Below are 576,716 nucleotides of genomic sequence, written 5' to 3' on the forward strand. Positions count from 1 at the left end.
TATACTTGCTAACCAGTGAGAACCTATCATTTATTTTTTACTCTCTGAGCTTCAGACACTTTAACGCGAGGTTGCGTATGCACAAAATAACTATCATTGTCCCAATCTCTACACACAAAGAGGAAAGGCAAAAGCAGGAGACCTCACCATGCTCACCATGCTATGTCACCCTTCTTTAGAGAGCACCTGTTCACATGTTCCAGATTATGTACCATTTTATGACCTGTAATGAGCATAAGTTTTTTTTTTTTTTTTTTTTTTTTTTTGGTTTTTCGAGACAGGGTTTCTCTGTGGTTTTGGAGCCTGTCCTGGAAGTAGCTCTTGTAGACCAGGCTGGTCTCGAACTCACAGAGATGCCCCCATAAGTTTTTTATTTTTATTTTTAATGTCTGCATGGTCACCAAGAATAAGTTGTGAATCTCTTAAAACTAAGCCCCCCCCCCCCCATTGCTTCTTGCATCTGGATCTAAGAAGGAGAACATGTATCAGTGAAAGAGAGTGGAATCTGCTTCAACATTTTATATGGTTACTCTAAAGTGATTACAAATATAAATATTTATTAAAATATTAGCTCTATAAACACAAATGCACACATAGTGCAACGAGTGGAGTATGCAATGATTGCAGTTAATGCAGAGATAAAGAATGAAATGAATTAGAGCATCCTCAATCAATAAGGTTTGTTAAGACACTACTTCAGCATAGACACTTAAATGTTTATTTTGGAAAATAATAAGCTATCTCACAATTTAGGAAATTTTGACATCGGAAAAGAAGTCGCGGAAAGGGCAGTTTGGATGTAGTAATTGGCTGCTAAAGTGAGGTTAACAAAGCCCTTATGCTTTCTATACAGAATGTTTTGAGTTTCCAATTCCTGTTCTTAATTATAAGATTGTCACTTTCATTTATGTAAAAGGAAAGATGAATTCAGTTGGAAATTTTTATCTTGTCTAGAAAAGAAGAAAGAAAGGAATGTTTTATTGCATCCACTGTTTCTCAAGTTTCTTTTAACTCAAAGTCATTACGCCGGAGTGGCATATTTGAGGGTGGCGAGTTCTGACACACTCATTAAGAGTTTCAGTAGAGGAGCAAACATGGTTTTCGCACGAAAGTCAGTTGATGTTTTCTTTATATTAACAAGCAAGATAAAAATGAAATAGCAAAACCATATGTTAAGATTTTACTTCTCATTGAATGTATGTGACTTTTTTGTTGAAACAGATTATGGTTTTCAAATACTGGAAAGATCTCATCTTCCATCTTGTGATATTTAAGATGTAATAGTTCCAGGCAGACACAGTGTTGATTTTAATTTGTGTTACTAACACATTTTTTAGACCTGATTTCAGCATTTTCCAATTTCAATCTGCTAAATGAATGCTAGTAGCAGTAATACAGGAAAATTTGTAGAGCCCAGTTCTCTAGTACTGGCTCAGGTGATGTCACAGAAGGAAAAAGAGCAAAAACTTTCCAGAAAAGAAAATTAATGACAGTAAACCAGATTGCCCAATGGTGCTTCACACTCTTGCCAAGGAATACCTGCTGCCTATAAGAAATAAAAATGGTTTTTGACCAGTTCTGTGGCTGGTCTAAAATAAATATTGTATAGATATCTATCACAGTATTTAGCATATAGTTGCATTCATTATATCCTATAAGGAAACAAGTTAAATGCACAGTTAACCAAAGAATCTGAGCTTGGGGTAGGATACAGTAAGGAAATGAGGACCTGTACTGTTTTTGTTGAGATGAGATGATATAGTTTTTATGGATGTCTATGTGTGCAGGTAAATCTTTCTTCTATTTTGTTTCATAATTAAAATAGGCTAAAATTTTACAGTGCTCATGTTTCTCTGAGCACTGTTATATATTCAGCAAGGTGACTAAATTCATTTAAAAGGGAGGAGAGGTAAATTCTAGGAAGTGGATTCTCTTCCATATGTTCTCAGTATTGGAGAAAGAGCCCAGCCTTTTGCTATTTGATTAGTTCTAAGAAGCAGGTCATTATGGCCTATGTGGATGGACATACCTTCTTAAAGTTGGTTCACATTTCAACTGAGGAGCAGTAAGGAAAGATGCCTATAGCACAAGCATCCAGAAGTTTGAAGTCAGAGCGCCTGAGGGCATCTGGTCAATAAACACTATCTTCAGTCTCTCATCTGCACACAGGGTTAGCATTGCACTGATATTATCTATGGAAAATCAGCAAAGCTTGTCAGGGTAAGCTTAGAGAACAGAGAAGAGACTCCGTTTTAAAAGTTTTTTTTTTTTTTTTTTTTTTGGTTTTTCGAGACAGGGTTTCTCTGTGGTTTTGGAGCCTGTCCTGGAACTAGCTCTTGTAGACCAGGCTGGTCTCGAACTCACAGAGATCCGCCTGCCTCTGCCTCCCGAGTGCTGGGATTAAAGGCGTGCGCCACCACCGCCCGGCCGTTTTAAAAGTTTTATTCCAACTCATTCTCTTATATGTGTCCCTGAAGTCACTTTTATCTCTGCCATAGCAACTCAATTTCCTCACATATATCAATTCAAAAACATTCTTTATTATCCACAGAGATTTTTCAAGGTTTTGCATGCTACCCAAGTTCCTGGAATTCACTTATATTTTCAGTTTTGACTCATGTTTTTCCTTTGTACTAATATTTAGGGAAGGAGCCAGCAGCCTATATAAATCTCGCATCATCTCCAGTGGAAGCAAATCTAGAAATCAGTATATTTTATCTTTCTCTGAAAGATAAAGTTGTGGAGGGGGAGAATTACTTAGTTTAAAATGATAAGAGATTCTCATATGTACATCTAAACTGAATTTATTTCAATTCTCAACTCATGAGAAATATCACACTTGATCTAATTTGTACAATTGCCTAATTATTAATTTGCTCACTTATACCTAATTCCTACAAATCTCTCTGCACCTACAAATATTATAATCATTTATGCCAAATTTAATATTAGTAAGATATATTTGAGGCATAAAGACAGAGAAGAATGAGGATGAGGAAATAGTTAATTTTGTTATGTGGTTGATGTTTATGATGAAGACTGGTATTCTCTTCTCTGAACCCTTGTAAAAGACAATCGAGATGATGCCCTTTGGCGCCTCTTGTGCCTAGGAGATAAAGACAGGAGAATCTCTCCATTTTTTGGCCAGCCACTCTAGCCTAATAGGGAATATTCACATCCCACTGAGAAATCCTCTCTCAAAGAACTCCAAAATGTGGGTGGATATTTGAAGAACATCCAAGTTATTGGCCTACAGCTTGAAAACATTTACACACACACAGCACATGTGCATTCACAGAAATATGCACATATACCAATTATGATTTTTTAAAAAAAAAAAAAACATAGAAGAGTGGATGGAAGGATTGCTGAGTGTTTCACAGTGCTTGATACCCATGCAGAAGACCTGTATCTTTTCTCAACATCCACATGGAAGCCCACAATCAACTCTGAATACAGTTCATGGCAATTAAAAAACATGGTTAATATAACATATGCAGGAAAAACACTCCTGCACATAAAGTGAAAGAAATAAAATAAACTTTATTAAAAAGAAAAAAAAAGATTAAAGTGCTATTTGTTTAATTATTCCTGCTACATTTTCTTATTAAGATAAAAAAGTATTTGTGTCATAAAGACTATATATTTCCTGGTTGTCTAAAATGTTACTGCCAGCTCAAGATTCTTTAGCTTGTTATTACACAATAATAAATTTATTTTTAACTTTCTATTAAATATAAGTAAATCTTGGAGTCCATTGTTCAAATATATTAATTTCAAATGATTTTCCAGTAGTTTGTGGTTCCAAAAATTATTTATTATTCTATTTTTCCCATTTTAAAAGTCCATAGGTATTTTATTCCTTATAACATATTTTAGAGTCTTTATCTATGTACCGAAAGCAAATATCTATCTATATTATTAATAATAAAATCATTGTATGTGTCTAAGTATTTCTATTGCCTTTGGAATTATTGTGCTTTACAACTAAGTAGGTAGTTATCTTAATATATAAGAAAACTAGTTTTCCGAATACAAGTCTATGATGGAGATAGAAAACCCAATCACCTTGTGAATGGATTTGAAATTTGGCAATCTTTCTATTCGGTTGAGATCAGGAGTTTATTTTTATGTTTAAATATTATAGGGTCAAGATGTTTTATAAGATGTCCCTGAACTCATGTAGATGCTTGAAACAATTTATCATTTCCCTTTCCATTTGAAAAAAAAACTTGCTAAGTGAAAGCTAATTTAATGTAGCAAATATTATTTGGTAGGGCCTGAACTTTTGCCCATGAGTTAGTTAATAATATAGTTTTATTCATGTAGCTTTCAGTTCCACATTCATTGCTCAATTGCATTAAAATGAATAATTAAGTAAGTAAACTACTTGACTGCCTGAATTACAAGGGAAAAAAGCTTTAGAATACCTGTTTATATTCATAATCATTCTGGCAGTCATTTACTGTACAAGGTGAGAAATTCCTGAATAAATAAGTTGTATGAATTAATGAGTGTAGTTCAGTCTGAATAAAGAATCAGGAAATATCCTTTTGATTTTATGGTATTATAAATTATGGTTAAGACGTGTGAATGCATTTGCTGATATGCAACAAGCCCTAGCAGTTGCCGGATTGATTATTGAACCAGAAAAGATTCAACCCATGCCCCCGTATTCTTATCTAGGATATATTTTGCAAAAATGAGAAATTAAACCACGGAAGTTGAAGTTTGATTGTGCTCATCTTAAAACCTTACATGATTGGCAATGTTTTTTGGGTGACGTGCAATAGATACATCTTTCACTATCTGTTAAATCTGGAGATCTGAAACTATTATATGACATGTTACCTGGGAATGCTGACCCTTCACCCCCCCCCCCAATACTTGCTCTGGAAGCCAAAAGAGCTCTAAAGATGCTTATGCAGAATATAGAACAGGTGTATTTACAAAGGGTAAATTATGATAAGCCTATACAATTATTAGTGTTAACATCTCATTTTGCACCAATTGGAGTTTTTTGGCAATCTGAACATATTATGTGGGTACATATGCCTATTTCTCTGTCTCGTGTTGTTACACCATATTATGAGTTAGTTCTGCAATTATTTTGGAAAGCTAGGAAATGAGTATACAAACCTTTGGCAAATTTCCAGACAAAATTGTACTTCCCTAAGATAAAGGTCAATTGTTACATTTATAGCAATATAATGATGGCTGGACTCTATATTTATTATCAACTGATGCAATAACTGATAGCCATTATCCCCAATACTCATTGTTAAGTTTCTTTAAAAATCATCCTGCTATTTTCCACGAATAGTAAAGCCTAGGCCTCTAGTGGGAGCTCGAAAAGTTTTTCCAGACGGTTCTCAAAAAGGAAATACTGTGGTAGTTTCTCAGGGTTTAGTATCCCAAACACCTGTTGGCAATGTCTCTGCTCAAGCAGCTATAGGCACTCAGATCAGGAAATTACAAGAAATTTAGGATCTGGGGTCTCACTGCTCCCAACAAGTGTTTCAGTCTGATCTATAAATGGGTATATACAATATACTTGATGCAGGGGAAAGCAGAATGAAGAGTGGTTGCTGGAGCTGTAGGTACCTGGTCTAGTCTATAAGAGTTCAATTACAAAGCAGTATGCTTCTCCTGTAATCAGATGTGGACAAGTGTCAGATGGCGTTACGTTTGCATTTGGTCAGAATGGGCTTTAGAAATTAAAAGACCAACGTTTTAAAGATATTTCTATAAAATTTAGAAAGAAGCTTGCAGATTTGCCTCTTCACCATGTTAATTTTAGAGACAGAACTCCAGGTCTCCGGTTTGGCAGCCTTCTCTTGCTAAGAAATCTTACTGTCCCTAAAATGGCACCTTTTCAACATGGGACATTTAAAAAGCCATTTTTATGCCAATCGGTAAATACTTAATGTTTTGTTTATTCCTTATGGATCTTTACATGATCAGCAAAATATTAGTAAATGTTTTAATTAGTTAGAATAAATGCAATAAGAAAATATGACATTATTTATAGACCATTCCATGGGTTGCATGAATGCCTGAAATCACTGTTACCTTTTCGCAGGCATTATTGCATGCCTTTCCTCCTCTTTTCCGATTCAACTGCCAATTATTTACAGAGTTCTGATTCTTAACCGTGTAATACCTTCATTTTTTACACTGCCTTTTATCCTTACTTTAGCTGCCAATGCTTTTAATTAGATCACCAACTCCTGCCAGATCCATTCTTCCAGGGTTATGTGAGAAGTGTCTAATCTATGCCAAGACTCTCAAACCAAATTCATATCTTCAACACCATCTACCTAGCCAATACTTCATTTTCATACACTCCTTTCACTTACAATGTCATACTATTCAGTAGGAAAATGAGATAAAAACACCATCTGTGTCCCTAAATACACTCAGCTCGCTAGACAGAACATCTATTTATTTTAGCATGAATCAGAGGACGATGTAACCTGATACGCTTGATATGTCTTGCCATGCCTTTTTGATTTCAGGAGACCACGCCACTTTCATAATAGATTCTTGAAGTTTTGGTAGGAACAAAATCTTCAGTGTTTAAAACAAACAAACCAAACTTAACCTAATCTCTAAGAAACTACCACCAAATTTTCAATTGAACTTTAGGAGATGATACCATAATTTGCAATCGATATATTAATTCTTCTTGGTCTTATTGCTGTTCCTTTCTTTCCTCCACCTTATTCTATTCTTCTATAATGCCTTCCTTTACTTCTTTTTGTTTCATTTAAGATGTTCACTCATGCTGCCCTCAAACTCTAGATCATTTTGTGTTTCCTTTCTTTATACTGTTTGATGATACTATTGGAATTTATTTAATGCTTTATCGCTGTGGATCCCAGGAAATAATTTAAAAAAGTAAATTTTGAAAATATATTTGTCTATGATGTGCATGCATCTATGCTTGCTTGCATTAATATGGCCACATGTATGATGGCAGATGCATATGTTCATCTGAGCACTTATGTGTGTGTGTAGGCCTGAGGATGATGTAAGTAGTCTTCCTGAATTTCTCCCTACATTACTAATCAAGTTAGTATCTCACAGTTGAATGTAGAGCTCACTCAAATGGCTGTTTTGGTTAGCCAATTTGACACGGGTAAGCAATATCTCTGCCTTATGAATGCTGGTTTTATAAAGGGCCACCATGCCCACTCAAGGATTACACCAGTGCTAGGAATTTGAATCAATGTCTTCAAACTGTATGTGCTTTATCCAATGAACCATCTCCTTGGCTTCACAATCAATTTTGTTAACCATCTAATTGCCATAGATCTCAGCCTGTGTAGATTATAGTAATTCCTAGCTAAATAAGAAAGATTTAAAAATATTCTAAATTGATAATTAACAATCATAAATATATTGTTATCATATTATACTCAAATAGAAACTGGCACCACACTAATGATTTGTGACTTACTGTGAAATACTAAAGTTCACTTGGTTATGAACCCTGTAATTCTAAACAAATCTTTAATCTTTTTGTTAGAAATACTAACCAAGAAAGGCCTGTAAATTTTCTTCAGATGAATAAATATACATATATGAGACTTTCTGTGATTGGGTATCAGGGTAATTGTAACCTCATACAAAGAGTTTGGCAATGTTCCTTCTGTTTCCATTGTGTGGAGTAATTTGAGGTGTATTGGTATTAGCTTTTCTTTGAAAGTCTTGTAGAATCCTGAGGTGAAATCATCTGGTCCTGGACTTTTTGGTTGTGACACTTTTGATGGCTGTTTCTATTCCTTCAGCAGTTATAGGTCTGTTTAGTTTGCTTACCTGATCATGATTTAATTTTGGTAAGTGATATTTATCCAGAAAGTTTCCATTTCCTTTATGTTTTTCAATTTTGTGGAGTACAGGTTTTCAAAATATGACCTGATGAGTCTCTGTATTTCCTCCGTGTCTGTTGTTATGTTCCCCTTTTCATTTCTGGTTTTGTTAATTTGGATATTCTCTCTCTGCCTTTTGGTTAGTTTGGATAAAGGTTTGTCTATTTTGTTGATTTTCTCAAAGAACCAATTCTTTGTCTCATTGATCCTTTGTATTGTTTTCTTTGTTTCTATTTTGTTGATTTCAGCTCTCAATTTGATTAATTCCTGCTTTATAGTTCTCTTAGGTGAGTTTGCTACTTTTTGTTCTAAAATTTTCAAATGTTTTGTTAATTCACTAGACTGGGATTTTTTTTTTTTTTTAGCTTCTTTATGTAGGCATTTACTGCTATGAACTTTCCTCTTAACACTGCTTTCATTGTGTCCCATAAATTTGGGTACAATGTGTGGTCATTTTCATAGAATTTTAGGAAGTCTTTAATATATCCCTTTATTTCTTTCTTAACCATTGATAATTCAGGTGAGCATTTTTTTAATTTCCATGTGTTTGGGGACTTTCTGGAATTAGTATTGCTGTTGACTTATAGTTTTAAACCATGGTGATCTGATAAGGTTTTTGGATTATTCCAATTTATTTTGTATTTGTTGAGGTTTGTTTTCTTACTGAGTATGTGGTCAATTTTTGAGAAGGTACCATGAGTTTCTGTTTGGATGGAATATTCTATAGATGTCTGTTAAGGTTATTTGAGTCATAACATCTGTTAGTTCCCTTGTTTCTCTGTACATTTTTTGTCTGACAGACATGTTCAGTGGTGAGAGGGGAGTGTTGATGTCTCCCACTATTGGTGAGTGGGGTTTAATGTATGATTTAGCTTTAGAAGTGTCTCTTTTACATATGAGGGTGCCCTTGTATTGGGGGCATAGATGTACAGTATTGAGATTTCCTCTTGATGGATTTTTCCTGTGGCTAATATGAAATGACCTTCTTTGTCTCTTTTGATTGGTTTTAGCTTGAAGTCTATTTTGTTAGATATTAGAATAGCTACACCAGCTTGATTGGAATATTTTTTCCCAGACCTTTACTCTCAGATAATGTCTGTCTTTGAGGTTAAGATGTGTTTTTTGTATGCAGAAGAAGGATGGATTCTGTTTTCATATCCAATGTTAGCCTGTGCCTTTTTATAGTTGAGTTGAGTCCATTTATATTAAGGGATATTAATTACCAGTGATTGCTATCTCCTGTTAATTTTTTTCATTGTTGGTGATGTTAATTTGTGCATTTTTCCCTTCTTTGGGATTTGCTGCTATAAGACCATCAATTGTCTGATTTTTGTTGGTGTAGCCAATTTCCTTTGGTTGGAGTTTTCCTTCTTGTATTTTGTGTATGGCAGGGTTTATGGCTAAGTATTGGTGAAATCTAGTTTTGCCATGGAATATTGTTTTTCCTTCTATGGTGATTGAAAGTTTTTTGGGGTATAGTAGTCCGGGTTGGCATCCATGGTCTCTTACATCTGCATAACACTTGACCACGACCTTCTGGCTTTCATTTTCTTCAATGAGAAGTCAGATGTAATTCTGATAGGTCTACCTTTATATGTTTCTTGGCCTTTTCCCTTGGCTGCTCTTAATATTTTTTCTTTACTCTGTATGTTTAGTGTTTTGATTATTATGTGGCTAGGGGACTTTATTTTGGATTCAGTCTAATCGGTATTCTGTGTAAGCTTCTTGTATTTTCATAGTCATATCTTTCTTTAAGTTGGGAAAGTTTTCTTCTATGATTTTGTTAAATATATTTTCTGTGCTTTTGAATTTAACATCTTCTCTTTCTTCTATACCTATTATTCTTAGGTTTGGTCTTTTCATGGTGTCCTATATTTCATGAATATTTTGGGCTAAGCTTTTGTTAGATTTAATGTTTTCTCTAACTGATGAGACCTTTTCTTCTATTGTGTCTTCAGCACTTGGGATTCTCTCTTCCATGTCTTGTATTCTGCTGTTCATGCTTGCGTTTGTGGTTCCTGATCATTTTCTCAGATTTCTGTTTCTATAATTCCCTCAACTCGTGTTTTCTTTATTGTCTCTATTTCAGTTTTCAAGACTTGAATAGTTTCTTTCATATGTTTGATTGCTTTTTCTTGGTTTTCTTTATGGGATTTGCTGATTCTTGTGATTTTTTGTTTCTGTTTTCCTCCATTTCTTTGAGGGAATTTTTCATTTCCTTTTAAAGAATTTCAAGCATTCTCCTGAAATAATTTATTTAGGTCATTTTCTTCTGCTTCATCTATATTTGGTTGTTCTAGGGTCTTTAGTTTTTACTGGTGTTATGTTGTTCTTTGTGGTGTTGTGTGTGTTCTTACCTTTTATACTCATCTTTTCCTCTAATATGTGTGGCTGGGGCTGTCTGAGATTCTGTTGATTAATCTTCTAGGTGCCACTGAATCCAAAGCTCAGAAGGTTTTTCCTTGTGGTACAGCCAGTGCCACTGTTCTAGTTACTTCATTGGTTACTCCATGTTCCTGGAGATAGCTCAGCATTCTTGGGCTTTGCTAGGCTCCCTTGGAGTTTGCTGTCTAAGGTCTACTGTGTCCTAGGCTACTGGCTTTGACCTGTTTCTGTAAATCCTGGTCTGGATCTATTCCTGCAGAAGTCCCTGGCTTGGCGTTGGTCCTGCAAAGGTCTCAGGCTCCTGTCTACTGCCTCAGAGTTCCCAGGCTTGGGCACACCTAGACCCTCAGAGAACCTGGCTCTGGCTTACTCCCTCAGAGGTTCCAGACTTATGTTTTAGGTTCCTGCCTTTTCCATTTGACGTCCCAGAACAATGCCTGGACTCACAGAGGTCCTGGCTCAGGCTTAATCTCTCTGAGGTCCCAGAATTATGTCTGGCTGTGCAGAGATCTCTGGTTCCTGCCTACTCCCTTGGTGGTCCCAGATTCATGCCTAGACTGGCATTGGTTTTGGCTCAGGCCCAGCTCCTCAGAGGTCCAAGACACATGCCCAGACCCACAGGGTTCCTGGTTTAGATATACTCCCTTGAAGGTCCCAGATTTGCCTGGGGATCCTCAGCGATCTCTGACTCTGGCTCACTTGCTCAGAGTTTACTCCCCAACCTGTTCCTGTGGTGTGTGCTGTCTCTGTTCTCCTCTGGACCAGGCCACTGGCTCAATCCTGGTCTGCCAGTGTTCCAGAAATGGATTGATTCCCAGCTCCCGAATCAAAGGAGCTTGCTTTCTCAGCCCCACTCTGGCCTAGGTATCTGGTTCAGTCCCACTCCTGTGGAATTTGTTACCTCAATCCTGCTTAGGCCCAATGTGGAGTTCATTGCCTCAGGCCTACTTTGGCCTAAATTACTGGCTTTGACCTGTTTCTGTAAAAGCCTAGTCTGGATCCCCTCCTGTAGAAGTCTCTGGCTTGGAGTTGGTTCAACAAAGGTCTCTGGCTCCCGTCTACTGCCTCTGAGTTCCCATGCTCGGGTGTGCCCAGAACCACAGAGGGCCTGGCTCAGGATTACTCTCTTAGAGGTCCTAGACTCCATATAGTTTAATATTCGTTCTTTCTAACTATGTTATTAAAATGGCACAGGATGCTCTAGGATAGAACAAATTGTCATTGATTATTTCAACAGTCCAATATAGCCAACTCCTTCCACATAGTTGTGTTGGGAGGACATCAAAGTGCTGGTTTGGGTGTCACAATCTCCTTGCTATAAGCCTGTTCTGTGGCTTATACAAGAGCTTATAGGATGTCCATGTGTGACAGAAAGAGAAAATAAGTAAAAGATTGGGGAAGATATATAATGAATGCAAAGCATAGGTAGAATGGCCAGAAAGTTAGATTCCATATGACACAAGTAACAATTAGATGAAACTGTTTGCTTTAAAACAAATAAAAAGTTCTATTGAACATATATATGTATTTTAAAAGGAGAGGTACTTGCTTAACTACCAAATGTTTGTTTCTTAAGAAAGTTGATTTTCACTTGCAATTTGCCCAAAATATTTACTGACATTTGTTACCTAACCAGAGAATTCACAGACATTACATGATTATATAATTGGTTCATGATGAAAGTGTGTCTACTTTCAAACCTCCTGCCACTAGCATGAAAGTTTAGTTAGCACCATTGTTCAAAGTGAACTGCTGCTGAAAATGTAGTTAAATATATTTCTGTAAAACATGTTGCTATTTATGTTGAAGATCATTTAACTGTAAGATTGCTCCTTGTAGCTGAGACAGGGAAACTGGAAAGTATACTCATGAAATCTCAGCAAGGAGGCTGCCTACCAGAACATGAACAATCAGTTGAGATAGCATTATAAGTGAGGAAAATCTTACAGGATTCTCCCTTTAGATCAATATCTCTCAGTAGCTGAAGTCTGGTGACAAAGAACAACCAGGTTTCTCCAGGGATAAGTCCCCTGGTTGGTTATCCAACCTTAAGTGCGTAATGCAATACCTACTCTATGTGCTGTGTGCTATGGTATGGTTTGTGAGTCAGGCAAGGGGCTGGAGATTGAAACACACACAGACACACAGAGAAATGGGTAACACCAAAAATTATCCCACCAAGAATATCCATTTTGTTGTGTTCCATGGCAGCTTATATAGGGTCTCCTTGACCCACACTCTAACTCTCAGCTGCAAGCGCACCAGAAACCTGTTCACTGCCACCAGGAACTCCTGAGGGTCTCATGCTCAGAGTAACTGCAAAATAAGTTGTTTTCTCAGAGCAGCTACAAACAGAGGAAACAAGTTATATGCTCTGGCTGGCAGGGCTCACAGGAAATTCATGGTCTGGTGGTCAATAGTCCCCAGCACAAGTGTTTAGCTCCAAATGGATTCAGTAAGTTGTATGTGCATATGTGTAAATACGTATGTATGTGTGTTTCTTTGTTTCTTTGTGTATATATCTGTTTAAATGAAACAATAATCATTAAAGAAAAAGTAGCCATGACTTTGAAAAGAGATGGAGAAAACAGGACATAGGAAGGGTTGAAGCGAAGAGAGGGATGTGGGTCAGATTCTAATCTTGTTGTAGTTAACACCCCTTTGAGCAACTGAGATTTATTTTGTCACAGTTGCCAAAGCTGGTAGTCCAAATTGACAAGATGTACAGGAATTTATGCCATGGAAATTTCTCTTCTCAAGGGCCTACTTACTGTGATGCCATAAGTATATTTTCCTGACAGTAGTTATGCTAAGCTCTTGTTTAACAGAAAGCTATTTTAATCTCCTCTTCAGATATTTTGTCTTCAAAGCATTGCACCTTGCAATATTGTACTTTAGAGCATTGTCGTGTGGATACTCGATGCAGTTCCTAATAAAAGAAGGAGGAATTGTACAGAGTGAGAGATTTTAATTTGTGTCTGTCAAAAAATCATAGAAGAAACAATTGTCCAGAATAATGATTGGCCTAAAGAGAAATCTCAGGTTTGCAGTTATCAACAAATATGGGACTCTAGTGCTAGGTGATACACTTCATGTCTGCTTGGAAAGGTAGACCTTATTCTTAACTTTTGAGGGGACAAATACCAAAGATGTGCTACATTCCCAAGTGTCCACTGGTCAGGCTGTCATCTATTTTTGTGGAATTCGCGTACTTTTTTTCATTTGATACAGACCAAAATGACTCATCTCCATGCTACGTGCAATTAATTTTTTTTTAAAATTCCCATTAACTTCTGCTCACACAGTATGTGGGCAATAGCTGTAAACATTTGGTATCACCAGGAGAATACATTGTTAGTTTTATAGCAGGTTGTATAACATTTTCTTCAAATAGAAAACAAGTTGATTCCAATAATAACTCAGTACTGTTGTGGAAGTCCATAAGGCAAGTCCTAGAAGCTGTTTTTTTCAGGTATTAAACACTTTTTATTACTCTAAGTCTCTCTGAAAGCTCAGATAAAAGGTAAAACTTTAAAGGGCACAGTGCTAGCTTCTGACAACACAGTTAGATAATATTAATCAAATTCAACAGTAGTATGTATTCCCACATCTTAATAATTTAATAAATCCTTTGAAAAAGTCATATACTGAAAATTAAATGCAATAGCTATTTAAGTGTAAAACACCAAGTTTTAACTACTAAATTAAGGCTACTGTTGTTAAAAAACCTATAGTTCATAAAAGGAATTACTAACCTAAAAATTTAGGGCAAGGCTAAAGTTTAATATTCAAGTAACTTTCTGTTATATTACTGTCACAATTGAACTTCCAAGGTTCAAGCATTTTACTAATTATTTGTTAATAAGCTTATGAACAATAGATGTGGTTTCTAAATATTAATGAGTCCCCAAATTTAGACTTTTTATTCAAAATCATTTGGACATTTTAGAAACAACATAGTTAATGGAAGCATTCATTCTTTGTCCTTCTTCATTTCAGAGAACTGCAATCATTGAAAATAAAGCTCCTAAAACAAGACATTAAGGTTTGTTTATATTGAAGGAAGAAAGAAACTGAATATAATAAATGACAAAATCTGCAATGAGATTCACGACTTTCTTCTGAAATTGCATGCTTATTTTAATTAGTTTCTTAACCTTTGGAAAAAAATCACTGGAAGAACCTTCCATTCGCACTAGAAACATTTACATTATGGAGTAGAATGGAATTAAATTCAGAAAGCTTATGATTGTGGAACATTTTAGTTTGGCAAATATTCAAACTATTTTAAATATAGACAAGAGTTTTAATGAGTTCTTGGTATGGGAATAAAGAGTTATATAAAATATTAGGAACTACAGGAAAAAAGCAGTACCCAGAAAAATGTTTAGTTATTATAGCTATATATTATAATAATAAAAATGAAAAAACAACTGGTAGTATTGATCAACTACAGTTAACAGAAGATCCTCTCTTACTAATATTTAAGGATGAGATTGTTTCCTCAAAGTGTTAACTTCAAATATAAAGGAATCATTTAAAGTTTTTATAATTAGTAATGAAATGTAACTTTAAGTAACATTTCAGCCAAAATGAGTTTTAAAGGGACTTTGTACAAAAATATGGTCTTTAAAAATATTAGTAATGGAGAAGACCAAGAGAACATACTACTCAGCAGTTAAAAACATTTTTTAATAGATAGTACATTTTACAATGTTCCTATATTATTAATGGAAGGACAGGCAAATTATGACCATTAAAAGTCAATGTCTATTAAAATATGAAAATAGTATTGGCATTTTTCAGACTAGATGTAGAGTTGAATTGGAAACCAATAGCAGAATAAATTGATTATGTTAAATATGTGACATTTGAACACTGCTTATCCTATTAGTGTGTGAATTTATAATTGATATTAAAAAATATTTCAGACCAAAAAGGTCATGAAAATATTGTGGATATATGATTAAAGAGTGTATTTTTTTCTCAATGTGAAATATTCAAGAGTACATGCAAATACTGAAAAATAACATGTTTATGAACAACTTGAATGGTTTATGTAGAACTGGAGCACAGAAGTAAGCCAGTATTATAAAGAAAAGATTTAATAGAAGTAATTGTGGTGATACATATGACCACAGACTAGATAATGTAGTACCAGAAGCCTTGGGACCATAAGGAATATGAAAGGACCAATGACAACACAAAGCACAGTAGGTTCAGAAAGGAAAAGAAAAAAAAAAAAAGGAATGAATGTCCTACTTCTGCAAACATCAAAATAATGAAAGATTGCCAAGATTAATATATAATGATAAAGTATAAATTTTACCAAAACTGATAGAATTAAAAAATGTGATTCTTTTCCCAAGGGGACTGAAAATGTTAATTACATACATACTATTCCACAAAAAGGACACCAGACTGTTTAAAGAATCAAAGTGTGTAAATCTTTTAGAAATAACTACCGTTTCTTCTACTTCTCCTGCTTCAGAGTCTGTAATAGCTAATATCTTTGGACTTTTTATAAAATATGCATAAACCTTTAATCAAAATATGCAAAAATCTTGTACTATTTATTTTATTAATGAAATTGAAGGATGCTGTTGACTAAGAAACTAAATTCACATAATAAAATTGAGGCAGTATATTTACAAATATCAAAATATTTCGAACATATAAGTTTGAAATGTTTCTACAAAGTCAAAGACTAAATAGCAGTAGAATATTACTTCATTCAATTCTTTCTTAGGTGAGATGTGTAAGCTAAGTTGGCAGATGGACACATCCCTGCTTCAAGTACGATATATAGAAAGCCATATCAAATGGCTCACTCATCTAACTTTGGGCAAAGATTCTTTGGCAAGAGAAATACAATATTGTGAGTAATTTTGTTTTACATGCATTGGACACAAGTCACAACAAATTACTCCTATTTTCATCCTGAGTTTTTCCAGAACACCATGAATTTCCAAAACTGTTTTAGTGAAGAACACTGTAAAATACAACAGTAACCCGGCTGGCAAAGCATGTGTGCTTGTATAACTATGGCTCAGCTATCTCGATAAGAGAACAATTATTCTCTGATGGGATTTAAGACCTTCTCCAAAGAAGGGAACCCCCGCATGGTAGGGTAAATCTATTAAAAATCCCGTGCCAAAGATGTCAGAGGGCCTCTAGCGGAACTTAGTTCTTTCATTTATCTAAATAATCATAGCATAATGCTGCCTATTATACCTGCATGTTTATATTTTTAGGCCAATACTACTCTGAGCCTTGCCATTTTTCTGATGAATGGAGGTGAATATCCATTCATGTCTGTTCATTCTGCTGATAGTGAAAAAAAAATTGACTGGGCTTAACCCTAAAAATGACACTTACCATTTCACCTCTAATGCTCAGGGAAGAATTGGGAAGAGGGAATCAAAAGAATGTAAGAACAGGAAGTAGACAGCTCCGTTGCAAAAGCCATTTTCTAGAAAAGAGACAAGGATTGCAGTTATAATCTCAAACAAACTCTGATTGTATGTGCTTTGTGCTCAAAAGAATGGTGCCTCAACAGTCCAGCATACATGATGTTTAAGCAGGATTTCAGGAAATCCTACCATAAGTCATTGGATATTGATCATGGTAGATGGGACTAATTCCCTTCAGTTGGCCACCTGAGTCAGTCCAAAGATATGGATTGAATTCATATCTAAGACTTAACCCAGGATCTTATGAACACTAGGTAAATATCAAATACTAAATTATGTCACTCCTCTTAAATTTATGTTTTCAAACTCTCATGTTAATTCTCATAGTTTGGAGAGTCAACCATATAGACAAGGTTAGAACTAATTTGTTCACTCTTTGAAAGGTTCCATATGCTCTATATTTTACCAATGTACTCATTTATCTGCCTTTTTTATGTTAAGAACATTTTAATAATATTCAGCAATGATTTGTTGGTAAAACTGTATTTGCTTTTAAACTACTGCATTCTTTGGCTATAAGAGACAAAATTAAAATGTAACTCTTTAGGTAACAGTTATTAAATTTTCTTTTAAATTTATTTATTTAATTTTGAGATTATATTATATTTGTAGCATATCCTCATTTCTTTTCTAGTCCTCTACAGTCCCATGTACTCCATCTCTGTTCTATGTCAGATTTGTGGCCTTCACCCTCTTCCTTCCCTTACTACATACTAACATGTACACATATATACATACATTTCAAAATATTACTTGCTCCTTCCATATAGCATTGCTCATGTGAATGTTTTTAGGACTGATCATTTGTTATTAGATAATCAACTTTTTATATACTGTGTTTAAAATAAAGTTTTAATATGTAACTCTGACTTATCTGGAACTTAGCGAGGTCCCTCTGCCTCTGCCACAAAAGTGCTCGAACAGCCATGTGACATGAGACTGAGTTCACAACTTCATAATTTATAACTTTAAAAACACACTGTGTAAATATGTATGTTAATATGCATAGTTTACACAGAGGTTTCAAAAACTTCTATTTTAGAGGTGCTTTTAGGTTTATTTAATTAACTACCTTTTTTTTACCAATGATATTTTAAGTCCATATATCTACTTTACCTAAAAAATTGTATTAACTTTCTTTAAGAAGGTTTTAAGGTATTAACTTTCTTTAAGAAGATACCATTTCTGTAATTTAGCTATCAAACTGAAACTTGCTTTTTGTTTCTTTTTGCTTTTACCCTTTATGAATTTTATAATTGAACTGATTAATGATTCATAAGGTTTTTTTCTTGCTTTGTTTTTTAATCTTTGATGCAAATAGTTTTATACTTGTGCTGTTTTTTGGGGGTACCTATTCACTTGAGTTTCAGGGACACCCATGGTTCTCAATTATTTGATATGATTCTTTTGCTACCCAAGTCTCAAAGCGATCAGTTTGCTTCAGCTCTCTGTCCTTAGTTCTTCAGGGCACACACATTTTTGTAGAGATTCATTTTCACCTTCTTCCTCTCAAAGTTTGCTGCAAGCAGCTCAGTGTTCAGGCGTGACTCCAACCCCTAGCTTCACTGTTTGAATTTAATAACTGTTAAATGCTCCGTGTTTCCATTTCTTGCTTCGGGAGCTTTTTCTTTCTTTTTCTTACTGTGAGCTTGTGTGCACACTGTAAAATATTTTGAGTTATTTTATCCATTATTACATTGGTTTTGAAATCAGGGATGAAACTCTGAAGCTCAGAAATAAGTTAGAAAACTAAATGATTGTTTTGTAGTAAAGGTTATAAAGAGTAATTAAATGATAGTCAGCTATCATGAAGCTGCCTTATAGTTGACACATGTTACTCATCAGACAACGAAGAAAATCCAAAAATACAAACAGTAAGTAATTTGATACATGTTCATTTTTATTATATCAGGGGAAATATTAGCAACATATTTTAAAGAAAAATGAATCTTCAGAGGAATCCATTTCTGAACTGACTTGTTAGAAAATATATTTGCAACCATGGAGACATAAGTGACAAAGAATTGGCAACACTAGCAAAAAATAGATGTCTATGAAGACAGAAATGAAGGTAAAAATAGAAATTATTCTATTTGTTAAAATCATTGATCTAATAACAGCAATACCTTAACTCATATTATCATTTGTAAAATTTGGAGTATGTGACATATATTAATGACATGAGTAAAGCTTAAGCTACCAGTTAGCATATAGAATATAGCATCATGTCTTACTCATTAAGGATTCTTGGTTACATTTGCAGTATCTTAATATTAATTTCAAAACAAATCTATCATACATATTTACTAAGATTTAAATGTTAATGGATTAGTTAGAAGACATTCCTTTTTCATTGAATAAAATTTAGCATGTTTACTTACATATTTCCTTTCCTTCTGTGCCAATATTCGGTAATTGATTGAAGATATAGATATACATACTTACAGATTTATGTATAGATCAAGATGAACATACATTTAAATCAATGTGATTATGAAAATGCATATTATTACTCATTAAAATATATTAAGATAGACACATTATTCAACCCCATGTGCATATGAAGCCACATTTGTGTTTAGACTGCTAAACGACAAGAAGCTCTGCTATTAATCACTCATTTCCTTCTTGAGTGAATCTTGGGTTAGCCTACTTCATTTTCCTCCTCTTAACAGATGGCAACGATTACTAACTTCCTCAGTCCTTTTGTCTCAGAGAAACACAAAAAACTGTGGCTATGTCATTAAGAAAATGCAAATAAGAAAAACTCTGTTGTGATAGGTAAACTGTTCTGATTAATTTTAATCAACATTTATTATGTAATGTTATAAATTTATTATGGTATGTGATTCTGGCTCAGGCTAATCTTATATAAAAGTCGTATATGTTTTTCTGGGTCTGGGTCACCTTACTCAGGATGAATTTTTTTATAGTTTCATACATCTGTCTGAAAATTTCATGATGTAACTATTTTTCACAGCTGGATAATGTTCCATTAACTATACTCTTATATGTACCACATTTTCTTTGTCCATTCTTCTGTTGAGGGGCATCCAGGTTGTTTCCATTTCATGGTTATTATTAATGCAGCAGCAAAGAACATATATGAGCAACTGTCCTTGTACAACAAAGCATCCTTGTGTATAGAACAAAATCTAGTATAGCTGGATCTTGAGATAAATTGATTCACATTTCCTATGGAATTGTCACACCAATTTATCTAATATTTTACAAGTTTGCATTCCCACCAAAAGGGATCATTGTCTCCCTTACTCAACATCCTTGCCAGCCAGAGCTTTCATTTTTTAAAAATTGATATCATTCACTTTCACATGTGTAAGTGAAATCTCAAAGTAGTTCTGATATGTATTTTTCTGATGGTAAAGATGTTGAACATTTCTTTGTGTCTACTATTTTTAGTTTCTTCTTTTTAGCGTTCTCTGTTTAGATCTGTGCCACATTTTAAATTGGGTAATATTTTTTCTTGATATTTAGTTCTTTGTGTTCTTTACATATTTTGGGTACTAGCCTTCTATTGGATGTGTAATTGGTGAAAATCTATTCCCATTCTGTAGACTGCCCCTTTGTCCTAATGAAGGTGTCTTTTGACCTTTGCAGAAGTTTCTGTTTCACGATGTCGTCTTTACTAATTTTTGCATTTAGTCTCTCTGATATGGTGATCTCATCAGAAAGTCTTGTACCATTCAGTTCAAGGCTATTTTCTGGTTTATCCTTTATTGGGTTCAGTGTATCTGATATTATGTTGAGGTGCTTCATTAATTTGGAGTTGAGTTTGGTACAGGCTTATAGTATAGATCTATTTGAATTCTCATACATACTTCCATCCAGTTATATAAGCACCATTTGTTGAAGATACTGTCTTTGATTGAGTGTGTATTTTTTGATTCTTTATAAAACATCTTGTGGCCATAGTCTACAGGTGCTTAGATTTATATCTAGGACTTCAGTTCAGATCTATTAATCAGTGTGCCTTTTTTTTTTGTCAGCAGCATCCAATTTTTATTACTATATTCTTGACCCTAAAATATGAAATCAGGAAAACCACCCCCCGGAATTGTTCTATTTCCTAGTATTGTTTTAGTTATCCTGAGTTCTTTGTGTTTCAGTATAAAGTTGGAAATTGTCCCTTCAACATCTCTGAAGCATCTTGTTAGAATTTGGTTGAGGATTGTACTCACTGAATCAGTATATTACGCCTTGTAGGATGGCATTGTGTAATGTACCACATTTTATTTATCCATTTTCTGTTGAAGGTCATCTAGGTTATTTTAGGTTCCGATCATTATGAATTAAGCTGTTAAGAACACAAATGAGCAAGTGTCCTTGTGATATATGTCCAAGAGTCTTAATGCTAGGTTTAGACGTAGATTGGTTCCAAATTTTCCGAGAAGCTGCCATACTGATTAGTGGCTGTACAAGCTTGCACTCCAACCAAAAAATGGAGTAATGTCCCCCTTACCCCATATTCTCTCAAACATAGGCAGTCATCCGTGTTTCAGATCTTACCCATTGCAACAGGTGTAAGATAGTGTCTCATAAGTCTTAGGACTGGAGGGGGAAGGGGTGAGTGGGAGACTGAGAGGAGGGGAGGGAAGTGGAAATTTTGAATGGTATTATTTATAAAACAATAAAAATAAAAAAGTATCTCAGAGTAATTTTGATTTGCATTTCCATGAAGCTGATGACTAAGGATATTGAGCAATTCCTTAAACATCTTTTATGGTGTTTAAGATTTGAGATTCTTCTATTGAGAGATCTCTGTTTAGATCTGTACCCCATTTTTAATTGGATTATTAGGTATTTTGATGCCTAGTGTCTTGAGATTTTTGTATATTTTTGAGATCAGCCCTCTGTCTCATGTGGGGTTGGTGAAGAACTTTTCCCATTTAATAGGCTTCCATTTTGTCTTACCATGTCCTTTGCGTTATAAAAGGTTTTCAGTTTCAGGAGGTCCCATTTATTGATTGCTGCTTTCAGTGTCTGCGCTATTGGTGGTGTATTTAGGAAGTGGTCTCCTATGCCAATGCTTTCAAGGCTACTTCTCATTTTGTCTTCTATCAGGTTCAGTGGACCTGGGTTGATGTTGAGGTCTTTAATCCACTTGGACTTGAGTTTTGTGCATGGAGGTAGATACAGACCCATAGGAATTCTTCTACATGTTAACACCCAATTATGCCAGCACCAGTTGTTGAAGATGCTTTCATATTTTTCCATTGTATAGTTGTTCTTCTTTGTCAAAAAAAAAAAAGATTTGTGTGTATAGATTGATTTCAGGGTCTTCAGTTCAATTCAAATGATGTATGTGTATGTTTTTATGCCAGTACTAAGTTCTTTTTGTTATTATAGCTTTATAATATTATAGCTTGAAGTAAGGGGTGGTGATTCTCCAGAAGTTCCTTTATTTTACAGGATTGTTTTAACTAGCTAGATTTTTTTTTATTGTTTGTTTGTTTTTCCACATGAATTCGACTACTGTTCTTTAGAGGTTTGTGAAGAATTGTGTGGGCATTTTGATGGGTATTGCATTGAATCTGTATGGAGTAGAATGTTCATTCCTGTTTACATATTTATTCTGTTATTTAACCTATGTCTTTTCATAGACAGATTGAGTCCATTGATATGAAGGCATACTAAGGACCAGTTATTGTTAATTCCTCGTATTTTTTTTTTTTTTTTTGGTTTTGTTGGTGGTGGGTGGTAATAAGTGTATGTTTCTCTTTGGAATATGCTGGTGTGGGAATATCTATTGCCTGTCTTTTACTGGATGCAGCTAATATTCTTGAGTTGGAGTTCTCCTTCTAGTACTTTCTGTAAGGCTGGATTTATAGATAGGCATTGTTTAATTAAGGTTTGGTCATGAAATATTATACTTTCTCTGTGGTTATTGAAAGTTTTGCTGGGTATAGTAATATGGTTGGCATCTGTGGTCTCTTAGTGTCTGCATAATGTCTGTCCAGGTCCTTTGATCTTTCAGAGTATCCATTGAGAAGTCAGGTGTAATTCTTAAAGGTCTGCCTTTGTTACTTGGCTTTTTCTTTCTTTGTAGCTCTTAATATTCCTTCTTTATTATGTATGTTTAGTGTTTTAATTATTAGGTGGTGAGGGAACTATCTTTTTCTTTTTCTTTTTTGGTTCAGTCTATAGGGTGTTTCGGAAGCTTCTTGTATCTTCATGGGCATTTCCTTCCTTATGTTGGGAAAGTTTTCTTCTATTATTTTGTTGAATATGTCTCTTGTGCATTTCTATCCCTATTATTCTTAGGTTTGGTCTTTTCTTGGTGTCTTAGACTTCTTGAACATTTGTTTTATGATTTTGTTGACTTTCATGTTTTCTTTAGCTAAAGAATTTATTTCCTTTACCATACCTTCATTACCAGAGATTCTCTCTTTCATCTCTTGCATTTTGTTGGTTATGCTTGCATTTGTAGGTCCTGCCCATTTACTCAATTTTTTATTTCCAAAATTTCTTTGGTTTGTGTTCTTTTATTGTTTACATTTCACTTTTTAAGTCTTGAAATGCAAAAAACTCGTTTTATCTACTGAATATTTGAACTTGGAGAGTTCAGATTAATATACGGAATTCATTCTCCATGCCCCAAATTGTGCTCCTCATTGTTTCCAAGGTTGGTGGAGTCCTGTCTTTAAATTGTTTCTTTCACATTATTCTTGACAATTAACAGAAGTTCACTGTTTTACTGGTTTCACAGTGGACCACATCTGCCAGATTTCATATTAGAAAAGAAGATTATAGAAAAAAAAAAAAGACCTGGAAGCAGGTAGCATCTCTTCATGTTATGGCTTTACCACCTACTGCAGAATACTGAAAAATGTATTTTTGATTACCTTAGGCAATTTAACATTCATTATTCAATAAGTAATTAATTTATTTGTAAGCCAGATCATGTTAAATTTGTAACTGGATTTTTGAAATGTTGATGGTCAGGAAGAGTGGAAATGAAAGCTTGTATTTTTACCTACTAAAATAAATATAGTTAATAGAGTATTTTAAACTTTAAAACATGACTAAGAACACATTGACAATATGTGTTTACTGACAATGTGATCACAAGAAGCAAAATGAACTATGTTCAATGGCAGGCACTGAGGGATCTTTGATACAGTATTATCATTTATTTTTACATTTCGATAATAAATTATGGATAAAGAAAAGAAATATAGTGATATAAAGAAATAATAGGCATAAATTTGATGATAGTATTCTTGGCAGATATTTTTAACAGATTTTAGAATGATCAGGAAAAAAAAGAAACAAAACAACTAAAGGGAAGTTTATTTGATTATCTCATTTCCTCCTAAATTATGTTTAGTATAGAATATGACACACTGCTGATTATCTACCCAAGGGCAGACAAATTTCACCCTGCTACTCAGACAAAAATTGGGTGACTTTCTGTGTTCCTTTCTTTGCTTACCTTAGTGTTTTGAAATTTTTTTAAAACTATATAGATGTGACTGATCTGAAAAGCTCCAGGTAGCTCAAACTGATCTTGAATACACACTATTGTGACCTCTTTCCAATTCTGAGATTGGAGGTATGTACCCCAACAACCAACATTAGTCATCTGATACTACCTAGTTTAAGCCGTAATTTTTGACAAGCCAGTATTCTCAGTATGACATAAATGCACACATTATAAATATTCATTAAAATAATTACCAAAATAAAAACACAAACAAAACAATACCTAAATGAATGGAATGTAGGTTAAATTGTATATAAATAAGAATGGAATGTACCATTACATTAGGGTAAGATAGTTTTGACAAGTTTCTTGCCTTTGAAAATGGTGTGTCAGTTATGCTAGGCCTTAGCCAAAGTTGGTTGCTTCAACGCTGCAAACGTGACCTTGGGTGATTGCCCAGGTAGCTAGTTGTCTCTGTGATTTGTTGCATGTTTTGGAAGTTGTTTTGATTGCACTTCCTAATTACTCAGGTAACATTATTTCCCTTCTCAGATCTTCGATGGGGTTGAAGACTATATAAATGTAGTTACTTTCAACTCATGACTTAGCCAAGCTATTTATTATACAAGACCTAAGCTAGTTAGAATAGGATATTTGTACTTATTGTATATAATTTCATAATAGGTTTAGAACTCTCTTACTTAAACAAAAGGGGGAGGTGTTGCGGGAGGTCCTTCCGCTCCTCCAGCCAATAGCCGCCGAGACACCAGCCCATTGGGGCGTGGTCTCTTTCCCTTTAAAAAAAGCGGCTACTTCCCTCCTCTCTCTTTTTACTTCCTGCTCCCGTTCCGGCGACTAGACTTCTTCCTAATTGCATGCGCAGAGGGCTGTTGTCTGGGACGGTGATCTGTAAGTTTATTCCCCTTTAAATAAATACCACCCTATTAATCACAAAAAAAAAAAAAAAAAAAGAAACTGGACTTCATCTTATATCCACTAGCTAAGGGGTGGGCTATTTTTATTCAGTATCAGATTCTTTGAGCTGTTTAGTATTTTGTGTCATGTTAGACGTACAATGTATAATTTATTTTTATTAAAAATATATATGCATATGCAATTTTATTTCAATTTTATTAATTTAATGTAGTTAATTCAAACTTACATCATTGTGTGGATTACAATATATTTACTGATTATAGATAGAAACAATAATCAGACTAGAAATTACTCCCTGAATTCTTTTGATATTTTCTGAGATTATTTATGCATTTGAACTTCATGAGAAAGTAGAAACAAATAAACACTGAGACTAATTGGCCATAATGTTGTATATAATGTACTTCATGATAACGTGGCAAGTTGACTAGCAGTTTCATAAAATTTAAAAACATTACCCTACAGTTTTAATCAAACATTTTTACTTAAATATTTATATGCAAATAAACATTACATGAAATATTAATTGTTATATTGAATCAGCACCAAGGCTTCAAAATTGTCTCCATCAAAGTAGATAATTAAGTTCTTATATTGTATATTATATTTTTAAGGTTTGGTTAGCAGTCAGGTTTACAGTAAGTATGTTTTGAAAAATTCTTTATTATTTTTAGTTCAATTATTTACTGAGAAATTTATTTGAAAAGCATAAAATCATTCATCATATTTTTGTTGTTGGTAATATTAAGAGAAAAATAGGTGAACATATTTGACTCTACAAATCTAAGACTTCGTATTTGAGCGTCAACATATGAAAAGATCTTAATGAGTGTGATCTGAGGGAGAAGATAAAATTGAAGAAAAAGTAGGCCTCACATTTTCTACATGTCTAGCATGTTATAACACTGAGAACCCGAAGGTAATTTGAAAGAAGCTAAAATAGAATCTCAGTGTCTTTGCTGTCACTGTAGTACTAGAAGAAATTTCACAATTGACCTGAAATTCTATCCAAACTCTTTTTTGATTTTATCCAACTTGACTGGACATTTCTAAATCAGTCATTTTACTTTTCTGTCAACAATTCTGTTTCTCTGATCCCCATTTATTGTTTCTTCTAGTACTACAGTGACAGAAGTAGTAATATCTAATGTAAACTTGGAACTTTAGCAATTAGAGGAGACATGTTTACCCAAAATCCCACTAAAGATCTGATAAAAAAAGAAAGAAAGAGAAAGAAAGAAAGAAAGAGAAATAAAGAAAACAAAAACAAAACAAAACAAAAAAACATAATAATAACTATCTTTATAGCGTTAAGTAGTTATCTGATTTAACTATGAGATAATTGTTTAGGTAGAACATATATTCTGAATCTCAGTTGATTATGCTTAAGAGAAAATGTATAATTAAAACCACAATTTTGTATTCTTCCATGATTTTTGTTTTATATTGGGCTGATTTTTTTTTTACTTATGGAAAATGGACCCTGCATTTGGTGAAAAAGACAGTACACAAGTTTACAAATAAGATTATTTATTCTTGGCTGTATTTGTATAGGGCTAGACATGGATACATTATTGAAAATCTCACTACCTTTATAGAATAATTTCGTTATCTAGTTTTTTTGAATATCAAACTAATGATAATGATGAAAAATTTTACAGAACATATGAAAGGCTTCTGTCATAAAGTAAATACATGGTTCTAATTAGATATTAATATAGTGTTTACATTTTTAACTATTCAATATATTCAGTCACCATATACTAAAAATGAGTTAATGAACAGAATATTCTTTGAAGTGTTTTTATAATTGAAATGGTATATCAATCTTATCACTTTTTATGTTTCAAATACATTATATTCATATATTCATAATTATATATTTATATATGTCTACATATATCTTAAATTTCAGGTTTGGGTCATATTACTGAGCAATGGAAGGAGACAGTGACTGTCTAGATTGTCTAGTTTGATTCCTATGTCGTTTTTGGAAGAAAAAGTGGGAGATAAATTAAGTGTTGCAGATTGTCATGAAAGTTGGTTGGGTTTTCTAGTTCGTTGAATTTCATGTCTGTTATCCACTATTGAATCATGTGAGGCGGGTAGCAGATATATTCACAAAATAGTGAGGGAGTAAAGATAGCTTGTTGTTTGGGAAGACATTAGAGACAGCTGTTTTCTAGAATATTTTTCCATAGTGCATAAGTACACTCTAAATATGTGCTTGGAGTGGAGTGTCAGGATCTTTCTAAAGCCAGGGATAAGCTTATTTATAAGGAAAGCATACATACCAAAGAGAAGACTGTTAATGTATCTTCTAGGCAAGAAAATAAAAGCAGAAGCAAAACTCTTCTATAGACCCTGATTTCAATAGACATGTTGGTATTCCCATAGGTTGAATATTAAAGAAGATATAGGACTTATGAACTATATTCATTGTAGAAGTAGCTAACTTTTAAATACATGTGTTATTTGGGGTTGGGGAAAGATAGTACAGTGGCTAAAGAAGTACACTTTTCTTGAGAACTGGAGTTGAGTTATCAGCATGCACAAGGTGACTCACACTGCCTGCTACTCCAGCTCCAGGTCATTTTATAGTCTCTTCTAGACTCTACATATATATTGCCACACAGACAAGAACACAAAGACACACAGGAATACACATAGTCCCCCACGTACAAACAACATTTTAAAAATACAATTTTAATTAATAAAAACACATGTGATGTGATTTAAACAAAAATATCTGACCACCAGAGAAGTTTATCAAGGACATAGATCAGATAATCCATCAAAAATATACCCACCATCAAGATGGTGGTTTATTTATTTAAATCACAAAACACTCCTGTGCCTAGGGAAAAAAGAATCCTTAATTACATTGTTAGACAGAGCTTTATTGTGTTGTCCTTATATTTGAATTTTTCAGAAAATACTGGCTTCACTGACTAAAGTTAAACAGACATGGTCTAAGGATACTGAAAACCCATGTGAAGCAGGGTAACATATGTCTCTTTATGATCCCTCCTGAGAGATCCTCTGATTTCCTGGAGCAACCTGCAGCTGAGAGGAAAATTAGATTGACTCCTCTGGAGTAATTCAACACTAGCTGTAAAGCAGTTCAGTTCTCTTCAATACAGAATGCCATAATGCTCATTAACCAAATTGTGGGCCTATGAGGGTCAGGCGATGGCTTTCCTTCTATTATTTTGTCATCAGTGTGTATACATATCCTGTTCAAGAGTGCATGGTTATAACTGAAAGGCTCAGGAGCAATCTCTCCATAGGACTTCCCTATGGAGTGAGGCATGATAATGGTGAGACTTAGCAAAAGGAGTGAAAAGACAGTGAGACAAAGTAGCTGGAGGCTACACATAAAATTGAATTATTTTGTATCCCAAACTATATTAAGGATCAACTCTCAAGTTAAGTTTTGATTTTTGTCATTTTTATTGTGGTAAATGATCACAGATTGTAGGAGTCATTATGCAGGAATTGTTCTAGCAACTATAATGCTCTTTTCCTACCTCTCTATAGCCAGAAAAAACATCAAAAGCATTGTGGTTCCCTAAACCAATGGGACAATAAATCTCTCTTGGTAGGCATAGGACCAGGTTTCTGGGACCTAACTTATATTCAGAGAAGGTAAAGAATCACCAGGACATGATTGTGCCGCACGCTGTACTTTAGATGGTGTCCTGTATGCAGCCGAGAAACGCTCACCTGAGCCAGAATGAGAGCCATATTTCACCTCGACTGGATACGGATCCTGGCAACCACAGGCTTAGCTGTGTCGAGATTCTCTTGCCAGAAAGAAAAGAAGTTGTTGCAATGTAATTTTTCTTCCTTCGAGAAGATTCAGAATGGTTTCTGGTCTCTGGATGCTGAAAGGAACACACGATGTACTTAGTTATAGTGCGTTGACACACTTATTAAATGCCTTGTCAAACTGCCAGTTCTGAGTCAGATGAAGAGGCAAGAGGGCCTTCCAGCTGGCTCAAGCTAGAAATTCTCAAGGACCACTTCTTGCCTTCTCCTTATTAGTCACTGAATGTGATGATTCCTAAACTGCCGCTCTAATCAGGATGATTGATGAAGACTATTGAAGGCTTAGTGGGCGACTCACAGCTCAAGCTGCTTAAGTTTGAGAGAAAAGTTTGATACTTCAGTTTGCCATAAGTAACTATTAGCTTGTTGTTGAACCAGGATAAAGATAGAACATAGGAGACCATGTAGTGAGAGCAGAAACTTCTATTCGCCCAGAAATGGTACCAACAATCGACTCAAAGAAAGCATTACACTAAACTGTAGTTTGCTAAGTCCTTTCTTGCAGCTGGTGCAGTATATAGAATTCTAATTGAAAAGACTTTCACTTCCCGTATACTTATTGTTGCCACCTCCCTGTCAGCCACCAGTTATATTGTCATTAGAATTCTTCTTTGGTAGTCATTTAAAAAAAAAAAAAAGAAAAAGAAAACTTTTGATTCAGAAATAGTGTCAACTCAACATGAATTCAGAGAGAAATGGGAAATAGCTTTACATAACAAAACAAGTTAAGACTTACCTTCAGTGATTAGAGATTACTAACGGTACAAATAGGTGGTGGTTCTTTAGAGGTAGCCAATGATTTATTTAAATGATGAGAGCAGGATCATTTAATTTCAAGGCTTATTCTAATTCTAGCAAGACGAGGGAAAGGACTATAGAAGACCTCAATGATTAGGCTCAGGAGTAAAGTCCGAATGAATAATGTGAATGTTTGTCAGACAGTCTTAATGCCAGGATAAACCTGGGACTCTGGTTAGTATCTCTCATATTACTTATGTAACACCCATCAAAACTTATTAGATACAGACATAGGATGGTCATAGTAGTCAGGTTAAAACAGACTCAACAGTTTTGATTGTATAACTATGAGACTTGTAGAATTATGCCAATGTCAAGGGCTCCATGTTTAAACTGCAAAGATGTTGCAATACAGAGCATTGTAGGACAGTATGCACTCTCCCCTCCCCATTTTTAGAATGCACTGTTTCTACTTTGAAATTTGGGGACCTGTAGTTCTTTCTGACTGCCATAAGCAATTGGTTTGATATTGCTGGTTCTTTCCTACCACTATCTCGGTGGGGACCTCCAAATGCCGCGCATTGCGCCCCCGTGTCTGCGCTCTGTGTGCTAGCACCCAGTTCGCGAGCTTCGGGCAAGGGGGCTGGAGGTTAAAATACACAGACACATACAGACAGAGAGACAGCGACACGGGTCATCATTGAATTCCCCAAGAATGCCCCCTTTATTGTGTTCAAGGGCAGATTATATAGAGATAGCCACGCCCCAGCCAAACCCACCAGAAACCACTCTCCTGCCATCAGGAACTCCTGAAGGTCTCCTGCTCAGAGCAGTTGTAGGCACTCAGATCAGGGAATTACAAGAAATTCAGGATCTGGGGTCTCACGGCTCCCAACACTTTCCTATCTAGTCTGTTGTTGTCACCATACTTTCAATAAGTTTGCTAAATTATTTGCCATTTAGTTTTCACAGACATTTATTTTGTTCAGGAGTTTTGTTTGTTTGACAAAAATTAAGAAGACTGTTACTGATACAGGATCTGGGGCATTAAAAAATATCTTATTTGTAGAAATAGAAGAACAGACTTTAGAGGAACTGATTGTCCTGAGATTCAGGGTAGAATTTGAAAGTTTTATGTTGTGTGTATTATTATTATTATTATTATTATTATTATTATTATCTGTATTCGTATTGGGAGCAACTAGAATCCTTGATTTTTTATAATGAAAATATCACTAAATGCCTCTGTATTCTATGTTGACATGAGGAAGTGCTCAGAAAGGGCAAAAGAAAAATTATATAAAATGAGTCGTTAAAAAACAGCAGTCTTGAGAATACTGAAGAAGACAAGAGTTATTTAGTTGACCAAATTTTCTTTCTTAATTTAGTAATCAGCTATCATAAATAACTAGCTAAATGTACAGGTAGAGATATTTTAACTATGTAGTTCCTTTTACTCAGTTCAAATTCATTATATTTAAACTGACTTATAAAATATGTAATTGTATAGAATTACATAGTTGCAAATAATGTTTTCATATGTGTTTATTTAAGTTATATATATGTATATGTATATATATATTTAAGAATTTTTATTTCATTTTGAAATAAAATTTCTTTGAAAATTTCTCACATGTATAAAATATATTTTGACTATGTTCAGTCCCGTTTTAGACCATCAACTCCACTTGAACTCCCTTCTACTCTTTTACAACATTATATCTTTTTTTTTTAATAGCTCAATCTACACCTGGTGCATGAGCTAGGTTTTTGGAGCCCATTTCCTATGGTGGGATGCCTTACTCAGCCTTGATGTAGTGGGGAGGAGCTTAGTCCTGCCTTAAGTTAATGTGCCAGGCTTTGTGGACTCCTCATGGGAAACCTTTTGCTTTGGGAGGAGTAGATGGGTGGGCTATGGGAAGAAAAAGGTGTTAGGTGGAAGGGCGAAGCAAGAACTGGTGTTGGAAGGCAAAATGAATAAGAAAAAAATAACTTAGAGAGAAATAAATAAAATTAAATATTATTAAAAATAAATAAAATAACATAACAACATATATGCAGTGACTTTGGAGAACTTATTTTTTGGGGGGAGCAGAAGGTGAACCACATTTTACCAGGAGAAAACACAAACAAGTGAGAAAATATTTTGCAGTAATATATGCTTTGAAATATAATTATGGAAAATAATATGCTACCTGTTTTAGATATTTAAAAATTTTGTATTGAGATATGGAATCATTCCATTAAACTGCAACTGTCTTTAGGGATGGTGAATACTTATCAGAACTGATACTATGAGATTTCGGGGTTGCATGTCACAAAGGGACAGAATGTGGATCTAGGGTGATGGCTCAGTGGGTAAAACAGTTGCTGTGCAAGGGAGAGGGCTTGAAATTGGATCTCTAAAACATGAACATATTGGGTGGCTATCACTGATCTCCTGAGATTTCAAAGGATTCGAAGTAGGCAAAAGAAATCAACCATGAATTTCATGTGACAAAAATAAAAACAACCTGCTACTTCTACGAAAACTCTACCTTTGGAAAGCATAATTTATGAAAGTAGAATATTATGAATACATATGCCTATTTCCTGTACTTCTAATGCAGTTTTAATAACACTGGTAACTGCAAGATTAAAATCAAAAGCAGTTGCCTTTTCTACTTAATAAGAATGTCATAACCTCTTTCCTTCTTTTATTACTAAGGTTTATCTTTCATAATCATGTTCAGTCCTATGGGTACAGAATAAAGGATGTGAAGCAGCCAGTACAGGGAAAGTTCATTACGGGAGGGAACAGAGCGTCAGTATTGGAAAATAATCTAATATTAGATTACCATCTTGCATTTTAATTTAAATTGACTAAGTAGACAAATAGGCCTAAGGACCTGCAAATACCTTTAATATTTGAGAAGGAAATAATTTGAAGTTAAATCATGTCATCTTTTTGTTCAAAATATAATGATAAAATTCTCTTTTATAGTACAAGTTTAGCTCTAACTAGTGAGCAGATAAATGTTACTCAATTTCTTATGAGGTTTGAATATGCTAACAATGTTTTTCTTTTGCTTCTTATGAACATTTTAAAGAAATACTAGAAAAAAGACCTTTTTTATTATTTTTAATGTACAAAATAAAAACAAATATAGGGACTATAGCTGGATTACTAAATATAAAAATAAAAAATCATTATAATTACTAAGTGCTATATATAATGGAGCAAAGACGCAACAATAATTTGAAAATGACATTGTAGGTTGCTATGAATGTTGTAAATTAATCTCCACAAATAAATTACACATACTATTGTTAATTTTTAAAAATTTTTGTATTTTATTTGGTATATCTGAGTATCTTGCCTTTATGTTCCCAATGGCTAAGGGGGCCAGAAGATAATGGCTTCAGGATGTTTTGAGCCTCAAGGTGGGCACTTGGGAATGGAATTTGTGTCATGTGCAAAAGTGACAAGCATTTTAAATGACAGAGTCAATTCTCCAGCCATATTATTAGTGTTTTAAGAATGCATGTAGCCGGGCGGTGGTGGCGCACGCCTTTAATCCCAGCACTTGGGAGGCAGAGGCAGGAGGATCTCTGGGAGTTCGAGGCCAGCCTGGTCTACAAGAGCTAGTTCCGGGACAGGCACCAAAGCTACAGAGAAACCCTGTCTCGAAAAACCAAAAAAGAATGCATGTAAGATGTATTATGAACTATGGTGCATAAAAAAATCAGGAAATTTCTGTAAGGTCATATCAGAATGTATGTATTTCAACCTAAAGGAACTTTAAGTGACATTATACTAATATTGTGTATTTATTCATGGAATCCAAACACTGCAATGAGCATGTAACTATTATTCCTCCAGTGAATGAATGGAAAATACTGTAATATTACAGAAGTTATCAAAAGTAAACATAATTTAATAAAAACTTCAATAAATCATTTTTTCCTAAATATTAAATATTATAGGCTCTTAAAATGTTTATATCTCATAAAATTGCTGATTTTGGATTGAAATATTGACACTGCTCTATGTAGAATCAGCCACTATTACCATCTACTATTAAACATATGGCAATTGAAAGAAGAAATTATAGAACATAGCAGGAATAAATAGTCTTACTAAAAATGAAAACAAAGACTCTTTTTTGCAGCGATAATAGTAGTATGAGTGATGGACAATTTTTATTTCATTAAGAAAAATATCAACAAATCCTAGAAGGTGATGGCAAAATAAATTTGTTTTAAAATAATTAAAACTAAGTTGAAAAGGAATCTAAATATATACTTCCGTATTACTTGATGTAGGTGGAAAGAATTAAGAAAGCAGGGAGAAAGAGTGAGAGAAGAGGAATCAAAGGTCTGTTGTGAAACAATGTTTACTCTAACTAGCCAATTTCACAGTAAATATTGACTATATATCATGCATTTTCGTGAAAGGCTGAAGCAGTGAAAATAAATACCCAGATATCTATATTATACATGAAATAATGAGAGGAAATTGCAGGCATTGTTTTAGTTTAATTGTTTTAATCACAAGAAAAATAGATTCCAAAATATAATAGATTTTACAAACAAAAATATAAATCTATTTAAATTTGTTATTCAATTGTCTCTGTGACTAAATGTCCCACAAGTATTTTCAGAGAGATGGAGCAGCTTTTGCAACTCAATACAACTGAACCATCTTCTGAAGACAGAAGCAAGATCGAGAAAAGGTTTAAATTCAAGTTTTGAATTTGACAGAAAAAAACAAGAAAGAAAGAAATGAGTAAAACTGCATATCATTTTTCACCTTTAAATACTCACTCTTGTTCCATAACTATTACCATGCCCCAAACTTAAGTTTAAATGGATAAAAGACCTCAACATAAAGCAAACTACACTGAACCTCATAGAAGAGAAAGTGGGAAGTACATTTGAACACATTAGCCCAGGAGATCATTTACTAAATATAACCCCAGTAGCACAGACACTGAGAGAAACAATTAATAAATGGGCCTCCTGAAAATGAGAAGCTTCTGTAAAGCAAAGGACACAGTCAACAAGAGAAAATGACAGCTTACAGAATGGGAAAATATCTTTACCAACGCCACATTAGAATGAAGACTGATTTCTAAAATATACAAAGAACTCAAGAAATTGGTCATCAAAAGAACAAATAATCTAATAAAAAATATGGCACAGATCTAAACAGAGAACTCTCAACAGAGGAATCTAAAATGACTGAAAGACATGTAAGAAAATGCTCAATATCCTTAGCCATCAGAAAAATGAAAATCAAAACAAATCTGAGATTCTATCTTACATCTCTAAGAATGGCCAAGATCAAAAACACTGATAACAACTTATGCTAAAGAGTGGGGTGAAGGGAACACTCCTGCATTGATGGTGGGAGTGTAAACTGGTACAGCCCCTTTGGATATCAGTATGGCGATTTCTCAAAAAATTAGAAAACAATCTCCCTCAAGACCCAGTCACATCACTTTTGGGTATATACCCAGAGGATGCTCAATTATACCACAAGGACATGTTCTCAACAATGTTCATAGCAGTATTGTTTGTCATAGCCAGAACATGAAAATAACCTAAATGCCCCTCAACCGAAGAATGGAAGAGGAATTGTGGTACATTTACACAATGGAGTACTACACAGCATAGTAAAAGGACATCTTGAAATCTGCCGGCAATGGATGAATCTAGAAGCAAACATATCGAATGAGGTAACCCAGACACAGAAAGACAAATATAATATATTCTCACTCATAAGGGGCTTTTAGACATAAAACAAACAAACAACCTATAATTCACAACAATTTTTGTGAGAATTGAGAGACAACAATTGTTACATAGAATCCCTACATGCTTAGTTGCAGTTCCGTTTTTCTAGGATTCATTAAGGTACGGTGAACAGAGATCCATGAGTTCATAAATTCAAAAGTGCATATCATTATTTGTAATCTAGTAGGATGTTATACCATTCTGTCTTGCACTGTTTGACATGTATATCTTTTCTCACCCAGAATATCTATTTTGTATACCTATCAGACCATTATATTGAGTGTTATGAATCATGGTATTTTTTGGTCCAGGAATATGCCTTTATTTAATCAAGTCTCTCTAATACAAGAATAATTGTTTGGGCAATTTGGACATGTTATGCAGAAGCCATGAAGTGTTATTTTTAAGTAAAGTTCTCCCTTTAATAAAGACAAAACCATATTGTAGAATGAGTTAAGAAAAAATCCTATCAATAGGAATGGGTGTTCATTGTAAACATTATGAAGATGAGGGGTTAGGAAATAGGTAGACTGATTACCTTTCCAGTATGAAGAGCTGAGTTCAATCCATAGAATCCCTGTGCACATGTATGTGATTTAAATCCAACCTAAGGTGAAAGTTACAGGAGTAGTTCTAGGGATCTCTGACTGTCTAGTCTAACCTATTTAGTAAGGTAAATTCCAGGCCAATGAAAGACTATATCTCAAAGAATAAGACCAAAGTATCCGGGATGCTCCCCAAAAATGTCATTACACATGCGTGTATATATGCACATACCTCCATACCTCCATACATATTCAAAAAAATTTGAGGATGAAACTCAGGCCACTTGGTTCTCACACTTCAAACTACAAACATCATTACAGTCTGTGATAAATGTTAATTGAGGTAAAAAAGAAGTTAATTTGTAGTGTTGGTACTGTTTGTGGTTTAGGGATCTTGGACTTGAGCTCCATTGTATAAACAGAGACTGCTGTACTGTGTATTCATAATATAACTTACTTTGAAAGACTGTGAGTGAATAAAGTATGAAAGTTTCTAAATGTTGCATATGTAAAATTGTTTATGTTAAATTGTATCAATACAAATATATCTTCAATAGCTAAAAGTTACTAAATTCCAAGATAATTATGAAAAGTTCAATGACTGAACTTAACTTGGGAAAAGTCTCTTAGATGTCACATAGTGAAATCATTTGAAAAACACACATATTTAACTCTGGAAGAATATCTGCACAGTGAAGATCTCATTCAACTTTATCTTTGTCTTCTCTGGAAAGAGTCCTCTTGTAACACTAGGAACAGGAATAAAGCTTTGAAAAGGAACCATACACAAAAAGAAGCATTACAGAAGACTAGGATTATAGGAGTGAGGCTCCATAGGTATGTCACAGTGACTTTGATCTGCCAGTTGACTTTTCAGCAATGATCATTCAAAATAAAACTGCAACTGAGATGAAATATTATAATAAAATGATTAAGGAGTTGGTAAGCTTATATATTATCTATACACTATCCAAAAGATTCTTTACTATGGGGGACAAATGAGCAGTTCATTTGTTTAACCTGCTTTTGATTTTCCACTACTTTTCAAAAACATTATGTCCTTTGTTTACTCTCTATATGTGTAATGGATAAACAAATTGAGTGGGATATTCTAAAGTGTACTACGTTTCCATGTACACATGTTCATTTTGTAGTTCAATGCTATAAAGATATAAATAACATTTTCTTTAGATTTGGAAAATATATCTTGAAACGCTAAAAAAAAGTTAGGTTTCTTATGAATTATTTGCCAACTTAAACCTCAGTAACTCCTAACTGGTGTGAAGAAATTAACTTCTAGATCGGAATCCCAAATTTTTAACTACAATGTTTAATATGTAAATATTATACTAGTCTTACTGGAGAAAGTTATTTGGTGTTAATTAAGTTTAAATTGCTAGGACACCATATTTAACCACAGATTACTAGGTGAAACAGAAAATTAGGAATTCATGGCAACCCACATACTAGAAGAATGCACAGAATCTTCAAAGCCAATTGATTTTTAAGATGGAACTGTCTTGCCTATAAAAGCAAAAATTCCAAAAAAATAGATCAATTTGAATTAGATTCACAATACAAAGTGAATTCTAGACAAAAATACATGCTATTGTATGTCATACACAAAAATTTATCTTCACTTTTTTTCCTTTCTTCCTAAGCATGTTCTTAAACAAAGGTGGTGTTTTGATCCAAGATCAAATATTCAGTTGCCTTGGTTTATTTCAGTTTTCAACACCAAGCATGAACATTGCTTTGTTGTGTAGGTTTTAAGTGCAGTTTGGAAGCTGTTGACTATCACCATGGTATTCATGCCACCATTGCATCCTTTGGATTCTCATGACGTCCTCACTATTTTTGTGGTTCATGTGTATCAAAATTCATAGAGTCCAAACCATATATATGAACTACAGACAAAGAAGGCATAATGGGAGTAGGAAGAACTTTATCAGGGAATAGCATTTTAATTGATTACTCAATAGAAGTTGTAAATTCTGAAAATGTACATACAAATCACATTGAACAGAATGACTATGCTATACTTATTTATTTAGGAATATTTTATGTTTATATTTATGCATACATGTAATTAACCAAAATTAATGGAAAAAAGGCTGTGAATTTGTAAGAGCAAAAGAGAGGTATTTGAGAGGATTTGAAGGAAAGGGGGGGAGTAATGTAATTTAATTGTAATCTCAAAAAAATAAAAAATTATGAACTATGTATTTCAAGTTTTATAACTAATGTTACAGTTACATTCATTAAAATTCCAAGTTTATAACACCATTTCCATTTACAAAATTAAATAAATAATTGCATTTCACAAACTAAATATACATTGTAAACTCGGAATGAATAAAGCAACAAAATAATAAAGGGGTTGAAAATGTCCTCTCTGTTGATTTTCTCTTCCTATTAATATTTTAATATTAAAATTAATGTCTCATAATGTCTTTAATTGAAATAAGCTAAAATTTTTGGTAAAGAAAGTAACTCTGTAGTAATATCTTAACATCTTTGTATTAGCATTGTAACAGCAGACAAAAGTATAACACATCATTTAATATAACTAAAATAATTAGAGTTACAGGAAATAGAATTATTCAATGCAAATGATCGTCTGAAGTAATGTAAAAGCATTATATATGAATGTGTGTATGTATGTATATAAGTATGTATCCATAAGCACTAGGCATATAAATTAGCAAATCACCAAGACTCTCAAAGAGTTTTCTAGACTAGTATATATTAATCAAGAATAAGCTGAAAATTTTCTTCCCTCATCATATTTAAGTGTATCTGGAGGTAGATACCTTAGATCTAGGCAGTCATTGTATCCATAAGTCCTTTATATTATTCTTGTAAAAGGAATACTTAGAAATCCATTTATCCTGTGACCTTTAATAATTATCTGTTTCTTGAATTAATTATTTATCGCATTGGAATTCAAGATTCCCTGAGAAATAAAACATTTATTTGTGAACTGAGTGGCATGCAAACATTAACCTTTAACTATATCCATCTATTCTGATCCCTCTGTTGGCACCATGACAGAATTTATTAAAGAAAGTTCAGGACCTCATGTTTAAATCTTATGAATTAAGAAGTCCTAATGGTGTGAAAGTACCTTCCAGTCTCCATGCTTTCTGGTAATAACCATGGTATTTATAGAGCCTACTGTCATACATGGTCTTCTGACCTATTAATCAAAAAAAATATATAATCATAGTGGTTTTGATTTCCATTTAAATGACAGAGCTACAGCTCTAATAATTGCAATGTTTGCTTTAAGGAAGGATTAGAAAAGTATATTTAGAAATGATTCATTTTTTTAAATTCATCTCAGGGGCTGGTGCTAAGCGAAATGTTCATGCTCCAGTTTAAAGTTGCTATGGTTTCTCCTCAAACCATGTTGAATTTTTCATAATAGACACCCACATGAATATAATCGAATTAATTTTCCAGATTACTATGTATAAAAATTTGGAAGCCACTAAAAATGATAACTGAACCTATCACAGATACATGAAAATTCTTGGTCTTCAAGACCAATGAAACTATCATTAGTTGGGTGTATGAAAAGTGAAAATGCACTTAGCATATTCAACAGGCATTATATATGAGCCTAGAAAACCTTAAACGAGCTCAGGACAATTGCACTATTCTTCAGTTGAGCGTAGTTACTCAATACCTTGTTTGGTTGATTTTTGCCACTATTATAAATATCTAAGAAATTCAGTTGTCAAAGGGAACGATTAATCTGGGATTGGGACTTTGTGAGTTTCAGTCCATGGTTTTCTGGTGTCATCACTTCTTGTTTGATGTAAAATTGGACATAGAAACTATGCCAGCATGTGGCTAAAAAGCTTATTCATTTCAGGATGGGCAAACAGCAAAGAAGGACACAAAGAGAAGGTCTAGGACCAGATACAGGTCTAGAGGTAATCCCCCAATAAACTCCTTCCCTTTCAACAAGAACCATTTTCTGAAGTTTCCAGAATTTCCTAATTAAAGCAACGCAGGCTAGGGACCAAGACATCAGGACATGAGCGTAGAGATTCTTTTATATTCATGCCATAAATAAAAACAATCTAGGTCCTAAAGAAGTATTGAATGTATCATACATACATTCAGATTGACCTTTTGTGGATATGAAATATAATCTCAAACAAACTAATTTAGAGAAACTTTTGGTAGTACAGGGTCATGTAAAGAATCAGTTGAGAAAATGGTAATAATCAATGGAAATAAGAAATATGAAAAGAAAATTAAAATACTGAATAAGAGCAAGATAAAAAGACTAGTGTATTAGATACGAAATTCTGAGTCATGTGGCCCGCATCAAAACAAGCACAGACGTTTCAGATGTTAGCAAGCAGTAAGGTAATAGACTGAGGGTCATTGTTTTCCAGTGTGTGCTACCTCACAGGAGTCTAATAACATTAATCTCACTAACATCTGCCCACTTCTCATTTAAGACATCCAATTTTTAATATTCTTTTGAATTTATTATCTTATTTGTGGCCTTTGGTACTTGACAGCTATGACTAAAATTAAATTACAGTCTTACCTTTTGAAAAGTTCAATACACATACTGGTTATTAACTGTTAACTAAACATCAGAATGCTGTTGCTGCTTGTCTAAAGCACAAACTTTAGATGCATCCAGTGTCTTGCCATGAAAAATGAAGGCTTGCAGAAGTAAGTTTCTTCACAATGATGTTTCTTTTTATCTCTCCTTGGAATTCTACCTCCTTTTGCACACACTTAATTTCAAGAGCATATTAACAAAATATAAAAATATGGAAGATATCTGATAAAGACAAACATATAAGATCAAAATTATGAATCAAGTAATGAACTTATTTGGATTATGTACTAATGGTAGACTCACAGTTTACAGGCTAGTAGTATTTGTCAGTCCATATATAGGATTGAGTTCATGATTTTTTTTGTATCCATAAAAACTGGAAAATGTCAATGACTATGACTTGTAAATATACCATTAAATTTAATAAATGAGTTAATTGAATATAATCATTATTTCAAAAAACATTTGACGAGTCTTTAGAATCAACATTTAATAGAATATAGCATGTAACAAGAATCGTGTGTGCTCTATCTATCTATCTATCTATCTATCTATCTATCTATCTATCTATCTATCTATCTATGTATCTATCTATGTATCTATCTATCTATCTATCTATCTATCTATCTATCTATCTATCTATCTATCTATATCATCTATATGTAAAAACTTGCATGTTTTAACATTTTTAATAATTATTCAATGTAGATATCTTACTAAGCTTTCAAAAACACATTCACATGCTAATCTTATATAAGTTTTCCATGTCACAGTTTGTTCTGTCTTTTAACTTTCTGATCCTAATTCCAATAATTTCATAATTCATATTTCAATTGTGTTTTATTTACAATACTTCTCTAAGTTCTCTCTTTTGGACATTTCAGCACATACACCTTTAAGCCTGCTACATGTTTATTTAACACATAGTACACTAAATTCAGAATACTAATGTATGTGTATTTCCTAACACATCATAAGCTTCATGAAAGAATGGAATATATGATGTAAACATATTTACAATTCTATGCCTGTTAATATGTACTTTTATATATCACAGATTTTAAAGTAGCTGAAAGATAAATTTTATTGATTTTATTGAACTATATATTTTTCTCTGTTTCTCATCCTTCCTCTTCCCTCCTTTTCAATCCTCCCAGAAAGACAATTATCCTATGTATTCACTCATATGTGGTTTTTAACCATAAATAAAAAAAAAAAAAACAGCCTACAAATCACAGTCCCAGAGACCATAGACAATAATGAGGACCCTAAGAGAGACATTCGTGGATCTAATCTACACGGAAAGTAGGAAAAAGCAAGATCTACTGAGGCCTGAAAGATAATTGATGGATAATATTGGTTCCTTACTGCCTAAGAAATGAGCCATGAGTCAAGATAGTATTCCAAATATACGCAAATACTGTGTTGAGAAATAAAGGGACATTGGGTTTCAACTAATTGTTTTTAACTTCACTGCCAGCATGAATAATTGCCCATGATAAAGTGACTAAAACTCAACAACATTTCCTCCATTCCAATAGCAAGAAGTTAAGTGAAGTCATATTCAGATTATGGGTCACAACTGGCTGTCCATAATCCCTTGCCACCAATGACTTACAGACTTTAAATCAGTTTTGCATAAGCTTCATCTTCTGTTAAATATTCTTTTCCTTTGAAATCTTGTTTTTTTAAATGTGTTCATATGTTAAAATAGATTTCATAACGGACACTTTCTGTAAACTTTCTCCAAAGAATGAAGGCCCTATCTGCACTGCCATGGAACCTTTTTCTCCAAAGTAAACTTTTCAGATACCCTTTAGTCTGTATCCTAAATCTGTATACCCCTAACCTTCTCAAAGGTGACATAAAATATTTCTAATAATTTTATATAACAGACAAGTCAAAAGACATGAGGTTAATTTGAAATTGTTAATAAAAGATATTACAGGACACGGTTTTCTCTATATTTTGAAGCTTGACCTCATAACGTTTTGTTCTTTTTGTAAACCCGGTTCTATCATTTTTAATATTTCATGTGTTGCTTTTGAGTTGTGTGTTTTATGGAAGCCTATTGAGCTTGAATTGAATTTGCCTCCAAAATTTTACTATATAGAAAATTACCGTCTTCCATTCTAGGCGACACAGATGATCAATTGTCTTTTATATAAAAGGACAATTGGGGATTGAACTTTCCTTCCTCAGTCCCAGAGCTCCTGCCTCCAACCAGGCCGTTACATCAAACAAAAATCTCTCATTATGATGAATGGATAAAGCCTGGCTGTCCCTGACTGGGAAGCTCTCAATGGAGTGTAAATAGCTGCGGCTTTTTTCTTTTCCAGAAGAAATATAATTTCTCCACAGGAGAGCAACGGGCCAGAGCACTGTTGGACAGCAGCAGTAGCTTTGCCCCTAATTTGTCCCAGACTGTGCTGCCTGTCACGGCAGGCCCAGGCTCAGAAAAAGCTAGACGATTTCTTATAATTTCTATGCCTTGTAGCAGGAACTCTCTTCCCCTTCTCCACCTCACAAATGAGCTTCCTCATCTGCGTAATTAATTTTTCACCAACCTTTTTGGGGGGCTGTAATCAAAGGGAGATAAGCAGAAATTATTTTAGAACACATTTTCTAGAAGCTACCATTGTACTCATTTGGAATTCCCAATATTATTGATACTATATTTTAAACTTAGTTTTCAATTAACATATCTAGCTGCTACTATAATTGACGAAGCAGCATACATGTATAAAACCATTATAAACCTTCAGCATTATCTGTTTCAAGGTATATTTTTTGTATTAAAAACTCAAACAAAATGGATTGATTTTAAACTTTTATATATTTTGATATAGTGTGAAATCTATAATAAATCAAAAAGAGCTACATGCAGAGACAGACTTATGCTAACGATGACTTAAAAAGAAGAGGAAATTTTATAGAGGTTTGAGATACTGAGCCCAATTTCCACAACCTAGTAAGTGGCAAAAAAAGGATAGATTTCAGAATGAGATTAGTCCTCTGACCTCCACAGGACAGTGTAGCACCATACACGCAATGCGCAAAAATATATGCACACATAAGCACACACACACACACACATGGCAAGGGAAACAGTAATAAGTTTTTATAACAAGCAGTAAAATTAAGAAATATGATGTTATTATTTTATTGTCAGAACCATGAACCAATTTAATTCTAAAATTATCAAGAATATAATATAAAATTAAAATAATTTGAAAAAAAGATTTTTTTCATACATGTAGTTAAATCATTAGCACCTAAAATAGTTGTATAACAGGACCTATAAAAAGTCTGGCAATTACTTGTGAGTACAAACTTTTTCAGACTCCTATAATTTGACAAATCTTTAAGATGAAATGTTAATTATCCATATGACAGCACTTTATTCTAAACAGATGTGGGAGCTGATAACTTATTTTTTTACATTAAAGCATTGTAATTCCTTCTAAATCAGACCGTTCTATTATCACATAATAACTATTCTTAGCAGTATTTCACAATGATATTTACAAAGCACAGCCTGAGCCCCAGCTCCAAATATATATCTCTGTCAGCAGTGAAAGCAAATATAACTCTTTGGATAAAGCAGGTGAGTGGGGCCCTGTTATCTTAGCAGAGTGAAGAGGCAATGACCTACTTTCCTTTTCCATTCTGCCTACCAGCGGTATTAAATCAAATGGAGCACATTAAAACCATCATGAAAGGCAGACAATAGTTTCCCTCTGATTGCCTGCCTCAGCCTGGTAGCACTGTGAAAGTTGCAAAAGTCATTTGTATCAACTCATTACCATGTCACCTCATTTCATGCCCCTGCTGGATAAGTGGCAATAAGCCCTGTGTTGGCGTATTCCACATTGTCACCATTGGAACAAATCCTAATAACACCCAGCTGTCGAAGATTACCCCCAGACAGTGACTGAGATTCGGAAGGGGCAACTTGCTACCGATTCAGGACATCTTCCTTAGACAGTTCTATCATTTCTTTTGGAATGGCGAAATCAAGCTAATTTTAAAAAGAGTTCAGCACTCATGAATTTTTCTCTTCATGTAGGACACCACACAGCTCCCACCAGAGCACACTTTTTACACGATGAAACAAGGTGAGGATGCTATGACTTCTTAAACAGGCACATACAATTAAGTTTAATGTTGCAGTCATAGTTCACCACCTGTATGAATTCTTAGAGCACTTTCTGAAAATTTAGAAATTGAAGTGAATTGATGGTTACATTATTTCTTCTTTTTAAAAATATAAAGAAAAAAAATCGCCCTCCCCCAAATCACTAGGGCACCAATGTGTCTAAGATATATATCAGTATTCTAACAGGTGAAAAAAGAAGAAAGAATTGCAGAAGTGTATTTGAGTGGTACCACCAGCCTGCGTCTAAGAACTCCTAAAGAGCAAAACAATCAGCATTCTTTGTGATCTACCTTCTGGGTAGGCAGTTTATTGCAAATAGACCCACAGGTTTACCTTATATTTTTAAATCAGAGCATTTATCTTATTGTGTTAATGAGTAAGAATCCTACAATTTATCCCATTTTCTACACAGCAGCTTTGTATCCATTTAGCAAGATGGAGAGGGAAAAATTAAAGCAAACTGTGTAAGTAATTAGGCTCGTTGTCAAGTTTACTCTAGGCTAAGTCACTAAGTAATTAATATATAAATAACAAATGCTTAATTTGTACACTATGAGGGGCAACAAAAGTACAGTGAGCCTCATACAATGTATGATTTTCATTGTGGATCTCCGTTAAAATAACAGAATATTGCATATAATTAATTTTTAATAAGTGAAAATACTAGGTGTGTGTGGTTGTCAGAGATATATAAAAGGAAAAAGTCATAAATTTAGTTGATTTCCTAAATTTCTAAAACTACCAACAAAGGCTAATATCCAATAGAAATTATTTCATGGAGAAATGTTACTTGAAATATTTGTTGGGACTTGTTGAAAGAAAGGAGTATTATTCAGTCTTTAAAAATTGAAATCAAGAATTTCAGAGGTAAATGGATGGAACTCAAAAATAAAAAAGTCATCCAGAATGAGGTTTCCAAGATCCAGAGAGATAAATATGACAGGTATTCTTCTATGTGTCAATATTAACTGTTAAATTAATGGTCACCAAGATGCAATCTATATAACCACAGAGGTTAGATATAGGGTAAGATGGAAACAGATAAAATTTCCTAAGAAAAGGAAATTGAATGGATTAATGGCATGGGCGGGAACCAGGAAGAACAAGTGGAGATGAGGAGGAAGAATAAAGGGGGATTATGGAAAGAGGCAGTTAAAAAAATAAAAGTCCTTTGAAAAGTAGTATAAATACACAATACTGTAGAACCGTTCATATATATAATTTATATTTTAAAATATATTTTATGTTTATACTTATTTGATATATAAATATATCAATATTTAATTTATATTGCATATATACATATATATGGGCAATCAAAATAAAATTGTCAAATAAAGTGGCAGACAGAGCCCCAACTAGACATCTTTTGTAACGAAATGAATTTTTTGCTACCAGAATTGGGTTATAAATTATTGAGATGTTGGCCAAAGGGGTCCCCATACATTCTCCTAACAACCAAGGTTGTTGCCAGAACTATAGGTTGCTCCCTAATAACTGACAATAAGGCCCTATTGCTGCATACAATACCCACACAATTCGTTGAATGTGGCAATTTCAAGCTGATGCCTACATAGTGCCTGAACCCTTGTGTTCTAGCATTTTTGTTACAGGAAGGTACTCTGCATTCTAACAAAAGAAAAATGTAAATCAACCAAGTCAAAAGCCTTTGACCTACACTGGTGTTTTGCCTCTGATATACATATGCTAGGGTAATGGTGGCACAAAGATTATAGGAATAACCAATATCTGATTTGACTTAAGGCCCACTCCATGAGATGGAGCCCATACCCAACACTGCTTGGGTGAACAAGAACCAGGGACCAGATAGTCCATGGGCTCAGGATAGAATCAAATAATATTGTTTTACAAAACTAACAAACAGAAGCACAGAGCAATGTAATGACTTCTAATGATATTCTGCTATATTCATGGATTAGTTCATTCCTTACCCATAATCAAAAATGCTTCCTGCTGTCACATATGGAAACACATACATAAATTCAGAACTAAACATTATGAAGAGACTCTTAAACATTAGAACAATCAAACCTAAAAGGCATGCCTTTATCAAATCCTTCCCCTCAGATCTCAGAGAACCCTGTTTAAAGAAGAGGCAGAGAAACTGTAGGAGCCAGTGGAGATGGAGCACATCAAGAAAGCAGGGCCTTCTAAATCATTATGATCAAGCTCATATGAACTCACAGAGACAGGGGCAAGAATCAGTGGGTCTGCATGGGCCTGTACCAGATCCTCTGTGTATCAATAGTGACTTGTTTAGTTTAGAGATTTATGAAATTCCTGAGTGCATGACCGTAGATCTCTGATTACTGTACCTTTTCTTGTGCTCTTTTGGTTTTGTTTGTTTTTGTTTTGTTCAATACTGATGTTTTACCTCAGTATTATTTTGTTATAATTGATTTTATTAGTATCCCTTTGAAGCCTATTTGTTGTCTAATGAGAGAAGAAAGGGAGGAGTTCTTGATGCCTGGATACAATAGGTGTGGTTGAAACTTGGAGGGGCTGATGGAAAAGAAACAAATAATAACCAGGATTTATTATATGAGAAAAATATCTACTTTCAATAGAAAGAAAAAAGAAAAGAAAAAATACTATATTCAATATCTCTGAACAGCTGATAAAACACTTCCCAATGCCATTTGTGCTTACAGATTAGCAAAGTAAAAGACAGAATTATTTACAATGTTTTCAATTGTGTAAAATATCCTATTAGTCTTATAATATTTGATTTTCAGTGAACTTGAAGTTTCAATATCCTCAGAATCGTTGATGACTTTAAATGTTTATAGGAATAATTCTTCCTACAAAATGTATAAATTAATTTACAGGTCAAATTTTCACGAAAGTCAATATAATAATTAAAGGTACAATATAATAATTAGACAAATTAGAGACCTATGAAAACTGGGATATTTGTGAAAATATATGTAGATGAGAAAATAATCTCACACTTATTTATTTGCTTGTTTAGTCATTTAAAAGCAAGCTAATTAATTGTTATATCCACACATCAAGAGATCAAACATAGATCCTAGAGTTAATGTAGTCCTTCTGCCCACCATGATTTTAACAGTAATCCTGTCACCTAAAAGTTACAGGGTAAAAATCATCATCAAAATAATTAAGACCTCCAAATAAAAAAATTCTCCTCAAAATTGATTCATTTCAAGCCATCATGTGTTCTAGAACAAACAGCAAATGCTCATTAGGATTGTAATCAGTTTTCTTCATGTAAAATCTGCCTAAAGAAATCGTTCGGTTTCCAGATAATTTGCCTTTAAAGCTCATTATCATCATACACCACTTTGCAAATGAGGGAGCTGCCCTTTATATCTGTGTCTATCAACACAGCGTCTCTCCTCCACAAACAAAGTTAAGCTTGAGTGTGATGAGCAGCCAGATTTCTTAGCCCAGAGATATTCATAATACTACAACTGAATCTGAATCTCTCATGCTTCCTAATAAAACAAACAAAAATAACTATTGAAAATGTGAAAGGATTCAGATTCTTTTTGTGTGTGAGTGTAGGACAACCTTTTCCAATTTTATACAAATATACTGTATATTGTTGAATATTTTAGAAAAACTTCCTCCATAAACTGACAGACTAAATTATATATTTTTCAGTAAATTTCAATAAGTGGATAATATAAGTTTATGACAAGAATTAATATACTATCAAGTGAAAAAAGCATATATACATTTTCACAAATATACAAGCATAAGCTTGCACAAAAATTTTCTATGTGAGTGTGTATGCTTATACTTATAAAAGTAATTATTTTCATAAGAATTTTAAAAATTGGGTAAACTTTTAAAACACATATCATTTTATATAATAAGAAATGGAAATGTAAAGGTAAAAGTCTTCAGAGGTCTAAAAATATTGCTACATCTAGTAACAAGTATTTTTTTTAAAACTTCATATCTGAAATTATGAAAGCCAAAGTCAAGATTATTTACAACGTTAGTGGACACATTGTATGAAAGCATGGGTCTAAAACAACACTATAAAAAGAGCTGCTACGTCATTTAAATTTCATCTGTACCCTGTCAAGCTTTAAGAAAGTTAAAAATTCATTCTAGGTGATCATTTGGGAGGAAATATGTACTTTCAACTTTAGTTACTCTATTTCTACAGCGACTTTTACTAAGTGTTTGTAAATTGGCTCATTTTGAACAACACATAAGAAAAAAATGCTGATCTCGTTCTCTTTCTTTTTTTATAACTAGTATAAAATTGAAATTTTGGTCATCAGTGTAAAAAAGTACACCTCTCAACCCAAATAGAATAAGAGTTTATTCTGGAGACAAGTATGTTCAACCATGGCTCAGTAACACGGATTTAGGTCACCCTAAAACATGCTCTGGTGTGGAAAGCTGCTTTATGAGGTTTTAGTAATAGAACAAAGAGTGTCCTAAAACAAAATAGTTTTAAAATACATTAGTGGGATTTTTAGGTAAGTGGCTTAAGCAACATGGGGGCACTTATGTTATAAGTGCCATTTGATGTCATTTTACAGTGCTCTTAGGTTTGGGGTTGTTCGGTAAGTTGGCGTCTGTGCATTCCAGATGATTTACCTAGTGGTCACAGACATGAGAGATTAGGAACAGAAGAGGGCAATGCATGTTAAATATGTTCCAAGATAATTGGGCTCAGTACTTGAAATTTTCTATCTCCAAGCAGTGAAATCCTAATCAGTTGATCAGCCTCACAGAAGGTTCAGTGCAATCTGCAGCTGTTTTCCAGAATTTTTGTTCTGTTCTGCACAGTCATAATCTCTTTTTTCCCACACATGATGAAAAGAGAAATATATATTAATCACAATCTGAGGAGTGTGTCAAGAACAGGCATGATGAGGTCATATGATTTAAGTAGAGCTTGGCCATCTTAACACAGATTTACTGTCACTGGATTGTCCGATAGTGTGCATGCTGTATTTATATCCTAAGGACTTCAAGACTTCAATCTATACATGGCATTAAGGAAAGGTTTTCTCATGCATGCATTCTGTCATAAATATTACAAACAAGTTTAATGAGAATTCACATAGCTGCCAAGCTTTGGAAAGGGCAATTTTCAAACTGTATTCTACAATTCATATCCTTGAGTACTTGCAGAAATGGAAGCCAAATAGCTATATGTCAACATTTATGATCTGAGAGTTTAAAAGTTATCTCTAGCCAGATATACACAGAGTTGTGTGAAAACAAAGGATACAAGGGGTTCAAAAGGATGGGGATTACGGCCAGTGCGATGGTTCAGTAGGTGAATCTGCCCACTGCAAAAACTCATGACTTGAGATTCATCCAGTGGACACATACTCTAGAAGAGTGTAGTATGCACAGGGTGTCTGCTGACCACATATATATTTATGTAACAAATGTTATCACTCTGTACACAACACACAAACTAATTAATTAAAAAAACAAAATGCAAAAAAATACTCAACTTCATATGGAAAAACAAGAAACCCAGGATAGCCAAAACAATCCTGTACAATAAAGGAACTGCCAGAGGCATTACCATCCCTGATATCAAACTCTATTACAGAGCTACATTAACAAAAACTGCTTGGTATTGGCTTAAAAACAGGGACATTTACCAATGGAATTGAATCGAAGACTTGGATATTACTTCACACACCTATGAACACCTGATTTTCTGACAAAGAAGCAAAAAAGATACAATGGAAAAAGCAAAGCATCTTCAACAAATGGTGCTGGCATAACTGGACGTCAACCTGTAGAAGATTCAAAATAGATACATATCTGTGGCCATGCACAAAACTTAAGTCCAAATGGATTAAAGACCTCAATATAAATCTGACTACACTGAACCTAATAGTGGAGAAAGTGGGAAGTAGTCTTCAATTCATGGGCACAAGAGACCACTTCCTAAATACAACCCCAGTAATACAGACAATAAGATCATCAATAAATAAATGGGACCTCCTGAAACTGAGAAGCTTCTGTAAAACAAAGTACATAGTTAATAAGAAAAAAAGGCAGCCTACTGAATAGGAAAAAATCTTCACCAACCTCACATCAGACAAAGGATTGAACTCCAAAATATATAAAGAACTCAAGAAATTAGACATTAAAATTCTACCCAATTAAAAAGTGGTATACTGAATTAAACAGAGAATTCTCATCAGAAGAAGTTCAAATGGCCAAAAGATACTTAAGGACATGTTCTTTTTCCTTAGCTATCAGAGAAATGCAAACCAAAACAACTTTGAGATACCATCTTACACGTGTCAGAATGGATAAGATCAAAAACACTAATGATAGCCTATGTTGGAGAGGATGTGAAGTAAGGGGAACACTCATCCATTGCTGATAGGAATGCAAACTTGTGCTACCACTTTGGATATCACTGTGGTGGTTTCTCAGAAAACTGGTAATCAACCTACATCAGGATCCAGCAATTCCGCTCTGGGGAATATATCCAAAAGATGCTCAATCATACTACAAGAACGTTTGTTCAACTATGTTCATAGCAGTATTATCTGTAATAGCCAGAACCTGTAAACAACCTAGATGCCCCTCAACTGAAGGATGGGTAAAGAAAGTGTGACACTTCTATACATTAGAGTACTATTCAGCAGTAAAAAATAATGACATCTTGAATTTTGCATGCAAATGGACAGGATTAGAAAACATTATGCAGAGTGAGGTAACCCAGATCCACCCCTCCAAAAAAATGAATATGCTATGCTTTCTGAAAGTATGGAGAGATTTTATTTTATTATATTAAGGGTTTCAAGGTTATTGTCACACAACATATTTTAAAGTAAATATAGGTGAAACAATTGAGAGTCTAAATATCCATGGCAAAGCTGTCAATGTTTGCAGACCAGAAAGCATGGAAAGGGCTGAAATTCAGACAAGAGATAGAGTTTCTGTGTGCTACATGAGAAAGGAAAGCGGAAGGAGAAAGGGAAAGTAGAAAGGGATACATGTATTTCATAACATAAACCCTTCAACATACTTCAAAAAGGTGATTTCAATTTATCCAAATTTCTCCAAAACAAGGAATAGACTTATAAGTTATGGAAGAGTAAAAAGGAAAGTACCTAGTTACTTTAAGATTGGGAAAACCTTTCTAAATTCTAATATAAAACTGTGAGTGAAGGGAAGGCTTATTTCAGTTAAAAAGCATGTTAAGGAATTATGTGAGTCTAGAAGACAATGGGCACATCTGTTTGACCCAAAGCACTTTACTAGTAGTAAACTGAGCATCTTGTTTCATGATGGTAAACTGGTGCGTAGGCTAGCAAGATGCTCAGCAGGTAAAAGCACTCATGCTACTGGCCTGAGTTCAGTTTCTGTGACCCACAAACAGATGAAAAGAAAGATCCGGCTACACAAATCTCACCTCCAAACACAAGTTCTCTCTCTCTCTCTCTCTCTCTCTCTCTCTCTCTCTCTCTCTCTCTCTCTCTCTCTCACACATACACACACACACACACAGAGGGGGGAGAGATCATAAATTCCCTACATTCACATACACTGAGAATAGTAAATAAATTACTGCAACATCAATATATGACTAAATTGGAGCACTCTCAATATTGTAAAACAACAATTTGTCTTCTATATATCTTCTTCCTTGAACACCTGGAATTGTGAATTCTTATCAACCATCAACAACTGTGTAGTTAGCAGAAAGCAAAAACTATTCAAAGCTATTTGTGTCATAGCTACATCTCAGAAACTGAATGAAAATTCACTCTGTGGGATTTCTATGTACTTTAATAAGAATGGATAGTTTGGCGAACAAAGGAGTTGTTACAGAAGTATCTCTGGTTGTAGCACAGCACCACGTGTTAAGGATATAATATAATATACAGTTTCACTATAACTGAGAAAGACAATCATTAAAAATGCAATTGCAGAAATTGGAGTGCCGTTTTCAGTTTGGACAGGCAATGCTGCATAACTTATCCACAGGTTAACATTCCTCATTTTTTTTTTTTTTTTTTTTTTTTTTTTTTTTTTTTTTTTTTTTTTTTTGGTTTTTTGAGACAGGGTTTCTCTGTGGTTTTGGAGCCTGTCCTGGAACTAGCTCTTGTAGACCAGGCTGGTCTCGAACTCACAGAGATCCGCCTGCCTCTGCCTCCCAAGTGCTGGGATTAAAGGCGTGCGCCACCACCGCCCGGCAACATTCCTCATTCTTGAGCCTGATGTAGACTAGAGACAACAGCAAAAGCACTTAGAGGGAACCAAGTTCTCGAAAGCATTCTCCAGTGAAATATCAGGCAAGTGGAGATATTTCTAATTTTCAGGTAGGTGCTAAGCTCTAACATGATTTCTCTTCATGAAACTATTTATTTATACCTTATTGAATAGCTTTGGCAACTAGTTAGTAAATATTTCAGATATCATATGTATACTGATATTACATAATCAAACCACAAGTATTGATTAGAGCATTTAAAATGCATTTGCCATGACTATAATGAAAAACCCTATGGCTATTTTTTGATGATTTTCTTTAGTATCTGAGTTTTAATTTAAATATATATGTGTAGATATACATATTTATATACATATATACATATACATGTATATGCATATGTGTGTGTATGTGTTGTGTATGCAAGTTTTAAGAGTTGGTTCTCTCCACCCCATAGAAACTAGGGATCAAATCTAGGTCTTCAGACTTGGAGAGAAGTACCTTGGCCTGCTGACCAATCCCATTGACCTTGTTTTGCTTTGCTTTGCTTGATTTGCTGCATAATAGAACCTAGCTATATGCCAAAGTGAGAGGGAATGTGGGAGTTAAGTGTAAGAAAAAAGTTCATATATTAGAACAGCTCAATGGTGTGAAGAAAAAGAAGGAAAGCATTTCCTCAAGCGATACAAACACCAGCATAAGGCAGGCGTGAATTCTAAATGAACAGCATGTGCATTTGCTCGTGTTATAATTAACTTATACCACATAGATAAGTATATCTTCATGAACTGGCATTTTAAACCTAGATAGCCATCATAATTGATTTTAAGGGAAATTATTACTGATAGGACATAATTTCTATTGGTAAAATTTTGCCTTGAGCAGATCTATTCATTAAACTATATTCCCATTAAACTATATTCACAGGCAAATTTAAGTTAATATTTAATTATGTATTTTCTATAGTTGTTAAACAAAGATATAATGAACATACAATTTAGAATAATATCTGCTTCATATTCTAAATTGCGTCTAAGTTGTCCTAAAAAGCCTTGAGAAATTATATTCATGATTTAACCAGTACTATTTCTTAATCAGGAAACACACAATGCACTGAAGGAAGGTCATAATTTCTGTAACATTCTTCTAAGATCCAGAATAATTACAAAATGGTCCATTGTTGAACTTGATCAGAGTCTCATGCTCTACGACTCTGGAAATTTTTCTAGAGAGTTAAGTTATGCGATCTCTATGAGCTACCATTTATAACTCAGTTCCTCTACATGCTAGCTGTGCAACTTTGGCCACATTGTTTAATGTCTACTCTTCTAAATTTCATTCTTTTCAAACAAAGAAGAACTACTAACTTGGCTTATAACTTATAGACATTTAATTGTATTTTTAGAAAATATCATTTAAAAATTGAGTAAGATACATGCAAACATTGGAGTGAGAGACTGCATACAAAATGCCTTATATTTGCCTTTGCCATTGTCTGTTAGTCATTATGCAATCTCATTGATGAGGCGTCTCCACTATCATTTTAATGGACAATGAGGACTACTGAGAACTCAAGAACAATGGCAATGGGTTTTTGATCCTACTGCACGTACTGGCTTTGTGGGAGCCTAGGCAGTTTGGATGCTCACCTTACTAGACCTGGATGGAGGTAGGTGGTCCTTGGACTTCCCACAGGGCAAGGAACCCGGATTACTCTTAGGGATGATGAGGGAGGGGAACTTGATGGGGGAGGGGGAGGGAAATGGGAGGTGGTGGCAGGGAGAAGGCAGAAATCTTTAATAAATAAATAAATAAATAATAATTAAAAAAAAAAAAGACTGTAAAGTGAACCCAAGGCTTAAAGGATAAAAATGAGAGCTGCATGCCATTCCCAACCCTCTCTAAGTTATAGGTGCTTGTTGTCTTTCTTCTGTAGCCAGTCATTCACACATGTCTTCAAAGTATCCTTCTCTTTTTTTGCTTTTTGCTTTTGTTTGTTTGTTTGTTTTGGTTTTTCGAGACAGGGTTTCTCTCTGGTATTGGAGCCTGTCCTGGAACTAGCTCTTGTAGAACAGGCTGGTCTCGAACTCAAAGAGATCCGCCTGCCTCTGCCTCCCGAGTGCTGGGATTAAAGGCGTGAGCCACCACCGCCCGGCCAAAGTATACTTCTTAATTACAATTACTTTTCTTCCCTTTTCAGGTTAAATTAAAATCCTTTTCAGTTGTGCAAAATATAGTGATTTTAAAGAAGCTACAGTCTGCAAACTGGACTGAGTCCTTAGCTCTAGACCTTTCTTTTGTAAATGAAAGTTACTGAGCTCATTATATGATGTTAAAATGTCAAAATTAACCAAACTCTGAATGGTGAGTATATAAGAATTAAGATTACATAAACTTTAAAATGTCACCTTTATCTGGAATCCAAGTATATCTACTTTTCTAGGCTAGCACTGACTTCTGGAATACGGTTGGAAAGAAGTCAATGACACATATTCTCCTCCGTAATACTGTGAAGGCAGATAAAAATAAAGCATCCGTACATTCTTTGCTACTGTTCTGCATTACTTTTAAATAGATAACTGGGTCAGTGCCATTTATAAGCTGTTACTTCTGCATTAGGCTTCAAAGACACAAAGTTTTTAATGTCTCCTGTTTCACACACATCTTGCTCAATTTCTGCTGCAAACATTTTCACCCAAGAAAGTGGCTCAAGTCTTTTGAAAGCCACTTTAGTCACCGACTAGGAAGCAATGATATTGAGTAACCATCCTAGGAAATGTTTGTATAATGTATTTCATGAATGTTCCATCACAAACAGTAATGAGTAAAGTGCATCATATGGTGTTAAACAGTATAATCTCAAAAAATCTTGGAACAGTAAACAAGGCCAAGGATTTTTATTACAAAGAATTAATACACCTTTCTTCTCCTTTCGTCATCAGAGTCAAATTCACTGCACAAATGCTTGTAAGGACAGATCAAAATGCAGGAGATCCAGGCATCCTGTTAAGATAGACATAAGTGAAGAGATTCACACAGAAGTGTCTTACACGACCAACCGCAGCATCAAGAACATTGCTGCAGCTGGCATTCTATTTGGAGAAATGCAAAGCTATTTCAAATGAAAAAAAATCACTAATAAAAAGGCTTCCAACATCCAGCAATGTTACAAATATTATTCACATATTATTTGTATTATAAAAATATTATCTGCAGCAACAGAGCTCATGCATGTTTATATGAAACTGTTATGAAGTATAACATGCTATAGAAAGAAAAACTCATTTAAAACAACCATGGAAGAAGATACTGCTTGTATCCTCTCTATCGAACATTAAGGGAACCTGGGTCTTGTTGCTGAACCTGTGGGTAGTTAAGTCAAGTCTGCAGTTATAACTGCTGCAGCCAGAATCTTGTATTTCTCCTCTAGCCACACAGCAACATTTGGAGTATCAAAGGATAAATTGATTGCAATCTCTGCTTTTCTTGTACAACTGTTTTTTTTTTTTAATGTGATCTATTCTTGAAAAAGAATCTATGTATATACCCTAACCTAGCCTCAATTTAACTCTAAAGGAAATAAGTTTACTTAGGGTGATGAAATACTATACAGAATAAGAAGTATTATTGTACTCTGTAATGAAAATTATACAAAAGAGTATTCTTTGGGTTATTTTAATAGATTTTCTTTCCAAAAAAAAAAATGATTTGCCTTTAAAACTTCTTCAGCATAGATGGGGCATAATATACTTAGTTGATTCGAACAACTCAGTGGACTGTCTTCTCTGTAACAAATGTGAAATACAGAACCAAATCCAATTAACACTCAGTCATATTCCCTTTAATTCCCTTTAACTCAATAGTAAAGTATAGAGGAAAGAAGAAGAAATTCAGCAAGAATGGTTTTCAATCTCAGCCCAATTTGTGTGGCCTCCATACACCTCATAAGCTCTGCTCCTAGCTGAGCAAATGATCTAATATTAATATCTGTCATACAGAAAGGCAATCTTGTCTTTTAACGATGCCCTTTCTAGCTCCAGAGTTCAATTCTTCCTTCACACATTAAGACAGTGTCAAAAAATTATAATGACTAATGCAAGGTTGAATTTTAGCACTCCTTGTTAAATCTGAGTTTCCAAGCATGTAGTTTCAATCTCATTTTATTGCAACACCCTTTCAGTCACAGAGGGACAAAAAAATGTATCCAGGTTTTAGTAGTTTAAAAATTAAAGTTATCTGATATTCTCCCAGGGAACACACATTCAATTATATAAAACCTTATTCTTAGTATATTACATCAGGTTCTTATTAAAAATATTCAGGCATGCCATTTAGTTTGAATGATATTTAATAAAATTAACTTTGCTATTTGACAATAAAAATGATTTCTCTCTCTCTGATGTCTGCTTGAGAAAAGAATATGAAGACATTGTCTTGAGGACTGAAGAATTGTCCCTTCCTCATGGCTAGGAGTCTTGAGAACAGTAAAGGTATACAGACTATGATTAAGAAGTTTCTTGTAAGAGCAGAATCTATCTTTTATAAAGTATAAGTTACTTTGCTGTGAGTTCTGTCATGCTCTTTTCTTCTTCTGTTAGGGAAATTAATTTTTGGAGGAATTTTCATTGAATTAGAGAGTTTTTCAGATGGCACTAATCTTAGAAATTGCCTCACCTCTCCTCAAGTCCAACCTTGTAATTTTGCAGTTGTAATTGAATTGATTAAGTAGCATTTGAAATGAGTTGGAATGAAATTTGAATTGAGTGGAATTGAAATGTTCCTTAAGAAAGGAGGACAGAGTTTAAATCCCCCGCTTATCCCTAATGCTGCCTTTTGCACATAGCATATATTGGACCCCACAAACTGTGCTCAAGTAATCTAAACTAAGGTATGTTTTAGATTTTGGAAAAAATGGAGGCTATATTTGCAACGTTGACAATCATGAGAAGAATGTATACACAAGAGTACCACGACCTCAAGATTGAAAAATATTCCAACATGAAGAAGGATGGTTGGCATGAGAACCTACTCCCTTGTTGAGGGGTCATGGGAAACAGCTGTTGTAAGATGGAAGGCCAGAATGCTTTAAGGGTGTGACCTTGAGTATCTTTGCAAAGCTCCAGGGGAAGGTCTTGTGCCCAAAGATATCTAAAAAATTTATTGATGATGTAATGTGTCCTCATGTGTATAACTTCACAACTCTTATTTTAAAAATAAACAGGAATCACGGATGTGCTATCAATCCTGAGTTACATATCTCAAATAATACTTTTTAGTTTTTGTATTAAAATGATTCATGAAATTAGAAATTTTATTTAAATTTATAATTTTAGCTGGGTGTATAATTACGCTTCTGTGTAATGCATAGCACAGCAAATGCCTGAAAGAGGCCAGGAACATTAGATGTTTGTGCAGATGAAGTTCAGGTGGTTGTGAGCTGCTCATTGTGGGTGAGAAGACCTAAAGATGGGTCTTCTAAAAAGTAGCATGCACTCTTAAATACTGAGCCATCTCTCCAGTTCTAACATTCCATTATGGTTCATCCTGATAATATGTCATCAAATATATAGGCTGTTATATATGTTATGTATAATATAGCTATTACCAATGTATGACAAAGCTGTTTAGCACACGTAGCATAATTTTACACAATGATTTTAAATAAAAAATTTCTACATTCCTGTGTATAGTCTCTATGTGATCACAAATGCTTTATTCTGCTAAGAATGTCCTCCATCATCTCTTCTGGCATGTTAAATTATTGATAACTTTCAAAATGAAAAAAAACAACAACAAAAATATCATGACTCATAAGCATGACTGACATTCTTTTAGTAATAAGTAAATCTCAATTTCTTCTTCTTTCCGGTTTAGTATTTGTAGATAAAATCAGGATACTTTACTATTGAAGCTCTGATTCAGAATTAAAGCTACAGTTGTGACATTTTTGAGGTCTTCTGTGACTGCCTACGCTACTAAGCTTTGATTCTCATTTTATTAGAAAGATCAGATCAAGGAACAAATAAGAAAACTTATCGGTGATTAACAAACTCATGAATACATCAATGTTCTGCAAGTTATCAGGTTGTTATAGCAACATCCATTCAAGAGATCTACTACTACAGGATAAAAACAGCAGGTGAGGTTAGCTTAGCTACTGAAAATCTGCAGACAACTACATTCTATTCTATTTTATGATTCTCAGGAGAAAATTTTTTGAAGAAAAAAGTACTTATTTTATAAACTTAGAAATGTGTGAATGACCTTATTAGTATGTACCTGGTAATGTTAAAATGAGAGTTTTGTTGCACTTTTAACCTTAGTAAATGTGTTAAGATACTTTATGTGCTAACATCCTCTCTGGAGAAATTGTAAGAGGTTGTTATTTCTGTTTTTAAAAATCAAACATCGATTTCCAAGAGCTTATATTTTTAAGCCCAGGATTTAAACAGCAGCCTTTTTATTCTCTGTCAATAAATCCAAAATTTACAAGAAGCCCCAATCTAATTTGATAGCCCTGACTTCTAAGAATCATAGTATTTGCTTTATGTTCAATAAAGCCACCCTTATCTGGAAAGGAATGTAGTATAATCTCTAAATAAACTGCAGATTTCTCCCTTATTCTGAGGAACAGGAGTTTCAAATTTGTATATTGATTTTCTGTTCCACTTGTCTGCTCATAAAGTACAAAGTTTTATGGAAGAGCTAAAATGTTTATTCTGACTTGCTTAAAATTTTTGTAACTGTATGCATTATGTGTATTCTTCTCAGTACACAAACATGCAGTGCACAAATAAAACTACCAATTCACAGATATCTATATGCAATCTTAGAGCAGGGGAATTTACAAAGTAAAGAATTTTCATCTGTATTCTGTATATATATGTTTTCGGTTGAAACATGCTTGTTTTAGTTTAATGACCATGACCACCATCAGCTTAACTTTCTTTGTGTACATTGATATGTGCTGGGTTTGTACCCGAAATTTGTCTTTAATATGCCAACCCGAGAATTATACTTTCTTTTTTGTTTGTTTGTTTTATTTTTTTTTAATTTTTCCATTCAATTATTTACACTTCCTACCCTCCTCCCAATCCCCTCTTACTCCCCCCCTCTTCCCTCTCCCACCATGCTTGAGAGAGAGCAGGGAATCCTGCCCTGTGGAAAGTCCAAGGCCCTCCTCCCTACATCCAGGCTTAGGGAGCTTTGCATCCATATAAACTAGGGTCCCAAAAAGCCAGAACATGCCATAAAAACAAGTCCCAGTGCCTTTATCAATGGCTTCTCAGTCAGCCTCCATTGCCAGCCACAATCAGAGAGTCCCTTTTGATCATATGCTCATTCAGACCCGGTCCAGCTGAATTTGGTGAGCTCCTATTAGAACAGGCAAACTGCCTCAGTTGGTGGACCAACCCCTCGTGGTCCTGACTTCCTTGCTCATCTTCTCCCTCCTTCTGCCTTTCAACTGGACCTTGGCAGCTCAGTCCGTTGCTCTGATGAAGGTCTCTGTCTCTATCTCCATCTGTCGCTGGACAAAGATTCTAGGGTGATATTCGAGATAATCATCAACGTGATAGTGGGGCAAGGCCAGTTCAGTCACCCTCTCCTCTACTGTCCAAAGACCTAGCTGGATCCCTTAATGTAGGTATCTTATTCCCTACTTCTATAACCATCCTTCTTCCATCTCCATCCTCCCACTCCCCCAAGCTCTTGCCAGTCCTTTCCTTCTCCTTTCCCTCTCCCCCTCTCCTCTTTCCCCCAACCTCACCCCCACCCTTGGTCCCACCCCCATGCTCACAACTTTGGCCCAGCAATCTTGTTTGCTTCCAATTTCCGGGAGGATCTATAAATGTTTTCTTTGGGTTCACCTTCTTATTTGGCTTCTCTGTGGGCTTGTGAACTATAGGCTTAATGACCTTGGTTAATGGTTAGAGTCCACAAATGAGTGAGTTCACACCATATTCATCTTTTGGGGTCTGGGTTATCTCACTCAGGATAGTGTTTTCTATTTCCATCCATTTTCATGCAAAATTCAAGATGTCATTGCAAATGGTGCTGGCATAACTGGATATCAACCTGTAGAAGAATGAAAATAGATCCATATCTACTACCATTAACAAAACTCAAGTCCAAGTGGATTAAAAACCTCAATTTAAATCCGACCACATTGAACCTGATAGAAGAGAAAGAGGGAAGTAGACTGCAACACATGGGCACAGGAGACCACTTCCTACATATAACCCCAGTAGCACAGACAATAAGGGCAACGTTGAATAAACGGGACCTCCTAAATCATAAATGAAATATGATTGTATCTGTAGGATTCTGCAATCTGCAATCTTTTCCCTTACAACACTTGTTGTTGTCCTCTGCTTCTTCCTCTTGTTCAAAACCCAATTCAGTGCTGACCATTTATGCAAGTTTCTGATATCTTGCACTTTATCATGGGAAACCTACTGTTTAGGTCCTTGTGCGCCTTCACCACCCATACTAAAATGGCAGCTGACTTGATCTTGTGCCCGTAACAGTGACCTTTAAGTACTTTTGGATTTTGACATTTAAAATGCAACACTTGCTTATAAAGTGCAAGGTATTGCCACCATCTCCTCAGCTGCAGAAATAAGGTGATTAAGGGGAACTTAAAACAATAATACAACAAATTAAATATGTATCAGCTTTTTATTAGCACAGAATCCCAGTGCTAGTTTAATGATATATTTTTCTGCTATGTTATGCTTCTCAATGATAAAGTTGTAAGATATTGCTATGGATGCCATTGTGCTTTAATAAGATCTGTGTAACCTTTAAATAAGTAGTGATTTATTCTAATAGATTTCACTGTATGTAACACTCTAAGCTTTCAGATACTGTGGTAGAACGGAAAAAAGCATAGTCATAAAGAACAGAGTTAACAATATCTGGCTTATTCACCTTTCAATTTAGTGACCACTTAGAATTTTAAATGAAAAATTAATATTTTCACTTATTTATAAAGATGATAATTTAATTTAGATATACTGTCACTTTTCCCCTTTATATTTTTACATAAGATAAATAATTTCATTACATAAACAAATTTAAAAAAGAAAAATTTATATCATCCTATTTTGGGGTGCCTTAGATTTCCAGTATAGTTCAGTATATTCCTGAGAAGAACTAATAGTGCTAATTCATTAACAATATCATGACCAGGTTGTCACATTTTAAAACAGTAATCACATTTTATGTTAGGAAAAAGTAAAAAAAAAAAAATTGAAATGTATTAAACAGAGTAAGGTAGTATTATAATATTGGAAAAACCAAAGTGATGTGTCAAAGAGCAGTAAAAACATATTTTGATTCTATAAATATATACATAGACACTGTGCCACTAACCTAATTTCAATTTACTTGTGTGATTTCCCATTTTTTAAAGAAAGGCAGTGCACATATCTTTGACTCATAATATTTACAATTTTTCAAATCTGTTGTAATTAGGATTCAATGAATATTTTAATATAGCCAAAGAGCTAAAGTCTATGATGATTTAAGTACAGTTCAACTTGACTTTGTATGGAATAGGGTATTCATCCACTGATAACTACATTGTGTTTATACAGATCTAGTAAGCACAGTATGTGTGTGCTGCAGGTATTCTGTAAGAGCTAAGGATACAGTGGTACTATAAAGTAATTTCTGTTTACAGTAGCTTTAATATAACATTTGGAAATAATTTTATGTCCATTTATATAACTGGTATGAGGTTTTTCAGAGTGTGGAGAGATGATACCATATGGGATCTATAGGCAGAAGAAGACAAACAAGCAGAAACTTCTAGATGAAGATAAATGCTGCTGTTTTCTGTTTAGAGTGGTAAGGGCCCCTCCATTTTCTAAACACACAGTTTCATGATGGGGATTGAGTCTAAAAATCATTCTGAACTAAATTCAATTTGGAATTACATTCATTAATTTCAACCCTAAATGCCAATATATCAATGGTGGATTTTATCAACAGAAACAAGGGAATTTCCTGAGTCATGCTCAAACTAATTTAAATGGGATTATGCCACTTTGAAGGGAAATAAAATATAAAACTTTTTTCCATGATGTTATGTATCTAAGGGTAAAAATGTAAGGCAGCTAAAAGATAGGGTCATCAGAAAAAATTAATCAAGCAGCACTCAATGTTAATGGCTGGGGAAAGGCAGCATATTCTACATTTTTATAACAGTGCAAAGGATAAAATAAAAAAAAAAGATCTTAGCCAACATAATTAAGGGCAGTTACATATTGAAAAAGAAAGAATCATAGAATATGTCTATGAAAACGTCATTGAGTGGAGGGATTCTCTGAGAATGCAACATTAAAACCACACCCTGAACATCAAAGAAAATAAGTGAATATCAAGAAGAAATCACACTAAATAACTTCATAATAATCTAAGGGTAGAGAAAAGGTAGCGGTAGCACAGAGTTCTCAAGCCAATATCAAGTTTAAATTTTGAAATAGTACTAGACATTCTTACCTGGCTTTACCTGGATGTTGGGGAACAGGATAATTGTAGGCAATAAAACAACATGGAAAGATGAAGGTAAGAACATTAACGTAGAGCCATATATTTTTAGTATAAAGGACATATATTGTTGTGATCTGTTATTTGTTTTAAAATAAAGATTTGAACACACACAAGCATATATTTATATACACATATAAAATATATATGCATATATATGTGTATGTATAAATATATAGAAATAGAGAGAAGTCTGGTATTGCTTATATGCATAAATGTTTAGGTATGACTACTACTTAGAATGTGATAACTAATTAAGTTTCTCATTGACGGAAAAGAAAGTTTTTATTACTCATTGATTACCTGAAGCTCTTCATTTAGGGATGGATCTTCATGAGTCTGGCAGGGGACAAATGAGTGTTGTAATGATGTAATTACAACAGTATTGTATGAAATCCTCAAAAAAATAAAAATAAAGAAGTGTAAGTACAAACATAATACAAAAATAGTTATTAAAACAAAATACATACTTGACCACTGCTTAAAAACATAACATGGACAGGTCATCTTTGAAGCAAAATTGAAGCAATCCTTTAGAATTTAATGTGTCGGTATGATAAAGATGAGGCAGATGAATAGAAGAGGTACTAGCAGAAAATTGGAAAGGTTTTTAGATGATTCATACATAGAGCATGTTCATACAACCAAAACATTTGCAGGTAAATTGTATGTTGTATGTTAAGTCATGTCTTGACCATACTTGTTAAAATTTCGGCAGTCATGACCTACTAAAGTGAATAAATTGATAGTAGAGGTTCCTTTGATGACAATAAAAAGTTCTGTATACAAAAAAATGATAGGAAATACAGAGAAAAATAACATAAAAATTAAAATTTAAATATCTAGATCACACACATAGAGAAGGAAGGACTATATGAAAGAAGCATAATGAGCTAGCTGCTGTATAAATTATAATGACTAAAAAGGATTAAAAGACTTTTGGAAAGTTTAAAGGTTATCATCAACTTTGAAAAAGCCAAGTTTAATAAAATGCTAAGAAGAAACTTTAAAATTTAAGAGGTCAGAACTGATTCAAAGATAGCTCTTCAGAAATACTAAAGTATCGTTAGAAATTATGGAACTAAGGATAACATCTTTGAGGTAAAGAAAAATGGTGTTTATTAGTTTATTTAGATTTCATATGTATTTCTTATATTTGCACTCAGTTGTTAGGAACAGGGAAATCTATTCCAATCCAGCAAACTGTTTATCAAAATACATAATAATAATGTGAAAGTCTTTATTATATTTGTTCATTTATTCATTGATAAAATTTAAAAAACGTTATGCTTATGAAATTATTTCAAATAGATTGAATAGCATACATTTGCAAACTTGATGAATATCTTGGAAACACCCAAGAAATTAAAATATTTTATTTTTAATTTTAATGTACATAGAATAAATTTAATGCTTATAATTGTGAATAATTTCAAATTAGAAGTTTTCAAGGTTTTGTACCAAAATGAGATCTTAAAAATATTGAGTTGATACACATTATTTAATATAAGTATAATATGTATTACTTGACCTAACTTATATGTAATATTACACATCTCATGATTGCATAAGTTTGTATGTTTTCTGAAGCTCTATTAAAGGGTCATATAAGCATAAATGTCAGAACAAAGCCTTGTTTATTTATTATATTGCTTTCTCCTAAAAATTTAAGAACAGAAAGATTGGAAGGATTGTATTACTGACAAATAATTAATGACATATTCGAAACACAATATTTTTCTCATTTTGCTTCAATTATTATTTAAAACTTTCAAGAAATTAATTGCTTAAGTTTTTCCTAGTGTTGCTTGTGATTTATCTGGTATATTCTCCCTTGCTACTGAAAACATTACCTTCTGTGTGCCTTCTCTCCAGGCTTCTTATTTACAAATCAATAAAAATGAATATTCTGAATATGGCAAGTATGTAGATGACCTCTACTCCTTGAGTAATATAAATGCCTATATTTTGAATGATGACAATGCTCACTGATAGTGGAGAAGATAATATGTTTGAGTTCTTCACAGTCTGTTTGCCACTCTGATGTCCCTCCCAATCAAAGCGTAGTTCATTAAGACCAAAGCCATCAACCACATTAAACTGCTGCAAATACTCATAGCATTTTCTTGAGTTAAATTTATAGAGGTAGTTATACAAATGTTATTATGTATTTTTCTAAGTTTCCATTCAGTATCAGAAAACAAATCATTTGAAACTAAAAGCTTCCATGGATAAAATTATGCTTTTTTTTCCCTGTAGAACAAAGAGATTGCAAAAATGTTTATTTCTTATCAAATATTCCTTTCCCCTTCCTAATAAGAGTGAATAATACCTTCTATCACAAACAAGCATTAAATAATCTGGAATGGATATGAAGAAATCGACATCATGAATGTACTCTGGTCTGCTATTTCTCTTTTTTTTTCTCTTTTTTTTAATTCTTTTTTATGATTATTATATTTATTTATTTATTTATTTATTTATTTAAGATTTCTGCCTTCTCCCCGCCACCACCTCCCATTTCCCTCCTCCTCCCCCATCAAGTCCCCCTCCCTCATCATCCCTAAGAGTAATCCGGGTTCCCTGCCCTGTGGGAAGTCCAAGGACCACCCAGCTCCATCTAGGTCTAGTAAGGTGAGCATCCAAACTGCCTAGGCACCCACAAAGCCAGTACGTGCAGTAGGATCAAAAACCTATTGCCATTGTTCTTGAGTTCTCAGTAGTCCTCATTGTCTATTATGTTCAGCAAGTCCGGTTTTATCCCATGCTTTTTTATTCTTTTTTAATTAAAGTTTCCACCTGCTCCCCGTTTCCCATTTTCCTCTCCCTCCTCCCTCCAAAAAAAAAAAAAAAAAAAAAAAAAAACCCAGGTCCAGACCGGTTCAATGCAGAATTCTACCAGAACTTCCAAGAAGACCTAATACCTATACTCCTTAATGTATTTCACAATATAGAAACAGAGAAGTCATTGCCAAATTCCTATTATGAAGCTGCAGTTACTCTTGTCTGGTATTTCTCAAATGTTACATTCCCTCAGTAGATTTTTTGGCTACATACTATGGAAAATGAGGTTAACATATTTGTAGACATTTAGTTTTCCTGTGGAGTCATTTGCCACTAATTTATCATTTATGTGAGTTTAAATTGATGTCATATTTGTGACAGGAAGAAAGGAAGTGGAAATTTTCAAGGATTCCTCAATAATCATTGGTAAGTAGAAATAAATGCAGAAGACTGAAACTTTACTTAGTGTTTACATATGAGAGAATATAATTTGATGTAATTTTATGAATGTTTGCAAATGCATTTGTCATATAGCCTGGTACTCATTGGTGAGGATCAGTCTTGATGTGAAGAGATGCGTGGGTTCTGATGTTTTGAAGCAAAGAAGAATTAATATTTTATTTTCATTCCTTTATGAAAAAGAAAATAATTAAACTATATTTTCTTTGCAAAATTACAATAATTCTTTATGATATGAAACTAATAAGATTGCAAAAATATTTCTACATTAACTGGCTGTCCAGGAGTCAAATAAAAGCACCCAGTATTTTATCAAAAGCAATTAATCTTTTTTTCAAACAGTGTATGACATTTCACTGTGTAATTGCACAGGAAATTAAAACTCTTTTCATAGGTTTAATAATGTATGAGAGATGGGCTTTGGAATGATTGTTTTATTAAGCTTTATCATCCTAGGGCGTGGTGTACAAGCTGTGGCTTGCCACTTTGCCTCTGTCATCTCCAAGATGAATTAGAGGAAAACACTACAGGGACTCCATTCTGGCTCTCCAGGACACACGCAGACAATGAAATTCAAACAAGTATCTATCACTTTTATTTTTTCTTTCTGCGGGCACTGTCATACTTTGATTGCGCATGTGACATTTTCACCGTAATGCTCTTTCGTATGCCCAACATTTCCATGTAGAGTAGGGTTGCTTCCTTTGTACATCTTGATGCATTTTTGACAACTTAAAGTAGCTTTAGAATTTGATTTATTTGTCTATAATGCAAAATTTTGATTATTCCACACATATTTATTGCAGTATTTATAAAACTTTCACACACTCTTACTTGTTTTGTACATAGATGCTTGCAAGACCAGAGAGTTTTGATATTTCATTGAATTTGTCTATATAAAATGATGTGATGTTAATTATTAGTTCTCAAAGGAGCTCAAAGTCTTGTTATAAGATTATTGGCTTTCTGATTTTAAATTTTAAATAGTTACATATTTTGGCTACTGGACTCAGTGCAAAATGTCAGAATCAACTATATATTAGTTACAACAAAATAATTATCATTGCTATTACAATGTGAATTTAGAAAATATTTCACTTACACCCTCTTTTTTTATGTTCCCCTTGAGTATGAATGACCATATACCTAGAGAAAAGTTGAAAAGCCTATCCTCAAAGAAAGGTCCAAACTTCAGTCAGCAGCTCTCCCTGAAGCCCTCCATGACAGCTCCATGACCCGAGTTAGTGCTCTGAAGAATAAGAAGACTTCAAATAACCGAGGAAAGGTTGTGCTACAAAAAAGGCTTTACAGACGTAAAGGGTAAAACAGCATGAGAAACGGCAGAGGTGAAGTTCACCCTGGTTGTTTGTTGACTATGGAAAAAGCATTTAATTTGTCAAGGACGAAAAGCAAACCCATGACAGTGTAAAGAGACACTAGGAGCTGGCTAAGAGAGTAGAAGGGAAGCACCACACTATCAGCCAAAAAAAAAATTAACTGAGCATGCTTTCAACTGCTCATGGTCCCATTCGGAGGGAAGGAAAGATGGAGGGTCTTGTGATTGACAGGCTTGGCACTCATCTTGCATTAAGGGAGAGCACAAAGGGACTCTGGAGTTAGAACTCGTCTAGGTTTTCCCCTGCTTCCATCTATTTAATGTAAATTTTGAGATTCACATACTTTGCAGGGAACAATGACTGAAGAAGTCAAACCAATGACAGAGCTGATTAGAAAGCATAATGAAAAAGAAGAATTTCGAGGAAAGTTAAAGAATACTGATAGTTTTCAAAAATAAATCACCTGTCAAAATTTGATTGCAAAGAAGATCAAACACAGGGCTGAAAATTTGGTTCAGTGGTAAAGAACACTGACTGTCCTTCCAGAGAATCTGCATTCAAACACCGACACTCACATGGCAACTCACAACTGTCTAACTTGTTTCTGGGGATCTGACACCCTCACACAGAAATACATGCAGGCAAAATACCAATGAACATAACATAAAAGTAAATTTTAAAAGGATGATGAAATACAAGTTGCATGTACTGAAAGCACAAAATGAGGAAAAAATGTACAAAGTATACAATGCCAATAAAGTGAGAACTTAGGTTAATTTAAAAAAAACTTGGATTATATGGTATAGTAATGAAATATGATATTGCATAGTGAAAAGAAATGCAAAATAATTTATGTAGAGTATCTTTTAAAGTAAATTCCTACTGTGTTGCCTTGACAAGATAATAGTGAAATTATAATGCCTATTTGGTCTTGAATTTTGATAGTGCTGACCACTTAATTTTTTTTTGAATGCATCTTATGGGCTATCCATGGTTATAATGGCCAGAGAGGATGATAACTTTAGGATATATATAGCGTGGTGTTGAATACCCTAAGTAGAAGAGTCTCAACTAGGAAACAAAATTAAGATAATAAATTTGAGCTTAATAATTTGTTTTAAGTTCATGTTGACAACATTGAGCAAACATTCTGCCTCAAGAGGGCATTATAATTTTAAAAAAACAAAAATAGGCAATGAGTAACATAAATTATGTCCCCATGTTCACATTAAGTCCTGGCAGGATAATAGTAAATACTTAACAAGCTGTGTTTGCCCTGATATGGATGTCTGTGTCTTCTGCAAGTGTAGGAATCTGAGGTTACAGATTTGGACTCTTCACTTCCCCTATACAAACTTAAGCCTATGTAATTTTCCTGAAATGTTCCCTGGAATAAATTTAATTAAAGTTAACCTAAAGTAAAAAATATCTGGAAAGAAGTTTTTGTTATTATGACTGTTATTTGCTTGTTGGTTTTCCCGTCCTGCTCCCTTGAGAGAAAAGTAAGAACAGCACAATGCAGAATAATAAAAGACACAAATTTCTGGTCTTGTTTTTCTTTTTATTTTCATTTGAAATACTTTGAGAGCAACTTTCTATTTAGAATTCAAGAGGTTTGATCTTCTGGTCAGTACAAGTGAGTTTCAGAGGACTACTTGTTAAACAAACATCGCTTGGCCAGTGAATTGCAGAGGTGTGAACCTTAGAGGATGTTATTTTGCTATTTTCTCTGTTCTTTGAAAAACTGTTGAGAAAAAACATATAATAAGAGTAAGTCACAAATCATCCAGTGAGGCCCTGACATGGCAATGTAACTGGCCTGGCAGAAATCAATATATGCTAAAGACACATTTGTTCTCAGACTACTAAAACCATGCATCCCAGAAACTGGAATTTCACCCCCAGAATCTCATGCTGGAGGAAGAATATTCCAGAAAAGCCATAGCAGAACCTTTTCTTGAAGAGAGAAATTTACCCCTGAAAGAGTCAATGATGACTTGAACAATACCATATCTAGACTGAACCTGCTTACATGTTTTCACTTGTGGCGCCCTTTTTTTTTTCCATATTTCAACCTCACCTTAGAATATTTACAATGTACTGATGAAGTTATTGTGTCTCATTGCCCTGCTTCACAGTGTGGTCATAAAAATACATTTCCCTTTCCTGTTTTTTGTTCTTAATTTGTCTGTTTCAATTTTCGTACTGACCATATAGGCTCTACCCTTAAGTTCATCGCCAGCATCACTGACAGGATAGTTTCTAACAGGACAGGGCAATTCTCAAGATAATGAAACTTTTCAATAGGAAAAATGTTGACACTGGATAGTAACAAACTCCTGATCGAGAGGACAGTTTCCGGCCTGGGTAGACACTTCATTACAGCTGGAACAGGTCATTTGCTTGCATAAGAAAGCATACCTAGAAAGGGGCACTTAATTTCAAGTTAAGTAAAAGAGGTAGGCAGAATATTTAGTCTTTCAATGAGGTACTGTGCACTCCCATCCCCAGTACAGTAGCTTACAACTTATCCTTCCATCTGCGCATTTTTGGGAGAGTTCAGAATTATTTAGAAACAAAGAAACGAACAAGCAAACTCCCCAAATAGCAATGAAAAATGTCTCCAAATATAATTTCTCTTATTCTTTCTCTCTTTTCTTCAAAGCTATATATCCTTAACAATTTAAAGTCTTCCTCCCTAAATTTGGGACTCTTTACTCTTTCTCTGAATCCTCCTTCCTTTCCATAATCTCACTTACCTCTATGCCACTTTAAATAAAGTTGATTTTTCCCCCTTCTAGCTTTAATCATCTCCTTCAAGGAGTTCCTGAGTTTTATAGCTTGCCTGCCAAGGAGCTTTTCTTTTGAACTTCAGTAAAACTGTCCACAAGCTTCCATTTTTCAGAATTTCTTAAAAATTTTTCTTAATGAGTTAAAGAGTCCAAAGTGGAAACCATGTTTTTCCCGGTGTGATTATTCTTGTTATACTGAGATAGGAATTATCCCGGTCTATGAGTGATTAAAACTAGGAAATAGATTTAAGAAAGTCTACAGACTTGGCTTATCATGTTCTTCACATTTGGTTTCAGCCACATCCAGTCACTCCATTTTAACTGCAATGAGAGCCCATCCTGTTTGATCTCGTGTCTGAGCTCATCATTGTGCTGCTCCCCCTTGTGATGTCTATATTCAGGAACCCTGTGATTAACAGTAGAAAAACTGATGAAAATGATTTCATTATAATCCGATGAACTTTATCAGCGACCTGGTTATAGATGGTCTGCCGTAATAAAAGAGACATGAACTTTAAAAAGGGCTGTGATTTTTCTCTCTTAGGAACCCGTCACATAATTTATCTTATTTTCTTACCAAACATCGCAATCAGTTTCATTTCTTATCAAATAATATACTATGCACAAGGTTAATCATTATGACAATATGCTCGTATTTCCTTTCATATGATGATGTTCAAACAGATGTGTCAAGAAGATTATCCTCAATTGTCTCTTTTCCCATAGCCATCCAGAACCAGTCAAGAAAAGAGTTAGTTTCATGCAGTGACAACAAAACGTGCATGTTAGTCAGAACTAACTTTAGTGTATGCTACTTCTCTTCAAACCACGGTAGACTTGAAAGAAGAGGGTGAGCAGAAGTAACTGCTGAATATACCCTTGGAAGCTTTCCCACAGTGACCTGCTTCTGCTAGTAGTCCCTACATACTAAAGCTTAATCACACCAAATATTACACACACACAAAAGCTAGGATGTGGGACTGAAAAAGCATGGGATAAAACCGGACTCTCTGAATACGGTGGACAATGAGGGCTGCTGAGAAGCCAAGGACAATGGCACTGGGTTTTGATCCTACTGCACGTACTGGCTTTGTGGGAGCCTAACCTGTTTGGATGCTCACCTTCCTGGACCTGGATGGAGGGGGGAGGACCTTGGACTGCCCACAGGGCAGGGAACCCTGACTGCTCTTTGGACTGAAGAGGGAGGGGGATGGGAGTGGGGAGTGGGGGGAGGGAGAGGGAAAAGGGAGACGGGGAGGAGGCAGAAATTTTTAATAAAAAATAAAATAAAATGAACAAAAGCACCATTTAAAAATTATATTTGTTTATACAACCTATATGTAAGTAGTTTTAAGTCAAAATGTCATCAGCAATTACCTCAGGGCAATATAAGTAGGTAAAAGAGAAAAAAAAAAGCTAGGAGACAAATCTTCAGATCTTTTCCTTGTGTGAGATATATCTCAATTCTGATTAAATCTACGATATTGAATATTGCCCCATTATGTCTCATGGTCCTCTCATACCTTAAGATGTTTAAACCAAATTCAAGCGTACTTGTAGTCAACATTTTTGTAGTATTCAAAGGCTAAATTTCAAAAACTCTTAAATGTGAAAATAGAAAGGAAAGTTATATAATCTATCCTTTCAATATACCATGAAATAGAGTAAACATCTCCATTCCAAAAGCGAGAAATGCGAGGATAGTTAAACAAGAACTGGGCAAAACATGTCCTAAATTTTGCATTTACTATGGTCTCATGCCTAGTATCAGAGTCAAGTGACAGCGTCACTAATGTCCAATGGACTTGGGAAACCCTGTATCGATGGTCCTGCTACCAGAGCACAAATGAGTATTATTCATACTAGCTCTTAGTACAACTTTATTCAGTGATGGAGGAGAGTCATTTGTCTATCTGTTGCTTTCATTGGTTAATTAATAAAGAAACTGCTTGGCAAAAAAAAAAGAAAAAAAAATAAACTGCTTGGCCTTTGATAGGACAGAAAATTAGGTAGGCGGAGTAGACAGAACAGAATTCTTGGAGAAAGAAGCTGAGTCCAAAATATTGTTTATAACTATTCTTTTACATTTAAAGGGGTATATGATATAGATATGAATAATGCACATTGGTATGGATTTTAAGGTCCATTTTGTTATATGTATATATATTTCTGATCTTGATTAAGGTATTGTGATTGTGTAGTTCATTTAAGAATGTAATGTATAATTAGGAAATATAGGTTGCTAATGGATAATCATCAATAGTCAAGCTTGTAATCATGTTAGTTAAATTTTCTAGATATATAGAGATATATTTCAGTAAGATAGGCATTCTTCATGTCTTTCAAAGACTACAGAATATGGCATTTAATGTTTTAATACCTTAGGGCTTTTCATGACAATGAGACACGTCTGCTCCTGGCAGCACCAGCTACTTCAAGAGGACAATGGGCATTGAAGGGGCTCCTTATGGAGTTTGATAGCCATTTGGGCAAGAAACTGCTCTTGCCTGGACTGATGCATAAACTGGACACAAAGAACCCGCAGAGAGAAGACTACTGAACTTGCCTAAAGGTGAGATGGTCTTTCGGGGTTCCTGATTCATGAAAGAGTCTGCGAGATATTCTGCAGGATACAGCAGATAATGACTGACTGCCTTTGAAATTTCCTGCTTCATGGAAATGTCTGCTGGATACTATGGACCTGAAGGCCGAAGATGGATGCCCCAACGGTACAGAGGAACTTTGGATGACTGTCCAGGCAGTGAGATATCTCTGTCATTTCTAGAGTTGGGAAGTTGCTTATTTCTTGTTTGCTTAGGTAATAGTATATCCTTCTGGAGTCTTTGATGGAGTTGAAGAATGGTTAGTTATAGTTTTCCTTAGTTATGATAAAAGATAAAATAAATATAAATATTGTAACTGTAATTCTTGCTTGATAACTGTTTTGTTATATGTAATTTTACTATGTCAAAGTGAACGCCTTTCTTTTTGTTTAAACAGAAAAAGGGGAAATGATGGAGGAGACTCATTTGTCTATCTGTTGCTTTCATTGGTTAATTAATAAAGAAACTGCTTGGCCTTTGATAGGACAGAAAATTAGGTAGGCAGAGTAGACAGAACCGAATTCTGGGAGAAAGAAGCTGAGTCAGGCAGTCACCATGATTCTCCCACTCCAGACAGACGCAGCTCAAGATCTTTCCTGGTAAGCCAGCTCGTGGTGCTACACTGAATATTAGAAATGGGTTAGATTAATATGTAAGAGCTAGCCAATAAGAGGTTAAAACTAATGGGCCAAGCAGTGTTTAAAAGAATACAGTTTCCGTGTAATTATTTCAGGGCATAAGCTAGCCATCTGGGAGTCGGGGCGGCTGGAATGCAGCCCTGCCATTCCTCATACTACAATTCAGCATATGTGTCAAATATCCCATTTTAATTGCATCTTTAACATACTCAGGTCTTCAACAGTGCTCATATTTCAGCCTCGAGACTTTATGTAAAACCTTGTAGGTAGTATAGTCTATGTGATCAGAAAACATATTACCTGACCCCTGATCTCTTCCCACAGTTCTCAGAGCAGCTCATAGCTGTGTCACTTCCCTTCTATGCATCTTCAAACAAGCACTATGTAACTTATTTAGTTGTGATGTAAAATCAGTTTTGAGTAAATTTATGTTCTTAAGTATTTACAATTTACACTAGAAAAGACAACTTGCTTATAAATTTAAACTTTAATAACAAATTTTTAAGAGTTTATACACCAGTGAAAAAAGCAATTATATGAATGTTTATGCTCAAATTTTTATATAAATAAATAAAAATATTATTTCACTCTGTTATCAAAGAGTTAAAGTTGTTATAAATGACACTTTCAACATCAAAAATCCAAGAACCAATTGAATTTACTTACAATTTATTATTAATTTTACCATTATGATAACTAAATATAGACAATTCATTAAAATGCTTGCCTTTTTTGATAAATTAGGTGCATATTTTTGAGACTTTAAATATTGACAACATTCTTATTTTCTTTCCTATCTCTAAAACCTCCCTCCTTGTTTTCCTTCAAATTCATGGACTCATTGAAGTAAGAGTTATTACATGCTTGCATGTATTTGCATGTATGTTTCAGGGCTAATCATTTGATATTGAACATCTGGGTCTTACCTGGGACCACCCACCTCTTCTGCTCCCACCTTCCCTCGGATACCTTCAGTTGTTTGTATAGTTGAGACCTTATAGGCCTTTCTCTATACAGTTTTCTTTTTAAAACATCTGTAAATTCCCCCAAAATTCTTTATACAATGTAATTCTTGGCTGTTTCTTGCCTCCCAAATCTCAGTCATGTGGTTTCATGGATCACTTCAATTTACAAACAGATAGTAATGTCTAGTTGCATGACTTGACTTTGGTCATATGGTAAGACTTAACCATAACAAAAAGCAGAAAAAAAAAAAAAGAAAAACTTCTGGTATTGCCATTGCTGAAATATTGAAACAATACTTCCATCACTCTAATAGGCAATTGAGAAAATGAATGAATTACTTGGTAGAGAAAGTTTATTCTCTTTTTCAGGTCTAGAGGTTTCAAGTCTGAACTAATTTTATATGATTATTTTATAAAATAGTTAATATGGTTTATAAATCTAAAATCATTCTTGTCCTTATTATTATCCTGTATTTGATTTTCCTCTTATTTACTCCCAGACTATCTTGACTAAATATTGTAACTGCCCATAATTAATTGTTTTTCTCTGTGTCTATGTGTGACAAGTGTAAATGTATATAGCCATTTGCAAAAAAGAAAAAAAATACATATTAAAATTTCAAGCTAACTCATTAGATATAAATGAGGCTGAGAGACATCATGAGAAGAACAACAGAAAAATGTAATAAAATAAGGACAATATAATATATTTTAATGGTAAAATTTTGAAATATTTACACATGAATTAAACTGCTGGTAGTGGTGTTAATTGAAACTAATAAGCAACATTTTTGTACATCTTTGAATAAGGTTTATTTGGTTTGGTTTTAGCTATTTACAACTCAATGATTAGTAAATGTGTTATTGGATGGCCAACATGGCTAAGTGTCATCAACACTTGTTGTTTTGTAAAAGCTTGTACTGCCAATAATCCCGTTTTATTCATTTCAATTTTTAGTATACTGTTTCATTTATATCCTTATAATAATTTTAAAGATAGAGCATTACTTATTAAAAATAGAGGACAAACACACACGCACATATGAACTTAATTTAGTCATGTCTCTGTAACAGAATACTATAAGCTATAAATCCTACAAAATGTATTTATCATGGTTGGAAATGCAAAGAAGCTTACTATCATGGATCCAAGTATTCTGCATGTTCAGATGCTCCATGTTCTTTGTAATTTAAACAGTATGTTTACACAATGTATTCCTGTGGTGGAAGAGACAGCAGGAGTACTTCTCTTTTAAGGATATCAATATCAATTGTGAGGGTTCTCAAATTGTCTGGCTATCAGAATTAATTAAGTTCTTCTGGTCAGAGCAAACAAGAATAGGCAGAAGACAAAACACAGACACAAAAGTGCAGGCAGAGCAATTTTAAAGGAAGCAGGGGTTCAGTTGAGTAGGAAGGGGGCAGGGGAGGGTGTTGGGGATTAGAAATGATAAAAAATGTACTTTTAAACATATACTAAATTGTTGAAGAATAAAATAAAGCAATGAATATCTAAGAAACAAAGTACAACATGGTTACGTTGTCAACAACACCCCAAACAACTTGTGTAAGTCAGTTTGCTTCACCAGTCCTTGGGATGTGATGGCATTAACATTGATCATTTAACACATTGAAGGAACTCATTAGTTAAAATCAAGTCTGAAAGGAGTTCTCCACATGCTAAATACCTATGTATCATCTACACTTTCATGTTTTCTAAGCAATGGTACCAGAAACTTATATACAGAATATGCTATCTGATGTGACCTAGTAAGAGACATAGTTCTAACATAGTCTTTCCTTAAGGAAGAATGCAAAAAGCTTCTTGCAGATGGATGGGCCTTGAGGCTAAAGTAAAATAAAGTCTCTACATTAAAGGAAGATATTAATACAGTCATGGCTAATTCATCTCTGATAAGTTTCAAGGCTGAAGGTGCTGATAAAAGTTCATAACAAAAATAATGCAACTGACAAGCAAACAGATACTTCTGTAGCATGCAAAATAAGGTAATAGCCATTCTCCCAAATTTAGACAAGCTGTCCTGAAGGACAATAATTAGCAGATTAAATTGAAACAGACTGTTCAATGCTACAACTTTCTGTAGAAGTCAACATAATATTTCATAAACAAAACTTTTTGACAGGTAAAGAATAATTTTAAACATTATTTGTATCTCTGTGTATAATATGCGTATTAAATGTGTATAATTGCAAGAATGTGCCATAGAATCAATATAAAGTCAGAAAAACTATATTAAGTTAACATTATCCCTGATAACCTTATTCAGTAACTGTATCAGTACCTTAATATCTATCTTTACATGAAAATCTTATACAAAATTTGTAGGCACACCCTAGTGTAAAGCAAGCCTCTTAGAAAATGCCACTTCACGTTTTTGAAATTGTGTAATGACAATGTATTGTACATCATCTCAAAATCAAACAACAAATCACAAAAGCTATAGACCATTAAACTGGCAAATTTCTAAGGTATATTTTAAAACAGATATATGAGTTTTGGTTGTTTCTCATATAGCTATGCTCATGTGACAGAATCCTTTTCTAATAGTCAAGTCAACAGACATAGCAGTATCATGGTGTCTTCTCTAAGCACAAGCCATGGTAAGGAAAATATTTTATATACTTGTAATGATGGGCAAAGAATAAATTACATTGTCTATGTATGTAGGAGAGAGAGAAAGACTGAAAGAAATATAACAAGAAGGGGAGAAGAAGAGAGAGAAGGAAACATAAAACATTACATAGAGAGAGAAGCAGAGAGAGACTGAGGCAGACAGAGACAGAGAACACGTGTATAACCCACACATGATGAATGGGGAAAGGACTGTCCCATTTTGAAGCTGTAAAAAATGTGCTTTCACTTATATTTTTGGAAAAAAACATCTTTGATGTAAACAAAATCTAGATGCCATCATCTTTTACAAGTAAGTTTGTCTTCAACCTACTTCTTTTTTTTTCAGTTCTATGAATTTAAGTTTTAATTTTATTGGAAACAGTTTGCAGTATCAACAGGGTAACAACAAAGAACTTATCCACTCAAGGTACACTTTTATTTTATCTAAACAAAGGTATTTAACCAAGGCAGTGAAAGATCTATTTGACAAGAAGTTTAAGTCTTTGAAGAAAGAAATTGAAGAGGATACTAGAAAATGAATGGATCTCCCTTGCTCTTGGATTGGGAGGATCAACACAGTAAAAATGGCAATTCTACCAAAAGCAATCTATAGATTCAATGCAATCCCCATCAAAATTCTTCACAGACCTTGAGAGAACAATAATCATCTTTATATGGAAAAACGAAAAACCCAGGATAGCCAAAACAATCTTATACAATAAAGGAACTTCTGGAGGCATTACCATCCCTGACTTCAAACTCTATTACAGAGCTACCTTGATGATAAACATGGGAAAAAAAAAAGAAAATATTGGCAGATATTTCACTAGAGAAATGATGCGGGATTACTAACCATGTGACAGCTCATTCATTGTCATTAAACACAATCACCTGTATAATTCACAAATAAACTGCTAAGTGATTATCTTCAAATCCTTAAGAGACTTAATAATTTAAAATATACGTTAGTAGTAGTAGTAGTATTTGGTAGCAATCACTAATAGGAACAAATTTCCTGTTTAATTTGAATTAGATGATAACGTGGATATTAATCATACAAGGCACTAATAACAACAACTGTAAATAAAAGCTATTGGCATATGCAAAACTCAGGGATTTTGCATACATACATGCCTACCCACACACACTTATGTGTGTGGGTAGGCATGTATGTATGTATGTAAATTTTTTGAAACAGTTTGTCTGAATAGCTTTGGTGCCTGTCCTGAAATTATTTCTTTTAGACTAGACTCGCCTTAAACTTAAAGAGATCCACCTTGCCTATGCCTCCCAAGTTCTGGCATTAAAGGCCTACACCACCATCACCTGACTATTTCTCTTAAGATAGTAAACAGTGCCGGGTGTGGTACCACATGTGTTTAATCCCAGGGCTGGGGGGGCCGAGGAAGACTAATCTTTATGAGTTCTAAGCCAGCCTGGTTCTAGGACAGAGTTAGTTCCAGGACAACCAGAAACCCTTGTCTTGAAAAAACAAATAGAGAATGAACAGTGATGTTTTGAATGAATAATTAAAAAGCTGAGGAGTCCATATGAGTTCAAAAATTAGTAAACTAAATTCGTGTTACTGCTATACTAAATTTACTCTCTGGGGCACAGTGAGTAAATACTAATGTATCTATGATAAATGATTAGAAACAAGAAATAAAAACCATCTAGAAAACATGAGAACATCAGGATAGCCAAAACAATCCTATACAATAAAAGAACTTCCGGAGACATTACCATCCCTGACTTCAAACTCTATTACAGAGCTACAGTATTGAAAACAGCTTGGTATTGGCATAATAACAGAGAAGTCGACCTATGGAATTGAATAGAAGACCCGGATATTAACCCACAAACCTATGAACACCTGATTTTCGACAATGGAGCTAAAAGTATACAATGGAAGAAAGAAAGCATCTTCAAAAAATGGTGCTGGCATAACTGGATGTCAACCTGTAGAAGAATAAAAATAGATCCATATCTATCACCGTGCACAAAACTCAAGTCCAAATGGATCAAAGACCTCAATATCAATCTGAACACACTGAACCTGATGGAAGAGAAAGTGGGAAGTACTCTACAACACATGGGCACAGGAGATCACTTCCTACTTATAACCCCAGCAGCACAGACATTAAGGGTAACATTGAATAAATGGGACCTCCTGAAACTGAGAAGCTTCTGTAAAGCAAAGGACACTGTCATTAGGACAAAAAGGCAACTACTTACTGGGAGAAGATCTTTGTCTGCAACAGACAAAGGTCTGATCTCCAAAATATATAAACAACTCAAGAAACTAGACTTGAAAATGCTCATTAACCCAATTAAAAACTTAACAGAGAATTCTCAACAGAAGTTCAAATGGCCAAAAGACACTTAAGGTCATGTCAACCTCCTTAGCCATCTGGGAAATGCAAATCAAAACAACTTTGAGATACCATCTTACACCTGTCAGAATGGCTAAAATAAAATACACCAATGATAGCCTTTGTTGGAGAGGATGTGGAATAAGGGGTACACTCATCCATTGCTGGTGGGAATGCAAACTTGTGCAACCACTTTGGAAAGCAGTGTGGCAGTTTCTCAGTAAATTTGGGATCATCATTCCCCAAGATCCAGCAACACCATTCTTGGGAATATACCCAAAAAATGCCCTATCATACTACAAAAGCATTTGTTCAACTATGTTCATAGCAGCATTGTTTGTAATAGTCAGAACCTGGAAACAACCTAGATGCCTTTCAATGGAAGAATGGATAAAGAAAGTGTGGAATATATACATATTAGGGTACTACTCAGCGGTAAAAAAAAAACAATGTCATCTTGAATATTGCGTGCAAATGGATGGAAATAGAAAATACTATCCTGAGTGAGGTACCCAGACCCAAAAAGATAAACATGGGATGTACTCACTCATAATTGGTTTCTAGCCATAAATAAAGGACATTGAGTCAACCTACTTCTTATGGTTGCATTTCAAGGGCAAAGGTAAGTTCAAGAGTTAGTGTTGTGGCTCCTCAGAAGCCTCAGCCTGTGAACAAGTGACTTACTTCATATTATCATCGTTGACCTAGTTGGGGAGATAATACAGGTTTAGCATTCTTACAGAGCAATTATCCAGATAAATGGCCACATGTCTGATCCCTTAGTGTATTATAAACTCAAATCCCCCCTTTTTTTTGATAAGTCAAACATTCACTGGCACAGAGTCATGTGACATTCTATGTCATAGATCACTAAGACATCTTCAGTGGCATTGAGAAATAATGGAAATTTTACATTCCCAATGTCATAAAGCAGGTAATTTGTAAAATGTTTGTAGTAGTTTTATTTTATACATTCAAATGTAACCCGTGGAAAACTGATTATTCTTTGTAACTAGCAGTATTAATCACAGTTCCAATGAATTAAAATATATGACACAAACCTAGTTATTTGTAGTGTTGGGGACTGCAGACCCTCAGACCCTGAACTTCCTATTCCGGTAAAAAACTTGTTTTCTTGTGTTTGCAGCTTCTCTGAGCACAAGACCCTCATGAGTTTCTGATGACAGGGGAATGGTTTCCGGTGGGTTTGTAACTGAAAATTCCAAGAGCTTGGATGCGGCCATTAGTTAAGGAGAACCCTATAAAAGCTGCCCTGGAACACAATAAAATTGGCATTCTTGTTTCAAGAGTGACCTGTGTCTCTGAGTGTTTTTCAATCTTTAGCCTCTTACCTGACTCACAAACTATCCCATAGTGCAGGTGCTACATGTAGTTTATTTAGTTGACAGTGCATGTTCTTCTTTCTTTCTTGGTCATTCCAAAGATAATCTTAGCTACGAATGTTAATTACATTGCTATGTCAAGGTACTAACCTTTATTTGTTAGGAAATATTGAAAATAAGGAATACTGATGAATAATTGAGATGCAGTTTTCTGTGTTTTCCAGAATTGCAGATGAAGAAAAAAATATCAAATATACACAGTCTTAAACTACAGGCAGAAAATACTATATAAAATTTCTTAATGCGGCAAAATAAAGGGCTTTTTAATTAACATCTACAAAATGCATACTATGAATAATTTTGCAGGACATACCAAATAAAGACTATTATGGATCATGAGAATAACAATAGTATTGTATCAACAAGAGTAGATGGGAACTAGAGGTACATGGAAAACAATATTTAATAGCTGGTATTCAGCTATCTTTGTCCATAACAACTATTGCATATTAAATTGCTGAAAAAAAATCAGTAGATGCTTTTAAAAAGAAAATAATCATTCAAATGAATATTTATTCTCATTTTATTGTGAATAATTTAAGGGTGAAAGCAGTGCACTGCCTTCTCAAAATATCTGGAATTCCACAATATAAGGCATAATTGGATGGCATAGTTGTCTGTACATTACTACCAAATGGGTCTCTGATTATTAAGACTACCCCTCATTCCTAAAATTCCAGGCATCCCTGTGTCTTGGTTTGAAGGTAGAATGGCAGTATAACTTATTGCCACTCTTTCAACATTGTCAGCAAAGCCTAAAGCCCACAAATAGTAGCATGAGTAGATATTTACAAAATGAAAATTATTTATTGGCTCAAATATTCATTGAGAGTAAGGTTGTTATACATAATGAAAGATAAGTTCTGTGGATAGAACACATTTTACTTTTAAGCTTCTAGATTCAAAGAACATAAATCCCCATGTGTGTATATGGAAGGCAAATCCCTTAAATCTATTTTGGCATTGATTTTTCACTATACTGCTCATTGCTGTTCTTAAAGGGAAATCATTTTCTCACAGAGCACATACAAAATGACTCTTGAAATGTCACAGTTAAAAAAAGGAGTTATGATTACTTGAAGCATTTAAAATTTCAGTAGCTAAATGTACCAGCTACTTCCAAGATGTAAGATAAAATGTAAACATTTCATCGCAAATCCTTTCTTGGTGTGTGTACACATTAACCTGATAACAAAAGTTTTTAATGTAGTTTAGTTCTGAAATTTTGGCTCATACACTAATGGGGTGATTATGTAAAATCTTCCTCGGTTTCTCATCTCATGAATTGTGAGTGAAATTAGTACTCTGTGCACACACAATGGTAGAGTTAAAGAATCCATGCATTCAAGATCTTTAGAAACATACCTGGTACATATCAGACATTAGAAATACGAATATTCCTATTATTCTGACATAAAGAGTCATGTATACAAGCAAATTTTATGCAAATGAACTATAGAAGAACTACCAAGCCTTAAGAAACAATTTTATATGCACAGCATCGAAATTTGTTCTTCAATATACATTCTCAATATATAAAGAATTATTAGGGAATAATATTCAGAACCTTGTGGGTATTAGTTATTTGGGACTAGAAGGTTATATTATTCAATATGCTCTAAAACAGGAGTCATAATAAAGAAAAAAACAGTCATTATAATGTGTTTCAGTAAGGGCATGTTTTGTTTAAGTTGAATAAAAGCTATTTAAAACTTTAAAGTGTGAAATTACCCTTGGCTTTTGAAGCGGTAGTTTAATGTAAATGTAAGAATTAAAAGGTGACTAGCCATGTATTACTTTTTCACATTTGTCAGCATAATCCAGCTGGGTGGTTTAGAAATTCTGTCACAGATGTCTGAAATTGTTAAAATTAGCATGTTTTATCTGCAGAATGCAGAATGTTCATTTACATAAAATTGGTTCATTTCTGACACAATGTAACTATAAAATATGTTTTTATAAAATACATTTAAGGTAGTTAAAACAGTTTAGGGTGGAAATTATTTAAGAGAAAGCATAGTAATATTACACATGAATTCCCATGATTATTCTCTGGCCAGAATGTCCACTTTAATAGTTATGTAAGTCCACCGAATTTTGTTTCGAAGGAAAATGTAATCATTATTATAATCATTTATTGAAATGCAGAAGCTTAATAGCAATTAAGTATTTATGTTGAGTTGATTTCATGTACTTCTATTTTGCAGATTATTCCAGCAGTACAAAGGGCTCCAAACATTAAACATGTCACCTATTTGTGCCTGTCAGATTAAAATAACCAAGTTAAAACTAACACTTCAAAGATAATAAATCTATTGATAGAAAGGTGAAAGAAAATAATGGAAAGAAATTAGGCATCGATGAAAGAAAAGAAGGTGATTCCAATCTAAAAAAATGACAACTGGAAATTCATTTTTAGCAATATACAGCGGAAGAAATAAAGTGTGTACAAATATTCATAAATGCTTGTTTTTCCTTTTTAATATTGAAAATCAGAATATACCGTCAGACAAATAGGTAATTTTTTTTTACTTTTTGCAGAATGATTGAATAAATGAATAAAAATCTATCCTCTTTGGTAAAGGTTAACAATGGGACTGTTATTTGTACCAGCTAGGAGAGGGAATTTCAGTTTGCTCCAATAGAGCGTCACCGGGATATCAACCACTACAGGGCAGGTCTTATGTTGAGGAGTAGTTAACCAGATACAAAATGGATTCCACAGTTATTTTATTTTTTTAACTTTTAATTTTATACTTTTATTTGGTTACACTTCGATTGGGGTTTTTATTTGGAGGAAGATGTGGTTTAATTTTAATTTATTGGTTTTTTGGTGTTTGCTATGGTCTTAAGTTTTTGTTTTATGTGAAAGTGTTAAAGTTGGGTGAGGAGAGATGGGGGAGGATCTGGAATTACTTGGGGGAGAAGAACATCATCAAGATACATTTATATTAAAATGATGAAACATTTAATAAAAACTAAAATCAGCACTGATTCCCATAAAAAGGAATATTCATGAAATTAAAAAAAAACACAGTGGTCTTTCACTGAAGACCAATAGCTATAATATTTTTTTTTCAGAGGTTACATATGACATAACACCTGTTGCTACCAACACTACTTATCAGGTGTTGTGCGGAGGCATGGATTTGATATTTTTGCCATAGCAGTGACATTTGAATCACATCTTAGTGACGCACACCTTTAATCCCAGCACTCTGGAGGAAGAGGCAAGCAGATCTCTTTGAGGTTGAGGCTGGCCTGGTCTATACAGTGAGTTATAGAACAGCCAGGACTATTTCACAAAGAAACCCTGTCTCAAAAAACCAAACATGCACACACACACACACACACACACACACACACACACACACACACACACCAGAGTTCTGCTAATGGAGATGTTTAGGGGCTGTGATTTTGAGACCAGTAAGTAGGTATGAAGCGCATTGGCCTAACTCCAGCTACCTTAACTTGACAGTAGCAGACATGATTTGTTGGAGTCTTTTTTTCCCTCTAGGCCTGTTGGACACCAGGTTGAGAGAGAAAGAGGCACAAGAGGTCAGAAAAAGCTTTGTATGCAGTCCATGAGTAAGGATGGAGAAAGCTCTCCAGGAGAAAAATTTCAGTGAATCAGACCGATTTTATTCAAGACTATAACGAATATATAGGATTGTAGAGCCTGGGGACAAACCCTAATTTGCTTTAAGTGTCAAAGTCCTATCACAGGGTTTAGCATGTGGCAGTAGGGTTCTATAGCATAGCTACTAACACAAGCCTTTTTATCTGTGATCTGTGCCAAAGTTCACACTAAAGATAAATAATCTGTCTGGAAAGAGCCAGTTTCCTTATAAGGTCAGTCTTCCAGGCCTTGTGACATTCTCTAGATAAGGCCAGGTAGAGGCTGGAAATTCTCCTGGAGGGGAGAACTCCAAGTTGTTGGAGTTTTCTGAGATAAACTGCAAGGCCACTGGGAGACTGCGACCTCTGACCAGTCAGCAATGTCTTCCAACAATGATTTTGTAAAGAAAATGCATAACAGCAACAGTCTTGGTAGCTGTGGCTATACAAAGACATGAGTTTAGATCTCAGTGTATTCTGAGCATTTTCTCTGAGGTGTACAGTTCATCCTCTGATTTCTTTTGTATTCTGTTTTGAGAGTTTATTTTTCACACACTCCTGTACCAATGTGTAGTGTTCCCACAGTGTCAGGAGAGTTAATTTCAGATCTCTAAGTGAAATTTATTTATTACTTGTGTCCATGTTAATGTAATGGTAAATCACCATCAGTCTCAAATTATTCTTCGTTAAGTTTTGATATTATTCACCAGTTTTCCTCAGATTTCCCTTATGATGTAGTATTACAAAAGTTTTAATTTCTTAAAAGTAGATATTTTTAACTTTTTAGCAGTTTTCTATTGTAATTGGCACAGGAAATATTATAACCACTGTTTGGACTCTAAAATAAATATCCTGATTTTATATACTAGTAAAATAGGAAGCTGAGAAAGTGGTAATCAAAATTAGATTTCTAAGGTCAACACAACATATCAGTGAGTAGGGTACTCAGAATCAAACCTGATCCCTGAGTTCAATACCTGTAACCCATATGAATGAAATAGAGATCTCTCAAAAGTTGTCCTCTTCATACATGCACATTCAGAGGTGTGTGCTTGTTCACAAACTTTTCCATGCTCATACATTATAAACACTTAATAGACAAATTGCATAAATATACAATCAAAATCATTTAATTAAAATTAAATTTATAAGTTAGAAAATTAGAAAAAAAAGAGAAGCTGAGTTCTAGTTGCTTTTATTGGTGCAGATGGAGTTGGCAAAAGCTAGAAGTGCCACTCCCCAGACCTCTTCTTGTTTGCATTTAGTGTGCCTATCCTCATTTGTATGACACACTTATGACGTATTCATGTTGAAAAATTAAGAATCTGAAGACATGATTATAAAAGTATTGATTAATCTATTCAAGTAATGCATAGTAGATCAGTACAAGTTACCTTGTTTGCAATAAACTTACAATATTCCTTTGGGAATTTAGTATATATCAAATCATAAATTTAGAGCAAAAATATTTTGGGCCGGGCGGTGGTGGCGCACGCCTTTAATCCCAGCACTCGGGAGGCAGAGGCAGGCGGATCTCTGTGAGTTCGAGACCAGCCTGGTCTACAAGAGCTAGTTCCAGGACAGGCTCCAAAACCACAGAGAAACCCTGTCTCGAAAAACCAAAAAAAAAAAAAAAATATTTTGGATATTTTGAAATTTAAAAGAAGAAAATGCATTCAAAATGTTCTGCAAGCTGGGCAGTGGTGGCGCACGCCTTTAATCCCAGCACTCGGGAGGAAGAGGCAGGCGGATCTCTGTGAGTTCGAGGCCAGCCTGGTCTACAAAGGGAGTTCCAGGACAGGCTCCAAAGCTACAGAGAAACCCTGTCTCGAAAAACCAAAAAACCAAAAAAAAAAAAAAAAAAAATGTTCTGCAGGTGCAATTAATTTGATTAAATTCACAGTAAACTTGGGAATATAACAAGAATTTTCAGATATAGTTAAAGCTCTCTAATGAAGTTGCATGCATAGCTTTGAGAGAGGACACTGCTTGGCCAGGGCTGAAGCAAGCTTCAATAGAATGATTGTGGATACATCGGATGTTCTAATCGGAGAGCTTGCATTATCTGGAGCTACATTAACTTCCTGAATTCCAACTCTCTCAACTATTTCACATTATCACAGTCTCGTGACTTAATAGACCTTGACTCTTTACCAAACATATAGGTAAGCCAGCAGCCCAATGTCATCAGAAGCCCACAGAAAAGATTGTCCGATCTTTCATGGTGCCACACCAAGGTGTTCAGGAAATACACTGATTCAAGAGAAGAGTTTTCCGTAATTCTAAAGTTTACAGAATATGGTATGGAGAAAGCTTATTTAGCATAGCTTGAATCTATTCTTGAAGCCACAACGGCTTAGGTTTCTCCCAAATTAACATTTGCTTCTGATGCTTTTTAATAGAAAGTCATTATTTTAAAACTCCATATTTCTAAACATGGTGTCAAATTTCCTTAATTTTCTCAACTTCTCAATACTGATACAAGCATTTCTATACTCAAGACATTTTATTATTAGCTCTAAGAAATCAAATTCTGACTTTCAATCTTGCCTTTAAATTAATTCAAAATTCCTTAAAGAAATATTTGAGTATTTTGTGAGTGGAGAAGATAAAAACAAGTTTCATATAAAATTTTAGGACCCTAAGCCATATGTTTTCATCTTACTGAGCCAAACTTACTTCTAAAACATCCCTCACCACAAATGGTTCAGAAAAGCAGGTTGACCACTGCTCACTTTGTACTCTTTGAAAGGGTCTTTCAGGGCAGAAGATTTCAGATTGGCTACATTTGATGCCATGCGTGGGAGCCTGTGTAAGAAAGCTGTGAACATTTTGTGAACTGAGGGTGGACCAGAGTGCAGTATGTTCTTCCCACAAGGTAGCATACTAGAACACAGCACATAAATTCTGTTTAGTGAATACACTTGAAAGCATGAAGTGGATGCCCTGGTGTGTACACATTGTCTCTCTGGGAGAACCGCAAAGGCATGTAAAAAATATTCTTAGCTCTTTCACATCAATCATAAGGCATAATACCAGGTATTTCTCCCTCTTGTTTGTATTTACTTTAGCTAAATGTATTGTCACTTCATGATTTGATTGCTTTAAAATTATAAAATTGAAGAATGCTTTATTTACACTACTCTTGAGCTCAAAAACCTAGAAACACTGGTACCCCATTCAGGTCTCGGCACTATATCTTTTGATCTGCAAAACTCAGACTAGCTGGCCATGGGGTGGGATGACATAAATATTTTAATTGTTACCAAGTAGAGACTCATTTTAAGTAATACTTTAAAAGATAGAGTTATACTTAGGTAATATTTTTAGATTTTCTTGAGAAATTAGAGGCTCTGATAAACTGCCGCGGTATTAGTTAATCCCTCTTAGTCTAAGAAAAAAATACCTTTCCTAGAGTACCCTCTCCTAACTTCACTCAAACAAGTAAAACACTTTCAGGCATTAGCCTCAGTACATGGGAATTTGGAATATCACTGACATGGACAAATCCTGCTGAGTTATATATTTCTTTTTTCCCAAATGGAATTAATTTTCATTTCAACTTTTATGTTTAAAATCTACAATTATTTTGTATAAAATTGTGCATACTGTTTGCTCTGCTCATTTTTAACATGTGAACTAGGAAATCTGTTTTCACTTAATATTTTTTTTATTTTTATTCTTTTTTAATTAAAATTTCCACCTGCTCCCCGTTTCCCATTTCCCTCCCCTCCTCCCAAATATTGCCCCCTCCCCCCACTTCCCTCCCCCTATCCCCACTCCTCTTCTCCTCCCCCCACACCATTCCCCCTCCCTCTCGATACTGAAGAGCAGTCCAAATTCTCTGCCCTGCGGGAAGACGAAGGTCTTCTATCTACTTCCAGGAAGGTGAGCGTCTAAACAGGCTAAGCTCCCACAAAGCCGGTTCATGTATTAGGATCGAAACCTAGTGCCATTGTCCTTGGCTTCTCATCAGCCTTCATTGTCCGCCATGCTCAGAGAGTCCGGAATCAACCCATGCTTATTCAGTCCCAGACCAGCTGGCCTTGGTGGGCTCCCAATAAATCAGTTCCACTGTCACAGTGGGTGGGTGCATCCCTCGTGGTCCTGATTTTTTGCTCATGTTCTCCCTCCTTCTGCTCCTCATTTGGACCTTAAGAGCTCAAACCGTTGCTCCAAATTGAGACTCTGTCTCTACCTCGATCCATCGCCAGATGAAGGTTCTAAGGTGATATGCAAGATATTCATCAGTATAGGATAGGGTCATTTCAGGTTCCCTCTCCTCAGTTGCCCAAGGTACCAGCTGGGGACATCTCCCTGGACACCTGCGAACCCCTCTAGAGTCAAGTCTCTTGCCAACCCTAAGATGGCTCCCTTAGATAGGATATATACTTCGCTGCTCCCATATCCACCTTCCTATATCCCAACCATCCCAATCCCCCGAGCTCCTCCCATCCTCCCCTTCTCATGTTTCTCATCCCATTTCCCCTTTGCCCCATGCCACCTCACCCGCAAGTTCCCAGTTTTTGCCCTGCAATCTTGTCTACTTCCCCCTCTCCATGCGGATGACTATATGATTTTCTTTGGGTTTACTTTCTTATTTAACTTCTATAGGATCACAAATTATATGCTTAATGTCTTTTATTTATGGCTAGAAACCGATTATGAGTGAGTACATCCCATGTTCCTCTTTTTGGGTCTGGGATACCTCACTCAGGATAGTGTTTTCTATTTCCATCCATTTGCACGCAAAATTCGAGAAGTCATTGTTTTTTACTGCTGAGTAGTACTCTAATATGTATATATTCCACACTTTCTTCATCCATTCCTCCATTGAAGGGCATCTAGGTTGTTTCCAGGTTTTGGCTATTACAGACAATGCTGCTATGAACATAGTTGAACAGATACTTTTGTCATTTGATGGGGCATCTCTTGGGTATATTCCCAATAGTGGTATTACTGGATCTTGGGGTAGGTTGATCCCAAATTTCCTGAGAAATCGCCACACTGATTTCCAAAGTGGTTGCACAAGTTTGCATTCCCACCAGCAATGAATGAGTGTGCCTCTTTCTCCACAACCTCGCCAGCAAAGGCTATCATTGGTGTTTTTGATTTTAGCCATTCTGACAGGTGTAAGATGGTATCTCAAAGTTGTTTTAATTTGCATTTCCCTTATCGCTAAGGAGGTTGAGCATGACCTTAAGTGTCTTTTGGCCATTTGAATTTCTTCTGTTGAGAATTCTCTGTTCAGATCAGTGCCCCATTTTTTATTGGGTTCATTAGCATTTTAAAGTTTAGTTTCTTGAGTTCTTTATATATTTTGGTGATCAGACCTTTGTCTGTTGCAGGGTTGGTGAAGATCTTCTCCCAGTCAGTGGGTTGCCTTTTTGTCTTAGTGACAGTGTCCTTTGCTTTACAGAAGCTACTCAGTTTCAGGAGGTCCCATTTATTCAATGTTGTCCTTAATGTCTGTGCTGCTGGGGATAAACGTAGGAAGTGATCTCCTGTACCCAATATCTCTCTTCATCTTTAACAGATGTGTGACATTAGTAATTCAAATTTAGTTTACGAGATATATTTATACAAATATTTTTAACACCCTAAAAAGATCAGGTCTTATTTCTTTGAATTATGACGAATTTCATAGCAGAATTTATTGTTTTCTAATTTTTAGTAAAATTCAAGACTTTAATAGCACTAGTATGAAAGGATGTCTCATAAACATTTAAAACATTGCCCTAAAGGTACATCAGGCTTCTTTGTTCTCATTATTCCTAAATCAAGTTCTTCTCATGTCAGGAGAATTATAATGAGATGCTAATGGAAGCATTGTTCTTTCTCTTACTCAACCCCACTCTCACATTAATATGCAAATATATTGAACCAATGAAAGAAAATTGCATAATTACAAAAGAAAAACTACAAAAATTTTGCTAATGTGATAAAAGATTAGCATTTTGATTTTTTTAATTAGTAAGTATATGTGGATATGTTGGTTTCAAAGAATCCAAATTTCACTGGAATATGAATTATACCCGGGACAGTAATTTCCAGTTTTTTTTAAACATGATGGATTTCTTCATTTTTAAGTCTAAAAAATCTCTACAATTCTTGAAAAGTGGTGCTCTTACTTTTAATTTATCATTATAGCTAAAAAATTTAACTCACATTTTATTGATGGCTAGTACTTTCAGATACAAGAAAATGTAAAATATATTAGATGATGCAGTCCTTTTAGTGTTCGTATATGTATATGTGTATATATATATGTGTGTATGTGTGTATGTATTTACAATATATACATAGATATTTGTATATAAATATATATTTAGATAATTAAACATTTATAATTGTCTTCTTTATATCTTTACAGATGTTATTTTCTTAATTTTCTGTTCCTGGATATCACTAAAATTAAAATTACAAAGGTAGATTTAGCATAATTATTTAAATTGTCAAATATTTTCAAGAAGAGAAGGGAAGTTCTAAAAGGACTTGGAGTGATGTTCAATCTTGCTGAAAGCGCCAGCTCTTTGTTCAGTTCCTGGAGGGTGCTTTGCTCCCACACCTGGACCAGGTCTCGAGGGTGAGATGTAGAGACCTGAGAGGTGTGAGCTGTGTGTGTGAACACAATACAAGGTGTTCGTAAGCAGAAAGATGCTAGACTAAAAACCAATGAGACATCCCCTACTTTAAAATTTGTTTTTCATTATTTACTGTCATTTGTTCTTCAATTCTTATATCTAAAGCATTTTTACTGATGTAGTTTTCTGTTGTGACATATCTACAGGTATGTCATGATATATAAAGATACCTAATAGTTATCTTATTTTCCTGTTATTTGCATCTCTCCTTTTTGCATTTGTGTATGAGAAAATTGTGAATTAAATCCTTAACTATATCTCTGAAAATTTGATAACAAAATATTAAAAATTCAAAATGTATAGATGAGCATATACGTGTTTAGGAGGAAAGACAATTAAAATAGCGTAAAATTAGAACTAAATAATTCCTTGGTCATAATGTGAAACTGCAGACTAAGAATAAATGTTACTTAGTTTTAGTGGAACTTTCAGCTATATTAGCTATAATGTTTTTATTAACAAGGCACGTAATCAAAAACCATTTTTCTAGAAATGTAATCTGAATTTTAGTGATTAATAAAAACAACTAATTGAAGTGTATTGGCTACTCTCCTATATTACAAATTAGGTCAATGCTTCACAATGTCTTACGTTAAATGTAAAAGGGGGCCAGGTGAGAAGGCTTAGTGTTTAAGATCACTTGCTTTATTTATTTGTTTATTTATTTATTTATTTATAGGACAGAGATTTGGTTCACAACCTACAAGGTGGCTCAAAATTGTCTTCAACTCCAATTCCTAGAATACATTTACCTATTTCAGTCTCTCAAGGAACAAGGAACATACATGGTATATATTTGTATATACACACAACAGCTGGACAATTAATATGAAAATAAATAAATATTAAACTAAAATAAAATTCACATGAGCATACAATATATTCCTTTTTATTTCAAAATATTTAAATTGACATATCTTTCTTGATTGGTTTTATTATTGTCAGTGTTCTTGGTCACGAAGTAACAGGCATAATGAATAAATAATGGCTCTCTCGTTGCTACTCCTTGTGTGTGTGTGTGTGTGTGTGTGTGTACGTGTGTGTATGGATTTTACTGGGTTTGAAACTAAGAACTTTGCATATGTTAATCTAGTATTCTGCTACCAAGCTATTAAGCCAGGATCAATTATGGTCTTTGTTTCTATAGACTGAATGAATTCAAAAAGAAAACATACTCTTAACAAAAGAAAATGTATATAGTAATGTCTGCTGAATTAAATATTAAGTAGAGAAACGGTAGGGTGCTCAAAATGTCAATGGGTGTAGAAGAGGTACCTGAGAATGTGACGTTTTACTTACTGCTTAAACACGCAGAAGATAAGAATCGGAGATTTGCAGAACAGCAAGTCCATAAAAAGTCTGTACATTTATCAACTTACTCAAAATACCATCCCCCCACCTCCCCTCTCCATAGGATGCACTGGCCCTCCATTTGCCTTCAAAAAAGAGCAGGTCTTCCAGTGATATCTGCTGAAATGGCAAAAGAAATGCAATAAAAGTAGACACAAACCTTTGTATCCAGGCTGGACAAGGCTACTCATGAAGAGAAAAGGGTTCCATAGAACAGGGAGGAAAAGAGACAGAGACACCCCCACCAGCACAAGAAAAAAAAAGAAAAGAAAAAAAAAGAAAAAAAAAAAGGAAAGAAAAAGAAAAACCTAAGCTACATAAACACAAAATGTATGCAGATGACCTTGGGCAGGGCCATCCATCAAATAAGCAGCACTTATATGGGCTCACAGAGACTGAAGCAGCAATCATAAGCTCCCTAATTTTTAATATGCCATAAGTCACTAGAAAAAGAATATAATACATAAATATATTTATATATAATAATATAGATTAATTACTCTGACCACTGCCTTAGATAGGTTGGTCAAACTTACAAACTCAGAGAAGTTTTCTGAGAAAGATAGCAGAAGCCATCTCTACCCTGATAGTATGATAGTGGTGAGATGTAGAAATCTCCATTCACTTGAAAGATCCAAATGGAAAGATTTATTGGCAAGTTGAGTAAATGAATTGCTGATGCAGACACACGTACTTTTAAGTTATTGGGGAAATTTACCCTGCTAAACACTAACCTCCTGGGGTCCAGGCCTGCACCATCGATTATCTTTACCAGTTAGTTTTGTTCTTTAGCATACCTGATAAGTAATTATGGACATTAAATACTTGTCAGGGTTCTGTAGGCACCAAGGGTTTAGCGTAAATAAAATTGATTTTTAACTCACCTGCTCATGTGATTTCATTATAGTAGAAAAAGAAATAAAATACAAACTTTGGACATAGCAACTATTTAAAGATGGGTAAACATAGCCTGAAACTCAGTCATGTTCTAGACTTCTGAAGAAAGTGCTTTAAAAATATGGAAAATGTCTAATTGTTTGATAAATATAAAACACTTTGAATAGTTCCTTCCCATCTAGAATACCCCACACCAAAAAGAAAGAAATTAGCTAACTTACAGCAAACTTTATCTGACTTAAAAGAAGGTCACAGAACTTAAAAAGTAAACAGATGAAAATGTTATAGAAATTTTTAGAACAAAAAAAAAATCTGATTCATTCCAGTCAAAAGTTTCACAGAGCTAAACATTTTGTGAGCTTATCTCAAGATCCTTCATCAATGGGGAAATGTTTCATTGCATGGGTTAGAAGTGAATCTAAACTTGTCAATCCTCTAAATATCAGTTTTATAATTTTTCCTCTTTCTGATGCCTCAAGTTAAGAAGGTTTTGCTTTTTTTCTTTCTTGAAAAGAAAGTTGACTGTCTGTGTGCTATGGTTTCTATGGAACCTCTCAGTGTTCATACAGATGATATTAGTTACCTTGTGGCTGTGTTCAAATATTTGACAATGAATAAGTTAAGGGAAGAGATTTAGTTGTGCTGAATTTTGATATGATATGATATTCTTGCTTAGAAGAGATGGTAGTAGTGGTCTTAGAAGTATATAGTTGTAGATTATTCCCATAGCAGCAGACAGTTAACAGGGCAAGGGAACTAGCTGGATTCCATTCTGCTATCTATTTCATTTCCCTTTCCTTCTTCACTCTGGAACCTCAACCAGTGGATAATGCCACATATATTTAGAGTATGCAGGTTCTTATCACTTAGTTAATTCCCTGTAGAGAAAATCCTCACAGGCACATGCTAAAATGTGATTCACTAAATGTCTATACATTTCTTAGTTCAACCAAGTTGAGTATAAATTTCTAGATAAGTCATCAATAAATCTAAATATTTACACTTCCAGTAATCATGAGATTATTTTCCACTGGGTATTGTTGTAATAAGGATAACAACAAGAACACCAGCCCATATTTATTGTATAAAAATCTATCATATTACATTAAATTATTCAAATCCCACACTGTGTGTACCCACAGCACCCATTGTTGCCTGCACTCTTTGAACAGTTTCTACAGCTACAAGTGGCGAATTGAGTGGTGGTAACCGGGTTATAAAGACATGCATAATTCTCCATAGACATCAAGAGCAACTTTGATAAAAAGAAGTATTTTTATGACATCAAATTTATGTTAGATGTTAGAATGATTTCAATATATTTTCAATATTCTAATTATCTAATTGTTAACAAGTGAACAACATGGGCATAGTGTAATAAAGATATTAGTGTAGTCTATGAACCAATGAAATTTGGAAAACTATTTGTAGTTTTCCTATTGTTGTTATAACAACAATCTAAAATTAGGGTGGTGTAAAGAATAGAAATTCATTGTCTCATTTCTGGAAGAAGCAGAAGCCTCAGACAGAGGTGGTTTCTTCTGAGACCATTAAGGGCATAGCTTCAGCCTGTTTAGCTTTGTTGTTTGAATTCTCTCGACGTACGTCTATACCCTTCACTCTGTCAGTTACCCATATCTATCATTGTGTTGTCTGGTTCAGTGTGTATTTCCCTGTCCAGCAAGAACTTCAGGCTTAATCAATCAGAACTCACTCTAATCACCTTACTTTACCATGGTTTTCTCCGTATGGACTTTTTTTTTTTTTTTTTTTTTTTGGTTTTTCGAGACAGGGTTTCTCTGTGGTTTTGGAGCCTGTCCTGGAACTAGCTCTTGTAGACCAGGCTGGTCTCGAACTCACAGAGATCCGCCTGCCTCTGCCTCCCAAGTGCTGGGATTAAAGGCGTGCGCCACCACCGCCCGGCTCTCCGTATGGACTTTGTCACCCAATAAACTCACATGAGGAGATAACAGGAACTAGAACTTCAACTCACCTGGAATCCTACATATATGATTTTATAACATGTATATACATTGCATATATAATGAAATATTTATTATTTTAAATGTGTGTACATATATGTATCTGTGTGTAAGTGTGTCTCTGTGAGTGTGTGTGCAGTGTAGCCAACTCTGTGTGAGCACATGTACATATATAGGTACAAATGCCTGTGTATGTGTGTATAGGGTTTGGAGAAGGATGTCGGGTGTTATGCTCTGTTACTATACACCATCCATCTTCCTCCTTTGAGAAAGATTCTCACACTGTATCTAGAGTTAGTAAACTCTTTGATCTTAACATCTCTGGGACATACATACAAGGGTGCTGCGTTCTCCATTGTATCTAGAGCTAGTAAACTCCTTGATCTTCTCATCTCTGAAGACTGCCATGGCTATGTTGTGTGAAGTCATACCAGGAATTTTACATAGGTGCTGCATGAGCTGAGAATACGAGTTCTCGTGCCAAGCTCCAAAACTGGATCTTAGTTGTATTAGACAGAGGAGGATACAATGGTTTGAAAGAGTCTCCTGCATAATTACTCTTGCTAAAGATTTTCATCTAAACATTTGTTTAAATATTTGTAAACTAAGAACTAGGAAACTTAACTTTTGGTCCTACTTCACAAATTTATAGAAATGACTGAAAAATGATTAGTCCTATCCTCAAATTTAGACATTGGTTGGAAAGAACAAATACTTATAACCAGCACTGAAGCAATTCAGCAGGTTGTATTTTATATACATATACATAATAGGAAATATAATAATTAAAGAAAAAGAGGTAATTAATATCAGAGGAAGTATGGGTGAACAAGTAAAAATGGAAGGGGACACAAAGGTGGAAATCATGCAAATTATGTGAAATATTGTTCAATTATAAACTTTAAAATTAATAAATGAAGAAAAACAAATATAAGGAATTTATAATTTATACAAGCAAATTTATTCTATTGGTATTCTTGTATTATTTTTACACCTAATTATTTTCCAGTAACATATCTTTGGTAAAATTAAATTTGTAATATTCTTATCATTAAGTAACTTGGTCACTTCAACATAAATATTTTTCCTTTAAAAATACTATTCAGATACCAAGAACTCTGTGGTTATATGTCAGACATTTTCCCCTATACTTACTGAGATACAACAGTTTAAGATACTAATGAGATGAAAGAAATAAAAATTTTGTGAGTAAAATCAATATCCTAAGATATTATTGTCAGTAATATGGTAATTATAGGCAAGAAGAATGTATCGATGAAAATATGAAAATGTGACAGCTGTATTGATTCAATAACTTTAGCTTCTTTAGCAAAGAGGAATGAGATATGTTGATTAATCTAGATTTCTTTCCAGCAGTCACTTCCTGATATTCAGTTAAGAAAATGAATAGCCTGACAGTGGTGGCATGTACCTTTAATACCAATACTCACGAGGCAAAGACAGGCAGACCTGTGTGAATTCGAGATCAGTCTAGTCTACAAAGAGAATTTCAGGACTGTCAGAGCTGTTACACAGAGTAACTCTGTCTTAATAAAACAAAAATAAAATAACCAAAAAGAAAATTAAATAAAACTGACTCAAGTTTCTTGCTTTGTGTCATTTCCTTTAACTTCTTCATGATTAGTTACAAAACAAGATTAGAACATGTATGAAAATGTGTTTTAGTTATTTTGATACATTTTTTAGAAATATATTTTATACTAGATGCACACAATTTATCTTTAGATGTAGCAATATGGAAATATGTTCTAAACATTTCAGGGATGCTTTTGATTTATGTGGACAAACTTTTGTCCTTACTTACAAGAACTTTAATTCAAATGATTCATGCAGACAGAAAAATTGCATAACAATTCTATATTTTTATGTTTTATTGAGCTAAATACAAATAATATTACATTAAATATTAAGCATAAATCTATTTTCATAACTTTCAATAAATTTGCAATAATTATTATGTAGTCTAATCTCCAAAGCTGGCATTACAGGAAATTTATGAGAAATATTTTTTCTGTACTTAATTCTTTAATATGCTGTAGGCGTTTAGTATGTGTACATAGGTACTTGATTTTCCATTTTATGAAATAAAATTTGAAAAGTGAAACATGAGCTAAAGTGCAGCCTTGTTTCCCTCTGAAATTTTTCTCAGACATTTCCGTTTTTATTTTTTTCTCTTTTAAAATGACTTGAATAATTGAGCTATATTTGTTTAGAATGTATTTTAAGATTCCATAGATATAATTGCTAAAAGTACATTTTTATAATAACAGGTTTCAATAATTTAGTTTGCTTCAGCATGGAAGTGAGAACAGGAGTATGTCCCAGACACAACAAAGGGCGCTATTTGAAAATCAAGTATTTTTGTTGTTGCTGTAGATGCATTTGTTTCTCTTTGTTTGGTAGTTTGTTTGTTTTAATTGAAACTGTTTTTTCATCAGTACATAAATGTTTCTACTTTTAAAAATATCTACTCATCAGAATGCTGTATAATAACCATAAATCAAATGAAAGTAACAATATTTTTATCCGTTTGAATAAGAGATTTTCCAATGATAAGTTATAAATCAAATTATGAGGATTTTTTTATAATAAAACAAAATCCAACTAAGATAATTACTTACTTCCATTCTTAATTATATTAAAAGATTTTAAATATATGTCTGCCTGTATGTGAGTATATACATATTAGTGTAGCTGTCCACAGAGAGTGGAAGAGGTTGACATATTCCTAAAAACTGAAAGTGAGAGAAATTGTGAGCAATGCTGTGTTGGTGCTGAGAACCAAACTCATGCTGTCTGGGAAGAAAGTATACATCCTTCACCATGGAGCATAACTCGAGTCTTTGTTCCAATTTTAATATTGTTGAAATTCTTCTAGAATTGGACACGTCAATGTTGATTAATGTTACTATTTTAAACAAATGAATTAAATGAAGAGACAATTGCTTCTAGTCACTAAATACATCTGTTTTATTTTGTCATGCTATAATGATATTAGCTATATTTTGTATTTCTTTCATGATAGATATAAAGCTGGTGACTTACTTGTAGCTATATAATGTAAGTATTCCAACTCAATTGCAAATAAGCTTGTAAGCAATTATTATATACTTTGCTAAATATTTCTTCCTAATATGCTGAACACACAGTAGCTTCTTAATATTAAGAAATCGTTTCACATATTTGAACCATGTTTTCAGGTTTAATTCATATTTTCATATTCATAAACCATCCTCTTTCTGTAATCTTGGCAAATATACTTTATAGTCATTTCTAATTTATTGCTCCAAATTAAAGGAAGGAAGGGAGTCTCCTGATTTAATCAAGATGGAATCTCATCACAGATGTACATTTTGTATAATTTGGTCCTGTTTTACTTTCCTGAAACCTGACCATCAAACCCAGCTGAGGATTGTCCGGGAGTGGAGGCGATCCATATCAAAGCTGTGCCTGAGCAGTTCCACGAGCGGACATTCTCAAGGCAGCGGATGAATCAAAGCACTTATTTTTCCCTGAATTCTAACACAAAGCAACATCAAATAACTTAGCTGTGCAGTATTGGCTCCCTTGCATGCTTTGAACTCGAGGTATAATAGTCTCACGAAGGCTTTATGTCCTGGAGTAAAAGTAGGAGTCGTTCCCCAGGATTGTGTTGAAGAGACTCATGAATAGTTGGCGAAACCTAGATGAAAGTACTTTTCTTTCATTACTTTTTTAGTGACTGGAGGCTTTTAGGTGTGGGCATATATTCAAAGCATTTCAAGTTCTCAGGTTTATGTAGGCAATATATCTTTTACTTATTCAAGCACCGACAATTTTGCGTTAAATATATTTATATGTGGTTTCGTTGGTTAGTACATTGAAATAAATATTTCAACAATAGCTAGCGTGTTGACTGAAAATATGCCCAAACATTCCAATGGAAGGGAGTTTTCATTTAAATTATATAAGATAAGACATATTTAAAGATTTTTTTCATGTAAAGCATTAAAATGATCAGTTTTCTGATTCACTGTTATACTATAAAGGCTACTGATTAACTTAATTTTACGAATAAGGGAATTAAATGCATGACTATTTAAGATGCTTATATTATTACTTATGTTATCATCCTGTCTTACATAAGACCTTGGCTCAAGAAACAAAGACAAAAAATTCAGTTTTCAAATAGAAGTGATTCTAATAATACCAAACCCAGATAATGAAACTGTTAAGGACAGGAAAACAAAACAAAGCAAGTAAATAAAGAAATATTTTTAAATGGCAGGAGAATATTCTTATTGATCATTGATGCAAAATTCTCTAAAATTTTCCATATGAATTGGCAAATTGTTTGTTTACAAAATTTTAACCCTGCATGGCTAGAATTGTTGGAAGAATCGGCACCATTTTCATAAATTTTACAGAAGTATTTTAAGCCTTTATTGCTATTTGTATATACAATGATTGTGTCTGTGAAATTAAAATATATTTTAACTTATTTGTTAAATAAAAAATTTATTTGATTATTGTTAGGAGCTTATGTGGGATTCCCCTTGGTAGGTTGTAAATACCGTTGGTTAATAAAGAAACTGCTTTGAGTCTGTAACAGAGCAGCACAGAAGAGATCAAGTTGGGGAAAACTAAACTGAATAATGGGAGAAATAAGTCAGAGTCAGGAGAAGCCATGTACCCTGCCAGATACAGAGATGTTGGAACCTTGCCGATAGGCCACGAGCTGCATGTTATAATATAAAAAAATAGAAATGGGTTAAATTAAGATGTCAGAAGAGAATGACAGATACATAATATAAACAGATTCAGATAAAAATAAAGATCTCTAAATGGGTCACAGTGTTGGATAAATGTGCATAGGCTTAGGACAGAAAAGAAAAAAAGAATATAAACAGTTATAAAAAGAAGTAAATTATTTATAAATAAATTACTTAGTGACGTGTACAACAGTAACTCATGGCAAGTAACATCTTTTAGTGATTATTGATAAGACTGGAAATGTCATTAAAGAAATAGGCATGCTGCTGTCTTTGGTGCTTCTTCTCATAATCATGTATTATCATACATTTTTACATCTCTACAGTTCAAAAATAGTTCAAATGGAAACATATACCTAGATTATCAGTATAATTTTGATACAAAATATGAATCATGATATGTGGATATATCATTAAAGAATTAAAGAAATATCTACTAATTCCTCTGTACTACTTTCACAGTCTAAATTTTTGAGATGTACCAATTCATAAAACCAGAGACAAGTGATGAAAACTCTGCTATATCCAGAAAACTTGTGGAGATTTCAATCAACCTCTTAGCGAACTTTTAAAATAACTTCAGAACTAATATATGCTAAAAATCTACATTTCTTTTATAAATATTTAATTGATTATTTTGCTGTCTCACTCAGATGAAAAGAACAGAGAAATCTTTGAAAAAAATCTGAAGTACAACCCTGACATTCTTTTAATAACAGTGCTCTAAGGAGGAATAAGTGGTGAAGAAGGAAGAAATCTGATGCAGTTTCCTGTAATTTCTCAGTCTAATTCATTTTCACTTGACCACTCAAATCTCATTTGCATTTTTATATATTTATGGGAATGCTAACCACCACCCATTCTATGCAATATTTATTTTGCAAATATTTTCACTTTTTCTCCCTTGGACACCCTTTTCTAAATTCATAACTACTTTTTATAAATGAGTTGGAAGCCAAAAAAAATCATAGCTAAAGTGGTAAGCCTGACTTGCATTCTGTTTTGTTTTGCAGATCCTAAGACATGTATATAAATTTTTGTACATTATTTCAAAGGTACAAGTGGTGAGGATAGATATGAGGTCTTGAAGAAAATGTGTTCTTGAATGACACTATACAGAAACATTTACTGAAATCACCTCTGTTCATTCTCACTGATTTGTAATACTATATTTAATCAAACTTAACAATAAATTCTATGAATATAATTAACATACTGGCTATGAAACAATTTACATGTTTATCAAAAATCAAGCATGGAATATATGTGAAATGTATTTCTATTTGCCTAGGTTTCTGTTTGATTGAAGCAATTACATATATGTTGCCAGTCCTTCATAATCTATCAACATAGGCATCTCTTGCTATAAACACTCATTTCACTGTTGTTCCATTTACACATATCAGAGTATGAAGACAGTGTCTTTTCCTGTTTCCATTGCCCTGCTACTGCCATCTAAATTGTGAACTCAGTTTTTTTTCTTATGTATGAAAAGATTAAGGTTTTCTCTCATCCCTTGATTTGCTTTTAAAAATAAACTTGAAAGTCTTCATTTGAGAGTACTCATTTGATGCTATTGGCATATCTTTATTTTGGCACGTATCTTGTGGCTTTATTGTGTTTTTATTTTTCTTACTTTTCCACTCTTTGATTTTTTTGTGCTGAGACATTAATCCAAAATTTATTCTTAGTTCATAATTTCTTATTTATAACACTGGATATTTCACATCTAAGTCATCCTCATAAAAGCAATAATCTCTGGCCCAGGTTTAGCAACACTGAAGTTAGAAAATCTTGATCTACATCTTTAGAACACTACCATCTTTAAGTGTGTTAATGTATAATAATGAATCTTGTAAAAACCTACTTAACAGAAACCACTTCCACTTCAAACATCATGGTAGATTACTAAAGTCAAGATGGCTAACATGCTGTATATAAATGCAAAATCTAGTGTTTTTATTCATGATTAATAAACAATCTTTTATGATAGACAAGAAAATAATTCAAGACTGAATAAGAGATGCATTTTAACATTAACTTTAAAATTTGCTTAAAGAGCCAAAGATTTCAGTGCAAGAGCACCTGCTTCAAGCCATTAGCATCATAATTTGCAGGCCTTAATCTTACTTGACATTTCTCAACTTCTCCCCTCTTGCAAAACGTAGGTCGTAATGAAGTTAACCTTTTATACATGCATCTACTGTGCTGCAGATTTGACTCATAGATTGTTCAACTGTTTTTAAACCCAATCACAAGACTGTCAATCCCTCATTGCTAGCTAAAAAAAATGCTGCATAAGGAACATAAAAAGAAACGTATGCAGAAAATAATTTTTAACATTTTTGCTAAGAAACTACACATATCAGCACCTGTTATTATACATGTCATCTTGTAAAAGAATGATGATTTTTACTAAATGTAGTAAAGTTTCTAAAACTGTATTTGAAGACTTCCAAACTGAAATTTTCTTTGTGAGTTGGAATTTTGGAAGAACATGTATTGGGGAGTGATAACAGAATTTGAAGGGAAGAAATGATAGGACATAGTCACAATACATTTTATATACATTTGAAGATTTAAAAAATAAATTAAAATAATAATAATCCTGAGGGAGTGTAAAGTTGTACAAAAATATTATGATTTTGCAAGCATTTTGTGCAATGTTCATCTAATCTTAAGATACCCTACCTGAGCAGCTCAGGGCTCAGGAACTCCCATGTTGATAAAGTGAACAAAGAGCAGGTGAGAATGCATGTGATACCCAGATTAAATACGATGACTTGATTACTTTGACTTGAAAACTATAGTCTTTATAAAATAGGGTATAAAACTCCGAGGGCAAGAAGACGAGTTAAAGCTGTTATTTGAAGGAAACTTTGATGCCTATTTTGCTTTTTTTCATATATATATATATATATATATATATATATATATATATATATATATATATATATAAATCTATCCACCATCTATCCGTCTGTCTGCAAATGGAGATTGTTCATTTTTTTTCCTGGCGGCCCAGACCTGAATAAACACACAGAAACTATGTTAATTATAATACTGTTTGCTCAATAGCTTAGGTGTATTCCTAGCTAGCTTTTACATCTTAAATTAACCCACTTCTATTAATCCATGTATTGCCAAGAGGCTGCGGCTTACTAGAAAAGTTTAGGTGGTGTCCTTCTTCAGTAGCTGTGAGAATCAATTTGTAGTCATATTAATAAGTTCCACAATAGCCCAGAATGGAGTATAACAAAGGTTTCTTTATTTGAAGATAAACTCATGGTAAGGGTAGTGATCCACAGTCCTGTTCATGTGCTGGAAACTGGAACTGAATCCAGCAGTAAACTGAATCCAGGCATAATTTTGTCTGCATTTATAGCATATGAGACCATGCCCAAAGTGTGTGGTATCTTAAAGGCTATTGGCTGAAGGATTTCCCTCAACATCTACCTATCTATCCCTCATATATCCCTCATCTGTCTCTACATATGAAATTAATGACATGTGTGATTATTATTATTCTTCAAAAATTAATGATTAACAAATATGTTTTCTTTTGACTTTATCAGGACAAAAGTAAACATATAATTTTGTTTCTTAATATAGTGTTTAAATGCATGCTAGATAAGACGACATACTGAGTTTACTTTAAGCAGGGAATACAGTCTGCCGTGAAGCAAATGGAATGCATATGTTACAATAATATAAGTTACAAGGTTGGAAAATACCAGCATTATGTAAAACTAGTGCACAAAGAGACAAGGCAGGAAACAAGTTGTGGGTGACGCTAACTTTTTAATAATTATTGGAGGAGAATGTCTTTGCCTTAGGAAAGATATTGGAATCATATAGAGTAAGATTGAGAACTACTTTGAAGAATTTAGAAAAATAAATTTTAAAAAAGCAAGCAATATGTGGTAGGGATGAGTTATGAAATTATAAATATTTGAAAATGCAGTTGGGTGCACTGCAAGTCAGTGTGTTGAAGAGAAACTCACTTTCATATTCACATAAGAAAATTTCTTAAGAAACACATGGGATTAAGATGATTGATTTATGTATTATTTTTCCATCTTAACAAATTCACCTAGACATATTTGGCATGTAATAATGAGGCAACCATTCTCTAGGAAATATTAACCTTGTACTATAAGAGTTTTCAGAGATAAAAGGACTGTCAGTTGCTAATTTGAACTTTAAAATATTTTTTTCTAAATAGTGCACATATATCCAATTATCTATAACCTTACTTTTCTAAGTATAAACAATTTTGAAGCTTAATTATATTTTCACATTCTCTGAAATTTTTACCTTCTGTGAATCAGTACACAGTAATGTTTCATCTGAATTCAACTATTGATGTTTACCTTTTGGCTTTCCCAGATCCACAGCCTTTCAATTTTCTTATTCTCTGTACACGCTGCTAGTCTCAATGTAGAAGTCAGACATTTTTTAATCTCTTTTGCTAATCATGAAGAGTTAAAACATATCTGACTTGAGAACCTAGCATCTTTTGCCTATAAATTTCTCAGAGTGATTGTAGAAAATTTGCTCTTCCACTAAGTGTGGAAAAGTATGCAGATGCCTGACTGATGCTAGCCAGAGATAAAATAGAATTTCTGAGGTATCAATCAGTTTGCTGCAAAGGAGAAGTGATGGATCAAAGATTATTATCATTATTAACATCAATTATTATCATTTTTATCTTTAATAATCAAAATATCCTTAAGTGTTCTTCTGTTGTTTTATTATATATTTATATAAAGCAGATATGTATTTTATATACCGACTTAAGCAATTTCATATGAAAATTTCTCAGATGTCAAGGGATCTTGATTGACAAGGTTATAGCAGTCCTCTTGAGAACACAATTTGACAGCATGTTTTAAATTTAAATAAAGTTTAAGAATTCTACATAAAAATGATGGTCTTTCCTATTATATGTGCAAGTGATTTGAAAATTTATGTCTACAAAACTCACTTCATGTTTCTAATAAAAGCTTTGTTTGCAACACTCCAAATTGGAAACAATCAAAATGTTCTTCAATAAATGAGTAGATAAACCCCCTCTGATTTATACCTATGATGGACTGTATTCTCCAATAAAATTTAATGAGCTCTGAAGAACAAGTGACATGTATCTTAAACACAATTGATAAGTGAAAGAAGACAATCTCTGCAGGCCACATACCATTTGAATCCGAATGATCAATATTTTGTAAAAGTTAACAGAATGGAGAACAGTGTTTGTTATGACATGATGGGAAAGGAAAAGGTGAATAGAGGAAATGGAGACATGATTTAGAGAATGTAGATACCCCTTTATAGTATCATGAATGATAGTCAATTACTAACAATATATACACTCGAAAATTATGAAATATCACCATCTGAACATGCAAAAAGTAAACCAAGGTCATTAAAACTGCAGCAATTATAAAGATGGAGTGCAGAAAACTTGATTGAGACAACTTCCATTTGCAAATATGGGTATCATTTACACTTGAGAAACTGGCATGACTTTATTAATATAAATTTAAGGTGGATTGTGTTCTATCTATATTTCTGCTCTTGATTAAGGTATTTTTTTTTGCAGTTCATTTAATAATATAATGTATAATTAAGAAATAAAGGTTATCGGGAGGCAGAGGCAGGCGGATCTCTGTGAGTTCGAGGCCAGCCTGGTCTAGAAGAGCTAGTTCCAGGACAGGAACCAAAAGCCACGGAGAAACCCTGTCTTGAAAAATCAAAAATAAATAAATAAAATAAATAAAAAATAAAGGTTAATAGATAGTCATCTATAGTGCAACTAGTCCAACTATTGCAAACAGGATATCAATAAAACATGAATGTGGTTAGGTAGAAAATCTGTGGAGAAAATCATTAAGGTCTTTACTTAAATACTTTATCATTAAAGTTATAGAGTCTTGGATTCTGTTATTTAGTCCTGCATAGTGACTACCATTCAAAGAGAATAGTATGGAAATTAGAAAAAAAAACAGGTTCTTAATAAAGAGATTTGAGAAATACTACCACTTTAATGAAATCAGCATTCATATTAATAATGGCAGGCTGAGATTATTTTTATTTCACTTGCCAGAATGGTATTTTATCTGTGGGATACCATCTTCAATATCAAAACATTCTAATGCAGTAACAAGAGAACTAGACCAAAAGTTATCTGTGCACATTCTACATGATACTTAAGCTATCTTCTTTTTTAAAATTTATTTATTTATTTATTATAGATTTCTGCCTCCTCCCCGCTACCGCCTCCCATTTCCCTCCCCCTCCCGCAATCAACTCCCCGTCCCTCAGCAGCCCGAAGAGCAGACAGGGTTCCCTGTCGTGTGGGACGTCTAAGGATCTCCCACCTCCTTCCAGGTCTAGTAAGGTGAGCATCCAAACGGCCTAGGCTCCCACAAAGCCAGTACGTGCAGTAGGATCAAAACCCAGTGCCATTGTTTTTGACTTCTCAGCAGCCCTCATTGTCCGCTATGTTCAGTGAGTCCCATGCTGTCTTTTTTTCTTTCTTTTTTTGAATTTTTTGAGACAGGGTTTCTCCATAGCTTTTGGTTCCTCTCCTGGAACTAGCTCTTGTAGACCAGGCTGGCCTTGAACTCACAGAGATCCGCCTGCCTCTGCCTCCCGAGTGCTGGGATTAAAGGCATGCGCCACCACCCCCAGCTCCCATGCTTTTTTTAGACCCAGTCCAGCTGGCCTTAGTGAGTTCCCGATAGACTATTCCCATTGTCTCCGTGTGTGGGAGCAATCCTGAGTTCCTTGCTTGTGCTCACTCTCTCTCCTTCTGCTCCTCATTTGGGCCTTGGGATTTCAGTCCGGTGCTCCAATGTGGGTCTGTCTCTGTCTCCTTTCATCGCCTGATGAAGGTTAATATCCAGGAGGATAACTATATGTTTTTCTTTGGGTTCACCTTCTTATTTAGCTTCTCTAGGATCACGAATTATAGGCTCAATGTCCTTTATTTATGGCTAGAAACCCATTATGAGTGAGTACATCCCATGTTCCTCTTTTTGGGTCTGGCTTACCTCACTCAGGAAAAAGGTCAAGTAACTTATAAAGGTAAAATGAAGCTATCCTCTTTAAAATATTTAAAATAGATTATCACCTACAAAGTCAGAAACTGTCATAGCTTGGGGAAACCAAGGAAAAAATAAAATTAAAAAGTTGCATATTTTTATGGATGGGATCCACATATAAGAACTTTAATATAGTATATGGTAAGATCAGCCATATACTATATTAAAGTTCTTATAATTAATGGATCAATTATATCAATGACTTACGAATATTTATAATGATTTGAAAACACTTTTAGTAATGTTATATATGGACATATACATGGATATATAAATACTTGCAACAAATAGTCTTGAAAATTAATACAGTATTTTACGTTGCATATTATAAAATAGTTTACACAAATTACCTATACTTTTGGTTACATCCATAGACACACTACCTAGCTATGTGTGTCTCCCAAGTATATGCAATACATATATAATATATGCTTAAATTTTCCTCATCATATGGTACAGTACTTGGCTGATAAGAGTTGCTATGTTAGTATTTGTTTAGAATTTTGAATGTATTTTGATCTTTATAACAGGTGGTCCTTTGAGTTTCTTTGTTGTAAAGCTTAATATTGCTTATATACTTATTGATTATCTAATGAATAAAGCTAATAATGCACTGTAACTGGTACTGGGAGGTGTATATAAAGATATTTTGGAGAGTTCTTTCTAATGAAAGATCCCAGTGTTATGTAAGTATAAAGAGTTAAGCTATATAAATTCTTTGTAGTATCTACAGAAACCTGACCTGCATCACACACACATACAGAGAAAAGTGTACATTTTATCTAAATTTTTGTTTTAGCTTGCTTTCCATTAAAAAGTTTTGCACATCAAAATCTCTTGATGCCTTGGAAGTTTAGTGAGTGTCAATTTTGTAGACAGGGTAAATTTGTTCTCTTGAATGGTTGCCAAGAAAAGTCTTGTTCAAGAGTCTATTTAGTAGGAAGTAGTTGAGATTGCTTCCCCTGTATTGGTAAGGGTTGTTATTTATAACTGGTTGCAAAGAACAAAATGGGAGAATGAATCTGTCTGCAGATCCATATTGAATTTTCTGAAGTATTTGTTGGGATGATTGACAGCATGATTATATGATCTCTTAAGTAGCCATGATTACATTGTGAATCCTCATGTTTAAATTTGCAAGTGTTTTATACTGATGATAGCCTTCAAATTAGTGAGTACTTACTCCAAAAAGCCACTAGAATAAATCTGTAAGTTTGAAAGACTCTTCAATATTTTACCAGAATGTGTCATATCATAGTTGGTTATTTTTGCTTTATTTAACTACAATAATATCCTAGAAATAACATTTCTTCATTGCATCATAGTACATTTAATGGCAAAAGGCTTAATTTATAATATATTTCAAAATTTTTGTTGTGAATAAATGTAGTATAAACTCTCCAGCAGCTAATAAAACACATTTAAAAACCAGATTATAAAGGCCCAGATTCACATCTTACATCAATATCCCAAAGTCACTAATGGATATATAATACAATGCAACAAGATGTTAACAGGACTCAGAATCAATAAATTAATCACAACAACATTCTATATTAAGCTATAAAAATTTAGTCTCTCAGAATACCTTATAACACTCTGAGTATAAGTACATATACTTATTCTTTTGTGATTATGTTGGATGATATAATACCTGCATGATTATAAGAAGTAATCAAACCTTGGGGTTATGATTGCATTACCATTAGTACTATTACAATGGCACTATTATTTGGGATTATTATTAAATGCTTGATCCAATAACATATACTATATAGATACATTGGCAAATGCTTCATGTTTTCAATATTACAGGACATGATTTCTCCACATTTTCATAATGGTACATAATTTAAAACCTCTGAATTGTTTACTAAGAGTTCTGTTTTTCTATTTTTATTTGTGTATATTGCACTAATGACAAATATAGAAAATGCATACACGTACTTGATATACTTTCATCATGTCCCACTTGATGTTCTCATATTTGTTTAACTGTAGGTAACCAAATAACAAACAACATAACTACCTTTTCATATTTTTGTTATAAATATTATTTCATTTTGATGTATTATATTGTTATTTATCTCACAATTGTGAGTTAATTTTTAACAATATATTTCAAAAATTTGTTATAAACATAATCCTGATTATTAGACTCATCTTTCTGTATGCTTGTCACATTTGAAATGTAAACATTTAACTTTAATAAAGAAACAACTGTGTGTTATGTTCACATGTGTGTGTGTGTGTGTATGTTTGTAGGTCTGTACCTAAGAGTGTGTGTTGTGTGCATTTACTTTTGTATATATATCTGTGATTACAGATTTGTAATTTGTAATTATAAATATTGCCTGTAGACATTTTCAGAACTACTAATGATTGTTGTAGTGATTCAGGAAGCAATCCTGTCTTGGAAACAAATGATTTCCTGGACTGAAGATAAACTTCACATCATCCTGGCACCACTGAAAGCTCGTAATCAGACAGCAATGACTCAGCTTCTTCCACAAAAAATGAATTATATATAATTGTGGTTAGATTATGTGATTAATCATGGATTCTTCAATTTTAGTTTCCTTGAATTTTCATAATTGTGCTTTCCTGTCAATCCTCTAACGGGTTCTTTATTCATTTTCATTATAATTTTATTTTCTCTATTATGATTGCTAGGTAGTTAATTCTATATTTTCTGTGGTTAGAATATTATAGAATTAAGGCAGTATGTAACTGCTTTTAATATTTTTATCTAATCATGCAGAATATTTTTTATCATTATATAATATTTTAAGTAGTATTTTGGTTGTTTTAGTGCAAATACAGTTCGTGTCTACTTTCTTTTTCTGTACTAAATTTATCTTCATCTAAAGGCATTCTTCTAGATTTTCGATATATTTACCAACTTTCTGTATCATCTTTGAAATATGCATCTCACATTTAACCTTCAACATTAATGTTTGTAAGATCTATTCCTTGACTTACCATCCAGACAATTTGCACAATATTGTTTTTTACTTAGCTTTATACTTTCTCCTCTTAAAATGTTCACACTTTATGACTTTTGGCTTCTTAATAGTTTCTTCCCCAGAAAACTCTAAATATTTTAAGGACAGGAGCTATTCATGTCTCCTTCAATATGTATTCTGACTGTATAGTACAGGAACTTGTGTGAGAAGTAAGATAAATATTTATAAGGAATAAATGAATTACTGATGCTGAGTTATGTCAGATTGGAAGACTTGAATTCTTTCAGCTGATCAGAAGAATAATTAAAGTACAAAAACTGAAAAAAAATAGGTTTAAGCAAATATACAGATATTTGGGCTAAGAAATTTCATAATCTAAAGGAAGAGAGCCAATACCCAAAGTCTTATGAGTTCAGAAGTGATTTGAATGTGAGTCTTTACTGCTTCCACATAGTAATGTGTATAGATATAATCTTAATACATTAAAGAATAATTACACAAGACATAAAGTTAAACAATTTGGGGAAAATCTTATGCAAGCATTCACAATGCAAGTGTTTAGTCCTTAACTGTAACATAAAGATCCACATTATAATATTGGTTTCTCATTTAAACATATTACCCTGCTTCTACAGTCTATTTCCTTTAATATAAGGTTCATTCACTGTATAGGAAACTCTTGAAGGGGAACACACATGATGAAAGGAAATACAAATAAAGTAATCCCACACTAGCTCCAAATAGGTTATAATAAGGGGTTCTTTATTTAAAAGCGAGCCTACAGATTACAACAGGAAATAGGAATGGAATCCAGTATCCAGGCGTGAGAGCGCGGAGAGAAAGAGAGAAAAGGGCGATGAGTGTACAACTTTTGGTACCCAAAGTCATGCCCAACTTGGTCCATCCTCTCAAAGGCCATCGACTGAAGGAGGTTCCCCATCATCTCCCTCTTTTGTCTAAATAAAAAAGAGTTCCAAACCCAATACAAAGCTATATACAATAAGAACAATTAATTATTAAGTATAAAAATTAGAGTTACAAACAGCATAAATAATATTAAGCAAGAAACATATGCTAAATGTTTCAATAATTATTCTATCTTAAGAAGTTTAAGTTTTGTAGTGGAAATGGCTTGGCTAAGTCATATGAAGAAAGCAATTATGACTATCTAGTTTTTAACCCCATTGAAGACCTGAGAAGGGAGATAATATTACTTGAGTAGGCCGGAAGTACATTCAAGTAGCTTCCAAAATGTACAATAGATGACATAGACTACTGACTACCTTGGCAATCACCCAAAGTCTCATGTACAGTGTTGGAGCACCGACATTGGTTAAAGCCCAGAGTAACTGACAGACCATTTTTAGAGGCAGGAAAAAAAAATTAAAACCATCGTATCTTATCTTGGCAAGGTTTGGCAGTCTTTTCTCTTGTATCTGCTTGTCCAGTCCAGACATCATGCATTTTGTCAGTGGTTGAGGCATAGACAAGAAACTGTTTTTGCCTGAACTGCTTGATGGTATCCTGTACCAACAGAACATTTAGGACCCACAGAAAAGTACCTGATGAACTTTTCAAAAGACTGGTTGGCCTTCAAGGTTCCTGCTTCACAGAAGAAACTGCCAGACATTATGCAGGACACAGAAGAAAGCAACTGGCAAATTTTGCCAGTACATTGCAGGACAATTTTTCAAATTCCTGGCTTCACTCAACTGTCTGCCAGGTATTATGGACCGATAGGCTCAAGATGAATGCCCCAAAGTTACAAAAGAAGGTCAAGTTATGGTCCAGGCAGCGAGATGTCTCTGTCATTTCTAGAAGTTGTTTACACTGCACTTTGTTTTTACTTAGTTAATATTATATCCTCTGGTGTCTTTGATGGCACTGAAGATTAGATAGTCATAATTATAATTTTCCTAAATTATGACAAAAGATAAATTAAACATAAAATTTTAGACTCATAAAGATAGGATAGATGATAGAATATTTTCCTCAATTTACCATGTGTAAATGTACTATTATAATTGTTATTCTTGCTTCATAACTGTTTTGCATATATAATTTTACTATGTTAAAGTTAAAACATTCCTTTTTAATTACACAGAAAAGGGGAGCTCGTGCAAGATGTCCTTCTGTATATGTGATGCTTTTATTAGTTAACAAATAAAGCTGTTTTGACCAATGACTTAGCAGAGTAAAATAAGGAAGGAAAATCCAAATAGAGATATATAGAGAGTAGTCAGAGTCAAGGAGACACCATGTTCTTGCTGAAGGACAAAGATACCAGAATATTACTGAAAGGCCATAGTCTCATGGTGTTACGTAGATTAATAGAAATATATTAAGATGTAAGAGCTAGCTAGGAATATGCCCGATCCAATGGAAAACTATGTTGCAATTGATATTGTTTTGTGTGATTATTTGGGTCTGGGTTGTTGGGAACTAAAAGAACAGTCTCTTTCAACACTTTTTCTATTCAAAATTTAATTTTTGTAATTTAGCCTTTTCAGCTTTTCCCTTTGCCTTATAAATCTTCATTAAAGTAACCATTAATAACCACATGGCTTAGTCTATACTAGGCTGTTTTAAGGTTTCTTCTGCCAACAAAATTGTTCCAAAACTCTTCACTTTAGCCTCAGGCAAACTCTTCAGTAAAAGGCAAAACACAGCCACTTTCTTCATCAAAATATCACAAGAATGATCTCGAGGCAACATAGTAAAATTCTTTTCCTCTGAATCCTATTGAGTGATCCCCCCAGCATTTCAAATAACTCTTAACAACTCTGTCTTCCATCTTCCTACGAGTATGGGCTGTTAAGCAGTGCTTACAGAATTCCCCTGCTTTTATAACCTAAAGTACCAAAGTCCAAATTCCTCTAAGCAAACACATGGTCAGGCCCATGATGACAATACCTCAATCCCTGGTGTCAACCTCTGTCTTAGATTTTCCATTGCTGTGAAGATAATCCATGACCATGGCAACTCTTGTAAAGAAAAATAAAACCATGTAATTGGTGTGACTCACTTATAGTTTCAGAGGTTTAACCCATTATCTTCACAATGAGGAGATGTTGGCAATGGCATCATGCAGATATGAGGCTGGTGCTGAGTGTGCTCCATCTCCCAAGCAACAGGAATTCAACAGAGACATTTAGGGATGTCCTGAGTATAGAAAAGCTCAAAGATGCCCCATAGTGTCATACTTTTTTTTCACATTTTCATAGCCATTCTAACAAAGTCATACCTCATAGCAGTGCCACTCTCCATAAGATTATGGGCCAATTACATTCAAATGACCACACAGTGCATGCATTAGTACCCATGTGATGTTTGGTTCAACCTCCAGAAATACCAAAAGCATACACAAAATGGATAAAAAGTAGTAAGCCTTAATAATTTCTTTTCACTATTATGTTTGTGTTATTGGGCAGAGTCAGATCCAGAGTCCACATTCTATATGATTTCTATATGAAGTTATTGACTACAGTTAGGACTTGTGTCACTTAGAGGATAAGTAAATGTCTTTATATTGCTACTCCGAATACATGCATATAACCTAGGGTTATTTGGACCTCAAATGTATCACAATGACAAAAACAAGTTGGCATGAAAGATGACAGATTGAAAGGTCAAACTTGGAGCTTAAGAGTGAAAAATTCTGACACATGAAATCCTGTATTCTGATTTGTATGTTAATTTACATTTCTGAAGTATAGCTGTCATCCTCACACTCAGCATCTACACCAACACTATGTCCACAATCTCTTTTCATGGAGCTTCCTGCGTGATAATTTTATCTTTCAAACCTAGTGCTAGCATACATGCCTTCCTCACAAGAGGAGAATCTCTTCAAAAGTAAACTCCATTATTTTTTAATTAAGAAGACTTTGTGAGTATTATGTTTATTTCCAAGCACTTCATTCCCATTAATTCAAAGTTTTGAAACATATATTTAGTATTGTAGATTTTATTTTTTTCCCTTGGGCCTTCAATGTGTCATCTACCATATAATAAAATAAAATGAAATAATCTTATCTATTCACAATGTCATTTGTAAAACTTAAAGCAAATCAAAGGTGATAAATTCATCATGATTGGAAAATATTGAAGAATGATAAATTGAAATAGACCCCAAATGTATGCTTAAGATAGTAGATAGACATGTAGAGTAGTCCCAGACTAGTTCAGAATTGTGTATATTAAAGGGTTCTTTATTTAGGGGTAGACTCAGAGATCACAGTCTTCTGCATGAGTGGTGAACAGAAACCAAATCTAGCAGGAGAAAGAAAGAGAGAGAGAGAGAGAGAGAGAGAGAGAGAGAGAGAGAGAGAGAGATTTCACAAGCTTTATGTCTGCATTTATAGTTCAAAAGACCATGTCCCCCCCCCAAAAAAAGACCATGCCCAAGTCAAATGAGCTGGCATCTTACTGGCTATTGGCTGAAGGAGTTACCATGGCATAAGATGACAGAGATGCTTAGGACTGAGCAATATATGAGGGAAGCAAATGCATGTAAAAATGTGAGAAAATACTATAATGTAAGTAAAGCATTCTAAGTTGGTAAGTTATATTTTCAGAAAAATTAGTTTTCAAGTCAATTTATAAAAGAAATAATCCATATTAGTATCAGTTTGATTTCTCTATGTCCTACCACTCAGCTTTTTAGTACCTTCAGCAGTGGGTCTTACATGTAAGGACGGGAAAGTAATCAAGAAGGGCAATTGCCTGGTATGTTTGGAAATTTACTTTATCAACTACTTGAGAAGAATTAACATATACCTGGAACAAGGATTTTTATTTGATAGAAAGTGCTGTCTGGAGATTGCCCCTCTGTACAAGGGAAACTTCATTTAATCCCCCTCCCTTATTTATAGTCACTTTTTTTAAAACAGGAATTCAAACTCTAAGGAGTTACCCTTGTTCCAGTAAATTTCCTCATATCTATGAAAACTGAGACTGTGCATTGATTTCCCAGCAGCCCAGGCCTGAATAATCATATAGAAACTATATTAATTATAAAATTCTTTGACCTAAGACTCAACCATATTCTTAGCTACCTCTCATATCTTAAATTAATCCATTTCTATTAATCTGTGTATTGCTGCATGGTTGTGGCACTATGTAGTGTGGAGCGGCGGGGCTGCTTCCTGCCACCCGGCTCCTGCACGGCTAGCTTATGTCCTGAAATAATTACACGAAAACGGTAATCTTTTAAACACTGCCTGGCCCATTAGTTCCAGCCTCTTATTGGCTAATTCTCACATCTTGCTTTAACCCATATTTAATAATCTGTGTAGCACCACAAGATGTGGCTTACCAGCAAAGATCTTAACCTGCATTTGTGTTGGGTTGGAGAATCATGGTGACTGCCTGACTTGGCTTCTTTCTCCCAGCATTCTGTTCTGTTTACTCGGCCTATCTAATTTTCTGTCCTATTAAAGGGCCAAGGCAGTCTCTTTATTTAACCAATGAAATTAACACAAAACAGAAGACTCTCCCCCATCAGCACTACATCATTTTCTACATGTCTTGTTTCCTCAGCAGTTGGCTAGAGTCTTTCTCCTTTGGCCGCTACATGGTATTTGCTTGACTTTCCTCTACTCTCTCTCTTTATCTCTATTTGGATTTCCCTCGTTACTTTACTCTGGTAAACAATTGGTCAAATTAGCTTTGTTCACTAATCAGTAAGAGTAACGCATATACAGAAGAACATGCCGCATCACCTATGCTCATTCAGGGACCAGGAAATGAATATAGTAGGAACTAAATTATGAGAGACAATGGGAAGAGATGGAGGACAACAGAGAGGAAGGAAGAAAAAGAGAGACTATGAGTTTAGTAGGAAAACTTGGAAGTGCGGAAGGAATTTGAGGGAAGGTAATAGGATGGATTCTTATAAACATTTATATGGATATATGCATATGAAGTAAAATATCTTGCAAAAAATAGATTCAAAGATCCCAAGACTCCTGCTTACCATAGTTCAAATGGAAATTATAATATGGACATAAAACCTAATATTAAATAAAATCTCATGTAGCCCAGAAAAACTCTGAGTTGCTGGTTCTCCCATTTTTACTTCCTTAGTGGTGGATTATAGGTTTATGGATCCATAACAGATATAAACAGTTCCAGTGACAGACACCAAGGGTTGGGGTATACTAGGGAAGCAATCTACAAACTGTGTTGTGTTCCTGGCCCAGATAGGATCTTTTAATTTTTAGCAGCTTAAATGATAGATTTTCTTATCTTGAACTTGATGTTTTTTCATTACATTTCTAGATTTTTTGTCTGTAGTCAGCAGGCTAAATGGCTGGTTGTTGTATTTCTCATTCTTTATCCTTCAAGCTCTCTGTGTTTTACAAATTTTTCCCCACATTTGATTTTCAGTACACTTAAACCATAGGCCCCACTGTTGTAGGACACTGCTTGTTTGTTTCCAGCTGCTCAGCCCCAAGATAATTACACAGAAACTGGCTTAACTAAGTCACTGCTTGGCCTACTTCTTATTGGCTAACTCTTACATCTTAAGTTAACCCATCTCCATTAATCTGTGTATCATTACTTGGCAGTGGCTTACTGGCAAAGTTTTAGCATGTCTGTCTCTGGTGGTGGCTCCATGGCTTCTCCCCAACTCCACCTTCTTTCTCCCAGGATTCAATTTAGTTTTCCCACCTAGCTCTACTCTTCCCTATCAGGCCAAGCCAATTTCTTTATTCATTAATCAATAAAAGCAACACATATACAAGAGGACTTCCCACATCTCCTTCCCTTAAAATTGCAATGTATAATTAAGAAATTAAAATTGTAATGTATAATTAAGAAATATAAGTCAATAGGTAGTCATCTATAATAGTCAAGCTTGTAGTCATGTTAGTTAGGTTTTCTAGATATATAAAGATATGTTTCAGTTAGATAGGTGTTCTTCAAACCACTCAAAGACTAGCAGAATATGGCATTTAAAATATTTTAAGAACTTAAGACTTTTCATGACAGTGAGATATATCTGCTCCTGGCAGCACCAATCTACTTCAAGAGGAAGATGGGCATCAAAGAGGCTCCTTATGAAGTTTGCTAACCATTTGTACAAGAAACTGCTCTTGCCTGTACTGCTTATTGCTATGTTATATGAACTAGATATGCAGGACCCACAGAGAGATGACTGTTAAACTTGCCTAAAGGTAAGCTGATCCCTTCAGGGTTCCTGTTTAATGAAAGAGTCTGCTAGACATTCTGCAGGACACAGAAAAGTATGACTGACAAACTGTCAATATAGGCAGAACTGTCTTTGAAATTTCCTGCTTCGTGGAAAAGTCTGATGGATATTATGGGTCTGTGGACTAAAGATTGGATGCCCCAATGATACAGAAGAACTTTGGGTGATTGTCCAGGCAGAGAGATGTCTCTGCCAATTCTCGAGTTTTCTTGAAAGTTGCTTACAATGCACATCCAGTATACTTAGGTAATATTGTATCCTTCTGGAGTCTTTGATGGAGTTGAAGAATAAATAATGTTTACTTTAGTCATGATAAAAGATAAAATTGATATTGTAATTATAATTCTTGATTGATAACTGTTTTGTTATATGTAATTTTAATATGTTAAAATTAAAACATTCACTTTTATTTAAGCAGAAAAGATGAGGTGATGTGGGATTCTTCTCTGTGCTATGAACACCATTGGTTAATGAATAAAGAAAACTGTCTAGGCCTGTGATAGGGAAAATAGTAGAGCTAGACAGGGAAAACTAAACTGAATTTTTGGAGAATAAAGGTAGAGGTTAGCCAGAAGCCATGTAGTCCTGCAAAAGACGGATGCTGGAACTTTAACCAGTAAGCCACAGCCTCATTGCAATACACACATTAATGGAGATGGATTAATTTAAGATATGAGTTAGCCAGAAATATGCTTAAACTATGGGCCAAGCAGTGACTTAATTAATACAGTATCTGTGTGGTTATTCTGGAAATCTGGATGACCAGGAAACGAACAAGCAGCCAGACAGCCACCTACAACACCCCACATCAGGTCTGCATCCCTCCTTTATTTGAAATAGCAGAATGAAGCTCACAGACACATACATTCTCTCACTGATAACTATTTTGAAACTTTCTGATATATTTCATCATGGTAATTTGTTTTTCACATTTCCTTTGGTCAATTTCAGTCATGTTGGTGTGATGTAACCCCCACTGAGTTGATACAGCTTTGTTCCTTATATGCAATTAATCTTCTTCACCTGAGGCTCAAAAAGCTGAAATGTAGAGACAATAACCAAGCCCTTGGCAAAAAAGAACCTCAGTGGATTGTCAAATGAGGAAAAATACTTTCATTCATATGGATAATCACACATTAAAAGCATGAAATTGATCTCTCAATTAAATGTGTAGAAGACTGTCAACCATCATTTTGTATTGAGAAAACATATTTTGTGGATAATAAAAAGTTGTAATTCACTTACCTCTTAATTGTATACAGTGTTCTTAGACATTGCTTCTTGCCAGATTTAAGACCCCAGAATGGTTGTCAGACTGGCTGCTCCATAGAAGTTGTGCTCAGTCTTCTTGATTTTATCATAGAACAGGCACCTAACATGTGTACGTATCCACGAGGAAGGCCAAAAGTAGCATCTTATCATAAATATTTAATCTGTGAGCTATTTGTAAAAAGCTTAGCTAATATGGATGAACATTATTAATCAATTAATATATGACTTTATAAACTTTACCTTAAAAAATTAAAATGTAGAAATAAGGCAGATTAAACAAAAATTCACAGGAGTAAAATTGAAAATCAGTAAATTGCAGGATAAATAAACACCAATATTTATTATGTCTATTTTACTTTCATGTATTTTAAAATTCTGTTTTGCTAAAAATATTTTTAAAGTAATTCTGTTTTGCTGAGGATGGAAGCTAGGTTCTGACTTACACTCAGCACCGAATGTAACACTGCCCCTTCCCAAGCTGCCAAATCACATTTTTTTGTTGTTATTTGTTAAGATGAGTATTATGGTTAAGAGAATTTTGAGTAAATAACAACAACAAAAGAAAATACTGTAAACAAAAATCATTAGATTAAAATATGAAAGGTAACATATTCAAGAAAATGAAGATTACAGCTAATAAACAAACAAATAAACAAATTCCATTTTTTCAATCATTTGAAAACTGCATTCGACAGTTTTTATAACCTCAAGTACAGTAACAGTTTTTATAACCAATTTCACACTGTTTCATACTTTCAAAACAAAGACTGAAGTGTGATCTTTTATTTTAATTTCATACAATTCAATTAGTTGTCTTAATATAAGACATAGACCTTAATTTAATGAACATTCCTCTCAAAATTGCATTTCTAACTCTAATATTTCAAAAATGATACTGACTTAGAAAGCATAGTCGTTTACCTTGAGGCTTATTGCATGTCACCCTGTAGGCCTAAAGCAAATTAGAATTCCAACTCTGAGTTAGTTAGGGACTGTGATTAGCCTGAGGGAGTCAGGCAAAAGAGGAAAAAGAAATATTTATTGAATATCAGCTACATATCAGAGAGCTTTTTAATATATGCCTTTCACAATCATTTTTTTAAATTCTCATAGCTAAATAATCCAATAACTTTTTCTTTTTCGTTTTGACAAAAATGACAGCTTCTAAGAAGATATATTTTAAATCACAGAGCAAACAATGCTGAAATGTAAACTTATCATTATAGATGGCAAAAGACATATCTCGTTGTGTTGTTTTACACCTCACCAAGTTTAGGAAAACATTTATGATTAACTCATCTACTTCATATCTTATTTAACCTTGCAAATTTTGTTCTTACAAAACAGTTTCAAGGTAATCATTGATGCATGGATAATATTTGAAAAGAGAAAATTCTGCAGAAAGGAAAGTGAGATGTGTAAACACATATTTTTAAAGTTTTGTGGAGTATTTGTCCATGTAGATTATTGCAAAAGTGAAGGCATGCGATCATGAACTAAAAAGATATCAGTTATGTGTGAGAAAACAGTAAGAAAGTCATTAAGGTAATAAAGAAAAATTTATGTAACTTTGCATAGAGTTTAATATTCAAAATGCAGAATGTAATCAAAAGAGAATTAGGAAAGATAACTCATGGTTGGAATAAGATTTCCATGCTGAGCAGACATCTGATTTAAGAAAGAGCTGCTTCTGCAGATGCCTGAGAAGCCGAGAGTTCAAGGATAAACTGCAAAGGAAATAAAAGGTCTGACTGACCAAGAGCCCACAAGATGACAGCAGGTGAGATGGTGCCTCATTAGAATCCCCAGCATGTTCAGGTGTGGACGTGCTGGACTAAGAGACTGGGTGGACAAGGCGATTCTCCATTCAGTATGTAATTATCTTCAGGGACTTCAAACAAATGTGCTTCCGGTATGAATTCGATTGTACTGCTGTGGAGTTCAAATACATATTTGCTAACGACAAGGGTATTCAAGAGTCAGGGATGGCTGGTTTTTTGCCTGGATAATTTGATTGCCTCTACTTTTTGTGAGCTGTCTCAGATTCTCATAGCAATAAAAGTCCTTTAATACTCAAAACAGAACTTTTCAGTTTGTGCTTCTCTTATAGGTGGTCATTTTTCCTACCATATTTTACAATTACTAAAATTGTTCTAAATAATCCATTACATACATGATGAGTACCTCAGACTTCTAACATCTCTTCCTCTAAACCAATGGAGTCCTCGCTGGAAAGTTCTCATAATTAGATATGGGCTTTCTTTATATTTGTACACATTTATTTATTAGCTGTGTCTCTCCCATTCTCTCTGTCTCTCTTTGTCTCTGTCTATCTCTCTTTATGTGTGTGTTTGTGTGTGCATATCATAGCACAACTTGCAGGAGTTAGTTCTTTTTACCTTGTGAGTCACAAGGATTGAACTCATGGTGTCAGACTTGGCCACAAGCATCCTTACCCATCCTTTTTTCATGCAAACCCTAGGCATAGACTTTCTTCTGCTACTTGTGGATCTTTGTAGTATGTGATTCTGAACATTTCATACTTTCAATGCCTAAAGTTTGGTTCCAAAGATAAGTTAAACTGTTATGCTTGATGACTGATAGGTAGATTCTGCCTTAGAGATCATCATGCTGTGATAAGTTATGGCTTGAAGTATCCATAAAACAGGTTTAGTTTTGGAGTGAAATTTTCACTTTCATTTAAGGTTCACAGTGCACATTGCAGAATCACTTTGTCACTGTAATGAGAACCTGCAAGCTGCTAGGTATAGGGAGAGAAAAAATATTTACCATGACAATCAGCTCTGCGTGTCACACTGCAGATTAAAGTATCAGTCAAGATAGGCACTGGCTGTTTTTATTTGTCTTTATAGTTTTAAAGATTATTTAAAATCACAATATAATTATATAATTTGTTTGTCCTAGGAGAAAAAGTACAAATAAAAAGTGTCTCTGTTCTCAAGTAAGTCCTATCCGGAGAGGGTCCATGTGCAGTGTTGGTAAAACATAAATTTATCTTCATTGAAACGAAAAAGAATGAGTAGTTCTTGGCAAGTCAGCATGGATCACTTTAGTCACAAATTGTGCCAGCCAGTAATTTGCTGCTGTTACAAAACATTAGACCGGGATTTGCCTGTTATTATCACTGCCCCCAGCATGATAATGGAATTATGATGATCGGCTGTCACTTCAATTTACCTTATGCCAGTAGATGTTTTAAGAGGAGAGGGAATTCATAGCCACCTTGATAGACAAAGGAAAAGATAACAGGATAAAATCTGTGTTAGATTACTAAAATTGGGAGGAATATGTCTTCATGGATTATTGAAATATAAAATGAATGAAATATTTAAATACAGATTATTAATAAGGTAGTAAGAGAATAGTGACATGGTTAGATATCAGGACTCAGTGGGCCCTCCAGGTTCGTCTGTTCCCAAACAGTTGAGATTCAGCAGAGGTAGAAAGTATTTATTAGAATGTACATTTGCAAAAAAAGAACTTGATAGGAGAAAAGAGAGTTGTAGCATTTTTAAGTTACATGAGGTATATTTTTGGCATATTTGTTTTTCCAAACACATTCACTCTTAGCTGTAAATTTATATACAACTTATTACATTCTATATACCATTAGTGCCTTATCACTCCACCCATGCTGTGGGTGTTAGTATTACAAGAGTCAGGGTCATCTCTCCACACCCTAGACTCCCACTGCTCCCGTGTCCACAGTCAGTTTTATTTAGTTTTGGCAGAAAGCTTCCCGTTTCCTTCTTGGACAGTTTCTTTAGATTTGTTTTTGTCTTTACCAAATACTAATTTGGTAAGGGACTGTGCAAATCCTTACCAAATTAGGATATGGTAAAACCAGTATAGTCTGCACCACATTCTCTTCTCTATTCTTTTATGTCAGTTACTGTATTGTTTTTAAAGAAATGTCAGTATAAACTCAGGCTGCCAGTAGCAGTGGGAATAAATCAGATAAAGGAGAGAGCATTGAGCTCATAATAGAGTGCTCATTCTTTGTCCTGTACCTTCCCCCAAGTAGTGTGCTTCAAAGGTATTGCCCAGTGAAAGTCTCACCCTGTTGGTCTGCATAGAACCCCAGTGCTCTCCTTCTTTCCTACAACATCAGGGTTAGGGAAGGATCAGTTTACATAGTCACACAGTAAAATCACTTTTATCATTTCCTTCACATTTTATTTTGTTACTAGTTCTGGCAATGTCTCCTGCATGATTTCTTTAAGCATTGTATGAGTCCTTCAGAGGGAATAGCACTCACTCCTAGGCACAAACTTCCTCCGAAGATACTCCTGTGCACCTTGTGTTGTAGGTCTTCACAAAAGCTGAAAGAATGTTAATTCACTAGTGAGTACAATCTTTCCCTAATTATGTTTATATCAATTGTCTGTTTGTGGCTGCTTTTCACTTCCCTTTATTCTGGTGTATTAATCCTTCCATCCTTTGTGTCTTAAACACATGGCATTTTTCTGACACTTTCTGAACAAGAGGAGTGGATGCGGGAGAGGGCAGAGGATTTGGGGGGACATAATGGGAAGAGTTGAGGGAGGAAAAAATGTGGTCAGGATGTAAAATAAATAAATAACTAAAACAAACAAACATCACAATAGCCCATCCTTAGGATTTAAGTTATTAATCAGAAAGGTAGAGATATCAGGGTTTTGATGAAGCCCATTAAGCGAAAACAACTTCCACCGATTGAAAAAACAAAACAAAACAAAACAAAAAACAAAAACCTGTAATCTGAGTATTACCTCTAACTCTATGGAGCAATGACATTCTGATTTAAAGATTAGAATATGCGTATTACCGTGTCTATTCTTAAGATTCAGTACAGCTGGGTCTGACAATCAGCTGCCCAGTATGTCATTTCTCAAGATAGCAGAATTCCTTGAAGTCACGCAAAGGGAGTGAGAGGAATAAGTACTCTCCTAATAAGATATATATTCATATCTCCTGGAGTCCCCTTCCTCATAGACCTGCTAGCAAGGGTTCTACCATGAGGTATTGCTAGTCTTGCCCATCTTTCTTAGTATTAGCTTTTCTTTATTCTCATTTGTATCTGGTTTTTCACTCCCTCCCCCAACCTCAGTGACCTTAAACTCTGGGATTTCTCATTCTTTCTCTGAAGGTCACACCTCCTTTCTTTCCGCCATCAATTTGCATGATGAAGCTGAAGATACCATCTTTCTTGGACCATAACTTATAAAGGCAGGCCTTTCTCTCCTCCTCCCCCCATCTCCTTCTTCACTAAAGCTGCTGCTAGTTTTGAGATTTTCCCAGGAAAACCCAGTTCTATAATTAGGAGCCAAATTTGAAGCAAGCTTGTTAAATACTAATCTCGATGGGCTTTAGTTAGGACCACTTCCTTGGATTTCCAGCTTAGTGGCAACAAGACACAACAGGTATTGTAGGAGCTCTTTAAAGAAACCTCATATGGCCACCATATTTTCCATGTGGCTTAGCTTTTATTTTTCAGGAACTTTAACTCTCAGCATCCTAGGAAGTTTCTTGGTCCTCAGGGAGGTGGAGGTTACAGGTTAACTATGGGTCTTACACTGCCAACATTTTAGTGGATTATCTGCTGTTTTTTTTCCTTTAAAGTTTAATAAAATTATATTTCAGCTTCCTTCTAAGAAAAAATATTAACTTTATTTTTATATTAATAATGGTGGGATAAGTCATAAAAGCATGTAATGAATTTGCTCTCCACCAATTTCAAAATGACTGCTAATAGCAATATAAATTTTAAAAATAGCATATCCAGACAAAGATGTAAACATATTGTCTTCAGTAGAAGGATTTTAAAACACTTAATGATAAAAGCTTCTAGAGAGATTTTTAACATGCTTCACAAATGATTTGAAACAGCACAGCGATTCTGCATGGAAACAATTATTATTCCTACAATGCTTTAAGAAAACAGCTTATACACATGTGTTTATGTTTCATACAGCTTCTTTATTCAAACAAAAGCTTTGGGGATTGAAACCCAATAGCATCGAAAAAAAAAAAAACTAAAACAGCCTTTTAGTTGTAAATATAATTACACTAATATTAAAGTTTTTAGCATACAGTTCATTCTATTTTCCATCTTTACCCTTTAATTTGAAGTCATATTCTCAGGTTGAAGCAATTGAAATTCACTGAAGAAATTAAATTCTTATGTCAAATGACAAGATTTCTTGGTTTGAAACATAGGAGTGCAGGAATCTTGTTCAGGGAAATATAAATGGTGTCAAATTACCATTATTATTGCCAAAGCATTTATAAAAGATATTTTTATTAAATATATTCAAATTTGACACTGCTTTGGTGGATTTGAACATGTGAAAGAACCTAATGTGGATAATGTAGCATGATTAATAAAAACCCAGAGATGGAAATTGGGGTTCAACCTGAAGGTCAGAAAAGCAATTCAGCCAGTCACTGGCTTTTACCTCTATCTCAGTTGAAAATGGTGATCCTTCCTCCAGGATTCTAAGCATGAGATTATACGAGACCTGTCTCTGCCTGTTTTATAATCTTCTGTAGTTCTGGGTTAAGGGTGTACATCACTACCACCTGGTTTCTATGGTAAACTAGGGTGGCTACTGGGATTAAAGGTGTGTGTCATCACTTTCTAGTCTGATGGCCATTGTAGCTGTTTTACTTTTTGACCTTCAGGTAAACTTTTCTTATTAAAATACAAATGAAATGCTGCTACAGATATGCATTATAATAAACAAACCTCAATTATTTAGTGACTATGTTTGCAAGAAAATCATAGTAGAGACTGAGTTGAAGTCTTAGATTCTAAGTAGAAACTGGCATGGAGCCAGTTCTTCATCCTCAGCACAGAAAGGACCCATTTTCGTGGCAGTCAAAGATTCTGAGATTTTATCTTACTCCTGTAAGCACGGACAAGATCAAAAACACTAATGAAAACTTATGCTGGAGTGTATGTGAGGTAAAGGCAACACTCCTGATTGATGGGAGTGCAAACTGTTACAGCCCCTTTAGATATCAGTATTGTAGTATGGAGTGGCGGGGCTGCGTCCCCGGCACCCGGCTGCCCGCATGGCTTTACCTGAAATAATTACACAGAAACCGTATTCTTTTGAACACTGCCTGGCCCATTAGTTCCAGGGTCTTATTGGTTAGCTCTTACATTTTGATCTAACCCATTTTCAATATTCTGTGTAGCACCATGAGCTGGCTTACCAGGAAAGATCTTAACCTGCATCTGTCTGGAGTGAGAGAATCATGGTGACTCACTGACTCGGCTTCTTTCTCCCCAGCATTCTGTTCTGTTTACTCCACCTATCTAAATTCCACCCTATCAGAGGCCAAGCAGTTTCTTTACTAATTAACCAATGAAAGCAACAGATAGAAAGATGACCCTCCTCCATCATATCAGTATAATGATTACTCAGAAAGTTAGGAAACAACTTTCTTCAAGACCCAGTAATACCACTTTGGGGTATATATCCAAAGGATGCTCAATCGTACCACAATGACATGTGCTCAACTATGCTTATAGCATCACTGTTTGTCATAGCCAGATCCTGGAAACAATCTAAATGCCCCTTGACTGAAGAATGGATAAAGAAAATGTGGTACATTTACATGGAGTATTACACAGCAGAAAATAATGATGACATCTTGAAATTTGTAGGCAAATGTATGGATCTAGAAAACATCATATTGAATGAGGTAACCAAGACCCAAAAAGAGAAATATCATATGTACTCACTCATAAATGGCTTTTAGACATAAAGTACAAAAAAAAAGCAGTTTACAATTTATAATCCTGAGAACCTAGACAACAATGAGGACCCTAAGAGAGACATACATGGATCTTGTAGAAAAAGACAAGATCTCCTGAGTAAATTGAGGGCATTGTGATCATGGGAGAGGGTTGAAGGGGAGGTAAGACGAAGGAAGGGGAGCAGAGAAAAAAATGTATAGGTCAATAAAATCAATAAAAAATACTAAAATTTTTAAAAATAATATTAAGACTAAGATTAGGTGGGAACAGTTAGCCTATACAATATTGTTTGCTATAATATTTTCATTCTGCTTTATTGTGTATGTGTGTGTGTGTGCAATGTGTGCTGTAATGACATTCTGTGCAGTGCTGGTAAAGACCAGAAACAACTTTGTGGGTTCAGTTTTCTCTTTTCACTTACATTTGTATGAATTTTAAGGATCAGACTGAGTCATCAAACTTGCCAAAAATTGACTGTACCTCTTAAGTTGTCATCCCAGTCCTAAAATTATACTATTAATTTCAATTTTAAAAAACAAATACTAAATTCAAAATTTCAAGTATGTGGTCTGTCTGTTTCTCCAGCATAATTAATTTTTGATGTACTTTATATTTTATATAAAATTTTATTTATTTTTATATAATATTATGAATATAATTTTTCTGAAAGCAAATTAGTAAACACAAGTGGAGTCACTGATATTATGCCAATATTTCAGGTGACTTCATATCATATTTTATGACATTGAATTTGTACTGTACTCATTTGGTGCGAGACCAAGGATGACAATCAGTAAAGTCACATGATATAACTCCTCTTTGAAGGCAAATTACACAATCAAAGTAGTTTCTGATTTCTTCTTATGGAAAAATTTCACTATCCCTCATTTTGGAATGTTAATTTTGTTAATGTTTCACTAATTTTTAAACAATGAATCAGATTTTTCAAATAAACTTACTTCTGAATCAAATTGCGGCATTCTTATATTTGTGTAATCTCAAAATTAAACCAGTTGCAATGAAAAATAAACATCCAAAATGACATTAAGCCTGATTTTTAAATTAAAAAGTACAAAAAAAGACACTATAAAAAGAAACTATTTAATTGGTTGTATTATTTATAGGACTATTTTATTCATGTTCTAATTCTAAAATGGAAGCACAGATTTATAAAAGGAAAGATTTGATCTGAAAATGTCTATCAAGTTATCTTTTTTTCCTAGTTAATCTTTCATTTCCTAGGCAAGCTGTTGCATGGTGAGGAAATTTTCAAACAATTTGCTTGCCCAAAAACTATTTTATTCATTTATATGAAGACTGAAAGCTGAATGTTGGCTATAATAAATATACTTACAGTTAACATATTGATGAAAAAGTTGTGTTTATATTTTAGTCAAATGTGTATACATACATGTTTGTGGAATAAAAATCACAGAATCAGAGGCCATAAATTTCAGAGAGAAAAGAGTGTGGGAAGGATTAAATTAAGGAAAGGGAATGTTGGAAGTAATATAATCACATCATCATTAAAAAAATAAAAGAAAAAAGATATTCATGTGAAAATTACCATTTACTTTTTAATTAAAAGCGTTTGAGAATTTACCTAAGTAAAAATAGTAGTGTAATTTGATATGATGTTTGTAATAGCTGATTTTCAGAAGTTTTTAAGATGACAATAAAAGATGAACTAGATTCCTTTATCTCAAATTGTACAGTTGAGTGATATCATAGTTTGTATAGAATCATTTGTACATAACATATTATTACTGTTTTCCAATGTACTTAGGCAACATAGAACTCTTTCTCCATAAAATTATTTGTCAATAATCTATACTTGTTCTATGGCAGAACAGAGTCTTAAGTCAAAATCTATGTGCTAGAATGAACCTATATTTTTTATGAAACTGATGGGTGTAATGACCTTGTTAACATCTTTTACTGAGACAAAGATTTCTTTTTTTTTCAAATACAAAAGAAACATTGTTTCCCCTGAGCATGTATGTTAAGAAGCAGCTTAAGACATATTTAGCAGCCGGGCGGTGGTGGCGCACGCCTTTAATCCCAGCACTCGGGAGGCAGAGGCAGGTGAATCTCTGTGAGTTCGAGACCAGCCTGGTCTACAAGAGCTAGTTCCAGGACAGGCTCCAAAACCACAGAGAAACCCTGTCTCGAAAAACCAAAAAAAAAAAAAAAAAAAAAAAAAAAAAAAAAAAAAAAAAAAAAAGACATATTTAGCTATAGACATATGTTTGCTTTAATTTTCAGAAAAAAGTAAATTCATCTTAGAAGAGAGACAACTTTAAGGAAAACAAGTAGTCTAAGAAGAATACCCAGGGTTCCCTAAGCATGAGCTTGGCAATGAGTTCACATCATATTTTAGAACTGCTTATAGACTGACAAGGGAAGGAGAGAATTTTCCCTTCTCAATTGGGAGTGGGACAAAATATGCTGGTCATCACATTTGTGCCTGTTAACACAAAGTTCTAAAGCTTGTCAATCATTCACACCTCATTTCCTACTGGAACGTATATCCAATGAGAATATCCACTGTCAATCACAGTATTTGCTCAGAGTCCAGTGTCCCAGTGTCAAATTAAAAGCAGGTTCAGTTGCAAGTGCTCTGCCTTTGCTCCAGGATCTCAACCTTCAGCAGAGAATCACGTTACACTAAACATCTTCTGGGTGCATGCCTAGACTCTATGCTATTATATAAATGAGGAAAACTTCTGTTTGCTGTCATTTTAAAAAATAAAACCATAGATCGTCATTTATCTACAATAATTCCTGTAATTCTAACTCCAATTTGATTCACAGAATCGGATGTAGATGTTTTCTAATGTTTTCCCTTTCTCTTAATTTTAATTAGTCTAATATTTAGATTCTTATTTATTTTATTCTTTATCTGTGTGTGTGTGCGCACGTCTGCGTGTGTGAGCGTGTGTGTGGTTGTGTGCATTAATTCCTGTGTTCACAGAATCCAGAAGGCAATACTGGATCTCCTGGAGCTCATGAATTGTGAGACACCCACAGATGCTGGGAAATAAATATCAGGCTTCTTCAAAATTAACATGTGCTTTTAATTAAGAAGCCCTCTCCAACCCGACAATATTTTTAAAACTTCAATTTTAACATATGTATGCGGGGATGCCAAAAGTCCTTCTCTCCGTAGCTTTATCTATTTTCATTGTTTCCCAGAAGTATTGGATTGTGTTAACTGAATTAAAATACAAGATACCCACTCACTCTGCGAGACATGCAAAACCACTTTCAGATGCGTTTTCCCAACCTCCATCATTCCACACTCCAAGTGAGGTAAGCTTCATCACCGTGTATGGGAGGGCAATATACCCACGTCCTCCAGATTTGCCAACAAGCAGTTCATATCAAGTGGAAGGTGGTCACTGATGGAAATGGAAATAAGACAGCCACAGCCCAGGGTGATGATTCACGAATCCAATCAGACAGGCTAGATCATCTCTTTAAAGTCCTGCATTTTCAGGTAGATAGTTGGAAATCAAGAAACACTGAGTCTGAGAGTTTCCAGCAGTAGTGACTTAATGTCTTTCTTTGTAAATTTCTTTTTCCAAGACTGTAACTATATTTATACTAGTATATGGGGCTCAAATTTAAAGCCTAGAATGATAAATTAGACATAATAATATCAAATTTGGAAAATTAAGATACAGTTAAGATACATTTTTCTAAGGATAACTTGATTTTAACAAAAATCTATTCTGTCTCTCATAGAAATTCACAAATTATCTTGTAACATCAGAAACGTCTTTGGTATGAGCATAAAGTATATTAATTATGGATAAATAGTAAAAATTACAAATATGGAGAAGAAATAGTTACATAACAACAACAAAAATATTGTTCAGGATGTGCCCAGCAATATTACTCTAATAAAATTCATGATGATGAATTTTTATGGAAAGAAAACATGTATGGAGAAATAATTAAGATTTTGATGGAATGAGTTAGATACTGACTGTGACATTTCAACAATTAGGAATAAAATTTGGAAATTTGAATTATTAATTATTATTCCAGTAGAACATAAAGATTGAATGAAAATGATGTAAGGGCTTCATCACAGAAATTGGCAATAATATTCAATTTAATTATCTTAGTTCAAGGAATGAGAGCTAAAAGAAATTATCAAGAATGTGAAACATTGAATGCTTTATTCTTCTAAAACAGGGAAAGCAAATTGTATTTGACTTCATATATTTTATCTTCTTGAGCTATCTATTTTATATTCTTAAGTTATTTATTGGTATCCATGTAATAGTAATTCAAAACACAGCATTAAATAATTTAATATTAGTTGTATCTTTTGAACCTCATTGTTGCATGGAGCAGACCTGCTTGTTTGTTCTAGCTGCCTAGCTAACTTAGCCCTAAAATAACCTCACAGAAACTGTATTAATTAAAACACTGCTTGGCCCATTAGCTCTAACTTCTTATTGGCCAACTCTTACATCTTAGGTTAGCCCATTTCTATTAATCTGTGTATAACCACAAGGCTGTGGCTTACTGGGAAAGATTTGACATGTCTGACTCTGGCGGATCCATGGTGTCTCTTCATCTGTCTGCCTTCCTTCTCTCAGCATTCAGTTCTGTTTTCCCAGCCAACCAATGTTCAGCCATATCAAAAGGCCAAGGCAATTTTTTTTTTTGAATCAAAAAGTAAATTTATTTTAACCACGAATATATTTCAAACAATATCATTAGACTTACAAAAAAAGGGCACTAGCCTATCCCTTTTGGTTTTCCTTACACTTAATTCTTTTTTTTTCTTTTTTTTTTCTTGCTGATTTTTTTTATTAATTAATTAATTTAATTATTAAAGATTTCTGCCTCTTCCCCGCCACCACCTCCCATTCCCTCCCCCTCCCCCAATCAAGTCTTCCTTCCTCCTCAGCCCAAAGAGCAAGCAGGTTTCTCTGCCCTGTGGGAGGTCCAAGGACCACCCATCTCCATCCAGGTCTATTAAGGTGAGCATCCAAACTACCTGGGCTCCCACAAAGCCATTACATGCAATAGGATCAAGAACCCATTGCCATTGTTCTTCAGTTCTCAGTAGTCCTCATTGTCCATTATGTTCAGCGAGACCGGTTTTGTCCCATGCTTTTTCAGTCCCCGGCCAGCTGGCCTTGGTGAGTTCCCGATAGATCATCCCCATTGCCTCAGTGTGTGGGTGCACCCCTCGCCGTCCTGAGTTCCTTGCTCGTGCTCACTCTCCTTCTGCTCCTCCTTTGGATCGTGAGACTTCAGTCCAGTGCTCCAATGTTGGTCTCTGTCTCTGTCTTCTTTCATTAACCAATGAAAGCAACACAAAGACAGAAAGACCTCTGACACCACCTTATGCATGTTCTTTAAAAAAAAAATGTTGTTATCTTTTACTTTGGAACATTATGTTTATTTAAATATTTTCAAAATATTATACATGTGTGTTTCACTGATTTGCTTTTTTTTTTTATCCTGGTACTTACAGTATTGCTTACTGTGCAGAAGATTAACAGGAAAAGCCTCGTGTAAAAGAACTCCCTCCTGTGAGAAAGTTGTAACTTCTCCACTTCAGATGAGATATTTACCAAATATCACTGGCAAACTCTCCTTTCCTTCCTTTTGTATGTATTCTGTGTCTTCTTGTTTCCAAGCCCACAATATCTGCACATGTTTTACTTTCACAAATACACAGAATCCTACTCATTCAAGAAACTTTATTTCCATTCCTTATGCCTAGTGCAACTGCAGGTTTGGGAAGCAGAGAGAAAACCAGATGAATGCATAACAAGGAAACAAGGGTATCTGCAGCTGTATAATATTTAAACTTTATCATTCATGAGAACAGTCCTTGGGCTCCTGCAGGATGTCTAAACACCTGGTAGATGAGAAAGAAATGCAAATCAGTTTAAATATTTTAATTCACTTTGCTCAGAGAGTCAAAATATTCAACTGTATAGTCATAAACTAAATATATGGTCTGCATAAGATATTTTCTCCTAACATCTTCTTCAGTAAATGGTCCCAAAGCAGTTTTAAATACCTAACATCCTAATTTGGAGGTACTTATGAAGATATATCTAGTGGTGTTACCCAAAGCTGCACAAGAATTGTCTAAAACGTCTTTCAATCTTGTATGAAAATGGAAATCTAAAGATATTGTGTGTTGAGAGACTGTAAAGAGCTGAAACATGCATTACAGAAGGAAAATGATTTTCAGAAGAAATTCTCAGGACCATTAAAAACCAGCATTGTGTCTAGGCAGACAGCAGTAGTAAACAAATCACCCAGTACTTCTCTTCCTCTTTCTGCATCAGATATTAAAGCAAGAATGTTGGATTAGATAAACCATCAAATATCCAAATTTTCTGTTTGCTGATTGTGTTGTTCACCTTGTTTTTTTTAATATATTTGGTTCTAAAATGTTTCTACAAAAGATCACCTTCTATGAAAATCAAACCATGAGAAAAAGCAAAAGAAAAAGTATGTTAAAAACACCTATATTAAATAAATGAAAAAAATCTGATTAATAAAAATACATTTTATTTAGAGCAACTGTGTCCCAGAATCTATGATGGAGGGCAACATATGCTAAAAGTTTAATATTTTAACAAAAATATTAAAAATAAATTATAATACCTGTTTCTACAAGTGTAGAAAAATTAGCATTTATATTGTATTAGTTAAGGATTATATTGTGTAAAGATTTACTAATATATGAATGAAATAATTTAGCTTTTTTGCTTTAATTCTGCATTGATTTGCGGAGACAAAACAAAACATAAAATGGAAAGCAAGAATAACATGCTGAATATATCCATGTTCCATGGATGATACAACATACAAATGATTTTATATTACATGCTTGCATAATGCCAATGCATAACATAAAATATGCATCACTTTATTATATATACATTACCAAATAGTCACAAAATGGACAATCCATAAATGAAAACCAACATTGTATTAAATTTTTATGCAGACTGAGTGCATTTTTGTGCATTGAACTATTTTGAGGTCACTGACCTCATGTTCCTCTGCCCAAAACTCTGAGGTCATGAGAAATTCATAATGAGTTGGTTGGAAGCAGCACAGAAAAGAGAGTACACAAATTTATTCTTTTCTTGGTGGTCTGCAGTGAGACAATTTTCCTGCCACCTTTCCAAAGATTCCCTTAAGGCATACACTATAAAAGAGACTTTATTTGTACCTTCATATGATAAAATAATTATAGATAATATTTTTCAATAATTTCATTTTGGAATATTTCATTATATTCATATAATATGAATGTATCTTGACAAATTATATATTATATTATATCCCATGTTCCCAAGACTTTCTTCCCATCACATCTGCCATCCAACTTTGTGCACTTCTTTAAAATTTATAAATATTACTGTTACTTTTTTACCCATTGAGTCCAACTGAATTTTTTAATGGTAGTATTATCTAAGTGGTTTCTAAGTATTTATGTTTGTATCCATAAATTGGCAAGGCTCCCTTCCTCGGTCAGAGAAGCATCGTTTTGTACTTTATACTGGTTAATGAAGAAGGGCATTGTTTCTCAAAGTACTGAAAACTTAGGGCACATTATTTTCATGAAGAAATGCATTTGGAAGTCCACACAAGGATTTCACACTCATGTGGGACAATATCGTCTAAATTTTTCATTTGTATGTTAAAAATAAACACAAGTATCCTGTCTCATAGATGCCATTACAATTTCAGAAACAAATAATCAAATAATATTCTTAAGTGAAAATCATCATACTACTTTATTTTTTAATTGCTAACCAAAATATTCTCACTGACCTCACAGCTTCCAAGTCTAGCTGATGGATAAGATGAATACTATTATGACCTTATAGTTATTGATATATAGAGTTAAATGAAGCATGATTAATAAAACTTGGAGAGAGAAATTGGGATTCAATCTGAAGGTCAGAAAAGCAAAACAGCCAGTCCTTTTTCAATCCAGCCTAACTTCAATCCAAAGGGCGATCCTGCCTCCAAAAATCTCAGAATGAGACTGAGAGTGTGAGCTGTCTCCTCCCGTTTTATCATAACATCCTCTCTAGTTCTGGAATTAAACACCTGCAACACTGGAATTAAAGGCATGCACTGCCCAGTTTCTTTGGCAAACTGGCGTGATTAATGGGATTAAAGGTGTGTGTCACCATTGCCTGGTCTGTGAGGCTGACCAGTGGAGTCGTTTTACTCTCTGATCTTCCGCCAAGCTTTATTAAAATTTATTTATTAAAACGCAAATGAAATGTTCTTACACTTAAATGATATAAATGTGATGTCCATTACTTTCTACCCAGTTAAACTGCAAAAGATTTTAAGACTCTCTTCTGTAATACTAATACACATTTTTGATATTTCATGAGTAATAATAACATTTTTGAGTATCTAATGAGAAAAAACACATAATTATTCTTGTCGGTACAGGGCAAAATAGAGAATAAAATCTACGTGAAGTAATGGGAGGGAGATCACTTTTCTCCTTTACGCAACCTAAGTCTGTTTTACCAAGTTTTCTCCCACTTGCAGATGGCCATTGCCTCCAGGCTGTGCATCATGAGTGCTGGGTAAGGGGCTGCAGCACTGAATTACACTTCTTGGCCCTGAACTAACAGCTCTTAGTCAAGACCATACTATTATATTAGAAGCTTAAATGCAAACCCCAACTCCCAAAATGTCTGAAAAGCAGTTGATCAAGTACTTTGATTTGGAGAAGACACAATGACCACATGGATATCAAGGAAGTGAGGGAAAAAAAACTCAAGTACATGTAACCACTTCCTTGACTTATCCTAATCGTCAAATTGGATTGGGAAAGTGATGACTTGGTTAACAGAAGAAAAAAAAATCCTGTTGCTTAAAGGCCTACATGCAATGATGAAATGTTTTAGAAAAAAAAATTGAAAAAGACAGAGTGTAAAAAATGTTTTCTTGGTATTCTGAACTGTCTGTCTCCTAAATTTGACTCAGGCAAAGGTAGCAGACTCTGTTCACATTAGCAGGCTCTTTGTACAGGCGTTAACCAACATCAATTTGGTTCTTCTGTCTAGGACAGATAAAAGTTGAAACTCAAGCCTTTCCCTAACCTCAGACCTAGAGGACAAATGCTGCTTCATCTCTGGGGAACCTGAATCCATCAATGTATGTGGTGTTAGGCACAGAATGGAACACAAAGCTATAAATACCAGAAGCAAGTGGAGGACTGGTTGCAGAGCAGTATTCTACTAGTGTACTAGTGAAAAGATATGACTGACTTCTGTAGGCTTCTGGCTTCTTCCATTTTGCTCTGCATATTTCCAATTTATTTCTGTTCTTTCTATCCTGTTGCTTTAAGTTCAGCCTTTGACTATCCTAGAAAAATCCTAGTAATAAATACTATATACTGAGCAAATATTATGTGACAAATGCAAAGCTGACTACCAGTATAAGCTCCTTTGAGGGGGATAGATTTTAAGTCATCTGAAAGATGATATGATTGAGCCCTACAATTCTAAGTAACTTTCTCAAGCATAATAGCTTAAAAATTATGATTTCAAGTTTATGCCAAGACTTCTGAATAAAGAACCAGACAAAGTTTTAAATTCTTTATGAGATGCTGGGAAGATGGTCTGGTTATTCATATGCTTGACTTGGGTATGTGGGAACCTGAATTCGATCCCCAGCATCATCTGCATAGGAAGGTGGGTATGGGAATGTATAGTAGGAATTCTCATCCTGGGCAACAGAAACAGGAGAATACCTGTTGTTCATTGGACAACCAGTCTATTAAAATCGCTGGCTTCCCTATTCAGTGAGAGAGCCTGTCTCAAAAACGAAGGGGAAGAAACAGTTGGTAACCAATTTTGACCTCTGGTTGCCGCACACACTCATATGTGTGTTAGTGCACACACATCTGGCTGGGTGAACACATACACAAACACATGCACACATACACATACTGTTTACTAATATATTAATATGCCTTTAGTGCAAGAATTTGAAACATTTAAAACAGAAAAGGAATAGCTTTTAGTTGTCAGTTTGGTGATATTCATCAAAGTCTAATTTGAACAAAAATTAAAAAATAGAGAAGGAGGAGGAAAACAGGGAGAAAACAAATAATTAACTTTAGAGACGTAAAGGCAGATCTTGGAGGACATGGGAATGGGACTGGAAATGTATATGATAAACATATTGTATGAAAATATCAAGGGATAAAACAAGATGTTTTGAAAAAAAATGCTCAAATTAGTTAAGTAATATTAAATTTATTGAACTTGAATTGTGATATCTACCAATACTAAAGTAAATTATCAATTTGTGTTTGACACATATGTCTCTCTACTTGAATTTTATGAAGTACTTTCTTATTGCAATAAAGAGAGAGTCCGTAAGTGGAACAGAAATAACATCATTGAATTATAACTTTTTCTGGTAAATAGGTGGCATTCAGAGAGACAGCACATATAAAAGTAACTGCCCATCTGATTAGGAGGAATTACAATTGTAATTAAGGATAAAACACTTCGGGTCAGTGTTAGTTGCTAATGGTTTTGTTCTGCACCGTGTCAATATCATTTGCTTTGCTTTATATTTTGAAGGATGATGAGATAATTTTTTCCGGATGGATGAAATTATAGTATGGTATGTGAGCATTAAGCTCATGTTAGATGTTTTTCACAAAGCAGCACAGAATATTTTATCCACAAGTATTCCTCTTATTGGGAGATTGGAATAAGGGACCATTAAAATGGTGAAAGCATTTTCTGAGAGCACAACAGAATCTTTTTATACACAATTTCTGCTCATTGTCTTTCAACCTGAGAGCAACCAGAGGAAAAACTCCATTATATAATGGTTATTAGAATGATGAAGACGTTGTGTGAATTGTCTTCATTTTAGAAAATATCAAAATCAGTGGTCATTTGCTTGCTTATTGTGTATTCCCAGGTTATCCAGGGAAATCATGCAAATAGAATGTGGCAAAAGAAAATCACCTTCTCAGTATGTCTAATGTGACATCAATGAGTATTTTCAGGGCAAAACTGTTTAGCAGTGGTCAACCAAGTACTGTATTCTTCCCCATGGATGAACACGTCTCTCATTCCCAGCCTTATTCTATTGTGGATCATTCTTTGTGTATGGTTGAGGACTTGTGGGCTATTCCCTGTCCAATTGGTTCCATTTTTCTTCAACTAACATGTTTTATTTATTTATTTATTTATTTATTTATTTATTTATTTATTTATTTATTATAGATTTCTGCCTCCTCCCCGCCACCGCCTCCCATTTCCCTCCCCCTCTCCCACCCCCTCCCCAAATCAAGTCCCCCTCCCTCATCAACCCAAAGAGCAGTCAGGGTTACCTGCTCTGTGGGAAGTCCAAGGACCACCCACCTCCATCCTGGTCTAGTAAGGTGAGCATCCAAACAGCCTAGGCTCCCACAAAGCCAGTACGTGCAGTGGGATCAAAACCCAGTGCCATTGTTTTTGAGTTCTCAGTAGCCCTCATTGTCCGCTATGTTCAGCGAGTCCGGTTTTATCCCATGCTTTTTCAGACCCAGGCCAGCTGGCCTTGGTGAGTTCCCAATAGAACATCCCCATTGTCTCAGTGTGTGGGTGCACCCCTCACTGTCCTGAGTTCCTTGCTCGTGCTCTCTCTTCTTCTGCTCCTCATTTGGGCCTTGGGATTTCAGCATCAGCTAACTTATGAGCAGTCATGTTGGTAAGACTTTAATGGGGGTGGATTCTGGTATTACCAAGAGATGCAACACACACATATATGTGTGTTGTATATATGTATTCATATATATTCATATGTGCATGCTGAAACTATTTTTTAAAAAGGCCATTATTTTGGAGGAAAGTGGAGAGGGTATACTAAAGCGTTTGGAGAGAGTAAAGGAAATATAGATTTGTTGAAATTAAATTCATAATCCTCTAGTAAACAAGACAACATTATAAATAAGCTGAAAACCTAAATTGCCCCTGTAATTAATTATACCCAAAATAACTAATAGACTAAACTTTCTGAAAGTATCTAGTATTATAAATTATGTACTAGTGGCTGTTCAAATCTTTTGCATCAATTTTGTTTAATGGCACAAATATTTCTACTTTACTCCTTGCAAAACCACAGAAGACTGTGTTCATCTGACAAAAAATTACTGTGATTGTATAAAATATTAGAAGGCAAAAATAACAATAGGAATTGTGACAGTAAAAATTGATGCTCTGAATCATAGTCTTTTAAGTAAAAATTAAATATTCTAAACAGTAATAGGAGAGAGTCATGAGCAAATAAATAGGTTATGTCAAAGCTCATCTCTGAATATTTGTGCATTTTCTTCATAAATATAGACAAAAAAAATCCACACATCTGTCAGTTCACATGGTAGTAAAAGTCATTCAGTAGTTAAAATTAATTTTTATTTTATTTTGTTTAAAATAAATTGAATAGCTATGTAGAATATTAGCAATGTCAGAAGTTTTGATTAATTAAGCAGGCATGTTTGTCATGTGCTAATATTCAAATATAACTTTGATTATATAAATACAATGACTCTAACTCTAACTTCTTCATATTCTATCTTTGGGAACTGCATTTCTCTCAGTGTTCTCAGTGTGACTTGAATATAATCTCTCAAGAAGCCACTCATTTCATCACACAAGTGATTTTTTTAACCAATTCACAAGATCTTCAGAGTCAATGCATTCTGGAAAAGTATATGTATTTATGTAAAAAAAGATGTTAGACACAGAATGAATATAATTAGAACAAAGGTAAGGATAAAGATGTTTCATACTAATTGTGAAGAAAACTGTCGTGTTAGAACTTTAGAAAAACAATTTTATACTTTCAAGAACATAGAAGTAATTATAAGAAGATAGTACTAAACTATAATTATTGGTTATTGTGCATTTGAAATTAGATTGTTAAAAAAACTGCTTAGATAGAGATTATACAAATTAATGATACTTCTTTGATTTGTAAATGGAAAATAATAAAATGTAAATTACTTGCTGATGGATGAATGTGATTTTTATTTCATTGAGCAATGTATACATGCATAAATTACACAAAACTTTAGTCCCTGTGCAATATTCATAAATTAACATTAAGTTATTGTTACAATTAAGTTCAATTTGTTGATAATTAATCCTCTGAAAAAGTAATCAGTACCTCATAAGTGTTTAAAATTCTGTAATTTAGCATGTATATCTGGTGTTTGCAATTATGTGACATAAGTAAAGAAATATCATAGTATTTTCTGCCTAAAATTAAGAAGTCATTAATATTTAAATTTTAAGAGAGAAAAAGTTAGTTTTAATTGTTTTTATTCACTTTTTAAAAAGATTTGTTCATATGTATACACTGTTCTTTCTGCTTGTATGCCTACATGCCAGAAGAGGGCACCATATCTCATTATAGATGGTTGCGAGCCTCCATGTGATTGTTGGGAATTGAACCCAAGGCCTCTGGAAGAGCAATAAGGGCCCTTAATCTCAGAGACATCTCTCCAACAACTTTACTTCAATTTTTAATTGTATGATAAGCTGAAACCTACTTTATTTGTATCATAAACATGTGCATTACAAATAGAAACTCAATGGCAAGTTTGAGAGCACAATAACATCCTGCTAGTTCTCAATGAAGGCTTTGCTTTTTAAATGTGTATTTAATTAATTTGAATTGGAAAATTTGAAGTTTTGAATTTTTTGATTCTCTAAGTTATTTTTTTCTTAAAAATACTATATTCATGCTTGAATACTGTGCTTAAAATTATGAAACATTTAATGCTAATGTAACATTCAAGTAACTCATTCCATGTTGAAATATAAGTCAAGCAAAAAGAAGATAATTTTTCAATATGAAAAAGTACAGCACAACTTACTATTAATTTTCTGTGTTCAGGTATACTGAGCATCCCTGGGATAAAGTAAAAATGCACAGAGGGATTGGTTGAAGCAGGATCTGCTTTCCTCACTACTTGAGTGGTATCAGTTTGCTATGATTTTAGTTACTTCACTTGTTACTAAGGAAAACAGTAGTCTCAAATATAGATTATGTTGAGAATAAAATCAGTGTGTTTAACATTTGTCAATCAGGGAGCTCTGATGGCCTCATCAGAAACATTAGGTGCCATTCATTTTTTAGTTCACATGGCTATGAAATTAATTGCATGAGAAGAGGCCACCGTCCTAAGATCCTTGAGAAACCTGAAACTTGTCTACTAGTTTAGAGATATCACCTTCTTCCTTATATGTATTTATTGTATCTTAAATGTAAGCACAAGGAAAGGATGTCGCCGGTCTATTTTGGAAAATACTTAGGAACAATTTAGAAAAAAGAATGGTATTACTCTTAATTCACTTGATTTTATATCATTATTTTTCATTTGAGTTATACATTTGTAACACACCAAGCATCTCATGAAACAGGCCATTTCATAGCACCAACTTGCATTTCATTATATGTTATAGTTATTTTTATGCTTAAGAATAATAATAATAAATGTTAACAATAGTCTAGCAATTAAAACCAAATATATAAATAGAGTAGAGGCAAAATTTATAGTAAATGCAAAATTACAAAAATAATATTTTGTGGTGATCGATATTTTCTAAATGATACACAGCATAAACAAAAAACCATTACCATCATCAATTCAGTCTAATAACTGTATTTAAACATGTACATTACCCTATGAAAATATAATGTGCTAAAGAGAATATATATTGAATATGTAGAATTTGAATAAGTTCTCTGGGAGTTTGAGGCCAGCCTGGTCTACAAGAGCTAGTTCTGGGACAGGCACCAAAGCTACAGAGAAACCCTGTCTCGAAAAACCAAAAAAAAAAAAAAAAAAAAAAGAATTTGAGTAAGTTAAGACAAATACTTTTAAGACTGATTTAGAATACAGTTTACTCCCTCCTTATAATTAATTTGTAGTGGAATCCTGCAGCATTTATTTCCTCTTAAGGTGAGAAGAATTTTGTTAAGATGTGAACAATTACAGAAACTATATATAGAGAAACAAACATTTTAATGACAATCAAATACAACTTTTCAATGAGTAAAAATGAGAGTTTAAGATGAGACTAAACTAGTTTTTTAAAGTTTTGAATTTTAAACAATTATAGCAAATAAAATGTTTCATTCACTATAAGTTATGAATAAATAAACTATCAATAAATGTAAAAATAATTATTTTAACTTCACTTTGTTTCCTAATTAAAAATGTCATCATGAATATAAATTTGCTTCACTAAAACACACATCTATCCATACATGCAAGTCACTAAAAAAATCACAGAATATCTTTTGAACCACTCAAAATATTAATTGCCTAGTTTTATATATACAAGCTTGCAACATCAAAAATTTAAAATACTTTAAATCTTAATACCTTGTAAGTAAAAATCTCCTTTGTCCTTCAGTTTTATTATCATTTACATGTATTAAACGTAGTTTTCAGGTTTAAAATATACTTAGATTTTATTTGAAAACTATTCTGTCTCATACAAATCAGAATGCAAAAACAAAGCAAAGTAAAATAATAAAATAAAATAAAGCAGCAGCATCAAAACAGTTGTAAACAACAGCAAATTCTGGTGAAGATACACGTGTGTAGGGAATTATAAACTTGTTCAGACACTATGGAGATAACTAGACAGCTTTCTCAAAAACCTGGAGCTAGAACTGCCATGTGATCCACCGGCACCATTTCCTCTTCATACCCAAAGAATCTCAGTCAGCACCTGACAGGTATCATTTATTGCTGCTCCATCACAGTAACTTTTAGATAAAATTTCACATGATGAATGACCATAAAGGAAATGACTGGATTAGTTGTAGTTCAGTACAAAAAGAAAAGTAAAATTCTCCATTTGGTAGAAATAAACTGTTTAGTAAATAATGGAAAGCACAGACAAGTATTCTTTAAAATATTTCTATGTTGTTTATATGCATATGCTGTCTTAAAGACGAAGAATAATTCTTCACCCCTAAGTATTATATATATAATATTTTAACAATTTTATAATATTTAGTATAGTGATTTATATTATATATTTAATTTTTAACTTTAATTATTATATATCTATATGCTTACTTTCTAGAATACAGTATAGAATGAGGAAAGGAAAATGTTCTTTACTATGTAAACATTTGACAAAGAAAGGCAAATACTTAGATGTTCAAGGTTGTAATTAGCAATGATCATTATGCCCATGACAAGAATGTTTGAGCTGATGTGATACGATTGTGAGAATAGCTCTATAAATTTGTGCATATGTAACTATAAATAACAACTAAATAACTATGTGCTCAGTAGTTGTATAGTTGATACAGCAAGATTCGATAGTTAGGGCCAAGCTGAGAAGCTATCAGTAAAAATTGCCACCATGCAATGACAATACAGAATCATTTAAAAAATGGCAACTATGAAAGTTATTATTCTGATGAAGGAAATCTCACGAGATACAATAAATGACCAAATTCCCCAATATAAAAAAGAATATGTAAAAATTTTATCTTCGTAATTCTTAGTCATTCATTTCAGTAGGCAGGACAATAGTGTCTCCCTGGAAACTTTGGTTGAAATTCATTGCAATCACTCATCAAAAAAAAAAAAAAAAAAACAGGAATTTCTTGCCATGAATGTTTTTAAAATCATGCATGTCTTGAACAAAGACATGTTATACAGATGAGTCAAACAGTCAATCTTAAAGACTTTCCAGGGGGAAAAATGTTCTTGTGCATTAAAAATACATTCAGTTGAGAACTTTTCACAGTTCTATATAGTTTGAGTTGTTATACCAAGAAAGCAGCATGTTTCAAATGATATTGCTCTGAAAGGCTAGATATGCTGACTAGTGTAATATGTCATAGGAATGGACTAGCCAATTTGTGACTAGATTTAAAACTTGATCTTTTATGGGAAGTGATACATATCTTACACTGCAAACTTGGTCCAACGCTATTGCACAAAAGTTGTAAATAATAAGAAGGAATCTATGATCCATGGTTTACTCTATAGACATGTTGTCAAACTGCCTTTTAAAATACTCATATAAGTACCATAGACTATAGTTGACCTCAGTCTTGGTCAGATAAATCTCTTTCTATAATGAGCAATGCTTAAAGCAGAAATGGATAACTACTTAAAATGATGATGAACAGAGAACTTTGAGTCCTCGTCTCTAAACAGGACATCGATATCACCCACTATGACTCATGAAGCACTGTACCACAAAATGTACCAAGATAACAAAAGACAGGGAATGGAAACCTATAACACGCTAGCATTTGTATTTGGCATTATCTTTACAGTGATGAATGCATAACAGTCTTAAATATATATAGAAGACCAAAAGCATACACATGCATATGTGCACACACAGAGTAAATATTATTTTTTAAAATAATGGCTTTATAAAATAAGATTATGTATCTCATTAAACTGTCTTTTTGCTGTTTTACTACATTATTAATTTGATCCAATGTAACTTTAAGATATTATACACCTTCTGTAAAATCTACACTTAACAGTAATTAGTATGTGTTAGAGTGGCCAGCCTAAGTCCGCACCTTACCAAATTGTCTCTGTGATATTGCTAAATATAGTTGGATATTGCAGAATGCAAAATACAGTTAAAAGAATTATTTAAATTTGCTTAGCTTATGAGTGTGTTTGTGTGTCTGTGTGTGTGTGCATGCACACATATCTATTAACCTTAGATTGAAGAACTAAATGTAAAGAAAAAATGAGACTACCTGAGAAACTCTCCTTTCATGGAATTTAAAATCAAATAATTCCAAGAAGTTAATCTTAATATTGTGCTTTGACTACAGTAAAGTTTTTAAATTCCTGAAAATTCTAGTCCAAAGTTTGTTACCTGTAGTTACTTCTCGACTTCCCCAGAGCAAAGATCAGCCTGACATACAGTTATGGTTGAGTAAGCATAACAATGAAATTGAGTAGAAGTAGGCTGCCCTCATGGTTATGAACAAGAATGGCGCACCTTTCCTGACATTTACTGCCTTCTGTGGCTTCACAAGTCTTTCTTCTCTGCTGGGTTTCTTTGCAGCAGACACAGAGTAAAATTTCCCAAGTGATTATTTCTTTTTTGAACTGGCACTACAAAAGAGCAGCTTTCATTTTTTTTTAACTGCTATGAGTTTCAACACGCAGTCAATGCCACAAACATAAATGTCTCTGCAGAAGTCATCTTGCCATGCCCTTTATTGATATATATCGGAATCCCAGAAAACATACAGAAAAAGAAGGGCAGTAAAGACCTAGATATTGTCAAAGTGAAAACGCACCCTGCTGGTAACTTGTTTTCAATGTTATTGAAAAATGAGACTAAGTGGAGAAAAGTCATGCAGAGATATGACTCTGTTCGAATTTAATGTGGGGCGAATTTGCACAGTATCACAGGAAGATAAAATTTCATAGACATGCTTAGAACTTGCCACTCATTTTTAAATAAGAGCTCATTATTTTCTCCAACTGTTACACTAGTAACTAAATAGAATTGTTTCTCCCCTCCCATTTGCAGAATATTACAGTATATATGAGAGCAATTAGAATTAAACATGATTAATTATAAATTGTATAGGAGATTAAAAATAATATATGTTATAGAAAACATCTTAATATTTTCATATTAATTTATTTACTTAAGTTTCATTCAAATTATGAAATAGAAAAACAAATTGGTTATCATTTAAAAAGCAACTTTTGTGAACATTATTTTAGTGTCACTGCTGAGAAATAGTAGGATTTCATGTACATGTCTTTTTCTAATTATTTAATTTTCAGTTTATCTTTAAGCAGAGTACCTTTTCATTTTAAACAAATAGATGAAGACTATTGCTGTTATTTATAGCAGTATTCATATTGTCACTTTTTCACTCTCTCTTTTGTCTCAGCTATTTTTATTACTTTTGAAGTTCAATGACATACAAATTTTCTTTTAGAGATGTATTGATTTCTTCCATTTTTTAAAAATCTTTTCCTCTGTTTCTTTAAGGATTTTTTTTTCCTCTATAAGGTTCTTTGTTACCTTCATAAAGTTATACTTAAGCTTGTTTTCTTCTGCTTTTTCTGGGTTAGGATGCTCTGGTCTTCCTGTTGTAGGACCATTAGTTTCTGGTGTTGCCGTATTATTCTTTAGGTTGTTGGATGCATTCTTACTTTGGTGCCTACTCATCTCTTCCTCTGGGTGGTGCAGGCAGTATCTTTGCCTCTTGGTCCAATCTTTGTAATCAGTGTCTGTGTCTCAGGAAGCCTCTCTTGGACTTACCCTGGCAGTTTAGGTCTGTCTCAGGGAGCCTTTAAAGTCTCTTCATGATGGGTGGATTTGAGGGGGCAGAGTGGGATTTGTAGATTACAACTTTGTAGGGTCTGATGGGGGGTATTGGAGCAACCTGCCTACAGGATGCTTTTGCATTGGTTGCTGTGGCAGCTCAGGTGAGTGGGGAAGGGGCCCATGGTTTTACCCTGGGGCCTCAGGCCTAGAGACTGGGCTTTTCAGCTGTGGGGGCTGGACCCTCATCTCTTGATCCACTCTGTGTGATTACAATACCTGGCTGAGAATGTCTTTTAAATAATTTTTAATCAATTTATAGCATTTATTTGACTTTATTTATACTAATATTCTGTGCCTTAGGAAGCCTTTACCTTATCGATGGACAATTTGTTTGCTATATTTTGCGATTCAAAAACAAATTCCTCGTTGCAGGTGTGTAACTTCAGAATAGATTACCAGATGTAGAAATTATAAATGTTTATATATAGAAAGGTGATCTTGTGATATGTCAAAATCAGCAGTGCAGGAGCTATGTGATTTCATCTCCCACAGACTCTAGAAGAACATTTATTGTCCATCTTTTAGATTTATAGCAATTTCATGAGCAAGGAATGTATTTCATAACATAGGACTGAATTTTTTAGAAGTCCAGTTGTATTCATATTTTCAGAATCAATATAGAAGGCCATGGACATAAGTCTTTATGTTTTCTTAGTACCCTTAATGCCCTAGATTTTATCTCCAGCATGAACATTTCATAAAAATATTAATTAAAAAACTTGAAAATAAACTACTAGTAATCATATTAACATGTGATGAAGTGATCTCTATTTGGTTTCCTATTCAGATGCCCAAAGCCTCCAGTTCACCACAGTTTCAAACGCAATGAAGGTACTCTGAGGCACAGATGATGGAAAACCTTGCTGGTCAAATGTCACAGTCTATCATGGTCTTGCAGTCTTTTTCAAAGTTAAATGATTTGGGGACTCCCTCTACTCCAGTGCGACTTCCTGCTCTCTACCTACCCTTAACCAGAGAATGTCCCTGGTCCCTGGACACTGACCTTATTTGAAAGCTATCTGTAAGCTTGGACGCTTTATTTATCCTTGGCACATTTTCCTGCGAGAAGCTTCCCCTTCTGGACATATGGTAACTAATATTTGTACTAGGAGCTCCGCTTTAAGAGGACCCTGCTGCCACATGTGAAGCCTTTGTTTCTCCCTATGCTCCCTAACACTGTGTATTTCCTACTGTTTCCTGTACTCTGAAATAAAGCTGAGCTGTTTCACCAGTGTTATCTCCCAGAGGGCTTTGTCAATCATACCCACAGGCATTTGAACCCTGTTCCCTGCTTCTGCTCCCTCTATCCTTGTGGACCAATACACAAAAAATCTCAAGGAAGAAGTAAAACCAAATCAACTGTTTTACAATGAGACATATTTGTTTGGCAAATATGACACTTTAATGTATAAATGATATTGCAAAGTAAATGCATTTATAACTGGTACGAGAGTGTACAAGGCCAGCTTGTATAAGTATAGTTTCTGTGGGGTGTTGAGAAGTATAAAGTATTTGAGTAATGATTTGTTCTGAAAGCCAGTTTTTAAAGGTTTTAGCATTGTAGTAAAACAACCTTCCTCAAAATTCCCATCAATACCACTTTTAGGTATATATCCAAAGAATGCTCAATCATATCACAAGGACATGTGCTCAACTATGTTCATAGCAACATTGTTTGTCATAGCCAGATCCTAAATGCCCTTTGACTGAAGAATGGATAAGGAAAATGTGGTACATTTATGCAATGGAGAAAAAAAAATACACAGCAGAAAAAAAAAAAAAACTAATGGCATATTGAATTTTGTTGGCAAATGTATGGATCTAGAAAACATCATATTGAGTGAGGTAACTCAGACCCAGAAAGGCAAATATCATATGTACTCACTCATAAGTGGCTTTTAGTCATAAAGTGAAGAAAATCAGCCTTCAATTCACAATTCCAGATAATCTAGACAACAATGAGGACCCTAAGAGAGATACACATGGATCAAATCTACATGGGAAATAGAAAAAGACAAGATCTCCTGAGTAAATTGGGAGCATGGGGACCATGGGAGAGGGTTGAAAGGTAAGGGAGAGGAAAGGAGAGGAGAAGAAAAAAAATGTAGAGCTAAATAAAATCAATAAAAGACTATGCATGAAAAAAAGAATGATTTCCTAAATGGGGTCAGTACTCACGTGAAAGAACTCCGGATTCACACATGTGCAGTTCCCTGGGAAAAATGGAATATAGAGAGATTAGGCAGGGTATGGATCCTCTTTTACTAATAGACATGGAGAACAGTGGTTTTATACATCCTAAAAGAGATAGTAATGATGTGTATATATAGGTGTGTGAGTAGATCTGATGTTAGAAAACTTAAGGCAGGGGAGGAATAAGAACTTCTCAAAGAGACATCCAATCAGTCATTGTGTGTGTGTGTGTGTGTGTGTACGTTTACTTTATCAGAGAGAGATGGAGAGATACAACAGGAGCTTAGAACTTTGGAGAAAGGATTCAAGTTTAAGTTCTTACTTGGGAAAGCAGAAGTAAAGAATATTCTGAAATCTCTGTGTTTGGAGGCAAATTCTTGTTTTTTGCACTTTGAAATGCAAAATTGCCTTTATAGTATCCATGCTATAACTGTACATGATTATAAAATTATTTGAAGAGATGTAGGTGAAAAAAGTCTCTCATATGAGGTTTATTGTAACTATATGAAGTACCAAAATATAAATATAAATACGTAACTTTAAAATTTTTATTTTAAAAGCTGGCAATGTGGATATGGAAGTTCAATATATACAAGAGCATGAAACCATATTTTCAAGCATTTACTATAAAGATATGCGTGTATCTTATGCACAATTTAGGTTTCCAGGAGTTGTGGTAAGAAATTTTTAACCACTTTAAAAACTGTCATTTTTGCTTCACATACACAAATTGCTAAAATCGTCAAGTGTCTTCCATTGTGAAGAACACTGTGTGATTCATTTTGGAAAGCTGAGCCTTTGAATATGCAGATCTAATTTGCATTAAAATGCACTTATCTACATTGCTATTTTTGAAAGTCTGACTGTCAAAAGTGCATCTTCCTGAATGGCTATTCTTTTTTAAATGACAGTTTGAGTACATCAACTTTCAAAAATGGATTGATAATTATTGTCTCAAAGTCCAACATTAGAATTCATGACACTGGTGATCAATCTAGCTGCATATAGTTGTGTGAACTTACAAGGATAGTTTTTGGAATTAATGAATTCATTGACAACTGCTATGAACTCTATGTGGAAGTTAAGGAGCACCCAAATGCAATAGAAAGATGTATATATGGATCAGTACTTAGTTCACTATAAATGAATTTTCAAAGAATATTGGCAGCTTACATGGTTTCACACGTGATAGCACAGCTTATCAGCATACAGAGATAACCTCATGATGTCACTAATACACACTTTACTAACTAAATTGCTTCCATCAAGTGAATACACTAGACTGACAGAAACAATTCCTTCATAATGAAGTCATGGACACTGAAGATACAAAAGGGAAATAGATAAATAAAATACAAAGGAAAAGGATGGAAATATAAACATGAAAAGTATGTGAAGCTCATAATAAATTATCTTAAAATATCTGTTTTGTATATCACACACACACACACACGTACATTTAGCCTGTGGGGAAATCATTTGCTCATCTTTTGAGCACCTACTGTATTCTTGTCACTGTAGGCATTTGAAGTAGTGAACAAGAGACAGATTGTCTTTTATTTTGTGGACCTTTTAATCTAGAGTGACACTCAGATAATGAAACAACAAATACATCTCCCAGATGATGACAGGTGATAGGAGAGTGGTAGCAGCCACAGTGAATAGAGTGACATAGGAACACATCAATCAAGTGCTTAACAGCATGCCAACAAACCATACAGCTCGAAACTGCGGGATGCCGTTCATGGATTCCTTTCTCGAGCTGGACTGCCTTGCCATATTAATTGAATGGCTGAGCTGTGAAGCTCAGGCTCACCATAAAAGCAAGCAATGAAAGGATACAGAAAGCCAGCTCACTGCAGTTGAAGAAACAGAATTCATATACTATTCGATTTATTATTAAAATTATTTTCTTTATGCCCCCCATGATTCCTATAACTTATTTGAAGTTTAAAATTATTAAAAAAATATAGTAACAAATGATAGACTCCTTTGGTCTTGATGAGACATGAGACATGATAAATGAATTATATTCTGAAAGTATTTACCCCATTTGGTTCAGTTTGGCCAGTCCATGGGATTAAAGTGTATCAGTCACATTCTAGTTACACATCTGTAACTTAAAACACCCTATGTCAATTATGGGAAAGGTACATATTATAATATGTGTTTAAGGAAAAATTGAAATGAAGTACATTATTTGTAAAGCTATAAAATTTGTAAGAATAACATCTCTGAATTTGATGAAGTATCAAAATTAACAAACACGAATATATACATGTATGTATACATATATGGGAGATAGATGATATAAGCATATATATATGGTAGATACATAGGTGATAGAAAAAAGATGGAGGATAGATGATAGATAGATAGATAGATAGATAGATAGATAGATAGATAGACTCATAGATAGATAGATTAAAGGAATAAATAATAGGAAAGGAGACAATGAGGAGAGTGAGAGAGGAAGAGAAACATAAATGGAGAAATGAAAAGATTAAAGAAAAAAATGAATATTTTTAATATCACAGTAATTCCGGCTCCCATTTTCTTCTAGATAAGTAAGAGAAGTAAATAATTATAAAATGTGTCTATCAGATTTTTATAAATCATAAACTTCCTAAGGGACTATTATTTAGGGAACTTTGCTTATTTCTGTAATATCTAATATAGCAATGAATTATGTACAGAAACTTGAGAAATGGGGTTATTCTGGATTATGTGACTACTCAAATGCTGAGAGTATTGTCAATGATGATAATGAACACTGGTCAAGCATTCATAGTACTGTGACCCTGAAGATGGGGTCTGGAGCCAGAAGCTAGTGATGAAGGTAGTCTCTGGATGTGTTCTTGGTTGTAACCTTAGCAACTCTTTCAGTTACTTGGGTAACTAAAGGAGTTGCGTTTGCGGTCTGCCTGGACTAAAATGAGACCTTGTTTCAAAAAAATAGAAATAAGTAACTCTCCATAAGGATAAACCAAACACACTAAGAGAAGCATCATCTATAAAACAAAAGACTGAGAAATTTGGATTCCATTTCTCTCACCGTTCCTAAACTGGTCATTAGTTCATTCTTCGTAATATGCTCAGGTAAGATATGTGTGAGGGAAATTCAATGTACAAAAAAATAAATAGCCGGGCGGTGGTGGCGCACGCCTTTAATCCTAGCACTCGGGAGGCAGAGGCAGGCGGATCTCTGTGAGTTCGAGACCAGCCTGGTCTACAAGAGCTAGTTTCAGGTCAGGCTCCAAAACCACAGAGAAACCCTGTCTTGAAAAACCAAAAAAAATGAATAAATGTATTCTCTCCCTTTCCTGAGCAGAATCCCCCGTTTTTATTTTTCTTCTCTCTTGAAGTGTGTAGCTTTATTATGCTATTTAATAATATTCTGCAGCTGGTAACAAAGAAAAAAGAAATAGAAATACATGTGATTCCAATGAGAAAAACTCAGGTATATACCAGTAAAAAGAAAAAAAAAACCCTAAGAGGAGAACAGAAAGAGAATGAAAATGCAGTAGGTAGCTGTAAGTGTTAAAGGAAATTCAATCTGGAAAAAAAAATGATGTGCTTGTAGCAATACACATGCCTGAGACATTGCTGCAAATGCTTAAGGCACATTTCTGGTTGGCTAACTTTCCTAGTACTAGGTGGTACATAAACTGCAGGAGGAGAAAGATGCTCCTACCTAACTGTGGACCTCATGAGCTATAATAATGACCTGGCTGTCAAGATATGCCTACCAATGCAACAGTAGGACTGTTACGCGGTAACTAGCTACTCTCTGATTGTATATGAGGTTTGATCTACAAGAAGGAATTCATTCCTGATAATATACACCTACTCAGGAACCTATGGTTGGAGAGGTCATAGGCCTTAGGGAAGAATCAATTACTGTTGTTATGTTAAATGAACATGGTATCAAACTAAATGCTTATGTTTATGTGCATAAATTTGCATGCATAACTACATGCTCTCAGCCTTCTATTCTTTCCTTTTTCATTAGATGGTGGTGAATGCAGAGAATCACAAAATTCCAAGGATGGAGAATAAATGACTGTTGAATATGGTGAATGGAATGACGTGTCATCCTCTCCAAGGCTCAGGGAACATCAAGAAAAGAAGGCATGGAAAGAATATAACATCCGGTTGGGGGGGTGCAACAAAGCAGTGTCTTTAGCGCACCATGACATAGTGGTTATACAGAGTAACTCAGAGCACCCATAAAATATCGAGTCAGTCAAAGCTGCAACATAAATTAGGGAGGGGCTAATAAAGTCCCACCCGTTCTGGGAGACTATGAGCAATTAGTTGATGTTGGAAGAGGGCTATTCATTTCATTTTAAAACTATAATATTTTTATTTATTCTTTGAAATTTTCATGCATTTATAGAAGGCATTTGGATCATAGTCATCTATCCCTACCTTCCCCCAACAATGCTACCTAGTTCTCTCCATCCTGTCTCCCTCCCAGCTGTCATTCCTTTTTTTTTTAATTGATAACCCTCTGCATTCAGTTAACCCTCTGTTGTCTTTATGTGTACGGGGAGGGGGCACCTACTGAGGCATGGGCAACCTCCTAGCAGTCATGTGTCCAAAAAAAGTGACCCTCCCTCCTTTAATAACCATCCACTGTCAATAGCTTCTCTACCAAGGATGGAGCCTTGGGATCTCCTGTCAAATTCGTGCTGATATTTCGATGGGCTTGATAGTATGCAGATTTTGTGTAGGTAAGCACAAGTGTTGTGAATTGATATGTGTAGCACTTGTGCCGTGACCAAAGTCCGCATTTCATAGCTCTCCTCTTCATTAGCCAGCTCTTAAGTTCTTTCTTCCCACTCTTCTGTTTGTTCCCTAAGCCTTGGTGGGGGGTGAAACAGATGTCCCATCTATGGCTGAGTACTCCAGTTTCTTAGCTCCCTATAAACAGGAATGTGGCTCTGTATTAACCACCATCCACTTCAAAAACAACTTTCTCCAATCAACGTTGGAAGCAACACAAACCTACAGATATAGGGCAGGGTGCCTTGTCCTCTCTTAAGAATGGAGGGGGGTGAGGAGAGGGTGTGTGGAGGGAGTGGGAGGGAAGTGGGAGGAGGGGAGGTAGTGGGAATTTGGATTGGTATTTTTTTAAGTAATAAAATGAAATAATAAAAAAATACATATTTTGAAAAAAAAAAAAAGAAAAACCAAAAAAAAAAAAACAAACAAAAATAAATAAATAAATAAATAAATAGCAAAGAACATTTCAATATGACTGTTTAGTTACCGAAAAAGGGCAAAGAACTGACAAATTGTTCATTTTACATCAGTAAGCAATTAGATATTCTTTTGTTAGGTAGACAAAACCATGTTAAGGAAATAAGGCAAAAAAGTGAAATGTAACCAAGAATGATAAATGAATAGACAAAATTGTTTTTTAATCAAATCTGTTAAAACCCACACAAAACAATAAAGGTCAGCTATTTTCCCAGAACAGATTGATCTGAACACAGTATGCACAAACATAATAGCATTGCAGTTAATTTTTTTTTTTTTTTTTGTAATCAAGTTCTCATGGCATGAGTACATGACAGAGGGGCATGAAAGGACTTCTTTACTCTTCAGAGTGCAAGTGTGGGCTGAAACATCCAAGCACAAAGAAAGTAAGTAATGAGCATTAAAGAAAACACACAATTGCTTCAATACCTCAGGTAACAGTGTGAATAATGTTGCTCTTGAGAATCCAAGAAATTACACTAAGTAATGAACATGTACTCAAGTACCCACAAGGCTTTCCTAAAATCAGATATAAAATTATTATGTTTTTTATTCTTTTATTTTTTATGATTTTGTTCAGACTCTAGTACCTAGTGATTAATGTATAAGATTGCTTTTCAAGTTCTGTAAGAACTGTTGGCCTTGAAGACAGTAGATGAGCTAAATTTTATTCCACACAAGAAAAGAACAAAGATTACAACTGAGAAACAACTTAATAAAATGAGTTGTCTTTATACGAGGAAAACATAAATTTGCAAGAGACTACCAGAAATATAAAAGATACATAAAATCAGAGAGAATAACATTTTCTGTAGGAGTCACAAATGAAATTTTTGGAAAGGAAAATGTTTATAAAATACGTCTGAATCCTTGAGAATAACATTTCTGTTCACAGAGCTGTGCATAGATCCAAAAATCTAAAAGATGACAAACAGGAGGTTTCATTCCTCTTCCAGGTGTAGTTTATATGGTTCTCTTGAAAAGTCTGTGCAAGCACTATATATTTTAGACTATACTGTATTGAATTTCTGAAAAATTATATTTTGTAAGTTTTATATAATATCTATATCTCATGGAAATTATAAGATTATTTATTTTGTGTCATTTTTGATTAAAATACAAACTAGATATTTTTATTCTTATGCAGAGTAAATCCCAGTGTGCCCTTTTAATCCTCCATCTCCCCACCCTCAAATCTTTGCCTGTCTTGGAACTCAAGAGTAATGTCAAAAATGAACACCAAGCTACTGACATAAATTCTTGGTATTGCTTCATGCCTTTCACATTATTAATGCATAGTGAATTCATTTTAAATTACCAATAAATGCCTCCACTATACGTTTATTCTTAAAATTAAAAGTCACAGTTCTCTTGTTTATTTCTAAGACTCATAGTTAATTGATTCATACACTTCTTCCTCCTCATTGAAAATTAACTTATCCATCCTCCCCTGCAACTGTTTGTATTAGTCTGGTAGAATGATTCTATGAAGACAAGGGTACCTCTGAATTGGCTCACTCATATTCACACTGTCTTTTACCTTTCCGATGACTGCAACAACAAAGAAAGCGCTTACAGATCTTGTGGATAGCAGATGCTTCCAGTTAATTCTGTCTCCTTTACTCTAACATTGTGGAAATAAATGTCTCTCTTGTAACAGACAATCTCTATTACAGTATAGTTATTTAACTGCTTCTCAAACAAGTCAAGATTCTTGATGCCAGCCTTTTATGTGTTAATATTTAAGCATGCTCTCACTTTGGGTGACAGAAATGTTTGGGCATACTACAAGTAGAGGATTAAGTATAAACCTTGGTAATGATCAATATGCATGAAGTTATAACTAAATATTTCAACTGCTTTAGAGTGCTGTATCATCTTCCTATCTGCCATGAATCTATTAACCAGAATATAAGTCAATCTATCAATACTTTATCCATATATTTCTTTACTAACTTACCTGCTTTTTCCTAAATAAGTGAATGTTTTTCAAATCAGGTTGAAAATAGTTATTTTGCTATTCTAAACTTTATGAAAAAAAACTGATTCAACATCTACTTGGAAGCAGACATCTTTAAGAACATTTGTAATTTTCTTATAAATAGGGATTATAATTTGATCACCTCAGTCTGAAGAGTCAAAAAGTTTGATCCAAATCGTCAGGGGATGATGCTTTCGGGACTCCATGGGATGTTGTGCCCTTCTCTAAACCTTGCTGTTACATGGAAGTGGATGTCTGCTGTCCATTTCTTTTCCTTTCCGCTTCCTGTTCCACAAATACTAGCAGAGAAAAGCACTTGACTTTACTTGAATAGACATTTTCAATATTTATACCTGATTCAAACTCTTGTTATAGAGCTTGTTATGCAGCAATGTAGTTAATTATTTAGTCCCTTGCTTTTTCTCTTAGAGGGAAGATTACTAGAATACATCATAAGTACCTATATCTACAGCACAGTGCCAGGATATTTTATCTAGTTCACTGGTATTTATATTGAGTCAATTACATTACTCTGAAAACCAATCTGTGAGAGCTTTACTTGTGTACACATTATCTGTTCACAAAACTGGGAGCTACTTACATTTGCTTTGTTCTCTTTTATTTTTTATTTATTCTTCTCTGTTATTATACAACCCAATCAGAGTCTTCCCTCTTTCTGCTATTTTGAGAAAAACCCCAATTTCTTCCACCCCCAAATTCCCTATTCCTCTCTTTTTCGTGAGAAAACAGCAGAATTTTTAGGAATATTAACTGGTGGCATCTGCTTTTTTACATAAGTAATTTTTCACTTTAAATAATTTACTTGAACATTAAGAGATGGCTTCCATTGATTCTTAACCTGTGGGTCATGTCCCCTTTGGGAGGGTGTCAAATGACCTTACATAATGGTCAACTAAGACCACAGAAAACACACATATCTACATTACTATTCATAAGAGTATCAAAATTACAGCTATGAAATATCAATGAAAATATTTTTCTGCTTGCAGATCACCACAATATGAAGAACTTCATTAAAAGTTTGCAGCATTAAGAAGGTTGGGATCCACTGGTCAGGGAGTAAAATATGTTTCTTCCAAGTTAATGCACCTGATATGGATCCACTCAATCCAAAAGATTGAAAGTGAGAAGCAAGTCCTACAAAATGCCTTATAATATCTATATACACTATGACATAGCCAACATGTTCCACCCTTCTATGATTATATAAAAAAATGAATAATTATAAATTTGAAATTATAAAAGATTACTTACATAGATTTTTCATATATATATGTACTGCTTAAACATCAACATATAAATGTTTATAATATTATGTCCATGTGCAAATTTTGTTATTATATATGAAATTATGCATATTATATATTAATATGCAGTGAAATATAAATATAATAAAGTAACAATATATCGATGAGATACTACTGAGAAAACATTAACAAAGTCTTTAAATAAAATGCAGAGGGTGGATATTGCAGTTCAAATTAAAATGTTTGAAGACATGTAGTTTGATGTATGTGAAAGCTTTCAGTTTAAATCAGCAAAGTGTCGCAGTGATGTGTGTATTTCTTCTATGTCCCGCCTTTCATCTTTGTCCTTTCTACACATACAGAAAGGTTCTAGCACTTTTCTTCTGCATATGAAAAAGAATAACAGCAGGATCCCTTTCCAGGTCCCATTACATCACAGAGATTGAAAAAAAAAAAAAAAAAAGGACATTTATTGGGTAGGATGGGCTTCTGGCAAGGGCTGTGTGGGGGGCGGGTTTCCATGCTGTCTGGGTGGATGAACTGTTGAATCCCAAAGTATCATAGTATGCAAGAGAACATCTGATTGACAGCAGGGTGTTTGCACGTGTCAGTCTCCAACTCAGCAACCTGGAATCCTTTTTACAAGGCAGGCATGTTGCAAAAGTTTAAGGACTTTATTGTAGGCATATATTGCATTCTTGCTGAATTACCTCCAAATCTGAAGAAAATAAAAATTGCTGCTCATATGAGTAATTAGGAAGGACTGGGACGTATTCTGTCATGGTATGAAATGGTTATTCCATCTGAAAAAAAAATATCTATAACCACTCTTGCCTTCTCCTCGAAGGAGGGTGCCTTAAGTACTCATAAAATAGACTTTTAATCAATTCAGTTTTGTTTACAACTAGAACTGTAAAGAAAATTTTTTATTATTACTCGATTTTTTCAAAATTAAACATAGAGAAAATTCCCCTTGTGGGTATGTTTTACATAATTCCCAGGTATATTCTACTGAAACAAGTGAGATTTCTTTTTACAGACACCAGGTAAAGCTGAAAAATATCCTTGCCCCAATCTTCTAATGAAGCAATCTTTTACAATATACTAAAAGAAAGGATTTTCCCCTCTCAAGTAAACATGCTACTTGTCAAAGGGAATCAAACTAACATGTTTTTTAATTTAAAACCATGCTCTGAATTTAAAAAATAACTTCAGGCCGGGCGGTGGTGGCGCATGCCTTTAATCCCAGCACTCGGGAGGCAGAGGCAGGCGGATCTCTGTGAGTTCGAGACCAGCCTGGTCTACAGAGCTAGTTTCAGGACAGGCTCCAAAGCCATAGAGAAACCCTGTCTCGAAAAACCAAAATAAATAAATAAATAAATAAATAACTTCATACTGATTGCAGCAAGAAACAATCTAAATTCTATAAAATTGTTAATAGTCCTATCTTGTCAACACGCCTTACATTTTGCAGTTGTTCCAGAACGTATGGTAGAGGACAAACACTGTCGTCTTTATAACATGTGCCTCACATCTCACACCTAATGTGTGTAAGTCTGTGATGAGTTTTGGAGCTCTTTCATTCCATAGTCCTTAATTAATATTCTACTTGAAAGTTTGCAAATACCGAGAAATAGAGAAAATGTGTGATATGAAGCAGTAAATATGTGCCAAATAAAGTTAAGATAGCCACAAAATATTCAGAAATAGATCTAGCAAACAACAAACAAAAATAATAATCCCCAAGGAATCATTTTAGATAAAACATCAGAAGTGTCTTAAATAATAATAATAATAAAGTTAGAATTGAAATTTATTTATTGCAAACACTGTGCATAGAAATATAATACTTAGTTAAAAGTCACATAGTGATTATTTTGGAGTTACTCGTGTGCGCTTTGCTAAGATGTTATTTATTTGGTTATGTAAAAAAACTGAATATTCTAATTTTCTTCATTGTGAAAATTTGAAGAGTTTCTAGATGAACAAACTCTTGTTAATACCAGGTTAGCAATTAAGTGCATCCTCTTTCAGGTTTCTGGGACAAACATCACATTTAAATTTGGTGAATGTTGTATGTGATCCTGTTTTATATACGAGAGTTACTAGTTGCTAATAGTTGTCGTCAAATTGCTGGAGACTTGTTTCTCCATGACAACAAAAGTATTGCTATCCTGTCTGGCCTAATATTATTCCCAGAAAATTAAGATGCTGGATATTGGAAACTTCCTCACATCTGACTACGGGTCCCATAATTCTTTAGTAGCTCCACCTGTACATATATATTCCTAGAACTATATCCTACTAATGTTTTGAAACTATATGATATTTATGTTAAATAAAGCCACTCTGTGTCCCATGCAGCAAGTCCTGGAACAACAGGAACCCAACATCTCACAGAAGTCACCTTCAGTCAATGGATATAAGCAGCCTGCCCATTAATTCCACTCAAGTACCTAATTTCTGGGTCATTTTACTTAATCTTAGGGCAAGTCTTTGATAGTAATAACAGTTTCATTGTCATTGATCTGTCTCTTTTCTCTGTGTCTGTGTCTTTCCCCACTTTTCCTGGTAATTCATGGGTATTCTGTTTAATCAACTGACATTCAAATCTTAACACATGTACTACTGAAGACTAAACGGATGCATTTTGATTCTTACCAGGGGAATTTTCTTCTTTGATGAGCTGAACATCCCGAGAAGCTGACCAGTCATTGTGAGGATTTCTACTCTTTATAGTATTTCTGTTGTTCACAGTCAGATGGAAGAACTTTTGATTAACTCCAAACTGTCAGCAATTGAACTAGCATTCCCAACACACACACACACACACACAAACACACACACAAACACACACACACAAACATGTATGTATGTATATATACATACATACATACAAACATACATACATACATATATATGTATGTATTCCATTCTAAAGTTTGTACACATGCTACATGGTTTTATTTTCAACCTCCTGGGGAGTGGACATTACAGTGCCATTGAGTGTACAAAAGAGGAAGTCTGGTGAGCCGACAATTCTCTAACACTGCCTCACTCCATTTGTGTCACAATTTACCTAAGAGAGTTTCATTCTACAGTCAAATCTCAAATATTATATTTGGTTGTCTTATTGATAAAGTTATAAGATAACTTGGGTTTTACTCCCAAATTGGATAATTTGACAATGCTATCTTTATACATTAGATAGACACATACATCCAGTTCCTGAGCATAGGTGAAGAGACTGATCTAAATGAAGTTCTTGGTGAGGTCTGAAAAGTTGTGCATAAGGTACAAAAAATCCTTACACTTCCTGGTGAATTTCTTCAGCTGATTATATTCCAAAACCGTAAAGAGTAAATGCAAAGAGTGGGATTTCCATATCAGGAATTGGGACCCTAGTCTATATGGATGCACAGCTCCCTAGGCCTGGATGTAGGGGGAGGGGGGACTTGGACTTCCCACAGGGCAGGATTCCCTGCCCTCTCTCAAGCAGGGAAGGAGATGGAGAAGAGGGTGTGGGGGAGTGGGAGGGGATTGGAGGAGGGAAGGAAGTGTAAATACTTGAATGGAAAAATAAAAAATAAAAATAAAAAGACAAAAAAACAAATGTAAACTCATTCAAATAATATTTTAAGGCATTTTCTAAAATAATCTTAAAAATCACTATCATTCTATCTTCACATCTGGTTTTGTGAACTACCACTTACTATTTACCACATTAAGAGAAAAATATCCATTTAATACATGCTTAATGATATAGTGCTCTAAATATTTTGTTGAATGTTATTAGATAGAATTTGAAATTGCTATTTTGAATGATGAATACAGATGACTCTGCACCCCATCATGTATATTTTATCAAATATAAAGATGCAATCAAGTCATGAGGATAAAATTATTATTTTCCTTTATCTTATCTAAAATTTAATCCTTAGATTTAAACTTCCTAGTACCACCTAATAAAATACTGGCTCTATTTAAATAGGTTTACATTCTTTTCTTTACATCACTTTTGAAATCAGGTTGTTAAGATCAACTAGTGGTGGTAGGTGATTGATTAAAGTGTATTTTTCTCACTCATAAATAGGTTTTAGTAAACACAGAAGAAAAGATCCATGCTTGTGGAGATAAACATTGGCAGGGACAAGAATATTAAATTATGAAGGAGAGAAAAGAATGCACAGTAGACAAAGGTATTTGAAAATTGCCGACATTTTCCTTTGCTAAGACAAAGCATTTTGTTTTGTAAAAAAGAGATACAGCCCATCCACCAGGGGAGTCATGGTGGCAGGAGCAGTTAACTAAATGCCAAGAAATGATAGAAATTTGGTATTGTTGTTGTTGTTGTTGTTTTTATAGTACATCCAATCAACTAATGGAGCTACGCAAAAATACAAGCTGCATCTTCCATCTCTAGAATCAATATTTTATTACAAGTTGCTGGTCACATAAGTACACATATTCAAGTTTATTTTTTAAGGAAACTAATTACTATGTTGTAACAAATACACCATTAACGGAGGGTGTCTTAGTCATGAAGACTTAGCAAATCAACATGACATACTTACTATTCTCTTTCCTTACGTTACAAGTGGTATTCATGATGCCTTCTCATCTTAGGAAATACAAGACTACCTTCCTCAAGACCCAGCAACAGCAGTGCCCAAAGGATGCTCAATTGTACCGCAAGAGCATGTGCTCAACTATATTTATAGCAGCATTGTTTGTCATAGCCAGAACCTGGAAACAACCCAATTGCTGCTCGACTGAAGAATGGATAAGGAAAATTTGGTACATTTACACAATAGAGTACTACACAACAGAAAAATGATAATGACATCTTGAGATTTGCAGTCAAACGGATAGATCTAGAAAACATCATATTGAGTGAAGTAACTCATACCCAGAAAAACAAATATCATATGTATTCGCTCATAAGTGGTTTTTAGACATTTTAGCCATACAGCAAAGAAATCCAGCCTACAATTCTCACAATCCCAGAGAATCTAGACAACAATGAGGACCTTAACAGAGATATACATAAATCTAATTTACATGAGAAGTAGAAAAAGACAAGATCTCCTGAGTAAATTGGGAGCATGGGGACCATGGCAGAGGGTTGAAGGGGAGGGGAGGGGAGAAGAAGGACGGGAACAGAAAAATAAAATGTAAAACTCAAAAAAAAAATCAATAAATAATAAAAAGAAAACCTGAGAGAAAAAAATAAGACTAACTTAAGAAAAACTCAAGGACTATGTTGATGAATAGAACATAGTCCACTTTAATATATTTCGATATTTGATAGAGTAACACCCTTATGTTTATTGATATAGGTCTTTATATAGAAATGTCCATGTTATATGTAAAATTCAACTGAAAAGAGCAACATCTCTGAAGACTGTCCAGACCACAGACAAAACATGTTGCTGTCCTTGAATGATCTAATCTTTCACATTTCAGAAATGTTTTCTTACAAGACACAGACTGAATTCCACAAGATAATGGACCACTAGAAGTCTAATTTTACCCTTCTTGTCTCCTATTTGTAAGAGACCCATGCTTCGAGAAGTTGAAGATTCGATTTCTGGAAGAAGCAAAGTAGCATTTAAGATAACAAGAGACAAAGAGAACCTCTTGGAGAGGCTTCTGAAAGAAACCTGGTCCTCTTCCAGCCACTTCATTGACTGAAAGCCTGTGTCATTGTGATCTTCCTGCCGTATTTGAAGTGCAGTAGAAATTATGGGGCTCCAGTGGCTTATCCAAGGCATAAACCAGCACTATATAAACTCTGAAGGTAAAAATCAGTTCAGTAGTTACTTCATGACTTATAATAAAATTAATTTATAGATCTATTTTCCAAATTAGTCAATGTAGAACAAAAATGATAACCCATGTAAATATAAAGGCCAGAAGCAAACATAACAGCGAGAAAGGAATATGGAATTAAACTACAGTAAATTTCCAGCGGAAATGCCACATTTTTTTAATGCTTGAAGTTCAAACCTGGTAAGTTAAATTTCAGAGGTAAAACCAATAACTGTATTTCATTTGACTAAGAAAAAAACAAGTACAAAACTGAATGGCAACCATCATATTTTATTTTTCTCTCTTCTTTCTCCTCTCTCTCTCTCTTTCTTTCTTTTTTCTTTCTATTGAACCAGAGAGTTTTCCTGAGGTTACTTACAGGAGGGGAAATGACGGAAAGACAGCTGCATCATCAAAATCCCACCACAGAATGGGTGACAGCTCATGAAATATTCAGCAGGAATATACTACATTAAGAAAGTCTGTCATTTACAATCTTTTTATTTTAGATATTTTTTAAAAATAATTTGAAATTTGAATATATTTTAATCTTATTCTTCCCCTCCCTGAATTTCTTCCACATATTCTCTACCTCCCTATCACAGAACATCAGTTTCTTTCTTTAAAAATAAACAAAAATATCAAAGCAACAACAAATTCAGAAAAACCAAGAAAACAAAATACAACACCCAACAAACACCAAACAGTAACCAAATGAAAGCACAAAAGAAAAAAAAACAAGAGATTCTATTATTTGTTGAACATCAGGCACGAACCACTCCCTGGAGTGGTTGATGTAGCCAGGGTCACTCCAGTGAAGAAAACTGACTTTCTGGGGCTGGAGAGATGGCTCAGTGGTTAAGAGCATTGCCTGCTCTTCCAAAGGTCCTGAGTTCATTTCCTGGCAACCACATGGTGGCTCACAACCATTTGTAATGAGGTCTTCTGGTCAGCAGACATAAACACAGACAGAATATTGTATACATAGCAAATAAATAAATAAATAAATAAATAAATAAATAAATATTTTGAAAAAAAAGAAAACTGACTTTCCTTCTCCTGTCTTGCACAGATGATGGTCCAACTGTTAACACTTACCACTACTAGCTAGACCTGTATTCACTCACTAATGCTTTCATTTTTTAAATAAAATAAAATAAAATATAATAACATAAAACAAAAGCTACCATATGCAAGTTGGATAGACAAAGACAATTGAAGGAAAGAGTCCATGAAAAGGCATAAGATTTAATGATCCCGTCTTTTGCACACATAGGAATTGTGCAAAATCCTGTTTAATCACTGAATTAGTGTTTATCCATTTTTGTCTCTGTGAGTTCAGATGAGTTTTGATCAAGTTGATATAGAGGGCTATGTTTTCTTGGTGTCGTCCATCCTCTCTGACTCTTGTAATCATCTAGGCTTCCTTTCCATGATTTTCTTAGCCTCTTAGGAGAAGTATTTTATGGAGACATCACATTTAGGGCTGTCTCAACTTATCTCACACTGTTTGATGTGAGGTTATGGGTCTGTATATTTGTTGTCATCTGCCGCAGGAAAGAGCTGCTCTGATGTTGACCTTATAAGCCATTGGGCCTATAGGATTAGCAGATACAATTAGGAATAATTTTCTCACTATGTTTTCTTTCTTTCTTTCTTTCTTTCTTTCTTTCTTTCTTTCTTTCTTTCTTTCCTTCCTTCCTTCCTTCCTTCCTTCCTTCCTTCTTTCTTTCTTTCTTTCTTTCTTTCTTTCTTTCTTTCTTTCTTTCTTTCTTTCTATCTATCAGTATTATTTGGTTTTACCCTAGCTACCTAGACTATCTCATCTCTGGTTCTGGGTCACCCAAGCAGTGTCAGGTATGGGTCTATTTTCTGTAGTGGGTCTTAAATCAGTTATTGGTTGAATACTCACACAAGCTTTCTCCCATCATATGGTATATTTGTCAGGCATGACACTATTGTAGATCGAGTTTTATGTCATGTTTATGATTATGTTTCTCATTCGATAGCATGTAAAGCACCTACCTATACTAAAGACACTAGATTGTAGGAGTTTAGGCAGCATGAAGGCACTACCTCAAAATATCCATGTTTAATGATTTGTGTGAGTGTTGTCTTCAGTTGTCAGTTTGTGGCATGCAACCTACAGTCTTGAGAACAGTTTGAATTGTCTTAGGGTATTAAAGAGTCCCCATGGCCCTGTAACCTGATTCCAATACTGGAAGCTTTGTTTGGTGACAAGAGAGAGCCAGTTGATACTCATTCTCCTTCATTATTTGGCCTTTATTTTAGATTGCCTTAATACATATGTGTATTTTAGGAAGTTGTGACAGTGTTAGACTTCCATACTATCCCTGAAATGCGTCTTAATTTTTGCTGTGTCTTTCCTTACTCCATTCCAAAATTCCCTTTCTCCCTCTGAACTTGCTTATCCTCTTTGAGCCACCCAACTCTTATCAATCCATAAATGTTATTTCTATTTTCAATTTCTAAAAAGATATATCTGTTCCCTGTATCCCCTTACTCTCTACCCTCTGTGATTCTACAGATTGTAGCTTGGTTATTATTGAGTTAAGATCTAATATTTACAGGTAAACATGTACATACCATATTTGTCTTTCTGGATCTGGGATACCTCACCTGCTTTCAATTTTTTATAGCTAAATATATTTGCCTACAAATTTTATTATGTTATTTCTTTATAATGAATGAGTAATACTTTTTTGATGAAATGTGTCACATTTTATGTATCCAGTCTTCTCTTGAGCAACATCTAGGTATGGTTAGAGTTTCTAGCTACCATGAATCCAGCAGCAATGAACATAACGGAGCAAATGTCTTTGTGAGAGGGTGAAGCATTCCTTCCCTATTTGCCCAAAAGAGATATATAGAGATTTTGAGGAAGATTAATTCCAATCTTCCTGAGGAATCATCATTGATTTCCAAAGTGAATGCATGAGTTTGCACTCCCACCAGCAATGTATAAGTTTTCCTTCTACTCCACATCCTCCCTAGTGTGAGCAGTCACTTTTATTGATCATAGCCATTTTGACAGAGGTAAGACGAACTTCAACAGAGTTTTGATTTGCATTTTCCTCTTGGCTAATCATATTGAACAGTTTTTTAATTGTTCTCAGAGATTTAGGTTTCCTCTACTGAGAATTCTTTTTATATCTTGAAAGCTAGTACAAGACAAGGATTATCTCTTCAGGAACAGCTCTGGGATAGGGAAGCACAGTATGAGAATGTATAAGACCACAGCAGAACCCTTGTCATACATGGGATGTATGATGAGCAAGGGAATAGATGGGTTAATGTTGATGGACAAAGACATATTATACTTTGAACTTTATGGATAGGCTTGCTAGATCCCAACCCCTATAGTGTCTGCTGCATAAGAAGGTACTAAAAAGTATATTTCAACAGGTGCAGAGAACTCATTAAGTATATTTGGTCACTAGATGAAATAAAGGGTTAGGAGGAGGAAGGGCCATGATAGTGATAATGAGACAGAAACTTTCTATTCATAAGATGAAACCACTTGCCTGAGGTTTACATTCCCAAGGGCAAGATTTCCTCTTCTAAGGATGCTTTATGTCTAACACCTGTTCCTGATAATAAACTTTTCTTAAATATCGCTGATGTGACTAAAAGGAGCTTTCATACTGTGCCAAGCAATGATACATGACTTTCTGATTTGTTCTTTGTTTGAATACTATATAATGAAAACATGAATTCAGTAAAATCACAGCAGATTCCAGCCACTCTCTTGTGTGTTGTGTCTGTCTGTCATTCGCCGAACTTGTGCCTTCCTGTTACCAAGACCCTGCTTCTCCCACGGTCTGAGTGGCTCCCCTGAGCCGGACCGTGGTAGGGGAGTAGAAGTGGAGAGGTGAAAAGAACTTAAATAATGGGATAATTGAGAAGGAAGAAGAACAGAAATTAGAGCAAGGAAAGAGATATCTTGATTGAGGGAACCAAATTGTAGGGTTACCAAGAAACTTGGCTCTAGAGAAATTTCCAGGAATTCACAAGGATGATCACAGCTAAGACCCTAAGCAGTAGAGGAGAGGGGACCCAAACTTGTCCTGTAGTCGGAGTCATGAGTATCTTAAATATCACCATAGAACCTTCATCCAGCAACTGATGGAAACGAAGGCAGAGCCCCACATTGGAGCACTGGACTGAGCTCCCAAAGTCCAGTTGAAGAGTAAGAGAAATGGGAATATGAGCAAAGGGATCAAGGCCGTGATGGGTTCACTGACTGAAACAGACAATCTGAGCTAGTAGGAGCTCACCAACCCCAGCTGTACTGGGAGGGAACAAGCATATGACCAAATTGGTCCCTCTGAATCTGATTGAAAGTTGCATGACTGGGACAGACTGAGGGGCCACTGGCACCAGGATTTTTCTCTACTGCATGTACTGGCTTTTTGAGAACCTTTTCTCTTTTGTTGGATATGTTGCTCAGCCTATGTATAGTAGGGAGGGTCTTGGACCTTCCACAAGGCAATGTGCCTTACCCTCTCTGAGGATTGGATGGGGGTGAAGTGGGATGATATATGGAAGAAATGGAAAGAGGGGAGGGAGTGGAAACTTGGATTAGTATGTATAATGAGAAAAGAGAGTTTGCTTTCTTTTTTAAAAAATAAATAAAAACTTTAAAAAGAAGAAAGAATTTTCTGTTATGTTTTCCCCTTTTTTTCTTCTTTTGGGTATGGGATAATTTCTTCGCTTTCTTGAATGGAATTAACATCCTTATTTTGGAATTTACGTTCTAGTTGGTGATGTAGGGGTGGATTTGTGGATATTTATTTCTTAATTTGGGTTTTCATGGAATGTCCCATTTCTTGTCTATTGTGAAAGAATGCTTTGTTTGGCATGGTAGTTTGGGCTGGTATCTGTGTTCTCTAACAGTCTGAAGCATATCCATCAAGGCCCTGTTGGATTTTAGAGTCTCTATTCAGAAATCAGGAGTAATCCTCAATAGGTCAACTTTTATATGTTAGTTTATTGTTCTTGCTGCTTTTAATATTCTTTCTTTGTTCTATATGGTTAGTATTTGAGCATTCTGTGTCAAGAGGTCTTTCTTTTCTGGTCTGATCTACTTGGTGTTTCTGTATGCTTCTTGTAACTTTATAATCATTTTCTTTATGTTAGGTAATTTTTCTTCTATGATTCTGTTGAAAATATTTTTCATGCCATTGCCCTATGTATCTTCCCTTTCTCTATTCCTAGTATTTGATTTTTTTTGCGTCCCTAATGTTCTGGATGTTTTGTATAAGGAATTTTATAGATTAAAATTTTCTTTGACTGAAAATTACATGATTTTTATCTTATCTTTAGTGTCTGAGTTTCTGTCTTCCATCTCTTGTATTTTTGTAGAAACTTGCATTTGTGATTCCTTTCAAGGTTCTAATTCCGTACAGCTTGATCTAATGGAACCATTTTCTCAATTGATGTTGCCCCTCTTCTTTCATAAAACTAACCATAGCTTACATCAGGTTGACATAAACCTAGTCAGCACAATAGAGGAATGAAAAAAAAATTAGGGGTAGAAACAAATCCAAATTTGCTATTAAAATTTCCAGTCATTTTTAAATTTGAATATAAAAAACCCCACCTATTCTAACTAAAAAGAAGAATTTTACCAGGAACTACTAAGGTAAAGACCCCAAAAAACTATGACCAACATTTTATGGTAGTAAACTAGCATTGTTCTGAGATATATTTATAAGAAATCAGAAACTATATTACATGTACATCTGTCTAAAATATAGAGGAAGGTTTCTTGCAGTTTCTATATACAGTTAGAAAACTCAAAACAATATATATTATATAGTTATGTGGATATCTGCTTACATGTAAATGCTTTGTATACTTATGTATGCACATAAATGTTTACATACCATACCAACATAAATGTTTCATGGATATGTTTAATTATGAGTATCTATGTTTATATATACCCACCTACAAGCAAGGAACATACCTTACATCTCAATGTTGGTTTCTCAATATCAGTCTTAAGTGATAAAGGAAAATTCATGTAGGGAAAATGAAGTGTCCAGCCAAAGTTAGACATAAAACAAAGCAAGAGTACACAGATGCTAAACTGAAGAGGAATCAGATATTCAGAGCTGGATCCTTTTAGTGAGACAGCAATGATAACCCTGAACTGTGAGTCTTAGGAAATTAAGCATGCTTGGTACTCTCACAACTGTAGAAGAGAAGCTCATTTGAGTATTGGTCAGAGTATGTTTATAGCTCCGTTACTTATTCGAAACTTTTCCCCTAAAATATTGACTGAAGCCTCCATCCTTGTTAAAGGTCAAGGTGCTACATTTTGATCCACTTTCCCCACTATAAGTCACAGCATTGCACAATCTTTTGCAGCAATCGTCACTCTAAATCACATTACAGCCTGCTGTAGGAGAGCAGTTCACATTGTAAATCACATTACTATATTACCTAGTGTGTTCTCACTGTAAATCACATCACTCGACAGACCATTATATTCCAAGTCTCTTTGATGAACAGGGGCACTTCTATCATCTAGGCTTCCCAGAGACTCAGAGGTAGTCTTTTGGAAAATGAAGAACAACCAGGCCTCTGCTTGGACAAATATTGAGAAATATTGAGAAAAGTACTTAGTGTATTATTAATTTAATAGTGGCTTTATAGTTCCAAATTTCATCCTATTATAGTAAGTGGGATTGTTTATTGAGGAAAATGTATAGCTTCTGGGCTACTTACTTATTCCATTGTGAACCAGTACAATAGTAATGCCTTTTTGTCTTTGTAATATTATTACCTTAATGATCATACTCTATCCAGGTTTAGAAAAATTTGGCATTCAATTTCTTTAATATATGGAATCTGAATGTGTGGTTTAATATATGCTCTTTTGGTTTTATTTTATTTTTCTAATTGATAGCTCTTGAAAATCATTAAAAGTCATATATATTCGTCCCCCATTTTTAAATGTATTTATTTTGCATATTGGCAATAATTTCTCCTCCCTCCTCTCCTCCCATTCTTACCCTGCACCTCTCTTCTGCCCCCAAATCCACTCTTCGCCTCTGTCTGTTGGGAACAATTCAGTCCTCCCACAGTTATCAAAACATGCCATATTAAGTTGCATAAAGACTTTGCAAGGTAACCAGGTATGAGGAATAGGGTCCAAAGAAACAGTAAAATGAGTTAGAGACAGCCCCTGTTCCCAACGTTAGGAGGCCACAAAAAAGACCAAGTTAAACAACTATTCCATTTATGCAGGGGGCCTAGCCCAGTCCCGTGAATGCTCCCTGGTTGTCAATCAAGGCTCTGTGAACCCCTATGAGCCCATATTTGCGGCTTCTATGGGTTTTCCTGTGATGCTGTTGATACCTCTGGCTTTGACAATCCTTCCTCCCAATCTTCAGCAGGATTCCACAAAGCACAGCTTAATGTTTGACTGTGGGTCTCTGCATCTGTTTCTATGCAGGTTTCCTCGCTGTCAGTCGAGTCAGTGATCTCCCACTAGCTTAGGTCAAGTGTTTCTGTGGGTTTCTCCATCATGGTCTTTTTCTCCATCCCTTTCTTCAAATGGACTTTGGAAGTTTGGCCTAGTGCTTAGCTTTGTATCTCTGCATCTGCTTCCATCAGTTGCTGGATGAAGGTTCTGTGATAACAATTAAGGTAGTTAATCTGATTACAGGGCAAGGCCAGTTCAGGTACCCTCTTCAGTATTGCTTAGGGTCTTAACTTGAGTCATCCTTGTGGTTTCCTAAAAATTTCCTGATGCCAGGTTTCTTGCTGGCTCTATAATGGCTCCCTTGATTAAGGTATTTCTTTCCTTGCTCTGTCTTTTCCCTCTCTTGCCCATCCCTTTCTCTAATATTCTCTTCCTTTCCACTTCTCCCTTCTTCCTCTCCTTTTGCCCTCTATTCTCTCTCCTCCCCAAACTCCCAATTTTCTCAGGAGATTTTGTCAATTTCTCCTTTTGAGACGAATCCATGCATATCTCCTTGTTACCTAGATTCTATAGGGTCATTTATTATAGGCTCTTTATCCTTTGCTTTATGTGTAATGTACACTTATGGGTGCGTGCATACTGTGTGTTTCTGCATCTGAATTACCTCATTCAGAATTTTTTCCTAGTTTTTTCCATTTGCTTGTAAAATTGAAGATGTATTTGATATTTACTGCTGAGTAGTGCTCCATTGTATGAATGTACCACATTGTCTTTATCCATTCTTCGGTTGAGGGACATGCAGATTGTTTCCAGGTTCCTAATATTTTGAATAATATTGCTATGAACACAATAGACCAAAATTTCTTGTGGTTTGAGATTTTATTCTTTGGATATATGCCCAACAGTGGTATTGCTGGGTCATGGGATAGATTGATTCCCAATTTTCTTAGAAACTGTCATTCTGGTTTCCAAAGTGGCTGTATAAGTTTGTACTCCTACTAGCAATAGAGTAGTTAGTGTTTTTCTTACTCCACATTCTTTCCATCTTTTCCTAACCTGTGCTTTTGATCTAAGTCATTCATACTGGAAACTCAGAGACATTTTGATTTGCATATCTCTGAAGGTTAAGAATGTTGAGCAGATCCATAAGTGTCTTTCCGCCATTTGAAATTCTTTCCTTGAGAACTCTCTGTTAGATCTGTACCCCATTTTTAAATTGGCCTGTTTGATGTTTTGATGTTCTTGAGTTCTTTATATAATTTGAAGATCAGTCCTCTGACCGATGTGAGTTTGGTGAAGATCTCATCCCATTCAGTTGACTGCTGTTTTGTCTTATTGACTGTGTCCTTTGCCTTAACGAAGCTTCTTTGTTTCAGGAAGTCTCATTTATTAATTGTTGCTTTCAGTGTCTGTACTACTGGTATTATATTTAGGAAATGCTCTCCTTTGTGGTCTGCACCTGTTCTTCTTATTGGTGTGCTCTGTACATGAGCAACTGAAGTCTGCTCCTCACATTGTGAGTTCTGTCACTGAGCAGTGGTACTCCTCAGTAGTTAGGGCCAAGAGGCAGAAGAGTTGCAAGTGATAAAGCAGGAGAAGTGGACCATGGGATAAATTCTGGGGATCAGAATCAAGAGAGTAGACAGCTTTGCTGGCATTCAGTTCACTCACCTGTTTTTCATACTGGTATGGACTGTGCCTGGGTCTATTTAATATGATGGATTTGCAGGGAAGGGCTAGACTTGGGGAGAATGAGGAGGTGGATGGCTAAGACAAGATAACCAGTGTTGGGGAAACAGCAGGCAGGGAGTGGGGCAGTCCAGTTAGCAAGGGGGTCAGTCATTCATTCACTTGTCAGACTGGTATCTGCTTGTATAGGCTCTTAAATTGCCTAAAAAGAAAATATAATATTTTCAAAAATGTTGGATAATGTGTTCATTTCTTTGTATTTTGTTCTGCATTTTATTTATTTTTTTTTGTTGAAAAAATTTCCGCCTTCTCCCCACCTCCCATTTCCCTCCCCCTCCTCCTACTCCTCTCCCTCTCCCTCCACTCCTCTCTATCTTTCCCTACTCCTCTCCCCCTCTCCCCACTCCATTTCCCCTCCCTCTCGAGTCTGAAGAACAGTCCGGATTCCCTGTCCTGTGGGAAGTCCAAGGTCCTCCCCCCTCCATCCAGGTCCGGGAAGGTGAGCATCCAGACAGGCTAGGCTCCCACAAAGCCAGTTCATGCAGCAGGATCGAAACCCAGTGCCAAAAATGTAACTTTGAGACATTAGAGCTTGAATCAAAAGGCCTAACTTGCCGCGCACCACGCCCCCAGTCTGGGCTCTATGCGCTAGAATCCAGTTTGCAAGCTTCGGGCAAGGGGCTGGAGGTTGAGAAAACACACGCAGAGACTGGTACCAAAAGCCCTCTTTAATAGCACCATGGAGGCTTAAATACCCTGCAGTCAATGGCCAACAGGTGAAAATCCCATCCACTGATGCTCTAGGCAAACCACAGCTTTTAGTAACTTCCATTAGAAGGCTCTAGACAGGGAAGAGCAGCTGAAGGCCAGGACTCAATTAGTCCCAACACTAACTGATTCTTTTTCTTAAAGCAACTTGTTAACATTTCACAGTAAGCAGGCAAGCAAGCAAACCAAAGGGTTTGTCAAAAATTTTAATACCCAACATGAAGAGTGACAGTTTGTTAAGCCAGAGTCTATTGATTCATTGAAAGTAAATGCTATGCACCCAAAACATCAGCTGCTTAAGAGCACTTTAGGTATGAATTTGGTTGCCAATCCCTACATCCAATGATTTCCTTTGAACTGCTATTTACTGTTGAAATGTCAACTTTTTTTAAAATGACTAATTCTCTACTATAATTATAGGTATAAATAAAAAAGTTTGCTCACATTTAGATAAAATATTACCATAGCTGGAAAAATATATAACACAGGTTTGTGTAAAACAACCTTTTAAAGGGGGCATGTTATTTGGCAAACCTGAGTAATTTAATCTGGATGAATGAAAGCCTTAAGTGCTGCTTATAGCAAAGAATCAATACATTGAAAACAGTTCTGGCAAATAAAAACCTTCTATATCAGGTGCATGACATTACAAGCAATCTGTAGCTTGAGTTTATGTAGTCATGTCTGCATTTTCTCTATTAAACTGAAGCATCAAGTAGATTTATAACTAAATGCATGGAAACTAAAGTTTGGTGTCCATCCTCTTGAAAGCATGTTTGCCTTATCTTCATTATCAGTCATTTCATAACATTTCCATCCACTTTATGAAGTGCCCTTGATATTTCAAAACCTAGTCCCTTTTCTGTTCTTGCTTACAGACAAGCACATTGGAATTGCAGCGGAATTTTCAACCTCTCCATCAGCTTAGTTCTTAAAAATTAATTTAATAGGTAAGCCTTAATTTAGCTGTATAAATTATTTTATATTTGTAGCAATAAGTTTATATAACTGCTTAGACTGTGCATTAACACTTAAGAATGTTTTATACTGATGTAGTAATTACTAAAATCACTGAGAAGCAATATAAGAAATATATTTATCCAATTTCCTATAGAATTATATTCTAATTTGTCAGTCAGAATTTAAATGTGTGTTAAATATTATACAACAAAGCATTTTTTCAGCAAATGAGAGCATGCCAATTTAAATATAAAAAGTTCTAATTATCAAACAAGTTTGAAAAAGTGTTACAAAGATAAACTTGTGTTGATCCTCCTGTCTCAACTCCTCAAGTGCCAACTCACAAGTGGACAGCATAATGTCTAGTAAACAAACTTGACTTGAATGATTTCAATTTATTTTTTGTTCTATTTTCTTGATTTATTTTTATTCATTGTAAGTCCAATTGTACTCACAGCAGTATGTTTTCCATGCTACCCTTTTAGTGGGCATAATACTGAAAAGCAGTATTCTCTCTTAAAAAAGCAAGGATGCTAAGCTCTGCTTTTGAAAAGATTTGTCCAAGTGCCCCAATAGTTATCAAAATCTGGTTTAATTGCTTCACATTATTGCTCTGTGCTAGCATTAATTATCTAAAAATTTCCTATCACTTCTCTTAAAAAATATGCACCTGAGGTATACACAGGTATGTGTTGATTCATGAACAAATAAATACTTATTCCTTTCAGCATATCTGGCAGTTTCACACATTTTCAAGAAAAATACCCAATTTTATGATGATGTAGTATTATTGGAGGCATGTAACTGAACTACTGAATACAATAGTCAAGTTACTGCAAGTGAACTAGCAAGTAAATTGAAATAAATTGGATAATGCAATCAAGTGTTGAAAAATATACTTATTAAAAATAAGAGCACTCAAGATGACGTGCAGGGAAGATCTATCGCACAAAAACAAGAAAAGTTACTTAACTAATGTATTATTCACTAAGTTATGTGCATTATGCATAGTTGCTAATGAATTTAAAAAAGTAATTGGCATAAAATATGCATATTTATGGATTAGAGTGTGATAATTCCATATTTATATGTATATGATATATTATGCTAAGATCAGTTTAATTGGCATATATGTCAGCTTAAACATTTACAGTCTCTTTGTGCTAGAAGTGTACTCTTTGCTGTAAGCTATTTTAAGATATATAATGAATTTCTCCAAGCCACTACTAATTGATTGTGCAATACCACATCACAAGTTATTCCTCCTGGCAGGAGTATCTCTATGTATACTAACCATCCTTTCATCATCCATACATCTGACAACTTGTCACCATCTAATCCATAGTATCCTATCGCCCATCTTTGCAATAGCAGAATTTTATTATTCTACATATACATCAAAATAGGTAATATTTGTTTCTCCTGGTTTGACTTTCTTCACAAAATACTGTTGAGATCCCCTCTTGTACACTCATGAGAGAATGTCAAGTTCAATGACTTAAGAATGCTCCATTTTGCATTGATGCTACATTTTCTTTACACATTCATTCATCAGATGTCATATTTGTGCCTTCAGAAAATGAGAATAATGTATGCAGAGCTAAGAGGCAATCTATAGAGTAAAAGAAAATACCTACAAATCACATATCTGGCAAAAGACTTAGTACCTAGGATATGTACACCACTCGAATAATTTAACTCTGAAAATTAAGTTATGTGGTTTAGAAAATGTGGAAGTAAACAGCACTGATACATTTTTTAAAATGACGAACATATAGACATTTAATAATCAAAAGTTCCCAGCATTACCAACGGTTTGGGGAGACCCACAGTGGACATCTCCTCTCCCAACTTAGAAAAGCGGGACCCATAGAGCAGACACAAAGTACAGGTTCAAATGCAGAACGTGGGGAAATCTTGATAAAGGTAAACGAGGAGTCAATATGGAAAACTTGAATTTTCCTCAAAACATAGGACTAGAATCTCCATCTGATCATAAATGCCATAATTCCCTGTGTGCCCCTTCCCCAAATAAAATTTGTGACCCTATAAGGTAAAGGTCTAAGGTACAGGTGAAATATAAATGTCAGGATGGTTTGTTTCTAAGGGAGGAAGTTACAGGAGAGATGAAAATGAACACAGTTAGAAGACATGAGGTGGCAATAAGCTAATGGGCATATTGTAAGTTCCTGAAAGGCCACAGTTGTTTACTTTCTATGACTCTATTATTTTGCCTTACAGTGATGTCAACACTGTCTCATGTCCAATCACAGGTTGGACTGGAACTCATTGCATTGTAAAGAGCGGCTACAAAGTGCAGTTCTACAGTCATAGCTCTCAGAGTTCTGCGGGTACGTGCACATGCCACCATATCCCATTTTTAATAAACTTACTATTTTAAAAGACAGCGGGATACAGTGGAGATTCAGGAACAGGCCTTGATTTTGATCAGTTAATGTAGTTAACAAGAGCAAGGTTTTATTTTTCTTAAGTGTTGAAACTAGCATGGAAACTAAACAGCTCCAAAAGGAAAGAGTAAAAATAATTTTAAACATATAATTTTATCCTATTTCTCTCTTTGGCATATTGAGAGATATTTGCTCATCAAACACCAGGGACTTCTTTATTAGGGAAACTAAAAGCACACAATGGCACAGACTTCATCAAACAATAATTGAGTTGCTGTATGTTTCCCATCAAATCATTATTATTTACTTTTTATATGAAGTAACTACATACAAAAGACACAGAACCTCTTTGCCAATTCCCTTTTAAGATCGGGAGTCCAAAGACTGTTTCATACTTGTTCTTCTATAAATCATGGAATGTTAAAGTCGAATGGGACTTAATATAGGGTATATTCCAAAATGTCTGAATGACATAAGGTCTAACTTCTGTGTGGATACACAAGACAAGTTCCAAGACATTTTGCTATGGTCTTAAAACTGGGACTGGGAAAGCAATGTTGAAATTGTGATATCACACTGATATTGTGACGTTTCCTGACTTATGCTGCACATTATTAGTTCATGGCAGTGCAGTTTCTCGGGAAGAACTCAGTGCTGAGAGGTCTCCTGCTCTGTTGTGTGCTACAAAGGCCTGTAGTCAAGCAACACCCTCGGAACATGATTCATAAGCAACATCCTAGGGATATGATTCATAAACACATCCATTCAGACATTAATCAAAGACAGATTTGTTCAAATTCATATAAGACAGAGACTACATCCTTGTATTGACTCATCCTACTACTATTTCAATGTTTTAATTATTTATTTGTGGGACATATTAATAATTAATGAAAATCTCTATCAATTTATTTTAGTGTTTTCAGTTTATTGTTTTTAACTTGAAATTATAAGTTGTTAGAAGTGTTTGAATTCAGGTTCTGTTTAGGCATTCATTTTGGAAAATCTTGTTCACTGATATTCCTTTTAAAATTAAGAATATTTCCATATACAGAATTTATGATTAATTTGAGTGCAAGTGAGATAAGGCTGGTGCTTCCTACATCCCTTCAATGTTGCTAGTGCTTTTTCTCTGTTTATCTTTACATTTGTTCTTTGAACTTGGAGCTTTGTTCTTCAGTGTGCACACATGCGTGTGTATATGTGTAGGTGTATGTGTGTGTGTTGTGTGTGTGTGTATTCTGTATTGTATAGATGTCTAAAAGTCACTGGTCACTGGTAATACATATGGGATGCATAATTGCTTATTACCTGACTTTTTCTGTAAGTTGTATTTTTTCAAATGTAATTTTACTGCTGTTTTGGATATCTTAGATTTCACTTTCACCAACAAATAGTGAAAAGTAGAACAAACATTCTGAAGACTTTTAGATTATAGAGGGTTCAAACTTCAAAAATCATATCTTCTGTAGAAGCAAACATTGTACTTAGAATCCCATTACTCTGCTACTGTTGGATATTTTCAATTTCCTGTAAATATGTTATTCTATTTACTGCTTATCTGACTCTCCAATTATGGGAACTTATTAATCATAAGTCAAATGCGGGCATTCATTTCATTTTCCTCTGTGTGTTTCCCTTTTCAGTTGCCAAGCCTGGAGACAGACAGACAGCAGCCTGTGGCTCTCGCCAGGTTCACTAACTGTAACCCTATCTGCTCTGACTTAGTGCTCAGCAGGGACCATGTGTTCCTACAAACTTTTTGAAATATTAATACACAAATTGTCCTGAGGTTTCTGATAGCAGAAGACTGACTCCTCTGCGGTTTTCTGATTAGGGTTCTATTGGTGATTCCGAGAAGTCGCTGGCGCCTAAATAGGTTAACTCTAATGAGCTTTCGGAAGATGATAGGGTAATTGATGACGACTTTCTGTCTTCAAACTACAGACCTGGTCAAACCCAGAAAATTGCAGTTTGCTAATGCTGTGCTAGAGACATCTTTGAATCAACCCGAACTCGATATATTAAGTGAAAAATTGAGTTGTGGTTCTTTAAAAGAAGCAGCTACTTCATTCTGGCAGATCTACCTTCTTGAGGGCAACTGTTACTTGCAGATTTTGGGGGGAATGTAGTCTTAAATATACATCTAAGGGCAGGGCAGTGGTGGCGCACGCCTTTAATCTCAACACTTGGGAGGCAGAAGCAGGTGGATCTCTGTCGTTCGAGGCCAGCCTGGTCTACAAGAGTTGCTTCCAGGAACCACTCTAAAATTAGAGAGAAACCCTGTCTCATAAAACCAAAACAAAACCAACCAACCAAACAAACAAAAATTTACATGGCAGTCCAATAGGAAAATGCCTATAGAGAGAGACAGAGGCAGAGAGGGCAGGTGGGGGAGCTGGAGATAGATATAGACAGACACATGGAAACAGAAACAGAAACAGAGAGAGAGGAGAGAAGACACACACACACACACACACACACACACAAAGAGACGGAGACAATAAAAAGACAGAGGGTCAGTTTACTCCTACAAGAGCAGCAATCCACAAATGTGATGTTTTAAATCTTCCTTGTACAATTTATTTCCCACAGGAAGTCTAAAGTCATTTTAAGCATCACTATGTAGAAACAAGCAAACAAAAAAATAACAAATATCCCATTTTCAAAAGGCTTAGCAAACAAACTAAAAAATAAAAACATGTTTAAAAGACATTAAAATGAGAAGGTTGTGATTTTTTAAAAAAGGTAATATGAAAATGTATGTTTCAAGAAGTGTATAAGCTTAAAGAACTCAGGAAAGAGGATATTTTAGCTGTGAACACTCTCATTATGCCAAATAAAAATTATATACCTTGTGAAGGAAGAAATTGCATGCGATTATCATTGAAATCATGATACTTTAGTTACACCTTAAGGTATTTATTACTATAATTCTGATCAGATTTTCAGCATATAAGAAATAGACAAAAGTGAAACTTTAGAAACTTGGTTAATTCCTCATTTCTGCGTTAATGATGACAGGTTTTCTTGAAGTGCAAAAACAAAAAGCAAAAAGTTTTTGGTTTTTCTGTTGATTTTTAAAGTGAAGTCTGCTTTGACATATAGAAGAGTTATCTCATGAGAATTTTATAACTGTGTTCTCATGAATTGGACTTGAAACAGTTATGGTTAGACCTTCTCCCATAAAGCTTAATTTTGCAATTATTATGAATAAAAGGCTTAAGGAAAATGTTGCTTTCTTATTCCAAAGCTTATAATTTAATGTATTCTACAAAATGAGTAAAGTCATATGCCATCGCAGGTTTTAGCATTATTAGTGATCTTAACTTTATATGTGTTTTATTAATTAAACAACCTTTATGAAATTCTGGTCACCGAGGATTAATATTTTGTATAAAAGAGGTAATGAAAAATGAGAGAGAATATGGTCAGTGCTTTAGAATTAAAGATAGTTTTAACAATGCATATTATTTTAAAGAGAAACATATTTTATTTAGAGACTTAATTTAATTGAAAACTAATTACTTCTACTTTTAAATTGGGATATGATGATTGCAGACAACTCTCCCAAACTTGTCATATAGAAAACACTATAAATAAAAAGAAAATAAAATTATTCTTAAGTAGCAACATCCACTATAACCTATTATGTTCATGTTTAAATAAATATATAACAGATTTGGTCTTCTGACCTTCATCATCCGTATTACTACAGATAGCTACAGTTGGAATTTCATCAAGTTCATACCTTCAAAGCGGATATTCTATTAGAACCTGCTCTTGTTTTAATTACAATGCACAAAGACCATATATTTAGAAATATGTTCTTGGCCGGGCGATGGTGGTGCACGCCATTAATCCCAGCACTCGGGAGGCAGAAGCAGGTGGATCTCTGTGAGTTCGAGACCAGCCTGGTCTGCAGAGTTAGTTCCAGGACAGGCTCCAAAGCCACAGAGAAACCCTGTCTCGAAAAACCAAAAAAAAAAAAAAAAAAAAAAAAAGAAATATGTTCTTGATTTTATTTGGAATATTTTTCAACAGGTTAGAGTTTTCACTTACATTAACACATTTTCTCTAAAGATAAAGTCTTTTGAACTATTTCAAAGGAACAAAAGTCCAAAAGTTGAGACTGATAATTTCATTTTGAAGGTTTATAAAATGAAGCACAAATTGTTAGTTAATTTGTATCTCATATTTGCTAATATTTACAATCTCCAAAAGCCATCTAATAAGTGTTTATATAGATACTTTGCACTTAAAATGAATCTAGGATTTTTATTACTGTAAAATATTATCTGGTATTAATTTTTCAAGCATTTTATTATCAACAAAGCAACTATATCCTTGTCAATTAAAATAGAAAAATTGGACATTTTATATCTGACTTGTGGTTATGCCTAGGAAATACATGATGAAATCATTAGCATTAATTTAATATCAAGTTACCTCTCTGTTTTCTTATTCTTTTTTGCTTGTGTCGCTGTGCAGTTACTTTTGCTGTCATTCACATAATTAATTACCTGTAGATCTTCTGTATTATATTTATTTACTCAACAAGGTCTTGGAACCGGTGCTACTTAAAATGAAAGAAGAGTTGAATTGAGGGCATTTGTCAGAGGACGGGTCTGGAGGGCAGGAAACACTTCAAATCTATAATGGGGCTTAGGCCATTAACCAACATCTCAACAGAACACTTTTATGAAAGAAAGGGAAATGAATGCAGTTGACTTTCCTCTCCATTTATTTTTTATGGTTAGTTATTCACAGATGATGTGGGCAGACTGTGTGAGAGATAAAGTTTGGGTAATTTACAGGCAAATGTGGCTCTATTGGCCAGGCTCTTCACATACTCTAAGGAGTTAAAAGGAAAATAGGTCATCTGAATTATAAACTTGCTAAACATTTATCTTACAAGTGAAGGTAATATATTATTCTACAAGTACGGGAAGAAAAAGGGTTTCGAATAGGATAAAGAGGAGAGTTAAACAAAACAGAATTATTAAAGCACCCAGTTTCTGCACCTCTATCAGCTTCGGTGGGTGGTCTGCTACCAACAGTGTACAAAGCAGCAGGAGATTTTGCTAATGAAAGAAAAGATACATGTGTTGACATAACGTTAAATGACTGGCTTATCACTCCCCCTGGATCTGAACTACAGAAGAATGGTTTTTATCCTCTTGCTTTCTTAACTTTAGCATCTCACACAAATGAAGAGTTTTCAGTTTATCATCTGGATGTTTATTTCATGCCATGCTCAGTTAAAATGAAAATTGACCCACAAGTTACATCCTTCAAAAATGTAGTCTTTCTTCAAAGGCCTATACTTTGACTTAATGAGTATGGAGTGAAACTCTCTTCTTTAAGTCAAATTAAATAAAAGCTACCCATGTTCAATACTGCAGAAGGACATTGTGTGTGCTATAAATTCAGAATACTCAATATAAGGAGATAGTTTTATGTCTTCTTTGCCAAAAATTATGCAGTTTGATAGGAGAGGTATGGATTTTTACTCCTGGTTTATAGCCACAGGGGATATTTAAGTTATAACTCTACAAATCTGTGACTTTGTGTCCCCAACACATACAGCAGTAGAACTGAAGATCAAAACTCAACTTTTCTCTTGAAAGGATTTTATTGTAAGAAAACAATTTTCTCCTTGTTATCACCATGGGACACATCCATGGGCTTGAGAGGTCATATCTTCATTCAGCTACTTGAAAGTCAGTATTTCAGAGTGAGAGAATTATCAAAAGTGAAGCACCCACTGGAGAGTCATGCAATATAGTGACCTGGACAATGACATTACCAGGAGGAACGCAGACCCAAGGAAATAGCTCCAAACCCTACAAACTACATGAGAGGGAATGGAAGGGTCTTGAAGTCTAAAAATTATTACAACATCGTAAGAATGCTCACACATGATCCACTATCTAATGTCTGTGTTTCAGAGTTGTTATGCAATAATAACTTTTGGTATAAGAGTGACTCGTCTTTTTTGTTTGTTTGTTTGTTTGCATTTCTGTTATGGATCCTGATTAGGATAAATTCATTAAGCTTCATTTGTAAATTATTGGGAAACCCCTAAAAACTATCTTAATTAATAAATTTTGTCCAGTTTTTAAAAGGATCTAAACCTTAGAAAAAAATGAATATATTTAACTATATATTTGAGTGAGTTTTGTTTCAGATGAGGTATAAGATTTAAAGTATTATCAGCATTGTGTTTTTTTTACTAGTAGCATTTAATATATGGATTATTTAAAGATATACAAAAGATGGTGGATTCTCTGGAAAATCTTATAGATATCTAGATAGGCTGAAAATTGTGAACTCGGTTTAATGAGAAACCTCAGAAAATAAAGTAGAGAGTGATTTCAAATGACAAATGTCAGTTTCGATATTTAAATTCACATTCACACCTAGTCTCACATGCAACTACATATATGCAAATACGCTTAACTATACAAGTATACACCACAGGCACATGCAAGTAAATTAATACATAAGTTAACACATTTCTACACGCAGGACTGCCTGAATATGTGCACACATTTACTTACTGACTGCAGTACCCTTAGGTTGCCTTGATTATCATTTTCACAAAAATATATTATCTTTTTGTTATAGTTCTGTTGATTTTCACTTTTCTTGCACTGTTTTGGTCCTAATGTGGGAGATTCTTTGATTGGCATGTCTTACAGATAAATAGGCAGAAAAACATTTGAATGTAAATCATATACCATTTTTGTTATTCATATTATTATTTTAGAAAGGTCTTGTTATGTAACCTAGGTCATCTTAGAATCCTGAATGTTGGGGTTACAATTGGAGGCCACCATACCTGGCTATAGTATCAAGTAGAAGTGAGAATCTGTCCCCATGCTGAAAACTATTCAAGAAATTGCCTCACAGTTCTAAAAATGTCCACCCTTCATATTAGCCCTTGGGGACATTCAGTGATTACATTACATACATTACAAACCTTCATGAAAATTAAAGAAAAAAAATGTATTCTTTTTAAAAAGTATGCATAACAGAGATATTCTAATGATTGTAAACAGATTACATTTCCCTGTCAGCACTGAAATTGAGTAATAGAAAAAAATATTAACCAATAAAACAAATGAAGAAAGAAAAAGAGAAGTGATATTGAATGCTACCAGAATATTCAAACAAGAGAAAATAAAGAATTCTCATGTGCTATGAGAAATATGCACTCAGAGTTTGAGCACAGAGATTCTTTTACCTGGCTGGAGTTATAAGACAAGTGGTCACCAAAGCATGAAGTATATTGTATCTGTGTCCAATAATGAGAATGGGTATGAGTTATTCTTGCAAAGACCAGAGTAGAGATTTGTAGACTTACCCTTCTTGTTTGAAAGGATGGGGCAATTTGTGTAAGTTAGGAGGCTTTAATAAAAATACACCTGTACAATACTATAGGTTCTGCCCCAAATTGTCTCTTCAGAGTGAATATATTAAAGTGAGTCACCTAAAGAGCTTAGTTCACACAAAAGCTCTCTTAAACATTACTGTATCCTGTTAAATCTATGTTATCTTTGTGCCTGAAAGATTTTTGAAAAATTCAAATTTTGGGGTGACTGTAGACATAGATGACTCTACACTCTACGCTTGTTAGCTCCTTGGCTCTTGCAAGACTTGGGTATAGTTCTCAACACTCATGTCAGGCAGCTCAGACCTACCTATAGCCCATATCACAGGGATATGATGCTCTGCTCCGGCATCTGTAGTCATGTGTATTAACAAACAGAGAGTCAGTCAGACATGCATACTACCAGAATCAATAATATAATCAATCAAATCCTTTTGTTTAATAATCATAGCAACCATTGAAGTCATTGGTTTATAGATATCAGTTATCTGTTGGAAATTTTTGTCTCTAGGTTGATAGCTGATGGATGAGTCATGAGTTTGAAGATCACTGAAGGATGATGAGTAGCAGGGGAAGTTGTAGAAGCAATAAGCAACTTATATATGTAAACTCTTCCTTTCAATAAATATTTCTCAAAAACTAAATTTAAATTTGGATCTCTTTTGTCTGTGATTCTATGATTAGTGTATCATTTATACTAGCAGAAAATTTTATGGTTTTTGTTGTTCACAACATTTTTCCTAAAAATATATTTGAATTTAATTCATGTCCTCTTCTTATCCATAAACACAAGTAGTTACCAACTAAATAGGGGCCTGAAATTTTAGCAGCTCAGCCTCATCTGGTCTCTTGCTGTTTCTAAGATGACAGCAGTAGCTTCCTCCCCTGAAGTCAAGGACAATTCAAAATTCTCCAAGAAAGCTGGAGTTTATGTCTTTCAGACTGTTGTGATCCTGACAAGTTAACTAACGTTCCCCCATTAATTATAACTACTCTTAACCGCTTCTAAAATGATGTATTCTCTCTTGAAGGTGTCTCGAGTTGTTTATTTAAGTACAAGAACTTTGTACTTTGCCTGTACCTTTACAAAACATGTTTTCAAAATGAATTTAAAACCTGAAATGATTATTATATTTGTGGGATAAAAGAGAGAATGGGTGTTAGGAAGCATAAAGTCAGAATCTCTATCACATCTGTACTTTGTACTACATGTTACCATGACAGCCGCTTTCATTAAACCTTATGAAACTTCCCTCAGCTTCAAAGTTTCCTTTTGCAAACTACTTATTCTTCCATTTTCACATTGAGTGAAAAGTGCAAAAAAAAAAATGTTTTTCAATGTCGTTCGTTTTTTTAAAGGGTGATGTGTGACACCTAAAAACAATCAGAAGAGTGATTTAGGTGTACCTAATCATGGGTTCTCATAATAGATGCTGAAATATTGAATATTACTTGAAATATTTCCATAAATATCCAATGTGACACAGAAATTCAGTTAGTGCAGGCTTACTGCACTTCACATCATGCCTATAGATATATGAGCACCCAATGTGCAAGGTGCTCACAAACTTCTAATTTACTTAAAAGGGGAATTTTTTAAATTTTAGACTGCAAGTACTTTCTTTGTTTAAGATAATTTTATGTTTATGTTTTTTTTTCCTTTTTATTTATTTTTTATTCTTTTTTAATTAAAATTTCCACCTGCTCCCCGTTTCCCATTTCCCTCCCCTCCTCCCAAATATTGCCCCCTCCCCCCACTCCCCTCCCCCTATCCCCACTCCTCTTCTCCTCCCCCCACACCATTCCCCCTCCCTCTCGATACTGAAGAGCAGTCCAAATTCTCTGCCCTGCGGGAAGACGAAGGTCTTCTATCTACGTCCAGGAAGGTGAGCGTCTAAACAGGCTAAGCTCCCACAAAGCCAGTTCATGTATTAGGATCGAAGCCTAGTGCCATTGTCCTTGGCTTCTCATCTGCCTTCATTGTCCGCCATGCTCAGAGAGTCCAGAATCAACCCATGCTTATTCAGTCCCAGACCAGCTGGCCTTGGTGGGCTCCCAATAGATCAGTTCCACTGTCACAGTGGGTGGGTGCATCCCTCGTGGTCCTGATTTCCTTGCTCATGTTCTCCCTCCTTCTGCTCCTCATTTGGACCTTAAGAGCTCAGACCGTTGCTCCAAATTGAGACTCTGTCTCTACCTCGATCCATCGCCAGATGAAGGTTCTAAGGTGATATGCAAGATATTCATCAGTATAGGATAGGGTCATTTCAGGTTCCCTCTCCTCAGTTGCCCAAGGTACCAGCTGGGAACATATTCCTGGACACCTGCGAACCCCTCAAGAGTCAAGTCTCTTGCCAATCTTATATAATAAAGGATCGTCTGGAGGCATTACCATCCCTGACCTCAAACTCTATTACAGAGCCTCAGTATTGAAAACAGCTTGGTATTGGCATAAAAACAGAGAAGTCGATCAATGGAACCGAGTAGAAGACCCTGATTTTAACCCACAAACTTATGAACACCTAATTTTTGATAAAGGAGCTAAAAGTATTCAATGGAAAAAAGAGAGCATCTTCAACAAATGCTGCTGGCAAAACTGGTTGTCAACGTGTAGAAGAATGAAAATAGATCCATATCTATCACCATGCACAAAACTCAAATCCAAATGGATTAAAGACCTCAATATTAGTCTGAACACACTGAACCTGATAGAAGAAAAAGTGGGAAGTACTCTACAACATATGGGTACAGGAGATCACTTCCTACGTTTATCCCCAGCAGCACAGACATTAAGGACAACATTGAATAAATGGGACCTCCTGAAACTGAGTAGCTTCTGTAAAGCAAAGGACACTGTCACTAAGACAAAAAGGCAACCCACTGACTGGGAGATCTTCACCAACCCTGCAACAGACAAAGGTCTGATCTCCAAAATATATAAAGAACTCAAGAAACTAGACTTTAAAATGCTAATGAACCCAATAAAAAAATGGGGCACTGATCTGAACAGAGAATTCTCAACAGAAGAAATTCAAATGGCCAAAAGACACTTAAGGTCATGCTCAACCTCCTTAGCAATAAGGGAAATGCAAATTAAAACAACTTTGAGATACCATCTTACACCTGTCAGAATGGCTAAAATCAAAAACACCAATGATAGCCTTTGCTGGCGAGGTTGTGGAGAAAGAGGCACACTCATTCATTGCTGGTGGGAATGCAAACTTGTGCAACCACTTTGGAAATCAGTGTGGCGATTTCTCAGGAAATTTGGGATCAACCTACCTCATGATCCAGTAATACCACTATTGGGAATATACCCAAGAGATACCCCATCAAATGACAAAAGTATCTGTTCAACTATGTTCATAGCAGCATTGTTTGTAATAGCCAAAACCTGGAAACAACCTAGATGCCCTTCAATGGAGGAATGGATGAAGAAAATGTGGAATATATACATATTAGAGTACTACTCAGCAGTAAAAAACAATGACTTCTCGAATTTTGCGTGCAAATGGATGGAAATAGAAAACACTATCCTGAGTGAGGTATCCCAGACCCAAAAAGAGGAACATGGGATGTACTCACTCATAATCGGTTTCTAGCCATAAATAAAAGACATTAAGCATATAATTTGTGATCCTAGAGAAGTTAAATAAGAAAGTGAACCCAAAGAAAATCATATAGTCATCCGCATGGAGAGGGGAAGTAGACAAGATTGCAGGGCAAAAACTGGGAACTTGCGGGTGAGATGGCATGGGGCAAAGGGGAAATAGGATGAGAAACATGAGAAGGGGCGGATGGGAGGAGCTCGGGGGACTGGGATGGTTGGGATATAGGAAGGGAGGATACGGGAGCAGCGAAGTATGTTTATGTTTTTTAAAATGAAACTTGAACACAATATTTTAATTGTGTATGATAGTATTTTTGTTTAAGAAGCTAAATGACTTCATGTATGGATTTGAGTGGGAGAAATGAAGTATATGAGTCTATTTTATTCCTTAATGTGAATTTATTTTACTGCTTAAATACATATAAAGGCACATGATTTTTGAAATGGGTTGCTAGGAATTATTGTTACAGAATTGGAAAATGACTCTTCAAATATATCTATATTTTTTCTAGATATTTTAAAATGTCGGTACAGAGTGTTTCCTTTTGAAGAAAAGGATGGAAAAAAAGAGACATGCTGGTTTGGGGAACTGCCAGTTTGAGTTATATTCTAAAGAATATGATAAATATGACAAAATTATAGCTAAATAAAAAATGCAAATTAGGTAGTTGTCTTACTTGAGGGAAATTAAAGCCCTCACACATACAAGGAACGCTAGTGTGAATGATGGAACATATCTCAAAATTGCCCTAAACGTGAAAACATAGTTGCAAAAAAAACAGATTCATGAGAGAGGAAACTAGCAGTATTGTCTGTCAATAAAGCCACAGGAGGGGAGATCAATGAAGGACAAGAAATTATGATTTACCTATATAAGGCAATATAGTAACTAGTGTCTTAAAGAAGTAAGAAAAGAGAAAGGGGTTGGTAGCAGAGAGAAAGTAAAACATGTTTGGGTGGTTAATTTGCTTATTAATCTATCATAGTGAAAACTTGATATTTGTGTATGCAATAAAAACTTTTCAAATGTATTCTTGATTAGGTACAATATACTACATATTAATTATTATCAGTAAAAGAAACAAAATGTGAATAAAACAAGATAGAGGCATAGAAGAATTTTCTAAACTCAAGTAAAGAAAGGAAAAATCAAAAACAGATTTATTTATATAACATGAATGGCAACTCACTGAAAAAAATCTAACAGCGTTTTTATAGGAAGTGCTTATATGAGTGGGAGTTGAGGGAAAATACTCTGACTTTATATTTTACGATATCTAAAAGTATAACTTTTAGAAAATTCAGAGCAAGTATTTGTATCATAGAGATGAGACATAGGATACCCCTCTGCATGCTGTGAGTACCATTGGTTAATGAGGAAACTTCATTGAGTCTATAGCAGAGCAGGGCAGAACAGAGTTAGGCAGGACTAATTTAGGGCTAAGCAGCTGGGAACAAACAAGTGGCCTCCTACTACAAACTGGTGCAAATGTGGCTAACTAAAATCCATTTAAAACTTGAGAAAGTTTGGGAAGGAATTCTAGACAAAGGGAAAAAAATCTTTTTTTAAGAGAGGTTTTCCCGATTCTGCGGTAGCAGAAAAAGCTGCACAGATTTGAAAAGGTCGGATTTCTGGGCTGTGCTACCAGCGTAATCTGGATCTTTCAGGAGGCTAAGAACTTAAATGGGGTTTGTGGACAGCATGTTGCAAGTTACTTGGTGGCAGCATTGGCTAAGTGGTTACCAGAGTTGAGGCAGTGAGGATGGCTCCCATTCTGCAGTCTCAAAGGCACTTAATGAACTTCCCCCATTTTGGACTGGGTGGAGCAAAAAGGCAGGGCCTTGTTTGTGTCTTGTTTGTCTTAGCAATGTTTCGGCTTAGGTTTGTAAGAAGTGCTTAGCCTTTTTTTTTTTTTTGGATTTTCGAGACAGGGTTTCTCCGTAGCTTTTGGTTCCTGTCCTGGAACTAGCTCTTCTAGACCAGGTTGGCCTTGAACTCACAGAGATCCGCCTGCCTCTGCCTCCTGAGTGCTGGGATTACAGGCGTGCGCCACCACCGCCCGGTTGCTTAGCATTTTAAGAAGCCACCCTGGTCATAAAAGAGTTAGAGATAAGCAATAAGGACAGATTCAGACATAAAAGATGTCTAAATAAGACACAGTTTGTTGGAAAATGTACATAGGGTTAGGAGAGAAAGGAAAAAGAGAACAGAGACAGTACATGTAATATAAAAGAGTACAGACAGTCATTCATAGATCAAAGGAGTAAAGAAAATAAAATAAATATTAAACTTGTGAGAAAAGTAATAGATTAAAAAAATAAACCACGTAAAGATGAAAAATACACAGAAAGTCCGATTATATATATTATTGTGTTTTCTTTGAATATTTTGACTGTGAAGGATATAAGTAACCAACATATATACTTTAAAGATATCTTGTCTTCAATTTTGGTCTAAAGATATGCTGATTTGAAAAAGAGGTTCGTTGGTTTCCACAGAAAATGAGAACCTATGGGTTACTTCCAGACTATTGTGGTTTGATGGATCAAGATCCCAGAAAGGTTGCCTTGAGCACTCCCAAAAATTACTTATCCAAATAAACAGCAGGAAGCAGTTTGGAGAAAAACTGAAAAACTATGCCCATATTCCAAAATTTTGTGTATAAATGTTTATTTTCATTTAAAGGGGAATATGTTTTAGAGATTTGCATTTGCATGGATCTTGATATATTGATATAAATGTAAGATCAATTTGTATATATATATATATATATTTCTGCTCTTGCAAGGTATTATGTTTTTGCAGTTCATTTAAAAGTGTAATGAATAATTTAAAAATATATGTCAATAGATAATCATCTATAATAGTCAACCTTGTAGTCATGTTATTTAGATTTTCTAGATGTACAAAGATGTAATTTAGATGAATAGGCATTCTTCAAACCTTTCAAAGACTACAAAATATGGCATTTAAAATGTTTTAAGAGCTTAGGATTTTTCATGGCAATAAGAAATATCTGCTCCTGGCCTCACCAATCTACTTCAAGAGGATGATGGGCATCAAAGAGACTCCTTATGGAGTCGGCTAGCCATTTGGGTAAGGAACTGCTCTTGCCTGGACTGCTTAATGGTATGCTGTGTGAACTGGACATTCAAGATTGGCAGAGAAATAACTGCTGAACTTGCCTAAAGGTGAGACCATCCTTTGGGGTTCCTGCTTCAAGAAAAAGTCTGCAAGACATTTTGTAGGACACAGAAGAAAGTGACTGACAAACTGCCAATATAGGTGGAAATATATTGGAAATTTCCTGCTTTATGGAAAAGTCTGCTGGATATAATGGGCCTGTAGACTAAAGATGGATGCCCAATTGTACAGAAGAACTTTGGGTGACTGTCCAGGCAATGAGATGTCTCTCTCAATTCTAGAGTTTTGGAAGTTGCTTGCAATGCACTTCCTGTTTACTTAGGTAATACTATATCCTTCTGGAGTCTTTGATGGAGTTGAAAACTAGATAGTGATAATTATAACTTTCTTTCATTATGATAAAAGATAAAGTAGATATAAATATTTTAACTGTAATTCTTGCTTGATAACTGTCTTTTTATATGTAATTCTACTACATTAAAGTTAAAACCTCCCTTTTTATTTAAACAGAAAAGAGGAAGTGATATGGGATTCCCCTCTGTATGCTGTGAATACCCTTGGTTAATAAAGAAACTCCTTTGAGCCTATAGCAGAGCAACGCAGAACAGAGCTAAGCAGGGAAAAGTAAACTGAACGCTGGGAAAAAGAAAGCAGTGTTTAGAGGAGCCATGGATCAATCAACAGTTACAGTTTGCCACTAAACCAAGCCATGTGGTGATACAGAGATTAATGGAGATGGGTTAGTTTTGGATATAAGTATTAGCCAGAAATATGTGTAAGTTATTGGCCAAACAGTACTGCAAATAATATGGTTTCTATGTGGTTATTTCAAGTCTGAGTTCCCAGGTGGTTTGGAAATTAACAAGTGGCCATCATACAAAAGAGATGTTACTGGAAACCCTTCCAATCACAAATGAGGAGAATAGTAGGCTTGAAGCTGCTGTGCTCCTCTCTCACTATCATTGTCCTCCTCTGTTGCCTGATTTCAGGGTTTCTCTTGCATCCATTTGCTCATGTGTGGCTGTGGTTGTCTTTCCAAGGTTGTTGGTGAACCTGGTTTCTTATATCTTCCTATACCTGAAAATAGAAGGATGTCTAATATATTAAAATTATGTGTAAAAGAAACCAAAACTCATGAACGGCTTCAGAGTTCAGTTCACATAGTCCATGTTTTTAGTAATTATTTTTAAGCTACAGAAGACTCCATTAAAGAGTTCCTCTGAGGGTATTAATTTCCTTTATTTTGGATTTCCCAGTTTGGGTTACAAATAAATGTCCAGGGTGAATGTATCTGCATATATCACAACCTACTGTCAAGAACAGACATTTAAAATGTAGTGTAGGTACTCCTTTTTAAAGAAATATTTTATTAATAAATTGCTGCCATGGGCCGGGCAGTGGTGGCGCACGCCTTTAATCCCAGCACTCGGGAGGCAGAGGCAGGCGGATCTCTGTGAGTTCGAGACCAGCCTGGTCTACAAGAGCTAGTTCCAGGACAGGTTCCAAAGCCACAGAGAAACCCTGTCTCGAAAAAAAAAAAAACAAAACAAAACAAACAAACAAACAACAAAAAAAAACAACTTGGATAGAAAATAAATTGCTGCCATGGGTGAAAAACAGAGTTATGTCATATTACCTCACTTTAGCATACTTATGAGTTACTAAGTGACCTAACAACTTTCAATTTCTGATTAATTTTGTCATAATACTAAACACAGTATTCTAGCTGTACTCTAAAAACAATATAATACTGTGGGCTGCAATATGCATAGTGAGGTTGAGACTTAAATTCAGTGGCTCTAACAGAGTAAAGGTAAATCCAATATAGCATGTACATATTTATGTTAGTTATTTCTATTAAACATGCATAATGTCCTCATGGTTAATAACATTTGCTAAACATCTACTTAACAAGATTATAGAAACATCTTTACTGCAGAATTTTTTTTTTATCAAAAAGACTTTCCTAAAGTCACTTGCTACCAAATCCCATATTCATGGAGCATATTTATAGGATTAGATATTACAAATTTAGATCCTACACTAATTCCAAATTTGGGCAATCTGCAAATAATCTCTGTGACTTAAAAGCTTAATTTTTTTTTTACTGAATCATCTATTTAACTGTTCTGCTTCCAGTTTCCTATTATGATACATGATATTATAATCCAAATATATTGACAAATACTTGGATTGATAAAGACAAATTAATATTGTTTTGATTGTCTGTAGGAGAGACTATTTTACGGCAGAATTCCTGATCTTTTGGTTCATTCAAACTTTCATCAATCTATTCAACAGTTTTTTTTCTACATCACAGATACAGGAGGCTTCTCCATGTTTTGCTGGTCCCTGTTGAATGTAAGTATGCTATTTTATATTTATCTACTGTTATATTTAACACAGAGAAGTCTAGATAAGTATTTTCAGTATTCATGTACATATAAAAGTTGACAGAATCAAATGATGATGATTTCTTTGCCCTAAAACCTGAATAGGTCACTTAATTTCAAAGTATTGAGAGTTCTTAGTAGATTTGATATTATTGTTTGGCAAAGCTGGCACATTGGCAATTGTACTGAAATAATATATTCATCAATAGCTACTTTATTCTGATGCATGCTATTCTCATTTCTTATAAAGAAAGTTATATATGTTCATGTATGTCTTTATTATGATAAGAAAAACTCATTGATATTTTAATAATGGTTTTTGTCATGAAATTTGTGAAATAGTGAGTGGTGGTAAACTTGGAAATAGTTTCATGAAGTGAAACAATTCATGTTGTCACCTGATTTGTCAATGGAAGCTCACAGAAGCTTTTTAAAAAATGTATGAGAGCCGGGCAGTGGTGGCGCACGCCTTTAATCCCAGCACTCAGGAGGCAGAGGCAGGCGGATCTCTGTGAGTTCAAGACCAGCCTGGTCTACAAGAGCTAGTTCCAGGATAGGCTCCAAAACCACAGAGAAACCCTGTCTCGAAAAACCAAAATAAATAAGTAAATAAATAAATAAATAAATAAATAAATAAAAATAAAAAATGTATGAGTGCTCTATCTGCATGTATACCTTTACCCCAGAAATGGGCATCAGATCCCGCTATGTATGGTTGGGAACCTCTATGCGGTTCCTGGGAATTCAACTCAGGATCTCTATAAGAACAGCCAGTACTCTTACACAGTAAGTCATATCTACAGCCCACACTGAAGATTTTTGATGATAATGAAAGTTCAGAAAATACCACTCCTTACCTATCACACTTTTCTTCTATGCAGTGAAAACAAAATATTAAAATTTTTTTAATATGTTAAAAAAATCTACACTGGAAAAGAAAATACATATCAACTCTTGAAGATACATTTGTCAGAAGGATTAATGGCCTGATCTGTTTCCTGAAACATTAACTGGGACTCACTTAAGACACTTGACTCCAAATTCCAGTTTGAGATATTTAACTGAATTTAAAAAATAACTCCTTTTCCCATTTTTGACACAATATCATATTGGTACCACACTGGTCTAAAACTTTCGGTAATCCTCCTAGTTTAGCCACATAAGTGTTATTAAGATAAGTCACAGAACTTGCTGTTAGAAAACAAATAAAGAAAACATTCTATGATACAGTAAGTTATTACTGAACAAAATATAGAAACCACAAAATTATAACCTGAGATTATATCTCAAAGGAAAATAACTGACAAACGTGAATAAAATATTTTCATTTTTCCTCTTCTTTTTTTCCACTTATTACCTCTTTCTCTTTTGTTTATGGCTGACATCTATTTTCATTCCCTGATTCTTATTTTCTCTTTACCTGCTCAACACAGGTACTAAACATCATTTTTTTTCATAAAAATGATGAATTTAGATGATCTTAATTCACCAACCACGTTATTTAAATTCATCAATCACCTAACTCACCCATACCCTAAATGAACATTAAAGTAAGTGGCTACCAACACAGAACTGTCATTTCAGAATAATAAACACAAGCTTATAGCAGAAAGGACTGAATTGGATAAAAATGAGGCCCCTCTTTAGCCCTCACATATCTTGTGCCTTGCTGTGAATTTATATGTGCAACTACATGTCTGTATCTAGAATGTCCTCTTGTAAATTTCTACTTCATCCACCCTGGGCTCTTGAACTCTTTTTGTTACTTGTATTGTGATACCTGAGGAGGATGTGTAATATAGATGTCTCATTTAGGGTTGGGTTTCCCAACTTTTTTTTTATTCTTTATACTTTTGGAGGATGTGTTTATTATCAAAATATATTGTAAGAAATTCCAAAGAATTAATAAATAAGAACATAAGAGAAAAAAAACTCTTTTAATTATCATATTCTCAAAAGCACTTTAAGCATTTTTATGATATTTAATTATTCTAATTGCAGACTAGGAACCATTTTTAAATTTCAAGAATGCAGACATCATAAAAATTTACATATTAGATTACTGATATTTCAGTTATTTTATAATAAGTTATTTGTGCATCCTTTGTCCATATATAATTATGGTGGTCAAAATAGAACATTTACTTTGTGAAACCAGATTGGTTTTTGAAAATTAAATCAAAATTGAATGCTCTAATTCTATTTCCTGGTAGAATGGGGCAAGCACTGAGAATATATTGGATGGAAAATATATTTCATAGTCCTCAAAAGCAAATTTTCTTATTTCAGCTTTCTTTTTCTCCTATGATTTGCATGAATAAAATGTAGGAATATTTGAAACAAAATGAGCTATGGGAATTATGAGAATAAATCTACAAATTAAAATACATTAACTAGAAACTTGAAAAGAATAATTGCATAAAGAAAAGTGATATATCGTTTCTGATATTTTAGAAACTCTTTCTTGAACTAGAAAATTTATCGATAACTTGTTTTTCACATTACTGTTAAATATTTTCTTGGTTTCTTGGTCTTCTATGCAACTAATAAATTTGGACATTACTGAAAGTACAAAAACCTAGTTTACTGCAGAGAATTATGTCCTTTGGAATTGGGATTGATATGTATTGCTTCACTGAGTTTAAAATCAACTATATATTATTTTGTGAGGCTCCAGTAACTGTGATATACATGAGAGTCAAGTAAACTCAATCAGGCATTTTCTATACCATCAGTGATACTAAAAATTGAACCCCAGTGTTCTGGAAAAAGATGTATGACTCTTATGAGTATTAAGGGTAATTTTAGCACGAAAAGTTGAGTTTTGAACATTTACCTTCAATTCTCTTTTAAGAACAGTGCATGATTAGAAAACTACAAATTCTATGCTTAAGAAAAATAATACCTTAATATGAAAGGAAAATAAATATTAATTAAGAAGTTCAAAAGTTATGTAGGGAAACCTTAATTCCGTTAATGTTCTGACCTGTATGACTTTAAACAGTCAATGAATTAATCAAGTATTTGAAATTTCTGTTTGTGGTTAATATTCAATTTTTTTTTTAAAAAATGTGAGTCATGCAAGAAGAGTCCATCATAAGAAACCAGTGTGAGAGTAAGTCAGAGCCTTCTAGAAGAGACAGAGGTAAGGAAAAATAATGTCGATGGTGTCTCATGATTACTCCTGATTGAAAGCTAAAAATGAGATTGGAATATAATCTTTCAAAGCAACCGAAATGAGCTTGAGATAGGATTTTTTTCATAACCTTAGTACAAATCTCTATGCTGACTTACACCTATGCTTATAAAATCAAACAAAGAATTTCACCATATTTGTATCTCTTTCCTTACAAATAACCAAAGTAAATAACCAGTTTCACTTAATGATGATTAACCATGGTAAAATATAACAGAGAGAAAACTGAGTATTGTGTGACTTGAAGAACTGGAATGCAATTGAGGAGAAAAACATCTTGTAACAATTGCTCTTGTGGGTCCTCAGCATGGAAAGAGGAGGATGACCCACTTTAATAGGGAAAGGACTGAATGGACAGTCTCAAAAAGAGTCACTCATATGGACAATAATAATATTACATACTGAAAATTTTCAAACACCACAGGCTTGTAGGCCAGTTTTAAATGCAACTTTGGGTCTGCAGAGTAGTTACTCTCTGGAAAAGGACGAAACATGTCCTGTGAACTCTCAGAGCCCTGGCAGCCACAACTAGGTGGCATTCTGGATGTGAAATATTGTCCAAATTCTTATTTTTATGACAGTAAAACCTTCCTATGTGTGTTACTAAAAAATACATTCCCTGAGAGGGATTTGAAATTTTATAAACACTACAAAGCAGTCTAACAGTGACTCAGCATCTAAGTTACTTGGCATTAATTGTGGGACTCTGGAAACACAGCATAGTGGGGAAAGAAGAAATTAACTTCAAGAATCATGAGACCATGACTCTGTTATTTGGGGACAGTCATATGGGCAAATGCATGTATCCTTCAATCCCTTATAACACTGAAGATCCAGGATCCATTGCTGATACCTCTGGGATTATTACACTGACAGGGTATAGGCATTAATGCACTCCTCCCTACGCAGAGGTTCACTGTTGAAAATGTCTCAAAGACGAAATTTCCTACTATGTTCCTGAGTCCTTAGTAGGGCCTTCTTTGCACCACTGATGTATGTCTAGGCATCCACTTGTGTTGGCATTAGATGTGAATGTCCCACTTTTACCTCTGCACATTCACCCTTAATGATGTTCTCCTCTTAAAGCTCATTTTGAGTAATAATGGCTGTTCTCCATTGCATGCTATTGTCTCACCCTAAAGAATATCTGAGCCTAAAGCTGTGTTTAGTGTGAAGCAAATGCTTCAGGGTTTTCCTCTGATGCCAGCATTGCTTAGAGTAAATAGCATTTTGGACAACATGTCTCAGTAAAATCAAGCCTGATAAAACATCCATTTTCTGTCTTGTGGTAAATCCTTTTACAAATAGCACAGAGAGTTTTCTATCCCCACTCATAACTGTACACTGCCTCAGTTATAAGATTTTTCACAGATTCTCCCAATTCCAAGGTTGACTCTTCCACAGAGTACACAGTTACCAGCAATTAATTACATCCCCAGGAAAATAAAAATTAAAAGATTAAAACCCAGGAATACTATACTGTATTGCTCATCTGGTACTAAAACCAACAGTACATACCACATCTACTGGAATATCCTCTGGAGATAGAAACATTCTATACAGACTGTCCTGAAAATGTAAGGGATAGTGCAAGTATCTTAAGTGTCAATGTAATATCACAACAAAGCAAATATAGATATCATTGTACCTCCACAGAATATGGTCAGATCGCATAATATAAAAGTTAAAAGAATGGTTATACATAAGCCCAAAGACTAAGATACAATGATTTACCTATAATCCCAGCACTATGAAGACAGAGAGAGGAAAATAAGAAAATATGGGTCTTTCTTAGACACAGAACAGGCTCAGCGATGGCTTGAGTTACCCAAGATCCTGCTTCCTAGATATAAGCAAACCAAGCAATATATAACCCTTAATTTTAGTGTAGGGAGTCTAGATCCAAAAAAAAGAGCTATAAATTGCAAAAGATATCAAGAATATGCAAAGAAACCAGACAGAAACTTTCACAATAAAAACTCAATAAGTTTAACTGAAAAAAAAAAAAACCATTGAAAACCACAAAATGCAAAGTAGTTTTATTTGAGATGAACTATTAGGACTTCAAGCCAGACAATTTCAAATATCTTAATTAGATATTTTTAAAAGGAGGACAAATCACAAGCTGTAATGAACTTTTGAAGTTCACGATAGTCCACCAAACATATCAACTTCTGCATTTTCTGAGCAACTGCAGGAGGAGATTACAGAAGCATTACAGAAAGTATTTCACAGAAAATACTAGTTGAAAGTGGGCATAAAATTAGGAAAATATCAAAATCTAGAAACAGAAGGCTCATAAAACTCAACATAGACAGAAGATGAAAAGAGATTGTGTACCAAACAGAAACATGCAGAAATATTATTTGATTTCGAGTGAAACACTGAAGCAGGGATGTTAAGGAAAGGGGAGTTTGTGGGAAGAGTTGGGGAAAAAAGAATTTCTATCAAATACATTGCATGAAAAATTTAAAATACCTAAATAAGGAGGTAATGAAGCAAATGGACTTTACAGACATCTTTCCTATTTCCACCCAAATAGGAAAGAATATACCTTCTTCTCTGCAGCTCATGGAACCTTCTCGAAAATTGACCACATACTCAGTAACAAAGGAAACCTCTACAGATACAAAAAAATATCGGTGTCCACCTGTGTCTTATCAGATCACCACGGATTAAAGTTAGAAGGCAACAACAATGCTACCCCTAGAAAGCCGACAAACTCATGGAAACTGAACAGTCAACTACTGAACATACCTGGGTCAAGGAAGAAATTAAGAAAGAAATTAAAGTCTTCCTTGAACTTAATGAAAATAAAGAGACAACATACTCAAACCTATAGGACACGATGGAGGCAGTGCTAAGAGGAAAGTTCATAGTACTAAGTAGTCACTTAAAGAAAACGGAAAAAGCATACATTGGAGACTTAACAGCACACCTGAAAGCTCTAGAAAAAAAAAGAAGCAGACGCACCCAGGAGGAGAAGACTGGAAATAATCAACAAAATAGAAACACAGAAAACAATCCAAAGAATCAATGAAACAAAAAGTTGGTTCTTGGAAAAAATCAACAAGATTGACAAACCCCTGTCCAAACTAAACGACAGAGAGAGAACACAAAAATAAATAAGATCAGAAATGAAAAGGGGGACATAACCACAGACAGAGAGGAAATTCAGAGAATCATTAGATCTTACAACAAAAGCCTCTATGCCACAAAACTGGAAAATGCAAAAGAAATGGACATTTTTTTTAAAAAAAATAAGTAGCATATACCAAAGTTAAACCAAGACCAGGTGAAAAATCTAAATAGACCTGTTAGTCATGAAGAATTAGAAGCTGTTATCAAAAACCTCCCTTCCAAAAAAAAAGCCCAGGTCCAGATGGTTTCAATGCAGAATTCTACCAGAACTTCCAAGAAGACCTAATACCTATACTCCTTAATGCATTTCACAATATAGAAACAGAAGAGTCATTGCCAAATTCCTTTTATGAAGCTACAGTCACCCTGATACCAAAACCTCACAAAGACTCAACCAAGAAAGAGAATTACAGGCCAATCTCACTCATGAACATCGACGCAAAAATTCTCAATAAAATACTGGCAAACCGAATCCAAGAACACATTAGAAAAATTATCCATTATGATCAAATAGGCTTCATCCCAGAGATGCAGGGCTGGTTCAACATACATAAATCTATCAATGTAATCCACCATATAAATAACCTGAAGAAAAAAACCATATGATCATTTCATTAGATGCTGAAAAAGCATTCGATAAAATACCAAATAAGCTAAAAAAGCAATAAAAAAGGTGAGAAAATCCTCACTTTCAAAACCAAACTATCCAAAATATAGAATAGAAATTGACTTGATGGCTGCACCAGCACTGGACATTGTATGATGTTTCACACAAAGGCCCAAAACACCAGGCAACAAGGTAATTGCTACAAGGAGTGACCAAAAAAGACTGCTGGAACTCAATAGTAGAAAAAGTTCCAATGTATAAAGTTCATAGACCTAACAAAGTAGCATAATACAAATAAGTAAATAAAAAATCCCAATTCTTGTCAACTCATCTGTGGGAAGAATGGTGTTTCAATTCACTAGGGCTACAGATAATAGAGAGTTCCTAAACACTTTCCCTGAGCATAAAATTGCTATGCCTAGTATTGAACAATTTTCATCACTTGAAGGTTTACACCGTAAATATGTAGAGGTTAGAATATGCATTGTATGTTGGAATTCAAAACAGCATTTACTACCTCATCTAATAGCTCTCCCAGAGATCTCTACCTAAGAGCTATCTTGAGAAGAAAATGGCTGTTTGAACTGAGAATGTTCAAGTATTCAGAAATCTCTGTTTATTGCTATGCAATAATTTAGTTAGAAGATACTTCCTTGTCTCCTAGGCTTGTCTGTTTGCTGTGACTCTGATATTTCCCATACTTTATGGCCATATTCAACTAGTATTTCCTGTGAAATATAAACTAACAGTTTTACTTTCTTAAATTGTACTGAAACATGACACAAAATGAAAGGACTTTATCATCAAGATCAAGAGACGAGGAAATCTGCTTCTGAGAACACTAGTTGTTTTTTGTTTGTTGTGTATGTCAGGAATGAGGGCATCTTCTCTCATGACCCTTACCAAGTATTTATCAGCAGTGCTCATATGTGCCAAACACTTAAAAGATGAAGGAACACGCAAGTTCTTGTATTCCCTCATCAACAGAGGCATCCAAAAACATACCAAGAAAATACCATTACCTCACATCTACAGTTTAGCAGTTAAAGAAAGGAGAAAGAATTTAAAATGTGCAAAAGTGAATGAAGGACTAAGTCACACTTAAGGACAATCATGTTAGATTTAAAAAAAGATTTCTCAGCAGAAAATTACAGGCCTGGAAGCTTGGATGACATTCTCAAGACCTGATAGAAAATAGCTGTCATTCAAGGCATCTTTCTCCTCAAAGTTGTCTTTCATAAATGAAAACTAGGGCTTCCAAAATAAAGAAAAGAAAAGAATTCATAAACAGTAAAATAGCCTCACCAATGTGTTAGAAGAAAATTTATTACAACTGTAAGAAGTATAAATCCTATGAGGATCATATATATTCAAAATTAACTACAGTGAAATTATGAACTGGAAAAATACATTATCAGCAAATACTGAATACACACAATTCAATCCTTCCTCAATACTAGGTCTACAGATACTTGCTATCACACTGTACTTAAATGTTGGTGGTTAGTAATAAAACTCAGTTTTTTATTCTGGCAAAGAAAAACTTTAACAACAGCTATATTCCTGTCTCCAAATTTACAGCTACTATGCTTGCTGCATGAATGGAATTGTTACTATCTAGTTATATATAATCTATCTGTGTATTTATCAATCTCCTTCCATATGTATGGAACAATTCTAAATATGATACATATGTGTTATCACTTAATAATATGATTAATAGTAGTACATAATAGGATTCTTATTTTAAAAATTGATTTACACCTTTAAAAATTAGGTGTATTCTGTTTGAGTGGATGATAACATTTTGATTGTTGATATATACTCATTTTTCCAGTAGATGGTAGTACAGATGTTCTTAACAGAACACTTCATAGACTAGGTTTCAAAACAGATATCTTCAAACTTGAAGAAGCTATATTCAATAATATTAAACATATGAATTGTGAGGGTCAGCAGAAATGTAGGAAATGATATATTGATATATTAAAAGAGCTTCAGTTTCAAAAATATCATATTGGTAAAAATATTTTTTCATAGTTAAATAAATTTTAAAACAAAATCAAAGTACCAGTACACTGAGAAACTCTTGTGTTTATATGGTCACTACTGTAAATTTAATTATGAACTTTTAAACAATGCTTTATTTAGAGCACTCACCCACTTTTATAACTCAATATGTAATCTTAAATTCTATACTGACAATTTTCAATCATTTCAAATTAAGCACATTGTGGAAATAAAATTTTAAAAACTAAACAATAAAGTTAAATATAATATAAATAATACAAAATATAATATATATAGTACAGAAATTAAATAGAACACAAACAAAAATTCTCCTACCAATTCATGTTGAAGTAGAAAGTAAGAATTTGATGTTGTTGGTGGTGTTGTTTTTACTGTTATGATTGCAAAACACTACTACAACAGACACTTCTTGTTAAAACAAATTATCTTGGCACACTTTAAATCTGAGGAAACTGAAGTAAGCAGATTTCTTTTAGCTCAAGGCCAGATTGCTCCACATGGAGAGTCATGGGCCAGTCCAGGCTACATAGTGAGACATTGTTTTAAAAGAGAAAGAAAGAAAGAAAGAAAGAAAGAAAGAAAGAAAGAAAGAAAGAAAGAAAGAAAGAAAGAAAGAAAGAAAGAGAAAAAAGTAAAAAGGCCACGTAACATCAAATGTTAACTCTGACATCCTACAGTTTTGTAATTACTTAAAATTAAACTTTTCTATTCTAGGTAGTCGCAGAATTTATTTACTTTACACTGAGAATACCAATGAAAACTTTGAAAACATGTATGTATATAATTATACAAATTAAGAATGTTATATTTAGTAACATATATGTATACATATATGTATAAAGATATATGTATATATGTTTATAAATGCAACAATTAACAAAAAAGAGACTGGATATTTATTTGCCTTTTTGTTTCTTTGTTTGTTTTAAAGACAGGGTCTCACTGTGTTGTCCCAACTGTCCTGGAACTTGCTACATAGATCAGTTTGACTTCAAACTTATAGATATCTATGTACCTCTGCCTCCCTTGTGCTGGGATTAAAGGCATGCATCACATCTGGTGTGGTCATAAATTTTAAATAAAGCAGTGGCATAAGGGAGGATTTAAACAGAAGAAGGGGAAGTAGAAAATGACATAATTATATTATAATCTCAAATTTAAAAATAATGAAAATGTTCAAAACTTTTAAGTGAGTAAATAAATAAAATATTGATATTTTATATTATTGGGGATGTCTGAAAGTTACTACTTTCTCTCTTGGCCTGCTACTGATTACAGTTTGTCCTATTAACATTGATCTCTATTTAAATAAAGTGAATTGTTCTAATTAGTCTTATATAAAAGATTAGAATACTCTGAAATTATCTGGGTTTTGTTAGTGAATTAAAAATAACTATATATATATATATATATGTACGTGTGTATGTTTAATGTAATTTTAATAATGAAGAACAGTTTTATTGGACAGATTACAAAAAGAAAAAAGAATTCTTTAATATTTTGAATGCTATAGAAAACTTTCAGATAACAAGTCATGTGGTTTATATAAGTATCCACAGTGTGTTTTCTTCTTTCTCTCTTTCATTCTTTCTTTTTCTCTTCCTTTCTTTGTTCCTCATTAGTTGATTTGTTTTTGTGTAGTATTTATACCCAAAGCATAAGATTTGACAATTTTTATTTGTGTGGTATGTTCTTTGTAAAGTAATTGATGTTTAATTAGGATCCAGCAGGAGTATGTATTAAAATTACTTTACAAAAATTACTGTGATTCAACTCTGCACTCTGACACAAACCTGATTGCCCTGGATTAATTATGAGCAAGTAGCCTGTTTGAAACAAGGTGCACACAAAGCGATTTGGCTGAGTAACCTGCTGTGGGTACAGTACAACAGCTCCTGTAGGACAAGATAGCATCAATATCACAAGGGCAGCATCTTCTGCTGGCCATACCATGATGATATGGGCTTGGAAAAGGGCTCATCATTCTCCTTAGTCTTACTACAACACTGTGAAGACTACTTCAACACTTTGCATCAGCATATGGAAGTCTGGTAATACATTTAAAAATACAGTATTTTCCAATAACTATTACTCACTGCATGTTTCCACATTTTAATATGTCTGCATAATAAAGGTCACATTATATAATGTTGTCAGGTCTTTAATTCATTGTGTGCATAATACTTATTTAATATTTTGATACTTTTAAACCTTACTTGAAAGAAACAGTACTAAAATATTTCATTTGTCAAGTATTTTACTAACTTATTTCTCTTTGAGCGAATCATGTGTTGGTTTTAATTTCTAAAACTTATTCTCAAGTAACTTCAGTATCACAATATTAGTCCATAAAAATTTTAAATACTCTTCTTGTTTGCATAATAAAATGTCTTCCACTGCTTTTAGGAAATTTTCTACAATACAGATTGTAGTCTGGTTGACTATTTGGGTTTGGGATGCTGGGAAACAAAAGCACTGTCTTTGCTTACATAATGGTGCACAACGTTCTGCAACATACATGTAAAGCCTAAGAAGGTGTACAAAAAAGGGTTTGTAGGCCCACAAAAATGGGAGTCAAGTGGAACTTCTTGATAACTGCAATTTTTGACTGCAGAGAGACATTTGATTCTGTAGGCTGCTAGACTAAACCAGCATATGTACTTTAAAGGTATCTAAACTTCAAAATATGAGTCTAAGGATATGTTACTTTGGGAAAAAGGTACTGCTTTTTTTTTTTCAACAGAAAAAGAGAACCTTGGGGTTTTTTCCAGGCTATTATGGATTGATACAACAAGATCCCTTGAAAGAACAACATGAATCCTAAAAATACTTTGCCAAACAAACAGCAGGAAGCAGTTTGGAGAAACAATGGCCAAATTATCAAGTCTGTTATTTGTAAACATTTGTTTTCATTTAAAGGTGTTTGTTTATAAGTGGTTAATATTCACAGTCAATCTCTTTCTAAAAAGAGGGGGATATTATTTAGAAATGAATACTTTACTTTGGTACGGACTTTGGTTTATTGATATAAATTTAAGGTCAATTTTGTTAAATGTATACTTCTATTCTTTTTAAGGTATTAAGTTTATATGCCTCATTTATAATGTAATGGATAATTAAAAATTACAAATTAATAAATAGTCATTTATAATAGTCAAACTTGTAGTCATGTTAAGTTTACTAGATATACATAGATATATTTTAGATAGATAGATAATTTTCAATAATTCAAGGACCTTCAGAATATGACATTTAAAAGGTTTTAAGAACTTATACTTTTCTCAACAGTGGGACATGTCTGCTCTTAGCAGAACCAATGACCTAAGAGAGGTTGATGGGTATTGAAGATATTTATTATGAAATTTGCCTTCCATGTGACAAGGTTATCCATTTGAGCAAGAAATTGCTCTTGACTTGACTGCTTGATGGTATGCTGTATGAAATGGACATGCAGGACTGACAGAAAAGTGACTGCTGAACTTTTCAAAAGATGGGATGATCATTCAGTGTTCCTGCTTCACAAATGAAACTGACAGACATTCTGCAGGATACAGAAGAAAGCAAGTGACAAACTTTATCAGTAAAAGTCAAAACAGATTTTCAAATTTCCTGCTTCACTAAAATGTCTACCATATTCTATGGACCTGTAGGCTGAAGATAGATGCCCCAACATTTTATACTTATTGTCAAAATTCTGATGCATGTTCTGCTGGTTTCTTATACTTTTGCTACAGAACATAGACTCCAAAAGATAAGACTTTGAGAAAAATCTTTTTCCTCCTTGGGTGTATAAATAAAATTTCCATGCACAGTCTCAACATGAAATTGGGCCTTATAATCTTATCCGTGAGCACAGGGTGAAAATGAATGATAGATTTTTCAATAGTTGAAGTCTCGAAAAGGTAAATAAACATTAAGTTATTGAAGGTCATTGCATTAATTTAGTGGCTAATAGACAGAGCCCAATGCAAATGTGCTCACTTTCAAAGTAGATATTGTTCAATCATCTGCATGTTGTCAAGTTCAGCTTCTAAGATAATTAGACACTGCTGTAACAAAACACACATCCATATTGTTCCAAGTCACAAAAACATCAAGGAAATGTGAATATAATATTGTATTTGAATTCTGCCATTCTTAGTAACTAGTCTCCGTTCTGTGTCAGGCTGGCCTGTTTAGCAGGAAGTTAAAGTCACCTCTCAGGGATCTGTCTTTGTATAAGCCACTTTGAAAAAGATTTAGGGAGGAGCACACATCCATTAGGTGAGGCAGGGAAAAGCTCATTTAAGAAGATCAATCAGGAAATAATTAGCCTGAGGATATTTGAAAGTGAAATAGCCTGTTTGGGATTAGAGCAGAGAAGAGAAAGACAGGGTCAAGGTCCCTTATAACACGATCATCTCTAGCAATTCTGATTTATTTTGCAAAGAATATGGCCCATCTATCATACTAAAATGGAAAAGTCTTTATTTTATGCAAAATTTTACATTCTTTATGTCAGGAAAACAAAAATGTGTTCTCTTTATGTTTGGAATTATGTCAATAAGTAGCACTACATGTTATGAAGACTATCATTTTACAAGAGAAAAGAAGCTAAGAAATAAAGATCAATTGTTTAAATTTTATATGACATTTACAAATAATAAGTGAACTTGTTTAAGAAATGGTTTAAGTTTAACTTTATATTACCTAAAACAAAGAATGTAGCAAAAGTTTATATACAAGTATGTATATATGTATATTTATATAATTTCTTTATATTCAGAACTTTTCAACATCTAAACAAAATCACTGCAATATAAACACATTTGACATCATTGCAAGTTATGATCCCTCAGCAGTCCTGAAGCCATGTTTTTCCTGCCTTTTGATAGTTCTCTTTTATTCTTTATATTTCCTTTTTTGTTGTTGTTGTTGTTGTTGTTTTTTTTGTTTTTCGAGACAGGGTTTCTCTGTGGCTTTGGAGCCTGTCCTGGAACTAGCTCTGTAGACCAGGCTGGTCTCAAACTCACAGAGAGATCTGCCTGCCTCTGCCTCCCGAGTGCTGGGATTAAAGGCGTGCGCCACCATTGCCCGGCAATATATTTCCTTTTTTTTTTTGTACTTTTTTTCTAACACGTTTTTCTTGACTTCTTTATTATCTTGATTTATCATGTCATCATTCCATTATTTTTAAAAGAGGTGCAGATTTAATTGCTATTTAATACACTATCGCTATTACCACTTTGACATTCAGTGGTTCTGGTTCACCTGCTATCCCCCAACAACAGATCAAGCCACATAACTGTCATCCACACTCAAAAGATCTAGTTCAGTTCCATGCAGGTTCTCCACCTGTCATCCAGAGTCCCAGAGCTAGCTCGGGCTAGCTGTCTCTGTGGTATCTTTCATATGAGAGTTGCAATGGAAGAGGCAAGGAAAGGAAGAATGCTGACAGTATATTGAGTACAGTGAATTTTGTTCCTAACTTCTTATGTATCTGAACAAACCTGCACATCGTCTCTAACACATTTGCAGACATTTTCTAGTCTCTATTGATTGTAACATTTATCATCTTTTAGACTGAACAACAATTTTAAAATTGACTTAGTTTGTTCTATTTTTCATTCAGAAATTAATTGGTGATAAAGTTAATGGATAAACACATTGAATATATTTACATTTCTTGTTGGCATAGAGTAAAAGAAACATGTTTCTAATTTTCCACGTTATTGAGGCAAGAAATCACTATACTCAGGTACCAATATTGAAAGAAATACCAAACATGTGTCCATTATACTAAGTACTACTGTCTACAGTAGTATAATGGAATCCTTGTTTTTACTAAAAGAAGTATAGACGGAACAAATGCACAAATAATGGAATCTAAAAATAGTTATGGAGTACATGTTGGAGTTATCCATATGAAGATGGATAAATTGAAATTCATAAAACATGTTAAGGTTTCTATTGCTGTGAAGAGACACCATGACCACTGAATCTCTTAAAAACAAACAACATTTAATTGGGGGGAAGCTACATTTTCAGAGGTTTCATGCATTATCATCATGGTGGGACATGGTAGCATGACATGGTTCAAGAGAAGTAGCTGAGGGGCCTACATCGTATTTCACAAGCAACAGGAAGTGATCTTCCACAATGGGTATGGCTTGAGCATGGATGTGGCTTTAAAGCCTGCCTCCACAGAAACAAACTTTCTGCAAAAAGACCACACCTACTCCCACAAGACCACTCCTCCTAATAGTGCCACTCCATCTGGGGACCATTTACTTTCTGACTACCACAGAATGCAAAATATGAACATACTCCTCAGATTGTGCAGAGCAAAGATAAAGACAAGAGAGAACTAACAAAAAGACTCAAAAACAATAAAAAAAATTAAAATAAATAAAATCAATTACCTACCAGAGACAAGCCTTAAACCACAACATTGTGTTCCTATTTTGATGGAAATACAATATAAAAATGCAATAAAAAAACTAATGTTATATAATATTAGGCTGTGAAACTATTGTCTCTACGGAACAATTCCCTCAAAAGATCTGCTCCTGATTGAATCCCAGTGAGGCAGTAGGTTTCCCCCGTTACCATCAAATCTTCCTTCATGCTGATGGATACTCTCTTCCACCTTCAATTGTGTCTCTCAGCTTCACAGTTTGTAGCTGGAATTTCCTGCTACATCTCATGTATTTTAGTACACTTACTCTTTCTTCCACCTTGCAGAGGCATCGTAGCTTAACCTCAAATAAAATTTACTTTGCAAAAATATCTGATATGGTAGTTAACAGTCAAATTAAAGAGGAAAATAAAGCATGTAGTTCTATTTTTTTTTAAAATGGAACCAAAAATTCTTGATTTTTAAATATTAATTTTTATAATTATTTTTTATTTAGGGCCAGAATTTATTCTTGGATTATTTAATTGGATCATAACTTTTAAACTGTTTAATATTGTTTGCTTGTATATTGTTTACTGTGGTTTTATAATCTCTAAAATTTTAAAATATCTCTTGAAAAATATTTCTGAAAACACAAATGGCCCTGAACTCCATATCAAAATATTTTTGGTGACATTTATTATAGTAACCAGAAGCTAGAAAACAAAACTATTATAATATTTTTAAAAATATGTTTATTACAACAAGTTGCAATAATTTATTAGATTTATTTAATAGACTTGCTAATAAAATATATAAAAAGTTATGAATTATTATTAAATATCATGTTCTCAGTTTGATTGGTACCTCATTCATATAACATCATATCTCATTAGGTTTCAAATATAATACATAATTCAGAAGTTGAGCTTTAATGGAAAAAGTTTAAATGCCTGCTTGATAAAAAAACAAAGCACAGGCGATATGCAAGATATTCATCAGTATGGCTATAGGATAGGACCATTTCAGGCTCCCTCTCCTCAGCTGCCCAAGGATCTAGCTGGGGACATCTCCATGGACACCTGGATACACCTCTAGAGTCAAGTCTCTTGCCAAGCCTAAAATGGCTTCCTCAATTAAGATATATACTTCCTTGCTTCTATATCCACCCTTCCTCCATTCCAAATGTTCCATTCCCCCAAGCTCTCCCCATCCTCCCCCTTCTCACTTTGCTAGAGACAAAGACCCACATTGGAGCACTGGACTGAGTTCCCAAGGTCCAAATGAGGAGCAGAAGGAGGGAGGACATGAGCAAGGAAGTCAGGACCGCGAGGGGTGCGCCCACTTACTGAGACGGTGGGGCCTGATCTAATGGGAGCTCACCAAGACCAGCTGAACTGGGACTGATGGAGCATGTGATCAAACCGGACTCTCTGAACGTGTTGGACAAGGAGGGCTGACTGAGAAGCCAAGGACAATGGCACTGGGTTTTGATGCTACTGCATGTACTGGCTTTGTGGGAACCTAGTCTTTGTGGGATGCTCACATTCCTAGACCTGGAAGGAGGGGGTAGGACCTTGGACTTCCCACAATGCAGGGAACCCTGACTGCTCTTTGGACTGGAGAGAGAGGGGGAGAGGGAAGAAAGTGGGAGGAGGAGAGGAGGTGAAAATTTTTAAGTAAAAATAAAAATAAAAAAAACTCCAAGAAATCAAGAAAAGAGTCTTGTGACCTCGGTTTCTTCAAAACCACAGAATTGTTCTTGGAATATGTATAGCAGATACATGTGACTTTAGAGTATTAATTACAACTGACTATTGTTATTTATAAATATATATCTGTAGAAAAACATATTTTTCCCATGTACATTTTTTCCTTGTTATTTATATTCTTGAACTCATCCTTCACCCCAGGGTATAAATTGTATGATTCTCTGAATAAAGTTGACTGTTGCATAAAAAAAAGCACAGTAGTATTCTCATTACAGTAATTAATAAAATTTTATTTGATAAGATCTGGTTTTCTTTATTTCGATCTAAAATAGTATTAGAATTAATTGATCAATTATCTTATTAAGATAAGAATATGAAATAATTTATTTTTGTATTATACTATTATACTAAGATTTTAGCAAATTATAGTAACCTTTAAACTATACTTCACTTATCATTTTGAAAAAAATGAAAAACGACTTCTTATGGTGGAATTCTTTAGAATAGTGAAGCTAGACTAATTTATTAGAAAAATATATCATTGTTTAAACCATGAGCTGTGTAGCTAGGAATGCACACACATAAGTATATTACAGGCATTTATGCATTTACAGATATGTGAAAGCTAATGATGTTTGTTTTATATCTGTGTCACAGTAGCTGATGATAGGACTTGATGGCATTAAGCATTAGGGAAAAAAAAAACTAAGAGAATAAAACCCTTTCTAGTGATTAATTGGAGACACTTGCCTGAATCAAATTATTTGCTGACTTTACACCTGGACTGTCTCCTGGAAACCCATTTCCTTTCATTATAATGTTTCCATTAATACCTTGCTTTGACTTTGCCACCTTTCATATTTTTACCTAAAAAGTGTAACAAAACAAATTGGCAACGTTTTCTAGAGTTATTGTTTTTATTCCAACTGTCTTCTCAGATTTCTTCTTGAAATAACTCTTAGATGTATGCAACAGGGGAAAGAGTAGAAACTGATTAAGGCATTAGAGTTTATAATAACAAAAGCTTTACTAACAGTGGAATGTTATACAAATGCCCACTCTTTTAGTGTATGAAAGAGAGGAGGAGAGCATTGCTAAAGTTACATAATTGAATATTACTTCCATATGCATCTGGTTATAAGCTATGGATGTATGGTATAAATATAATATAAGAGAGGCCCAATTTGTTCTTGGTTTGGAGGAACTGTTTGTGGTGGGGTGTTCTTTGCCTATGAAAGAAAGCGAAGTGACTACTTGGCCACACATGGATTTATCTTGAGGGAGATAAAGGAGAGTAGGGAAAGATCTAGTACACTTTCCTGTCCAGAAGACATGTTCCTAACACAGTTTACTGTGGCCTTCCTTAACATCTCACTATTACAAACTACTTTCCCCTTTTCCTCCATTGCCCCTGATTCTTATATGAATGTTGTTTTAGAGATGTGTCATTACTGACTGAATATCCAATGGAAACTTAAATTATCTGCATTTTGATTGGTTGATAGTTTCTGAGTTTATCAGCATCCTCTTCTCAAAGAAACTTCTCTGATGAGATATGAGAACTAAATCTCTTCATGGTTTTAACAGCCTCTCGAAATGCTGAAAATAGGTGATGAAATTTTCAAACAAGTGAGTCTGTAAAAATACACTTGACATACACACTGGAAATGAAGGGTGCTATAGGAAGTCATAGAAATAAGTATTGAACAAACAAAAGAATACTAAAACCTTTTATCCAGTCAATGAGGCCTGAAAACAATTATTATTTTAGGTATAAAAATTTATGTTAAACATTTTATCTTTTCAAAAATGTGATTTCAAATTTTGAGGCCTATTTTCTTATTAAGGTTTTAAACTTATATTCATTGAAATATTCTATAATTTTTCTTTAATTTTGATATTCATGGAATAATGACAAAAATATTTAAATGTACAGAATATCACTTATGATTTGATATTTTGTATAGGATTATATAACAACCTATGTCTGATTATTAAGAAAATATTAAAAATAATTCATATTATTTTGTCAGTCTATCTAGTTTTATTTTTCATGTCACCTGAAAGAATATTACAATTCTCAAAAGATGAAATATAAAGGGCCCATAAATGAATGAAAATATTTAATAACATTAGTCCTTATGAGAAATAAACATACATTTATGTCAATTTAAAATCTAGAATTAATTCTAAACTGTACAAGAACAAATAATTGAAATATCTTTTTACCTTTGGAATACATATTGTTTTTATAGCGTATTACAGGTATAAAATTTTTCAATAAGTAAATTAGTAAACAATTTATGAATCTTTTTTCAGCATAACAGATTTATACATTCAAAGTTGGAGTTGGATAGCAAATGGTTCAAGAGGTTTCTAAAATGTTGTTAGCATCTTTAAGAGTATAAAACTTTTGGCCAGGCGGTGGTAGTGCATAGATCTCCGGACGACCTCTTTGGGCTTGGTTATTCCTTCTGTTTGTTTTGCAAACAGACCTAGAGACTTAGCGATTGATCATTGTGTCTTCACATGTAAATCTGTTTTCAACTTTGTTGAGAAGGCCTTCAGATCTCTGTTTTCTGTTACTCCAATTTATTGTGTTCAACTCCAGCATAAAAATAGTTGGGCTACAGACTTGGGGTAACTAAGTGGTGATGTATGGATGGAGTCCTCCAGAAATGATTCTTCCTACAATAATTTTCTCTGAGTGCAAGACAGTTACTTCACAGGGGCAATTATAAATGTGCCAGTACTATTTTTTCAAGAGAATCAACTAAATATTTTAGAATGTTTGAATTATTTTTGATTGTCATGTTTTTGGTAAAATATAGATGCTATCTTTCCTCAAGTAAAATTATAAATTACAAGGCATTTTTTTTTCTGTCTACAAGGAACCTTTCTTCCTAAGATGAACCCTAAGGCCATTTTCTTTTCAGAGAACAATCCTGTTGAGAAACTAGAATTGGAAAGTTGATGAGATGATGTTTCCTGGGCTCAAGTGAAGGTATTCCAGTGCATTAGTTTACCTACTAGTGCCTTCTTATAATGGTGGGATAGGATCATCATGTCTTGAGAAGATAAAACTCACATGCTCCGGAAAACACTCTGGATAGCTCACCATCAGAATACTTTTTAGGATCATGTTCCTACTTATAAAAGAAATATGAAGTAAAACGTACAGAAAGTATCTGATTCCTTTAAACCCTACTGAAGGCTAACACTGTAATCATAAGTAGTTTCACTGAGAAATAGATGTAGGGATATTCACTTAAATGTCCTTCATTGTGCTTTCCAAATATATCAAATCAGTAAAGTTCTCTATATTTACACCTGTTAACCATAATTGTATAATATCTGGTTTCTAAGGACAGGAAGGATTACAGAGCACTGACTACTTTGCCATAGAACACAGGTAAGATTCACAGAAATCACATAGCTGTGAATAGCAACACTTACTCTAGTAATCTGATGCACAGTTCTGGCTTCTGTGAGATTTATGCACACATAAGGTACACTGACCTGTATACAGACAAAACATCCTCTTCACCCCTTCACACACACACAGATAAAAGAGAAACAGCAAGAAAAAAGTTGTAGTTTTTTTATACTCAAGTCAATAATATTGAGCCTCTGATTCCCTCAATACATATATTATACTGCATTTTCCATTGTCTCTAACACCAAGTGACTATTGCTATTTTGAGTCACGTCTTATTTTCATTATAATTAGCATTCTCCTTACACTGTTAACTAAAATCCACAGAGCAAATGTAAAATTTGAAGATGAATCTTTTTTTTTTTTTTTTTTTTTTTTTTTTTTTTTTTTTTTTTGGTTTTTCGAGACAGGGTTTCTCTGTGGTTTTGGAGCCTGTCCTGGAACTAGCTCTTGTAGACCAGGCTGGTTTCGAACTCACAGAGATCCGCCTGCCTCTGCCTCCCAAGTGCTGGGATTAAAGGCGTGCGCCACCACCGCCCGGCGATGAATCTTATTATATTAGAAAATTTCAGAATTGTATTTAAAATGATATGCAAATCAACCATCACAATAGAATATGAAATAAGTAAAAATTATTATACATATTTCTAGTAGCAGATCTTATGTAGGCACAGGTAAATCCAACATATTGTAGCCTAGAACATGGCAGCTGTCAGCTAAAGTGGATTAAAGAACACTAGTTTTATTGAATGAATTTTAATGCCATTCTTGAGGAAATCCATTTAAATATAAGTACTTTGAACATTTTTTCCTCCTAGTGAACTTCCTGCAGCTAAACCTCTTATGCATTGGAATGCTTCCAGGTCTTTTTATTATGACTAATAAAATCATAGAACACTATACACTAGTGCTTTGGAATTAGTCTTGATTTCGTTCTTTCGAGGTTTACAATTTTCTACCTCAAGTTTTGGAGGGCATTAAAAATGAATAAAATCAATGACAAAAATCCTAGAATATAATACTCCCTGGTTACCCCTCAAAAAAGAACAAATTCAAAGCTCCAATAAAGACTAATGATACAATTTAATATTTTAATAAAGAAGAAACTATTAAATATTTCTTGCCCCTATGTAAATGTGTGGTTAACAAACTTTAAATATAATGTTACAATGAATAGCAAGAGGACAAATGTTTAAACAATTCTAGGGAATCTTGTCCATTTAAAACTTAATTGTTCACAAAAACATTACTTCTAACTCCCTAATAAACACATAATATTATATGAATAAAATATTTATATGCAAATTTATCAATTTCTATAGATAAAAGCATTTAAATCTAAATCCAAATATACCATTATTTCTTACTAAGGTACTTTGTCAAGACCTTTGACTTAAACAATGAACTATAGAAAACTGACATTTTTTTTGGTTCAGTTATGTATATCATACATACACATATACACACACACAACAGAGTAAGCCATTACAAATTGATTATTTAAATATAGTTATGGGAGATATAAAATCTATAAGAGATAAGTGACGAGAGTTGCATTCACAAACTAAGTTCTTTTGTAAGTAGATGCTTATAAAAAGATCATTGGCATTTATATTTTCAATTGCAGGAGTCTGAGAAGAATGGAGTGATGTTACAGTGGACAGTATGACTTTGTTGAAGCAATAAGCTCTTTTCTGTAGAGAAGCATAGGTCAGTGCTTCACAAGTACCCATTCATTATATACATACAGTGACTCCACAGAGAAACTCAAAACATCCAAAACAATGATACCCAGAAATACTAGGTCCCATGCTATGATTATTTTCCATGATTAATAATTTTATAAATTTAATTTTCTCATTATATTACATATAATATATATAAAATAATCTAAGAGATTAAACATGTCCACATGTCCTTTTCCTTTTTTTATTTGGATGTTTGACACAGTAGAAAATGTGGGGGAAAGCAAAAGATATCTCAGTGTTGATAGGATATCTATGTTTTCATTATAATATACCAACATGTGATTTTTACTTGTATTTTAAATGTGAAACTACAAAAAGATTTCAGGATAGTGTAAACACACCTGCGAGAATTCTGTTTAGTTTACGTGCCAGTTTACACTTACTCTAAAGCTATATACAATACTAATGTATGTTCAATGATTCATAATGGCATTCTCTTTTAAATGTTCCATATTCATTCACCCTATCATACTTTAAATACCCTAATTTTCCCACCTTCTTTCTTTTCAAATAACCCTCCCACAATGTTCATAAGATCTAGATTCTATGTATGGGTGAAAATACCACATACTTGTCGTATTATGTCTTGGTAACTTTTCTTACTGTAATTGGAAATAGAGTTTTAGCAACATGGTCATGTTTCCCCTGTCTATACTGGAGATATTTGATACCCTAATGTATCATGTCTTGCAACCATGACCTATCTTTCATTAGGTGATGAACTGGTGCTAATATAAGTAGAAATAGTCGAATTAAATGGAAGACAGTATTTTTTCAGTTTATTTTTTGAGATTAGAAGTATAACATGTCACTGATTTATCGCTACTGCTTATACTACCTTTGTAGGAACCTATTCTCTTGAAGAGATACCTTGCTCATCCTAGATATAGTAGGGAGGGCCTTGAACTTTCCCCAAAGCAATGTGCCTTACATTCTCAGAAGAGTGGATAGAGGTGGGTGGGAGGGTAGGTGGAGGGAATGGGAGGAGGGAAAGGAGTGGGAACTTAAAATGGTATATATAATGAAACAGGTTTTTTTTTCCTCTCTTGAAAAATTAAATAATAAAAAAGAAGTATAACTTGTCTCTCTTCCCTTTCCTGCCTTCTCTTTCTTTCCTCCAAAGGCTCTCATATAGCCCCACCTAGATCTTTTTCAAAATCCTGGTCTATAGGTTTTATGTGTAAAATGTTATTCTCAAAATTGTAAACACAGACCTCGACTTTATCCATGTGGCATCATTTAAAATGCCATGTTCTTAGCATGAGTTTACAGACACCTCTCACATCATGTGCATGACTTTAATGTGCTGCATTACATGTTTGTTCTTGTCAGCTACCATGACCTCTTTGGGAATTCTGTCACTTTTTTACTTCTTTAGTTCTTATCTTTGCTTGCTAACATTATGCTATTCTTCAGTAAGCACTTCACTGATGAAAATCTCATAGCATTTGCTGGTCAGTCTTGCTACTTATTAAGAAAAGAATTATTTAGGATTGATATACCTTTTACCAGAACATTTTATATATATATATATATATATATATATATATATATATATATATATATCGTAAGAATACCAAATTATAAGGTATGTGGAAAACCATTAGGACTAAATACAAGCTATAAAGAATCAGTCCTTACAAATGAATTGCTGTGGGAAAATGCTCTCATACACTGTCAAGAGTTGTCACTTGTATTGGTTTAATAAAACGCCGAATTCCAGTAGCTAGAAAGAAAGTATAGATTGGGCAACCAGACTAGGAGAATTCTGGAAGAGGAAATGAAGAGACACAGTCACTATCTCTAGCTGCAGAGGTAGCAAGACAAGAAAGCTTTACTGAGAAAAGAACAGAATGCAAACTTGTGCAACCACTTTGGAAAGCAGTGTGGCGGTTTCTCAGGAAATTTTGTATAACCTACCCCAGGATACAGCAATACCACTCTTGGGAATATACCCAAGAGATGCACTATCATACTACAAAAGCATTTGTTCAACTATGTTCATAGCAGCATTATTTGTAATAGCCAGAACCTGGAAACAACCTAGATGCCCCTCAATGGAAGAATGGATAAAGAAAGTGTGGAATACACAAGCATTAGAGTACTACTCAGCAGTAAAAAACAATGATATCTTGATTTTTGCATGCAAATATATGGAAATAGAAAACACTATCTTAAGTGAGGTAACCCAGACCCAAAAAGAGGAATATAGTAAGTATTTACTCATTAGTGGATTCTAGCCATAAATAAAGGACATTGAGCCTATAATTTGTGATCCTAGAGAAGCTAAATAAGAAAGTGAACTCAGAGAAAAACATATAGTTATCCTCCTGGATATTGGAAGTAGACAAGTTTGCCAGACAGAAATTGGGAACTTGGGGGTGGGAGTGGGGTGGGGGTAAGGGGTGAGGGGGAGAGAGAAGGGAGAAGGGGAGGATGGGGAGAGCTTGGGGGAATGGGATATTTGGGAGGGAGGAAGGGTGGATATGGGAGCAGGGAAGTAGATATCTTAATTAAGGGAGCCATTTTAGGGTTGGCAAGAGACTTGACTCTAGAGGGGTTCCCAGGTGTCCAAGAAGATGTCCCCAGCTTGTTCCTTGGGCAGCTGAGGAGAGGGTGCCTGACCTGGCCCTATCCTATAGCCACACTGATGAATATCTTGCATATCACCATAGAACCTTCAGCTGGTAATGGATAGAGATAGAGACAGAGACCCACATTGGAACACCGGACTGAGCTCCCAAGGTCCAAGTGAGGAGCAGAAGGAGGGAGAACATGAGCAAGTAAGTCATGGCCGCAAGTGGTGTGCTCACCCACTGAGACGGTGGGGCTGATCTAATGGGAGCTCACCAAGGCCTGCTGGACTGGGACTGATGGAGCATGTGATCAAACTGGACTCTCTGAATGTGGCTGGCCATGAGGGCTGACTGAGAAGCCAAGGGCAATGGCTCTGGGTTTTGATCCTACTGCATGTACTGGCATTGTGGGAGCCTAGTCTGTTGGGATGCTCACCTTCCTAGACATGGATGGAGGTGGGAGAACCTTGGACTTCCCACAGGGAAGGGAACCTGGACTGCTCTTTGGACTAGAGAGGGTGGGGGAGGTGGAGGGGGGAATAGGAGGAGGGGAGGAGGTGAAATTTTGTAATAAAAGAAAGAAAGAAAAGAACAGCTGTGGGACTGGGTGGGACAGAAAACTCTATCTATAAATGGTGCTTAACATGGATCAAGAATTTCTACATAAAACCTGAGAGCTTTAACTAAAAGGATTCTAGACATACTAGAATCATCATACAGATTAAAATGCATCTTTTTGGTAACAAAGTTTTCTCCAATAGACTCTGTTTTCTTGCAGCAAGCAGAGGTATGGTTCTCTTAAGTGAGGATTCCTGACTCAGTATTAGTAGCAAATACTTGACCTCTATTTTTAGAGGCTTTACCACCAAACACTTTAAAGGCATTTATGAGCAGTCAGTCTCAGACTTCTTTATGGTAGCATGAGCCTAGAAACTCCACAGAGTTATGGCCATGAATCTGGCTCCTTCCTGCACCTCTGTCATAAAATTAGACTCAAAAAACTAAGGAATGGGGTGAAGCCATCTGCCAAAGTTGCAGCTTTAATCTTAGCCATATCACTTAGCAGATTAAAGACTCATGAGGTCAGAAAAAGATGGAAATATACAGTAAAGACAGAATCTGGTGAAAACAGCTTTTGAATGACTTACAGTGTGTACATAGGCTTTGGAGAGAAAATATAAAGGATAGATAAAGTCTTTTTTAAAAAGAAGAAATAAAAGTCAGGTATGGTGGCCCAAGCCTTTAATCCTAATACTTGGGAGGCTCACATACCTTCAGTTCCAGGATTTGGGAGACAGAGGCAGATACTGTGAGTTCTAAGCCAGTCTAGTGTATAGAGTGAGTTCCAAAACAGCCATAGATACAGAGAGCAACCTTATCTCAAAAAATTAAAATAAAAATAAATAATAGAATAAATAAAAAGCCATGAAAAATGGAAAATTCACAAATATTCTGGACACTATATCTATTGTATTGTCTTTGAATTGTTTGACTGCTAAAAAAGGAATAGCAGCTGCTCAAACATTTGATTATAAGTACTGCTAGATTAATCTAACCTATATATTTTGGAAATGCCTTGAATTCAAAATTTAAGTAAAAAGATATGTTACCTTGAAGAAGAGGTTTTAGTTTTCTTTTCATGAGAAATGAGAGGCTATAGATTCATTGTGGATTGAAAAAATATGTTTGATCAGGGAAGACCCCCTGAAAAATCTCTAATAGGAATGGATGGCCCAGCTGTTCCAATTTTTTCAGAACACCTCTGTTGCAGTTTCTTCTGAGTTCCATATCCAGTACAACCTCAAAACTGCTGGTTGAGATCATTCAGTCCCAAAGATTATTCAAGTCAGGACTTGACCATAATCCTAAATTTTCTTTGAATCCATATAAGATTACCAGAAGCCCTAATCAGCAGAAAGTAGTCCAGAAAACTAAGCCGACATTCTTAAAATATGGATTATGGATGTTTGTCTTTATTTACAATGTTGGTAAGAAGTTGTTATGGATAATGAACAGAAGAAAAGCTAAACAAAGGAGATTAGATTCAGGGTTCTTGTTTTCAATTAAAATAAAGGAAATGCTATGGGATAATGCTTTTGTACACTGTAAAGATTTTTCAGTTGTATTAGTTTAATAAAACACGAGTATAGGTGGAGCAATCAGTCTAATTGAATTCTGGGAAGAGAAAAGGAACTAACCAGATGCAGAGGAAGTAGGATGAGAATGCCTAAAGAGTGCCTGAGGGAATCAGGTCGAACATAAACCTCCATCTACAATGAATGACTAATGTCACAACAAATATGCAGGTGTGGTCATTAATTAGTACATTGTACTTAGGTAAACATTAAAGAAGTAAGTCAGATAAAGTATGAAAATATGAGTCTGTACTTATAATTCATTATTATAAACAAAATTAATATATAATTGTGCTGTGTCTATTTAAAATAGATCACCTATATTTGAATAAAATAACTTCATAGATATGACAATTTTATGAATAATATTTTCTTGTATTTATAATTTTATTTTCAGAAATTCACTTGTAATGTTTTATTGAAGCTTAAAAAGCCATATTTATTTTTCATAGGGATTGTTCAATAAAATGGACATTTCTTTTTGTTGAAAATAAGTTTTCCCATGATAGATTTTTGTTAATTATTTGAAATTTTCCCATTTCCCCACCTAGCTCTGTTCCTCTATAGCTCCTGGAAAATGTATTCCAACTGTGCTGGCTTACCATTTCTTCCTGGTCCACACTTCCAAGTTTTCATCTCCCCAACCAATAAAGGTAAAGAAAAGAAAGAAAAGCACCAAGTCCAACTTGGGTTGCACATATACTCATTGGAATATCGTCAAACTCCCAGGGACAGACCTTCAAATAAAACTCTGTTCTTTTCTATCTCCTGCCAAAAACCAACAATTGGGAGCAGCTACACTTCAGCATAGTCATCACCATTTCTAAGGACTCTCTTCAATGACTGGGCTTTTGTGGGGGATTAACACAGAAACCTTCCATGTCTTTTGTGCTCAGTTATTGCCCTATAGTCATCAATAGCACCACAACAGAAGCTTCATTGCCCATAGAAGCCAGTGGCAACACAGATCATAGACTGCCCTCATGAAACACATATGTCAAAATGGCTTCCAGGCTACAGTATAGATTAAAGCAAGCAACATAGTCTCTGGTGGCATCTTGTGGCAGAACAGAACATGGAAATCTTTTCAGAATACTTAATTCTACCCCTTCCCATAAATTGGCACCAATGTGGTGGCCTAAATCCGTGTAAAACCTGAGAGGTCTTGGAAAAGAATTCTAGACACTAAAAACTAAGTTTACTCATATTTCTGCTCTTGATTAAGGTATTATGTTTGTGCAGCTCATTTAAAAATATAATGTATAATTTTAAAATATAGGTTAATAGATAATTATCTAAAGTAGTCAAGTTTGTAGTCATGTTAGTTAGATTTTTTAGATGTACGGATATATATTTCAGGTGGGTAGGCATTCTTCAAACCTATCAAATACTACAGAATATGGTATTTAAAATGTTTTAAGAGCTTGAGACTTTTCATGACAGTGAGACACAGCTACTCCTGGCAACACCAATTACTTCATGTGGAAGATGGGCATCAGGAGGCTCCTTATGGAGTTGGTTAGCCATTTTGGCAAGAAACTGCTCTTGCCTGGACTGCTTAATGAACTGAACATTCCGGACCCTCAGAGAAATGACTGCTGAACAAGCCTAAAGATGAGACCTTTCTTCATGGTTCCTGCTTCATGAAAAAGTCTATTAGACATTCTGCAGGATACAGAAGAAAGTGACTGACAAACTGCCCATACAGGCAGACCTGTTTTTAAAATTCCCTGCTACATGGAAATGTCTGCTGTATATTATGAGCCTGTAGGCTAAAAATGGATGCCCCAAAGGTACAGAAGAACTTTGGGTGACTGTCCATGCAATGAGATGTCTCTGTCAATCCTAAAGTTTTAGAAGTTGCTTACAATGTACTTCCTGTTTACTAAGGTAAATAGTATATCCTTCTGGAATCGTTGATGGAGTTGAAGAATATATAGTTACAATTTTCTTAGTTATGACAAAAGATAAAATAGATATAAATATTGTAATTATTGCTTGATATTTATTTTGTTATATGTAATTCTACAATGTTAATGTTAAAACCTTCCTGTTCATTTAAACTTAAAAAAGGGGAGGTGATGTGGGATTCCCCTCTGTCTGTTGTGAATATTATTGGTTAATAAAGAAAGTGCTTTGGGCCTATAGCAGAGCTATCGAGGAACAGAACTAGGTAGGGAAAACTAAAATGGAATGCTGGGAGAATGGAAGTGGAGTCAGAGAGAAGACATGTAGCCCCCACCAGAGACAGATGCCAGCTGGAACTTTAGTCAGTAAGCCACAGCCACGTGGCGATACACAGATTAATAGAAATGGACTAAATTAATATGTAAGAGTTATCCAATAAGAATCTAGAGCTAATTAGCCAAGCAGTGATTTAATCAATACAGTTTCTGTGTGATTATTTTGGTTCCGGGCAGCTGGGAGGAACAAATGGCCTCCTCCTACATAATTTAGAAACTAAAGCATATTTCATCTGGTACATCCTGTTGCTGCTCAGAGTCAAGGTGTTTACTCACTGGACTAGGGACAGGGTATGTGAGCTACAGATTGCTATATACCACCCTGCCTATATGCCCACTCCCCAGTTGGTCCTGGATATAATAATTATGTTTACAGCTGTAGGAAAGTAACATAGCTTTGTGCTCTCTTCCCCCAAGCAGTGTGAGCAACAGGAGAGACAGCACCAACCCCAAGTGAATGAAACCACTTTTTATTATTATCTTTTTATTATTAAATTTTTTTTACATTAAAAATTTCTGCCTCCTCCCTGCCTCCCTTTCCCCCCTCCCCCCACTCTCCATGCCCCACTCCTTTCCCCCCTCCCTCTCCAGTCCAAAGAGTAGTCAGGGTTCCCTGCCCTGTGGGCAGTCCAAGTTCCTCCCCCCCTCCATCCAGGTCTAGTAAGGTGAGCATCCAAACTGGCTAGGTTCCCACAAAGCCAGTACATGCAGTAGGGTCAAAATTCTGAATCCACTTTTTAAATGCATCTTCCCATAATATCTGCCTTTTAAAAAATTGTTCTGGAAATACTGTTTGCTTTGCAGACATATCCTCTACCTCCATGCAAAGTCCCCATTGGTCTCTCAGGCTCCTCAAAGAGGCCCCACTGCCCCTTGGGTCCTCGTGGCCACCACACTCTCGAATCAAAAATAACAGTATAATTTTAATGCTTTTCATTTTTCTTTCAAAATTTACATATGTGGTTTAATACACATATTTGACTATTAGTTCTAATTTATCACATAAAATTTAATGTCCATTCAAATAATCACAATTATGTAACTGAATATTTTTTTAAAAAGTTGAAAATAGTCCCTTTTGGGTAATTGTGCTCCTGTATCAACACAACCTATCACATTGTATTTCCAAGTAAGTAAAATATGATGTCGTTTAAGTAAAACATAAGAACAAATTTTCATGTGCTCTCTCTATCTCATGGAGTAAGAAATGTCCCCAGCACCACTGCAGTGAAGCACTAATGAATGAATGTTGCCTGAAGCTCTGTGTTGACCCGATCAGCAAGAAGAGAATAAAAAAAAAATCTTATTTTAAAATACATCTTGGAGTTACAAAGACTTTCTCTGAAGGGTGAAAGAATTATCCACAGATAGGTAACTGACATTTTGTTGGAATAGGAAAATAAGTAAATTAAACAAACACTGACTTGTGTATTTGGTGATAAAAGCATCTTTAAAATTACCTACTTGGGAGACATTTAGATTAATATAAATTAAATACTCTAAAATGAAAAAAAAATTGCTTGATAGTTTATGTCTTTAAAACACTGGAGAAGTTCACTATGATGTAAGAACATGTGAATAGGCATCTATAAAGGTGGAGAGGTCTTTCTTCCATCTGACCACCAGGGCACTGGGATGGGAAAATGTGTCTGACTGGCAGCTTTCAATTCAAAGTTATTTCTGCTGTCCTGTAATTATGCTCTTTTGCTGTCAAACATTCAGTAGCTATTTGTCACATACACCAGTCATTGTCAGAGATGCTCCAGGCCATGTAGCACTTAACACATTGGGCCAGGGTGTCTCCTGTTAGTTACAGTCTGAAGAGAGATTTAACTTCACTACTCAGGTTGGCCAGGCTCTCCTAACTACAAAAAACAAAACAAAACACAGTAACACTGATCATCCTGGATAAATAAATGCTTTTCTTATGACAATAAAAAGGAGGGGAAATATCAAAACCTATCTATAACAATAACTGAGCCATTTTCTAGTGTTTATCACGGTTTGCAAAAACTGATATGGATGTAATTTTATATCATTGAAGATCATGTTTTTTTTTTCTATTTTCTAAGAAAATATTTGTAGAGGGTTTTGTGACTAACTGAGATTTACCAATTTACCAAGATATTGCTTGTGTATATATATTTACTCTGATTAGTTGAATGATACATTTAAAACAAAATTACAAGCATGCATATGACTCTTCAATAATAAAAACGGACTGCTGCAAGTGTGTTTTGTTTTAAGAGCTCTTTTATGTAACACAATGGTATATTGTTGCAGGCCAAGTTCAGCACAGTATTAATTAATCCAACATACTTTCAATTTAATTTTTTCAGAAAACTAATCACTTCAAACCATTTTATGTGATGAAATGACATGGTTTTTATTATGTGATTACTGGGCATGCCAGGGTGAAGTTGTTTGTTCACGTTCATGACTCTCATGTGAGCAATAAACTCTAGGTCTACAGAGAATCACCCATGAGAAATCAATATGCATTTCTTTTTATCTTTTCTCTGTAAAATCTCTGCAGTTTCTCTTTGCAAAATCTTTCGAGCTTATAGGAGTGTTTGGATGACAGCATTAAAAATATCAATAATAATACTTATTGATCTATGTCTATAATCATTATAACCTGAATTGTAAAAGTGACTTAAAGTATCCACTTATAAACTATAGAGCTACTTTATACAATAAAAACTGAGACTATTATAATAGTCACATAAAATATAAATAAATATTTGTTATGTACAAAATAAATTGGGATTCTTAAGCTCCTGTCAAAATTAATTTTACTAGCAAAATTGTGATTGAAGCTTATACTGCAACAATAATTACTAACCATATGCTTTATATTAAACACAAAGCATTCATATTCAGAGTTTTATCTCTTTTCACTTCAACTTTTGCAAAATTATAACTAACTTATATAGAGAAAATGGAAGGTTAAATGGACTGTATGCTTTGATGATACTTGCCAATGACAGATAAACTAATAATTGGAACCATAGTTGGCTAAGATGGGGAGCCCCTCCAAAACAAAAGCTCTCTAACACGAATATTCTAGCTAAAATGTTCAGCTATATAAGTGCCTTTTGCAGTGAAGTGTCTGGATTATGAAGTCATGCATATACCCAGGAAACAGGGAGATCACAAGGTTAGCAACTAACTGAAATTTGAAATCTAAAGCCTATGGAGAATAAAGAGAAAGAAAAGAGTTTACAGACTTATAATTTGCATCCATGTTTTACAAGAAGATAATTTTAAGGGTTGATTTTATTTTAAAACTTCTAGTATTTTCCATTTATTGAAAATTTTTGATAGTGGAAACATTGAATAATTAAAGTAATTAGCACGAGAAAAGTGGCATGCATAACTGCAAGTTTTGTTTACGTTAAAAGGGTAGGCTATATTTGTATTTAGAAATTTTAAATATTATTTATACATAATTGTAGTTTCCATGTGTGTTAAATATCATCTAACCCTCTTTGTAACAGGAGAAATCAGATTAACAGACACATCTTCATTAGCAAATTAAGGGACCATTGAGTAAAAGTAGGAAAAGCAATACACAATGAGCTTGCCACATGATGAATGTGTGTGCAGCAGACAGCAATGGGAAGGAATGGGAAACATAAGAGAGAAGATCAAGGGTCAACTGTTAATGACTGAAGACAGGCAAACACTAATGGTTAACAGACTATAAAACTTTAAGAGGGGTTCTCCCATTTTAGTGATATCGATTTTCATACTTTTCATATTTTTATTACATGACAAGAGACACCAAAATTATATTGCTAGCACTTATGCCACTTAAATATCTACACTTTGCTTGAAGGAAATAAGAAATTAATGGTAGACTTCTTCTAACTTGTGCTTAAGTCATTCTTCGCACAAAAATTAAGTAATTGAGAAGGTCTTTTTACTGTCAGACCTGCTCTTTCTGAGAAGTGACATTGATACATTCATGCTTATTGCTTTATTTCATGAATACTACTAAATAATTGTAAAACCTCAAAAATATTTCCCAGAGGGTGGATTTTTCTTTGTTTTATGGTTGTTGCGTTTGAATTCCAATACCTACATAAATTTTACTGCTTAGCATTGTCAGAACCACTACCAATAACTAATGGGGCCAAAAACAATGCAAACTTCATTGGACTACGTTATTAGGTATTTCCATTGGGTTTATGTAGCACTAGATAACATAAAATTATTCACATAGGACAAAACATTACTTTCCATAAAACTTAGCATATAGTATCTTTATTTGAATTTGTATAGTTTCTTGATGATAGCACTATATACTAGTATTGTCTTATTTTAGATGCAATCTTAGTCATAGGAATAAAATGAGCACATCAATACGCCTGCAAATCAAATGAATATATTTTATAGATCACTCTTTCATTCTGTAATATTACCACCAAAATATTTCAATTATCCCAAAATCTGTCCTATAATAACATTAGCACAGAGCATACAGTTGAAGATCATTTGCAGAACTACATATTATATATTTATATGTCTTTAAAATAAATATAATACCTATCATAAATAGCTTACTTAAATTTATGCATATTGTGTAAGAAATTAAAATTTTCATTTATTTCTGATAACAGATTCATTAAGGAACAAATATATTATGATGTTTATCTCATATACTTTGAGCATTTCATTACTTTTACAGACTTTTCAAGGATTAAAACAATAAAACAAATGCAGAATTTAAGGCTACTGAGGTGCTCCAATTTTCTTTTCATAGCATTCTTTTTATCTATATATTTTTTTTTTTTTTTTGGTTTTTCGAGACAGGGTTTCTCTGTGGCTTTGGAGCCTGTCCTGGAACTAGCTCTGTAGACCAGGCTGGTCTCGAACTCACAGAGATCCGCCTGCCTCTGCCTCCCAAGTGCTGGGATTAAAGGCGTGCGCCACCATCGCCCGGCTTATCTATATATTTTTATTGAGAATAATTTTAAACAATACATTTTGATCTCCTCCATATTCTTAGTGCTTAATATAAACTGCATGTGCCCATCAAAATAATTTTAATCTTCTCATGTAGTGGAATTATACAAAATAGCTGTTATGAACTGAAAACTACCGTTCATCTTGTATTAAAGTCCTCTCCTATGTCTATAGTTAATTTGTCTAGATTGAAATTCTTAGCATTCTCTGAAAACCTCTTTTTAATGAGTTTATTGGCAATCTCAGGACATTTCAAATTAAGTCACTATAAGATGGGAACTTTTACTTTCTCTCCTGTACCTGTCAGAACACATTTAGATATGTTATATTCTGTGCAATACCTATCCTCAGAAACCTGCACGCTAGAGGAAGACAATAGTCTCAGAGAAAAGAATTACATTCACCAGCTATTTGACCTGAAAGCCTCCCCTATAAAGTGCATACAAAAATATCGCTGTTGCCCTTCTCACAGGGTCTCTGTGAACACCAGACAAGATGTCTACTCCCCGTAGCCAATGTATATTTAGAAAGTAAAACTGACTTTAAGTTAAGGTTAAATTTCTAGAGATAAAAATCGTTTGTGGTACTATATACACGAAGACAAAAACTTTCTTCCTACATAAGCTTTTATCTGAAACTTATTAATTTGAAACTTAATTATCCTAGAATAAGTTGCTTCTTTTTATTTGAAAGCATTGAAAGAGTAGCTACTTCGGAGTACCATTATCAGAAAAATTTCACAATTGTTTATTGTAAAGTGATAGCAGATACATTAAAGTTTATATGAAAATTCCTATGTAGTCCATTTAAATAATGTCAGTATATTCTACTGAATTATTTCCCATAAAGAAAATAAATGAGGTAACCTCATATGTCTGCTAACTTTTATATTTTACCAAACTGTTTACAAAAGGTTTTATATTTCTACAGTAAGAAAGCCACATTAAACAGGTGTTTATTGAGATTCTGTCATGAAAACCACTTCCACAGTCATACCCTTATTGGTTTGATCTGAAAATGCAAATGAATGTTCTTTGTAACACTCAGATTATCCTAGACCACATTTTTCCTTTGTGTAGTCATTCGATTGCCACTGTGGCAATGCCCAAATGCAGGGGTTCTGGAAATGTGTAGCTGAATAAACTCACACTGGCCTCCCCATAAATGTGAGTTGAAAGCACTTCTAAAATATCCTGAAAAGTTTTTTCATGCTAATGGATTTGAAATGCTTACAATGCTAAGAAGTCAATGAATTTTCCCTTTTCTTTGACATAATTTTCCTGTGCCTATGTACTAAGAGTATCACAGTCTTTAATGAGTTGAAGGTAATATTTCTTATTGATACATTTACTTCTAAACTCCAGATCCCATTTTGTAACGTTCAAAAAGACTTTTGGCAGGTTTAGGTACATTGAAACAATGGAAATAAACTACATAAATAAATTCTTTTACTGTAAACTTGCAGAATTTGGTGCTCATCGGGTGACTGTCAGCTGCTTAATTCATTACAGGATTATCCCTCATGGGTAGTTCTTTAAATATTTTTCTTTTAATTTGCTTTTAGTCCCAAGAAAGATTATTTCCACATGAGATGTACAAATTTCATCCTCACCCTGCATGAAATTAGAGTTACCACTAGGGATGGGTAAGCTTTACTCTAAAGAAAATTAGCTTCATTAAAACTAAGCTTTCTTCCAAAAAAAGTAATAAAATCTTAAACATTTTCTCAATGAATAGGCAAATAAATTCAGATAGCAATGTTCATTTTTGTAATATGTTTTCCAGGTTGCACCCGTGGCAAAGACTAGATCCATCTATAGAGCGAGCAAAGGATTCGACTCATCTCTAACACACCTCCGTGAAGGCAGTACCACATAGTCAAACTGCTGAGTGAGAAGAAACCGAACACATTAACCTAGTAACATGGAGACATGAAACATTAAGGATTTGTAGTATGCATAAAAATCCTTTGCAAGAGTAGAAGATGAGATTTCAAGGAACAGAGTATGAAATAAGAAGCCACCATTATACTATTTTCTTACTTTCAGCATTATTTGGGTGTCTGTAGTATTTTGTCTAAGTTTGAGGCTTTTGGAAATTTTCTCCTTCCATACTAGCATGTCTGTTAGTGGCAACATGTTGAGGACATACTTAGGCAGGCATGTTGCTGAGACTTGACGGATGAAGATTTTTTTTTTCACATTTAGGAACCACAATTCCACAGCAAACCTCCTGATTCTGTACATTTTACAATCTTTTCGATTCCTCTTTCTGCAGTGTTTCCTGGGTGTAAGCTGTGAAAGTTGCATTGTAGATATATCGGTTCTATGTGGATTCCACAGCTATGCATTTTGGTCAGCTGTTTTTAATTGGATCCACCTGTTGCAAGCATAGTTTTCTTCAATGATGAGAATGACAATTCATTGTGGATGTAAGGATAAATATGTATAATATAGTCAGGGATTATTTTGGTTTAGCAAAGTGGCATTTGTAGGTTCTTTTTTAGGATTCATGACTTCTGCAGCCTTGGGTAACTGGTTAGGTTTCCAGTACCAGTCGTTGTTTTCCCCCTTGCTTAACAGGTATTATAGTCCAATTAGAGAGCTGTTGGTTATGCATGTCATAACTGTATACTTATGATTACCATGCCCTGTAAGTCATTGCTATGATTCATAGACAGCATAGTTTGGTAGGAATATCGATTGTTTTCTTCCTTCAGAAGGTTAAATGATGGCTTCTGGTACCGTGTATACAGGTCATCAATGAGAATGCTTTCACGTAGATCTAACTTTGCTTTTTTGGGTCTTATGTAGGGAGTGCATTGTGTCTTCCAGGGAAGAGCATAATATTTGGTTGTACTGATACAAATTATTAGACTTCAAAATTTATATATGTAAGTAATATGATAGCTACTGAGCCAGATGCGTCTGTACATGCATGTTTGTGCACAAACATGCACACACACACACACACACACACAGTTAAAGTATTAAAGCCATAGATTTGGGAGAGAGCAAGGGAACATTTATGGAATTAAATGGAGAAAGGAAAACAAAGGGAAGAATGTGCAATTATGCTGTAATTTCAAACACATAATAATAAAAAGCTACTTAGGTAATAAAAGACAACTGTTTAATACTGATTACTCTGTATTGGTTTACAATTTGTGGTTCTTTAGAATTTCTGGAATTCAAACAGGATGGAAATATTCAGGAAAGGATACCTATGAGAAAAGCCACAAAAAAAAATGGAGACATTAACAGGGAGAGATGAGTAAGATGCCAGGTGGGGTAGAAGAAAGGAAGGATGTAGAAAGGAATTTTTAAGTGTATGGGTGAAAGCATACTAGGCCTCAGCATTGCACTAAGAACTATAGGCGTGTAAAGAATACTGATATCAGAATAAATAGTCTTCCCTAGGGAAGACCAGACCAATTGACTATAAAATTCAAAATTGTCATTTCTGAAAACAAACATATGAATAAAAATATACAGACAGAATGTTATATTTATTCATTGTAGGTATATAAATACATATATGTATATATGTATGCAATGACAATTAATGGAAACAAGAAACAATCAATTTGAAAATGAGCAAGAAGGCATATATGAAAGGGCTTGGAAGGAGAAAATTGGAACATTATGTAATTATATTCTCAAAAATACAGTAGGTATTTCTATTGATGGACTGGAAAAGTTTATTGGTGAAACTTCTTCTACCCCTTAGACAAATTAGAACATAACATTTTATCAATTTTATTGAACACATGGAGAAAAGAATTTTTCTCACTTTGATGGAACATTGCTAGACAAGGTGCCAGTAATCAGCAACTAAATTATCTATAACTTGTTATATCTGTGCAATAATAGACAGTTGCTGCAGATTCCCAGCTGAACAAGTTGGGACAATGACAGATTCTATGCATGGTGTATTGTATTTATAGTATAGGACAGAGAGAACAGGCAATGGAAATTCATCAAAGAAATATGGAGCCAAGCAAACTATTCCTTGGGAAGCACTAGCACTACATGAAAATGGGGAACTGTCCAAATATCAAAGATTAAGCAAAAAAAAAAATGATCAAGTTAGGCTAATATTTAATGCGATCATATTTGTATTTATTTTCCTACAGCCTCATAAAATACATGAATGTTTTATACCTTTCAGTCCAAATCCTATGAACTTGAAACATATACAGTCCTCCAAAATGACTATCTATGCATTATATGGCAATTGTATTGTCTCTAACAGAAAACTATTTTGAAAAATTCTAAATTTAATAGAGATTGACATTGTTAACAGATAAGATATATGAAAGTTAATTAAATCCCTACATAATGCAGTTGATTCAAAGTGTTGTGCCATCACATTTGTAAATCAACTGTTTATCACAGTTGCTATTTCTTACTAAAAGATCTGTGAAGTTATTCGTATCTGGCATATATGTCTTTGGATGACGCAGAGACCAGCCTTCTGAAGATCTTCAAAATATTCTACATTAAAGAAGTGATAGACAAAAATAAATAGCAGAATAAGCATTCTTGATTTACAAGTTCCATCTCCTGGGACCTTTGTACACTTCTCCCCAGAAATATGTGGTGAGGGCTTGAAACCATGGAGGGTAAAATGACAGAGACAGAGCCTTAGGTAAATTCCTAGCAAAGAGCAAATATTCCACAATAAATAAGTGAGAAAATGCATCTTTCTGCAGGCATCAGGGTATATTTTCATGTATTATTTCAACTGATCACTAAACTAAACACAGAAACAAACTTAGTGAATTAAATATTTCATATAGTATCAGAAAACTGGGACTACATTCATTTTCTTAATTTTATGTCATTTATTAAATGTTTTCTCTCTGAAGCAAATGTCTAAGAGAAACTTCAGTAAATACCTCATCGAATACCTTGATTATATATGTCTGAAATACCTATCCTTGACATGAATTCTATTCCTTTTATGTTCATAAATCTAAATTTCAGGCATGTAATTATTACAGAGCAACATCACTATTTTTGTGCTTCAAAGTAGATGGTTTTGAGTTAATAAGCATTTAACCAAAACACAAAAAGGGATAATAACTAGAATATTATCTTTAATTAAAAGTAATTATAGATAGTAGTTACAACAGGGAAGGCAGTTGTCAGTAGTTTGGATTGCATCATCAGAATATAACACAATGTAGCATACCTTCTATCAATAAGAACTGCATGTAAAAGATTGTGATGATTATATGAAATGTTGAAATTATATAAATTGATTATTTATCCATTTTTTTTAAAAAATGTTCTATGTAGGATATTTGTCATGAATTTTTAAAAGTCTGTGACATGGTGTAAGAAAATGAGGAGATGGGATTCTAGCATGAAAATGGTTGTACATTTTCTACTCATGTCAAGAGCTGGAAGCTAAAGAAAGATAGATTTTCAGCCTAAAATGCCAATGAAAGTGCATACCTTTGACAGTGTCTTCCCTTCTCCTCCAGCTGTCTACAGAAGCTATTCTTCTGTTATTATAAACATTTCACAGTGACATTCTCAGTGATTCTTAATCTGTCATCTATTATTAGTCTCTGCAAGACTCAGAATCCCAGCAGATCTGTGTCTCATCTATCATGTTCCAAGAACAAGAAGCCTTTCTCAGACAGAAGAGTTCTTATCCTTGAATTTAGCAAGAGTACAGAAAAAAAAAAAATTGGAAGAGGCAACACAGTATCCTCTAGTCTTTGCATTTAAATAGGCATTCATACTTTAGGATATGTATTCACTAAGTGATCCTAACAGCGACTAACACTCAACACACCACAGAAATAATACTCAGTGTATCCAGGGTACAGTGGCTTGGTTCAATACGGACACACAACACAAGAGGAGATATAGGCTGTTCCCTCCAGGATGTTATAGTCCAGGGAATAGATTGCAGGTAACAAACTTTTACCGTATGGCATGTGTATGTGTGATATTTGTTGTATTTAAGCATACATTAGGCAATTCTCCTTGGGAAGAACATTTATTCTAGTAAACATCCTGAATGAAAGAAAGGAAATCCTCTGAAGAAAAACACAGATTCTCGAATTTAAAGATATCACAGTTTTTCAAGGCAAACTTTACATTGCTCCATCTTCTGTGATTAAAATTACCCAAAACCAGCTGAATCATAGGTCTTCAAATAGTAACAGGAAATTTAGGCCTCTCAGACATAAAACATGCATTTCATAGGGTCAGCCATGATTCTCAGAGGGTAAAGACACTTGCTACCAAACCTACACACAGTCTCTCTCTCTCTCTCTCTCTCTCTCTCTCTCTCTCTCACACACACACACACACACACATACCTCCTCATATTTTATATTTTTAATAAAAATATTTCTTTAATAGTAATAATGAGTTTTCTCAACCAGCAGACTGAGATTTGTGGAAACCGTTCTGGAAATAGTAAGGTGCTATAAATATCAGGGGTACTTATGGCACATAGAGAATCTGTTATTCTTACTGCTACAGTATAAAGTTACAACTAGGTCAAAGAAATGATTCTCTAGAATTAAGTACACACATATACAAACATATGTCTGTACACATACAAATAAACACACATGCATATATTGGCAGATATTGTTAGATATATTTCTCTGTATTTAGTACACTGATTGTAATTTCCTTTTAGAATTTTTCCACATTTATTTATAATGTGATCATATATAGGGTACGAAAACTTGAGTGAGTTGGTTCTGCTCTTTTGCATTGCAGGTTCCAGGGTTGGATAACAGTTCACCAAACACAGTGTCCAGTGTCTTTATCACTAAGGCTTCTAGACAGTTAATACACTTATTGTTTCTAAGACTCATCCATTTTCAGGATATCATTTGAAAAGTAATATTTTGAGCAATTTGGGGTATTGCTAATCCTAGGTGACGTTTGCTGTGAGACTAAGAAAATTCATTATCTGTCTGGCCTCATCCAGTCATATATTAGAGGCATATTTTAGTTTTTTGGGTTTGTTATAGGAAATAATTCTCCTTTTTTAAGTTTTTTTGAGACAGGGTTTCTCTGTAGCTTTGGAGCTTGTCCTGGAACTAGCTCTTGTTGTCCAGGGCCTCAAACTCACAGAGATCTGCCTGCTTCTGCCTCACGAGTACTGGGATTAAAAGTGTGCACCACCATTGCCTGGCTTATAGAAAATGATTCTTAGTAGTTAACAATACCATCCAAATTGCTTCTTAACTATTCTATCCAACTTACTTTTTAACCATTTTAGGGTTAAAGAGTTCCAAGTGTCTTACAGAGATTGAGATTTTAACAGGGTTGTAAACCCTTTGTGAGGATCAGAAAAACCAAATCTAGTTTGTTGTTGCTGTTGTCAGTCTTACAATGTTGCACTTATGTTGGGAGCAGTGAGACCCCAGATCCTGAATTTCTTGTAATCCCCTGATCTGAGTGCCTACAGCTGCTCTGAGCACGAGACCTTCAGGAGTTCCTGATGGCAGGAGAGTGGTTTCTGGTGGGTTTGGCTGGGGCGTGGCTATCTCTATATAATCTGCCCCTGAACACAATAAAGGGTGCATTCTTGGGGAATTCAAGGATGACCCATGCCGCTGTCTCTCTGTCTGTGTGTGCCTGTGTATTTTAACCTCCAGCCTCCTTGCCCAAAGCTCTCGAACTGGGTGCCAGCACACAGAGCGCAGACACGGGGGTGCGGTGCGCGGCACCCTCATTCCCTGGTTTGTGGCCTTTCTTGTCTTCAAAGACAACCGTAGTCTATATTAGCACTTTCCTCTCATCCTCTCTTATTCTTTCCCGGACTCTTCAAAATCTCTATTCCACATTAAAGAGCTCTTTGTTTCCCTTGACCCTACATGGATTACATCTTTAAAAGTCAAGTGGTTAACAAGTTTTAACACAAACTGAAACTGTTATTTCCTTTCTATTGCATGCTAACATACTCAGATCCTAGGGAACAGAATGTGGAGATCTGTGTGAGAGAGTTCTGCATACCACATAAATAATTTTCTAATGTGGTAGAATTATTCTTGTAGACATTTGAGATCTGTCTCAGGCTGGCAATCTTGCAACAAACATGCAAGGTTGTTATTATTTCTCAATTTCTATGAGGAATTGAGCCAGAATTTTGAAGGGTATTGAATTGAATCAGTGTATGGCATGAATGGGATGACAATTTTTACCATTTTCAACCTATTGTTTTGTGCTATTCTCTGTTCTTTGCTGTGAAGAGACATCATGACCATAGCAACTCTCAAAAAGAAAACCATTTAATTGAGGCCTGGTTAGTGTTTCAGAGGTTGAATCAATCATTGCATGGCAGCAAGCATGGCTAGAAGCAGAGTAGGAAGCATGACTGTACACAGGCAGATATGGTACTGGGAGGTAGCTAAGAGTTGTACATCTAGATCCATGAGCATCAGAAAGAGAATGAGCCTGTGGACCTGCCTTGAACTTCTTGAAACCCGAAAACCCATACCCAATGACAAACTTCATCTAATGGGCCCACACTTATTACAATCAGGCCCCACCCACTCCAATAAGGCCTCATCTCCCAACCTATCTAAAGTCAAGCAACCTCATGTTGAACAAGCATTCAGACATTTGAGCCTATGGGGGCCATTCCTATTTAAAAAACCTCCACACCTTCCATAAACATGGGAAGTATTTTCATTTTCCAATGTCTTCTCTGATTTCTTTCTTTAATATCTTAAAATTTTATTGCACAAGCCTTTTATTTGATTGGTTAGATTTACCCTAAGATTTATTTTGTGGTTATTGTGAAGTAGCTTTATTAATTTCTTTCTCAGTATGCTTGTCATTTATGTCTAAAAAAAGTCGTTGAATTTTTGCTTGTTAATTTTGTATCCTGATACATTGTTGAAAGTTTTAATTAGATGTAAATATTTATTGGTAGAAATATTTAGGGTCCATTTGCTTATAGAATCATAACTGCAAATAAAGATACTTTAGATTTATTTTCTTTCTTCTACATTTTGATATCCAGCAATACCAATTTGGGATATATATCCAAAGTATGCTCAACCGTGCCACAAGAATATGTGCTCAACTATTTTCATAGCAGCATAGTTTGTCATAGCCATTAGCCAAGTGCTAAATTGAAGAGATATGGAGAGAGGAGATATTCTTGTCTTGTACCTAATTTTAGTGGAAATGCTTGAGTATGGTTGGAAAAGGCATTCACCATCATTGCCTGGTTACCAGAACTACATTTAAGATGTGAAACATTTTTGAAAAAAAAATACTGTAAATCAAAACAAAATAGTAAGGACAAAAATCAGTTAAATTCTTTACAAAGGCATCACCAGGAATGATAAATAACTGAAGTTATAGAATCTGTGCATTTTACCGAAAGCTCTTATTCATCTCTGATGGTAAGGATATTGCAGGGGTATTGTAGACTATTCTTAAAAGTCAAGCTAGCTAATATTCACAGATGAGTATATAATATTCATCCAAATTTGTATCCCTGGATAATGATTATCTGCTGGGCATGTCTGTGATTGATTTAATTGGATTATTTTAAGGATGACTTATCCTAAATACAGACCACACATTCTGGGGTGCCCTACATAAAATAAAATGGAAAAAATATTTTTTCTTTATTATTGCTTCTCATATTTCTAACTGACAAGTTCCTCTATTGTCTTGTTGAGACTGGTATTAAATCAAACCTTTTCCAACATAGATTAAGATCTGACAACTTTCCAATAATGTAATCAATCCTCCCAGACTTTTCACCAGATTGGGACTGCAGAGATTGCCATCCTCTGGACTGAACCAATGCTAGATTCTCATTCTTTCTGTTGTGAGAAAGTCATTCTTGGAATACCCATACTATACTAGATAATTTTTGGATCAGTTCTTTTCCTTTTAGAAGTCTAATACACCCATAGACACATTGACTTTCAGCAAAGAAGATCAAAATGATTTAACTAAATCATTATTTCTTCTTCTATGCAGATGTGTTACTCATTTTTAAAATCTTAATGTGTACCTCTTTGTGTATAAATTATTTTTTTCTATTATTATTATTACACTAAGGAGCACTGCAAGCATACTAAATCACCTTAAGCAAATTCTATCTGTAACAAAGAGGGATTCAGTTTAGCATATGTTAATTGAAATATTGTTCAGAAGAAATAGAATACTGTGATCACAGATGAAAATTCCTGTTACAAGTTTTCACTAAAACTGATGATGTTTTTTTCCTTTTGTAATTCGACCCTTATATATTGCATACTGTTTTATCTCCTTCTTCTCCTGCCTATCCTCCAATCCTCTCATCCAGATCCATTGTCCCTCATACCCTCCCCCTACAAAAACCCAGAGTGCCCAGTTATATGAACAAAACACAACATAATTAGTGATAATACATAGTACAACTAGGCAAATCCCTCATATCAAGTGTGGATGAGGCAATCTAGTAGGTTAGCAAAATGAGGCAAAAGAATCATGAGCACCTCCACCCCCAATGTTAGGAGTCCTACAAGATTGTCAATCTTACAACCATTAGATATACACAGAGGATACATCTCTGACCCATATGGTCTCTGTGATTGCCACTTCAGTCTCTGTGATTCCCTTATGAGCCCTGATTAGTTGATTCCGTTGAGAATATTCTTGTGGTGTCCTCAGCTTCCATGCTTCCCACAATCCTTCCTCCACCTCTTCCCTGGCATTCTTCAAATGCTGTCAAACATCTGCTGTGGATCTCTGTATATGTCTTCCGTTCCCATCAGTTGCTGAAAGATGCCTCTCTGATAGCAACTGGGCTAAGTACTGACAATCGATGAGAACAGCAGAATATCATCAGAATTATTTCATTGTTTTTCCTTTGACTAGGCCTTTCAGTTCGATCCTAGGACTCTAGGCTGTCCAGCCTCTGGTTCTTGTCATCTACGCAGTACCAGTAGCAGCCTTTCTCTTTCTAGGCACAGAAGAAAAGTTGGGCAAGATATTGGTTGGCCATACCCAAAAGTTCTTTGCTGCCATTACCCCAGCACATTTTACAAGGCAGGAAAAATTGTAGGTTGAGATTTGTGTGGGTCTATTGGTTTCCTAGTCCCAGAACTTAAAGTCCTGTCTGGTTATAGCAGATGACCGGTTCAGAAGCCATAACCACTTTTACTAGAAATCTTCCCTAAGGCAACCTTCACAGATTCCAGTGAGTTTCCATTGTACCAGGTTTTCACATTGCCCCTCAATTGTTCCTCAGTTCCAATAATTTCTTCCAATGTTCTCTCCAGCTACACTTCACTCTCTGTACTTGATCTATCCTGTTCATATCCCTATTGGTCCACATTCTACCTGCTAATCTATTCCCCTTCCCCTTCACAAGGAGATCCATGCATCCCACTTTGAGAACTACTTGTTATTTAGACACTCTGGGCCTGTTGATTATCCTTAACTTAACAGTAAATATCTATATATAATTGAGTATATATGATATTTGTCTTGCTGACTCAGGATTGCCTCACTCAGAGTGATTTACTTCTAGTTGCATCCATTTCCCTACAAATTTCATGATATAATAATTTTTTTGAGATGTGGTTTCTCTGTGTAACTTTGAAGCCTGTCCTGGCACTAGCTCTATAGACTAGGCTGGCTTTGAATTTACTCACATGCCTCTGCATCCTGAGTGCTGTGATTAAAGAATTGCACCACCACTGCCCGGCAATGATATAATTTTTTAACAGCCGAATAATGCACCATTGTGTAAATGTACCACATTTTTATTATATATTCTTCAGTTAGGGGACATCTATGTTGTTTCTAGCTTCTGGATATTATGAATATAACTTTTATGAACATAGATGAGCAAGTGTCATTTTGGTAGGATAAAGCATCCACTGGGTATGTGCCCATGAGTGATATAATTGTGTCATTTAGTAGATCAATTTCCAATCTTTGGAAGAACCATCATATTGATTTCCATTGTGAGTATACAAGTTTGCACACCAGCTGCAGTGGAGAAGTGTTCTCCTTGGTCCACATTCTCACCAGCATGAATTATTACTTGTGCTTTTCTTTATTTCTGTCTTGACACATTAGTCATTCAGGAAACATTTGTTCAGTTTTCATATTTTATAGGTTTTCTGTAGGTTCTGTTGTTGAAAGTAAGCTTATATTTGGTGTTCTGATATGGTGCAGGGGTTATTTAAATTTTCTTTTCTCTGTTGAGACTTTTTTTGTGACTGAGTATGTTGTCATTTTTACAGAAAATTCCATAAGGTACTGAGAAGAATGCATATCCTTTTGTGTTTGGCTGAAATATTTGGTTGATATCTGTTATGTCCATTTGACACAAAATGTCTGTTAACTCCATTATTTCTTTGTTTAGTTTTGTCTGAATTGCCAGTCCACTGGCGGGAGTGGAGTACTAGAGTGTCCCATTATCATTGTGTGAGGATCATGATATGATTTAAACTTTAATAGTGTTTCTTTTACAAATGAGGGTGCCCTTGCATTTGGGCATAGATGTTAATAATTCAAATGTCATCTTGGTGCATTTTTCCTTTGATGAGTATTATGTGTCCTTCCCTGTCTCTTATGATTAATTTTAGCATGCAGTCTATTTTGCTAGACTGCATGTAGCAGCTTGTTTCTTAGGTCTACTTGCTAGGGAAATCTTTTCCAACACCTTATTTTGAGGTAATGTCATTATCTGATGTTGAGATGTGTCTCTTTATGCAACTGATGGATGAACCATGCCTTTGCATCCTTTGAGAGAGGAGGCTTCTTCCCACGTTTTGGTTTTGCTCTTGTGAGATAATTTATTTCCTGTTTTTTTTCATGGGTATGGTTAACCTCCCTGTTTTAGAGTTTTCTTTCTAGTATTTTATGTACGACTGGATTTTAGGTGTTGTAGTAGGCTGCTTGTTCATTTGCCGGATGCCCAGACTCCTGAAATAACCACACAGAATCTGTATTAATTAAATCACTGCCTGATCTATTAGCTCTAACTACTTGTGGGCTAGCTTTTTCATCTAAACTTAACCCATTTCCATTATTTTATAATTTACCGTGAAGCTCATGGCCTACCAGCAATGTTCCAGCGCGTCTGTCTCTACTGGTGGCTCCATAGCTTCTCTCTGACTCTGCCTCCTTTCTCCTAGAATTCAGTTTAATTTTCCCTACTAGCTTTACTCACCCAATCACAAGCCCAAGACAGTTTCTTTAGTAAACAGTGGTATTCACAGCATACAGAGGTGAATCTCACATCATGAGGGTAGGTAGTGTTTGAAATGGACTTTGTCACAGAATACCTTGTTTTCTCCATCTACTGTGATTAAAAGTTTTTCTGGGTATAGTAGTCTGTTTGGCATTTGTGGATTCTCAGAGTTTGTAGAACATCTGTACAGGTCCTTCAGTCTCTCCTAGACTCCATTGAGAATTAGAGTGTAATTTGAATAGGACTACCATTAGATGTTACTTGCTCTTTTCCCCTTTCATATTTTAATAATCTTTATTTATGCTGTATGTTCCATTATTTTGTCATGAGGGTACTTTCATTACTGCTGCAAAGTATTTGGTATTCTTTATGTTTCTTGTATCGTTACAGACATCTTCTTCAGGTTAGGTATTTTTCTTTTACAATTTTTTTGAAAATATTTTTGGGTCTTTGAACTAGGATTCTTCTTCTTCTTTTATTATTCTTAGGTTTGGACTTTTCATAATGACCTCGATTTTCTGGATGTTTTTGTTAGAAAACTTTTTTATATCTACCATTTTTTAACCAACTTGTCTTTTTCTTCTATCATATCTTCAACGCCTACGATTCCCTCTTCCATCTCTTGTATTCTGAAATCTTTCCAGAAAATCCATTCATGTCTGATTAATTCCTGCACTGAGAAAATTTTAGTGAAAGTACGCAGTCCTCTTTGCGCAGAGGAGAATTCTACCTAAGCCAACTCTAGAAAGCCACTCAATTAAAAAAAAATGTGAAAGTGACCCAGTAGACACTCCCCCCAACAGCAGTGCTCACGCCAGTCATTCTTGAGCCTTGGCCTTCCCATGAGAAACTGTGAGTGAGAGGGTCCCTGTTGAAGTTCAGAAATGCTCATTTAGAGAGGGCACAGAAGAACAATGTGGAACACAAGTTCAAAATTGTTCTGGTCTATAAGAAGTTCTTTGGCAAGGATGTTAATTTAGAGTTCCCAGAGTTTACGTTGTAAACCATAGGACTGAGTAATGTGTCATTCACAGAAAACACAGACACACAAGCAAAAAATTATAAATTTAATTGAATTATATTAAAAATAAATTAATAATAGTAAAAATAAAGCATTCAACATGCATATCAATGTTTCTTATTTTGAAAGTATATTAGTTCTGGATTATACCTATATGCTCCCCAGTCCTCGGTCATTCTGTACATTCTATCGCCCTCTGGAAAGTCAGTAAATAAAACACATTCTTTTACATTAAGAGAAAGAATGGCATGAAGATATTCATGACTTGCAAGCAATTTATCAATATTGCTGAAATTATCCAATCTCTTTCATCTCCTAATCACGCTGAATGAGGCTGCATTCTGCAGGGCGATGTCCTGCTTACCAGTCCAAAGAATATTACTAGAATATTTTAACAGTATTTTGCATGTTTTATGGCTAATTTTATGATCGACTTACCTACATCTGTAATCTACCAAAGTTCAAGCAACTAGGCCCTTTTCATTAGCAACTTTCTTTTTTCTTTTATTTTTTATTATAATATTGTAATTGTTGAGAATTTATGCACACATATATTTTAATCATTTTCAGCCACTACTTCTCCCTCCAGCTCTTCCTGAGCACTACCCTTTATTCATATCCCTCTCCCAAATTCAAGTCCTCCTGTGTCCAATTAGCATTGTCCATAAGTCCATGAGTGGTCAACCTACACAGGAATGCATCTGTAAAGAAAAATTACTCTCCATACATGAGCCCCCAGTCAGAGCTCATTAGCAACTTTCTTAATCAGATGATCCGAACACCAAAACACACCTTAAATCTGGGCCATTCCTTCTGGGGACAACTCACATAAACAGACATGGAAGAAGGAAAGGTTTCTTTTTGCCAACTTGTTTCCACTCTTGGTGCTGTAGCCAGTGTTCAATTCAACTTTTTCAAGAATACCAATGTAGACAAAAGGACGATTGTCCTCCAGGATTCTTCCTGGACTTTAGTCGCAGACTGGGGCTGCATGGTCTTGAGGACTGAATAACTGTTGTAATCTTGGCCTTTCTGTACTGACACCGTCTATTGGCTGAGTACACATTTAACCAATCTATCAGTTCTGTTCTGACTAATATACATTTTTAAACCATATGCAAACTGCCGCAGAGTCTAAATTCATATACTATGTGACTAAAGTTATGGGAAATGCTGATTTGTTTTGGATCTGCTTCTTTCTAGCCACTGCTTCACATCACCTTCTGGTAGAGATTTCATGGCAGAGTCCATAATAAAACATGATGGCAAAGGCACTTCCATGTTTATACAGCTTGCTTTTGCTAAGGCATTTCCACTATAGAAGTAAGATTTTTTTTTTCCAAATCTCATATATATATGACAAGACTCCCACATATATATAGGATTCCATTAGAAATAACTTTAATGAACTTTAATGTCTTGGTGGTTGATGGTATATCTCCATTGCTACCTCTGGTTTTATCACAGAAACCAGAAGTAGCAGTTCACACAGGGAATCCTAGCCCTTAGGTTCTGGAAGCATTAAGACCAGTATTATTTCATCCTCAAATCAAAGCAAGTTTAAAGTCAAATTTTGTTAATAGGGACTTTGTCTAAAAATACTAGTTTTAGAACTAATAATAAGTATCACAGAAATCATAAAGTGGGAGGTGAGGTGAGCCAGACCCAAAAAGAGGATCATGGGATGTACTCACTCATATTTGGTTTCTAGCCATGAATAGGGGACATTGAGCTTATTATGCGTGATCCTAGACAAGCTAATTAAGAAGGTGAACCCTAAGAAAAACATTTAGGCGATGAAAGGAGACAGAGACAAAGACCCACATTGGAGCACCGGACTGAAATCTCAAGGTTTTTTTAGTTTTTTTAAACCTATGGCTAAGAAGGTGGCAAATTGGGATAGTGACTTGCTATGAAGCTAGAAGACTTGCGTTGGACTCCTGGGACCCACATGGTGGAATTAAATATTAAAATCCAAATGTCAATACTGGGTTCAGACTAATATAATTTCAAAAGAATATTGGATACTCGGAAATCGATATGTAAGGTCTGTTATAAATTTTGTTTCATTTTGTTTGTCTTGTTTTTCTCTTCTTCCCCTTTAAAGAAATGAAATCTTTCTCTTACCTAGATTCTTTAAGAATGTAATTGAGATAGGTAGCAAGTTTCTAGAGCCACAGATCAGGACCATAGAATTGAATGTAGCCATATGCCTCTAAGAGGGGCAAGTACCAAAATTTCCACAATTATCTTACTGATATTATTTTTCTTAATGGTAAGAGTATAGGATTTTAAATTGGACCTAAATTGTACTTTTTTGCATAGGGATGAAATATGTGAACTCAATAACTTCCACCTTTTCCCCATTTCTGCTCTTCTCACTTTAGCCTCCTCTGTGTATCTGGAATCATTAATTCTTCTTCATATTTTCTGTGTTATACATAAAGGGAAAATCCATCGAAAGGATTATAAGCTCTTTGCAACTATGTTTTACACTTACTTGGTCATAGTGTTTTGTTCTTCTTAGCCACTGGTGATAGTCTAGATTCTGGAAGTAAGCATTCTTTCTGTTACTATAGCAATTATTTCTGAGATTAATTTTAATAATATACTCGCTTTTCACACTCGCTTTTCTATTAGGAAACATACTAGCAATTTTATTATTTCTTCAATAAATTTTTCTATGATAAATATTAGAACAGTTCTATCTTGCTGATTTTCTAGTTCATGTTTTTATGATTCATCTTGTTAAAATAGAATATAAATGATAGGGGCAATGCTTCATCGTGTACGTGTGGATGTTTGTGTGTGGATGTATGTATATGTGTGTGTGTGTGTGTGCTTGTGTGACTGCAAGTGTATTTATGTATGTGTGCTTGTGGTGTGTGTAAGTCTATGGATTTTTATGTCTGTTCATTTGTGAAGTCTACTAAATAAAATGCTGCTGTGTATATAATATTGCTTCAGTAATAGTTTTTGTAATAGTACATGATGAATAATTGAAGACTGGATGCAATTTATTCTGTGATTACTGCTTTAATACCAATTTTTAAAAATTTACTCTTATCAATAAACAGTAAAATGATGATATTTGACTTCTTTTACTAAACACAAGTATTTATTCATGTTATATATGTGTTTCACAAAGATCATACCATTGCACCTATGCAAGTTTTCAACAGGTATTTGAAAATTTTACATTTGAGTGTATGAACATTAAATAGAGGAAACACAGTTCATATAAATTTTCATTCTTTATTAGAAATATTGTTACAATATAGTCTTAGCCAATCACAAATTTAATCCATTGACTATATTTTATGTATAAATTGAAAAGATTCATACAATGAAATCTGTCTTATTCTTTTTACAAATTACTGTTTTCACTGTAACAATATACATGACAAACATAACTAAACGATAAATTTAAGTTTGGGAATAGGTTAAGGTGATCCACTTAGACATAGCAGAGCTGTCACGGCATCAGGCAAAAAAAACATACAGCTGTGTGCATCGACAGTTTAGAAAAAAGAGAGATAAATGCTGAGACCCAGCTGGTTTCTTCCATTTTATTTTTTTATTTAAGTCTAAGTCATGCTATAACATCTTTCATACTCAGCATTCATATTCCTTCCTAAGTCAAAATTCAGTAGGAAGTCCTCAAAAAGACACACACAGAAGCATGTTTTCTACTACATCTGTAGCCAGTCCTGTGTACAAGAAAGACTGCATGGAGTAAACGCACGTCTCCTCTCACTTTATATTTCTCTCTGTGCCCTGCCATATTCCTTCCTGTCTCCACCTCCCTAGTCCTGGGATAAAAGGTGTGTGAATTCCAGATGATGGGATTAAAGGTGTGGCTGGCCTCTATAGCTAAGTAGTGGCTAGCTCTGCACTCAGATATTCAGGCAAGCCTTACTTATTAAAGCACAAACAAAATATCATGACATGTAATGTTGAGGTTGTTTTAGCAGAAATAACAATTAAATTAGATATTTTTATATTTATACAGTTGTATATTCTAGCTATAACTAGGTCTCTCTATATGATAGAATTAAATACCACTTGTGTGTATCTGAGTGTTTATACATGTTTCTATATTATGAAGTTGAAGTGAGATAATGAGTTCTTAATTTTTCCACATGAAAAATAAATTTGACAACAGTACAAGACTCCCACATGCTAACTATTGCTGTTATTTGATTTTACTAAACGCAAGTAATACTATTTTCAATCTGATTAACTTCACTTCCACTCTTACAAACCACCCCACTGGTGAGGTTTAATTAGACTGCTATGGTAGACAGCCCTTACTGGGAGGAATGGGCTTTCTGTGGATCATTTGGCAGGGATTGTGGATAATAGTTACCCATTATAAGTATTTTCTTAGTTACTCAAAGTTACTCAAGGTCTTCTGAAAATTATCAAATTTTATTAAATAAAACTACTACAAATTCTTCGGTACAAGCCTTGTGAAAATATCTGCACATAAAACAAATGTATTGAACAAAAGAGTATGTGTATGTTCAAATCATTAGGCTTGTAAGTGAACACCTTATTGGAAGGGAGAGCATTTTGAAAATGTTCACATTTTGACTCTTTCCATTTGTACCATCAAAGAGTCACTAGAAAGGAACATGCTGGTGGACACCAAGGTGTACGTTTATAGCTGTTTTTATTGAAGAGTAATATACATTAGGTCAAGTTTAAACAATGGAATCACACTTACATTTTTCTTCTTGTTTCTCAGCCTCCCTCATCCATTTCTCCTTCAGTGCCTGCTAAACCAAGCAGTTTTAGAATAGAGAGGATCATTCACAAATTGTGGCAGGTATTCAGCCTGTGCATTTCAGAGCTGTCAAGGTTGAGTGTTTCAATCATTTTTGACATCTCCTGGTATTTCCTTTCATATTCCAGGGTCTATAAATAATATCCTTTTTTAGATACAATTGTCGGTTCTCCGGCTTGTTTCTACGCACAATATAAAGCAAAGTTGTATTTCATCTCTTAGGATGTCCTTGCCTTTTTACCTTCAGTTTGAAATAGAATATGAGTGTGCAGAACAGCAATGCATAGAAATATGTTAATAGCAGGTATATTAAAAACATCATACTATTTAGCCTTTGGAAAAGATGGGGTGGGGGAGGGGAGAGGAGTGGGAGGAGGGGGAGGGAAATGGGAGGCTGGGAGGAGGCGGAAATTTTTTTTCAATAAAAAGAAAGAAAGAAAGATTAAAAAAATTTAAAAAAGAATGTTTTAATGACTTTATGATAATGTCTGTGGCAAAGTAAGGTATACATTTAGAAATAAATGCCTATGAAGATTATCAATAATTGTCATATTAATGTAAATATTTAAGTATGGCAGTTGATATGATTACATTATTAAAACTTTAAACACATACATTCTATACAAATTTCTTACATTTGAGATTGAAGACTTGTAAACTTTTCTACCCTAAGGAAGATATTCTTACACTATTTTTAGTATAAAAATATGATAAAAGATGGATGTTAAAGAGAACTTGAGGAGCATTTTTTTACATTGTTTTACGCAATGTAACCTCTTTCTACTCAATTTTAGTCTCCAATTTGTTACAAGTAAAATGTAAATAAGCAATTTGAAATAACATCAAGCAATGCAGCAGTAATATTATTTGACAGAGAAAACTTTGACACTATTTATCGAGAATTCTTAGGCTGAAACGTTGATCTTGGAAAGCTGACTCTTTTTTTTATAAGACTCTCAAAAAGTTGAGTGACAGAAGTGGAAGAATGAGCAGGGCTCTTCACAGTGTAGAATGTCTTTTGAAAGGCCCATTTTTATGCTAGAAGCCCTGAAACTCCAACCAATGTTAAAGGATTGTATCTCTCATGGTCAAAGAAATAAAGGAGGAATTTTTCTGAGTTATGAGCATTTTCATAATGTGTAAGACATCATTTCATGTGCTTAATGTCTTTACTGATAATGGTCTATTACATTGTTTTTGCTTTCTGCTTTTTTTCTATTTTAACAGAAATATCATGAATTTTCCAACTCTTCATGTATTTTATTGCAAATATACTTATCCTCTTTGCTTTTGAGTGCATGTGTACATGTGTGTGTGTGCATGTGTGTTTATTTAGGAACACTGCAATCATACCATGTGAAACTGATTGTTGCATGTTGAATATCTAAGTTTTTGTTTTGTCTTGTTTTTCACCAGTTTTGAGGAGAATCTTATTCTCTGGTAGTATTTCTTGCTGTCTTGCTGAAAATAGATCTGTGGGGAACATGTAGGTTCTGGGCTCATTGTTTTGGTTTTTTTCCAGTAGTTTTTAAGATATCATTATGAGGTTATATGGGAAGCTGAACTTTACAGTTTGTCTTGAAATCACTTTCTGTGATATTTCCAACTCTGTTCTTTCTTGTGGAAAATGGCTAGTTTTATTTGGGATACTTTAAGATCAGATGAAATATCAGCTTTTATAATTTGTTTAAAGAATAATATTGATAATATGCAAGTATTTCAGTTTTTAGCTTTTTTTATAAACACCACACAAGTAAATAAAAATTCTGTGCATCAAAATTAATCAGATCCAAGTCCTATAGAACTCAGTGAACTTCTTTAAGGTTGGAATAGACAATAGGAGCAGAGACAGTGAAGGTCTACATTAGAATTTACACTTTCAGTACTGAATATATTTTGTAAACTTACTCGCCACCAACCTACTCCAAAACAAATCATGAAAAAATTTTAACAGAAAAACAATTAGCTTTATATTTTCTTTTAGCAACTCATGTCCATTACCTGACTTCACTCCTTCCATATCTTCCTATAGTCTGATCCTTTGATCATTAATATTCTGGTTTGATTTCTTTCATAGAACTCCAAGTTAGTAGTTGTGTGTACATTGAATCATCCATTTTATTCCTTTATTTTTAATGTAATTTTTAAATGTCTTCATCATTGTTGCCATTTCATAGTATCAATTTTAATAACTGATTTTGAAATGTAAAGCTTGTTTCCTCATTTTCACATTTTATTTAGGATACCTTCAATCGTAAACAGCACCTCTACTGTTCCTCAATGCTGCGTCTTTAACATGATAATGGATACTTTGCATTATCTGAAAAATCTCAGCATATAGATCTTTATATACACTCAGAGAAGAGTTTATTTACATATATAGAAATGTTTCATCAGAAGCATCTCAGTGAGGTTTCTGGCCCTAAAATATGCCCGTCTGAATCATGCAAAGACACTGTCCAGAGATAATAAAATTGTTTTTATGACTCATAAATTCCATGAAACTTTCTCGGGTTGGGAGACTGAAGAAGCTATGATTCACAGGTACTCCTCCTCAAGGTTCCAAATAGAGACAGTGCTTGCTGAAGAAAGGAACAATCTTCATTGACGACGACTGTAAAGTCGGCTAGGAACTCCAGGCCTGTAGTTTTCATACAGCATTTTCCAGCTACTGTGTGGTTTTCAGTGATGCAGCAGGCTTTGAGGTCCCCACACACTGTGTGCCACACCTTTCCCAAGATCCCTCAAGTGGCCCATAAAGTTAGTGGTTCTCATGCTCTGCATATGAAGGATTCTCTGATATCTTGTAGTTTACTGAGGTGAAGAGATATTTGTTCATATCTTCCCAGGATATTGCATGCAATAGAAAGAAATCACATAAAACACAACGCTTTTTCAAATCATTGATTCTTCTATTTTTGAGATTATAATTTAATAAAGAAATGTTTTTTTTTTAAAAAAAAATGATTGTTTTTAGGATGGTAACAGAGGGTCTCCAGCATCTACCAGTAGGGGGCGACCATGCACAGGGCAAAATCATGACTACTTGGTTCATTGCCTTACAAAGGGAGATGACACTGGAAAACACATTTCTGTGAAACCATACAGAGCTGAAGAAAATAAAGCTTATAACTAAAAATATGTGAATATCTATCTTACATTTATTGTCCCATTTTTCTATATAAGAATAAACAGTTTGTCATGGAAGGGGCACTTAAATAGTAACTATGCTTAATTTAATTTGGATATAAGGCACAAAGTCAGCTATGCTTAAAAATGTATATTATAATTTAGGAAGTCTTTGCATTTCTATATGTGACCTCAATCAATAGAATAAGTTATGAAGCCAACTTGATATCCACAGTGAGTTTTCTGTGCTTTATTGCTGTATAGCACACTCACTTTCGCTGTAGGATTTTTCTAAAAGGAATATTGTTGGAACCTATTGAGGTGGATCCATTTCACTTTGACCAAAAGTCAGAGAGTTTAGACCCTTTCTTTCTCCATCAAGGTTGTGACAGATGGTTTGGCATAGGGAATTGCTTTCTACCGGATGCTTGGCCTAAGGTATGGTCGCTGCATGTCTGCCTAAACAGCAGAATACTTAGCTCAGGTTTTAGTTACTTGATGGTCCCAGTGTTGAAGAGATAATTGGCTGTTTGTTCTTTGTATCATGGTAAAACAGTCTTTTGCCTTCTTACCCCCACTTTTGGATTGGGGTATGTAAAGCTATGCAAAATAAACACGGGAGATTTCAGTTGCCCACTCGGCTCTATTCTCTGTCTCTGTCCATTTCTTTTGTTTCTCTATTTTATATGCCTGACATTCCTAATCTGCATGCCTCTACCCTGAAGGATATGAACCTGTTGAGGGTGGACATCTACAGACGTTGCCCCAACGTGGGACCAAGACAGATACAGATGCCTCCTCAATGTGCGGCCCCCGACAGAATAGTCATAGATTATTAGCCTTATTATTAATAATTTACTTGTTTATCGGTTTTTCCAATATTATTTATTTGCTCAACAATTCTTGCATGTGCTTATTATTCACTTTACAGATGGAATTTTTTTATTTCAATGTTAAACTCCTATGGAGATTAATAGGAAAGTTTGGAGGGAGGAGAAGGAGAGTGATGTAATTATCCTTTAATTTACAAACTTACTTCTGAAAAGTATTTAAAAACTAAACTTTCCTACATGGAAAAAATCTCTCTCAAACTCGTGGTTTTCAGTCAACTGATGAATAGTGATATGAAGAAATATTCTGAAATCAAATCTGCAGACACCTGGAAGGGGCAGAGAGACAGAGACAGAGGCAGACTGATAGAGACAGGGAGAAAGAGGGAGAGGATAAATAGGAATATTCTTATATGGAATAAACATAAACTTATCATTTTTGGAAATGTTTCTGATACCACAATCTTCATATACTGTCTGAATGTAGACTTGCAAGTCACATAAAGGGTTCAATCCCAACTGAGCTCCAGAGACCAAATACATCGATTGGTTTACTTTTCTTCTTCCCACTTATTTAAGCTTGTACACTCATTGTCATAAACGTGAAATGTCTTTGTTCCTTGGAAGCAGTTCTCAGAGTTGTTCCCATGTTTTAGTAATCTGTTATTGATTTCTTCTTAATTTTAGTTTATCCATCTGTCCCCTTGGCAGTCACCTTTGAAGGCATGATTTCTTACTTAATAAATCAATTTTCTATTATTGACAGACATAAAAACTTATGTTCCTTATTACATCATATTCTCAATGTGTATTCATAACCCTGAAAACTCTTGGTAAACTATAGCAAAACCTGTAGGGTTGCAAATATATTTGTCCTCTCCATTTTAATTGTTTTTGTTGAAATTTTCTGTACCAAAGTGAACGGCTCTCTAAACAAGCCCACACGAGCACTGGACTAGCATCTCATACAACGGAATATCAAAGGAATGTAGTCATATTTATTGACATACTTTCAAGCAGATATTTTAATTTTAAAATGAAAACATTACTGTAGGAATTCTGCTTTTCGTGATTGGGTTTACTATCCTGCAATTAATGAATATAAAGATATACCATCTGAAACCGTTGAAAATCTAGTACATAGAGGCGAAATAAAAAGGCATATTTTTAGTTCTTGAAGTTATTTTTAAAGAACTGTATCAACTCCTTTGAAATCATCAGAGCATTGGTTACTATCCAGATAAACAGAAAAATAAATGGTAGCTTAGTTAAATTCATCTTTATTATGTGTCAAGGCACTGGACTCTAGGCTAATAATGAGTTGCTAATTCTTTGAATGCTGCACGTACATCCTAATCAACTGCTTTTATTTTTTTTTTCATTTGTTCTGCTTATCACAAGTGTGGCTAACTTCACATTTGCTTCACTGATGGAATTCACTCAGAGTGCTCTGACCTTTTAGTCAGTTTGGAATGCTTTTTGCTGCTTTGCCACAGTTGGGAGCAATTGATCCGTGGCTGTGGAGGACTCCTCCACGAGAAAGCTGCCTCATGGATCTGGGTCAAGACAGTTCAGAAGCAGCAGAACACACATTTTATTGGTTTAATATTGCAGGTGGTTGTATCACTTTCATAAGAGGGTTTTACGTTCTTTAATTTCTATGTAGAATCTGGCATGTGGACTGATAATCAATCTTATTTGTTCTTGTGCTTTTTAAAAGCTCAAACGTGCTATGGAAACCTGCTCTGCAGATACACAGTGGGATTTCCTGAGGGTTTTATTAGCAGATCCCACACTGCCTTAAAAAATGATTTAATTTTCAATGTGCACATAGCACAGATATTACCATTGCTGAAGAACCTATGTGGTACAAAATACCAATTTACTTTTTTTTTTTTTCAAGATCCAATCTATTTAAATAGGTGTTGTGTCTGTGGGCCTATTCACAGAGGAGACGGAAAATAGGATGATACAAGCAGGTGCAGCAAGTGGATTCATCTTGGCTGAATATTTGAAATCATGAAATTCAAGTGGCATTTACTGTTCCCTTTTATTCCTACAGCTGTGCATTGTAATGGAAAGTTCACTTCCCTGGGAATCAAGACTCATGAATTCTATACATTCTTCTATGGCAAAAGAGAACCAAAATTAAGCTCTCAAGTACTATACTAGTATACGTGACTTGATATTAAACAAAATGACTGGACTAGTCCAGCATATGACAGAAATATTTGGTATAATCGAGGTAGCCTGGAGTCCATCAAAACTCTTCTGATTAAATCATAAAATAATCTCTCTTGAAATAGGCTCTAAGTTTAGGGCAGTTCTTAGTAAGGTTTACAATATATAGCTGGCATATGATAATGGAGATCCACTTTGGGAATCTCTATGAATTTTGCTATTTGTTTTATACAGTGAGCTGTTAATCCTAATTTCTACACAAGACACTTGCTATATATTTGTTTCCCTTTTCAATTTTCTGAACAGTTGAGACTGAGGTGCTTGATATATAACAAGTGAACCTCAGATGTGTTTGATATTGTGATACAGAGGAACTATTAAAATTAATAGTGTTTACTTAGGGACTATTTTCTTGGAAAAACAGTTATTTGAAGCAATTGTCCTACTTTGAGTTTAAAAATTGTCTGATTTATTGACTATGATTTGTATAAAGAAAGAAATGAGCTCAATTGGGACTTAGTAATTTCACGAAGTTCACATGGCAGCCCTTGGTAGAACATGGATTCAAATGTGTCTTTGTCACTAGGGAGAACTTGAGTTTATTTAAGTCCTTCACAACCCCCTGGAGGGTAATATAGCTTTTCCTATCATAATTAACATGTTGAATGCTTAGTCTTCATTGTAAAAGTATTGAAAATTGATAAAACCTTGACACGTGGGGTCTACAACATAGAAATTAGTCTGGGATCCCACCCAGGAAGGAGGAAGTATAGTTGTCGGACCCAAATTATCATACTTAGAATAATACACTACTTTCTCTTCAGATAATCTTGCTTTACTTTAGGATAGATTGACATTTCAGATTCTCCGTTATCTATTGTAGACTTGAAATATCATTTCTTTTCAGAACTAAATAATATCACATTTCTTGGATACACCACTGCACTTGTTCACTTACTGAATGACATTTTGTCTCGAAGACGTGACAATCATGCCTGAGGCTGTTATAAAAGCCCATGTACAAGCTTTTGGTGTACCCACGTGTTAAGTTGTTTACTTAGGCAGAGGTTTCTACGATCCAGTGGTCTTCTGCACCCTGGAGAGGCTAGTTGCTCCGTCCATGGAGCAGACTTCATCCACAGTCGTCATCTACCTCTTCTGTGGGTCTGAGAGATCGCTCACAGGGTTCTGGACTTAGGCCATTTTCCAAAGCCACTGACAGAGCAATCTCTTGCAGCGAGGAATGGCAGGATGCAGAACAGTGGGTAGCACAGCAGCTGCAGTAGAAGAAAGATGAAATGACCTGCAAGTAATAAAGACACGGGCAAGCAAAACTGAATTTTCATCAGGACTTTTTGTATCTATGCTGCCTGTAGGCTGAGTCCACACATGCTTCGGAGGGTATAATCAGTAAATCTATTCTGTAATTTCTCACATAGAGGCTTGCAGATTTGTTAGTTTCAAAGAAGAACCCAGCAATTGGTTATACAATATCAAATAGTATTGAAAACATACATACAAGTAACATTCTACAGACTGAGTAGATTACATAGGCAGGTGTGTGTGTGTGTGTGTGACTGTGTGTGTGTATGTGTGTTTGTCTGTGTGTATGTGTTAGTGTTCTATTGCCATGATCAAACATCATGACCAAGGCAGCTTTCATGGGGCTTGCTTTCAGTTTCGGGAGTTTAGTTCATTATTATGAAAGAATGGGGCTTGTGGGCTGGGCAGTGGTGGAGCACGCCTTTAATTCCAGCACTCAGGAGGCAGAGGCAGGCAGATCTCTGAGAGTTTGAGGTTGGCCTTTGCTACAATAGCTGGGTCCAGGACAGGCTCTAAAGTTACAGAGAAGCCTGTCTCGAAAAACCAGAAAAAATATGGGGTTTAGGGCTTGCTTACAGTTTGGCAGGTGTAGTTCATTTTCATCACGGTTGGAAGCATGGTGGCACTTAGGATATAGTGCTGGAGAAGTATCTGAGAGTTCCAAATCCAGATCTGCAGACATCAGGAAGAGAGAACCACTGGCTTTTCAAACTTCAAAGCCTGGCTCTAGTGTCATACTTCCCCCAGCATCAGAGTTGCCTCAAGAACTTCATACCCTCCTAATCCTTGTAAGTAGTACCACTTCATTATTTTAAGTACTCAAATATATGAGCCTATGAGGGCCATTCTTACTCAATCCATCGCTATGTATGTATACATATACATCACATATGCATGAAGAAATAATAAATGAAAAAAGACACTGGAATTTGAAAGAGAACACAAACAAGATGGAGGGAAGTGAATAGGGCAATGGTATAACTATATTATTTCAAAATTAAAAGAAATAATTATTTTAAATTTGCTTTAATTCTGAAATAACACTACAAACAGGTCAACCAATGAATTGACTGAATCCTTTTAAGATACATCTGTGGCTTCTGTTGCCCCATTCAACTCTGTGGAAGTTAAATATTGACAGCATAGTAGATTTTCAATATTCTGATAAGTGTGCAACAGTATCTTGCTGTTTTACCTGTCACTTCCTAATGATGTTGAATGTGGGACAGGTTTTGTCTGCTGTTTGCAAGCTTTATATCTTTTATGAAGTATTCCGCTGGACTTTTAGCCATTTCCATTTGAGCTGTTTTATTTCTGTTGAGTTCTACTACAGATGATAGTCTTCATTGGATATGGTTATTTCCAGTATCTTCTACCTGTCTGCAGACACTTCATAGTGTCCAGTGCAGAGATTTATAGTGAAATGAAAGGGAAACATGTTCCCTCAGGTCCAGTACTTTTGATGTTACAGCATGTTTGTCCCATAATTCGGGGCATGCATTTTGTCCTATGCATTCCTCTTCTATTTGACTCAGTATATACTGAGTTCTTCATAAGTCTGGTGAATATAGACATGATTCTTACTCTACACTCCTAACATTCAACGAAGTAACATGCAAAATATTTTTGAAAATATCAAATAGATACAATCGTTTCACTTGCTCTCATTGAACAAGCATTTAATGAAATATGAAATCTCATATTAATTCTTTCTAAATTTAGTTTCTAAGGAGAAATAAAACTAAAACTGAAAAGATATTGAATATGTTAAGAAAAGTTATTTTCCTAAAGTAAGAAATCAAACAGTAAACTTCATCAACATGTTGAATGTTGTATATGCATGTTTTTATAAAGAGAATGAGAGATATAGAGTTATTATTACTATTATTATTTATTCACTAGGATTCTTTGAGGCAGATTCTCATTCTTTCTCCCACTGGGAAAAGAATATTGTTTGTTTCGTTTCTGTTGCCTTCCAGGAAAAAAATTAAAATAATAAAAAAATTCATTAAAGGATTGTCTGTATCACGTCCAAAAGAAATCCGGAACATGATTGTAAAAGAATTTATTATTGAGTTCATCCTCTCCCTTACCATAAGTGCATTGGATCTTAGAACCACAGATTTTGAACATGAAGAGAGAGGGTTTCAGAGACCTAGCCTGCTTATTTTGTCTGTAGTTGAAAGACTGAGTACCAGAAATTTCCTTTGCAGAAGAGAGAACAAAAAATACAGTTCCTGACAAGCAAGATCCTGGTGGAAGTTTATAAAATGCACCAAATTATACATACTTTTTCATAGTGCTTTTTAAATTTAGATTTGATGTCTCTTATTTCTTAGTTGTATTTGTTTATTCTGTAAAGTTCTAACTGTACTTTTAAAGTGTATCACGACCTCAGCTATTTCCAATTAACAAAGTTCTTTTGGTTTTGAATTCACAGTAGAGGTTGAACATCTGGCAATGTGGTTCATATGTCCTCCAATTTTGCACCCGTGAGATTCAGAGAGATTGTCTGCTCTTTGTATTTTGATACTAATGACATGTGTTTCTTTTATTTTGCTGCAATATGTGCTAGGGGATTAGGCATGCTTGAATCTGCTGCATCCTTCAAGGTAGATAGTTCTCCCAACTCTCAAAGTAGTAACACTAAATTAAGCAGTTCTTTAAAAATACCAATATCAAGTACATAACCAGAAAAAATGGCATTGGTAATAAAGCTCCTTTTTTTCCCTAAATTACAGACAAATACAGTCCAATAAAAATAATGCTAAGAATAAGAACATTAATAGCCAGAGTAAATGGCAGCAAAAGAAATGCATAATTCGAAATAAATAGTTACCTAAAGTAAATATGTATATTTTGTTAATTTTGTTTATTTGAGAATACTACTTTAAGTCTTCCAGATACAGCATGCTTGGGCAATTGCTGCAGCCTGTGTGACATCCCAGATATGCCATCTATAATAAACTGTACTAGATGGCATAGATAGAAATCTTTATCGCACGCTCCTTGCACTGGATGCTAATGTTGTGAGATTTTTTAAACCCATTGGAATTTTGTGAGTCAATCGAGAACAAGACTACAGTTTGAATTTCACCATGGTTGATTAGGAATGTTTGCATTTTAGAATTTGCTAAACATAATAAATCAGGCTTGATTTAGTTCTGTTTTTCAATATACTTGCTGAAAAACTTTTAGCAGCATATAAATTTTAGTTTGGCACCTGCTTTTTAAAACAGTAATGTAATTCTAAATATCTCTGGCATTACTTGCTATGTTCTAAATTGACACTTTTAAAATAAGTAGTAAAATAACTGATACACATACATACATACATACACACACATCTATCTATCTATCTATCTATCTATCTATCTATCTATCTATCTATCTATTTTCTATACACATACATATATATACATGTTTACCCGTACATGTATATATACACATGAATCTATTAAATTTTGTATTATATATCTTCCCTAATAAACTTACAGTATGCAGTTTAATACTGACTAAAACAAGTTAACCATGCCTGAGATAAATATTGCTTGAGTGTTTACTAGAGCTAGATCTGATGTTAGATTGCATGTTTGTGCCAGTGACCAGAGCAAACTATAATCTCTGTTCTCTCATACTGCATGCATAAAGTAGCAAAAATAGGCACAATGTCAGAAACATGACACATTATTACTTCAGTTACCTGATTGTATATACTGGCAAAAAATATTCTAAGAGGATAGAATCAGAAAATAGTAAAAGAAATTCTGAAGAGTCATCAAAAGTAAATGTCATGTGAGTATTCTGAACATTGGGGGAGGGGAGTGGGGGGAGGGGGCAATATTTGGGAGGAGGGGAGGGAAATGGGAAACAGGGAGCAGGTGGAAATTTTAATTAAAAAAGAATAAAAAAAAAGAATAAAAAAAAAAGTAAACATAAAAAAAAATTCCATGAAACTAAAAGGACAAACACAGTGTATAATCATTGATAGCATATAAAATATCCAGATCAAATTTTCCTTGTCAGAAATTTAATGTATAGTTTTGAGGAAAAGAGTATAGATGAATATGTAAAAACACATATACAATAACAGCTTTATTTTAGTCATTCTAAATTGTTTGAATATTTTTTAAAAGGGAAGGGAGCAGAGAAAAATGTATAGCTCAATAAAATCAATTTAAAAATCAAAAAAAAAACAAGTTGAAATGAGCTTACTAACTTTTAACTAGATATTTTCTAAAATTACAGGAGCATCTACTGCACGGATGTAACTATGTCTCTGTCCCCTTGGTTCTCTACAAGGCCAATGGAAATTAATCCAGACTTTAATTTTAAACTTAAAATCTAGTTTCTATTACGCACTCCTGATTTCTTCTGAATTTGTGTTCAACATTAATCTGAATATCAAAGTCATTTGAGTAGATAACAGAACCTTAGCAATTCTTGTATTCATCCAGAAGGAGGCACTCACTGTAAAGAAACCAAATTGCTAGTCCCTGACTCATACCCTTGGAGTCACTGAGAAGATCCTGTGGGAATAATGCCACCTCTCTCCTAATTAACCATTCCATATAGAAATTAGCTACTGTGCAACCAGCAAAACTTACAGCAGTATGGGCTGTAATGTTAGCTGAAAACGCTGAAGAAAAGTCTTTCCTTTCTTTCTAAGCCAAGAAAAGACGTGACTTGTTATGTATCTCTAAAGCAAGTCCTAATGATTTGACATTATAATGCAGTGAAGGAGGAAGGGAGCACAAAGTTGCCAAGAGTCATGGGATTCCAAAGAGGAGAAACTTTGCAAAACATGGAAGAAGGTGAAAGAAAACTAAAGTCCAAAAAGCTATTAAACTATTACACGATTCATTGTTTTTGTATGAAAACAATGGAGACTTATTTTCTTATTTTCTAATAAGTTGCCTATATAATATCATTGACAGTGATTCTTTTTACACATGATAAAAAGTATAAGGATTTTCACTTTAAATGTTCAAAATGTTTACATTGGTAACACACAAGTACCAGATTTTGCTTTTCCTTTTTCTTCTATAAAAAAAAATCCAACAGAATCTATAAATTATAAGTTCCAATAAATATTTACTCCTTATTTATTTAATCTACCTATTTGGGGAGTATACTTTTAGCTATATATGTGCTGCTGAACATAACATAAATGGTCTAAATCAAAGTAGCACTATTTTCTTTTTGGAGATTTTTCAATAATATCTGGTTTTGCCCTGGCACATATGGAACTCATGACATTCTTCCGCCCTGCCTCTGTCTCCAGAATACATACATTCATGAATATTCTTCCACATCCTGGAACAAATTAAAGGATATCTAAGAACAATAGAATCTAGAATCTGATGTTTTCTAGCTCCATCTATTTGCCTGCAAATTTCAAGATGTCATTTTTTTCCCTGCTGAGTAGTACTCCATTATATATATGTAGCACATTTTTCTTATCCATTCTTTGGTCAAAAGGCTTTTAGGTTGTTTCCAGGTCCTGACTATGACAAACAATGCTGCTATGAACATAGTTCAGCACATGTCCTTGTGATACGATTAAGCATCATATTGAGTGAAGTAACAAAGATACAGAAAGACAATTATCATATGTAATCACTCATAAGTGGGTTTTAAACATAAAGTAAAGAAAACCAGTCTGCGAATCACAACCCCAGAGAACCTAGACAATAATGAGGACCCTAAGGGAGACATACATGGATCTAATCTACACTGGAAGTAGTAAAACACAAGATCTCCTGAGTAAATTGGGAACATGGGGATCATAGGAGAAGATTGAAGGAGAAAAGAGAGGCAGAGTGGGGATCAGAGAAAAATGTAGAGCTCAATAAAATCAAAAATAATTTAAAAAGAACAATAGAATTGAGTAGAAAGAGCAAAGAGTCTCTTGGGAGGATCTCGAGAATTGAGGAAAGTTTGAATGTTTATTTGAGATGTACAAGCAGTTTCCCAGTCTGCTATGAATTACAAACCATAGAGAGATTGTGAATGAAACTACCCAAGACCTCGACTACGATAGATTTTTAAAGTGGCACCACACCCAGTTCATGATAAAGCATTTACTGTTGTGATTCCTGAACAACATGGGAGTGAAATACAAGACTTAAAATAGTGGAAATGATTCTAATGAGTGCAATAGATAGATAGATAGATAGATAGATAGATAGATAGATAGATAGATAGATAGATAGATAGATATAGCATAAGCTTTGGAGATATTGTGAAAAAGAGTGATTTAATCATTACACTCTTTTATATTTTTCTGTGGAAATATAGCTTTTACATTCTGTCTTTTTAAATCATAATAGTAACTAAGTCAAATTGATTTAAGATTTTTAAGCTCTTTTTATTGTACAATTAATATATATATATATAAAATTTTATTTTATGAATTATTTAAATGTGAATGCTCTTACTATTTAAGTCATATATTAAGGTATTTTACATAAATGCATATTAGCTTCCTTAGGTAATAACGAGAAGAAACGGAAGCATAAAAATGAATGGAGTAGAAGTGAAAGAACAGGTAGTAATATTTCCAGAATTGTCTGAAGACCATCATATATTGGGTGGCATGGACAGAATCACAGTCTTGCACTCAACAGTTTAAGTCTACAATAATCTAAGCAGGGCTTCCCCTGGGATTGGGGATGATAATTGATCCCTTGCTTCTTCAGCATCTGGTACCACCAGACATTTTTGGACTTCAATTGTTATTTTCCTGGGGTTTTATCACCATTTTTCAACAATATGTATTGGTTTCTGTGTAGAGAATTCACATTTTTAAAGGACAGGGTCAAAGTAACTTTAAGTCCATCTAATAACCCATGGTGACTTGATTATCTTCAACAGTTTTATACTGAGGAGAAATCATAATCATAAATTTGGCAAGTAAAATGTCACTACTTTAAAAAGGTGAATTCAGTCTGTGCAATATTCAATAAACATTATTACTCAAGGAAGTGTAAAATTAAAATTAAAGTATACATGGTATCAGTTCAGGAAAAATCAAGGATTCTGGAAACGAATTTTTTAGAGCTACAATGTCAACTACTTTAATTAAACAACATAAAGTTTACTATGTATAACTATTTATATTACATACTTACATAATGTAGTTTATTATTTAAAATCATGATCATTGTGTGTGTGTTTTGCCTTAATCCTTATCAATATTTACATTTCTACTTCTTTTTGGTTGTTGTGTGTGTATTAATGTGTGCACTTACAGTCATACTCATCTGGTTACACACCTGTGCACTAGCATGTGAGGGGCCAAGGTAGACAACTGAAGTCAATTTTTCATTTTGTACATTCATGTAGTGTGTTTTACATAAACCCAAAGCTCATCAATACTCTCCTGGCTAGCCAGCTTGCTCTGATAACCAATTACCAACTTCAGAGCACTTGCGTTCCAGGTCCAGCATCACAATACCTCTTTTCTTCAACAAAGTGGGTTCTGTGTATCTGAATTCAGCAATTTAGACTTGTGTACCATCAGCTTTATACACTTCTGATATAAAAAATAAGATAACCTTAAAACTCAGCTGACAGGGGCATCATTTTGATGCTTTATCAGAATTTTTATTTTTTTAATTCAAGTTAAGGATCACCTGCTGAATTTTGCATGTACAACCCATAACATTTTCTCAACATGGGAAACTTGGTTTAGTAATTTATGGTATTGAGGGACTGCATTTTCATTCTTTTAAAAGTGATAATATTAGGCCAGTTGTTAGGCAGAGACAAAAACATTGAATGTATTTTTTCATTATGTTCTTATTTGTACTTGAAATATTTTCTTGTATTTTCTATACATTCACCTTCAAGAAGCCTGTTCAGATATTTGTACAAGTCATAATGGCTACTTCAGGTACTATTAGAAAGCGCAACATCAGTTGCAAAGCATAAACTGTGCATATTAAGCACATATCTGTGTATTTTTCAGATGCATAAGAGTGTAGTATAAGATAGCATAGTAGTTTATGTATAATGGGCAGTATCATCAAGACTACTGGTACTCAAAGGTTAAGATGAACTTTAGAACTTACCTTTTTTATATGTGAAGTAGCTCAAATATATAAGACACCCTGTGAAATTAGTGTAAGTTTGTGAACAGCATCATTAACAGTCACAGTGTTTTCGCGGACTGCAGACAAACAAGCCATAAAACTATTTACGATGGAAGGAACGGGCATGGGAGTGCTTTGAAGTACATGCCAAGCCTAAATACACCTGAGTACCTATATTTTTCTCATTCTTTTACTCCAATAGCTTCTGTTTGCTAATCTAAAATAAAGAGTGGAAAATGAATCCCTTGAACACATCTCCTCAGGCACATAGCATGCGGGAATTCCTCTGAGGTTTTCTGAGCGCAGTAAACAGATTTCCCCACGTTCACTTGCCTCACAAAGAGCTATTTTTAATCATTGCTGGAGTCCTAAGGCACTGAGGGAATAATTTAATTCTAATTGTTTTGTTTTCAGCTCTGATCGTTGCAGATTTAAAGCCAGAATGCTTTTTATGCCCGTGTCCATGAATCCAGTTTGAAACGATCAGAAAATATAAGGTTTGATGAAATGTAAAGAAAAATAATTCTGGATTCTTAACGTGATGATGTGCTGAACAAATTTAAAAGCCTACTTCAATCACTCATAAAATAGGAAGATCATACCTGACTTCTCATTGCCTGCCTTAAGATGTGAAACACACACCACACACACACACACACACACACACACACACACTTGCAGACTTCATAGGACACTGAAACTTTTATAGGAAGAAAAAAGCATTATGGCTTATGAAACATTTATCATTCTTACTGCATGCAAGGTTAAGGCCCCAGTTTTCTTATGAAGGTTCTAGTTGAGTGGCATAGGAATAAATGTATCTCCCTGCTCCTTCAGCCTCAGAGTTATGCCTTCTGCTGCAAGAGATTTCCTGCAAAAGGCACTCTTCATACACCAGAAATGAAATATATGGAGTAGAGCAACATGGCCTCTTCTATGGTAGGTTTCCTTAATCTATGCGCAATGTTCAGGGTGATAGTTTATATAATATCTAAACCATAACTCTATGTTTTCACAGGTCCCTCTGGTCACATTAATATTTGTGGAAACTCTCAAGCTGACTTTAGCAAATACATCAAGCTAAAGTCTAGGAGCATTCGATATGATGGCTGGGCTAGGGAATTATTATATACTATTAGTAATGATCCAGGGACATTAAATCCCATTGTAGGAAAAAAAGCAGAGGAAATAAAAATCATTTTTCTCTAGAACGGCTGGAACAAAGCAGGGACAATTGTTTCCATCTTTGTTAAGCCGCCTGTTTTGTTTCTGGTCTTCCCCAGTGAGACATTTTTCCACAAATCCCTTAGGGTCATGGGAAATCCTTGCATACAGTGCTTACGTAAGGTTGCTAAAGGAAATCTCCACCTTTCTAATACCCTAAGAAGGGAGTTCCCACTTCGTAGTTTCTTAGGGAATTCTCTATAAATGTGTGTGGTCTTTAATATGTAATCTCTTATGCAATCTCTTGAGATGTGTGTTGCTTTCCATTGATAAATAAGAAATAGATGTGTAAACGACATAACTATTGTTATTACAGGCATTTGTAAACAATTCTACTTTAATGCTTTGAATTCTTTGGCTGATGTAAAGGTATTAATGAGGTCAAAGGTATTATACATGTTGGAAAAATGATCTTCAACCAGACATTTTTTAACTGATATTAAAGACTAATATTCAACTAATTGAAAGCAACAAGAGAGAGAAACTAGGCGTTTTGGAAGAACTGTGAACTTATTATATGGAAGAACTGTGAACATAGATCTCAGATTAGAGGAACTGATCTACTTACTATAGCAACAGCAACATTTAATTTATTTGCCAAGGTAAAATAAATATATGATTTTATGATTAGCCATTGCTGCTGAGTGCCTATCTCATAAAGAAGGCTGGCAGTACTTCTTGGTATATTTAACATGTAATGCACTCAAGAGTTCCTCTGACAGAGTTTTAAATGAAGCAATTTTAGTGACCTCAAAGTATTTTAATTCTATACACTTTGTATAACAATGGTGTGTTGGATTAGATCATGGAATATAAACTGAATACAATAAAGTCTTGTATTTGTATCTGGGACATTAAGCACATTGAGAATACCTCACTCTAAATTACAGCAAATGGAGTTAAGACAAAGCTTACTGAAGCAAATAATAGGGAAGTTTAAATTGCTGGTTTCCAACCAGAAAAGACCAGAAAGAGGGGGATGACAGGGTTGAACAGTGTGCTCGGCCATTGGGTAAGCTTGAACAGTGTGCTCGGCCATTGGGCAAGCTACCTGGTGCTCAACATGGCAGACTTTCAGCCTTTCTTGGTAACTGGGAGAGAAGGACACTGTATCCAGCGGGGTACTTCCAAGATCTGTGAGTTATATGTCTTTAGTTAACAAAAGTAACTAGAAGTTTGAATGCAATTTTCATATTAAAGAAGGAGAACAATTTATATATTTGTTTTATCAAAAGCCAAGAGTCTAATAGAATGATGTCAAAAAGGAAAAAGAAAAAAAAAAGAAAGATAGATATGAAATTGGGAGGTCATGAATTAGAGGCATTTGGCGGAGTTGAAGGGTGATAATGGAAATTGGATATGATAATAATATACTGTTTAAATGAACAAACTTTTTATAGAATAAAGAATACATTATTTAAAAAGAATTAGGGTGTAGGTGAGAGAATACATCAGATATATAATGTTCAAAAAGTAGAGAAGAAAGGCATGTAGATAAGCAGACATAGGGTCTTTTAACGAAACTAGTGCATCTGATGAACTAGCATGTTCTTTTATAGAAATAAATAGAAGTGAAAGATTCTAACACGATTGTGTTAGGAATTTTCCATATTCTGCCTTCCTAAGTAACAGTTAAGCCAGTACTGACCAAATCGTAGACATTTATAATGAAAATTGTTTAATTTCTCATTTCCTTGGAACTCTTCATGGAGTGGTAAAGGCCTTTACTAGTATACTAGAAATTTGGGGGTGGAACACATAGTAATGAGATATAACAACCAAAAGTGATAACTTTTGTAAGTGGAAAGGACTTTATTGTTGTGCATATGTTTGGAGTAAGGCGAAAATATAAAGTAACACCGCAGGGCTTTGCCAGTCAAGAGTAGTATAATCATTTGTATGATTTCACTGTCCTGCTGATGAGATAATTCCGTCCACTCTCACAGCCAAATGACAATATTAAAGACAGAGATGAGACAGTGAAGCACAGAAGATTTAATTCCAGTAGTTGTGACACCAGCATTTCTTCATGATTCTTCCCCAGTTGCTGTAAGTTTTCATTCTGATAGCAAATGCACTTCTTCTCCAAGTCCCTACATGGACAGTAGGTATTTCAAGGATAAATTTAACCTAGCATTAGAAGAGAATTATAGGAGAATTAGAAGTTTCTCATGTCGATATCCCATGACCATTTCTAAAAATGTCCACCAGTGCATTCAGGCACCAGCCTGCATTGCAACCACAGCTATCATCACATTCAGAGGCATCATTGCTTTGCAGGAAGCTCATCTTTCTTGATACTTATTTCATACTTAGTGATGCTTATATCATTGTTGGACTCAGAAAGCAATGGAAACATTATCTTAAAGGAAAGAAAATGCAGTCACATTCTTGCTGCTGTGCTAGCTTCCAGTCAGCCTACCAGTTGACTCAGTGCCTCAGAATTCAAGCATCAACAGCAACAACTTTGTAGGGTGAATATAGATATTTTGAAGTAATTATTTTTTATTTAACCATGGCACCTGCAACAAATGTTTTTATGCAATGATAGGCAAATATATTCTTTCTAGTTATTAAAAATTTGAAACAATATTTTGTTTGTTTGTTTGTTTGTTTGTTTGTTTAAATTCCCTTCCATGCAAGGATCTTCTTGTTCGGTATTCTGAAATAATAATCATTACAAGTAGGATGATAGGTAACTCAAAGTAGTTTGTGTATTGAGTACTTCCCATTTGTTGATATACTCTGGTTTTGCATGTATCACTGTGGAGAAAGATTGACAACCAGAGTGTAACAGAACTCACATTCTCTTCCTTTAATTTCCAATATCTCATTCCTTTGAGAAGCAAGTTTTAATTTATTTATTTCATCAGCAATGAGATTTTCTCACCGGATGTTAGAAGAATTTGCTCTAAGACAAAAGTATAGCCCAGAAATCACTTTCTGGGCTCAGGATGACATCTAAGGCAAACGATTCGGTCAACATTTGGCACAAACCCCTCATCCAGTTTAAACCTACAATGAAGAAAATGCCATGCTCTCAATCCAACTCTAAAAAGAGTAAAATGACAAAGATTGTGGTCAGAGTTAGTCCCACCCAGTTAATCCCCAGTTTCTTTGTGACGTAACAGCATTAGAGAAAGATATAGTAAAATCTTGAATTATTGGGTTTTATATTACCCATCCTTATCTTTGAGGATTATTATGACATGTCATCTGAATAAAATCAACATCATTAGTTATCTTTTCTGGAATCATTTCTTATTTTGAAAATATTTTTTGTTGTTATAGCTAAGTAAAAATTTCCAATAATTATTGTAAATACATCTTTCCTTTATTCCTATGTTAATTTTTAAATTACACATGTTATTTTATAATGGTTAGGTTTTTCAGGTTTGGGAATCTATTTCTGTGTGACCTCTATGTTCCAAGCACAAACATTTATTACTGAATAACACCACTAGCACTGACAATGGATTCTTAAATTTGTGGGTCACAAAACATGGGGTCATAAATGTGACCATTGCATATTTTGAAATTATTTTCAGAAAGATATACACTTGTTACTTTATTGTACTAAATTACTTTAAGGTGCATTTAAGTCATAGTTATTTAACGACCCTTTTCATCAATGATGCAAGTATTCTTCTATGTTTTTAAATCCATGTTGCACTTTAAGCAGCGAGGTGATGGTAGGGAAGTTGACTGACAGAGCCACTTTGACTATTACTAATAAGATATGTAACACTAACAGAGTGCTGAACAACACCACTTTATGCCTGTGTAATATTTTCCTTTAATTCAAACAAATATTCACACGTTCTTGGTGATCACATTGATTGAATGGTTCTTGGAAACCGCTTAATAATAAATTGAGAACATTGGCTCACAAAGCTTCAATCTACGTGATAACCCTTCTCCCCATATGCCGTACTGTTCAGGTCACCTAAGCTACACAGGAAGATGCCTGGCAGGAAACCATTTCTTCTACACTAAAAGAGCACCTGGCAGTGCATATCATCACGCCAGAGGCAGCAATTGAGTCCTAAAAGAGTACATGGTCTTTGCAGATGTAGGCAGAGGAATTATAATTGGAACCATATCTCAGGGCATTTGTGACTTTCTCTTCCTTTTCGTGCTGCAATGAATAAAGGGAGGAAGGAATGACCATGCCATTATCTCCTAGTCAATATGTCATGAGCGTCTGCCCTATTGCTTCATTTGGAGATGATCCCTATGTATAAGGAAAAACAACTTGAGATGCAAGTGAAGCCTGGAAGATTTCAAGGAAAGATAATGAACTTTTCTGGTTTTACTTCCATCCTATCATAGCTTTCTGCCTACGTAAATCAGCTGTGACAGATCAAGCACACATTTAGTGTGATTCGGGTTAAATTGGCAATACCTGCACCATCATGGGAACTATCTGCTTGAGGGGAAAGATGAGGGCAGGGGTAATTTTCACTGCATAAGATAGAATATGGTCAAGAAACTGTGAGTAGTTGGAGAGGGAGGTAATATTACTTCAAGCAATTGGATGCAGGTGCCTGTGCTGACAGTTGAACTATTGTAGTTGTTGGCAAGCATCATCTCTGGCTAATAACACATTAGCACCTCGGCATAACCCTTAGCAGTAAGATGTGCCATCCTGTGTTTTCTAATTTCACAGAGACTGCAGATTTTATTCTTGAGTTACACAACAACATCAGTGGGGCCTATGCAGCATCATGAACTTCACACATTTACTGAGACGCATGGTAGAAAGCAATAATCTGTACAGGAATAAAAGGGATTCAGTAAACCCAAGAATTGCCTTGCAGTTCTAATGACACTGAAAACATCAATTCACCCCACTATTGAATTTTAAACAGAAGCTTAGGTTTTCTTCTATACACACAACAATATCATCTTAATGAAAATAAAAGTAATAACATATTTTTTCTTAAATGCAAAAAAGGCAGACACAAAACACAGACAGTTTGGTGTTAGGTAATATGCTAAGTTAATATATTTTATAAAACTCAATTATTAGGTGTTGGAATTCTCATATTGTATATTTAAACATTCCTGGTAATTAGAATAGGAAGTGTGGACCAACATTTCTGTTTCCATATTATTGCTATCAATTCTTCCCCTTCCCTTCCCTTCCTCCCTCCCTCCCTCCCTCCCTCCCTCCCTCCCTCCCTCCCTCCCTCCCTCCCTCCCTTCCTCCCTCTCTTTCTCTTTCTCCCCCATCTCTTCTTTTACTCCATCCTGCCTCTTTCTATTTTTTTCTTTCTCCTCCTCTTCCTTCATTTTGTTAATGATCAAATAGCCTTGTAAGTTCTGAGCAATGCTTTGCAAGCTGAGTGGTCCCTACAGTCTGAGAGAGTTTTGAATGGAGCTTGTATGGATCTGCGCTAGGTCTTCTGAATATACATTTTGGTTGTTAGTTTGGTGTTTTGTGGGATTCCTAATGGTGGGCGTGTCTGTGAATGTTTTGCCTGCTTGTGGGACTTTTTTCTTCCTACTGAATTGCCATGTCCAGCCTGGACATAAGGGTTTGTACCTATTTTTATTGCATCTTTTTATGAAGTGTTTGGTTCACATCCCTAGGATGTCTGCTCTTTTTTGAAAGAAAAAAAAGGAGTGGGAGGTGAGGTTGTTGGGAACTTAGAGGGGTAAAGGGAAGGAAAAATGTAGTAGAACTATATTGTATAAGAGAAGAATAAATTAAAAATGAAAGGAAAAAATGCAATTACTGTATTTTAGCATTTCACTAACATGCCTGTCCCTATACTCAATAGTGGTGTAACAATGCTGCCAAATTCCATTTTCCTGCATTATGCCATGCATAGATTCAAGTTTGAGTGACTGCTGACTTGGCCTGAATGTTTGCAAAAGTTAGATGCTCTAATGATAGAGAAAATACATACACACACACACACACACACACACACACACATATATATATATACATATATATGCAATCATTTAAATTTTTATATTACTACAGATTAAAGAAGATTATGAAAAGGGTGGATGTAATGTGTTTGTGTAGCATATTTCTTAGTAGTATTTGTAACACAAACTATTTAAAAGCATGACTTACTCTTAAAGCAGCATAACAGTCAGAGAAGAACAGTGTGCTCTACAGTATAAAACACCCTCAACAGGCGATGTTGTTTCCAATTTCCAGGTGGGTCTATATATGTTTTTCTTTGGGTTCACCTTATTACTTAGTTTCTCTAGTATTATGAACTATAGGCTCAATATTCTTTGTTCATAGCTAGTATCCACTTATGAGTGAGTACATGCCATATTCATCTTTTTGGGTCTGGGTTACCTCACTCAGGACAGTGTTTACTAATTCCATTCATTTGCATGAAAAATTCAATATGCCATTTTGTTTAACACTGAGTAGTACTCTAATGTGTAGATGTGCCACTATTTCTCTATCCGTTCTTCGGTTGAGGGGCATTTGGGTTGTTTCCAGGGTCTGTCTATTAAAATAATGCTGCTATAAACATAATATAACAAATGCTTTTGTAGTTTTATTGAGCATCTTTTGGGCATATGCCCAAGAATGGTATTGCTGGGTCCTGAGGTAGGTTGATTCCCAGTTTTTTAGAAATCACCATACAGATTTCCAAAGTGGTTGGAAACCATTGCATTCCTACCAGCAATGGATGAGTGTTCTCCCTTCTCCACATCCTCTCCAGCATAAGCTATCATTGTTGGTTTTGATCTTAGCCATTCTGACAGGTGGGGAGAAGGGACCATAGAAGGGGAAGAGGAGGGGAGAAGGAGAAGGTTGCAGAGAACTTGAGGGAATGGGATAGTTAAGATGAAGGAAGGACAGAGATGAGAGCAAGGAAAGAGATATCTTGATTGGGGGACCCATTATAGGGTTAGCAGAAACCTGGCTCTAGAGAAATTCCCAGGAATCCACAAGGATGACCCCTGCTAAGACCCTAAGCAATAGAGGAGTGGGGTCTCAATCTTGACTTGCCCAGTAGTCAGACTGATAAATACTTTTTCCCATTGTTTTGTTAGCTTTATTCTTTTTGACTTTTTTATTAAGATTTTTTTAACACAATCTTTTTCCATTTTACATAGCTATCCCCATACCCACTCCCTCCCCCCCTCCCGCTTCTCTCACCTTTCCCCCACCCCTTCCCCCTTCCACTCCTCAGAAAGAGTAAGGCTTCCCATGGGGAGTCAACATAGTCTAAGACTTCACTTTGAGGCATGACCAAGGCCCTCCCCCAATATCTAGACTGAGCAAGGTATCCCTGCAAAATAAATAAGCTCCTAGATGCCAGTTCAAAATAAAACCTGGTTCCACTAATAGTTGCCCCGCAGACTGCCCAAGCCTCACAACTGACCTCCATATTCAGTGGGCCTAATTTGGTCCTATGCAGGTTCCCCTGCTATTACGTGACAATCAGTGAGCTCTCACTAGCTCCGGCCAGCTGTTCTGTGGGAATCACCATCATAGTCTTGACTCCTATGCTCATGTTACCGCTTCTCCTGCTCTTAGACTGGTCTCAGGTAGCTTAGCCCATTGCTTCTCTGTACATCTCTGTATCTGCTTCCATCAGTTGCTAGTTGAGGGTTCTGTAATTACAATTAAGATAGTCATCAACTTGATTAGAGGGAAAGGCCAGTTTAGGCAGCCTCTCCACTGTTGCTTAAAGTCTTAGCTGAGGTCATCCTTGAGGATTCCTGGGAATTTTCCTAGCACTATGTTTCTCGATAACTCTTTTTTTTTCATTCAAAAATGTATACTTCCTCCCCTCCTCCCATTTCCCTCCCGATCCCCCACTCACTTTCCTCCCTCCCCTTCCCTCCTGAGGAGAGGGCTGGGAAACCTGTCCTGTGGGAAGTCCAAGGCCCTCCCCCCCCTGTATCCAGGCCCAGGAAGCAAAAGTTGAGCTCTTTATGTGCCTTTGTCCCCTTAGCACTGAAATTTATTTCCTCTTGGACAACACTTGCTGTTTAGTCCATCAGATCTTGAGCTTTGAAATCTCAAGATACTGTTTGTTTCTTTATCATAGACTCTTTAGTGTTAGGTCTTCTAAAGTGAATATTTCATTATTAATTTTCTCCAATCAGAAACTTAATATTTTAGCATTATGGAAATCAAATTAGATTTGCTAAAATAATTGTGTAAAATAATACAAAGAAAACAAAGTTTAAGTAAATATGTGATAGTAAAATGGTATACTTGTTTTTAGTATATCTTTTCTTTATTATATGGTTACATACTTGATATTGACATAGACATTTTTGAAGACAATAGCATAGAAAACCAGGAAGACAGAAAACCAGGAAGAGAGAATAAAGGGAAGATTTCTAAAATTTTATCAAATATGATAGCTGTTCTCTTAATTTATATGAAACTCAGATATTTTAAAGTAATATGTAATCACATGCTGAAATATTGTAATGCATTTTGTAATATATAAAAACAAAGAAATTAGAGAATCGAGCCATAGCCATAGTATAAGTAACTCTGAATTTTATAGCTCTTCCTATTTACAACCCATTACAAAACAGTAGAAAATTCAGATGCATGTGGTAGTAAAGTTCCAGAACTAGGGAGGAAGTCAGGAGTATCACCTCAAGTTTGAGGTCAAATTGGTCAGCATTCAAGCCAAAGGTCCTGAATGGTTACAAGGTATCCTGCTACAAAATCAATACAAAATAGAAACAAACCACAGGAAAACTCTTATAAATATAATTCCAAATACAATCAAACCAATACATATCAATAGGAGTGATAATAAAAAAATTAGATGCATGTTTAATAATTTGGCAAACATTGAAAACTTTAGAGATGGTAGGGACATTATTGTGTATTAAATTATTTTTCAGGGAAAGAAGATCATTCATACAAATCTTCATGGGAATTAATGCAACTTAGCTCTTCTGTTTTTAATTTTTGAGTAGTCTTTTTCATGAAAATGAGTACACATCAATTCCAAATATGTCGTTATCATCATAAGAAAGAGTAGAAAATATTCAAGAATCAAATAAAACAGAATGGATTGCATTTGCAGATTTGTCACATTTTATTAAAATTATTAAAAATCTAAATGAGACATTCTTTTTAAAATCAGATATATGATACTGCCACTGTAAACTGTTGCTTAAAAGAATTTGCCTTAATAGATGATGTCCTTAAGGGACATTGCAGGGTCAATGCAAGATACAAATTAAATCAAATGAACCTTTCAGATTCTGTAAACGCCCACATTCCAAGAAAATGTATGACTTCACGGCTATTTATAACTGTGAGGTATCCATGTTACTGAACTCTCGAATTCTAACTTGCTCTCTGTTTTTCAAACTAAATTATTTACTTTTCTTAGTGTAATGCATGGATTCAAGGGTAGGGTAATTAAAGGAATATACCACATTCTTCTAAATATTCTCTATCCTCTTAAAATATGTTGCTGCATTGTGAGCCACTGAAATTACGTGAGTGAGTGGTTCATGAGTCTGTAATTAGCTCAATACGAATATTTACACTAAAAAAAAAATCAGTCATAAATTCATATTGCTTGCTCAAGTGTCTCTGAATCACTTGTATATGCAGTATTTCTGTGGATTTTGTGTTCACTAATACACATCCCACTTTTCTTTTTCATTAGAAGCCCTTTAGACATACATTTTTACCTCCTACTATTTGGGAAATTGCTGTTCTGCCAGGGGCTTGAGAACACAGGTGTGGGAAAAGGTTAAAATGAAAACCACAGGCATTCAGTCCTTTTGCTCTTCTTTTCCACAAATAAAGATTTGTGATGCATATCCTAACTCCATTTGCACTTTGTCAAAAATAACTGGAGAATAAGTAGTAATTTACATACATATATACATGTATATATGCATATATACACACATGTATATGTATATACACACATACAATGAATATTAAGAAAATAACTTGCTCCTACATCTGTAAACCTGTAACATGAAAAGTTAAAGTCAATTTCACTGAAATTTTTGCATGTAAATTCTGTCATTGCAATAATTCTAAAAGCTAGCTAAGCTTCTTGAACATGCTTACACAAGTATTCCTTACAGATGGGCTTTGTGGTGTGTTTGGGAAAAGCACAGTTTCAAGGTCTGCCTAAGTTACAGAAGGGAGTTCAAGGTCATTTGGGGCCCCTTAGTGACAGTGTCTCAAATTAAGAGACAAGAGAGGGATTCGTGATCAGAATCAGTGTGGAGTGTTTGATTTATAGATGTGACTTGGTATCAATATCATAAGTGCCATCAAAAATATTTTTATTAAGATAATATAGAGGTAGGTTTACTATCTAGAAATGATATAAAGTTTGGACAATATGTAATAAGGTTCAAAAAAATCTAGAATTTATAAAATCATGCTATTTATGTCAATTGAAATAACAGTCATTTTGGTTTATTAGAAATATTTTAACAAATGAACTTAATTACAAAAGAATAAACCATTTAAAATTAGGGTATATTTATATAATATATTACTAAAGCCAATGTCAAATAGAAGCATAATTTTTTAAAAAATATCCAATGTAAGAATAATGTTTAAATTAGTACATTTTAGTATCGTGCCTTATGACAGAGAAAAGATCTATATTTCTTTTTTCAAATGCATTTAACTTTTTGTGATAATGCAAATGTGGATTAATAATTGGAAACTGGATGTCTTCATATAAAAGATGTAAATAGACACATATTTATCATCCTACACAAAATACTTAAAGAATTATTCAACATCTTTAGTCATCAGTGAACTGCAAATCAAGAGTATTTTCAGATTCCATTTTTCACCTGTCAGGATAGTTAAGATCAAAAACAAATGTGACAGGTCATGTTGGTGAGGATGTGGAGCAAGGAGAACACTTCTCTATTGCTGGTGGGATTGCAAACTTGTACAACCACTGTGGAAATCAATATGGCTCTGCCTCAGAAAACTGGGAACTGATCTACCTCTAGACCCAGCGACATCACTCTGAGGCAAATACCTAAAGTATGCTCTAACCTAACACAAAGATACTTGCTCAGCTATGTTCATATCTGATTTTCTCATAATAGTCAGAAACTGAAAGTCTAGATGTTCCCTAATCAGAAAATGGATAAAGAAAATGTTGTCAATTTACACAATGGAGTGTTACTCAGCTCTTAAATGCAGATGTCTAGAGGTGAGCATAAGAATGCAATAAGCAGCAGTCAAGGCAATGTGTCACCACCAGACCCCAGCATTCTAATACAGCACATCTGAAATAAACCAATCAGCAAACACAAGATAACAACCTTAGCCGGGTGGTGGTGGCGCTCACTTTTAATCCCATCACTCTGGAGGCAGAGGCAGGCAGCATCACTTGGGAGGCAGAGACAGGCAGATCTTTTTGAGTCTGAGACCAGCCTGATATACAAGAGCTAGTTCCAGGACAGACTCCAAAGCTACAGAGAAACCCTGTCTTGAAAAATAAAAAAAAATAAAAAAAAAAAAGATAACACCTTAAAACCAGCTTCATGAAGATAATGGATGTCTTTATATGTGAAATGAATAAATCCCTTAAAAATTTCAGGAAATTATAAACAAACAATTGAAGGAAACGAAAAAATCCCAGAAAAGAAAAGATAAGAAAAAACAACAAACAGACAGTTGAAGAAAACAAATGAAACTGAAAATGGAAATAAAAGCAATAAAGGAAATAAAAACTGAAGAAAAATTTGAAAATTAAGTGTAAATTAAAAAAATCTAAGCAAGTGAACAGGAACCACAGATTCAAACATCACAAAATGAATATAAAAAATGGAAATAAAATCTCAGTCATTGATTTCCAATGAAGATAAAGATACATCTACCAAAGAAAATGTTAAATTTATGTTTCTGGCACAAAACATCTAGGAAATCTGGGACACTATGAAAAGACCAAACATAAAAATAATTGGAACACCGGAAAGAGAAGAATGCTAGCTCAAAGGCCCAAATATTGTTTTTACCAAATCATAGAAAAAAATTTCTAACTAAAAGAAGGACATGCATATAAAAGTACAAGAAGTTTAAAGAACATGTATGTAATGGATTGGACAAGAAAGTCCCCTTGCCATATTATAATCAAAACACTAAATATTTAAATCAGAGAATGAACACTAAAAGCTTCAGGGATAAAGTCAAGTAACATGTAAATGCAGACCTATTAAAATTACTTCCAACTACTCAGTGGAGACTCTAAAAATCAGAAGGGCCTGAAAAGAATTCTTGTAGCCATTAAGAAAACACACATTCCACCCCAGACTGCTAGGCCCAACAAAACTATCAATCACAATGAATGAGAAAACAAGATCATAAAGTCAACTTGAAATCATTTATTACCATAAATTCTCCTCTGGGGAAAATACTGGAAAATAAATTTTACCCTGAGGATGTTAGTTATACCCAGGACAGCACAGGAAATAATAACAAACCAGAAAATAAACAATAGAAGAGAAACAAGTACATGTACACACACACACCACTACCACTACACAACAGCAAAACAAACATATAAAAACAAGAAATAACAGTCATTGATCATGGATATCACTCAGTATCAATGAATGTAATTCCCCAATAAAAAGGCACAAACTAGCAGAATGGAAATAAAACAGTATCTATCCTTCTGTTTCACCTAAAAGTCATGCCTCAACATAAAAGATAAACAGTACGAAAGAGTGAAAGGGTTAGAACAGACTTTTCAAGGAACTAGACATAATAAACAAGATTGTGTAGCCATTAAAATATCTATCAAAATAAACTTCAAACCAAAATTAATCAAGAAGGATGGGGAAGGACAATTCATTCCAATCAAATAAAAAGTCCATCAAATTAATGTTTCAATTCTTTATGTACATGTCTCAAAATCTAAGGGCATCAGTATTTGTAAAAAAAACATATTATTGAAGCTTAAATCACACATTGATCATCATACATTGATTATCATACATTGATAGCTACGACTTCAATACCCAACTCTCAGCAACAGATAAGTCTATCAGAACAAAAAATAAACAGAACAATACTAGAGCTACTTGATATAATAAACCAATTTGACATAGCATATATCTTTAGAGTATTTCAACTAAACACGAGAGTATGACCTCTTCTCAGGGTCACACATACCTATCTCCAACATTGAGCATGTACCATATCATAAGGCAAGTTTCAACATATATGAGAAAACTGAAATAACCCCCTCTATTCTATCAGACTATATGGATTAAAGGTCACTTCAATAACAGCAGAAACAATAGAAAGCCTACAAACACATGAGAACTGTACAACTCTCTATCGAATGACTACTGGGCTCAAACAGAAAAAAGAAAGAAATAGAAGACCTCCTAGACTTCAGTGATTGAAGTCTACATACCCACCCTTATGGGACATGATGAAATTGATGCTAAAACAAAGTTGGTAGCACTCAATATGTAGATAAAGAAATTGTAGAGATCTCATATGAGCTCTTGAAGAGTCCCCCTGACAAATCTAAAACAAAAAGAAGCAAGAACACGCAAGAGGAGGAGAGTGCCAGAAATAATCAACTTGAGATCTGAAATTAATAAAATTGAAATAAAGAATTAGTAAAACTTAAGAGTTGGTGCTTTGAGAAAATCAACAAGATAGAAGAGTTCTTATCCAAATAAACTAATAGACACACACACACACACACAGAGACTATACAAATTAGCAAAATCAGAATTGTGAAGTGTGTGTGGGGGTGCATAACAAGAAACTTTAAAGAAATCCAAAGAATCATTAGGTCACACTTTAAAAACGTGTATCCACAAAATTGAAGTACATAAAAGATATGAGCAATTTTCTCAATAGATACCACTTACCAAATTAATCTATATCAGTAAAAACATTTAATTAGACCTATAATCCCTATGTGAATATAAGCAATCATTAAAAGTCTCTAAACTGAAAAATCCTGGGACCAGGCAGTTTTATTTCAGAAATTTACTAGTCTTTCATAGAAATCTAACAAATTCCAACTCACCAAATTAGTCCACAAAATAGCAACATAAGGAACATTGCAAAATTTATTTTATGAGGCCACAGTCTTCCTGAAACTGAATCTAAACAAAGAATCAACAATGAAAGAAAATTACAGAACTATTTCCCTTATGAACATAAATGCAAAAATACTAGAAAATAGAATCAAAGAACATGTTTAAAAGGTCATTCACCTTGACCAAGGAGGCTTCATATCAGAAATATAGGGATGACTCAACATACAAAAATCAATTAATGCAATCCACCCTATAAAGAAACTGAAAAAGAAAGAAAAGAATGATCATTGTATAACATATTCATCTCTTTGCTACATCCCTTGCTGATACTTTGGAAAGAGCAGAGACACAATGAATATGTCTCCACATAATGAAGTCAACTTACAGCAAGCCTAAAGTCAATGTCAAATTAAATGAAAAGAAACTGAATGCAATCCAACTAAAATCATAGATAAGACAATGTTGTTCCATTCTCTCAATATCTATTTAACATAATACTTGAAGTTTTTTCTAAAGCAATAAGGTAAGTAAGGAGATCTAGAGTATACAATTTAAAAAGGAAGAAGTCAAATTATTCCTATTCACAGATAATGTGACAATTTAAATAAGTGTTCCCAAAAATTCTAGCCAAGAACTCCTACAACTGATAAAAAAAAAAAAAACTTTAAAAAGGTGGCTGAATACATGATCAGTATCCCTCTATATATGAATGACAAATGAATTGAGAAAGAAACCAAGGAAACAACACACTTAATAATAGCATCAAACAATGTCTTGTGGGAACTGTAAATGAGCAAGTAAAAGACTTATATGATAAAATCTTCAAGTTTTGAAAGAAAGAAATTGGCTAAGATATCAGAAGTTGGAAAGATTTCCCATGCTCATGCATCTGTAGGATCAAAAGAATAAAAAGAGTTATTCTACAAACACAATCTTCAGATTCAACACGATCCCCGTCAAAACTTCAATGAAATTCCTGAAATGCCTTGAATGGACAATATTGAACTTCATATAGAAAAACAACAATAACAAAACAAAAGAAGATAGCTAAAACAATACTTAACAATGAAAGAACGTCCAGAAGTATCCCCATCCCTGATTTCATGCTATAAAAACCAGCTATAATAGTATAAGCTACATGATAGGCATGTAGACCAAAGGAATCTAATCAAACACCCAGATATCAATCCACACATATATTGACACCTGATTTTCTATATGGAAGAAGAAATACACATGGAAAAAAAGAGAAAGTATCTTCAACAAATGGAGCTGTTATAAGTAAATATCTACATGTGGAGGAATGCAAATAGATTCATGTTTATCTTCCTACACAAAAATCAATTCCAAGTGGAACAAAGACCTCAACATAAAACACAAGATGTTATGGACATTAGGAAGTGAAAGAAGGAACACCTTGAGCACTTTGGCACAGGAAACATCTTTCTAAACAGAACACTGACAGCATGGGCATTAAAATCAGCAATTAATAAATGGGGCCTCATGAAACTGAAAAGCTCCTGTAATGCAAAGGAAGCCATCAATAGGACAAAAAAAAGGGAAAAGATATTCACCAACTGCACATCAGATAGAGGATTAATATCCAAAATATATACAGTACTTAAGAAATTGGATCTGAAGAAAACAAGCAATCTAATTAAAAATTGTGCACAGATCCAAATATTTTTTCTCAGTAGAAGGAACCAAAATAGCTGAGAAACACTTAAGATATATTCAACTTCCTTAGCCATCAACAAATCAAAACAATTCTGAGATTACCTGTCAGAATAGCTGAAATCAATAACAGAATTGATAGTTGACATTGGCTAAGTTGTAGAGCAAAGGGAACATTCCTCCATTGCTGGTGGGAGTGTAAACTTGTAGAGTCACTTTGGAAATCAATATGGCAGTTCCTGGGAAAATAGGGAATCAATCTACTACAAGACTTAGCTATACCACTTTTGGGAATATACACATAGGACACTCCATGCTGCCACAAGGGCACTTGCTCAACTATGCTCTTAGCAGCTTTATAAATAGTAGTTGGAAACAGAAAACAACCTAGATGTCCCTCAACTGAAAAATGGATTTAAAAAAAATGTGAAATTTACACACTACTCAATTGTTTAAAAAATAAAATGATACCATAAAATTTGCAAGAAATGGATGGAACTACAAAAAAAAAACATTCTGAGTGAGGTAAATTAGACCCCCAAATTACAAATATGATATGTACTTACTTAGAAGTGGACATTAATTATTAATTAAAGGATTATCATACTACAATCCAAAAACCTAGAGAGGCTAAGTAACAAGGAGGTCTCAAGGGATAACGCATGCATCTCCCTGACAAGGGGGAATAGAATAGACCTTGCAGATAGACTGGGAGCATCTGGGGATGGAAACAGGTGGGATCAGGTGGGGAGAGTTGGGAAGCAATGGAGGGAATAGTACTGGAAGAGATGATTGGAATTCTAGTGCATTTGGGAGAGGGGGTGATGTGTGAACTTAATCCAGAATAAACTTCCAGGATTCTGATAGTGACCCTATCCAGGACTCCTAGTAATTAAGGACTTGGAGCTTGAAATACTGGAACCATGCAATGCTTTCACAGGTGGGACTGGAAAATGTCATCATCATCATCATTTATTTAGTATTCTTAGGATTTTCTCTGGGTACCTGTAGAACCTCATTGTTACCAAAAATCCTTTCCTCTAAAAGCTGTCAAATGCCTTCCTGTCATTGTAACAGATATATAAGTCTTCAATTTTTTTTTCATATTTTACTGTAAGTTGCCTCAAAATAAAGAGCTGATCAATTTTGCTCCTGTTAGTTCTAAATCCACACTGGGCCTCTGCTAGGGTTTCCTCTATTCTGCTGTTGATCATTTGCAGGATAAAGGAGAAGATCTTGCTGCTATGGCACAACAAACTAATGCCTCTATAATTTGAGCAATCCAGCTCTCCTTCTTCTTGCATATGGCAATTATGTGTGAGTGTTTCCATTCCATGGGAATCACTACATTTTTCCATGTCTCTCTGAAGAGCTGAGAAGCACCTGTCCCCTGAGCTTATTGTAGCTGTTTCTAGCACCCCCACTCAAGTCTTTCTGGATTTCACTCTCTTGATAGCTCCCTTTATCTCTCGGAGGATGCCTCCTTGATAGAAAGACTGGAAATGATCAGCTAGGTCCTCTGGAAACCTGGAAAATTTAGTATGTGTGTAGAGACATCCAGCTGGTTGGCTAAAAGCTACACATGAAGAGGAAGAGACATGGTCAGTTGTCCTCATTAACTCAAACCAAGAAACCCAATATGAACAAGTTCATCAATATGGACTGGAACACCTACCCAACCACAAAATCTTTGCCCTATAATCTCTCCTTCCTGAAAGATGTACTGCATCAATGGAAGCACAGAAATTGTGGGAGTGTCCAATCATTAATGGAATACATTTTATTAGCTGACTGGGGGCCATGGAAATGAAAAAGGAGGAATCAGGTGTTGGGGAAGAATGGAGGGATAAAATATGAAGGACATTTTGGGGAGTGATATGGAAACCCTAGTGAGAACACCTAGCAATGGAAGATATGGAGAATTAAAAGTACATCTTCTCTAATCAGGCAATTCTAGTGGTGATTCTGGGACAACAACCCAGACAAAAACCTTTGAACTACAATCCATCCTGTCTGTAAAATATGCTGGGGCAACGGAGGCTCAGAATTTGAGGGAATGATCTACCAATGATTCCTCCAGTTTGAGACTGGAGGAATGCCAAGAGTGGGAGGCCGTGCCCAACACTGCCTGGATGACATGGAACTGCCAAGAGGGTAACCTGGATACCTAGGATAGAAAGGTAAATTAATAACATAATTCTTAATGATATTCTCTTATACCAGTGGATTGGTGTCTATCCCAGTAATCATCAGAGAAGCTTCCTCTGGCAGGTGATGTAAGAAGATGCAGAGATTCACAGATAGACACGAGGAAGAGATAGAGTACAAACTGGAGAACCCCATTATGTTGTACCCCTAGGAGCTTATGAAACTGCCTTGGAAAGAGGGATGAAGAATTATAGGAGACAAAGGAGAAAAGAACCTGGAGAATCAACAAAGAATGGCTTGCAAGGGCTTACAGAGAATGAAGAAGCTAACACAGAGACTGCATGGTTTCTCTTCTAGTCTCCTGCCTAATATATATATAGTTATTTTTGTTACCTTGATGTTTTGTGGTTTATCTAACAGTGTGAGTGGGGGTGTCACTGACTCTTTTGCCAGTTCTTAGGACCCTTATTTTCTCATTGGTTTGCCTTGCAACCCTCGAGAGTTTATGACTAATCTACTTGTAACTTGCTATGTTGTGTTCAGCAGGTATATCCTTAGTGGTCTGCTCTGTACTGACAGGAAATGGAGGAGGAAAAGATCTGGGGAGAGGAGAGGTGTGGGTGGAACTGGGAAGAGTGCAGTGAGCAAAGGATGATTTCAGATGTATTGCAGGAAAGAAGAATGAAAAATTTAAAGAAAAGATAAAATTAAAAGTAAATAGCTGAAAGGAATTTTAATTTGCCACTCTGTTGATGACTGCTGTTGAGCCTTTAAAATATGGTTTTTAGCCATTTGAGCTTCATTTCTTTAAGAATTTTCTGTGTTTAGGACTATATCTTATTTTTAATTGGGTTATTTGTTTTCTTGGTGTTAATTTTTAAATTTCTTTATTGTAAAAACTAACCATCTGTCAGTTGATAATTGGTAAAGTTTTTTTTTCTATTTCTGTTGGCTACTTCTTTGTTTAAATAATGGTGTTGTTGGCTGTACAAAAGTTTTCTAGTGTCATGAGGTCTCACTTATTAATTTTTGATCTTACAATAAGTAGAGGACGGGAATAATAAGGACAAAAAAAAAGAGATAAGGCATTTCCAACTACTGGTAGAATGGAAAAACTTGATAAATAAATTCAGTCAGACAACATCAGCAATGCTAACACTCAGGAGAGCAAAGCAGGGCATCTTTAGACAAAGGAGAACCATGCTTTTTGGGAAACTCTAACTTTAAAAAATACACAAAATGGGCAAAAAAAAAAGAGCTCAGAGTGAAAAAGTAGTTGTGGTTTAGGCCTGCTGATGTGGGATTGAGTCAAGAAATCCATGTTGGAGGGAAAGAAACAACTCCCAAAAGAAGTTGTCATTTATACATAACAACCAGATTATGACATTAACATACCTTTAACGTTATCTATACAGTGGCATACAGCATGCAGTAATTAATAATAATAATATTGATAATAATGATAATAATAATAATAATAATAAGCAATTAAAAATAAAAATTACAACAGGACAGAGAGTTGAGAAAAGAATGAAGCTTTCCTGCAATGAATAAAATCATATATTAGAGAGTAAAAGGAAGGGACAAAGTGATGCAATTTCATTTTAATTAAAAGTAAAAAATAAACTGTATATCCATTACTAAATAAATAAATACAAGTAAAAGAAACAGAGTCCATGTCTATGTACACTTGGCAGCGTGTGTAGTGCGTCTCCCTGTGGTCAATAACTCATGAACAGGCACACCTTTTTATATCGTCAATTGTATGGGTGTCTCTGCAATATGACTTTATTATTTCTTATCATTCTTTGCTTAACTAACTTGCTTTCTTTGATGAGAATATACAGAGTCTAGTGTTCCATTTATAGACTTTGTAAGTCTCAAATCAGAATAATTTAGACCAAATTACCACCATATAAACACTATTTAGTTTGATTCATAGATATAAATATAACACATATTTGATTCAATTAGCAATAAGCTAATTGAAAGTGTTATGATATGGTTTACATATGCACTGTACAGTCACACCATTATTCAGGTACAAGAGTTGGAAACTAATTAATTTTTATTTATTTTTTGTATATGTTTTTATTATTAAAATTTGTATTAGTTCAAACAATTTTTAAAATTTAAATGAAATTGTTCATATTATACATCTCCCAAAACTTCTTTCCAGATATGCTTCTCATCCTTACCCCACCCAACTTTAAATTCTTTCTCAAAAGAAACAAACAGCAAATAAAACAACAAAACCAAAAACAAATTAACCCAAAGGAAACAAACAAACAACTAAAATGACAAAAATACCACTAAACTGTAACCCCCCAAAAAGACAACAAAAATAAATCAAAAACCTATGGAGTCCATTTTATGTAGGTCATGTACTCCTGAATAGAAAACAAATTATTAACTCACACACACAGACTCACACCACACACACACACACACACTCTTCTGTGTGCACTTAATTTCTCAGAAAATGTAGTTTAATACAGTTCTTTAAGTACCTCACTAGATGATCTTCATCCACTAATGTCAGCTCAATGGGCAGCAATTCATTATTTGATCATTAATATCCTTGAATAAGTGTTCAAAGCTACTTGGTCAACATGTAGAGAGGATCAATGATGTTCATTGAACTCTTGTAAGAAGTTAGGCTCTAGAAGAGTGAAGAATAATAGATCCTGTCACTGTCAGTTACTGTCCAATATTATCACAGAGGAATGAGGAAAAAACTTCCACCAAGGGGTACATGACTATTCTAGGCTTTCTTTCAATACTGACAACTGTATGTCAGAATCTAGCGGAAACCTTCAGGTATCAATCATGCATTGCCGTCAGCACGTTGATTAGAAAATGTCTCCCAGGAGCCCACAGTATTAACAAAACCTGTTGCACAATGCTGTAAGAATTGAGAAAATTTATTAATCCACTACAACAACATAAACACTAAATGAAGTGTAATTTTGTCCTTACATATCTAATTGCTCTTTCAGAGCATTTTCTTCCAAAAACTGCTGCAGAGCTTGGAAGAATAGGAATAGAATTAGCTTTATTTATAATGAATGCAATCACATGGGGGAAGCAAATTAATTTCATGCATTTATTCTTTTAATAGAGCTAGACTGTCAATCTTATTTTCCTATTGCAGCGAGATCAGAAAGCTTCTGCAGAATGGAAAGTAGAATCTTAACCAATGTGATTAATGCATGATTGCGTTAGTGTATTTTAATTATAACAAAGATTCTTTTTATTATGGTGGACCAGTCACATACTGACAATGACTCTGCGAGCACTGAAACAGAATGACTTCATATACAATAAAGGAAACAAAGTGATCACAACATTTGCCGTTGTATACAGGTTCTTTTGTCCTTATTACTTAAATTTTTTTACCTGGGGTTATGCAGGGTATGCAAAATTATTCATATTAACAACTTTCCATTGCATCCACATTTTCTCATATTATAATTATTATTTTTTTGTTTGCTTTAAGTGATAGGTAGAATCAATATATTACTAGATCTTCTTCCATGAGAACTAACTCAAATGCCAAATTACATCACAGCTCTCAAATTTGGCCAAAGGACTCGGTCTTTCAGTCAGTCTTCTCTTCAAGAAAAGTCCAACTGGGAATCGTGGAAAGCCATGGCTTTTGGAAGGTGCCTTCAGCTAATGGCACATTAGTCAATGAGAAAAGATCACCCTTTCCCCACACTGTGATCAATCAGGCTTATATTTTAACTTTTTCAGAAATTCTCATGCAGAGCTGGACTCTGGTGATCTACAATGGTATTTTACTTAACCCTGATTCATTTCTTGCTTTAGTGATTCATTCCCCTATTGCCCTAGCAATGTTCATAGAATCATGTTCCAAGTGAGATATTTGCCACACATTATTTGTCTCAGCTTGTACTTCTGGGGAAGTGAAGAACTATGAACCCGTTACATTCACAAAAGACTCATTGAGCTGTTTCTATTAGCAGACAGTTTAAACTGTTCTGTGTCATTTCTTTTCTACTTTAAGAAACTACTCTTCAAGGATTTTCACAATCATCACCACTTGTTCCTTTTAAAATATAGCTCAGGTAAGGAATGAAGTCCTCAATGACAGTTTCAGATTGGATTTAGATAATAATGTTTCAAGTACTCTAAATTTAAGTTCACAAAACAAATGTGTTGGTAAAAAGAGTGATGTTATGGATATAGGCATGTGTGTATGCTTCTTAAGAACTATTAATGCATAATTGCTCATGTGCATGTCTTTTGACTTAACAAGGTCTCACTGATATAGGAAGATTATATGTTGTAAATATAGACTTGAAAAGTTAAAACACACAAAAACTTTATGTATGATAGCCCCAAGAGTAAAGTTGCTACATAGAACAGAATAAGCACCAATGAATTTTGTAACATAATAACATCACATTTTAAGAAAAAGTATACATTGAACATGGAAATAGATTATTTTACGTCATTGTACTATAAAGAGATACTAAATTTTAAGGACCTTTCTTTGTTTTTACTATTCTCAAGCAGGTATTTTTCCCCAGTCATCTAGGACTTAGGTGTAACATATTGAGGGTTCAGTCACAATTCCTTAGAAGCTTAATATGTTGAGAAAGGGCAGTGCAGACAAAAAATAATGAGCAAACTTTGTCTTTGATCAAAAAGAACAAAACAGATGGTGGAGACTCAACAAAGTGACAGATATGGGTACTAATCATCTCTCTTATTAAGTCTTCAGAAGCCTTGAAATTTATTTACTATTAGTTTAAGGATAAGTAATTCAAATTCAGGTGAGCATGAGTTTGTTACAATGGAATGAATTGCCAAAGAAGGGTATGCGTCCATAAAACCAGTCATCTTTAGAAAGGTAATTGACACATGATGACCGTCACAGATAGGGCATAGAAAGTAGTATGACACGTATGAGAAACAAACATACACATAGTAGAAAGACACAAGGTGGTCAGGAAGAAATGCATGATCCTGTCACAGAAACATTAAGCCAGTATTTTGAAGAACTTACATGAATTATGAACAGAATGGAGTACAATGACATTATTCTTAACACAAACACTGTTTTCTCTTTCCCTTGAAGTTTTGGACTGTTCTGGTTCTCAGTCAATAAGCAGCTAGGAACTATACTTCTCGGTAAAAGAACTTACAAGTACATAGATTTTTTTCATGTACCCATAAGTGAGACTGAAGTACAACCTCTGTAGGAATCTGAGGTTACAATATCTCTGACCATCATAGCTGCCTGTCAGGGACAACCTAGTGAGAGTTCCTCTGAATCTGTTTTTCTGAACTGCAGCACTATTGTAGAAATGAATAGGATTCTTCGAAACTTTAGTTTTGAAATTTTTAGCTATTGGCAATAAAAGGTCAACGCAGCAGTTTCAGGTTGCTCAGATCTGGCAGATTCCCAAGATAGGCTTGTTTTCAGAACTAGCCCTTGGAGAGTTGGATTTATGCGTCTGTTTCTGCATGACTGAGATATTGAACGGGTCAGTATGACTTTGGTCATATAGGTCAAATTATCAATGTGTTTGATGTTGAACATGAACTTTGCATATTGTTCTTGGAGTCTATATCTGACTACTTCAAAAATGTTCTGTAGATGCTGACTTAAGTAGAAACTTAGGACCCAGAAAATTTTAACAATATATTTGAAATGAGTGTATGTGTGTAGGTGTGCATATGTGTGTGTATGGAGTAAGGAAAACACTCATTCATTGTTGATGGGAATGCAAACTTGTGCAACCACTTTGGAAATCAGTGTGGCGGTTTCACAGAAAGTTGGGAGTCAACCTACCTCAGGATTCAGCAATACCACTTTTGGGAATATACCCAAGAGATGCTCAATCATACTACAAAAGTATTTGTTCAACTATGTTTATAGCAGCATTATTTGTAATAGCCAGAACCTGAAAACAACCTAGATGCCCCTCAATGGAAGAATGGATAAAAAAAAAGTGTGGCACATTTACACATTAGAGTACTACTCAGCAGCAAAATACAATGACATCCTGAATTTTGCATGCAAACGGATAGAAATAGAAAACACTATCCTGAGTGAGATAACCCAGACCCAAAAATATGACTATGGTATGTTCTCACTTATTAGTGGATTCTAGTCATAAGCAAAGGACATTGAGCCTATAGTTCGCCATCCTAGAGAAGCTAAGTAATAAAGTGAACCCAAACAAAAACTTTCTGGAAACTGGAAGCAGTCAAGATCTCCAGGCAAATTTGGGAGCATGGGGGTGGGGGTAGGGGTGATGGAAGGGGAGAGGGGGAGAGAGAAGGGATAAGGGGAGGGTTTGGGAGAGTTTGGGGGAGTGAAATGGTTGAGATAGAGGAAGGACAGATATGGGAGCAGGGAAGAAGATATCTTAATTAAGGGAAGCATTGTGGAGTTGGCAAGAGGCTTGACTCTAGAGGGTTCCCAGGTGTCCACGAGGATGTCCCCAGCTAGGACCCTGGGCAGTGGAGGAGAGGGTGCCTGAACAGGCCTTGTCCCATAGTCAGACTGAGGACTGTCTTTAATATTACCATAGAACATTTGTCAGATGGAGATAGAGACAGAGACCCACATGGGACCACTGGATAGAGCCCCCAAGGTCCTGTTGAAGAGTAGAAGGAGGGAGAATATGAGCAAGGAAGTTAGGATCGTGAGTGGTTGGTCCACCCACTGAGACAGTGTGCCTGAGCTAATGGAAGCTCACCAAATCCAGCTGGACTGGGACTGAACGAGCATGGGATCAAACTGGACCCTTTGAATGTGGCTGACAATTGAGGCAGACTGAGAAGCCAATGATAATGGCACTGGGATTTGTCTCTACTGCATGTACTGGCATTTTGGGATCCTAGTCTATTTGGATGTCTACTATCCTAAGCCTGAATGAAGGGGAGAGGGCCTTGAACTTCCCACAGAGCAGGGTACCCTGCCCTCTCTTAGGACTGGAAGGGGAGGGGTGAGAGTGAGTGGGGGAGCAGGAGGGAAGTGGGAGGAGGGAAGGAAGTGGATATTTTGAATGGTATTATATATAAAGTAATAAAACAATTATTAGAAAAAAAATACAGAATGTGCTTTTCCTTGCCATTTTGTGGATCTGGCCATCTCTAAGATGTTTCTTGTTTCTGTCACTACAGGCTACATCATTACAAAAGATGGAAAACAATTTATTTCACCACCTTCAAAATCATAATTATATCTTTACTGAGACAAGATTACCAGAAAAAAAAATTGTGACAGCAAGATTTTCTTTACATGGATTATTTATGAACCTTCTTTGGGATTATTTGGCCATGAGTAGAAACTTGTATTTCTGCAAAAGTATAGTTACCATAGTGACTAAGGTACTCAGCTGTGGGCTATGAAATAGAAAAATACAAGATAAGTAATTTGTAGCAAAATAAATATATGCCTCTCTTTACAGATCCTGTGACTGGGGTTTGATATTACCAATATGTTATATTAAATTTTTTCCTCCAAATATATCTTTTTAAGTTTGTAAAGAAATTATTTACAAGGAATATTTATTAATAAGACACATAAATTAAAAATATTAATAATTGTTTTCCAGATTTGAGAAATATTTTCTCTAATATATTCAAGAGGAAATTAAATATTAAATAGTTTATCTTACTTGATATTTACTCTCAAGCTGCCATAGCATTTATGTTGAGTTTTATTAAATAAAGAGCTAGATGTTATGCAGTCTTATAAACCTGATATCATATAGTCTTCGTCTTCAGGAGACCTCAAATTGATACAGTCTTAAAACTCCCAAATTCCTATTATTTACAAAGAAATAATTGTTCACAAATAACTTCCTGAGAAAATCAATATTATCAAAAATATGTATGTATAATAGTCAGATCGTTTTCCAACCAATATTTTACATAGATACTTGATGTATTTATTAAGTAAATGTTCTCAACATAAGGGTCTTTTAATATCTGATTTAAAAGAGTCATAAATCACTAGATATATGGATTTAGCCTTGATGTGAAAAAGTGGTGGGAAAAAACATAGAGCATGTAGACTATTTTATGATCTAATTTTAATGTTCCAATATGAACATATATCTTTTGGAATATTTCTTTCTTTATAAAAATTTAATATATTATTCATAAATACATGTAACTAAATAAAAACAAAACTTTTTCTCAAAATCATGCTTCCTCATTTATATTTAATAGCATATAATGTTTATTAAGGATATAGAGAAGTGTTGACTTCTTGGACAATAATCTCCAAATTAAACAGCTCATAAATAATTTTCTTAATTTTTAATTCTTAAATTATCATTTCACAGTGGGAAATCGCAACATGCATGTGTAGTTTTGCCCGTATTTTTGTGGATCTGTGGAATTCATAGAACTGGAGTATTCAGGTAGTGTAAAATTGTTGCCAAGAAACTGAAAATGCATGTCTAGAGCAAAGGCTAGAAACTCAAGATTCATTCAAATTCACAGACTGAGATACTAAGCTTCCTAACATAGCCAGATGCACAGTAGTAGTAGAGCTAAGGAAGAGGCCATAAGTGTTGACCAGACACTTTAGAGGGAGCTAGTTGCATAAGATTCTTAACATCCCAATTATATTCCTTTAGCGCAAACAATAACCACATTGATAAAAAAATTTAGAATTAATATATCATTACCTTGCTTTGCTTTTTATTTTTAAATTTTTTCATATGTATTTGTTTCTCTGAATGTACACATGTATACAAGATACATATTTTGTGGTGGAGGAGGTCATAATAGGCAGTCTTATCTTGGTGTGAGAGAATTGTCTATATTCTGTCAATCATGTTTTAAATAAACGCTGATTGGCTAGTCAGGAAGTATAGGCAGGAAAACCAAACAGTAAGTAGAAATGATGCAAGGAGAACAGAAGATTTCTATGAAGGAGGAAGCTGATTCCTCCCACTCCTGCCTAAACCACCAAAGCAGCAGGATGTTATCTGCCCCACTGAAAAAAATACTGAGCCACATGGCTAACATAGATCAGAAAAATGGGTTAATCAAGATGGTAGAGTTAGCCAGTGAGAGGCTAGAGCTAATGGGCCAATCAGCTTATAACTTATGAAGACCTTTCTGTGATTTTATTTGGGGCTTGCCAGCTGTGGGGTACGGGGCAGGACAGAAACCCCAACAAGCAGGCCCCTCATGTTACATTATCTTCTTAGTTAAAACTTATGGATGGTGGTTAAGGACCACATGGAATCTGGAATCCAATGAAGGATCCATGTGAGAACAGCAAGAAGATACTCTGACCCTCGTCTTGGTACTTTCATAACCAAAGGTCTGAGGAACAAATCAGCTATATGGATGTGTGAGGCAGGCTCTTTCACTAAATAAGGCTAGTTGTTCATTGGCTAATGTATTTGTGAGTAGCTAATCTTATTAATACTTTTCAGTATTGGCCTGTGCATCAATAATAGAGTCCAGAAGAGTGTAAGATCTACTGGGACTTAAATCACAGCATGGATGTTAGGAATCAAGCTTAGTTCCCAATGAAATAGTCACCCAATCCTTACTTTGCCTTTAAACAATTGTATATAATACATGCTATCTGTTGATTAAAACTATATCATATACACAATACAATAGATTCTTTTATTTCCTTGCAAGTAATAGGTTTATTTAAATTGTTCACCTTGTGATGATTTAATTTTGGTATATAGAAGAATGAAATAGATCCATACCCATCCCCATGCACAAAACTCAAATCCAAATGGATTAAAGACCTTGTTATAAATCTGACCACACTGAACCTGATAGAAGAGAAAGATAAGTAACCTTTAATTCATGGGCACAGGAGACCACTTACTAAATAAAGCCCCAGTAGCACAGACACAGAGAGAAGCAATTAAAAAAATGGGACCTTCTGAAACTTGAGAAGTTTCTGTAAGGCAAAGTACACAGGCAATAAGACAAAAAGACAGCCTACTGAATGGAAAAAGATCTTCACCAAGTTGGGCGATGGTGGCGCACGCCTTTAATCCCAGCACTCAGGAGGCAGAGGCAGGCGGATCTCTGTGAGTTTGAGACCAGCCTGGTCTACAAGAGCTAGTTCCCGCACAGGCTCCAAAGCCACAGAGAAACACTGTCTCGAAAAACAAAAACAAAACAAAACGAAACAAAAAGATCTTCACCAACCCCACATCAGACAGGGGAAGATTTCCAAAATAAATAAATAACTCAAGAAATTAGACATCAAAACTCTAAATATTCAAATAAAAAATGGGGTACAGAATTAAACAGAGAATTTTCAACAAAGAATAGCAAATGCTTGAAAGACACTTAAGGAAATGTTCAACATCCTTAGTCATCAGACAAATGCAAATAAAAACAACTCTGAGATTCCATCTTATACCTGTAAGAATGGCCAAGATCAAAAACACTGATGACAACTTGTGCTGGAGAAGTTGTGGAGTAAAGGGAACACTTCTGCATTGCTGGTGGGAATGCAAGCTGGTACAGTTCCTTGGGTTGTCAGTGTGGCAATTTCTCAGAAAATTGGAAAACAACCTTTCTCAAGACCCAGGAATACCACTTTTGGGTATATATTAAAAGGACTCTCAATTGTGCCACAAGGATATGTGCTGAACTATATTCATAGCAGCTTTGTTTGTTAAAGCCAGAACCTAAAACAACCTAAATGCCCCTCAACCAAAGAATGGATAAGGAAAATGCAGTACATTTACACAATGGAGTACTACACAGAAGAAAAAAATAATGACATTTTGAATTTTTCAGGAAAATGGATGGAGCTCGAAAACATTATTTTGAGTGAGGAACCCAGATCCAGAAATACAATTATCACATGTACTCACTCATAAGTGGTTTTTAAACAGAAAGCAAAGAAAAGCAGCCCACAAATTACTATCCCAATGAACTTAGACAACAATGTGAACACTAAGAGAGGCTTACATTGATCTAACCTACATGGGAAGCAGAAAGAAGACAAGATCTCCTGAGTAAATTGGGAGCATGGAGACCCTGGGAGGAGGTTTGAAGGAGTGAGGTGAGAGGCAGGGAGGGAAGCCAAGAAAAATGTAGAGCTCAATAAAAATCAATAAAAAAATAAAATAAAACAAAATAGATCCACCTATAAAGGGTAAATATACAGGATTGCCTGAGAAAATTAGGAGCGTGGAGGTGGGGGGAAAGGAAGGGTGGAAGAGTAATAAAAGGGGAGAAAGTGAGGGGGGAGGCAAACTTGAGAGAACCAGATAGACAAGATGGAAGAAGAACAGAGATGGAAGATAGACAGAGATGAAGCAAGGAAAGAGATAGTTTAATTGAGAAAGCCATTATGGGGCTAGCAAGTAACCTGAAACTAGTGAAATTTCCAGGAATTCACAAGGAAGAACTCAACTAAGATCATAAGCAATAGTAGAGAGGGTGCCGGAACTGGCCTTGCCCTGTAGGCAGATTGATGAATATCTTAAATGTGACCATAGAAACTTCATCCAGTAACTTACTCGAACAGAGGCAGAGACCCACACTGGCTGAGCTTCCATAGTCCAGTTAAAGAGTGGTAGGAGTGAGAATATGAGCAAAGAGGTCAGGGTCATAACGGGGAGATCCACTGAAAGAGTTTACCTGAGCTAATGGGAGCTCACCAACTCCTCTAGGACAGGAAAGGAACCAGAAAGAAACAAACTAGACCCTCTGATTATCGCTGACAGTTATATGTCTGAGACAGAATGCAGGGCCACTGGCAGCAGCAAAACTACGGTTTACCCCTACTGCTTGTACTGGTTTTTGCTAAAACATTTTCTTTGAATGGATACCTTGCTCAGCCTAGATATAGTAAGAAGGGCCTTGGACCTTCCCCAAATCAATGTGCCTTACCCTCTCTGAGGGGTAGATGGGGGGTCAGGTAGTAGGTGGATTGAATGCGAAGAAGGGATGGAGTGGAAATTGGGATTGGTGTAATATATATACATATATATGTGTGTATATATATATATATATATATATAGTTTGTTTTCTTTGAAAAAACAATAAAATAAAACCAATAGTTATTTTACATCCATATCCTAAATAAGACTTTTTTTTTTTTAAACTAAGTTCTTGGTGATATTCAAATACAGACTGTAAAAGACATGGACACTACCAAGTGTGTTGAAATTGATTTGATTTCCATAGCCCATATGATTTGTAGAGGGAGATGACCACCAAAAATTGTCCTCTGAAATTCACCTTTAATGCTATATAAATGAATATAATTAAAACTTGGTGGAAATGTCCTTCAGTATTCTACAAAAGTTGCTTTTTGAAGGAGCTTCTTTTGTTACCCAATATCCTCTATTATTGGGGCATTCAAAAGTCTATGCTTTTATTATTTGGACAAATTTAACTTTTTTTTTCTAAAAAGAATTAAACAAACCTTTTAATTTCTGCTTAAAGAAGGTATGTATTTTTTTTTTCATCTTTGGTGATTCATTTTAGATATAAAGATCCTAAACTGTAAATATTAATCTCTTAGCAAAATTTGAATACCTGGAATGATAGGACATGTTACAAGGTCATTTGGAATCAACTTTAATTCTCTTTTACACGATAAAATAGTTCCATACAGTATACAGTATATCTTGAAAATAACTAATATAATTGCTCTAAAATTGTGTAAATATTTCATGAATTATCACGAGGTTAACTGATTTTAAAATTCTAATTACTTTCTAGGTATTTATAATCCTTAGCTTTTCTTGTCCTTTTTTTAAATACTTCATTATTTTTGAGATTGCAATGTAATTACAAGATTCTTCTGGTCTTTTGTTCCCCCCAAAAATCCTCCCATAAATTGTTCCTAGCCATAAATTCATGGCCTCTTTTTATTCCTAAATTTAAACTACTCAGTTTGTATGATGTTACTTGTATGTATGTATTCAGCACTGAGCAGCTGGTATTGGATAATTAATTAGCAAGCTCTTCACAGTTGGAGACTATTTTCTCTCTCTCAGCATTCCTAACTCTAAACTATAGTTCTTTGTATACTCTTGAGGCCTACTGGGATTTTCTTTGTCCACTTTGTCATGTCTATTGGGGTCGCCCTTCTTTGGATCATGTTAAGGCAGTCACATGGGTAAGACTTTATGGACATAACTTCTGATATTCTAGAAGACACCATCTCATAGGAAAAGCCCTAATATTCTGCCTCTTACATTCTTCCTGCTCTGCCCTCTGCAATAGGCTTTGAGTTTTGGTTGTGTGTGTTTTGGAAGGGTTGTACATGTAGCTACTGGTGCTAAGCTTCAATTCTCAACATTTGATTGTTTGTCATTTACACAGCACCTCTAAGATTTTAGTAGTCGAATGCGGACCTCATTAGTGATCAACAGTTCTCTAGTTGTACTGAAGGTTTACTTGACGAAAAGCGAACCAAACCAGGTACAAGAAACCTATCAAACTACTCAGTTGTAATATGTTATGGATATTGGAAAAAGAACCTTCAATCACTATTTTTATAAAATGACTGTGGATTCCTGCTGTGATCTCTGTTTAGTAAAGTTGACTTGATGAGGGTGATGACACTTCTAATATTTTTCTTAAAAAGTACTGAACACTATTTTAAGGAAAAAATTAAGATTGAAGAATAATAAAAGAAGTATAAATCAATAAACCCCAAATTCAAATGTTAATCTCTATGTAATATCTTTAAAACAAGCATGAATTATATATTTTCAATTCTTATCTATTTACTCTTTTAGGTCAACCAATAGATACTCTGTTTTTATCTATTTCTCATGTATCTTCTACAATTATAAAATAGTAGATTAATGATTAATTCAAGATAGCTGGCTTGAAAAAGTACATACTTTGGTTGAAGAGTTATGGGAACTTCATACATTTAATACGTGAACTAGCTTAAGGAGAATATAACATGAAGCAGATAACCCTCACAGGACTGTCTACTAGAAGCAGTGAACATGTGGTTCTGTAGGATGGCTTTTCCAAATATAAGATGAAAAATTGTAAACCTGTTTTGTCTCTACAGATGCCTGATGTCTTAGTGCACCTGCACTCATGTGTACACACACACACATGCACATATTCTTTAAAATCTGTACCAAATGTTACTAAACCCTATTTTGTTGTGTAGTTATTGATCATTCATGATGATAAGCGAAGTTTAATTTCAACATACCCCATGCAATAAATATATGAAATTCGTTCATATAGTTTGACAAGCGTGTCTATGAAGATTTTTATATGTCTCATCACAATGAAACCGTTTCAGATTTCATTTTAGTTTAAACATTTTAGACCTATGGAAGAGAACAATCTGCCATGCTTTGTGACATCAGATAATCTTTCTGACAATATATAGTTGACATCTAACTGATTTTAAAATTCAGTTTGATTAAATTTTGTATAATAGAACAACAAGAAAATATAAAATTTAAATTTAAGTTTGAATTTAAAAATTTAAATCACTATTGAGCATTTGCTACAGGATTTACTGAAGATCATTGTTGCTTTGAATATAAGTAATACAGCATTCATAGAAATTCTTAGCTAATGGGAAGAAATACTAATATGGGCTTATATTGTCCAATGGTGCAGAGACATATTTTTATTTTACTTTACGTGTGAATGGCCAAGAATTTTTCACAGATAATTTTCATGTCCTTAAGGTGCTTAATTTTGATGATTATTCTAGAGATTTAATCAAAAATAAAAATACAAGTTAAAAATGGTGACAGTAACTTTGATTTTGATTGGCTTGAAATGTTTTCACACCCTACTTGTTAGAAAAGTATCTGTTTTGATGGAGGAAAGGTATTATGGGCTTTGGGTCCTAGGCATGTCTTTTTATAATTGTTAAAGTTTAAGCTTTCGAATTTGTATCTTACTGTGATTTGGAATATTTTTTTTGTAGTAGAATTATAGTAATGATTTTAGTTTCTTCTTTAACCACCCCTCCAGACAATATGAAGGCAGGAGCATTATCTTCCCAATTAGAGACTGTCGGAAGTGCAGGAAGTAGTCCCCAGGGCTGTGTTGCTGTACAGCCTCAGGCAAATATGAGTTGCCTGGGCTTTTCCTGTCAATGTTGGTTAGCAGCTATGTACTTTAAATTAATCCCCAGTCAAAAGACAAGGAAAAAATTATGGAAGCATCTCACTAAGTGTAAGAGAATGATGTGGTCAAGGATCTTTCTTTCTTTCTTTCTTTCTTTCTTTCTTTCTTTCTTTCTTTCTTTCTCTCTTTTTTTCTTTCTTTCTTTCTTTCTTTCTTTCTTTCTTTCTTTCTTTCTTTCTTTCTTTCTTTCTTTCTTTTCTTAAGTGTTGCTCATGAGTCTTCTGGAAACAGAAGTTCTATAGTCGCCCCTGCTGCTGGTTGCTCTGATTGAAAGCGATAACTGTTTTAATTAACTACTGGATTTTTGTATCTTGAAGAATTCTCATTTACATTCCTATTTCTTTTATCTTTTTACAGAATTTATTTACTTTTCATCCTAGTTGCAGAATCCCCTGTCTCCTCTTCTCCAACTCATTCCTCCATGCCCTTTCTGTCCCCACTCTCATCCCCAATCCACTTTTCCTTCGTTTCTGTTTAGGAAAGGACAGGTCATCCATAAGTATCAACTGACAAGACAGCTCAGTATGATAAATAGAATCTCAAAAGGCAAGAAAAGAGTCAGAGACTGCTGATGCTCTCATTGTTGAGTCCAAAATGGTGACCAAGTTACACAAATGTCACATATATGCAGGACAAGGTCATTCCCATACGGACTCCCTGGTTCAGTCTCTGTGCATCTCTATGAGTCCAGATTAATTGATTCTGTATGTTTTTTTGTGGTGTCTTTGACTCCTTTGGCTCCTAAAATCCTTTTTCCTTCTCTACTGCAGGATTCCACAAACTATGCTTAATATTTGACTGCGGATCTTCAGCTGTTTCCATCAGTTGCTGGATGAAGCCTCTCTGATGTTAACCGTCCCATTAACCAATCTGTGTGTAAAATAGAATATAGTTATGCATCATTACATTGTAGAAAATGTAGAGTGGGATAGAAAACTGTATCAAACACTACACTCAGATGAAGGACATGGTAACTTAAAAGTAAATAAGCAAAGAATATAGTATCTGTTGTTTAAAATGAAAGATCATACAAAATATGATAATATATCAATATATAATTTTACATTCTTTAATAGTTAATATTAATAAGCATAACTATTATTTCATACAAAATGTAATAAATTATTTAATCTGAAATCAGTTATTAAAAGGCATTTTCATATTTCTTGAGTATGTCACAAATATTTAAATATTTGAATTCTATAGAACAGATTTTCAAATTTTTCTTGGATGTCTTTTTCATAAAAGTTTAAAACAAAATATGCAATTGCAAATAGGTATATAAATGACACATTGATGTCAAACAGTATCACAACTGGAAACTGCATTTTCTTAAAATCAATTAGAAAGACATATAGTTTTAAATATTTACTAGAGGCAAAAATCAATACGTATTATAATAGGGTACTTATATATGTTTTGTTAAAAGTTTATATAAATAATAGAGGATGGTTTGAAAATTGAACAGTCATTCATCCAAAATTAATTATTGCTTGTCCATTCTCTGAATCTCATGAAAAAAAGTTATGGTTGAGCAAGGTTGGTCCATTTAACATTTCATCAGGAATGAAAGAGGATCCACAAGCCCTTACACTCCCTTAGGGACTCACTATTTATCAGTTGTTGGTGGAGTGGGCTCCTTGTCCATAATGACATAGGCAGAGATATACTTTCTTTGCTCCAATAAATAGCCATCTACACAATAGCCTATTACAGGTAATGTATATTTTTTGTTGCACTCATATAGAAAGACTGATATTAATTAAGCCCAAGTATCATTTCAGTTTAGATTGTGTGAATTTTCCATAGGGATAGGAAGAATTAACTTGGAAATTTTGCTCAGGCAGATATTTGAATTGGATTGTTTAATGACTTATTTCTCTAATTGTTATAGAATAAAAGAAATATATTTATCATATATAATAATACTGTAGTGAACTTCATGGTAGAAGGTTTGTTTTTCTTGACGTTTATAAGCTAATAAGGACAGAAGGACTCTACACTGGACCAAATCTCTCTAGAATGTATGTTTCACTGACCATTCAATTGGCCTAATTTTAGTAGTTATTACTTTCGTTCACTTCAACTGAATGTCATAAACCTAGATTAAACAAGTTTTCATGGGATTTTTATTTTATATATAGAATTAATAGCTGTCTATGTTCTGTTATAACATGTCTCACTGACAAACAATTTCACATTTTAGTGCATAATGGAACATTCATGTTCAAATTTGAATCTTTATTTCTAATTCCATTTACTATCAACTCTCCAAAATTATTTAAATACAGGAACATAAATATTAAATTAATGACTTGAATTTTTGAAATAGTTTGTAAAGAAGAATTTCAGCCACATATGACCTTAAAAATTCTAGAAGACATGAAGCTCAGAAGAGGCTGTTTGTAATAATCTGTAAGAATTTCAGAGTCATAGAGGAAGGAGAATTGAATTACATATATTGTATACATATATGGAATTACCAAAAAATCATTAAAATAGACAAAAACATTATAATTAGAAAACACTTGACTGATTGAACATAAATCTTTAAACACAAGTGCAAATTGACAATTTAATTGTTTACATAGCTCAATTATAGCTGTGATTTTTATCAAGTGTTGCAAATGAAATCTGTTAAGTCTCTTAATTATTTTTTTGTGAAAAACTTTCTGTAGGATCTGTGTTCTAGCAAGAAATCTGGTGTCTGTGTATGAAGTATGCTGTTTCCAGTTATTTTAAATGATTCTGAAACCAAATGTAAAATCTAATTTTTCAATAGCATGGCCTTAGATGATGTTTTGTTGGCCTTTAGCAGTAAGATATCAGCCTAATGAGGCAGCAGAAAATGTTGGGCATGTACAGAGCAATCTGTTTCTAAAACACTGTTAGCTCTGTCTGTTTCAATAAATGGTCTTGTGTGAAGTCAAATATTTTACATTCAGTTTGGGTTCCAGATAAGTAGAGAATGTAGTCTCCACAGTGACCTTATATTGTATGAAGGAAAGTCATTTGTGTCGCAAGTGACAGAATCAAGGTGTTATTGATGGTTGAGTAAAGACCCTGATAAGCCATAATCTTTCTCTTTCTGCTTTCTGCTCACTCTTCTCTTCTTGTTCTCCAGTGGACTGACTCAGAAAACCACATCTCAATCCCTGGCTGTAAATATAAGCTGACTGGGTGTTGACACTTTCTATGTATTGTGTGTCTACTTGTGGTATATAATAAATTAGTTTGTTGTTTAGATAAATGATAACCATTAGGGTTATATTTTCTTGATATAGAAAAAATAATGTTATACCAAACATATACCTGCTTAATCTCTAATAAACAGTAGATAAGTAGGAATATAATGGAACTTATGTTTCTTCTGTAGGTATAAGTAATGATGAAGATAAAAGTATATTTTCAATTGGCTTATGTGTCCATTTTTTCATATTCAATTTTCAACTTTAATATTCTAATATTTATTTCTTCATTCCTATTTTTGAAAGTTAGAAATGAAACCATGAATTTATGGAGATTCTAAATGAACTGTCTCTATGGCTGCAAAACAGCCATGTTAACTCTTGCAAAAGAATATTTTGGCATACATCAAATTTATTATAAAGTTTTCAGATGGTTTCCCTCTGCATATAATAAATTTTAAAATGTAATTTAGAAATCACGCATGGAAAAGTGAATTTACTAGCAATCCCTCAAGGTAAAATTATGTCTTGGAAAAATCATTTCAAATAAAACAGACTTCATTAATTGAAGAAAATAAATCTATCTACTAAAGAATCGCCCCAAGTCTAATGATTGCAAATAATGAATTGTCAGTGGCCTCACTTGATACATTTATAGACACGGTTAATTTCTTGAGTGTTCTGAACACTAATAAATGGTTGACTAGAGAAAAGAATATATTAAGTCACCAAGTTTCCAAACTGTCATGGGGAAATAGCATGGTTAATATTTTTCTCATTTTTCTAATAAAACTCTCTTGAGTTGGCAAAGATGGAGTTGTAGGACTCCTGGACATCATTTTTTGCATACCAATAAAATCTCACCACTCTTTTTTCTTGATTATGGATTCTCTAAAATTATTCCAAATCATAATATTAGTTGATTAATTGAGGAGGGGTTGAGGATGGAGATTGAAGAAGAAAATAAGGGGAGAAGCAGCTAAAATTAAGATGGCTTTCAGGGACAATATGAAAAACTAACACAGTAAAATTTCCCAAAATATATACATATATGATGGAAATCTAAATGAAATTACCAAATAATGATAAGACAAAAGTCCCAACAGGCAATGTCTTGTCATCAAAAGAAGATTTCAGTGTCAGGATTGAATTACTTGTAATTGAGTTGTTGACCAAAGCGGTCCAATGAGAATCCACAAACAATCCATACTCTTGCTAAAACACTAAGTTGCTCACCGCAAATGAAAAGCAAGACCCCATGGCCAAAGACAACACCTACATAGCTCATTGAACATGGAGATGCCACGCTGCTGACTACATAGAGCCTGAACAGCTACATTTTAGCATCTCTGGACTTGAAGGTGTTCTATGAACTAGAAAAAAAAGAAACAACAGGTCATCTACAAACTCTTTGATGCACAGTGATGCACTGCCTGCAAAATATGATGGGGCAATGGTTGTCCAAAACTTATATGAATAACCAATCAATAAATTGTTTGACTTAATTCCTATTCCATGTGATGGAACCTATAGCAGACACGGCGTGGGTTAACTAGAACCAGAGACTAGATATCATGGTGCCCTAGGGGAAAACCAAATGTCTTTCTTATTTGATGCACATAGGAAGCATGCTTCTAACTGTATAGAAACAGAGGAGAAGAAGATGGGAGTGGGAGAGAGAGAAGGGGGAGGAAAATGTAGTCTGGATTTAAAACAAATAAACTAATGAATTAAAAAATTTAAAAAAATAAGAAAAAAAGAAATACAAATAAACCAGTGATAAAATGACTCCTAAAGACATCCCATAATACTCACAGATCAGTGCCTTGCTCAGCCATCATGTGAAAAATATGGAAACAAACAGAAAATCACAAATAGACATTAGGCAAAGAGTACGAGAGTAATATACCTAAATGAGATGTCTTCACAAAACTTCTCCCTTAGAGATCAGGGAACTTCAAAAGAGGAAACTGAAAGATTATAAGAGCCAGAGGGAATCAAGGTCAGCAACAACACAAGAGCTTCTAAATCTTCATGATCAAAGTATATGAACTCATAGAAAGTGAAATTTTTTGTAGAGGATCTGCATAAGTTTACTGATATCATTTTCTTTGCATAGATTTTATGACTTCCAGTTTAGTGTTTTTTTTTTATGAGCATACAAATTATTTGGTCGCTATTTTTGTCCCTTTTCTTGTGCTCTTTGCCTTCCATTTTTCTTTTTTATTCTTTTCTCTCTTTTGGTTTGTATAACTGCCATGTGATCCTACTTATTTTATCTATTGCATTTTATTTTACTATATGTAGCACAAAGAACAAAAACCCAGAGTCAGATATAGGGACTCAAGCTGAAGATTAGAAAAGAAAACTGGTCAAGCCACCAGAGGGTTCTTAACTCTAACAAAGTTCAAAAAAACAAAGGGGTGATCCTGTCCTAAGCATGGCTGCGTACTGCAAAGCCACCCACCAAACCTCAGACTTCCATGAGCTTTTGTCTCCTTCTGCCTTATACCACTCTCTGCCAAGCCACGTCAATCCTGTCTCTACCTCCGTAGTGCTGGGATTAAAGGCTTGGCACTCCTAAGTGCTGAGCAAATCTTTGTGTGAGTTCTATTTCTCTTTTTACACAGATCAAATCTTGTGTACCCAGGGTGGCCTTGAGACCTGGGATAAAAGGTGTGTGCCACCACTCCTGGGCTTTTAGTGGTTTAGTTTTGTACTCTTATCTTAAGGTAAGCTTTAATTATTAAAATACAAATAAAATATCACTATATTTCCCCTTTAGTCTAAAATAAAAAGAAGGCTATAGCTAATATAAGAAAACTTTATACAATGAATACAATGACTATGTACAATATATGCAGGCAATACGTACATCAACAATGTCTAATCCATTTGCATTTCACAAATTCAGAGAAAATACTCCATTCTCGATCCTATATTTGTGAGTCCAAAGTCTTGTACCTAATTTGCTTTCTATCATAATTTGCATTACTTTTCAAAACTATCTTTTGCTGTATCTCAATCTTATACACTTTACACTTCTTCAGTCAGTTTTCTTTCTGAGTCTCATAAACAAGGAAAACTACAACTATAAATATCAAGTTTTCAACTCCCTCAGAAACCCAAGAAGGAAATAATATTAACTGAGTAAGCAGGAAGCACAAGCAAGTGACTTCCAAAAAATGTGAGAAATGACAGAAAGAACTAGCTGCCGGGACAATCATTCAAAGTCCCTCTACAACATTGGGCCATCTTCAGCTTAAAGGCCTAGAATATTCAGTAGACTTTTCTATTAATCAGGAACTCTGAAGGACTGTCATGTCTTTTCTTGGCAATGTCTGGAAGTCACACTTTTGTCTTCTGCTTGTGAAATTTGGATTTTATGCTGTCAAAAGATGAGGCAAAACATTTTTTTTTTGGCCAGTGACTCTCTTTTGCCTCAGAGAAAGTAAACTCTATGTGAAGTTACTGTGATGTCCATTATCTTCTCAGAAATAGATTGGTGCTGCCAGAAGACATGTGTCATTGTCATAAAACAGAACCTATGTTATTAAAACATTTCCAGATTGATGTATCTGTCCTTCAATTAAAGTGTTTATTATTTTCATCAAAAAGTTGTGTCATCTAGTTATAGCCATTTTTCTGCATGCCATTTCCCAGTCACCATCACCCCATTCCATGCCTGGACCTTCCTTCACAAAGTATTCTCCATATTCTGTTTTCCTTTAACCTCTGTTTTACTCTTTCCCCTCCATGAATTCACCTCAATGGCAAATTTCTAGTTTCCCTATTTCCACATATTTGTCTTTGGAAGCTTGGTTGACTTCAATCAGTGTAAGGTTTCCTAGTTCCATTCACTTTCAAATTTCATGATTTACTATTGCTTACAACTTTTAATAAGTAAGAAGCCATTGTGAGACTGTGACACATTCTCATTATGTACTTATCAGTTGGGTAGTCTCTTAGGTTCGTTCCAATTTGTTTTAGAACTTCTAATGAATAAATCAACCATTGATCTATTTATGAAAATTGCAATTGTTTTTAAAAAATCAGCATCAAGCTGACTTCTATGGAAGGTCTTTCCCCTTCTGAATGGAGACAGAAGGGATAGATCAGTGGATAGAGGGGAGAGAAGGGGAATGGTAAGAGATGAGAAAGGGTAAACTGTTTCTGGTATGCAAAATTAATTAATTAACTAATTAATTAAAAATAAGTTGAGCATCAGAGATGCTCACCGAATATGGTGCTTGCTACATAAGCCAGAGAATCTGAGTTCAGATCTCCAGCTCCCATGAATAAAGCAGGACACATGTATAAGATTAAGTGACTCCAGCACTCTTGAGTAAGTTAGGCATAGTGATGGAAATCACTGAGTAACTAGCTACGCACCGAGCATGAGGTCTAGTGTGAGACTCTGACATTAAAAATAAGGTAGATAATAATAGACATAGATTCCCAACATTGATCACAGGCCCCCACACATGCACAGAGACATGCGAGCACATGAATAGCATACACATAAACCCACATACAAATTGGCTTTAGATTAGATCATATCTGATACAATAACTTCCAAAGAATCCTACACAATATTTTTCTTGTTACATCTAATTACAATAGACTTACTAATATATTGTCATGACCTGACATATAAGAAAATACTGGAATAGTATAAAATTTATTATCACATGAAAACACATCCATTGTTCTTTGGAGAAAATGAATAGATTTCTCATATACATATAGGTACACAAAATACCATCTTTTTTTGCTCTTATTAAAATTTCATTTGTGTATGTTTAAATGGTTACTAATTACATAAGCAAAACTTTTAGTGTCAGATTCTTAATACTGAAAAACTTTATTTTAGTTCAGACTGTTATAGGCTATGTTGAAATTCTATGGCCAAAAGCAAGTTGGGGAAGAAAGGGTTTATTTGGCTTGTACTTTTACATCATCCTCCATCAGCAAAGGGAGTCAAGACAGAAACTTAAATCTGGAGGCAGAAGTTTATACAGTGGTCACGGAGGAGTGTTTTTTGCTATCTTGTTCTCCATGATGTTCTCAGCCTGCTTTTTTACAGAATCTAGGAACAACAGCTCAAGGATAGCATCACCCACAATGGACTGAATCCTCCCTATTCAATCAATAATTTAGAAATGCCCTGTAGGCCTACCTATAGCTTGATTTTATAGAGGCATTTTCTCAACTGAAGTTCCCTCCTCTCAGATGACTATAGCTTGTGTCAAGTTGACATAAAACTAGGGAATAAAGAACAGAAAAGTAAATTGGGTATTTTTTTATCTTCCACTATTTATTCATATGTAAGTTTTAAGCAAATTTTCGTTTATCCTTTATGTTTTTAATTTCTCTCCCTTCCTTTGATCAATTTCTCTTTGTTTTCATTATTATTATTTAGATACAATTTCATAGATTCTGAACATGAGCAATTTTGCACATTTCCATCAAAGCACTTAGTTCACTGAGCAGCAATAGATCTCTTCTTCTGTTCCCTTAAAATAAGAACAATTTGATTTTTATCTTGGTATCTCTGACTTGTAATTGAGTACATTCTGTACCTAGAATCAGTTTCTTTTTTTATTTAATGGTTAATATTGAGCACCCTCTAAATAACCCTTCCAAACCTTTTTCTTTAATAATTTAGATACTCTGATACTTCATAACTCAGTATCATAATCTAATTTCTATCCAATATACCAATAAAATATCTTTGTACACATTTTTCTTTGTTGATTTAAGTAATTAATTAGTTTGATTAGCGTGAATAGATGTACATCTTCTTTACTGACTTTAAAGCCACCAACAAATTCAAAGTAACCATTCCCTTCACATATGCTATAAAATTATCAAAGAATATTTTATTCCAAAATTAAAGTTTCAAATACATAATTTCTTTCTTTAATCAATTTTTCTGTTTTGATCTAAAATGGGGTTTTTTGGTATGATGTTTGCATAGTACTTATTTACTTTGGATTTCATTTTCAGGAAGAACTGACATCTACACTTTTACTTCCATTTTATTCAGATCCTTCTCAGTAAATTCGTTTTTGAATAAAAGTTTAATATTTCATCAATATTTCTTTAATATTTCTACAGTGGTATTATTTCCAACAATACTCAGATAAAACATTAAAATGTATTTCTAGAGAATCATTCATTTTTTATTCTATAAGGTACAGTGTGTGTGTGTGTGTGTGTGTACTAAAAGATCTGTAAGGCATACTTTTGTTAATGTTCCTCTGTTACTAGGATAATAATATTCTTTGCTTTTTTTAGTATTATTTTCAGGTTGGACTTATAATTTTTGAAAAGGGGAAATAAATTTTAAATTTAGAAAAATGATATCAAAATTACTATTTGATAAGTAATTTTACTCATATTCTTTTATAATTTGCTTTACAGATTTAAAAAGTGATACCAATTGAACTACCAAGATTGCCAACTTAATGGATTACTCTAGTGATTCATTCAATTTCTACATATATTCTTGTGCTTAAAAATATAAATGGTTCAAATATTTATAGTTTTCATTATTTTCCCATAGTCTCAGTACTATACCCATTTAACAAATAAATGAATTATAAATACTTTTTATTTATTCATCATCTAGTAGTTCCATGGTGATTCATACTGAACTTTACAATATCTGTTACAGAGCTACTAGTGACATTGGTTTAAAATGCTTAAAATCTTTGTTCTTTACAGTTATCCAAATATCAGGAACTTCTTTCCGTATCCTAAATGAAAATTGTTTATAGTGTAATATTACAATTTGTTTAGTATAAATCATTACATAAAAATTGATATTTACATAAATATGACAGTTGTTGAAACTGGATGATGAAAATATATAATTTATATTAGGAAGTACAAACACATTGGTATGGAACTTCATCTGTCCCAAGAACTTAGTCGTGTCAAAATAATTTTAATTCTTGACCATTAATTTTAAGAGTATCGAACATAATTTATAGTATTTCTAAAATTGTATCATCAAGTTTGTTGTTATTTTTCTCCATTCAGTGAATAAGACAAGACTCCTTAGATAATTTAGCATTTAGTGAAACTACAGTCTCATGACCAGGAAAGTTCAGTAAATGTTTTTTTTGCATCCCTTTACTACCGGGAAATTAGAAACTGTATGTTAACTTCTATTACAGTTAATTTCAAGTATGAATAAAATATTAATATAGTAATGCACTGTAATGAAATAATACATGACAAGAAAGTTCAGAAGATAAACCTATTCATTTCTCTGTAAGAAACACTTATAAGTAGCTATTTGGTATTACAAGCAACTTAAACTTATTTTGATCATATAAATTGTAATAAAACATGATTCAAAAATTTCTATTAAGGCAAAAATATAGGATAAACATGTGTCAAAATCAAGAAAGAAACAAAATAAACTTAGAACCTTAAAATGTCTTGTAGAATCCTATAAACTAACCACTATTAATATGCATTTAATTAAGTTGTGGTGCTTTATATTGTCTGCCTGCATTCATGTTTCACATTTCCAAAATAATTCTATTTATATGCCATTGATATATATATATATATATTCATGTATCATTATGTAGTAATTATGTGCAAGTGTAAAATCAGAAAAATGATTAGAAGTTGGTCATGTAAGGAGTATATACAGTCAAGGAATATTTTACAAATGAACATCATGTATCTTCTTTGTGTTATGTATGCTATTAGTTAAAAGTTAGAAGCTATAATATATATCATTAGTTATATGAATGTATTTTCTATATAAACAGTTTAATCTAAAAGGCAATAAGCCTCCACCACATTGCTTTTCATTATTTAGCAGTGGTTCTCAAACTTCCTAATGCAGCAGCCCTTTAATACAGTTCTTAATGTTGTGGTGACCCCCCCCCCAACCATAAAACTATTTTCTTTGCTTGTTTATTACATTAATTTTGCTATTGTTATGACTTGTAATGTAAATACTTGTGGTTTCTCATGGTCTTAGGATTCCCCCTGTATAAAGATGCTGATATAGAGAATATTCTGGCTCCTCATATATGTATCTGCCGATACATATATATCAGTAGAGAGTATAGATGGGTCAATGAGATTTTGATGATCATTCTCTGATGTTGTGAGTGGAAAACCCTTTTTGATTCATAAAAACAAATAATATTAATCAGAAATATTTCTGCTTCATTTTTTTGTTTTAATTTCATAAGAAAGAGCCAATACCCAGCACTTCTTTCCCATTTGTCCCATACCACAAATTTTTTTCTTGTCAAATTAGACCTTTCTTGTGAATTTTTAACCCACAAAATATAAGAGGGAAGAGAGAAAAGCAGCATTTTCTAATTAATGTATTATTTGAATCAGGAATTATGGTGACAGTCACCACTTGCTGCTCTAGTTTCCTAGTTCATGAATTAAGATTTCAGCAAAGAATTTCACTCTAAATGTTGCGTCTGCTGTAACAGAGATGCTACATCTTACAAAACTATTCTAAGCTTGCAGGTGTTTCCTCCATAAATTATGATTTACCTCATTGTACTTTAATATAATAGATCAGACTTTTTCAGAACAATAAGACTTATGACAATAATAGGACATTTATATATTCAAGAATCCATTGTCACAATTTATTATGCAAAAACCCTTGGTTAAGATCCTAGAAGATGTAGCTGAAATAAGGATCCTTTTAAAAAAATAATTTATATGTTAAAATATGCCAAAGAAATGTGCAGTCAAAAAAAGAAAACCAGCAAATCAAAGGTGTATTGAGGAATTCTTATTTCAGATTGCTCACATAGGAAAGAATTTAAGCAATAGATCCAAATTTTATCATTTAAGACAAGAGAGTGAAATGTTGTTATTACATAAAATTGTATCAGTGTGTGCTGAACTAATACTTGAGATAATGATTGAGAAGTCAGTCACCATTTGGAGACCAATATATTGCAAATGAAGGTTATTGAAAATATCAACAACATGATCCAGTATGGAGGAGTGTGGAGAACTGCAGAGTCCTATATAAGACACTGAAGTCTTGCCAACTTAACACTGGCATTAAAGCAATTACCTTAACTATTTATTCTCTTCCATTATGAGGACAATGTAGAAACATTCTTCAATGTAATGCTATGTAATTAGACACTTTCTATTTTGCTGTTTGAATTGTTACTAAGGAGTCAGTTTGGATCTCTGATGCTCACAGCTGTGGCTATAACACTATCTTTGCTTTAGCAGACTTCCCTGGGCATTTTGAACCTATTTCAAGACTTAAGTTGCCTTTGTCACAGTATAACTCACCTTCTCAATAGTCATTAAACCAGATATGTTCTTTTGTGTCAAGACATACAATTATGTAACTATTAATTATGATGAACTTTGAAAAGAAGTAGATGTGCAGAGAAGGAAAACTAACAGATAATATTAGCTAGACTAAAATACATGTGGACACACATGTGTATAAGAGCATTCTAATTTTGTGCATCAAAGTGTGCAGTGCTAAATGACTGTTTATTGCAGAGTGCTGTATCACACACTGGAAGAATTAAAGTCATCTGACCATTCTGAGAGTAGAGAAAATGCAAAGTTTAGTAAATGCAAGGGAAAAAATTAGATGTTAAATGCAGGTAAACTATGGTAGGTGGATACTGCAAAATAGACTTTTTCTTTTAATCATTTATAGACTTATTAATGATGTTGGCATTTGGGTCTTTTATATAAGAAAGGATAAAATACGGTTTTCAAATGACAACACACATCACTTCAAGAAAATTATTTAAATGATTGTGAATGGAATGAATGTAGCAAGAATAGAAAAATGTGTAGGAGGCACAATAATAGACTGCTGAAGTCAGGAAATTAAGTTACTTGGACATCAACAGAATAAACAGAGAAAAAACTGGCAGAGTCAAGAAATAAAAGAAGTACAGAGATGATCTCTAGATTTTACATCTCAAGTAATCAGTTCTTTAAATAAGCAATGAGGCAAGGACTAAGAATTCTAGTTTTATTTTTGCTTGTGAGCATACAACCAAAACTTTATTTCTCTCTATTTATACCCTTAATACCTGATGCATGCATGGAAGGTTATGCATGGCAGATCTGGTAGAAACCCTCAACCAGCCTGCAGATCTCTGACCTGTAATGGAGTCTGCATATCATGGAAAGAAATTGAAAAAAATTGGGAGGTCTCTTTCTTGGAATTTTGATGATATAAAAATAAAATTATTAGGCAGTCAAGAAAATTAAATGGGTAAACACACTTGCCACGGGTCTGATGATCAGTGTTTGAGCCCCAAAACTTATGTAATTTTTAATGAGACAACCAACCCCACAGAGTTATACTCTGCCATTCACTTGCATGCCATAGCACACAAAATAACCACCACCACCACACATATATGCACCAAACACACACTCAATAATATAAAAAGAAAATAATGGAGCTCACCCTTCAAATGACATGGAAAATCATTCTGAAACCATATAGAGATAACAATGAACCAGGATCACAGATTCAGTTTCTCTAAACCCATTTATCAAAGTGAGAGTAGTTTTATGAAGTTTTCATAACAACATAATAAAGAAATTCATGAATCAAAACAGCTGGCATACCCCAAAGAAAAACCACACAGAGAGCCCCATAAGTTATAAAACTGATTGGCCCATTAGGTGAGAACTTTACAAACTCTGTAGAATACCATGCCAGGTAAAATTCTGACATGGATGTTGGAGGAGATTCTTGTTGTCCTACCATTGGCTAGGAATCTATTAGCATTTGACGCCTTCTGAAAAAGGGAGGATTCTCTCATTTGGAGATATGATTTGTAAAAGGGTGTCTATATTCTCAAGGATAGCCCCCCACTTATATGGAAATGGTAATACTTACTGAAATTACTGTGCCGGATAATTACTAATCGCAAAAAAATGAAGGATATTAATTTGTGAGAGAGAAAGTATAGGAGGCATTAGTGAGAAGTAATTGTGATTTGATATAGTTGAAACATTGAATAAATATATGACACTTTCAAAAATAAGCTAAAACTATAAAATCACAAGCTTTAGAAAATGCTATATTTAGAGAAATTAAGTGTATTTTTATAGCCTGTATCATGTGTGTACAATTTATATTACCTATGGTGAAGAAAAACATGGTGTTAGAAATTCATGTTAGGAATCCCATGACATTTTATTTGCCTTTCCTCATAGTCTATGCCCTATTCCTCAGCAACTATTCATAGTTATAAAATGATCCTTCATAATTCTAATGTATTTCTTCCATGAAAACACCATAAAGGTCAAATAAAACAGAAAATATCTCTACAGGAAACTTAATGTGGAGTTTAAAGAATGAATTCTAAGTTGGGTTTACATCACCAGTGGTATGTATTTATAACTCTGCTACGTGCATAAGCAATAAAACCAGAATTCAACACAAACACACCAGCTAGTCACTGTATTCCTACTGAGACTTTGCTTGAAGATTATTTTATACTTAATTTTCATGTGTCCAAATTGTTGTTAGCTACCACTCTAGTATCCATCACAATTTTCTTTCTTGTAGAATGTTTCTTAATAATTTCATTTGTCAAACTTTAGCAATTTGTGTCATTTCCAATAATCTAAAAGTGACCACTGACAGACCTTTAAATGCTGCTGATAGACATCTCTAAATATTTTCTACATATTTACTTCTTCACTTAAATCTGTAGTGACCAAATCCAAATGTGGATATTTGTGCATAGGAAGCACTGAGAATCTTAATTAGAATATTCAAATTCACTTCAAAATAGAAGTGATTATAACTTATAAGTAGACTCATGGAAATACAAATTTTCCCTGTTCGTGGTGTGTGTGTTTTCATTAGAATGGATGCATGCATGCATGTGCATATGTGTCATGAAGTTAAGTGCACAAGTTTCATCAAGAATGTGGAAGCTTGAGGTTAATATCACAGGATAACCTGTTTGCTCTTCCATCCTACGCTTTGAAGCAGGTATTCTGTGTAACATGAATGGGCCAGCTGGCAAACCCCAAAGAAAAACCACACAGAGATCCCCATAAGTTATAAAACTGATTGGCCCATTAGCTCAGGCTTCTTGTTAACTCTTATAGTTTATATTAACCCATTGTTTTTATCTACATTATCCACACGGCTTGGTACCTTTCTCAGCCAGGTCGATCTTGTTTCTTTGTTGGACTAGGCAGGACTGTGGAGGGAGCTTCCTGCTTCCCAGAATACTGTTCTCATGGCCCTGCCTCTACTTTCTGACTGGTTGACCCACCTATACTTTCTGTCTGTCCAATCAGTGTTTATTTAAAACATGATTGACAGAATACAGACAATTCTCCCGCATCCTATTTTTTTTAAACAAAAGAAAATATCCATAGTCCATTTTGTGGGCATAGTATGAGTCTAGCCTATGTCCATCTAGGGCCAGAGAATCATGGTGTCTGCCTGACTCTGCTTTCTTTCTCCCAGCATTCTGTTCAGTCTACTCTGCCTTTCTAAGCTACTGTCCTATCAAAAGTTCAAGGCAGTTTCTTAACGAATGAAATCAGCACAAAACAGAAGATCCTCCTACATCAACTCTCCACTTAGAGAGAGTCTACGTAAATACCCTGTGGGATTTGCAGTCAAAGCAATGCAACTCCCAGACCAAAGGGCTGGAATGGATGCCAGGGGCTAAGGTTATGCTCCTTATTTAACATGCCTGTCAATACCAGGTTGTTTTCAGCACTGTTGCTCTGTAGTAGAGTTTAAAGTTAGGAATTGTGATGCCTCCAAAAGTTCATTTATTGCACCAGATTGTTTTGGCTATCCTGGTTTTTTTGATTTTCCATAAGAAGCTGATTACTGTTTTTTTTGAGGTCTGTGAATAATGTTGCTGGAATTTTGATTGGCATTGCATTAAATCTGTAGATTACTTTTGGTAAGGTTGCCATTTTTACTATGTTAATTCTATCAACCCAAAAGAATTGGAGATCTTTGCACTTTCTGGTGTCTTATTCAATGATTTTTTTTCAAAGATTTAAAGTTCTTATAATACAAGTCTTTCACTTGTTTGGTTAGAGTTACTATGAGATATTTTATGCTATTTGTGGCTATTGTGAAGGGTCATATTTCTCTGATTTCTTTCTCAGGCTATTTATCATCTATGTATAAGAAGGCTACTGATTTTTTTTGAGTAAATCTTGTATCCTACTATATTACTGAAAGTGTTTATTCAACAAAATATGAATAGAAGCAATATTGACAATTTATTTTAATATGCCACAGTCACCCTGATATTGAATCCACAAAAATGTTCAAGAAAGAGACGTATTCCAAGAACTTTTAACCAATAAAGCTTCTCTCCATCCTATTACAATCTGTAACACATAAACATAAATATTTTACATTTGAATGATTGGTATTTTAAAATAGAACATGAGCAGCCATGCTGACTTTTTATTTAGTCTAATTAGCCAAGGTGCAACTGTTCACAAGTTCATGCCATCAGAATAATAAAAATTACATAATTACTTGACTTTATTATTTTAATGGACAATGTAGACACGCCTTGTTAAGAAAACTAAATTGACATAGCTCAAGCAATATGTGAGAGACAAATCTTTTCTTCATAGGGACAGTTTAACTTTGATGTTGTTTCTATGACTACTTCACAGGTACATAAGAAATATTTGTATTTAAATTGGAGGAAGAAGCATCATTTCTGCACTTTTCTTTCATTTTTGAGCTTTAGTATGTCTTAAATTGGATATTTACCGTAAAAGTATTTTTAGTGAATAGCAGTAATCCCAAATTTAACATTATTGAACTCCAAGAAAAGGACATTTTACATATATCTCTCACTTCTTATGAATTTCCTTTACTATCCCAAGTAAAACAAGTTTAAACAGTAAAAATCCAATGATGATTTAACTTTGCTAACACGTTAAACCAGAAATATTATTTTATAAAATTAGAATCCTAAGTATTAGTATTTGAAAACACATTCTGGATTCACTCTGAGTATGTGCATTTACTGTATCAAAATGAAATTCGTTTTATTTTTTGTGTGTAATTTATAAACAATACTAATAATTTAACTGTTTTATAAAATTAGTTAAACCAGTTGTGTACAATTAAATTATTTAGTATGTGACTAAGGAGCATTTGTCATTATTTGTGTAGTTACATTTTACTGTTTGCTATACATGAAAAATCTGCTCTTCAGAACAGTACCCAGTAACACATGGCAATGCCAAACCGAGATTGCGATAGAAAATTCAGTTATGTGGTGCTGATTATGTAACCATCCTAATTTCTACTTTATACTGCTATTTCAGGTACATAGCTCATTGAACATCAGACTATTTCTTGGAATGTCTCTGCTCGAGTCATCAAGCTCCACCTACAATGTTTATAGATTTTTGTCTCTCAGTTTTCTTCATTCTGAATAGGCCATGTCAATCATCACTGTGCATGGGAAGCTCCATTATCTACTTTTTAAATGTTTCCCATACTTTCTATCAGTCATTCCCATATGCTCTCCAGGGTTAAAAGTAGTCCACAACACATCACCTCTCCTTTGTATTCCCTGTTTATCGGGCTCCTACATTTCCTAAGTCACTATCGTTAAGGCATTTCGGGCTATCCATTAATGGAGTTTGACACCATGCATAGTCACCTGTTAACAAACTCTACATGGAAAAAGTGGGAGTGTGCAAAATGAGGCTTTAAAAGTTCTGACATGATTAAGAGATGTGGCAAATATGAAACATATGTTGCACCTGCTCATGAAATGCGGTAGTTATCCACTGTTGAAAATGCCAATAATTTCTGAAACTACTTTCAGTTTCATGTTTAGACTTGTGATATAATAATTAGATGAAGAATTGATCATTACACTTTAAAGCAGATGTATAGAAACTAGCTAGATGGATTGGTAGATAACAGAAAATAAATAGATGGTATATAGACAGATAAATAGATGTAGATAGATAGAAATAGATATATGATAGACAGATAGATAGTTGACTACTTTAACCAAGACTACTTTAACCAAGTCTCTCCAGTCTCTAGGGATAATTATATTACAAGTTTATGAAGAGTTTAATATCTGCTTCACAAAAGGTGAAGGCATGCATATGAGACTATCAATTCCTTGAAATTCCTTAAATCGAATGTTTCCACAGGAATTGATTTGAGTTTTATACAGCTTTTGGGATATCTATCATTTGTTTGTTCCTATAAAGTGACAGCATAAATTAAAATTTGCTGTTTGAAAACCTTAGGCTGTTCCTCCCAAAACTTAAAATGGATTGCCGAAAATGGTTCACCATTAAATTCCTCTGTCTGGATCTGAATATCTCTACAATTTGTTTTATTAAGTTTTTCTAAAATTTGTATCTTAGCTCTCATATTAACCATCTTTTTAGTGATAAGACAAAAATGATAAAATGAATAATGTTTGTAATTGATATTATGTAAGTCCCATATAATTTAATTATCCTCTTATTTTGTTCCATTTTTAAAATGTCCATTTCTAAAATGCATATTATCATACAGAGACCTAAATCCCTCCATAGTAATTGTGTTTTACATTTTCTTTAGTGTGGGAAAAACTCTCTCTTTTACTAATTAGGAATTCCCAATTTTCTTACCAAACCTGCTGACAATGTCAGTGAACTGTGAGACATAGCAGGTCTGAGTGGAGAATACAGGCAAAGAACAGTTTGGCTGAAGACAGTTGTGGCTGCTAGTGTGTAGTCATGAGCTGTGAGTGGCAGCTCAAGGAGAGGAAGTGTAATGAAAGTCTGCAAATCTTGGTGGAGAGAGAGAGAGAGAGAGGGAGAGGGAGAGGGGGAGAGAGAGACAGAGAGAGAGAGAGAGAGAGAGAGAGAGAGAGAGAGAGAGAGAGAGAGAGAGAGAGAGATGACTCTCTAGAAAAAAATTTACATGAGATAGCGCAGAAATAACACATACAACAGTGGCTGCCTGAATGCACAACAAGCAGGTCTCGGGTGGGTGCAGAAGTCCTGTGGCATTTAGAACTCATGTGCCTGTGGAGTTTGTAACTGTAGAGTTTGTTCCAGAGAGGCTGCAACAGCAACAACACAATTTCACACACTCTCTTAGAGGCTTAGGGAAAAAAGCAAAGAAAACCTAGCAGGGTGGTTGGTGACAGTGGCAGGAGCCCAGCATGCAGCTCCAACCTGGGCCTGTGTCTTCAAAGTCATAGGCAAGCAACTCTTTCATGATTTTGTGCCTCTAAGTTAGGTGTAAATATGCAGCATGACTTCTAATAAGTCTTACAAATAAAAGCCTGGAGTCAGACATATGGAAAAAGTCTGACAGATCAGAAAGACAGAGGAGCAAAATCGCAACCACCTTAACTACTCAGATTTTCAACTGAAAAGAGACTGAGTTTCTGTCTTGTCTTGCCTTATCTTCTGTCTCCAACCATCAATATCACTTCTTGTCTATCAGTACAGACCGCCAGACCTCTATGATCAGCTAGTGACTAGCTCTGCCCTCTGATCTTCAGGCGAGCTTTATTTGTACAAGCAAGATATCACCGTATGAAAGGATAAATATGGATGATCTTTCCTAGGAAAAATTGATAGAAGTAGCTAAAAATTATAGCTGATATTAAGGTTAAAATACAATTTAAATTAATATAGCGGGTTTATTAAAAGAGTAATAGGTTGTTAAATGTGATAATTAGAGATTTATTTGAATTTAAAAGTATTGAATTTAAGAGTATAGAACTTTATATGACTTGGCATATGACTGCAGTCGATTTGTCTTTGGCTGCCAACCAGCTCCCAAATAAAGACACAGAGTCTTATTACTAACTATGAAAACTTGACCTTAACTTAGGCTTGTCCCACTAGCTATTCTGACTTAATTTAACTTGTTCTTCTTCATCTACATTTTGACTCATGGTCTCTTTATCTGTCTCTTTCTGTACGTCCTACTCTCCAACCACCTCTGTGTCTGGGTGACTGACACCTGGGTACTCCCCGGAATCTCCTTTTCTTTCCCCCTTGAGTGTAAATTTCTTTTTTTTTTTTTTTTTTTTTTTTTTTTGGTTTTTCGAGACAGGGTTTCTCTGTGGTTTTGGAGCCTGTCCTGGAACTAGCTCTTGTAGACCAGGCTGGTCTCGAACTTACAGAGATCCGTCTGCCTCTGCCTCCCAAGTGCTGGGATTAAAGGCGTGCGCCACCACCGCCCAGCTTGAGTGTAAATTTCTTCTCTTACTTACTTTTCCAGCCAAGAAGTCCTGCATATGCCTCCTCCCTCACTATTAGCTGTTCAGCTTTTTATTGATCAATCAAGTACCTGTCTCAATCTCCCCCCCCCTTAAAAAATAAGAATTATATAATAATCTCCTGGTTTTTAAAATCAAGATGTTTCCTATCTTTTTCTGAGAAGATGCTCTGTGTTTTGCTATTTCATCAGCAATCTCTGATGAATAAGAACAACAACAAAAGTCATATATCCTTCACTAATCTGTATTTGCAAACTACTAACCCCTTCCTCCTATTCAGATACATGAAGCAAAAGCTTCGCACTTCTTATTCTGTTTCAGATTTTATTTGCCACAGGGGGAAAAAAATGCCAATCACTGATGAACATACTGGTGGGTACCTGTGGTTTTTCAGGTAAACATTATTAACTAGAAAATGCTTCCACAGTATGCCAATAGACAGGGGACGTCCTTGACCTATTAACTGCAGCTATGGGATTCCTCAGATAATGTATTCCACCGGTTGCAGCTCCAGGTAAATTCAAGAGACTAATTTGGTTCCTCTTCAAATTGCATTCAATCAATGGCTCAGTCCATTTGGAAAATCAATATCCACAACTATCATCTTTGAAGAAGCACATTATTCAGCAAAACCTAATTATCATAAATACTCCCTCTATTATTACAGCTCTCCACTATTGTGTTAAAAACATGAAATAGGATTGTCTTGACATTTTTAGTGAGTGAATCTGTAACAGCAACAGGAAATTAGATTTCTGTACTATAATATGCCATTACATTTTTTTTGTATTGTGGTTCTTTTTTCAGTTTGGATATTTGACTGTTCAAAATGAATCTGTAGCTGTACTAATCAGCACCTCTCTCAACTTTGTGAATTCATTAAAAAAAAATGGACGAAGGGCTGAAAATCAGCTTCCCAGTTTCAAAGGCTGCTGAGATACAGCCACAAATTCAAAGCTAATTTGAAGCCAAGCTACACATACAGCTATTTATGAGATAAATATATTCAAAATCCAAATAAACTGGTATACCAAATTTATATGAAATAATCAATTACTATACTTACTATAAATATCATCCAAATGTATTTTCCAGCTGTGAATACTTCAACAGAGTCCATTAACCATAATATTGTTGACTCCAGAATCTGTGCCCAGGTGCTAGAAGTGTTAACATTTATGAAGCACCTAGGAGTTCTTTTTCTGGCAACAAGAAGACATCAGACTATTCAGTGTGATATATAAATTACAGAATTGAGGACAATTTCTGCCATTGCACTGAAGACTGCTAGTGAAACATCTCACCCTGCACATTTAAAATATGCACTGCTTGAATGAATAGTAAGGAAATCAAGATGGCATACTGAAAACACAATTTCACAAAACAAAATGTATGTTGCAGAGTATAACCATGAGGTTTACTAGTAGATTCAGTAGTTAGAACAAAGTCATAATCAATAGCTATGTGCTAGGACCAAAAGGTGTGTGTGTGTGTGTGTGTGTGTGTGTGTGTGTGTATGTGTGGTGTCCCCTCTGGATAACTTAGGTGGTCCCTAAACTCCAGGGTGTGAAAAATTACAACTTTGAAAATATTTTTACTTTTGCATTCTAATTGGGTATTTAATGACATGTGATTTTTGTGACATTAGTGATAGTGATAGTACTTCCACAAATAAATAGAAAATTTTATGTGCATGGTCTTGTCTGGAAGTATATATTTTCAAATACATTTATTGTATATTTCTGATATGCAACTTACATGAAAAAGGTAATTTAATGGGTAGGTACATGACAATTAGATATATTTTTCAATATAAATAAAATTATGAATTTGCCTCATTACTGAGCAAAGTAGTAAAATACAACCAGAAATGTGATATTGTAATTACCACTACAAGTTTCCATAAAAGAACATTAAACTTCACCTTTTTGCTCTGATAAAAACTTTTGCCTCCTTTGTTGTAGGTTGTACCTACTCAAAAAGAATGGAAAAACTTATCTTGTTACTTGTTAGATTACAATTCATATTAAATTCTGTGTAATGGGATTTTTCCCTATTATTGTAAAAGCATTTATGTTATAGTATGAAGACCTATAACATGGAATGGAAAAAACTAGAGATACAGAGCCCCTAAATTGTTATGAGGATTCATTACCAATATGATTTGTCTCCTACTCCAATAGCCTCCCAAGCCCAGCGATAATAGCTTCTCCATCCCTCTCAAGCAAACTTTTCCTGTGGAAACTACAGTGGCCTCTTCTGAAGTAGTATCAGAGCGAGAAACTACAAATTATCATTGTGTTTCACTTCACCCTTGTCCTGACTGATAATGAAACAGAATGTCAAATGCTGGCTGATCTCTAATGGAGGGCATCTTCTGTGGAGGTACACATTACAGAAAACTCAATCTTCAACATGTGCTAAAGAAGATTTAGGCCATATGAGGATAAAGATATTAATGTTTGAAGTGAAACTGAACTTGCATTCTGTTGGGGAAGGTGTATTTCTGAAAAAAAAAAAAACACGATAGCTCATAGGTAATAATAACCTGTGATACAGTCAATAGACAACAACCTTATCTAGCCAGAAGTATAAATGACACAAGGCCCTCAAATTTGAATTCTTTGTGCTAAACATTCAGAAACATCTGATATGGCAGTATGGACAAAAAGAATATAAAATGAAAAATCATAGGAGGTAATCATAGATTTTAGCAACAACCACATGACTGCTTAAAGAAATAACACCTCTAATTGACACTAAAAATAAACATTAGCAAGATGATATTTTTAGTTATTTTTAATTATGAGGTCAATAGTACTATGACTTGTATACTCACATAAAAAGTATGGAAAACTTAATATTAGAGCTCATAAATTACATCTATCAAAATAGTTTCCTTGAAATGTATTAACAGAAGTGCATTCCAAAAAGAATTCACAAATGTAAATTACAAATATCTGAAGAGAGTGAGTTCTCTGTATGAAAGCAGAGGCTTGGTATAACAAGAAAATGGAGAAAGGGGAAAATGAATTGCAACAGATTTAATCTGAGGGTTAGAATTTGTGTAACATGTAGAAAACTCACATGTTGGTCCTGTACTCACTTCAGGAAGAAGGGTGCTGTTGAGTTGGCAATGGTAAGAGAAAGCATAGGAATATGTAGTACAATGCTGTGATGGGACTTAAGTTTCAGGAAATCTAAATCACTTACACATGTGATATTTCAAAGACTATCATCTCCCCTTCAACTGGAACTTCAGGTGTTTGTGGGCTTCTATATGGGGAGCTATACTCTAGTCCTCTGAAAGCGTAGTGAGTGATCTTAACCACTGAGTAATATCCAGCTTCACTATTTATACTGTAATAAGACTAATCCAAAAAGGCTAGGAAAGATAAGGCAAAGACTAAAATTTTAGGTACAACTATCCATGGAAAATAGATGATGCTTTGGGCAATATTTCAGCAATGGACATGAGAAACAGTGGACATTTGAAAATATTCTGGAAAAACATACAAGGTTAGTTGTACAATGGGAATTAAAACATGAAGTTATTAATATTAATGATACTTCATTATAAATAATATCATTCATCAGCTATGTTTCAGGTACAATGGCTTATTTTGATAGGAATCATTTCCTTCCAAAGAGATACACAGAAGAAGTTAATAAACATACAATTTGAAAAAAATATGTGACAGAGGATATAAATACATAATATAAAAAGTGATATGATATGGAAATAATGATGGGTTTTAAAGAATAACTGTCCATGGGATTATATTTTATGAAGATTTGATATAGTCACAAAATGTTTATTTTGTTCCCATTGTTGGAGTTTATATTGCAGAGAGCCATATGGAACATTTCATGCCTTTTGAAGTTTAAAAGTCAAAAAAAGATCATGTACATTGAGTGATGTATGCAAGACTTTGGGATGTTGAATTAATTATGAGTTAAAACAAGGGGCTGGAGAGGAGGCTCCATGCATAAGTGCTTGTTTTTCTTGCAGAGGACCTAGCATCACAGAGGAGATCTCAAAACTGCCTACTAAGAATAAATTTGCCAATATCTTTTGGTCTCTAAGACATACCTGCATGCATATGGAATATAACGTACATCTTGGACTCAATACATACGCTTAGCATAAAAATATTTTAGGTAAATAAATTTATATTGGCAATATAAGTATTTGGGATATTGTCTAAGATAAATGGAATTTCACAGAAATATTTATTTAGTAAAGGGAAAATATTATTTTCTTCCTATTGTGAAGAAGAAAGCTATTTATGCTTTGAAGCTATTCTGAAAGGAAAAATACTTGAATTAAAGAAATAGGATATCTGGAAATTTTTATCATACAATTAATATGAATAATTTTAATATATACACACATACACACATTACAAATTAGATAATGTTTGAAAATTATCTATACAGTGAAAATGACTTGATTCATAAAATAGTAAGGATATAATTTAGAAAATATTAACAGTTAATTTTCAGAGATCAGTGTGTTTTGGCTCAAAATCTGAGTCCAAGGATAAAGGCTAAGTAAATATATAGTTTAGAAAGTATCAATATATAAGCTGGGTGGCAGTGGCATACTTCTTTAATCCCAGCACTCGGGAGGCAGAGGCAGGTGGATCTCTGTGAGTCCAAGGCCATCCTGATCTACAAGAGCTAGTTCCAGGAAAGACCCTAAAGCTACAGAGAAACTGTGTCTCAAAAAACAAAACAAACAAACAAAAAACCCACAAACAAACAAAAAATAAAGTATCAATATATAATCTATTTCAATCAAAGGACCTCATTTGTCAAGCTGTCATTTACAATACATCTTTCCAATTGGGTCCTAGAATTCTGCAAAATTGTTGAACTTAAAAAATAAGCTATTGATTCTCATTTTGTAATGATAACTAAATCATATCCGAGAAATAATATCATCAGAGGAGTCACAAAGTGTATTGAATAAGAATGGCTGAATAATTATGCAAATGGTAGAGGGGAAATAAATTATGCACTTAGAATCAGCTATTTACTTATTAATGTAGAAGTCATTAGCATCTTTGTCAAAATGCATAACATTGCAGTGGTAAGAGGCATAAATAATCACAGGCATGTATTCCAGGGAGAATATAAGCAGAAGAACAGGATGCAAGAAGTAAAATGAGTTCATTTAATTTTATTTTTCAACGAATGAGACTAGAAAATGGATATCAGAATAAAAACTGGTAAGGAGGGAATTCAGGGGAAATTCAGCCTCATCGGTTGTAGACATGGGATTGACTTGAATATGAATATTCTTATAAGTGAGTGATCCAGCTGAAATCTTTGCTAATGATGTACCATGAAAGACAGATGTCTGAAAATTCATCAAGTTCATCAGTAATACTTTGGAATATTCATCAAAATATCTATCTGGTACTCTTAGGATATGTGAAAAAAAATGAATTCTTGTCCAGTTCATTTATATTGGCAAGTGTGACACAGGTAAGGCATGATGCAAGGTCTGCTATGATTAATTTTTTCAATGAAATATAAATTATATATATCTGAAAAGACTGAAAGGTGTTTAGGAGGCTTTGATGTTTAATAAAGGAGTTAAAATAAGCAAAATGATTTTTAAAATATTATTGTACCAATCATATAAATTAATTTTATAAGTTTATAAATTAGAATTAAATATGTTTTATTGATTTATTTACTTTTTTATCTATTGAAACATTAGGGATCAAACTAAAGACCTTGGAAATGATAGGCAAATTCTCTCCCCAGAAGCTAAACCCACAGTTAGTAGAGCTCCATACTAAATTAAGAGTGAGAAATTTATAGGGACATTTCTGAAAATAATATTTTACTTCCCCCAGATCTAATATCACTTTGGTAGGTAATGGGAGGGAAGTAAAGAAGGAAATAGAATATAGGGAAGATTAACTAATGCTAAAGGTCATTTGAAAATCTATATAGATACCTACTATCAAAGAAACTTACACCCCTACACACGTACACTCCTCCCCCCCCACACACAGAAAGAGAGTGAGGGGAGGTGGGGGTTAATGTCTGTAGTGGATTAGTAAGACCCTGTTGATAAAGATGCCTCAGAATTATCTCATCAGTTATGGAGAAATAGAGATAGTAACCAAATTAATCTTCAACTATATTGACTACTATTTATTATGCTGGAAGGTGTTATACATGTTACAGGAAATGAATAGTAATCATCAATTTCACCAAGCTGTGACCTATAATAGTGTTGTGCCTACAAAATATGATGACTGGTGTAATAGGGGCACAAATGTTATGTTAGTAATAATCATTTTTATTGGATTTAATGCCTACTTCATAGGATAGAAGTCATAGATGACCCAGTTTATGAGCCCCAAAAAATTGAGTCTAGATAGGTCATGGGAACAAGGAGAAAACATGCTATTTAACTAAATGAATACAGCAATAACTCAACTTCTGGTGACATATTGCTATACCCATAGTTCAATGCATCACTCAAACCTTATCATAGAAGTGTTCTTTCTCTTGAAGTATGTGGTATTTAAGAGAGCACCTCAACTGGACAATACACAGTAAGAGACTTTGGAGTTTTCAAACTTGCATGGGATATCTTTATCAACATGTCGCACTCCTTCAAGGCTTATGTATCTACACAGAAGAGATTGATCAGCTGTAAGACCCAACGATGGAAGATAGCATGGAAGATGCACATGAATTTACAGAGACTATGTTTGCAACCAAATGTTCAAACCAGGCAAATTTTCAGGGGAAGGGGGGTAGTGGGCATGTTCAAACTTGGCACAACTCAAAGCTTTTTAGAGGGAAGTTTTTTTGTTTTTGTTTTTCAGTGCACTTAGATATATCAACTACATCCCAGAGCAGGAACAAATGCTCAGGAGTAATTTTCCAAGGCAAATTTGAGTCTAAAATTGATTGGGAGTTTTGGGGAGGGGTGATTTTATTATTGTTAAGAGTGAGAAAGAGGTAAAGTTTAAGGGTTGGAAACAGGGAGGACCTGAGAGGGGTTGGGTGAGGAGTAAGAATATGAACAAAATGTATTGCATAATATTCTCAAAAGATAAACAAAACACAGAAAAATAAATATGTCAAATTTAGAAATGTGAACTTTGATAAAATTTAACTATTCACGAGGTGATATGGGATTCCCCTCTGTATGCTGCGATTACCATTAATAAAAAAAATCTGGCTTGGTCTGATAGGGTAGAATAGAGGAAATAGAATAGAGGCGGGAAAACCTAAAATGAATGCCGGGAGAAAGAAGGATAGAGTCAGAGAGATGCCATGGATCTGTTGGAGATAGATTTGCTGAAACTTTGCTGGTAGGTCAAGAACTTGTGGTGATGCACAGATTAATGGAGATGGGATAAATTAAGGTGTGAGCGTTAGCCAATAAGAATCTTGAGCTAATGGGCCAAGCAGGGATTTAATTAATACAGTTTCTGTGTGATTATTTTGGGGCTAAACTAGGTGGTGCCAGGAAACAAACAAGCACCCCTGGCTCCAACAGATTGGCACCAAAATAGTGAACTAAATCCATGTAAAACCTGAGAGGGCTTAAAAAGGAAAACTAAACACAAAGGGCAAGGTTTAGCCACATTTTTGTTTCAGCTGGCGGCTTACCGCAGCTCTGTTAAAAGAGTTTTTTCTAATTAAGCTACAGCAGAAGAAAAAAAAAGGCATGTGGTTTTAAAACACAGCTTCCTGGGATATGCTGCCAGCACAAACTCTGGTTATGGAGCATTGAAATGGCATGTGTGGGCTTGGTTGTTGGTGTGCTCACTCTGGGTTGGTAGAAAAGTAACTGAAACTACCTACTGCTCAGCACTCTTCAACTGGGATGGCAGTGGGATCAGGTCTACCAGGCTTGCACAGACAGGAGAACATGGTGGATTTCTGCCACCATACACAAAGATATTTCTAGGTTGTGCAGTGAGGTACAGGGCATATTTAACTATTACTCAGATAAAAAGGGTTTATGTGTCCCTCGCTCATTTTCAGAGTTAAAGTACTGAGCTCAGCTTTTACCTGGATGCCCCAGAGCCTCCACCAATTGAAAAGTGGAGAGTAGTGGAGCCAGGATCCAGAGTGGCTGCAACCAAGCTGCTTACCATTTTCAAACCTCTTCAAGACAGTAAAGAATTACAGATATGATATAAAGACAAATCCACATGAGTCATGGTGTTGGATAAATGTATGTAGGATTGGAAGATAGAAGAAAAAGTGTATAGAGAGTCATAAAGTTAATGCTTTAAAAAAAAAGTAAAGTCTTGAGAGCTTGTTTGGAGTTGCTAGCAGGGGAGCACAGCTACTCATATATCCTTGACCTAAGAGCGTTTGATCCTCCTCTGTTCAGGGAAGGGCATTCTCTTCGACAGAGAGTGAAGCTTTGGGAGGGACTCACATGGAGCGGTGATGGAAGAAGGGGACACCCACCTAGCCAGCCAGATCAGCCGAATCTACCCTGGTGATCAATGGGGTGACAGATGTCACAGCCAAATCACCCTCACATTCTGTATAGATGCATACCTTCCTAAGCCTAGATGAAGGATGGAGGGCCTTGGACTTCCCACAGGACAGGGTACCCTGCCCTCTCTTTGAAACTGAGTGGGGGAGCAGGAGGGAAGTGGGAGTAGGGGAGGAAGTGGAAAATTTGATTGGTATTTTTTATAAAGTAATAAAAAATAATCTGCTAAGGAAAAAGAAAAGTTAATTTTATTTGCAAATAAAACAAAAATAACATGGATTTATTTTCATGCCACAAAAAGGATGTGCATAAAAAGTGAAAACTAAACTCTGTGTATTTAAATAACCTGCAAGCTCAAATAGGCAAAAGTAAATCAAAGATAACCTACACATTTAGAGAAAAATCAACTTATGCACTCTTAATTGCTTAGTCAGATCCTCGTTGCAAATGTTCTGTCCCACAGACAAGCACCAATGTGAGCTGCAGGAATAAGTAAGACAGCGGATGGATAAAAGATAAATTAACTAGTATTTTTAGGGTACATATTAAAAAGAAGGCTTAAAAGATGTTCCTAGACAGAGTAAAGATAACTTCTGTGATCATGCTGTGTTAGATTAAGACACATGGCAACTGGGACCCATTAGCCATAGTATGACTTTCTTTCCTGCAAGTATGACATGATTACTATCATGGAGTAAAAGAATATTTTGGCTAGGTAGTCATGGCAACTAATTGAGTGCAACAATACAAAGGTAGTTAGGTATATGTGTACGGTAATAGTAACGAACTATTTATGTTGCCTAGTAGGTGGAAGAGGGAAGAGTAACAAAATATCATCTGGGTGCCCAGTTATTACTTTCTTCGGTTCTCTTGCAACTACAAGTGATCTTGGAAGATGCTAGAGTTCATAGGAAGTGAAGAGTTACCAGACGTGGGGACTTAAAGATGCAGCATCCATAAGGTTACTCTCAGTGATAGAGTGGGAATCTGCAATAACACAGCTGTATTGATTTCACACACACCTCTGTAAGTAAGCCCTCACCTATGTCCTGTAAGTGAGCCCAAGAAGCTCATTAATTCACCAAGAAAAAAGGAAGGGTAAAGTCTTCAAATAGACAGAGCACAGATAGTCATAGATTAAAAAGGAGTAAAGAAAAATAAGTCACATAAAGATGAAATATTCACAGAGAGTCTGGATTATGTATATTATTGTGTATTCTTTGAATTTTTTGACTGTGATGGAGCTAAATACAGAGAGACATTTCATTGTGTGGGCTGCTAAGCTAAACCGTCATATATTTTATAAAGGCATCTTGACTTCAAAATTTGAAATTGCTTTGGAAAAGAGGTTCTTCACTTGTTTCCGCAGAAGATGAGAACCTGTGGATTGCTTCCAGACCAATATAGTTTGATGGAACAAGACCTTTTGAAAGGTTGTTTTAAACACCCCCACAAAGAAAATACTTTGCCCAATAAACAGCAGGAAGCAATTTGGAAAAACTATGCCCATATTCCTAAATATTATCTACAAATGTTTGTTTTATATTTAAAGAGGGATATGCTATAGAGCTAGATAATTGGTATTGGTTTGGATCTTGCTCTATTGATAAAAATTTAAGGTCAATCTTGTTATATGTATATTTCTGCTTTTGATTAACGTATTTTGATTGTGTAGTTCATTAAAAAATGTAATGTATAATTAAGAAATATAAGTTAATAGAATATGATCTATAATAGTTAAGCTTGTCATCATGTTAGCTAGATCTTTTTAGATGTACAGAGATATATTTCAGGTGGATAGGCATCCTTCATTTCTTTCAGAGACTTTCAGAATACGGCATTTAAAATGTTTAAGAATTTAGGACTTGATCGGGGGGGGGGGTCCTTGGTCTTACCACAGGGCAGGGAATCCTGACTGCTCTTTGGACTGGAGAGGGAGGGGGAGGGGGAGAGAAATGGGAGAAAGGGAGGAGGTGAAAATTTGTAATAATAATAATAATTTTTAAAAAAAAGAATTTAGGACTTTTCATGACAATGAGACACATCTGCTCCTGGCAGCACACATCTACTTTGAGAGAAAGATGGGCATTGAAGAGGCTCCTTATGGAGTTTGTTAGCCATTTGGGCAAGAAACTGCAACTTGCCTGGGCTGCTTCGTGGAATGTTGTAAAAACTGGACATGCTAAAACCACAGAGAAATGACTGCTGAACATATGTAAAGGTGAGATGGTCCATTGGGGTTCCTGCTACATGTAAGAATTTGCCAGCCATTCTGCAGGACACAGAAGAATGTGACTGACAAACTTCCAATACAGATGAAACTGTCTTTGAAATTTCATGCTTCATGGAAAAGTCTGCTTATTATGATTCAGTAGGCTGATGATGGATGCCCCAATGGTACAGTAAAACTTTATGTGACTGTCCAGGTAGCTAGATGTCTCTATTAACTCTAGAGTTTTGGAAGTTGCTTACAATGCACTTCCTGTTTACTTAGGTAATATTATATCCTTCTGGAGTCTTTGATAGAATTGAAGAACAGATAGTAATAAGAGTTATTCTTAGTTGTGATAAAAGATAAAATAGATATAACTGTACTATGCTAAAGTTAAAACCTTCCTTTTTATTTAACCAGAAAAGGGGAAGTAATATGGGAATTCCCTCTCTATGCTGTGATTACCACTAATGAATAAAGAAAACTAGCTTGGTCTGATAGGGTAGAATAGAGGTAAGCAGGGAAGCCTAAACTGAATGCTGGGAGGAAGAAAGTGGAGTCAGAGAGAAGCTATAGATCAGCTGGAGATACAAGTGCTGAAACTTTGCTGGTAGGTCACGACCTCATGGTGATGCACAAATTAATGGAGATGGATTAAATTAAGATGTGGAAGTTAGCCAATAAGAAACTAGAGATAATGAACCAAGTAGTGATTTAATTAATATAGTTTCCGTGTGATTATTTTGGGGCCAACCTAGCCAGGAGATTGGGAACAAACAAGTGCCCCTCCCCCAACCAATGAGTTTTTTAAAGTGTCTGAGAAAGGAACACATACTTCATGTAGTTCTGATACCTTCGACACAGTGATTCTTCATAGTGACATTAATGTCCTTAAGGTAGATGTCAAATGTAGTCTTCTTTAACTTTATTTTCTTAATTTCATTTTACTTTCTAAGCACAGCTCTCCTCCACACTTCCTCCCCTTCCATACACTCTTCCCAGGGGTAAGTACTCCTATCAGCTAAGTGCTTCTATCAGGGCTGAACAAAGTCTAGCACATTTTTTTGGAGGGGGCGGGGCAGGACAAATCCTCTGCCCCCAGCATTAATCTGAGCATGATATCCCACCGTAGGAGATTGGGCTCCAATAAGCTAGCTCATGCACCACAGATAGCTCCTGGTCCTAATTCCATGTTCCTTCCAGATGGTTCAAGCTTCACCACTGTTTCTCACATATGGAGTATTTAGTTCAGGCCCATGCAGGCTCCACAGTTGTCTGTCTAGCATTTATGAGTTTCTACAAACTTTTTTAAGCTGTCTCTGTCGATTGTTCTCTCATGATTTTAGCCTCCCTTGCTCAAGTAATCCTTTCTCCCTCTCTTCAATTGAATTCCCAAAGCTTGGCCTGGTGTTTGGTTGTTGGTATCTGCATCTGGTTCAGTCATCTGCTATATGATTCACCAACCCTACATTTGACAGAGGGCTGATCTCCCAAATACATAAAGAATTCAAGAAACTACATGAAAATACAAAATAATCCAATTTAAAAAATGGTTACAGAGCTAAACAGAGGCTTCTCAACAGTAGAATCTCTGGAGGCTAAATGACATTTATGGAATTGTTCAATATCATTAATCATCAGAGAAATGCAGATTAAAATGAGTCTGAGATACTATATTACACCTGTCAGAACGACTAAGATCAGGAGTACTTAGGACTGCTTGTGCTGGAGAGGATGTGGAGTCAGAGGAATCACTCCTCCACTGCCAGTGGGAGTGTGAACTTTCACAGTCACTTTGGAAATCAGTATGGCAGTTTCTTAAAAAAAAAAAAAAAAAAAAAAAAAAAAAAAAAAAAACTGGGAATCAAATCTCCCCATGAGCCTGCAATACCATTCCTGGGCATATACACAAAGAATACTCAATCATACCACAAGACATTTGCTCAACAATGCTCATAGCAGCATTATTCATAAAAGCCAGAATATGTAAACAACGGAAATGCCCCTCAACTAAAGAATGGATAAAGAAAATGTGGTATATTTACACAATAGAGTAATACTCAGCTATAAAAAGTAACAATATCTTAATGTTTGCAAAAAAAATGGATGAAACTCGGAAAAAAACATCCTGAGTGAAAAACACTCTCATAAGTGGATATTATATGAAAAGCAAAGGATAAACAGACTACAATCCACAACTCCAAAGAAAGTAGGTAATAAGGAAGGCCCTAACATGGATTGCCTAGGGAAGGGTAATTAGATGAGATCTCTTTGGAAAACTAAGGTCAAGGGGGCATGGTAAAAGGGAGGCAATGGGAGATGAGAACATGAGGAAACAGACTGTGCAAGTGGGGAAGATAGAGTGTAAAAGCAATGAAAGAGAAATCTTGATAGAGAGAGCCACAGTGGGTTTAGAGAGTAACCTGGTGCAGGGAAAGTCCCAGGAATCCATAAAGATGACTCCAGATAAGACTCCTAGCAATAGGGAGAGGACTCCCTGGCTGACCTTCCCCTGTAATCATATTGGTAAATACTGAAACTATCATATGTAGTCTTAGAAATCTTTAAGTAACTAGGCACGCTTACACTGATGACTGAGGAGTGGCTAATACTAAGAAAGATGCATGGCAGGGATTGACCAAGTTGGGCAAATAAAATATATAAATGAAAACACAATGATGTTTCTAAAAAGAGTGTTATGTTAAATACAATCAACATCTCTGTGCTTCCTGAAAATTCCGTAAGTGATGTTTAACACTATGCCAAAACTCCAGTTCTACATCATAAAATATGGTATGACAAGAATTTTTAACCAGTTTCTAAATCCAAATCTTAATTTTCATTTCTGTAGGTAGAGGGGAGGGCAGTTGCTGTTAGGTTCTAAAGTTGTTAGGTGAGTTTACCAAAAGGTATACTTCAGAAAGGATGTCACTCTCTGAGGTAAAGTTAGACTGTTTTAATGCAAAGCAGACAATTATGTTTTCCCGAAATGATTACAGAGCCGCTAAGATGAATGGTCTCTTTTGGGATAAGTGTGCTGTTATTGCTTTCACATAATAGCATTTACAGAAAATCAACAGAGAAACTGATGATGTCAATGATATTTTCCAATTCATTAATCGTTTCAAAGAAATATGGAAAACATTAATATGATAATCTCTACACTGTAGTATCAAATATTAAGGACACTTCATTTTCTAGCAAGTTTTTAAAGCTCTAAGAAAACACGTGTATTTGTAGGATAGCAGAGTGAGAATGTTTTAATTATTCTATAGCTTATACACATAGCATGCTTACTTAATCTTCCCAAATGATGAGTAGTTAATATATTACAGCGCATATGCCTTTTGTGAATACCTCTATAACCTGTTGCCATTGCCATTTCCTCTGGAATCTTGCTATTTCCATGCAGCACTTAGTTACCTAAGTACAGAAATGTCACCCATAGAGACACCTGATTATCAAATCTACTGAATTAAAAGAAAGATTTAAGAATATAACCTAAATCTATAGCACTAGATAACATTTCTTTACAGTCATTAACACTAAGTGCTACTTGTCAACTTATTTTTTCCAAATTTATTTTGCTAATCCAAAATTAGGGTTATAATTTAATTAATTATTAGGCTTGAATTTAACTTTTTAAAAATGTCCTATGACATGCTAAATAAAATTTTAAAGTTTCTATTCCAAGGTAATGCCTTATTTATGGCTTATTTATTGCATATGAGATTCATTTGTTTCTACTGGGTCTTCTCTCTCCTATGACTAATTCACTTTTCTCAAAACACTTTCTTAAATTGCTGCAACATATAATGAATAGTTTTTCTTCTTACATTAGTACCAGTATCTGTTTTCTCTTTCTCTTTTTTCTCTTTTTCTTACATATTGCTTTGAACTACCATTTGTAATTTTGCTTTTTTTTTTCCCAAAAGACATTCTATTATAGGGTTGTTGAGGTAATTAACTAGATGAAGTTCATGTCATACAATTATGATAACTAGGGGCTTTTGTTCCTAGAAACCCATATAGAGACAGGCTCACAGAACTCACACTGGTGACCTCCCGTTCTACATGGATAGAAGGGAAGTAATGCAGGAAAAACACCATTAGTTCACAGGACAGCTAGTTGGCATACACATGAGCAAACAAAAAGATCCTGTTTTAAACAAGCTGGAAGCCTGGAACCTCTACTCACATCATGACAATTAAATTTTGAACAGAAGAAAAAAGCAACATGTTTTTCCTTATATTTATAAAATTTATTGGAAGGTTAATTTGACCCTTGGCACACCTTAAGCAAGTATTATGATTTTTGCTTCTTTCCTGGTCTCATTTTCTTGGGTTTCATGTATCAATGAATTTTAGGCTAATTATTATTTATATTCCTATATACAAAACAGAATTTATTCTCATCAAACACTCTAACCTGAGGGTGTTGACTTCTTTAAAGCCATTGTTAATTTGTATTTATATGCATATCTGCGCAAATGGGTCTATATTGTTTTTTGTATATGGAATATATAATCTCATGTCTTTATATGCATTATTGATAAAGAAATTATTAGTTTTATAGCAGTCAAATCACATCATGTCTGGAGCCTTCCATTAGGAAAAAAATTTAAAAAAAAATATAGTTGTTGACAGAGATTCAAATAGAGGAAATAGAAATAACAAAGCATAATATGAGTATATTGCCATAATGCAGATTGTTCCCGAGCACATAATAATGCTTTATTTGTACCAGGCTGTAATTGGCACTTATGCATTCCTTTCTCTGAAAGCCCATTAGAAATACAATTATGCCAAAACATGATGATATATTTCAGCATCATGGAATTGAACCTTTGCCTTTGGCTGCAGTCCCATGAGGTAAACATAGCTCTCTGAACAAAATATTTAACAGAAAAACATAGAAAGTGGAAGCTCATTTTACTACTCTGGTAGATCACATTTGCCTCTTCCCTTAGAATGGGTTTTAAAAAGAAAAGGGGGGAAAAAAGTCCACCGGTTTTGTCTGGTTCCTCCCTGCAGAAAGTGCTCAGTCAGTTACTGATATGATCATCTTAGCAGCTGGGCAGTCTGTGATACTAAGCAGCTTGTGATCTTATCTGCTCTAGATAATTATTTTGCAATAGAAAGCAAGCAGTAAGCAATAACATCAGCTCCTGATGCTGCTAGGTGGAGCAGAACCTGTCTCTCCTGCCATTATTAGGTTGAGCCATTTTCGTTATTATTATTAGCAGTAGTAATGTACAGGAGATGATTCTGTTGTTATCCATTTTGAAACTCTTCACAATACTAGCTGATTCATTTCGCTAATAAGAGTACCTGCAGATCCAGCCAAAGTGATTCCGCACATGAAAACAGACACCTGAAGAGGATTCAGGGATGCTCCTTTCAATAAGAAATTGCTGGCAAATCAAATGTTCTACAACTGTTTATTTCTACCTGTTAGGAACTTTACCAGTAGAATATCTTTACTTTAAATTGATAATACACACATGAAAATGTTCACTTTACATATTGTGAGAAAAAGATTAATTTTTTTAAATAAAAGGAAATTTGCAAATAAGATATAACAGAAGATTTATCAAGTTTTGAGATGAGTGTCTATATTTGTCTTCCATAGACCCTATTGACTTCAAAATCTCATTTTTCTTTACTTGTGTCAATGAACCAAGGTTAGACGCAAAGACTATATGATGATGGAGTTAATCTCACTGTGACAAAAACTCAGAATGAGGGAAGAAAGTCTTCACAAAATAGCAATGAATCTTTTCCATGGGCATTATATTATTTATGCCATTTTATCACAAATGTAAATAAATATATTTTAAATCTTGCATCTTGTGAATACACTAAAATTATTTTAGTGATAGCAAGATGGAGATAATATTAAATTGACAAATTTAAAGTGAGCTTTTAATTTACATAAGATTAGCTAATATATATGAAAAAAATTTCTGTTTCAAAACAATATAATTACTTATGAAAATTGTACAAAATTTAAGTGTAGTTTATAGAGAATTTTATTACAGTGTGTATAAATTCACCCTCAAGATTATCTCTCTTTTCTTTCTTAAATAGAAACAGGCGATTTGCATTAATTTTAATGGTTCAACTGCTTCATTTCTCTCTGCATGAAATTGCATGCTTCAGTACCTCATACCTGCTGATATAATAATTCATAGAATCTCAAGAGGTGTCAAGAAGTGAATTAAAGTAAAAATAAAAAAATGAACTAAAATTAATTGACAGTCTCCTCCCACTTCCTGATTATCAAAAGAACAAGGTCACCTATTAGAAAGCAGAGGTCCTGGCTTTTCTTTCGATTGTCCCTGGTGGCCAAGACTGTGAAGATGTTATTACATGGTCCTTTGGCACTGGTTGGCAGCAATTAATAGAACAAAAAACTAAGCCTGTCCTTTGAAGGTAACCAAGCATACTACAAACTATGTTGTACTTTACTTCATGAGAATATTGTTACTGCTTTACATATCAAAACTATTCCTAGTGTATTAAAAAAATAAACTACTTAGATCCTACCAGAAACAAATGACTACAAAAATATGTGAGACATACCCACTTGATTAGAGAAGGACCTAATTCCTTTTATTAAAAAAAAATTGTTTACTTTTCTTTATGTATTTTTCCAAAAATATTATCTAACAGTGCTTACAGATATGTAGAATATTTATTTGTCATAATCTCCAGAGAATCACTTGTTGAGTTTAACCAGAGCAACGTTGGATGCATTTTTGTAAATGCTTTTATCATCGGTGTAGATGTGTCAGAGATCACTAAGTTGTATCTCTTGGCCTAGTTGTTCTCACTGATAGACAGATAGCCATTATCTTATTGCTGTTAGTTCTACATTTGTTAGATAATCTCAATCAAATATAGGTTGTAGAACATCTGATTTTGCAATTATAGTCACATGGCTTCCTGTGATATTTGTAAATAAAAGCAAATACTGATATATTTTCGGTTGTGAGCCTAGCCTTTAACGGCTGAGCCATCTCTCCAGCAAGGAACTCAGGACAGCTAGGGGTGCACCCACATACTGAGACAATGGGGATGATCTATCGGGAACTCACCAAAGCCAGCTGGACTGGGTCTGAAAAAGCATGGGATAAAACCGGACTCGCTGAACATAGCGGACAATGAGGACTGCTGAGAACTCAAGAACAATGACACTTGGTTTTGATCCTACTGCACGTACTGGCTTTGTGGGAGCCTAGGCAGTTTGGATGCTCACCTTACTAGACCTGGAAGGAGGTGGGAGGTCCTTGGACTTCCCCACAGGGCAGGGAACCCTGACTGCTCTTCGGGCTGATGAGGGAGGGGGACTTGATTGGCGGAGGGGGAGGGAAATGGGAGGCCGTGGCGGGGAGGAGGCAGAAATCTTAAATAAATAAATAAATAAATAAATAAATAAATAAATAATAAAATAAAAGCAAATATTGTATGTTTTAACATGCCTTTTTCATGATGTAATAGCATTTCAAAGCAAGCACATGAAAAATGAGTGAGCATTAGAACAGCTTTATATTTTTAAAACCTGTCATTTGACACATAACTATAACTAAGCATGTATGTGGTAGAGAAAGATGAAACAAAATTGCAAATCCATTCTGAGTTACATAACACATTCCAGCCCATATTTAGTTACAAGAGACTATATATCAAAAAATTAACCGTAACAAACAAACAAACAAAAATCATCACACAGAAACAAAATAATATGAATGAAGAAAAAACATTATTCAGTCTCTATGGAAAAAAATTGAACTTTTAGACATTATGACACTAACATCTTGGTAAAGATAGAAGCCAGTCAACAACTTGCATATGACATGGTTAGACACTCACGGCACAATGTATGAAAAGACTCCCTTACCAAAGCACTGTTGCAATACACATAGGAAACACCAACCCATCACAGCTAATTATCAGCCTCTGACTTTAGAAGAACCAGTCTGTGAGATTAATAGTCTATAGTTGGAGAATCTAGAGATTTCCACAGATGCAAAATAAGAAGAAAAGATATACATACATACAAACATACATACATCTATGTGTGTATATATCTGTTGTTTGTGAGGTGAATTTCTCATTTACATATATGTGTATTTGTTGATTGTATACATTCATTTTCTCTCTTCATTTTCCATCTCTATGAATTTCCATTATCAACAGTTTCTGGATTGTCAGTTGTTCATAGGTTGATTAGTTATTAGATACTATGAAATCTCGCACTGGTAAATCTTTAAATGCATGGCTATTTCTCTCTTAATGTCATCTTTTAAACTCTATTTGTCAGCTTTCCCACTAAGCGGACTTAGTGTCTGATTAAGGATGCCATTTTTCACTTTTGATGTGAACACAATTCATCTGCTAACTCACTAAGTTCACATTATTCTTGATAACATGTAAATGTATTCATGATACATTTTGTGGAATGGAAAGGAAAAATTATAATGACATATAATTGTCAGAGTAATGAAATGGATCTCCTTACCCAATTAATAATTTCTTTTATTTCACGTTTCAAACATAATTTCAGTTGGCATCCTATATCTATGTATATATACATCTTTCTACTGAATCCTGACTGGTCCTCCATCAAATTAACTCAAATCTTTCATATATCTTTATCTCGTCTATTCCTATGATTTAAAATCATGACTAGAATTTGTCAAAATGTCGTCATCTTTAACTGTTTCAGAGTCAGTAGCTAACAATGATGCTTTCTTTCAAGCCACAGCGATATTCCTTCTATTTGACCATTTTTCAATGCCAGGAACAAGCATAACTCCACAAACATTATTCATTACATTTTTCCCATCTAAGATTGTACATCAAAGAATCATATTGCTGTATTTGTAATTTACTCTGTATTTATAATTAATTAATTTTCCTTTTGTTTTTTTTTCTTACTTTGGACAGGATCTCATGTAGTCTATTCTGTCCCTAGCATTTTAATATAGTAGTGGGTGACCTCAAATTTCTGATCTTTTTTTTTGTGGGTAAATTTCTGATCTTTCTGCCTCCAATTCTCTAGTTCTAAGTTCCATACAATTAGTTCCATCACTGCCTGATAGTCAAGCTCATTCTTCCTAATGCTAGACAAGACCTGTAACCCACAGGACACATCCAGGCTTTATTTTACAAAACTTTACTTTGAATAATATCATTCTATATGCCTAGATCACTAGTTATAAGAATGTTCATGTGCTAGAGAAATTGCAGGATTATTTTATAAGTACATTCCATTCAGCATAACAGATTATCAAACAATTCTTAGAAATGCATAAAGTTATATTTTCATAACCATAGAATGAGAATCCATTTGTTCACAGCTGTCTTTGATAGCTATGAACATTTTTATCTATTGGTATTAACACTCTGCTTTAATGGCATTGTGTCATAGTTTTGATTTGTATTTACTCGTGTCTAATAATATCTAACTGCATCATATAATGAATGTTCATTTTGATGTTTCTTAAAGTCTGTGTGCAAGATACAGACAGAAGAGAGAGAGAGAGAATGAATATGAGAGAGAGAGAGAGAGAGAGAGAGAGAGAGAGAGAGAGAGAGAGAGAGAATGAATACGAGAGAGAGAGAGAGATTAGTATTTAGGCTATCTTCATTTGACTACAGTGAAAATCATTATTTACTTCCCCTTTCAATAGAAACATTAATAACTCAAATTTAATTTTGTGCAGTACTGTGTGGAATTTATTTTATGATCTGTAATAAATTAGTCTGATGGTCTACTTATTTAAATGACAGTTTACTTCTGTTGTATGTTGTTTCAACAACAATGAAGATGTATTTTTATTTATTTGATTATAGGATCATACTATTAGATTTCACATCATTGTCATAGCTATAACAGAGCAATAAGAATATTGGAACAGACAGGTCCTGTATAACATTTGGAGAGACCAGTGCTGGTAAAAGGTTTCTCTAGTCAAAATCATTTCAACCTTTCATCTTGTTTTGTAAATAACTTGTAATTCTCCCTCTCCTCTCCTTCCTTCTCTGCCCCAGGTTTAGTCTGTATTTTCTTTCCATTTCTTCCTTCCATTATTGTATATATTCTGTGCTCATAAAATTCTATGTTCCTTCTCCTAGAATTTAGTAATTTTAATAGCTATTTTATGATTTATGTAAGTATTTAATGTATTTTCTCTTTGCTTTCTTTCAATACATAGGCTCTCATTTTACAGCACTGAATTGCCAAATTGGCTGGCTACAAACTTTAGGCGATTCTTCTGCCTCTAGTCTCCATAATTCAAAGAAATCTGAGACTATGAATCTTGTTTGATTCCAAACATAATGTAGCTTTATAGTTCTGCCTGAGATCCTTTATATGATTATATTCAATGTCAGATAAGAATTAAAACATGCACTATAACTTTTGCTTTAGTTTATATATCAAATGTTTCCTGAGACCGTGTGATAAAGGATAGTCTTCACCCCATATTTCTCGTAGGTGGTGAACACTTAAAGGGCTGATATCTAGTGAGAAGCTAGATGATTACTAGAGGCATGTCTTTAAGGGATCTCAGAGACTCCAGTTCTTTCCCCCCCCTTCAATCTGAAACTTGAAAGAAGTTTTTATGAGACATGTTTTCACTAGGACAGCCAAAACTCAATGCCAATGAGTGTTACAAATAAGGGACAGAATGCTTATCTAGCCACTAACTTTGTCTGCTTAGATGCTGGTGACTGAGAAATGAGATTATTATTGTGACTCTAGGGATAGTGTGCAAGGGAGCAGAGAATTAATTTGTTGGGAGAGGTTGGATAAGGTAAAGAGGTAGGCCACCGATGCAGCAGGGTTTCTATGTAATCTGAGCAGGTGGTGATACTGAGGGTAGAGGATCAGAACGCTGCAGCAAAGTAAACAGTAACGATTAAGCTGTAAGCTTTCAAACAAGAATGAGAATTCTATGGGAATTTACATTAAAATCATTTGTCTCCCTCCTTAGTAGCTAATTTGATTATATTTTGTTTCTAATTTGAGAATTTGTTGGCGAATAGAATTTTCATGGTAGAAGTAAATTGAAGATGGCATTATGAAGGATCATTTTTTTCAATTTTAAGTTGTAATGAAAATCAACACCCTCTCCCCAAAAGAGGGAGAAAGAATAAGTTGGAAATTTTACAAAACAGGATGAAAATAGTGGATATGTAAAGGTCTGGTCAGGAACGTACAGTCATGTCGAAGACTAGCTTTGAAAAGGTAACAGAATTACTTTATACTGAGATGGTGTAAAGTGGCCCTGAGAACATCCCAGCACTCTTCAAGACTGCCCATCACAAGTGTAAGAGTGCAAAGGGCAAATTTACTTTGAAGATTTTCAATGACAAAGCTGAGCATGAAGATATCTGTCTGTGAACTCAGTGATGGGAATGGGGACACGGGGATTCATGGTCCCTCCCCTCTATCTGGATAACCAAGCCTATGTTAATTATTTAAATACAAAGAGACATAATGACTTATAAACAGTTTTAGATGGACTGCCTTTGAGATAGTAATACTCCAGTTATTTTCTGGCATCAGCACAGAGTGTACGTTGCAAATACAAATACGTGCATATGCATGCATGTGCACATGCACATGTATGCACACACACACACAGTTCCTTAAACATAATCTACTCGGTGTGTATGATGTTACTTGTGTATGTTTTTAGGGCTGACCTTTTAATATTGGGTAATCAACTCATGTACTCATCCCTGGGATAGACTGTTTCTTAAATACTCAGCTTAGTTGTCTGTATTTCTTGGTGTAGAGTTGAGGCTCTGTGGTCTATCTTCTATTCACTTTGTCTTATCTGTTGTTGTCCTTGTTCTGCTCATGGTTAGGCAGTCATGTTGGTGAGACTTTATGGCTCTAGCTTCTATAACATTCTTAGGAGACACGGTCTTGCAGCACACCATCTGATTCTCTGACTCTTACAATTTTTCTGTACTCTCTTCTGAAATGATCCCTGGTATCAGAGGAAGGAGTTGTTTTGTACATGTATACATGAGAACTGGGATCCACAGCTCTGCATTTTAATTGGTTGTGGTTTTCTGAAATTGTCTCCATTATCTTTAGGAAAGAGAAATTTCCTTGATGAGGGATTAAGATGACACTTATCTGTGAATATCAAGATCAATATTTAAAGCATAGTTAGAGAGTAAACTGTTTTTTAGAAAAGTGGTGTTTGGAAGTTGTTCAAGATCTATGACTCACTTGACTTGGGAAGTTGGCTGAATTTCCAGTACCAGACAAGACTTCACTGTATCTGGCTGGGTCTGAGATCAAAGTTACCATTCTAATGATTCTGGAGCAAAATCTCTTGATGGAATAGCCCTGTATCTAGTCTCTTGTTTATTTTTTTTTCAGAAACAACTACTCTTTATCCATAGCTAAATGACCAGTTTGTTTACAACCTTGCTAACTTTGACATACATGAACTTTTAAAGTGTAGGTGTTATATGAGTTTTTGTTGTTTTCTGTCATCCCGTATAATTTATCTCATTTTTGTTGAGATTCTTTTATGTTTTTATTGATTTTTAGGAGCCATGTTCTCACAGTAGATAGCGCATCATTCTCATATTAAGATGTTTTTTAAATCCCTTTATGTGCTTACTTCTATGTTTCATTTCTTAAAATAATTTTTAATTTTTATTATATTTAATTATGTCTATCGCATGTGTGCATGTGTGTTTTAGTGTAATGTACCTGTAGGGGTTAGAGATATCACTGTTGGTACTGAGAATCAACTCAGATCTTGGCAAAAGTCTTATCTGCTCTTGACCACTGAGCCATCTCTCTAGGCCCAAAATCTAAACATAGAACTGAACTTTTTATTTTTTGTTAAGGTCTTTGGGAGTTTGTTACACTATATTGATGCTCTTTTTTTACTTTAATTAATTTTTTTAATTTCATTTTACATTCCATTCACTGTTCTTTGCCTGAACTCTTCCCCTCCCCTCCCCTGCCTGCACCCCAGCCCACTCCCAGTGGGTAAGGCCTCCCATGGAAAGTCAAGGAAGTCTGGTATATTAAGTTGGGGCAGGACAAAGCACCACTTCCCTGTTTTAAGGCTGAGCATGGCATCCCATCATAGGAAATGAGCTCCTCCAATAAACTAGCTCATGCACCAGGAATGGATGTTGTTTCTACTGCCAGGTGCACCAAAGACATTTCAAGTTTCACCACTTTCTCCCATATATTGAGGGCCTTGTTGTAACCAGAGGCTACACAGCTGTCGGTCTAGCGTTCCTGTGTTGTACGAACTTGTTTCAGCTGTCTATGTAGAATTCTCCATCATCATCTTGACCTTCCTTGCTCACATATTTCTTCCTCCATCTATTCAACTGGATTCCGGGAGCCGGCCTAGTGCTTGGCTGTAGATCTTTGCATCTGGTTCTGTCAGTTGCTCGATGAAGACTCATGATAGCTGGGGCATTCACCCATCTGATTACAGGGGAAATTTAGCTTGGGCTCCCTCTCTAGTATTGTTATGAGTCTAAGAGCAATGACAGAGAGATCTTGATAGAGAGAGACACTACGGGGTTAGGGAAAAACCTGGTGCTAAGGAAATTCCCAAGAATAAACAACAATGACCGTAAGACTCCTAGCAATAGTTGATATTCAGGGTATGCTTTTATAAATATTCCCAGTACAGAAAATCTTAAGTTTGCATTTCATTGTTTTTTGATTGTCAGAGTTCCTTCATGTTATACAAAATTTTCAAGAAAGAAAGTATTTAATTTTGAAATACAGGATTTCCTTTCGCTGATTCTAAAATACAAAATGTTCCCTTAAATGAAAATTTAGAAATCTTTCTGTATTTTGATTATAATAATTAAACATTAGATTTTCTTATCGGTAAACTTTTATAAAAATTTATCACAAGAAGGCCTCAACCTCTCTGAGGAATGGTTGTTGGGGGGAGGAACGTGGGGTAGGCAGGAGAAGGTGAGAGAAAGGGAACTGGGAATGGTATGTAAAATAAAAAAGGTCTTTTAAAAATTTAAAAAGTGGGTAGTAGATTATTATTTTTCAAAATATAACTTTAAATACTATAAAGTGTTATAGTGCTCCCATTATAAACAACAAATGTGTGGTATATTACAAATGATTTTTGTCGTATGATGACAAAGATTCAAATGCATTTAATTTAAATAGAAACAGAGTTCTCACTTTGTTAAGAGTGGATAATATTTATTATTCCTTTTTAATGCATTATATTTTTATTTAATATAGAATATAGATGATCTAGAAAACCTTCCTCTTATCATTTTCAGCTTTAACCCCAACATCCTACCTGAACTAGATTTATAACTATAGACTTATATTGAAAATGAATTGTTGGACTGGAGAGATGGCTCAGCGATTAAGAGCACTGGCTACTCTTCTAGAGGTCATGAGTTCAATTCCCAGCACCCACATGGTGGCTCACAATGAAATATAGTGGAATCTGACACCCTCTTCTGCCATAAAGATGTACATGCAGGTAGAGCACTCACAATTATACATTAAATAAAGGAAGAAAGAAGGAAAAAATGAATTGTTAAGTACATCTGTCACAAATGTATATTCCTAAAATCTTGACAAAGCTAACAGAATTCTGTATTTACCTATGGTGGGAATGTTAAAGCTTCAAGAGTCTATATGTTCATATAGAATTCACTTTATAATATATAAAATAGGTTTTAATGAAAGGCAACTGTAACTTATTTGGGTGAGGAGTCTGAAATGCATTTAATACAAATAATATTAATGTGTATTTGTATGATAAAAGCCTTACAAATAAAACCTGAATGAAAGATACAGTGATGCCGCATAGTGAGTGAATGAGTTAAATCTGACAAAATTAGGGAAAATTGAGTGTTGGTTAAATATGATTGGCCTGAACATGATCTAGTGGATACCTCTTCAATCAGCAAATCAAGACTGAGACATTTTGTGAATCATGTTTGCTATATAAAATTATACAAAGCGGTAAAGTAGAAATTAGGAAAACTCAGAAATCACCAAAATGAAATAATTTTAAAATGATCCTCTTATATATTCCTACTTTTAAGCCTTATCCCAATTAAAACAGTTTGTTTCAAAATGTTCATTATGTATAAACTGACTAGGAGTCAGAATATGGAAATGCTGAGAAAATTGAAAGTAGAACACTTTGAAATACTTACTTCACATGGACTCAGTTACTTTAGACTTGATAAAGTTGTGCCCATGAAACAAAAAATTACCACAGTTTCTAAACAGCTGAAAAAAACCTTTGATCTCTCTATTAAGGGATTCTGATTTTTTCAGTACCTGTTTATGGATAGCAGTATCATAGTCTTCAATGACAACAATCAGGGTTTTATCAACTTTGCACATTAAACTATCATTCATATTACCATAGTTAGAAAATTTACATTCTTTCGTAGTGAGCCTTATCCATTAGCAGCTGTGCTATGAACCTAGGTAGGTTTAACAGGGAAGTAGGAGAAATAGAGTAAGAGGAATTAACTCCGCAAAGTTGAAAACGAGAGAGAGAGAGAGAGAGAGAGAGAGAGAGAGAGAGAGAGAGAGAGAGAGAGAGAAGGGGGGGAAGATGAGCAAAATAACAGAATGATGCTTGAAAGAGCCCTGAAAAAACATACTCTTTGAGGTTTACTTAAAGTTACAAGTTACACACATATATGTACATGTATATGCAAGCATGCCCATCTTAAATAAAGTTATGCAATTTAGACACGAGGGTATCGCCTGCAACAGCCACAGACTTGCAATAGCCCTACACCAGACATGGAAAACTTGCTTTGGACTACTGTTCAGGGAAGAGACTCTAAAAGCATTATAGTGCCACGCACCGCACCCCCGTGTCTGTGCTCTGTGTGCTGGCACCCAGTTCGCGAGCTTCGGGCAAGAAGGCTGGAGGTTAAAATACACAGACACACACAGACAGAGAGACAGCGACACGGGTCATCCTTGAATTCCCCAAGAATGCCCCCTTTATTGTGTTCAGGGGCAGATTATATAGAGATAGCCACGCCCCAGCCAAACCCACCAGAAACCACTCTCCTGCCATCAGGAACTCTGAAGGTCTTGTGCTCAGAGCAGTTGTTGGCACTCAGATCAGGGGATTACAAGAAATTCAGGATCTGCAGTCTCACTGCTCCCAACATTATAGGTTCTTGATATTGCCCTTATTTGTCTCTAAGATGGTGGAGGTGAGAATCTATTGCTGAAGAAGACACTATAGGCTTATGACAGAACTTGAGAAAATCAGGCTGAAAACGGCCTGAGATACTCCTTCATCAGGTCTAGATTTTATAGTATTAGAAGGAATTTTGCATGTTCCCAAAGAAGAAAAGCAACCGATAATCCTACATACCTATAATGTCTATGAATAACAAGGATAATCATAATGGATCCAATAATAATGGATGCAAGAGTAGCATTTATATTCTTAGAGTAAATGATAGGTTTCTGGTTAGACTTAAGGCCAATATAATAAGTGGAAATTTATGTCTGGTACTGGAAACTTAGCCCACTAGCCTCGAATGCATTTGTACTATATATTCCTGAAAAGCTACTTTCAAGAATGCAGTAGCAGAAATAGACACGTGTTTAAATGGAGAGAACAACTGATTATGGGAATTTTATACTTAGGTAATACACCTGTAACGTAAACTCTAAAACTAAGGCTCAGAGAGATGAGCATCATAACAAAGAAACAGAATGATTTATTGTAAGATACAGAGGAACTTCTTTATATAATAGGAAGTATCACTAATTAAATCTTAACAATGTGGTCTACAAAATCCTCTCAGTGACATTAGTTGACATATCAACATGGATGAGAGAAATTTCACAAGGTCCTACCCAAAAATGATAGGCCATATTCAGTTAATGACTGGTGAGGAAAAAATCCATTTTCTACAAACAAGCCCTCAGTAGGTTATATAATCACAAGCAGTCAGTGTTGAATTCATACATATCAGCTACATATGTAATATATCTTACATATGTAACAATGATTATTAGGATATTATCAATAACTTGAGGTGTTTGTGAATACAGTGGGGCTTGAATCGTGGAGATGGTGGGATGGAAATGATATAAAACCAGTATTCATGTATGAATTTCTAAAAAAATAAGTGGGAAGAATATGTAATGTCGGATTCAAGAAAATGACTCTCCTTTATCTGTGAAACACTGAAACTTTCAATGTTTCAAGTATTGTTACAAAATGTAAGAATAAAGAATATTTTCACAATTTCTTTCCATTATCTTGCAAGTACACCTGTTAATTGTTAACAAATCCACTGCTAAGATATACATTTAATTCTGTCAAGTTTAAGAATACTATAAAGCTAAAAGGAGCAAGGAAAGGCAGACTATTTTACTGTGATGTCTTTTTTCTATTTTAAAACCCATTAGACACGACTATTTTTGTTAACTGTAACGGCGTAAACGAATGCAGACAGATTGTAAAAATATATACAGCTTTAATGGGGAAATAGACTTACAGAACCACCTTTCCATGGAGACCAGGAAAGCAGAAGCAAGCCCTGCAAGCAGGCTTGCCAGATTTATAGGTAAACATTAGCCCGAGGCGAACAAGCCCCCTAAGGGGCGGGACTTATCCCTACAGTTAACAAACCAAATACTTAAATGAATAATTTGAGAATATATACTAGGAGAAGTTAATGTTTCAGAGCTAATCCCAGAGGCCCAGAGTCTACCTGTGTTGACAAACTCTTCACCCATTGAACCCAACAGATTAGGTACAGATTTCAAAGTTGATGTTTTAAAAGTTTGCCATCTACTCAACATTTTATGAAATTATATTTGTTTATGACTGGGATCAATTAAAATCCATATAATATTTATATGCAGCTTGCCTTTAGAAGCATTGAACTTAACATTCAAAGCAGATAAAGTTTAATTTAAAAAATATTTGCCTGTGAATACTCCAGTTTAATCAATGAATACCACATAAAACCACATTTGATTTTCTTCTTTGTTAGGCCATTACACATAAAAGAATACTTGTATATTTTACTTTTAAAGCTAAACATTTTGGAGTGATTATGTTCATTGATGCTGGTGTATTTTTGCCTTCTTTCTCGTCATTCACTCTTTCTTCTATTTCTCTCTCCTCCCCCCCCTTTCTCTTGCTCTCTTTTCCAGTTTCATTCTTTTCTTTCATTTTTTCTCTCTCAATCCAATATGCTTCCTTCGCTGTTTCTTTTCTAAAACAATTAAATATTCATTCCCCAGAATTACATTTAGTCTTCTATTCTTCCTATAAGACCAGTTCATTAGAAAAGCACACACACACATTTTCGGACAACATATTTGATTTTCAATTTTCTCTCCCTTTTCATTTTTATTTATTCTTCCTTTTTAAAATTTCAAGTAATTAAGAAGAACAGGGCTTCTCCTTTCAAAACACCTATACTTAATTGCGGTATTTTACACAACCCATATGAAGACATGAATAAGAATATTAAAATTTACTCTGATTGAAGAGGGCAGGAATGAAGAGGAGAGATGGGGAGAAAGGATATATATATATAAAACTATCTCTCTATATAATACATGATATACATAATATATATAAACTATATATATATACTCTACATATACACACATATATGTACATATGTGTGTATATATAAGTAGAGAGAGGGAGGGAGGGGCAGAGAGAGAGAGAGAAAATGATTTTGCTAGTTGGAGGGGAGAAAAAAACAAATCAAATTAGAATCTCTGAACTATATAATTTAGGTGTTTGGGATTTGCTGTGATTTTATTTTTGCCTCCTTCTTCCTATGACTCCATCATGTTAACACTCTGAACTAAAAGCATTATAATCTAAAAGTCAATATACTGAGAAGTATCTATTAGAACCTCACCTTGGTGGAAGAATACTATACTTGACTGAATGTTAAATCTCGGGTTTGTTTATTCAAGGAAAGATTTCCCATACAGCCTTGGCAGCTGTTCAAAGTCCACATCTAAATGCAAATAATTCAATAGGATCAAAGCACTGTCTCTTTTAGGAATTGTTTACATGGAACATAAATTTTGACTTGATATGGCTTTAAATATATCTTTCATCCTGCTGTCTATAAAAAGTTTTAATTGGTTATTTATGAAGGATTATGAAGCTCAGCAATACAATAGGGATTCTTCCCTGAATCCACATTTTAAATCTTGTAGTAACTGTTTTCAATTTTTATAGGAATGTTTTATGGAATAGAAACTATAACCAGAACATTAAAATGTCACTGCAAATGTGGCTTTCTCCCACCATTTATATTTAATGCTCTTACTACTCAAAATAGCACAAGAAAAGATAATAGAAGTGACAGTATAGTTACAACATAAACATCACTGCTATGTCTTTGTTTCTTGGTAAATAATCAAAGCAAATATGCCTGTATCTCATGTAGAACTTTGCTTATTCACAATATGGGAATATCTTTTATACTTTGTGTTCTGAATAGAAGATAACATAATATTTGCAGCACAAAGTTATGGAACTGCACAATATCTATTGTTAGTATGGTGTGTTTATGGCTATGATAGCATAGAAAAGCCAGGGTAAGTTTGCCATTTGGGGTATCTGTGAGAGGAAACCCGTAGGTCACCATGTATAAGGTATCAGAATATGGTACCATCTGGATTCAGATGAACAGGGCAAGAATATCTGGGGAAAAGTAGAACATATCAGCATTTATATGAAGAGTGTTGTAAAGAAATTAAGATAGCTTCCTGAAATGAACTGAGAGTGAGTGGATGGGGTAAAATCAACATGACAAGAGACAAGACTCTGAAGGGTTGCCATAAGATCGGTTAGCCTCTCTGATGATTTTCCATTTAATTTCTTTCAGTTTTATTCATACATGTGACTTTTGCCAAAGAGATACTTACTTCACCCACATTCATTTAAGGATAACACGTATACCTATTGTATTTATTCAGCCACAAATAAGACTGCACTTCCGGGTTCTAGAGCCAGGCATGTGCAGGCCAGCTCTCAGGAAATTGCCTGAATGCTAAAGGGCTCCGTGACTCAACTGCATGTCTGATGGAGGAGGGTCATCTTTCTATCTCTTGTTTCATTGGTTAATTAATGGCCTTTTAATTAACCGATTAATTAATTAATGGCCAATTAATTAATTGGCATTTGATAGGACAGAAAATTAGGTAGTCAGAGTAAACAGAACAGAATGCTGGGAGAAAGAAGCAGAGTCAGGCAGTGGCCATGATTCTCCCACTCCAGACAGACGCAGGTTAAGATCTTCCCTGGTAAGCCAGCTCATGGTGCTACACAGAATATTAAAAATGGGTTATATCAATATGTAAGAGCTAGCCAGTAAGAGGTTAAAACTAATGGGCCAAGCAGTGTTTAAAAGAATACAATTTCCATGTAGTTATTTCAGGTAAAGCTAGCCGGGTGGCGGGACACAGCCTGCCTTTCCTCACAACACATGTCTGTGTGGTTCCATCCACATTTGACTCAGCTAAACCCTTGCACACATGCGTGAGCCCATCATTTGCACCATCAGTCTGTGACTTAGTCATGCCAACCCCCTGTGCGCATGCACGAGGCAGCTTTTATCTTTTTATTTTTTCAATGCTGTTTATATTTTCATTTTTTCTTTCTTTATTTTTTTATTAAAAATTTCTGCCTCCTCCCCACCTCCCATTTCCCTCCCCCTCTCCCCACTCCCTTCCACCTCCCTCTCCAGTCCAAAGAGCAGTCAAGGTTCCCTGCCCTGTGGGAAGTCAAAGGTCCTCCACCCTCCATCCAGGTCCAGGAAGGTGAGCATCCAAACAGGCTAGGCTCCCACAAAGCCAGTTGATGCAGTAGGATCAAAACCCAGTGCCATTTTCCTTAGCTTCTCAGCAGCCCTCATTGTCAGCCATGTTCAGAGAGTCCAGTTTTATCCCATGCCTTTTGAGTTCCCAAAAGCTGGCCGTTCCATCTTCCTATCTCTGCACACCGATTCCCCAGGCCTGTGTGCACCCCTCTAATAAACCCCTAAGCGGGTTTGTTGCATGTTCCATGTTTTCTTCTTGACTGCACCAGTTAATTTCACCTACTGTACGCAGAGTTACTAACTAGGGAAAATTTAAAGCATAAATTGATAGTTCAACTCAGGAAAAATGATTCAGTTTACCAACACTCCTATTATACAGCTAAAGTCATGTTCTCAAATTCCTCTAAATATTTGGTGTTGTACTATACATATATCCTATTAGGTTTTCAATAATTAAGAAAAAGATGCAAGTGCATAAATGCAGAACAAAGACATGGAAGGATTTAGAATATCATATTCTCACTGATCACCATGCAAGGAAATTGAACATCTTTGTTTGCAGAAGGGTCGAAAAAGTTAAGATATATACAGTCTATCTTGTTACATTGATTCGAAAAAACAAAGAGGCTAAGAAGCAACTCAAAAATCAAGTACTAGGGTTCCAACACTGAAACAAAGACATTTTCTTGGGAAATTCAATTACTTTTCATTATAAAAAATATTTTTAATCTCAAGTTATTTAGAAAAATTCAGTGAATTTTAGGTCACATAGTGGTACAAATAGTAAAATATACAGTTTCTTCTAGATAATTTACATTCACAAATGTAGGTAATATGGATACTGTTATCTATGTAGATGAGTTTTCTGGCATCAAATAAAAAAATATTAGTCAAAACAGTGCGATTAATGTAAAACAATGATGGTCATCATTATTGAAAAAATATTAACTAACAATTATTATTTTAGTGCTTTTGAACCAATTTAATCATCATTGTCAATATAGTTAGATAAGTTCTTTTCATTATAAAATATGGAAGCTTGTCTTTAAAGTACAGTATTATTTCATTATTTTTATTTTCAGCCAAGAATTTCATAAGAGTCCAAATTCAATTTTCTATTAAAAGAAGAATTTAATTGGTTTCTTGTCAGTCACTGAACATTTCTGGAATTCCATTCCATTTTACTATGAGAGGAATTTCATTACAGATAAGTTCACAAATAAGATCCAATCTGAAGTTTGCAGTGACTGAGCACAGCTTCTTCTTAGACAAACAGGCATTTTAAAAGCCTCATAATAAAAACTGAGCTATCTAAACAGAGCCTGATGCTTCTATGGAACTATGGTCTGTTCTCTGCTGCCCACTAAACATTGATTTGATGAGGAGCTAAAACTTTATACTACACTTTAGTCCTTACAGACATTGATGACGTAAATATGTTTATCAAATTTTTTGCCTACCACAGTATGGTATATGCAATTAGCTTTTTGTATTTCTTAAACTTTTTTGTATGCTTACAAATGATGTCTTTTCATGAGATTATTTCCTTTTTTAAATTTATTTTTTAATAATAAACAATAAACAGATAGTTAGCTTCCTACATTTTTCAACAAATACATATTTGGTAGTTAATCATCCTATGTTTAAAAAATATACATAAAATGCATACTCTTTTATCTAAAATCCAAAATATTTGGCTATTTCACCATGAACTTCTAAAGCAGGACTATTACTCTATAAGAGCACTTCAAGAACAACAATAAATTAAACAATAAAAAAATTGTTTTTTGTTACATTAACAGTTTTAATGATGAATTTGAAGTCTTTACATTTATTGTTCTTTTTTTTCTTTTTCTAGATCATATTTCTCAGACCTTTATTTTATTTTACAACAATTATTGTTGTTTTATTCACCAAAAAATGTAGTTTGTGTCAAGGAATAAAAATGACAGTTAATGAAGCAGGAATATACTGGGACCAAATTATGCTTCTTCTTTTTTTTTCATCCACCCATGAGCTATATAAGCAGTTATGGACATTTCTCTTCAAGAGAAAACTCCTAAGTCCGGGAAGGTGTATCAGTTTAATTCTCCCATCATGGAGATTCCAAGGCATTGATTATCCATTACCAAGTGTTCTGCTGTAAAATTACATGCTATGAGTAACCCTAAAGAGAAAGAAAAGGTTCACTTATATATCTAGGTGTTTGTGTGTGTGTGTTGTATGTGTGTGTGTCTGTGTGTGTGTAAGAAAAAGAGAAAGACAGAGACAAAAACAGAAAATAGAAAGATGAGACAGAAATAGTGACAGAGACATAGAGATATAAAAGAGTGATTAGCAATAGCAATAAAAAATGCCATGATTTTATTGTCAGGAAGTGGTGCCACATGTTTTTAATCCCAGCACTCAGAAGACAGAGGCAGTCAGTCAAATCTTGAGTTCGAGGCCACTCTGGTAACCTAGAGCTAGTTCCAAGACAGGCTCCAAAACTACAGATAATCCCTGCCAAAATCCTAAAACCAACCAACCAACCAACCAACCAACCAAAAAACAAACCAACAACAAAAAAAGAAAAGGAAAGGAAAGGAAATCTCCCACATGATTTGTAGAGGCAGCAAGAGGTTAGTTATATTGTATGACTTTCAAGGAAGAAAGAGAAGGAGAATTTCTGGAATTATATTTTAAGTTAATAATAATAAAAAAAGTTAGAGAATGATGTCATGAGTTAATTAGCTGTATGCATCTTAAAATTGCACATAACTGTCTCAGACTCAAGCATTGCCAAATGTCAATGTAAATTATTGATAAATTATTTGGCTTCTCAATGACTGAAATTTCAACTTTGAATGCAGACTAATATATAACTCAAAATAGAATCAGAATAATCAAAGTATGTACAGCGTATCTACTACTATGTTCTTGGATACTTAGGCTATTTGAGGGCTGAAACAATGAATAAATATGTAAAGTTAAGGATTATAATAAATATACCTTTAACATCATTATGAAGATGAAATAATAAATGAATAGATTACACATTTTATATATTGATCTATGTGTTCCATATTACAGGAGTGTTTTCTTCAAAATCTTTTATGGCTATAGTTTATCAGTCTATAGTTAGGAAAGTTATTTGAATATAGCACTGTGCATACTTGTATGAATGGGAGGGAGAGTGCAGAATCAGATGTGATCATTAAAAATACAAAAAGAATAATATTTTAAATCTTGAATTTCATATACATGTATACTTGAGACATTATAACATCTAAGAATTACCCTTTGTAAAATAGATTTGACTACTTTGGTTAAGTAAGAACATGAGTCAATTACAATGAAATTGTACATTGTAAGGGGGCAGTGGAAAGAACAAGAACTCTCCATGCCATTCATGAAGAGTACTGTGTACTGTCAGTTCAAATATGTTACTGCATAGACTCACACTGGTTTAGTTTTTAAAACAAGTTGATCTTCCCTATTCACATGTCAGCTGTCCTTTTCAATACTGAATGTTGTATCTGTGTACAACCTAAAGCTGTGGATTTTTTAGAAGAGAATTTTTCTTTTAGACCCTTGTTTTTCCTTTGGTTTCCTTATAGGATCACTTCCTCCCTCTGAAATTCATCTCAAAATTAGTCAACTATTTTTTTATTCAGTGTAAGAAATAATGTAGCATTATGTTCTCTATTTCTTTCTGAATGTAGCACCACAAAATAACATATTTTATTTATCAATATTTGGCATGTCATTTGATTCATGTTATGCTACATTGCATTTTTCCTGTTGTTACCCTTTTGTTTAGCATTTTAAAAATTCATTTCTCTATTTTAAAGTGCTATCATTTTCCCTTTTATGTAGCTTGTAAACTTCTTGAAGATAAAGGTAATTACATAAATATATTATACTCACTTACCCATTAAACAAGAGACAATTGCAACAAAGCACAAAAAGTTAAAAGTGGAAACAAGCATTGAACATTAGTTAGAAGTCTTATTTCTGAAATTTGAATTGATCAGTAAAACTCAACTTACCAGATAAAATATTTGGGGAAAAGGTGAAGGTGTTATATGTCCAATCTTATATTGTATTACACTAATATGTATATACATCAACACTTTTTGAGTGGTATAACCAAATAATGACTAAAATTATAAAATAGGATATATCCAAAATATGTGTAAACACGAAAATTTTATATAAACATCATTTTTCTGACCCTTTCCAGAAGAGAACCATGCTTCTCACATCTCACTTCTGCTTCTCACATCTTGGCAGTGGAGAGGGGTTTCTGCACAACTAAGCGGAATTCCAGTTCAGTCCTCATGAAGGGCTTGCTGAAGAAAGGATTGCATACTTATCTTTCTACATAGTTTTTAATGATTCCTCCCACATCTCTTTTGTTCTTTTTAGTTAAGACATGTTTTAGAAGGAGAATCAATATTGATGTTTAGGGATACTGTTCTTAAGTAGGAGTTAAGAGTTGTTCTAACTCTAGACTGAGGATAGACTTGTGTGAGCCTTGAGTTTCTAAGTACAGGTGGTGATAAATGGGGAGACTGTTTGGATTGGATATATTGTTTAAGAGGCTTTTAGCAGCTTAAATAACATGAATTGCCCCCAAATGTATAATTAATAAAATACAGAAACACTTGATTATTTGGGATTTTCTTTATTCCAATACACACTTTCAAATTGGGGTGATAAAAACAATTTTAGTTCATTGGAATTAAATAAAGCATTGGTCCTCCAAAGTGAACTTCAATTATTTCTATTTACTTCAGTCATTTCGACCTATAAAATTATTGGCTTTAGAATATATTTCATTAGCAATTTTTGCTTTTCCTTATTTTCATGGTGATAACTCATCAAGCTGGTCATTTAAAAGATATTGCTAATATTTATTACTGATTTACCGAGAAACCAAGACATGTAAAAAATTGAGGCAACAAGCCACAAACAATGTACTAAAGAATCGATTTTTAAATGTAGGTTAATTTAAATGTTATAGCTAGCTAATAATAAGCCTAAGCCATAGGCCAAACATTTACAATAAACGGAAAATATTTACTAAAAAACAGTTGTTGTTGTTGTTTTTTTAACAACTTGTCTTTAGACTCTTGCCTTTTGTTCTGGGTGTTGAAAGAATAATACATCTGACTGGATTGGAAATGACTTCAGAATTGTTTGCATCCGAAGTTATCTACTATGACTGAGCTATTTCTCTTGGGAAGTTCTTATGAAACAGAACTGTACATATTGATGGTACTTACTGAATAGAACATGGCTCTCATAAAAGTGTAAATGAGAGAAAAATCTATTGTCATCTTCTTGATATCAGGAATTAAGTGTTTGTCATCAGAGAGCAGTAGTTAATTCAAGAAGGAATTGTAGAGCTATCAAAAATATACTATCCTTTGAAGTATTTGAAGTGTCACCATTTCTGAAGCAAACAAATTGTGCAGTCAACTCTTGTCTATGGCCTCATTTATTTTGGTTCTTAATGGTGATACTTCAATTTTTTTTCCACTGATGAAAAATAACGTGTTTTTTTTTTATCATAAACACAATTAGAGACTGAAGATAGATCAATGTGAGATTCCAGTTATGCTTTCTTTCTGTACTTGTATCCAATGTTTATATCTAATAAGAAATATATATATATATATAATATGTAATTAAGAGCAACATATATAATGAAAAACAAAAAAAAAGGATTGAGAAATGTGGACAGAGTGAGTAAAACAAGGAAGTGAAAACAGAGAGGAAGAGAGTGAAGGAGGAAGAGAAAGGATAAGAAAAATAGTGTGAGGGAAGGAAGAAAGTTGAAGGAAGGAAGTAAAGAGGAAAGAAGGAAGGGTGGAAAGAAAGGAAAAAGGAGGGATGGAAAAGACACATTTTGTTCATTAATTTACAGTGTGCATTCACACTGAAACATTAAATTCCAATAAACACCACTCAAGGAATACACACATTGAAAAGCACAGAATTGTGTGTACATTATAATCTACATATTATATACCAAAAAGCTGAATTAAGGGACTGTTATTAAATACAAAACATAAGTACCTCTTTCTGGTGTTTTTTTTTTTTTGAGTCTCCCTTTTTTCTTGAGTTTCTCTTTTTTTTGACATCAGATATTTCAAATTATTTATCATGATATTTTTATATTCCATATTTTAATACCTCTGTAAGATAATGCTTTCAAACAGATTATAAGTTTAGACTTGATAGGTAAGGCATACTCATGACTCAAGGATAAAACCGTTGAAATAAGACATTTAAATAATGACAATTCTAGTCAACATGCTAACAAGGATCAGAGAATTTTCAAAGTCCCACAAAGAAAGGAAGTGCTGATATATAATGGCTGTTGAAAGAGAAAATCTGTTTTCTTCACAATGGAGTTTCTATATAGGTTTTCAGGACTCAAATTTTCAATCCAGGACACATATACTTATAAGAAATGAAATGCTAAATGAACTCAGATGTTTATATAAAACCATACTTACGCACGTCCACCCACACGCATATATTCTTGCACACACGCACACATATACAAACATACTAATAATATTTTAATAATTTGGAAAGGAGTTAACTACATAGCCATACACGAATGGTGGAGTCGGTATCATCTAGCTTCATATAAGCACTGTGTTATCACATGCTGACAACATCACTTAATGACAAGTTTCTCATACATAAGAGCTGAAGGGTTGCACTAGTAGCACTCTGATGGATGGTTCCCATCTCCATCAGCTGCACTTAAGATGTCATCTCACGGTGGTGGCGCACGCCTTTAATCCCAGCACTTGGGAAGCAGAGGCAGGCGGATCTCTGTGAGTTCGAGACCAGCCTGGTCTACAAGAGCTAGTGCCAGGACAGGCTCCAAAACCACAGAGAAACCCTGTCTCGAAAAACCCAAAAAAAAAAAAAAAAAGATGTCATCTCAGAGACTAACCCAGCAGACACAGACACTTGATCTGTGGTAAAAAAATTATCAGGATATAATTTCTGAAGAGGCCAAGATAAAATCATGTCTGTATCGAGGTTTCAGTGTGCACACTCCTTCCCCCCTCCCTCTCCAGTCCAAAGAGCAGTCAGGGTTCCCTGCCTTGTGGAAAGTCCAAGGTCCTTCCCCCCTCCATCCAGGTCTAGGAAGGTGAGCATCCAAACAGGCTAGGTTCCCGCAAAGCCAGTTCATGCAGTAGGATCAAAACCCAGTGCCATTGTCCTTGGCTTCTCAGTCAGCCCTCCTTATAGCCACGTTCAGAGAGTCCAGTTTTATCCCATGCTTTTTCAGACCCAGTCCAGCTGGCCTTGGTGAGGTCCCAATAGATCAGCCCCACTGTTTCAGTGGGTGGGTGCACCCCTCACTGTCCTGACTTCCTTGCTCATGTTCTCCCTCCTTCTGTTCCTCATTTGGACCTTGGGAACTCAGTCCAGTGCTCCAATGTGGATCTCTGTCTCTATCTCCATCCATCTCCAGATAAGGTTCTATGGTGATATGCAAGATATTCATCAGTATGGCTATAGGATAGGGCCATTTCAGGTTCCCTCTCCTCAACTGCCCAAGGAACTAACTGGGGACATCTCCCTGGACACCTGGGAGCCCCTCTAGAGTCAAGTCTCTTGCCAACCCAAAGATGACTCCCTTAATTAGGATATATACTTCCCTGCTCCCCTATTCACCTTCCTTTATCCCAACCATCCCATTCCCCCAAGCTCCCCCATCCTCTCGTTCTCACTTTTCTCTCCCCATTTCCCCTTACCCCCATTCCTCCCCACCCCCAAGTTCCCAATTTTTGCCCAGCAATCTTGTCTACTTCCAATATCCAGGAGGATGGCTATATGTTTTTCTTTGGGTTCACCTTCTTATTTTGCCTGTTCAGTTTCCATGAGTTTGTAGGCTTTCTGGGCGTAGAATTGTTGTTGAATTCTAACTTTAATCCACGGTGATCTGATAAGACACAGGTGGTTACTAATATTTTTTTTGTAACTGTGTAAGTTTCTTTTGTTACCAAGTATGTGGTCAATTTTTGAGAATGTTCCATGAGCTGCAGAGAAGAAGGTATATTCTTTCCTATTTGGGTAGAATGTTCTAAAGATGTCTGTTAAGTCCATTTGATTCATTACCTCCATTAATTCTCTTATTCCTCTATTAGGTTTCTGTCTGATTGACCTGTCCATTGGTGAGAGAGGTGTGTTGAAGTCTCCTACTATTGGTGTGTGTGGTTTGATGACTGCCTTGAGTTTAATTAATATTTCTCTTACATTAAGTGGGTGCTTTTATATTAGGGGCATAGATATTCAGGATTGAGACTTTATCCTGATGAATTGTTCCTGTTATGAGTATAAAATGTCCCTCTTCATCTCTTCCGATTGATTTTAGTTTGAAGTCAACTTTCTTAGAAATTAGTATGGCCACACCTGCTTGTTTCTTAGGTTCATTTGCTTGATAAACCTTTTCCCAGCCTTTTACTCTGAGTAGATATCTGTCTTTGTAGTTGAGGTGTGTTTCTTGTAAACAGCAGAATGTTGGATCCTGTTTTCGTATCCAATCTCTTAGCCTGTGCCTTTTTATAGGTGAGTTGAGTCCATTGATATTAAGTGATATTAATGACCAGAGGTTGATAACTCTGGTCATTTTTTTTTGGTAGTAGAGTTTGTGTGTTTCCCTTCTTTGAGTTGTGCTGGTGAAGGGTCACTAGATGTCTGAGTTATTGTGGGCATTGTTGGACTCCTTGGGTTGTGATTTTCTTTCTATTACTTTCTGTAAGGCTGGATTTGTGGCTATGTATTGTTTAATTTTGTTTTTATCCTGGAAAATTTTGTTTTCTCCATTTATAGTGAATGAAAGCTTGGCTGGGTATAGTAGTCTGGGCTTGCATCCATGGTCTCTTAGTTTCTGCAGTACATCTATCCAGGACCTTCTGGCTTTCAAGGTTTCCACAGAGAAATCAGGTGTAAGTCTTATAGGTTTACCTTTATAAGTAACTTGACCCTTTTCCTTTGCAGCTCTTAATATTCTTTCTTTGTTCTGTATGCTTTGTGTTTTGATTATTATATGGTGAGGGGATTTTTTTTTTTTGGATCCACTCTATTCAGTGTTCTGTATGCTTCTTGAACCTTCATAGGAATATCTTTCTTTAGATTGGGAAAGCTTTCTTCTATAATTTTATTAAATATATTTTCTGGACTATTGAGCTGTACTTCTCCTTCTTCTACTCCTATTATTCTTAGGTTTGGTCTTTTTATTGTGTCCCAGATTTCCTGAATGTTTTGTGATGAGAATTTTTTGGTTTTGTTGTTTTCTTTGATCAGTGCATTTATTTTTTCTATGGTATCTTCAGTGTCTGAGATTCTTTCTTTTATCTCTTGTATTCTCTTGGTAATACTTGTCTCTGTAGTTCCTGTTCATTCACCCAGATTTTCCTTCTCCAGCCTTCCCTTGGTTTGTGTTTTCTTCATTACCTCCATTTCATTCTTCAAGTCTTGAACCGTTTCCCTTACCTGTTTGACTGCTTTTTCTTGTTTCTCTTGTTTTTCTTGGGTATCTTTTGAGAGATTTATTCATTTCCTCTAACTTTTGTTTGTCATCTCTATTTCTTTATGGCATTTTTTCACCTCCTGTTTAAGGTTCTCTATTATTTTCATATAGTTCTGCTTAAAGTCGATTTCTTCTATTTCTTCTAGAGTAGGGTGTTCAATTCTTCTTGTTTCGGGATCCCTGGATTTTGGTGATGTCATGTTGCCTTTCAGGTTGTTGGTGGAATTCTTGCATTGGCGCCTGCCCATCTCGTCCTTCAAATGGAGCCAGGAGAGGCCTGGTGTCTTGGTTCAGTCTTTGCTATGACCGACTCTCTGGGTGGATCTCCTCAGGAAAGGAACTGTTCCTTTCTGGATGGAACTCCTCAGCACTGAAACAGGGATGCCTGGTATCCCCCTCTGGGTGGATAGCCGTCAGGATAAAACTCCTCAGCACTGAAATAGGGATGCCTGGTAGCTCAAAGACACTGAGGACAAAAGGGCGAATGTGGGGAGTAGGGCAGGGTTGAGTAGAGCACAGGAGACCCTGTATCACAAGCTGAAGGTGCCTGCACTCCCTTGCGGGGACCTTCAGGCCTGCAGGCAGGCAGACACTCACCCCTCTGAGAGGGTAGCCTTAGTGCAGGAGCAGGAAACTGTTTCTGAGCCAAGGACCTTGCAGACAATGGGGCAGGCTTGGGGGAGGCTGGGTCTTGTGTAACAAAGACACCCCTGAAGCAGGAGCTGGGGGATGGGGGTTGTGCTCTCTTCCAGGACAGGCCGCCCCAGGGTAGCACACACTCATGCATCCAGATGGAACTCCTCAGCACTGAAACAGGGACAACTGGTAACCCAAGGACACCACGGACAAAAGGGCTCATGTGGGGAGCAGGGCAGGGTCAAATAGAACACAGGAGACCCAGTAGCACAAGCTGAAGATGCCCTTGCTCCCTTGTGGGACCTTCAGGCCTGCCCAGCAGGCAGGCACTCACCCCTCTGGGTGAGTAGCCTTAGTGCAGGAGCAGGAAACTGTTCCTGAGCCAAGGACCTTGCAGAAAACCTGGAAATGTCTTTTTTATAAAGATTATATTTTATTTTGTTTCAATCATTCTAAGGAGTTAAATACAAAAATGTGGTTAAATATTATCTAGGGTATTTTGATAGTGGTATTGTGGATGTTGAGATGTGTATACAGATAAAATTTGCATAGATTGTAAGTGTCTTCTTGTGAGGACCTCACTGAATGAGGTGAGGGCATCGCTAGAATAAAAGTTGTGATTATAGAAGTACTTCCAAATTCTTAGCACACTGTCTTTCTGGGAAAACTAGAACACTGATTTTTGTCTGTTTTTTTAGTAACATTACCTGTTCTTAGGATTTTCAACTTGCTCTACTTTGAAGATACTATGATTTCAGTGTCAGATGTTGCATGAATCTGAACATTAAAATAAGTCCCTATGTTGTTTAAATATTCTTGCAATGTTTACTGATCTGTGTGTGTATGTTTCTGTGTGACTATGTGTGTGTGCATGTGTGTATTTTTACATAAGCCTTCCATTAGCTTTCATCTTTGGGGAACACTAATACTGTATCTAGGAAAAGAGAAGCAAGAATTTGGTAAGATGTGTAGGAAGATAACCAGGGTACAAAGATCATAGAACGGCTTCATTGTTGTGTGACAGTTTCCTCTGATGTGAGATACTTCATTCTGTAGACAGTAGAGGGACTAATATTTAGGAGATATACAAAATATACAGAGCTCAGAAAGTTCCTAAAACTGACTGAATTCAAAGGGCTCCTCCTGTGAATAAATAAAATAAATTATTTTTAAAAAGTAAAACAAGACAAATAAACAAACAAAAAACATTCCTACATTGCCTTAAAACTCTACTGGGAGATGCAGAATTTATGAGTTGCGTCTTATGTAGAGGTAGGCTTTTACTGATGCTGTTACTGATGAGTCATCAATATTCCTGTAAGTAAACCTAACCTCTGCTCCTTAAGCAGTAGAGTTTATGTAAGTTGGCTCTCTCAGTTAAACTTGTTTGAGATAATTTCTTTGGTATTTTGTTGGTGCTTTACACATAGTGAGTAGATATACTTCTTTATAACTCCTCAGAAAAATTCAAGCAAAAAAAAATTAAGTTCCCTAATTATAATCAAACACTTGATTTCAGCTATTTTTTATGCCAGGTGATGTAGAAGCAATGGAAGCTTATGAAAACTTTTCTCTTTGTCCTCTCCTTTTTGTTCACAAAAGCAGATAAAGAGAAGAACAGTGCCTAACTCTGTATGTGTAAAAATTATTTTTCTTTTACCAGTACTTATTCTTTATCAGTACACAGTCTGATGTGTATTCAAAATTAAAGTTCATTTTCAGTGTCTTCTTACTTATTCAGGTATTTTCCAGACTTTCCAGTATGTTTTTAATAGAATATTACTATCTATAATAAAGTCGTATTTTTCCTAAAAGTCATTACTGACAGAATAGCCAAATGGATATTGCCTGAGGCAATAAGGTAGCTAACCTGTATGCAAATATATTAGCATGCAAAACTATTATGGACTAAATATGTAATTAGAAATAGACAATTACTTCTTGATATTTTTGGTATGCTGTGTACAATGATACTTCATCCCTCTTAGCCCAAGGAAATATCATCGATTAACATCTTATCTAATTATAAACCAAAAATTGAATGCACTTGCTTATGTTCTTTGTGCTATGCAGATTAATTATTAACTAATGGAATCATTATTCGCTTAAAAATATTTTGTACATCTAGTGAAATGTGCTATTAACTTTATGCACTATCTTTCTTGCTGAGTGTAGAATTTAACTGGCTATCAGGTACTAAGTAGAAATTCTTGCAGTAAATAGAGATCTCTTCAAAAAGCTTTCTGTTCTTCTGGAGTCAGACTGTCTGGTTCTTGCTTTTCAATTCATGACCCATGGAGACTTTCACCAGCAAGAAATAATATTAAGGGTGACAATTTACCACAAAAAAAAATCTATCATGGAAAACAATGATTAAACCAAATGATATCATATTCAAAGGCACAAAATGAGCAGAAGATATTTTTATCCCATTATGTCATGCCACCACTCGACTGTATCTCAAAAATACTCCCCACAAATGTCGACTTAGAAAGCTTGGCAACAAACTTCATATACAACCAACATTGCCAAAAACTTTTGTTACTTTTCATTAAAGACTGGGATTTTCAGACTTTTCAGTGAGAAAATCCTTAAGGAAATAAAAAGAAAGTCAATAAAGACAAACCTGTGCTGAAAAATATTCTGGATTGGGAAGAAAAGACCTTTAATGCTGCCTCCATCGTAAGCTAAGACATTCCTAGTTTAATACTTCTGCTTGAATGCCATTCTTTCCCAATAAGGAGCAAAGTCATTCTTCTTTAATGATCATTACTCTCTAGGAAGAAAAAAATATGATGCCAAATTAAAAATTCCAAATGTAGAACACCTGAGCACATCAAAAATGAAATGTATAAAATGTATAGTAGCTGTAGTTTCCTTCCACAGAAATTAGTAAGATTACTTTTGGCTGATCAGAGCACCACCTCACCTATTGTTGGATAAAACTTTTTAACCCAGACTTACTCTAATCACTACTTTCTTATGGAAATCTCATTTCACTTTTGGGTTTTTTTTTTTTTTGAAGACTTTCTAATAAATCGTATGGTTTACTTGCATAGAAAGTCTACCAAATGATACAAATTTTAGTCATTTTTATCACTTGAATATAGTTTCAGAAATAATGCTTATTAAATAATAAAACAGCTCAAATAAAAGTTGGTTTAAATTTTCTTTTAAGGAAAAGTACCATAATACTTAGGATTTCATATGTGTATTTTACTTCTTGCTTTAACTTTTTTTTTTTTCTAATTTGGGCTTGGGATAAATTTTCTGGACTTGTCTAGGAAGACCCCCCCTTTTTTCTGGCCAGATTCTAATAAAGTCATTGGTAAATTTGTACCTCAGGCCTCTCATGGTATAAATCTTTATTATGGTAAATATCTTTGAAGAGAGTAACACTAAGATGGGTCAGACATTTTAGAGATATATCAGTTCATCACAACAAAACGTATGTGCAACAAAAGCAGTTTTTATTATTTATATATCCCAAGGAGAAAGAAGACCTCTTTCTCACACAACTCACTATAATGGAAAATCCATATGCGTATATCAGCCAGTAGTTGGTAGCAAAGCACTTCTACAGTAGTAGGTTTCCATGTTGATTTTTTTCAAACCTCTCTCTATATTCCCTTTTCTTCCTCACCTCCTAATGTTCTACCATACTTAACTTTCCTTGCTCCATCTTTATCTTTCCTTCTTCATGTTTTCTGAATCCTGTCTCCAACTTGGAAGTTTCTTCACCAATGACTCTATTTTCTCTGTTTAAGAAACTTATTTCTTCACTTATGAATGTTTATTTTGTAGATTATAGAAATCTATGAACATAATCTTTAAAAAAAAAAGTTCACTGTACTGTAAGAGAAAATCTCTGGAAGAAGCTATGTGCACAAAGACTAAAAGTTCAGTGTATGTAGAGGTGGAATGTTGCAGTTCCACCTTCAAATTGCAAAATATTTTGAATGGTTTTTACTCTACCAATTAGCTGTTCCTTGCCCATGTCTGTGTCAGTATTAACACCATGTAACTAGCAGATGAAGATGAACCTAACAAGCTGGCAAACAAGCACTGTTACAAATATTATTTCACGATGTTTATTTTCTGAAATATAGTTATTAAAAGCTTTCTACACACTCAACCTCGTCCTCACTATTGATCATGTTGTAAAAATTGATTTATTAATTTTATATAATATTTGATTGAAAAGTATACTTATACTATTTCATATTTAGGTTATTATAATTCAGATGACCATCGTTTAAATTTTATAATTAGCACTGAACATTCTTATTTGTTACTGCTTTAGGAAGTTTTGAGTTCCCCAAACTTAGTTTTATCAGAACATAACAAAAAATTACAATTATTGTTAGAAATGACAGTTAACATCGTCATAGACTACAAATGTTTATGGTTCATCATATGAAGACATATGCATTCATGTGTGTGTGTGTGAGTGTGTGTGTGTGAGTGTGTGTGTCTGCCACTAAAGATCATCTGAAGGCAGAAGGGAAAATAATCTACCAATTTCATTTGAAATAATGGATTCTCTATCAAAAAAAATAATTTGACCTAAAAGCCCAGCATCATATTTTTTTGTCCAAAATGTATGCAACCTTATAACTAAATTGTTAAAATATGGTGGATGATTTTTTATTCTCCCTTATTTACATCTAAAACTGAACCATCAGATCTGTTGGGAAGGAAAATAGGGTAAGTTATATTCAAAATTCAAGATAATGCTAAAGTATATGCCTGGAGTTTTAGAGATATTAAATCACGTCAGCTAATCATAGTTTTCAGAAGCATAATGCACATGCATAATGTAAGAATTGGTTTTCTGTGTGATATGGGAGAAAGCAGATATATTATGCCCATGTGAAGATGTATATTTATGCTTTCATGCTTGGCTGTAAGCACAGTGGTAAGCTGTTAGATTTCCGTTTCATTTGAAAGATAACAGCTGCCAGAGCTGGCCGACTTTAAGCTGCCAATCATTTAGAGAGCTGAATTTGGCTCGATTAAATAAGCACCAGTTATTAGAGGAGGGCCCTGACATCCAGAGAAGCCCATGTTTGATACATAAGGTTCCGAAGCAGTATGGGCAGTGTTCTGGGAACACCGGGCAGAGTTTGAAAACCACAAGTAGAATTCAGCCAAACACGGGTCTCACCCTTTCGAAGAAATTGTTTTCAACCAGAAGTATTGATCTTTTAACATTTCTATGATTGCATATTAAAATGAATGATTGGATATGCACTCTATCTTAAAATAATGACTATTGAATTATTGAATTTATTTTTTTAATGATAAATCAGTGTCAACTTTAAATGAATCCAAACAGCTCTCATACCCACTTTACAAATAAACTTTTCAGTTCTCAATTTTTATGAAATGAATCCTCCCAATTAATCACAATTTCTTCATCTTATTTTGTGTAGTGTATTCTCTGTAGCAAAAGAAAATTATAAAAAACAATCATTTAGTATGTGAGTGACTTTTTGACAAGTCTTTTGAAAATAAACATATCGTGACCATACTATGGGAAAAAAACTATATATATCCGACACAATGTGATTGAAAATAATAACATAATATGAGTGCACTTTCTATTGTTTAAATTTATTTATATCTATAGATGTTTCATATTTATATGGGAATTATTTTATATATTATATATTGTATAATTTAATCAATATAACATATATATATTCTCTGTGGATTATGCCATTTAGATTTCTGAGTTATATACTACTTCACAGAACTTAAGATATAAGTTCTTTGAGACTTTAATCCTATTCAGTAGACTGGGTAGTATTCAAACTTTTTTTTTTTTTTGGAAATGTCATAATTTTATAAAACTGTGGTAATTTACATGAAATTTCTACCGGTCATTTTAAGAATATAAAGGGCTAGGTGTCTGTTTTATCAAAGTGTCTTAGGAAAATGATTTAGAAAGGAAGGGGAAAAGCAGAATCTTTTCTCTCCTCTTGCTGCTTATTTTTGATCTAGAAGTAAGGTTCTCTAGGTGCTTTCCTCATGATCTAGTGTCCTTGATGGTTAAAAATAAGAATACATGGGGTTCTCAGGCCATTGAGCCTCAGTCAGTTTGCCGGCAGTAGCCAGTGAATGTAGAGGCTGGCATGTTCTCGCATGCTACTTCCCCTGTTTGACTGTTGTGGATCTAAATGCTTCACGAAGCCCATTTAGAGGCTTCTCAGCAGATGCTTTCTTCTTCAAGCCTCCTTCTTTATACAGACATGAGCACTGTTGACATGATAGGCGTCATCAGTGTTTAAATATAGAATTTTGTTACAGGCTTTTGTTTGTCTGTTTGTGCCTATGAAGACTAGAACAGGGAGTTGGATTTCCCACAACTAGATTTATATATATACATATATATATGTATGTATGTATGTGTATATATATTTATATGTATATATATATATATATATATATGTGACTGCCATGTGAGTTATGTAACCAAACCTAGGTCATGTGCAAGAGAAGCAAGTTCACTTAGCCACCAAACCATCTCTTCACCTCCTAAATAGGGACATTTCAAACTATTTTGACTAATTTTAAAATCAACAGTGTATAGACAAAGATAATTGTAAACACATTTAACTTAATAGAAATCTTTGGATTAAAATATTTGAATGGCCTCCAGTAAAACTCAGTATTTTTCCCACTGTGAACTCAATAGTAAGTATTTTAAATTTTAACAAAAGAAAAAACAAGGATATTGCCAGCCAAACACAACCTTATAATGCTTTTTTAAATCAAAACCCTTCTCTGTTCAAATTTTATAAGTTAATTCCAAAGTTTTGCAACTAATTTTAATGAAATTAATTGTATTAGATATTTTGAGATCTTATATCAATATTCTAAGGCCACACTTTTAAAAACAATAATTAGCACATAGGATTAAGTTCAGGCTAAGTTACATATTCAATTGTTTTCACATAGAATTCATTTGACTACATTAAATATGTGTATGTAGTGATGATACAAGGTTATATATTTAAAATTATCTCTTTTCACATATATTAATGCAATTAACTGTTGATTATGGCTTCATAATCTGTAATTTATTAAAGAATGAAGAGAAAATTTATAAGATATGCCTGAATATTTTATTTCTTAAAATTATATAATCTTAGTACAAATTTTAAGGAAAAAGTGAGTATCATATATGTACATTCATATTCTAGGCATCATAACAAAGCAGAACCATGACAATTTTATTGAAAAATAATTGTTATATGAATCTACTACTTGGGAAATAGTGCACACCTTTGAGACTTAATGCAGCTCAATTTCAGAATTTGTTGATGAAACTATAATTATCAGTTGAGATACATTAATATTTACCATGTTTACATGTAAGATATATTTCAAAAATAAAACACATCCTAAAAACTAAGATTGTGCATAATGTATTTTGTAAGTTTTGCAAATGTTTAAAGCTATTTGAATGTAAAATAGTCCTGAGCGAAACATTCTTCTATATGTGTGGGTATATTTTTTCAGCTCCAATGATTTATGGCTAGATATTGGCTGCTGGCAATTTCTCTGCAATTATCTATAATTTGATGTTGAAACACATTTTTGTGTAAATATATTCTGGTATCAAAAGCTATACCTAGTACTTCAAATTGAGACACACATTTCAATATGTTTTCCAGAAACTGCAATAGTTAAGATTCATAACAGTAGTCTAAAATAATAATAAAATATTACTCTTTAAATTCTAATTTGAAGGGCATTTTACTTTTGTTCTAATTCATAATTTTTAAAGACTATTTGTCTTGACAGTTGATTTTATTTATTCTGAAATTGATTTCTCATCATGTATATTACTTACAATTTATGAATATTGTCAGGGTTTTTAAGCTAAATATCAGTGATTAGTATACGAACATGGGGATTCCATTCTAAGGTTCCCATTTCTGTGCCGTGTTTAAGAAACTTTTAAACCACAGATACTAAGAACAGTAACAAAGCAACATTCTATAGCAGGTGGAGTCTGCTACAAACGTCTAAATGTCTTCAAAATGCAGAGACACAGTAATTGTTAGGTTCCCATCTCCAGCTCTTACGTCTATGATACAACCCCTAAATCCAAGGACCAGAGGGCATGATGGAAGAGGAGAGCAGAAATAATGTGAGAGTCAGAGGACGACGACGGCTGCTGATAGCTAATGTCTTCTAGAAATGAATGTAATCTGTAACTAAAGCTATTTTCAAATCAACTTTTGCCAGGAGACATTTGTCGGAAGCAACTTCATGTCTCCCCACATAAGAGGAAATGTGATGAAAAATACCTATAGAAGAATAAGGTTACATTTAAAGTTTTTATACCTGATAAAATATGTGTCCATTTCACTGTAATTCTTAAGTGTTCCTCCAGATATGAAAAGAGACTGATGAAAACAACAATAAACCACTTAAAGTACAAACTTCATTAACTATGATGTAAACTATTTATGGTTTTTAAATCAATAAATATCTTTCTACTTCAAAGTCTATTAGAGCCAGGGTTTCTCAGCTTTAAGTAAGCTTGTATTCCATGGGCACTACCAGCATATACCAAAGACTCTAATATCACTGTGATTACAAATTTGTATACTTATTTACCCATATGCTTTCTGTTTTGCTTAATTTTGAATTTATATTATGCAATGCTTCTTAAAGTTAAAGTTAATAAAACACATTTGATTCTGATCATCTTTATAAAAATTATCATTCTGAGAATTAAATGCAATGAAAATACTCTACTTTAAATTTACACTTTCCTTGACTTACTGAATGTTTGAAAATTGGATATTAAACATATGGAATTAATATAATATCAGAATAAAGATGGAATTTATTCCATAGAAAGTTACCTTCAGATTATAATATTGCAATATCCAATTCAAGATATTTTGACAACAAAGCAAAAATGTTTCTACTATTGACTCTATTTTGAAGCATGGCTAAAATGAGTTGAAAAGACTGTGACAGAGTGAATCATCAATGCCACTAAACTTTCCTGGATGAATATATCAAAGTGCAATGTTAACAGATCAAAACAGATACCACAAAAAATACTCTGGTTGAGAGACAGCATGGGATGCTTTCAGATGCCATCTTCTAGGCCTGCATAAACTGGCAGGTTATAAGAGCTAAAATAAAAAGAATATGTTTAACAATCTGACAATTTCCCCAAATTTAATTTTTCTTTCACCAATCTTTGTCTTCTTCTTCATTGTTCTTTTACTTACTCATTTAGAACATTATTATTACATATGTTGAGTTTTTCATTCCATTTGATTGAGGAGATGCACTGCCTACCACGGGGAAGTCCTACATTTGATAAGTGAATTAATACTGATATATGTGTTTTTTAAAAGTGTATATATTTAAGTATTCATACACATATAGGTGTGATAGAATTATATATATATATAATTTAGTAGGATGTTAAACCTTGGTTTTCCAGCTGCCCAGACCCAAATAATTACACAGAAAAGTATATTTATTACAGTACTGTTGGGTCAATGACTCAGACATATTTCTAGCTATCTTTTATATCTTAAATTACCACATTTCTATTAATCTGTGTGAACTGTGTATCACTATGAGGCTGTGATTTACCTGTAGGTTCCAATGTTTGTCACCTTTGGCAACTACATGGTGTCTCTCTGACTCTACCAACTCTCTACACATATCCCTTACATTCTGGCTACATTCTTTCCTGCCATAGGTGAAAGCAACTTTACTAATTAACCAATAAGAACAACACATATAAAGAAGGACATCCTGAATCATCTCCTCTTTTCTGTCTAATTAAATGGAAGGTTTTTAATTTTAACATAGTAAAATTACATATAACAAAACAGCTATCAAACAAGATTTGCATTTAAAATATTTATTCTATTTGTATGTGTAAAGTTTCATATCTAATTTATTTTTTATCACAAATAATAAAAATTACAACTATTTGTCCTCAACTCCACAAAAGACTCCAGAAGGATGTAATATTACCTAAGTAAACAGGAGATATATTGTATGCAACTTCCAAAACTCCAGAATTGACAGAGACATCTCACTGCCTGGACAATCACCCAAAGATCTTCTGTATCATTGGGCCATACATCTTCAACCTACAGGCCCATAGTATCTGGAAGACTTTTCCGTGAAGCAGGAAATTTAAAGATCTGTTGTGCCTTGTACTGGCAAAGTTCATCAGTTTCTTTTTTCTGTGTCCTGAAAAATGTCTGGCAGTGTCTTCTGTGAAGGAGGAACCAACCCTAAAGGACTTTCTCTCTTTCTATTGTCAAGCTCACTAGTCATTTTTTAAAAACAAGAAATATGCAAAAGGAAATCCCATATCTTAGATAGATGATGATAGAGAGACAGATAAGTATAATAGATATACATAGATACGTATATAGATAGATGATAGGTAGATAAAGAGTTAGATGAATTAGATTTTAATTTTTCATAAGTACACATTAATCCTGTGTTGTTTATAAGCTATTTTATATACTAACATCAAGATTACTTCCTCTTTCTTGGATTATTTCAGTCTGAATAGTGTAATACAAAGTAATCCACAAAATATTATGTAGTTAAAAGCAACAGATAATAAATCAAGGAGAAATAAAAACTGTTTCATAGAATTAGGACATACAAAATGCAGAAGTTGTTAAACTGAGTCACAAATTAATTACTTAACTAAAGTCTCTTCCATCTGAATTATAGAATTACAGTTAAGCCTCATGAAGAACATTGTTGCTATCTGTGTGTCCCTATTTTAATGATGGCAAGTTTAATGGAATAATAGAATCACTAATAATTATAATTACTAATGAAAAAAATATGACTTGGGAAATTATTTGTGGTTAAGAATGCATCACACCCCACGTTTTATTGGTTTCAATATTAAAGAAATTTTATTCAAATAAGTATTTTTAAAACCTTTGTTTAAATATTCTTATCCTTGTGTAAGTCCAATTAAAAAAGTCACTTCTCCTTTCAATGACATTGGCCATAAAAACTTAGTTATAAAGGCTGAAATATCTATCATTAAGAAGCATGGGATTATTTCTGTGGTCTTATAAGAATCCACAGAAAATATGGATATATGGGTGGCTTTAATAGGAAAGACTAATATAACATGTGGTTGATGAATATTTGAGTGAATTTTACTGTCAGCTGAAGACAAACTTTAATTTTTTTCAGTATTTACTTAATTAGAACAAACTGTGTTGTGAGAGCAGAGATTTCACAATGTGAAAAACAATTCATGGTAATTCAAGTTATAGAATACTATGTCTGAAATATAAAGTGATAATAGTACCTTATTAATTAATTAGTATGCATAACAATTGATAATTATTTCTCAGATTGGAGAAAGATTTTTAGAAAAAAAAGGAAGTTTTGCAAGAATGTAGGATAACTTTTACCATTTACATGCCCTTGCTAGGCAAGTTCTCATATTAATTCAGGAATAACTGTGATTTAATTTCACACATTAGAAAACTAAGAATTATAACACTATTTACACGTGAGAATATATCTCAATACTATTTACAAAATATATTTATTTTATTAGAAATGAAGTTGTTCTGATTGGCTCTGTAGCAGCCCTTTTTTAATATTTATTTATTTATTTATTTATTTATTTATTATGTATACAATATTCTGTCTGTGTGTATGCCGGCAGGCCAGAAGAGGGCACCAGACCCCATTACAGATGGTTGTGAGCCACCATGTGGTTGTTGTGAATTGAACTCAGGACCTTTGGAAGAGCAGGCAATGCTCTTAACCTCTGAACCATCTCTCCAGCCCCTGTAGCAGCCATTTGTTAGTTGACTTAGATGCTACAATACCCTGTACTTAACCGTGTAGCTCAAGACAGCTTCAAACTCACAGCAACCTTCCTGAGTGTTATATTACAAGCATGGGTCACTTCACCCTACTTGCAAAATACACACTTCCAGCCAGCTCCTTTGGGACTACTTCCAGCTTCAGCATGTTTCCATGGCGATTCTGGATCTCCTGAAGTTGGTATTCAAAACCATTGCAGATGTCAACCTTGAATTAGCATGTGCCTCTCTCCAAAGATAAGTAGCTCCTCGGCATTTTGTCAAACTCTACCCAAATTACAACTCCAGCCGATTTTCAACCTCTTGCAACTCCTCTTTTCTTGTCCACCTGCCCTCTGTAGTTCTTTTTTTTTTTTTTTTTTTTTTTTTTCCCTAGTTCTTATACTCACACCTGAGCTATGTACATTCCTCATTTAAACTCTCAGGTCCAGAAATTCTCAAAAAAACAAAAACACTGAGTGGATGTTTAACAATTTTAATACATTATTTCATTTCTTCTTTTAATAAGCTGATAAATGTATGGCTCATTTCATAATGGCCACCAGTTAAAAAATCAGATAAATCTATATACTTGGATCTATCTATCTATCTATCTATCTATCTATCTATCTATCTATCTATCTATCTATCTAATCTAACTAGTTGTTGAGGTTGAATTTCACTATGTTTTCATTGCTGGCAGGGAACTTGCTATGTAGAAAAGACGGGTCTTGAACTAGCAAGATTCACTTGTTTCCACCTATAGAGTACAGAAGTTACCATGCCCAGTAGTTAGCATGATTTAACCAGAAAATTTCTAAAAAGCTGTTATTTTTAAGTAATTATAATGAAACTTTCTAAAAGAAAATAATATATCCTTTAGTTAAAACTTTTTAATAATATAATATTAAAATATCTCAACTACAACATTTGTCTCACTTTTGCAGGCAGAAGTTTAATAGTTTCTAAAATCATGGTATAATTTTAAATAGGGAGGTAGCATATTCTGCCATAAAATTTTGTACCAAGAACTTTAACATAGAGAGGCAGGCGGATCTCTGTGAGTTCGAGGCCAGCCTGTTCTACAAGAGCTAGTTCCAGGACAGGCACCAAAAAAAGCTATGGAGAAACCCTGTCTCGAAAATAAAAAAAATAAAATAAAATAAAGGAACTTTAAAATAAAGTGTTATGAATGTGTCTCAACTTTTGCTTTTTCTCTGTGAAAACTACACTTTGTGAGCTACTTTTAAATATTCAGAAATTATCAATAGGTGTAAAAAATATATAAAAGGTAGTGGCCTACTTATGTTGTATAGATGCACATAAATAAATATAAGTAGAAATTGTAGGAAAATCAGAATTTCTTCTGATATAGTTTTAACAACTCTTTAGAAGAAACTGTTGCACTCTTAAAACTCAGTATATAAAAATATACACTGCTCTTTCAGTGGATCAGAGTTCAATTACAGTATGTACTTGAGGTACTTCACAATTACCTGCAATTTTAACTCTTCTTCTGACTTTCCCAGGTATTATATCCATGTGCAAAATGCACATTCAGACTTTAGAGAGATACTCATAATTAAAATTTAAAAAATCTAAAAATTTTTCAAGAGATGTTTTTGGCATTAATCTCACTGATCTCACTGTAACTGCAATGCTAATAAATATAGGAACTGTTCATATAAAATTATGTCAAACACAAATAATTTTATGCTAGATTACATAACAAGTTGAGCTTATAAAACTACATTTAGTTGAAATGTAACTTAAATAGAGTTTTATTTATTCTTAGAGAATTTCATTTAATATATTTTGGTCATATTCGTTTCTTTCCCCAAATCATCCCCAGATCCTCTTTCACTTTTGTACCCATCTGATTTTAAACTCTTTTCATAGCTTCAAGGAAATAAAAAAAATCATAAAACAGTGACAACAGCAACAAATCTCAAATTCCAGTTTCTGTTGACCTGCTAATCTTGGGCACGGGGCCTATTCTGTTGTGTGATTTCCTACCATCTGTCATTCCAATGAAGAAAACTTATTTTTCCTTAGCAAGGAGGCCATAAATGCCAATGGATCTTTCACTAGGGATCTGAATGTATACCCAGCTTTGCCACTATGCATTAAGATTTTTTTTTGTTTGAGTTTATAATGGTCTTGTGCATGATTCATAGTGACTGTAAGTTCATTTGTATATCTTATATCTATGGAAACACTGCCTACTTGAAGCCATCTGCCAACGATGGATCCTTAAGTTTTTCATTTCTCATTCTCTACTTAGATTCTGCATTTTCAGGTGAGTAATGTTGATTTAATATCCTACTTAGTACAAGGCATTTCAAAGTCTTTCATTTTACATATGTTTATCAATTGTGAGTTTCTGTGTTAATTGCCATCTTTTGGAAAAAGAAGCCTCTCTGATGAGTATTGAGTTATGTATTGACCTATAGGTGTGGCAATTTGTCAAAAGGAGTAATTTTATTACAGTATTAAAATAGCAGGATTATAGTCATAAGTTCTCTTCTAGTTCTCATGAACGAGTACTTAGACTCATGAAAAAGGTGTCAGATATGAGTTCTATCTATGAGATTTTGAATCTAATAAAACACTTATAATTATTCCCATGAAATTTTAATAATTATTGCAGCAGTGTTCATGTCATTCCGACATGTCATTGGTTTGTTTTGTAGACTTAAGAGATGTAGGTGTGTGAAAGATTACTTGTAAGGAATAAAGGAAAAATTTGAACAGGGAGGATTAGATAGGCGGGGCTGATGGGAGGCAGCAGAAATATTTGGGGTGATAATTTACACTAAGGGGAATTTTAAAATGTCATGAGAAAATCTGAAAATATGGAAATTTCCTCAAACACACACAAACGCACATGTGCACATGTGTGCACACATACATGTGTCTGTGATATATACATATATATATACACACATACATACACACACACAAATGACAAACTGGAGAATAAGTACCCTTTTCTGAAGTTCAACTTGAATATACAAGTTTTTTTTTTCTTTGAGGGGAGTACCTTCAAATATATTTGCATACAGAGGGTAGTGTAAGGTAAAAAAAATAATATAACATGCAAAATAATTTTTTTCTATTTTAAGAGTGCTATCTATTATCTCATTTTTACAATATTAGTAAAATTAATGATTCTAAGTAACAAGCAGTTCATCAGATTAGTATAAATAGAAAGTCAGGTACAAAAGTATCTATTGCTTCTGATTATTTTTGGTGAGTTAATGAATAATGTTTTCATTTATAAAATGCAGACTTGGAATTTCCTTTTTGTCCATATTTACTACCAAAACCCTTCCCAGATTAACCCTGCAAATGCCTACCCACTTAAGTGTGTGCCCATGATTTATTTTATGTCCTTAAAGGAATTTGTGCAATACAAAATGTTTTTAGATATATGGTCTTCTACTGCATTGTGGTAAGCATCCCATGGAATAAACTCTAAGAGAAAAATGACCCTTACTTTCTCAAAAGCTAATAATTGTTGGTTGTGTTTCCAGCTCAACTTACCATACTGGGATGTGATCTGACTGAGACTGCACAGTTTGAATGCATGCTCTTATAATCACTGTAAGTTTATATACTTACCTGCCCTGCTGTGTGTTGTAGGCATTGCTTTTTTGAAGTCACTCACCACTCTGACTCTCGCATTCCTAAAATCTAAATACTATGTCCCTTTTAACAAGGCACCACATTTTTTCTTTTAAATCTACAAGTGCCATGATTACTACTCTTATATGATGACTCTCACCCAAACATCCATGTGTTAAGGACTCGACTATTAAGTGGCTCTACGGGGACTGGTAGAGTTTTCTTTATATACTTATTTATTGGTATTTTTTGAGCTCTACATTTTTCTCTGCTCTCATCCCAGCCTCTCCCCACCCCCTGCTTCAATTTTCCTCCAAGGTCCCCATACTCCCAATTTACTCAGGAGATCTTGTCCTTTTCTACTTTATACTTCCCATATAGATTATAACTATGTAAGTCTCTCTTAATGTCCACATTGTTGTCTAAGTTCTCTGGGATTGTATTTTGTAGGCCGACTTTCTTTGCTTTATGTTTAAAAACCACCTATGAGTGAGTGCATGTGATAATTATCTTTCTGTGTCTGGGTTATCTCACTCAAAATAATGTTTTCTTTTTTTTCTCTCTTTTGCATTTTAGTGTTATTTATTGTTTTATTAAAATTTGCTTTTTAGAAATATGAAAAGTTGTTAAATCCACCAGATTTTCAAAAATCAGGATATGCCATTATTTGCATTTTTAGTGACTGTGGGTAGCAAGAAATAAAACAGTTTTCAACATTAACAGTGGGATGTGAATTCATACAACTTTTTGTAGTGAGTAAGAAGTACAATTTCGAACATCAATATTGGGATGCAAATTTATTAAACTCTTTTCAGGATAGTATGTAATATATTTCATAATTTAATATTTACATATTGACCTAGCAACTCCATTTTTAAGATTTTTTTCCCAAAATAATGTGTGAGCATATTTCTTGTAGAATAGCTTGTAATCACAAACTATTTGAATATAATTTGAGTTTTGAAAAATATAGAATTGACTAGATAAAAACATGAAAGAAAGTTTAGTTGGTTTTTAAAATAAGAAATTATGTATATACAATTCTCAAGTGGAATACTCTTATATATCAAAATAATACGTTGCTCCATCCATTTTCCTGAAAAATTCTAGCTGTCATTATTTTTTCTGCTGTGTAGTACTCCATTGTGTAAATGTACCATCTTTTCCTTATCCATTCTTCAGTCCATGGGCATTTAGGTTGTTTCCAGGGTCTGGCTATGACAAACAAAACTGCTATGAACATAGTTGAGCACTGTCCTTGCGGCATGATTGAGCATCCTTTGGATATCTACCCCAAAGTGGTATTACTGAGTCTTGAGGAAAGTTGTTTCCTAATTTTCTGAAAAATCTTCAAACTTTAACTTGTTAAATTTGGAAACTAACCTGCTCAACTGAGAAACTGATAGTGTGACCCTGCTCTCTTCTTTTTCCCTATCTGCTATATATTGATTATTGTTTCTTGGGTCCATTGTAAGAGTCACTTTATTCAACCATTTTTTGCCAATGCCATTTGTCATCCAACCCTGATTCTGAGAAATTTATTAAGTAATTATTAAATTTGAACCTCCAAAACTTTGAGCTACATAGTTTATGAAATAAAAAATTCTAAATAATTGTGGAAAGTTGACTAGAACATAATATGGATATATTCTATAGAATAGTTTATGTCAATTTTCCTTTCCTTCAGATAAAACTTACATAGACCTAACTGTAGTTGCACTAAGATGTCAATCATCATTCCAACAGTAGGAAACCATGCAAACTTAAATTCCCTTAGATAGATTACCTTCAAGAAGATTCCTGTATCCTTTAAAATAATCTCTCCAACAACAATATATGAGCTCTTTCATTAAAGACATATGATAAATATGTCTTCTCAGAAAACAATGAAGTATTGTTTTCAACAATCAACCCTGCATTATTCACGAACACATCATTTCTCAAAGATAGTAAGTCCTTCTTGCATGCCAAGTGCTCTCCCATCATCTAGGAAGATGATACTTTTACTGAAGTATGTAAGGCTGGCATAGGACAGCAATCAAGATAGTAGAAGAAGCTATCGTAATCTTATTTAACATGATCAGGAGAATTGGCAATATGTAAAGAAATTCACTTAGACAAAAAATAATTTGAATCCTACTTAATTTTTAACATTTATTCATTTGTGTGTGCTCCCATTCATGAACATTCATGTATACAAATACATATGCACATTATTTAGTCATACACTTATGGAATTCTAAAGAGATCTTGCCAGAGTAACTTCTATGCAGTGGGGAGGGGAGAGGCTGCTTGTTTGGTTCCTGGCTGCCCAGCTAGCTTAGATCTGAAAATAATCAGACAGAAACTATATTAATGAAATCACTTCTTGCCCCCTTAGTTCTAGCTTCTTATTGACTAAGTCTTACATATTAATTTAACCCATCTCTATTAATTTGTGTATAGCCACGTGGCAGTGGCTTACTGGCAAATTTTCGGCATATTTGACTCATGCAGTGGCCCCATTGCATCTCTCTGACTCCACCCTTCTTTCTCCCAGCATTCAATTCTGTATTCCCCACCTACCTAAGCTCTCCTTTGCTATAGGTCCAAAGAAGTTTCTTATTAATGGCATAGGAGACTCCCACATCACTTCTGTTCTTCCACAATGTGTGGATTGGAAGTCCAGAGCAGGTTGTCAGACTCCATTTAATTACTTTTACGCTTAAGCAATCTCAATGGTTTTTAATCCTCTTTTACTGAATACATGGAATACAAAACTCATTTCTGAAATGTGTATAGAAAAAAAACAATGAAGAAGTAATTATCCAGCTTTAATTCTCTGTCATAATGTTTACAGGAATCTTGTGTGACACATCAGAGTGAAAATCTCAATAGAGATAGTAATGGTGTCTGAAACAAAATGAAGTTTGTCCATTTCAAAGAAATATTCTGAACCTTACTTTAATTTTATTAAATTTTTATAATTATGAGTATATTGTACAACATGTAAAATTTAGAAAAGAACTTTCTAAATGGCATTTGAACATGGGTCTTCAGGCTTAATGGTAAGTTTCTATAGATATTGAACCATCTAGTATATCCCACTATGTAGTTTTTAAGGGAAGTGAAGTACATGTATAATGAAAGAATTAAAAAAATACAAAGAATCTAAAGATGCATATTACAAATTAAAGCTTTCAACCCCATAAACATAACCTGAATAAAACAACTTGTTAAAGTTATCAAAATATCAGTATTCCTAGTTATGATAACTTAGAGTATTTGTAAAGCCAATAGTGTCCAAATTCATGTAAAATTGCAAAAAATTAGCTAATATATGAAAACTTCATAACATTATATAGAAGCAGCAATCCTAGTTGTAGATTAGGATCACTGAATGTAACTTATACAGATCACATTAAAATTTGAGTGATGTGGAAAATGGCATAGGAATCTACTTATTTCTCTACTTTATTTTCAAAATAAATATTATATAACTAAAAATATATTAATAGTATATACTTATACATAATATTAATATTTATTTATATATAATATATATATTCAAGTTATAAACTCATAGTTTCTAGTGAAAGGTGAGGAATAAGCACATAAGAAACATTATTCCTATATAAAATATAAAATCTTCTTAAATATTATTTTCAATTGCATCTTAAAAGTGTACTAAATGTAGTTGAATATTATCAATGATGTCTTGTGTTAATATAAAATAAAAAGAAGATTATTGTCTAAAAGCTGAAGTTTGTTTTCCCATATATCAAAGGTTAAATATAAATTGTCTTAAGACTTTTAAAAACTAAAGCATCAAATTATTAAGAAATAATCATATTTCAATGTTTTTATTTCTGTGCATTAAATTTTGTGGCTCATGTAGATAGACTCATTTACCTGTGAGAAACAAATAAAAGAAGTGTTGAAATTGCTCTTAGGTAAAGATCTAAACCTCTGAAAGTTTCAATAATATTAAAAAGTTTAAGTAAAGTTTCAAGTTGAAATTATAAAAAAAAAATCTGAACTTTTTAATGAATGTGAGGCCAAATGTCTCTAGTATTTGATTCAGAAAGTGAATATAGCCAACATTATTATTGAATTTTAAGGATCAAAAGTCAAAGATATAAGAATTTATCTATTTTCTCCTTTTTATAAGTTTCTCTGTAGTAGACTTTTTACCATCCATTTCCAAATATCCCACCCAGCATTTCTAAAATTTCCCAAGGGAAATAATATGGACTTAAATTAAAGGCATACAACAATTCTCATATCTAGCAACTTTTTGGAGATCACAGTAGTGAAGGAGATATGAGCCTGTAAACTGCCTTGGGACAGAGAAAGCAGAAAAATAAACCCAGGCTTCCATTTTTAACCATTTACATTCTGAGTAAAACCAAATGGTCTGGAGAAAGTTATAGTCAAATATCATGAAACTTTCTATTTTTCCCTTCCTTAACTCCGTTATGGCCTAGGTCCATAAAAAGCACAGTAATATTTGCTGATGCCACCAGTGAAAGAAACTGACCTTCCTTCACAGATTTTCTCTGTAAAATCACTGAGGTTTTGTCTCAGTGAGAACTTATGATCTACATGTTCACACAAGTTTGAGATCTTAAATAATCATTGTCGGTAAGCAGTATTCTAGGGAGAGAAAAAGAATGTGATTTGAAATTGGATATTCATGCCTAGCTTTTTTGTTCATGAGATACTATTGACATGATTTATATGAATTCAAACCCCACCTTTGCAGATTTTAAATTCTATAAACCATGAAACTGAAAAGGAAGGATCAATTTTGCTTTTCCTTAATAATTCTCAAGTACATTCTAAATAGCAATTCCTTTGCTTAAGAATACCATTACAAAATTATTCAGTCAAACTGCACTGTGAAACACTCTTCTTCCCTTTCTCATCTCTTCATGCTGGCATTAATTTATTCACTACATTTGTAATTTTTAATCTCGAGTTTATCTTGACCAGTTTATTACTCTGGTACTAATAATTAGTAGATAATTATTGGATACTGAATGCATATGCAAGGCTTTAAAACATTGTAGTATGATTTGTAACTAAAGCCAATAAAACTGGCTTTAAAAGGTAAAGAAATTCCTTTTGATGTTTAGGTTACTTGAGTGAATGACTATATTAAGCTTGGGGCTAAAACTTTTGTTTGTAATGCCAAATAAAAAATGAACTAGATGCTGTCAGTTTTTTTTTTTTTTTTAATTTCCAACCAAGTATGTTTTGAGGATCAGAAGAGCGATGCATGGGGAAAGTATGTAAAATGAGAATTTTATACAACATCATTTTTACCAGTAAGCATATGATACATTTCTTTGAGAACCCAGTAAATGTAAGAAAAGCATGCAATCTTTGATTCTACCCTTGAATCATTGATGATCCAAGCTAAAACTGGGCTTTGTAATGAAGATGATGTTTTCCATTCACCAACTTCGGTCTATATTCTGCATTCTCTTGCTAACATTAGAGTTATTTGTGTTCTTCTACTTTGAGTTATTCTGAGTGTCAATATTTCAGAAGTCAGAAAGTTCAAAGATGCCTTAGATCTATATTGAGGCTCCCATGGTGTTAAAATATGACCCAAATTTATAAGCCATACTTGTAAATAACATAACAGGGGATTTGTTTTGTTGTCTCCTTGAAGAATGTGAACTCTGAGGTAATCTTGGAAATAAAAGAAAGGATTCCAAGTGACAGGTATTATTAAAGGATACTGGGAGTGACAGGATGCAATAGAGCCAGGGAAGGGTGAAAGACAACGATGGCTTAGAGGCAGGAATGGGTTAGAGGAATGGATGGGTGAGAGGCAAAGATGGGTGAGAGTCCAAGAATGGGTGAGAGTCAAGGATGGGTGACAGGCAGGGATTTGAAACTTATTGAAGAAGATTTGATACCTGACTTTTTTAAATAAACTGCTAAAAATAAAAAAACAGTAGGGAAAATTTATTATAATATAGTTTCTGTAATAGCATTCTTGGGAATGAGGAAAAAAGCTTGTTTTTTATACATGAAGAAAAAAGAAATACAAGAAAGTCAGAAATGATGTTGGACTCAAAAGCTTACGCTGAAAACAGTAGATATGAATATATCCTTAATATATATTTTTATTTGAAATATGCAAGACTATGAGATAGGGTTAGGAGATATAGTGTAACAAGCACTTAATTCCCTATAAACTTTTTAATCAAGATAAGACTCAACAACAAATGTGCCCCAAATGTGAAAAGACTTATGCAATGGTTTAAGTTGTCGTTTAGCTTAATATAGTTCAGAGAAGTAAGATAATATAAGGAAAGTACTTGACTAATAATGGTTTAAAGCTCCCTATCTCTAAGCATAAATGTGAAAATAACCTTCATTGAAAATCTAAAATGTTTCTAGCCAGCATGAAGAATGTTTGGTTTCACATTATGGTTTCAATGCGATATGCAATAATTGAAATAATTATTTCAATAAGCAGTATAACAATTCCACTAACAAACAAAGAGACATTTGTGTAAAAGAATCTTTTCCAAACTAATTTTCTGTAACATCTCCATGGAAGGATACTTTAACTTTCTTGATTTTGACATATACTGATCTAACTTACATAACTGGAATAGATTCTTACAGTTAAATTTTTCAAATAATTTATTCATATGGGATGATATTATAATATATTAATGTTAAAAACTGCAATTGAGTAGATTAACTATATTATGCAAATTTATGAAGGCTATAAATTCAATTGAACCTATTATATAAAATGACATTTCTTGACTAATTTTTGCTCCTATCTTTGTTAGAGATTAATGTCTATTTCCCATTCATATTTGGGGAATAAGCTATTTATGTCTTTGTGTTTTACTATATTTAGTCTTGTTACTGATTCACACTTTATAACAGTCACCGTTCTACCTTAGCAACAGCAAGCAGTTGACTTGATATCGTGATATCAAATGCTATGGATCTGGACAATATTTCTAATAGATGTTCTACAAAGTTATGTTACATCATTTTGTTGAAAGGGAGCTCCAGATTCTAGAAACATTATTTAAAAATATTTATATATAATTAAATTAAATTAAGTAACAATACTTCCCAAAACAAATAAAAGTAATATTTTAACTTATCACATCTCCAGAGATTTTGTGCTGCAGCTTAATCGAGTTTCAGGTTGATTTGCTTCCTGGTCTACTCTGTTATAAATAATGCCATCATTATTTTCATCAGAGTCTAACTATTAAAATATCTAATGCCTAGAATGTCTTCTTTCTTTGGGAGTTTTTGGACAGTGAGGCTCATAGACATATAAACATTAATTACATCATATTGTCATTGTTCTTGGTAACCCTACAGAACTTAAAGGTAGGAGCTTGTTACTGAAGACATCTCATAATTTGATTATTGAACTTGGGGAGATTAAATTGGCACAGTCCTAATCAAGCTGTTATAGGCCTGGTATTTCTACTTCTACTGGCTACCTTTCATAGTGCCAGAAGAAGACATGAAAGCTATCAGAGGAGAAGAGTAATCATCTGCCAAACCCTTATATGAACCCTGTAAGGTACAAGAATGACCACAGGTGCTATAATGACATTATTGGAATAATCAAACACATTCTGATTGGATTTAAGTTTAGCTCCCAAGTTGAAACCATACCTGACACCAATTTTGGGCTAAGAATGTATGGCTAGACTTATCATTCATCTCAGGAGAAAACTTACTCTTTTTGCATTGTGAAATAGAGATACTATCAAACTGACTAATAATGATTTATGTTTATTGGAGTAAATAGGAAATATAGTATGCAAGTTGTGGATAGAATGCGTGACCTACATCATTATGGTCTCTACATCCATGGCTTTAGGGGAAATTATTGAAGCAAAACGTGTGCATATGCGTCTGTGTTTAAAACAGATGATAGAAAAAATCAGTAAAATTATCAATGTAATAAACATTAAGGACTTGCTTCAAATATTATTTTGAATAGAAAATCACCAAAACCAATTAAAGGTCTGACATAAATATAATAAATTATGGATAGAAATAGAATAAAATTCTAGAAAATTAAAATACAATGTATATATACAAATAACCTATTTATATAACTTAAAATAGAACAAAAATTAAAATTATGTGACCAAGCCCCAATAGATAAATTCTCTACAAACATAATCCATATATTCAGGATGATAGATTTCTTTTATTATTATAATGTGAATGTTTATTTCAAATTAGTGTGTAATATTTTATGAAGATGATAAAGTTTAGAAGGCACACTTCTACTCTGAATGGCATTATTTTCTGAGATAGAATTTAAATAAATAGATTTAAAAATATTCATTGATATTTAAATATTTTAATGGGATGAATACAAATTTTATGAAAATTTCCAATTAATAGTATACATATATGCATATATATATACTTCAATAAGGAAGTAAACTTGTAATTAAATTTATATAATAATATATATTAACTAAAAAGTAATTCTTTCAATACTAGTCTTTAGATACAAATATTGCTGGAGCATATTTAAAACTGACATTCAATATTGTTATTTAAAATTGAATTTTGGATAAAATTATGTAGCCCCTTTAAATTATGCATCTTAGAATATGTATTTTGTATGAGGGATGTAAGACTGCAGTTTAACTTCAGGAGAACAAGGTATTCTCTGCAAACACACAGCTCTGGATAGAAGGCCTCTCATAAATATCTTCCCTTAGAACTCAGAAAACCCAGTAGATATGGAACCAGAAAGAGTGTTAAGAGTCAGAGGGGATGGAGGACTCAAGATAAAAGGCCGTCTAAATCAACTGAGTAATTTTCATATGAAATCAGAGACTGAAGTAGCAAAAACCAGGTTGACTAGGGTCTGAATTGGATCCTCTATGCTTATACTTTAGCTTCAGGTTTAATATTTTTATGGGAATTTTTCGTTTGTTGTTTGCTTAATTGTTTTTTTTTTTTTTTTTTTTTTTTTGGTTTTTCGAGATAGGGTTTCTCTGTGGCTTTGGAGCCTGTCCTGGAACTAGCTCTTGTAGACCAGGCTGGTCTCGAACTCACAGAGATCCGCCTACCTCTGCCTCCCAAGTGCTGGGATTAAAGGCGTGCGCCACCACCGCCCGGCGCTTAATTGTTTTTTGAAACAGGGTTTCTCTGTTGCTTTGGGGCCTATCCTGGATGTAGCTTTCGTAGACAAGGCTGGTATCGAACTCTCAGAGATCTGCCTGCCTCTGCCTCCTGAGTGCTGGAATTTTATGGGACTTGTGATTGTGTGGACAAGCAGGTCTCTGATTCTTGTGATTTCTCTTGGGCCTCTTTTTCTTCTATTGGTTTGCCTTGAGAAATATTACGTAATAAGATCGTGTTTTATCTTATTATATTTAATTTGGTTAGAAAAAAAATGGTGTTTGTTACAGAAAAATAGTTTTAGGATGACAAAATAATTCCTTGGGTAATCATTGTGAATCTATAAAGATGACCACAAACAGAATGAAGTGAGAAAATGTGCGAATATAGCTTAAGCTATAGAAGTGAGCATGTTCCCAGTTTGCATTTCAAAATATGTCTTTATGTTCCTGATGATCAAAGTTCCCGTTAGCGATTTTACTTGATTGTTTTGTGCTATTTATTAATAATCAGTCTTCAACTTTAAAACTTCTCAGAGGCAGAAAAATCAAATAGAGCAAGTGAGAAAAAAAAATACTTTTAAAATCCCTCAGAGCCTGTGTTTCCCTTGAGACTTCCATATCACTTTTCCTCTCACAGAGAAATTCTGATTCACACTTTCTGATTGGGAAGAAGCTCCGTGAGATTTCCCTGTGGAGGCAGAACTTACCTGGAAAAAACCGTCGCAAGTCAGTTTGTAGAGCCACAAGGAAAGGAGGTTTTCTCAGATCTATGAAAGCAGATTCATACCAAAATCCTGGCTAGGAAAAGACTTACTCAGGTCACCCTGAAACACAAAGAGAAAATGAGCCCCTCTACTCCCAAATTACTTATGATGTTCTTTTCACTGCAGCTCAGCTGTGAGCATTTATTTTAGTAGATACAATGTGAGATTTTATTTTCATCTCTAAAAGTTTATAAATAAAGCCATGTGTCAAATCAAAATTATTTTACCTCCAATAATTAAATTAAAACACTCAAATATTATTAAGGTTTTCAAGTTTATTAATTGAAAACATTATGATTATTCATTTTAAAGTTATATTAACTTTTCTGTTTAATTTTTACTGCTTTAATCCATGAACATAATTAATAATTCTGTTACTCGAGGGACCTGGTTCCTTGATCTGGATAATGAATCATTTATAAAGGAACAAGCCCCAGGGAAGTAAATTAAATTATTCCTATACTCTATGCAAAAGATGGCTAAGATATTTTAGATTGGAAAATATTTCTGGTGGGTCACATAAACTCCTGTGGGTATATTAGCCTCCAGCTACACTTGAGTGAAAGGAAGCCTTTTTAATTGGAATAAGAAAACAAATTATAATTTTTAAATTTTCAAAATTAGATGGATAGCAAGTACTTCAACCACACCAAAGATATTTTCATATATATAATCCATTTACATGGAAGTATAATTTTGCGTGTGTGTTTATTTGTACAAGCTTACAGTAATTATCAGGCAAAGAGGAAACTGCTCTCCATATAATCATGATCATCTGAGATGGGATCTCAAACACCAATGTTCAAAGACAGGTGGGGTGTGTACCTGTAGCAATAGCGCTTGGTGGCCAGAGATAGCAGGCACTCTGGAACTTTTGGCAAGTCAATCTCGGTAAATTGATTCAATCAGAGAGTTCATCTTAAAAGTTAAACTTAAAGAAAAATTACAGTCAAGGACTAGACATGAAATGCTGGCCAACAAATCATGTTGCTCACATATATGAAAACTCCCATGCATACACATTCTGAAACCCTCGTGAACATAAACATTATACATTTACAGACCTATAAAATATTGATAATCACCAGTATGACTAAATAAAAACTAACTCTGACAAAGATATAAAATAGGATACAGCTATAGTAAGAGCAACATGTGGATATTTAAATTCAGGGTAGAGTTTGAAGTCACAGTGTTAACAGGCTTCTATTGTTTTCTGGATCACTATTTTAGGCAGTTTTCTTCCCATTTTGTTGTCATGGGAGTAAGGCTTTGGGTCACATTCTGATATCTATGCAGAAAGCATGGCTTCTTATAAATAGCTTTTAGTGTGTCTGGAAATGTTATCCTGCCAGGCAGCAATGGTGAAAAGCTTGTGTGTTTTATAATGAAAACATTTTTAAAATGTGTATTTAGGATCACTTTAAGAAATATCAAATTGAATTTCCATTAGTATTTCATTGCTCAGCCAGGATGAGTGTATGAGATTAACCTTAATCATGGTTTTCTCGAGCCTAGTTAGCTTCATCTTTTCCTAATGCAGTCCTCCCTCAACTTACTTTTTTTTGACATACTGCTTCCAATAAGCTTCAATTATGCTTTTAAATTCTTTAAAAAGTCAGTAGAGGCTTCCCGCTCTTCAGAATTTAACTCGTTAGATGTGAAAAATATGTTAAAAACACTTCAATGATACAAAACTGCTGCACATTTACAGAGAAAAATATCCTCTTCAAGACCGTTGTTGTTGTTGTTATTTTTCTTTTTTTGCAGAAGTAATCAGTAATAGTAATATCTTGTTATTGGTCTTTCAATTACATTTTTAGTTCCAAATCAAATTGATACAACCGGCAAGTTTTTGAAGCTATGATTTTATTCTTTTTTTTATTATTAATTAATTTATTTAATTATTAAAGATTTCTGCCTCTTCCCCGCCACCACCTCCCATTCCCTCCCCCTCCCCCAATCAAGTCTTCCTTCCTCCTCAGCCCAAAGATCCTCTGTTTTATACAAGATTTTATTCTTGTATAAAACAGAGGATATTATTTCAAAAATTTTGTTGAATTTTTGAAGCACTTAGAACTCAAATGAATAGTCAAATACAAATACACATAGCAATTCAAAATAGGAAATGCAATACAAAAAAGACAAATTAATAGAATAGTACAATGTCACATTTTAAAATATATTGTTTTGAATTTTGCATGGGGAAATTTTTAAAATTCACCCGTTAATGAATAAGAGTTTCCTGAGGGATTTTTTTGTTCACATAATGTATATAAAAGTCCATTTTTTTCTATGATTTTATTTTTCTGTCCCTCTCTACAACTCCATGTTTCTCTATGAAATCTATTTATATAGCCCATTGGATGTATTGATGTCAAAGTTGACTTCTTACATTGAAACAACTAAATCAACCTCTTATCTTTCGACATTGGAAGCTAAAGTGCGTCACAAATGGGATAAATGGAAAATTTATCTTGTATTCTTTCAGTGCATAACTCACATCTCTAGAAAAACTAGTATGGAAGAAATGTCATTATGCTTGCCATAAAATATTTAAGTGCATACATTCAATGTTTCTTTTAGAATTTGTGTGTTCAACATAGTTATGTGTTTATTATAATCTGTATATGAAAAATAGATTTGATGTACATCTGAAGTATTTATATGGCATGATATATAAGGAAGATAAAAGAGAAGGTGTATCATGTGCAAGCTGAGACTACAGGTTAAATGCATAGAACATTAAATGTGCAACAAATTGTATGCATGTCTCAGAATTCAATATTAAACTTAAATAATTTTAATTTCTTATCCACTCATATATTTGACAATATAAAGAGTAATTCCAGAAAATACATAGTCAAATTGATGATATGCTAGCATTTTATATTTTATTATTCAAAACACACAGGTAGAAAAACTGAAGATTTACTTTTCAGAGCAAATACTCCTTGAACAGAACGTTTATTTGATTTCTTCATATTACAAATGAAATACCATCAATTACTTGAGAATCAATGGCAGAATATAGCACTCACTTGGCATGCTATAATCAATTTTTTACGCCATAAAAGATTATAAATCAATTCAGCTCTGCTTCCAAAAGCCAAAAGATCTTTGCGAAAACCCTCAGCTTTCTTAAGTCATATTCCTCCTTTCCATTTCTCATCATATGCTTTGAGAAGGTATGCCCAGAATGTTACAAGTGCAGGCCACATGATGTTTTCTGAGGAGATACTACATTTTAGTTTGATTTTGATTATTCTTATAATATTAAATAGTGTTTTATTGAAACCTTAATGAGTCAATTCTGTAATCTGACATGAGTCTTTAAATACAAATCCTGATACAGTGATTTTCAATCTGTAAATTTTCTTCTAACAGAAAATTAGTTCTGAACATTCCAATATTCAATCTACTGTGTTTGCACACAAATTGTGTTATTGTTTATTCATAAATATCTTATTGATTATCTTTCCAGAACACATTCATTATAAGCTGTTTTATAGGAAGAATAATATTATCAGATTTTCCCCTAAAACTATATCTGGTGAAGTTTCAACTTTTTACTATTGATGGGAAAAAATATTCCTGATTTTTTCTTATTGTTTTTTAATGCTGTTACTATTTTCATCTACTTTCCTTTAAAGTAGAAAAACAAAAATCCAAATGTGAAAAGAGGAAAAATTAAAGCCCGAGAATGATTAATTGTCAATGATTGAAATCCAAAGTTTCTTTGTAAACTACGGTAAGTTGTATGAACAATGATAATTGTTAAAATGAACTAACATTTTTTAAAAGAGTTAATCGCATGATCACAAACCTAAATTGGTTGTCTTAAAACAATCCTTTAAATTTTCCAATATGGACAAGAATCAAGATGAGTTAAATGATTAAAATTTATTTAAAATATCACCGATGTTCATTTAAATCTTATAATAGTTCATAAATAATGCACAAAAGCATAAGCTTTGTGTAAGCAGGCTTTGCGAATATTTTTAAACTCAGTGTTCATAAAATTTGATTGTGTGTGTTCATATATGTATGGTTTTGTCAGAGGAGGTATGCTAAAGTTTTCAAATGTTTTAAAATCACACACCATCCTGGCTTAGGTCTTCCTGACTCACAGTTCTTCTATGATGCTATTCATGGAACAAAACACATTGTTGAGGCATAGTGCCAAGTACCTCCAAATGCTGAACCTATTTCTCTGCATATTTGAATTTCTTACGTCATATAGAGATGTCCACAAGAATGTATGAATACCCTGAAAAAGGGTTCAACTTGCATAGTGAATGTGTTATAAAAACTCCTGAGAAGGAATGGCAGAACTGATGATCAATCATTAAGAAAGGTAGATTACAGAACAGTATCAACTAACTGTTCATTATGTGACCTGGAGGGAAATTTAGACATGGCATCTACATTAGTTTTCGGGGACTAATGATGTAAAAATGGAAATATCTTATCTTACAGTCTTGTGTTTTAGAATTCTGGTGTTAGTATGTCAGTACATGTTTTGCCTAAAGGCCTAGAGATATAGAACATTCTTCTTGTCCTCTAGAAGGGCTTTTTTTGGTGGGTTTTTTTTTTTCAACATTGTCTCCACTCTATGCCTCCTTCCATTATTTTGGGTGTGTGTTTGTGTGAGAGAGAGCTTAGAATTTGTTACAATGGCGCATTGACATAGTTAATTACAGTCATAGTAAATGCTGGCTCAAAATAATTGAGTCCATAACAGTATCTATGGAAGCATATGGATACTTATGATTAGCTACAAAAATGGATGGTGTTAAACAGAAATTTCATAGCAATTAGTAGGTCCAAATAGAAATTTCAAATGGTACAGAAAATTTAACATTCATTTAAGAAAGAATAACCTTTATAAGAGTGTATTTGTGTTTGCAAATGACGGATAGCCTGTGTTCATGGGCATAAGTAAAGGTTAGTATAAATACTAGTTCATATTTTTAAGCTAAAGAAGAAAAATATCAAGTGTTCATATTATTATATTTCCTGGTGAACAGAAATGTAAACTTTGTCTGCATAAACTTTTTGCCAGTGCTGTTGTTTTTAAAAAGAAATGTAAAAGACAGCAAGGAATTGACAGTGGGGATCTAAGAAGTTAGTAATGGGAATATTGAATATTTGGGACACACAGGCAGTTATTGTGAAAGAGGGAGTGTGTCATTTCTACATACTCCTCAAACATGGCATGAACAGTTGGCTTTGGTGCCCAAGAACTCTTACCTTCACATCTTCAGAACACAATATCAGGTCGAAATTAACGAAGCTCCCTATATAAAGCATTGTAATTCAGTACAGTAGATAGTTTTCTTCCTGTCCGCAAGATTGGACTTGATGCTGGTATTTTTATTGCAAATATTATTGCAAAATGAAATTTACCAACTTAGAGAGCAAGGAAGTATTGATTTTACATTATTACCTATAATACAATGATTTATAAGTATATTTGCTTTAGTCTTACCAAAAGAAAATGTACCATCTGTAAGAAGAAAAATTAAAGCAAAAAAATAAAAAAAAAACACAAAGGTTAAATTTTAAAATATTCATTTGTAAACAGCAATGTTCCACTATAAGGGACTCATGATCTATAAAATATTATTCTGTAAAATTTATGACGCTGTATGTAATAGAAATCCAAGAGTTAAATGAGAATGATGTAATGAAACAGCTAAATTAGCAAGAGCTTAAAATAACTTCCTTTTATAACTTTTTCTTCAAGTCACAAAAGCAGTTATGTAGCTATGGAAAGGGAATACCATTTATCTACATTTTAACATGGTAAAATTTATTGTCCCAAATTAAAACTTTTTGGAGAAATAAGTAGATATAATTTCATCAAGAGATTTAGCTAGTTAGCTGTCCAAATCACTGTGAAAACTTTCTTATAAGATGCTGGTTAATCACTCCGTTTTCCTGTGTCCTTGAATTACGTATTTAATACAGGTACTTTATTTGGGGAGGTAAGCAATCCTTATAGACTATAATTATTATCATATTGATTTTGTGCTTGTTTGCACTTTAATAAAAGAACCATATTTGACTAAACATGTCAGATATGTAAAAAAGTCTAGAAGTGTAATTATTTTACTATATACTGCCCTAGCACACAATAGAAAAAAAAAGTGCAACAGATGACTATCCAAAAGTGGAAATGATTCAATGTTTTTTCCAAAAACTGACTCACTAGACTTACATTGATCATTTGGGACATTGTAAACCTGGACTATAAAAGTCGAGATATTTAATCACTTAATAAGTCGAATTTTATAAAAAATATTTTAGTGTGTGTGAGCACACGCCTGTTGTGTGTGTGTTTGAGTGTGTGTGTGTGGGGGGGGATTAGGGTGATCAGTGTGGGTGGGTAGGAATGTGCTACTGGACATGCATCAGTTTAGAGATCAACTGTGGGAGTCAATTTTCTCCTTCCACAATGGGGATGAAACTCATATCATTATGCTTGGCAGAAAGTGCTTCAACCAGCTAAGTCATCTCACTAGCCTTAGTTTGTTGCATTTCATATAAAACTACTGAAGATTATAAGGAAAAAACTTTAAAACAGTATACGGTTTATGAAAGATACTTTATTTTGTACCATGGAATAAAAGCTACTCACAATAAGATGTGCATTGCTTTTGTCGGCAGTAATTTTTGGATGGTCAACTAAATATAAGTGTCCCTTTATTTTATTGAATATTATATTATGAATATATATTTCTTAAGTATATTATTTAAAGATGATAAATTAAAATTCTTTAAAATATGCTGCACAGTGGCATGCACTTATAATGTCAATACACTGGAGGCTAACACATGAGGATTATTAAAATTTCAAACATAGGCTCAATTACATAGCAAATTCCAGGCTAGTCTCTACTAGAGTGTGTTGCTTTCTTAAGAACCAAAATAAATACATGAATAAATAAACATAGTATTCAAAAGTTGACATTTCCTAGATTCTCTGGTCATTTGAAGACAGCTAATATGCCCATTGTCTGCTGACTTTTTCTCCCAGATGTTTTTAGCTCCACTTGCACTGATTTATCTAGCATGGTTTGTAATTAGTTGTTTGGGCTGTTGATGGAACCTGGCTGTGCTTGATTCTGATTCAAAACACATTATTTATGTTGTTGTTATGTCAGTTACAGGCCAAGGTTTATGTCCAATACCATTATTTAAGGAAATGATGTGGACGAGCTAGAATATAGCCTTTCCTAAAATGCTATTAATTATTCCTTGTACTCACTTAATAAAAATGTCATTAGTTTGTAATTAACAATGAATGCGCTTAGAGACATCTATTCTAACAAAACCATTCACAAACTTTAAGGTTAGATTAAGAAGTCTATATTTATGGAAATAGTCCTTGTGTGTTTAATGATGTTAATTAATGTATATTTGAACAAAGATATGTGAGTGTGTGTGTGTGTGTGTGTGACTCTTCATTTGTGAGCATGAATGCATGCAGAGGGTGTATGTATACATGTGTGAGTATGGTTATGGAGGCTAAAAGTTAGCATCAGGTGTCTTCTTCAATCTCTTTTTTTGACTATGGTAGACATGGTCTGTCACAGAGTCAATCTGCAAAGACTAGCTGCTCACTTAGCTTGATAGAGTCTATATAGTCACTGCTCGAGATATCCTCCATGCTGGGATTATAAGTGCATGATGCCACAACTAGCTTTCACATAAGTTCTCGTTGTTGCCCAAGCTTACTCTTCAAGCCATCACAGCAATGACTTTACTTATATTGTCGTCTCCTCAGAAAACATGTAAAACATGTTTTACAATCCCATCTACTGGTAAATAATATATCCAACAGATAACTGCAAAAGAGCAAAGAAAATCCACAGAGATGGTACAGGGTTAACAGATTCCCTTTCCATTAAGACTGAAGTTTGGATTCATAATGTAACTGAATTATGGGAGTATGACACGGTACCTAAAATTAGCTAGTAACTATTTCCTATTTCAGTGCAGTAGACAGTTGCCTAAGACTTGAAATTGTTTTTCTTTTCTTTCTAGTCTCCCACAAAATGCCCTTGTAATTAAAAAAATAATACTATTAGTATCTAAAAATCAGGGCAGGGCTGCACATAGAGAAAACTTTGGTTATAATTATCCATGAAGCTGAATTTCAAGATAATTACTAATAAAAGTTATGAATCTGTTGATTTGTCTTGTCTTTGCTCATGGCTTGTTCTTGCAGCCACAATCTTGACCGTAGAAAAAAACTACTGACAATCAGACGATGCTAAACAGGGAAAATAATAGTCTTTCTCTGAGAGGGAGAGCATGTGGTTGAATCAAGAGATGGTCCTAAATAAAATACACATTAGTAACATTCGACACGATGAATGATCTATGTACATGACAATTAAGGATAAATAGCTTAGAGGTCATGAATTTGAGGGAGAGAAACTCAGGGGAAGGTGGTAGAGAGAGGAAATGTCTTAAGTAACAGAAAAGAATCCACCTTACAGTTTTTCTTGCACAGCTTCAGAGAAGAAAGTCCCATTATAGTTTAGAAATCATAGCAGCATCTATTTCTCAAGGTCTTGCTTTAATTTTAGGCTAACACAAGTCCTAACCACTCACCAACTGCTTATGACAACTGTGTCCTGAGGTCAATTGCTCCAATTAAAGCAAGCCCAATGTAAATACTGGAAATGTCAAATGAAGACTGGCTAAAATTATGGTCTATTCTGGCTGAATGAAGCTATTAATTGGTCAACCCTAAGGTTATATACTTACATGTAACATAATATAAATTGACAGATATAACATTTTTTATTGTTTTTATTGAGCTATATATATTTTCTCCACTCCACTCATTTTTCCCCTTTACCATCTTCCATGTTCCTCAACCTTTCAATTTACTATTTTTCTACTTCCCATGTAGATTAGATCCAAGTATGTCTCTCTTAGGGTTCTCTTTGTTGTCTAGGTTCTCTAGGGTCATGAACTGCAGGTTGGTCTTCTTTGCTTTATGTCTAAAAACCACATATGAGTGAGTGCATATTACATTTGTCTTTGTGGGTCTGGGTTACCTCACTCAATATGATGTTTTCTAGATCTATACATTTGCCCACAAATTTAAATATGCCATTTTTTTCTGTTGTGTTGTGTTCCATTGTGTAAATTTACCACATTTATATTATACATTATTGTTCAAAGGACAGTATGGCAATTTCTCAGAAAATTAGGGATCAACCTACCTCAAGATCCAATAATACTACTTTTGGGCATATATATCCAGAAGATGCTCAATCACACGACAAGGGCATGTGCTCAATAATGTTCATATTAACACTGTTTGTAAGAGACAGAACTTGAAACAAATTAAATATCTTTAATTTACATATTTATAAATATATAATTATATACAAAAATATTCATTTATATTATATTATATGTTAAATATCATATTCATATATTAAGATAGAATCATATTAAAATATTAATTATTATTTGCATGAAGCAATAATTTAAGTAAAAGAATCCAAGGATTTCACACCCACAAAAAAATAAATGAAAGGAGAGTAAGTAGGTGGATATAGAGGAATAAAAAGAGCAGAATATGCCATAATTATAACTTCAAAATTTTAAAAATTAAATTATTTCTAAATCCATCAATTTGCCTGCATATTTCAATATGTCATTATTTTTTTCACTGTGTAGTATTCCATTGTGTAAATGTACCAAATTTTATCTATTCTTCAGTTGAGGGACATTTAGTTTGTTTCTAGGTTCATCTGTTGAGAGTTCTCTGAATTACTTAAAATTTTCATATTATTGTTTAAGAATAAGTGTCCTCAAGTTGTGGAATCAAATGAGACCAGTTGTAAGTGTCTTGTTGGAAAATTTGGTTAGAATTTTAGCAGTAGTGCTTTTGTCTCTACATGAAGAGAGTAATGAGGGATTTCAGAATCATACCTCTTCATATGAAAGTCTCCAAAATAATAACCTCATGAAATTGTGTTGTAATTCCAAGTGTTTGACAAAGAAGTTTAGCTGCTCTCTTGCCAGGTTGTGCAATCATCCAAGATCAGATTAAAATCAAATGATACAGAGTAAGAATCCAGTTTATATGTCAAGAATACACTCATGTGATATATCCTTCAACTCATAGGAGGGGGGAATTTAAGCTGTGAGTTACTTTGTCCTGTAAAAGTAGGACACAGACTCTTTATCCTTTAAGGGCATCTGAAATGCATAGACACTCTAGCATTGTTGTTGAAATTCTTTTGATTTGGTAAGTTCATAGAAGCTTCAAGTCATACAGGTTTAATAGCCCCGAGGAGACAGTATTTATGTTCAGTATTAAGTATTCAGTATTAACAGAATTAAATATAATATGAAGCTTCAGTTCTTCTATTACTGTCCAATTCAAATGTGGGTCAATTTTACCCCATAAAATGACACCAAGGTCAGTTACTTCTATAAACTAGGTGCATCCAAAAATAATGGTTGTACAAATTTCTCATCTGTGATCAAAAAAAAAAAATGCCTGTGACCTCTTTTACACTTTGGCTTTACTACTTAGAATTAAGATAAACAGCAACTAATCTTAGATCAGTCATTGCTAATGGCAGGTATATCACCATGCTTACAAACTTGAAAGCATGATGATAAATAAAAAAAATGTTTTAAGGAAACAAACAAAAACAGAATTCCAGGAGTGGCCAAATTATTTTCTAAGTTTATTCAAAGCAAAAGTCTCTCATAATTTAATTTTACATGGATATTCATTTATAAACCCTGGATTCTCTGGGATACAATGCACAAGAGTCGTAACTCATGAACTAAAGGACAAGGTAGATATTTCTGGAAATTACCATGGAAAAAATGAATCTATTCAGAGGAAAAGAAATATAAAGCACGGATTTGCCTAGTCTGCAAAGCAAATAAATAATCCGTCTTAACAATACGTGTTTATTTGTATCAAAGCAGAATGTATATTCCTTTTTCTCCTAGAAAAGTACATTAAAAGCATCTGCTCTCAAGACAGATTGACAACTAGTAATAATTACCACCTAGGACAATAGACTGCATTTCTTTCTCCTACTCAGCAAACTATTCAAAGTCAACGAAGCTGTTTGAGTGGTTATAAGGAATATAGAACTTTCAGGTGTTCCAAACTCTGCAGTCATTACACCCCTCAACTCCACCAAACAATTTCCTGAACAGTTGCAGTGGAAGTTAATGGAGAATCACTTCGAGAAAGAAGGTTCTTAAGTGTAGCCTTGAGCCATAAACCTTTAGAAGCAAGATTAGTAGGCAATTTTTGGTCTCATAGTTATAACCTTTATGGGTGATTTCACCTGGAATTTGGCTCCTGCTTAGCTATATCTAGGATCCCTTCAAACACCTGTGCACCCGAGGTTTGCTGCAAGGGTATCATTGCCGTTTTCAAGAGATGAATTAGGCCAGCTGTTTTGGAATTGGTAAGGGATCTATTTGAGACAGAACAGTCTAGGAAATGACAGAGAGGGAGGAAGCGGAGAATCTAGTTAAGAAGTCATGCTTTTCATGTCACAGAGATGAGCTTTGCACTCCCCTGAGTTGTCATTTTGAATTCCTCCTTGAAATAGCAGTGATACTGAATTCGGATGGAAAAACACCTGTTCCACCTCCAGGGCAGGCTTTTGGGCAGTAATCCTCTTGGATACCAATTCATTCATGTCTGCTAAATAATTAGTGAGCCGAGTTTTCTAAACTGATTTCCATTCCTCTGGGCAATGCTAACTCTCCTCCAATTTGAAGCAGTTCATGAAAAAACCTCTATAGAGTATAGCTTCTGACTAAAAATGTCTTATATCATCCAAACTTGGAAGAAGCATGCACTACTTTTAACTTAAGAAATATTCAATTCTATGTCAATAAAATGCCCTAATATATATTTATCTGCCTTCCATAATTGAGTTATTATTTCAAACACAGAAAATAAAGTATAACACTCATCAAATCCAACATGAAACTTTTATTCTTCATCACTTTATTATCTATTTCACAAATCATTTATTATTTCAACACACTTAAAACTTAGAAAAATTTTTGACATATTTTCAGATTTTCTAAAATTTTTAGTCAGATTTACCCATTTTGGTATGACACTTGACATGCCCTAAAAACTATGATACAATTTTGTACTAGGTAGGTGTTTTGAGTATAAAATCATGGGGAAAATAATCTCTACATCTATGCCCTATAGTTAAACAACAGAAGTGACTTCTGTGTAAACTAAGTGCTTCTACACACTTGTTATATATTGCTGGCATTATTCCATATAACAGGCACATCCAAATTATTGAAAAGTCGTATGTATCAGTTTCCCAACATTGTAGACTTTGGATAATATCAACAATAGCCTCAAGAGTAAAATCTCACTAGACTCCCTTACATGATGATAGCTTAGAGAGATAACTTTTCAGTCCTACTGTAAGACAGATATGGCAATTTTGAAAGAGAAATAACACCAGTGTTACTTTTTCCAAACTTGCTGAGCAATTTCACAGTGGGAAAATCATTCATTAATTTCCCTCAAATCTCTTTATTGTTTTTAGCCAAAGTTTTCTTTCATGATTGTTTAGAAATATATTAAACAAAAATATACAAATTATATCCAATAGATGATTGTATGAATATATGATGACATGATTATGATACACAGAGAAACATTAGACTAGTCAAATAGTCATCTCATAGGAGAGTGCTGGAGAATGTAAAATCAATTTCAGGAACTTTCATAAAAGCATTTTGGATAACATGGCATAATTTTTCCAAATTATAGTGTTATTAATATAACTAATAACAAAAATTGAGATATGATGAGTAGGTGAAATAATAGATTAAAGGAAAAATATCACATTCAACATTTCAGAAAATTTACTACTAGGATTTGAAGCCAAATTATTATTCTTATATGTTGTAATCTTCCCTGTTTAAATAGTACCCATCAAACATGCTGGGCTGTAGAAAGAACTAACATAATAATTAAAAGAAGAAATGATGATACACATGATTATATTTTATTTTAATCTCAGAGTATAATTCTGAAAAAATTGAAATATAACTTTAAAAACTATTACTTACATTTTTGTATTAATTCAGGTATTTAAAAATAAAATGCAACATTACTGTGTAGAAATAAATCATGTACGGTAGCATCATTCAGAGATTTTTAGTAATTCTTTGCAAATTTCATGTAACATAATCTTGTCATATTCAACTCCTCCTTTAATTCCATCCAGACTCTGACTGTCTATCTACCTGACATATGTTCTATCTCTTTTTTTTCTTTTTCTTTAATTATTGTGTGTATGTGTGTGTGTGCTTTGTAATATATATTGTTAGGGTTGGTCACTCGGTATTGAATAATTAAGGTACTTGTTCCCAGGTTAGATTAATTCTCCCTCTCGCAGTCATCAATTGCTTGTAGCTCTTTATCTAAAGGTGAATCCTTGTGAGATTTTTCCCTATCCACATTGGCTTGTTGTCTGGTGTTATCCTTGTTCAAGTTTTGTTTATGCAGCCATTCTGTTGAGATTTTTGTCTGTTGTTTCCCTATCCAATATAGAGGATACTATCTCATAGTGAAGGTCCTGACCCTATGTTGCTTACTGTCTTTTTACTCCTCCATAATATTCTTTCACCCTGAAATATATGGGTTGTATTGTAGATTTATCAATTTAGGAAGGACACCAAACTGCCAACTGTTCTCTATTTTGACCATTTGAAGATGTCTTTGAGGGTCTGAAGTTTCTTTGGTGAGGGGAGAACAGCACTTCTCTGTGTGTATGAAGATATGTCTTTGTTAGGCAATTAGAAATTATACTGGTTTAAGAAAGCGACCATGGTAACTTCTCCTCCAGATTCCTTAGCCTCATTGGTCATGGGTAGTTGGCTAGGTGTTCAATTCCAAGTATGATGTCCCTCCTATTGAGCAGGCAATTAGTTGAATTGTATAACTGTCAAGTACTTTCCAAGACTTATGTACAACTACTTAGTTTTAATGTTATTTGCTGGAATGATCATTGCTGTGGTTCACGGGCATCCCAGCTGAGTGGTACTTGGGAATGCTTTTCTACCACGGCAATTTTTATAACACCTTCTATGAGAGCCTTCCTTAGAGAGAAAGGAGTCATGCCTCTGCTTGTTTCTAGCAAATGAGCCTACCCAAGAAAATGCCATTCTTTTTTTTTTTAATCCTGGTTTTTTTCATTGCTTTATAAATAATACCATTCAAAATTTTTCCTTCCTCCCCTCCTCCTACTTCCCTCCTGCTCTCCATTCACCCTCCCCCTCCCACTCCAGTCCAAAGGGAGGGCAGGAAACCCTGCCCTGTGGCAAGCCCAAGGCCTTCCCCCCTCCACCCAGGCTTAGGAAGGTATATATCCATATAGACTAGGAATTCCAAATGCCAGTACATGCCCTAGAGACAAATCCCAGTGCCATTATCATTGGCTTCTCAGTGGGCCCCAATTGTCAGCCACATTCAGAGCGTCCAGTTTGATCACATGCTCTTTCAGTTCAAGTCCAACTGGTTTTGGTGAGCTCCCTTTAGTTCAGGCACACTGTCTCAGTGATAAGAAACCATTCTTAAGTCTGTTATTTTGTATCTAGTGTTCCTTTTTAAGCTTTTTCAGGTTTTATGTGGATTTATTCGACCATGCAGGAATGCCAGTTTATAGTAGTAACAGACTTGTTTGTTTCCAGGCCGCCCAGACTCCCAAAATAAATAACTACTTGTCCTATTAGCTCTAACTTCTTATTGGCTAGCTTTGACACCTTAATTTAACCCATTTCCATTATTTTATACTTTACGATGAGACTCATGGCCTACAGGCAAGTTTCTGTTGTGTCTGTCTCTAGCGGTGGCTCCATGGCTTCTCTCTGACTCCACCTTAACACAAATCAGATACTGGTTGATTAATCCCACAAGCTTTGTGACACTATTCCAACAGTCTCTCTTGCAGACTGGTCACTCTTATAATTGAAGAATTTTAGTTTGGTTGTTTTTTTGCCTATTGCTTTTGTTAGTATGCAGTGTATCTTCCTATACTATAAATATCAATCTACTGGGAGATTGCTCCAGGTAAATTTCAGCTCATTTTTGCATGCTCAATGAGAAATGTACCTGTTGTGTTCAACAGTAGGGTCTTAATGCCTGTTATTTGAATGGGACCATTTTGCCTCAAAACTCAAATAGATGTAGCCATTCCCAGTACTGGAAGGTTCATTTACTTACAAAATATGTTGAACTGGAGTTGTCTTTCATTTTATTTGGTTATCATCCCAAGTATATTTAAACATTAACATTCATGCATACTACATGCAATTCTAGCTAAACATAAAGTAATATGCTTCTTCATGGCTCTTTCAAACTTTCTTGTTGTTTCTCTTTCCTTCCCCTCTCCCCTCTCTATATTGCATGGCTCCTCCCCTCCCTAGTTAGTCCAGCCCACTTCTCATCCCCCTTCTGCTCATAACACCTGCCTACTCTCTCTTGAACACTTTCTTTTTGGGCACAGCTACCTTTTTACTTACCTGATTTATGTTGTTACTCTAGGCAACATATCTCTCAAGATAAGAGTGGACCTGTGGAATTTCCTGCCCTGGGACAGCGACACTGCAATATAATAATAATGAACTGAGCAGGGCACTGGTGGCATATGCCTTTAATCCCAGCACTGGGGAGGCAGAGGCAGGAGGATCTCCGTGAGTTCAAAGCCAGCCTGGTCGACAAGAGCTAGTTCCAGGATAGGCTCCAAAGCTACATAGAAACCCAAGCTCTAAAAAAGAAAATAAATAAACAAACCAAAAAAACCATTGTACTGCAAAATAAGTTCATAAAATGCTGTTCATATAATGTTGTACTATTATCACACTTATCTTCCAAGTATTTTCAAAAAGATAGCATTTGTTTTTAAATAACGAAAAGCTGCACATATTCTAAATTAACAGTTGATCCTGACTGATTATGCTGCATGCAGCTAATCAGTTTATCTCTCCATCAAGATTCCATATGAAAATATCGTTATCATAACAATGCAGATATCGTCCTAGGAAAAGCAGCTTAGTTTTATGATGGAAACCTGCTGCTGAATATTATTTTGTTTTTCTGCTAAGTTGTTTCAAGTTAACCCACTGAGGTATCTAGAGAATTATTAACAATACCCCTGATTGTCTAAGTTATATGTCATATACAGTAATGGCTTTTTAATCCCCAGCTGCAGAGGCAGAACTCATGAACTGATACCTTGATAATTCTACTCAAAACATATAGTTACATGGCATTATTGCAAACTAGTCTCATCTCAACTTTGGTAGGATAATAAACCATATCTTCCTCACACCAACATAGAGTATTATGAAATTAAAAACTTTTTCCATTAAGCTAATTCTGTAATAATTTCATGTGGCCTCCAGAACAAAAAGTATGTTCATTAATTTTCTTAAGCCTTAAAACATAAATATTTGCTATGACATTCAATATAGTATAAATATTTATCTAATACAATGAAACAAAACACTATATGCTTTGATCACATTTTTATGGAAAAAATATATTTAATAATTATACTTCTAATATATTTTGATTGATAAAATGAAATAAATTTTTGGTCACAGCCTGACAAAATTAATCCATTTACCTTTTGATCGAATGCCTGTTCTCTTTTTATTCATTTAAGTGAATATATCTTTTAGTGTTTTGAGGCTTACAGCCGCTTGGAGTTTATTCTCAAAGCTTAAAAATATAACATTAGGTTTCTAGCTCTCTTTTGATATTTTATTTTATGGAACTATAACAGATAGCCTAGGGAAGTTCTCATCTGTGATCAGGGAATATTAAATCCCAAGAACAGATGTGAATTGCTCTAGTTTTTTGCCATGTGCAATTTGGAAAATACAGATGCTATTCTCTTTCCTAATTTCACTTTTGCTCTTTCAGCTGTACTTGGCTATGTATGTGGAGATAGTGGACCCCTTTGTTATGGAAAAAGAACATCACTGTTTAGGAGGTAATTTCACATATTGCAATTATTTATTACTGTCAATTTTCAAAATATTTAAGGTCAATTTAATATATTACACTGACAAATAATTTAGATGAGCTATGGTCAATGACATTGTTTTAGGGAACATACAAAGATTGAATAAACCATTGCTGAAACAGCTGACACAAACTCCAAGTATAGGATGTCATATTCAACAGATGTAGTTGGACTTTTCATTGGGCCTAAATAATACATTTCTAGTGCAAGTCATTTTCAATGTGATTGCAACTGAAGAAAGAGAGTGCTTAGGTCAAAATCCAGGAAATGTATTAAATACAGATTTCTGATTTTCCAAATTCAAAACAGTGGGCATTTGTGTACTTATATGTCAGTGGAAGCATGGAATATTACTGACCAGAGAAACTGTTCTGGATTTATCATACTGAATAGGTATAGGTATTATAGCCTCAGCAGATATTAACAATTTTATCAACCCATCCATCTGAGGGCAGAACTTATACCATCTAGTCCAAATAACAATCTTTGACTCTCTAGCAGCAAAAATCTCAGGGAAACAATAACAAAACAGAACAAAAACCAGAAAAGACCCTATGATGCACAAAACTACTCCAAAAAGCGGAGCATAAACCAGTCCATTCTTGGAATATGATTGTCTACTGTATAATAGTTAAATTGCTCCAAACTGAAGCACATATTTAATCCAGAAGGTGTTTGACATCATAATTCCAACACCATTTATAATACATATGATATTTCTAAGAAGATATATGCCTTAACTCAGATAAAACTCTTTTATAACCTAGATACCCTGCTTCTCTCACACAATGGAGACCTTTATCTGTGGATATATGCAGCCTTGATTTCTAATCTTACCTCATTTCTGAAGTATGAAATATTTTAAACTCCAGAAAATAAAATATTTCTACATCATGTGACCAGAAATATTCCGTGAAATTAAAGCAAGAGTATAATGCTTATAAAATTTTCAAATATCAAGTCATAAAGATCCTTATGTATTATCAACTCAAAGAATTTGTCCTCTGGGAAAAGGTACAAGAAAAGCCACAGGTGCCACCAAAGATTTTTTTAAAACTCTTCTCTGTGTATCTTCCCTTCTAAAACTGGAATTTACTTTGTGTATATTAATTGGAATTGTTTAATTGACAATTGAAATTTGGAAATTTCATCATTCACATAAAACTCACAATTGACAAAGGAATAATGAGCAAATTTCATTGTTGAAATAGAGGCCTATGCTTCCAAAGAACAAAGAATATTCTAGAAATGTTGGGATTATTTTTATATCATTTTAAATGGAAAAAGTTCAAATGTATAATATTCAAATACATGAATAAAAATTTCTGAGTTGTGTTAGAGTGTCCTCTTTTAGAAATTGCTGGAAATTTAACCTGACTAGCCCCGTTGAACTAGTAGAGTCATTTGTACATACTATTGGTTGCTATATTTTGATCTAGGCCCTAAAATCTCTGCTAGTCTCTCAACGTCTTTGCCACCATGAAGTGAAGTGGGCACCTCTGCTCCACCCATCCACTCTGCTCCTGAAGTTAATTGAAAATTTAAATTTGAAATGTAACCACTTTTAGCAATGCAAGGCAACATCAAGGTTTTCCATTCTCCTAGATGAGGTCGTTAGTTGATGTCAGATGAGGGAGGTGGGTTTTCTTTAAGTATGTAACTGTTGATATGTCTATAATCTCCTGTGAATGGCTATACAACGAAGAGTACATAAGCCATGTGGATTGCAATGAATTTTTCAAAAAGGAGGGATGGAATATTAGTTGTGTAGGAATGAAAAGTGGATCAAGGAAAAAAAATAGAGAATGATAACAAATACGTCAATTTACAATGTAGACATTCTCAATTAATTAATAAAATATTTAAAGTAATCTTCTGTTTATCTTAGTCTCTATTCATTCAGTAATTTTCCCACCAATTGTTACTCTCAAAAAGAAAAGTTCAGACTTAACAGATGTCATTTATACTTTAACCTCACAGTTATAAATTCCACTTAGTTCAATCCCAACTATTGGAAATATCTCACACTAAGAACAGAAATATACATTTATTTTTCTAGTGAGAAGTTTCTCACTATAGCAAGATCACAGAAAACAAAACTCACAACACTGCTGTCTGCAGTGGCATACTGCTCTATTTCAATGGCACATGTGATAGATCCTTCATAAGCCAAGTGAAATGATCACTAATCAAAAGTGTGGAGGCTTCATTATATTTGTTTTTTATTCCATTTCTTTAAAAATGAAAAAACTATATATATTTTTTCATTTTACAAACCAATCCCAGTTCCCACTCCCTTCCCTCCTCTTATTCCATCTGCCTTCCCATGCCCCAGTCCAACATGTATCCACTCCTCAGAGAGGGTAAGGAACATTGTTTTGGGAAAGGTCTAAGGCCCCACCTACTATATCTAGGTTGAGAAAGGTATCAATCCAAAGAGAATGAGTTCCCAAAAAGCCAGTACAAGCAGTAGAGATAAAGCCTGGTGCTACTGCCCATGGCCCCACAGTCTGTACCAGTCATACAACTCTTATCCATAGGCTCTAGTTTAGTCCTATGATGGTTCCCTCCCTGTCTAGATAGAGTTGGTGAGCTCTCATTAGTTCAGGTAAACTGTTTCCGTGGGTGTCTCCATCATGGTCTAGACATCTTTGCTCATATTCAAACCCCTCCCACTCTTCAATTGGACTTTGGGAGCTCAGCCTAGTGCTCTGCTGATGGTCTCTGCCTCTGTTTCCATTAGTTCCTGGATAAAGGTTCTATGGTGGCACCCTCTCCACTATTGCTTAGGGTCTTAGCTGGGGTCATGCTTGATGATCCCGAGGAATTTCTTTTATTTTTAATTAATTAATTTATTTATTAAATATTTCTGCCTCCTCCCCGCCACAGCCTCCCATTTCCCTCCCCCTCCCCCAATCAAGTCCCCCTCCCTCATCAGCCCAAGGAGCAGTCAGGGTTCGCTGCCCTGTGGGAAGTCCAAGGACCTCCCACCTCCTTCCAGGTCTAGTAAGGTGAGCATCCAAACGGCCTAGGCTCCCACAAAGCCAGTACGTGCAGTAGGATCAAAACCCAGTAGCATTGTTCTTGACTTCTCAGTAGTCCTCATTGTCTGCTATGTTCAGCGAGTCCGGTTTTATCCCAGCTGGCCTTGGTGAGTTCCCAATAGAACATCCCCATGTCTCAGTGTGTGGGTTCACCCCTCACGGTCCTGAGTTCCTTGCTTGTGCTCTCTCTCCTTCTGCTCTTCATTTGGACCTTGGGATTTCAGCCCGGTGCTCCAATGTGGGTCTCTGTCTCTGTCTCCTTTCATCGCCTGATGAAGGTTAACATCCAGGAGGATAACTATATGGTTTTCTTTGGGTTCACCTTCCTATTTAGCTTCTCTAGGATCACGAATTATAGGCTCAATGTCCTTTATTTATGGCTAGAAACCAATTATGAGTGAGTACATTCCATGTTCCTCTTTTTGGGTCTGGCTTACCTCACTCAGGATAGTGTTTTCTATTTCCATTCATTTGCATGCAAAATTCAAAAAGTCATTGTTTTTTACTGCTGAGTAGTACTGTAATATGTATATATTCCATACTTTCTTCATCCAATCTTCCACTGAAGTGCATCTAGGTTGTTTCCAGGTTCTGGCTATTACAAACAATGCTGCTATGAACATAGTTGAGCATATACTTTTGTTGTATGATAGGGCATCTCTTGGGTATATTCCCAAGAGTGGTATTGCTGGGTCCAGGGGTAGGTTGATGCCGAATTTCCTGAGAAACCGCCACACTGCTTTCCAAAGTGATAGAAGAGAAAGTGGGAAGTACTCTACAACACATGGGTACAGGAGACCACTTCCTACGTATAACCCCAGCAGCACAAACATTAAGGGCAATATTGAATAAATGGGACCTCCTGAAACTGAGAAGCTTCTGTAAAGCAAAGGACACCGTCACTAAGACAAAAAGGCAACCCACTGACTGGGAGAAGATCTTCACCAACCCCGCAACTGACAAAGGTCTGATCTCCAAAATATATAAAGAACTCAAGAAACTAGACTGTAAAATGCTAATCAACCCAATTATAAAATGGGGCACTGAGCTGAACAGAGAATTCTCAACAAAAGAAGTTCAAATGGCCAAAAGACACTTAAGGTCATGCTCAACTTCCTTAGCGATCAGGGAAATGCAAATCAAGACAACTTTAAGATACCATCTTACACCTGTCAGAATGGCTAAAATCAAAAACACCAATGATAGCCTTTGCTGGAGAGGTTGTGGAGTAAGGGGCACACTCATCCATTGCTGGTTGGAATGCAAACTGGTGCAACCACTTTGGAAAGCAGTGTGGCGATTTCTCAGGAAATTTGGGAATTTCTTTAGTGTCAGGTTTCTTGTTAGTCCCATAATGGCTCCCTCCGTCAAAATATCTCTTTCCTTGCTCTCCACCTCTGTACTTTGCCACTTTGACTATCCTATTCTATTCAGATCTTCTCATCCCTCCCCTTCTTCTCTCCTCCTCTGCTCCACCCTTGCTTCTCACCCTAACCCCATGCTCCCAATTTTGTCAGGCAATCTAGTCTATTTCCCCTTCCCAGGGGAAATGTGTCCCAGGTGAAGTGTTTTTTCTTAGGATTCCCCATGTCAGCTTCTCTAGGGTCGTGAACTATAGGCTCAGTGTCCTTTGCTTTACAGCTAGTATGCACTTACAAATGAGGACAAGCCATGTTCATCTTTCTGGGCCTGAGTTACCTCACACTGGATGAATTTTTTCTAGTTTCTTCCATTTGCATGCAAATTTCAAGATGTCATTGTTTTTACTGCTGGGTAGTACTCCATTGTGTAAATGTAACGCATTCTTTAAATCCATAATTTATTTCAGGGGCATCTAGGTTGTTTTCAGTTCTGGATATTAAAAACAATGTTGTTTTTAACATAGTTGAACAAATGTCCTTGCATTATGATTGAGAATCCGTTGGATATATGCCCAAGAGTGACATTACTGGGTTCTGAGGTGGGTTGATTTCCAGTTTTCTGAGAAATTATCATGCTGATTTTTAAAGTGGTTGTACAAGTTTGCATTTCCACCAGCAATGGAGGAGTGTTCCCCTTACTCCATATTGTCTCAATAATAGGTTATCATTTGTGTTTTTGATCTTCGTCATTCTGACTGGTGTAAGATGGTATCTCAGAATCACTTTGATTCACCTTTCCTTGGTGGCTAAAGATGCTGAACATTTTCTTAAGTGTTTTTCCACCATTTGAGATTCTTCTGTGAAAGAATGCAAATAGATCCATATCTATCCCCATGCACAAAACTCAGGTCCAAATTAAAAACCTCAATATAAATCCAGCCACACTGAACCTGATAGAAGAGGAAGTGGGAAGTAAGCTCCAATGCATGAGCTCAGAAGACCACTTCCTAAATATAACACCTGCAGCACAGCCACTGTGAGCAAAAATAAACGAATGGGACCTTCTCAAAGTGAAAAGATTCTTTAAAGCAAAGGGTGCAATCAATAAGACAAATGGCAGCCTACTGAATAGGAAAAGATCTTTACCGACCCCACATCTAATAGAGGAGTGATCTCTACATTATATGTAGAACTCAAGAAATTCAACATCTGAATTCCAAATGATCCACTTAAATAAATGGGGTACAGAACTAAACAGAGAATTCTCGACATTGTATTTGTTTTTCAATCGTGGTCTCTCACCATTTATAAAATGCCATGCAGCTGAAAAGGCAGCCTAAAACTCGAATGTGCTCAGAATGATTGAGCACTTGAATCCAGGTAGACCAAGATAGCTTTATTCCCTCTATCTACTCTTATTATTTTAGAATGAATAGTTTATATCCAAGTAAATTACTCTTAGTATTCATCTCTGTCACTTGCTTCCTTTCTCCCTGTCATTCTTTATCTACTTCCATCATTCTCTGGAGCAGTGTGAGCAGAAGATTGGGTATTCATTGCAGCTGTTGAATTCCAGGGCCTGATCTGAAAATCAAATCTAAGAGCTGGAATTCAGGGTAAATAGAGCCTAAGTATCTACTAAAACAATCTCTCAGATGTTTATAACTTTCCTCTAACGATAGCAGAACATTTAAATATTAAATCAACTTTTAGGATTATAACATCAGTATGGTATAAAAATGCAAGACCTTGTGTAACCTTGTTCAGTATCTCAATAAATATCTTAATAGAAAATAAAATAAGTACAATTCCTCAAAGTGCATAAGAAAAGCAATAGAATGCAAACAACTCATAGTAGCTTAAAGGCTGTTTCACTAACTGAAATATTAAAAATCTATCTAATGAAAAATAAGTCACAGGCAGATTTCATGATTGCCTTCCCAAGGGAAGAGTCCTCTCATTAGTCGTCCAATATCAAGTGTATACCTCAGTGATTATATACATACAAAGTAACAGAAAATTAGCACACACTTTGTGTGTATGTAAAATAACTATTAAAGAAAAAGAGACCATGAATTTGAGAGAGACTAAGGGAACTACATATGAAGGGTTGAAGGGAGGGAAAGTGATGTAATTAATGGTTTTCTTGTATTTTGGGGTTTTTGAAACAGGGTTTCTTTGTGTAGTCTTTGTTCTCCTATGACTAGTTTTGTAGATGAGGTACCCTTGAAGTCACATAGAGCCATCTGTCTCTGCCTCCCAAGTGCTGGGATTAAAGCCATGTGCCACCACTGCCCAGCTGCGTAATTACATTCTAACTTCCTTCTTTATCTCCGTTTCATTGATTTATTTTTCACACAATATATCCTGACAGCATTGTCCTTTAGTTGGTGACATTAAAGGACTATGACTTCTAGGCTACTGTTCCCTTTTAGCTTGTTGGGTTACCATGTCACCTATGCTCTGCTTTATGGCTTACGGGACCTGAAAACCAGCCATACATTCTGCTATCTCCTATGCTCACATTTTCTCTCAGGGATGTTTACATTGACTTCCATGCATGACAAATTAGCAGTTCGGTTTGACAGTTGTCACTGACAATTCTGGCAAGATAGTAACTTGTGAGCAAGAATGTGCCCCATCATGCTTTTGTTTACTGGAGCTCTTCCCTGACCCCTTCAGTATTTTTTTAGAAAAACATTGATTAAAATAATTAACAAAAATATTATTGATGAATATATTTTATGAACGAAAAATGAGGATTCCTGTAAGAGCGTCTTTGGAATGCTAGTACAACTAATATTCATTCCTTGTAGTTCTGAAGAGTGAAATTCATGATCCAGACTTTGCAAGATTCTGTGTGTAGCATGTATAGAGGGTTACATGGTAGGAGCAAATTCCCCATGAGCACTTTGAAAGACCCATCTCTTCAGTCTAGAATCTGATGTTTCCGTATTGTCATGGATATCATTGATTTTTTTTTACATTTTCATTTAGGCATTTGCATTTGGGATGATTATAGGTTTAGTTCCTGATTTCGAAGTTTGGCTTTTTTAGATAGGTATTTTGTTCCTTGGCTTCTGTTTGCTCTTTGGTCTACTAGTCTTTGTGGTCCATGTTGACATCTGGCCTTCTGAAAGTTAGTGTGGCCTTTGGTGTAATAGTTTTCTCTGTTCTTTTAATTGGTCTGGCATGCACCTGTGCCTCATAAATCTTCTGGGTTTGTGGCTGGGCACAGGGCATAGCAGCTGAGTGGGAGATACATGGGCAGTGAAATGAGTCTTGGAAACAAAAATTAAGGAGTAGGTCAGTTCATCTGACAAAAATGGGGCACTCTCCCATTCTTCTGAAGGATGTGGCATGGGCCTGAACAGCTTGAGTCTGCTGGGATTGGAGCAGCATCACTTTTTCAATTACCATGATTTGAATGTGTTACTGGTAGATGTTTGAGATCGGAAGCACAAACGAAACCAAGAAAGAAGTAATATGTTTGGAAGGGTTGTGATATGCTTTCTGTGACACTTGAGGTAAATGTTCTAAACAGAATTGTAATTACGGTAAAACTATTCCTAACACAACCTCAAGCCACCTCTAAGCAACCATGCTAATATTTAAAAAGACACTCAAATAGCAACACATGAACAGAATGTATAAACAGCAAGAACAACCAAACATACTTAATATGATGGTGACAAACCAAAACTAATGTCTGTGGATGTAAATGCAATGTAAACGTGAAGCAGGTAAAATAATTAGGAAGACTAGTAAAGCACTGGAGGTTGGGAGATGTGAGTAGAGAAAGAAAGACAATACCACAGAGAAGATAAAATCCTGATAGGAAAATACATTAGATAATTCCATAATTAAAAAATACAAACTTAGTTGAACAAATGCTTTTGTAGTATGATTGGGCATCTCTTGGGTATATTCCCAAGAGTGGAATTGCTGGATCTTGAGGTAGGTTGACTCCCAGTTTCCTGAGAAACCTCCACACTGATTTCGAAAGTGGTTGTAGTTTGCATTCCCACCAACAATGGATGAGTGTTCCCCTTACTCCACAACCTCTCCAGCATAGGAATTCTGTGTTTTTGATTTTAGCCATTCTGACAGGTGCAAGATGGTATCTCAAAGTTGTTTTGATTTCCATTTCCCTGATCGCTAAGGAGGTTGAAAAGGGGTAAAATTTGTGACTAAATTTTGAATTTATCTATTTCATCTTTATCTTTAATGAAGTTTCCATTTCACTTATCTGAATAAATTAACTATATTCAAATAAATTTGAAATAATATTATTTATATTTTAAGATAATAAATCACTTTACATCCCATAGGATATGTATTATTAAAGATCAAGTTATTAACACAGAGATAATTCTTGTTGCCATTTTTATTGTGGTATTTTAAATTATATATTGAACTTATTTCTTGAAATCAGTACATACATCAGTCCCTTTTCAATATGACTCAATGATCAAATGTTTATGTAGCTCTTGTGAAGGGAACCTAGGTAGTCATGAATGCATGTGTGTCATACTATGTCATGGAGACTTGCTTACAATTTAAGGGGGTTAATTATCATTATTGAGGGAAGCCAAGAAGCAGGCAAGCCCAACATGGTGCACTAGCTAAAAACTTACATCCTGGTCAGGAATTCCAAGGTAAGTAATAGAGAGACTGGGGTATGTTTTGATGTGCACTTTTGAAACCACAACTCTGCCCCTAGGGATACTCATCCTCCAGCAAAACCAGACCTCCTAACCCTTGGTAAATAGTCACTAACTGGGAACAAAACTTCAAATCTATGAGTTTAAAGGGTCATTCTAATTCATATCACCACAGTTGCTAACATCAAACGTCTATTAAGAGGACATCTTCCAGAATAATATATTTCACAAGGTTTTGTGAGTTTGACTAGGTAAACTTGAGATAACTTTTGCTTCTCTTTATGTGACTTGAAATAATTACATTTAAGATCAAATAGAGGGTCTTGTTTGCAACTGTCTTGTAGTGGATGAACAGTTTTCAAAGAAAAGCAGTGGCCATCTGTTCTCTTCTCCACTGAGAATAAAATGAAGCCAAGAGAAAGTTCTGTTTGAGAAAGGGAGAGTAGGGTTAAATGTTAGGGAAAAAAAACTTATTGACACTAAGGGTTGTTTAAACATAAAAATTCCAATATCTAGGGAATATATGTGATCTTTTCCACTGAATATCAGTAAAAGGAAGACAAAAAACCATCTGTGTTAGCAGCTCAGTCTGTAGGCCTGTCTGAAAGCACAGTACTGCTTTAAAGACTCTCTAGAGAAATCTTTCATTTTATAAAGATATGCGCAACCTGGAAATGGAAAGGATTTTTTAAAAATGTGCAAAACAGGCTTTTTTTTTTAAAAAGGAGCATCTGAGTAAAATGCATCATTTAAATTAAATGAAATATTATGGTCTTTGCAACACACCAGAATATTGCTTTCTAAGTTGAATATGCTGTTTTTGAAGACAGTCAACACTGCTTGACCTGGAAGTTCAAGGCATCCTGAGAATATAATGAGATATTGTTTTAAATCACTTAATGAATGTATTGTTTCTTAATCTCTTGAAGGCTTCATTTTTCTTAAGATTTAGACTACATGTTACTTTGCTAATTGATAGTATCAGCATGTTGCAGTTTTGTCTTATTTAAGTAAGCTATAATAAATTATAATTTGATTGTAATAAAAAACTAAAATATCTGACACTTTATCCTAAATCATAACTACAAATAATCTAGCATTGAGTACATGTCTTTACAATAGCAACCTCTTTATAATGATTCGCTTGCTTTCGAGATGTTACTAGAGGAATTCATATACCCACTCCAAACTTCCTATTTTATTTATTTATTTATTTTTGGTCAGCCAGTTTACTCGCTTTATAGCACCAATCCACAATCAAGGGTGAAGATACAGGAACATGGAAAAATGGAGAGTATTTAACATCATGCCCTGAAACTTCTCATTTCGCTTTTCAAGTCTGCTACCATGTCAAGGGGCAAGGGAACTTAATTAAGATCAAAGCATTCAGACAATGTTGTCACAAGCACCAATGAGCCTCTCATGTGAACTGAGAGCTGGAGCCAAACCATATCATCTGCAAAGAGAATTTTGTCTTCACAAACAGGCTTAGTGTGCTTCAAAGTAAGCAGGGGTAGTTATGCCACTAATTATAGTCTAACAGATGTAAGAAAGGAAAAAAGAAAGAGAGAGAAGAGAGAGAGAGGTAGAGAGGGAGAGGGGGAGGAGGAGAATTGGTTTTACCCTAGGTCTCTCGGCTACTCTGTCTCTGTTTCTTGGTTACTCAAGCAATGTCAGGTACAGGTTCCATCTCATCAAGTGGGATTTACGTAGTCACACCTTGATTGATTACTCCCACTAGGTTGGTGCCAGCATTGTCTCAGCCTACTGTGCACTCAACACAAACTGTAGATCAATGGTTTTGTGGTTGAGACAAACTGTAGATCAATGGTTTTGTGGTTGAGTTAATGTTTGAGTTTCTCTTTTGATAGCCTGCAGAAAATCTTTCTATGCCATAGACATTTGAATGTAGGGCTGAATGTTCTATGTAGACATCAGCTCTGTCTGTCCATGGTCAATGAGTTGTATTGGTGGTATCTTAAGCAACTGGGCTTTGCTATCAGTTTATGGAGAACAACCTATTGTCTTTGCAACAACCTGCATTGTTTGAAGGTCTGCCATGGCACTAAAACCCAGATCCAGCACTGCGAGCTATGTTCAGTGACAAGAGAAGGCTAGCAGGGTTTCTCTCTCTCTCTCTCTCTCTCTCTCTCTCTCTCTCTCTCTCTCTCTCTCTCTCACTTTTTGTAGACATCCTTAGGATCACCTTCATATATTACGAGAAGCTTCCACTGCAGTAGGCATCTGTAACACCACTCAAATACTCTTTTACTCAAGCTATCTATGCCCTCATTTCCTCTCTCAGTGCTATCACCTACTGCCCTTCTGATCCTCCTGTTTTTCTCCATCCCTCTTTTGTTTTTATCGCTTTAGGTATGGTACATGTTTTATCTTACATTTACTTGAAATTAACTTGTTTTCTATACTAGAATTCTGGTAGAAAACTTGTGATTTTTGTGTTTTTTCATGTAACAGCTGTTGCAAATATCGGCTTTATTATTTGAGTCTTTAGGGAATGCTAATTAACTGTTAATATATTTGTATTAACATCTTTAAATGTAGCCATTGTTTTCTGACTCAAAATTTGTTTTTTTCTCCATTTTTTTCTACTTTCTCTTGTTTGATTTGAATCTATTATATAATTCCATCTTCCAATTTTTTTCTGAATATAACATGCTTTATTTAAGGTATTCAATCTTATAATTTATTAAATATAAATTTTTGTAAGCATAAAAATTCATCTTTAGTCCAATTTCTTTACTTTAAAAATAAGAAAGGACTGTGATTAAAACATTTTTACATTAATCCAATACTTCATGAGAAAAATTTCCTTAAACGACAGTAGCATATAATAAATATACTTTTAAAGTATTCAGGATTGAGGAAATTCAGCTTTGCTTAATATTTTAACAATTATCATTTTAAGAGAGACAAACTAAGGAATAACTAAGCATTTTTTATTAATTTTTTATTGAGCTCTACATTTTTCTCTGCTCCGCTCCCCCCTTCAACCCTCCCCCCAGGTCCCTATGCTCCCAATTTACTCAGGAGATCTTGTCTTTTTCTACTTCCCATGTAGATTAGATCTAAGCATTTTAAATTGATGTAAATGTTTTGTAGAAATCAACTTTTAAAATTAGTCTTCGATGCTTGTCTTCCTTTCAATGTACTGTTAGATTTAGCTTTTAAAGCCATATGGAAATAATTAAGTCTGCAGAGGGTAAAATTATGCATTACCTTGAAGATAGACCAATGTTTTCATAAAAAATGTCAGAAGATCAACAAGATTTGAGACAAATGTTAATTTCAAGTATGTAAACTCAACTTTATTGGAACTTATAAGTTAACTAGCACAATCATTTCTAATCAAAGCCTCAATTTAGTCATCAGATGATGTGAAATTCCCCTCTGTATGTTGTGAATACCATTGGTGAATAAAGAAACTGTCTTGGGCCTGCTCAGGGAATAGAGATAGGCAAGGGAAACTAAACTGAATGCTGCGAGGAAGAAGGAGGACTTAGACAGAAGCCATGTAGCTCTACCAGAGACAGACATGTTGGAACCTTGCCAGTAGGCCACGAGAATCAGGGTAAAATATAAAATAATGGAGATGGGTTAATTCTAGATATAAGAGCTAGCTAGCAATATGCTTAAGTAATTGGGCCAAGCAGTGATTTAATTAATATATTTTCTCTGTGGTTACTTCACTTCTGGGATGGCTGAGACAAACAAGCAGCTTCCTTACAACAATCAGAGACTCTAATGCCCCTTTCACTTCTATTCTTATATGTCAGTAGCATTTATTTTCACATGGTTTGTGAAAAATTCCACAGATAAATCTAAAGTAGAAATCTAAAGACACTATGGGTTTTGATGCAAAATTTATACCCTTGAAGAACACAGTCAATAGTTGAGATTAATATTAGGACTTAAGTGTGGACCTAGATTGCTTTTTTGCTGTTATTGTGTTTGTTTTTGTTTAAATTTTTGCCATGGTATGGAGAAATTTTACATTGTTTTGACATACTCCCTGCAGGTGGAAAGTCATGTCAGGATAAACATTTGAATTTAGCAGTGCCCTCTAAAGCTTCCTGTCAGAATAAGACAAAGGGGAACCTGTCTCTCAAGAAGGGTCCTAGCAGTCTCCTTTCATTAATAACATCACAAGATCTTATAGCCTGTGGAGTAGCAAAATGATATTTTTACTTCAAGCCCATTTACTTACTTTCATTTCTGGATGGAATTGCGAAGAGCTTGATGTGCACAATTGTCACATGATTAGTTACATTTACAGTTGTATGCTAGGAAACCAAGTGTACTTTCAGCATTTATTAAGCTGACTATAACAAATGGAGAGTAACATGCTGCTCAAAGATTGCCTTATATTCATTATCCAATAAATCATATAGTGATTCATGTGAAATATTTATGATAAAGATAAATCTTACTAAAAAGAAAAAATGTTGAATAATGAGATAGCTTTTCACAGAGGGTAATTGATGCTCAGATGCTTCAAGTTCAGACTAACCTGCAAGTGTGAACAATGTCATCTTAATGTTCACACTTTCTGGCCTTACTGACATCTCACTTGCTTACCAATAGGGCCAGAATGAACAAAACATTCAGAAACACCTTGGATCTTAAATATCATCAAGTGGCACAATGCTTTTATCATAGAAATTATTTTTAGAGTTATTCACAAGGAACAAAGATTATCAGTGCAAAAAGAAAATGAGTTCCATGAGATGTAATATCTAAAGGGTTTCAACAGGGTTGATACGGCACAGAGATGTTACTGTATTCTATTACAGAAGATACATCCAGAAGAATTGTCAACAAGCAACCACTGCTTCAACTTATTTTCAGAGAATTCAGATTTATAAATCTTGCAGAAAGCAATAACCCTGCTCACATTTGCAATGAGCTCTTTTATCCATAAGTTGTATTTTGTGAACAATGTTTAATAGTTTCATCAGACAGTTCCATTTCCTGGACAAATGAAAAATATTGCAAATGAACAAACAGACAAAGAAAATGCAAATAACACACAGAAAGACATACATTTAAAACTAATCATGAAAAATAACCTGAAAACTAATCACCTCCTGAGAGTGTGCTTAGTGACCATGAACAGAAAACACAATATATATGTTTTCTAGTTCCATGTTTTTATGGGACTTTTGTGTGTGTGTCTCTTAACCTATAAGTGTTTCTTGTGCTTTTTCTTTGACTCTTTTTTATATTCATTTGTTTTATCTTTTTTCATTTGTTTCTTTTTATTTTAACCTATTTCATATATTATTTTTGTTATTACTGTTATTATTATTATTTTATTACTCTTATGTATCTGTTTATCTTCTAATGAGAAAGAGAAGGAGTAGAGTGGTGGGTGGGAATGTGAGGACAATCTGGGGATCTTGAGGGAAGGAAAACTGTAATAAGATTATATTGTATGAAAACAATCTATTTTCAATTATAAAAACATAAACACTTTTATGCTCTCAATAAAACATACATGTTTAGACAGGTAATACTATACAAAATTTTTTGTAAAAGTTAAGTTTCGTAAACTTTATAATTTTTGAAACCAAATGTGTGTGCATGTTTAAAATTTTGATGTTTACTTTAGAGTTTTGATGTGGGATTTCCCTCTGTATGCTGTGAAACACATTGATTAATAAAAAAAAAATTGTCTTGGCTTGTGAAAGGACGAAAGAATATAGCAAGGCAGATAAATCTAAGCTGAATGCAGGGAGAAACAAGGCAGAACAGGAGAAGCCATATAGCCCCACTGGAGACAGATGCTGGAACTTTACTTGGTAAGTCACAGCCCCATGGCAATACACAGATTAATGGAGATGGGTTTAATATAAGATATGATTTATCCAGATATACACTTAAGCTGTTGGCTAAACAGTATTGTAAATAATATGCTTTTGGTTCTGAGGAGCTGGGAACAAACAAGCAGCTCTCCTACAACAGAGTTTCAATTTCTTTTAATTATTAAAATTTCCTCTCATTCATTAAAAATGTCTGCTACGTATGTTAATTTTTTGTCTTCCTCAGTCATGATTTTTTTTCTGAGAAATAACTTGTTAACAGATTATTCCAAATTCAAAACACTATATTTTTTACAATCTTCAGGAGAAGCATATAATAGATTTGAGTGTTTGACAATAGAAAGGTGTTTCTTAGAAGAAGAAGAATATTTGGCATATAATATTAAAATCTAAATGCAGTACTGAAAGCATATCTTTGAAGTAAACTGTATGTAAGGCTTCCTGCATAAGTGAGCAACCATAAACACTAGGCAGAATAAAATTTGATAGCACAATATAAATTACAATATCCATTTTATATTACCCGATATATACTTTCCTTTTGTATGAGTAAATATTATACATATGTTTCTGTTCTCTGATTTTGCTTTAACAAAATATGAAGATGATATCTTATTCTATGTTCTGGTTAAGGAACTTGGAGACATTGTAACCAGTTGATCAATATATACAAGCTGAGGTATAGGGAGATGGCTCAATGGGAAAGAACTTGTCTATAATATTGGGGCTTCAAGTTCCATCCCTAGGATTCATGGTTAAACAATGGACATAATATCAGGTTTTGAAATAATACCAGTGTTTTGGACACAGAAGACTATTCTTGGAGCTCACTGAGCAGCCATCTATGTAATGGGTTTAAGTGATGTTCGAGAAAAACATCTTCCAAACAAACAGAAGTCACCGATGTACTCCTTCACAATACTCATTACATATTACCAAACATAGAATAATTTCTTATCTGTTATACAAGGAAAGTGTGAATTGCTTCAGGATTCTTGTAACAGCTAGATTTTGCAATTTCTATTGCAAAATAATAATAATGATGATAAAAAAGACATAAGTATAACTCTATAGATAAGATACTCATTTCAACCAATAGATTGCTTTAATCTATTTATTTATGTTTTAGTAGTATTTATTTGATTTAAATCTTACAAAGAAACAGAAAATAGTAACTATTGGTGACATATATATATATATACATATATATAGCATGTAATAACAAAAAAAGACCACAAATTTAAAGACAGCAAGGAGAAATATATGGCATAGGTTAAAGGCAGAAAACAGAAAAGAGAAATATAATTGTACTAAAATCAAAAATTTAATAAAAGACTTTGGTTAAGAAATCATTAGTATTAATTCTTAAATTTTGAATTGCAAGAAACACCTCTGTATATAGAAATACACTTTTACTATCAGATCAATTTGGAAATTAAAAAGTACTTGAATAGGACATTGAAAAGCAATTTCAGTACGAAGATTTCATTGTACATTTTAAAGCACAGACGAAATATTCAACTGGGAAAACTAATCACTCACTGAGCTGTAGTACTGGCAGAACTGGAGCAATGAGAGAACATGGGAAGTGTTCTTAGTGAGTAAGCAGAAGGCATGCTGGATATGATGCTACTCACTTCTCTGTACACTCAACAAAAGTGTGTCGCATTCACTTTGCTGTGTTGCTATTGTGCTCTCAATTGTTGTCATCTGACCACCTTCCTTAGTGTCTGTACAACACTGGATTTCCAACCAAAGCTACCACAATAGACTTACAAAAATGACTCTTCTTATAGAGATTCCATTTTACAGTTCTCAATAGTCTGCAGAATCTTGGAAAAGCTTGGATTCTTCATTGTGAGAATGGAGCAGATTCTTGTCTGTCCTTAATCTATATTGGAGATATTTTCTCCTCCATGTCCATTAGCAAAATCTCTGATCATAGCTTCTGGAAAAAAATGAACGGAATCACACACACACACACACACACGTTTGCACAATGACATTTGAAATATAAAATATATTGAGTTAAAAGTTTCTGCATTGTTTTAAACACAGGTGGCAAATGTCAGTGTTTTATTTGTAGCTTACTATTTTACTTTCTATCTTTCCTGTGTCAGGATGTCTATCAGTATGCTTCTTATAATTCGCCACATGACTAACTTGTCTTATCTAATACAAGGTCTACATATGGTGATGATATCTGTGGGAAACGAGCTGTAAGAATTTCTGCCTCGCCCTCCCACCCTTATGCTGAAAGCTCTTCAAATAACAGGATAGCCAGAGAGAAGAAACAATATAACAGATGCTCACCCTCCAAATCCAGCAATAGAAAAGATCCAAAAAACACTCTCAGCATTGTGATCTCAAAAAAGGTTCAATGGGTTAGGAAAATATTTTAACTGTTTAAGTGCTTACTATGCACATAAGAGGACTCAAATTCAAAACCCCTGAAGCCAGGTAGTGCAGTGTTTTTAATTCTAGTGTTGGGCAGTAGCTATGTGTTTGAAAAAAGGAAAAAAAAGGAAGGAAAGAAAGGGAAAGAAGAAAGGAGAGAAGAGGAGAGGAGAGGGGAGGAGAGGAGAGGGGAGGAGAGGAGAGGAGAGGAGAGGAGAGGAGAGGAGAGGAGAGGAGAGGAGAGGAGAGGAGAGGAGAGGAGAGGAGAGGAGAGGAGAGGAGAAAAAGGATGCGATAGGTACAGAGAGATTGTTCCGTGGTGAAGGGTACTGACTTCTCTTCATAATAACCAGTTTCTAGTCCCAGTACCTACATGATGGCTCACAACAGATGTCCATTGTTGATATCTGTGTCCACTAGGCACACATATGTATGTGATGCATATGTATACATGAAGACAAAAATCGTATGCAAAAATTCATAGCAATAAATTGATCAATAAATAAAAATTTGGGGAAGACCTGACACCATTTGGCTGAAGTCACTCACTCAGCTTTGACACTTGTCTTCTACATACACATGTACTTTCACTTGCTTTTTCATTTCTACAAACATAAGAACACATGTATTCAAAACTATTAACAGATCCATCAAGAAAATAATAAAACAATCATGGGATAACAGTATATGCACACAATCAGCAGCCATTCCTCATGATAGAGGGAAGAGTCAATACATCAAGCCATGTAGTCCGGCTCACCACCGTGATAGGTTACGCTACAGAACAAAAGTAGGGACTATACAACCAACTCTAGTGAACTATATCTCTGAATTGGCTAAAACCTAATGTGTATGATGGAAGAAAGTAGAAATGGAAATACTGTGATTCAAAGCACATATTTAATCATAAATATGTAATAGGTTATTAAAAGTAAGTAATACATGTGTTGGAATGCCACTTCATTCTGTCATCGGTTCACCCAACAAACTTTTACTGATTATTATATTCTCAGCATTGTGCCATGTGTCAGCATGGTTCATGCAAAAGAGACGTTTCTTTGCCTCTGTGAATCTCACAGATTAATGTAAAATAGGAACTGAACAAAAAATTAAAAGAAACCTTGATGCAAAACAGAAATACTAAGTAGATTTCTTAAAGATAATAGAGAACTAAAAGGAAGATGAAAATATATGAAATAAATTTTCAGGAATAACGGAGTTTGCTTCATAAATAATAATAGGGAGTTTAGAATGAAATCTTCATGCAAGAGAAGACTACAGGTTTCTTGTTCTTACAAACAGGTGGTGCTGATCTACCATGCTATCTCATACTTGGCTATTTAAGGTTCCAGTTTTACTAAAAATAAAAATTCAGTGTCTACTTTTTCTCAGCTTTCTTCTATTTGTCTTTCGATTAATCTTCAACACTGAACGTGACCAGAAATCTGTGTTATGTGTATTTCTGTATTTCAATTGTAAATAGTTCTTATCTGAAAGGATCATTTACATCATGATGAGAAATTAAAGAAAAACCCTGAAGTCCGTGATGAATGGGTATTTTTCTAAATGAATGATGTTCTCATTTACAGATTACTACAGTACACGACTTCCTTAAAGCGTTCTGGAAAAGAGAAAGGGCAACGGGAATATACAGAAGGTTGTGCTACTAGAAGAATCTGAGGACAGCAGCAGATGAGCTAACAGGTAGTACACATCAGAAATGATTACAAAGGACCAATGATCTGTGATGTACACAGCATCCCTGGCATTCTGTGTAGTTTTGCCACCTATAGCAGTGGTACGAAAAACATGACTTCATTTGATAAATACAAAAATAAAAACCTTGAGAATGTGTACATAAATGTAATAGATGCTGTGTACTTCTTTACTAAAACATTTTAAAACATGCAATGTATTTAAATTAATCTATTATATATTTTAGGGATACAGTATCAGAGTGTAAAGGAAAAAGTGAGAAATACACAGAAAAAAGGAAAGGGAGGAAGGAACATGGGGAGAAACAGAAGATGAAATGAATAGAAAAGAAGAGAGAAGGGAGGGGAAGGATAAAAGGAGCAGGGAGGGCCACTGGAATATTGTTCAGAAGATATCAAGATATAAAATTTAAAACTTTATAATGCGACTCAGTCTTGTTTTAGAGCACTTCTTTTCAAACATTCCTATTTTCAGTAAATTTGTGAAAATCTTCCTTCAGCTCTTTTTGGAACTTCCAATCTTTGTGAAATTCTCATTTCTAAAATGACATATCTCCTAAATGCAACTCTCTCCAGTCTGGATAATCCGCTGATGCCCAGCTAACAAGTCTAGGCTCCTCATCCAGTCTGTGCTGCTTCTTACATTCAGACACATCCACTCAGCTCTGATTTGAACATGATCTTGCTATGTCTTCTGCCCAATGTTGACTCTTTCCTCTCTGTTTTCTCTTCCTTCTGTGGTTAGTGAATAGTGAATATTCTTGAATAACTATACATAAATACTATTTGAGCTTTATCTAGTAATCCATGTGCTTGCTATCCCTTACCATGGCAATTTCTCAAGACAAGAAAAATACAATGAGCTCCTAAGCATATGAGGTGACAACAAAAGATATCAGAAGTCAAAGGCAGTAACAAGAAATCATCTTTTGTTGTAAACAAACAATTTTATCAGTATGTGAGGCAATTACACTTTCCAATTCACTTCTTGATTTGTTCTCAAAACCTAATGCGGTTATTCTTGTAGAGAAAAGCACATGCTAATGACCTATTACCATAATTTTTTTCTGAAAAAAAAAAACGTATAAAGACTTATTTATTATACCGTGTGTGTGTATGTGGGAATGTATGTATGCAGGTACATGTGTAAATGTGTGTATTTTCATATATGGGTTTATGTGTATCAAAGAAATATAGGTACCTCAGACACCAGAAAGCAATCCCTTGAAAATGGAGACTAGCCAATTACAAAGTCACCTGGTGTGAGTGCTGGGATCCTGCTCAAGAACAACAAGTGCTCTGAATACAAAGCCATCTCTTCAGCTCTTGAAAAACATATTTTTTAGAAATATCAGAATACCATGGCACCTTTATTAGAAGATGACAGCATTAAGCTACTTCCCAAGTATAGTCATATAAACATAATAGTGTGTGTGTATGTGTATGTGTGTGTATGAGTGTGTGTATTACAATATATGATCCTGGACAACTGGTTTAGCTTGCAATTTTAATTGCAACTATCAGTAGGTCAAAGTATTTAAGTTAAAAGATGCATGAAAAATTATAGTTTCTCCTAACAAAAGTTTCAAGTCTTGCTTCCTTCACTTACAAAAAAATAAAACAAACTTTTTATTTACAGATAGAATTGAAGCTGTGGTAATATGAATATTTACGTGAACTATATTTTCTGACCTCCAAATGTACTGATAAAATATTTAAAATATTATATTTCAAATAAAATCCCTCACTTTCTAAATATGGGTGATAAAGAATTGAAATAACAGAAGGATATTTATATGATAAGTCAACTTTTGAGAATATGATTTGGAGTAAGACAGGGAAATGAAGAAAGGTACATCAATTAATTAGTTGGGTAGAGAGTAAGCCAATTCATAGAAAGAGGAAGTAACATATTGTCAGGAGATAGTTGCAAGGAAGTCAGAAAAACATCACACCAAAGAGAAGGAAAACATACGATATTAAATAAAATTGCAGAGTATCAACAGACAATATGCTTCATAGTCATTCTTTGTGTAACACATTGACGGTATGCCAAATGAATTAGGGGCTAATCAATCTGGAACTCACAGACTGTGGAGGCAGAGGCATAATCAGATAAATGGAGTCTATAAAGGAAGACAAAGGATCAAACTGTTTTTAACGGGAATATTATGTTCCTGCCAAAATCTTTAGTGTCACAAAAGGAAAGACTGACAATTCCTTTTAGTATGTGACACATGGGTCATCTTCTCCATTTTGTTCACAGATAAGAATGACACTATTTCAAAGTCAATGTGTGGAAGATCTGGTACACTATTTCTCCACCAAAGGAAAGACTGACCCTTTGCTCAGGGAATGATCTCAAAAGTGCAAAGCTATAGAGCATATTTGTATATATTTGCTAATATGCATACATACATACATATATACACATATATCTTAAACACTTCAATCTGACAGTCTCCAAAGGGAATTGGAGACCATTATCCTAGAATTTGAAATGACAATATCTTTATGGCTTGCATTCTTGTTAGCCAAGGTAACAAATCCAAACATACACAGTTGTTAGTCTTTTGTGCTTAGAAGAATATTATCAATTAAATAGAGCACTTAGATTCTGGTAGCCCTCATGAGATGTTTAATCAGCTCAATAGCTGAAATTTTCCTAGTGTTCAGAGAACTAATTTAAATTAGACACACAGAGAGAGAGAGAGAGAGAGAGAGAGAGAGAGAGAGAGAGAGGAGGGAGGGAGGGAGGGAGAGAGAGAGAGAGAGAGAGAGAGAGAGAGAGAGCACATTAAGACCAAACTACAATTCTTGAAGCCATTAAAATAAAAGATTTTCTCGAGTCTCTGTCTTGCTTTACACGAAATACCTGTAATGTAACTCCTGTTATAATACTCCTTCAAAAACTCTTGATATTTTAGCTTCTCATAAGAGGTATCATCAGGACTCAATGCCTCTGATGCTGTAAAAGCCTCTAAAATCACACACAGACACCTTCAGAGGTATAAAGTGGAAGTGAGATATACTCTTAACATTTTGAGTCATCGTGTTTCTAGTGGTTTTATAACTAATGTGAAAAAAAGGATTAATGTCAGACTTAAGCTGTATTTTTCGGCATTACAACTATGGTTTTGGATAAAATATCTCAAATTTTGAAATTCTCAAAATAATAACATTTTTACATGTGTTAATCTTGCATTAATTGCATACCAATAACCCTCTGTGACGTCTCTCTTCCCTATTCTGTTAGAATTTTATCCAAAATGTGAAACTTCTTTGAAAAGTTAGTCAGTACAACAATAATGACAATAGAATAGTGTCCATTACTCTGCAACAGCTACTGGGTTAGTCTGTTCCAGAAATACAAGGAGGATATTGAGTTAGAAAGATGAAATATGTAGAGAGAGAAAGAAAAGATATTATACAAAATGATAGACTGATAGATAATGAATAAAAAGTCCTAGATTCATGATATAGTATTATAGGTAACATGTATGGGTAGATGATAGATGATAACTAACAAAATATATTTGTTGTAGTAGCTGCGAGCTGCTTCCCAGCCACCAGCTAGCTCAGCCCCAGGATAATTACATGGAAACTGTATTCTTTTAAACACTATTTGGCCCATTAGCTCTAGCCTCTTATTGGCTAATTCTCACATCTTGATTAACCCATTTCTAATATCTGTGTAGCACCACGAGGTGTGGCTTACCAGGAAAGGTCTTAACCTGTGTCTGTGTCCTGTGGGAGAATCATGGCGACTGACTGACTTGGCTTCTTTCTCCCAGTATTCTTTCTGTCTACTCCGCCTACCTAATTTTCTGTCCTATTAAAGGCCAAAATGTTTCTTTATTAATGAACCAATGAAAGCAACAGATAGAAACAAGACCCACCTCCATCATATATTTTGGTGATTATAGGTAGGCAAACGGGTAATAGATGATTGGGGAGGAGACGATAGTTAGACAGAAAGACAGAATTTTCATCGACATTGCCAGTTTTCACAAGATTTATATGATATGATAAAAACATTTTTTCTCATCTCTTAGAAAGTAAGCTTTTATTGCAAAAGTTCTTTAAAATAATAGGAGGTTAAGAAAGATGTCTATGAAGTTGAGTTCTTTCCCACCAACCTGAAAACTGGTCTTCATAAGCTGGAACCCATTTGGTGGGAGGTGAAAACAAAATCGCACAAGTTTCCACTAGGCCTCCTCATATACACATACTGAAAATACTATGCATACACAGAAATATACAATAATAATAATGAAAGAAAAAATGGCAAAGCATACATTGGTTTTTCAATTAACTATAATATACTCATTAGGTTTGTAAAATAATACTCAAATGTTTGGAAACCTGAATTTTTTTATATGTCAAACACAATATTTTGTGATTAAATAATCAAGAAAAACACACTTAGATTTACAGCACAAAAGATTTCAAAACAGTGAAAAATTTAGCTTACTGAGAGTTAAATTTTTGGAAGGAATTTACTTGGAAATTGTAACAATTGTCTTCAATTTAATCTTTTTTAAACAAATGAAAATAATGGAAATATATTATTTAAAATTATTTGGATAATTGGTGGCTACATAACTTTTTTTTTTTTTTTTTTTTTTTTTTTTTGGTTTTTTCGAGACAGGGTTTCTCTGTGGTTTTGGAGCCTGTCCTGGAACTAGCTCTTGTAGACCAGGCTGGTCTCGAACTCACAGAGATCCGCCTGCCTCTGCCTCCCAAGTGCTGGGATTAAAGGCGTGCGCCACCACCGCCCGGCTGCTACATAACTTTTAAACAGAGTAACCAATAAGTAAAATTTCCTTAGACAATATTTGACATATTTTTTTCAATGACAAGATGTTTGAGAAACATAAAAATCAGAGAAAGGTCATATCTTTACCAAAATATGTATGCCATTTATATTCATAAATAATATTATGAAGACATTATTTAATATTTCATTGTTATTTATTTATATAGGATATGTTATGGTTCAAATATTTAATATACAGCATCTGAATATTTTAGCACATAATGTCATAGAACAGATAAATAGTATGGTTAAACATTTTTGAAATTTTTTTCTTTTTGTCTTGTTTTTTTATTCCTATGCATTTCTTTAAAATAAGTATTTTCCCTTATCCTGATGGTATTCTGAAAAATGACCTTGTGAATCTGATCACCTTTGAGTCCTATGTCGAAACAAAAACAGCAATTGCATGATGCAGAATATTTTATTTGCTGATGTTAATGTTATTTTCCATATTTTAATTTGAATAATACTATAGTCAGTTCAGTTAAATATTATATAAATGTTGACATGATACAAAACCAACTTAAAGAAACCACGGATTATTTTTTGAGATAAGATTTATCAAAGGAAGAAACCTGTTAAATATGTGTGTATTCTTACCCTTGTTTAGTGAATAAGGTGTTATAACCAATGTACCATTTAGCCATGAATAAGAGAGTTCTGAGCCATGAACCAGAGTTACAGGTATCATTGAAATTTACATAAACATTGTTTCTATATTCAGGAGTGGTGTACAACTGTGAAAGGCCTAAGGGTTTTTAACAACTGTTATCATTTTTTAAAACTGTAAGAAAAAATGTTAGAAAAGTGAGAGATGTTAATCAGGTTTGCATATTTGAATAATTCAAGGTGTAATTTTTAAGGCACAATGCTACCTAAATGAATAGAAGTGCACAAATCAGTGGAGTCACTGGGTCTTATTTGATCTATGGATAATTATTGGGTATGCATTCAACACCCCAGTTAGTCCTTAGAGTAATGAGTAAAATGTCATACACAAAGATTAACACAAGAATGAAAATATTGACCAACATTTAAACAGCAATGGACGTAATGGGTGCAAGCAGAGGGATTTGAACCAAGTCTAGGGGAAGGAGTAAAGGAAACCTAATGGATGGTTTGACAAGTTTCTGATTAAAAGGATGAAGGATTATCAAGAGATATGTGGGTTCATTTCCAATTTATTGACACTATAAGTAGAAGACAGGAAATTGCATGCCAGTGTCTGGATTAAAGCGGCAACTGTGTTTCTCAATCACCTGTCCCACATCCATGTGGAAAGCTCAATGCAGAACAGAATATGAAAGTTTGCTGTGGCTCAACTCGAAATGTGAGAATGAAAAAGTTTTGAACATTAGTAGCATAGACGGTTCTAAAGGCACTATTATAAATCTAGAAACTAAATGTTAAGCTGGCTGGCAAAACTGAAACAGCTTTTAATTCTTGCAACAAATGTAATTTCAGAGGAAGTAGAGGTGTTGAAATTAGGATACCCTACGCTGTGCACGAAAGCGAGAAGAATCATAACAGAGTCATTCAACAGCTGTGATTGTAAGTTTGATGTGATGCTGTTAGAGAAAATCTCTCTCTCTCTCTCTCTCTCTCTCTCTCTCTCTCTCTCTCTCTCTCTCTCTCTCTCTCTCTGTCTCCCTCCCTCCCTCCCTCTCCCTACCCCCCCCCCCCTCTGTGTGTATGTGTAGAGAAAACCTGGCTTGAGACAGGATATCTCTGTCACATTAGCACGTCAGGATATCTAGTGTGTGAGTATGCATGCATCTTATCTCTACCTCTTTTCTTCAAGTCAGAGCACTAGTTTTACAGACACACTCTAACAATCCTACTTTGCTTGGGTTCTGTTCTCTCACTTCTACTGAAGTTTTAGGTACATTGAGCCACCCAACTCGTGACTTGTTTTTATTTCTGTCTAACATTCAGTTATATCTCGAAGTATCAGCACAGTGTTGTTATAAGGAGATAACATGTGTCAGAGGAAAAATATTCTAAAACACAAAATGAATAGGTTGAATGTGAAAACAGAAGCAATCTTATAAACAAAGAAAGAGTACCAAGACTATATTTACTCACTTCATTATTCTACAAAAAGGAAATTGAAACACGTCTCTGGTGTCTGACCCATTTAATAGGGAGAATGCATGGTGGCCAGCAAATGGTTTGGGAAGTTTTTTTTATGAATGGTAGCCTGCTGTTTCCTAATGCTCTCTTTAATTTTGGTTTCAGGTCTTTACCATACCATATTTTCTAAAGATGTTACAAATATGTTATCCCCCTTTCTCTGTTATAGCTAGAGTAATGAGGAATTATGTGTACACTCAGTCCAGTTTTCCCCTGGAATAAAGAAGAGTTAGTAGTATTAGGGAAAACTACTTGACATTATTCATTTTTTAAAAGAAATATTTTTATTTTACTTTGCAGGTATTTTTCCAAATATATATCTGTATATGGCATGCATACAGTGCTTTTGGGGCTAGAAGATACAATCAGATTCTCTGGAACTGAAGTTAGAGATGCTTATAAGTCACTAAGTGGTTGCTAGTAACTAAACAATGGTTCCCTTTAAGATGAAGTGCTTTTAAACACTGAGTCAACTCTCCAGTCCAAAACAAGTTAAATTTAAATATTTCAATGTAATGGCCATGAAAATGAGTCATGACTGACAATAGTTATCACAAACAATTGCTAAGGAAAAAATGTGTTATCCTGTACCTAATATGAACATTGTTCACTTCTACAAATAATCTTCAAATATGATCATTCTGTTTAAGCCACTAATAAAAATAATGATATATAAAGTCTAAAAGGTTACTTCATAAGTCAAAGGACCTAAGTTCATGATAGTACCACAAACACATAGTTAAAAGTCAAATTCTAAATCTACTGTAAAATACAAATTTTTGAAAGTGTCAATATGTGTGACAAAGAAATTCAAAATATCCTCCAGCCTTAAGTGTCGTCTTAGGCTCATTGTGGTAATAGGCACATGTTTAAACACTTTTGATGACTTATCAAAGGATAGTATCCTAGGTCTCATTCTTTTTAGAAATAAAGGCAAAAGGAATGGATGTCCTGAATCATCTGGTTTGACTAATGAGCAGAATAACATGAAGAAAATGGCATCTGTCACTGACTTGATTCTACATACGGCACCTGAACTCATATACACTGTGGCTCCTGCAGTGTTATGAGGCAGTTTGGGGTCATCTGATGACACAGACACAATTATAGGTAATTTTGGTTGTTCTAAGTAACTCTTTTGAGTTCTTTGTCAGATATACTTGAGTAAAACTACACTAGTTTAAGTATTTTGAGCCATAAGAATACATACATATATATATGTATAAATATAAAGTAGACATTTTTCCTGAAGCACTGAAAATTATGAGCCTAAATAAGCAGATTATGTATAGTAAGAAGAAAAATAGTGAAATATTCCTATAGTTTGACTTGATTTAAAGATTTAATATTTCAGTCTTTAGAAGTCCTTAATTAACTTATAAGTTTGTAAATATATGCTGCCTTAATCAATTATCCACACCATTAATTATGGAAAAGAATCAAGTTTTCATATTTTTTTCTGGGGAACTAGTAACTATATTATTGCTACTTTATAGTTTTCCATAAAGCAACAATCAATTCTATGGTTTCAATTTGAAAGACATTTCAAAATACATACGTTTTAATTCAACAACGTTTAATTTTGTCAATAACTAATTAATATTTATTTAACCTTCCTTTGCAATTTGACTTTTGTTCATTTGTTTAAAAACATAATGTATTTATTATTTGAAATTGAAAAATTGGAATGATCATTGTATCTGTTTGATTGAAAGAATATTCCCTCTGTATGCATGTATTTGACACTTGGACCCCAGTTAGTGTTGGTATTTGGAGATTTTATGAAACCCTTTAAAGTAATTACTGCGAGAAGCACTTACCTAGAATGAGGGCTTAAGAGTTCATAGCGTCCATCTTTTTCCAGTTTATTTTTTTTCTCTCTCTGTCATGAGACATGATACCTCAACCTCCTGTTTGTCATACCATGCATCTAACATGATGGACATCTAGCCTTTTGGAACCATAGCCCAATGTAAAGTCCTCCTTAATTTCATTTAGTTTGTACCCATTGTTTTCTCTCTAAATAGCATATTTTCTAGCTTTTCATGCAACCACAATCAACCAAATTATTGATGGTTTAAATGGAGTAATAGTATCATAAGCAACTGTTTGTCACTTTCCTGATGTCTCAGTGTTGTTCTCTGTTGTGACATCTGGAATCAAGGGAAATGGTGAATTTTCCAATCCTATTCCTAAAGGAAATGTGAGGAGCTATAGGGCCATAATAAGCTCATGAATATGCCTCATGTCATAATTTGTTATGTGAGAAAAATATTTTTCTCATTTTGAGCAATAAATATTTCTATATTTTCTATTAGATTAGTTTGTATGCTTCTTGTGTGTGTATGTTTGTGTGTGTGTGTGTGCCTGTGTGAGTATACATTGACCAATTGTGTGTAGGTGCTTGAAGGCAAAGGTCATGAATCTTCTAGAGCTTGACTAACAAAGGGTTGTGAGCCACCACATAATGAAAGTTGATCCTTAGTCCTCTATAAGAACAACAGGTGTTACAAACCATTAGGATATCACTCTAGGCTTCATTTTGAGGAAAAAAAAAAGATTCTTATATTACTTGAAGATCTTAAGATTTATATAAATGACACCTTGGTTTTCAATAAAAGTATGGCAATATTGATCAATTGTAATGTTCTGTAAGGTGCTCAGAGAAATGGGAATAGAAGGATCATAAGGATAGTGGTGGTAACAGTGTAAAAGGCTTCTGCCTTACAGATTTGGAGTGACCCTCAGAAGTCCGAGAAGTGTGCAGGTAAACTGTGGCTTTGTTTGCATTTTCTTCAGTGACGAATCGGTATATTTGTCTGTTTTTACTTGGAGAATAACAGAATGTGGGGTAGTGTGTCAAGAATTTCACCACCTAACTTTAAACTTGGTTTTATTGAAATTTAGTATTTTAGTATAGCACTAAAATTTTTCAACTACGTAGGACTATTGAAAGCATATCTCTTAGGAATCACGCAAAAAAGAGGTAAATTTTAAAATACTAAACTAAAATAATGATAAAAGATAATGAAAACAATATAAGTAAAATCTTACTTATTGGTGAGAGGCAAGACAATTATCACTAAGATTAGAAAAAAAGGCAAAGACATCTGCTCACTGCTATAACAATGTAATAGTGTGACTCCTAGTTAATGCAATGTAATGAGAAAAATAAGCAAAAAATGTTAAAACAGATTAGGAAGGAATAAATCAAATTTGTTCATAGGTAGACATCAGATTTCTATGACCTTCAACCTGGAATGTAAACGGAGAAAAATAAATGTAAGTATGTATATTCACATGTTTAATCTTATACATGAATAGCATATTATATTAAAACACTTATTTTCTTTTTAAATTTCTCTTTTAATTTAATTTTACATTCTACTTTTTCACTCCCACACATCCTCTGCCTACTCCAAAGCCCATCCAACATTACCTCCCAGTGGGTAAGGGCTCCCATGGGAAGTCAAAAAAATCTGGCAAACTGAAGCAAGTCAAATTCCCTCACCCCAGTATTAAGACTGAGCATGGCATTCCACCATAGGAAATGGGCTCCAATAGATTAGCTAGCCATGCACCAGGGATAGATCCTGGTCCTGATGTCGGATGCTACACAGAAAGTCCTAGCTTCGTCACTGTCTCCTATATATGGAGGGCCAAGTTCAGTGCTATAAAACTCCACAGCTGTCGGACTAACTTGGTTCTGTTGTCTCTGTAGATTTCTCCATCATAAGCTTGATCTCCCTTGTTTATATAGTCCCTTCTCCCTTTGTTCGATTGGATTCTGGAAGCTCACGCTGGTGCTTGGCTGTGGATGTCAGTATCTGGTCCTGTCAGGTACTAGATGAAGGCTCTGTAATGATAGTTGGGGAATTCGCCAATCTGATTGCAGGGGAAGGCCAGTTCAGGGTCCTTTTCCACTACTGCTGGGAGTCTTAGTTGCTGTCATCCTTTTGAATTCCTGGGAATTTCCCTAGCACCAGGTTTCTCCCTAACCTTATAGTGACTCCCCTAATCAAGATATCTCTTCCATTGCTTTTCCACTCTGTCCCTCTCCTCCCTTGACCATTCAGTTCACTCATGTTCTCATATCCCATCCCCTCCTTTTTACCCCCCTTTTCACGCCGAGTTTGACATGAGATCTCATATAATTTGGTTTCCCTGGTGATCAGTTGCCCCTCTGTGTTCCTTGTTACCAGCATCTCTAGAGCTGAGGATTGTAATCTGGTTATCCAAATATGTGTGAGTATATACCATGTTTGTCTTTTTGATTCTTGTCTCACTCAAGATGGTCACTCTAGATGGTTTGTTTCTACTTCCATCCATTTCCCTGCAAATTTCATATCTTTTTTTTTCCAGCTGAGTAACACTCTATTGAATAAAGGTACCACATTCTCTTTATCTACATCATTTGAAGTGTATTAGGTTCTGGCTATTACAAATAATGTTGTTATGAACATAGTTGAGCAAATGTCCTTGTGGTATGATTGAGTATCCTTTGGGTATATGCAAAAGGGTGTTATCACTGGATCTTGAGTCAGATTGATTTACAAATTTGTGAGAAACCACCATACTGACTTCTAAAGTGGCTATACAAGTTTTCACTCCCACTAGTAATGAAGGAGTGATCCCCTGACTCCACAGCCTCTCCAACATAAGCTGTCCTCAGTACTTTTGATCTTAGCCATTTTGACAGGTGCAAGATGGTACTTTATAGTCATTTTGACTTGCATTTCTCCGATAACTAAGGATTTTGAGCAATTTTTTAAATGTCTTTGGCCATTTTTTTTAATTTAAAATTTCCACCTCCTCCCATCCTCCCATTTCCCTCCCCCTCCCCTTTTCCCTCCCCCTCGCTCTCCAGTCCTAAGAAATGTCAGGGTGCCTTGCCTTTTGGGAAGTCCAAGCCCCCCCCATCCTAGGAAGGTGTACATCTAAACAGACTAGGCTCCCAAAAAGCCAGTACATTTTAAATTTTTCTGTTGAGAATTCTGTTTAGCTCTTCACCCTATTCTTTGATTGGATTATTTTATATTTCAATTTTTAACTTCTAGAGTTCTTTATATATTTTGAAGGTCAGCCCTCTGTCAAATGTGTGGTTGGTGAAGATCTTTTCCCATTCTCTAGGCTGTTATTTTGTCTTATTTACCGTGTCCTTTGTCATACATACGACTTTCAGTTTTAGGAGGTCCTGTTTATTAATTGTTGCTCTCAGTGTCTGTGCTACTGCTGTTATAGACAGGTCCCCTGTGCCTAGGCATTCAAAGCTACTTCCCTTTTTCTCTTCTATCAAGTTTAATATAACTGGAATTATGTTGAGGTCCTCTGTCCATCTGGGCTTGAGTTTTGTGCAAGATGATAAATATAGATCTATTTGCTATAAATCTATTGTACAGTCATGCCAAGACCATTTGTTGAAGATGTTTCTTTTTTTTCTTTGTACCATTTTGACTTTTAGTAAAATCAAAAATCAGATATTCATAAATGTGTGGATTAATGTCAGGGTTTTGATTCATTTTCATTTGTTCTTATGTCTGTTTTTATACAAGTACCAAGCTGTCTCTATTACTATAGCTGGATAGTAGAGTTTGAAATCAGAGATACTGATGCCTTCAGAAGATCCTTTATTGTACAGGTGTATTATTCTTTTAGTTATTCTGGGTTCTTTGTTTTTCCATATGAGTTGAGTATTGTTCTTTTCAGGTTGTGATTTTGATGGGTATTACAATAATTCTGTAGATTGCTTTTGGTAATATTGCCATTTTTATTTTGTTAATCCAACTTACCTAGAGCATGGAAGATCTTCCCATTTTTTTGATAGTTTCTTCAATTTCCTTCTTAAAATACTTGTCATACAGGTCTTTCATTTGTTGGCTAGAGTTGTCCCAAAATATTTTACATTTGTGGCTAATATAAAGTGTAATATTTCTCTGATTTCTTTCTTGGCCTGTTGATCATTTGTATATAGGAGGGCTACTAATCTTTTTTAGCTAATCTTGTATTCCAACATATTACTGAAAGTGTTTATCAGCTGTGGGAGTTCCCTAGTAGACCTTTTGGGGTCACATATGTATACAACCATATCGTCTACAAATAATGATAGTTTGACTTCTTCCACTTTAATTTGAATCCCCTTGGTCCCTCTGTCGCCTTATTGCTCTAGCTAGAACTTCAAGTACTATATTGAATAGATATGGAAAGAGTGAACAGTGCTGACTTGTTCCTGGCTTTAGTGGAATCACTTTGAGTGTCTCTCCATTGATTTTTATGTTGACTGTCAGCTTGCTGCAAATTGCTTTTATTATGTTTAGATATAATCCTTTTTTCCTTGATCACTCCAAGGCATTTATCATGAAGGGTTGTTGGATTTTGTTGAAGGCCTCTTCAGCATCTAATGAGATGATCCTGTGTTCTTTTTCCTCTCTCAATTTGTTTATATGGTTAATTATACTGACAGATATTCATATGTTGAACCAAGTCTGCATATCTGGCATGAAGCCAACTTGGTCATAGTGGATGGTTTTTTTTTTTTTGATGTGTTCTTGGATTCGGTTTGCCAATATTTTATTGAGTAATTTTATATTAATTTTCACAAGGGAAACTGATCTGTAGTTCTCTTTCTTTGTTGCATCTTTATGTGGTTTAGGTATCAGGGTAACTAGAGTCTCGTAAAAAGAATTTGGCAATATTCTTTCTTTTTCTATTGAATACAATAATTTGAGGAGTATTGGAATTAGTTCTTCTTTGAAATTCTGTGCTGAAGCCATGTATCTGGTCCTGGACATATATATATATTATTATTTTTGGGGGGGGGTTGGGAGACTTTTAGTGACTGCTTCTATTTCCTTAGGTTCATTTAAATTGATTTTTTATTAAATTAATATTGTGATAGTATATTACAATGGAAGAAAGTTGTCCATTTCTTTTAATTTTTTTTCAATTTTATGGAGTACAGATTTTTGAAGTATGATCTGATTATTCTCGGATTTCTTCAGTGTCTATTGTTATGTCCTCCTTTTTATCTGATGTTGTTGGTTTGGATATTCTCTCTCTGCCTTTTGGTTAGTTTGGATACGTGTTTGTCCTTCAAGAAAACAACTCTTAGTCTCATTGATTCTTTGTATTGCTTTCTTCATTTCTATTTTATTGTTTATAGCCCTCAATTTACTACCCAGCATTTACTCCTTCTGGGTGAATTTGTTTCTTTTTGTTCTAGAGCTTTCAGGTGTTCTGTTAATTCACTACTGTGGGATTTCTTCAGCTTCTTTATATAGGCATTTAGTGTGATGAAATTTTCTTTTAGTACTGTTTTCATTGTGATCCATGTTTGGGTATGTTGTGCATTTGTTTTCATTAATTATAGGAAATCTTAATTTCTTTATTTGTTTCATCTTTGACTCAGGGGTGATTCAATTCAGTATTATTCAATTTCCATGAGTTTGTAAGCTTCCTGGAATTTGCATTGTTGTTGAATTCTAACTTTAAGCCATGGTGATTAGATAGGATGCAGGGGGTTATTCTAATTTATTTGTATGTGTTCAGATTTATTTTGTTACCAAGTATGTGGTCAATTTTAGAGAAGGTTTCATGAGGATCTGAGAAGGTATATTCGTTTGTGTTTGGGTTAGATGTCTATTAAGCCCATTTGAGTCATAACACCTGATAGTTCCCTATCCATTGGTGAGAGTGGAGTATTGAAATCTCCCACTATTCGTGTGTGGTTTGTTGTGAGATTTAAGCTTTAGTAATGTTTCTATTACTAAAGTAGGTGTCCTTGTATTTGGGGTGTAAATGTACAGGATTGAAATTTCACCTTGATGTATTTTTTCTGTGATGAATATGAGATGTCCTTCATTTCTTTTGATTACCTTTAATCTGAAGTCTATTTGGGGTAGCTACACCAATTTGTTTCTTAAGTCCATTTGATTATAAAGTCTTTTCTCAAACCTTTACTCTGAAGAAATGTCTGTCTTTGAAATTGAGTTAAGTTTGTTGTATGCAGCAAAAGGATGGATCCTGTTTCTGTATCCATTTTCTTAGTCTGTGTCTTTTTTTTTAGGTGAGTTGAGTCCATTAATATTAAGGGATATTAATGACTAGTGACTTTTAATTTCTTTATTTTTGGTGGTAGTGTGTATAGGTTTCCATTCTTTAAGATTTGCTGGTATGAGATTATCAATTTCCTATGCTTTCATAGGTACAGTTAACTTCTTTTTGTTGGCGTTTTCCTTCCAGTGCTTTCTAAAGGGATAGATTTGTGGATAGGCTTTTTTTTTTTTTTTTTTTTTTTTTTTTTTTTTGGTTTTTCGAGACAGGGTTTGTCTGTAGCTTTGGTGCCCGTCCCGGAACTAGCTCTTGTAGACCAGGCTAGCCTCGAACTCCCAGAGATCTGCCTGCCTCTGCCTCCTGAGTGCTGGGATTAAAGGCGTGCGCCACCACTGCCCGGCCATGGATAGTCATTTTTTAAAAATCTGGTTTTGACTATCTTGAATACTAGCATAGAACCTTCATCCGGCGACAGATGGAGATACAGACAGAGACTCACATCAGAGAACTGGACTGAGCTCCCAAGGTCCAGTTGAAGAACAGAAGGAGGGAGGATATGAGCAGGGAAGTCCAGACCACGAGGGGTTGGTCCACCCACTGAGACAGTGTGCCAGAGCTAATGACAGCTCAGTGGAGTTGGATTAAACAAGCATGGTATCAAACTGGACTCTCTCAATGTGGTTTACAATTGGGGCCAACTGAGAAACCAATGATAAAGGCACTGGGATTCGTCTCTACTGCATGTACTGGCTTCTTGGGATCCTACTCTGTTTGGATGCATACCTTCCTAAGCCTGGATGGAGGGGAGGGGGCCTTGGACTTCCCACAGGGCAGGGTACCCTGCCCTCTCTTAGGACTGGAGGGAGAGGGGGAGGAGGAGTGTGGAAGCAGGAGGAAAATGAAAGGAGGGGAGGAAGTGGATATTTTGAATGGTATTATTTATAAAGCAATAAAAATAAATAAAAAAGAAAAAAAACAGAAAAATGAAAGTATCTGAACCATCTTATCATTGGCTAGGCCACATTTACTCCAAAAAAAGTCACATTTTCCCCTTTTCTTCGCTTCAAAATTCTCAACCACCTGATCTTCCACGTGCATATATCATGCCTTGACTCAATATTGGCATAATTTTGCAACTCAAAGTTTAAGATAATAAAATACCTGCTTTACTAAGGCATTCATAAGAACAAATCTGGTTTTGTCATGGAATATCTTGTTTTCTCCATCTATGGTGATTGTAGATTACAAGATCTGATGGACAGGCACTGGAGCAGCCTGCCACAGGAGGCTTGCCCTTGATGCTGAGCAGGGTGGAGGAAGTGCCCCGGGTTTTGCCCCAGAATTTAGGGAATAGAGACTGGACTGTCCAGTGAGAGGCTTGTCACTCCCCTCTTGTGCCTCTCTGGGGAGTTGCAGTCTGTGTCTCAGAGAGCCACAGAAGTCAAAAGGGATGGGTTGCTTTGGGCTAGAGTGGAACTTGTATATTACAATATCTAATACGATGGTGCTGGAACATTCTGTTTGCAGGAGGCTTGCACTTGCAAATAAGGGAGTCAGTGGATGGAGTTTTGCCCCTGGGCCCAGGACTTCGAGCCTGTTGTTCAGCTGAGAAGCTGGTCACTCACCTCGGATCCTGTAAAACAATATTTTCTACTACCACACACAAAAGAAAACTTGGCATAGATTTTTAAACTAAGTAAAGAATTCTACATAAATCACATGAAAACAAAACATGAATAAATAAAGAGATAACCCATATTTCTAGTTAAAGTTATCTTTTCTCATTTTCATGTGTACAGTTAATTAATTTCTTTTTTTGTTTTGTTTTGTTTTTTGAGATGGGTTTCTTCTGTAGTTTTGGAGCCCATCTTGGAACTTGCTCTGTAAAACAGACTGGTCATGAACTCACAGAGATCCACCTGTCTCTGCCTCCCAAGGGCTGGGATTAAAGACATGTGTCACCAGTGACCAGCTAAGATTTAATCAATCTTAATGAAAATACCTAGCAATTTGTTTGATGATATCAATGAACTGATTATAAAATTGACAGCACCATTAAAGAAGAAATAAACTAAAAGGAAAGCACTAACTGTTTTTCAGAATTACTATGACATTATTTACTGTCAAACAATATGGTTTGAGACAGGACACAGAGAAAGTGGGAAATTAGTTATAACAAAGGAGTCAGAGATTCAAACATACATTATTCCTTAAGCTTTGAAAAGATCACAAAATAACTCAAATGAAAAAGGGTTACTTTTGCTATTAATATTTCTGTTACAAGTAAACAGGTAATACCAAGCAAAGATAAAGTTAAATCACACATCCGTAACTTTCTCAAATCTTTAACTCAAAGTGGATCACTTTTTCAGAAGTAAAATGCAAAGCTATAAAATTTCTATTACAAGATAATTTGGAGACATTGGCTTACTTATTAGTTACCTAATTATTTTGTGGATACAAAACTGAGACCACAGTTTGGGTATGTGGTGCAGACCATGAAGTAAGAAATTGAAATGAAAAATCAGGGAATTCTCTGGAATTAAAAAAGTCTACAAGTTGGAAATGCTATTAAGATTGAAAAGCTGAACAGCAGGTGGGGAACTCTTTACAGAATGTCTGGCTGGCAAATGGTAGAGAATCCAAAACACACAAAAATTCTCTTAGACCTAAACAATGCCTGGAAACACACAATTGAAACTGATCAAACATTCCAAGCAGGCTCTCTACAAAGGACAATGTACAGATGGTAAATAACCACAGGGAAAAAGGGTTCTTTTTGTCAATCAGAATTTGCAAATCAAAGCAATTTGCTGAAATCATACTTGGTAAGTGTGCCTACAAATTCAAAATATTGGCATTATTGAATATTGTTGATGATATTTAGAAATAAGAACTCTCATTTGCTGATAGCAGAAAAGCAAAGTAGCATGACAAACAGTTTATTAAGCTTTTACAGAGTTTATTAGAAGCTTATTATACTGTGATCCAATTATTTAAATATTTTTTTAAAAATATTGATACATTTATGTCCCCATAGAAACAAACACTCAGAACATAATAGCATGTTTACTCACTTGCATCACTTGAAAAATTTGGAAGAGACTTAGGTATTCATCAATAGTTACTGCTTTCTTGCTGAGATATTTTAAAGCATATATATATATGATAAGGAAAGGCAAACCATCTTCTTAATGTGAATTGTGAAATGTTCTCTGATACATCTGTGCCTTAGTTAAGGTTTTCATTGCTGGACACCGTGATCACAAAAAGCATTTAATTGAGGATGACTCACTTACAGTGTCAAAGGTTCTGTCCATTATATTCAGGTTGAGAACATGGCTGCCATGCAGGGTGACATGTTGCAGAAGTTGAGAGTGCTGCATCTTGTAGGCAACACGAAGTCAACTGACTGTCACAGTGGGGAATGTTTGAACAAAAGAGATTTCAAAGCCTGCCCACAGTAACACACTTCTTCCAATAAGATCACATGTCCAAATAGTGCCATTCCTTTTGGGACCCTTTTCTTTCAAACACCATACTGGAATGATTCTCCTGTGGCTCTGACAGGAAATAGTTCTGCAGAAGTATCTCATAATTATGGCAGCCCATATGCACATCGTGCCTGCCTAGGAATATGGAATGAAATTATATGTAGGACAAAAAAGTCATCATTGCTATGTGTGTGTGTGTATTCAAAGTTTTATCCAGGAATACTTATCACTGAGGTACACTGATGTTTTATGCTGAACTTCCTGTCTAAGAATGCGATAGGGAGCCTGGCACCTGCCTCTGTAGTGAATGAGGGCAAGCAAGCACCAAAATGTATTTTAAAAGATTGTACCTTGAAAATAGGCAGAATGTAGATCCTTCCCAAGAGATAATACTACTGTGCATCCCATGATAAGAACCTGCCTTAGTGGGAATAGGAAATCAGATCCTTATCCCTGCAGAGGACAGAGGACTCTCTGCCTGGATTCTACTGGACAAATCTAGCCATGTCTGCAAGGTACTTTAAGTTCCAAATTTAATATTTTGTTATTTAATACTCTCTATCTATATATATATACATACATGTATATATAAATATGTATGTATATATGTATATATATAAATAATGCATATATATAATGCCCACCATTTATTCTTTTATTTTTACTTGCTGTCATTTTTTAAATCAATAGAAACTGAAAGTATGACTATAATAGTTTATTTCTTGCACGCTATGTAACAATTATCCATAACTAATTCCAAGAGGAAAGGTGATAGCTTACATTTTATGTAGTGATAATATAGTGAGAAGAATTCTCTTATATATATCAATTCTCATGCCATCTATATTACATGAAAATAAGGGTGCTTTTTAGTATATAAAATAAAATATTCTATCATACGACATATTTTTATTCTAAGTAACAAAATTAAATTTTCATTTTCAACTTTATTTTTATTTACTCTTTGTGTCTTTCACAACATGCAACTAAAACCCATTAATTTCCCATCCCTGCTTTTCTAACCTATTCCCTTGCATTCTTTTCCCCTGAAGACATTTAAGAGAAAAAAAGGAAAAGAAAAGAAAAAAAGGAGGGGGATTCTTACTATGGAAGTCACCAGCCTAGTCTTAGTCCAATGAACCTGAAGTTCCTCTTTCACATACTTCTTTGAGAATCCACCACAGTTCATTAATAATTACAAAATAACATGATAAAACTTCACTTTCTTCTCTACAATTCTGTGCTAGAAACATTATAAAAGAACAACATCACTTCTAGAGCCATTTATGAGTATCTGCCCATCTACTTTCCTATTACTAGTCTGTTTCTTTAAATGTTTTATGATGGCCAGGTTGTTCCATAGACTGCAAACCTCCTCTCTCAATCTCCTGAAGTTTGAATTCCACTTCAAAAAATGTGCAATATTCACACTTTCACTTTATTCTCAGATGGACAGTGTTTTTTTTCTCTCTTTCAAATCCAGACTGATTACTCATCTCATTCAAATGCTGGAAATCCTTAAACTTTACAGATGTTTTCCAAAGAATTTGGAGAGGTCAGTCTCAGCCTCATGTGCTATGTCTTTCCTCTTCCATTGAACTATAAGACTCTCCAGAGCTCCACAGGGGTTTTGTCAAGCATATGTTCCTCCTCAGAGGTGTTACATGGATTTTCTTGTTTCTAGAAATATTGTTTCTATGAAAACTGCAAAACTAGATTTTTCTAGCCCTATTCTCCTGTTATTAAAGATCTTCATTGAGAACCTATATATAATTTCCATCCCAAAGCTGCACCTGTACATTTCCTGGAATTCATGTCTATCCATAGTACTTCCAGAACCTTTAAAACCTTTGCCTACAACACATTTACCTGGGCGTTTCTTTACTGCCTTCATATCAACGTTAGAATTAGAAATGCAAGTTGAGACGCTTCTCTTGCTTTTGTTTGTTTCTTTCCTTCTTTTCTTCACTATAAGATGTGTATCACTCGTGCCTAAAAGAGAAACTGACACATATCGAGCTGTGCATAAGCCCTGAGAACTTTTTAAAGATCTGTAATTCAGAGGAGGTAAAACATCTTCATTATATTGTAAATATTTCACATCTTCCTGAAACTGAATATAGATATTCTGCAGCAACCAATCAAAGCTCAATGTGATTATTCATGTATGCCAACAGACTAATTTTAAAATTTATATAAAATTTTAATGTGTTGTTCTAGAAATGGAATAAAAAAGCATGAAAATTATCATACTAAATATCGAGATGTATTAAAATATATAGTAATTTAAACAGTGTGACTTAGAAGAGCAAAAATGAGAGATCAACCTCCAGAAAGAACCTTGTGGGCATGTGGCTATTTGGATTTGGCAGATGTGAAAATGTTAAAAAAAGGGACATCAAAGAAAGACTTGTTCTAAAATAATACTGAGAAAATAAAATTCCAGTCCCAAAACATCGTGGCAAAATCATTCCAGATGGTTGAATTATGCAAACTTAAAGTAAACTTTAAACTTATTACAGAAAGTATTAAAAAGTATCATAAAATCTTCTACTCAGAAAAATATACTTTTGGAAAGTGAGCAGAATAGATCAAGAAAATTGTTACGGACTCTCTCTTATTTAAAATTAAAAATTTTATCAAATGTTACTTAAAATAAAAGAATATAGTTTCAAAATTTAAAAGACAAATATCAGATAAAAAATATTTCAACATTTCTTATAGTCTAGATTAATTATATATAAATATAGTGCGTGTGTATACATATATACATAATACATACATAAATATATAAACTACAATGACCGTGTTATAATTCAGCAACAACAAAAATACATGTTCAAGTTTTTAAAGTGGATTTCAATTTGAAAATCCACAGCTCAACAAAAATATGTTTAATCATCATATCAAACTCACTTGTATGTTTGGAAGAAGTTAGATAAACATGAAGAAAAATTTATTAATAACAAATGCTAGCAATATCTAGATTTCCTCCTGGCTATATGGAAACAATTATTGAACCATTGACTTTGGACGGCACTTTGATTGTTTGTGACTGTCATATATTTACATGTGGCAAGTCAGAAAAAGGGATAATTTTTGTAGACCAGTAAAGTGGTACAATAAAATAAAGTGAATATTAAAATATAGAAACCTAGCCGGGCGATGGTGGCGCACGCCTTTAATCCCAGCACTCGGGAGGCAGAGGCAGGCGGATCTCTGTGAGTTCGAGACCAGCCTGGTCTACAGAGCTAGTTCCAGGACAGGCTCCAAAGCCACAGAGAAACCCTGTCTCGAAAAACCAAAAAAAAAAAAAAAAAAAAAAAAAAAAAAAAAAAAAAAAAAAAAAAAAAAAAAAAAACCTACATTTCATTGGAAATATCAGAAATATATTACCAGAAAATATCTATGAAATTCTCTCTCTTTACATAGGTAAAAAAGCATAGATTGTTGGTACAAGGGTAAGTGTTTAGATTGTTATTAGTGATTATGCTAGTCTAGCAAATAAATAAGGGTTTGTACGTTGTCTTATAATATCTATGAAATCACTAGCATTTAAAAAGTAATAACATAGAATTCATAATTTCATTAACTAAACTATTATTAACAATAGTGAAGAACACCAAAAGCTATTCACTTGTAGTTTTTTTGTTTATAATTTAAATTTAAAGCTATTAGTCTTCTATATGTCAAATTAGATTAAAATGTTACCAAATGTAGTGAACGATTAGCCAAGAGAAATGACCTAAGTACTTAAGGATCAATGAGACATGATCTCCTTGGATATAGAATAGGGACAAATCCAGCACCTGAATTCAGATGCAGAGTCATCACTAGATGCTGCCTAGGATGATGCTGAAGAAAGGAAGAGAGATGTTAGTCATAAAAGTACAAGCTTCATTGAAGTTCTTAGGAAGAATAAATTATAGAGTTGCACAGAACGTATTTGTAAAGTATAAGCCAAAATGTCATGCATATGTCACATTGCAGAAAAGGTTGGTTTCAAAGTTTTCACTAAAAGAAAATACCAATAAGTAATATGATGACTGCTCAAAACCTATCACACTTACATTATAATATCACATTGTGTGCATATATATATATATATTAAAATCAAGATATACATATCAACTTAAGAGAAGAATTATATCAAGAAATTGAATAATTAACAAGATTAATAAAACATGACAGCAGATGCTGACGAGCATGTGGGGAAACTTGAATACTTATTCATTTCTTGCATGAGTGTCAAATGGTTCAGCAAATATGAAAATCCTTGTGGTTGTTCATTGGTAAATGAGGAATAAATGTATCTCAATATCCACCTATACTACTCTTGGTCATATCCACAAAGGATTCTACATTCTACGAGAGAAACTCATCCATGTTAATTGGAAAGACACCTGGAAATTGGAAACATCCTAGATGCCCATCAAATGATGAATGGGAGAAGGGGGAAGGAGTGGGAACTGAGACTGGCATGTAACATAAAAAATAGTAGTAGTTTTTTTTATTAAAAAATAAAAATATATACAAATTTCTATAAAAATCAAAACAGGAAAAAATTAAAATAAAGAGAAAATAAGTAATATATACAATCGGATATAGATACTAGAAAAATAAATTAGATTTTTAAAATAATTCTTTTAAGTCCATTAAGGAATTCTGAGAAAATTCAAAGGAGTAAAATGTGTTGAAGCACGATAAAAGAAGCAAAAAGCATTTAACAAGTAAAGACTGAATCACAGAAAGTCAAGGCAAGCTGTTTACATGGATTTGCTCTTCTCATAAACTCTATTAGAGACATAAGCTTGGTCTGGAACACATTTGGTAGTGTGTGTTATTAAGGGATTTAGGAATGTTAAATGAATACCTTGGTTAGACTTTACATGTTGAAATCAAAATGAGATTTAAAGACCACTAAAACTGGAAAGTAATATCTAAATCTTATTAACAGTATTATGCATATAAGACAATTAGAAATCAAAGGATGTTTTTGTTATTTAAAGCAAGGGCTTGGATTATCCAAGGGGCATGAAAGATGCAGTTATTTCTTTAAGTTTTTCATATGGGGTGACATTAGGATAAAATAATATGCTATTCTCTGAGTTTACATTAACATGTACTGCATTCCTTATAATATGTAGTTAGTTTAAATTATAAAATGAGTCATATTTGTATCATAAATCATGAAAAATGAATAAGAAGTGTGTTCCTATGCATTTCTAGAAATTAATTTATATCTAATTTACAATGGATGTATGTATAAGCATGCCAACAAGGCAGTTGGATATTCTAAACACTTCTGTATAAACTTAGGGTGAATGAAATAAGGATCAGGAATCTTGTAGATGGCAGCATGTCCAGTTTTGGCCCAATTTTAAATATAAATCTAATCTTGAAAGTCTTAAATCTAAAATGGGCTAGTAGTGAACTTAAATGGCCTCAATTACAGAAGGCAAATCCAGGTGTAGAGAAAAATCTTAATTAAACAATCATTCATTTCTAATGACTTTAACGAAAGGAAAACACAATTTTGTTATAAGAGTAAATTTCCTCCTAAGTTTTGTACACTTATAAACAAAAAATATTAAGATTAATTTAATGTAAATTAGTTCTTTTGAATACAGTGGCTCAACCTTAAGTACTCAAGTCACAGATAACCATCCATTACACGATAAAGCAGATATAATTATGAGGTCATAAAGTTTAGAAGGAAAATAGAAAAGTATGTAGATCTGATCCTATTTTAAGTTTCTTAGATGTAGGCAAGTGGAATTTTTTTTATTAAATTAATACACTATTATCACAAGAGATCCCTGTGGAGTCTGGATTGAATATAGAATTTTTGTGGTAATTGTGTTGTAATTTTGTTTTGTGTTTCATTTGTATGACCCAAAGCAAATGCTTTTATATGGAACTTTATTAAAGTAAAATTATTGAAGCTAATCCTTTAAAAATAAGTTTTAGTTCACCAGATTGACTCGAAATATCTCCAAAGTTAATAATTTAAACGGCTCAGGTGTAAGTAAAATGGCAACATATGTTAGTATTTTACTTAAAAAAGAAAGGTTATGAGGATTGGAAGAATGGGATACAAATAACATATGGGCATAAGACACAAAATAGATGCATTGAATAATTAATTAGAGTTGTTTTTACAAAAAATAATAAGGGTTATTACCTTGCTGATGATACATTCTGTAATTTTAACTTCCAGTCGCTTTGTTGTGAATAATTCTCCTCTGACTGTTCCTTTCTGCAAGGCAGCACAGTCATTCCACCACAGATAACATTCTCTTGGCCTCCCGAAAGTGCTTCAATTTCTCTTTGAGTTATACTCTTTCCCAGAGTGTATTTTAGAAACTACATCTGGCACACTGCCCTGGATGCTGACCGGTTTGCCTCTGTGACATTAACCTGGTGCCTGAGAGTCTGAGTGTCAAGAAGGTTGACTCATTTACAGTTTCCCATTATGTAGCTCTAACATTTTATGTTGTTTTCTAAATAATAGATGCAGGACTGCCATCCCAGACATGTTGAAAACACTGTGTGGCTCCCAGTGGCTGTGTAACAGTGCTCTTCACCTGGGCTACCCTGAGGAAGGAACTTTCGCTTTCTTTTTTCTCTATTTTTTCCCTTTAATCATGTATTTAGAGCATTTCCATTTCAAACATTGAAAAGTCCCTTTTCTTTTCCCACATCATCAGTGCATAAGAACTGAAACATATTCTACATTGACATATTATCAGACATGACATTTTTGAGAGTTAATTCTAGAAAAAAAGGCATTGTAATATTAAACACAAAACTGTAAAATATTGCCTCTTTTTAAAGCATAGATAATGTTTATTTGATAATACAGATTATCTATAGACAGATGGACTGAATTCAGAAATTTTAATTCAACACTAATGCAGGGACTTGGTTGAGAAAGTCTAATGCTTGTGTGATTATGTATACTGGAAAACATCTATTAATAAATGCCAAACATAAATTAATAAAAGAGCAAAACAGAATGAAATGGAAAATGTATTAGAAGATAAATAACTTCAATTTTAGAGTAGTACATACAGACAACTGGCCACAATGTCTCTGTGTTCCTCAACTTGAATTTTGTTTCAAACTTTATGTGAGTGCTGAAAGTAGGAGAGATTTGCACGATATATACTATTATTACTGTGGTGATCTGAAAATCTTATGAATTCAGAAATATATATGTATATAAATTTTGAGTTGGGGGAGCAGAGAAAAATGTAGAGTTCAATAAAAATCACTAAAAAATATTGAGATAGAGTATTTCTATCATTTAACGAGAATGTCAAAATATGTGGGTATTCTCTCCATTGCAATAGCATAATATATGTGTATAAAATAAACACATCATTCTACATATTTTACCTCACCTCTACATTATTCACAGAATCTATGGCAAATCAAATTGAAAATGATTATAAATACTTTATTGAGGAGAGCATAAGAACAACACACAAAGTTGAAAAGGATATTTGAACTAAACAGTTGAAATTATTAATAAAGAAGAAATAAATATAAAGGGACGAATATCTCACTTTAAAGGTAAGTTTTCAAAAATTATAAGCTCCACCCAACTCTTAACATCAACAAGAGGATTTCACAGCCCCTTCCACTTGAAAATAGTCGATATTCTCTATTCCTCCTTGGCGCACCAGCTACTAGTCCCCTGAACCATGAGTTCAGAACATCCTGTTGTTCATGTGCACAAGGAGCTTCCAGTCCACATGCCCCAAGCCCAACTCTCATTCTATCAGTTTTCTACAAATGTGCATATAGCACAAAATAAAAACAGCATGATAATAAAAGACCACTCCTCTCCTTAAATTACTAATCACATGAAAAAGATCTCAGTGATATATACTCAAAGATCATACAGACAAATAATTTAAAAATATAATTATATTTATGTTTAAACAACTCACAGAAGACAAAAACAAAGAGATTAATAAAATCAGGAAGCTGATACAGGACACGAAAACCACTACAGTGCAGATAATTGAAGAAAGCCTGGATGAAATGAAAATGATAAACTCTATTTTTAAAAAGGAGAAAAATTATAGATTCATAATAAAAGTAATATTAAAGATATTTTTGATCACTAACCAGGTATGTAAGATATAATGAAAGGAACACTTTAGGTTGAGAAAGACAAAAGTCAATACCAAAACATTCAGCTAAAAGCAGTAGAAGAAAATATGGGGAAAAAGTCAGAAATGGGCAAGTATCTCTCACTAATAACTCTGACTATTAATTTATGAATAACTCTGAATATGAATGGTCTCAATTCCAAAAGAAAAAGATTTAAACAGGCATATTGGGTCAGACAGAATCTACCTTACTGCCTCTAAGAAAATCACTGCAATGTCAATAATATACATTTCATTAGGGTAAAGAATACAAAATGGAGCTAGAAATGACACTGTGTAGCTATTGAAGAAAATAAAACTCAAAATGAAATTAGTAAAAGAGACAAATAAAGGATATTAGCATAAAGTCCTGTATTCTGACTACAGTAAAGCCCAATATTAACAGCAATTAAAAATATAGAATGAATGCAAATTGGTGGAGGATAAAAACTGTTCTTTTGAAGGATGAGTAAGTTCACTAAAACTTAAAGAAAGTAATAAAAAGATTTCTGAGAATTGAATGAAATGAAAATACAACATAATCAAAACTACAGGGCATAGTGAATGTTGCATTTATTTATTTTGAACGTTTTGATGTGTAGGCATAATTAAGGAAGTCTACAATAGCTCTGAATAAGGATGGATAACTGTTTATTTGGGGAATACTTGCAATAAGAATAGAGAGCCATGGTCCTCTGTAGGGAATGGAAGCTGTGAACAGAACTCTGATAACCACCCAAGAGAGTGAACATGCTTTTTGTATGTGCTTTTCAGTTCACAGTATCTTGGACCATGACCTAATGGGCTGGTACACAATAGGCTATTGACTGAATGAATTCATCCAGCACTTCCTCTTCTGTCTAATTAAGATGGTTCTGAACCTAACACAAAACTATACACACTAAGGAAAAATATCAAGTATTTTCCAGGGGAAAGAAAAGGCAAAATATATAGAAATATACAGAGAATTTGACTAACCTAACTATAAGTATGACAAACATGGGTGAATATTTATCTGTAATTCTCAATACCTTTATATCTTAAAGACTTGAACTTCACAATATAAAATTAAACAATCTTTAAACAGATATGCAGGTAATGAGGACAATGACCTCTGAATATAAACAGTATATGTTACGTAACTTGATCATAGTTAGAAATGCATAGTTTAATATGATAAATATACCCTAAATTGAATTAATATACAAAATATCTAAAGCATAGGTAGAAACATTCTTGCATACAATCTGACAAAATACCTTTGAATATCTACAAAAATATTATAAACAGAAATAGGAGAATATTCAATATAATAATATAATTTGAATTTGTATCAATATACAAATTATCTAGACAGAAATACAAAGATAAATTTGCATATGTATCAATCTAGAAGAATCTATACTAATGTGAATTGTCTAAAATTAATAGTGCACAAGTAAATATGCCAATCTATTATCCCATGCTATCCATTTTCCTTTTTTCCTTTCCCCCAAAAGATTCCTACGTTTACTTCAATTCCACCACTAACCCTATACAACTTATAACCAGCCCTTAACAAATGAAAATTGTCCTTAACCCTGAGGACAATTCTGTCGGGAGGGGGGCACATCATTTTCTAGAATTAATTTCAACTTCATGGGGGCAATAGTATATCTATGGGACCTGTAAAAACTAAAACAGTGGTTAAGTCTCAAGAGTACTGTCTGGTTAAATTCTAGAGTGTCTCTAAGTATGGAGAAGGGATTTTCTGAAGTTATTATCTGAAGTTCTTGCCAGAATTTTGTAAAACGGTGCATCATTTCAGCTAGCCATGTTGGAATCATCTTGAGCAGTTTGTAGCCCAAAACTCATCTTTGAGTTTTGTTACCAGCTCAACAGCATCATATGAACTAGGTGGAATCATTATTCTGGGTCCCCAACTTCTTTTTGAAGAATTCAGAGATTACTGTAGAAATTTTGTTATTCATCGTAAAAAACTTAAATGATATTCATGTCAAAATGGAAAGTTTGAGCTTCAAAAGGTACCATGAGACAAAATAGGTATGGGGAGAAGAAGAATTTTTGAAAACAGAGTTTTAATAACCTTAGTTCCTAAATTTTCATTTTATTTCTGTCTCATACAAGGTAGATCTCCTGATATGAGACAGAAAATGTGAAATTTTCTTTTAACAACATGCTAGATTTAGAAAAGGAGATAGCCACAGTTCAACTCCAAAGTAGGTTTGATTTTTTTATTGATTTTCTTTGAACTCTACATTTTAGTCTGCTTCCCTCCCTGCCTCCCCTTCAACCCTCTCCCAAGGTCCCCATACTCCCAATTTACTCAGGAGATCTTGTCTTTTCCTACTACCCATGTAGATTAGATCTATGTATGTCTCTCTTAGAGTCCTCATTGTTGTCTACATTCTCTGGGATTGTGATTTGTGAACTCATTTTCTTTGTTTTGTGTTAAAAAAAAACCCTTATGAGTGATTACTTGTGATAATTGTCTTTCTGGGTCTGAGTTACCTTACTCAAAATGATGTTTTCTAGCTCCATCCATTTGCCTGAAAAATTCAAGATGTTGGTTTTTTTTTCTGCTGTCTAGTACTCCATTGTATAAATGTGCCACATTTTCATTATTCATTATTTGGTTGAAGGGCATTTAGGTTGTTTCCAGGTATTGTTTGTCATAGTCAGAACCAGGTTTGAATTTTTAAGTGAGTAGTGACTCCCAATAACAACAACTAAATAAAAATAGAGGTCATAAATTTAAAAGCCTGCAAGGAGGAGCTTATAGTAGGGCTAGGAGGGAATAAATGGAAAGGAGAATGATGAAATTACATTATATTTTGAAAAAATAAAATAAAATAGACAATTAAAAATTGCAACACTATAGAAAAAATTGAATAAGACTAGAAGATGGAAAGAAATCCAATGTTCATCAATAGAAAGTCTTGATAGTGTCAAAACAACTATCTTAGCCAGAGTTATCTACAGATTAGACGTGATTCCAATTAAAATTGTGAGGTAACACAAAGGAATGGTGTGTAAAAAGCTATATGGATACTTACTATTACACAATTCAACTTTTCTTTAAATAAAAAGATCAGGGATGGGAGAATGAAGAAGGACACTTAAAAGAAATCCCACACTAGCTCAGAATTGAGAATAATAAATGGTTATTTATTTATTTATTTATTTAGGGGTAGACTCACAAATCAACATCCTCTGCTGGAACAGAGAAGAGCAACTGAATCTCACAGCCAGAAATGAGGCCTGACACACGCTTTACATCGGCATAAATAGTATAAGAGGCCACACCCTAGTGGGCAGGAAACTTAAAGGCTATTGGCTGTAGGATTTCCTACAGCAGGAGAACACATGTGTAAGGAGAGAAGAGGAGCAGATCCTAAGAGTTATAGAAATACATGAGGATGGGACTAGAAAACAAGGGTGGAGAGAAGACAGTAGGTGATTTAGCTGAAACTATAGATGTTTGCTAAAAATATAGAAACCCAATAGTTCATAAGATAATTTGAAAATGCATCTTTAAAAGTATGTTGCATTGAATTTTCATACATGTGTTTTTAATGGCACTCTTAGAAGTCATGGGTTATAGTATTAAAATTTCAGTACAAGGCATGGAGCAACTCTCTATTACTATGGCCCTTGGCTGTCCAACATGACAGCATGTTAAGAACCTAACTCTGAAACTACCACATTTTTCCACAACCGGAAATAGAGGAATTACTCTCATATTGAACAGCAGATAGTTCTTCCTGCAGTGTAGTATTCATAGTTCCTGAAAGAACACAAGTCGCTAGAGTCTAGATGGTAAGAACATCAATATTCTTACCCAGCATCAGATTGTGTTGGCTATAGTACTAACCTGACAAACACAATGTGCCTACTGGAGTATAGTGGCACAATTGAAAAAAGATAACTAATGATTTTCAGCTTGTTTTGAAGTTTGTTCCACAGAGGAATTTCTATGTCGGGTACTCTAATCTTCAAAATTCCATTATGGTAGAGGTTATAGACCTTAATGTAGAATCTGATACTGTTATTTGGGTAAATAGCTATGATATCCAAATGCCTTCTAATTATCTACATTCATTCCTATTATCTAACCTGCTGTCAGCCTCAACCAGAAGGTTTTCTTTTTGGAGCACTTTTGGTCTTCAGTTAAGAGTGTGACGTAAAGTGAGGCCCTAAGTCTTGGAGGCTGGAGAAAGCCTGTGTATATGTGTGTTTAAATGATAGACACAAGAATTTCCAAGGTAAATTTGGATCAATAAATGAATATAAACCTTTATTAGTATTGATGATTAATTTTAATCTTTTTCAAATACTGTGATATAGATGAAAAATGTTAATGTGTCCCCTGTTCTGTATTTGGTTACAAGTTGACATAGCTCACAGAATGCCTCTTGCCATTATTGAAAGTGTTCCTGAGTATATAAAGATATTTTTCAAAAAGACATTCGATTATCATAACTTTTTCCACTGTAATTTAAATTCCTTTGTCTTTTAAGAAAATTACTACTGAATTATAGTCCCAGACCATCTCCCTAATAGCACAGTTACTAAAACTGATTTTTCATACATATTCATAACTAAAACCATAAAGACTGTTTTGATTTCAAAATGATACATCAATCAATGCCATAACCTCCTGCTTAGTAACGCAGAAAAAAGAAAGCATAGTTCAATGTTTTCATGTAAAACACTTGCTGGGCATTTTTACGCAGACCTTATCAACACAGCAATTTGTCATAAATATGTACATATATGTATGCATTTGACATAATTTTTTAAAGTATGAAAGCAAGGTTGAAAAATAAGTAAAAATACCAAAGAAAAGAAGAATTTCTACAACTCTGGACTTCAGAGTAATTTATTTTTTATATAGGAAATAGAGTTCTAATGGGAAAGAAGTAACAAATCCCAAGTTAGTGTATTATTGCTGAATTTTATCATGTCCAGAATCACAGTTAGCAGTGAAATTTGAGGTGTTTGTGTCTTCTTGCTATTTCCAAAACACATTTCTTCTTTCTCATCAACACTAGAAGGTAAACCAAATATTAAAAAAATGAACATTAAAGAGTTTTATGTCTAAACATTGTAAAATCATGCTTTAAAGAAGATGGCTTATTTCTCTTTACATTTATGAGAAAATGGACTGAAAATCAAACATAATAGTAACAGAAATAAAATATATACCATTAAGAAAAGAAAGAGTCCTGACTTCCTTGTTCATGTTCTCTCTCCTTCTGCTCCTCATAATAACCTTGGGAGCTCAGTCCGGTGCTCCAGTGTGGGTCTCTGGCTCTATCTCCATCCATCGCTAGATGAAGGTTCTATGGCGATATGCAAGATATTCATCAGTATGATTATAGGATAGGTTCATTTCAGGTTCCCTATCCTCAGGTGCCCCAATGAACTAACTGGGGACATTGCCCTGGGCATCTGGTAGCCATTCCAAGTTCAAGTCTCTTGCCACCCCTTAGGTGGCTCCCTTACCTAAGGTATGAGTTTCCCTGCTCCCCTATCCAACCTTCCTTTATCCCCAATCACCCCGATTCCCCCAGTTCCCCTCATCCTCTCCTTCACACTTTTCTCTCCCCATCACCCCTCATCCCCATCCCACCCCACCCCCAAGATTCCAATTTTTGCCCATCAGTCATGTCTATTTCCCATAGCTGGGAGGATATCTATATGTTTTTCCTTGGGTTTACCCTCTTGTTTAGCTTCTTTAGGATCACAAATTATAGACTCAGTGGCCCCTATCCATGGCTAGAAACCAATTATGAGTGAGTACATCCCATGTTCTTCTTTTTGGGTCTGGGTTACCTCACTAAGGATCGTATTTTCTATTTCCATCCATTTGCATGCAAAATTCGAGAAGTCATTGTTTTTTACCGCAGAGTAGTACTCTAATGTGTATATATTCCACAATTTCTTCATCCATTCTTCCATTGAAGGGCATCTAGGTTGCTTCCAGGTTCTGGCTATTACAAATAATGCTGCTATGAACATAGTTGGACAAATGTTTTTGTCATATGATAGGGCATCTCTTGGGTATATTCCCAAGAGTGGTATTGCTGGGTCCAGGGGTAGGTTGATCCCAATTTTTCTGAGAAACCGCCACACTGATTTCCAAAGTGGTTGCACAAGTTTGCATTCCCACCAGCAATGGATGAGGGTACCCCTTTCTCCACAACCTTTCCAGCAAAGGCTATCCTTGGTGTTTTTGATTTTAGCCATTCTGACAGGTGTAAGATGATATCTCAAAGTTGTTTTGATTTGCATTTCTCTGATCACTAAGGAGGTTGAGCATGACCTCAACCACTGAGACAGTGGGGCCGATCTATTGGGAGCTCACCAAGGTCAGCTGGACTGCTACTGAAAAAACATGGGATAAAACCGGACTCTCGGAATGTGGCGGACAATGAGAGCTGACGAGAGGCCAAGGAGAATGGCACAGGAACTTTCAACTGGCGATAGATCGAGAGAGAGAGACAGAGACCCAAATTGGAGCAATGGTCTGAGCTCTTAAGGTCCAAATGAGGAGCAGAAGGAGGGAGAACATGACCAAGGAAATCAGGACCACGACGCGTGCACCCACCCACTGTGACAGTGGAACTGATCTATTGGGAGCTCTTCAAGGCCAGCTGGACTGGGACTGAATAAGCATGGGTTGAAACTGGACTCTCTGAACATGGCGGACAATGAAGGCTGATGAGAAGCCAAGGACAATGGCACTAGGTTTCGATCCTAATACATGAACTGGCTTTGTGGGAGCTTAGCCTGTTTTGATGCTCACCTTCCTGGGCCTGGATGGAAGTGGGAGGACCTTGGTCTTCCTGTAGGGCAGGGAATTTGGACTGCTCTTCAGTATCGAGAGGGAGGGGGAATGGACTGGGGGGAGGAGAAGAGGAGTGGGGATGGGGGAGGGGAGTGGGGGGAGGGGGCAATGTGTGGGAGGAGGGGAGGGAAATGGGAAACGGGGAGCAGTTGGAAATTTTAATTAAAAAAGAATAAAAAAAAAGAAAAGAAAGAGTGCTAATTTTAATACTACACTGCTTTTAAAACAAAAGTAAGAAAGTATATGTTAATTCTACTTAATTATTTAATAAATAATGCTTTGGAAAGGTCTTGATCTTGATTTTTCTGTCATATTGCCAAAGAAGGCAAAATAATACTAATTTAAATTATTTTAGTGAGAATTGTCTTTGATAATATTCTCTCATAAACAATATGTGTTTTTAGTAATGTGATCAGAAAATATATGTGCTTACTCAAATACTTCATTTTTAAGGTTTTCTAGTACCAGAAAACTTTGGAAATTTTTTCTACCTTTAAACTATATGTATGTATGCAATTGGGCTGACAGTATAATTTCTCTTATCTCAGTTAATATGAACAATAATGGATATAGAGACTCAGTAAAAGAAATTTCTAGAGATAAATACTCTAGTTTATAGTGTTTTTGTCTCCACCCCAGCTTCATTATTAACCTACAATGGACTTCAATTTTCCCAGTATAAAGTCCATTTCTATGAATATTGCCATCCTACAAACAATAACACACATTGTACTCTGGCATATTCAATCATCTCAATGAATTCTCCATAGTCCATTGTTTAGATATTCTTTCCAATAGAAAAAAAATAAATGGCACCATTTTTCTATCCCTGATGGATTTAAATTTCACTTTATACCTCTGTTGTTCATTGATACTTAAAAAAATATTTTATGAGTGATTTTTAACAAATTATAATATCACATAATTGATGTCTTCACTCATCTTTGATTTCCAAAATCTACTGTATATCCCTAATATCTTATATACAGATGAGCAACATTAGAGGTGGAAAACTTGGGGAAATTATGTAAGAAAATGAAAGATATATTATTAATTGCTTTTCCTAAAGTATAAGTAGGTTGAGCTTCAATTAGGAATCAGTAAGTTTGTGACAGTCTTAACTATAGAATGCTTCTTTCTTCTGTAAGCTGTCACAAACTTACTGAGAAACCCTGTCTCGAAAAATAAAATAAAAAAAAAAGATGCCACAGAGTTCAATTTGTGTTGGTCATCTTTTTGAGCACGGGACATATAACCTTAAGTGTGGTTTGAATACCTGATAAGATTTTGTTGAAGAGAGATAATTTTCGTCTTTGGTTGATTAAAAATTGCAGACAACATTCAAATGATAGTTGGGGGGTTGTGTCCACTCTTTTTATTTCAGCAATGGTATCTCTGTGGCACAGACCTCTGCGGGTATTGTGTATTCATTCTGCCAGTCTGTGCGAGTTCAAATGTGCATGTCTCCAGCTGTGTTTACAGAGACCTCTTTCCTTCACATTTCCCCTCCACACTGGCGCTTACTCTCTTTCCGCCTCCTCTTCTGTAGTTACTGAGCCCTGTAAGGCCGAATTTGATGGATACATTGCATTAGGGACTGAGCATTTCAAGATCTTTCAGGCTCTATGGTGTCCACCTGTGGGTCTCTTGAATCCACTTGGTCCTGAGGGTGATAAATATGATTTTATTTGCATTCTGCATACAGACATTCAGATTGATTAGAGTTATTTGCTGAAGAAATTTTTCAAGTGTGCATTTCTGGCTTCTTTCTCGTAAAGCCCATGTCCTGAGGTTTGGTGACTTACGCTTAGGTTTTCAATGTGATTTGGTCAACTGACATGTCTGATTTTATGCCAACACCATGCTGTTTTAAATATAGTTCTATATAGCAATTTAAGATGAGGTATGGTGATTAGTCATTATCTTATTATATAAAACAGTTTTAGTCATTTTTGAATTTTTTTTCTATTTCTATATGAAGCTGAAAATTATCCTTTCAAATTCTGTGAGGAGTTACATTGGAAATTCTGTGAAAAATATCTTATCATTTCAAGCAAAAAAAAAAGATTTCCTATTATTGGGTGCTAAAATACTTTTAAAGCTGCAAACTGAGTGGTAAAGTGATTTCAATATTTTGTCTGTAATTATTTCAAAATGATTTTTTATTTAGAAGTTCTTTGCACATTAAAAGGTATTGATATTGAAGAAAAATTTTCATGTATTTTTTCTAATACTCCAGTAACCAATTTTCTAAAAATATTTGAACAATTATAATGAAAGTAATAGCAAGCAAGTGTTTTGATATTCGGTACAATCACACCTTAAATTAAAAGTGTGTGTGTGTGTGTGTGTGTGTATTGAGTATACATACATATGTTACTGTGTTAGTAGATGTATGTTCATGTTTAAACCAAAGGATTACCTCAAGATTTTTTCTTACAGCTGACCCCCATTTTTTATGGAGAAGGTTCCTCAATGACTTGAAACTTGCTAGGGAGGCTAATCTGCTTGACAAGCCTGCCTCCAAGTCTCAGTGTTGAGATTACAAACACCACCTACCTCAATCCGTGTTACATGGATTCTGGGCACTCAAGTGTCGTTATGTTTGTAAATCAACTAAGCTATTTCTATAGCCCAAATGTACTGTTTCTAGGAGCTACAACCAAGTCCCTAGGTGTGTGTGCGTATGTGTGTGTGTATTGGTGTGTTAGTGTACATGACTAGTTATAAGCCTGTGGAGTTGAGAAGTCTGTTTTGAATGTGTTCCTCTATTACTTTTTATTAATTTTTTTTGGAAGAGTCTTTCACTAAATCTTGAACTCCATTTTTGGATAGATGGACTATTTAGGAAGCCCTTGGGATCTCCTTGTCTTTAACCTCCCATGGTTATTGTTCCTGGCTCTTGCTTATATCTTGGATTTTACATCAGATAGGGATCTGAGCTCAGATCCTCATGTAGCAGGCAGTTTACCCATAAAACCAACTGCCCAGTCCTGCTATTTGCCTTAATAGTTCACACTTTGAACCATTAAAAATACAGGCATGTATTTATATACATGCATGCTGGAATTTTTCTTAAAGCAATACTATTTTTAGTTCCCTACTGAAAATTTGACAATTTAATATTACCTTAAAGCAGCACCATTTTCTTATGCCATTTTCTACTGGGGCACTAAAGCCAAGAAAATTAAGTTTATTCAACACTTGTGTCTTTTTAAAGGATAATAATTTCATCTAGTTAAAGCTGTCCTGGCCTACTTAGTTTATTTCAGGGAAAGAAATTGCCTGTTCACTCATGATAAGATAATTTGTCACCTTGGAAATTAAATTACCCATCCCTGTTTACCTTGAGGAGTTGTGCTATATAATACTGACTTGTTCTCTTAGCAAATTTATATTGCAATGTACTCAGTTCAATGAGAACATGTGTTGTATAATCAAAGACTGTAGGGGAATTTAAATAGCACCAGGCTTGGGTCCTAATCAAAACTGAACTTGAGAAATTTATTAAATCACAAAGGAATTGACCATTTGATATTTGAATTCCCAAAGGATTTTCATACTTCTCTTCAAGATAATTTATTCCACAGCATATTGACTGAATTCTGGGTTTAAATAGGTTGCAATGTGTAAATCTTTACTATTAATAGTTTATGTAACATTAAACAAAAATATAACCTTGAGATCTATCTTATTTAATGATATTACAAGCATAGCTATAAATAACTCCAATAAAACCAAAACACACTATTTCTGAAGTTGTACAACATTCTTGAAAAATATACTTATCCTCCAGTTCCGTATAATTTAGACATAACAACCTGCATATTGAAAGTATATAGTATGTAATATATATCTTATTTAGTTTTAGAATGTGTCATAAACATATTAAATATGTAGCTGACCTTTCACAATTTGTTGCAATAGGACATTCACAAAGAAACCTTTAGCTACCACTTTTAACTAAAATATTTGAAGATATTTAAGTAGCATAAATAAACAGTAAATTTAGCAAATAAGAAATGTGTTAACAATTTCTTTCTATTGATTTTCTATTAGTTGCGATATCTCAAGGGTTTTGTCTAGAATATGATTACATAACTATCACAGAAACCTGAGAATAAGAACAGAGGTTCTGGTAATGATTAAATGATAAGTAGATAACTGTTTTTCAAAAGGTAATGATTTGGGCCACATTTTTACCCCACAAATGTTTTTGTTAATTTTTTTATTTTCAAGTAGATGAGAAAGTTATATTATTTAATTATTACAAAGTCTCTGTAAATTTAATTATCCAAGTTGACATGAAGTCTTAAACCAGAATGTTCCATGTCTATTAAGAAAGAAAAAATAATACACAGGCACAAACAGTGAGTATGGTATGAATGTGATAAAGATAGACTGAGAAGATCAATAAGAATACAAAGTGATACTAATATAACCTCAGAAACTGGTTAGCAGGTCTGGGTCAGACCTTTCACTGCTTTCCTAAGTGTCCAGTCCAGCCAGCACCCTGGTTTGGGAACCTATCTTCAATTTGGTGAGACTATCTCTTATTATTTGAATCAATGGTCTACATTTCCTTTTGTTGAGAAGTAGATGAACGCTCATATATTATTTAAATATTGTATACTTTTGACATATGTTATTAATCCTGATCCTTAGACTGATCTGCGGTGTTTATGTGGCTGTTTCATTCCAGTTCTGCATGTGATTAAATTGTCACTCTTGTACCTGAGGAGCTTTATCAAAGTGTAAGAGACAGATTAGGAAGAACTCGATTGTGAATAAAAATTTTATACTATCCCTTATATGTAATAGATAATACACACACATATATTTTATGTATGTATACAGTTGTTAAAGTAATGCTTAGTTTTTATATTAGAGATAAACCCCTTGCACTCTTTTTTTTTTTTTTTTTTATTTTGGTTTTTCATGACAGGGTTTCTCTGTGGTTTTGGAGCCTGTCCTGGAACTAGCTCTTGTAGACCAGAGACCAGGCTGGTCTCGAACTCACAGAGATCCGCCTGCCTCTGACTCCCCAGTGCTGGGATTAAAGGCATGCGCCACCACCGCCCGGCCCCTTTGCACTCTTGCCTTTCCATTGATGACTGATTGGTTAGGGTAAGGGGATTGGAGGCTTTGTTTCTTTAAGCATCTTAGCAACTGTCTTTAATATTTTAATATTTAATTTTAATATATTAAAACATGGCATTAGAATTTAATTTAATCCAAACAGAGTTCATATTCTGGAAAAGGTTAAAATAGAAAACAAAAACAAACACACATGTATTTGTGGTCTGACTTGAGTTTTTCCTTAAAAGTGAAATGTCTCTTCCTAATGAATACATCAGGGAAGTATTTAAACAATAGAACCATCTTGTGCTAAGTAGGGGACATCAATGGTCAGGGTCCAATCAAGGCAGAGAACTCAACCTTCCTACAAGAGTGTCTCTATTTTACTGAATTAATGCCCAGCAACCTATGCAATTGCTTCCCAACAAGGAATTAAAATGTACCAGGTACAAGAATTCCAAGGACATTACTTGTATGGTCCTCTGGATTTTCAATTGGAGAAGAACATGTACTGAGGGAGAGACCTGAGATGCTGAGAGAACAGGAAGTACTATTGTGTTAACTCCTGAAGTGATCTGGGGATGCTGGCAAGGTCACAATGAGAAGGAAGGCATTGATTGAATCAGTAGATTGTTTTTGGTAAAATTGTCATTTTTATTATGTTCTTGTCACACAGGTCTTTCACTGGTTTGGTTAGAGTTACCCCAAGATATTTTATGTTGTTTGTTACTATTGTGAAGAGTAATGTTTCTCTGATTTCTTTCTCAGGGTTTTTATCATCTGTATAAAAGAAGCTACTGATTTTTTTTTTAGTTAATCTTGTATCCTGTTCTTTGCTGAAGGGTTAGGAGTTGTAGGAATTCCCTTGTAGAATATGTAGGTTCACTTATGTATACTATCATATCATCAACAAATACTGATAGTTTTACTTCTTCTCTTCTGATTTGCATCCACTTGATATCCTTTTGTGTTCTTATTGCTCTAGCTAGAGTTTCAAGTACTATATTGAATAGTTATGGAATAAGTAGACAACCTTGTCTTTTTCCTGGCTTAATTGGGATTGCTTGGAGTTTTTCTCCATTTCGATCGATGTTGTCTGTTGGCTTCCTGCATATTGCTTTTATTATGTTTAGGTATATTTCCTGTTTCTCACCACAATGAACCTAATACAAGAGAAATTGAGAAGTACACTGAACATACTGGCACAGGAGACCACTTCCTAAGTATAATCCCATAGCACAGATACTGAGAGCAACAATTAATAAATGAGGCCTCCTGAAATTGAGAAGCTTCTATAAAGCAAAGGATACAATCAACAAGATAAAACAGCAGCCTACAGAACTGCAAAAAATTTCATAGCCCCACAATAGACAGAGGATTGATCTCCAAAATATACAAAGAAATCAAGAAACTTGACATCCATCAAAAGAACAAATAATTCAGTAAAAGTGGGGTACAGACCTAAACAGAGAACTCTCAAGAGACAAATATCAAATGGCTGATAGACACTTAGGAAATGTTCAACCATCAGAGAAATGCAAATCAAAACAACTCTGATACTGCATATTACACCTGTCAGATTGGACAAGATCAAAAACACCAATGGTGGTTTATACTGGAACAGATGTGGGGTAAGGGGAATGCTCCTCCATTGCTGGTGGGTGTGCAAAATTTTATTGCTGCATTTGGAATTCAGTATGGTAATTTCTCAAAAAATTAGAAAATTATCTGTCTCAATACCCAAAATACTGATGTTGGGTTTAGAACCAAAGGATTCTGAATCATACCACAAGGACATGTATACAACTATGTTCATAGCAGCATTACTCTTCATAGCCATAACTTAGAAATAACATAGATGCCCTTCAACCAAAGAATGGATAAAGAAAATGTTGTACATTTACACAGTGGAGTACTTACTACACCACAGTAAAAAATAATGAAATCTTGAAATTTGGTGGCAAATGAATGGATCTAGTCAAAAACATATTGAATAAGGTAACCTAGAACCAGAAAGACAAATATAATATGTACACACACATGAGTGGCTTTTAGGAATAAAGCAAAGAAAAAACAGCCTACACTCCACAACCCCAAATAACCTGGACAACAAAAGACTCTAAGAAGGGCATATATGGATATACATAGGAAGTAGAAAAGAAAACGATCTCCTGAGTAAATTGGCAGTGTAGGGGTCATGGAATAGTACAGAAGGGGAGAGAAAAGAAGGGAAGGGAATAAAGAAAAACACATAGCTCAAAAAAATAAATAAATAAACAAAGCTTGAAACTCAGAATTTAATTTGTTTACAGTCCCCCTACACTCTTTTTAATCCCCAGAAAGAAATGTTAGTATGCAATTTTCAAATAATAAAAATAATATTTTTAAGCTATAAGTGGAAAACATATGTCCAACTGTTGACTGTAATACTTTAGAGTTGAATAAAGTTAGAGTTGCCTATCAAGTATTGCAACAAATATATATAAGTGATTATTTTCTGTTATCATCTTAAGTCTGACCCTAAATATATTATTCATCTTTAATTGACAGTTTATCTCAGGATATTTTTCTACAGGACAGAGAGCTATGAAACAAAAGGAAACTGTTTCCACTGAATCATTTGATGGAAAACCAATGATTTGATTAGTGGGCATATTTTAGAGATAAGAAATTGCTTTGTCGATGGATGGAGATAGAGACAGAGACCCCACTGGAGCACCGGACTGAGCTCCCAAGGTCCTAATGAGGAGCAGAAGGAGGGAGAACAATGAGCAAGGAAGTCAGGACCAAGAGGGGTGCACCTACCCACTGTGACAGTGGGGCCGATCTATTGGGAGCTCACCAAGGCCAGCTGGACTGTGACTGAAAAAGCATGGGATAAAACCGGACTCTCTGAACATGGCGGACAATGAGAGCTGACGAGAGGCCAAGGACAATGGCACGGGGTTTTGATCCTACTTCATGTTCTGGCTTTGTGGGAGCCTAGACAGTTTGGATGTTCACCTTCCTAGACCTGGATGGAGGGGGGAGGACCTTGGACTTTCCACAGGGACTGCTCTTGGGACTGGAGAGGGAGGAGGAGAGGAGTGGGGGGAGGGGGAGAGGGGCGGGAGGAGGGGGAGGGAAATAGGAGGCGGGGAGGAAGCGGCAATTTTTTTTTTCAATAAAAAAATTGCTTTGTATGTAACACTTTGATTTTCTCTATAAATGCGGTTAAATGGTATAATATGTAAGCATCATATTAGGCTAGGATGAGATAGCAAGAGGTTCCACCTTAGAGTGAGTGGTGTGATGGGTTGGGGGGTAAACATTTCTTCATGGAATGACTGTAGTATGAAAGGTTGAACATTTAGCATCTGTAAGCCCTGACCAAAATTGGGCAAATCTATAGGCTATACTCATGAAGGTCTCAAGGGATAGAAGGCAGCCTAGTTCCTATGATCTTATATGAAGGAGTTAGGTGAGAATCATTTTCGGTCTTGAGAAAACGTCTGCCTTAGTTACTGTTCCATTACAGTGAAGAAACAATGAAAAGAAGAGCTTTGAAAGCTAGGCTAGTCACCAATCCGACTGTAAGAGAAGGTCCCTTCAGGTACCCTTTTCACTTTTTTTAGGGGGATTAGCTGGGGTCATCCTTGTGGATCCCTGGGAATTTCCCTATCACCAGGTTTCTCCCTAACACCATGAGGCTCCCTCTATCACTCTGTCTCTCCCCATCTCGACAATTCCATTCCCTCATGTTCTCATTTCCTATCCCTTTCCCTTTACCAAATTTACCCAGGAAATCTATTTCTTCTGACCAGGGCAATTCATGGTTTTCTTTTAGGGTACTCTTTGTTACGTAGCTTCTCTGGAGCTATGGATTTTGGAACTGGATTTTTAGAGCTCATTCCATGTGGTGTGAGGATCTGCTGAGCATTGATGCAGGGGTGAGAGGCTTGGTCCTGCCTCACCCAAATGTGCCAGTTTCTGTATACTGGAGACCTTATACTTTCTGAGGAGTGCATGGGTAGTGGGGTGGGAGAGGGGAAATAGAGGAAGGGGGAAGAAAAACTGTGGTTGGTATAAAAATGAATTTTAAAAAAAGAAAAAAATACTTTGAAATCCTTTCGTGGGGAACTTGCTAAAGTTTCAGAGAGTTAGGTAATGAGCATCATGATGGGGAGTGTGCCTAAGTGCAGGTGTGGCCCTTCTGCATTAGCTAAGGGCTACAACCTGATTTGCAAGCAGAACGTGACGGAGCCTGTGCCTGGTATAATTTTTTGAAACCTCATAGTCCAACCCCTCCAACGAGATCACTACTACTCTAACAGAGCAACCCCAATGAATCATTCCCGAACAGTTTCACTAATCAGGAAACAACGATTTAAATATATGAGCCTATGGGAGCCCTTCCCATTCAAACCTCCACAGTGTCTCAGATTTTTACAGGTAGGAGAACACCTCCAAGTCCTGTTTCTTTGTGAGCAACATAATCTATTTGGTTATAGTATACTACTGGAAATTATGTCAAGAGACATGGAATCTTTCTGATACATGTGTGTGTGTTTGTAACAATATTAGTTATAAAATATCATGAATTTGAGAAGATGATAGGGGAAATGAGAGTTGGAATGGTGGCAATGATGTAAATGCAATTAGTTCATTTATAACATGTTGTAGGGAGGCCGCTTGTTTTTTTTTTCCTAGCTGCTCAGCTCCATTAATTTGTGTACTGCCATGTGGCTGTGGCTTACTATTAAAATTTCAGCACATCAGTCTCTGGCTGTGGCTCCATGGCTTCACTGACTCTGCCTTCTTCCTCCCAGCCTTCAGTACAGTGTTCCCCACCTAGCTCTCTTCTGCCGTGTTCTGCTATAGGTTCGAAGCAGTTTCTTTATTAACCAATGATATTCACAGCATACAGAGGGAAATCTCACATGAATGAAATTCTTAAATAAAAAGATAATTCAAATTAAAAATGCATAGCACATTATTCATGAGGAAGAAAATGCATTATGAATGATAGTATAGTAGCTAATTTTCATTGTCTATTTGGACGTAGAATCAATTAGGAGACAAGTCTCTATTCTTGGATGTTTTGGTGTTTCCAGAGAGGTTTAACTGTAAAAGGAAAACCTGCCTGTACGTGATTATCACAGTTCCATGTTCTAAGGTTCAGCACAGTATATAAAAGAATAAAGCAATCTGAACTCAGCACTCGTCTCTCTTTAATTACTGTTACTGTATGCATGAGACCACTGCCTGTTATTACTACTGTCACAGCTAAAGCCCTAACGCCTTCCACTCAACAGTGCGTTGTGTCCTCTCAAACATACGCTCAAATAAATAATCTAACACCTATGTGCAAACATTAAATCTTAATATTATTCAAGAATTCATAGGGGGGAGTATAATTTTGTGAAAATTGCATAATTTCTGTGAGGAATGTAGGGGTTAATTAACTAGAGCTGATAGTTTCTGGCACTTGCTAGGCATTTCTGCGGTAACAACAATCTATCAGAGTGTTGTTGTTTTTCAGGGTGTATTCCTGTTTCTCCCCCTGTAGTGAGTCACACAATTAATAAAATATCCCAAATATGTGTTTTCAGACACAGTGATTGCAAACACCTAAGGCATGTTTCCCTTTTGAATACTGCTCTGCTTATAGCTGTGTTCGTTTAACTTTTATCTCAACGATCAACTTTTTTCTTACAGTAAGGGAAAATTCATTACCAGTTTCTGATGTTCAATTAAATTTTGCTTAGGTCATATTTGTATCTTGAATTTTTCTGTAGTTGTGGGAAAGTTTTGAAACTACCTATATCACAGAAAAAGGTAATGCATCAAAGATCACTCTAATCTTGCACATCAATTGACCTTATTCTTCATGGTAAAGCAAAAGCTACTTATGCTTTGAAACTCCTGATGATATGAAAAGTTGTTCTAAATTCATTCTAACTCCATCCTTTAGCTTTCTCAGGACTGTGTCTGTGGCACTTTATTTTCAATGTGGTAAATATATTTTTGTCTTTCTGTGGTATCCCATCATTAGAAATTAAACATCTCTAAAGAGTATCCTCATGCAACCACTTTCTATTTCTGGAAAATAGGTTATTTCGTTTTCTGAGCTCCCAAGATGAGATTTCACTCTGGCATGCCATCTGGCAAGATAATAGGATAACATCTAAAATCAATACTTTAATATGAGCTAGCTAAAACCTAACCTCAATGAGAATTAATGGCATATGGCTGAAGCTTAAGAAGGAAATAGAATTAATGTTACCTTAAAAACACACAAGCATGAAAAAGTCCTCTGAAGTATATTATCATAAAAGGGTAATGGAATATAAAGAGTTTGTAGTATTTTTCTGTTTGTTTAAAAACTGCTGGGTGCATGTCTTACAAACACGTGTTTCTCTTTGTTCTCATTTTGTCTCCTGTTGACGGCTCACTCAGTAGGTCAAGCAGGGTTGGAATTCATTGTATTTTGTAATATGTTTAACCCAGCCTTTGAGCATCCTATACTTCCAAGTCTTCCAATGCTCATATTTCTCTTCACAAAGTATCAAAATATTTAATTAGTAGTCCACAATGCTCCAACCTAAAAGGAAAAAAAAGTAATAATTTACTTAATGAATGTGGATTTAAATATTGAATGATAATGATGCTCAAAATTACATATTATGAACAGTGTTGTCTCAGTTAATTCATGCTATAAAAGCAAAGAAAATAAAAGTAAACAATACAGGATTTATAATAAACATAAAGCCTTTGTGTATTCCTGCTTCACTTACAGAAATATTGTTTCTTACAATAAGTGAAGATGTTTAAATGAATTAAAAACAGATTTTTAATGTCCAAACAACATGTTGTCATGCAAGAAGGGAAATTATGGGGTTAATTTTATTTAATCACCTGTTTCAGAATAAGCTCTCTGGGGTGTAGAAATGATCGAAATTTAGAGTACGTACTTCTCATGCAAAGTTGACAAGTTTAGGTCCCCCAGCATCTATGTTGGGTTTTTCACGATTCCCATATCTCAGCTACAGAGGAACTGATATCCTCTCTGGACCTCCATGGACAGCTGCACCCATATACATATATTCCACACAGATGCACACATAGGCATATGATTAAAAATAAAAATAATAATTTTTAATAATGATAAAAAGATTTCTGTGGGTTCTCTCGCTATGCATTCTGGTCCACAAGTTAAATGTAATCCGATTGTCTTTATAAAGGATAACAATATCTTAAGCAGGTTTAAAATAATTTGTAAACATTTACATTATGATGATGATCATTTCGAACATTCAGACTGTTTATTTTCACAGTGATAGACGGTTTACTTAAACATTAATGTCATAAGTTACAAAGATATTTTAATCAGAATTGTGGTTTATTCTAGCCCTAATTATATTTTTGTTAATTTTTGCATTATGTCAAATTGACCAAAGGGGGGGAAAAAACTAACCTCACACTTGGGTTCTAGGCATTACCCACTTATCTGGCTTTTTATCCTCTTGGTTGTTAATCATAATTAATAAAATCTCCATTTTAATGAAAAAAATAACTTAGAATGTATGCTACTAATCTGTAAAAGTTATGACTTTCCTTTATTGTATTTGTCTTTTCCTGAAATTGCATAATTATATTTTTTTGGTTAATTGCTGTTTCATGCTAACCTCTCACCTCTTGTAAATATTTGTGTGACATTTATTTCTACATGAGTTTAACTTCACTTAATGAATCTTCTAGCTGTACATGTATTCTTTTTCCTCTTTTTTCTCTGATTTCATGTCTTGATTTTAAAAAAAAAACAACTGCAACATCAAATTTATAATTATAATAATGTAAAGTTGAATTTAACATGTTTTCTTTCCTTTTTGATACACTTGATATGTTAAGATTATGAACTTTTTTAGAAGTTTGTGAGCCTGGAAATTTTTATATAAATTCTTTCTAACTGGTTTATGTGTTATACACAAAAATGTCAAATCAAGTTAACAATATTTATATATATATTTTCTTTACCTCCATCCTTTTCAAAATAATTTTGTGGTCATAATTCAAAGAAATGGATTTCTTTGAGATATCAACTGCCCTTCATCTGGTGCCTATGGTACCAGTTATTCAGACACCATTATGTTTAGTGAGTGGTGATATAGACATATCTGAAGATTCAGATTCTTGGCTGCTGCTACCATGGAAGACAGAAAGTATAGGGCTGGACTGGCGGCAGCACTGGGAGAACTGACCCCCAACCCACCAACTGCAGCACTCAGGAGAGTGAGACTTGCACTTTTCCTGGAAAGCACAGAGGTACTGACCCCCTTGGGGGTGCAAGGAACAGGCCCAGAAGGAGTAAGAGTGAGAGAGCTGAATGGGATCGGGATGCAAAGTGTGAAACACATAAAAATTCCATGACAGAACAAAAGTTAAAAGAAGAAAGGGGTTTCTTTGAGCTGTTTCGTACATATTTGTCACTAGACTTTATCTTCCCCATCTTTATACGCTTAGCTAAATTTCTGATTTCCTTCCTTGTCCTGAATCCTCTTTCTCCTTTCGTAACTTCTAGATCCCATTGCCCCTTTTTTCCTCCTTCCACTCAGAACTCTTTGTGTTCTCTTATATTCTCTTTTACTACATTAGTGCCAAACACATACATTGTAGTTTATAAATATGAAATATAACTGTTTTATTTTATCTATAGTATGTATATGAGAGGAAAACAAGGGTTTGTTTTTCTGAACTGGACTTTTTTTCCTTAGATCCCATTTTGTTGAATTATTTCCTAAAGAAAAGGATATTATTCATAACATTTAATTATCAATTGGATTAATTCTTCTTTGATGAATATACATATTCAGGGTCTAGGTACGGCTCAACAGTTAAGAACTTTGGCTCCTTTCTTTCATATAGTGGCTTAAAACTGTTTTTTACTCCAGTTTCAGGGCAAAAATACTTTCTTCTGACCTCTATAGGCACCAGGCACACGTGTGGTAAAATGGACATATGTCAGCCAAGCACTCATACATATAAAATCATATAAATATATGTAAAATAATAGAAATATATATATATATTTTACAACAGTTTTGATGGGGTTTATGTTTGATACGAGTCTACATTGAGAAATTATTACCCTGAGAACCACAGATCTACATATCTGACTTTTTTCATTGCAATGCTTAAAACATTATTTTCTAATAAAATTTTATAAAGTCAAGCCTGGTGGGCTTATCTCTGTGTTATGTCCTTCTTCAGTCGTCACTTCTTTTGGCATCTGTGGTTTGCAGCTAGTATTAGGATTCCTCTGTGACATCCAGCCAGTGGCCATTATTTGCTTCCATTTCTCAAACTATATGTTAAATTTTTAAATAATTTTTTAGACTAGTTTCTTTATCTCGTCCCGTTAAAGGCATGACACTATTCTATATTTACTGCGGTACTTGCCGGTGCTATGAAGGCAACTTACTCATTCGCGCTCTTCACTGGCCACTTTCCTTAATTTTGTTGTTGTTATTTTCTAGTATTCTGTGTTATGAATATTGCTGGATTTCTGCATTTTTATCCTTCTTGGGATTTTGCTAAAGCTCCTGAGTATGCAGAAAATCATCATGACTTTGAAGATTCACTCAGTAATCAATATAATCTCACATTGCTCCTGTCACATCTCTTGTTTTTAGACATCTGATTCTCAGATTATATATACGTTGGATCCATTTCATCTCTTTTCTGTGGAAGTTTAAATCCATACTGCCTTTTTAGTTTCCCTTGTTACTTTATATCTTTTTGAGTTCATGGTCTAATATTCTGTGTAGTTGTTATTGTCGCCTTGAGACAAACTGGTCTCACTTGGAATGTGGGCGCCTCAGTTGAGAATTTGCCCCCATCAGCAAACTTGTGGGCACATCTGTGGTGCGGTTTTCTAACTGGTGGTTGATATAGGTAGGCACAGCACTCTGTGAACTGTACATTAACAGGGGAGTCAGCTTTCTGTAAAAAAGGGATTTGATCAAGAACCCATGAGAGCAAGAAAGCAAGGAGGCCTACTGCATGATCTCTGCCTTGGTTCATGCTTTCATGTTTTTGCCTTGATCCTACTCTGACTTCTTTTATTGATGAACTGTGACCTGGAAGTAAAAGCTGAATGAAGTGCATCTCATAACAAGTTACTTTTGGTCAGGGAATTAATCACAACTACAGAAAGCATATTAGAACTTCTAACTTTATCATCTTTTTCTAGTTTGTCTAAGTTGATAGTAAATGTTGTTTCTTTACTTGGAGGTTTAAGTTTTAGAAAATCTACTTAGCTTTTGATGTGTATTGTTTTATATTGATTTAAACATACCTTTCTATTCGCTAAAATTTAATTGATGACATATTTTCTGTTTGATCTTTCAAAGACTGGCTGACTTTTAGGATTTGATGTTCAAACATGCTTTTCCACTCAGTTATTTTCATAATTTTAAAATAAAGTTCCCACCTAATTTCCTTAGCAACATCTTTATGAATAAGTTTTGTCTTTAGATTTATGTTCATATCAACTTACTGTAACATTTTTAGGAAATAAGCTGCTCTCATAGATGACTGTGCCAACTCTGTTCATACTGTCTTAAGATGTACAAAATTTACATCTCACAGAAAATACTTGTGTCTTCTGCTAAAAGAATCACTGTGTTCATAGTGTTGGGATATAAAGGCTTTTTTTTTCTCATATTTGAGAATGTGGTAAACCTTATCTTGCTTTGTCCTTGGTTTACACGACTGCACAGGCTGAAAATCTACAAAATTTGAGAGCTGGAGTTAAGCATTCTTGCTTCAAGTATATCCATGTTCATTTTAATAATATATTTAATTCATTTATAATATAGACATTTTTACAAGATGAATGCTTAGCAGTCAATGAGAAAAATAGTAACTTGCCTCTTTATTCCCAAACAATATTTCTCTTGCATGCATTTGTGCTTACTGACAACAGAATTTGTCGAGCTGATTGTACACATTAACCTGGAACCCTCAGATTACTTTTGTGATTATATTGTCAAGTAAGAAAAATCCTATCAACTGAAGTGTAACAATTACTGAAATTATTCTGTGGAAAGAGTAAAGGTTAAATACCTTTCACTGGACAGTTCTGGGAGGTGACAGGTTTCCAAACTTAAGTTGTGGCAACTGGACCCTAATTAGTTTCTAAGACTGTGTCATAGAATTTTGGATCAGAAAATTTAGGTTAAAAATTGTACATTTAAAAAAACAATGAAAAATCTGTAGGTTTATCTCAGCAACTAAAAGCATTTGCTATTCTTGCAGAGAAATATGTTGAATTTGCAGAATCTGTGAGGTGACTCAAAACCATGTGTGACTCTAATGTCAAAGAATCAGCATTCCCTTCTGGCCTCCATAGACACTGCATAAGCATGGTGCACATATGTCAGAAGCCCACACTGGGGCAACATCTATTGGATCCCGCCTCAACAGGGATCACACATTTCAGGATAGGGACGTGTGGATTAGAAATTTTAGGCAGAAGGAAGAAAGCTATGGAAGATAAAGAGAGAGAGACACAGACTAGAATCGGGAGGGCAACCCAGTGAATACTGAATCTGCCCATGTTTATTTTCCATATGCTTATATACCCCAATCGAAAAGAAAGGAAGAAATCAAAAGATTTTTTTTGTGATACAAGGAACAAACAAATAATTACCATTTTAATACCCAAAACACCAAGCAATCACAATTTAGGTCAAGATAGCCTGTTAGTAGCCACAGCTTAAGTCAAACCTCTTGTCAATAGCCTTGAAGGAGAAAGAATAGGCCTGAATTCTCTGATCTTCAGTCCAAGTGTAAGGGAGCCTCTTCTGTGGGCTCCCACATATGTGTGTACCTCTATCCATAATATATTCATAAATAATTACCAGCCATTATAATAGAATTTAGTAATTTGGGGAGGGTGTCATTTCTAAACAGCTCTGAAGAAAATGACCACATATAAACACTGTCAGGTCAATGCACTGAGAGAACACCACCACTGTGTAATGATAAGGAGCCAAAAAAGACCACTGTATCTATTGAGGCAGGTAGAAAAACTGCGGTTTCACAGCGTATAACAATAGTTGTGCTTTTAGGTAAATAATACTGAAAATTACCTCTAGCTGTAATGTGTTATCACTTATTGTCAGATGGATGGGATCTGGACTTTTCTGGGAAACAAGCCTCTGAGAACACCTATGCAAGAGACTTCAGCCTGAGACAATTGAGATAAGAATAACAATAACACCTTACATAGAGGGAAATTGTATCTGGGCAGAGGTCCCAGAGTACATAAGAGAGAGAAAGTAACCACAGCACCAGCATCCATCACCCTCTGCTTCCTCCCTGAAGATGCAACATGACTGTCTTTGACATGCCCCACATCACAACGATGCAACAGACTTACAAATTGTGAATCAAAATAAACTCTGCTTTCCTTAAGCTGCTGTGCCAGATACTTTGTCTCAGTAGAATTTACAAAGCGAATGCAGTTATATAAACACCTCAACACCACGAATAGACTCTTGTCCTGACTTGAAGTGCATGTATTTTAGAAACTGGGATTAAGGTCCACAATGTGCTGTGCATTGCAGAAGTACATCAAGAGAAGCCACAGTGCTCTCCTCTGATGTGTCTCAGGAAAGTTTAGGTCCATCCTTTAGTTTTCCATACATAGGTTACCTGGTTGCACAGGTTTATGGAGCATTTTGAATTTGAGGAGGTGATGAGTAACACAAAGAGAGAAATTAAACTTTAGAAATTGAATATATAAAACTATACAGCTCAGAAGAACGTCTTGTATAGAAATCCACTATTAACTTCTATCCATCCTGGGCTTCCAATGGGTTTCAGTCTAGTTTTCCAGCTATCATATTCAACCTTTTTGTGGATAAATTTGCCATTTACATTTTTTGGTATATCTAGATCCTCTTTGAAAAGGGGAGCTGTGAGTAGAGAGAAGAAAAGCAAAACCATTATGGGTCAGAGATAGATCCAGTAAATAAAGTGAAATTTAAACACCAAAGTTCCCTCCTTCACAGGTCTGTGCTAAAACATTAGAAGGCAAGCTAAGCCTTTCTCTGTAATGTTGGAAAATACAAATAAAAAAATAGCAATATAAAATCCATTGTTTCTATTTTCTTTAGAATTAAATAAAATATCTCTTGCTTATGAAAATATGTGTTTCCAGTGTAGAAACATGTAGTATTTTTATGGAAGTAATTGCAGATATTTCCACATTGTTTCCAATGACACCTATTTTAAAAATTTTCTTGGAGATATTGTGTATAGTAGACTCAAGAAAAAAAAAAGAATTTGAAAAATTGTATATCACAAGTCCACCGACATCTGCAGGTATATGCAGAAAACACAACAGTTTAAACAGAAGCAAGATAATCTTAGCAATAAATAAAGAGATTATATTTGCCTTCCCTGCTGGTCCCAAATTAGAAAGGAAGTCAAATATGAAAAAAAGTTCTCAGCTGCCAAACGAGTCCCAACCATCAAAGCACAATGTTCGAGTTTTACTTCCTGAAGTTTTAGGAAAGGAAATATCTGAATCTTTGGAATGGTCACTATTGAGATTAGTTCTTCTTCCTTGCTGCTTCTGACAGTCTAATAATTCTTAAACTGAATGAATGAAGATCACCTGTTTTGTGGAACGACATGTATTAGAATGTAACAATTTGAGGCCTAATGTCATCAGGCTTACTTGGTTTTCATTGTATTTGTCAAATGTTGTAAGTTTAGACATTTATTTTAAGAAATTTGTTAGGATATTTAGACACATTACTTTTTCATATATATATATATGAAATATATATATGTGTGTGTATATATATATATATATATTTCATCATCACAGTTTTGTGTTATATTTCACAGATGTTCAACCCAAGTTAAAGGTCCCCGACATGAAGTTTAAGATTTATGTGTGCTCGGAGTTTTCTGGGCTTGTGAATGGTTCATTGAGGCTCTTTATCTTTTTACAAAGGACTTTGGAGAATGAGCTTTGAAATTAAAAGTCACTATTTTTTCCTGAATGTTTTAGTACTTAGATGTTGAATAAGCTCTGAAACATCCATCAACTTCTATTTTGAATGAAAGGCTGTATTTATTGAGCATTATGCAAGGTTAGCTCATACTGAAAAACAGTGCAACTGGAGAAGCTTAGGCAGAGATTTGAAACCTTTAGAAGAAATACTGAGGGAAAAGATTTCTTTCAAAAAGGAAAGAGAAGTTGGTGCAAAAGCAGATTCTTTTTTACAGTACTTCGATTCACCTTTAGAGTATAGGATTCCTTGTTTGAATCAAATATTTCAATGGGTTCCTTTTGTTCAAAGTGAAAATCAAGGTCCTATTCAGGAGAGTTCAATAGGATGCTAACTGCTCTACATCATAATACAAAAAGATTTCTTTATTGTGTGCCCGGCAATGGGAAACATCTTTGAAATGTAATTGCCTTCCATAGCTTTTCCCCTTGATATGGATTTGTACTTTGCTCCTGTGTAAATTGTTATTAGAAGCAATTGTGTTCTCTCTGGTGGAGTAGGGGCAGATACACAGGAAATGGGGTTCATGGTGAAGTCATATTATTTGGGCACAGTGCACTTGACCAGACTGGTAATGTCAAAGATTTTTGGACTTTTCTACTCTATTGCCCATGTGATGCAATCAAGAAGAAATAATGTAGGCCCTGTAAAATGTACAATTGTTAGCATCTTTTCTAGCAAAGAATTTCACTCAAGAAGTGACAATTATATATATATCATAAAATAAGAAACTAGAAATCAGACACATTAGATAGCGTGGCAATGTGTAGAGGCAGAAAGCATTTGGGAAGGAAGGAGTTGACTGAAAACTGCAATAGCAATTTAGGAGGATTTTCTACTGGCTACAATTAAATTCAGGATTTAATAAAGAAAAACAGGTAGAGTGATCATCTCATGGGCAATGGTCTTAGAGAAAACAGTAAATAGAATTCTCCAGCCAAATGTGATTATACAATTATCCAAATGATGAAATCAAGGAAATTAGAGTTCAAAAAGAATTAGAAAAGGCACTGCTGAAAAGTAACAATTACCATGGTGAAGTGATGCTAATAAAAATCTCTATGTGGCTATAACTTACCACAAAAATTTAATTCTCTCATAACGTTTCTCCTAATTCCTTTTATTTTTTAGGTATAGCATAATGACTGTGTTACTCTGGAATGAGATAAGGCAAGAAAATAGCAAGCTGGGCACCATAATAATTCAGTTCAAATATATAATGGGTGTTGAATAAGAAGTAATATCAAAATAATTAAATGTGAAAAATGTGAACAGTTAAAACTCAAAGGGCTTAAAATTAAGTAGGACATGTACACATTTAGCAGGAGAAATAGTGTGTTGGATGTTGGTGGGGGTCAGGTCTTGCCTAGAGTAATAGCATACTCTGAAGTGTGGCAAAGGAGAGCATTATGTTTGATATAGACTGGAAGAAGGGTAAGTTTTGAAGAAAAAAAAAGCAGATTAACTAGAATTTGATAAAAGGGGAACTTTTATCCCTATTGGTCAAGGAATGGAACATTTTGTCTCATCATTTATAAGGCAAAGAATTGTAGTTAGAAAGTGCTTGTTGGGCCTTCTCTTTGATTCACAAAGACACTGTTTGAGCTTATGTCAGCAACATGGAGGAAATGGTCCCTTGCTATCTATCTATTTATGGAAAGCATGCATTTTCATCTCTGTTACTACACTGTCTGTCATCATGGGAAATACCAGAAATTTATGTTATCTCATTTGGACAGTAGAGTGACAAAAACTGTTTAAACATATTTTGAGCAACGACAACATCAACATCCACATATTTTGAAGGACCTTAATTCCTATGTGTGGATAGTAGACATCTAAGCTGTCTATAGAACTGTGAATATCGGAAGGTCCATGTTAACAGACTGACTCTGGAGAACACAGTGGAAAAAGGCTGGCAACATGGTTCATTACCAAATTAGAAGAGAAAAAAAAAACTGAAGCCATGAAGATGAATTTTAATCATTTGGAAGTTAAGCAAGTTTTTTTTATAAAATAGGATGTATAGTTAATAGAAAGTATCTGTGATGATAAGCACATTGAAATGGATATCTGACAGGATATCAGAATGTCTGCTAGGGTAGGCTAAAAACAAAGGAGCCATTGACCTCAATATCTTAAAATAGCTGAAAATTATTTACTGCTCATTATGTGCACATTATGGACGGAACTCTCTGCTCACATATTCACTCAGGTGCACAGGCTAATGGAGTAGTGGCCCTCAGCAAAATTGCTGGGTCCTGGTTAAGAAAGGAATGTTCCAACACAGATGTGCCCCAAGCCACTTCAGTTCATAACTCCTGGATTTTCAGAGGTACCCAGCCCTCATAACATAGCCAAAGAATAACCTTAGAAAGAAAGAATAATGTCACAAATATTGTAGGAAAGTCTTGAATGCCTACTACCCAGAACAAAATATCCCAATTTAATGGTCCACAGTCCACAGCTAATGGAATCCTTTCAAGTTAGAGAAGTCCATCTGATGCTCAAAGTCCAGGGTCAACATACAAAATATTCATGTACTCTCTTCCAGGGTTGGTTCTCAGAATTCTCTTCAGTCACACTATGTCTCATAATGAGATTTGTATCAAAAGGATAAATACTTTTCTGTACTCATCAGATGTGTAGAGTTAGAAAAGAGAAAAGCAACCTACATATTTTAAAAAACTGTCAGCAGATAAATAGCAATAATCTTCACTGATCTCAGGGGCACACATGTCTTCCTGAGCAGAGCTGAATGTCTTTCAGTGTTCCATAGCCTTTATTCCTTACCCCGAGGAGAGTCTTGTTTTCCCATTCTCTTGTCGGGAAAATAGGAAGCACTGTGTTAGTGAATTCCTTAGTGAGTGTGTATTGTGATTAGACACATCTAGTCAAGGGCACCAAAACTTATTTGGGACTTGGGAAGTTAATAATGCTGTAACCCACACGGGCCAGACTCAAGAGAAAAAAAAAAAGATTCTCTTGAAAATTTGAGTATGAGTATTCATAAATGATGGTTCAGAACTTACAAATACTAGCAAATACATGTTCTCTTGCTTAATGTTTATATCCCAAGACTGCTTGACTACAGAGATCTCCTATGTGGGCTAGCTAACTGATGGTTAAATTCAGAAAGAAAAACAAACAACGACTCTAGCAAACATTGATAGCCCAATGGCTTATTATAGTGAAATGATTAGTACTAGAGTCATTGGACCCCACAGTGATAGGTGTGGAAGTGTTTTACATAAGACAAGAGACACAAGGATCTGAGGATGACAACAAAGCTGTCACCCAAAATAATGCTGGATGGGATCATCTCCCACACCTGGCCTGGCTCATTCTGGAGATGTGCTATTTTCTCAACGGGTCTTAAGGTAAGCAATCTTAGCTGCATCTATGAGGAAAGAATTCAAGGAAAAGTGGTTTTGGTTTGTTATCATTATAAACTTTCTCAAAAAGAGAGTGTCAAAATGCACAAGTGCATTGGGATGTGAACTTAAGTTAAATGTTCAGGAAGGACCTATTCACTGCTTTCGTTGGCTAAGAAGCAGGGATGAAACCCATTTAAATTTCTAAAAGATAATCATGGAGAAAGAGTAATTCATTTCCAAAAGCCTTCATGTTAATAACTCTGACTTCAATGCACCATGCCTCAGAGCAGATAAAACCGCACATGTCTTAGGATCAGGTCCTTTTTTTAAATGTCAAAATTAAAACTGAACTGTCTTCTTTGTGCCAATCCACTAAATCCCCCAGTCTTTTTGACCCCATAAACTTTGGATCAATTCCATCAAGTAGATGTTCAAATGAAATGAATATTTTATAATTGAAAGTGATTTATGTTAAAAAAAAAAACCTTTTTTTTCTGGCAACCTTTAAAATATGTATCTGTGTGTGTATTTTTCAAGGTCTGTGCCTGTGAATACATGTGAGTTTTTAAGCAAGAGGCAACTGATCCCAGAGGACCTGGGGTTAGAGATCAATTACAGGTCACCAGGAGACTACTGACATAGGTACTTGGAGCTTTACTCTCTGAAAGATTGCTATGTACCGTTGAATGCTATTCAGTCTTTCCAACACCACCCCCGACATTCCATACCAGAGGGTACGGAATCATACCCGATCAACCTCATCAACCTGAATGTTCACTCACATTTTCCCAAATAGAATCATTAATATCTAATGCTCTTTGAGCTTCCACTTCCATCATGAAACTAGTTTTAAATAAAATCTAGATTGACCCATATGGCTACTCAGATCCGAGATGGCATCAATCTTGATGCTAGTGAAGACTGAGAGTTGATCATTGTCTACCTGTTTTCATCTGATTTCCATTTCTATGTCTCTTTTTATCTAGTCAGTGGTTAATTCAGTGCCCCATTTATGGTACTGAATTATTTTCCCTGTGCTATCTATGCAGATAATGTAAAATAAATATTACATGCTTCCAAAGTCTTTCTTGGACTTGTTTCTTCCTAATAAATATTATCTACAGATTAAATTGAAGTATTTATGACTTGGTTTTAAGTCCTTAATTCTATTGTTTCTATTGTAAATGTAAATTTAAACTATTACTATAATTATTAACTTGATATTGTCTGTTTCCTACTCAAAAAGAAATTTTAAGAAAGCAAATATTTTCAAAATTTGAAACTGCCTATCTTCCTCTTCTCTCGTCCTCCAAATATATACTGCTGGATTGCTGGACACTTAATAATCATCTGGCCAGTGAATGGTGGTAGTTTTGTTATTCATTTCTTTCTCTTTTTTTTCCCTGTGGGTTAAAGAATATGTTTTGTTCTTTATTATTATTACAAAATTTCACCTCCTCCCATTTCCCTCCCCCTCCCCCCACTCCCCTTTCCCCTCCCTTTCCAGTCCAAAGAGCAGTCAGGGAGGGTTCCCTGCCTTGTGGGAAGTCCAAGGTCCTCCACCCTCCATCCAGGTCTAGGAAGGTGAGCATCCAAACAGACTAGGTTCCCATAAAGCCAGTACATGCAGTAGAATCAAAACCCAGTGCCATTGTCCTTGGCTTCTCAGTCAGCCCTCCTTGTCCAACACGTTCAGAGTCCGGTTTGATCACATGCTCCATCAGTCCCAGTCCAGCTGGCCTTGCTGAGCTCCCATTAGAATGGCCCCACCATCACAGTGGGTGGGTGTACCCCTCGTGGCTCTACTTCCTTGCTCATGTTCTCCCTCCTTCTGCTCCTCATTTGGACCTTGGGAGCTCAGTCCAGTGTAGCAATGTGGGTCTCTGTTTCTATCTCCATCCATAGCCAGGTGAAGGTTCTATGGTGATATGCAAAATATTCATCAGTGTGGCTATAGGATAGGGCCAGTTCAGACGCCCTCTCCTCAGCTGTCAGAATCGTTAAGATCAAAAACACCAATGATAGCCTATGCTGGAGAGGATGTGGAGTAAGGAGAACACTCATCCATTGCTAGTGGGAATGCAAACTTGTGCAACCACTTTGGAAAGCATGTCTTGTAACTGTTATACCCTAAGGGATGGGTAGCTCTCTCGAGCTAGCCAATAGACAGCCACTTTCATGTTCGCTTACACACCCTGACTTAAGAAAATCTGAGTGATAGAGTAGGATTCTGGGAGTCATCTAATGGCCTCCACATGCTTGCAAATGGACACAACAGTAACAACCTGCACACACATGTGTAAACATATCATACACATACACACAGACAAACACAAGAAAATTCAGCTGTACCTCATATGTTAAAGATAATTAATTCACATGATCAATGTAGAATATGAAAAACTTAAAAGTTTTTAACACACTACTTAAGATAGATTAGGGAAGTGTTTATAAATAAAGCACCTAAACATACTGTGTTTAATATAAATCAAGCTAATGACAGCATGAAAATATATTCCCCAAATATTTGGCTGAAAGAATTAAAACTCAAAGATTTAGATAGAGAAATATACATAAGTAATATGCCTCATCAAGAGTTTGCATCTAAAAGTATATTTGTGAAAATTCTGAATATCTGAAAGAGTAATAACATGAAATGATCAGTAAACAAATCAAATAAAAAATCGCAGGAAGATTTCACCTGGGCCCTCTATTTAGAGGAACTTAATAAACAGAAATGCTCAGTGTCCAGAGCATGGCGGTCAATGAAGACTGATGAGAAGCCAAGGACAATGGCACTAGGTTTCGATCCTAATACATGAACTGGCTTTGTGGGAGCTTAGCCTGTTTGGACGCTCACCTTTCTGGACGTAGATAGAAGGACCTTGGTCTTCCCGCAGGGCAGGGAATTTGGACTGCTCTTCAGTATCGAGAGGGAGGGGGAATGGAGTGGGGGGGAGGAGAAGAGGAGTGGGGATAGGGGGAGGGAAGTGGGGGGAGGGCAATATTTGGGAGGAGGGGAGGAAAATGGGAAATGGGGAGCAGGTGGAAATTTTAATTAAAAAAGAATAAAAATAAATAAATAAGTAAAAAAAAAAAAAGAAAAGAAATGCTCAGTGTCATGTCTCACTGGAGCCACAAGCAAGGCTACAAGGAAACAACACTGTAGAATCAGCAAATGAGAAGGAAGAGCTGACCGTATGCAGGAGATGATTCCAGAAACGGGAACTCTGACATAGGTTAGAAGAAGGGTGGTCCTGCACAGTTTTTTTTTTTTTTTTTTTTTTTTCTGGGACCATTTCAACTTCAGATACTCAGAGTCAAGGATGTTTTTTCAGATTACCTGACAATCAGACAGCTTAATTATCTGCACCCTGAAAACATGGGGAGTAGGGATAAGCCATGGTGATTGCCCAGATGCAATCAGCACTCAGGTATTTGCCAGAATATAAGGATCTTCACCTAGAGACCGTGCTTTAAAGCTTGGGAAATCTTTCCTTTTTCTATTACAAACACTAAGTCAAAGCTAGCTACATACTACTGTGACTTTTTTCTATTTGTGTGAAAGTGGAAAAGAAGTTCTTTAATGTGAGGTTAAAGAGTTTTAAAATGATTAAGAAGTTCATATCTCATGGACATACTTTGGGTGGGTGGATGTAGACATCCTAAACCTTTACATTATATCATATATACACAAAGCACATGGACTGCGAGATGCTGCTGTTGGCTTCTTGTTGATGGTTAAATTTACAGTGACAGTATTCCTCTGAGTATAACAAGAAATGTTGTTATGTATCACTGCAATATGATTATTATAATAAACAAATAGGAGAGCCATTACAAAGAAGCCTTGTCATCTTATATAAACATAAACATGTATTGGTCCTATGCCATGTATCAATAGATTCTTGTAAGTTTGTTTTTACTTTCATTTGGTGATACCATAAACACTGATAAAAAAAAAAAAAAAAAACACCTTTGGAAGAGATTGAAACATCCCTAGAATAAGTAATGGACCAGTGGCAAGTCTACTCAGTGATTGAAAGAGAAAAAATACTATTATCAAGATAAATTAATCATAGTAACGTATCATTGACATTTGTCTGAAAACATAAAATTCAATAAACAAAAATTTTGAAATCTTCAAAAATTCTCAAGAAATAGAATGAAAGTATCTCTTATACACATCCTAGTTGCTTAAAAAAGTATCATTTATGTCAATTTGGAGTATTAAGTATTTTAATAATTTGTCAAAAAAATTAATTACTGAGTTATCATTTCTTTTTCAAAATAGTCTATTAGTCTGTCCTGTAAAAATGGATACCTAAACTGACCACTGAAGTGTTTAGTTAACACTGAAAACACTATCAACAAACATAATAGTAGTGATGCTAATCCTAAAATTCCTTTATATCTTCCTTTCTGCACAAATAGTTTCCTACTTACATAACTATAAATTCATAGGACCCAGTGGAAGACACATGTCTACTGGATATAAGCCACGTATGTGTCTTATATTGAAATCAAATTCATAAATGCTTGAATACCTTAAAATGTGTTCTACTTTGAAACCAAGGTTTCTATCCATTGCCTGTATTGTATTTCAATAAAATATAAATAATTATGAGTAATTACTGTTGAAGTCAATTATCTGTAAATTACTGTTAAGTAAGTTATCTTAATTTTAGATTATTTGCTGCCTTTCCTTTTTCTGTTTTCTTTCTCTTTTTTTCTTATCATCTCATTTCACAACATATTGCTAATGTCTGTTGCTTTTTAGCAGTGACAGACTGAACTGGTTCCAAGACAAGGAAGGGAGTTTACAGAAATAAAAAATGGGGGTTTTATTCTCTAATAAACATCATTTATAAGCTTGGGTTTTAACACTAGAATTGAATAATTTCCTACTGGGAATAGAAAGTAGTAATAAAATATGTCAAATGATAACTGAGCTGCTGTGTCTCCATTGAAGAATTTATATAATCTTGTTTAACTACTTTAAGTTTTTTTATGTAACTATTCAAAATTCAAGGCAAAATCAGATTGAACACATATGTTAAAGTCAGGTTAGATGTAGTATGAATTATCTCATGACTCTGTCTCCATAACTTAGAAAGATACTTGTTACTTACTTTGCTTATATGCAGCTCATTTTCCTAATTAACACAAGCAAAAAAAAAAAAAAAAAACATGCCAACAGAAGCTTAAATAATCCCTTTTCTACAAAAGCCACAGTTCTGATTATAATAACAAATTTCAGTAAAAAAAAATGGATGACACAAAACACATGCAAAATACGTGATCTTTTCCTATTTTTCCTGCTGTATTTCTGCATATGCTACTTTTATTCCACTGATATATATATACATATATTGGCAGTGGTGGTACACACTTTTAATCCCAGCACTCAGGAGGTAGAGGCAGGCAGATCTTTGTGAGTTTGAGGCCAGCCTGGTCAACAAGAGCTAGTTAAAAAGTAAAAGAAATGAAGGTGTATAGATTAAATAATTAACATATTAGAATTAAAATTTAAACCTAACATTTACCCCTCTCATGCTTCCATATTCCTTTATTCTTACTTCCTCAATTACACATCTCCCTATAGCTTTAAATATGACTTTTGGAAAGTTTCTTTAAATTTCATTTTCTCTTTAGTGATGATTTCTAATGGTGGAGATTTGTGATTTCACAGAGACAGGCTAGTTTGATAATTTACAAATATTTACCAGGTTTGTATTTGATTAAAGGACTATTTTCCTACCTACCATTTCAGTGTCAAGTAAACTTAATTCTACAAGATTAGATTCCACATTTAAGAAAAAAGTTCAGAGTCATAATTATACTCATACTTCCTAACTTTAACTGACTGAATAAGTTAACTTTATTAATGATTAAAATGGTATCATGAATTATATCCATAGTGTAAGCAAAAATTTTTTCAACAGCAAAACTGATCATATGCACCAAGTAAAGCTCAAGAAATGGCTGACATATTTCTTCTTCAACTTTACAGAACTGAATCATAGACTATTAGCTCAAGAGAGATAGATAATAACATTTCTGTGGATTAGTTAAGAGCCTGTCCCAGGCTTCTTGTGACTAGACTCGGGGTTCGAATGGAGTGAACACGCCTTATGAGGTAACTGATAATCAACATCCTACATATCCATGATGTACAAAATGTTAGATTCTCTGCAAATCTCCAGCCAAATTGTCAAATACACAATTTTATTTTTGGACAGACACAGTGATTATTAATATATCATAAAAACTGTTTTTTTTTTTCTAGTTAATAGTTTGTTCTTTCTAAATACCATACTCTCACATCTTGGCTCAATATTTCTCGAGGCAAAAATACGGATTACCCATCACTCAGCCACAAGCCTATAACTCTTGGATGACATTCGGCTCTAGAAGTTATTTCCTTGTGAATGCCCTATTCTTAGCTCAAAAGTGGATTCTAACAGATTGGTAAGGAAGTACAGTCTTTGCAAATTTTCTTTACTATTTCAACGTTATTGCTGCTTTTATTTTGTAGAATGTTTTTATCATAAAATATTTTTTAATTCGTAGTGATAGTATATTTAACAAATTGAGAATGACCATTAAAATAAGAAATATTTTATAAACTGCTTTGTATTTCTTAAGGAGATACCTCGGGTCACTAAATGACAGAAACACACTCATTTTGAATGAGAGTTTAAAGCAAAATAATGTACTCTCTTTTGAAAGGCATGATATTTTTATAACTGTGTTTAAAATATGTATTTGCCTGAGCAATCAGCATGGATAATTCACTGCATTCATTTTTCAGAAGTGGAGCATTGCTGTGGCTATCAACACCACCAATAGGAACCAGTCTGCTTAGAATCCGAGGTATGATACAGTTCAAACACAGTATAAACTTGAATCATGGAAAGAAGTTATCATAATTGCCTCATACATTCTTTCAACAAACACACAACAGAACAATCAAAGCTATGTGGATGTTTATATATGAAAATCACATTGTCTATCAGATAAAAGAGTGTTAATAGATTAGAGGCTATATTTTTACCTAATTTTTGGCTATAAGGTTTTGAACTTATGAACATATTTGTGCCTGTGTATTTTATTATCAATATGCAGACAACAGTCTTAGGAAACTAACACTAATATGATAATTCCTAGTATGAAATATTTTAATAAATACTCATATGAGTTTATTAATCTGCATCATGTTAGATTGTTAGATAACATGTCATATGATTGACTCCATATATCCTCCACATAAGTAATAATTATATATGTAAGCAAAATATTTGAAATTTAGTTTCTTTTTTTTCACATTTTAATGGAAGTACTATTTAACAACAGCAGTAAAAATAATGATGATTATGAATTGAATATTACTACATTTATGTCCACTTCCATGATTAATAGTTTAATATCCCTTCCCTTCCTTTCTCCTTTTCTTGTCCCTTTCATTCCTTTCTTCCTCTTTGCCCCCTTTTGATCTTTTTTTACACTTTTGACACTCTTCCAGAATTTACAACTACAATTCTTAGTATCTATAAATTACTGCTTGTTCAGGAGCTATTCAGAAATAATAGAAATAAGTTGTACATAAAACAAATTAGTCATAATATGACCATGTTGTTATTAACTCTAACTTATGTGAAATTTTTATTACATACTTTTCATTTTAGCTGATATTCTACAGTTCTATAGAAGACAACTCTCTGAAAACTTAGTTTATGGAAGGAGTGTGTACAGTAGGAGGGTGTGAGGGGTGCAGAAGTGAAGAAAATGCAGGACAAAAGAGGACTGCTCTTATACCAAAGTCTCTTGCAAAGCACCACGGTAATTACAGGACTGAAAGGAACATGTGATCCATGGTTGAAGCCATGATAAAGTTTGTTATTGAGATGCCTCTTTAGGGATTAGCCATATCAAAGCTGGGAGTAAGACAAGAGTAGCACAATTGAAAAAAAAATATGCTGGAAACTTTGGAGAGAAATTTTAAAACAGCAGAAAGCTGACATTAACAAGCTTGAGAAAAGGCATTATGAGGAATCAGAATATGACTAGCCTTTGTTGGTGGTGCATGTAAAAATGGTTTTCTTTCAATTGAGAGCCTATTATATTTCACAAATGTAGTTAGTATGCACAACATTTCTGAGTCTCCAGTTTTATTTCTACAATAATAAATAACAGTGGCATAATAAATTGTAAATCCAATATTAATTCAAGTTCGTCTTAAGTATCTGTTTAACTTTGTCTTTTTCTAATATTATAAATCATTTAAACAGAAATACTAGGTGTCTAGATGTACATTGCAGAGAAAACAATTTTAACCATTAACATAAACAATAATAAAGTTTATTAATAAGAGAAATTTAATGTAGTGAACATTGTTTTGTTTTATTTGTGTTAAAGTTTGAAATAGCTTTGGTTTAACTTTTGTTCCTTTTCTCTGTCTAAATGTTAGCAGTCAGCTCAGACGATCAATGAACATGTCCCAGTTTTAAATGATGTAGTAAAATTATCATCAGTACCCTTTATCCTTTGCAAATCATTTTTAACAACATTAAATTGAGCAGCCATTATCCATAATTATGGGAAAAGGAGTAGGGCTTGGGCTAGTTTTAGAAAAATACAGTAAGTATCAGGTTGAATGGATTGTGGGAAATATGTAATTTCTTTACATTTATGAAAAACTTATTATGCTTAATTGGAAATCTAAAATACAGTTTATCATGTACTGACCCCTAATTCAAACTTTAACAAAAACATAGCATGAATAAAGAATAAATGTTTTTTTTCCTTAGCTGGATGACTATATGTGGGCTCACAGTGACTAGTGTTTAGGTTTCCCTTCTCATGTTTCATCTAATTCTCATTTTACTCAGAGATCTCCATAATATTGTCCAAATAGTTTTTAAATAAAACATTTAAGAGCATAGATATTTTTAAGCTTGTTACAGGTTATCAGTTAGAAATGAATGTTTCCCAAATAAAAAAAATTGGGAAAGAGCTTTGAGAACCAGTCATGTGGGCAAAATGAGGTTTATGTAATATAAAATTTAAAGAAACACTTAAACAAGTGTGTGTGTGTGTGTCTGTGTGTGTGTGTCTGTGTGTTTATGTGTGTGTCTTATGGTGGAGGCAATTGAACACAGGGCATTTGAATGCCAATCTAAGCCCTCTGCCATTCTATTATTTCCCAGGCATTAAAAATGATTATTGAAATAGACTGATAAATATATATATATAATATATATATATATATATATATATATATATATATATATATATATATATATTTGAATATTTAACTATTGGTTATCTAGACTCACTTTCCTGGTTTATAAGAGAATGAATATATTCAATAGCAAGATTTGAAAATACTTTGATCTAACAGGGAGAGTGGGTATATCAGTGACTCTTTTGCCTTTTCTTGAGACACTTTTCCTCATTGGGTTGCTTTTTAAAGATTCAATACTAGGGCTTTTGTGAAGAAAAACAATATAAAAAATTCCCACACTAGTTCAGAATTGAGTATAATAAAAGTTTATTATTTAGGGGTAGACTCACAGATCACAATCATTTGCTGGAATGGGGAACAGCAACTGAATCCCATAGCCACAAAAAAGAGGGCACAAAAAGAAGAGAAAATGTAATTATAATCTTTAAAGTAAAATAAAAATACATAGATTTTTAGTAAGAGGCTGCTTGTTTGTTCCTTGCTTTTCAGCACTCAAATCATCAGATAAAAGCCATATTATTTGCAATACTCCCTGGCCAATAGCTTAAGAGTATTTCTGGCTAACTCATATCTTAAATTAATCCATCTCTATTAATCTGCACATTGCCAGGAGGCTGTGGCTTACTGCGAAAAGTTCCAGTGTCTATCTCCAGTGGGGCTATATGGCTTCTCACTGACTCTGCCTTCTTTCTTCCTGCATTCAGTTTAGTTTCCCCCATTTAGCTTAGTTCTGCCGTGCTATAGGCCAAAGCAATTTCTTTACTCATTAACAATTAAAAGCAACACGTAGAATGACCACACACACCATAGATTAATAAACAGGTAACTGGAGTGTTTAAGGTTATACACTAGGAAATAGCAATGCACAAATTATTATAACTTCGTCTTAGAGCTTGAAGGATATTAGTGACTCCAGGAAGGGCAATCTAACAGGAAAATCTATGGCAAATGCTGATGCTTCCCATCACCCTCCAGTGAGAGTCTCGGCGGGGGGGGGGAGGGATTGTCTTCCCAGTAGCTTTCCTGCTGACTTCTCACTAGAGCTGTGACAAAAGAAATCAGGAAATAGATCCATGCATAATATTTGTTGGAGTCCTCAGAATTCAATACAAATGATTTCCATCTTTCTTTCCTTCCCTCTTCTTCCACATTCTAGCCATTACTGTATAGTAGTTTATAATATGCAATAAAATTGCATGATGCCATATATGGAATACAAAGAAGATGAAAATGTATGAAAACCTCAGCATGCAGGACTGTTGTTTTTCTATATTAATCTGCTAGAAGCCTACTGGTTGGTACAATGAACTGCAATCCTGGTCAAAGAGTCCATGAGTTACAGTTTCTTAAAAGTTATTCTTCGTCCAGCGATGGATGGAGATAGAGACAGAGACCCTCATCAGAGCAACGGACTGAGCTCCTAAGGTCCAGTTGAAAGGCAGAAGGAAGGAGAAGATGAGCAAGGAAATCAAGACCGCGAGGAGTTGGTCCACCAACTGAGGCAGTGTGCCTGTACTAAGGGGAGCTCACCAAATCCAGCTGGACCGGGTCTGAATGAGCATGTGATCAAACCGGACTCTCTGATTGTGCCTGACAATGGGGGCTGACTGAGAAGCCATTGATAAAGGCACTGGAACTTTTTTATGGGATGTTCTTGTTTTTTTAGGACCCTAGACTATGTGGATGCACAGCTCCCAAGGCCTGAATGTAGGGGGGAGGTCCTTGGACTTCCCAAAGGGCAGGGTTCCCAGCATTCTCTCAAGCAAGGAGGGGAGGGAGGAGGTGGTGTGGGGGAATGGTAGGGGACTGGGAGGTGGGAAGGAAGTGTAAATATTTGAATGAATAAATATAAAAAAAGAATTGCAAAAAAAAAAAAGAAAAGAAAATCTGCAACAGAGAATAGATGATGACCACTCAGCCAAATGGGTAATGTTTATGCAATGTCCTAAGCAGTGCCCAGGGTCTTCAATCATAGAATCTGTAGCCTACTATTTGCACTACTTTTTTCAAATGTATGGCTCTGTTGTATGTTCATCTTGTTTGGACATGTGTATGAGGGTGCACATGCACATTTCTCCATTTCTATATGGCCCAAATGTCTTGATACACAATACCTTACCCATATCCAGTCTTTTTCTTGAATCCAGAGCTCCTAGACTCTATTATTGAATCTAGCTGGCTTGCTCTGGGAATTTTATGTCTCTTCTGAGTCCAGGCTTTATAGGCTGGCCACCATGTATCCTGAGGTTTCTGTCTGTGAGATCCAACCCCTGCCTTCTGTTTTATGTGACAAGAGTTTTGAACTGCTAAGTACTAAATATCTTTACAGCCTCTGCTAATACAAATTTCCAACCTATGCTGGTATTTAGTCCCTTCACATATGAGAAGTGAGACCGACAAAATAAATTGTATTTGATCTGATCACTCCTCAAGGACACTTTGCAACAAACTCATCAAGGCAAAGCAAAGTAAATGGGCTTTAAGTGGCGCATCTGGTATCATGATACATAGACCTTGACAGAGAAAAGTATCCAGAAAAATTACCTGTATCTTCAAGTTCTAATTTTTAATATTTTATGTTATCTGAGAGATATTGAAACAACTTTTTCATATCCAGGATAGTTACATAAGATTTGTGCAACTGTTTAATGATTCTTAATTTTCAATAACTTTTTAAACATTTTTATTTCTTTGTGTGTTTCTCTATTGTTTGTATACATGCTTATGGTGTGAGTGTATATATGTCGTGGCCTTGATTTGGAGGTCAGAGAACAACTTGTTTTTGTGGGAGTCATTATTCTTTCTGGATGTTAATTAGAGCACAATTCTAACAATGAATATAAGAAAACAATGCAGAGAGAGAGAGGTTTGAAAACCACTGACTTCTGCAACCCAAGTCTTAAGCTAAGATTGTCCACCTAAACTTGGAATAAAAATAAATTGCTTTGGAAATTAATGGATATCTCTTTGATATTTTTTGTTATTGTTTTCTTTAAATTTTGAAGCTAATGACATGATTTATTAACATCCATAGAATTATGTAAACTTTAGCAGGTAAGATTTGCTTACCTCAAGGAATAACAGTACTTGTCATCAGGTCACAAGACTTATAATCATTCCTGGCCCCCACAATGTGGAAATAGAGAATTGATTCTTGCAGGTTATCCCCTGAGTTACATGTATAAAACACAGTTAGTAGTTTACCGCTTGTCTCTTGAAGCCCACAAACACACCACACATACACACATAAGCAAACAAACAAGTAAATTCATAAACGTAATGAAAATTAAAGACAAAAACATTAAGAACTGAAACTTTAAAAACAATAAACCTGAGTAGGAAGTCTGTACTCTAATTCTGAAGTAGATTCACAAAGATAAAAAAATAAAATGAAGCAGAAGAATAGACAGAAAAGGAGAAGGGCCTAACATCAGAATTTGGACAACCCCACAGGGTGCGAGGTCGAGGAAGAATGTAAGGTTCAGCTGTTTGCACTTCAGTTATATACTCTCTCAAGTCAGACAACTGATTTGATTGCCTCCTACACCTTATTAACATGATGTTTGACCAAATCGATTTGACAACTCTGTAGGCACGACAGGGCCGAATCCTGCCCTCTGCAAATACTGACTGACATCTTAATTCAATGAACATCTTAATGTGTACGAGAATGAATAAAAAGCATTAGCTATCGTAAACCTCACTCCCCACCTCAAATCTGCCAAACCTACTTGTTTTCATTCACTTAAATCACTTTTTTCCTAATTTAGAGAAGAAAATGTAAAGAAAAATAATAAATTTAAAAACTATTAACATTTAGGTGGCACACACCTTTAATCTCAGCACTCGAGAGGTAAAGGCAGGTGGGTCTCTGTGAGTTTGAGACCAGCCAGGTCTACAAGAGTTCCAGGACAGGCTTCAAAAACCTAAATGTTAATAATTTTTAAATTTATTATTTTTAGGCTTCAAAACTGTAGAGAAACCCTGTATCAAAAAAGAAAGAACAAGCTGGGCGGTGGTGGCGCACGCCTTTAATCCCAGCACTCGGGAGGCAGAGGAAGGCGGATCTCTGTGAGTTCGAGACCAGCCTGGTCTACAGAGCTAGTTCCAGGACAGGCTCCAAAGCCACAGAGAAACCCTGTCTCGAAAAAAACAAAAAAAAAAAAAAAAAAAAAAAGAAAGAACAACAACAATAAAACTATTTAGCTCTTATGAGTCTCTTCAAGTTAAGTGTCCTTTGATAGATGCTCAGCAACTAGCACATTTCAGACACCTCACTTTTTATCCCGCTTTTGTTACTGCTTCCCTGTGAATGTGGGGTTTGAATTTTAAGAATCAGGAAATCCTCTAGAAAAAAACAAAACAAAACAAAACATTTCAACTTGTCCATGCTCCAGTAAATACATAGAAAACATAAACTGGACTTGTGTGTTTGCTTGTTTTGTTTGTTTTTACCTTAATTGTAGAGGGGATGTCACAAGAGTGAGAGCAGAATTAAAAGAACCAGAAATGAGGATGATTGGGGATTAAGAGGTGAAATTCCCAAATAATCAATAAAAGTATTATGTTTAAAATAAATATCTGTGCTCACTACACTAACGTGATTTTACTCCTCTGAACCCGAGTTCTATATGGCATGTATTGTTTATGAAAATTAAATCTTATAACATTATTTATTTTATTTTCTAACATTGATTTATTTATTTGGCAAATATACTTGTGATGTGGCCTACAAAGAGAGAGAGAGACATCAGTGGCAACTCGAGGGAATATATTCTCTTCTTCAACTGTGTAGGTTCCAGAGATTGAACTCAGACCCTCATGATAGCTATCAAATGTAATCCCCCTCTGAAACATCCCCTGTCACTGGAATAAGATTTAAAAATATACAGTACAGATTCTTTGACTAGTGGATGTGAACAAAAGCTTCTTATTCACATTATTAATTATTATATAGAAGTGTCATAGAAAAAAATAGGGATATATATGTATATGTATCTATAACTATTGATGTATCTACATGTATCTTTATGAAATAGGGATATATATGTATATGTATCTATATCTATTGATCTATCTACATGTATCTTTATCTATTTTCACATATATGTAATATTTATATAGAAAGAGATCTTTTGATATCTTTATGCTAGAATTCTTAGTATATAATTTAGTGTAAGTAATAAACAAGGTTAAATACATAATAATCATTTTCACGTATAAGTTGCCAATAGGAGCCTGAAGATTCTTGTTTTAAAGAATTTTAAAGGAAGCTACAATCTCTAGTTGCTTCATACTAATTCCACATTTGTGTGATCTTGGCATAATTTGGGATCACTTGGAGAAATACTTTTTTTTATATTTATGATAGCAGGCACTCTGCAAGGAAGAATATATGAATATAATATGTTGGATACTGTAGTGGGCGGGTGATAATCTGTAATCTTAAAATAAAATTGTCTCTGCATTCATAGTTTTATTGTTCAGAGGAATGTCAGCCAGTTCCTGAAGAAAGTGAACAATGTCGCTCATCAAATCATTCTAAGAACACAAAATGACACAGGCTGCGCTGCAGAATTCTCTCTATAGAATTCACCTGGCCAATCAAAGATGTATTTGTTTAGCATTTGGAACATTTGTACTTTGTGAGAGATGGCTCATGACTGGCATGAAAAATAAGTCCTCATGTAGATGTTCGCTGCTCACATTTTTGAATAAATCATACTATTCAATTAGTGGGAAAAAATAGATATGTCAGCTTTGATTTAATCTCCTACCTGTGTGTTTCTCAGAGGGAAAATAAAAAAAAAAATAGTAGGCTTAGTCACTAAATACCTAATTTAAAGAACTCTTCATCTATACCTGAAACGAAATACAAAACCGCAATCAAGGGAGTGAAAATGCCTTAAACAGTAATTAATACTGTGTGATTTTGCATATTAACATTTTAGAGAGGGGTATTTATTAACGTCAACAAAGATTTTGTTTTCATTTGTGCCTCTCTTCCTCCAGCTCTGCTAATTCTGGGCATCTCTTTCTGTGTAATATTTTGTTTGTATTCGGACACATAAAGCTTACCTGGAGATCAGAGAAACAGAACATCCAGCCTCCAGAGTTCTTACTTCTATGAAATCTCAGACCAATTGGAGCAGGGAATGGGATTTTATCTATGTGAAACATATTATACTCCTGTCTCCTCCTCCCTAGTGCTGGGATTAAATGTAAGAGCCTTCCATGTGCTTGGATCAAAGGCCTAATCTCCCCAGGTGCTGGAATCAAAAGAATGATCTTCTCAAGTGCTGGATTAAAGGTGTGAGCTACCACCACTTGGCTTTGTATCTTTTATATTGATTCAGTCTTGTGTAGCCCAGAGTAACCTAGAATTTCTGGTCTTCCCGCTTCCCCCCAAGTGCTGGGATTAAAGGTGTGTAATACTACTTCTTGGCCTTTATGACTAACTAGTGGCTAGTTCTGCCCTCTGATTTCCAGGCAAGCTTTATTTGTCAGAATACAAACAAAACAAGAATCCCTGGCCAGAGACAGATGGTGTTATTCCAGACATGAATCCATGAAAAAAATAGTTCAGTCAAAGAAACAAATGCATCCGTTGCAGTGAGATGGCACTTACTTTCTTCTTTCTACTATATAACCAGTTCAGTTCATAGAAAGGGGATTGCTGGTCTCTCTAACGATGGTCCGTGTCGTACCTAGTGTTTTTATTGCTGTGAGGAGAAATCATGAACATGGTAACTCTTACAAAGAATGCATCTATTAGGGGTGGCTCACTCGTTGTTTCAGAGATTCAGTCTATTATGACGGAGCGCATGGTGGGGTGAGGTAGACTAGGTACTAGAGTACTAACTGAGAGTCTCACATCTTAAAGCAGGAAAGGGTCTGAAAGTCACACTGAGGGAAGATTGAACAAAAGCAACTCCAAATCCCACTCCTACAATGAGTGACATATGTCCCCAACAAGGCTACACCTGCTTTAACTACGCAACACCTCCTAATAGTGACACTGTCATTGACGGCCATTTTTTTTTAAACCACCACAGTCAATTTCTGGATTACCAAAGCCAAAGAGCAATGAAACTGAAGGAAGTTTCAATATTGAGCCATATTTTCTCTGGAATGAACTCTCAATATAAAAGTTTATTCTTTAATATGTTTTGTTTTTCGCCGTTATGAGTTCCTCCAGAAACAGCAATCACCGATGAGATGCTTTTTTTCCCCTTTTATCCTGTTTTGTGTGTATTTGTTATTCCCTCCCTGTCTTCCCTCCCTATACTCTGCTGATTTCTTTCTCTGCCATGTTTGTATGAGCTGTTTAGGCCTGCAATCTAAATACACCAACCAGAAACAACCTAATTTGATAAGAGGAGCAATGGTGTTTCAGAATTTAAATACAATCCAGAGTTGCTACATTGGTGATAGTACAAGATATTCGAGAGATTATTATAGCTCACAACATTGTATTGACATATATCTAATCATATATTTTTAAGTTGTACCATTGGATTTTATGTTAAGAATAAATAAGAAGAAAGTGTTTTGTTTCCTAACTTCCATAGTATTATTGTGTATGTTCACATGCATAAATCCACATGATAGCTAAAATGGCGGGGTACTCTGTTCATCCCTTAGGTAGATAATATCAAATTTAACAAATTTAAATAAATACTTGTACAATTTCATGGATTCATAGAAACAGTTCTCTGTATTTATCTTGGGTTTTACTTTACATTTCTTTATCAAATGCTTTGAATCTCAAGAAATTTTTGATAGTTTCCTACTTGCATAAAATGAATTTTAGTAATGTTTCCCTTCTAATCTCCCCTACTTTACTAGAGCCTTCTTCCCATCTCTGCTTCCTAAGTCCATGTTCTTTCACCATGCTAATCTTACAGATATTCAGTCAGTCTGCCAAAGCATGTGTCTCCTTCCACAGATATACCATTCTAAACAATATCTACTTGAGCGCAGTTTCCGAGTTTCCTTAAAAGTAGGTTAGAGTTCAAAAGTTGAAGATAAATGTTTTTCCTTTTATCACTCACTCTCTCCAGAATACTAGCAGGTTGAAAACTCGGGTATATGTAATAATATTTCCTGAGTTCTCATAAACATTGCTAATTTGCTACAGGACTTTGCAAAGAGTCTGGATTTATAGGAATGTAGCATAAGGAAAAAATAAAACACTCAATTTTTTTCAGAAGACAGTAATAGAGACAGAAATGAAAGTTAGGGATGGGGAGGAGAGAGAATAGAGATAGAGAGAGAGAGAAAGATAGTGGGACAGAATCTAGCACCTGGGACCAAAAGAAGGAAAATATATCTAAGTTTATAGGAAGAGGCTTGAATTTTCTCCTATTCTGCAGGCCTTACATTTAATTCTACTGCAGGAAAGAAGACCAATACTATACATCTTCTTAAAGTGGAATAATTTCTTACTGCATTCTAAATATATATCGCTATATCAACAGCAAAATTGTATCTTTCATTCCTCATTAAAACATCTTCTTTTTCTCAGGAGATCTTGTCTATTTATCCTTTCCTGGACTTTGGTGACTCCCTATTGAAAGTCTTATCCCCTCTGAGGTGTGACGGGGAAAACATAGAGGGAGCTGGAGGAGGGAAGAAAATGGAAACAGGATTTGACTTGTAAAATGAGAAAAGATAGTTTTTTAAAAAAATAAATTAAAAAGAAAAAGCATCTTCTTTTGGAAAGATATGGAGGTCATTACAGACATCCACAACTGGCCAAATGCGTATGATAACTGATCTTTGCATGCCCATCCTTAACTGACACACACACTGTATCTAATGTTCAAGAAACAATGAAAATAAGAAACAAAAATTGTAAGAGTCAGAGGATCAGGCAGTCTAATGTGAAATGGTGCCTCCCATATATGACAGAGAAGTTACATGTCTGAGATCCTAACAGTATGGTTATCTAAAAAGGAGCAGTACAATGCTAACAGATGTTTCTATGCCAACCTTGATAGGAGCATTTTACCAAAGACCTACAACTAAGAAGATCTGTAGACAATTAAAGGATCTTATAAGATCTTCTCCAGGAACTCATCCCCTTGGTATGTGCGCACGTGTGTGTGTGTGTGTGTGTGTGTGTGTGTGTGTGTGTGTGTGTGAATTTGAAAGGGAATAGAGGAACTATAGAAGAGTTAGGTTGGGTAGAAGGAAAGTTGGTAATAATATAAACAGACTTTTTTTCCTTTTTCCTTTTTCTTTTTTGGAATTGAACAAGAAAAATATTCCCACAGGATCTGCTCCACATTACCCTACTATATCTTTTTCAGGCAGAATAGATTGCAGGTCAAAGTTGATTTTTGGGAGTTGGAGTCCAAGTTTCTCTTTCTGCAGCTATAGAATAATTTTCTGCATCAAAGACACTACAGAGCAGTGGTGAAGGCTCCGTGTAAGTAATACCTTGACTTCTCCATGTCCAATGAGTTATGTTGATGTTTTTCTTGGTAATGGGGTCTCCACTGTCAGTTTGTATAGAACAAAATTTTATCTTCCCATCATACTGTGTTGTTTGGAGATTTTCATGGGACCTCCTGTGCAACGCTTCTACTGAATGCAACCAAGACTTCTACTCGAAGCCTTGCTTAGCTACCAGAACTGGCCAGCTAAAATTCAGAATCCTCTTTTGCTAAGAGTTCTCATTCAGATCACTTTCATTGATCCCAAGAAGCTTCCAGTACACAAAGTTTCCAGAACGCCCCCAAATCCCCCCCTAATTCCAGCTGTCTCTCCCTGCACTCTCTTAATCCATCCCATCTCCCCGCCATCTGATCCTTCCTTATTTGGTTATGTGGTCCCTACTTTCCCCCAGTCTACCCATAAACTCTACTCTGTTTCTTCTTCCTATGGAGATCCAGGCATGGCCTGTCAACCGCTTCTCTTTACCTAACCTTCTGGTTCTATGGATTACACTTTGATTATTGTTTCCTTAATAACAAATATCCACTGATTTCTGAATACCTACCATATTTGTCTCTAGTCCTGGGTTGCATCACTCAGGAGTTTTTTTCTAATGTCATTCATTTGTCTGCAGATTTCATGATATTAGATGTTTTTATCATCTGTGGAAAACTCCATTTAAGATTTTTATAAGAATTAGAGATAATAATTGCTAACAGATACAAAAAAATACTACAGTATTTTTATTTAAACCACACAGATAACACACACACACACACACATATATATCACTCAAAATTCTGATTTTCATTGCTGAGATCTTGTGCATTCTAGGCAAATACTCTACTGGTAAGACTCACTCCAGTTCTTACAACTGAAGTTTTGAAACCACGTACATCAGTACTCTAATCTTTACAGGGAAGAGTGGACTTCATGCAGTCACTTGCTAAATCACCTGTAAATTTACACATAGCTTTCATAAACAGTAAATCCTCAACCAAAATTGAATAGAAGTGTGTACTAAAGACTAATGTGTATTTTTTGATGACTTCACTGGGTAATGTGTAAGATATCCACAAAGCTCTCTGCAGTCTTTGAGAGATTTATATCTGTTTCTTTTGGGTCAGAATCAAAATCTAATGTCAATTGTAAACACTTCTATTTATATAGCTATCATATATTTCTCTTTGTGTGCCATAAGTTTTAAAGCTCAATGTACACCAAAATGAATGAAAAATCAATTGTGTTGGCATTCATGGACATATAAAATAGCATATAAACAATTCTTGCTTCCAACTGTACTTACATTGCATCAGATTATACCATAACCTGGCAATCAAATTTGTTAAAGTTTGAATTATACATAGATACAATTCTATTATTAATAGGTTATGTTATTCATTAATTCAAATAAAATATGTATTGTCAAAGATATTTTCCAATTTTTTCAATTTAATGAATAGATGCCGCGCACTGTGCCCCAGTGTCTGCTCTCTGTGCGCTGGCACCCAGTTCACGAGCTTCGGGCAAGGGTGCTGGAGGTTAAAATACACAGACACACACAGACAGAGAGACAGCGACACGGGTCATCCTTGAATTCCCCAAGAATGCCCCCTTTATTGTGTTCAGGGGCAGATTATTTAGATATAGCCACCGCCACCAAACCCACCAGAAACTACTATCCTGCCATCAGGAACTCCTGAAGGTCTCATGCTCAGAGCAGCTGTAGGCACTCAGATCAGGGGATTACAAGAAATTCAGGATCTGAGGTCTCACTGCTCCCAACAAATAGATATAGCCAATCTCTCATAAAAAGCATGTAAAACTCAACCCGTAGACATCTCTTCTTCCAGAATAGATTATAATGCCAAGCTTATAAAGGAGCAGAATGTGTAACTTGGTATTAAACAAGTAGATTTTGAACTACTTTTAAGGAATTTTATTACTCCACACACCAGAAGGTGCCTCAATTCGAGTGTTTCAGCAATTGGAATCTGAGAACAACATCATAACAAATCTATTTTTCTTGTAGTGAACAATTACATAGTAAATACTGAAATAAGTTTTCTATTTATGGGGAAGAAAGAAGAGATGAATTGCAAACACCAATTAACAGAGAAAAATATACTCAATCCATAACGTTGTTCTTCTCCAACAAAATTTTATTATATATTTGCATTTAAAAAGAAATTGAGACCTATATTATCAAAATTATTAATGATTTGTCTTTGTAATTATGCTTTGGAGATCCCAATGAAAAGTAGAGCTGCAGAAGGGATTTAATAAGAAATAAAACCCATACCCAATAATAAATCATTTAAGAATAATTCTAAACTAAAACTGGACATGTAATGATAAAGGAGTTAACATGAAAAAAGCTTAATATTGAAGGACAAACTGAAAAAGGAAATAAAGTATGTTATGATATTAACATTAAAGAAACATAATTTCAAAATAATACTAAAATTAATATGACATGAAGATGGAAGTTATAACTTTCAAAAGAAAAAATCAATTATTTATTGTCATCTTTCATACAATGTCGAAAAATTACAAATAATAAAACCTTTATTAAGTAAATTTAAGACACTATTGGAAAGTGGAAATTGATAGTAATATCAGTGGAGAAAATTTTAATGAAATTAAAACCTTAATCCTTGAATATATCACTAATATTGTCACTGTCTACATAGTATAATAGAATGACAATATAAATTAACAATATTAATAAAATAATGCTGACTCTGTCCATGATCTTTAGTGCTTTTAACTGAAAATATTTCCAAGTCATGAAATATAAAAACCTAGGCTCAGTACCCAATACTGGTTTATCTGTCTAATAATTAAACCAGAAATTATATCAGAAGTGTGAAAAAATTTATTATGTGATTGCATGTGAGATTTGAAAAGAAACATATCAATGGAGGTATAGAAACTTTACAACATCAGGGGAAACAATAATCAATAAGTATGACCCATGATATGCATGTCTCATTCTTATGGACTTCCCTGAAAAGGCCACAACACCTAAAACTCAAATGACACAAAGGACAGTCATGTGAAATGATGCTGATGCCAAAGATGTTCTTTTATTTATTTATTTATTTATTTGGTTTTTCAAGACATGGTTTCTCTGTAGCTTTGGAGCCTGTTCTGGAACTAGCTCTTGTAGACCAAGCTGGCCTCAAACTCACAGAGATCTGCCTGCCTCTGCCTCTGCCTCCTGAGTGCTGGGATTAAAGTCACGCCACCATTGCCCGGCCAAAGATGTTCTTATGTACTCTTCTCATTATGTCTCATACAACTATTTGGAAATCATTTTAATCAACTTCCTCTACCATAAAGTACATATCAGCAACTCCCATACTTTCCCAAGCAATGGCAAAATATGTCCAGATTATCTGTCATAGAAAACATTTGCTGCAGCTTTAATTCCTGAAATCCAAATTTTATATGGACAAATTGAGATTTACTTTTGATGAAATGCTGTTAAATATCACACAGAAGGCATTCTTGTTGCAAATAGTATGAAATATGCCCTAAGTGGGAGGCTGAGAAAAAGAAGTCATTAAGTTGAGAATGTATTTTATTTAAAATACTATGTATTTTTAAAATATATGTTCTGACTTCACAAAACTTCTGAAGTCTTTTTAATAACAGAAACCAAATAAAAGTGTGTGCACAAGCTATCAAGTTCAATTTTATACCTTTTTTTTTTCACTTACAGAGTTTTTATTCATAAATTGGTTCATGAAAGAGAAAACAAATTTAAGGTTGAAGTAAGAGACATTAGTCCTTCTAAGTTGGTAGTATCATTTAGGAAGATTTAGGGCATGCTGTCCTGCAGAAAGGAGTATGTCACTGAGAGTGGGCTATGAGAATTTACATCCATACACCAGTTCCAGCTCCCACTCTCTGCTTCATGCGGGAGATTAGGATGTGAGTTCTTAAGCTCCTGCTTCAGGTGCCATGTCTGACAATTTTTGTCATGGAACTTTCATGGTGATCCTTTTATCTTCTAGAACCAAAGGCCAAATTAAATGCATTTAAAATTTGAAATAGAAATGATATCACACCAAAAAGGAGTTTGTACATATCCTTAAATATTTATACCTGAAATACTTATCCCTTGCAATTGAAGAGAAGTATAAAATCTAATAGGGTTTCATTATCATTCAAATTCATAGCCCAACAGTTACAGTTCTGAAGGGAAAGGTACCCTTACTGCCTGAAGTCAGGAAAACCTACAGTTGTGAAGAGAAGGCACCACACTAGATGAGGCAATGATGGTCCTCTCTGAGAGAGAGCCATCACAGCTGGGATCCGCTCCATTCTTCTAAGAGAGTTTCCCAGCAGAAATGTCCGTTACTGATCTGCTCCATTCCCCTAATGAAGTGCCTCAAAAGAGGTGTTCATTGCTGCTGTGCTCCTCAGGGTTAAATGACTTTCCAAGTAGTAGTATCAATTATGTCTCAATTCATCTCCACTTGGGAGTTTCTGATTCATTCCATTGAAAGAAGGTCTTCACAGAAATATCAATCAAGAGATTTATTTGAGGGTGAAGAGAGTGACTGCCTCTGCCAGGGTGGAAGAGAGGTGCATGCAGAGCTTTCCTGTCCTTTTCAGTCTGATGGCTTTCAACCACATGTACTCCACATTCTCTACATGTGACTGTATAATGTTGATTTTTGTGGACATAGAAAAATACATATCAGATGAATAAGCCTTAGCAAAAAAATGGTAAGAAATATATTACTAATATTTTAATTTTGTCGCATATTTAGTTGATACTTTGGATATATTAGTTAAAATAAAATATATAATTACAGCATATTTTGTTTAACATAGTACTATGCTAAATGTATTATTTTATTTATTTTTAGATGTAACATTCAGTTTAAATTTAATATTATATTTTTTTCTAACAGGAAAGTAAATATTCATAAAAAGCTTTACAGTCCCATTAAGAATGTTGTAATTCTACTGCAGATGCAATTCATTTGAGCATTTTTTAAAATATTAATATTTATAATAAGCATAGAACAGCATTCACGAAAGTATTTGGAAGCGATCAAGGGCACAATATTTCTAGCCTCAGAGGTACCTGCAATTGTTCTCATATTTCCTCACACAGATATTAACATGTGCATATAACTTAAGACCATCAGTGATAGGGTTTCAAGGAACAACTCCTGTGTACACTGACATGGAAGTCAGGAGTCTCACTGAATCTCTGACAGTGATTGTCTATTGTATTTATTAATGTGACTAGATGGAAGAAAGCCAATGAAGTCAAATAAAATATACTTCTGGTTGTGACTATGAGGGTGTTTAGGGGACAATTGGGAAGTGGGAACTGCCCTGGCTCTGGACAACACCATATAATATGTTGCAGGGCTTCACTATTACAAAAGACAATAACAGCGCCCACAGATGAACACAATCAAATCTATTTGGTTGGATATTTTCAATGTCTCCATAATGTCAGACAATAGATTCTTCAGATTTTTTACATGGTCTCTCGGTAATAAATTCTCAGGGATATTCCGGAGTTTCATCTCTAAATGGGGTAGGCTTTCATCAAGGTCCCTCTTGATCTGAGCTACATGATTCCTTAAGTAACTATAGTTTCCTCAGATATAAAGACTCGTGACAAACATTATTAATATCTCCAGCATTTATTCATGTAAACAATAATAAACTTCCTTTGATACTTCTATATAATTTATTTTGGCTCAGTTCACTATAGAAGTCGTTAATACAATACACACTAAACAAATGTGTCTTTGTAATATAGATAAAAAAATAATATACAGTGGCAAGTGAATTAATCATCTAAATTTGGAAAAAATACATATTTAAAGCATTCTTTGGTTAATTTTTATTTCACTATTATAAAATTATTTATAATTTATCAAAAGTAGATATAAATTTTAGGTTACTAAGTTTATTCAACTGCGTGTTTCCTGCACTAGTTCCACCATTGCAATTTTATTATTTTAATGAGAATATATTGCTGAACACATTCGAAGTAATCAACAAACAGAAAACTAAGAATATTGAAAATCCAATATGTTCCTCATCATTAATAGTTTGATTTTACTTCTGTTTTCGATCTGGAAAAAGTATTCTGCCCCAAGAGGAAATGCATGGGTTCCACTGTTGCTTTAAACAGTTTACTGGTATAAAGTTAGTTTCACTATAAAGAGGGTACACAGTTTAGAATTCTGGGAGTATACTTGGAAGACACCAAGAGGAAGTAAAGAACTGAATGATTCTAAGTCCCCAGAATCAATAATACATTAAAATTATCCTTCTTTTCCTGTGTTACCCAACTGTCTTATTATTTCACTCTTTATAGATTTATTTTATTTATTGTTATATACCTATTCTTCTTTGTGTATATGTAAAAGTGTGTGTAGTTGGCCAAACAGAGAGAAGAAAGCACTTCTTCTCCTAGAATTGGAATCTGAAATGCTTCTGAGATCCCCAGCATGGGTGTTGTGGCGACAGTTTCCAGCACGCAGGAAATGAAAATGTTCTTGCATGCTGAGGCAGCACTCTAACTCCCCTGCATTTTCCTCAAATATCCATCTTACAGAACAGAAGTTAAGGGCTATATTTAAAACTCGAATTCTTTTTTGTATATAACCTTTATATATATAAGAATGTGTGTGTGTGTGTGTGTGTGTGTGTGTTCTTTATCTACTAATCAATGAATGGTGGTTTTTCTGCTCTCCTACCTGTACTAAATTTGAGAATAGTTCAACTCGTGTCTCTGAATCTCAGATTTTAGACAAGGAAAAGAAAGAGAGAAGCAGGAATGAAAGTAGCAGATGTGACACATGCATTGTAAGAGACTGATTTTTATTAGTAAAATTGGGAAAAGAGAAACCTACTAAGTATGTTAGCATTCCAATATTGGTCTCAGTAGCTACTGCAGATCTAGAATTAACTTATAGTAGGTAGAATTGCTATCTAGGAAATAAATCTTTGGATGTGAAAGAACTACAAATTGAAGAATTTGTAATAAACCAAGTGAATATCTGTTTGCTCAGTCAGTAGTGGGATACATAAGCTTAGCACTCCTCAGCATTTTCTCAGAGTTGAGGAAGCCAAAGACAAGTCAGTCTCTGCTCCTATGGAGAATGAGACTACTTTGAGAGAAGCCAAGGTTATCGGTGCAATGGTGAGATAAGGAGCACTGTGCTTTATTGGGGCGAGCTCTAAAATAAGGAGTGGACAGTCAGGGTAGGAACAATGTGGGTGTCCTTGAAGAAAATCACTCTAGCCTTTTATTGCAAAGATACTTCCTAGAAAGGAAGTGAACGGAAAATTTCCATGAACACAAGAATGCACACCAATAATATAGCATTGACCCTACGTCACTGTGTTCCCCTGGCTCAAGTTTCAAGAACATACTTTTGCTTTCAGTTAACCTGTTTATTGTTTGAGATTATAGTATCTCTTGTCCTGCCTTACTACCAGGCATCAGTAGAGTGTCTTCACTTTTTCTTTTCTTGCTTCACCTTGAGATAACTCAATGTTTCGTATTATTTAAAAGGCTTATATTGAATATCCTACTTCACTGGCCTCTGCAGGGGGGTTACAAACAACTTAGATAAATTACTTAACCTCTTGCTATTTCCTGTAGTTAACTCAGAAGCCTCCTGGAGTAATTTATTTGTTCGGTTAAAGAATCTGTCATTTTCTGCCAAATAAGTTCATGTATTTGTTTACTCTCAGAATTCTATGAGTATTTGATTGTTTGCTTGATATTTATGTTGGTATGTCCATTTGTTTGAACAACAAATTCCATACAACTTTTCTAGTTAGCTCTCTGGATCTGGTATTTCAATAGTGTATGTTTTACTCTATACTCCTGGGAGCTGATATTTTGAAGGTCTAAGGCAAGGAGAGGCTGTTGTGTGTACTTGTGTGTGTGTGGAAGAACTCTGAAAGCAAAGGTTCATTTTGATAACAATAGGAGGAAATAAATATATTTATAGATATAATCACCTTTTACTGAGGAATAAGTTGTTCCTAATGATTTACCAAATACAAAATATTCAATGTATAATTATTGATGTTTGATTTTTCAAATTTAAATATGTAACAGGGGAAGATAGTAATATTTATTAATAAATACAATACACACATATATATTATATGATAGTTAAAAATTGTTAAATAATTTCCAATATTATTTAACATGATTTATTAAATAATGAATTACCAATTTTTTCTTTTTATTTTCCCACATCATTTATTCATTATCTATAGACTTCAGCACTTTAAAGAAATAAATATATGCATATAATAAAGGTAAGAAAACAAATTTTAGGTTTGACCTTTAAGTATTATTACCACCTGAAATTTTTCAGTTTGCTTTCAGTGGTGCTTAAATCATACAATTGAAACAATTCTGAAGTGTTTTATCATAAAGTGTTGAATTAATCATATTTATACATGTGAAGAAAACTCCACAGATAGTCTATTGTATAATGATGGATTGAGAATCATGGTCAAACTATAGTTAAAGACACACAAAAGTTTTCAATGTTTTATAAAAGTAATCTAGAGGAAGCTATTGGTATTTTAAAATAAAAAACCACATTTGGAGGCATTCAATCTGTGATAAAAATAGATTAAAGGAGAAAATTTGAAGTATAGTTGAATTGTTTCTCTTAATATTTAATTTAATTTATATTGAGTCCATATGTTCAACTGGAAAGATTACAAGGAGCCAGGAACACAAAAATACTCCCCCCTTTATCCTAATTATTTTAAAAGGATTTTCAGAGGAGAAGCTATTTTGCCCACCAGTTTTAATCAGTATTTTGGCATTACCCTCTTAGAAAATTTCCATTCTTTCTCATAACTTTGTTTTAATCAGTACATCTATTTCAAGAATTTTATAAAACTCTTCAATGTCAATAATTGTCATCTCATTAAATACTTTTGATTGTTATTTAAATAAAGACTGAAATTATTGTTTATTAGAAAAAATATTTGAAGTAACCAAGTCAACATTTATAACTATCTGTGTGCATAAAGTAATGTTTATCTGGATGCTAATATTAGAGAGTAATCAAAAACCCATCTCTGCATGGCTGTGATTTCCATTACTTATTAGGCTTTATAAATAGACTCAAAACAATCAACAGAGTAGACAACACTTAGTGGACTTCAAAGAAATTGTATGGAATTGCAAATAAGAATAAATAATGATGTCTATTGAACTGTTTTACTGAGACGTATTATAGAAATTTTCTTGAGCATTATTGATACATTTTTGTCATTAACAGAAAATGTAATATTCTGTCTCCCAGTAATGTCTGTAATGGTACGGTTTTTTGAAAAAAAAAAAAAAGCCTAAATTCTTATTATACTACAGTGAAGGTGGTACTCCTCCACTTTTCTCTATTAAATTCTCTATTACAGGGAACCTTCCTTCTTTCCTTGCATCCTTCCTCCCTTCCATCATCCATTCACCCATCCCTTCCTTCTTTCCTCCCTCCCCTCCCTCCATCTCTCCCTCTCAGCTTCCTCCCCTCCATCATTTTTTTCTTGCTTCCTGCCTAATCCTCAACAACAAAACCCACACTGTACTTTCACAGTTTGGAAACTTACCAATGAATACCAAGTTCACAAATGCATTGGAAATTTGCTAGAAAACCGAAAATCCATAAAATAACCCACTTTTAAGAGAGAGAGAGAGATGAGGTTAATAACTGGCTGGAACAGTACAAGTTAGATATTATTTCTTAAGAGCAATTTTGTAGCTCATTGTTACATCATTTACTTAATTTTCCCTCTCTCACGTCTATTCCCCTGCCCTCCTGCTCATCACTCATCCTTCCCTCTTTCCTTTTTCTTAATTTATCATGCCATTATAGAGCTGAAAGATTTTTGCTGACAGTAGAATAAAATGTAACATATATTAAAATAAACAAACTATGAAAATTAATAGTGTCTCCTGGAGGTTTTTATTAAAGAGAGGTCATCACGGTTCACAAGTGAGGTTACTATTCCTCCAGAGTTTTTGCCAAGTTTAAATTTAGCACCATGATCTTCCTTAGAAAAGTGATATATTATCACCTGATGATAAAAAGTGAACAACACGTATCTCTGATTTTTCATAATTTGTTAATTTGCAAAGAATATGATAAAATTCTCTGATAAGAAGATAATTTGAAAGCATTTCTTTTGCTCCTTATTTTGCATGTTACTGATGTTAGATGATTTTAAAATTCTTCTTGCAGCTTCCGTTTAGGATGCGTATCTTTTTGTTCCATTTATAACTGTTCAGAACCAGTGGTGCTTTTCAGATTCCTCCTATTAATCATGAGTAGTGCCTTAGTGTTCTGGAAAACAGTGTAGAGATCTTAGCTGCTAAATCACATCCTCTGGAGTTGAGAGGATGGGTTACCGTGGTAAATGTGAAGGCCTCTTCTCACTCCAGGAATGGGCATAACCTCTACTATGCAACAGGAACCAAACTAGAAAGCAGAGTTACTGTGCAAAACATGGTTTTGCTGAATGCATTTGAAAGTAATGAAATGTGGAAAACTCTAAATTTTTGATTCATTATATTTTTACCTATTTTTATTTTTAATTATCGAGCATTTCACACATGTATACGATTAAATGTTAGGAGTTGTGCCCCCTTGTTTTGAACCAGTATGTGTGCTTGTCTGATAGGTCTCCAGATGAGGCAAAAGCTCCTGGGGATAGTCACCTTTGTCAAGGACCAGTGGACTTCAGTACAGCACAAAATACTGTTTGAATTGGACAGGCTGCATGCTCTCTTCTCCCTCATAATACGGATGATTCTTTTGGCAGTTTTAGTGTCATTTTGACAATCAAGCATGCAACAGATGTGATCATTCCTGGAAACCCCATTATTTTCTCAAACATTTTCCCCTAAAATTCTTTGGGAGCTGTTGCTTCTCAGGTTTCTTGCCTGGGGATACCAGCTGTCATTTCAGACCCTGGGAGCTGTCTGATACAGTTCTGACAGGATCAGAGGCAGATCACCACTATTTCTGCTAACACGCTTTGTTAAGCATTGAACAAGAGATTGTTGTTCTTGAAAATGAGATCCTATGTCAATCACCATTTAATTTTTTAAAGACAGATTGTACCTGGCACAATATTTCGCCATGGCAGCACAATGGTTATTGTTGCTTTTGGTTTAAAGATGTTTTGATGTAAAAGTTGGAAGTAAACATATTTGACATACTTTATTTTTTTGCCAGAAGTTAATGAAGGATGGGAACAACTTGTTTGTTAATATAAAAAACATGCTTGTTTTTGAGCTGACCATTTGTGTGAATGTCATCTGTCAGTCTTATAAATATTTTTTTATGCTACCTCCTCTTCCCTGTCTCAGGACCTGAACCCAGGCTATGGCGGCACTGCAGCAATTAAATACAATTATATCTACATACCTTTATAATCCCTGGCATATTCCTTCCTTTGGCTGCTTCCCAACTTTATCTCTTCCTTTGTTTTTGTTTGTTTATTTTTAATCAACTATTTTGTTAATACCTGCCAACAAGTACAGAAAAGCATGATGTGTTGCCTTCTGGTGGAATGCAGGTAGTCTATCAATAGGCACATTCTTAATAAAGGTTAATTCTTCATCTCCGTAACAGTAATCACACTAATAACAGCTCCCTATACAAGCTGGTTCTAGAGAGCATCTGCTTTATCTACAGTATAGATTCTGTGTCATGATTTGATCTGGCTTGATATTGAGCAGATAGTCAATCGTGTATGATCATGATTAATACACCCATGCCGTGTTCAGAGGACAGCATCTCAGTACTTGTCCCCATTCTTCAGCTCTTATACTTGCCCTGCCTCCTTTTCCAGTGTTCCTTAAAACATGGCCATAGGGGACCAACAAAGTTGTCTTGTATTAGGCTGAGCACTGAGCTCCTTATTTTTTGAGAACTTTTGTCACGTATACATCTCTTTATTGACCAATGCCAAATGAATAAGCTTCTCTGGCCAAACTGAAAGTACCCAGGTCTATAGTTATAAACATCATTATTTAGAAGGCAGTGTGACAGAATGACCACTGGTAAAATAGCAATAATAGATTCTCTTCAAAAGGCCTATGACATGTCCAATTATGGACTTTGCATCAGAGTACATTATCAAGAATGAAATTCCTGTGGGGAGTCCAAGGACCTCCCACCTCCTTCCAGGTCTATTAAGGTGAACATCCAAACAGCCTAGGCTCCCACAAAGCCAGTACGTGCAGTAGGATCAAAACCCAGTGCCATTGTTCTTGACTTCTCAGCAGTCCTCATTGTCCGCTATGTTCAGTGAGTCCGGTTTTATCCCATGCTTTTTCAGACTCAGTCCAGCTGGCCTTGGTGAGTTCCCGAAAGAACATCCCCATTGTCTCAGTATGTGGGTGCACCCCTCATGACAGGGCAGGAAACCCTGACTGCTCTTAGGTCTGATGAAAGAGGGGGAGTTGATTGGGGGACAGGGAGGGATATGGGAGGTGGTGGCGGGGAAGAGACAGAAATCTTTAATAAATAAATAAATTAATAAAAAAGGAAAAAAAGTAATAGATTTAAAACACATAAGCCATGTAAAGATGGGAAAATTCAAAGAGAGTCTAAATTATGTATATTATTTTGATTTCTTTGAATTTTTTGACTGTGAAGGAGCTAAGTACAGAGAGACATTTCATTGTATAGGCTGCTAAGCTATACCAGCATGTATAATATAAAGGTATCTTGACTTCAAAAAAAAAAAAAAGAATAAATTTCCTTTTAGAGGAACAGGTCACAAATCCAATCAGAAAATATTTGGTTTCATATAATAGGCATCCCACTATTGACACTAATAGACACACCTCGCCATGCAATTACTAATGTAGAATGTATTACCTAGTGCTAGGTAATAACAATGATTCCTTAGAAAAGAAATTCCTGTAGCTTACATAGCTCTTTCAGGCACTGTGGAAGATAACCAACAGAGAAAAAGTATCTTGGCTGACTTGAGATTAATTTTTCTATGACATTCAGTCACCCTGTGTAGTATCTTTATTGATAGGCTCTTTCTAGGTAGTTCCTGGGGCAGGGTAACAAAAAGCAATGGCAAACTTTGCTTGAAAACAATTATTAATTTTATTTGCTCCATCATTTTTCAAAGGTTATGATTGTTTGGAATGCACTACAAAAGTTGGAAACCTGATATGCTACGAGTATTCACATTTTATGTGGGTAGCCATGATACTTTGTGTAATGATTACAAAGGATTGACAAAAACTATTAAAACAAAAAAGACAAGCTTGATTAGAGGTTTCAGAAACCTAAGGCTGTCTGGTATCACTGCATGAACTCTGAGGTGAGAAAGAACCTCAAACATCATGGAAGGAGAGTCCATTTTGCAATATATGTGGTAGGCTCGAAGCAGAGAGACAGACCAAAAGTGCAGAGTAAAGATCTTCCTCGGGAACTATCAGCATATGCTTACTTCTCCAAAGGGATCAGCATCTCCTCGTGTAACTACCAGCCAGGGATACTTCATTACTATCGAGTGGCTAATACGTGGATGAGTTAAGAAATTTCAGGTCCTACTCACATCCAAGAAAAGTAATGAGTTGGTCACAAAGCCACCTTGGATGAGTTTCCTTTAAACAGGATAATGGCAAAAGCTAATGAAATTAGCCTATAGCATAATAAGTTCAAGGTAGCAAATTATAAATGGAGACAGGAGCCATTTTACTATCTGATTTCATTTTTACTTTAATTATAGCCTCTCTGAGTGAGATCTTAATAGAAGAAGTAGAGGAAATAAGAATAAGACACACACACACAACTTCTAAAGACTGGAACTCACATAAATTTTAAAGATTTAATTAATATTAATTAATTTAACTAGTGTGTGCTTTTGTTCCTGTTTTGTGTTTAGATGCTTGCTGAGGATCGAAGAGGGCGTTGCATTTCTTTGCATTGGAGTTACAGGTGGTTGTAAGTCACCTGATGAGAATACTCTTTTAGTGTTCAGTTTCTTGAAACTAAATTGGGTAACCCATGAATTCCTATAATTCCATCTCTAGTGAAATTTCATGCCTCTGGTGTCCACAGGGGCTCGCACACAAAGATACCCCCCCAAAAACACATGTAACTTAAACTAAACCTCTCACATAAAAAATAATTTATCTTTTTAATTCAGAAAAGTAGATTAATAAACATCCATATCTCACTTTCATTGACATTTATATATTCATTTAACTTATACATTCATATTTATATGCAGGCAGTCTTGAGTATCTATGTCTGTATGTTGAACATGTTGAATATATATGAGAAGCATTTCTGTTGACTTTGCTCCAATGCACATTTTGCTCAGTTCTGTATGTATCAGTGTTGCCCAACAGAGAATCCTATGGCAGCTCCCTGGCTGCTACTCTTCCTTTTAAAATAGCAGTATCATTTAAATAAAAGAACTTTGCCAATATTTGATGAAAATTGGAATGAATATTTTATAGGCTTTGAAAGAACTTTCAAGGTCTAATTGCTAGAAAACGCATCTAGTGAATGTGATAGTGCAATTAGTTTACTTTAGTTCCAATTATAGGATATGTTTGTATGTCATGATACTTTGCAGTAATGCAAGCAATATGCAAAAGTAATATTAAAATCTAATAGGAAGAAGATTAAATTACAGGTATCTACTTACTTTATATGTGTGTAATATGTTTATAGAAAAGACACCATACTTTGTTAAACAAAAACTGGGATCACCTAAAATAAGTCTGTAAAATAATTTCTTAATGAATTATAGTTGAAAGGCACAGACAAAACAATAAATGCATCATTTCTGCATAGTTCCAAAAACTTTGAGTGCAAGTTGCAATTGTCACTTTCAGTGTTCAATTATTTTAAATTAATTCAGTAATGTATACATATAAAGTATTTGGCAACATTTTGGCATTTGCATTTAATTAAAATTGTAATAATAATAAAAATGATAATAAGAGTTTCCACATGAAAAGCGTTTTCAGTAAAGAATATACATTCTTCTAGACATACCAAAGTGATTGAGAGAAGTTGTTTATCAGGTTCTAAAACACTGCAGCAAAGAAGTAAACTCCTCTGGGGAGGAACAACTTCAAGGGCATATCCATTTCAAAGCTTACTTGGAGTCTTTAAATCCTAATTCTAAGAAGAATGGGTAATTTAAGAAATAAATATTCCACAAAAGATGAGAGACTTTCAAAATGCTCATTCATGTGCATTCATGGGTTTTTTTTCCTCTCCCCAAGGATAGGCTCTTTGCTCACTTCAAAGTAGGACTTAGTGGTTACACTAACCCAGCTGGAAGCAGATTAATATTTTGTCTGCTCCATGATCCTTGAATTCTTACTTTTAATTCTGTTCTTCATCTGTTTATATCAAGTGGAGAGAGGGTACATATGGCTTCTTAGTAGACAGCCACTTTGATGAATGTCGTTATTACCTGAGGTACAGGATTACAGCATGCACACTCCACAAACATGTGCTCCCCATTTAGAAAGAGGTCTGTACTTCATCAATGGAAAATGAGTGCTATAGCAAGGAAATAAAATGAGCAAAACCAGCTTTCTCCTGAGACAAGTATTTTTTTTTTCCATATCTAGCCACCATTTTTTCCTAAGAGTCAATTAGATAAATGACAAATTGATTGCTATAGTGAAATATATTTTAAAAACATGATAAAATACCATGAAAAATTCAGCATTTTAGGTTTATTTCATAGTTCATGCTTGAATAAAATGTGCATAGATTTTCCCCTTCCTGGTCATTAATGCCTGTTTGACAGCTCATGGTTTGTCACATTCTAAGTTGCTTATGCCTGCATGGCAAATCGTTTGCTCTATTCATTCTGAAGCTAACAGCATTGATTACATACCTCTTTATAATGATTTTAAATGTACTTTTTGTCATTTTTAACATGCATTCATTTCTGTCCCTTTCTTAATTTTTTATTTAAGATATTGCAAGCGCTTTACACACCAAAATTTATCATTTATATGGAGCTAAATTCTATACAATTTTGTGAACTTCTCTTTATAGTTATAAAAGCCATTCTTTTTACCTACTTAATCATTGTCAGTTTAAATAGAACTAATTACATATAATAGTCCAATCTATCCCTTTTAAATTGTAATAGGTCAATTGCTAAATATTATACTGGAAGAAGTGTGGAATTCTTCATGATGTATAATTGTTATGAAAATTACCCTTTTCATTCATGTGCCTGGCTCTATAGATGTAGGTAGAAGGTAGGCAGCTGGTAGGGTGCCAAAAGGCTCCCACAATAAAACAGTTGCTTCAATTAGTATTTGTGGTAGGACTTCACTTGTTCATTTCCCGGCTGCCCAGACTCCTGGAATAACTACACAGAAACTGTACTAATTAAATCACTGCTTGACCTAGTGGTCTAACTTCTTATTGGCTATCTTTTACATCTTAATTTAACCCGTTTCCATTATTTTATATTTTACCATGAGGCTTGAGACCTACTGGTAAGGTTCCAGTATGTCTGTCTCCAGTGGAAGCTCCATGGCTTCCTTCTCAACTCTGCCCACTTTCTCCCAGCATTCAGAATAGTTTTCCCGCCTACCTCTGTTCTGCCCTACTCTGCTACATGCTTAAAGCAGTTTCATTATTAGCCAATGGTATTATTAATTAATGAAATGCTGTTCTTATCTCTTCTATCTTGTATTTTCTGTTAATATGAGTGTGAATATGTGTGTATCTGTAGGTGCTTTTGTATGTGTGTGTATATCTGTGTGTTTGTGTTTGATGTCAATGTGTATTTGTTATGAATGTGTCTGTATGTTTTTGAGTAAGTGTGTATAACTGGTCATTTATGAATGTATGTGATTTTGTGTTGCTTGTATGTGCACAAGCCTAGGCCCTTTCTTGCACAGACATATATGGTAATCTGTGAGATTATGCAAAATTTAAAATGATTTACTTGATAGTACCGGGGCAATTGCTCTCTTTTCAGACAGCTTCCTCTTCATGAATACAGAAGTAGTATTAGCTTAGCATTGTACTCTGGGGCTTGTTTTATATGCAGTATAAAAGCATCTGGGAAAATGATCTTGTTTTTGTGTTGCTGATGATAGTCTTGCTAATGATATTAGCAGCGATATTTCAATTTCAAGTGTTACATATCTTTGTGTCATAACATGATTTTGTTGAGTCATATTGATAAATTTAGTATGAAACTAAAGCTCTGAACATTTTCAGGAGTTTTTCCCTTGTAATTCAAGCTGCTCAAACTTTTGCACTATTCTTCACTAAGAAGGGTGTAGAGCAATGCAGAAGAAAAAGAACAGAGAGCTGAACTTCCTCCACCTGTCACTATAGTAACTGACCTGGCAATTATGAACCAAAGAAGAAAGGCAGGAAAGTAAGGGTGAGAAAACAATGGGACCAGGCCAGCAGGAAAGGCTCCAGGGAGGTCAAAGTGCTCATTTCCCCCTGGTCAAAAAATAGTTCATTTTTATCACAAAAAAATTAAAAGTAATGTTACCCTACACTCTGAATATTGCCATAAATAAAAAATTCTGGATCAAATAATCACTTAATAAAGTTTAATTTGCAAACTTTGAATAACAAAATGTATTATTAATAAAAGTTACTTTGAACTCTTTTGAACACTAGTTTTGAAATTTTGTTTTTTGTGTATGTTTGACTGTGTGCCTTTTTTTCTATATGTATATATGTGTGTCGGTTTATGAAGACATATATGTAAATACACATAAGTGTGCATATATACATATACACAAATATGCCAAATGTGTGCAGATGACTGTGAAGGTCAGGAGTGGCCACATTCCCTGAACCTGGAGTTTCAGGTGGTTATGAATCATTTGCTATGGGTGCTAATAAGCAGACTAAGGTCTCTGGAAAAACAGCTAGCACTACTAACCTCTGAGCTATATCTTCAGCCTGGTATTGTTAGTACATTCTTACATTATCAAATATCCTGCAGCAAATCTCCATTTATCTGAGTGACACTGAACACTTCTCATTTTATGGGGACGCTAACTTTGCTCTTTCATGATTTAATGTTTACTCTAAACTTCATGTGCTGAGCACTTGTTGACAAGCAGTGTTGAGGGCTTTGGGGCCTAAAATTTGCCGTCATGAATGTACTAATCCATCACTGGAATAGAAGACTATAGATTTGTGGGTGTGACTTGCTATGAAGGGAACTCTCTCTGTCAAACTTACTGTGTCTCATTGTGTGGTACTCTGTTGATTACATTTCTAATTGTTAAGAAAGAGAGAGAGACCAAGTGATAAAGGGAAACTATGATATAAAGTGTTCTGGTTCCATGCCTTCTGTTGTAATAAAATTTTGTGAGAAAATGCAACAGGTTTATTTGTTTGATTGATTCAAGTTCATTGTCAAACATGGAAATCTGGTAGGGACTTGAATCAGCTACTCGTCTTCATGCTGACTTGTCCTGGTTCATTCCTTATACTTACACAATCAAGAACTAAGTCCATAACATGATACCAACCACATTTAGAATGGGCCTTCTCAATTCATTTAAATTAAATTTCTCACGATCATGTTCAGAGTACAGCTTGATCTAGGCAATGCTTCAGTAGGCGTCCCTTCCTAGGTGATTCTAAGTTGTCTCAAATTAACAATCAAACAACCATCTCAGGATGTCAAGATGTATCTGTTTTTACAATCTGAGAAGCTGTAATCTACCATGGGAGGTTAGATATGGTGACATGAGTATGCAGGCTGCTTCCTCATCTTTTTCTATGTTGAGTTGACGATCTGCTTAGAAATCCCAGCATTCAGTTTAGTTTTCCCTGCCTAGATCTGTATTACCCCATCAGGTCAAGCCAGTTTTTTTTTTTTTAATTAATTAATGGTAATCACAGTATATAGAAGAGAATCCTACATCAATGCTGTGTTTCCCCTTTGACTCCTTTAAATTTTCCAGTCTTAATCCAAATAACATCACCACATTGTTCCTTTGATATAATTAGTCACTCGTTAAGTCACACTTTAAAAACTGGCTTTCATTTAATGAAACTTTGTGTGTGTTGTTTAAGAAAAAATAATCATAGAAATATGAGAGGCAGTTCTGAATTCGTACTGGTTTAAAGGGTTTTATACTTCACACACACACAGTTACACATGTGTACACAAAGACTCAAGCACATACACAGAAACACACACAGATACACATGCACACATATACTCATGCTCGCACACACTTGAGCATATTCGACTACAGAACAGAATACAAAGGAGGAGGTAAAGGAGAGCAGCTTCATTTCTATGTTCTTGTCCTTAAAGATTTGCGAATTTTAATAACATATTTATTGACAAATATCAAGTCTGTATGTTCAATTTCAAATTCTTACTATCACTGAAAATAAATGTTTCTGTGCTTAACACAGATTTTATGTTCTGTTCTACCTAAGGACTTTACAGCGACTATCATTGTACTTATGTTTTTCTCTATTGAACTCATTATCACATTGTATTTCATGCCTTTAATTATTTACTACCCTTCTGTCTTTATTATAATGTAAATTCTGTTTTCTGGTGCATATGAAGGTAATTTATTCATTAATTAAGAAAATATTTTTGACTATCAAATGACTGTGATCATGATATAAGTGATTTAATTATGATTATAAGCCAACATTTTGTGAAATAGGTATAACATTAAAACACATAATTTACTATCACATAAAGATTAATGCAATATTTTAAATATAAATTTGAGCTGTTAATTCAATCACTTCCTGTGAGATAGCATGTACAAAGTTTAATGTTGTATTAAAATATGTGGAGTTCAGATTCATGATCCTATAAGCAGTAAATGATTATATGTTTGACTAATTTTGCTTGAATGTTTTAATGTCAGGTTGATTGGCCTATGCAGATTTATTGAGTGTAAATATTTCATATTTCTCTTTGTGTTATAAATTTAAAAACTAATTTTAATGATTGCTTCTAATTTATGTTACTGTTTTCATAGATCCACACTGTCACTGATTGCTTTAAGTTGTAGGTCACATTGTAACAATCATAGACTTTGAATTTTGAAGACAAATCTTTTAAAGAAAAATGTTGCCTCTTTTTTTTTTGGTAAATCAGCTTAAGCATACCATGTTAGATTTTTAAATAACATTATCAACTATAATGAAACTGATGCTTGCAAATTTGGGAATTTGTTAATATTTTGTCTATTGTTTAATCTTTTAATGAGAATAAATAAAAATAAATTTATAACATAATTTCCTTTAATATTTTGTTTAATTTTCATTATTTTAATTATTTGTGTGTATGACTGTCTCTTTCTTCCACTCTTTTTATAGACTGTGTTGATTTATGTGCATGGGAGAGCATGTGAGTACATATTAAGGCAGGCGCCTGCAAAGACCAGAAATATGTGTTTTTTGGAGCTAGAATGCAGATGGTTTTAACCATCAAATATGAGTGCTGGTAACTGACCTTTATTCTTCAACAAGATAAGTATGCCTCTTAAATTATGAAATCTCTTTCCAGCCCTTAATGTATATTTTCACATCAGTCATTGTGTACATTAATGGGGTACCATGTAATGATACTGATATGTGAAAATTATATAATGCTCGGATGTGATTGAACATATTCCTCTATGAGTCACTTATCAGTGCCTCATTGTAATAGCTCAATACTTTTGTGCTGACATGTATAGCATACATTTGACGGGCACATTCTTACTTTAGCTAGCACAATGGAACCACCTATTTCAATCTACTCTCAAATTGTTCTCATTGTTCACTGTTCTTTTACCTATAACTTTCCTGCAGGCTACATACCCAGATAAGTGTCAGTGTATGTTCAATTTCCTGGTGTCAGCTTTTCTTTGATTCCATGTGAATAAGATTGTATGGTCATTGCCTTTCTTTGAATGATTGTATCTTTAACACAATGATATTCAGATCTATCTATAATGTCACAATGACAAGATTTTCATGACCGAGTAGTATAGCACGATATCTGTGCTCCCCAGTTTCTTTGTCCATTCATTGGGTGAAGGTAATTCTGATTGGTCATTTATGGAAGGTGAATATAAAGGTACAGTTAACATGGAAGTACAGAGACATCTATCCTCAACACTATCTGGCAGTGGGAATGCTGATAACTTTTAGAAGCTTTGTTGTGGCAGGTCCTTCTGTCTATGTATTGCTTTTATTGGTTAATGACTAAAAAAAAATGCTTTGGCCTATAGCAAGGCAGAACTTAGCTAGGCAGAGAAAACTAAACTGAATGCGGGGAGAAAGAAGGCAGAGTCACAAGAAGCCATGTAGCTCCACTAGAGATAGACACTGGGGATCAACTTTACCACGCAAGCCACAGCCATGTGACGATACATAGATTAATGGAGATGGGCTAGTTTAAGAGGAAAGAGTTAGCCAGAAATTCACTTAAGCTATTGGCCAAACAGTATTGCAAAAAATATAGTTTCTGTGTTATTATTTTGGAGATGAGCAGTTGGGAACAAACATGAACATAGATTTCCTACTGCATTAGAGATCACATTGACTACCAGAAATCCATGCTATGAAGATAAGAAAACCAAGAAGGAATCAGAAACAAAAAATAAAATGCACTTCCAACAAAAACAAACTCAGAAATCAAGACCAAGACCTATAATCATGCCAAAATCAGATGCCTAAAATTCAGAGTAAAAACAAAGTCAACAACAGCATTAATAATATGGCACCACCAGAGACCAACTATTCTATGACAGCAAGACCTAAATATTCCAATTTTTAAATTATTTAAATATTCCAGAAGAAACACACAAAAGACTTTAAAATCAACTTTATAAGGATAGTAGGGGTCTTTAAAGAGGAAATGAAAAATAATCCCTTCAGTATAGGATAGGGTCATTTCTGGTTCCCTCTCCACAGTTGACCAAGGTACTAGCTGGGGACCTCTCCCTGGACACCTGCGAGCCCCTCTAGAGTCAAGTCTCTTGCCAACCCTAAGATGGCTCCCTTAATTAGGATACATATTTCTCTGCTCCCGTATCCACCTTCCTATATCCCAACCATCCCATTTCCCCAAGCTCCCCCTATCCTCCCCTTCTCACGTTTCTCACCCCATTTCCCCTTAGCCCCATGCCACCTCACCCGCAAGTTCCCAGTTTTTGCCCGGCAATCTTGTCTACTTCACCTATCCAGGAAGATGACTATACGCTTTTCTTTGGGTTCACCTTCTTATTTAGCTTCTCTAGGATCAGAAATTACATGCTCAATGTCCTTTATTTATGGCTAGAAACCAATTATGAGTGAGTACATCCCATGTTCTTCTTTTTGGGTCTGGGATACCTCACTCAGGATAGTGCTTTCTATTTCCATCTATTTGCATGCAAAATTCGAGAAGTCATTGTTTTTTTTTACCGCGAAATGACCCTATCCTATACTGATGAATATCTTTTTTTTTCTTTTTTTTATTAATTAATTTATTTAATTATTAAATATTTCTGCCTCTTCCCCTCCACCACCTCCCATTCCCTCCCCCTCCCCCAATCAAGTCTTCCTTCCTCCTCAGCCCAAAGAGCAAGCAGGTTTCTCTGCCTGTGGGAGGTCCAAGGACCACCCACCTCCATCCAGGTCTATTAAGGTGAGCATCCAAACTACCTGGGCTCCCACAAAGCCATTACGTGCAATAGGATCAAGAACCCATTGCCATTGTTCTTCAGTTCTCAGTAGTCCTCATTGTCCATTATGTTCAGCGAGACCGGTTTTGTCCCATGCTTTTTCAGATCCCGGCCAGCTGGCCTGGGTGAGTTCCCAATAGAACATCCCCATTGCCTCAGTGTGTGGGTGCACCCCTCGCAGTCCTGAGTTCCTTGCTCGTGCTCACTCTCCTTCTTTTTTTTTTTTTTTGCATAATATTTCAATTTTTATTACTGGTTCCTATTTTTTTTCTTACATTTCACATAAAATTTCAAGGACACAATGAGCATACACATTTACATTCAGTACGTCTTCAGTTGAAAAATGCTTCAGTAAAGACTGATTGAAACATCAGAAACCTTCACCCATCAATACTTTTTCACTTGAAAGTTCTTTTAAATACAATTTTATTTGTATTGATTTATCTAGGCCATCTTGGAGACTGGGAAACCAAGAAAGCATATCTTTTCCTCAAATTTTATAATTGGTACTGGCATAAAAACAGAGAAGTCGACCAATGGAATAGAATAGAAGACCCTGACTTTAGCCCACAAACCTATGAACACCTGATTTTCGATAAAGGAGCTAAAAGTATACAATGGAAAAAAGAGAGCATCTTCAACAAATTGTGCTGGCAAAACTGGAAGTCAATCTGTAGAAGAATGAAAATAGATCCATATCTATCACCATGCACAAAACTCAAATCCAAATGGATTAAAGACCTCAATATCAGTCCAAACACACTGAACCTGATAGAAGAGAAAGTGGGAAGTACTCTACAACACATGGGCACAGGAGAACACTTCCTACGTACAACCCCAGCAGCACAAACACTAAGGACATCATTGAATAAATGGGACCTCCTGAGACTGAGAAGCTTCTGTAAAGCAAAGGACACTGTCACTAAGACAGAAAGGCAACCCACTGACTGGGAGAAGATCTTCACCAACCCCGAAACTGACAAAGGTCTGATATCCAAAATATACAAAGAACTCAAGAAATTAGACCGTAAAAGGTTAATCAATCCAATTATAAAATGGGGCACTGAGCTGAACAGAGACTTTTCAACAGAAGAAGTTCAAATGACCAAAAGACACTTAAGATCGTGCTAAACTTCCTTAGCAATCAGGGAAATGCAAATCAAGACAACATTAAGATACCATCTTACACCGGTCTGATGAATATCTTGTATATCACCTTAGAACCTTCATCTGGCGATGGATTGAGATAGAGACAGAGACCCAATTTGGAGCAATGGACCTAGCTCTTAAGGTCCAAATGAGGAGCAGAAGGAGGGAGAACATGAGCATGGAAGTCAGGACCACGAGGGGTGCACCCACCCACTGTGACAGTGGAGCTGATCTATTGGGAGCTCACCAAAGCCAGCTGGACTGGGACTGAATAAGCATGGGATGAAACCAGACTTTCTGAACATGGCAGACAATGAAGGCTGATGTGAAGCCAAGGACAATGGCACTAGGTTTCGATCCTAATACATGAACTGGCTTTGTGGGAGCCTAGCCTGTTTGTATGCTCACCTTCCTGGACCTAGATAGAAGTGGGAGGTCCTTGGTCTTCCGGTAGGGCAGGGAATTTGGACTGCTCTTCAGTATCGAGAGGGAGGAGGAATGGAATGGGGGGGAGGGGGAGAGGAGTGGGGAGAGGGGGAGGGGAGTGGGGGGAGGCGGCAATGCGTGGGAGGAGGGGGAGGGAAATGGGAAACAGGGAGGAGGCGGAAATTTTAAATAAATAAATAAATAAATAAATGAAAAAAAAAAGAAAAATAATCCCTTAATATATAATTGAGGAAAAGACAAACAAAAATTTGAAAGAAATCAAAAGGAAAAATCCCTTAAAGAATTCTAAAATAACCAAATAAAAAAAGAAAAGAGAAATTAATAAAATTATTCAAAGCATTAAAATGAAAATAGAAATAATAATGAAAACACAAACTGATGAAGTCCTGGAAATGAAAAACCTATGTATCTGAACAAGAAATACAGACACAAAAATAGGCAATGGACTACAAGAGACAGTAGAGAAAACATCAGCCATAGAAGATACAATAAAATAAATCAATTTTTCAGTCAAATAAATGTTATATTTAAAAGTTTCTAATTTAAAGCCAGGTGGTGGTGGCGCACGCCTTTAATCCCAGCACTTGGGAGGCAGAGGCAGGCGGATCTCTGAGTTCGAGGCCAGCCTAGTCTACAAAAGTTAGTTCCAGGACAGGCTCTAAAACCACAGAGAAACCCTGTCTCGAAAAAACAAACAAAAAATAAATAAATAAATAAAAATTCTAATTTAAAATATCCTGGAAACCTATAATATTGTTAAAAACAACAAATCTAAGAATAATAATAACAAAAGAAGGAGAAGAATTCTAGCTGAAATACTTAGAAAAAAATTTTAATTAAAAACAAAAATTTCTATTCTTCAGAAGGACATTTCTGTGAAAGTACAAGAAGCTTAGAAAACATCAAATAGATTGGACAATAAAAAAATCTCAATGCCACATAATAATCAAAGCACTAAACATAAAAAACAAAGAAAGAATATTAAAAGCTAAAAGTGGGATTAAAGGCCTTTAATCTCAGCACTCGGGAGGCAGAGACAGGCGGATCTGTATGAGTTGAGGCCAGGCTGGTCTAGAAGAGCTAGTTCCAGGACAGCAACCAAAAGCCACGGAGAAACCCTGTCTCGAAAAATCCAAATAAATAAATAAATAAATAAATAAATAAATAAATAAAAATAAAAGCTAAAAGTGGAAAAGGCCAAATTACTTATAATGGCAGACCTATTATAATTATATCCATTTTCTTAATGAAAATTCTAAAAGCCAGAAGGGCCTGAATAGAAGTCTCTTTGAGACTGTAAGAGACCACAAATGTCTCTTACCAGACCATTAGGTATATTAGATGAAGAAAACAAAATATTTGATGACAAAATCAAATTTAAGCAGTATCTATCCACAAATAAATCCCTACAGAAGATATTAGAAGGTAAATTTCAACGTAAGTAGGCTAGTAATAACCCCCAAATCACAAGCAATAGTCTTACCCCAGCAAATTCCAAAGAAGGGATACACACACACACACACACACACACACACACACTCCATCACCACCACTACCATCACCACAATCACCACCACCACTACAACCATCACTATCAACAACAATAACAAGAAAATAAAAGAAATTACCAATCAATATTGGTCATCAATATCCATCAATATTAATGGACTCAGTTCCCCAATAAAAAGACACAGGCTAACAGAAAGAATACGAAAACAAAAACCTTACTTCTGCTGCATACTAGAAACTCATATTAGTATCAAAGATTGGAATTATCACAGTAAAGGTTTGGAAAAAGAATTTCCAAACAAAGGGGCACAAAGGGAAAGCTGATGTAACTGTTGTAATACCTAACAAATTAGACTTCAAACAAAAATAATAGAAAGGGATAGCGAAAGATATTTCATACTCATCAAAGGAAACATCAACTAAGATAACATTTCAGTTCTTAATATTTATGCCCCAAACACAATGGCTCCCACATTTGTAAAGAAACGTTATTGAAGCTTAAATCACACATGAAACTTCACACACTTGTTGTGTGGAGCTGCAGGCCTGCTTTTCGTCCTACCCGGCTCCTGGCCGCCTGCATGGCTAGCTTTATACCCAAAATAATTACACGGAAACTGTATTCTTTTAAACACTGCTTGGCCGATTAGCTCTAGCCCTTACTGGCTAAATCTCATATCCCGTTCAACCCATCTCTAATAATCTGTGTAGCACCAGTCTTACCAGGAAAGATTCAGCATGTCTGACCTGGCGGCTTGCTTCATCGTGTCTGCCCCAGAGAGCAGAAGCATGGCGTCTGTCTCTGAGAGGAGCTATAGAGTCTGAGCTCACTTCTTCTTCCTCCCAGCATTCTGTTCTGTTTACTCCACCCACCTATGTTCTAACCTATGAGGGCCAAGCAGTTTGTTTATTTTTTACCAATGACCTTCCTCCATCACACACTCACTGTAGGGGGAATGGCAATACCTCTCTTACTAATGGAAAGGTCCTTCAGACTAATACTAAACAGAGAAATAATGGAGCTAATAGATATTATGAATCAAATGAATCTAATACACTATCTATTGAACATTTCACCCAAACACAAAAGAATATATCTACTTTTCAGGATCTCAAGAAATATTCTCAAAACTTGACCTCATAATTGGTCACCAAGTAAGCCTTAAAGAATATAGGATAATTTAAATAACTCCCTGTATCTTATTAAATCACCACTTATTAAAGTTGGATTCAACACAACAGAAACAAGAGAAAACATACAAACTCATCAAAACTGAAAACCTCCCTATTGTGTGATGACTGGAAGAAATAAAAAAAAATAAAATAAAATCTTCCTAAATTCAAGTAAAATGATTGTACTACATGTCAAAACTTATTGTACACAATGAAAGTGATTCTGAGATTAAAGTTCATATCAGGAAGTACCTTCATAAAGAAACTGGAGAGAGATCATATTAGAACTCTATACCTGAAATTTCTAGAACCCAAAGAAGCAAACACACCAAAAAGAAGTAGACTGCACCAACCACCACCACCAACAACAACAAAATCAATGTGAGGTCTGAAATCAATAAAATAGAAAAAGAGAACAATAAAAAAAAATCCATGAAACAAACAGTTGGTTCTTTAAGATTATTTGAGACAATGTACAAGATAAGCAAACTCTTATCTAGGCTAACTGAAATACACAGAGAGAGGCTATACAAACTGAGAAAATCAGAAATGAAAAGGATACAAAACAATAGAACCTAAGGAAATTCAAAGATCATTAGATCATACTTTAAAAACTTTATTCCAGAAAATGGAAAGTGTAAAAGATATGGACAATTTTCTCAATAGATAGCATTTACCAGAGTTAAATCAAGATCAGATAAACAATTTAAATAGATCTATAAGCTGTAGGAAAATAAAAGCAATCATCAAAAGTTTTCCAAACAAAAATTCACAAGGCCAGATAATTTTAGCATAGGATTCTACCAAGCATTCAAAGAACAGGTAATACTAATATTCCTCAAATCTTCCACAGGAACAAAAGGAACATTGCCAAATTTATTTTATGAGGTCACAGTAACCTTAATATGCAAACCAAATGAAAATTCCAAAAAGAAAGCAAATTACAAAGCAATCTGCCCCATGAACATAGATACAAAATTGCTCACTAAAATGCAAAGTGAATCCAAGAATACATCAAGGAGGCTATCTACCAGGATCAGGTAGGCTTTATGCCAAAGATGCTGGGATGTTTAAACAGAAGAAAATTAGCCAATGTAATTCGTCATATAAACCAATGGAAAGAAAACACAATAAAACAAACAAAAACAAAAACCACATGATCATTATATTAGGTGCTGAGAAAGCCTTTGACAAAATATAACACCCTTTCATGATAAAAGTTTTAGAAAGATCAGGGGTACAGCGGAGATACCAAAATATAATAAAGGCAATTTACATCAAGCCTATAGTCAGGATCAGATTAAATGGAAAGGAACTCAAACTAATTCCAGTAAAATCAGGAATAAGACACTCTTTCCATATCAATACAATACAGTACTTGGAATTCTAACTCTAACAATAAGACACATAAAGGAGATCAAATGGATACAAATTGGGAAGGAGGAATTGAAAGTAATGCTATTTGCTGGTAATATGACAGTATACATAAGGGACCCCAAAATTCTTCCAGCAAAATTCCTATAGTTTATAAATACCTTCAGTCAAGTGACTGGACACAAGATTAACCATATATGTAGCATTCCTATACACTAAAGACAAACAGGTTGAGAAAGATGAGTAAAACAACACTTTTCCCAATAACCACAAATACTATAAAATATCTTGGAGTATTCTAGCGAACAAGTGAATAACCTATATGATAAAAAATTTCAAGTCTTGGAAAAAGAAAAATGTAGAAGATATTAAGAAATGGAAAGATATTCCATGCTCATGGATCAGCAGGATTAAAATAGTAAAATTGGTCATGTTACCAAAAGCAATGTTCAGATTCAGTGTAATCCCTGTCAAAATTTCATCATAATTCTTGATTGAATAGCTGTTAAGAACAATACTCTAATTCATATGGATAAAAATGCCAGGATACCTCATATATTCTGTAAAATATAGGAACTTCTGGAATATATCCTTCCCTGATTTTAAAATGAACTACTAAATTCTAGTAATAAAAATCACATGGTATTGTCATAAAAACAGAAATGTTGGTCGAAATAATTGATTCAAAGATGCAGATATAATACATATACCAATGCACACCCAATTTTGGATTAAAAAATGCCTAAATATACAATGGAAAAAAATTCTCAGCAAATGGTGGTGATCTAACTGGATATTGATAAGCAAAAAATGCAAACATACATATCTATCATCTACACAAAACTCAAGTCCAAGTGTATTAAAGACCTCAAATATAAACATCCACACTGGACTTGATAGGGAATAGTATTGATTAAATTGGTACTGAAGACAACTTTCTGAACAGAACCCCATTTGCACAAGCATTGAGCTGGACAGCAATAAATGAGACCTCATGAAACAGATAACCTTCTATAGGGCAGAAGACACTGTTAATAGGACAAAATGGAGTCAAACAAGTGGAAAAATATTTTCATCAACTCCATATCTGACAGAGGGCTAATATCCAAAATATATAAGTAAAATAGGAAATCATATATCAACAAATGAAATAATACGATAAAAAATGGGTTACACATCTAAACATAACTCTCCATAGAAGAATCTCAAGTGGGTAAGAAATTCTTAAGATGTTCAAAATCCTTAGCCGTCATGAAATGCATATCAAATGACTCTGAGATTCCATCTTACACTTGATAGAATGTCTATGATCAACAACACAAATGACAGCTAATGAAGGGAAGGATGTGGAGCAAGTGGGCTACTCTCAACTGTTGTGGGAGCACAAACTTGCACAACCACTTTGAAAATCAATATAGAGTCTTCTTGGAAAATTGTGACTGGAGCTACCTAAAGACACAACTCTGCCTCCTCTCAGTATATACTTAAAGAATGCTCAGTCATACTTCAAAGACATTTGCTCAATTATGTTCCTAGCAACTTTATTTATAATAGCTAGAAACTGGAAACAACCTAGATGACCCCCAGACAAAAAATTGATAAACAAATGTAGTACATTAAGACAAAAGAGTATCACTCCACTGTTAAAAACAATAACATTGTGAAATTTGTAGGCAAATGGATGGAACTAAAAAAAAAATCATCCCAAGTAAGGTAACTGAGACCCAGTTAGACAAATATGGTATGTACTCACTTATAAGTGGATAGTAACTCTAAAGTAAGACAATCATGGTATAATCCACAGACTCAGAGAAGCTAATAACGAAAGAAAGAGACAAAAGAATAGATTCATAGATGGACTGGGGTGGGTATTAGTGGAAACAGGAAAAGGGAGATATAGAACATAGTGAGAGAAATGATTGCTATTTGGGTCAGTTAGGGTAATGAAGTGAAAACCTAATGCAATGGAAAGTTCATGCAATCTAGGAGAGTAACCCTAATAAAATCTCCTAAAAATGGGTACATGGAATCTGAACTGGTCATCTTCTGTTGTCAAACAAGTCACAAGGCCTCAAAGGAGGAATTAGGACATCAACCCTGGCACAAATCCCTCAAACTACAACTTGGTCTGCCCACGAAATGTTATGGGAATGGAGCTCAGTAGAACTATCATCAAAGGGACCAGAGAGACTTCACCCAGCAACTGATTGGAGTGGACGCAGAGTCTCACAGGCAAACATTAGCTGGTGTTTGACAAGTCCTATGGAGGAGGAAAAGGAAGGTTCAGAGGAACCAAAAGGGTCAGGGCACCAAGAGAACATGCCCACAGAATTAAGTGACCGGGACTCGTGTTAGCTTTCAAAAATTAAGGGCGCTTAGGGTTCTAACCTAGGGTTTTCATGTCTGTATTATGTCTGGGAAGCTTGATATTCTTGTGGGATTCCTAACATTAGAAACAGGGATTGTTGTTGACTCTTTTACTTGCTTGTGTGACCCTTTTCCTCCTACTGGCTACCTCATCCAACTTTGATGTAATGGTATACATCTGGTCTTATTTTGTTCATTGGATGTCTCTGGGAGGGCTGCACTTTTTCTAGGAAAAGGAAAGTCAGGTGGCTCTGAGAAAGAGGGAAGGTAGAGTGCTGTGGGATAATACTCTTGTACACTATAAAGGTTTGTCACTCATACTGGTTTAATAAAACAGAGATTGGCCAGTAGCCAGGCAAGAAGTAAAGGATGGGCAACCAGAATAGGAGAATTCTTGGAAAAGGAAAGCCAGAGACACAGTCACCGGCCAGACGAAGAGGAAGCAAGCTGAGAATGTTGTACTGAGTAAGGTACCAAGACACGTGGCTAAACATAGACAAGAATTATAGGTTAATTTGAGTTGTAAGAGCTAGTTAGTAATAAGCCTAAGCAAATAGGCCAAACAGTTTATAATTAATATAAATCTTTGTGTGTTTTTTTGGAAATGAATGGCTGCAGGACTGTGTGAGACAAAAACCTCCATCTATAAATGGCTCCCAAACTTTTGCCATAAATTTTCACATAAGCCTGAGAAAACTTAATAAATAAATAAATAAATAGAAAGCATTCTAGATAGAAAGAATCAGAGTCAATTGCAGTTTCTTGGTATTTATATTTTCTCTGGTAGGCTCTGTTTACTGGCAACAAGCAGAGGCACAAATTCTTTAAGAAAGGCTTTCTGACTCAGCCTTAGCAGCAAAACATTAGCAGATCTTTTAAGAAGATCTGCAACCATTTTAAGTGGTATTTATGAGCAGCTGGCACTGGGCTTCTTCTTACTGACATGGACCTAGAAACTCCATGAAGCTGTAACAATAAATGTGGATCCTGCCAGAACCTCCGCTATGATGTTAGACTCTCAAAAAGCTAAAGAATGGAATGGAGCCACTCAGCAGAGCCACAGATTTAATCCTAGCTATGCTAATTAGCAGATTAAAGACTCATGTGCTCAGAAAAAAATAAAGATATACAATAAAGGCAGATTCAGATGCAAAAGAAACCTGTAAACAGTTTACAGTGTGTTTAAAAATATATGTAGGCTTGGGGGAGAGAGAAAAAAATATGGAGAAAGTCTTTAAAAAATAAAGTAGCCAGGCATGGTGGCATATACTTATAATCCCTGCACTTGGGAGACAGAGGCAGGTATCTCCTTGTGAGTTCAAGGCCAGACTGCCCTACAGAGTGTGTTCCAGGACAGCCAAATATACACAGAGAAATCCTGTCTCAAAAAAACAAAAATTTGAAGAAAATATAATGAAAAAAGCCATATAAGGATGTGAAATACACAGAGATCTAGATATTGCTTGCTATTGTGTTGTCTTTGGATTGTTTGACTGCTTAAGAGCAACAGCTACTAAAAAACATTTGATTATAAATGCTGTTGAATTAATTCAACCTATATAATTTTAAAATGCCTTGACTTCAAAATTTAACTGAAAAGATATGTTACTTTGGAGAATAGATCTTGCTTTTATTTCCATAGGAAATGAGAGGCTGTGGATTCAGTCTTGGTTAACTAAAAATGATGATCGAGGAAGACTCCCTGAAAAATAACCAATGTGAATGGATCCCCAGATAAACCAATGATTCGGGGCACATCTGTTGCAGTTTCTTCTGAGATCTGCATCCAGAAAAGCTTTAATACTGCTGATGATCCATCCTCACAGAATACTACAGTCAGGACTAAATATTCTTTATTTCCCCATAATATTATCAGTGCCCACAATCAGCAGGAGGTAACTTCAAAACTATGCCCAGATTCTGCCCAAAATGGATTATGGTTACAATTTGTTATGGATAATGGCCAGGTGGGTGATTAGATTCAGTGTCCTTGTCATTTTACTCTCCCAACATCTTTCTCTTTCTACAACTTCCTTCTATCGCTTCTTTGCTTCTGTCATTTATTCTACTTAGTGGAGGAATTAACAGGGATTCTCACCATCTCATAATGGACAAAATCCATATCTTCCATCTCCAGGGGAGACATCTCCTGGATTCGGTTTGCATCTCTTCTCCATTTTGAGAAGGAGAACAATTTTACAAATGAGTAAAGAAATGTCTATCATTGAAAAACTATGCTTTTGCATGCTTTCTCTCCTCCAGTCAATTACTTATCCTATCAGAGAAAAACTATAAAGGGCAGGAGATAGGCAGTAAAATCTAACGAAGCACAACTCGAAACAAAACTGTAAATAAACAGTTTTAAACAAGTGCATGTTTCATTGAAAACAAATTAGAACTATTTAAAATAAAATGGTAAAGAATTTTTTCTCTTTTGAAATGTTAGTACAAAATGGATTACATGTAAACTGTCTAATAGTGCTGTGTGTGGTAAGGAACTGTGAATATATTGCCTTATAAATATTGATGTATTGTCTCTCTCTTAATCAACTATGCATATACTAGCTGAATTCTAACAAAGATATTCATAGGTTATCGTCAACTGTGATTAATATTCCAACATTGATATATTTTAATTACTAAACTCACTCTCCTGTTAGAGAGGCTTGAACACTGGGCATCAGGTAACACTTAATTTCAATGTCTTGATATTTGAGAACTTTGTAAGATACAATTCAGTGAACATACACCCAGACACACAATGGTTCAAATTAACAAAACCGAGTCAGAGAATTTGCTTTGCAGAGAATTCTGTTCACCTGCAACAGAATGAATATAGACAAGTAGAAGTATTGTGAGATCAAAGCCTCTTGCAATTTCATGGAACAGTCAGCCATAATTAGTTCTTGTATGCAACAAGTCCTTGAGATACTTGTACCCATAAAAATATTCATTAATATTGCAGAAAACCTGGCTTGTTAGAGAGTAAAATAAATAGGTCCTGATAATCCAAGGCCAAGGTTGAAAAAGACATGGAAATATTACAGAAAATGTGAATAATTATGTAGACTGTTTTAAAATAGGATTTCATGAAGCATTGCAAAGCATACAGCATACTTTTAACACAACATAGGCAATCTTAAAGAAGAAAACAACCACCAAAAACATATTTTTTTAGCAGTGAGGCAGTAGGTAATTTTATGAGACAGAGTAAAATTTGACCATTACCACAAAGCCATGTATAAAAAAATTAGTTTAAGGATAATTAGATAATAAAAGATAAGTGAAGAAAAATTTGAAATAATTGTACAGTCAATCTCTATGATTTTGTGATCAAAGCATATTCTCAGACACAATCATGAATGCATGAGCGAAAAATTGAAAGACATGTTGGATAATGTCAAACTTCTCTCCAACATAGCAACCAGAAGAGTAAGAATCAAATGCATAGCCGGGCAATGGTGGCGCATGCCTTTAATCCCAGCACTAGGGAGGCAGAGGCAGGCCAATCTCTGTGAGTTCGAGACCAGCCTGGTCTACAAGAGCTAGTTCCAGGACAGGCTCCAAAGCCAGAGAGAAACCCTGTCTCGAAAAACCAAAAAAAAAAAAAAAAAAAAAATCAAATGGATATATAACTGAAAAATCTCGCATGCTGGTGAAAATGTTAATTACAAACTCTACTGGGAAGTAGCAAAAGGCTTCTTCAAATGCCTAAACATGGTGTATTACTTTACAAAGCAATTATATGCCTAGGACAATTCCAAGGAGAAATCTTTAAAAAGTAGATAAAAAATATTTTCTTTATTTTTTATAGTGTTTAATCATTCATTTTGGGGGGCTGGATTTTGTTTTAGAGCCCCAAACTGTTTTTTATCTACTTTTTAAAGATTACTTTTCTTAAAACTTTTTAAATGAAATAGAATTATATTACCCCCACCACCACCAAATCTATTTCCTACCTCTCAGATAGATTATGGACTACTGGTGATAGCTATGTAAGAATGCACAAGTAAAACCCTTTAAAAAGAAAAATGCATGGACTCTTGAAAGGGCAGTAACCCAATTAAATGAATGTAAACATATTCAAATAAAATATGTGAAGAGTTTTTAAAATCAGTTCTGCTTTTCATGCCTCTGATAATTAAAATATAAAATATTTCAGCAAATGCCTCATTATGATTTTATTTAGATTTCTTAATGCATTTTCCCTCTAAGCTATCACAATTTCGTTTGCTCGTCTTGGTATCTTGAAATTATTTTATTTTGATGTGAAGTATTTCCCCTAAAATAACAGTAATCATTTGTATTATTCCTTGGGCTTTTACTCATTTAACGTTTTACTCATAGTTAACTCTTTTTGATGACTTTGTTCTCCAATGTGACTACAGCGAATCTATCAAATTAATTCTTGCAACTTGTGTCTATAACTGTCTTCACACAGCAATCAATGAATAGGAAAAAAACGATTTTTCTTCATCAAAGCGGCCATTTTTGAAAATACTTCAATTGATTTTTGGGTAAAAACATTTCAAATTATCTTAACCAGTTCTTCCCAGGTCTTCTAAGCATCAGTATCATGACTTTGAGACTATGGTATCTATATACTATATACATATAGCACAGAATTCATATATTTTAGAGGCAGAATGGTATAAAAATATACAATATAATAAAAGAACTAAATTTTATATTTTAATCCACACATTTTAGTCTTTGAACTTCTATGAGTGACAATTACCCACTAAAATAATCATATACTTAAGGTGTACCAGTTATAATTCAGAAGCAGAAAACTGCAAATTAATGGGGAAAAAATTGCATAGGAAATGAATGGCTAAATAAAAAGAGAAAAGAACAGAATATAGTAATGATTAATGTTACTTATAGAGGTTTGCCAGTTATATGATTATATGGAGTTCTTGGTGCCTGAAAGAAAACAAAATAAAACAAACAAAAAGCAAGCACACCCAGGGCGACGTCTTTCAGCAAGTGATGTTTCAGCATCAGCTGACACTGAGTCTGTGATGCTCTAACATCTCTTCAGATGATCTCCATGAAAGGCTGTAACAGCTTGGCAGCTTTGTGGAAGTGAGTGTCCTCTTAGGAAAATCAGTTGTCAGGACAGCAACTGCATCCCCACAACTGGGTTTCAGCATACCCACTTACGCTCCTGTCCAAACTATACTTGTAATATGAAACTTTATATTAAAAATTTAGGAATAACAGATACAGGGCTTTTAGGTTAGTGAACTATAATAGCCACTTATTTTGGAGACAGACTCCAAATCATTCCATGTTTAACTGCATTCAATTAACAGTAACAAAATGCTAAAAAGGCCAGACCATTCTGGCAGGTGGCTGGCGAACACTCTACAGGAAAAGAATTTGCTTGTCACCCATGCCAATATATCCTAGAGAAAAGAGTCTTGCTCACTTTACTATATAAATGAGTATAAATATTTTGGGGTTCCTCTAAGAGATTCTTTTATTTAAATGAACATTTGCACACACACACACACACACACAATAAATAAATAAATAAATAAATAAATACTTGTTCTCAGTAATAGTATGTAAATAACAAGTAGCAACCAAAGTCCTAAAGAAGGAAACAAAGAAAAAAAGAAAACCTGAACTAAGTCCAATCATTTTTCCTTAAAGAACACAGCAAGGCATTTAAATGTGCTTGTCTAAGCCACTTGAGACTTGATTCTTTCTGCCATTCCATTTTTCTGAATTGTTCTACCTGCCCCTGGGCTTTATTTTATTCTGTGTGTACTCAAAAAAGTATAACAGAAAATTAAACTTTATTTTTTTTTTGTTTTTTGTTTTTTATAACCATGAGCAAAGTTAATTCTACATATACATACTTGTTCTTTAAAACTAATATTTTCTAGTTTTTGGACTTTGAATATGCCTGTAAAGCATATATACAGGTAACTTGCAAGTTTTCATTTTTAAAATATCCATTTTTGCTGGATAGTGGTAGTGCATGACTTTGATCACAGCACTCGGAAATGGAGGGGAAGGCAGATCTCTGTGAGTTTGAGGCCGGCCTGGTCTATACAGCAAGTTCCAGGACAGACTTTAAAGCTACAGAGAAACTCTGTCTCAAAAACAAAAAAACAAACAAACAAAAAAAAAAAACCTAACTAACCTATTAACTAAATAAATAAATAAGTAAAAATAATTATTTTCTGCTATTCCTACATTCTAATCTCAACAGATAATCATATCTATCCTCAGACATGCACATGATACCCCAGGCTTGCTGTGTGCATGCAGGTTATAGATGCTTAAACACCCATGCCCATACAACTTTCCAGCTCCCAAGCCCAAGGTCTTGCCTACAACTGACACTTGGAAATTTTGTCTTTAAACTACCTTCCAATCCAGGACCTTTCACAGATGTATCTGTAGATTTCAAGCAAAAACTCTCATCCCCTGGCTTCCCTTTCTCTAAATAAGTGGCTATTTTGTACTTCAGTTTATAGTGTTTAGATACCTGTAGGCAAAAATCTTCTCAGATGTCTCCTCAATGGAAGTAAACTAATGAATCTAAGGTCACTGGGCAGCGGTGGCACACACCTTTAATTCCAGCACTCAAGAGGCAGAGGCAGGCGGATCTCTGTGAATTCGAGACCAGCCTGGTCTATAAGAGCTAGTTCCAGGACAGGCTCCAAAGCTACAGAGAAACCTGTCTCGAAAAAACAAAAAATAAAAATAAAAAATAAAAAAGATTTCTAAGGTGTACTTTTGTACTCTGTAAAGAAATTTGGAAACTTCTAAAAAAACACAGAAAAACATAATATTCTTTCTGAATTTTTTTTTTTTGGTCTTCTCTCAGGGAAATTACTCAAAAGACACTTGGTGTTTTTATTCAGTCAATACTATTTTCCTTCTGCCAAGGACAGAAGTATAGATAATCTACATGACTGTATTATATAACTTCAGGGAAAGACTTTCACAATTTTTTTTTTTTTTTTTGCCATATATAAGAGATAGCTAATGGTTCACATGCACTGGAGGAATTTTTCTGCAAATTCTCTTGTGGCAGTTTCCCTCACGAAAACAGAAAGGTAAAAGAGGCAATGATTGGTAAATGTGTAAAAATGGTTATGAATAACTTGCAGAAAGAAAAGAAAACTAAAATAGACTGACTTTTTGCTATAACCTGCAGTTCATCAACTAGACACAATGGCTAGCCTGGGAGGCTAAAGGGAATATTTCATTCACACCTCAGTCCCAGAGTGCACTTAGACCTGATAACTGATAATACGTATGCACCACGAGGTTCTGAGAGTCCACCTAGGTAATCATGTTTCTGCAGCAAGTATTTAACTGAAGGAGCTACTTCAATAAACCCCCCAAAATTTTAAATGTTATATTTTTATGCTATAACCAGTCATCCGTTATGTATGATGTACATCTCATTTCTATGTTCCTTTCTTTTTTTCATTTGGTATATCTGTTAAGTTGTGCAATGGCTCTGCAATATTCGTGATTAAATACATACAATTTGAAAATTAATGGCTTACATTGACTTACTTTGTGTGCATATTTGCGTGTCTGGGCATACAGGTGCAGTGATTCACATAGGAAGGCCAGAGCACGGCCAACAAAACTTATTTCTTGCCCTTTACCATACAGGTTTCTGGTGTCTAGCTTAGGTTTCTAGAATTAGAAACAAGAATCCTTATCTGATGAACCAACTCCACGTATGTCACTTTCAATGAGAGATGGACATTATACCATATTAAGAATATAATTTACCTTGACTTGTGAGGGATTTCTCTATGTGTGCATTTTAATACAGAATATGATAAGCATAAATTAAACAGGACAGGGAAGTAGATATAGAGATAATGTAGGTAGTGTTCTGAAGATGTAATTGCTAGTGAATAATAATAAGAGTCCACATGTTGAAAATGCAGTTAACAATACAACCTAATAAAGACAAGGAAATGACTTCTCTCCTTTTGCACCTAGGAGGAACATAACATGAATTTCATTTTATATTTATAATCCAAAATTGTTTGAGTTAATACATTTATGTTGTTTAATGCTCTAACTCCATATTAAATTATTATAGTAAAGATATGGAAGTGTTTGCAGACATATGTCTATGCATGTGCATTTAAAGTATATGTATACGTGTATGAATGCATGTGCATTTTTACAGAATTTACACAAAGAGAAAAAAATATAATTGTCTTTCCATAGGTTTATACCATCTTCCTTTCACTTGGACTTTAAATGACACAGGTAACCCAAAACATCTCAATCATGTCTTATAAAAATTGGAGCATCATAGTTCACATAGATTGTTCCTAGAATTCTGTTTGACAGGTGATCAGAGTTAAGTGATGATTGAATTATTCTGGAATTGCTTTCTAATTACAAATTCTAAACAACGTAAAAATAGTTAAGAAAGTATCCCATGAATAAGGACGTCCAAAGAACACATAGTAACAATGGTGATAAACTCTTTACATTTCAAATTAATAAGAGCTGGAGAGCTGATGGATTGTTAGGAGTCAAGCAACTTCGTCTCAGATCAACATAGGAATACCTGTCCAATGGGTGTCTGCAGGGCAAGACACCTGTAGATGCAGATTATCACTTTGCAAAGACCAGTAGTCCTTGGGACAGTATAGAAATTTGCAAAATTCTTGCAACGTGCGGGCTCTCTTCTCTCTCATTATATTGGTGATTCTTTGGGAGCTTTTTAGTTTTATCTTATCAGTCACACATGCAACAGCTGTAATTTCCCCCTGGAAATTCTGTTCCTTTTCAAATATTTTCCCCTAAGATTCAACAGGGGGGTAATGTTTCTCAAATGGAATTAGTAAGCACAACTCCTAATCCTGGGAACTTTTCTGACTCAGTAGAAATAGTTAAGTGCAAATGAAAAAACAATACTTGGAACATTTACCGTGTGTCACAGTTCTGGAAAAGAAAGTTAGGGCATGCGTTTACAGAATAGGGAAAGGGCCTTAAGAATACACATAGTGCCAACTGTTGAGAATAAGTTCTGTGGACACCAAACATATAGAATCAATGATGAGATCTAGAGTATTGTGATGGAAATGATATTGTATCATCATGGGATGAGTAGATCCATCTTTACCATATATAGGAGCTTATGTTGGTGGGAGAACCAATGGTATAGTGGGATAAGAAAAGAGTGCTTTGTCAAAATCTGCCTTTTACAGAGAGATTGAGACACTGGATCTTCTTACAGAAAAAGGAATGTGTCTTTCAGACATGAAAAATTGTGGGTTTGAATAATGTTGTCCTTAAAGCATTGTGTCCATGTCCTTTACTTTTAATTTTATAAACAAAAGTAACTACCAGCTGACATAAGTCCTGGAAAAACATGATTTATCTGGCTACATATTTAGTTAAGCCTGCAAAAATGCTGACTAGATGTCAAGAAGAAGGTGCAGGAGGTTGGAAGGTGTATTTCGGGAATCATAAAGAGGAACAATTGGGGCTTCCATAATGATCACAATGTATTCCTAAAGTTGTTATGTATTTCTTAAAGTCAAAAACAGAAGCCAGTAATAAAGCTGCTTATGTACACCTGGTAAAAAAACAAACTTCTCTATTTAAGTATAAATAAAGATGGGCTAAACTATTCGGGGTCACTTGAGTGCAATCCACTTGGTGGTCAGAATTTATCCATGTGCCAACAGCCCTTCCCTGCCTCAGGACCTGAACTCTGGCTGAAGCTGGACCCCAGCAATACACTGGTTAAGAGGACTTGCTGCCCCTACAAAGACTTCGCTTCATTTCCCTGCACCCACAAGGAAATTTATAATCATCTATATCTCTAGTTTCAGGTTATCTGATGCCCTCATTTCACTTTGGAGTAGATCAAGTAAACATAAAGATAAAACATTAACAGATCAAATTAAATAAATGAATCAAATAGCAAAGTTATAAAAATATAAAGGTTAATTTGTGGCCCTTATTATCATGCAATTGTGCTGGCTATGTTATTGTCAATTTGACACATGCTGGAATCAACTGGGAATTAGCAACTGTAATTAAAAATTTTCCACTTTCAGAGCGTCCTGATGCCCTGTGTGTTAGCAACTGTTTTGACCCATGAATGATGTGGAAAGCCACATCCCACTGAGGATAGCACCATTCCTAGGCTGGAAGACATTGGCTCTGTGCCAAAACTAACTGAGTTAGGAAGCAAACAGATAAGCAGTATGACCCATGGTCTCTGCTTCAGCTTCTCTCAGGAAATTCCTCACTGATTGACTGTTCCCTGGAAGCAGAGATGAAACAAACCTCTTTCCCTCAGGTTGCTGTTGGTCATGGCTAAATCACAGCAACAGAAGTAAACCAGAAAAGTAACTATATTCATAGGAATTATTTTAAAGAAAAGATTGATTTATTTATTAAGCATACAATGTACTGCTGGCAAGGAAGGCACCAGGTCTCATGAAAGCAGTTTATCAATGGAGGTTTATTAATCCAAATATCATTCACTACTGGGTGGTGGTGGCGCACGCCTTTAATCCCAGCACTCGGGAGGCAGAGACAGGTGGATCTCTGTGAGTTCGAGACCAGCCTGGTCTACAAGAGCTAGTTCCAGGACAGGCTCCAAAACCACAGAGAAACCCTGTCTCGAAAAACCAAATAATAATAATAATAATAATAAAAAAAATAAAAGCAAATATCATTCACTAACCTGTCAATAACCAGTGCATAATTCCAAACCAAAATCAACTACTGCCTGATTTTTAACTTCTTATATATTTGTCATGATATCTACCAATTAGATTGCATAAAGACAGGTATTTGCCTGTCTTAGTTGTCATAGTTCAAAATTTGGTGTAACTGTGCAAATGCCCGTAGCTGAAGCAGACCACAAGCTTGTAGAGAATTCTACCAGGCTTCTACATTCTGCCTATTAGAACTGTTGAACTATAAAAGAATGTCTTTGAATCCACATGTAGGCTAAACTGTTTTATAGCCTTTCTAATAATTTTCTCAAGGATGTTCTAGTTTTCAAATGTCAGCCAGATTTATGTTTCTAACACAGAATCTCCACTGAGTTTATGATAATATAATTTTACAGAAAATATGATGAATATGTCAATTCTGGAGGCAAGTGCTTTTTATTAGTATGTAAATTACTCTTGTTTGTTTTCAAAGACCTAATTATAATTAGAATTGACATCTTTATTATATATGTTTATATCAGAGGTAATTAGAAACAAATGAGAACCTCATTTATCCACAAGTGAATGCATATAATATTTTACTATTGCTTAGATTCTGTAAGCAAAGCTTAGGAAATTGCAAGAGATCGTGTACGCACAGGATGGTAGTCAGTGTTTGAAGAGTAAATTGTTTACTATTATTTCAACGTTGTTTTAATTTAATCAAACCAAAATAAGATTTATCCTCTTCTAGGCAGGACATCAACTGACCACACTTGGCATTCTAAAAACTCATTACCCTTTTCTCTTCCCCCTAAACGATTAGAACAGGTCACTTGTTAAATATTTGGTCTCTTCTAAACAGATGTGTTTGTTTCATTAACATGTTTCCCCAAGTTATGAATTATTGTTTCTGAAGTTTTTTTTATCATACTTATTTCTGCTTCAACCCATATTAAAGTATGATTTCAGAATATTTTTTCAGAAGTAACATTCAATACTGAAACATAATAGTATATCATATCTACATTCTACCTTATCACCTAAACATGGTTCATATGGAGTCACAAAGACTGAAGTAGCAATTACTTGGCATACAAGACTCTAAACAAAGTCCTCTGCATATATTTCATGGTTGTTAGTTTGGTCTTTTTCTGGAATGCCTAACAGTGGGATCCAGTATATCTCTGATTCCTTTTCCAGCTCAGTGTGAGAGTCTGTGCCTTCTCTTATTGAATTTTGTTTTTCTTGTTCACCTGTCATTTCCTGGAGGTTTTCTTTTTCTGAAGAGGAGACAGACATAGAGGGATATACCTGTGGGAGAGGGAAGCAGGGCTAAGAAATGTGAAAGGAGGGAAAACTGTGGCTGGAATTCATTGTATCAGAGAACAGTTTATTTTCAATGAAAAGAATACTATTTAATTTTTGATACATGTGAATTTTATAATTGATGATTGGACTATATCTAATATAGATTAGACTGCTATAGTCACAGTACATGTTGTTTTCTTTTCTATATTTTTAATTTAAATTGAAGGTTTATGTTCTACAAAATTTCTATTTTAATTTCACAATCTTTTCTTCTAGCCTTTGGAGAAAAAAATATAAAATAATTTCCTAAACTCTAAAAACTACCATTTTTCCTGTGTTCTTAATTTATATAAAAGCAACAAATAAAAATATGAAAAAGTGTGTAATGTACCTTCATTTTCACTCTTTTTTTTAACTTTTATCTTTCTTTCTTTCTGTCTGTCTTTCTTTCAAGATTTCTGCCTCCTCCCTGCTACCGCCTCCCATTTCCCTCCCCCTCCCCCAATCAAGCCCCCCTCCCTCGTCAGCCCTAAGAGCAATCAGGGTTCCCTGCCCTGTGCAAAGACCAAGGACCACCCACCTCATCCAGGTCTAGTAAGGTGAGCATCCAAACTGCCTAGGCTCCCACAAAGCCAGTACGTGCAGTAGGATCAAAAACCCATTGCCATTGTTCTTGAGTTCTCAGTAGTCCTCATTGTCCGCTATGTTCTGCGAGTCCGGTTTTATCCCATGCTTTTTCAGACCCGGGCCAGCTGGCCTTGGTGAGTTCCCGATAGAACATCCCCATTGTCTCAGTGTGTGGGTGCACCCCTCGCGGTCCTGAGTTCCTTGCTCGTGCTCTCTCTCCTTCTGCTCCTGATTTGGACCTTGAGATTTCAGTCCGGTGCTCCAATGTGGGTCTTGATATGACTTTTATGAGTGGAAAATTGCTCTGTGTAGTTACTGTGTAACTTTATGTAACCTTTATCCATCAAAAAACCAAAGTAATATTTGCATACCCTGCTGCTCATAGTAATGTATTAAATTATGCCCTTACTATTCTTTTTTTTTTTTTTTTTTTTTTTTTTTTTGGTTTTTCGAGACAGGGTTTCTCTGTGGCTTTTTGGAGCCTGTCCTGGAACTAGCTCTGTAGACCAGGCTGGTCTCGAACTCACAGAGATCCGCCTGCCTCTGCCTCCCGAGTGCCTTACTATTCTAAAAAAAAAAAAAAAAAAAAAAAAAAAAAAAAAAAAAAAAAAAAAACCATGAAATTTACCTACTTAGATTTTACCTTGCTCAACATATACTACATGACTCAGGGTGAAGTGTGTTTATTTCAGTTCAAACAAATGGTTCTATCTTAATAGCATGCATCTACCAATGTGGACTTTCGAAGATTTTTACACTTTAGAGGAAGGACTATGGGGTGCTGAGTTCGTAGATATCTGTCATTCTGACAGTACACCATTAGTTAACTACTAAACCAAGAATAAATATATTTGACTCATACTTTAGAATGGGTTCATCTTCCCAGTGCTTGAGGTGAGACACAGCATCATAGCCATGAGTACAGAGTAGATAAGGAGGCTAATTGCACATTGTAGTCAGAGAGTCGGGAAAAACCAGTTTTCCCAAATCACTCTGAAGAACTTGCCAATGGCTTAGCCTTCTGTTTCCAATTACTAAAATTTCCATTGCCTTTCCACACTACTACTGGCTGGTAACCAAGCATTTTAGCCATCACTGTTAAAAGGGAGAGAGGAGTTTCAAGAGAATGTATAACTATTTGACATGTTATAGCCTGTTTTGTTAGAACTTAAGGATGCTAGGTGTTCTACAACATTTTTAGAATGCCATTTAAAAATGAGAACTCCCTTCTTAGTTTGTGTTAATTTTTCCATTTTCCTTATACTTCTAATTAAGATGCAAGCCTTTCACATCCAAAATCTTCTAATATTGTTCTGTTATATTATGTTAAATCCTTGAAATGGAGGACTATTGACCTTAGAACAATTTTTCAAATGTTCCAGACAAGGTAATTGAAATATCAAACATTAGTGAATAAACAAGAGGGTACAGGGCAAAGGCATGAATCATTGGATTATCATAGAAGTTGAAAAACAGTCATGTATTTCAAAAGTCTCCCTGACAGAGAGAAAATATTGATTGGAATAACTCTTGAATGTGGACAGGTGTAGAAAAATTTTTTCTTCTTAAGTACATTCTCCTTAAAGAAGTTAGAGGAAGAAGATGTTCAGCAGTATCCAGTAATTGAAAGGGTTGGCCCTGACAAATTTAAAGAATTTCAGTTCTAGGATCCAAAGCTTATCTTTTTTATTGATTTTTAAATTTTGACCCATGCAATTCAAAAGAAAATTGAGCAAGAGAGATGTGGAAATTTGAAAGAGCATGCAGTTAATATGTTGCCTCTTGTTTTCTGTTAAGGCATTTATCACTTTCTTATGATCCATTGTTAGCTGCTTAGTATTTAATTGCAACTTCACGAAGAACAATTCCTGTACAAGCTGATTCTTCCATCAACACAGATCACTTAAGGACATATTAAACTAACTGACTCTGTAACATAATGATTGGTTACATTTTTGCTTCCATAGAAGAACCTGCCTTGTGTCTTAAATAGTTTGCTTTAAAATTGAAAAAGAATAGTTACAATTGAGAAAGTTTCCATTATGTCCAGTGGCAGAGAGTGTGTGTATGTGTTCCTTGTTACATTTTAGTCCTTCTATTCTGTGCTATTATAGATGTTTGAGCCTTAAGCTCCACTGCTCAGGATTTTCTGTTCTTCCAGCAATCTATTAGTTAGAGAAGGCAAAAAGGAGATTACTTGGTGTAATAGGCAGAAGAGCCCCTCAAACTGCCCATACCTTAATCCCTGGAACCTGTAAATAGATAGCATTACATGGAATAAAGGAATCTGTAGATGTAATTTAATTGATAGTCTTGAAAATGGGGAGATGATCCTGGATGATCCAGAAAGCTCTAATCTGATCACATTAGCTCCTAAAATCAGAGGAAAAATTCTATACAGAGACAGAAGGGATAGAGCAGCGAACGTCATAAATTCTTAGCTGAGGAAAGAGTTGATGTACCTGGGATGACTCAAATGTAGGGTCATTTTCTGAGAGTGGAGACATGTATATACTGGTAATGATTCTCAGAATGGAAGGAGGGAGATTATGAGCAAAGAAGTCAGGACCACGAGGAATTGGTTCACCCACTGAGACAGTGTGCCTGAGCTAATGGGAGCTCACCAACTCCAGCTGGACTGGGAATGAACGAGCATGGGATCAAACTGGACCACCTAAATGTAGCTGACAATTAGGGCAGACTGAGAAGACAATGATAATGGCACTGTGATTTGTCTCTACTGCATGTACTGGCTTTGGGGGATCCTATTCTCTTTGGATGTATACCTTCCTAAGCCTGAGTGGAGGGGAAAGGGTTTTCGATTTCCCACAGGACAGGGTGACTTGCCCTCTCTTATGACTGGAGGGGGGTGAGGAGCAGGGTATATTGGGGAGCGGGAGGGAAGTGGGAGGAGGGGAGGAAGTGGGAATTTTGATTGGTATTATTTATAAGGTAATAAAAAGGGGGAAAAACAAAACAAAATAAAATAAAACAAGACTTTGTTTTACACTATGTTGCATGTGGCCAGTCTCTTTGTAAATTAACACCCATCTCCCCAGAAGGGACATCAACTGATTGCAGATTAGTATTTTGAAAGTTTGAAATATTATAATCATGTGAGAAAAATAAATCCTGATAAAAGATGCTAATAAAATAAATTTACATTCCCTTAAACTGCTAACTGTAGAAGGGAAATTTATACATCATCTAAACAGTATTCCCGATATTGTTTTCACTCTTTAGTACTTTTATTTCAAAGACATAAGGTAATAACTATCATCAGGTAATTACAGTATTAAAACTCAAGTATAAAAACTCACAAAGGATCCAGGAATAGGCCTTTTATCCCAATCCTCAGGAGGCAAAGGCAAGTCAAACTCTGTGAGTCTGATGTTGGCATGAACAACACAGAAAGTTTCTGGACAACCATGATTACATAATAGGGAAACCCTGTGTCAACAACAACAACAAAAAATCAAAAAGTAAAAGAACATTTGCTTTGTACTTGTTTTGTTTTTTGTTTAGAGTCTCTATTTTTAACTCAGACTAGTCCCATGTGTGTAATCATTCCACCTCTGTGTCTACATTGTTGGGATAAGAATCATGAGTCATCTTGCCAGCGCAGAGGAATTTCTGATTCTACAAATACCAATGCATGTGCAATGGTTGGGATCGATGCATTCAGAGTCGTGTGTCTGATGTGAAGTTACATTCTCAGCCCCACCACCACCCACCTTCACCAGAAACCATCATCTGCTTTTTATCATCCTAACTTACTTGCTACCAAATGTTAGAGATTACCACCTCCGGAGGAATTTTCTCTTTATTCTGTATCTAAGACTATCTTGTGATTATTACAGCACCAGACCTTTAAAAGACCCTTTAGAGACGAAAAATAAATAAATATTTGAAAGAGAACTTGAAAGGTTTGTATAAGTTGTCATAATTTGGAACATAGCATAATAAAAGTAAAGAGAAAAAAATAAATGCAAAGAAAGGTCTAAGTAAAGCAGTTAAACAAATCAATTAAGTGCTTTCTCAGTGGATTTGATACAGAGAGTGAAACTGGTTTGTGCTTGACCTCTATTCTTTCAGAAACAGAAAAATATTAAGCAAGCATGAAAATGAATAAGTGAAAACAACACCGAGGAGTGACACAAGACAAATGCCTTTAGTTGTAAACCTGTATTTCACATACAAATGTTCTTAATCACACAGACATATAGTAAATTATATTACCACATCTGGTTTTCTACAGTAAAATTATAATAGCAAAAAAAAAAAAAACAAAAACAAAAAAAAAAAAAACAAAAAAAAAAAACAGGTATCTGAAGCTTGGACTAATTTCCTTAGAAATTTACAAGTCCATTTAGTCTCTCACAAAAAGCACTGAATATTAAGAGAAAAATGTTAATCTTATCGCAATGAAGGGGTTAGGAAAGGTATGCTTTGAAGTCAGACTGTATACAAATTTAGATTCTTCAGGTCTCCTTTCAGGATTTTTTTTCTCGAAAGACTCTTGAAATGCCTGCACTGCAGTTTGTGTTAAACTATATCAGCAGGATAGGATGCAGTGATTATATCTCCCACTGGTGTGACTCTGATAATAATATCTGACATTTGGTATATCCCAAAATGTTATATTTGCATCCCGCCGCCACGTAAATATCCCAAGTGCAATTAATGCCATTCATTGGTATCCTGGCACCATTGTGTGAATGTAGCAGCAGAAGCTCATTGCTCAGTTTGCCCTTTAATGTCAGGTAAATCACTATTACTGAGAAACTAGCTTAGATCAAAGAAAACCAAAACATTCGAGTCAATTAATTCATGAACTTCAATAGTCAGCGGATAGTGACTCTCTAATTTCTTTTCAAATGTGACAGGTGAAGCTGAAAATGCGCGGGTGGAGGAAGCTGTACGTGCGAAGCATTAGCTGAAGGGCGAGCTGATTTTGAGGGCAGCCCCAATTCTACAAATTTCACAAGCTCATTTGGAGGTACAAGGAAGAAAATGGAAAAAGAAAAGATAAATGAAAGGAAATATAAATGAAGCAAACTCCGATAAAGTCAAAGAATTACTCTTCTCCAAGGTAATATTTTTAGATTTTGATTTTATATGTATTGGAGTAGACAAGAAATTATATTACTCATCAAATGCAGAAAGGATTGAATTAAAATTAATAAACCATAATGCTCCTTATTTGTATCCTGTTTTAGAAGTTTAATACAAAAGCAATGAAATGGACATTTTCTATAAATAAAGTCAGGCATTAGTCTTCCATATTAATGGTAAATAGAGTGCTGGTAATTCTCTGCTGTTTTACACAAACAATCCTGATGGAAGTTGTATTACTGCATTTCTTATAATAATGATATTGGTTTCTCATTCCAAATATAATTTTCACATGGTTACAGTTAGATATCTTTAAAATAAGAGGATATTACTTGAATGTTTTCAAGAAAGATTACCTCTCTACACATTGGCTGTAACTTAATAAATGTCAGATATGATAAAAATTAATAATAAAAGATTCTTTAGCCTATAATTCTGTGGATTCAACGCTTCACTGCTGCTTTGATGTTTTGGAGTAGTAACACACTATATAAAGTATGCTACAGAGCTTAGCTATATGGAGAGAGTTGGTTTGTAGATGAATATAAAGGATTCACAAGAGAGCTAAATAGATCTTTCACATGCTTGGCTATCTTCATTTCTTGCTATTCTTCTTTTGAAGATGCTAAAAATCAGGTTATTGTCCTGATTTTGTCTTCAGCAATTCATAATTGTTATATAGAATGACAAGGAAAATTTTTGCCTATAATATTTTGCTTAAAGTTTGTCAGTTTGTGATTGTATGTATTCATGTGAAAATTTTTGTGAATTTTTAAGTAGAGCATCTGCAGGTATGGAAATTGTGTCTTATAATCTTGTTGTTTATACGGCATTTATTCATATTCCCTTTTATATACACAAAAATTCATAAAAACAAAAAATGCATACAAACACTGACATGCAACAAATGTATGTGCATATACACAAATACACGTGTACCTCTACATACTTTCAAACAAAATTTAAAACACTTATTCTGAATAAATTTTCACTTTATTTTTAAGGACAATCTTCCCACTAAATAAGTATCCTGTTATGTCTAGTTATTACTGGCTTCAACAAACCACCATCATCAGAGAATGGCTACAGTGACCTAGCATCTTGCTTCTCCACATGTTGCTAGGATAGACAACATGACTACTTTCTTGTCAAGAAACTCATAAAAGACAAGAAAAATTCTGCCTTTATAAAGGACAAAAAAATAAAGAGAGAGAAGCAAACACAACAATAGATACATGTGTTCAGGTTTCTTCTTTCTTGTTTTCTGTTTATTTGTGTTTTTTTTTCTTCCCTAGCTTGGCCTATCACGGTTTCCTGAATACTGATGACTGTCAATGTTGTCTTCCTCTTGACATGAATTTGTAGGCTTCCAAGCTGCCCACCAGCTCTCCCAGGTGAAATTCTTTGAGGAACACCAGGACAATGCAGTTGTTTTTGCCACCTCATTTTTACAACTTTTCCTCCATCTAACATCCAATGACTGCAACTTTTATACGCGTAATTCTAACCCCTATTTAGAATTACACACAGCCTTATTACAAAAAAATAAGGAATTCTGAATGCTGTTACCTCAAATATACTATGCTTCTTAATTAAACACATATAATTATGCTTCTGAATTAAACACATTTCTATTATAATATATCCATCACCATTGAGACATATTATCAAAACATAGTACAGTTTTGTGAATTTGGGTTTTATACCAAAGAGTAGAAAATAGGAAAAAAATTCTTCCCCATATCTATAGAAATTAAGAACACTATTAATGAACATAACTGGTATGCTGAAGACAATGATTCAACAGATAGAAGATTTTCTTCCTGAGAAAGCTAGCTAATAAATATCCTTTAGCAGGAAAGTTAATGTGGATTATGTGGGTCTGGCACATGGAATAGGACCATATGGAGCAACATGTCTTTCTCTGCAATTTTAAATTATTTTTACAAAGTAGTTATCCATTTTGTATGTTCTTCTGACAGGAATAGTAGGATGGGTGTCTCAGTCACATTCCCACACATACCCTCTGCTTAGAGCGAGAGTGGCTGAGAAGGTGGAGAGGAAAATGTAAGGAGACCCATAGGGAGGTGATGGCAGCAGTCCCAGGAGAGGGGGGGGGGGCTTAAAAAACTGTCACACACTGAAAATAGAGAAGATTGCATAGATCGAGAGAGAGAATTTACAGTGCATGGAGATTTGATTTTATATAAAGAGAGTTGGGGAAGAATTTAAATTCTCAAGAGTATTTTTAATGAACAGGATGGGTCATTGACTAGATACTGAATATAAAGTAGTTCAAACTCAGAAATAATGAGGGATTTGCTTTTTACTTGGACTAAAATTCAAAGAAAGAAAATACAGAGTTAATTATTTTGAATTTCTACTCAGGAAATGTATTTGAGGGAGATATTTGATGCTAGACTGAAGTTATATTTTGAGTGAGTGATTGTTTTATGTTTGGATAGAATCAAGAAGAAAATACGAGAATATGGTGAATGTTGACTTTAAAAGCACGGTAAAGACAGGGCTCTTAGTTTGAATTTTTATTGATGTGAAGAGGCACTATGACCATGGCAACTCCTCTTACAAATGAAAACATTTAATTGAGAGCACACACTTATAAATTCAGAGGTTCAGTTTATCATTGTAATGGCAGGGAACATGGAGGCCAGCAGGCAGACTTGCTGGAGCTGAAGCCATCTTAACTCACAGTCAACAGGATGTCAACTGACTGTCACACTGAGAGAAATGAGAAAAGAGACCTCAAAGCCTGCCGGCACAGATACACACTTTTTTCAACAAGATAATACCTACTCTTATAAGAACACCGCACCTCCTAATAGTGTAACACCCATTGAGGGTCATTTTTTTTTTCAAAACCCCACAACAGGTATGATCATCTTGAAGAATAGATAAAAGACTAGTCAAGAAGACTAGTCTTCTATTATTGAGAATTCTCCATAGCAGAATTACTCATGAATAAGAAACACTTAAAGAAATGTTCAACATTGGCCTTCAAAAAAGGGCAAATTAAAATACTTTGAGCTTTCATGTTATTCATATCAGAATGACTAAGATGCTGGTAATGGTATGAAATCCAGGGAATACTCCTCCATTATTGGTAGGACTGCAAGCTTGTATAATCACTATGGAAATCAATATATCAGTTTCTCACAAAATTGGGAATTGATCTACCTCAAAACCCAGCTATACCACTCTTGGGCCTATACCCAAAGGATGCTCAATCCTACCACAAACACACTTGCTCAATTATGTTCACAGTGGTGTTATTAATAACTATAATACTGAAAACAACCTATATATTTCTCAACTGAAGAACTTTTATGTCTTTCAACTTTTATAAATATTACATCTCTTTTATGAGATTTTTTTAATTTGATAACAAAAAAACTATAACACTATAACTATCCAGTCTTCAACCCCATCAGAGATCTGAGAAGGATAAAATATTACTTGAATAACCAGGAAGTAAATAGCAAGCATCTTCTAAAACAATAAAAATGAGAGAGAATTTCTTGATTCTCATCCATTTTCTTTCTGAAATTTTGAAGAATTCATCTTTGGCCTACCAGTCTAGAATATCTGACAATTTTTTCTCTGAAGCAGGAATTTTGAAGGACTGGCCTACCTTGTCTTGACTAAGCTTGTCAGTCTGGCAGTAAACTTCCTTTATATCTTGATTGTAATATTTAGACAGCATACTGTAAGCAGTGAAGGCAAAGATAATTTATTGCCCAGTATGTGATGCTCAACATCTTCTCTGAAGTAGATTAGCACTACCAGGAGCACATGTGTCTCAATTTCACAAAAAGTTTTATGATACTAAAACATCTTAAATGTCATATTTTATAGATTTCTGAAGAGTTTGAATATAACCCAGCTATCTAAAATATATCTGTTTAACCTTCAAAACATACCTAACATAACTTTTATTAGTTTCCCCAGACCCTATGATTGACTATACATGGCTCCACATTGGATGCCAAAAGTAGCAGGTCTTTATTTGGATTTCTAGCTTCTGAATAATGACATGGATACTTTTTAATAATTATAAAAGGTTGGCCTTAGCTTAGGGTTGTTCTCAACTAGCTCTCAAAATTGCATCACTTTTATTTAATCTTTGTTTTTTCATGTGGCTTACTACCTTGCCATACTTCCAGTTTCCTTCATGTCTAGATGACTAATCTCACATCTCACAGATTCCTATTTATAGTTCCTATCTCTGTCTGATAATCCTGCCTATCCTCTTTGCCAAGCTATTGGCCATGCAGCTTTTTATTAAACCAGTCAGAAAGTGTCCTAGACAGGGGAGGTAAAACACTGACATTTTCACACTGTATATAGAATGATTATTCTGACAGGGGATGAAGAGACAGATTATTGGCAGAAAAAGCAGGAACTGGAGAGATCTTATGAAAACTGGAGAGAATTGGAGATGTGGTATTGAAACCCAGTGCAGAGAAAAATTCCAGGAATCTATGAGGGGGACCATAGTGAAAAGTCCTAGTAATAGGGATACAGGGTATAGGCTGCCTGTCTTTTTCAGTTGGTGAAGTTTATCAGTGGTGAGACTAGATTGCATTTGGTTGAGTTGTTGTCCAAGGGCCTCTCATGGAGTTCCCTAAACAGCCTATCCTGATTTTTTTCTTTTATATTTTTTATTTATTTCTTTTTTAATTAAAATTTCCACCTGCTCCCCGTTTCCCATTTCCCTCCCCTCCTCCCAAATAGTGCCCCCTCCCCCCACTCCCCTCCCCCTATCCCCACTCCTTTTCTCCTCCCCCCACTCCATTCCCCCTCCCTCTCGATACTGAAGAGCAGTCCAAATTCCCTGCCCTGCGGGAAGACCAAGGTCCTTCTATCTACGTCCAGAAAGGTGAGCGTCCAAACAGGCTAAGCTCCCACAAAGCCAGTTCATGTATTAGGATCGAAACCTAGTGCCATTGTCCTTGGCTTCTCATCAGCCTTCATTGACTGCCATGCTCAGAGAGTCCGGAATCAACCCATGCCTATTCAGTCCCAGACCAGCTGGCCTTGGTGGGCTCCCAATAAATCGGTTCCACTGTCACAGTGGGTGGGTGCATCCCTCGTGGTCCTGATTTTTTGCTCCTGTTCTCCCTCCTTCTGCTCCTCATTTGGACCTTAAGAGCTCAGACCGTTGCGTTTTCTCACAGAAAACTGACAGCAGTAGGGCCCTGTTGACTGAGGTTTCTGTCCTGCCCAGTTTCTGCAGTCATTCAGTCCCAAAGAAACACACAGAGGTCTACATTAGTTATAAATTGATTGGCCTAGTACCTCAAGCTTCTTACTAACTTTTATAACTTATTTTGGCCCATAATTCTTGTCTGTGTTAGCCACGTGGCTTAGTACCATTTTTAGAGAGGCAGTCACATCTTGCTTGCCCTGCATCTGGCTTCTCTGTATGTGGGTGATGACTCCAGAGAGAAACTTTTCTCTTCCCAGAATTCCATTGTCCCACCTCTACTTCCTTCCTGGTTGTTTTACTTATACTTCCTGCCCACCTACTGGCCAACCAGCATTTATTTAAAATACAAGTGACAGGGTATAGACCATTGTCCCACAGCAGAGACCCATTCCCAAGGACAATATTCACATAGCTCACTGAAAATAGAGTTTAATTGGTGCCTACACAGAGCTTTCTTCCCTATGTTCTAGTCTTTTTGGTACAAAAAGGAATTCTGCGAACTATGGAAAGAGAAGTCTGGATGACAATCCAGATATAATACCCTCATGCTACAGTCATCCTACCAGCAAACAGTGCTGGGACCATGCTAAAGCAGAATTGTGGGAATATTCAACCAGTATTTGGTTTAACCTGAGGCTCATGCCATGAGAGGGAGCCCAATGTCTACAGCGCCTGTATATCCCAGTCTAGAGAATCAATAGCCCATAGACTTAAGGTAGAATCAAATACAACTGGAAAAAAATAAAATAGAAAAAAAATCAATGAAACGATTCTGTGATTCCTCATGATATTCTTGTATTTTCATAGATTGGTCATTGTCTAGCCATCATCAAAGAGGCTTTTTCCAGCAACAGATTTGAATAACTACAGAAATCCACAGTGAGACATACAGAGGGAGAATCTTAAATTACTCTATCCAGTAACTCTCCTAGGAGATCAGGGAGATCTCATGGAAGAGGTGGAGAGATGATATTGATTGTATGAGTCAGTAAAAATGGAGGTCACCAGTATAACACAACCCAGTTAATCAAGAATTCAGGGTTCACATGGGCTGAGAGACTAAGGTGACTAGCACGGGCTTGCATAGGTTTGCACCAGGACCTCTGTATGTTATAGTTGTTAACTTGGTGTTTTTATTGAATTCCTAACAGTGGGAGCAGTTATCTTTGACTCCTTTTCTCTCTATTAGGACTCCTTCCCTCATTTAGTTTGTCATGTCCACCCTCCATACGAGGACTTTTGCCTTGTCCTATAATGTCTTTGTTTCATTGTTATCTCTTGGAGGCCTGAACTTTATTGAAAAGGAGACAGAGGGTGAGTGGATCTAGAGGAGACAGAGGTGATGGAGGGAGATTGGAGGAGTGGAGAGAGGAAAAACTTAGATCAGAATGTATTGTATGACAAATGAATTAATTTCAATTCAAAATACAACAAAGTCTTAATCTTTTAACCAAAGATTCGTAATAGGTAGGGGTGCTATTTGATAAACCCATAGGCTTGAAAAAGCCAAGCAAGCAGAAAAGTGAAAAATTACTATGAGAATGTCAATGTCAAAGATGTAAGCTGGATCCAATTATCTCCCAGCAATAGTAAGACATAGCTGTCTGAATGACAATTACTTTGTAGCCAGTGACAAATATGCACCTAAGTACATGGATATTTATTGGGCAGCATGTACAAAAAAAAAAAAAAAAAAAAAAAAAAAAAAAACTAAAAGAATACATTAGGAACTGAATTTGACAAAGGCATGGGCTCTATCTGAGTATGAGATAGACCTGTCATCTCCAGCATCTCACAACTGCCAGTTTTGGAGGCCATGATGAACAAGCAGCTATGATCTTGCCTTGTGAAACAGTTGGGAGAGGAAAAAAAAAAAGAACAGGGTTTTGGAATCTAATTGCATTGTTTAAGATGTTGGTCATCTTAGAGATTTAAAACTTCTCCCCTTCAGGATAATTTGTATCTAAAAATGTTATTATAAATATTTAATACTGAGCTGCATTGAGCATTATTAGATTAAAATTGATGAAGACAAGAGGCTGTCTTAAATTCTTCTAAGTATCTGGTTCCACTGGTCAAACATGGTCAGACATTTTAGTTCCTCTAAGTATTGGGTTGCTAATTGGATCTGAATCTTGACCTAATGACAGTCAGTACTGCATATCCCGGTCTCTACAGTGTCTAAGCATTTTTAACAATACTTTCTTTCAGTGTGTTTCTTCACATTAATGGTCTTCAAACTGGACAAGCCTACAATAAGCAAAATCCAGATTGAAGAAATATCTCATTTCCTCTATTCCAGACTACAGAAGACCCATAGAGTACAACACATTATATAGTTTTTGAGATAATGACACATGTAGTTCTACCTGTTCTCAAAATCACAACACAACTGAGGCTAGCCATGACACACTGTTCCTCCTACCTCTATTTCCCTAGTCCTGAGATTACAGTTGAGTGTTATCCTTCCTGACTTAGAATATACTTTAAGCTATCAATTTTATGTAAAGAATGTGTATCTATCTACCAGGTCTTCTCTTATGAAATTAGCAAAGAATATGCTTTTTGTAAATTTTACATAATTATTATTCACAATTATGTAAAAGACTAGTTATTTTTTTAGACAGCACCCCTGAAAACATTTAAATAATACCAGGATAGTCATGTATACATGTCAAGTTCATTCCTCAAATTACATCCTCACAAAATATCAAATATGAATAGAAATAGAATTCTGTAGAACATTATAGTAGTATGATAAAAAAGATAAATCTTCAGTATTTTATTTTAATGCAGAGAAATATAAATGATTTCTGGAGTGATTTATCTTAAAATGTGAGTTAAGTAAGTTTAATATTTTGTAGAATTAAATCCTTGGCTCTGAAACCCTGAAAAAAAAAATCTTAGAAATGTCTTAAGAGCTAAATGCATTTTAAACTAAGACTGGGGAAGGAGGTTAAGTTTGGGTAGAAGACAAAGAAAGAAAGAGACAATTTTAAAGTTGACAGGCTTTATAAGCCCTGAATGTAGGAACTAAGTTAGACTGTCAGAGTTATTAGAAAAATTGGATGGGGCACAAACTTTGTAAAATTATATATTAGCATGTAAGTAGAGGAGTTTTTCCTCATAATTCCACAAAGGGACACATTTGAAATGAAGCAGGGATTATAGTTTAATTTAGAAAGCATTTGTAGGAGTAATTTTTAGAAGACTTAAAACCAGTTATCTTATTTTTTTTAGACAAAAGAGTTCTTGCTGAGTTAGGAAAGCTTTAGAGACAATAATTAGCTTTCCCTTCTAAAACTGTGTTGTATTTGCTTAACTTGGTGACTCTGCTAGTAACAAATGAGTACTGAAGTCTCCCAGGCTTGTTCTTTCCAGAAGGTGAATACTTTCCCAGATAGAAGTAAGTCATTTTCTCAGTTTGAAGGAATTCATGAGTAACAGGAAGGCAGTCTATCATTCTTCGATATAGTAAAAGGCACAAAGGGAAATCCAGCATCAGGCCAAGACTAAGTGAGGTCACTCTTGTATGTCCATAACAAGCCTCTGTCACATCTGAGAGACAGACTGTATCAACAACATTGGCTCTCAATGGCCCTACTTACTATGTCTTTTTTCAGCACAAAACTCACTTTTTCCTTGTTTTTCAAAAATATTAATAAAAACAATAAGGAATTCAATAATCTGGAAAAATCAAAATTATCATAATTTCCTCTATTAGTTACCAGTCAAGAAAAAAAAAACTGACTATAGCTAGACATTATATTAATTGTTTTATTTTATAAACCGAGGAATGATGCTGATACAGTGAGTATTTTATTCATATAGCAATAAAACTATGTGACTACTCTCATTATTAAATGTGGGTTGCTTTATTTTTTTATTTTTATTTTTATTTTATTGACTTATTTATTTATTAAAGATTTCTGCCTCCTTCCCACCACCGCCTCCCAGTTCCCTCCCCCTCCCCTGATCAAGTCCCCCTCCCTCGTCAGCCCAAAGAGCTTTATTTATTTTTAAAAGAAAACAAACTATCTTTTTTTTCATTTTACATATCAATCCCATTTCCCTCTGATCCTCCCATTCCCTCCACCTATGTGCCCCACCCCAATCCCTTCACTCCTTAGAGAGGGTAAGGCACATTGTTTTAGGGAAGGTCCAAGGCCCTCCCTACTGTATCTAGGCTGAGCAAGGTATTCATCCAAAGATATTAGGTTCCAAAAAAAAAAAAAAAAAAAAAAAAAAAAAGCCAGTACAAGCAGTAGATATAAATTCTGGTTGTCAGTGCCAGTTGCCCCACAGTTTGCTCCAGCCAAACAAGTGTCACCCACATTCAGAGGGACTAGTTTGGTCCTAAGCTGCTTTCTCCCTTGTCCGTATAGAGTTGGTGAGCTCCATTAGCTCAGATAAATTGTTTCAATGGCTGTACCCATCACGGTCTTGACCCCTTTACTCATATTCTTATTTCTCCCACTCTTCAACTGGATTTTGGCAGATCACTCCAGTGCTCTGGTACAGGTCTCTGTCTCTATTTCCATCAGATGCTGGATGAAGGTTCTATGATGATATTTAAGATATTCATCAGTCTGACTAAAGGGCGAGGCCAATTCAAACACCCTTTCTTCTATTGCTTAGGGTTTTAGCTGTGATCATCCTTGTGGATTCCTGAAAATTTCTCTAGTGCCAGATTTCTTGGTAGCCCTATAATGGCTCCCTCAATCAACATATCTCTTTCCTTGCTCTCATCTCTGTCCTTCTCCATGTCCACTATTCCATTCCCTCACATTCTTCTTCCCATTCCTCTTCTCTCCCTGTCTTCCATTTCTGCCCTACCTACTTCCCCCACCCCATTGCTCTCAATTTTGTCAGGCAATCTTGTCTATTTCCCCTTTCCAGGTGGATCTATACATGTTTTTCCTTGTTCCTTGTTCCTTTGCTTCTCTAGGATCATGGACTATGGGCTTATTAACCTTTGTTTTACAGCTAGTATCCAATTATAAGTGACTATATACCATGATCATTTTTCTGAGTCTTGGTTACCTCACTCAGGATAGTTTTTTTTTTCTATCCATTTGCATGCAAATTTCAAGATGTCATTGTTTTTTACCATTGAGTAATACTCTAATGTGTAAATAATGTGCCACATTTTCTTTATCCATTCTTCAGTTGAGGGGCATCTAGTTTGTTTTCAGGTTCTTGACATTACAAATAATGCTACTATGAACATAGTTGAATAAATGTCCTTGTAGTATGATTGAACATCTTTTTAATATATGCCCAAGAGTACTATTGCTGGGTACTGAGATAGGTTAATTCCCAAATTTCTGAGAAACCGCTATACTGATTTCCAAAGTGGTTGTACAAATATGCACTCCCACCAGCAATGGATGAGTGTTCCCTTTACTTCACATCCTTTCCAGCATAAGCTATCACTGGTGGTTTTGATCTTAGCCTTTATGACTGTTTTAAGATTATATGTGAAAGTTGTTTTGATTTGCATTTCCCTTATGGTTAAAAATGTTGAACATTTCCTTAAGTGTCTTTTGGCCATTTGATAATTCTCTGTTTAGCTCTGTACCCCATTTTATAATTGTGTTATTTGGAATTTGATATCTAATTTGTTATTTATATATTTTGGAGATCAGCCCTCTGTATGATGTGAGTTTGGTAAGATATTTTCCTATTCACCATTAGGCTGCGTTTTAACTTCTTGACTGTGTCCTTTGCTTTAGAGAAGCTTCTCAATTCTAGAGGTCTCATTAATTTGTTGTTACTCTCAGAGTCTGTGCTACTGATGTTGTATTTAGGAAGTGGTCTCCTGTTCCCATGCATTGAAAGCTACTTTTCACACTCTCTTCTACCAGGTTTAGTGTAGTCATGTTTATATTGAGCTCTTTAATCCTTTTGGACTTGAGTTTTGTGCATGGGGATAGATATGGATCTATTTTCATTCTTCTACATGTTGGCATCCAGTTATGCCAGTATTGTTTGTTGAAGGTGCTTTCTTTTTTCCATTGTATATTTTTAGATTCTTTGTCAAAAATCAAGCCTTCATAAATGTGTGTATTAATATCTGGATCTTTGATTCAATTCTGTTGGTCAACCTTTCTGTTTTTATGCCAATACCAAGCTGTTTTCATTACTATAGTTCTCTAATAGGTCTTGATATCAAGGATGGTGATGCCTCCAGAAGTTTCTTTATTGTACAAGCTTGTTTTGGCTATCCTGGGTTCTTTTTTTAATATCAAGCTAAGTATTATTTTATCAAGGTCTGTGAAGAATTGTGTTAGGATTTTGATGGGGATTGCATGGATCTAAAGATTGCTTTTGATAGGACTGCCATTTTTATTATGTTGATTCTATCTATCCAAGAGCATGGGAGATATTTCCATGTTCTTGTATTTTCTTCAATTTCTTTCTTCAAAGATTTAAAGTTTCTGTCAAACAGGTATTTCACTTCTTAGATTAGTGTTACACCAAGATAGTTTATATTATCTATGACTATTGTGAAGGGTGATTTTTTTCTGATTTCTTTCTCAGCTTCATTATCATTTGTATATAGGAGGGCTACTGATTTTTTTTTTTAGTTAATCTTGTATCTTTCAACATTACTGAAGTTCTTTATCAGCTGTAGAAATTCCCCAATAGAGTTTTTGGGGTCATTTATGTATATTATCATATCATCTGCAAATAACAAAAGTTTGACTTCTTCTTTTCCAATTTGAATTCTCTTGATCTTCTTTTGTTTTTTTACTGCTCTTGCCAGAACTTCAAGGTCTATATCAAATAGATATGGAGAGAGTGGATAGTCTTGTTCCTGATTTTAGTGGGATTGTTTTGAGTCTACAGTTATCCTGATACCAAAACCACACAGACTCAACCAGGAAAGAAAATTACAGATCAATCTCACTCATGAACATAGATGCAAAGATACTCAATAAAATACTGGCAAACCGAATCCAAGAATGCATCAAAAATTTATTCAACATGATCAACTTGGCTTCATCCCAAAGATACAGGAATGGTTGAACATATGAAAATCTTTCAATGTAATCCACCATATAAATAAACTGAAAAATAATATGATCATCTCATTAGATGCTGAAAAAGCATTTAACAAAATCCAACACACCTTTATCATAAAGGTCTTGGAGATACAAGAAACATATCTGAACGTAATAAAAGCAAAATACAGCAAGACAAGAGCCAACATCAAATTAAATAATTAAATGAAGGGTTGCTTTTTTTTTTTTTCTTTTTGGTTTTTTTGAGACAGGATTTCTCTGTAGCTTTGGTGCCTGTCCTGGAACTAGCTCTTGTAGACCAAGATGGCCTCAAACTCCCAGAGATTCGCCTGCCTCTGCCTCCCGAGTGCTGGGATTAAAGGCATGTGCCACCACCGCCTGGCTAAGGGGTTGCTTTTTTAAAACATCTTTTGAAATGATTCATTCAATTTTCAGAGCAGTCATATGAAGGGTGATTAGTTGATGCTCCTTGGACATAGGTAATGGTTCAGTTTCAAAAAGGTTTCACAGTGATGTAACAATATGTTAAGAGCAACAGCTGGGAAGAAATTACACTAATCTAAAGGTTTCCTTCTAATCCCAGCAGAACAAAAGGCATATAAGACGGAGAAGAGATAGCTCTGTGGTAAAAACCTTTTGTTGCTCTCACAGAGGATCTGAGTGGCATTCTTTTTGTTTATACCTTATTTTAGCTGATATTATAAATGATATTTAGTTGCATACTATTCCCAGAAAATCATGAAATTTCATTCTAATATATTTCTGAGAAAAGACCATGAATTATGCACGTATGTTTATACAGATTAGATATATAGTTACATAATGATAAATAGATGATAGATGGATAGATAGATAGATGATAGATAGATAGATAGATAGATAGATAGATAGATAGATAGATAGATGATGGATAGATGATAGATAGATAGATAGATAGATAGATAGATAGATAGATAGATAGATAGATAGACGATAGATAAATACCACATTTCCTTTCTATACACCTAGAGATGAATGGAGTCTTGTATTGATTTAATAATCTGACCACTCTGATTAGTGCCTCAGTACACATTGGTGTGAAGCTTTATCTGTGGTATACTGTGTTATTTTTTCTATACTTACATTCACAGAAGTGGATCCTGGGTCCCTTACAATATGCTCCTAAAATTGAAAAGAAAATTCCTAGCTAAGTGAAAATCTACTATTCTAGAGTCAAAGAAATGATCTAGTTATTTATCACTTTGAGCACTGAGTATCAAATATTTACTTCTTGTATTTGAATGCTGACATCACTGCTTGTTAGCCTTTCTCTGAGCTTTGCCTTCACAATATTGATTGGCTGATATATCTGGTAGGTGGTATTCCTAGCTACCTACGTGTTATATCTGCAATAAGACACCACCACCTCAGTTCAAAGTAAGTGAACGGCAGAGGATTAAACCCTTTTAAAGGAAGTAAGTATCCTCTCTTCTCTAGATAGTAAACAAAATCACTCTTCTTCCATTTCAACCATAGTTCTCAGAAACAAAGACGACGTTATTTCTAGCTTGCTTTCTGGTCTAACTTTTAAATTTATCTGCACCAATGTGCTTCTTCACAGAACAATAGTGTTATCTTCCATGACTTTATTATTATAAAAAAGCAAAATTATCCACAAATGCATCTTTCTTAAAACAAAGAACAAATATTCCTTCCCGTTTTAGGCAGCTGGAAGAAAAACTTTTAATTTCAGAGAGATTTTTTTGTCCACATTTTTTTTTTTGCATATGGATTTCAAACATCCAGATTCATTTTCTGCTTTACTAACAAATTCACTATATATTTAAGGATTGGAAATGGATACATCTCTTTAGTTTTTGTTCTAAAATTTAAATTTTTTATTAGTTTGAAAGTTAAAGCAAAGATCAGTTCCACATTTTATTCTTGGCAATCACAGAGAAATTCATTTCCAAACACACTAATATATATACATATATATATATATATATATACATACATATTTTTATAATACCATGCGTGTCTACACATGGAGAAATTTCTTTTCAGTTCTTGAAGGTTAATCATAAAGTCCTGCTCTATACTCTAAGAACACCACTGCCCAATAACTCAGTTCTGAATATACAGTGAGGACATGACACTCTTCTACTCTCTAACTTGATTTCTATTACAAAAACCACCCACCCATATTTTATTCCCATTCTACTTCTGTAAAGGAAGATTATGTGGTTGACTAGGTTACAGAAAGCACTTTATGCAAAAGTAGCAGTTTGGAAAACCACAGGAGCCACTAAAATATATTGTAGTTTCATGGACTGTGATTGCAATGCAATAGGCAATGTCTAGTTTAAAATCTCAACAGAAGATATTCTGAGTAGTGCTTTCTCCTGCTGCATGTACTCAGGCAGAAATTGGTTGTTGTAGAATTTTTTAAAAAAATTGAAAAATAGTTTAATTTTAAAAAGCTTTGTTTTTACCTGCTATGTACAATGTAATGACCCAATTATGCACAGTCTTTGGAAATCTCAGCCATTGATCAGAGAACATAGTTCTACCTTGCACTTGAACCAAGAATATTCTATGACAAAAACATGAATTAAATTACTACAAATTCCACAGTATCTATCTTGTCAGTCTTATTAAAATATTTTTATTTAAATTTCTTTTTATCATTTTATATACGAACCACAGTTCCCCCTCCCTCCTCTCCTCCTGTTTCCTCAAGCACACCTCCCCCAACTCAGAGAGGGTAAGGCCTACCATGAGGAGTCAACAAGTTCTGGCATATCAAATTGAGGCAGGGCCACACCCTTCAGCCATGTATCACAGTTGAGCAAGGACTCATTCCATAGGACGGGAATCCAAAAAGCCGGTTCAGGCACTGGGGATAAATCCTGGTCTCACTGACAGTGGCCACCACAGACCGCCCAAACCACGAACTCTCATCCACATCCGCAAAGACGACCCCAGCTAAGACTCTAAACTATAGTGGAGAGGGTGCCTGAACTGGCCTTCCCCAGTAATCAGACTGGTGACCACCATAATTGTCAAGTATTCCAGGTTGTAGCCTCTTTCTCTTATAAAATCTAAAGATCGGTGAAACAAAAGTAAGAATTTGTAGCCTTGCCTCAGATGTTGTTTTTGATCCCTTGAGTATCACAGTTTAGTCTTGCAGAGGGTATTTTCATGACTGCTGGCCCAGAAACAAAACCAAGAAGCAAAAAGTCAGTAATTTTCCTTTTGACCAGACTTGGTGGTGCAATCCAGACATTCTAAAGGAGAGGTAGAAGAGTCGCAGGTTGGAGGCCTGCCTGGACTATACGGTGAGCATCTTCCTCAGTACCTTCTCTTCCATCTGCCCGAACAATGATGCCCTTGTAAATTTATGCTTTCTTGGTACTATCTCTTCTTTGTGGCTCATGGTGATAACACCAGGAAAATAATGGTTTGTGTTGAGGATGCTTTAATTTTAAAGACCCAGAGTCTTCAGGGACACATTTCAGCCCATAACTGTGCCACCCTGTCTCTCTCCCATCCTTGCAGCTGTGCTTGTCCAGAGCACTCTCTTGTTTGAATCATTTCCACCTCAGTGCCTGGCCCTTGTGGAATGCAACCTGCAAAGTCAGAATCATTTGAAAAGTGAATGCATATTTCCCCCCAAAATTCTCTAATCGTTATAATTGACGAGTTTAAATTGCTATTATTTAAAAAAGCTTATATTTAATGTGAAAACTGCAAGTTTAAATATTTTTTAAAACGCTAATAGATGAAAGAATATTCAAGAGTAATATTTGAATAGAGATGGGGTGAAATTAAATGAGATATTTAAAACAAGGCATTCAAAGAAAAAGATCACTAGAAAGCACAGCACCCTGAAGTACATTTTATTTTACAATACTTTGCACAAGACCATCTTTACACAAGAAAGCACATGTATAGTGATTTCTGCCATGATGCAGAAAGATATGTATGTCAAAGATATCTTTGAAAGCATGCATTAATTCAGAACACTATGTACATATAGAGCATGAAAGGATTTTAGCTCTAAGTCTGTGGATATTCAGGGAGAAGGAGAAGCTTTCACCAACAATTTGTGAATGGAAAAAATTAGCTATGTGTGGTGAAGAGGGAAAAATTCCTCATTCAGAAAATGATAATTTCCTATTGTGAAATATATTCTCAATTTTATTAATGCATATTTTATAGCATGTCCAAAACAGTAATTTTTACCAAATGTTTTCAATACCTGTTATAAATCATTACAGACTGAAGAATTTTCTGCTAATTTTGGTTTGTTCATACTTTAATTAATTAAGATGTAAGTGAGTACTGTATTTGATCATTACTTCTGGTTCTGGGATGCAATTCAAGGGTTTGTCTATACTAAGCAAGTACTTTGCTGAGTCTTAGCCTCAATCTGCTGCTTGTATTTAAAACAAGTCGCAGCAACTCAGTGTTATTCACATTTACGGACTTGCATCAGTGTATTAGCAAGTGCACCAATGGTTAGATGAATAAAAGAATAAATGAGTTTCTTTGTAAAGTATTTATTAAACAAAATAAGAGCAAATATATTTAAAATATCCAGACTAGTCTGATGCAATTATACCAAAACTGCCACACCATTTTTACTAAAGTATTTTTTATATTTTACATAAAAGTCCTTTTTGCGTGTGTGTTGTTTTTGACTCAAAAGTTTTACATTCAGAAATAGAGGTCTGGAAAATTCCACACAGCTTTTCTAAATTACAATGCAAACAGAATAGAGATACATATCCTGTTTATTTTTCTCTGCTAAAATTCAGTGCATCTATATCAGAAACTTGGTGTAAATACCAAAGTAGGTAAAGCTTAAATGACAAAACTGAAAACAGCACTTCTTTTTGTGGGGATTTTGCTTCTGAGTGTGTAAGGATAAACATACTGCCTGCTGGTACTTGCTCTTTTAGCTGGCATTCCTGAACCCAAATGCATTAAGGAAAATTCAGTTTGTATTCATAGGATAAATGCACGATCTTAGCGCTGCCTTTTGGTCTGTGCATTTTCCTCTTTGATCATGTGCTGTGTACTTTAGTGAAAGAGATAAGTTATAGCCCCCTCACTAGTAGCCTTTGAAACCTGCACAGCATATGTAGAATCAGGGCTCGAATATTTAATGAACTAGAAGTCTCTCAGACATACTTTACTGTAAGTAAAGTTTTGTCTTCTTTTAAAAGTCCAGACACACAGAGAAAAGACAGTGTTGGAAATGTTTTTAAAACAGAGATCAAAAGGTAGTATTTTACAGCTGTCCCTCCCCCTGCTTTGATGATCGGTGAAGCCTTCCCAGAGCTTTTCTGTGGATGTGGAACAGCAGATGGGTTGCTCCATAGAAAGGCCAGTAGTCATAAAAATACATGCCAGCTTGGACAGACAGAGGTTTTAGCTTGTATTATTTCCTAGAAGATTGTCTATACTAGCATACCCAGCAAAACTCCTCACTTGATTCACGCATGTTCTATAGATCACGGGGTTCCAATATCTGATTTATTTCAGCACATTTGTCCATATATTAAAAAAAACTATGTCAATATCATTATAAGATTAATGTTTCTTTATCTGAGGGAAAATGTTGGTTTACTAGGAAAGATACATAAGCAATTTATTTTGTATAAAGAAGACAAATTTCAGTGTTCGTACCACATATACATTGTGTGAGTGAGTTAGTGTGTGTGTGTGTGTGTTATATTTGTGGTTAGGTTTAAAATAAAAGATGCCAGGCATGGTGGTTCACACATTCAGTCCCCAACACCTGACAGGAAAAGAAAAATAGATCTCTGAGTTCAAGGTCAGCCTGATCTACATAAAGGAGTTCCAGAAAGTCAGGACTATGTAGACAGAACCTGTCTCAAAACTGGGGGGGGGGGGGAGGTGATATATTTTCTGATGCACAATTAAGAGTTAAAAAGATAGCTGGGAGGAAAGGAAAGGCTTCTGGTTTCATTTTAGAATAAACGAGAAAGTTAAATAATTGAATAATTATCTTTAGTCAGAAAACAAATTTATATGACCTTCAAAACTTCCTTCAATAAAGGTTTCTAGTATCCCCAAGATTTTGGAACATGATCAGCCCAATGCTAACCACTGAAAGCCCCATCCATAGATGCCTCAACTGCTATAACTGCCAAGAGAAGTCTCTTCCATGTCATGGTCAAGCCCCTTCTAATAAAGGCCATACTGAATTTGTTATCAGTGTGACATTCCAAGCCATGATTTTCTGTCTAACATACACAGCTATAGTTGACTATTTTAGTCTCAGGGGTGTCTTTAGAACTACCTGGGTAACACAGGATAAATCAGCTTCCCCTAGATGATTTATTCATTCAGTTTCTCCTAGGTGGTGTAGTCATTCATCTTAACCTATGCTGTCCTCCTCCCTCCTCCCTGCCTTACCAAGATTATAGTTCCAGAGGAAACAGTCTGAAAAAAAAAAATATATATATATATAATACATATACACATACCATATATATGTGGTGTGTGTGTGTGTGTGTGTATCCCTGACCACTACAACAGAACAGATGCCTAAAAATGATATATGCTTATGCTAGAATTGGCTTCTATGTGATTTTAGTAAAAGAAGAATTCTGTTTTTTAGTAATTTTTCCAAACTTTAAGTCAGAGATCTTCTAAAATTATTCTACTCCTTTGTATCTCTGTTTCTCAATTCCATACAATTTGTCTCTGGAACAAACAAACAATTCATGATAATAAACACTTTGGGAGGGAGAACTCATTGCTCTGTTTTTTTTTTTTTTCTCATTGGTTTCTAATTAAGATTGCTTACCTTATTTTATCTTCCTTCTCTTTGTCAGCTTTAAATTGCAATAAAACGACTCTAGGAAAATATTTTTTTATCTCATGCTTACCCCTGATATATCTTGTCACAGATCACGCTTTTGCTACATATAAAACTAACAGGTGTAATAACTTTCTACATAAAATAATCAAATAACCCTAAAATACCTACAGAATACAAAACACTTGTGTATGATCATGCACATATGCATTTGAGTTGGTGTGTGTGAGAGAGAGATGTGTGTGTGTTGGGGGGGGGATTTATTTCAAGTTAGCAATCACCAATAATACATTTCCACTCCACCACATGCATTCACGCTCTCACATTTTTGCCCAATTAAAGTGCTTATGACCAGGAATTAGCGTTTAGATAGCATATTTGTTGGCTCAGAAGAGTTCAGGAAATACATGTGTAAATACCCAAAATGTCTTGTAAAGACAATAATTATCCATCTCTTACTTAAGTCTGACATTTTAGAGCCATCTGTATCCTGTTTTACGTTTGTTAGATTTTACACATTTTTGACAATTAAGATAGCATTGGTCCAGTTATCCCACTTTTATTCATCCTTCTGCTGGAAGGACAAATGTCTGCCATTTCCTTAAGGAAGTATACTCGTAACCTGCAGAGAAACATGCAACCCCTCTCTGCCCAGTCTCACAAAGCTCGTTTCTCAAATGTCTCACAGAGTTACTCAACACTGGTTAAATTTAGTAATGTTTTAACTTTTGCTATGCCCCTTTTATGTGGTAGCCCACAGAAGTGGGTCAGTTCAACCTTGACTAAAGGTCAGAGAGTTCAAGCCTAGTCTTGCTCCTTCAAGGTTATTGACGTGAGATTTGACTTAAGGTGTGGCTACTAACAAGATATCTTGACCTAGGGTGGAGTTACCTGGTGTGTTGGGTATTTAGATGGTAATCACTTTGCTCCTTAAATAGTGATAAAAAGTCTTTTCCTTTCCTCCCATTTTTTGGATTGGAATATGTAAAGACCATAAAAATAAACACAGGTGCATTCAGTATTCACTGGACTGCCCTCCCAGTACCACCCTACTTCTCTCTATTTCTTTCTTATTTCTGTTCCTCTTGCCTAACATTGTGTGTCCTCATGGCCCTACCTTGGAACGTATGAACGCCAAGAGGCTGGACCCCAAGATATGTCACCCCCACATGTTCCTACCACACTTTTACCTCTGAGCTTCTTTAGTGAAATACCTTTCCTCCATTCTTGCATCCTCACAACCAAGAATAGTCTTCACACATATTGAAACTAGTTCACATAAACATATGATTTCTGCCTATTTTTCCAATGCTTTGCTGTGTGTGTGTTTTTTTCCTGTGAGTCCCAATGTTTGAAATCCTTCAAATTTCGGTTTAAATTGATGACTCTTCTTTTCTGTAAGACAGTTTGTAATTTTTCAAGGGTAAACTTTTTCATTGCTAGAGTGAAATCTGTCTCCATTACTTTTTTTTATAATATCAGATGATCCTTTCTGTGTAATTTTTGGTTTAAATTTCTATAAAAGAAAGATATTTTGAAGTCTGTTACTACAGTTACTAAAACATTACTGATTATACCTTGGAACAAAGTACAAAGGTACAAAGTGACATCGATACTTCTAAAAATTGTTTTTCTGAGGCTTTGTTTCAACAAATATACAGAAAACACCTTATTCTGATAATGTTCTATGTTTTTCCCAAACTCAACGAAAAGTACATTGTTAATGACATCCTGCTACAAATTATCACCCCCTGAATATTAACCTTCATCAGGCGATGAAAGAAGACAGAGACAGAGACCAACATTGGAGCACTGGACTGAAGTCTCACGATCCAAAGGAGGAGCAGAAGGAGAGTGAGCACGAGCAAGGAACTCAGGACTGCAAGGGGTGCACCCACACACTGAGACAATGGGGATGTTCTATCGGGAACTCACCAAGGCCAGCTGGCCGGGGTCTGAAAAAGCATGGGACAAAACCGGTCTCGCTGAACATAATGGACAATGAGGACTACTGAGAACTGAAGAACAATGGCAATGGGTTCTTGATCCTATTGCACGTAATGGCTTTGTGGGAGCCCAGGTAGTTTGGATGCTCACCTTAATAGACCTGGATGGAGGTGGGTGGTCCTTGGACCTCCCACAGGGCAGAGAAACCTGCTTGCTCTTTGGGCTGAGGAGGAAGGAAGACTTGATTGGGGGAGGGGGAGGGAATGGGAGGTGGTGGCGGGGAAGAGGCAGAAATCTTTAATAATTAAATAAAATAATTTAATAAAAAAATAATAATAAAAAAAAGATTTTTTTTCAGGATAATGATGAAAACTTCTGTATCAGATTTCTTGAAAGGAATGGAAAAACAGATTTAAACATTTGAAATAAAATGAGTTGATATATTAACCTTTTCCTAGGAAATATGAACACAAAAGTTCTTTTATTACTTTGCAAGTCCATAATTGTAAAGTATTGCGACATATTTCGTGCACCTTTGTAAACACAAGATATATAGTTTCATTTTAAAAGCATGTGTATTCAATTTAAAATATCTTACTTCTCTGTAGTTCACCGTTTCATCAACAGACAAGTTCCTAAGTTGGATTTACAGAGGAAACTTTGTCCAGACATCCAGTTTTACTTACCCCAAAAAATCTGTTGCATGTTTCTTTTTGATGTAGCACACAATGAATTTTTTTTTTTTTGATGGTGAGAAATAATGAAATGCTGATCCTTTCAGGAATTTCCCAGCAGATGTCAGATACAGATCAATTAGGGGGGTTTGGGGTGCAAACACATTGAGTACACTGAAAAAAAAAGGAAAGAAAATAGTGATAGAGGGTACACCCTGAATTCAGCTGGAATGGAATCAGAAAAGAGCTTAGGGACCCTGAGCCACCCTGACATCACTTTAGTGATACTGCCCTGGGGCTCTTGTCTGCCTTCTTAAACTGCTCTCCACTCAATCTTTCAAGATTCAGTCAATCTGGTGAAATAAGACAGTCCCAGATTTTATGGTGTTTTTCCTTTGTGCTCCTGCCATTAAGTAATCCTTCATTACAATTGAGAAGCATACGAGCAAGGGTACAGCATCTGCAACACAGCATATAGGAAGCAGAAAATCATTTCTATAATCATTTATTTCTCTTTCTGGATGTATGAAACACTTTTGCCTTCTTCCCATGAAGTACAAGTGAATTTATGTACTTTTATTCATATTTACTTATACATCAACTGCCCCATTAATATAAGTATATTTTGTTTTGTTCAAGATGTCTCTTATAATTTCTCTTACTATTACAAACTTCTTGTCCTATCAACACCCAGTTATCTGGCTCCAATAAAATAGTGCTTACAAAGCTTGGCAAAAGCATAGAAGATTGACTACCAGGTTGTGCACTTTTAAACAATATTTTTATGACATTTTATACTATCTACTTTCTATCCCTTTGTAAAAGTTTCTCTTTCTTTGAAATCTATGAAACCACCAAAGTTGAGACATCAATTTTATTCATGACTGTTCTGATATAGGAGGCTTTTATCAGTTTAGAATGTAAGAGGATTTATGTGCATAGTTATTTAGAATATGTTTTTCTCTTACCGAAAACAGACACCATTAAATCATGCTTCATTTTCTTGGCCTAATATCTAGACTGAACAATTATTAAATTACATGTCATTACCACAGGTAAAAGTTTGAATTTCATGTCAAATGAAGAGAAGTTTCTGTTTGATGAGTTCTTGGTACATGACAAGGAGATCTTTTGAATCTCCTTCAAGTTTTGGTCCATGAACATCGGACTTTATTGTCAGTGCTGGACTGAGGAGTATTGTTCTGAAGAAAGACAGGCTGAAGGATTGTTGTGCTCATGATATACTGTTTGCCAAAGACTATAATCTTCATTCCTCTCTAAGATTGATGGCATTGTCAACTGCAAAAAAAATGAATTATTAAGAACAAAAGTATCAAAGAAGCACAAGAGTCTACTAAAATAACTCAGTGTCTAATGGCTTGTTGACAAGTAAAAAATTACCTATCTAATATGAGCTATCTAAATGTTTAAATTTCTTCTGGTTATATTACTTTATCAAAACTAAGAGTAAATTAAATACTTACATGCAACTATTTCATCAAGATATTTTGTTATATTAATAGTAACCAACCCAGTTGCTAAAAATGCATTCACAGGAAGAGGAGGCTGTTTTATTCCCCTTTGTAACAAGGTGCATCCTTACTGGCAGGGAGCCTGACAATTGCCTACTGTGTTTAGGTGTGTGTCCCCTAATGTATTAGATGCTCTATGTGGCTCAGCATCTTTAAAGCTGTAGTCCCACTATGTGTTTCAACATTCTCTTAGCCACAGATGTGTACTTGATAACATGTCAGAAAATAAGATGCCAGGGGATTTTCCTAGTGTGTAGAGAAAGATCAAGCCCCACCAGTGGTCACCTTGGTATTTATCACTAACTACTGAATGAATTGGTAAAGCTACATAAACTGACTGCAATGATAATATCTTATTCCTTTCATTTCTCATTGTTTCTTAAAAATAATATAAAATTTGCTCCTGGAATATTCCTGGAACACATATTTTATTAAAAGTTCTAGGGATTGTGTCCAAAATGCAAATCAAATTCTGAAGTTATTATTGACTTATCCTTTGTTTTCCATTTATTGAAATGTATCCAATTTGATTTTTTAACTATGCTAGATTAATGTTTATTTTTCTCAAAAATATTAAAAATTGAATAAAAATTGGAGAGCATTACATGTGAGAATATTTATATAGCATGAGTCTGTCTGATAGGATTCTGAATGTTAAATCTGTTATGTATAGGATGCATGGATTTTCACTTTAATTTTTTTCAATTGGTTAGATTCCTGTTGATTTTGAATGTTTATGGTTATTCTTTTTCTCTGCTTTTTTTTCCCTCCAATGCTGTTTGTCAAATGTATATGTACTTAATTTTGAATTTTGGTCATGTTTTTCCCAATCTGTTTTTTTTTTCCTTTTTTGCCCTTCTATCTGTATCTTTCTTTCCCTTAAACAGCTTTGCTTCTCCTTTCAAATCTTATATACATACATGGATTATGTTTATAAGTACAACTTGACAGGTGACAGAAAACGTACATCTTTCATTCATACACTACATTGTTCACTTAAAATATTATCACCAGTTGTGAATATCATGATTATACATATTTTTGAGTGAGAATACTTGTAGGCAGAGTTTCTAGTTGACTCTATGAGTCATCTATTCTGAATAATGCGACATGAGCATAAATATACACCGCCTATGTTACGTTTGCTTAACTCCATTAGGTAAGCACTCAGTAGGCACAGCTATGACATTTGGAGAATCTATTTTAGCATTTTGAGAGAGACTATGATGATTTAGATCAAAGCTTCTAAATGTACATTTTCACCAATAGTAAATAATGATTCCCTTTTCTTGGCATCATTACCACCTTTTGTTCTAATTTGCTGTACTGATTGTCATTCTGCCCCAAGCGAGATGGAATCTTAATATATTTTCATTTGCATTCCCCTGATGACTAAAGGAGCTGTTCCTTTTCTTTTTTTTTTTTCTCAGAAGTTTATTGATATTTTATCTTTTGAGAACTGTCAGTTCATTCATTATTCCATTTATTGACTGGGTTGAGTTGTTGGTTTAATTTACTTAATGACTTCATTATGCATTCTAGCTACTAATTCTGACACATGTGGAGCTAGGAAATCTTTTCTCCCATCATCTAAGTTTTCTCCTTTCTTTCTTATTTTCTTTGCTGCACATAAGGATTTTTTATTTGTTTGCTTTATTTTTTTTAAATTTGATTTGACACCAACTTAAGTTAGAATATTTTCATTGAGATTTGTTATTGAATTTAAATATACTTTTTAAAAAGAGTATTTAACATTATGTTGGCAAATCACAATATATTTTTATCAATTATTGTTTTATTATTATTTGGCTACACATTTTTCTATGATCCACTCCCTTCCTCCACTCTCCCCTTCTACCCTCTCCCATGATCCCCATTTTAACTATTTATTCAGGAAAACTTGTCTTTTTCTCCTTCCTATTTAGATTTCATGTATATCTCTCTTGTGATCTTCTTTGTAGTCTATGTTCTCTGGGGTTGTAGATTGTAGGGTAGTTTTTCTTTGATTTATGTCTAAAAGCCACTTATGAGTGAATACATATTTTATTTATCTTTCTGGTTCTGGGTTACCTCACTCAATATGGGTTTTTTCGAGTCCCATCCATTGCCTGCAAATTTCAAGGTGTCATTATTTTTTTACTACTGAGTAGTACTTTATTGTGTAAATGCACCCCATTTTATTCATCCATTTTTCAGTTGAGGGACATCTAGGTTGCTTCCAGGTTCTAACTATTACAAAGAATGCTGCCATGGATATCGTTATGGTGTGATTAAGCTTCCTTTGGGTATATACCAGAAAGCGGTATTTCTGAATCTTGAAAAAGATTTTTTTCCTAATTTTCTGAGAAATCACCATACTGATTTCCAAAGCAGTTGTAAAATTTGCACTACCACCAGCAATGGAGGAGTGTTCACCTTAATGCACATCCCCTCTAACATAAGCTGTCATCAATATTTTTGATCTTGGCCATTCTGACAGGTATAAGATGGAATCTCAGAGTTGTTTTAATTTGCATTTCTCTGATGGCTAAGAAAGTTAAGCATTTCCTTAAAGTGTCTTTCAGCCATTTGAGCAGTCTTTCATCTGCTTAGTATTCTCTGTTTAGGACTGTACCCATTTTTTTTGATTTATTATTTGGTATTTTAATGTAAAGTTTCTTGAGTTTTTTGTATTTTTGAAGATCAGTCCTCTATCTGATGAGGGATTGATGAAGACCTTTTCCAATTCTGTAGGGTTCGATTTTGTCTTGTGTCCTTCGTTTTATAGAAAGAAGATTCTCAGTTTCAGGATGTCCCATTTATTAATTGTGGCTCAGTGTCTGTGCTACTGGGGTTATACTTAGGAAGTGGTCTCCTTTGCCAAAACATTCAAGTGTACTTCACACAACATAGAATCAACCACACTGAACTTCATAGAAATAACAATATCTTATCAACAGGAGAATTACAAAGCTGATACTTGAAATGAAGTTATTTGCTGTGATTTTATACAGATCTGAGAGCAGTATCTATATGAGAAAGTTTCTTTTTTCCAACAGTTTCCATGGTCTCTTGTTTTAGTTCTCATAGTCATCTCTCATTAGTCACAATAAACTAGATACCCTGATTGCATGACTTATATCAGATATAGTTGAGAGTTTTGGCCAGGTTTCTTATAGCTAGATTACCACAAACATCCTTATTATCTTTTGTCATTCTGTATAAACAACAAAAACATCATCATATATGTTTCAAAAATAAAAAAGTGTGTGTTGTGTATCATTTAATGGAACATTGGGGGATTATAAGTGAGAAAAATGGGAGGATAAGTGAAAATATAATGACAATAAATGCTAAAAGAAAGGATGATTATGATCAACATAGTTAGGGAAATCAATACAATGTCACAATAAAATATATTGTTTTGTATAGCTAATATATAAAAATTATATTAAAATATTTAAAGGAATTATCCAGAAGTAAATGACCAAAAGACATTACATAAAGCCATACTGTTAGAGCAAGCATAGAAATATTCATTTAGATTTCAATAATCATACTCAAATTTCTGCCTTCTACTTGATGCATGGTGTTGTGAAACCAGTTGTTTCAGTAGTAAGAATACTCAATTTTGTTCTCCTTTTTCAAGGTATCTGCAGTCTTGTGTTTTGTCCTTTACCAAGAACCATGGTGGGCAAAGGCTTTAGCAACCATTTAAAATGTTCAACGAGGGGGGGGGGGCGCCCACCCACTGAGACGGTGGGGCTGATCTATTGGGAGCTCACCAAGGCCAGCTCGACTGGGACTGAATAAGCATGGGATAAAACCGGACTCTCTGAATATGATGGACAATGAGGGGTGCTGAGAAGCCAAAGACAATGGCACTGGGTTTTGATCCTACTGCATATACTGACTTTGTGGGAGCCTAGTCTGTTTGGATGCTCAACCTTCCTAGACCTGGATGGATGGGGGAGGACCTTGAACTTCCCACAGGGCAGGGAACCCGACTGCTCTTTGGACTGGAGAAGGAGGGGGAGGGAAATGGGAGGAGGGGAGGAAGTGGAAATTTTTAATAAAAAAATAAATAAAATAAATAAATAAGTAATAAAAAATAAAATGTTTGTCACAGTAAAATGGCCATAAAACCCCTATAATTCCCTTCTTTGCTTTAGCCAGGTAGTTTTAAAAACATAATTGAATTTTTTAGCTGATAGAGCTGAACATACTCTTTAGAAGTTTTTAGAAATAGATGAAAAACAGAGCTTACGCACTAATTCTGCTAATAAATTAGAATTTTTAAAATTAACTCTAGGAATAGTTGTGGCCCAACCTGTTTAGCTTGAATCACAAAGCCCTGATAAATGTTGATGGGAATGATCGTCCTCTTTATTTCAAGTTAATCAGAGAGCAATGCAATTCACTTACTCAGCAGTGAGGGCTGACATGCCAATGATGGAATATAGCATTCTATGCAAATCCTCATCTATTACTCAATCATACTTTGCAGAAGGTGACAGTGAAGATCGATGTGCCTCCCATCTGCGTCTTTGTCGTTTAATAGCGGGCACGGTGCTGAAGGACAGGTCTTGCTAGATTTGTATGTTCAGTTTAGAAATTACTCTCCTCCCCTCTCCTTCCCTGTCTCGGCTCTGCTCTCTCTCCTGTCTTTTACTCACATCTCTTCTCCTACCTTCCCTCCTTCCCCTGTTGCCCTCCCTTTTCCTCCCCTGCAAGCCTCTGTTCTCTTTTCCTCTCTACTTCCTTTTCAGCCCTGCACGCTTCTGCTCTCTTTTTCTTTCCCCTTCCATGTTTGCTTTTGTACTTTTTCCCATCTCCGCATTTAGTTATCTTTCTTTTCAATTCCCTCACAAGTCCTTTCAGTAAAAGGGTAAAAATTGTCCAAAAGAACACTCATGATAATTATTAGTATTTTGATAAAAAAGAAACTGCGTATCTCTATACCACAGACACTTTGTGATAACCTATGTGGCAATATCTACCTGCTGCTACTCATTAAGCACAAAGTTAGCATTTTATATCCATTCAGTTCCCTGAGAAATATTATAAAGAGTGCAAGGAAGTTACTAGCATAAACTTCTGAGCCAGACACTTGAACTAAGTGTCTCCCAGTCATGGGCAGGATCTGTCATTTTCTAAGAACTTTAGATTACCTGAAGTTCAGACATTTATCTAGTAAAACTGAGGATATGATATTTTCATGATGCTGGAAACTTTGGTGCACATGGCTTTTGAACAGTTAGCATTACTTTAAATTGGAATATGTCTTGTCATTATCAATACAATTGTCCACATTCTCCGGTTAAGGGCATCTACATATTAGCAGAGCAAATTCTTTGTGCTAGAATTCAAGAAGTTCTGATTTCTTGGAGACTGCATGTCTTTCTATTTGTGATATTTTTGCTTAATTTTAGAGATATATTACAAAGAAAAAAACCACTATGTGATGTGGGATTTCTCTCTGTATGCTGTGATTACCACTAATAAATAAAGAAACTGCTTTGGATCTATAGCAGGGCAGAATTTAGCTAGGTGGGTAAAACTAAACTGAATGCTGGGAGAAAGAAGGGTGGAATCAGAGAGATGCCATTTAGCCCTGCTGGAGACAGATGCTGGAACTTTAGCCAGCAAGCCACAGCCACATGGCGATACACAGATTAATAGAAATGGGTTAAATTAATATGTAGGAGTTATCCAAAAGGAAGCTAGAGCTAATGGGCCAAGCGGTGATTTAATTAATACTGTTTCTGTGTGATTATTTCGGGCCTAAGCAGCTTGGAACTAACAAACAATGTGCTTAGGTGAAGATAATAAAATTCTTATTAAACACACACAGTCACACACATACATGCACACACACACACACACACACTTCATGACTTCCCTTTTTCCTCACAAAGTCTGAGCACTTTACCCTCCATTTGTTATAAGTTAAGTATAAAGCAACAGTTTACATGGAATAGTGAATTACCATTGGCAGGCTTCACCCCCAAGGCTTCCTATCATTAAACACCCTTTTGGAGAGATTTATACATCTGTATTACACATTTGCTCCTGGCTAAAAATTGGTCTACAATTTCTCTGCTCAATTATTATTTGATTTTTCTTTCTAACATCTTTCCTTGAGTGAAAATATTTGTTACAATGACTACATAGGACATTCTATGGCATAGTCTTTTTGTTGTTGTTGTTCCCTAATTATTGCCACCTTAAGGCAATGCTGAATTTTCACAAATGCCTTTTCTTTCTATTTATGCATTTACTCCTTTTAGTATTATTTTCAATGCCACATTATCATAAAATAATAATATAAGTACATGATCACCTGACTGGAACTCAACATTTCTAATAGTGAAAATTTTATTTTCTTTTTATTACCTACATTGTATTTCCCTTGAGTATATTATTTGCACTACAGAATGGGAAGTAGATATTAAGCAATAAGTTTGTAGAATGAGAGTCTGCAATGAAAATCAGCTGGCTTTACAATAGTTAGCAGAGAAGAACTGTGTGAATATGCACATCATGAAAATTCCACACTAAAAAAGAGGGCTTTACTATCAGAGTACCAGGGATTCAGAGGTCACAGCTATTTTATATAAATAAATCTGTTCATCCTTAGCAATAGTGTAGAAAGTGAACAATTCTTTTTAGGTTATTCCAAGGCCACTATGTGATCCTTTCTTCCTAAGTAAGAAGGCTGGCCTCTGTCTGCCCTTCAGTTTTGCTCTTCCTTGCCTTCCTGTAAGGTGAAGATGAAAGACACAGGGTTGGGGGAATGAAGGTACCTCAGTCTTTCAGTGACTTGCAAATCACTGCAGGCAGGGGGTAGTTCCTCAGACAGTATGCAAGCTGTAGCCCTGGATAAATAGCAGGACTGTTTGGGGGATAAGGTTAGGCTCTTCTTCAGCACAGTTGCCTTTGCAGTACATGGTAAATTCCTCAAGTAATTTATAAAAGTAAAACAATAGAAAGATTTTCTTATTAGGCGAACTAAGGATTAGGATAAACTTATGTCTGAGTGTATCCTGATATGTCAAATTGTATTCTGATTATTTTAATAGCACAAGAATTTGGAAAACTTGATAGATTCATTTATATATAAGATTATTTATTAATTGTACTCACACATTCTCCCAATACTTTCCTGTCAACTTTCAATTTAAATATGGGAAATCATTGAATAATTATTCATACACTATTAAAAACCCAAACATTTCTTAATTTGCTCAATGAAAACAGTAAAATTTTAGTATTTGTTCATGAAGGACAATAAACTCAAAATTTTTAGATTAAAAGATCAATGTTTCTCCTTATAGCAAATCCAACAAAAACACAACTGTATCTTTTCAAGACTTAGACAATTTATTATTTGTTTATTGCTCTTCCTCCCACCCCTACTCCTTTCTCAACACACAATGTATGTATTGCTAATCTCCTGTGCTCAGCGATTACGAAACTGCAAGTTGCTGTCTCCATAATCACATATGTTCATGGTCTACGGACAGTCTACATTGACTCTGGCACTCCACAAGTGAAGAATGTCAAACCTAAAGTGTGAAGGGGTAGCTTCCCATTTCTATCACAATTTAAGATGTTTTGAATTTCCCTTTAGCTTTTTCTATTTAAAAAACTGAACAATGAGCGATTTTCAACTTGCTTGATTGTCGCATTTCAAAAATTTTAACCATCTTTGAAATTTTTAAAGGTCCTAAACTTTCAGGGTCCCATCGTTTGTGACTACAGTCATGAAACCTCAGGTTAGAGAATATTCATATTAGCCTAAATCATGGATGGCACATAATTTGCATTATTTTTAGGAAGAATTTTCATCAGAAATGAAAAGCAGAAAGTAGTGGAACAAAACCAAATAAGAGATAATGATTATTGATACTAAAGAATACTGATTAGGGTATTAGAAACAAGAAATAATTTTGTACATGTCAGCAGGTTGCTGTTGTCAGTAACTACAGACAAAAAATCCCAAACTAGTTACTGAAATCTCCTGTGCTCAAGAACCGCCTAAAATGTAACTGAAGAAATTATTTGTGTCTACAGCCCTCTACTTGTAAATTGTTTTGACACAGAGGAAGCACTGACATGGAATTTCACCAAGAAAATTCATATAAAAAGATATTAGATGAGATCAAAGTTTTTGATCTCAGAGCTAATTATTCTCTTTTCTTTCCACTATTTGACCGTGTATTAAAAATTTAAACCAGATATTTTATTTTGCTTTAGTGATCTTATTATCTACATTTTTATCGTGCTTTCCCATTCAATATGCATGACAAAGTATTTCAAATTGTCCTTACTTTTCCCCTTGATCTCTGTAGTAAAAAAAATACATATCTGTATTTTTGCTAAAAGAGAAACAAGTTCATTTAACAAAGGAAGATAAATTAAATACACTCCAAATTTTGTTTTCCTTATAAAATGAAAGAAAAGTAATAGTTTTGTGTGGTAGTAAATCACCAGTAAGAACAGAAGACTCGATTCCCTTTGTATAGAAATCTAAATTTTTTTCTGTTTTTATTTTATTTTATTTATTAAAAATTTCCGCCTCCTCCCCGCCTCCCTTTTCCTTCCCCCTCCCCCAACTCCCCAAGCCCCATCCTCCCCCCTTCCCTCTCCAGTCCAAAGAGCAGTCTGGGTTCCCTGCCCTTTGGGCAGTCCAAGGTCCTCCCCCCTCCATCCAGGTCTAGGAAGGTGAGCATCCAAACAGGCTAGGCTCCCACAAAGCCAGTACATGCAGTAGGATCAAAACCCAATGCCATTGCAATCCCCATTAAAATCCCATCAAAATGCTTCACAGACCTTGAGGGGACAACAATCAACTTTATATGGAAAAACAAAAAAGCCAGGATAGCCAAAACAATCTTACACAATAAAGGAACGTCTGGAGGCATTACCATCCCTGACTTCAAACTCTATTACAGAGCTACAGTAATGAAAACAGCTTGGTATTGGCATAGAAACAGAGAAGTCAATCAATGGAATTGAGTAGAAGACCCGTATTTTAACCCACAAACCTATGAACACCTGATTTTTGATAAAGGAGTTAAAAGTACACAATGGAAGAAAGAGAGCATCTTCAACAAATGGTGCTGGCAGAACTGGTTGTCAACCTGTAGAAGAATGAAAATAGATACGTATCTATCACCATGCACAAAACTCAAGTCCAAATGGATTACAGACCTCAATATCAGTCTGAACACACTGAACCTGATAGGAGAGAAAGTGGGAAGTACTCTACAACATATGGGTACAGGAGATCACTTCCTACGTATATCCCCAGCAGCACAGACATTAAGGGCATCATTGAATAAATGGGACCTCCTGAAACTGAGAAGCTTCTGTAAAGCAAAGGACACTGTCATTAAGACAAAAAGGCAACCTACTGACTGGGAGAAGATCTTCACCAACCCCGCAATAGACAAAGGTTTGATCTCCAAAATATATAAAGAACTCAAGAAAGTAGACTTTAAAATGCTAATTAACACAATTGGGGCCCTGAACTGAACAGAGAATTCTCAACAGAAGAAGTTCAAATGGCCAAAAGACACTTAAGGTCATGCTCAACCTCCTTAGCGATCAGGGAAATGCAAATCAAAACAACTTTGAGATAACATCATACACCTGTCAGAATGGCTAAAATCAAAAACACCCACGATAGCCTTTGCTGGAGAGGATGTGGAGTAAGGGGTACACTCATCCATTGCTGGTGGGAATGCAAACTTGTGCAACCACTATGGAAAGCAGTGGGGCGGTTTCTCAGGAAATTTGGGATCAACATACCCCAGGATCCAGCAATACCACTCTTGGAAATATACCCAAAAGATGCCCTATCATACTACAAAAGAAATGTAGATTTTTATAACTATAATTTAGGTTTTTAACTAAACCATGTTGCATCTTAACTTTTATTTTAAACTTATACAAGTGTTTTCCAGCATTTTTCTAAGTGCACCATTTGTGTTCCTGGTGTTTGCAGAGGTAGGAAGCATGGGAGTTAGAGCCCCTGAAGCTGGAGTTAAGTATGCTTGTGAATTGCCATGCTGCTTCTTGGAAAGAAATCCAGGTCCTCTGCAAAAGCAGCAAGTGCTCCTAATAGGCAAATTATCTTTTGCTACAACCCCTCCCCCACACTGTGTTGCCAATTTTATTCTTCTATTGAAAGGTTGGCTACAAGAACTAGTCTAACACATTGTTTTCTCTTTGGATAACTTGTACTTCAGAATACATGTGCATGTTTAATATCATAAGGAACAGCTTCGCTTTTTATTTATGAAACAAATACACAACTATAGTCTTTCCATTATTATTTGTTTCTTAATTCTTTTCTCTCATTGACATATATCCATAGGACATAATATTGTACTTCACCTCAGCAATTTCAGTTTCTCATATTCTCTGAGCATCTTCACCACAGTTAATTTCTCTTGCTCCCCTTCCTGCTCTTTCTCTTTAGTCTCCCTTCCCATTAACCCTTCTGATGTTCATTCCCTCCAAATACAATTTGCCCCCCTCCTCTCTTTTCTCTCCTTCATCTCCCCTTTTTCTCTCTCTTCCCTCTCTTACTTTCTCTCATACACACATATAAAATGCACAATATTATAGTAAATGTAGATATATTCCTTTTTAATTTTACATATAAATAGAAATCGCAAATTAGACACAGTACTTTATTTTTTAAATTTGAACCATTTTAGTTAATGGGATGATATTCGTGCAAGTGACACAAACTCACATTTCTCTTACAGCTATATAAAACCCTGTGTGTGTCCATTCCTCCGTTGAAAGATACTCAGTCAAACTAGATAACTTGTCTA

Source organism: Chionomys nivalis, chromosome 24 (genome assembly GCF_950005125.1).
Source record: "Chionomys nivalis chromosome 24, mChiNiv1.1, whole genome shotgun sequence".
Classification (NCBI taxonomy): domain Eukaryota; kingdom Metazoa; phylum Chordata; class Mammalia; order Rodentia; family Cricetidae; genus Chionomys; species Chionomys nivalis.